Source organism: Equus asinus, chromosome 7 (genome assembly GCF_041296235.1).
Source record: "Equus asinus isolate D_3611 breed Donkey chromosome 7, EquAss-T2T_v2, whole genome shotgun sequence".
Lineage (NCBI taxonomy): Eukaryota > Metazoa > Chordata > Mammalia > Perissodactyla > Equidae > Equus > Equus asinus.
Window position 1 is genome coordinate 68,542,879 of NC_091796.1, and position 576,716 is coordinate 69,119,594.

General features: G+C 39.7%; 8 protein-coding genes, 2 long non-coding RNA genes and 1 other non-coding gene across 35 annotated transcripts; 6 read left to right on the forward strand and 5 right to left on the reverse strand.

Moving 5' to 3' along the window:
• Positions 1-348: 348 nt before the first annotated feature.
• On the reverse strand, positions 349-174,998 carry ARMH4 (armadillo like helical domain containing 4). Of its 5 annotated transcripts, XM_070513686.1 has the most exons (9): positions 174,866-174,998; positions 174,323-174,420; positions 121,069-122,488; positions 115,855-116,106; positions 113,470-113,682; positions 81,402-81,671; positions 14,019-14,050; positions 7,531-7,665; positions 349-7,285 (listed from the first exon to the last, which is right to left on the reverse strand). In XM_070513686.1, exons 3-9 carry the CDS (start codon positions 122,429-122,431, stop codon positions 7,217-7,219), a joined length of 2,334 nt encoding a protein of 777 aa, XP_070369787.1. In that variant the 5' UTR covers positions 122,432-122,488; positions 174,323-174,420; positions 174,866-174,998; the 3' UTR covers positions 349-7,216. The 5 variants fall into 5 exon arrangements, with proteins under 5 accessions (XP_070369787.1, XP_044629584.1, XP_044629583.1 ...); XM_044773649.2 differs by lacking the exon at positions 174,323-174,420 and having other exon boundaries at positions 174,866-174,997; XM_044773648.2 differs by lacking the exons at positions 174,323-174,420; positions 174,866-174,998 and adding an exon at positions 131,210-131,357.
• Positions 174,999-175,069: 71 nt separating this feature from the next.
• Positions 175,070-196,948, forward strand: ACTR10 (actin related protein 10). 2 transcript variants are annotated; one of them, XM_014864308.3, is made up of 13 exons: positions 175,070-175,406; positions 177,391-177,463; positions 180,127-180,209; positions 181,025-181,133; positions 183,053-183,160; positions 185,673-185,740; positions 186,000-186,079; positions 187,079-187,114; positions 189,930-190,009; positions 190,088-190,161; positions 193,676-193,757; positions 194,650-194,851; positions 195,955-196,948. In XM_014864308.3, the coding sequence occupies exons 1-13, from the start codon at positions 175,330-175,332 to the stop codon at positions 196,134-196,136; spliced, it is 1,254 nt and encodes a 417-aa protein (XP_014719794.1). In that variant the 5' UTR covers positions 175,070-175,329; the 3' UTR covers positions 196,137-196,948. The 2 variants fall into 2 exon arrangements, with proteins under 2 accessions (XP_014719794.1, XP_070369788.1); XM_070513687.1 differs by lacking the exon at positions 189,930-190,009 and having other exon boundaries at positions 175,239-175,406; positions 190,044-190,161.
• Positions 196,949-202,032: 5,084 nt separating this feature from the next.
• Positions 202,033-202,105, reverse strand: TRNAK-CUU (transfer RNA lysine (anticodon CUU)). The gene has a single exon. It is a non-coding gene; the product is annotated as a tRNA-Lys (tRNA).
• Positions 202,106-205,249: 3,144 nt separating this feature from the next.
• PSMA3 (proteasome 20S subunit alpha 3) lies at positions 205,250-227,046 on the forward strand. Its single transcript, XM_014864306.3, has 11 exons — positions 205,250-205,449; positions 207,988-208,070; positions 213,407-213,530; positions 216,197-216,298; positions 216,375-216,448; positions 219,044-219,116; positions 219,967-220,032; positions 223,334-223,380; positions 225,554-225,621; positions 226,389-226,453; positions 226,888-227,046. Exons 1-11 carry the CDS (start codon positions 205,429-205,431, stop codon positions 226,930-226,932), a joined length of 768 nt encoding a protein of 255 aa, XP_014719792.2. The 5' UTR covers positions 205,250-205,428; the 3' UTR covers positions 226,933-227,046.
• Positions 227,047-228,167: 1,121 nt separating this feature from the next.
• On the reverse strand, positions 228,168-244,781 carry LOC106845860 (uncharacterized). Its single transcript, XR_001401738.3, has 4 exons — positions 244,568-244,781; positions 243,578-243,631; positions 241,155-241,241; positions 228,168-228,562 (listed from the first exon to the last, which is right to left on the reverse strand). It is a non-coding gene; the product is annotated as an uncharacterized lncRNA (long non-coding RNA).
• Positions 244,782-244,990: 209 nt separating this feature from the next.
• On the forward strand, positions 244,991-312,011 carry ARID4A (AT-rich interaction domain 4A). 4 transcript variants are annotated; one of them, XM_014864301.3, is made up of 24 exons: positions 244,991-245,310; positions 246,377-246,433; positions 248,209-248,319; positions 250,312-250,377; positions 251,390-251,480; positions 262,161-262,240; positions 262,329-262,423; positions 264,489-264,621; positions 267,797-267,876; positions 269,150-269,226; positions 269,627-269,793; positions 284,770-284,842; positions 285,766-285,860; positions 286,014-286,111; positions 286,657-286,888; positions 291,313-291,563; positions 293,968-294,165; positions 297,629-297,713; positions 298,812-299,013; positions 300,560-301,696; positions 301,947-302,051; positions 306,177-306,383; positions 307,217-307,363; positions 311,398-312,011. In XM_014864301.3, exons 2-24 carry the CDS (start codon positions 246,428-246,430, stop codon positions 311,499-311,501), a joined length of 3,840 nt encoding a protein of 1,279 aa, XP_014719787.2. In that variant the 5' UTR covers positions 244,991-245,310; positions 246,377-246,427; the 3' UTR covers positions 311,502-312,011. The 4 variants fall into 4 exon arrangements, with proteins under 4 accessions (XP_014719787.2, XP_014719788.1, XP_014719789.2 ...); XM_014864302.3 differs by having other exon boundaries at positions 298,812-298,953; XM_014864303.3 differs by lacking the exon at positions 306,177-306,383.
• A 7,098-nt stretch (positions 312,012-319,109) lies between these two features.
• On the reverse strand, positions 319,110-320,038 carry LOC123287107 (uncharacterized). Its single transcript, XR_006530137.2, has 3 exons — positions 319,904-320,038; positions 319,677-319,741; positions 319,110-319,244 (listed from the first exon to the last, which is right to left on the reverse strand). It is a non-coding gene; the product is annotated as an uncharacterized lncRNA (long non-coding RNA).
• Positions 320,039-322,285: 2,247 nt separating this feature from the next.
• On the forward strand, positions 322,286-341,474 carry TOMM20L (translocase of outer mitochondrial membrane 20 like). 7 transcript variants are annotated; one of them, XM_070513695.1, is made up of 5 exons: positions 322,333-322,607; positions 322,934-322,974; positions 327,862-327,943; positions 331,456-331,598; positions 338,747-341,474. In XM_070513695.1, exons 1-5 carry the CDS (start codon positions 322,472-322,474, stop codon positions 338,756-338,758), a joined length of 414 nt encoding a protein of 137 aa, XP_070369796.1. In that variant the 5' UTR covers positions 322,333-322,471; the 3' UTR covers positions 338,759-341,474. The 7 variants fall into 7 exon arrangements, with proteins under 7 accessions (XP_070369799.1, XP_070369796.1, XP_070369800.1 ...); XM_070513699.1 differs by lacking the exon at positions 338,747-341,474 and adding an exon at positions 332,559-332,612; XM_070513693.1 differs by lacking the exons at positions 331,456-331,598; positions 338,747-341,474 and adding exons at positions 328,071-328,209; positions 328,337-328,538.
• On the reverse strand, positions 332,678-347,620 carry TIMM9 (translocase of inner mitochondrial membrane 9). 2 transcript variants are annotated; one of them, XM_014864300.3, is made up of 5 exons: positions 347,392-347,620; positions 344,576-344,664; positions 334,681-334,745; positions 334,212-334,307; positions 332,678-333,200 (listed from the first exon to the last, which is right to left on the reverse strand). In XM_014864300.3, the coding sequence occupies exons 3-5, from the start codon at positions 334,717-334,719 to the stop codon at positions 333,066-333,068; spliced, it is 270 nt and encodes an 89-aa protein (XP_014719786.1). In that variant the 5' UTR covers positions 334,720-334,745; positions 344,576-344,664; positions 347,392-347,620; the 3' UTR covers positions 332,678-333,065. The 2 variants fall into 2 exon arrangements, with proteins under 2 accessions (XP_014719786.1, XP_014719785.1); XM_014864299.3 differs by lacking the exon at positions 347,392-347,620 and adding an exon at positions 347,001-347,327.
• A 7-nt stretch (positions 347,621-347,627) lies between these two features.
• On the forward strand, positions 347,628-464,987 carry KIAA0586 (KIAA0586 ortholog). 10 transcript variants are annotated; one of them, XM_044773659.2, is made up of 33 exons: positions 347,657-347,739; positions 348,457-348,519; positions 349,435-349,505; positions 350,565-350,724; positions 352,822-352,891; positions 353,851-353,920; positions 359,523-359,697; positions 360,415-360,636; positions 362,915-363,068; positions 365,213-365,380; positions 366,381-366,504; positions 370,833-370,965; positions 371,588-371,805; positions 372,225-372,297; positions 374,049-374,276; positions 375,183-375,357; positions 377,929-378,123; positions 379,811-379,998; positions 381,869-381,979; positions 383,164-383,244; positions 387,061-387,254; positions 388,811-388,929; positions 393,106-393,305; positions 396,526-396,685; positions 397,120-397,327; positions 397,909-398,162; positions 406,029-406,105; positions 410,257-410,391; positions 413,727-413,904; positions 422,452-422,606; positions 426,402-426,510; positions 455,265-455,321; positions 462,695-464,987. In XM_044773659.2, exons 7-33 carry the CDS (start codon positions 359,533-359,535, stop codon positions 462,844-462,846), a joined length of 4,233 nt encoding a protein of 1,410 aa, XP_044629594.2. In that variant the 5' UTR covers positions 347,657-347,739; positions 348,457-348,519; positions 349,435-349,505; positions 350,565-350,724; positions 352,822-352,891; positions 353,851-353,920; positions 359,523-359,532; the 3' UTR covers positions 462,847-464,987. The 10 variants fall into 10 exon arrangements, with proteins under 10 accessions (XP_070369790.1, XP_014719779.3, XP_014719778.3 ...); XM_070513689.1 differs by lacking the exon at positions 350,565-350,724 and having other exon boundaries at positions 347,628-347,739; XM_014864293.3 differs by lacking the exon at positions 350,565-350,724 and having other exon boundaries at positions 347,634-347,739; positions 348,229-348,519.
• A 62,371-nt stretch (positions 464,988-527,358) lies between these two features.
• Positions 527,359-536,868, forward strand: DACT1 (dishevelled binding antagonist of beta catenin 1). The gene is made up of 4 exons (XM_044773664.2): positions 527,359-527,961; positions 530,081-530,213; positions 530,924-531,079; positions 533,963-536,868. The coding sequence occupies exons 1-4, from the start codon at positions 527,629-527,631 to the stop codon at positions 535,720-535,722; spliced, it is 2,382 nt and encodes a 793-aa protein (XP_044629599.2). The 5' UTR covers positions 527,359-527,628; the 3' UTR covers positions 535,723-536,868.
• The last annotated feature ends 39,848 nt before the right edge of the window (positions 536,869-576,716 follow it).

Here is a 576,716-nt window from a genome sequence, read left to right on the forward strand (position 1 = left end):
TTAATTTCATATCCTAGTCTGTGCAAGAAATCTGGAGGAGTGTGGGCTAGTGGAGATGCTTGCAAAGGTCTTGGTCATATGGACCACCAGGTTTCATTAAGTGTTTTTACAGATACTTAAAATTTTTCTTAAAAGACGTAAAACTAAGGTAACAAAAACATTATTTACTGAGGCAAATCCTATTGCATCAGCTCGTACCCACTTTATTTGCAGACCCTTTGGAGCTAAGAGGGATGGAGAGAGGCTGGATGAAGAGCGTCCAGTGGAGAAGACGGGAAGGGGGGGTGTGAAAAGCTGCGCTTACTCTTTTTAACAATGACAGAGAGAAGGGGACAATGGACACAACAGGCAACATCTGCTCATTTAATTTTAGCCAAGTGAAATCAAATACAGATAATATGTGTGCACTATAATAATAAATGACAAAAACATATTAATTAGATTCAAGAAAATTGAACTGAACGAGCCTTTAATCAGTTTAGGTGACGACAGTAAGTGTACTTTTGCCCAATACGTCTCGCAATACTACATATTATCCACACTCATGGTTATTCAGTCTCACTGTCTAATTACGAAAGCTTCTAAGTTTTGCTTTGGCGAGAAAGGCAGAGACAGGAAAGTATTCTCCGGTCCCTCAGGGCACAAGGGTATGACGTTTGACCACAGGCGTTGTGTTTATGGAGAGTTTTCTTCTTTCTGTTATATTTTCATTTAACATCATCTGGAAGCGGCTTGAGGTAACTGGGCATCATGAACAATCAAACAACAGATAAATCTTAATGAGAACAAAACAGCTTCTTCATTCAAATACAACTTGAGGATTTTCACAAGCTCTTTTCCTTCTCTTTATTCCTTTTAAAACCATGAGAAATTGTAGCTACAGGGAGGTAACAAGATAGCATGTAAATTATAATCCTGATTTTGTGTAAAAATAAAAGTATGTGTATATAACACATCATAACTCCACAGGAAAAAGATTAGAAAAATAGAAACCAAAATGTTAACCATGGTTATCTCCAGGTGTGGGACAGAAGCGATAATGTATTCTTCTTATGCTTTTCGGCATCTCCTCAATTCTACATTGTTGCCCTGAGCCCTCCAGAATCCGGCCTTGTGCTGTGATGGCAATCGAGGAAAGCTTGCTTTATCTTTCATATGCTAAGGAAGATAAACTTCTTGACAATTGTTCATGACAACTATCCAAAGGCCACAGAAGCCACTCAACCCTGGGACGTGGGGCCCACATTGCTCACGAGTCTCCATTGCTCACGAGTCTCCAGGCTGCACCTCAAACCCCAACATCATCCTCACAGGGACCAGCCTTGAGAGAAGCTCTTAAATTTGTGCTCAAAAAAACAAGATACTGAGCTTTGGTTCTCATGTCAAAGAATTAAAAACTCTCACATGAGTCTTTACCAATCAAGAGAATCAACCAGATCCTAGCTAGTCAGTCACACCTAGGGCTCAGCCAAAGCCAGACTATAATCACCTAAAGATATTTGGAGGGTTTTCCCAGATGTTTCATTGAAGTTCTATTAAATTCAAAGTTATTTCTTTGGAACCTGCTATCAAGACTTACAGAGAATGACCACATACTTGCACTCTGTAGAAAGTTAAAGCTGCCTATTCAGTTTTTGCAGAGCCCCTCCTTCCTGCCACACTCACTCCTGCAGCCTTGGTGCAGGCCACGGTCATCTCTCGCCTCCACTGCTGCTCTTGCCCATTGTTGCAGGTTATTTTTCTAGGCTGGATATGCTGGGATAGCACAGGGTCAGTCCCTCCAGAGGACAACACACTGGACTCCATGATATCTCGAGGGCCTCAAAAGTGCCTCAAATCTGGTCAGCTTTAACCACCGTCTTTTCCCTCATCTCCCCATCTAACCAACCCCGAGTCCTACTGCTTCCCGGCCCTGAACACCTCTGCAACCTGTCCTCCCTGCCACACTCACTCCTGCAGCCTTGGTCCAGGCCACAGTCATCTCTCACCCCCATTGCTGCACTTGCCCTTGACTGGCATCCTTGACCCTACTTTAATCTTGCCAGTCCGGTCTCCCATGAACTCAGCCCTGATCTTCTCAGCCTCATTCCCTTCCATGACTTCTAACTGCTCTCAAAATGAAGTCCGAATTCCTTGGCATGACCTAGCAGACCCTTCAGAATCAGCCTCGTATTCCACGCTGCATCTTCCCCCCATCCCCAGCAACCCCCCCTCCCCTAAAGTACCCAGCACTCCAGCCACACTGAACCGCTTAACTGTCCATGATCTCTCACTGCCAGCTTCTGCACATGTGCTTCCCCTGGCTGGAACACACATCCCATTCTCCCCTTTACCTGACTAACGCTACTCATCCCTCTGGCCTCAGGTTTGATGCTATCAGCTCTGGAGAAACATCCCCAATCTCGGCAGGCTCGGATCCTCTTCTGGATCCCATCACGTCCCCATGATGAAACGGCTCATTTACTCCCTCCCTGTTAGTCCGTAAGCTCCTTCTGGTCATGGACCGTGTCTTGCTATCCTTCTTCCCCAGCTCTTAACACACTGCCCGACGCATAAAAGACATTCAGTAAATACTGATTCAGTAAGAAGTAATAATCTCACAGTGCTCCTGGTTTGCCAAAGAGACTCTCTAGCCATCTTCACTCCCCTTGACACAGACCTTTAGGATCTGATCGATTCAATTACTGAACCATTTCAGGTTTCGTCTCCTTTCCTTTATGTGTTACATAAAGAAGGAAATAACGGAAACTAACCATTGGAGGTTTTGTATCAAAATTCCTTTTTGGGAGAGAAAGGGCTTGAATCATCTGGTATCCAAACATCTTTCTGATTTTGGAAGACTGTCCTTGTACTTTCCTAGGTGTGTTTTGGTCTGCCTGCTCATGAAAAATCTGAAACTGCCCAAACTCGGTGGCTGTTCTGCAAGGCCTAAAATTGGAGAAGCATTTCAGATGCTACTGGTCCCATCCTTCATTTCACTGTGAATTAGGAAGAAAATATTGAGAAGCACAGGACACTAGTTAATAAAAATCCCAGTTTCCTGACCTGACACCAAGTTCAGTCTTTTGAGACGAGAGCAGACGAGCTGTCTACCTGAAAGATGATAAAATAATCCAAGTGAGCGCTCCCTTTGCCTTCCATTCTGCCTGCACTCTGTTTCCACACCTATGAACTTCAAGAAGAAAAAGAGGATTTCTCCCCCCGCAGTCAGTTCATCTGTTTCTACTCCTTCTCATCTCCTCCATCCTTATCCCACAATAGAAAACACCTCTCAGGCAAATCAGTCTTGAACTTCAAATCTGGAGAGTGCAATCTTTGAGTGAGAATTTATATTATACATCATTAATGATCATCACTTGTATTATTGTTCCCTGCTGCTTTTTGAGGAGGGAAAGTAGGATCTTTCCCTTACTATGGAAGATTTGAGATGGGTTTTTTTCCCCCCAATATTGTCTTTTTAAACAAATTAGAACAAGGGAGCATATGATTTGTTTCTTTGTGCTTTTGCTGCTGTTTCCTGGGGGAAATTTCCCCTTCCTTCCTGCCTTCTATCCTATATTCACATAATAGAAATTTGGGCTAATAGGGAATGAGATATACCTATTACCCAAAATAGGATAACCCCAATACATTTACATAGCTAACAGTGGCTTATAAAATAAATGCTGATTATTTTTATGCATGTAGAATTTAAGCAACAGAATTATGTTCCCAGCTATATTGACTACCAAGGTCGATAACTATTAGAGCAAATAATTAATGTCTCTCCTCAGACCATCCCCAGTTTATCAGTCTAACAGCTTCCTCCAAAAAAGGAGGCGAGTGTCTTCTGGGGGGTGCTAAATGTACAGGAAGGGGCTTTTATTAAATGAACAATATTATTTGTCTTCAAATTATTTCTTATTCCTAGAAATCGATATTCAGTCCTTTGAACTCTACATAATTAGGAAAGAGATTTAACTGAGTTTCAGCTCATTTGAAGTAACCAGGCACCTTTCATTTCATCTCCTCATCAATCTTGGACCTCAATTCCCTCCCACCCATGTCCATTCTATGTAGAGCAGAGTAATTTTCTTTGATGGAAAGGACAGAGACAAATAGATTTGTGTAGTTTTACAGCCCTTCCTCTGCTAACGGTCTACCTCACTTGCATTCTTCTCTTTGCTTGCCTTTATCATTTTTCCAAGCATCAGTCCATTCAGAATTTTCACTTCCTCTAGAACATTCTAATGTTTTGTGCCATTTTTACATCTGCCTTGTATTATGATTTTCCTTCCATCTTCTTCTACCTGTATTTCTTCCCTTGTAACTATTCCTTCATATATGCTAAAAAGCAAAGACGTTTTTCCTCAGTTCTAATCTTGCCTCTTCAGATTTACCTGTGGTCATAACAAAGCTTTTCTTGCCAAAAGGCTTTGCAGCTAAAACCCTGTGCCAAATAATATATCTTGTTCCCAAAAGCTGCTTTTCGGCAACTGTTAGGAACATTGATTATTCATAGCCACAAAATCAGGATGCCTGTGGAGGACTTGATGCTTCTCCCTTAAGCTGTGAATATGATTCCAAACAAGGGGTTTCATTTCTACTTCCACTTGAAGAAGCCATCTAGAGAAACATGGAGAGAAGCACTAGGCATTCAGAATGTTCTATATTCCTCTATATTATTTTCTGATATCTCTATAAGGTTTTGACTTTTAAGTCATAGCCTTTAAAAAAAATAACAAAATAAAGAACCATCTTTGATTGACTGTGCTGAAACTACTTTAAATATGTTCTAAAACTGTGCTTTAAAATTTTCTCCACAACCTTTTTGCCCTATGTAAGAGATACAGGTACTTTAAGAAAATGTTTCTGGAAGATTACATCTGAGGCAGTTTGTGAGTTGCAGCCAAGGCTAAGGCATTGCTAAGGGAATCTGTTTCCCTGGGATACTAATTAACTCCAAATATTGCATATAAATTAAGCCAGCAGCTACTGAAAGAAGCAGCTTATGGGAGAGGAAAAACTAAAGAGGTTTAAAAGAAGAGCACTGTCTTCTTGAAAAGAGAAAAAGACATGAGGGACAGAAGAGGAACCCTTTCTCTCATGGCCATTAGTGTCACCCATGTGTCACTGAATGAAGTGGCCTATTGTGTGTTCTCTATTAACAGCTTGTTGAGAATACAAAGACAGCAATGCCACATCATGCTCACCTCCTCCTACCCTCAGGAGTACTTACAGCAAGGGGCTGCTCTGAGAAAAGGAAGATGTACCTCACGCAAAATCAGGAAGTGTCTACTCGTGAAATTACAAATTACATATGAGTGTCATGGTTCTGAATTCTATTTTTAAAATCTGACCTTGAACTTACCTGTCAATTGCTAACTTCTATTTTGACTGTTCAGAGCTTTTCATTTCTCTTGATCAATTTCACACATTTCTTTACATTTCTTGGCCAAAAAAACCCTAAAATTATTTGATAAAAACATTCTTGTAAGCCAGCTATCATTCAAGCACAGATTCTAGAAAAGGTTCTCTTTTAATTCCCTAGCACTTAAATTTATGTGATTGTAAGGGAAATAGCTGAGGTGGGAGGGGAAAGAACTTGTGTGGAAATTAGAAAGATTATCACTCATTTAACAAAAAAACAGAAACTCACATGAAATGTTCCTTAGCCAAGTTGCTATTTCCTCAGAACCTTGGTTTTAAAGAAGGACTCTGAAATGTCAATGCCTCCAAAGTATGCGGAAAGGGCACTGACCTGAAGATAGGGGTATGTGGTTTTGAGACCAATGGGTTCCAGTCCTGATTCTTCCTGGGTATAACTCTGGATAATCATTTCACTTCTCTGCTTCAGTTCTGTCTCCAATCAAACGGGAGAATAAACACATACATCCCACCTCGCCCAGCACTCATGAGGAATAACTGCGGCTTGCCTTGAATAGAGTAGAGCAGGCTCTAATAAATGCGAACAAGTTCTCCATAGTCGAAAGCACTATGGACAGTGTTATTAGTAACCTTTATCCTTCCGTGGAAACAAGCCAAGTCTTCACCCAAACACTCAACTTACTGAAAGTCCCAAATACCCAGATTCAGAAGACAGGGCAAAGAATTACATTCCAAGGGGAATGAGAAATGATCTAACATAGTCCAACATCCCCAAAGTAGGATGCCATGAGAGAGGCTGGTTTTTCATAAGTTCCATCATGTGCCAGGATTCTGGCCACTGAGCCTGCTTCTACTACAGAATGACTGTTTTTCTAATAAAGCCAAATAAGGATCATTGGCAGCCCACTCATTCCATGGCCAAGACCACAGGTGTAGAAAAGCAATGCTCTGAACAATTCAGAATTATGGCCATGCAAGCACAGAGCCAAACGGCAGAGGTAAAGGCTCTTGGAGCTTACCTAACCTCATTTTCTTCTTGATTTCTTCCTCATTTCTTCTTGACAAAGTCAAGTGTTAGACAAAAAGAACAGCTCTTACCGATAAACATGTAAGAATCTATCAATGGGTCTGTTGACTCACTCACAGTATTTAAGAAAGAAAGCTTATGTTAAGACTGACAGTCAATTAATATATTACTTCTGGTGCATTTTTTCCCTTGCCAAGAATGAGAATAAAACAGAGGGTGGAAAATAATAAAACTGGGAGACTCAAGCATGTAATGCAAGATACATACAAAGCTACATATAATCCTAATGTGCCGACAGATCTTCTTGACAAAAAAGATTTCATTCTGAGCTGCTGCTGGTTTTGATGCAAATGCAGTGTGTACCACGGCCCACAAGCCTCTGGCTTCAATCAGGTGGCGTGCAGGCATCACAAGGTATTCTTAGTTGAGGTTTCCATTTTGGAGTCAAGCGTGCCTTGGCAGCAATAATTGTTATACTTAGTGCAGGAAATTCAAACTAAGGAAAAGACACAGTGGAAAAATACAAAACATTTCCTCTGCCTAACTGAGCAACTCCTACTGAACAACATGTGTGCTGCATATTGATGAGTTGTAGCCCATGGTTGTGGAAAATTGACTGCAGAATAAAAACAAACACTGCATATTACATTTAGTTATAGAGCATGCCTTTTCTGCTCAGTACAAGAAAAATTTACTACCCAGCAGCTAATGGGACTGATGGCCTGACAGCAGCAAAGTGGCAGGATGCTGTTCTTCCTTTGACCCAAAATAAAAAATAAAATAATAACATCATTGAATATTCCAATTAAACTCCAGTCCAATTCAAAATTCATCTTCAGAGCTGTCAGCTAAGAGCATGACTCGATCTTGCATGCTGTTGAATTCTCTCTGCTGGAGAAAGAAAATAGAACAGCATTAAACTCTTGCTGCGGCAGAGCTGAGCTATAAGAAACAGGCCTCCCTTACAAGACACGCTAATAAACGGAGCCGAGGCAGCAGCTGCAGCAGCTAATCCAAACCACTGGGCACGTCAATACCATTCATGCATCATTAAGCCTCGTGTGCTTTATTAAGCAAATTAGAAAAGCAAAGAATGTTCTGAAACTGATTAGGTTTTACTGTTGTCGGTTCCATACCTTTCTTTTATGCCTTTTGAAGCCATTTCTCCTTCGGCGATTCATAACCTTAATGCTATAGAGCGCTCCCAAGATGAACAAGGCTCCAGCTATCCCAACGCCTACAGGCACCAGCATCCCAGACATGTAGCCAGCCTGCACAGAAAAGGAAACACGCATTAGAATGCTAAACAGACCACCACCCAGGGTTTCTCATTTCTGCTGGATGGCAGCAGGTTTTTAGACACACTGAATTCTCCTGTCTGCTTTGCTATAAAATAGCACCTAGAACACCATTACTTTTTAGGGAGAAGGCAACAGAGAGAGAGGTATGACTATTTTTGGATATTTTAAATACTTAGAAGAAGTACTGAAATAAATCAGCCAGACCTAGTGGCACCTCCAGCAACTTGCTTATGCACATTTGTCAACATCAGGTTTTGGTGACAGAAATATAATTTGATTAAAGACGGATGAAGTAAGCTTCTGAGAATGCCAGGACTATTTAGATGCTATAAATTGGAAATATCAGCCTGAGTTGAGGGCCAAGGGAGCTGAAGTACTCTCTGGAATATTGTGTTTCTTGGAGGGCAAAAGGAGAGCCTTGACATTGGTGGTCTTCTCTCATGATCACAGCTGCATTACAGTAAGAAAGGAAAGAGGAACATGCCTGCAAGTGAGTAACAGGTGACAGCTTCTGGAAACAAGAGGGAAGAGACAGACCTGAAAGGAAAGAGGAAGGATGCCAGATGTTGGAGCCCAGGCAGAAAAAGACAAAGACGAGGAAAGAGTGTGCACATAAAGTGGATGAATTAATTTATACAAAGTAATCATCTGCCCAGTGGACAAGACCAAAAGAGTCCAGAGGTATCAACTCATGTATGTCTCCAATGTCCCCAGGGTGTCACTATGGCTACCTGGGTCTGAGACAGCAGCGTGATCTCCACACATCCCTGGGCTTGTGCAAGTAGCTCGGGACCTACCCAAGCTGAGGGTCAGACCATCGCACTAAGGCTGCTCCCTGTATCTTGGCCAATGAGACATCTAAGGGCTAGCAGGGTAGGTACTGACTGGAACCCTTCATGGGGCAACATGACACTGGTGTGCCTTCCAAGAAGGCCCCTTCTAGAAGCCTATCAAGACAAAATATATACACAATTAAAAATCTTAAAAGCTGTAATATATACTTTAGACAGGTATTATTTTTTTGGTGGGGGGGTGATGAGTCTGCTCATTTATTTGACTAATTCGAAAACTTCTAATACAGTACAAACTATTTCTTGTATCTTTCAGATGAGCCAAAAACAGAGGACAGAGAATAAGTTTTCCCAAAAGTGCTGAAATATGCAGGCAGTGATGCATTCCCAGCACTTCTAGAAGCAAATCAAAGGAACAGACCTTACAAAACTGCACCCTCTTCTTGCACACAGTTGGCTCACTCACTGGTTCTGCTTTCCAGAGCGTCGAGTTAGGGCAGAATATGGAAATTTTTCCATTAATTTGAGAACAATAGCATTGTTCATCAGCATACTAAGTGTTTTTCCCCAAGAAGCAAAGCCCAGTCATTTTTCAACAAATTAATATGCTTTACAGAAACCCAAACTTTTTCTCGAGTTCTCTCAGATCCATGTAAGCCTTATGAAAGTCTGTAATTTTCCATGTGGGAAATCGCTGGGCAACAGCAAAGTTTTAGTGCTCTCACCAGAACTGTGAACATCTTTTGTGAATTACCATCCCCAGTGCATGGAAATACAAACACGTGTTGAAATATGATCAACTTTCAGCTCAGTGGATTAGACTTCACAGAGCTGGACATTCAAAGGATGGTTTTTGAGCTTTTGGAAGCTCAACTTGATCAACATTTGTGTGGGTCTCCTCATGCAATGTAACTTAACCCTACACCAATAACATGAATATTACAAAATATGTTACTCTTTCCATATTTCTTGTTTACATATTTAGACTTCTCTTTTCTAGAGCTTTAAATCATGTAGGCTTCACAAAAATTCAGTTGATAACTCTCTCTCTTCTCTCTTTTTTGTCCCCTATTGTATATGTGTGTGTTTATCTGTGTGTCTGTTTGTGTGGCATCTGCCTGTGCTTTGAAATTACATGTAAATGACAAGATAGGAAAAAAACCAACCTTGCCTCCTCAAATGTAATTTAACCATTTCTCTTCCAAAACTAACTAAAAATAAGCTTTTCTTTTAGAATTGCCCCTTGTTTCCTGCAAACATAAAAGCAAGTATGCTGCATGTACATATTTTTTAAGTCATAAATTCTGCCTAGTACTTTTCTCTGTTTAGAATTATTGGATGTACATGTGCCTCCACGTGTCACACGCTGAGAAGCACACAACCGCACCTGTCTATATTCCAACCGAGAATTTATAAACTCGAATCTAACCATGAGAAAATGTCCAATAAACCTAAAATGAAGAATATTCTATTTTTTTTAAAAGGTCTATATTCTTAAAAAATGTCAGTGTCAAGAAAGACAAAAGATAGCTATAAGAATGTTCCAAATTAAAGGAAACTAAAGAATCATGACAACTAAATGTGTTATATGACCCTAGACTAGATCCTGTACTGGAGGAGAAAAACGCTTTTCTAAAAGGCATTTTGGGTCATTAAAGAACCAAAATATGCATGGAAGATTAGATAAAAGTACAGTATTGATGTCAAATGTACTCAACTGACAACCCTTCTACGGTTTGCAAAAAGAATATTCCCATTTGTAGGAAATACACACTGAAGTATTTGGGGTAAAACATCACGATATGTGCAACTCTCCCTGAAATGGCTCAGAAAAAAGGAGGCAGAGATGGGGAGACAGTGCCAGCAATGATAACACAAAAGGGGTAAAATATTAATAATAAGTGTATCTGGGGAAAAGGCATAAGGGTATTCTTTGTGCTATTCTTTTGGTTTTGTTTTGTTGGTGAGGAAGATTGGCCCCAAGCTAACATCTATTGCCAATCTTCCTCTATTTTGTATGTGGGATGCCACCAGAGCATGGCTTGATGAGTGGTGTGTAGGTCTGTGCCTGGGCTCTGAAACAGAAAACCCTGGCCCGCTGAAGCGGAGCACACAAACTTGACCACTGCGCAACCAGGCTGGCCCCCTGTGTTATTCGTATTCTTGTGTCTTTTCTGCATAGTTGAAATTATTTCCAAATAAAAAGTTTAAAAATTTTTAAATATAAGCAAAATATTACTAGATGTACCTGGTTTTTGTTTGTTTGTTTTACATTTATGAGAAAGATATTCCTTCTTAGGATAATGTATTTGTTCAGAAACACCTGTTTTCAAGAAAGCTATAAGAAAACCAAATGATACGTAAGTCTGCTGAATTAGGATGGTGCCCTTACAATTTCTATGCAACAGTGGTTCTCAAACTTGGGCATGCATCAGAATCACCTGCAAGACTTGTTAAAGCTCAAACTGTTGGGCTCCATTCCCAGCGTTTCCGACTCAGCAGGTCTGGGGTGGGCCCAAAACTGTGTATTTCTAACAAGTCCCCAGGTGACGCTGATGCTGCTGCTCGAGACTACACATGAGAATCACTGAAGTATAGTCTAGGTCATCCGTTTTCTAGATTATTTCCTAAATCTAGAAGAAACAGAATGATCTTGGTGACGTGACAACAATCTGGTCTTTATTACACAACTAAAATTGTTATGCATCTTCAGTTTTGAGAAGCAAAGTAGATGTTGAAAAGATCAGTTGGCAAGTTAGGATTTACCTAATAAACATCACTAACCTGGACATTTAACCAGGAAGATCTCGTGAGTATAGGGACTGTCCCTAAGTTCCCATATCCCTTTCTTCTAGAGCAACAGAACCTCCCACCTGGGCTGGGCACAGAATAATGACTCTTCTCCCTGCCTTCCAGGCAGTTGGGCGTGGCCATGTGATAAGTGTCACTAAGGAGATGATATGTTAGCAGCACACGAAACTTCCAGGACATGCTCTTTAAGAGGGTAACAGAGCCTTGACCATGCCCCGCTCCCCACCCCACCCCCGTCCTTTAAGAATGACAGAGTACCTTTATCCTCCCTTTTAAGAGAGGAGAAATATCTTTAGCCTCCCCTTTTTCTCCTTCCTTCTGGCTTGAGTATGGACTTAGCTAAATTGGAAGTGCCATCCAGGACCATGAGGTGACCTTGGGAAGGAAGGTGGAGCATCAAACAGAAGGAGCCTGAGCCCCTGTCACAGTGCTGCTCCCCATTAACCCTTGACTGCCACCTCCAGGCTCAAAAATGGGAGACAAACAAACTTTTATCTTGGTTAAGCCATGGTCATTGGGGTTGGCTGTCATTCATAGCTGATCTTAATCCTAACTAATAGAGAAAGACTACACAATAACTACAAAAGGAACAACTCAGAACTTTTCAGAACATCACCCTTTCTAGAGCCCAGCTAATTACCAGGGAAACCAATATCAGTACAACTAAATGAAGCCAAACTGAGAAAATGTCCTGGCTTGGCTGAAGAGCCAGGTAAATATGTAGTTCAGTTTTCAGTTCTAAGGGATTCTGTGACTTTCATCAAAGAGGCAATAGCTTTGCTCTCAAATAGTTTCTGAAGATAATGACTAACAAGACTTTAAAGATGATAGCTAGCTCAGTAGATGAAGAGAAAGAGGGGAGAGAGAGAGAGGAAGATATACGTGTGTATATGAACACACATATCAAATAAGGGTGTAATATGTCAAGACTAGGGGAGTGGGGATAAGTCAACCACAGTTAGAGTCTCAACTATTTTTCTTCTGATATTTTTTAATTAAGACATAACTAAAAAAATACTAGACAAGAAAATGAAGAGAAGGCTGGGATCATTTCAAAATAACCCAGAAAACTAGGGACCATACAAAAAGATTATTTCTCTTGCTGAAAAGGAGCAGGGAGAAGGTATCAGAGCTTTGAGACAAGAAGGAAGTGTCCACAGGAATAGAAAATAGAGTCTCTCTAAACCTGCACACATTTTTTAAATGCGGTCGCAAAACTATAAATACACACAGGTGAAAAATTTTGCAATATCCAACTTCAAAACAGGCTACATGCCAAAATTTTTGTTCTTAAGTCTATTTTTTATCCATTTTTGTAACTCAGAAGGATATTTTCTACAGAAACAATGAGATACGGATTTCTAGATTAACATACTAAAGCCTGTTTACTTTTCATTGGATCATATTTTCTCCTGAAAAATAACAAGAAGTACTACCAATGTAAACATATCCAGTTCTAAACTTTTGAGCTTTTCTTCCCCCATATCTTGCTCAGGCCATCTGATCATACCTCCCTTAGGCAACTAGACCCATTACAGATACCAAAATGGCCTCCACTCATTTCAACAGGCTTAAATTTTTTCAACATCACTTTTAATACGTATGAATACAAAATACTCTTATTCTCAAAAACCATTTATGCTAATTTTTACTGAGAAGCAGAAAAATAATAGTGAGGAGAATGAATATAATTATATAATTTTAGTTGGGTGTTTTCTTTTATTCTTTAACATTAAGCTGTAGATAAATATTAATCGTTCAAATATGGGGGAAATTGACCCCAAATAATAAAAAAGTTATGGAATGCCTTCAACAGAAGTATATTCTGAGATGAGTGAATTGGGGGTAACTCAATATCTGGCAGTTGAAAAGATTTCCATTTAACTAAACCCCAAGTTAAATCTAGCAGGGTTATAGTAATGGGATCTGACAGGCTACAGCAAGAAATTCAGTATTCCATCAATATTTTTATGAATACTTTCAGTTTAAAATTATAAGTAACCAAAAATGAAAACTTGGAGAGTGTTGAAAATTAAAAGAAAATGAAAAATGTGAACCTGGAAGCCAGTTAATATTGTCAATCTCAGATGTAGATGGCAGAATTAATGCAAGAGAGGAAAACGCTTTTCCCTAGTTGGCTATTCCAGACAGGTCAGCTCATTATCCTCTAGTAAGTAGCAGTCCTATGAGAGACCACATAAATGTGGGTCTAAGGCAGCTGTTCAAGTGTTTATATCTCAACCCCCACTATGGTTTAAGGATGGCTTTTCAATCACAAACTTTTATTCTCTGTCAAGTCTGCCCTTGGGTCAGAAGAATCAACGCCTTCCAACACCCAAGGCATTTCTTCCTTATTCAGGAAGATCAGCCTTAAAAGAGCTTTGCATTGGGACAAGAAATACCAAATAGAACGGGATTTCACGCCCAAAATTTCCTAGAAGAAACTGCCCCTTGCTATGTCGGGAATATTCTTCAGTGGAGCATACCAGATGTTGTTGCCTTCATAAGAATGAACGGTGCTCCAAAGAATAAGTGTTTACACAAGGAGGAACTTAAAGGGAAGACCTTCTTTGTTGCTGGGCACCTGGAAGTGACCCTGTATCTTTGTACAGACTACCAGAAGCAGAATAATGAATTAAAGCTCCATTACTCTGAAGATCTTTTATTTGACAAAGCCATGCCCTTTAAGATAAATCCAAAGGAAGAAAACACTTCTCTTACCTTGTCTTTTAGTTTTTCCATCCAGCTTCTCACTAGGGAAAATAAGAGAATAAAATTTGAACAGCCATCTTTTTACTTATATTTCATTGCATTCAGTTAATTTCATAACTTACTTATATTTCATGGTATTAAGTTAATTTGATACAATGGTTTTATTGCTAAAGGGTCAACAGTATTAACATAATGACAGTAATAGTCTTGCTTTATTCTTATTTATTTAAAAATGTAACAGAGAGTACAAACATATCCCCCATATCCTCACTAGATGAAAAGAGAATATTTTCATTTGCTAAATGTATTTTCTATTATTATTGAATGCTTTGGGGGATGTCTGGGGAAGGAGAGAGAAAATCACCTTTAAAAGATCAAGTTCATTTCCTATCTGACATTTTCTCCTTAGCTGTATTCCTCATCTTTCTCAGTTTGAAAGCTCAATGGGAATTCTGCACTTGAACCAAAGTCAGAACAGAGTAAGATAGGAAGGAGCAATGGGCAAGCCAGGGCTGCCCAGGACTGGTTCCAAAAAGAAGCATTTGTTGTCATAGTTGGAGAAGAATTTGACCAATGGCAAGAACAGGAAGTATTTCTGAACTACACATAGCTTGCAAACTACAATTCCATCACAACACAACCACCATGAAAAAACAAAAGCAATAATCAAGTAATATTTATAAGACCCAACTAAAAAGGACTACACTAACTATGAAATGTTATGTAGACCATTATTACAACCATTTGGAAACACGTGTGCCAAGAATAGAGGGAAGCATCAACCGAAATGAAAACCTGCATTAGAATGGCCAAATTAAGGGTGGTCTGAAGTTAGTAGTAGGGTTTTTTATCCTTACTTGCCCTTTAAAGTTATAATAATATTTCATCATTGAATAAAAATTCATTTTTAAAAAGCATCAAAAAGGAGAAAAAAGACACATCCTCATTTTACCTTCATTATCAAACAAAAGAGATCAGTAAAAAAAGAAAATTCAAGATTTCCTTAAATTTCCCTTCCTTTCTTGGAGCTTCAACAGATAGGAAGGAAGGACACAGACAGGCAGACCCAGAAATGGCTCCCAAAAGGAGCATTCCTAGGGCCGCAAACTTTTCTTGCAAAGAGCCAAATAGTCAATATTGTAGGTTTTGCAGGTCGTACAATGTCTGTCACAACTACTCCACTCTGCTTCGGTAAGAAAGCAGCCAGAGACAGTACATAAATAAATGGGTTTGGCTACGCTCCAGTCAACTTTGTTTATGAACACTGAAATTTGAATTTCATGGAATTTTCATATGTCACAAACATTTTTCTTTCAATTTTTTTCAACCACATTAAAACACAAAAAACATTCTCTGCTCACAGGCCATATAAAAACAGGCAGCAGGCCAGATTTGGCCCACGGACCACAGTTTGCTGATGCCTGGCATTTACACACTTTACCCAAGAAGTTGGCATCTCCATTTACAATCTGAGTCTAGTAATAATATATCTGACAACAGTGTGACAGCTAATGTGTGTACAGTTTTACCCCTTACAAAGCACATTCACACCTACTGCATCATTTGATCAGCAAACCAATGACAGACATGAGAGTCAGGTAAGATGATGCTCAGGGAAAAGAAGAGGAAACAGACTCAGAGAAGCTAAGAGACCTGCCCATGGTTAACCAGGGAGTCAAGAGCCCCTGGAAATCCAACCGCTGACTGATGTAACGACCTGCAGGAATAAGAGTTCCCAGTGACTCATTTCTTTTGGTGATACCGCCACTCTTCTGCTCTCTCAGGTTGAAAACGTGGAGATACCTTTGGCTCTTCTATTTCCTTCACTCCCCGGCTTCAATCTCTCACGTCAAGACCCTGGCAAGACCTCTCAGGTTTGTCCTTTCCTCATCACTCCTTTGTCTTAACTGGGATTCAGGCAAAGATGCTGGTGATCCACCGGGATAAGATCAGGGTCGTGGGAAGGTGAAAAGAAGAATGTGCAGGAACCTTAGGAATGGGGCCAAGGATTTGTGATTCTAGGAGTGGTTCCATGGAGGAGTGAGGTCAACCAGTGATTCGCTGAGAACTTTGGAGAAATTAATGAACCCCTGGGACCGTCAGTTTCCTCATATGTAAAATAAAGATGGTAATACCTATCTTGCAAGATTGTTGTGAAGATTAGAAATAACATATACAAAGTGTCTAGTACAGTACTTGGTGTAGAAAAACTAGGAAATGAAACAAGAAATCTGGGAAGGAGGGGAGAGAGGAAGACAAGTGAAATATGAGTATTGTGTTAACATGTCTCAACTAAGCCCAAGACAAAAACGTTGAACTCAAGCAAGAGAATGCTTCCAATTCATTCATTTACTCAACAAATACTTATTATGCATATTGTGTGGACCAGGCATTGTGTTCTACACTGGGTCAGTAGAAGGTATGGGGGCCTAATTCTGGTGAGAAAAGAGTTAGGTCTATGAGAAGTGGATGCTAAGCAGCAACGTAGGGACAGAGAGTGAGGGGCAGAGTGGGAAAACTAATTAGTGGGGCACAAGGCAGAACTTCAACCTCTGAAGCATGATGTCTGGAATCAGGGAATAGCCTGGGAATTAATATAAAGAGCAAAACAAGAGAGGTGGGAGCGGGGATGCTGATGTGAGCACTTCGTGGAGGAGGCGAGCAAGGCCGCAGCCTACTTGTGGATGGCAGGATAAGGCAGCTCAGAGAGGAGGAGAGGGAGGCACAGATCAAGCAAGAGTCTGAGGCACTCAGAGGCTTTTGAACTGCAGGAAATTCATTGCCACGAGAAATGTTTCAACTTAGGCCTCATCAAGCCAAGCCTCACTGGTAAACTGTCCATTTCTTAGGTTCTTAGAGTGCATTTCCCACAGCCTTGCTTTAGATGATACTCTAGCGCAGTAATCCTCCACAGTCGGACAGAACACACACCAAAACAGGAAGCTCACATGCGTACGGGTAGTTGAAAGAGCATGATCAATGGGTCCAGTTCTGTAGTTTATAACAGGAACTACAGAGAAGAAAGCGAGACAGAATCTTCTTGGCTAGCAAGAGGGGCAATACACTGAAGATAATGAGACAGTACTCTGGGGGACATGGGTCTAAAAAAGGTTGAGGAAACGCTGTTCTTTAGAGTATGTGAGCTTGGTTGTTTTCCCAACTTAGAACGTGGGACCCCTAAAGGTCATGCCTTGTGCTTCTCAGAAATCCGCCAGGGTCCTTAACGTGTTATTGGACACTGAAGTGCTTAATAAGTATTTCTTCCTTCCTTTAGGGAACATTTATTGCTTTTAAGTGAGTTCACAATTTGTGAGTAAGCATGATTCTCTTTCATAAGGATTCTGTAAATGATTTTGATTCTCAGCAAAACCTTCAAGGTGATGTCAAAATAAATTTTATACAATGATCATTTTAAAACTTAAGGAAGATAAATTGATAAGGGAACACAAAAGCAAAAAGAGACAAACAGAAAGAAAGATAATTTTTAAAATGACAACTCTTTGATTTGTGTGTGTGTGTGTGAGGAAGATTGGTCCTGAGTTCACATCTGTTGCCACTCTTCCTCTTTTTGCTTGAGGAAGATTGTCACTGAGCTAACATCCACACCAATCTTCCTCTACTTTATAAGTGGGATGCCTACCACAGAATGGCTCAATGAGTGGTGCATAGATCCGCTCCTGGGATCCGAACCCACAAACCCTGGGCCGCGAAAGCAGACTATGCGAACTTAACCACTACGCCACCAGGCCAGCCTCAAAAAGAAGATTCTTTATGAAGAGAGGCAACACCAAAGTTTTCTAAAATAGAGAAACACCACACTGATGAAAGGGATATGAACTGATACAACTTTTTGGAGGTGTGGGAGGAATTTGCAATAGATATCCAAAGCTTTAAAAAAAGTTTAAATTTTTTAATCCAAAGTTCCAGTTATAAAAGAAATGTATCTTTAGCAATTAATCATGGATATGCATACAAATTTTATTCAAATGCTGTTCCCTGCAGCATGATTTACAATAGAAAAGAACATGTAAACAACACCAATATCCAACATACGGGATTGGTTCAAACACTCAAGGGCAAAGAAAACTTTAGGCTGTGTCTACAGAGTAGAATATTATACTAAAATTAAAATTATTTAAAGAAAAATACTTAATGGCATGGTGGTGTTCAAATTATATATTGCAAATAAAAAAATAGAGTATGTATAATGTGAGCCCAAGTTTGTGTTTAAAATACTATGGGTATAACTTGGATGATGTACGTCAAATTATTAGCTGAATTCCTCAATGAGGTGTAGAATTATGGGTTATTTTCTTTTATTCCCGCTATTTTTAGGATTTCCCAAGTTATTTATAATTTTTTACTACTTTTAAAATATGAAAAAAACAGGTTTCACCCAAAAGAAGCCAGGAAATCTCTGTAAAGCTTTGCAAGTGGAGTTTAATGGTGGAGTGCTGGCCGTGAGGAACAGGAGAGGTGGTGGCCCTTCCACCTGGCTACAGACTCATTCTAATTCCACTGGTTCTGGTTAGTTTTCTTTCTTGAAATTTTATTTAATGTAAGTCTGAAGCACAGCGACATAATGAGGCCTCTTGCCTCCTTCTAGCACGGAGAGAGGTACACAGGAAAAAAAGTAAACATGGATTGTTAAAAGCAGGCTGTCTCCCTCTCTCACGCCAGCAGTGCCCTCTTGTGCACAGGAGTCCCAGAGCAGCCACGTGCCCCTCCAGGCCCGACCGCTGGGAAAAGGGCGGAGGAGAGAGCAAAGAACATCTGCAGGTAAGGCACGTCTCCACCCAGCCTATCAGCTGTAAGGACGGGTGGTTCTTAACAGACTGCGGCTGAAAAGCATCCCAAACTGCCTGTTTATTTAGAAGAGTACTTTCAGTTCCCTTTATTTCCAGTAACAAAATTGTTTTGGCTATGTTCATCTCAGACATACATATCTCAGACATAAACGCCCTTCACTAAAGGGGAGCAGATGGCAGCCAGAGACTGAGGATTTGTCTGAGCTGATAATTAAGATGTGTTGACCACCTCACGAAAAGCTCACAAGGCAGGTATCAATACCCCATTTTACTAGACAGAGAAAATGAAGCTCAAGCAAAGTGCTGAAAGCCACATAGCTAAAGAGAGGCTGAGGTGGCATTTATGGCTAATTCATTCATGGCTAACGCATATGCCTTTCATTCAGTATGCCGCTCTGGGGATGGGTGTGGGTCGGTGGGCTGGGGTGACCACATCAGAGCACAGAGTAGGGTTTTTTCAAGTTCTGGAGATGAGGGTATACCCAAATTGGGGCGAGGTTTCTATCAGCTCACCTGTCTGTTATTCTGGCTCCTCCTTTCTCCATCCTCTCCTCCCCATCTCCTCTCTCTAAAAAATGTCCTCCTTCCTCTGCCTGTGTGTGTGTCTCCCTCTCCTCTATGTCTTTGTATATCCTACTACGGTTTCTGTCTCTGTTATTCTCCATTTTTTTCTTTTTCTCTCAGACTCTGTCTGTGTGTCTCTACGGCTCTGTTGCTCTCTGTACGTATCTGTCTTTTTCTCTCCCCCTCCCTGCTTGCCCAGTGTGTGTGTGCATGTGTGTTTTTATTTGAGAATAAACCAGATCTCTTAGTTCCATCTTGGTCTGAGGATTTTTCCAACTCAGTCCTGTGTTCCAGGATTGCTCTCCACTGGGGGACAACAGCCTTGAGTGGTAGAAATCCTGAAGTGAAACCAAAAACTCAGATGGAGCAACACTGAAGATACTGAGAATGAGATCAGAGTACATGGCAGTGAAAAAAGACAGACTATGGAAAGCAGGAACAGATTCCCAGAGGGATGATGACAGTGTTTACTCTGAAGATGTGGAGCTTAAAGTATCTACACAATGTCCATAGGGATGTTTTTTTTGTTAGTTAAAAATTCAAATATGGAGAAACCCAGGCTGAAGACCAAGGTTTGGGATTCACCAGAATAATGATGGCAGCTGAAGTCAAAAGAGTGGAGATCACCCTGGAGCATGGAGTGTATGTTAGACAGGGTCTCCAGAGAAACAGAACCGATGGGATATTCATATATAAAGAGATTAGTTATAAGGAATTGGCTCATGAGATTATAGAGGCTGACGAATCCCAAGATCTGCAGGGTGCATCAGCAAGCTGGAGACCCAGGAGAGCTGATATTTCAGTTTTAGTCCAAAGGCAGGAAAAAAACCAACGTTCCAGCTTGAAAGCAGTCAGGAAGGAAGAATTCTCCTTTACTTAGAGGAGGGTCAGCCTTTTGTTCTAGTCAGGCCGTCAACTGACTGGATGAGGCCCACCCACTTTAGGCAGGGCCATCTGCTTTACTCAGTCTTCCGATTCAGATGTTCATCTCATCCAGAAACACTTACAGAATAATGTCTGACCAAACGTCTGAGCAGCACGTGGCCCAGGCAAGTTGACACATAAAGTTAACTATCACCGAGTAAGACTGGACAAAACCAAGGTCATAATGCCAAGGAACCCCAACATTTAAAAGCCAAGCAGAAGAGAATGGGCCAGGAGAAGAGACAGCAAAGGAATAGTCAGAGGGGTTTGAAAACCTGGACTATTCATATGAAACAACCCGAAAGAGCTAGTTGCAAGTGTCTAGGAGGACGTTTTCACACTCCATTGATCAGATCCTTTGTCCAGGCACAGCCAAGGCCCGTGGTACCCTGGCCCTGAGAGGCACCCTGCAGACTGCTTCCTTCCCACGCCGGCCTGAGGCTCTCTCTGCCTGAGCATGTCACTGCCAGAGCACCGAGGAAACAGTGCCCTGGAAGGCATCTTCAATCAATGAGGGTCACGAGTTGATAGGTACATTTGTTTCCTATTGCTGCTCTCACAAATTTAATGGCTTAAAACAACACAAGTTTGTTATCTTGTATCCTGGAGGTCAGAAGTCCAAAATCAGTCTCACGGGCCAAGTCAAGGCACCGGCGGGGCTGATTCCTTTGGGAGGCTCTTGGGGAGAATATGTTTCTTTGCCTTTTCCAGCTCCTAGAGGCTGTCTGCATTCCTTGGCTCGAGGCCCCTTCTTCCATCTTCAAAGCCAACAGCATGGCACTTCAAATGTCTCCCTCTCTCCATCTCCCTCCTTCTCTCATCTCTGCTTCCTTTGTCATGTTTTCTTCTCAGACTCTGACCCTCCTACTTCTCTCTTTCAAGGACCCTTGTCCTTAACTCATCACATCTGCAAAGTTCCCTTTGTAAGGTATCATATCGATGGGTTCCAGTGATTAGGACATGGACATCTTTTGGGGGGCAATTATTCTGCCTACCAAATCGAGTCAATTCTCCAGTTTTCCTTACCCTTAAGGTATGTTCCACACAGCTTCCCAGGAAATCCCCAGCAGCAAAGAGCCTCAACAACCACCCACTCGTGAACACCCCTCACTGGCTCTCCACCCGCCCCTGTCCCACTTCCTCCTTCTCTTGCCAGGCTTCCTGGGGTCGCTGCCCAAGTGCGCCCCGTGTACCCCAGCCATACTCAGTGTCTGCTTTTAGGAAGAAATCAAACAAAGACACTAGTCTAATTCTGCCACCACACAGGCAGGCTTGCCCTTTGCCATACCAATTTTATTTATTTTATACATTAAAACAAGCTATTGGAATGAACAGGAGGCAAGGAAGTCAGGCAAGCTGGCCAAGTCCAAGGCAGAGGCCAGCTCCATTTACCTAAATCAGTTATAAGTGAAAGCCTCCAGGCCTCCTGAATTCCTAAAACGTACCCTTTCTATACAGCGTTGCGTAAGACGTACTTCACAGCTAGTTCCACGGAGCTCACATTCGATTTTGAAGGGGTTATAAATACAGTCTCTTTAATAATCAAATTTTCAACATCATTTACATCTTTCAATAAAGTGGGAAACTTGATTTTTATCTTAATCAATAAGGAGAGAAATGTATGTTCCACTAAATAAAAAATGAAATGTCACAGCATAGTTCTTTGTTCAAAGCACATGTAACCAAATTTCACTTACAGCGTTTCTATGGTGTCAAGAAAGAAATGGAGACCAGCTCTTTCTCTTCCTTGTTATTTAACTGTAAGGGCCTCTTCTAGCTCAAGAAACAGAAAAAGCCTTTTTCCAATTTACATAACACATTTAAGAATAATAAAACTTACCAAGTTTTAAATATTGTCTGCATGTTTTTAAAAGAACCTTGAGTTTTTCCAGCTATGGATTATTCTCTAATGATGCTAAATTTACCTGCTTTAAAATCACACAGAAACTCTATCTATAATCATTTGCTCTTCACATAATTAAAGAACAGCAAGATTCCGATGAATAGAATGACCTACTTCTTTGCGTAGGGCTAAGTGAGCGGTAATCACGCATCTAAGAAGCAATTAATTCTGAAGGCTCTGCACTGATATTTACAGAGAAGGGTACATACGAGGAGCCCAAATACCCTCATCTCTACTTCCAAGGAATATTAAGAATGTCTTTAGTTAACTGCAAGCTTAGGAATGATACTAGGTACCCACAGGGAAGATGCAAAGAGAATGTCTTGTAATCAGCTGAGCATCTTGCCAGGGTCATTTATTAATGCCAATCACATTGGGAAACTACAAACTGTGTGCGCACCAACTCTAGCGAAGAGAAGGCTGTTAGGAGCCTCAGCCCTATGGAAAGGCACGGTGCATAAAGAAGAAGGAAGTATCCCTCCATGTGTGTTTCTTTCTCTTCCCAAAAAGGATCCCATGATATACAACCCTGCCCAGCAGGGGAGAAAACAACTTGTCTAGGCGCCTCCTCTACACCTGATGGCAAGAAAAAAATCACCCTTGCAAGTTCTGCTGAGCACCAAGGTTCCTGCTCTGTGGTTTTATCACTCAGCAGCATCAAGTCCACACTCAGGGGACCTAAAATTCTCCCCCAACTCACTCTTACAGGGTCCCTCTTCACATTTGCACTGATTTTTAATCCACTGGTGAAAGAGAAAATAGTTTGGCCTTCATACTTTATTTTTAAAAGGAAGTTTACTGCTTCCTGAAGTCAGCATCGTCAGGCTGCCAGTGCAAGTCAAGTCTGTGTGTGCTGCTTGCCAGAGCCGCTGAACCTAAAATCTGCCATCTCGAGAAACAGGTGAGGCTGCAGCAAGCTCGAAGTCCATCAGCCCCACCTGCAGTTCCCTCTGTTCCCAACTTTATGGAAAGTGATAGAGCACTTCCGCTTCAAGACGACGGCTCCAAGCACCCCTCTCTTTTATATAAATTTGGGGGCCTCCACTGATAAAAGCCATGGCTTGATACAGGGTGAGGCAAAGAGAAGACTGACTAGTGACCGGGTGACTGAGGTCTCATGTTGCCGATGGCCTGTATCTAAACGTTCCCACACGATTCTACTTAATCAACTTGAAGCTCCCACTTGGCTGGTGCTGCGACTCAGCCGACAGATTAAATCAATTAGAAGGAGAGCACTGAACAAGCACTAAAGTGGTTCAAGGCAGGGGGCTGGACCCGTGGCTGAGTGGTTAAGTTCACGCGCTCCGCTGCAGGCGGCCCAGTGTTTCGTCAGTTCGAATCCTGGGCGTGGACATGGCACTGCTCATCAAACCACGCTTGAGGCAGCGTCCCACATGCCACAACTACAAGGACCCACAACGAAGAATATACAACTGTGTACTGGGGGGCTTTGGGGAGAAAAAGGAGAAAAAATAAAATAAAACCTTTAAAAAAGAAAAAAGTGGTTCAAGGCAGTGTCAGGGTTTGTTTCTCAAAGTTCCATTTATCAGTTCATAATGTGTCGTTCCTCACAATCATGCGCAAATACCACGCTGCGCTGAGAGGCATTAAGGCAAATCTTTGGTTAAGAGCACATGAGCATCACAGTTAATACACTCGAAGGCTGAGCTTTTCTGCCATCCAAATGGATTACTTGAAAAGAAAGTTTCCCTTAGTTCTTGATTCTCAGAAAAAAACTAAAGGTCTTGTAGGTTTTAGACCATTATAAGAAAGCAGACGAACAACCTCAGTCTCCACCTTCCCCCTTTTAAATCCCTTACGCAAACCTTTCACATGCTCCCTGGGAGCAGCTGTTCAACTGTCGGGAGAAACTTTTTATTAAGGCAGTAGAGCCAATGTTAGCTTCCTTATTCTTTAATCATTTCAAACATACTTCTATTTTTCCAGATTCTTGAGATGCTAACCCTCCTGTCTGCTACGTGCGCTTACTTCCCCTCGTGCTGGAACACTTCCTGTGTGATCTGTAATTTTTCAAGTGAACTTATTTTCCAGTGGACACTGTTTTTCCCACAGGACTCCCATGCATCCTGAATTGCGTAAGTGTCACTACAGATGAGCAGTTTTTTATTTGGTAATGCTGAGCACACCAGGGGTTTCACCCACCTGGAACAGGGTTGAACGGTAGCTTCTGAGTTGTGAGTTCTTACACAACGATGGCAAGTCTGGGGCTTCAGCGTCCTTTTTCTCTCCCACTCAGAGCCCCAGAAAGAGAGACATTCCCTTAATGTTTCCTTGGCTTGTGAGGGGTATTTTTCTAGGACCCCCCCTTTCACCAAGGAGATAGCCTTCCCAGAATGCCTTCTTAGGCGGGGGTTTTCGTTCCTGTTCCTTGCCCTATACCAGCCCAAAGCCATGTCTCTTGACCCCACAGTGGTGTTAAACTCCGTCCCTCATCCCAGTGTCTCTAACTGGTCCAGCGTTCCCCTGACAGACCACGGCTTCACCTTGGGAGGCCATTGCTCAGGCTTCAAGCCCCTCCTCTGGCAACAATGGCTTTCTTTTCATGCTCAGTTGCATATTTTAAAATTTGTTGTAATTTATCCAGAATTTCTCTGTGTTCGTAGCAGGAAGTGGAAACCACACTCACTCAGTCTGCCATGCTGCTGGAACTAGAAACCCAGACTCAACTTCTAACGAGGTTTTTGTTTTTCAATTTATTAAGGTAAAATTTACATAAGATTGAACACTTTGAAGTATACAATTCCATGACATTTAGCACTGTCACAATGTTATACAGCCATCACCTCTATCTAGTTCCAAAATACTGTTATCACCCTAAAAGGAAACCCGAGATGCATGGAGCAGTCACTCTCCATTTTCCCTTCCCACCAGCCCCTGGAAACCACTAATCTGCTTTCTGTGTCTACGGATTTGCCAGTTCTGGATATTTCATATAACTGGAATCACACAAAATGTGAACTTTTGTGTCTGGCTTCTTTCACTTAGCATAATGTTTTTGAGGTTCATCCATATTGTGGCACGTTCATTCATATCTGGCCATACAAATAGCCAACAAACACATGAAAAGATGCTGAACATCATTAGCCATTAAGGAAATGCAAATCAAAACCACAGTTAGATACCACTTCATACCTACTAGGAAGGCCATAATAATAATAAATTAAAAAGTACTGGCAAGGATGTGGAGAAATTGGAACACTCATATGTTGCTGGTGGAAATGTAAAACAATGCAGCCACTGTGGAAAACAATTTGGCAGTTCCTCAAAAACTTAAACATAAAATTACCATATGATCCAGAAAATAAATATATGTCCACTAATGTTCATATAACAGCACTATTCACAATAGCCAAAAGGTGGAAATAACCCAAATGTCCATCAACTAATGAATGGATTAAAAAAATGTGGTATATACATATAATGGAATATTACTCAGCCATAAAAAGGAATGAAGTACTGACATATGCTACAACCTTGAAGCAAGGTTCATATATGAACCTTGAAGACATAATGCAAAGTGAAATAAGATTGACATACTATGTGATAGAAGATGGGTAAAGAAGCTATGTGGGCCCTCCTGGAAGCTGGGTAGGTGCTATAGAGGAGGGAAAGAGTAGAACTCATATTCCATCCACACGTACTCAACTCATTGCGCCTCAGGCCCCACGTGACACCCACCTGCTGCTCTCTTTTGCTAGAGCAAACATCCAACATTATAGCCAAGTCAGCTGCCTAGATGATGAGAAAATGAGTCCTCTTATTACAACAATTTCCCACCTAAATTGTTTATTTCTCTGGAGTAATCATAAAATGTACAGAGTCAACTGCTGGGGAAGAAACAGGGGAACCAGAAGCAAAGTCATTCCTAAGTTGCTTATTTGATATGTTTTCATTCAATTAAAAGAAGAATCCTGGGGCCAGCCCTGTGGCCTAGTGATTAAGTCAGACACACTCCACTTCGGTGGCCCAGGTTCCCGGGCATGGCACTCATCAGCCATGCTGTGGCAGTGACCCATACATAAAGTAGAGAAAGACTGGCACAGATGTTAGCTCAGGGCTAATCTTCCTCAAACAAAAAAAGAGGAAGATTGGCAACAGGTGTTAGGGCTATCTTCCTCAGCAAAAAAAGAGAAAAAACCCAGAAGAATCCAGCATTTATTGAGTATCTAATAGGTACCAAGTACTATGTCAGAAAATATCTATAAAGCCTTGTATATTTATGAATTAATATGAAGACTGCAGTTATGTTTAAAAGGGAGGAAGAGAAATTCAATTGTATTTTTTCAGCAGACATAATTAAATCCCAAAGCTCTGAGCATCGATTAGACACTAGAAATAAAATCTGATTATCTCAGAGACTCATCTCCATACAAACACTTTTACGAGTTGCTAACTTTGCATGGCCCAAATTAGCATCAACCAAAATGGATTTGTTTTTGCCTAGTAACAAACAACCCTTGGACCCATTTACAAGTTTCTTATGAAGAAGCAGCCAGAAATCTTTCATTTAATTGGCTATATAACCATCTACATTATTAATGATACGTTTATTTTCTTCTTAATGTAGAAGTCTAAAGGCCACCAATATTGCAGCTAGTAACAAATGTACACTAAGAGAACCTAAGCAAACAACATCCACTTTCTCCATGATCCAACGTTATACAGAAATATTTTTCCAAGATTTGTGTAAGGTTTTATGTTCACACAGAGGCATCTGCAATAGACTTCAGAGAAAACTACAGCCACTATGAACATCTCAACTCTAAGAAAGATGCTTCCAAAATTTTAACACAGTTTATGATAGACTAGCAAATCAAAATTCCAGACCCAGAACCAAAAAGACATCAAACAGGAAAGACCTGAATAGTCTTCCTGGACGCTGTTTTCTTCCACCACATACTTCATAGGAGGCTGCCATCATGTCTCGCCTTCGTACCACAAGAACCTCCCTTGTTTCTTTCCAAGCAACATCGCTCCCTGTTTAAAACCCTTTCAAAGTTTCTTACTGCCCTTGGGAAGAAGTCTAAACTTCTTCACATGGCTCACAAGGTCTGCGTGATTTCAGTTCTTACAACGAGCTAAGTGTGCCTCACCTCCAAATCTTCGCATTTACTCTAACCTCTGTCACCAACTCCTCTTCTCCCAACTCAGTCCTACTCATTCTCAGGCCCAGCTTAACAGGCACTTTTCAGGGACGTCTGTTCTGGCGCCTACACTAGGCCCCCCTCTTGGGGCACCAGAGCATCCTGTTGTTGCCGTATTGTTAACACTATGCGGCACATGGTAATATAATTGTTCTTGTTTAACGACTGCTTTTCCTGCAAGCCGATTAAACTCTCTGAGGCAGGACTGTCTGTCTTGCTCACTGCTGCAGCTCCAGCACCACACAGAGCCTGGAACATGAGGGACACTCTGTTGAATTAATGAATCATCTTCCACGATAATATTTTCTCATAAGGACTAGGGCTATTGTTCTCACACATTTGGAGCTAGCTAAAGGATAAATGTTTTGGGCTAACATAATTAATATGGTCCTATTGAATACCATCTGCAGGAAGGGCTCTTAATCATTTTTGTGCAATGGACACCTCTGTTTGTCAGATGAAGACTATGGACCCCTTCTTGGAATAACGTTTATATATGCATAAAATAAAATATATAGAACTTTAAAGAAACAATTATATTTAAATCCTATTGTCAAATTATTTTTTAAATTTGTGATACAATAGTAAATATGCCTATTTACTCTCTCATTAAATAAGAAGATTCAGTGGCAGGTCTAATAATTACCATAATCTCAAAGTAATGATGAGCATAAGTGACATATTGAGATATCTGTGACAAGTACAATGTTATATGAAACTATCTGTAATACTTATTCATGAGAAAGACACACTTACTGCCCAACACTACTATGGCTACTGGCTCCACTCATAATTAAACAAAACACTAAAATTGAGTTAGAAGACAGAGAAAATAAGGATGTAAATGTCACCATCCAAGTTCATGGACCCCTAGGGAGATTCCCCTGAAAACGATGGAATGGCCCTGCTTGGCTCTCCTGCTGTGGGGGTGGGGCGCCCCCACTCCTGGATCCAGCACTACACCTGTGCAGCATCCACGTTCCCCTGGACTGCTCCCGGGCATTGGCTGAGCGTGGCGGGGTACCAGTGCAAGCCCAGCTCTGTGGGACGGGGGTCCTCTAGTGAGCAACTTTGGCTCAAGAACTCACAGTCAGCCTGGCCAAAACATTCTCAGAACTGAGCTGCACCTGCATCTTCTCCCACTGAGTCCTCCTCCTCCCACCCCTTCTCCCACCAGGGTCAGACCCGCACTGCAGTCTGAGAGCTCTCCCGACCTAGCCCTGCTCCCTTCCCCTGATCTCTCCCTGTGGACCCCCAATAAAGCTCCTGCACACACAAGCCCATCGGGACTCTGCTTCTCAGAGGACCTGAACCAACACAGGAACGAACACAACCCCTTTTAATGAAGGAAAACAGAAAACCCTATTTAACTGAGTTTATTCAGACCTGATTATTCTGAAGATATTTGACACACTGCATTTACTCTTTACCAATATCTACCACCTGATTTCAGAAAAGGGTTTTATGGAGAATTTTATTAAAAATCTTTCCCATTTGTCGTCTAAAGGAGAGGCCAAATAGGGTTAAGGCCAAGGATTAGCCTCCCTGCACAGATGACTGCAGCTCACTGAGGAGTCTGTAGCAGAAGGAAGAGAGCTAAGACCCGCAGCCAGCACAAAGACTTTGCTCAGACAAGATAATCTGAAGGCTACACAACGTCAAGCCATCAGAATATCCTACTTCTTGTTCCTGAGAGCCCCTCCGACTCCACACTCTGGGATGTGCAGTGAATGAATCAGAACTCCATGTACACAATAGAGAAGTCAGTGTGCTGATGGCTAGGTATGACTTAGAATTGCAGAGAAGATGCTGAGAAAACAGGATTGTGTCAGCAAATTTTAATGGGGAAGTGGGGAAAAGACTGTTTATCGCACAGCGCATTTCCCTTCCCCACTCTCCACTCCTTCCACGAGGGATTTCAGGTATTATAATAATAGAACAAAAGGTTAACATTAGAACCTAAATAGGAAACCAGAACATACCCAAAAACGGGAAATGTAGATAAGCACAGAAGAATCAAGATGAGAGAAATAAACACAAATATGAAGTTTCCAAGAGCTGATGGGATGAAATGTGTTCTTAGCACCCCAAGGTGAAACTTGGAACACATTTTCTCACTGAGACCAACTCTTGGTTAGATTCTACAGGACCCTTAGAAGAAATTCTACTTCCGGTACATTGTGAGCTAAATCAGTTGCTATGGGCTGCCCCAAGAACCTCACCATGACATATCGCATGGTTTCTAAAGGGTAATGTCCTCTGCGTTTCAAACTAACTTGGGGAAAAGAATTCACTCAGAAATATAAAACATCCTGCGTTTCCCTATATAGAAAGAAACATGGTGGTATGCATTGAATTGTGTCTCCCGAAAAGATACACTGATGTCCTAGCCCCCAGTACCTCAGAATATGATTATTTGGAAATAGGGTGCTTGCAGGTGTAATCAGTAAGATTAAAATGAAGTCATACAGAAGTATGCCATGAGAATGGCATGAACAGAGAGGAGAAACCCACATGAAAACACAGAGAGACCCAGGGAGAAGATGGCCACGTGACGATGGAGGCAGAGATTGGAGTGAGGCATCCACAAGTCAAGGAACATCAAGGACTCCCTGTAATGCCAAAAGCTAGGAGAGAAGCACGGAACAGACTCTCCCTGAGAGCCTCAATGAAGAACTAACCCTGCTGACTCCTTGCTCTCACCTTCTAGCCTCCAGAACTGTGAGAGATAAATTTCTCTTGTTTTAAGCCAGTTTGTGGTACTTTGTTACAGCAACCCTGGGAAACGAACACAATAAGCACAGGTCTCCTCACCACAGACATCCCTGCCCAGCCTTCCTGCATCCGTTACCACCAAGCTACTGATTTAAATCTCACAGTCATTTGCCGGGTTTCACAGGGCTTGATTCCACGCTGGAGACGGACCAACACTTTTAGAAACTGGATCCCAGGTAGCAAAAATCAGCCTGCTGATGCTCTCTAACGACCTGAGTCACTTCTACTTCCTAGGGAACAATTTTTATGCTGAGATGATCTAGTTCAATTCTGGCCTCAATGCATTACACTTAAATTGTACTTTTCTTCCAAGAACACTTATGAAAACTGCCTTATTAATTCTCACTACTCCCTTGTGCAGTAACAAAGGGACAATTTGTACCATTATCTCAATTTTGAAGAAGATGCTGAATTCTAAGATCCTAGGACTATGAAGAACATGGAGAGGTCAATGGCTTCAAAGAGGCCCAAACCTGTTGCTTAGTAGAACCACCTGCACAACTCAGCAATGATACAAATTCACAGGCCGGCTCCGCAGCTCCAGGATACGGCCCGAGAGTCTGGATTACTAACAAGTTCCCCAAGGAATTTTATGTTTACAACGTGACTAGTAAGATTCATGAACTGGCGTTTGGGAACCACAGGGTGGTCTAGTCTTTCTCAAGTTTGAGGATTATATGGACAGATCCCTTTGACAAGGTAAAAATTCTTATGATCCTCCAGGGCTAACAAATTATTTTTATTATAATGTTACTTAAATAAGCACAACTCGAAGCCTAGATATAAACCCCTAATCCTGATACCTCTTTTATGTGACTATAAAACAAAAACAAATTCATAAATTAAACAGAATCGCAATAAAATCCAAACTGACACACTAGTCACTATACGGCTACCGCCCTGACGGCTGCAGACTTGGTCCCTGATAGCACGGCAGCTCAGCTGGCAGGTGCTGTGGCAGCCTGCACCCCGACCCCGGCTCTTATCTCCAAGAACAGCGGCTCGGCCTGCCTTCCTGCAGCCCACTCCAATGTCATGGCCTTCACCGCATGAGAACGTGATCCTGAACACGCAAACGCAGGCTTTCGATCATGTAGCATGCTGAGCTATAAGAAGCCGTCCGAATAATCTAAAATACTCTTATCCTGATGTGCTCACACTTTCATACAAATGGGAGGACAAGATTTAAAACTTCTCATAGTAAACTTGTGGACCTCACATCGATAAACATTGATCTAATCCATCTGCCTTATTTCTGGCAGAGTTAGAATTCAGAGAATTCTTCAATTTCTCAGTAACAGTTAACACTATACCGTGCTTACTACATAGCAGACACACTGTTCTAAGCCCATTGCATGGACTAACTTGTTTGCTCCTCATATCAACCCTGTAGGACAGGTACAATCATTATCTCCACTGTGCAGATGAGAGAACTGGGCAAGAAACGGCAAGTAACATGCCCAAGATCACAGAGCTCGTAAGGGGCAGACCTGGGATTTGAACCCAGGAAGTGTGGCTCCAGACCCTTGCTCTTCACCACTAACTACATATACTTTTCAAGTGAGATATTTGCATTTCAAGATTAATGGTAGAGTCTGATTTCTCTCTATTCCCAGCAAGCAGCAACCGGAGGCAATGGACCCAGGCTGGCATGAGTTGCACCCATCAGGAGGGTGAGGGTGGCAGGCTGCACTGAATAGAGATAAGAAAAAAGGGCCTTAGGGACTTACCAAGACAAAAAGCCAGGCAAACCACCCAAATAGGCATCCATCCAGAGAAGCTACGTAAAGCAGAAAAATCTGGCTGGGTATCACTAGGACAGAAACCAAGGAAACCAGATGAGTGAGCAGGTCTGAAGCAGAGTGAGGCAGAACTTAGACATTTCTCTAAGTTGAAAAGGAAAACGTCTGAAGGCTTGTGTGCGATAGAGAGAAGCCGTTAAAGTTGCCCATTTAGCTCCAGTAGAATCCTACAAAAAGGAACCCCAGTCAGCTGAGTACGAACTTATAATGTTGCCCAAGAAGACCCCGCACAGGAGAAGTAAAGGTGACACTAGAATCTCTGGGAAGTGAAAGTCACAAAAGCTCACGTCAGGAAGAACCCAAGGCTCCCTCCTGCAAGACAAGTGCATCTTTCTTTCCTGCACCTGCCAGCATCTAAATGACCTTTGCTAACTAATATTTGCTTTTCACCCTAAAAATATAAGACATCAAGTTGCTATGGACTCAATCACAGAGGAAGCAGGAAGATTAAACGGTTGTGCTAATCCAATGAATGGCAAGCTTTTCGAAAACCTTATTTGGACATAATTAATAGGAGCCTGCCTAAAAGGAAAACTGGGTTTGTGTGGTGATGATAAAAGATATTGCTGTAAATACCTTTATTATTAATGTGACTAAATAAAGTGAGACAAAAAGGCATGGGTAAGAGAACATACAAAAAAAAAAAAAAAGATATTGCTGTAATACTGACCAATGTGGCTTCCTCCTGCCTTTCAAATTATCTAAACGTTCATCTTGGCAGTCAGCACTTTATGCCTGTCTGCTTCTGGACACTTTTTCTAATAGAAGAGCAATTTTTTTGGAGCGAACAAACAACAACAAAAAAACACAAGAAAAATGTTTGAAATGAGAAGAACTGCAAGAAAATAAAAAATGTGAGAATAAAAGCAAGAGGAGAAAGATGAGAGACACACACGACGAATGAAAGCTGGAGAAGCGAGAGCAGAGGAAAATAACCTTTCCAATGACTGACTGATAGTGAGTAGGGAGGGAGAAAGTCACTCAAACACAGCTTGGAAATGCTTTGTGCCCAACTTTTTACTTCATAAATAAGAAAATCAACCCATTGGACTTTTTTTTTTTGCTAAGAAAGATTGGCCCTGAGCAACATCTGTTGCTAATCTTACTCTTTTTTTGCTTCAGGAAGATTAGCCCTGAGCTAACATCTGTGCCAGTTTTCCTCCACTTTACATATGGGTCATGACCACACCATGGCTGATGAGTGGTACATGTCCGCACTCAGGATCTGAACCCACAAACCCAGGCCCCTGAAGCAGAGCATGCCAAACTTTAACCACCATGCCATGGGGCTGGCCCCAACCCACTGGACTTTTGATCAAAATAGTATTAAGCCTCACTGATGAGAGAGAAAGAAACTTAAGCAAAATCAAGGAAAACTATGCCATGGAGAATAGATGATCTTTCATTGCTGCAAGATATGCTTGCTTCTGAACTATAAAAAATGTCATAATCATAGATACTCACATTTCACATATCTTTTTCAAAGAGCCTCTCTCCCCGTCTGTGTCAGCAGGAAGTTTTATAAATGATGGTTTCAGCACCAAAAAGTAGCATCTATTTTAGGTTATAAAGTAGAGGCAAAGATATAGATCCAGAAGAAACAAATGTTTTGAACCTGATAAGCCTACATAAATTCTCTGTGTTGATTCAATTCAACAATTTAGTAAGCTTCTTCTCTGACCAGGCACTTGCCAGAGGATAGATATAGAGATGATCAAGACCCAGTCTCTGACTTCAAGGAGCCTATATCTCACAGGGAAGACCTCATGAGGATTAATATAACAAGTGGTTAGGTCCCATGACGGCAAAGATGGCTGTCACAAACAATGAATGAAGACGTTAATTAAGGAGTGTTTTTACTACTGCAGAAACTCAGGGAGAGAACTCATTTCCCTCTGAAGATTTTCAAAGTTAATGACTTAGTGACATGAGGGTGCCACTTAGTAAGCTCACCCTTCTAACATCACAGGCACCTTCACTACGAGGCTCAGAAAAAGAGCAACCGTTGTTTTTTTAAGTCTCAACTATTCAATCTGATCCTGAATCCAGGTTTGTTCCCCTTATGGTTCAGTGTTCCTACGGGTTAGAGAGGAAATGATTCTACCCAGACCCATTTCTGGCAAAGGCTTTTGTATCCATCTAGGTTCTCACATACAGAATCAGAACACAACACAAACCTGGAATTTGCAGAACTATGTCTACAGTGCACCTCTCAGGTCCCACAGCATGACACTCACCTTCTAACTCTCGCCTTCAGGTCCAAATGGACTTCACCCCTATGCTTTGATTTCCCAGCTGGCTAAGCAAATACTGTTAGCACAGAACAGTCTAGCCCTACCCATGCAGTAACACGGGAAGGAAGGGGACAGACCCTCTCCAAGGTCTGCAGAGGTTGGAGTAGAGCTCTTGGCTACTTTATGCACAGTCAGTTCAGTCCAAGCAAGCCCACGGAGGACCATATCCCTCAAAGCCGTGTCTTACATCACTCAAACCCACGCCTTCCTCTCCCTCTCCCCACTGGACCTGGGTGTAGCCAGCGGCAAACAAATCAACCACGTGAGTGACTGCACTCTCAGTGAGGAGTTGATAGAGGGGAACATAGGGAGACCAGGCTCAGCCACTGGGACCTGTAGCCCCTCCAGGGCAATGGTCCTGGGGCTGCAGGATGACCTGCCCAGCTGAGTAACCAGGAAAAGAAGAGCCCCGCCATTTGCCCAGTCTTGCCTTGTGTTAGAGTTTCTTTCTTTTGTTTTTGTTTCATTGTTCTTGTTTTTTTTAATTGCGATAAAAAAAAATACACTCTTCATAAAATTTACTGTCTTAATTCTTTTTAAATGTACAGTTCAATAGTGTTAAGAATATTCGTATTGTTGTGCAATGGCTCTCCAGAACTTTCGCAACTGATAAACTGAAACTCTATAACCTTAAACAACTGTTCCCCATTTCCCTCTCTCCTCAAGCCCCTCAACCACCTGTTCTTATTTTTTAAGTACAAGGTGAGTCTACTTCGAAGGAGGGAACAGAGCTGGGTAAAGTGTCTGGCGTTAAGCTTCTCCACTTCATAATGACAACATTATGTGACATCATGTCACAAACGGGTATGAAATAGGAAAGAAGGGCATTAATAGAGGATAATTTTACAAACAAAGGAAAGATTCCTTATTTGTTGCTCTTTGTATACTGTAAAGTCAGGCAGTATCTCTTTCAGAATTCAACTACAGCTGATCAGACCCCCACACAGCATCCAAGGATCTATTCGGGGAAGGAAGTTATCGAATCTAATAGTATTTATTCCTACGCTCCTGCCAGTGATCTTCAGTGATGCAAAATCTGTGCCAGCTCTGCAAGAAAATAATGTGGTTTCAAGAGCAGCTCTGAAGGATGATGATGAAACTAACCAAATCAATGTCCAGGGCCAGTTGATGACTTCAGAAAATGCCAAATTGGTCAAACAGCGCCTCCACAGTATTCTCAGTAGCTTCAGGCTCCCCAGGATGGGCCTGGCCAGGAATCCAGCAGATGCCACAATACTTTGATGTAGAGCCACTCCTACAAGAGGGCTGCACTCACTCTACTGTCCACACATCACCCCTGGACCACTGGTCCAGGCCAAGACTTCTGAACGTTCAACTGATGCAACACCCAGCACAGCTAAAATGACATTTGTAATAGTTCTGCCAAAGAAAACAGGTAACTGTACTTGAAGAGCCAATATATTCACATAGACAAGCTTTACGGAGTACAGACAACTCTTTAGCCTCTCCATAACTTTTGATAAAATGGGTCATCACTTGTTACACCAAACCATCCATGTCCTTTTTAGTTCAGGGCATCACCATTCTGGATTTAAATGCTCTTTCTTTGGATTCAAAAGGTCTGTATGAACTTCCTCCTTTGGCCTCTGAAGGTCACTCCAGGCTCCATCCTTGGTCTCTAGCCTTCACTCCACATCAGGAGATAGAAGGTCACACTGGCCTACTGTTTCCACATCACTGAGTTTCATAGAGCACTTTTTAAAAGACATTCTAGCCTTGATTATTTAGTTAACTCAAAATTAAAAACACAGAAAGAGAAAACTCTAGCATATCCTACGTCTGAATGTTTAAGAACAAATTTCAGCCTCTCTATTCTGCTCCAGGCTGCTGTCAAAGTCCTGACACACCCAAAGGTTCTCTGCTTCCCCAGCTGCCCTGACCTCACCACAGGCCCTGGTCATCTCCCAGCCAAATTACTCCCAGAATCCAAGGCTCTCCTTCATTTGGACCCACTTGAACTTTTTCACCCTCCCAGATATAAACCAAACTCCAGTCAGACCAGGTACTGTGCCGTCTGCACCCCAGCCCCCAGTTTCTCTAATTCTCATTTCCTCCACAATACTTTTGCTCATTATTATACCAGCTAACATTTACTTACGCTTACTGCTTGCCAGCTCCGTGCTAAGTATTTTGCACACATCTCATGCAGTTCTCAAAACAACTCTGCTGCCTTCTCCATTTTACAAAGGAGGAAACTGAGGAAGTGCAAGGTTCATGGGAGCATTCTGCAAATACTTGATTCGAACTGTCTCTTGACTCCACAACTTTTCACCAAAGAATTCTCAGACCTGTTGTTTGTTTGTTTGCCTGCCTCTCAGCTGCATTCCCTCAATGGACTACACCCCCCATCTTGAAACAGTCCTTTCCTTTGGCTTCTGTGACACCACACTTGCCCTCGCCTCTCTGGTTACTCCTCCTCAGCCTCCTTTGGGGGTTGACCTACTCTATCTCACCTTTGAATTATTAAGTTTTTCCAGGGTCACATTCCAGGCCATTATCTTTATCCCTCTAACTCTCCCCTTAGGCATTATCACCTACTCCCATGGCATCAGTTACAATCCAATACTGATGATTGCAAAATTTATAGCTCCAATTCAGCCTCTCCTCTAAGCTGTAGACATATCTCTCCTTCAAGTATCTCTCATGTACACAAAATTTAATTCATGATCTCTCCTCCTCCCCACCCCTACTCCATCCCTGACTCAGGTCCTACCCCAGTCTTCCCCATCTCAGTAATGACGCTACTATCCACCCAGCAGGCATCAGCCAGAAAGCTATGAGTCACTTTTAACACTTCCCTTCCCTCCCTCTCAAGATCCAATCACCACCAAGGCCTTTTGATTCTACCTCTTAAAGTACTCTTGAATCTGTCCAGTTTTCTCCCTGTCCCAGTAAAATCCACCTTTCCTCTTGCCCAGTCTATTGTAAGAAGCTCCCCTCTGGCTTCCTTGCATCTGTTCTTGCTCCGCTTCTACTCCATTTCCACTCTTTATATAGCATTCCTTACAAGACATCCTGCAGCCAGAGTGGTGCCTTTAACATTCAAACAGCACATTGGAAGCCTTCTATGGCGTCCTACTGCTCACAGTATAAAATCCTAAATCCTTATCCTGGGCAGCAAGGTCTTGCAGGGTTTGGTCCCTGTCTGGTTCTCTAGCCACCATGTGCTTCCTCTCAGTCCCAGGTATACTGGCTGCCTTTCAAAGCCTCAGATGCTTCTTTCTGACTCCAGTCTTCATAAATCCATTCCCTTTGCCTGAAATACTCTTTTCTCAGTACTCACTCTGCCTAGCCTACATATCTGAGTTCACAAACACATTCCCCAGGGAAGGCTTCTCTGCCCCTTTCAAGTCATTGCCCCTGCTATAAGATCTCTGGCCACCTGTTCGTCTCCTTTATGGTATTTATCATAATTGTAATTTAAAGACTGAGATTACTTGATTAATGTCTGTTCCCCTCCCCCCACTAAAATGTAGGTGTCATAAGGGTAGTCACCGTGTCTGGGAGCATGCCGTGTTGTCTCTAGCACTGCAGGATTCTCAGCTAACTTTCCATAACTTTGGTTAGTAAAGAATGTTTACATGTGCTGCAGGTCACATCAGTCCCATTGCCACCCTGTTGTGACAACCGTGCATGTCTTTATGTCATGTTTTTCACTTTTCTAGACCATACAGTGTTCGTAAATCTATTATCTTATGCTAGATTGAAGGTCTAGAGAGCCAAAAAGACTTAGCTTCTTAGAGGTAGGATGTTGAGAAACTAATGCTGAGACTTAGTGCCCTTAGAGAGTTTATTCCACTATCCCCATTTTACAGATAAGGAAACCAAGACACGAAAAAGCAAAATACCTTGTACAAGGTCACTCAGTAGGTGATGGAGCCAGCAATCAAGCCCTGACCTGTTGACTCAGAGCTCATGGTCTGGTAGAGCACATGAGTGATGTCAAAGCCTTGCTGTGACTCCACCCATGAAGTGGAGGTTGGAGCCAAGCAAGTTTGGTGTGAATGATCAGGTAAACCCTTTTCCCTCTCATAGGAGACTGATGGCACATAGATCCTATGGCATTATCAAGGCCGCTTTCCACTCCTCTTAGTTTCTATGTTGGCCAAGTGAGTGATGGTAAAGCCTTACCCACCTACCAGGTTATACCTACATGACTTCCTGACTACATAGCATCCATGGATATTCTTTCTTTTTCCTAAAGCACTTCTGTGGGAATGTCGCTTGCCAGTAAAATTACCAAGGCTCATGGTATTACACAGAATTTTTTTGTGATGGTTTGAGCACAAAAATATCACACTGAAAATTTAGATAAAAATATAATTTTTCATGCCTCACCATTTAAGTCCTTTATTTTCATTTGGGCTTCTTCCAGGACAACCAGCCATGCCTATTTTTTCCTACCTGTACCTGGGTCAGATGATGGAGGTACCCTCTCCCTTAGACCCAGATTTCAAGAAATGCATAGACTATGCTGCCACTGCTACATGGCCAAGGCAGTGTAAGCTTCTGTGACTGTAATCCAAATGGCTGCTGTGGCTTCCTGGAGACCGAGGGCTGCTCAAGCCATGTGCTAAAGCACACACCAATGGTCTTCGCTATAGAGAGGGAAGTAAAGCACCAAGAAAAAATATTTCCAATTCAATCCACTATAGGGCCATGTTTCCCCTCATATATTAATTCTGACAGAGAAAGCAATAAAATACATCCCGGGTCAAACAGATCTCTATATCCTTTACTTACTACTTGGAACAAACAAGCGTTCAGTTAAATTTTTCAGTCATTCATTTAACAAATAGACTTAAAGGCTTCTGAATTACATGAAAGTGTTCTAAATTCATAGGAGAAAGTGAGGTGACATAAATAGGGCCCTTTTCCGGGTTTCAGGATCCTACAGTCTTAAAGTGATCATATATGTTGATAACTTTAATATGAGGCAACGTGATTACGTCCTATTTAATTAACTAGTAGCAGGGCATCTTTAAAGTGCCACGTTAATAGGAAATATTCCTTACACTGTTGCTTAAAGCTTGGTCTACGGACCTTGAGGGTATTATGCTAAGCAAAATAAGTCAGAGGGAGAAAGTCAAATACCTATGATCTTACTCATAAATAGAAGATAAAGAGAACAACAAACACATAGACACAGAGATCAGACTGCTGTTTACCAGAGGGGAAGGGAGGAGGGAGGAAGACAGAAGGGGTGATTAGGCACAAGTGTATGGCGGGATGGTAATTAGTCTTTGGGTGGTGAACATGATGTAATCTACACAGAAATCGAAATATAATGACGTACACCCTAAATTTATATTATATTATAAACCAATGTTACCTTAATAAATAAATAAACTTGATCCACAGGACCAGCAGCATCAGAGCATCACCTGGGAGTTTGTTAGAAATGCACAATCTCAGGCACTACCACACACCCACTGAATCAGAATCTGCATTTTAATCAGATTCCCGGATGATTCAAATGCTCAGTAAAGTTTGCAGAAGCGCTGCTACACATTCCTTGGCTCTCAGTCACTGCCCACCAGTGACAGTCTTGATGGGAGCCAACTTCAAAACAGGGGCTCAGATTTTATAGAATAAATGCTTAATACACTGTTTTTAAAATGAACCTCTGAGGGATTTGTTTTAGGATTTAAACGTACAAAATGTGATTCCAAAGCTCAGCAAACTATATGGCCCTGCATTTTAATATTCTGTGAATACTCAGAGCCTTGCCTGAAATACTGAAGGATTTTGAAATATAGCTCTACTCATAAAGGTGAGAATATTTTCCCTAAAGCTTAATATGTACCAAGTTGACCTTGCAGAAGCCACTGGAGGGATGGAAACTTTCATCCAGAAGTTCAACTTGATGATAAAGAACTTTTAGAGGGAATGTCACCAGAGGGAACTGAGATGGGATTCCTCCCAACTTAAGAGCTGCTGAGTCACAGAATCACAAAATGTGAGCCCAGAAAAGAGCTTAGAGGTTATGCTCTCAGCTCTGCCTCATTCCCAAAGAAAATCATTCTGCAGTACTTCACATCTACAGTTTCTTTTTCCAGTGAGCTCCAAATGATTCACATTTATCAACCAACCAATCAGCCAACCTATAAATATTTTTTGATCTGATAGCTGCAAAGTGCTGTGAGGGGCAGAAAAATAGACCTGTTCCTTTACAAAGCTCACCGTTTCATGAGATGGAATAAAAGCTCATAACAAATAAAATTGTAGGAGTTGTGTGCCATGAGATGCACAGTGAAGAGAAGCTTTAGGAGGAGAAAGAGATCCCTTGAGATAAGGTGGTCAGAGAAGGCTTCATGTGGCTGGAAGGAATCTTGGAGCTCATCAGTCCCAGGTCTTCCTTCATACTAAGGAAACTGAGGTGCGAGAGGCTAAATGCTTTGGCCAAGGTCATAATGCAAGTCTCTCAATGAACTAGAGTGAGAAACCAGGCTCCTGACTAACTCCTTCCACCAGCCACACCGCCTCTCATCAGTGCTGGCTTTCTGGAGTTGGGCTCTAAGGCAAAGCCTGCTAGGACTCCACCAAATCCATTCTCCTCGTCTTGTACAGCAACAGAACCATATCTGGGCACATGCTGCTGGCTGCTCTAGTTTTCTATTCTTTTGCAGTTAGAGGTGGCCCTGTGACTAAGTTGTTGCCGATGAAATGTTAGCAGAAGTGACATATGTGACTTTGGGGCCTCCTTCACTCTCTCCTTCCCCTTCCTACCAACTACAACACTGACATCAGCAACTTAAGAAGGAACCTGCATCCCTGAATCATCTGTGGAGCAGAGCTGCCTATCAACCTGGAATGCTTACCTCGAACTTTTAAGTGAGAAGGAAATAAAATTCTCTCTTCTTTAAGCCACTGAATTACTTTGGGGTCTCTCTGTTATCACAGCCCTGCCTTACCCTAACCCATATAGTATATGACCAATATAATATAACCAAAGTGAGGTTACATGAAATTGTACAAGAGCTGTAATAAGAAGTCTGATGCTTTCCTACTTTAGTAGGAAGTATCACTTTGCATGAACTCTTTGACCTAGCTCAGTGCCTGGTACACATGAATGCAATAGATAGACAGAGATTTTATTGGGCAAACAGACATATGTTATTGGGTACTTGTTAGGTAACGGACCATTTGTTAAACAACTTACATACACATTAGATTAATTAATCCTCACAACACTCCTATGAGCATGGACTTTTATTATCTTTGATTTACACATGAGAAAAAAAATGAGGCTTAGAGGGATGAATTAAGTCTTGTTGAGTAGAATTCAAAGCTAAGTGTGACTGACTCTAAAGCTGGTGCTCTTCTCTAAAAGCTATATTCCATGTGAATGAGTGTGTGTGTGTGTGTGTGTCTATTTATTTTGATGGACAGGGATCAAGTGAATGAAATAAGCTCGACGTGGTGACCAGAAACACTGGATTGAAAGACAAGAGACTTGGGATTTTCAGGTTATAATTCTGGTCAAGCTATTTAGGTTCTGAGGGCTTAAGCGTCCTCTGAGTAAAACGTGTTATCTGAACCAGAAGATCTTAAAGAGATAGCCCCAACAGTCTGCAGCAAGTGCCCAGAGACCCAGTTGTCACTTACACACATACAACCACCCTTTACTCTCAAATCTGACCCAATCAGAAGACTTTGCTGCAGAAATAAAGGTAGTGTTGCTGTGAAGGAATGGAATATTACGCAAGTTTAAATTAGCAATATAAAACAGCCATAGTATACCCACAGCTCCACTGCATGGAGTTTCAGAGTGTCATAGGTTATTACCCTTTTTCCTGTTCAAATCTGGTTCTTTATTTTTCTTCAGCAAAGGAAGACAGTACTAATAACTGTCCCAGAATAGAAGAAGAGGAAAGTCAGTTCTTTTCCACCATTGTTTTTCATTGCAGCCTTGCTCATAAAGCAGGAAAGCTATAGAAGTCAGCACAGGAATACTAATCATAGGCCACAGAATGGAAAGAGAAGGATTGGGAAGAGCCTTAAGGATAAGCCCTAAGGACCCAGGCAAGAGGTGAGCAATTCCTACAGCAGGAATCTTTAAATGCTGAGCAGTGTGGTGGAGAGAGGTACAAAGAGTAGACAGTTTAAAACGGAGCACATAAGCCACCCTAGAGACACAAAGAGATGGGCCTGCAGGACGTAAATGATGATCAGAAGAGAGCTGAATTGGCACAGGTGAAGGCTGCAAACCATATTCAAATTGCCTTTCCAGTGTTTCATGTTTCCCAGGGTACACATATATCTGGGAGGTCACCTGCTGTATGCCAGGCACTAGGCCACTTTACCAAACACTCTGTCCACCCCAGACACGGAGATCACTGGAGAAGGGGAGAGCAAGACTTCAGAAGAGCCCTGGCAAGGATGCTAAATCTCTTCATGGGGTGAGCTCTAATTTGAAAGTCAACGTTTACAGCCAGCCTTTTACATGAAGTATGCATTCCCAAGGTCTAGGGACTGTGGATTCAAAATGTCTCTTCAGCTGCTGCCTGCAGAGAGGGTTCCAAGTGGACTATTAGAAATGACTCAATTAATGTTTTAAGCACTAATCATCTCAAAAGTACCCTCTAAATACCCATTCACACCACATCACTCACCAAAAAGATGCCCCTGAAAACCCTCTGAGGCAATAACTCCCTCTGCCTACGGTGTTTATGGGGAATTCATGACCAGCTGGAATCTATGGACTTCGACCAGAGCCAGCAGTTATTAATGCATAGGAAAAATTTTGTACTTTGGTTCACTTTTCCAAAGGTAGCAACCTTCGATGTGTACAGAATATAAACCCCTGGATAGAGCATTATACGTGAGTTCCCTGGTATTTTTAAAGAGACTGGTGGCCTCCCTTGTGACCACAGCTCCAGATTTCAAGCAATTGAAAAGCTAAGCAACAGGATCTGTCAGGAGGATATTTACAGTTTTAAGCCGTGTTGTCAACACACAGAAAACAAAGTGAGATTCAGACAAACTGAAACATAAAACTGTCCTAGAATCTGCAAAAAGGAAAATGCTTTCAATGTCTTCATATTAAGTCCCTTGGATTATAGTCCATTTTAATCAATACTGGTTTAGTTTTTGAACCTTATTTAATATGATCACAATTTCATCTTTACTTCAACTTTTCCAGAGCTATGTTTTATTCCCTCTTTCACTTGTCTGCCTACCCTGAAAAGACTGAGTAATCCATCTCTCGAGTCTCCTAACAGGGTAGTAAATGCAGCATTAATGAGTCAGCTTGGCTGTTGTTTCCTCATAACTCTTTGTCACTAACAGGGAATAGCTTGTTCTTGGCTTTGTACCCCCACTGCACTAATGTGCCTCTTTATTCTAACCCTATGGAACTGGTGGAAGGCAATTTGGCCCTAATTCAAACAGATAAATTGACTACCATCAGCAAAGACTGGTGAAGGTCTGGTAGGGATATAAAGATTTGGAAAATATCTTTACCCCTTAATAACTGATGTTCCTCCAAAACCGCGGTTTGATCACTAGACACTGCAGCATTTGTAAATCTCAGATCCAGATATTGCTAACACGGAATAACTGGACAACGTTGATATTGATCTTGTAGATTATCCCTATGGAACTGCGCCCACTGAATCTGTATTAAGACATGTAAAAATAAGGCAACCTCAAGGAGCATTTCTGAGTCAGAATAGCATTTACACAATACCTCTCTAGCTGCACAAGGCCTCTGCTCTTCAGAGTAATCAAGACCAAGAGGAAGAAATCTGCAGGGTGTCGGGGCCAGCAGGGGGTTTTTCACAGGTAAGCACAGCAACTGCACAAAGGGAAGATGTCCTCAGAGCCCCCAGATCCCCAAATGTCCTTGGTGCATTCTTCTAACAGTCACAGCAATAATGAGCCATGTATTTTGTCAGCTTTCTTTCCTCTGTTTCTCCCTCTCCAGATCTGCCCAGCTGGGACCACTGCGGCAGCCTTGGCCCACCTCAGTTCCCAAGGTGACGGTGACAAAGGGAGCCTGCACCAACAGTCCCTGCTTGAGCCCCTCGGCCCCATTTGGTGAGGCTTCCAATTAATGCACTTTCTAGATTCCACATTGTGCTCCAACCCCGTGGGGTTCCCCATGACTAGCCTGGCCAGGACAGGCTTAGAGAAGAGTCTAGCCTGTCCCCAACAGCCCTTACTCCCTAGCCCTGGCCTGGCTCAGTATAAAGGATCCAGATTCTCAATTCTGGTGGATTGCCCCACCCAGGACCAGAGACATTCCCTGAGCCCCAGGTCACTGGCTAGGCCCTGAAATCCTGCCTGGCTTAGCCAGTCCCTCCTCCAAGTCTTGATCCTGGCACCCCACTCACCAGAATCCAGTTCTCATCCCTGTGACCCACCTCCTACTGGCGACAACCTTCCCTGTGTAACACGACACATGAATCACGTCTTGATTTCCCACTGCTTTGCTCAGGCCCCCTCGCTGACTGCCTTAGAATCAATCATTGCTGAAATCAGGACTGGAACTGTTGATTTCCATCTGACAGCATGCCTGGTTCCCCTGCTCTCCCCTCGGAAGCCAGAGTCTGGTTTCTTCAAAAAGAGGATGTTTCTAGGAGCTGTAGGAGAAATCAAAGCCACGGGACCTGGTAACCACTGAATGCAGAGGCTAATGAGGTTAAAATGTCAAATATGACTGAAGTTTCAACCCAGTAGGACTTTTCTAGCTCCTTAAGAATATTCCAGAGGTCTATCTCTACACCAAAAGTTGCGGGGTCGGGAGGCAGGGCTGCTGTATCCCACTTTACTTTGAGTAAATGACTCCCCTTGGAGCTGTGGAGGGCACCTACCGCGGAGCTCATGGCAGCTTTCAACCAGGAGGTCAGAGGAGGAGCCAGAGGCGGCAGTGAAAGTCAGAATTCTGCTTATCCTGGCCCTCTGCTTATATTATCTCATTTACTCCTCGCACAAGCCCAATGAGGTAAGATTATGCCCATTTTACCCACAAAACACTGGGGCTCAGAAAGGTTAACTTGCCCAGAGTGACTCACTGTGCAAAGCTGAGCAGTGAGCCCAGATCTGTTGGACTCCAACACCTGAGCTCTATCCATGAGCTACAAGGCCTTCCTAGGAGACGCTTGATGAAGGAGCGGCTAGAGGCAGGGAGGACAACCAGAAGGCAATGGAACACAGGACCCATGGCGAACAAAGGGGCTAGCAGGGTCCAACGCTGCAGACGAGCAATATCAGAACTGAAAAGGGGCGACAGGCATAGTAAATATTAATGGAAATAAGTGCACATTAAGCGTTGGCTATGTGCCAGGAACTCTGTTAAGTGCTTTAGCTGTATTAACTCTTTTAAGTCTGACAACAGCCCCCAGGGATAGGCTCTTGTATTGATAAACACAAACTAAGTCACAGAAAAGTTAAACAATTTGCCTAAGTTCGTATGGCTAGCAGGGAGTGGAATCTGGACTTGAACGCAGGCAAGCGGGCTCCAGGTTCTGCAGGCTCAGCCCCTCCTGGGAGGCCCCTGAAGACCACAGCAAGAACTGTTTTGGTGCGGTGGAGCGATCTAGCCAACTTGCAGCTTGGCTGTGAAGGGAAGGGGAGAAGAAAGCAGGAGGTCAAGGAGGGATGTGTCAGTTTCCCATGGCTGCCATCACAAAGTACCACAAACTGCGTGGCTTAAATAACAGAGATTGATTCTCCCAGTTCTGGAAGATATAAGTCCAAAATCAAGATGTTGACCGGGCCATGTTCCCTCTAGAGACTCTAAGAGGATCCTTCCTTGCCTCTTCCAGTTTCTGACAGCCCCAGGTATTCCTTGGCTTGTGGCAGCATCACTCCAATCTCTGCCTCAGTCTCCCCATGGCTCCATCCCCCTGTGTCTGTGTCTCTGTGTCTCCACGTGGTATTTTCCTTGTGTGTCTGTGTCTGTGTCCAAATTCCCCTCTTCTTATAGGGACATCAGTCACATTGAATTAAGGCCCATCCTAATGACCTCATCTTAACTTGATTAAATCTGCAGAGACTATTTCCAAATAATGTCACATTCACAGGTCCTGGGAGTTAGGACTGCAACATACCTATTCTGGGGAGGAGGGTACAATTCAACCCATAACAGGAGTTATGGGTTCAAGGGGAGAGTTTTAAAGATAAAGATGAGAAAGATGATCTAGACATTCTTTTAAAATAACATTTTATTAAAGATCAATGGGCAGGTCATGGTTCTTTCCAAATGAGCAGAAAATCTGATTATGTGCATCCCAATAAAGGCTTGCCATGCCTGGCGTATCATTTTTAGTATTTTGCTTTGATTTAATGAGTTAGAGAAGGACACCGCCTCACAGCTTTTGCCAGGAACCTTCTGGTACTATCCATCTATCACAACCTCCCCAGCTCACGTCTCCCCTGATCAATAAGAAAGCAGAATCGATGCCCATGTCAAGCTGCATGGCTCACTCTCAATCACACAGACTGACAGAGGCAAGCAGTTGTGTAAACACTACAACTAACAAACAGAAACTTTCCACCTGGCTGGAATTTGGTCAGGTTTTTTATTGATATTTTTCCTACACAATTTAAAAACATAGTTTGTAATCCCTCAGTTTATATCAAATGGAAGTAGTAGTCCAGGAAGCAGCCTGGAAATAGCTAGAATTGGCAAAAGGAAGCCAACCTAGGAGAAACAGTCAGTGCAGATAATCCAAACACTTTAATCCAAGAATCAGCTATACTTACAACAGCAGTAAAAGTGGGATCCAACACTCAAAATATTGGTATTAAAATTTTGCCTGAAACAATTCCAGAATAGGATTAGTTATCATATAAAGAAATTGCCATTCATGACATTTATACATTCCTTAAGTTTTCCCAAAATGTTTGTTTAACTAGTTTAGCATAGTCTCTTAAGCATGGAAATTTAGCAAAATTCTAATTAAAAACACCTATCTTTGCTCTTTAAATTCACAACCACTGTCTTCATTACAGTACTGGAAGCAAAGAATGACAACTCCCAGCTGAGGCAGAAGACATCAACATCATGAAGGAGCAAGAATGCTCTTAAAACAAACATGACTATTTATACAAATGGATGTTGTTCTAGTCAAATAAGCAACTCAAAAGCTGCAATTTATTCCAATAATATCAGTTATCACTTGAAACTTTTTGAAAGATTCCTTTCCCATGATTACTACCAGAGTGTGTAAAATATTCTTCTGAATTCATTCACTATTTTAGCAAATTCTTATTTGGTGCCTGCCATGTATATGATATTGTGCTAGGTGTCATTGATTTTTTTGAAAAATTCAAGAGTAATTCAGAGCAAAACCAGATGAATGATATTGTTATCAAGCAGGGTAATGCCATGAGGATCAAAAAATGTTTCATGAAAAGTATGTTATTCGCCAAAGTATAGTTCACTTTATGCATCAAATAGAGCCGTTCAGTGGTTCCGGAACCTCTTCAGAGTAAGTCTGCTTGACACTGGACTTGGGAGAATGAATTCTTAGCAAACAATGCCACTGATTTAAGAGAGTCTATCTGCATTGCCTTACTGTGTGATTGCAACCATTCTGTTCCCTCAAGCCTCAAGGCTCCAGGAGATACCTCAAATCAGACACTTAGGCCGAGCCCACCAGGCCCCCTCACCATTTATTATTTTCCTCAGAGACTGTCATTTTTCTCCAGTTTCTCTTGAGAGATCAAAGCAAATAGTGAGTGGTTGTGGTTTCTATGCATCACTGCAATACACGGCATATTCTCCACAGAGCTTCTCTTCATGCCCACACTGTCCATTAGAATGATCCTGCTTCCTTACCTAATTTACTCTTCACCAGAGGATAGAAATGAGTCAGCTCTGCAGACAGATGTGACTGACTAGATGACCCATTTACACAGCAACATGACTGCATGTTATTCCCACCTCCTAAAACTCATGACCTTGAGTGTCCTGGTCCTGCTCTCGAGTGTGGGCAGACCTTGTGATTTGCTTCTAACCAACAGAAATTGGCAAAGGCCAACGGGATGTCAGTTCCATGACTATGTTATATAAGACTGCAATGTCTGTCTCACCAGAAGACTTTCTCTCTTTTTGGCTTCAATGAAGCAAGCTGCCGTGTTGTGAGCTGCCCTATGATGAAGCCCACATGGCAAAGAACTGAGGGCAGCCTCTAGCCAACAGCCAAAGAGAACCTGAAGCCCTCAGTCCCACCACCCACAAGAAACTGAATTCTGCCAACAACCATGTAAGCTTGGAGGTGGATCCTTCTCCAGTTGAGCCTTGAGATGAGAGCACAGGCTCAGCCAATACCTTTAAGCTGAGACCCTGAAACAGAGGACCTGGCTAAGCTGCGCTTTGCTGCTGACATTATTTCATCTCCGTAAGCTTTCTTCACTATGTTAGTAGTCTTGCTTGTTCATTTACTTCTCATAAAATGAGCACCAATTTTCAGAAACTCCCAGGACAATTCTACAATTGCCAACGGCATGTATGTTTAGCGGTCAATCTTGATACTAGTATCTCAGCATGTACAATCACATTATAACATGCCACAGTCATGCCCATGCATTCTCTGCCTCCACCTGACAGATGAGAAAGCCAAACCTGTTCTTCAGTTACCTTCCAGAGTAAATGGAATCCAAACAGGTAACTCCATAGAGACAGAAAGCAATCTAGTGTTGCTAGCTCTAGGGGAAAAGAGAAGTGGCAAGTGACTACTTAGGGTATGGGGGTTTCCTTTTGGGGTGATGAAAATGTCTTGGCACTAGATAGAGGTGATGGTTGTACAACACTGTGAATGTATTAAATGCCACTGAATTACACACTTTAAAACAGTTAACGGTTATTTTATGTTGTGTGAATTTTAGCACAATAAAAAAAAAATTTAATGTGAAAAAAAAGAGTAAACAGGGAGAAGTAGGGACCAAGAACACTTTGAAGACTTCAGAGGGATGGTTTTTGAACCATAAAGAAAGGTCAATCTGGTCACTTTTCCATGAGGAAAAATCAAAAGCAACTGGACTACATACTATTTCCAAATACTATATTCATGGGCCCTAAGAGGTCATTGGTTATAAGATTTAGCATTGACTGCAAGACTTATCTGTGATTTTTAGACATATTTAAATGCAAAAATAATTGGTATTAGAATCAAAGGAAAATACTATCACAAATAAATTAAACATGGTTACTAATTTAAGCAAATACATTTTACTTGACAAATCCAAAACATAATCTAAAATGCATTGATATAAAATGGAAAAACTATAATATCAACTACAGAAAAAATGCATAGAAAAAAGACTGGAAGATAATAGGTCATTTGCTTCCACTGAGTAGAGGGATTGTGGGTGAATTTTCCCATCTTCTTCAAACACTTCTGAAATGTGGCAAGATAGAGTTTCCTCTCCTTTCACGTTCTTTGTGCCTTCCCATCTTCTCCTGGTGCGAAGAGGACCTTCTGGCCTCAGGCACCAACCTCACGAAATGAGAGGGGAGGATGGCAATGGAGAGGCTTGGTTGTCTAGGTATATTCTTCCCTGTGAAAACTCCCATTTATTCAACAAAACCTTACTGAGGGTCTATTGTGTGGTAGGCATTGTTCTAGACACCAGGGAGACAATTGTGAATATGAAAAATCTCTGTGGAGCTTCTAGTCAAGACCCCACGGTGAAGCTGGCACCACTGCAGGAGAGTGATAAAGAGGAAGGGGAGGAGACCAAGAAAGAGGGACTTCTGACCACTCAGGTAAGGAGGGGCAGCACAGCCTGGACGGCACCCCAAGGGAAACGGCTGCAAAACGTCTGCCCCATTCTTGGGCCTCTGAGTGATTCTGTGGTCTGCTCTAAAGAAAGGTTCTTTGTGGTGGTGGACAGAGCCAGAAGCCTACCCAGCTGTTCCTGGGCATAAGGCCGGCGGTGTATATTCTATCCAAAATTTCTGCTTTGAGCATGTACTGCTGCATAGCCACAACAAACAAACAAAAATTGGAGAAACAAGCTAATATTAACCCCTGCCTTACTCCTTTTAGCCAACCAAGCAGGTAGCTTTAGGAGGCGACAGGTCATTAGAGGCAAAAATAATCACCTTATGAAAATATATAAAATAAGAAATCCCAAGAGAAGCTGAAATTTTACTTCAAGTAAAGAAACAAGAGAGAAAGAATAAGTAAAAGACAGTGTCACGTTTCTCTTTGCAAAGTGCTGGCTTTTTCTGAATTCTAATGGACTGTGTCATTGAAACATCATTTAAGTGGCCTGAATGATTTTTCTTTTCAGGATGATAACGGATGTGACACAGGTGCTACAGGCTGAAAGGAAGCAAGGATATGAGGCAAGTGGATAGTGAAAAGAGATCTTGTAAAAGCTTTTGGTTCTTTTTATTATTTACATCCCTGAAAATGGCTATGTCTGCAAATTGACTATAAAAATCAACTTTCCACATTTGGAAATGATGCGGTAGGTTATCAGTTCACTCCCTCCACTCGCCCAAAAACCCTTTAGTTGCTGATGTTTTTGCATTAAAGGAAGCACTCACGTCCCTACCTTCAACTTTACATATTGATTACTACTCACCGACTAGAGTAATTGCCTACACTTGAGGTACGTTGTAGCTTGAAAGATGTTCTTCGCTTCTCAGAACACCCCATCACCATGCCTGTCATGATTAGATAGCATCATATTTGCCTTGCTCAGCTGAAACTGAGACATTTCTCTAGCCTTAATGATGCCTACCTGACAACCAATTCATTTGAGAGTGAGCCTAATGATCCGTCGTTGAGGTACACAGAAGTAGATTTCAGAGAACTAAGAAAAGAGACAGTGACAAGTTATGTTGAGCAAACCACCCTTGTTTCTCAGCCAGCAGGCAAAAGTGCTACAAAGAAAGTGTTCCAACTCTTAGATTTGAAGTGATACAGCCAAAACGAAGTTATCAACTCTCACAGCTTAAAGAGGACTCTGAAGATCTAGTCCAAAGATTCCCTGGCCATCAGCTCAGGACCTACCTACAGATACAAAAGCCTTACCTGGAAGATCAACAAGGCAGTTGTAACTTCCAAGTTTCCTCCTCCACAGTTACTGACAATTCCTCTGAGATAAGAAATACTGCAGTAACCACTTTCATCCAAGCATGTATGCACATACATTCACTCATTTATTTTAGTAAACCAACAGCCACTTATCAAGCCCCTAAAATAGACAAGATACTATACTAGGTCATAGGGAATACAAAGATGAATAACGCATGACTCTCTGCCTTCAAGTAGCTCAGGTTGAGAAGAATTCAGCGTGGCAGGGATGTGAGGTACACATATGGCAAGAGAAGAGGTAGCAGACGGTCCAGGTTACAGAAAGGCAGATTTGAGGCCAAATGTGCACAGCCTAAAAGGCCACGCAAAGTTAACTCATTTTATCCTATAGGTAAATGAGGTAGCCAGCACCAGGTTTTAATTTAAATGCGACTATGCTGTCTTATTCAAACTGATTGTCTCTCAGAACCTGGCATAATACCTTCTCACAATATAAATTTGCTCAGTGGGATTGCTGCTGCCCAACAGACATAATCAGATTTGTGTTTTAGAAAGATATCTCTGAAGACAGCGTGGAGAATGGACCGGAAGTGGAAGAGACTGCAAAAAAGGAGATCAGTGAGGGGGCTCTGCAATGGTCTGTGCGAGAGATGATGCTGGCCTAAGGAAGGTGGCATGACAAGGAAGGGTGGGTCCACCAGTCACGTAGGAGAGAGAATTAATGGGACTTTGCTCCTGACTGGATGTGGGAACTGAGTGAAGCAGAGAGGAATTAAAGATGACACCCAGAGTTCTAACTTAGACGGTGGGTGTTCCCAAAGGTCTCAGTTCCCCTATCAGCTCAAAGAGGAGGAAGAAGTTGAGAGGATCCAGATCACAGGTGGAAGGGTGAAACTTGGACAGGGGTAGGTCACCTCTGCTTTTGAGTCAAAAAAGGCCAGATACACTGGAAGTGAGCACAGAGGAAAATTAAAGGGCTTCTACATAGGGACCTCAGATCCACTCGAAGCCGCTTTATAGAGATGAAAAAACTGAGGCTCAGAGCAATTGAGAGAGTCACCCAAGACCACATCATACATTAGAAGCAAAGCCAGAGCAATATAAGATGTTTCCCCAGGGCTCCTCCCATGATGTTAAGTTTCCTTTTACAAATAAGACAATACCGAACACTTTAAATTCCTAAGCATGAACATGGAAGAAGGGACATGTATCTAATTAAGAGAAACTGCGCACAGCTATGCCTTTCACTGTTCTGAGTGTCCAGCTCTTGGCAATTTGTTTTGTCACCTGACACACTGAAACATTTATTTTCTTTATTCCAAGCAAAATAGTTGGAAAGATCAATGGATACAGTCATACTAGCCTTGAGGCCATGGTTTTTGTAATATGGCAAATAAATGTTTTTTGAGTGAATTAAATACAGGTGAGTGCAGATCCCAGAGTTGTTTTATTAAAAACTTAGTCTTCCAATTTCTTAATTGAAAAGGAGGCAGGAAAAGTTGTTACTGATTCGTCAGAACACATTTCTTCTGTCTTTGCAACACAAAATTTTTGAGTCTCTTAAAAAGAAGCCATTCAGATTTAGTAATTTGTTTTTATTCATCCAAAAATTAATATTTGGGATTCAATAAATTGAATTTAGAGTTTCAAAATGAAATTCCTCAGTCTCTGGAGATATAGCAAATATTGAACAGAATAACTTCAAGTTTCTTACAAATATTTCTCTCTGTATTTTGTGCTTAAAATGTCCAAGATCTAATGGATGGCCAGTCCTTCCCTCCAGCCAGGTCACATAACTGTCACCATAGTGGCTCCCAGTTGTGTTTTCAGCTGACTTCAACATCCTGAGGGAAGATGAAGCTTCTTGGTTAATCCAAACACCCCAGTGAGGAGGGAATGTAGAAAGTAGGGAAAGACAGACAGTTTCAACACTCAACTTATCTTCCTTGTATCACATGCTAATAAAATAAGCAAGAGTATTTATCAAAGTATCTGACACATAAAAGACACTAAGCAGTTTTCAATATCTCAAGGGAGAGGTAATGACAGTAATATAAATCATGATTAATTTTTTAGCTCTTTCAAATTATCTATGTAAAATCAAGAAGGAAGGTATTCTTTATGCATTTCAGTTGGTGCTGATGATGAAAGAGGTAAACTGAACCACAAAAACCATGAGAATCTTAAATGGAGGGAAGGAATCCCGACGCTGGCTTCCTCGCCTGTGCGGTGAAGCATGATATGGGCACCTTCTGAAATACCACCTCATCCCAGAGACCATCCCTGACCCCTTGACGCAGCTGGATCCCCTTGCTGTCTGCTTCTATGTCACCGAGGCCCTATGATTACACTAATCTCCTGTACTGTAATCACTTCCTTCTTTGGTACTATCTCTTTACCGCCAGTCTTTCCCACCAGACAGGAAGCTCCCTCCAGCCAGACTGTCTGCACTGTTCCTCACTGTAAGCCCAGAGCCTGGCCAGTGCCTCTCACCTTGTAGGTGCCTTGTAAGTATTTCTTGAATTAATGAATTGGTAAATGAATGAAAGATGGAATGGAATGGTTTGCTCAATCAACTTTTTTTGTCTGAAGAGACTTGTCCATTATTGGACACCTGTTATTAAAAATAATAAATAGTAGTACATTGTAAGGGATTTGAGTTTGGGGTGAGGAAGAAAGCTGGATGCTCAGTTAATTTTAATAGCTACTCGTTGTGTTCCTTTCCGTTTTCCTCTAACAGAATCTTTTTGGCCAGGGCTCTCCTGGAGTTTTAGTTGACTGCAGTGACACCTACTGCTGAGTTGAAGGAAGATCCATCTTATCACTTGCTGACTGCAGGTGGTGCCTGAGACCCCAGGGTGACCAGGTGTCACCCTATCCTCCCACATAATGATCTTTACAGAGTGTTATCTCCATTCTACAGATAGAAAACTTGAGTGTCTATGGTAATGAAATATTACCATATCCCACAGCAAATGAGGGACAGAGCCCTCAAAGGCCCCTCCTGACTAGAGTGCCCACCCTGGAGCCTTGCTGAACGAGGAGATGATTATTGTACAAAGGCCTTGTGAGAGGAAATGCATCCCTAGCGGAGCTCCTCTTTATCTGAATCCCACCTCTGTGTCTGCATTTGGCTTCGAGGAATTGCCGCCTCTTTGGGAATTGGCCCCATAAAAATGTTGCAACTCCAAACTAAATGAATGGTGAGGAAAAAAGTCAGGAAACCTAGAACAGCGTGAGGCAACATCCTTATGCCATTTTGTAAAAATAATATAACCCTATTATTTTCCTAGCGCCCCTTGTTCACTTCAGAAGTCATTCTGTTTGCCTTGTCACTAAAGCCAATCTGCTGGTAACGCTATAAAAAGCATGAAAAATACTAGAAGCAGCACTGCCTGTGACTACAGCCAAACATATCCCAAGTTATACACGCAAATGCTTACAAAATTCCAAATTTTATACAGGACTATGCTCATTGCCTGAAATAAAGTGAAAAGTCAAACACCACCCACCGGAGCTGCTGTCCCCTCATTGGGTCGTCCTGTGGACAGATGCCCACTCTGCTGTGTGCACATTCACACTCAATGCCTTTGAGTTCTACAGCAATTCTTATCCTAGCAAGCAACCCACTGTTCCTTCCTCTTCATCTCTCTGCTTGATCTAAGATGGATTTATTTATTTCATCAGGAAAAAAAAGCCGCAATGTACATTAAGACAGATTTGTGTTTGGAAGACATGATAATGTGACTATGATGAGCTCAGTGGGATTTTTTGTTTAAACAGATGGAAGGGAAAGGACATTGGAGACAGAGGAAACGACCTGGAAGCCCCAGACCTAGCTGCTTTGTCAACTAGTTATGCACTTAGAACAAGTTATAAACTACCCTGAGCCTCAGTTTGCTCAGCAGTAAAATGGGGATATTAATAACTCCACGTTTATCCCACTGTTAGAACAAACAAGGTAGTATGTGTTAAAATACCTAGTAAACTACAAGAGGATCATACAAATTTAAGGAAGTATTATCTCTTTAAATCTCCAAATTGACTCATTAAGGAGATTCTATTATATTTGCATTTCTCTTGATAAACCAAGAAGTACAATACTTAATAGCCTAAGTTCAAGAAGCAGCCAAAGAAATGCAGAGTTTAAGATTGCAGAGAACTCTCAAATTCACCTTAATTCAAACTTCTGCTTGAGATGAGATAACTGGGGGGATAACTCATGGGAACAACCTCCTGGCGGGTGGGAACCCAGATCTCCTGACTGCCAGGTCATGCTCATTCCAGGCACCATCCTGGGTCCCCACTGAGAGAGGCAGCCCACTCCAGCCAGCACGGGTCATCTTTCTGGAATACTGTCATGTGCCCCATTCGGCACACCTCAGGTAAAGAAAGGGTCCTGCCCAACTCCAGACTGCTCAGAGGAAGCCTGGAAAATAAAACCTACAGGGAAAGACCAACGAATCAGAGATGATTCTGCCTAGAAAAGAGAAAGGTGTGGAAGAATTCCGTAAGTAGCATTGTTGCAAACATTCATCAATTCCACTGAGGACAAAACAAGTGGGGATGGCGCTGATATCCCGGTAAATGCTTGACAACCAATTCTCCTCGGAAAAGGTGTGTGTGTGTTTATTATAAATTGAATCTTTACAAAGGATGTGTAGCATACAATGTACAAATAACAGTAACAGATTCTTTATCATAAATCCTATACAGCCAATTGATTCTCATAGAATGTTTCCATTGGTTTTTGCCAAACTTTTCTATCTGTAACTAACCTGTGGTTGCAATTCATCTACGATTTGACAAGTGGAACTGCATCCCATTCCACTAACTCTTTTCCCAATAAATTTACTGTCATTAAATCTGATGTGTGACCTACTGTTCAACTATTCCTCATCTTGACACAAATTATATTTATTAAACTGAAGCCGCTCTCAGCTTTGGCACTAGACACAACACACTTTTTTAAGTTTAATCTGCCTTTTTAACATTATTTTCATCACTTTAATTCTAGACAACCAACAAAACAGTAAATCAAGCCCTGATTTGTAGTATTTACCCATTTCTGTGGTATGAGTATTCCCTCCACAGCCAATTTCAACTACCAATATGACATCACTGAATGCAGAGTTGGGAAAGGATGCACAGGACCACACCATTACATGGTATTTCCACCACACAAATAGATGTAAATAACCTCATGGGCACAGATAGAAGTAAAATAACTAAGTGAAGAGTTTTGATTATGTTAACCTGCATTTTTGACATAATTTATTTAATTTTGTCTATATAATTTTATTTTTAATAATGGCTGGATTTAACAATTGACTTACAAAATTCCTGAAACGTTAACAATTGGCTCTTGCAATTGAGTATGAGCTAGCTCCAGCACGATACTGGAAAGGGCTCACAAAACTGTGAGAGTGACTTGAGTCCAGATATCAACAGCAGCATTTTCACAACCAAACAGATGTGGGTTTAATTGTTGGCTCTGTCCCTTACTGGATATATGACCTTGACCTTCAATTTCATCACATGTAAAATGGAGAAAATATTACAATCTCTCTCTTAGGGTTATTGTGAGTATTAAATCAGGTTTTCCATTTTAGTCATCATAACCAGTAGCTAGTATATATGAAACATGAGAGAAGAAGTATACGGTATCATTTTTTTCTTTTTTTGTGTGTGAGGAAGATTTGCCCTGAGCTAACATCCACTGCCAATCCTCCTTTTTTTTTTTTTTTTCTTTTGCTTAAGGAAGATTAGCCATAAGCTAATATCTGTGCCAATACTCCTCTACTTTGTATGTGGGATGCCTCCACAGCATGGCTGATGAATGGAGTAGGTCTGCACCTGGGATCTGAACCTGCAAACCTGGGCTACCAAAGTGGAACGTGCAGAACTTTAACCACATGGCCTCAGGCCAGCCCCTAGATATGGTATAATTTTTGTTGTTGAAGAATTTCCTCATCATTAAGCAGTGTAATGAGTGTCCAGGAAAATGATCAAATCTTCTTCTCTGAAAGTTGATGGAAATGAAAGAGATGCCCACATGCATGGAAAGCACTGTGGGAATGAAGCCAGGGATGAATGACCCCCTTAGAGCCATTATCCTTTCTATTCCTAAGAATCACTGCTATCTAGTTATTTAAAGTAATCCCAAAATAAATAAATTAATTAATTAAGTGATCCAACCAACCTTTTCCTCCTTATGTAAGTGGCTCAGTGACAGAAAAGAACAGGGTGTATTTTCATTTCAACCTAGAACTCTAATTTGCACCCCAGTTTTCAGAACCAAGAGAAAAACGTGCCACAAACTGGCAACGGTGAGCAACCAAGCTCAGCCAGCAGAGCCTGGCACATGAAGACTGGCAAGAGAGGGCACCATGAAGTTAGAGTACCAGTATCTTCTTTTCCCTATGTCAGAATTCAATAAATGATGCATCCTCTTTGAAGGCAACTCACACTGTCGACACAGAATAAGACTGCTGTCAACTCTAACGCTTAAGATTTTCTCCGCCTGAAGTACTTTTTATTGAGTCAAGTCTCCTCTACTCAGAGCTTGAGTAGCCAGCTATTTGAATCTAAGTATGGGACTTCAGATTTCTTTCCCTTAAATTTCATCTTATTAGATTTAGCCAGTCTTCATCACTTTGTGAGTTGTTAGTCTTGACGCTTGTCATCCAATGTAATTCCTTCCAGCTGTTTACCATGCCTTCTGTATTTTCATCTGAGATATTAATAAAACATCTGAACAGGTCAAGCTCTAACATCAGGGCTCACGGCTTTCTCCAAGCAATACTACCTCATTTCTTATCTGTGCTACCATCACCAAATCCAGCTAACTTCAGTATTATCCACAGCATACTTCTCCATTTCATCTCTATGGAGATCTGTGAGATATGCAATACCTTGCTCAAGTTCAGGTATACTGTGTCTATATTATTGTCTAGTAGCCCCATGAAACACACACTTGAGGATACTATGATGTTACTTATTCATAGTGAAGTTAAATAATGTTCTCAAGTTCCCAGAGCTAGCAAGTGGATAACTAGGATTTGAATCCACATTTTTCTGACTCCACTGCACACACACACCCCTCTTCTTCTGAAACCCAAATTCCTCCTGAAACAACATTGGCTTTTAAAATTCTACTGTTTGCTTCCTCATGAAGTTCATTTTCAGTTGTACTATCAGAATAGAAATTTTTAGGAACTACCAACAGTCGTGAGTTGTGTACTCGGTTAGAGTCAATGGACAGAGAGAACACTTTTGCCTTAGCTTTCTGGGATTGGCGTTGCTGAAGTCCATAAGTCTGGCTAAACAAGCCCAGCATTCCCTCCGACTCGAAGACAAAATGGCCCCTGCCTCTTACATTCCAGCTGTCCCTTCTTGATTGGATTCGCAGTTGCTCTTGTCTCCTTCATCTTCAGAAATTAAAGCTATCATCAGGGCAAGGCAAAGCTTAGGAGCAGCTCTGCTCTGCAGCTGGTGCTCCCTGTCACAACTACATGTGACCACTGGGAACTACAGGGGACCCCACTCTAGTTTAGAGATCTGAATTTTGAATGGATTGTTCACATCCCCCACATGCCAAGACCTAGGAGACAGCACTCCTGTCTCTTTCTCCTTTTACTCTCATCTAATGCTTTCCCCCTGGCCTCAGCGGAGGATCCTGTACCATCACTGAGGTGTGGCTACCTTCCCACACAAATGTCGTTCAGAGCACACCTGCTCCGTTGGAATAAAGATGCCCTTCTGTAGCAGTCACTGCTGGCTGCCTACCCAACAGCCACTCACTCCTTCCTCGTTGACAGAGCCCCAGTTCTGTCCATCTAACCCCCTCCACAGTGCAGGAAGTGCATTCTGACTGGCCTAAACCAGGAGTCAGCAAACGTTTCTGGAAAGGACCAGACAGTAAATATTTATGGCTTTGCAGGCCACATGAATCTCAGTTGCAACTACTCAACTCTGATGCTGTAGGGTGAAAGCAACCATAAATAGGCAAACAAATGGGCATGGCCATGTTCCAATAAAACTTTATTTACAAAAACAGGCATTAGGCTGGATTTGGCCCAAGGGCTGTGCTCTGCTGACCCCTGGCCTAATCCAATGGGACCATTAGTCCCAACTCTTTTGCTAGTGATTGGTTTAGACACAGGCATATGATACGACCGTGGCTAATGCGAGACGAAGGAGATCCGTGAGCAGTTTCTGGGAGTCTTCCTTCTTTAAAAAGACTGTTAGGAGGAGGCGACCCCTCTCTCCTGCTGGATATCATCACATCCAGATGTGATGCCTGGAAATGTCACAGCCATTTTGAGACCATGGAAATTTGGGAGCCATTCTGACCTGTGACACACCCAGAGGTTTCCCTAACTGTACATGGGGAATAATTATACCTACCTATGAAAACTAAATGACGTAAAGTAGATCAAGTGCTTAGCAGTATGGGGATAGAGCACGCACCCAGTAAATGAGACCTACCACTGCTAATTTGTCTATATTTGCGTGCCTATAAAAACGTTATGTAAAAGGGAGGTGTTCAATAAAAACTTAGAAGAAGTATGTACTTGGAAGTTCTTCCTCGCAAGACCAAGGCTGGATGTGCCCTGTTCCCATCCTGTTCTGACTGGGACTCTCCCATGAAAAATGGCACATTTATGCGGCTCTTTTCTAGGATTCAGCCTGTGATCCTTACCCGAGGGAGCTGGGGTTGGCTTCCTTGGCACTATGCTCTAACTATCCACAAGGAAGTCCTAAAATTCCACACTTCTCACAAGCAGTGATCTATCTTGAGTAGCTGGGTTCGTGGTAAGATTTGTCAGTAAGACTGTCATACTAGCCAAGCATGTCAAGTAGAGTTCATCCTCATTGCTCTTCTGCTGTAGGTTACAAATAGATGGTTTTACTTTCGAAAACGCTAAGGCAGAGAGAGGTGAAATGCTCTTGTCACTATCACTAAGAGTAAAAAACTAAAATAAATAAATAACTTTAAAACAGGGCCAAAACTGACAAGTCTAGGTGTCTAAAGAATTCTGTCTCTAATGGAGGATGGGGAGAGCAACCACCTGCAGCTTTAATAAAAGCAGATATGTACTATAAAACTCTAACTCCTTTTTAAAATGACTTCTGGACCCCTGAACCTCCCAAGTGAGGTTTCCTCCACTTCCCAGATAAAAAGTATGTCCATTGGCCCCTTGCCCCACACAGTGTGGTCCACAGACCCGCAGTATCGGCATCTCCTGGGAGTTTTGTACCAATGCAGCATCTCAGGCCTCACCCCAGACAGTACTACTGAATCAGAACCCACAGCTCATCAGGATCCCAGGTGATTCATATGCACATTAATCTTTCACTGCACTTGCTCTTTCCGAAGGATTATGCTCATCGGTATAAAATTATTAAGACATTCATGGCACGGAGAGGTTGGATATAAACTTGCATGAGACCACCACGTAGAACAAAACACTCAATTTTCAAGTTCATATCTCATGCTACTGTTTTTATGCTAAATGTCCTGAAGGTAGTCATGTTGTGATTTTTTTCCTTCCTAACAGCACTCTGTAATTATTCTACATGCACCAAAAATTAAAATATATAATTACCTTGGAAAAAAAATCTTAGAGGCAAAAATGTAGAAAACACAGAAACCTGACCTATAGTTTGAAGAAGTAATATCCGAAAAGTGAAAAACTCTACTCAATTATTTGTGTTGTCTCTAAGATAGGCAATCACTTTAGTCTCCTCACACTACACTGGTTAAACCAAACAGTTAATTGAGTGTTGTGTGGACAACCACTGGGTCATGCTGGGAAAAAAAAGAATGAATCAGCAAAGGCCACTAGGAATCCCTGTCACATTTTTAAATAATTAAACTATTACCTTCTCAAGAACATCTAGGTTTTCAAATTTACTTTTGGTAGTGGATTCCCTTTTCTCAAATACAGTCTTACTGGGAACTTCCGATGTATGAAAACTACTTGAGGAAGGGGGGAAAGGCGCCGGGCCCCGGGGCCTTCCTCACCAGGCCCTCCATCCTTCTCTGCCTAGTGAGATCCCCTAACCTGTAAGCCCTCGTATAAATGAGCCTCTGCTTCACTCTGCACACATGTATCTATCCATGTCACATTACAACAATCCTAGGAGCTAAGAGTGAGTGTGCCCTTTCTAGAGTTAAGGAAACTGAGACTCAGAGAAGTTAAAAACTCACCCAGGGTCAATGGTGGTAAAGTGAAGGCTTGAATTCAGGATTTCCTGATTCCAAAGCCTAGACTCTCAACCGCCATCCTGCATGTTGTCTCTAACGCTTTCCATGGTACCCCTTGGTTGAAATTACCATTTCATCCTTTGGTACTTTTAAAGCATTTTTTTTTCACAGCATATTCTCATCCTGCTTCACATTACAGACTTTTCTTCCCTGTGACTCATATACTCCTGGAAAGCAGGCACTGTGTTCTGCTCATCGCCAATTAATTAGCAATAATTTATAAATAAACAATTTTGTGAGGTTCGTCTTCCCTTCACAAGTGCACCCGGAAGCAGATCCCTGAAAAGGCAAAGTGCCCACCAAGCTGGTTTTGCTTCAGGTAAGTTGCAATTATTACAACCACCACCACCTGTCCCACCTCTGCCCACTCATGGTCACATGACTGGTTCTCACCAATAGAATCTGAGTGGAAGGAAAATGGGTCTATTACAGGCTGAGGAGTTCTGAGCACCCTTCCCTAAGTTCTCTCTTTTTCCTGCCTTCTGGCTGGATGCAGAGGATCCAGTGAGGTTGCTTAAGCCCAAGAAGATGGTGAGACACTAGGAGGAAGTATGGCTGAGTGACAGTGGGAACTCTGAGGAGGGCAAGTGTTCAATGTATTGTGTTAAGCCACTGAGGCTGAAATTGTTTGTTACAGCAACTGGCCTTCTCTAACAGATACATTCCCACTTAATCCAAAGTCCACCACTCAATTCTTATAGTTTATAAATATTCTTTCACAACATAAATGCTTCCAAACAAATTAGGGTTACAAGGTATTCTTACTTTAGTGTGTAAGAAAAAAATTTTAACTTTGGAATAAGGAAGAGATTATTAAATATCTTTTTTTTTATTGAGTTATTGATAGGTTACAATCTTGTGAAATTTCAATTGTACATTAATGTTTGTCAGTCATGTTGTAGGTGCACCACTTCACCCTTTGTGCCCACCCCCCACCCCACCTTTCCCCTGGTATCCACTAAACTGTTCTTGGTCCATAATTTTAAATTCCTCATATGAGTGGAGTCATACACAGATTATCTTTCTCTCGCTGGCTTATTTCGCTTAACATAATTCTCTCAAGGTCCATCCATGTTATTGCAAATGGAATGATTTTGTTCTGTTGTGCAGCTGAGTAGTATTCCATTGTATATATGTACCACATCTTCTTTATCCATTCGTCTGTTGATGGGCACTTAGGTTGCTTCCACGTCTTGGCTATTGTAAACAGTGCTGCAATAAACATTGGGGTGCACAGGACTTTTGGGATTGCTGACTTCAGGCTCTTTGGATAAATACCCAGTAGTGGGATGGCTGGATCGTATGGTAGTTCTATTTTTAGTTTTTTGAGGAATCTCCATACTGTTTTCCATAGTGGCTGCACCAGTTTGCATTCCCACCAGCAGTGTATGAGGATTCCTTTTTCTCCGCAACCTCTCCAACATTTGTTGCTATTAGTTTTAGATATTTTTGTCATTCTAATGGGTGTAAGGTGATATCTTAGTGTAGTTTTGATTTGCATTTCCCTGATGATGAGCGATGATGAGCATCTTTTCATGTGCCTATTGGCCATCAGTATATCTTCTTTGGAGAAATGTCTGTTAATGTCTCCAGCCCATTTTTTGATTGGGTTGTTTGATGTTTTGTGGTTGAGTTGCGAGAGTTCTTTATATATTATGGATATCAAGCCTTTGTCAGATATATGACTTGCAAATATTTTTTCCCAGTTAGTGGGTTGTTTTTTTGTTTCAATCCTGTTTTCATTTGCCTTGAAGAAGCTCTTTAATCTGATGAAGTCCCATTTGTTTATTCTTCTATTGTTTCCCTTCTCTGAGAAGGCATGGTGTCCGAAAAGATCCTTTTAATACTGATGTCAAAGAGTGTACTGCCTACGTTTTCTTCCAGAAGCCTTATGGTTTCAGGTCTCACCTTTAGGTCTTTAATCCATTTTGAGTTTATTTTGGTGAATGGTGAAAAAGAATGGTCAATTTTCATTCTTTTACATGTGGCTTTCCAGTTTTCCCAGCACCATTTGTTGAAAAGACTTTCTTTTCTCCACTGTATGCCCTCAGCTCCTTTGTCGAAGATAAGCTGTCCATAGATGTGTGGTTTTATTTCTGGGCTTTCAATTCTGTTCCATTGATCTGTGCACCTGTTTTTGTACCAGTACCATGCTGTTTTGATTACTGTAGCTTTGTAGTATGTTTTGGAGTCAGGGATTGTGATGTCTCCCGTTTTATTCTTTTTTCTCAGGATTGCTTTAGCAATTCGGGGTCTTTTGTTGCCCCATATGAATTTTAGGATTCTTTGTTCTAATTCTGTAAAGAATGTCATTGGGATTCTGATTGGGATTGCATTGAATCTGTAGATTGCTTTAGGTAGAACGGACATTTTAACTATGTTTATTCTTCCAATCCATGTACATGGAATGTCTTTCCATCTCCTTATGTCATCATCCGATTCTCTCAGAAAGGCCTTGTAATTTTCATTATATAGGTCCTTCACTTCCTTAGTTAAATTTACCCCAAGGTATTTTATTCTTTTTGTTGCGATTGTGAATGGTATTGTGTTCTTGAGTTCTTTTTCTGTTGGTTCATTACTGGAGTATAGAAATGCTACTGATTTATGCAAATTGATTTTGTACCCTGCAACTTTGCTGTAGTTGTTGATTACTTCTAAGAGTTTTCCAATGGACTCTTTGGGGTTTTCTATATATAAGATCATGTCGTCTGCAAACAGCGAGAGTTTCACTTCTTCCCTCCCTATTTGGATTCCTTTTATTCCTTTTTCTTGCCTGATTGCTCTGGCCAGGACCTCCAGTACTATGTTAAATAAGAGTGGTGATAGAGGGCATCCTTGTCTCGTTCCTGTTTTCAGGGGGATGGGGTTCAGTTTTTGCCCATTGAGTATGATGTTGGCTATGGGTTTGTCATATATGGCCTTTATTATGTTGAGCTAGTTCCCTTCTATCCCCATTTTGTTCAGAGTTTTTATCATAAATGGCTGTTGGATCTTGTCACATGCTTTCTCTGCATCTATGGAGATGATCATGTGGTTTTTATTGCTCAGTTTGTTGATGTGGTGTATCACGTTGATTGATTTGCGGATGTTGAACCATCCCTGTGTCCCTGGTATGAATCCCACCTGATCCTGATGTATGATTCTTTTGATGAATTGCTGAATTCTGGTTGCCAAAATTTTGTTTAGAATTTTTGCATCTATGTTCATCAGTGATATTGGCCTGTAGTTCTCTTTTTTCGTGGTGTCCTTGTCAGGTTTTGGTATCAGCGTGATGTTGGCCTCATAGAATGTGTTAGGAAGTGTTCCATCTTCCCTAATTTTTTGGAAAAGCTTGAAAAGGATAGGTATTAAATCCTCTCTGAAAGTTTGGTAGAATTCCCCAGGAAAGCCATCTGGTTCTGGGGTTTTATTCTTTGGGATGTTTTTGATTGCTGTTTCAATCTCTTTCCTTGTGATTGGTCTGTTCAAATTGTCTGCCTCTTCTTGAGTGAGCTTTGGGAGATTGTAGGAGTCCAAGAATTTATCCATTTCCTCTAGGTTATCCATTCTGTTGGCATATAGTTTTTTGTAGTATTCTCTTATAATCTGTTGTATTTCTGCAGAGTCTGTTGTTCTGTTTTCTCGCTCATTTCTGATTTTGTTTATTTGAGCTTTCTCCCTTTTTTTCTTTGTAAGTCTGGCTAGGGGTTTGTCAATTTTATTTATCTTCTCAAAAAACCAGCTCTTTGTCTCATTGATCCTTTCTACTGCCTTTTTTGTTTCAATAGTATTTATTTCTGCTCTGATTTTTATTATTTCTCTCCTTCTGCTGACTTTGGGCTTCATTTGTTCTTTTTTCTCTAGTTCAGTTAGGTGTGTTTTAAGGTTGCTTATTTGGGATTTTTCTTGTTTGTTAAGATGTGCCTGTATTGCGATGAATTTTCCTCTTAATACAGCTTTTGCTGTATCCCATATGAGTTGGTATGGCATGCTGTCATTTTCATTTGTTTCCAGGTATTTTTTTATTTCTTCTTTAATTTCTTCAATGATCCATTGCTTGTTCAGTAGTGTGTTGTTTAGTCTCCACAGCTTTGTGCCTTTCTCAGCTTTTTTCTTGTAATTAATTTCTAGCCTTATAGCACTATGATCTGAGAAGATGCTTGTTATTATTTCAATTTTTTTAAATTTGTAGAGGCTTGCCTTGTTTCCCAACATATGGTCTATCCTAGAGAATGTTCCATGTGCACTTGAGAAGAATGTGTATTCAGCTCCTACAGGGTGGAGTGATCTATATATGTCTATTAAGTCCAATTGTTTTAGTTTTTCATTCAGCTCCACTATTTCCTTGTTGATTTTCTGTCTGGATGATCTGTCCATTGATGTGAGTGGGGTGTTGAGGTCCCCTACTATTATTGTGTTGTTTTTAACATCTTCCTTTAGGTCCGTTAACAGTTGCTTTATGAATCTTGGTGCTCCTGTGTTGGGTGCATAGATATTTATAAGCGTTATTTCTTCTTGATGAAGTGTCCCTTTGCTCATTATATATTGTCCCTCTGTGTCTCTCTTTACCTGTCTTATTTTGAAATCCACTTGGTCTGATATGAGAATTGCAACACCTGCCTTTTTTTCCTTGCTATTTGCTTGAAGTATTATCCTCCACCCCTTCACCCTGAGTCTGTGTTTGTCCTTGGGGCTGAGGTGTGTTTCCTGAAGGCAACAAATTGTTGGATCTTGTTCTTTAATCCATTTTGCCACTCTGTGTCTTTTTATTGGAGAGTTCCATCCGTTCACATTGAGAGTGATTATTGATGCATGTGGACTTAATGCTGTTAATCTGTCCCTCATTATCTTGTTTTCCTGCGTTTCTTTTCCTGTGTGCTTTAGACTACCCATTTAATACTGCAATTTCTTATGCTGGGTTTCTTAGATTTTTCCTTATCTATGATTTGTGACTCTGTTCTGTACTTTATTTTAGTGTCTACCTTGAAGTTTGTATTTAGAATCTCGTGTATAATATAGTCTATTCTCTGGTGGTCTCTTACTTACTCGACCAATACTGATTTAGACCCTTTGCTCTTCCCCTCCTAAATAATTATTTTCATTTTTTATTCCAACTCGTCTTATTAATTGGTAGTTAGAGTGCTAAGATCATCCTTGTTTTGGTAGTTTCCTTACCTTTACCCTAATGCTATAGTTGAATATTTGCTATGCTGTTCTGGTTCTATCCATCGGTCTCCCTAGTCTGTGGATTGTGTCCCCTTTCTCTCTTTTTTCTTTTTTCAAGTATGAGAGCCTTCTTGAGGATATCTTGTAATGGAGGGCTTTTAGTTACAAATTCCCTTAACTTTTGTTTGTCTGGAAAGGATTTAATTTCTCCCTCATATCTGAAGGAAACTCTTGCTGGATAGAGCATTCTTGGCTGAAGGTTTTTATCCTTTAAAGTTTTGAATATATCACTCCATTCTCTCCTAGCTTGTAGGGTTTCTGTAGAGAAATCCGCTGACAGTCTGATAGGGGCTCCTTTATAGGTTATTCTCTTTTTTTTCTTACTTCCCTGAGTATTCTTTCCTTATCATTCCTATTTGCCAACTTTCCTATTATGTGCCTTGCTGTAGGTCTTTTTACATTGACAAATCTAGGAGATTTAAAACCCACCTCTACACACATTTCTCCATTGATCCCTAGATTTGGGAAGTTCTCTTCAATAATTTCGTTAAGCACACTTTCTGCTCCACTTTCCTTTTCCATATTCTCGGGAATTCCTATGATCCTTATGTTCTTACTCCTCATTGAATCCATTATCTCTCGGAGGTTTTCCTCATTTTTTTTAATTCTTAGTTCTCTTTCTTCCTCTGTCTGGCGCCATTCAGACTGTCTGTCCTCGATTATGCTGATTTGCTCCTCTATGTGGTCTACACGTGCATTCAGGGAATCCGTATTCTGTTTTATCTGGTCCATTGTGTTTTTCATCTCAAGTAATTCTGTTTGATTCTTCTTTATGATTTCAATCTCTTTTGTGAAGTAACTCCAGAACTCGGCTTGTTTCTCTATCTTTCTCTCTATCTCATTGAGTTTTTTGATTATAGCTGCTCTGAATTCATTATCACTTAGTTTACCTAATTCCAAGTCCTCAGGACTTAATTCTGTGTTTTTATTCTTTTCCTTCTCGTCTGGGGCTTTTATAAATTGCTGGATGGTAGAGGAGTGGTTTTTTCTCATGGTGGTAGAATTCAGTTGCAGTTACAGCCTGTCGCCACTAGATGGCGGTCGAGAGCAGCGTGTTAGCTCTCCGCCTTGGGGCAAGATGGCTGCGCCCACTGGCTTTGTTGGGGGGGAGGGGCTGTTACTCACATGCTCCGGTCTGGGTTCAGATCAGTTCTGTTCTCTGGTCTCCCAAGGCCCTTGATTTATAGGGTCCCCGCAGACGGAAGCTTTCCCCCAGTCAGCAGGTCTCCACTGAATCATCGGCAGGAGTCCTGGATGGTCCCCCGGTCGCGCGGCCTCTCCCCTGCTCTTTCCTGACCCGCGCCGCAGCGATGGCCGACTCTAGGGGAGGGAGCGATGTTCTCTCCTACCGTTCCAGCGCCTCCGAAGGTGTAAGCAAGGTTATGATCTCCGCCTTCTTGGTATTGTAGGTCTCTAACGAGCTGGCATTATGTTTATTCTCTGAAATTCAGTTCTTCCAATCTTTTGTTGTATTTTGGAGGGGAGAGAATCCTGGGTCAGCTCACCCCGACATTTTGCTCTGCCCACTCTCCTTAAATATCTTTTTAATGGAGTGCTGGAGCCTCTGAGAATTATCTGATTCCATCAGGGCTCTGCACCACCTTTAAATTATTTTAAACTCTTGAAATTATAGGTAACTTATAGCAACAGAAATTATTCTTCTCTAGACAAGTAAATTAATTGTCCAGTGGAGGGACAGCCCTCGCTCCTTGAAAAAAGTCAGTCCTGCACCCGCTTGTAAATTCATTTTAACAGTCCTTCACTCCATGTAAATTTGATTCTTTGATCTCTCCTTTGAACCAGCTGTGACATCTACCTGGTTTCTTTATTAATTAATGAGTTAAAAAAAATCTCTGACACATATTCATTTTATATCTGAATGAGAATCATATCTTCTTTTAAAATTTATCTTTTAACAACTATGAATTATTGATGGCCCCTCAAAAAGTCTTTACATCAAGGTCTTAAAGAAAGAGTGTTTTGATACAGTGAAAGGGATTAAGAGAAGACCAAAGCCTCTTTGGACCACAGTCCGGGCTGGGTGCCACCAGTGCACAAAGCAAGAATGCAAAATGAGGATGATGAGGATGATGACCAGAGAGAAGGAGGAAGTCAAGGAAAAGGCTGCAAGATTCTAATGAAAATGAACTTCCCCACATCATGATTTTTCCCATGATTTGCCCCCACCTCCTTTTCATTAGTGGATTAAGTAAATGAGTTGTCTTTACAGCCCTCTGTGGGTTCTGTGGCTCAGCCCTGAACAGTAAGGCCTACCTGGCAACAACTCTTCACCTTAACTGTGTGCACAGCCTCCATCGCCCTTCTGCTGCCATGTGGCAGGGCTCTGAAGCCTGAGGCCTTGGTCCAGCAGGATGTGCAATGTTTTATCAGGCTTGTGATAAACAAACCCAGGCGGTAGTTCACCTGGTGCCTACGGCTGATTTCACATCAAACCTTATACAGTTAGAAGTCACCAACATTACTCTGGGTATTTACCCCGAAGGAGTCATCAAATCCATCCTGTTCCCAACAGTTGCTATCCTCTTTCCAGTGGAGCAGCTGGAAATTCAAATCCCATTATTTCAAAAAGATTCCAGCCCTGCAGGGAAACTTAAGAGATGGAAGGTGTAAATCAAAATCCCCTCAGCTGTGAGCACTCCTCCGTTTTAAATTCCTACCCTGGGTCTTCATAATCTATACGTGAGGAAAGTTTATTTTAAAGATTCTTCACATGAATTGAAACTGGGACCCCTTACTGACCGTATATCTATATTTTGTGCCAAGTTCTCTGAAAGAATCTTTCTGTCCAACAGAAAAGCAGAGAAGTTCTGAGCTGGAAAAGCAGAACGCTGTGGTTATTAATTCTCAAATGCTGAAAGGACAGGAGCAAGCTCCCCGGCTGCCCGCAGCCTCACCTGTGCACGAAGCTTAGCTCTGAGGCCTGAGCCTCCCCCTTTTCCGGTCTGAGTCAGAGACAGGGAAAAATTACTGAATTTCTCTACTTTTTGAAAGGCAAAAGTGCATTCAAAAGCGCAAAAATAAGTGCATTCTTTCTCTGATCCACGTTAAGTAAGACAATAAAACCTGGGAGACTCCAAATATTGCAGATTCTTAAAACAATGGACCAATAACATTTGATTATGAGTCACCTTAATTTGGCATCATGTAACTTCAAATCAAGAGATAAGCACACTGTTTTCACTACTTTCTCAATTTTGTTTTAACATAATTGGATGCTTTTTAACACCATCTTTCTTTACTTTCCTCCATGCTTTTCAAACAGGACAATTTATACTTAATTTCTTAATTTCTTTCTGAAAATTTTCCCAGTTCTCTCAGTGCCTCTTCTTGTTTAATTCTCAGAGGAGCCTACTAGATGTTTTCACGAGTTAATAATTCCCCACCTGAGCCTACAAGTGCATTCTGATTACAAAGAAATTAGTTCAAAGCCCTCTCCTCAGATGTAACGTGCCTTATTAATCTGTTTATTAACTGTAGCTGATGAAGAGATTATTTTCTGGCTTAGTTCTAAGACTCCTTTTCGAGCTCTCTAGAGGAAAAGTGACTGCTGAATTTTCACATAAGAAATTCATTCCTTTTTTTTAAGTTTATTTATTTTTTATTGAGGTAACACTGGTTTATAACATTATATAAATTTCAGGTGTACATCATTATATTTAGATTTCTGTGTAGACTACATCATGTTCACCACCCAAAAACTAAGTACCGTCCATCACTATACATATGTGCCCTTTTACCCCTTTGTCCCCTGACCTCTTCCCCTCTGGTAACCACCAATCTAATTTCTAAATCTATGTGTTTGTTTGTTGTTGTTGTCATCATTGTTGTTTTTATCCTCCACTTATGAGTGAAATCATACGGTATTTGGCTTTCTCCATCTGACTTATTTAGCTTAGCATAACATCCTCAAGATCCACTCATGTCATCACAAATGGCAAGAGTTCATCTTTTTTTATGGCTGAGTAGTATTCCATTGTGTATGCCACTTCTTCTTTATCCATTCATCTGTCGATGGGCACTTAGGTTGTTTCCAAGTCTTGGCTACTATGAATAATGCTGTGATGAACATAGGGGTGCAAATATCTTTACCCATTTGTGTTTTCATGTTCTTTGAATAAATACCCAGAAGTAGAATAGATGGATCATGTGGTATTTCTATTCTTAATTTTTTGAAGAATCCCCATACTGTTTTCCATAGTATCTGGACCAGTTTACATTCCCACTAGCAGTGTATAAGGGTTCCCTTTTCTGCATATCCTCTCCAACACTGGTTATTTCTTGTCTTGTTAATTATTATCATTCTGACAGCTATGAGGTGATATCTCATTGTAGTCCTGATTTGCATTTCCCTAATAATTGGTGATGTTGAACATCTTTTCATGTGCCTGTTGACCATCTGTATATCTTCCTTGAAAAAATATCTGTTCAGGTCCTTTGCCCATTTTTTAATCAGGTTGTTTGTTTTATTTGTCATTGAGTTGTATGAGTTCTTTATATATTTTGGATATTAACCCCTTATCAGACATATGATTTGCAACTATTTTCTCCCAATTGTTAGGTTGTCTTTTTGTTTTGTTGGTGATTTCCTTTGCTGTGCAGAAGCTTTTTAGTTAGATGTAGTCCCTTTAATTTATGTTTTCTTTTGTTTCCCTTGTGAGGGGAGACATGGTATTCAAAAGAGATACTGTTAAGACCAATGTCAAAGAGTGTACTGATTTATATTTTCTTTTTGTTTTTTGAGGAAGATTAGCCCTGAGCTAACATCTGCCACCAATCCTCCTTTTTTTTTGTTTTTGCTGTGGAAGACTGGCCCTGAGCTAACATCTGTGCCTATCTTCCTCTACTTTATATGTGGGATGCCTACCACAGCATGGCTTGCCAAGCAGTGCCATGTCTGCACCCGGGATCCAAACCGGCAAACCCCGGGCCACTGAAGCAGAACATGCACACTTAACTGATGCGCCACTGGGCCAGCCTCTGATTATATTTTCTTCTAGGAGTATTATGGTCCTACATTCAAGTCTTTAATCTATTTTGAGTTAGTTTTTGTGTATGGTATAAGATAATGGTCCACTTTTCCCAACACCATTTACTGAAGAGACTTTCTTTTCTCCATTGTATGTTCTTGGCTCCTTTGTTGAAAATTAGCTCTCCATAGACATGTGGGTTTATTTTCCGCATCTTAATTCTGTTCCATGATCTGCATGTCTGTTTTTGCGCCAGTACTGTGCTGTTTTGATTACTATAGCTTTGTAACATATTTTGAAATCAAGGAGTGTGATACCTCCAGCTTTGTTCTTTTTTCTCAGGATTGCTTTGGCAAGAAATTCATTACTAATGAAAGAAATGTGATTTTTTTTCCCCAATTCTCTAATTCAACATAATTTAATTATGAAAATACAGATAAGGGCTCCAGCTTCTGGAAAGCACTGTCTTTTATCTCATACAGATCATTAAAAGAAATAGAGATGAATAATTTGGAGCTGAGCTATTTGGGTTCAGGTTTCCAGAAGGGCCTTTCCTCATCAACAGCTCCAAAGTTATTTTTAGTGAACTTCTGATACAAGAAACCAATGTCTAGGTCCTCTGACAGGGCATTAAAGACATGAAAAGAGAAAAATTCTTTCAAACCAAGAGCCTAAAGCGTTTAAAACACTATATTATAATCATAAGTCTGTTGCAGCCAGAATTAACATGCAAAACGACAACTCTGCTCTCTAACTTGGGGAAGCAACGATTCAGTGGCAGGGAGAATCAGGTTTAGTAAATTTCTCACTTCCATCTAGGTGACACCACGGCTGTTTCTACTCTTCGATAGAAGCTAGCAAAGCCCTTGTTTCTATTAAGCCACCTAATTCACTGTAAGGAAAGTTTTTGAACGATTGACCACTGTGAGAATGCAGCCATCTCATTCTATCTGATTCAGATGCCAAGACAATAAAGGTAGTTGGTCCAACACTTCCAAGGTCTGATCATTTCTACAGTGTAGAATTACTCAACGTTTGTTCTAAAAATATATTCTAAAATGTTAGATTACTCACCACAAAAAAGAAATGGTAGTTATGGGATGTGATGCAGGTGTTAGCTAACACTATGGTGGTAATCATTTTGCAATATATAAGTGTATCAAATCAACACGTTGTATGCCTTAAACTTACACATGTTGTATGTCAATTATATCTTAATAAAGCTGGAAGAAAATAAAACGATAGATTATGTTCCAGAAAACCTAGCCTCAAAATGCTTTCTATGGTTTATGACTGGAAAGCATGCTGTAATTAGTTCATTCTAATTAGTTCAAAAGGCCTTTTTGTAGATGTAAAAACTGCTCTGGGGTAAGTAGAGAGAACAAGAGAAAGTTAAAGTCAGATGAGGTTCTACCTGCCATGAGATATTTAAGCTTAATGTCAGTTATAAGTGTTCTGGAAAGACCTTGGTACCCGATCAGTTACCACTTTTTCCATGAACAGAGCTAACTCTACTTAAAAACCCCAACACCCCCCATGCTGCTCTCCAGGAGAGTAACAGAAGGGACCACTGTTTAAACAGTCAGAGTGCAATAAAGCACCCCTACCCCACCTCCCAACTGAGCTGGGAAGTTTCAGGCCCAGAACAGCTACCAGCTGGAAGAGAACACCCTTTTAAGCAATCAACAGTCCTCAACGCTGACCGCTAGATGCTATGAAGTTTCCCTCAAAAGAATAAGCAAAATAAGATAGTGCTCTGAATGGAAATTGAGCAATACTGACAATAACTGCAGGAGGAGCTTCAAAAGGGGAAGCTCAGCACGAGTTAGGGTTGCCAGGAGAGGCTTCAGCGAGCTGGGTACAGACAGATGCATGTCTGCAGAAATGCATGTGCTGGCGACAGTGACTATAGCCTGACTAAGGCAGAGGTCTCTGACAGAGCAGCCAGGAAAAACAAAGCCGGCAGGTGGACCCCAGACAGACCATGGAGGTCCCTGAATACATCAGGGGTATAAAAGAGACAAATACATTTTAAGAAACGCTTCCGATCCGTGAACTGTTGAATCCTCAAGTTACCTGATCTAAATCTCTGATTCCTTCTTTAATCCCTCCTTCACTTGTGCTGTGTTGTATTTTTACTTTGCACCACCAATCCTTTGAATTTCAAAAATCGCTCTGGCTTCCTGACAGCCTGAGAGGCTGGCAGTTCTATTAGATGACACAGAACCTACTACTACAGTACTGGAGAGACCCAGCCAGCGCAAAGAATTTTATTCTAACAACCGAGACTAATCTCCCTTCCTCACCACGGCAACATCCCCAGAGAGGCTCTATGCCTGCGGGAGTCAGCGGCTTGCTCTGGACACCCAAAATCGTACTGGTGGGTAGTTGTGCTGCCACTGTGCTGTAGAGACACTCTCTACTAACTCTGTCGTTTGGGTTTCCCTCACTCATTTTCTCAAAAGAAAACTTAGGAGGAGAAGGAGGGAATTTGCAGTGTTCCACAGCTGAGTTGGACACCGTGAGAGAGTGTGAGAGTGTGTGTGTGCGAATGATCTCAGTTCTGCCTATGACTCTTGGAATTAATGAATTCCTGAAGCCTCAGTTACGTCTACCTGAGATTCTTCATGCAAAAGTCCTACAGATAGCTGTGAAAAATCATTAAGGGTCAGTCTTAAAAATGATTTAGTACAACCCACAAAATTATCCATGCCGTCAATCCTTTCCCGTTTCCAAACAGCTTAACATTCCCACGTTGAAAGAACACAAAGTTTGACTGTAGTCAATATATATAACTGCTCATCAGAAGTGTCTTGAACATCAAATGAAAGAAAAAAACATTAAATTGTTTTTAGGCCAGCAGTTGATTTTCTTTAGGCTTGGCCAGCTGTCCTTTTGACTTTTGGTTCACACGAACTTCTGTATTTGTGGTCCTCAGTACACACCCGCGAGCATGGCTGGAGAGGAGCAGCAGGAAGGAAGTCTATCCATTTTTATGTATTTAACCTATTTATAACCTACCTCATGCTAAAAAGAGGATTCAAGGCTTCTAACAAAAATATCTACAATATAATAGGAAAAAAAATAAATAAATGGAAAACTCAGGAAATAAGTGCATTTGAAACCTACGGAAATCCTGAGTTTGTTGAATCTTCCCCAGAGGCATATGGACAGACTTTTCTCCCCTATAAATCCCCAAATACTACTAATCTGCAAGCAGCCAACAGCCCAAATGGAAAGATCTACAAAGAAATAATATCTTGGACTGGGAAGGCATCCTCCCCTGCAGACCGAATTCCCCTCATGCGCTCATCCTCGTGAGGCAGGGAAAGGCAGGGACCATGGTCTCTCATTTAAACTCCAGCACTAGGGCGTCTTGCCTAATGTGAGAAAGGAGGTCGGCACCCAGGTCTTCTGCTCCTCCTGTCTAGGAAAAATAATCCAGTTCTTTCCAAAGAGCGAACAGCACTACCCTCAAATCCAGAAACCCTGGGCACCATCTCCGGAACAGGAAGGAACCCCAGACAACTAGCAGATGCTTACCCACTGAAACCATACCAGGAGATGCTCACTTATCCCAGAGGCAGGAGCCTGGGTACAAACCTCCAGGGTCCAGCTTTAGGAGTCTGTAACGGGACCATGGGCTTTTGGGGAAAATCAAGCATGGATATTGACTTTAAGTTTGATCTCCACATGACTGTAAAAACCTGGGGTTTTTTAAGACACATTAATCCAATACACAAAAGATCATATAAAGCAATGTAAACCTTTACTAATAGGGATTCCATTCATAGAATACAGAAACACTTCTTAAAGTTCCCTTCCTCCATTCTCCTACATAAACAGAAGCTGCTTGACCCCAAGGGAACAACCAGTAGAGTCAGTCTAGGACAGCTGTCCTCTAGCAAGAGGACCCAGGTAGTGTTTTTACAGCTCCCTAGGTGATTCCAATGTGCAATCAAGACAGAGAACGACTGGTCAGGGGTCTTTAGCCAATCTGCCACTCACTCTGTGCCGGTTATGTTGCACTGAGGTTTCTCTCCTTCTTCTCCTTCCATACACATATTTAATTACGTCAGCCCTGGCAGCTTCCTGAGCAACCTTTTAATCCATAGCTCAACCCGTGATACATCAAAACACACTGCCATTTGTTGCACTGAAGAGTTGTCTGAAAGCTCACACCTCCCACTGTCTTTTGCGGAGCAGCTTTTCCCTCCTGCTGCACTGTATCTAAGTGTTAAGTCTTAGCTCCATGTTAACTGTTTCAAAAGAATAAGAAGGAGGAGGATGAGGAGAAGAAAGAGAAGAGCTGGCACGTTTTAGGGCTGAGGGTCTGACTTTCTCACAGTCAAGTGCTCAGTTTCTCTAACGTCCAACCCCCATACCCTGTGCCTGCAGTTCATTCTATCTTCCTACTAATTCAAAACATATTGTCCTCTGTTCCTTTCTCTTTCATCTTAAAACATCCTAAATCACCAGCTAATGAACCTAATAAATTAACAATAAATAAATGATAATATCCTACCCAGATAGCAGATCTGCATTTCTCTCAGGCCTTCTCAAGATATACAATTTCAATCTAAAGGAAGGCTCTAATATTGAAAAGTAGGCACCATGTTAAGACAGGAAGGGTGATATAAATCAGGGGATCTGGCAAAGCACCCCTGAAGTCACGCCTCCCTCTTGGCTGCCCACTCGAAGTCATCCCTGGGTATAAGTGATGATTAGTTCCCTGCTGTGGAACTGCTCAGCCACTGACCTCATATCCATGGACCACTCTCTGCCCCATGGTGATTTATCTCTTCATATGTCAGCCTCTCAGTATTTCCACAACATACAACACACACTCAGTAAGTGTTCAATGAATGTCTGATGAAAAAATAGATACATGAGTGTTCTTCATTCTTCTGCTTTCCACAAACACCCCTAGACCATTAATTGAATATTTATCATGTTTTTTAAAGACTTCCAGAGAAAAATATTTCACCTCCCAAACCAAAAGTCCATTCCACTGTTAGTTGCAAGCTTTTGAAAAAAAGTGAAGACAACTATAACAATTCTCCACTTAAGTAATTGATGGCTTTGGAAACCTTGTTCATTCAGACTATCAACCAAACTGTAAAGTAGCCAAAAATGGTCTCATCCTGAGGAAGAACACAGAACAATACCACCCTCAGACCCTCATCCAGAATTCATGTACTCAAAACATACTTAAAATAAAGATATGAATTTAACAAGATTGGTCATAGGACTCCTAGAGGATAGAAGAGACATGGTGAAGTATCAGCTTCAAGAGAAGAAAACGGAAAAACACAGAAATCACGGGTGATGAGTGTGGTGATTGACAACCATGCCCATCCATTCCACCAGTCATGTGATCACATTCCCCTTGCCAAGAATTGTTTGGAAATGGGGATGCAATCCTGGACAATTAGAGGCAACAAGAATTCTACTGGGAGATTCTTGGAAAGGCTTCCTCTCTCTTAAGAAAGAAACAGTGAAAAGACAGTCTTCCTTCTCTGGACAATGTCTTGTCTGGATGCAACACCTGAGACTACTGCAGCCATTGCAACTAGAAGGAGGCCAGCCCGGGGGCAAAGTTAACACGAGGAGGACAGTGCACCAAGATGCAAAACTTGGGTCACTGATGACCGTGAACTGACCTAGGAGCTCTATCTCTGGACTTCTTGTTTTGAGAGAAAATATATTCCTTTATTCTTTAGGCCAATTTAAATTATGGTTTCTGCTACCTGTAGCTAAAGGCATCCTAACAGAGATAGAATGCAAGAAGGAGAGAATCTGCAGGTATTAATTACAATGGAAAAGTTTAAACATTAAAATGGATATGTTGACTCAACTTTGATCACATACTTTAAAAAGCATAATTGATTTATTACAGCAACAGGATAAGAAGTGGTGTGGGTCACAGGATCCACTCTCTGTACAGGTTCTTGCCAATAAATTTGAAAATGAACTTGTTAGATCAGAGAAGAAATGAACTCTGCATGTGCATATAAAGAGCTTCCTAAATGCTGCCAGCATTGTACCTTTCAATCAGTCCACCTCAGCCAGAATATGGAACTTTCACTCCTGATCCTCTCTATCCTGACAGCACACAGTGCATTCCACAGCCATGCCTCCCAACAGCATGAGCGAGAAGGCGAGCTCTCTCTCTCCAAAGCTTTAGAAGCAACGCGTATGCAGAAAACAGAAGTGCAGAGAATTTGAGGCCATGAATCTATGCTTTACCTTAGTCATCTATGTCTTCTGCTCTTGTTACTTCACAGGAAGTGAGACTATAATCTATTCAAAGAGTCTGCATTATTTTTAGCCAATCCCAATGACTGACTCCAATCTGTTCATTCTTAAAAGTTTACATAGGTTTTAGCACTTGCTTTGGAATGCCACTCATATTGTAAAATAGGATGTGATGATCTATAAATAAAATAACTCATTTAAAAACAGGAATGAAGAAGATAGCCAATTCAACTGTTATTAAATGGGATTACTTTTTAAAGAGTCTCAATCTTTGCTGTTTTAATGATTCATTAAGAAAAACTATACTTAAGTTCACACTCTGACTGCAACTGCCAGCATCTAATATGATGCTGCTTATGAAATATTTATGCATTAGTTTCCTATTTCTGCTGTAACAAATTACCACAAACTTAGTGGCTCAAAACTACACAAACTTATTATCTTACAGTCCTGCAGGTCAAAGGCTAAAAGGGGTCTTAAGGGGCTAAAATCAAGGTGTCAGCAGGATTGTGACCTTTCTAGAGGCCTTGAACTATAGCCTCCACATATTGTTCTAAGATCCACAGCCCCTCCAATTGCTTATAATTATTCATAGATGGCAAGTCAACTTCATAAGTGGGGAAAATTGGTTTCCTTGACCACAGTCCAGGGGTAGATGCCATATCTCCTCCATACTCTATACGAAGGCAACTCTCTCTCCCTCTCTCCTCTTTCTAGTAAAGTGCTAGAATCCCTGAATATTCATCCAATCCATATTAAAAAGACTGTGTAACTGTACATGATACTTCCATATTATAAAGCCACACCAGGGGAGCTACCTGATGTACGGATTTCCGTCTTTGCTTTTAACCTGCTCTGTAATAATTTTTCTTTGTATTTTGTATTTTATTTTGTTCATTTCAAACCAGTTCACATAGAATAGGTGCATTTCAAACTAAATATTTATTCACATGTTCACAGGCCTGTGTTAATATTATTTTGTGTTTTATAATATTTTGATAATGTGACATTTTCATACCTTTAAAATCTTTTATCAGTTTCATTTGGTATGTTTTTAAAGTAATTATTGCCCAATCACATGAATTTTTCAGAAAATAATTTAGTAAACATTGTACTCACATTACTGATACCCTCTGCCTGTCCAGTGAAAGCCCGTCCTTTATTACCTTCTCCTCACCATATGCATACTTCACAGGAAATCCCACTGTTTCAACTACAACCTTTATGCCACCTAATAAAGTGATAACCCCAGAATTATAACTCAGTCTCAGACTTCTTTCCTGAACTCAAACCTCAAAATCTAAGTCCCTCCTGGACATCCCACAGGCTCCTCATATTCAACATGCCCAAAATAGCTCATCATCTCCCCCAATATGCCAAAGTCACCTCTCTTCCTCTATTTCCTATCTTCATCGAGGCATCACCATCCACCCATTTCCCCAAGCTGAAAACCTAGAAATCATCAACTCTCTTTTTCTGTCTTCCTTCATCCCCCCAAATCAGTCACTAGGACCTGTGACCAAATAGCTCTCAGGCTGGCTCTTCTTTCTCTGTCCCACGACCTCCACCTTAGTTCAGGCCTTCATTTCTCACGTTGACCACTTCATTGGTCTCATAAATGGCCTTTTTCTCTCTCCAATCTCATGTTTTTCCCCTCTTCCTCCACTATGCTATTACCAGAACGGTTTTCATAATGGACAAGTTAAAACCTCGTGGGATTCAAAGCTCTTCATGATACATCCCTTGCTTTCCTTTCCAGCTTCCTCTGCTGACATATCTCCTAGGGCTTCTTTTTATCCACTTACGATGTTCTTTGCCAACCCATCTGTATGTGTCATGGTCTTTCATCCTTCTGATGCCTTGAGCATGTTCTTTCTTTGGGCTCCTTCCTCTACAGGCTCTCTCCTATCTACATATCCTACAAGTGACAGCTTGAAACACTCCAGGCTAATCTAAATGGCCCCCTTCTACATTTCTGCTCTGCTCTCCTATGACTTTCCTTTATTATAGAACTCAGCTTCGCTGCACTGAAACCTTTATGAAATGGGCTCTGCTCTAATCAAGAAAAGGCACTGTCTTGTTGTTCTCTGTGTTCCCTCTGCCTTGCAAAGTGCCGGGAACAGAACAGGACTGAGTTGGGTTTATTGGATAAATTAATTAACAAATCCAAGGACAGTTCATCAGAGAACTCTACAAAGGAAGAGAAGATGGCATCAAACATCCTTATGCATGTTTCTTTAGTTGTGGAAATTATAAGCGGTATTCCTCCCTAGACTGCAAACCTTTAAAGGTTTTACCAATTCCAGTTTGAGCTTTAAAAAAAAAAAAAAGAGTTTGTTTTAAACTACACAGACGCTGCAATTTTACCCCTCCATACTCATTTTAATGCACTCGCCCTTTCTCACTGCTGATCTGAAAGAGTTTCACAGGATGGGAGGAGAATGATCTTTAAGAAATCATATGTAATAGGATTCTATATTGGAAGTTTCAACTGAGACACCAAGATACACTAGCATGATATTCCAGAGCAAAGTCCGAGACCGACACCCAAATTTCCAATGAAATATCCCCAAAACTGGTTCTATGACTCTTAAACCTAACCCCTGCTACACTGAAGGTACAAAAGGGCCTAGGTGTTAAAGATTAAGAGAATTTCAGAGAGGGGATTTCTTTGGAGAAGAGGTCACTTTGCCTCAGGTCAGGAGAGTGATGACTCAAAGAATCATCCAGAGCTTAACAGTGTCTCTCCTGAAAAAGCCAAGAGGAGAGAGACACAGGTACTTCACAGCTGACAGAGAAGAGTGCCACGTTGGGGTCAGCCTGCATCCACAGAGTCCTCCCCTGAAAATGCAGCCACGCACTGAGAGAGCAAGCATTGGGCTGTCTGGCCACTGACTGCTGAAATGAGGCTGTGACTGACAATGGAGTGCAACCACAAGAATGGACAGAGCAGCGAGGGGCTGCTGAAAGCTCACCCAGAAGCGGGGGAAGAATTTCCCCCAGGGAGTAAATTCTGAAAGGACAGAAGGTGACAAGACAGATTTGTTTTCTGACTCCAGTCCATTCACACTGCTTGTTCAGCAGACTGGTTACACACAGCTCCTCCCCATTTGGAAGTCCTCCCAGAGCCTACAGCTGTCTTCCAGCTGGGAAGGAAAGATGGAATTCCTTCCAAAAAGAACACGGTAACTGTACTCTTCGTGGGCAGTTGGAGACTGTCTGGAGCCTGCCTATTGAAAAGCATAAATATAAACATATTGAAGAAAAAACTAACTTTTCCCCAAATGAACCACCCATAAACATAAACTGAAAACCCATTTTGCTCCCTAATTGAGGCCAATGAAAAAAAGCCATCACCTTAGAAAAGTGAAGGAGGGGAGGAAGGAGAGAGGAAAACACACAGGACTCTTACCCAGGCCCTGATTCTGCTGTTTCCACTCAATGGCGGCTGGCACCTGGTAGGTGGCTCTTTCCAGGGGGACCACGTTTCCCTGCTCTAAGCCGGGTTCCTGAGACGTGAGGCCAGGGACAGTAAACCCAGGCAGCTCAGTGTCGCCATCCAAGCTCTCATCCAGGGAGTCTGCATCTTTATCTTCCTCGTCTTCCTCCTCATCTTCCTCCTCATCTTCCTCTTCTTCATCCTCCTCCTCCTCATCTTCTTCATCCTCATCTTCTTCTCCCTCTAGGCAGAAAGAAACCAAAGGGAAGGATGAAGAAATACAGTGACTGCATGTAATGAATCTTTTGAAGTGACCCAAACACTACAAAATAATCGTGGTTGGCCTTTTAAAACAAATTTTATAGCCAAAGTAGGGCAATGTGAGCTTTGAGGCATTATGTGCCCACCATATACCTACATTTTAAACTTTCACAATCACACTTATGTCACATGATTATCATGCATCAAGTTTCTTGGGAGTCAAAGTTCAGGTAATATGAATTTTTATTGAAGTCACTTATATTTACAAGGGTAAGAAAGATCCCCTTCCTGGTTTTCTGGAGGTCATTAAAGATTTACCCATTAGAAAGCACACTGAAATACTAACAGAATTTAAAAGGAGTGTTCCAATTCCTTTCTATCTCATAAGACTAAACAGGAGAATTCATTATTTTGGCAGAGTTTTCTTTCTAGTCTTCTTCCACATCAGCGAGTAGAACTCACAACAATGTTCAGTGAGAGGTACATAACTCCACGCCTGGATCTGTGCTCCTAACAGAGGAGTGACCCAAGAAACGGGGACCAAGGACATCAACATTCTCAACCCAGCTCTAAAGGGGCCCGGGGAACGGGGTACTGACCAAGGTCAGTCAGAAAAGCAACACATGAAAAAAATCATTATCGTTACCATCATCGTGAGAGTTTAATTCACAATCTGTCATTTTCAATTTTTAGGTGGAGTAGGTTTAGGGAACATAAGATCCTCAATTTCATTTTGTTTCACTAATTTTAATTTTCTGGGACTACTTCGAGGCCCCACCCTCACCATGGAGGCTGCCCTGAAGCTCTGGATGACAGCCGACAAAGTCCACCAAGGCCTTTCCCTTAGTCTCTCCCCTGGGCTCTCAACGCAGCCGATCCTGCAACAGGAAACCCTCCTCGGACGGGGGAGAAGGGAAGCCACCCAAGAATTCTGAGACTCTCCTTTTCTGCTTCTAGACAATTTTCTCCACACATACCCCTTACCCCTTTCACCTATCATTTCATCTATCAAGGTTTTTTAACTTTTAAAAAAAATTACCTCTAACCTTTTTTATTCTTGTATGTCCTTTAACTTTGTAAGACTTAATACTTGTCGCTATTCCAAAAATTCAACAATTATTTACCAAGCATCTAGTTCCAGGAGAAAGGGATCAAGCAATAATGTCTCTGTCTTCACGGAGCTGATATGCCACTCAAGGAGACATACAGCAAACAAATAAATACACAAATATACAATACGACACTACACTCTGATTAAAACTGGCAAGAAGATAGAAAATGCCAGGCGCTGCTATTTTAGATGGGGAGATCAGGGAAAGTTTTTCTGATAGGGTGAGTTTGAACAAAGATCATACCAAAATAATGAACTCTCTTGTTTATTTCAGGTCAATATCTACATCAAGAGCATTCCCAGCAGAAAGGAACAGAGGGAACAACAAGGGCAAAAGAAGGCAGATGTGTGCTTGTTGTGTTCAAAGAATGGCAAAGAAGGCTGGGCAGGGGGACAGGAAGGGACAGAGAGAATCTAGGAAATGAGGGAGTTAGGGTAGACGGGGCCAGATCTGACGTATATTTATAAAGAATGACTCTGGCTGCAGGGTGCAGAACAGGCTAGATCAGAGCAAGAGAACAAGCAGGGAGACCCATTAGGAGACTACTTCAGAACCCAGGAAATAGATGCCGGTGCTCTGGATGAGGGTGTCAGTCGTCCTGGAAGGAGGCACAGGTGGTCAGATCTGGGACAGAATCTGAAGGTAAAGCCCTGCTGATAATTATGAGGTGAGATGTGGGAGGAAGATCTCACCTTACTAAAAATGAGAACTAAAGGATAAAAAGCAAAATCAAGAATTTTATTTGAGACATATGAACTATGTGACAGCTATGTGAATGACATCCAAGTGGAGATGCTGGAAGTAAGAGGAAGGTCAAAGCTAGAGATAAAAATCTAGGAGTCATCTACTTATAAATAATATCTAAAGCCTTGAGGCTGGCTGAGATCACCAAGTGAATGAGCGTGAATAGAAAGGGAAGTGATCCAGCCCAAGCCCTGGGCAATCAGACATTGAGGGGTTGGCCAGCAGAGGAAGATCCAGCCAGGGAGACAGAGAAATGACTGCGGAGGTGAGAGAAAAACCAAGACGGGTGTCAAGGAAACCAAAGGAATAAAAAGATTTCTGAGCAGCGGAACAAAAATCTGAGAATGTCCCTCTGGCTTTGACATTTTGGAGGTCATTAGTGACCTTGACAAAAATTGTTTCTGTGGAATGGTAGGGACAAAAGCCAGACTGGAATGGAAAAAAAGAAGTAGATACAGCAAACATAGAAAACTCTTACAAGAAATTTGAGAAAGAGAATAGGGATGTAAGTGGGTCGCTGGAGGGAGAAAAGGGGTCAAGGGTAGGTTCTTAAAATAGAAGACACTAGAATGTGCTTGTAATTGACGAGTAAGATCTGGTGAAGGGGAAATTGGCAGTGCAGAAGAGAGAGAGCTGCTGAGGGAATGCCTGAGAGGTGAGGAACCGTAGAGCCATTACACACATGGACACTGGAGCCACACAAACGTATTATGGCTGTGTGATTAGTTACCGAATTTTGCTGTGCCTCAGCTTCCTCACCTGTAAAGTTGGTATTATTCCTACTTCATAGGGCTGTTGTAAGGCTTATATTAGTTGTTATATAAAGTACTTAGAACTAAGCCTGGCACATAGTGGCCACTATAAGGTTGGCTTCTTTGCTATTACTGGGGGGGGGGGGCGGGGGGGGGGATCCGGTGCACAGCTGGCTCAGATACACCCTCCACTGCAGCCAGCACAGGTGCAGGCGAGTGAGTATATCTGGTAGTGGGAATATGTGAAAGCTATCTTCATATTTCTTTTATTTTTCTCAGTCAAATAAAAAACTGGAAAGGAAAAGAGGAATGTTGGTGGTTTGAGGTGAGAGGAGAAAGTGGGAAACAGTCATCTTGGAGAGTAGGCGAGCAAATTCTCAGGGAAAATGTGGTAAGACTGCCAGGCAGCTCTGTGGGCCCACTTGAAATGTGATGTCATAAATTTAAAGTGAGACAAGTTAAAATGGTTGTGTGGTTTTCTCCAGGCACATCAGCTGCTTGGGTGCAGGTACAAGCCGAAGGTGGAGCAGGCAGAGATTTAATCATCGGCAAGTGTTGCTAGGAGAGCTCAGCTGGGAGGAGTGGGGGAAGGAGGGAGTTGACTGTGTGTGAAGGGAGTCATCATAAAGATGGAGCAGGTCTCTAATTAAAGAGAAGTTGAGGAGGAAGTTGGATAGAGAAAAAGTAACGGGGTCATTGGATTATGGAGAAACCATTGGGGATCATCAAGACTATTTGATGACTTTTGACGAAGGGCGTTGCTGACCTTCCTCCTGTAGACAGAAAGTGGTCACAGGCTACAAAGAACATCTGTTTATTTTTAAAGCGTTATAAAATCACTTTTAGTTCCCTCTCCTCTCCACAAACCTAAGAAGGTTGTAATTAATAGAATAATTGTGAGATATGAAACTGATCCTCTAGGAACACAAAGGCAAAGCTCATCATTGAACTGGTGTCCTGTGTCCACCACCACCCACCAAGGACAACTTCTGCTTGGTCCTCAATGCATACAGTTAATTCCACCTCTTTAAAGTATAGACCTATAAGATCCAGCAATGCCACACTTGGGTATATATCCAGAAGAAACAACATCATTATCTAGAAGAGATAGCTGTACTCCCACATTCACTGTAGTGTTAGTCACAATAGCCAAAATATGGAAACAACCTAAGTGTCCACTGATGGATGAACAGATAAAGAAAATGTGGTACGTGTGTGTGTGTGTGTTTGTGTGTGTATGTATATATGTACACACATACAAAGGGATATTATTCAGCCACAAAAAAGAAGGCAATCCTGTCATTTGTGACAACATGGATGAAGCTGGAGGGCTTTATGCTAAGTGAAATAAGTCAGACAAAGGAAGACAGATACCACACAGAATCCTTTATATGCGGAATCTAAAAAAAAGTCAAGCCTATAGAAACAGAGAGTAGAAAAGAAGTTGCCAGGGTTGGGAGTTGAGGGAAATGAGGAGAGGTTGGTAAAAGGATACAAACTTCCAGCTCTAAGATGAATAAGGTCTGAGGATCTAATGTGAAAAGTGGTGACTACAGCTGATAACACCCTATTGTATAAGTGAAATTTGCTAAGACAGTAGAACTTCAGTGTTGTCACACACACACACAAAAAGGTGAGTATGTGAGGTAACGGATATGTTAATTAACCAGATGGTGGGAATCCTTTCACAATGTATATGCATATCAAATCACCACGATGTACACCTTAAACATGTTACAATATTATTTGTAAATTATACCTCAATAAAATTGAAGAATTTAAGTATAGAGCTATAAAAAAATGAAAGTGACCTCAAAAGTCCTCTTACTCCATCCTTTTGTGTCTCAAAGAGAGGACTGCATCTTAGCACGTCTAGGCCAAGAAAAAGGGTGTTGCCTTCATGACGAGATCTGAAGGGCACTGCTTATGTCAACTTGTCTCACATCTCACCATCTCTCCCACACTCACCCACCAGCACAGAGCCTTCTTTCTCCTCTCCCTGTCCTGAAACGCCCTACATGAAATGTCTAATTCCAAGTCAGACAGCGAAACAGAAGAGCACTCTCTCCAGAAACATCTTTTGAGTAGCATACAATTTATACTACTGGAAAGAAAGGAGGGACCTTGACTGACACGTAGGATGAAAGAGGAACGCCTTCACCTTGTTCCACAACCCCACCCTTCAGCCCAAAGAAACTTATAAGGTTTACTACTTGTCATTTTAAATATTTGAGGAATCAAAAGAGGAAGCCTGACAAGGCAGCTACAGAAAAAGGAAGTTTCAGAAAGTGTGTAGAGAAGATAGGAGGAAGACAAGCATTACAGGAGTGAGATTTCTCTTCTAGTCTAGCCTATTCCCGCATTATCTTTTTCTGCCAAAAAAAATTTCTTATTTTTTAGGAGCCTAAAATCATTTTGTACCTGTTAAACATCTTTAATATTATGTCACTGTACACTGCTGCAATTTCCAGTGGGACAGTGACTACTATCACAGATCAGCAACAAAAAAGGTATGCTCATCTTTCCAAATATTAGCAAAATAACATATTTTTTAGCAGCTTGACCCAGAGAGGTGGACAACTATTGGAAGAAGGAAGGATAGTCTTGTCCTCTGTGTATCAGCAGTGACCAGCACGGTGCTTGGCAATCAGCAGTGCTCAACCAGTACTTGCTGAATGAACGGGTGGAAGAACGAACGCATCAACAATGAGCCAGACCCAGGTTTTCAACAACTGGCTAGATCTAAGGAAACCTACAGTAACATTTGGTAAATTATTAGTAATGCATTCCTCTGACTAATTGCTACAAGCACGAAGGCAACATTTAAGACCAACAGGTGCAAAATAAACCAGAGTTGTATGCACTCACCTTCCATTCATAAAAACTGAAGAGAAAGTCATCTGTATTTCAGCCAGTCTTTCAACTAATTACACCCAAGAAATACAAATAATGATGTCATGAAGACCTCTGATCACAAAGGACAATGACATGAAATAAACGTTCAGCAAATAAAACTGTGCCAAGGGGCCGGCCCAGTGGCAGAGCGGTTAAGTTCGCACATTCTGCTTTGGCAGCCTGGGGTTCGCTGGTTCAGATCCCGGGTGCGGACAGGGCACCGTTTGACAAGCCATGCTGTGGCAGGCACCCCACATATAAAGTAGAGGAAGATGGGCACGGATGTTAGCTCAGGGCCAGCCTTCCTCAGCAAAAGAGGAGGATTGGCGGCAGATGTTAGCTCAGGGCTAATCTTCCTCAAAAAAAATAAAAATAAAAATATAAAAAACTGTGCCAAAACAATAACAGGATCCCTGATCCAAAGAACTAAAACTAAAAGAATTCATTCAAATGGCACTACCAGGTTATATTTAAAGGTTATAAGGTAATGCTTTCTGAATTTCACAATTTTGTTAAAATAAACCCCAAATTTTATTTTTGTTTACCTGAATCCCAAATAAGCATGTGGATCAAGGTAAACACACACATACACAATTATTCCATATAAAGATGGCACAGAAAAAGAAAAAATGAACCTCTAAAAAGAAGCAATGTTCTTAGTTTACCATAAATAACACATATACCTCATATATCAACATCTGGTGATAGCGCTCAAAGACGTCAAGTTATATCTGTCCTGAGAATCTTTACAAAACCCCACAACCCAGGAGGGGAAAGTTCAGAGAGTTCAGCCTGAGAAGCCCTTCTAGTCATGTCACCTGGAATGGAAAGTGCATCCTCGTAACTGATGGTTCTTTTTCCCAGGTTGACTTGACACTGATTACTCCATAATATCAAACAACAACAGTGATGCTAACAGCCATCAAGGGGGCAGTAATGATGGTTTCTGAGTAACCATCTCTCATGGCAGGCAAAACCCTCCCACGACTTCGCACCATTCCCACTCCCAAACACGTGACACAGGTCACTTTAAATTCCCTTTCACTCCTGCTGAACCAGCATCTGCTCAAGGTGTCCCACTGAATTCAGAAGCAAGGTTAGGCATTGACTGAGGCTCCTCACCATGGAGCTAATGGGTTTTTCCACAGTATTCTTACCACGATCAAGTCACTTAGGATTAATCTGATGCTCTTGCTAGCACGTCCACTGTCAATTCTGACACCTAGCAATAGTGAAAAAATTGACTTGAGTATCAGCCAAAAAACCTGACACCGGTGTTCGGACAGTAGACAGCTCAACATGTAACAGGGACTAGGACATGGTGCAATTTCCGATTGCTGGGCTTGAAGTGAACTGAAATGGTGAAAATTAAAACTATGAAGCATTAAACAGAGATGTCAGGTAACAGTGCCACATGGCTAAGAGATGCTTGGTGATATAAAGTAGTGTGTCCACAGCTTAAATAGGGAAATGTCCTGTCTCAAGTGGCAGGGAGAAAAGATGTGTCTAGACAGTACTCTCTCTAAGCCAGTTTCGTCTGTCTGGCCACCCTCTGACAGAATCTCGGAACAGCTGCCTCATAACCCATAGCAAGACTTTGTGCTTCCTGGGGCTTCTCTTCTGAGAGACTCAAATGCTTGGCAGGCATTATCCTACAAACTTACACGGTTGGCTAAACAGAAAGCAGGGTTTATAAGCTTTGCTTTAATTACAGCCTACTTAGCTGGTGATATAACTGCCTTCAGTGCCCAAATATCACAGCAGGGCCTCAAATGGGTCTTTGAAACCCGGAATTTTTGATTCTCTAACTCAGGCCTGTTTTCTTTCTTTATTGCAAACATTTCTGCCTAAGGTCACCAGAACCAAGAGTTGTAATTTTGTTCAGGTCCAGGGCCATGGGTTAACTTCCAACAAAATCCGTAGAAGATGTGGGAGAAAATTCGCCCTATGGTCCCCACCTGAGTAACTGACTCCACTACAACGTCCAGCCGCCACTTACCAGCCAGTTCCCACCAGAGGTGCTCGGTTTCTCTCATTCCATTTTTATCACAGTTTAGACATTTTTAAGTTTCCAGAAGATAGAGATGTAGCTAGCATTCCCAGAGTATTACTAACGAGTCCACAGGGAAGCTTAGTTGAGAATATGTCATCCCACCAATGGGAGGAGAAGAGCCCCAGAAGTAATACTCATTCCCCAACACAAGCTGTCATCCTTGACATACGGGAAGAACAGGATCTCACCTGCACTTTCTGTCTGTTTGGAACAGCAATGATTAATTTGAATCTTCGTCTTCTGCCTATTTATCCATTAGTTTTGAGTGTCGAATCTCTCTTCTTAGTGGCCTTTTTCTTTTCTTTACAAAGTTTAAAACTAAATCTAAGAGAAATAAGTTAAGGCACATGAAGAAGAGAAAGGATGCCATAAAAAGAAACAGGGCGGCTTCGGGGCAGAGGTCGCGCACGTATTAGTCTTTCCTGCACTTCCCCTCTGAAGGGAATGGCTCTGACACCTCAGTGCCATATTTCTAAACGAAGAAAGGTTTGCTGGTATGTGCTCTCCTGGGAACCCCTATACCAATATAATCAAAAGTCACTGTAGCAAAATGGTTTCCACTCATAAAGAGTGACTCACGCACTAAGGATGGCACTGCTCTTATTTTTCCAGATTTTTTTTTTAACTTGGGCATCAATTGGGCACAAAACTTACAAACCAGAAAAGGAAAAATTAAACCTGTTTTGAGGACGTGAAGCGATTCTCCAGCAGATGGCTCTCTGGGATCAGGAGGGACTGAAGGACCCCAGACGTTTCTGAAATAATGACCACAAAATCTAGCAGCTCACAATGTTAAGCTGACTTAGAATTTATAAAATTTCATTACATTTCTAAACTCTAAATATTTCTGCCAAATGCTTTTACATTTTTATCATGTAATATTAGACATATACAAGAGAATATATATACAATGTTTATGTTATTAAGCTTAATAATAAAACAAACCCCAGAGAACTCACCATTTGACTTAAGAACTGGAATATTACCAACATTGCTGCATCTATTTGCATATTCTTTTCTCATATTAACTATCTTCTTCCCTTTAATGCCATAAAAAATTACCAAATGTTATATTCTGAGATCTTTTTTTCCATACAAAATTATGGTTTTAAGTTTCACACATCTTGTTGTGCAAAACACTGGCTTGTTAATTTCACTGATTTACGGTTTTCTATTACGCAAATATGTCACAATTTATTTATTTATCCTCATGTCAATAAACATTTGGGTTATCTAGTTGTTGCCAATTGTTTTGCTGATAAGCATCGTGCTGTTATGAACCCTTTTATATGACTTCTTGTGTATCTATTCCAAGTTTTCTCTAGGGCGTATTCCTAAAAGTGGAATTGCTGGGTCAAACGAATACTTTTATTCTAACATTCTAGCTAATGTCTAGATAAATTTCCTTACCTCTACATCCTCCCCAACCTTTGGTGGTATTAAATGTTACTTTTTTTCAAAACAGAGTGTATAAAATAATACGTCATTGTAGACGTAATTCACATTTCCCTGATTACTAATGGGGTTGTGTATCTTATATGTTTGTGGATCCGTGTAAAATGCTTATTCATATGTTTGCTCATTTGGGAGGGGTGTTGTCTGTCATTTTCCTGTTGATTTTTTGAAGTTCTTTCTATGCTGGACACCAATCCTTTATCAGTTATATGTATCACAAATAACTTCTCTAGTTTTAGAACTTGTACTTTTGCTGCCTTTCTAGCGTCTTTTCATAAAAGTTTTTAGTTTAATATACTGGAATTTATCAATATTTTCTTTTATGGTTACCAAATTTTGTGTCATAGCTGAAAAATACTCTTCTGTATTACTAATTCAGAAAGATACTCTATAATTTTTCTGAAATCTTTAAGTTTCACCTTTCATATCTGTATAAACCAATGGAATTGATTGTTGTGTATCGTGTTACATTCCATCTGATTTAATTGTTTTTGCATATTGTCCGAGAGCTAGTATGGAAAAAAAAGGTTCTTTCCATACTGCTCTGCAGTACCATCTCTATCATACATCAAGGACCGCAGGAAAGGGTGTCTGCTCAATGCTATTTGTTCCACTAGTCATTCTGAACATCCTTGTCCACGAGCACGGTGTCTGAACACATAAAGACACAGCAAGAGCTTTGTAAGTCCTCATATCTGGGAGAGCAAGTGCCCCTCCTCCAATTTCTTCTTCTTCTTCAGCAGTGCATTGGCTATTTCTTAGGCTTTTGTTCTTCCACAAAGTTAGTCAAATTGTTGTGAATTTAAGAAATAAAAAAATAAAATAATGAAATCTTATTTTTATTACTTTGTTCCTTCTCTTTTCTTTGCGGTTCTTTTGTTTTCATAGCTTAAGGTGGAGGCGGCTTAGTGCATTAATTTTCAGGCTTTCTTCTTTCCTAAAAGAAGCTTTAAAAGCTAGCGTTCCCTTTAAATATCCCTCTACCTTCATTTTAAAAGTTTTCATATAATATTTTCACTGTGATTCAGTTCTAATTATTTTTATTTTCTATTATGATTTCTTATTTGGTCCAGAAGTTATTCAGAAGTGTTTTTTTTTTAATTTTCAAAAGTATGGGACAATTTATCCTTTTTTATTTTTAATTTCTAAGTGAATTGAACAGCCATCAGGGAATGTGGGCTGCGTGATATCAATTCTTTGAAATTTGTCAAGATTGCTTTATGGGCTAGCACGTGGTCAGTTTTTGTCAATATTTCATGTGTGTTTGAAGATAAGAGCATTTTCTAATAGTTGAGCACAGTATTTTATATAAGTCCGTTAACACTTTTCATCTTAAATTTTATTTTGTTAAAAATATTTAGCAAAGTGAATCCAATACATAAAAAGGATAATACATCACGACCAGTTGGTCTTATCCCAGAAACACAGGGCTGTTTGAGCATCCGAAAATCAAGCAGTGTAATTCACCATATTAACAGAAAAACCAGATCATCATCTCAACAGGTTCAGAAAAGTAGCTTCAGAAAAAGCAGCTGACAAAATCCAATACTCATTTTTGACAAAACAAACAAAAGAAGTCTCAGCAGACTAGGAAAAAGAGAAAACTTCATCAATCTGATAAAGGACATCTACAAGAAATCCACAGCTAACATCTCTAGTCCACTAAATTTACCAAGTATTAATTTTAATTAAAATTTATCGTGTGTATTTAATGAAACAAAGACTAAACTTAATCACTATCTTACCACTCATTAAAAAGGGCTTTTGACTACTTTAAATGCTGATCGTGTCATTGTATCTTCCCTATATATATTCTATCGTTACCCACTATTTTAGATCTTTCGTCTTAGTCCATAAATTAGAAATTATTATATTATTTTATACAAATAATATATCTGTATATTTACTATGACTTATGAGTGCTTACAACTTATCTACATGTTTATCAATTGTTCACTATTCCTTCTCGAATCTCAGACCTTCCTTCTGCGATTATTTTCTTCTTCCTTAAATGTATCCTTCAGAAGTTCCTTTTCTGAAATCTGTTGTCAGTGAACTCTGTTTGTTTATATAAAAATGCTTTTATTTTACCCTTGTTCTTAAAACGTCTGGACACATAATTCTAGGCTACCAGCTCATTTCTCTGAGCACTTTGAAGGTATAATTCCCCTGTCTTCTAGTTTCCATTTCCATTATTGCTGCTCAGAAGTCTGCTCTCAATCTAAACATTGTTCCTTTGTAAATAATATGTCTTTTTCCTCTGGATTTGTTCATTAAAATCTGGATTTTAAGATTTTTCTCTTTGTCTTCATGATTCTTCCATTTCACTACAATGTATCTTTGTGAGCACTTCCCTGCTTTTAACGTTTTTATTAAACTATAGCATACAAATAAAAAGTCGACAAATCATGAATGCATACCTTAATAAACTACTACGAAGTGAACAGACCAGCATAACCACCACCCAAATTATCCACCACCCAAATTAAAATATAATAATAATAATAAGGAACATTCTATTGCCCCAGAAGCCCCTTTATGACTCCATTACAACCTCAAAGGTAAACAACTATCCTAACTTCTAACACCGTAGATTAGATTTGTTGGTTTTTTTTTGGGGGGGGGGGTTGTTGTGTGTGTGTGTAAGATTGTCACTGAGCTAAGATCTGTGCCAGTCTTCCTCTATTTTATGTGGGATGCTGCCTCAGCACAGCTTGACAAGCTGTGCCAGGTTGATGCCCGGGATCTGAACCTGTGAACCTCGGGCCACTGAAGTGGAGTGGGTGAATTTAACCACTACACCACGAGGCCAGCCCCTAGATTTGTTGATTTTTGAAATGCATACACATGGAATCATACAGTATATTTTTCTTTGTGTCTAGCTTCTTTCACAGTGAGAGTCACCCATATCATTGCATGCAACAATCATTCATTCACCTTTAGTTTTAAGCGCAATATAGCTTTCCACTATATTAATATGCTAATACTTATTTGTCCATTTTACTGGTAGTGGACATTTAGATTTCTTGAATTTTTTTGCTTTTTCAAATAATGTTGCCATGAACACTTCTTTACATGTCTTTTGCTGTACATGTGTTTGTATTTCTGATGGTTTACTGATCTTGTGTGGTATATTTTGTGCTGCATCCATGGATTCATGTCTTGCATCAGTTCTGGAAAAATTTTCAGCCATTAGCAATACAAATCTTTTCTCTCTTCCAATTGCTCTATTTCCTCCTGCAGGACCCTGATTGGACATCAGTGAGGTCTCACTGTACCCTCTGTATAGCTTAGCTTCTCTTTCCTGCTGTCTTGCTTGCTGTCTCTTTGTGCTACAGTCTCTATAATGTCTTCAAGTTGATCTTCCAGTTCATTAATTTTCTCTTACGGCATATTTAACCCACTATTGAGGGATTTTTTTCCAACAATTATATTCTTATTTCTAAATGTTTTATTTGGTTCTTTTATTAAAATCTGCTGGGTGATTCCCAGTAACCTCTTTTTTTTCTTTTCTTTCTTTCTTTCTTTTTTGGTGAGGAAGATTGGCTCTGAGATAACATGTTTTGCCAATCTTCCTTTTTGCTTGAGGAAGATTGTGCTTGAGGTAACATTCATGCCAGTCTTCCTTTATTTTGCGTGTGGGATGCCACCACAGCATGGCTTGATGAGCGGTGCCATGTCTGCAGCCAGGATCCAAACCTGCGAATCCCAGGCTGCTGAAGCAGAGTGTGCAAACTTAACCACATTGCCACTAGGCCAGCCTCATCAGTAGCCTCTTATTACTTGCTCATTTTTGTGATTTCATCTTTCATTTCTTAAACCTTTTTACACAATTCTTTTATATTCCATATCAGAGAGTTTTAGTATCTAAGGTCCTGGGTAGGGAGGGAGCCAATCACTTGTTTGTCTTTTCTGCTGACTCTCAGTTATGGCTGTTTGGTTCCTTGTTGGTTTGTTAACCTTTTATTACAAGCTCGTATTTGCTTGATTGTAATCTGTAGGAAACCTATGGATCCAATTGGACATTCTTTTTTCCAGAGAGGACTTACACTTTCTTCTGTAGGGAGTCAGGCTGTGATCCAACCCCAGAAAAACTTTATCCCCCTCTTAAAGACACAGGCCTAACATGGGAATTTCCATTCATGTCCTTCTTGCTGCTAGCCAGTGTAGACTCCCGACATGACCATTTCTCCTAGAGCACCTTTACCTGTCCAGTTTGCTTACTCTTTATGGCTCTCTCTTTCGGTTTCTGCTCACATTTGGGATGGATCAAGCTGACAAGCACAACCCTTGGAGATTTTTCTGACCACTTGCAATCTCATTCACACACTAAAGCATGGGTTTTACCCAAGATCTAGTCATTTAGCTATGGTAGGGTCCATCAGAGTCTCCATCAGAAGCTGAAATCCAAAATGTGCTTTCCAAAGGCATCCATATCATCTACATGTGAAGAAGGTCTAATGAGTTCGGTAAGAGATTTAATTGGCTTTTCAAACTCCATTTTCAAACTCTACAATTTCAAATTCTCATTAAAGCGCCTGCAGTCTGGAAAGAACTTTAGATAAAATCTCAAATGTTATTGTTTATTAAATATTCTGCTTTAAACATTTCAGCTAATGTCTTTAGTTCTCTCTTTTTTAAATGCCCCCTCAGAGTGATTTTTTTAAAACCTCCTATACACATTTCTTGAACTCTATAATAGTAAATGTAATAATCAGAAACTTCCTCCACTCTAGCTTTAACAATGTTAAAAGGTACATACGTGAGAAAATAAAAAAGCTTGAGACAAGACCATCTATCCACTTCAAACACCAGTTGCAAAATGTTTGGGATTCAACTTACATTTCAGATAGATGTTTAAATATTTTCTTATTTCATTTAATATTACTTTCTTTAAATGAAAGGATCCTGCTCTTGAGAACGTCATCTTCTGTATCTGGTTAGCAAGCTAAGAAGATGGGCCTACATAACTGCCCTCACATTTACTGGTCATTACATAATCCCTTGACCTCCCCCCCCCCCCAATCATTGGTCTGCTCTCCATTTTCTTCTATAAATCCTGCCCCCAATTAGATTGAGTTATCTTAATAGATAGAGCCCTAGAGCAAAAATTGTGAGTCTGACGCCTGTTCATCAAACAACTCACTTTTGATTCAGATGGCAGCCTCTTATGTGGTCCCTCCGGAAAAATGAGACTACAGCGATACTATTCTATTTCTCAGGGGTGCTAGAAAGAGAAACAGAAAGGCCATATGAATGTTCTCTCTATAAATTCTGACCCATCGGAATCAAACCTTTCTCTTCAATAATTTCGTAGTCTTAAAGGAATATTTGCTTTACGAAGACATACTAAACTTGGATATAAGAATCCACATGCACTCAAAAGATAAATTATAGGTTGGTGAGGTTGATTACTGATTTTTCAAAAATATGTGTGAAAGTAGATTTCCCCTTTAAACTTTAAAACATGACTGGAACTAAACCAAAATGAGGTTTATATACTAATTTGTGAACATGTGTTTGTTTTACCATACTTGTTGTATTTATCTCCTTGAAACCAGAGATCCTGTCTTATTCTTCTTTGTGCCCCACCCCTAGGATCAAGCATTGTGCATTGCACAAAATAAGTCCTCAATAAATGCTGATTAAACAGAAATAAACTAAATAGCACTTTAATTCATTATCTTCCTCTTCAAAATAAGTAGTAATGGCTTTATAGGGCTCCAATATAATCTTTATTAATTTATATTATGCATACACTTCAAATGAGTATGATATCAACTTTCTAAGGAAAATCCATCTACATGCTTTTGTCACACTGTGTGTGTTGGGGGGGGGGGGTGGTTAGCCCACAGGGAGAAATGACCTTTCTACACATTAACTGCAATAACGTTTCTAGAAGGATGTCCCTCCTGCCACCTTTCCTTTCCTTTCCTCCCTCTCACTCTGGCTTCCCAAAGCAGGTTTAAAGAATCACTTACATCTACAGAGCTTTCCTTACCTGCCTGAACGCAGGCATTGGTATGGATGCCAATGAGAAGGAAATGAAACACTGTCCAACCCAACAATGGGATGCAAGAAATCTGAGCAAATTCCCACTGAATGTCTAGCAGGATGTGATTGGGAACCACAGCTTCATTCACATAAAAAGTGCTCAACTTCAGAGAGTCACCTGGGACTCTCTCCCCTCCAACATACAACAAAAAGTTGCAACCATATTCCAACAAAAAATACCCTAATAGCACAGGAACCCTCAGAGACGCACAGCAGCCAAACAATGGAGGGCAGAGAGGCTGGAGCCCCCTTTGGAGGAGCTGTAACAGGGTAAGAGAGAACTTCGCTCCCTCCCCTAAAGACTGGGATCGCTGCCGAGGGAGGTTCCGTGAGGGAAGGAGTGGGGGAGGGGTTGCGCATCCGGAGGATCACCTAGGACTCCCTAGCGCCCTTGTAGCCTAGATGGAAGCCCTCTAATGGAGCGAAAGCTTTCCTGTGAGATGACCTCATCAAGCCAAGACCCCAGGAGACAAGGTAGCGAGAGCTGACTGGGTAAACCGGGTCTACACGCAAGAGAAAGTGTGTGTGTGTGTGTCTGTGTGTGTGTGTGTTGTGTGTGTCGTGTGCTCCCCCCCCCCACCGCTCCCCGCGACAGGCCGGGGCATCTCAGCTGAAGGCGGAGGGCCCAGAATATGTGGCTCTCGACCCCCCCCCTCTAGTGGCGACAGGCTGTAACTGCAACTAAATAATATCACAATGGGGAAGACCCATCCTTCTTCCAGCATCCATCAATTTATCAACTCTCCAGACCAGAGGGAAAACAAGCACCCAGAACTATGTCCTGAGGACTCAGAAATAAGTAAACTAAATTACAATGAATTCAGAATAGCTATTGTCAAAAAATTCAATGAGGTAAAAGAAAATATAGAGAAAAAATTCAACGAGTTCTGGAGCTACTTTACAAAAGAGGTTGAAACTATAAAGAAGAATCAATCAGAATTATTAGAGATGAAAAATACAATGGAAAAGATAAAACAAAATACAGATTCCCTGAATGCTGGTGTGGATACCATAGAGGAGCAAATCAGCATAATAGAAGACAGACAGGTTGAATGTCTCCAGACAGAGGAGGGGAGAGAACTAAGACTAAAAAGAAATGAAGAAAATCTCTGAGAAATAGCTGACTCAGTGAGGAAATGCAACATAAGAATTACAGGTATCCTGAAAGGTGAAGAAAAGGAGAATGGAGCAGAAAGCCTGCTCAAAGAAATGATAGCAGAGAACTTCCCAAATCTAGGGAATGAGAAAGAAATGTGTGCAGAGGAAGCTTTCAGATCTCCTAGATTTGTCAATGTAAAAAGACCTACTGCGAGGCATATGGTAGTAAAACTGGCAAAAACGAATGACAAAGAAAGAATACTCAGGGCAGCAAGGCAGAAGAAAATAACCTACAAAGGAACCCCTATCAGACTTTCAGTGGATTTCTTTGCAGAAACCTTACAAGCTAGAAGAGAATGGAATGACATATTCAAAACTTTAAAAGATAAAAATCTTCAGTCAAGAATACTCTATCCAGCAAAAATATCCTTCAGATATGAGGGAGAAATTAAATCTTTCCCAGACAAACAAAAGCTAAGTGACTTCGTAGCCACAAGACCCCCCACAAGAAATCCTCAAGAAGGCCCTCATACCTGAAAAAAGAAAAAAAGAGAGAAAGGGGTCACAAAACATAGAGTAAGGAGACAAATAGATAGAATCAGAATAGGATAGCAAATATTCAACTATAGCATTAGGATAAAGGGAAGGAAAACACCAAAAACAAAGACAATCTTGTCACTTTAACCACAAACTCAGAACACAAGTTGGAATAAGATATGACAAGAATAACTTAGGAGGGGAGGAGGAAAGGGACTGAATCAGTTTAGACTAAGGAAGTAAGAGGCCATCAGAAAATGGACTATGTTATGCACAAGATTCTGAATACAAACTTCAGGGTAGCCACTAAACTAAAAAGCAGAACAGAGACACAAAAAATAAATAAGGAAAAAGCTAAGAAACACAGCATAAGAAACTGCAGAAGTCAATGGGTAGACCAAAACACACAGGAGGAGAAACAAAGGAAGCGCAGGAAAACTGGAAAAACGAGTGACAAAATGACAGCATTAAGCCCTCATACATCAATAATCACCCTCATGCCACAAATAGAAGACCCACAACTAAGAATATACAAGTGTGTACCGGGGGGCTTTGGGGAGAAAAAGGAAAAAAAAATTAAAAATTAAAAACTAAAAAAATAATAATCACCCTCAATGTAAACAGATTGAACTCTCCAATAAAAAGACATGGAGAGGCAAGATGGATTAAAGAACAAGATCCAACAATTTGTTGCCTCCAGGAAATCCACCTCAGCTCCAATGACAAATACAGGCTCAGAGTGAAGGGGTGGAAGACGATACTCCAAACTAATAGCAAACAAAAGAAAGCAGGTGTCACAATACTTATATCAGACAAAGTAGATTTCAAGATAAGGCAGGTAAAGAGAGACAAAGAGGGGCAATATACAATGATCAAAGGGACACTTCATCAAGAAGAAATAACGCTTATAAATATCTATGCACCCAACACAGGAGCACCAAAGTTCATAAAGCAACTATTAACAAACCTAAAAGAAGACATCAAAAATAATGCAATAATAGTAGGGGACCTCAACACCCCACTCACATCATTGGACAGATCATACAGACAGAAAATCAACAAGGAAACAGTGGAATTCATCACAATACAGGCATACCTTAACAAACAAGAAAAATCCCAAATAAGCAATCTCAAATTACACCTAAGTGAATTAGAGAAAGAAGAACAAAGAAAGCCCAAAGTTAGCAGGAGAGAAATAATAAAAATCAGAGCAGAAATAAATGCTATTGAAACAATAAAGGCAGTAGAATGGATCAATGAAACAAAAAGCTAGTTCTTCGAGAAGATAAATAAAACTGACAAACTCCTAGCCAGATTTACAAAGAAAAAAAGAGAGAAAGCTCAAATGAACAAAATCAGAAATGAAAGAGCAGAAATAACAACAGACTCCATAGAAATACAATGGATTATAAGAGAATACTACAAAAAACTATATGCCAACAAAATGGATAACCTAGAGGAAATGGAGAAATTCTTAGACTCTTACAATCTCCCAAAGCTCAGTCAAGAAGAAGCAGACAATCTGAACAGACCAATCACAAGGAAAGAGATTGAAACAGCAATCAAAAGCATCCTGGGAAATTCTACCAAACTTTCAGACAGGATTTAATACCTACCCTTCTCAAGCTATTCCAAAAAATTAGGGAGGATGGAACACTTCCTAACACATTCTACAAGGCCAACATCACTCTGATACCAAAGCCTGACAAGGACAGCACAAAAAAGGAGAACTACAGGCCAATATCACTGATGAACATAGATGCAAAAAGTCTCAACAAAATTTTGGCAACCTGAATTCAGCAATACATCAAAAGGATCACACATCATGATCAAGTGGGATTCACACCAGGGACACAGAGATGGCTCAACATCCGCAAATCAATCAATGTGATACACCACATCAACAAATTGAGGAATAAAAACCACATGATCATCTCAATAGATGCAGAGAAAGCATGTGACAAGATCCAACAGCCATTTATGATAAAAACTCTGAACAAAATGGGGATAGAAAGGAACTACCTCAACATAATAAAGGCCATATATGACAAACTCATAGCCAACATCATACTCAATGGGCAAAAACTAAGCGCCATCCCCCCGAAAACAGGAATGAGACAAGGATGCCCACTATCACCACTCTTATTCAACATAGTACTGGAGGTTTTGGCCAGAGCAATCAGGCAAGAAAAAGGAATAAAAGGAATCCAAATAGGGAGGGAAGAAGTGAAACTCTCGCTGTTTGCAGACGACATGATCTTATATATAGAAAACCCCAAAGAATCCACTGGAAAACTTTTAGAAATAATCAACAACTACAACAAAGTTGCAGGGTATAAAATCAACTTACATAAATCAGTAGCATTTCTATACTCTAATAATGAACTAACAGAAAAAGAACTCAAGAACACAATACCATTCACAATCGCAACAAAAAGAATAAAATACCTTGGAGTGAATTTAACTAAGGAAGTGAAAGACCTATACAATGAAAACTAAAAGACTTTCCTGAAAGAAACTGATGACAACATAAAGAGATAGAAAGGCATTCCATGTACATGGATTGGAAGAATAAACATAGTTAAAATGTCCATACTGCCTAAAGCAATCTACAGATTCAATGCAATCCCAATCAGAATCCCAATGACATTCTTCATAGAAATAGAACAAAGAATCCTAAAATTCATATGGGGCAACAAAAGACCCCAAATTCCTAAAGCAATCCTGAGAAAAAAGAACAAAGCTGGAGGCATCACAATCCCTGACTTCAAAACATACTACAAAGCTATCGCAATCAAAACAGCATGGTACTGGTACAAAAACAGGTGCACAGATCAATGGAACAGAACTGAAAGCCCAGAAATAAAACCACACATCTATGGATGGCTAATCTTCAACAAAGGAGCTGAGGGCCTACAATGGAGAAAAGAAAGTCTCTTCAACAAATGGTGCTGGGAAAACTGGACAACCACATGCAAAAGAATGAAAATTGACCATTCTTTTTCACCATTCACAAAAACAAACTCAAAATGGATCAAAGACCTAAAGGTAAGACCTGAAACCATAAGGCTTCTAGAAGAAAATGTAGGCAGTACACTCTCTGACAGCAGTCTTAAAAGGATCTTTTCGGACACCATGTCTTCTCAGACAAGGGAAACAATAGAAAGAATAAACAAATGGGACTTCATCAGACTAAGGAGCTTCTTCAAGCCAAATGAAAACAGGATTGAAACAAAAAAACAAGCCACTAATTGGGAAAAAATATTTGCAAGTCATATATCTGACAAAGGGTTAATCTCCATAATATGTAAAGAACTCACACAACTCGACAACAAAAAATCAAACAACCTAATCAAAAAATGGGCAGGAGATATGAACAGACATTTCTCCAAACAAGATATACGGATTGCCAATAGGCACATGAAAAGATGTTCATCATCACTGATCTTCAGGGAAACGCAAATCAAAACTACACTAAGATATCACCTTACACCCATTAGAATGGCAAAAATAACCAAAACAAAAAGTAACAAATGTTGGAGAGGTTGTAGAGAAAAAGGAACCCTCATATACTGCTGGTGGGAATACAAACTAGTGCAGCCACTATGGAAAACAGTATAGAGATTTCTCAAAAAATTAAAATAGAGATACCATACGACCCAGCCATCCCACTGCTGGGTATCTATCCAAAGAACTCGAAGTCAGCTATTCCAAAAGTCCCATGCACCCCTATATTCATTGCAGCATTATTTACAATAGCCAAGATGTGGAAGCAACCTAAGTGCCCATCAACTGATAATTGGATAAAGACAATCTCTGTATGACTCCATTCACATGTGGAAGTTAAACATGTAGACAAAGAAAACAGAATAGTGGCTACTAGGGGAAAGAGAGAGTGGGGGGGGCACCAAGGGTGAAGTGGTGCACCTACAACACGACTGACAAACAATAATGTACAACTGAAATTTCATGTGATTGTAAACTAGCATAATCTCAATAAAAATTTTTGTAAAGAAATGCTCAACTTCAGGCCCAAAATAAGCATTGGATTTAAAACAATAACAACAACAAGTAGTCAAGTAGAAAGCACAACAACTAAACAAGATAATGGTCCTGAAACCATGCACTCTATCACTGATCATCGTTTACCCAAAACCTGATAGCTACAGGTCACTGTGGATACAAGGCAGAAGGATCTTTCCCTGCCCTTAAGGAGGTTTGGAGAATTCAGTTAGGAGCATAAACTGATGGTCAGTAGCCAGGAAGACTGATTCATTCTGGGTGTGCATACTAATAACAATGAAATAGGATAGGTAAACACTTGAATTGATTCCCTACACAAAAAAAATCAGAATATTTCATATAAAGATCAGAATTTTCAGTTTTTCTTGGAAAAATTCTGAGATGTGGCATCACTGAGTTCACATTTCCTCCTTGCAACAATATGAACAGGATCTGTCTCAATCAGCCAGTGTATGCTCCCTACTGCATCACACTCACCACTCCCACTGTCTTAGGCACCTTCCTCTTTGCTTACTTATATTATCTACCTGGCCCCTGAGCCATGGCTGCATGCAGAGGATGTGAACACTTCATTATAATAATTAATGCACATAGTACATGATAAATGATGTATAATTTTAAGTGATAAACGATGTATAATTTTCATACTTACATATTTACTCCATGTAAAAACTATGCTAAGAATGTTACATGCAAGGTCTCGTCTTCTCACAAGAGATAGGAACATCAATATCCCTGCTTTACACAGATGGAAAAACTGAAGTCTAAAGACATTAAATAATTTGGTCAAGATCACACTGCTTTTTCATGATGGAGCTAAGACTTTAACTCAGGTATGTCCATTTGAGACTAGAATCAGAGTTATTTTCCACTAGTCCATACTGCTCATCAACGTGGGCTGGGTGGTCTGAAGAGGCTTCAGAAAGGAGGATGAATTTGAGCTGAACTGTTGCAGTATCTCCCTCCTGTGCTCCTTCACCTTTAACTTCATAGCCCTCTGTTCATGGAGTAGCGTAGCTCTGAGTATCATCTGCTATGGAGTGGACAGAATCACCCTATTATGCTACAGGCATACTTCTTGTACAGTGAGAACAGTGTTATATTGCCTAGACATAAATCATGCCATGCTTTTAACAGAGACAGGATTTCCTCTGAAAGGCGGGATGTGCATGGTATCAACCATGAGAGTTGTCTGCCTATCAATTGCCTAGGGATTGAAGGTGTATCCTTCAGCCTGGAAAGCAGGACAGAACAGATATGTGGGCTTGGGGGCTCCCTACTTGGTGGTGGGCCATAGGGGAAATGGACTTCTAGGACTTGGCTCTTCTATGTGGGGGCAGGGATGGGGAGGAGAAAATAAGAAGTTATCCTCTGCATAGGAAACAAGCCAAGAGCTGAGAAGCCGGAAAGCCTGGCAAGGTGCCTGCAAAAACTGTCCCAAGTGCTTTGGGTACAGAACATCAAAAACTTTCTCAGACGGAGCATGGAACGGGTCAGGGCCTGGACCCCTGGGAGCTCAGCAGCTAGGGTAAGACCAAAGGGGAATGTGCACTTTGTGAGCCTAATTCCCTTTATGTTTCTTTTATTTTCTTGGTTTATTTGCTTTGTATTCCCTTAGGTTTGAGTCAAGTATTTTTAAAATTTCTACTAATTTCAGTTGAAACAAGTGAGAGGTATCATCTATACTTGAGCTAGAGTTTTCATAGGAAATAGGACTCCTCAGAGAGCACATGAAAGCAGATACTTTGAGAAAATATAGGGGGAGCAGTGTCAGGCCCTCTGCCCACCTGCAGAATCTCCTTCTCATGATAAAACCCTGCACATTCTTCATATTGTTTATATAGAAGAAATTTCAGTAGAATATTTTGTCTGGAGATAACCAAACAATGTGGAAGGAGGCAGAATGGCTGAAAAAGAAAAGGCACTGGTAGATGTAGGCAGAATCACTGAAAATCTTCCAGGACAAATACAGCAATTCCAAGTGGGAGCACTTTTAGAACCTTGTAAAGCCATTTAAATTGACACCTTATTTTTTTCTGCTAATCTTTTCCTTTGGGGATATGTACACATTTACATGCTAAGCAGTAGCCTGATAGCAAACAACTTCACGGTTATGAGCACAGTCTGACAAAGAGCAGCTGATAACATCCTTACATCATTTTATACATTGTCAAGGTTTGTAAATGTTTGTGTTCCAATGCAATAAAATTCTCATGTTTACACCAGTAAAAGGATAGTTATGTCTAGCCTCACATTGAAAACTCATGCCTTAAAAAATGCCTTAATTTTCTGCAAACAACTAAAATGCCTTTGAAATCTCCACAGCCCATTATGCAGTTGCAAGCTGCATGTTTTCTTCAAGACCTGCACAAAAACCACCACATGTGGAAAGCCCTGCTTGGACCAGTGCTCACAGGGATTCTCAACCCTAGAGGATGAGCCCAGATGATCACACGGAACCAATCCTTTTGCAGGATTCTGAACGTCACCCTTGAGAGACAGGCTGCAGTTTCCTACAAATCAGGTATTTGTTAGCCTGTGCCTGAGCACCTGTAGTCTCTTCTGCATTGAAAAGCAATTGCTTCTATTATTAAAAACTATTCTTGGGGCCGGCCTGGTGGCGTAGCAGTAAAGTTCACACACTCTGCTTCAGTGGCCCTTCAGTGGCCCAGAGTTCGCCAGTTCAGATCCCAGGTGCACACCTACGCACTGCTTATCAAGCCATGCTGTGGCAGGTGTCCCCCACATAAAATAGAGGAAGATGGGCACAGATGTTAGCTCAGGGCCAATCTTCCCCAGCAAAAAGAGGAGGACTGGCGGTGGATGTTAGCTCAGGGCCAATCTTCCCCAGCAAAAAAGAGGAGGATTGGCGGTGGATGTTAGCTCAGGGCTAATCTTCCTCAAAAAAAAAAAAAAAATACCTATTCTTAAGAAATAATTCATCTAACCAATAAGCTAAATTAGAAAACCATGTTTGATTACATGTCTATAATTATAATTGATTGTTAATGTGCTGTGTGTGATATCTATTCACCACTCTTTAGAATGTTTTCCACATTTTTGGATTTGTCACCATTTATTTTTTATACACACAGTAGTCTCCCCTTGTCTGCAGGGAATATGTTCCAAGACCCCCAGTGGATGCTTGAAACCATGGATAGTACAGAATCTATATAGACTATGTTTTTTCCTATACATATACACCTATGATAAAGTTTAATTTATAAATTAAGCACAGTAAGTGATTAACAATTAATAATAAAATAGAACAATTAAAACAATATACTGTAATAAAAGTTACCGTAGATCTTAGCAACCTCAGCATACAATTTTTTTTTTCTTTCCTTATTAAGTCAAGAACTTTCACCTTTTCACTTGAAGTGCTTTATGGCTTCTTTTTGGCATATCCAAATTGCCGGCATCACTACTCTTACACTTTGGGGCCATTATTAAGTAAAATAAAAGTTACCTGAACACAAGGACTGCGATACTGCAACAGTGGATCTGATTAACACGGACAGCTAAGTGACGAAAGGGCAGGTAGCATATACAGCGTGGATCCTCTGGACAAAGAAGGGATGAGTAACGTCCCAGGCAGGACAGAGTGGGACAGCTCGTGACTTCCTCATGCTACTCAGAATACACACAGTTTAAAACTTATGAATTCTTTATTTCTTGAATTTTCCATTTAATATTTTCAGACTAGGGTTGACCACAGGTAATTAAAACTGTGGAAATTGAAACCAGAGATAAGGGGGGACTACTGTATCAATAGAAGGATGAGCATATATATGCATACAAATCTATACATACAAAGACCCTTTACACATACACACATAAGACTTACAAGCATCAATAACAACTGCTTTTTCTCTAAGCTTGGCTAAGCTCTCCTGCCTACCTCTGAGTCCTTTTTCTGTAATTTTTTTGTGATTCTTTCCCACCTTCTACCTTGCATTTCTGTTACTTGTGTATCTGTCTTACCTGTTCTACTAAAATTTATGCCAGATCTACTCTCATTTCTTATTATCTGAATCACCAAAGAAACGCTTGTTAAATGTACACATGAATGAATGACGGAAGGAACCAAACCACTGAAAATGTACAAAGCTAACTCCTTTTGTCATCATGAGCCACTACGTAAAATTTCTTGAGCTTACTAAGCAGTAGTTCTGATGCTGGGCAACAAACGCACAAAAAAATCAGACAGGAAGCGTCAACTCTAGAAGATTGTTGACTTAATTGCGATTATACCAATAAACGAATCCCCTATAAGAAGCATACCAGAAAACTTAGAGTGAATGTCAGTTATCTTTCTTCAAAAGCAGAATTTGTATGCAAAGCTCTTATAGTAATACGTCATAATATTGATTTTAAATATTTTTGAAATACCACTGGCCACATGAACATTAGCAGTAAATATGTGAGGATCATTCTGAGTGTTGAATAACTTACTGTATGAGCTTACAGAGCATCTAGGTCTTAAGAAAAGAGATTTATCATAAATGCCAGAGAAAGTAGGACGATTTCAGGACAAGAAAACAAAATGACTTACTCTAAGAGGCAATCCTTAACTGAAATTACCAGCAATTCTGTGTTTCATAATCTGTCATGTAATACACTTGAAAATGAAGCAAGGATGAAAATGAGCAAAACAGGAAAAAACATGCTCATCCTTCCCTAATATATTAGGCAATAGTATTAGATTCATGTGTTCATGTTAATAGAGTTATAAAATTGTTATTTATTTATTAAATTCCCATTGTTCTTGCCAGAACAGGCATGATGGGCGGAGGGTGTCAGCATTTAATTCACCACTAAGATCAAACAAAGGGCATATTCCATTGAATATGATTTTCCTCATCTTCCCCACTTGTATATCATTTAAGTGGCTCTATTAATGAGGCAAAATTAACTCCAAGACATTTCCAAGAACAAAAGCCAAAACTTGTGTCCATTCTTGACATAATTAGAGAGAATGGACTTGACCTTATACTACAGTATCACAAGTGGCAGAATATGGTTCAAATCTCCCACAGTTTACTCAATCTTTAATACTGTATCCCACATAGCAGAACCGAAAGGCAAATCACATAACGTTGGTTTCAAAAATATGGCCTCAAGATGAGATTCTGAATACTCTTTCTCATTCATCCATTCTAGCTGCTTTCTGAGTCAAAAAGTTACAGGAAAATTAAGAAAATAATAAGAAAATACTCTCTGAAAAAGAGTACATACTGGGAAGATTAAAAAAATTGATTTTGTGAATTAAAGTGCAGGTGAAGAGCAAACACTTCTTTCATAAAAGTAACATGAGCTCTTAAGTATCCTCAATGGAACTATTAAAGAAAAATATCTCTGAGATTTCTCCATAATGCCATTCAAAGAATGCATTTCCCAATTCATTTCCGATTGACCAATAAAAGAATGAAACAAAGCATCTTGACTTCAGTACCACCTATGAGGCCACCACAGTGCCAAAACTAGCATGCAGTCATCTGAATGAAGGCATACTTTTCAAACATGGCTTTCTCCTGCAATTCCTGTGTATCAGTAGAGAGAATCGTACGACAGAGACAGAACTGAGAATTCCAGATAAGAAAGGAGAGATAACACCACCTTCTCTTCAGCAGAGGAAATTAAGAGGTGCTGCAAATATATATTGAAATGCTGTCAAAGGACTGGAGGAAACATCCATGAAATTAAATACACACACATGCATGCAAGCACACACACAAACATACACAAACACACTCATGAAAGCAAGAAAATGGGTGTCACTGAAATAGATTAAACAACAAATGACAGAATAATGACAGCTTTCTGCCCCATGTGTGCTGCCTGGGTGGGAAAAGATGTCAAAATGCAATCTTTTAAAACTTAAATATAAGGATAGCCAAATGATCTTCGAAAAACAAGGAAAAAACTGTCAGATAAGAAAAACTGAAGTTAAATGATATATTTGGTCTTATTTTTTAAAAATCAAGATATTAAAGAAAAAGTAAACATGACTTTTCTGGTGGATATTAAGATCAAAGATCTCCTTATGTGTTAAAAAATGTAATATGTTATATGTTTAGATATAACATACATTATTATATGTTTAAAAAAAGGTAATTCTCCAGCAAGTCAGTTAGTATGAGTTTGTTCCATAAAGCCAGTAATAAATGGGCCTTTTGAAACAGATGAGGAAATGGGAATTGTGTGGGATGATGGCACTGGATTATACAGCCCCAACACTCAGTCTATTATGCCTACAGAAAGACATTAAATAGGAGCATTCAGATCAAGAATTCACCTTCTCCAGACCAGGGACACTGGTAGTTCTTCTTTTCTTACATAAGAGACATAAGGTAACCCAGAGTCATCTTGGGAGAGTCCAAGCAAATTCACCGTGTTCCCAAGACTGTCTGTTCAGCACCATGGTGAGCACCAAGTGGTTTCCCATTTCCCACTAGCTGGAAGGCCCAGACATTAACTTCCAAACGTTAAGGGAGGAAGTGTGTGACAAAGGATTATCAAAACCTTAATCATAAGATCTGAGAAATCTGTTTTTGTATTCATCTCTCACATGTCCTTAGAAACATAGTACCTCATACAAATAGACTCATAATAGATTTTTTTCTGAATATTGAATTGTTAAAGCAATAATCTTCCACTCTACAAAATTATGTTACAATCTTATGGCACAGATGAATTTCCATCTTCCATGAGAATATAGGAAAGGCTCAAATAAGTTTAATTTATTTAGAGCAATCAGACAGCCTCAAGTTGGATATCTAAAATACAGAAAGCACAACTTCTCTAAGTAAGAAACATTGCAAGTCCTAGTCTATTTGATATTAGTATTAAAAAAAATTTTTTTGGAGGAAGATTAGCCCTGAGCTAACATCCACCGCCAATCCTCCCCTTTTTGCTGAGGGAGAGTGGCCCTGAGCTAACATCTGTGCCCACCTTCCTCTATTTTATATGTGGGATGCCTGCCACAGCATGGCTTGATGAGCAGTGGGTAGGTCTGCACCTGGGATCCGAACCAGCGAATCCCCGGGCCGCTGAAGTGGAGGACACGAAATTAACCACTGTGCCACTGGGCCGGCCCCTTTAGTATTAAAATATTTTAAAGATAGTTAACCCAAGTGAAAAAATTCCAGGTAAGTTTTCATAAGAAATCAGAAATTTTGAGTTGCCATTTTGGAGCAGAGAAAGACATTAATATTCAACAAAAAAAAGGATTTCATTCTATACAGAGATCATGTCCAAAAATTAGATTCTGCAGTTATACATAAGTAATTTGCCATTGTCCTATTTTGAGTAAAAAATCAGAACAGTTTTGTCATGTTTATATTTCAAAGACGCTGATATACAGCCCTCATAGAGTTATGTCTGAGATAAGTATAATGCATTTTTTATCGTCCTGAAAACATTTACTCCCTAAAAAAAAAAATACAGAGAAGTAAAGTGTATCAGGCAACGTGACAGATAAATCATTATCCCTTCAAAAATGGAACTGCGTTTCTGCTGACAAGGTGAAAGGCTCACTGAAACACACACAGGCGGCACGCGTTTAGAGAGGCAGGCTTCCTTCGGCGACTGAAAAACGTAAAACACACCACAACTTCTCCCACTCTAGCCACGAACATCCCTCGGGTGGATGTTCCAGAGCCAGAGCACGTCTGCCTCCAGTGCCAGCTGGAGAAGTCCTCAGAAGCACACCCGCTGTTAGGTGTTGAACTGCATCCCCCCAAAAATATGTTCCAGTCCTGACCTGCAGTTCTTGTGAACGTGACCTTACTTGGAAATAGGGTATTGGCAGATATAACTGAGTTAAGATGAGGTTATGGGGGCGAGTCCTAGTCCAATGGCCGGTGTCCTTCCAAGACAAGGGAAATTTGGGCACAGAGGGAAGACAGCCCCGCGAAGATGGAGGCAGAGGGTACAGTGACACTGCCACAAGCCAAGAAACGTCTGAAGCCACCATAAGCTGGAAGAGGCAAGAGACATGCCCCGCCCGAGGCTTTGGAGAGAGTACCGCTCTGCCTACACCTTGATTTCAGATTCTAGGCTCCAAAACTGCAAGAGAATAAACTTCTGTGGTTTTAAGCTACCCAGTTTGTGGTCCCTTGTTATGGCAGCCCTAGCAAACTAACACAGTCCCTTAGTCATCTTGTAGAGATGCGATGGAAGAGACAAGACAGGGTAGCAAGTAGATACAATTTTTAGGCTCGTTTGGGCCGTTAATTATCCCTAAAGGATAAACAGTCAGAGATTTCCACAAAGGTTCTTGCTCCTTGGGTGGGTGGTGTCTAATAAGAGCAGGTCTCTTGCCTGGATCCCATTGAGAAAAATACCCCATTCTCGGGAGAAGCGCTCCTGTCTCCTAGTGGGAAGGAATATATTAAAATAATATGTAAGGAGTTTAATAATATAGTTAACTAAATACACTTCGTAAACTGGAAAATCATGTCATTTGTCAACACATCAGAGAGATTAAAACTTGAAAGGGAGATACCTTGACATAGGGCAACCCACTGCTCTAGGTAAGAATAAATTACCTTCCTCTGCGTATAATCCTATGGTAGAATTAAAACGCTTCACCCAGTCAAAGCCTCAGGCTGCTCTTATCTTCCTGAGCAAGGGGGAAAAACATGCACTGAAAATGGAAGCCTCCAATTACATCCAGGAATCGAGTAGGTTTATCCGTTTAAATAAGTGTAGTCGCTGCGGCTTTCAGAGGATTAGATGCACCAGCATGAAACTGTACCATTATCAACGTATACTAATTAAACATAAATTGCACTCCCTGGTATTTAAAAGAAAAAGTGTGCTCATTCAAAATCTTGCCTTAAGCCCAACAACGTAGCAGAAAGAATATTTTTAAACCAAAAATGTCTTTCATAAGGCTTGACGAGGATCATAAATTAGATCAAAAACTGACAATATATTCTCAAAAAGAAGCTGCAATTGAATTCTGAAGAAGAAAAGAACTAAAACTTTAGGACATCTTAGACAAATTAGGAAAATTCTCACATATTTCAATACAACTGCCATCATCTACTAAATTTAGAAAATTATTGCAGCTTCACAAGTATGGATTATTCACAAGTATAATTTTTTTCTGTGATTTAATGAGCCCTGCCGGGTAAAGCTGTCATCCCTAACTCAGGTTAATTTGGGGAAACCTGCTTTTTCCAGATAGACTCAAGGAGAGCAGACAGCTAATATGAGACACTAAACTCAGAATCACATGGTTTTTATCTTAAGGTGAAATGCACGACCTGTTAGCCCCCAAGCTCGCTCTGATCCATTTCTTAAACCAGCATTCCATTGTGGAATCCTCTACACACTCCCAAAATGTCATGTTTCTCCGTCAAAAAGCTACCGGTGTCACCTTGACAGTCCACAATGTCTGCTGTAAACCTGCTGAACCACCCTTCCCTGCTGTAGAGTAGACAAAATATAAACTAACAGCACATGCTGTGTCTTTACCGCATCAAACACATGGCTAATTCAGTGCCCCAAAGCTGACCTGTCTTCCCGATTAGTCTAAGAAACCCTACACTACAAAGCTCTGGACATTTTGCACCTCCAGCCAGGAGCCATTCACGTGCCAAAATGCTGATTCATTAAACGACCTTTCGTCATATTTCCAGCCTTCCTGTTTGCGGATCTGCAGCTGTGCCCCAAGCATCTTTTTCATGCTCAAAGCCAATGTCTTAGAAAATACAATTTGGCATGAATTTCTCAGACTTAATAGGTGAGGAGACTGCCTATCTCCAAACAGTGGAGCATCCTAACCCAGAGATGTTACTAAAAGAGAATAACCCAGTATTCACAACCAGAGCGGTGTTAGCAAAGTACAATCCACATTAAAATTTCTATCCAAGAAAATCTGGTGGGGAGACTCAAGTTTTCTGCTTAAGCCTAATTCTCAGTCCAGCTTGCACAATAAACTCATCTAAAGCACTCTTTAAAAATGTTGAGGGGCCGGCCTGGTGGTGCAGCGGTTAAGTTCGCACGTTCCGCTTCTCAGCAGCCCAGGGTTTGCTGGTTTGGATCCCTGGTGCGGACATGGCACCACTTGGCAAGCCATGCTGTGGTAGGTGTCCCACATATAAAGTAGAGGAAGATGGGCACGGATGTTAGCTCAGGGCCAGTCTTCCTCAGCAAAAAGAGGAGGATTAGCAGCAGATGTTAGCTCAGGGCTAATCTTCCTCAAAAAAAAAAAAAAAAACACCTTGAGAGGCCAGCCCCATGGCCAAGTGGTTAAGTCTGTGCATTCCGCTTCGGTGGCCCAGGGTTTCCCGGTTCGGATCCTGGGCACAGACATGGCACCACTCATCAAGCCATGCTGAGGCAGCACCCCACATGCCACAACTAGAAGGACCCACAACTAAAAAAAATATACACCTATGTACCAGGGGGCTTTGGGGAGAAAAAGAAAAAATAAAATCTTTAAAAAAAAAAAAAAAGTAAACATTTAAAAAAAAAAATGTTGATGTCACATCCCATCCCAGGCCAACTGAATTGGAATCCCTGGAGAAGGACCCAAGCATAGGGTTCTTTAAAAGCTCCCCGAGGTGATTCTAATGTTCAACTGTAGATGAGAACCACTGACCTAGACAGGGGTCAGCAAGCCCTTTGGGTAAAGGGCCATACTGTCAATATTTCAGGCTTTGTGGGCATTGAGTCTCTGTCACTACTCAGTTCTGCTGCTCTGGCTCAACTGTAGCACAGACAATATGAACAAGCGCAGCTGTGTTCCAACCCAGCTTTATTCAGGAATGCTGAAATTTGAATTGTATACAACTTTAACCTGTCACAAAATATTATTTTTCTTTTGATTTTTTTTCAATAATTTAAAAATGTAAAGATCATTCTTCGTTTGCAGGCCATACAAAAACAGATGGCAGGCGAGATACAGCCAGGCCATAGTTCACTGACCCCTCATCAACACTGCAGATGGAACATGCTTCTCCCTAATCTTTCCTCAAAAACAACATTTGCTCAGGGACTCACTCAATTAGCCCCAGAAAAGATCCCCTTCAAAGCATGGATACCTTCAGATTCGAGTTGGTCCAGGCCATATAAGGCTGTGGTATTAACACGGCTAACAGATGGAACAGCGGTTCTTCTCTCAGAGGACGCCTCAGAATCAGGAAGCGCTGGGGAAATGCTGGGTGGCTCCTCCGATATTCCAGGGGGCATCACGGGAGAGCCCAAAACCGGTGTGAACAACTCCTCATTTGGCTTTGTGACTGTGTCTATTAGGTCTGCCAAACACAAGAGACAGGACTTGACCCAAAGATGATTATTATGGGAAATGTATACATATGCTTTTACTTTTTAAGGAAGAAATGATTAATGAAACCAATATCTTATATACTGTAATTCTGGCACTCAGACCAGCTCCCCATTCCCATATTGCATCAATCCAGCTACCCAAGGCAAACATTTTATCGTCAGGGAAAATACATTGTCTCAAATCAGAACTTTGTTTTTAAATTTTAATCTCCCATTTATTATACTGACAATATTATGGATTTTGCAAGATTTTATATAATTTACTACCAAAGGCAGAAAATTTAACAATAATGTATTTAAAAATATGCCAAAAACTACCCTCAAAAATCAAGTCAAAGAGTAAGAGCCTAGATCTGTTTGGAATACGCTCAATTTCAAAGCAGCCAGATTAGCCCCACATATTCCCAAATCTAAAACCTCTAGAATTGCAGTATTTTGCAAGCCTGGTTGATCATCAGAATCTCTTGAGGCAATTTTTAAAATGTTATTTTCATGATTTCCACATACCCCAACCTACTGAATCAGAACCTCCTTGGTGGTGAAGCCTGAGAAATGATTTTTAAAGCTCCCAGGATAGGGATCCACAGACTCTCATACTCATTGCTGTCGGGAGGATAAGTGGATGCAACCACTTCAGAAAACAGCTGGGCACTGCCTCCTAAAGTTGGACATTCACTTACCTGACGGCCCAGCACTTCAGTTCCTAGGCATATATTCAAGAGAAACTCCTACATATGTACAATGGAGAACATGGAAAAGAATACTCATGGTAGCAGTGTTGACAAGAGCCAAACCTGGAAATGACCCAAAAGCAAATCACTAGAAGATACTGGATGAATAAACTGTGACATATTTTCATAATGGAATATTATAAGCAGTCGGAACAAAAGAACCACAGTAAGTAAATCTTACCCATAGGCTAATAAGTAAAAAAAGTAAGTCCCAAAAAGGCTATCTACAGCAAAATACTGTTTTTATAAAGTTAAAAATAACTAAAATTTTTAAATGTATAATTTTAGGAGAAAATAAATGCAATAAAACTACAAGAAAGGGAAGTTAAGGCAATGATGAACAAAAGATTCAGGATGACAGCTAACAGTCAGAGGAAGGGGTTGAGATGCGAAGGGCATGGGATCACACGTAGGTTATTGACAAGGCCCTATGGTTTTTTGGGGGAGGAGAGGCAGGATTAGAAGGTATTTATTATATTGTCAAAAATAACTCAGTTAACAAATAAAAGGTCGGCTTTACTTAGACCAATGATGAAAGAGAGACAAGAGGTCCAAAAGTAATAATTAAATAGTACTAATTTTTGTAATTCCCAGGTGATTCTGATGATCACTCAGATTTGAAAACTTCACTGCCCCTAAGATAGCAGAGCTTTTGAGGGCCTCCTGTATGTACAGAAAGCGCTTTGTACACATTATTTCAAATCCTTAAAATAACCTATAAGACAGGTAGGCCTTACTTAAGAGTTGAACAAACCAAGGCTTGGAGACATTAAGAAACTTGCCTGAGGGGCTGGCTGAGTGGCGTAGTGGTTAGGTTCACATGCTCCGCCTCAGCAGCCCGGGATTCATGGGTTTGGATCCCAGACACAGACCTACACACAGCTAATCAAGCCATGACTTGGCAGTGTCCCACATACAAAATAGAGGAAGACTGGCGCAGATGTCAGCTCAGTGACAATCTTCCTCAAGCAAAAAGAAGAAGATTGGCAACAGATGTTAGCTCAGGACCAATCTTCCTCACAAGAAAAAAAAAAAAGAAACTCGTTTGAGGCCACAATACTGGTGAGGACCAAAGCTGCGATTCAAACCCAGGTCCTGCTGTTTTCACCTCAGCTCCTGGCTCCTAGCAGCCAGAGCTGCCACCCTGGGAGAGAGTTCTCAGGAGATCTGGCCTTTGAGGGCCCCAGAGATGAGCCACCAGGAAACTTTATTTGGGAATTAACCCCTCATCCTTTTTGGCCACACCACATCTCTCCAAACAAGAGAGAGCTCACCTACCTTTCCTGTTCTCTCTCCACCTGAGGAGCATGTGTACACTGGTGACAAGGCCAGCTGCCTCCCTCATCTATTCCTATCAACCCAGAAAGATCCACCCCCACAGCACTGAGTGCAATTCCCTCCCTTACAGACCTTCCACAGAAGGAGGAGCTTGGAAAGACAGAGGTGTCGCTGTAGTTGAAACCACAGTGGCCAGAGGCTCCCATCTTCTCGACAGCTGAGTGACACCAGCAACATGAGACACAGCAGAGGGGGCCTCTTCCTCCTCAGCCTCACCGTCTCCTCTGGTAGCCTCGAGGGTAGAAACCTGCTGCTCTGGTGTCACCAATGGTAAAGTGGCTTCTGCTTCTTGAACAGCTGTTGTCATCTCTTGAGTGATGACATCTCAAAGAGGGAAAACAACATTTTAAAATAGAACAAATCCCTATATCTTAAAAAGTCACTAGATAATTAATAAATTGACAAAAAAAACAGATAGCTATTTCAGGGATAAACAAATATTTTCAGTACAGCATGGTGACTATAGTTAATACTATGTTGCATATTTGAAAGTTGCTGAAAGAACGGATCTTGAAAGTTCTCATTACAAACGAAAAAAATGTATAACTATGTGTGGCGTTGACGTTAACTAGACTCATGGTGCTGATCATTTTGCTATGTACACATATATCCAGGCATTATGTTGTACCCCTGAAACTAACAGAACGTTGCATGTCAACTGCACTTCAATACAAAAAAATGTTTTCAGCTGCTTTCAGGAGTGGTGAATCAATCTAAGACAGAGATAAAGAAGTCAATATAAAAAGCCTAAAATAAAATCCAAAACGAAGTAGAAAGATCAAGAGCTGAGTTCCCTTTTAAGTACATTTGAATATCAACATAATCAGTCTGTTAAGAAACAAATTATAGAGAACTAAATTACACTGAAAAATTCTCAGAAGCATTTGTACGTATTAATTTTCACATTTGCATTTCTGAGAGAAAAGGGAAGTTAGCATTTTAAGGAACTAATATTTACAATAACTAATGTTTACTGAGCTTCTATTACACGCCATACATACACACTGCTATGTGCGTGGTAGGCTTGATCTCATTTTATCCTCCCCTTCACACTAAGGGGAGATAGGTACTAATATCATTCTATGGGAGCTGTATATCATAGTTTCAAGAATGCAGGCTCTAGAGCCAATTTGCCTGGGTCTGAATTCTGACTCAGCCACTTACTAGCTGTGTGACCTTGAACAAGTTACTTAATATCTCTGGGCCATGAGATTCCTCAGCTGTAAAATGGAAATAATAATAGTATCTATCTCATAGAGTCAGTACAACCATTGAATCAGGTAACACATGTAAAACACTGTACACGCCCAGTACTTTGTAAGTATTCAATAAATATCAGCTATTATTACCCCATTTTACAGAATAACTTAGGTTTAGAAAAGCTAAGGAAACCGCCTAAGGTTACATGGTTAGTGCTCTTAACCACTGTGCTAACTATGCCCGTCAAAGGATGGATGGATAAAGAGGATGTAATATATATTTATGCAGTGGAATATTATTCGGCCATGAAAAGAAGGAAATCTTACCGTTGCCCAAGGAACAACTTGGAGTGGCCTCAGTAAAAGATTTATATTTGCTTTTAGATCATGAAAGAAAATGAAATAGACCTGTGGGGTGTGATGTATCCATCACAGGTCCACTTTCTTTACAACATTATAATCCCCTCAAATACATTATTAAAGACTATTTACAAGGATCAATAATTGCTCCCATCTTAGGGAGGGGACTGCTGGAAATTTCAAATTCTAAGCCACTGTTAAAACTTAATTTCTAGAAGACCCTATTATCTCTCTTCTTTTAAATACTAATTCTAGACACATAGCATATTATCAAGGCCAGTAAGTTATACAACGAAAAATAACATTCTAAGCATAGCTGAAAAGGTTTTCTCAAAGGTTTACTAATGACATCATGTACTTCAATTACTTGAAAATATTTTTCCTTGGAAACAATTCATTTGCTTTAAAATAGTGTTTGTACATTTTTCAGTATAAGCAGTCCCTTTTCTTGGTCCCCATTCAATTTGGACTATTTTTCTCTTTTGAATTGAAGAGACTTTTACATCTGATGGACTGATACATTAGTTATGGACAATGGAGTTAGGGTAAGGCTCACACATGGCTTCATATTTGTTCTTTGTACTACTGTTTACATTTTTTCTTTCTCCAGTAAGATTGTAAATCTCGAGAGCCAGGATTCATTGCCCTTTTTGTATCTCCAGCACCCGGGACAATGCTCTACTTGCCATAAAAAAGATAATATATACTTTTATCATTTTAAGCAGTATGCATTCTCCATCTTGTCTTCATTTTTGAAAGCATAATGAACACTTTTGAGAACAAATATGTAAAAATAAATATACAGTCTATGGTCATAGTTTCATGAAACGGCAAGAAATATCAAAATGGCATAGTACTCTGAATAAGTGACTGCTGTTAAAGAAAGAAGAGTGAGAACTAGAAATAGTAATGGGAATTTTAAAATAACATTCAAAATTTCTCCACATCTCCCATTCTTCCTACTTCCTTTAGAGAAAAAAATGATAATAATTATAGGTTACTTTTAAAACCTGATCTCGAACCGAACCAGCTAAAGAAGCTGAATCAGAAAACTGACTATAATCAGGATGTTTATTTGGTCATAATACCCAGAACATCAAGAAATCACTGCAGATCCTGAGGAAGATAAAGGCCAAGTATTCCCTGGGCCCTAAAATGATTGGCATTTGAGTTGTTTACTTCTGAAAAAATATTTATAATCACCAGAAAATGGGTAGGAAAGCTTTTTGGCCATTTTCTAACCACTGTTGTCAATAATCTTAATTTTTTACATTCTTTTTTTTCTTTTTAAGATTGCCACCTGAGCTAACATCTTTTGCCTATCTTCTTTTTTTTCTTCTCCCCAAGCCCCCAAGAACATAGCTGTACATTCTAGTTGTAGGTCCTTCTGGTTGTGCTATGCGGGATGCTGCCCCAGCATGGCCTGATGAGCGGTGCCACGTCTGTGCCCAGGATCCAAACAGGTAAAACCCTGGGCCGCCAAAGTGGAGCATGCGAATTTAACCGCTCAGCCACGGGGCTGGCCCCTTCACATTCTTTTTAACTCTATAGGACAAAAACAATTAAAGCAAAATCAATTATTCGACTGCTCTTCTCTCTACAAAGAACATTTCAAAGCTTTTTGATGAATTTGGACAATGCAAGCAGTCAAACTGGACAATTCCAGTCTGAATGGTACTCTCTCCTCATTTACTTATGCATTGAACCAGTACTTATTGAACACCCACTATGTGCCAGATGTTGTGCTATGCCCTGAGAATAAAAAGAAGTTGCCTGGGGCTGGCCCAGTGGCACAGCAGTTAAGTGCACACATTCCACTTCGGCAGCCCAGGGTTTGCCAGCTCAGATCCCTGGTGCGGACACGGCACCGCTCATCAAGCCATACTGTGGCAGGTGTCCCACGTATAAAGTAGAGGAAGATGGGCACAGATGTTAGCTCAGGGCCAGTCTTCCTCAGCAAAAAGAGGACAAATGGCAGCAGATGTTAGCTCAGGGCTAATCTTCCTCAAAAACAAAAAAAAAAGAAGTTGCCTGTTAGAAGACTGTAGTTAAGTGAGGCAATTATGACTAAGTAAGGAGCATATTCAATACTCAAAACAATAGTCAGACTATTAACAAATTCATTTTACTTTTTAAGCTCTATTAATCTACTACATAAGCAGGAGGGACTCAATTGTGCAATGAATAATCTGGAACTACAGGATTAGTGCTCCAGGAAAATCTTAACGTGTTAGGGAGAACTCAAGTAAACTTCATGTTCAGTCATATCTAATGACTTCACGATCACGTAGATCCAAACATCTTAATAGAATTTAAAAACCAACTTACAAAACATTTTCTGAAAGCTTCTATGAAAACTTACAGTATACTAGGTCTTTCAGTCTTTAAAAAAATGAATTGGACATGTAAAATTCAACCTTTCATCATTTTAATTCAATCTCAATAACACTTTATAAAACATGTTACTAATTTGATGTTTTCCATTAATTAGGCTACTTAGCTGAAGTAACAAGCGTACTTATTCCAAAACAATTTGGAAGGGGCATATGCACGTTATGCTGTCTTTCCTTCCCCATGTTGTTATCTGACCAACTACATATTAAAAAAAAAAATCCATCAGCAACAAATGTAAGGCTTGTCAGCTCATAACATTCACAGATGTTAAGGCCAAGAGGAAAAAGAAAGTGCAGAATCAAGCCAGCAGAGGATTTATCTGTATTGGGTTTTTTCTTTTCCTTATTTCTAGATGAGTTTCTTTTTGGGTAAACAAAGTCAAAGAATTCATATGGTTGATACTATGAAATATATACTTACCTAAAAGTTTTTGGTAAGAAATATTAGGGATGTGAGTATTTTTTACAAAAATGTGTAAATAAACATCCTATATTGTTCATTATACCATTTATAGTATAGCTAATTCTTTCACATCTTCCTGTATATTTATACATTTTCATAATAAAATGTTTGAAAAATATCAGTCTATATCAGGGTTTATGAGCGCTATTAGAATTTTGGTTCAGATAAATCTTTGTTGTTGGGAGGTGTCCTATGCATTGTAGGATGTTTAACAGCATCCTTGGCCTCTACCCACTAGATTCCGGTAGCATCCCTCTGTTGTGAGAACCAAAAATGTCTCCAAACATTACCAAATGATGGGGGGAGGAGAGGACAAACTGTTCCCAGGTGAACACCACTGGTCTATATGCAGGCATTATACTTGGATATAATTTTTATATAAAACATATATTTTATTTGTTTACTTTTGCTTTTCCTTAAAACTTAAGATAACCTACTTCTAAATTGTCACGTTAAAAAAACACAGACCAGAGCCAGCCCTGATGGTCTCGAGGTTAAAGTTTGGCGGGTTGCTTTGGTGGTCCAGGGTCGGTTTCTGGGCACAAAACCACACCACTCATCTGTCAGTAGCCATGCTGTGGTGGTGGCTCACATAGAAGAACTAGAAGAATTTGCAACTAGACTATACAACTATTTACTGGGGCTTTGGGGAGGGAAAAAAAAAAAAAAAAAGGAAGATTGGCAACAGATGTTAGCTCAGAGTGAATCTTTCCCAGCAAAAACAAAGAACAACAAAAAAAATAAAACAACACCTAAAACTCATACAATGTTATATGTCAATTATATCTCAATTAAAAAATTAATAATAAAAACAAATTGAAACATTTCAAATTAAATAAAGCTTGTTTATCTTTTTCTTTCTTTCTTTTACCTTTAAATGTATTTCTCAATGGTTGATAGGCCTCAGATTCATATTCTGAGATGGAAACAGTAGTCTCTAAGAAAAACATGGCATTGTTTTCCTGGGTGGACTCCATGAAGTCTGCAGTATTTTGGAACAGGTTCACAACAGAGACTTTCACATCTTCCATCAGACTCGTGGGAGTGAAGGAACTTTGATCGGTGAAGGAAGATGCTCTCTCATCCCCACGTGCTATTAGCAGGGCTGTCCCCATGTGTGTTTCCCCTTCAGGCAGCCCCAGAGCCACCTCTGCAGCCTCTGTCAAAGGTTCGCCCTCTTCCATACCTTCCACAGTTACTTGGGCTGTCTGAGATGTGTCCATTCTCACCTGAGTCTCTGTATTGTCTCCAAGCTTTGGGGTCTTTATCTGGCTTACACTCTCTAATTTGGTGTCATCCCACTCATCACTTATGACCAAGGCAGCTGGAACCGCTGTGCTGACACTCACCATGACTTCCGGGGCTCCCAGCAGGCTGTCAGTGTCTGGCTCAACACTCAGGGTATACTTGGAGGTTGAAAGCCAGTGCTTGGTGGCAGGAGCCTGGGTATCATCAGCTGTCATCTGCGAAGGCTTCTCCCTATCAGGCATGAGACTTCCAGGCTCAGCGCCTGCCGTGGGCTCAGCTCCAGGAAAAGAAGTTGTCCTATGTTCCGTGTCTGCTTCAAATTTCTCAGTCCTTGGATTGAATAGCATTTCTTTAGTATTCATATAGGATGAGGGTAAATGTCCTAGACTAACTTCTTCCTGACTTTCAGTTGCAAACAATTGATTATCCACATACTTCAGAAAACCTTGTTCTGCTTCTGTGTTCCCTTCCACAATGGGCTGAAGGTTGGCACTACTGAAGGGCTCCTCCTTCTCATCAGTCTTCAGAGAAGCCGTTGCAGTGACAGGGTTGGTTAACACGGCCTTAGAAAGCTGGCTTTCAGGAGACGTTCTCTCTGGCTGGCTGGAACCAAATACTGCTTCCCCTGCTGGGACCACTGGCTCAGTAGCAGTGTAAACACCATGGCTATTAGGCTGCACAAACCCAGCTTGTACAGGATGGGTTTCTTTGTTAATAGGGAACTCTTTATTTAATGATGTTGCTGATGGTCCCACTAACACTATCATTGGATCTTCAGAGACCACCAATTGGGGAGTGCGCTTTGAAGTAACAAAGTTATTTTCTAGGTCATCTGCGTTCATCCTCTCAGACTGCTCTTTTTCTGCATGAGCATGTGCTACCTCCCTTCTTTCCACTTTGGGGAAGGCCAGACATTGTGCGGCAAAGTTCAGAAGTAGAAAGCTACAGAAAGCTAGAAAAATGTGCCATACGATTGGTCTGCTCATAGTGGAAGAGAAATGTGCACATAAATTGGCAGAGTTGACAATTCCAGTAATTGAGTCCTGCAGAAAAATAAAGCATATCAAACTGTCATATGAATATATTTTGTAAATAAGTCCCTTTAAATTAAACCACAAGTAAAATGGTCTCCTTGACTTCATGCTCAGAGGTAGTACGTAAGAGAGGGCTGTTCTATTTCTTTGTACCTTTGAGACACGGATAACCCAGTTCATTCTTCCCTGCTGAATTCCGCAGCTGATTTAACTTGAAGCTCTCTAGAAAAAGGTACACACAGTTCAAGTACTAAGTTCATTATTTCTTAAATACCTACTTGAAATAAACTACCCTTGAAGTCACATTTGCAATATTATCCCCAAATTCCTCTACTAACCATGTAGTCAAATGACCGCAGAAATGGCAACATGTCCAGAAAATAGAAAGTGAATTTTACATTTACTTACATTACATTCAAAGAATCTTTTAAGTGTATTTTAAAACTTATTAAATATCATCATAAAATACTAAATACCAGTTATAGTCAAGAGTTTTCAAAAGTATACAACTGATTTTCAATTAAATTTGTCTTTAAAATGCTTAAATTATTTCTTTTCTCTGCAACAACTATAAGAATTATAGGCAGGGGCCAGCGCGGTGGCGCAGCGGTTAAGTGCTCATGTTCTGCTTTGGCAGCCCGGGGTTTGCCAGTTCGGATCCCGGGTGCGGACATGGCACCGCTTGGCAAAAGCCATGCTGTGGTAGGCATCCCACATATAAAGTAGAGGATGATGGGCACAGATGTTAACTCAGGGCCAGCCTTCCTCAGTAAAAAGAGGAGGATTGGCAGCAGTTAGCTCAGGGCTAATCTTCCTCAAAAAAAAAAGAATTATAGGCAAAAGCTTCATGTTTCAAAATTTAAGGATTTTTCTAATTTTTACCTAGAAGGTAAAAGAGCTAAAAAATGTACATAAGTGTATTCCTAGAAAAAATCTTTTGGCGAGTACCTAAATATATTTTTAATTGTCAATCTTTATTGAATACACATTATTATAAGATTAAGATTCATTGTATTTTTTAAAAACTACTCATACTCTCATTACAACTAAAACTATATCGAAACTGTTGATTTTCCTCCAAACTTAAGAGTTTTAGTTCTTTTTATCTATTTTGCTGAGTAGGGTTCTCTCTTTTCCCATCATCAGAAATTTCTCAGATACTGCAGGTTTTCTGGAAAATTAAACCTGGAAATTAAAATTCTAAAATAAAAACCTTATCTTTACAAAAGTTATACTTTTTTCTTTCTTTCACATCTAATCATTAAACTATCTGGATCAAGCATGTGTTGTGCACCATAAAATATAAAAATTTACATTTTCATAGGGCCCTCTCCCCTTAAGGAGTTCAAAGCTTCCACAAATTATCCCATTTAGTCTCACAGATTCTTTTGAGACAGAGAAAGGTCAAGTCCCTGGTCTCAGATGGCAGAAGAGAAAAAGAAGGCTGAATTTTTCTACATGAGAAAAGAGGAACCCATGGATCTGATGCTGAGGCCTCTTGCCGACTAGCAACACCACATGAACACATCATCATGGAAGCAGGTTCTCCAGTCCCAGGCAAGCCTTCAGATGATGCAGCCCCAGCTGACATCTTGACCGCAGCTTCCTGAGAGCCCTTGAGCCAGAACCACCCAGCTAGCTACTCCCAAATTCCTAACGCACAGAGATGGGATGAAATAATAAAAATTTACTGCCACTGAGGTGAGGGTAAATTGTTACACAGAAATCTTGAACCCACAGTACTTGGGAGAATACAGGAATGGCATTACATCATGAGGTGCCATGTGCCAAAAAGGAAGAGCACACCAGGGAGCATAAACTCAGTAGCAGAGGAAAACTGAAGCCAGAGGCAACTAGGAGAAATAACAAGCCCCTCGCCCCCAAGAATCCTCAGAGACAATGAGAGGGATGCTCAATTTCCCCAAATGTAGGATGCGGGTTAGGAACAATTCTATTTAAATATTAAATTACTTACAGGTAGCTAGTATTGTTTTAAAAGAAGAGACTATGTGAAAGATATGTGAAGAGGGAATAGCATATGCCAAGGCATGTCAACGCTCTGGACATTAGTTATCTCTATACTTTAGATGAGCCAAGAAGCATCCTAGCTCATAGCCAGGTAATAGATTTGGTAACAGTATTTGGCATGTTGCCTCTATTTTCCTTCCTGAAAACAAAAATATATGAAACTACACCTTGGATTTCTGTGCAGACAAGTTGAACTATGAAACTCTATATAGCCAAAAACACATACAAGCTACAGAACTCTCTGTTTCATTGCTGATCTGTTCAGAGAGCTGCCCTTTCCTGAATAAATATTTTTCTCATTCAATGAAATCTTACTAAACATCCCAGAAGATGGAGGGTGTGGCCTAAAACCCTGGTCTACATGATCCCCTGCTTCTGGATAAAAACCCGAAAAAAACAGGCCATCATGAGTGGCAGTAGAGTTTAGAGGCACGTTGACTGGAGTCAGAAAAACGAGTCCTGAGTCCCAGCCTTACTGTTGTTAAAACTTGCTATGTGACACTGGGAAAATGGCCTCAGTTTCTCCTTTGACAAAATGAGGAGTTAAACAAAATAATGTTTGAAATTCCTTCTACCTCCATGATTCTATTTTCATGTTTTACGTATATCATTAAAAAAAAATACAAATGTTTTCATATTCCCACAATTTTGCCATCAAGTAGGGAAAGCACCCAAATGACTGAACAAATGCTTCACATTTTATTTATATGTTCTGGAGGCACATGTACTGAGAGGAGAATTTGAACAAATCAGATGGGGGGGCAAGTGATAAAGATTTAATACAACCTCAATTGCCTTTCCAAAACAGAATTTTCCCTCAACATTTTATTTTCATCTAGATCTTGAGCTTTAGAATTTTTGTGTGAAGGAGATTCTGCCATGGCTCTGAAAGACTTTCCTTCTGTAACTAAGTGTCGGCCACCTGCTTTCTAAATCCAATTACAACAGAAAAAGTGGGGGTGAGCTGCAAGACTAATCCATGTCTGTGTACTGCGGCCATATGCTCCTTCTCCCCACTATTCAGAGCAACGCCTGAACTTTAAAAGAAGGAGAAAAGACAGCCTGGGGGAACGGCAGCAGGGAACACGTCTGCTATTCAGATAAACTGGCAGATGACCTTCAAGTTCCAGGTCTTTCTCCATCTTTCAAAGCACAGTACAGGTTCATATCGCCACCCCCACAAGTTCGCCATCCCCCCATTGGAGTTGCATGGTGTTAGAGAATAAATAGGAAAAGACTGACCCTTGTCAATTCAATGACAATACTTCTAAGCCCAACTAACCATCTGCAATCATATTTTGAGAGCTATAGGCCTTTTCTTTTTTCCTCGACACCGTATCCCCTCCCTGGCAAAGCGCCTGGCACAGAGGAAATGTTCAGTGAATGCTGGCTGAACACACAGACGAAGGTCTGCAGCCTGCTTTGCTGGGGGAGGGGGAGGAGGGGGGGTTGCATTGCTTGTTAGCATTCTGTGTCTTAATTATCTTAAATTAACTCAATCATAAGAATATTTAACAAACAAAAGCACATTTCTTTAACTTTTCCTTCACACTGTGACTCTGGATGCTGCTTTCCTTCCACTATATCAGTCAGTGCGAATTAATTCAGATAAATCAACTCCAGCCAAATTGCTAACTGATAGTGGATATTAGCTTGTAATAGCTTAAAAAGCAGCCCTTTCAGAACAAGTCAGTAGCACTTTGTCCATCATTCGCTATCAAGGTGTCCTAATAGCTCGACAGTCCTCGGAACAATTTACCGCATTTCTGCCACCAGTGGGCAGATAAGCGGTTCTGTCAAGCAATATCTCTGACAATCTTAAGTAGAGACAGTCCAGACACTGTTTCTTTGTCAAGCCTAGGCATATTCGAGTTTCAAAGACAAATGAAAGACAACATAAAAAATACAGCCTTAGCCATTTTGTTAGACTTAACAATCAAGTGTTTTTAAACACTCAGACAACTAAGATGTATACAGCTATTGTTCAGTGTGTTACCAAAAGGGGAACCGGCATGTTAAAACATTCTCATCAGTGACACAGCTACTTTTTTCAAAGTAAATTGAGTTCCATGTACAAAATATAAGGAATGTGAGCCTGGCCCTAAGAGTACTCAGGACACAGGAGGCCTGCAGAGGAGGCCTGCAGAGGATGCCAAAAAACTGGGGATAATCTGCCTGGTATTTTCCTTTTCTTGAGATAAACACAAATACCGTCAATAGCTGGTGTGGGGTTTCAGAAAGAAAGCTCAGGAAGAAAATCTTAGATTTTCATTGTCTACTGGAAGTTACGTGGATGCCACCTCAAACCACAAGCTTCTCCATCTAAACTGGTATCATCTTGAATTCTTCTCTCCCTTACATTTTAGATTCACAACTTTTGTGGATCCTTCCCTCATAATCTCTCTCGGAATTGTCCCTTCCTGTCACCTCACTGGATTGTTATTATTTTTATTGCCTCTTAATTGACGATCCTGTTCGGACTCCTTCTCCAATCCATCTGCACAATCCAAATGGTTTATTCTTAAGAATAAAAATGACAACAATCAATCAAAAATGGCTACCATTTGGGAGATGCTACATGCCAAGTGTTATAAGGGCCTTAAGTAAATTACCTTATTTAATCCTCACAACAACCTAATGAGATAGATACCACCATTATCCCCACTTTCTTCATGAGAAAATTACAGGCTTATACTTCTACAGAAATGCAGGCTTACTGCATTTCTGCCACCAGCGGGCAGAATAGAGGATAATTAACTTGCTTATGTGTGTCTGTTTTTGAACTTGTGAATTCTGTCCGACTTCAAGTTCCCTGCCTTTGCCGCTACAACTCTCTGCCTTCCCAAAACACATCATTTAATGTCCCCAGACATACACCTGCCAAACCCATATCTAAAATCCACCCCACAGCACTAGTGCCCAGAACAAACCTCATCACCAGTGGGTCTATTGCCCTCTTATGTGCTACACTCATTTCCAGTTCCTAAGTTTTGCTCATGACACCACACTCACCAGAATGCTCCCTTCTTCTGCCCAACTTCAGCTATCCAAACCCTGGCAGCCCAGGTCACCTCTTGTTTACTAACTACTGTCACAAAAATTCCGGCCCATTCTCTGCCCACCATTCTCCCAGCATCTCTGGCACAAAGAGTCATGACTGTAAGTCTTGTCACCTCAAATAAGACTGTGTTCTTTACACGCAAACACTGGTCTGTTAGCTTCCTTTGTTTGCCATATCATTGCTAATAATGGTAGGCACATAGGGGTGTTCGATAAATATTGTTGACACGAAGTGAACAGAAACAACCACTTAAGAACATGAAAAAGAATATTCAGAGTCTCCATTTTATATTGTAAGATTTTTAATGACATTTCAGTCTATCCATGTCTAATTATATATTTTGTTCATTACCTAACCAATTTTGGCTGCTTATTCAATGTGTCATTTTAACAATACTAATAACTTCCGTATCCTCATTTCTGCTATATTTTAGATTTTCAGAGTTTATTTCATTTAAAAAACGAGATGAACAGTAACAAGAGACAGGTCTCAGAGCTTCAGATCGACCTGCTTCTCAATTACCATCTCATCTTTAAAATCCAATTAGTGATTTTTTGATTGATGAGGGGAAAAGAAACTCCTTCCCTTCTTGGTTTTTAAGTAATCTTCCCATTTTGTGCTATTCCTGATCCTTAGTGATTAATCTGTCATTGTCTTACCTTTTCTTTTTTTAATCCTTAAGGTTCTCATTGCCAATACTATTTCATTTGTGTAACCCTGAGCTTACGAAGACTCTGACCTTATTAACCCAGCTGTGGCACAGAGCATTAAGGTACCTCATTTCTGATCCACTGTGCTATTGACAACTGTCACTGGCCTGACATATTGGCTTTAAGATCATCGGCCCCAGTCATCCTTCACCATAAACTAAGTAGCTGAAATGACAGATGATCCTTTCAGCAGCCTGTTCGACCACAGTGTAAGGAGGGAAGACAGAGTAACCACAAAGAAAAGCATGGTCCCCAGGAGGAAGGCGGCCTCAGTGCTGACGGGGAAGAGGGTAAGTAGGCTGGGGTCAACACGGTCACTCCGGCAACTACCAGCAAAGTGCTTCACCAGCCGTGTAGACCTCAACTACGTTCCACAGACTGAGCCCACAGCTTTATTCTCTACAGTCTAGCAATGCAAACAGATGGAGATGTCTGTGCTTATCACCCCTAACGCCTCATCCTATCCACAGCAAAAGAAACTGGACCGCAAGATTTAAAAATTGGCTTCAAGTTCCAGCTCGACCTTGGGCAAATCAATGAAACTCAGTTTTCTCATTGCAAAATGGAGAAGATAAAGTGCTCATTCTGTTTTCTTCAAAGGGTGAGAGACAAAAAAAAAGTGATAACAGACATGAAAATAGTTTGTAGAAAAAGTTTTAAGTATCATACAATTTAAGACACGTTAGTGTGGTACTGACATGCATTTCCCTTAAACTACAGAAATGAGAGCAATTTGAAGCATCCATAACATTCTTTTTTCCCACAGATATTTCCATGGGGTTCCCTCTTTCAGCTTCTCACGTAGACAAAGTGACCTGGGAGTAATCTGATGTTTGCAGAATCCTGTCCTAATCAATCTTGGTCAAGAAGCTCTTGTCTATCCATCCTACAGTTCTCTTCAAGGACCCAATCTGACACTTCATTTCTGTTCTTTGTGGTTCACAAACCTCATGCACTTGAGGAGATCTCTAAGTACAGTACTAGCTGGCAGGTAAGGAGAAAGTAATCCCCAGGTAGGCATTTCAAGGAATAAACATAATATCTAACATTTCAAGCTGAAACTTGATTCAGATACTTTTCTTATAATCACCAAGTAAACAATATGGAAAAACAGGATTGACCACACATCTTAATTAAGGGATAAGTTTTCATTTTACAGAAATTAAACCCAGGTTGCCTCTCTGAACAGCCAGCTTCCCTATGTGAGAATAAACAAAATTCAATGAACAAAAATGCAATCCATGCACAATTTTTCAAGCAAACATCTGCTGAATAAAGAGTGAAGTACACCTTTAGTTGAAAAGTGGAAATTTTCCATAACAGGTAAGCCCATCTTCCTCATTTTGATTCTATACTTATATTTAGCATCCAACTATTTCTCTAGTACCAAATTATGATATTGAATAGTCTAGCAAGACACACCAGAGTATAATAGCAAGAAGCTTCCCACAAAAACAAAGACGAATCCACATCTCCCTAATAGGCTCTGTTGCTGTAGCTACCTTAGACTCGGTGACTCCCAGGAGTTTTGTGAATAAACGCCATCAACATCAAGTCCGCTGCATAAGTGTCTGGTTCATTATTACCACAAATACAACTCTACCTTATTCGAAAGAGTAAGGACATACCCCTTAAGTCTCTACTGTGTGTAAAAGTAGCAATGTTCTGATACTGTGAAATCTCACTCTGATTTTGAGTGTCTTTCAATAGATGCTACAGTGGAGTCCTGCCGGCAAGTGAGAAGTCTGTCAGCAACTCTGTAGGAGCTTGGCTTAAACAAGACTCCTTGGAGCCCAAAAACATCACTTGTGATCAAAGAAATACACAAAAAGGAGAGGGAGGCATGCAAATTCTGACCACACATTTTGCTCCCTATAGAATCTTTCAGAGCTCTATGGACGGTTTTGTGAACCACTCCCGCTCCCCCTTAAGTTTCTAACTAAAACTTCCAAAGAAAGAAGGCAGACACTTTAAAGGAGCCTCTCTCCTCTCCTCCGCATCAGCTCTGCACTGAAATGAGATGCCCAGACCCTGGCAGATCCTCGGGATCAGTTTGGGAAGGCAAAGATGTCTCATCCTTGAGAACTCCAAACTCTTGAGGATGCTATATCTTGTGCGCCCGGCCGCTTCCTCCCCAGCCAGGGCTGTACGTGTTTGGAATCTACATAGGTCGGCTTCTGTCGGTGACCAGGACGCACATGCGACATCTGGGCACTTCCAGGCAGCACCTCCCAACCATTCTGGAGTCTCAGGCAGAGCCTGACCTCTGCGTCTAACCCGCAGGCCCTCTTTCCAATTAAGTGACCTTTCCAAGGAGCACCCTCCTGCTGTGTCCTGGGCGACTGGTCAGGGTCTGAGCAAGGAGGTTCCGTGACATCTCCGCGCTAAACACTCAACTGTTTGTTTTCTGCAAAGTAGCAGAACGCAGTTCGGTGGGCACCGCGGCCCCCATTCGCTCCTCGGCTGCTGGGCAGTGACTGGCATCGGGGACATTAAGATCGACGCTTTGAAAGGAGCAAATCGTAGTCTTCGGGAACTTCCCTACCACCGCTGTGAGACTGGGAGGGGAGGGGGAGAAGAAAGAAAAGCCCACACAAAAGCAGCCAGCCCTGCAAGCTCCGCCAGCACAAAGGCCCGCTCGCTGGTGCGCAGCCCGGAGGCTGGGCTGGAGCGAGGAGTGCGGCGAGTCCACCAAGGCCCGCGCACCGCGCCGAGCGCGCCCGGAGCGGCCCCCACGCACCTCTCGCCGGAGCACCGCGTTCCAGCGGGGGCGCAGGACGCACGTCTGGCGCGCGCCGGGCTGCCGCGCTCCCCGGACTTCACCGCTCCCGGGGCGACCCCACGCTGCCCGGGGCTCCAGCTCAGTCTCTGCCCCGGCGCCCCGTCTGCAGCCGCGGCCGCCCGAGCGGGAGCAGCCGGGCCCGTTCTCACCTGTGCGCCTTCAGCCAAGCAGCGCGCGGAGGAGAGCGGCGGCGCCCGCGCTCTGCATCCCCGCGGCGGCCCCTGCAGCGGTGGCGGCTCCCTCCTGGGTCTGGGAGCCAGGGGGAGGGTACTTCGCTTTGTTGCTTATTCATGAGGCCGCGACTACGGCTGGGGATTGGGCGGCAGGAAGATGCGCCCGCCCCGGCTCCGCCGGCACTGACACCCGATGCCGTCGCCCCACGCCCCTCGGCGTCCGCTTCCCCGCCTCTGCTCCGGCGCTGGGGCCGAGTCGGGAGGCGAGTCCGGGGTCTGGAACCCCTCCGGAGACCCCCTGACCTGCTGCCCCTCTTCACAGCCCTGGGCTTCCGCGCCGACTCTCCCTCAGTGCCTACGGAGCACAGACTAGGCACCCTTTTCGCTAGGAGAGCCTGAATTTCTCTGGTCCTTGGTTAAGGCAAGGGGCACAAGTCGGAGGCTGCAGGATGTTCCTCGTGGAGACTGTACGCCTTAGCCTGGCCCCTAAGTAGGACGCCATAAAGTAGCCCTACACAGTGTTCCCTTCTCGATCACTCCGAGAAGAAATTGAAAATAAGTGCTGATAGGAAGCACGGTTTGTTGAGCCCTTACTCCTGCCAGGCACAGTGCTAGGTGCTTCATTCATTACCTGCTTAATCTACCCACTAACCCTGAAACGCAAGTATTAACAGGGGAGGAGGTTGTGGCTGATGGCTGTGTAACTTCCCTTTAGAAGACCTTATCTTTATGTTCCCCAGAAAGGTACTCAGAAAATAGTTGTTGCATGGAATGAGATTGAAATGAATTGAATCTATATCTGTTTTTGATGTGTATTCAATGTAGTACCATGTCATATATTGTACTGTGACCAGGCCTTCTACCTAAATTCAACATCCACCAGGTGGATAAGCCATACCCAGCCTGACCAAGTTGTGTTTTAGCATTTAAGTCAGTTATTTGAAACTCAGACCACAGCTCATGAAAACAATGTTACACAGTATGGTGAAATTCCCAGCTAGACCACAAAATTAGGTCTACCTGACACAAATGCAGGTAAATAATAGTACTAATAAAAAAACAACCTGATCAATCAGGCTGGACCAGAGGACCAAGCAGAATAGAAGAATAGAAGACAGCAGGAGAAAGGGATTCCAGCTTCCCTTGCTTCTAGGGCCAGCCCTACACAAGAACTTGAAATACTCAAAGTTTCTGTGACATCTTCCTCCCTCCTGTTATGCATCCCTCTCTAGCATCCTAGTATTCTCCTTAGAGACCCCATAATACTCTAAGTCCCAACTACGGAACTCCACTCCCCAGACCTACCTGACACTCAAAGTTTTCCATACTCCACAATTACCCTTCTCCCAGAGTAGAATTCCTGTTTCCCTTTTGCTCAATACAAATTATTTCAGCTTTGCAGTTAAAGTAAAGTGATCTTGTTGGAACTCATTTATACTAGTCCTTTATCCTTCCTGAAATGGTTTGTATTGCTTTAAACAGCTCTGATTAATGCAATTTATCTCAACTGCTGCTGTTCGTACATGGCAGTGATAATAAGATCCACCCCAGCACCACACAAATTGTAAAGCAGGGACAGTTGTACTCTAAAAGTCAAATCAGTACATCCACACACAATGAATGTTATTAGCCTTTTATGAGTAAAGCAAGAAATTCTATGTGTGCATTAAAAGAGTTTGAGAACGTGCAAAACTCCAACCAAGGAATAAGCAAGGAAGCTCAGGAATGCAGTTTGGGGGTTGCCAGATTTAGTGATTAAACACAGAGGATCTCCACTCAATATTTGGGACATACTTATGCTAAAAATTATTTTTCGTTTATCTGAAATTTCTATTTAACTGGGCATCTTGCATTTTATCTGGTAACCTTTGCAGTATTAGGTGATTACTTGGTCCTGGATGGTAAAAGCCTCTGTGTCAGAAAGGAATTGGTCACATGCAGTGAAGAACAGGATAACCAACCCCAAGAGCCAGGAGTGGACAACGTCCATTCAAATGCCACCCTGAGGGGAGAGTCTTGGCAATGCAGGTGTGAGTATTATGGCATCCTTGGTAAGGCTATCACTAAATTGGGTAGAAATGTTTCACAGTGTATCAACTAACTCTCTTTACTCTGATTCCCTTGTACCAAGTAACTGTCTGCCAGCTTGATTTCCCATGTATACTGCCCGTAAGGCACTGCTGAAATGAGTCCATGTGAACAGGCTTGTGTGTGTCTGTAACAGATCTACTTCCATTGCACACAAAAACTGAGTTTCTGGTCTTGCAAAAGTGAGAACAAGACCCCTAGTGGGGGCTGACACCACCAAGGTAAGTGCCACCTAAGGGCTCACATGAGACCTCTTGAAATCCAACTGGCAGGACTTCCTCAGACTCTGTGCCACTGTGTCCTGAGGATGTTTTTTGTTTCAGTTTTCTTTGTTTTGTTTAGTTTTCATTTGAAATTACACCAGCGACAGGCACGTGAGGCAACAGAACAAAATGAAATGAAAGAGGCACATGAGGAAAAATCTTCTTGGAAGGCTGAATTTACCTGGAATCTCCTCAAAATGCTTTCTGTCGGTCGGTGATTTTCCCTCTCTTTATTTTTTTTTCCTCCCCTTATTTTTGAACCCTCTAAAACTCCCTCCTTGGATTTTGCTGTTCTTATAGGCTCCCAAGGCACCAAAGAGGTTGGGCCATGGAGAGAGGGGACAGGAGCACTATATAGGTAGAGTGGGGGTCAATGGCAAATTGGATATTTAAGCCTTCCGTACAAAAGATTGTCTCTCCTTTCTGACCTTCCTAAAAGTTTATGAACATGAGCTTTCCAGCACCTCCCAATGTTCTCCACCTCTAATTTTCTGTTGGAGACATCCTGGTTGCTTTTAATTTTTTAACTTGAAATTCCCAGGAGCAGACTCTGGTGTAAGAATTGCTTAGTATACTCTCCTCATTCTGGGTATTCAATAAATATTTGATAGTTATGATGATGATGATATAAATAATGGTAATGATGTTAGAATCAGTTTTAGTAATTCTGATAGAAGTTTTCACTGCATTCAAAACCCTCAGAACACTTCAAATGACCTATTTCAGCACTACTGAGCTTGAATTTTTACCTCGTACTAAATTATGTCTTTAGTATGCAGTTTATTGGGAAAATAAGTAGGTAGAATAAATCCAATAACAAAATGGTTTTCCTTAAACAAAGCTTTGGAACAGCAAATTTTTATACACTGTAGTTGCTTTTAACTGTTAACACAAGTCCACTATATTTCTCTTTGTTATTTAAATCTTATTATGCAAACACCCAGGTGAATCCTCTTGCTTGTCTGCTCTCCCCAAGAAATCTGTTATAATTGTTGAAGCAGAATATTATGTTTACATTCCCTTCTTTTTAAATCTGTTATTTTCTATATTCTCTAATTAAGAAATCTAATTAAGATTTCTTTAGGCTCTGAACTTTCTGATTCAGTTCTAAAAAATGCAATTTTGCCCATTGCCTCAAAAAAGCAAGATAAGAGAGGAAAGGGCTACTGACGCAGGTACAAAACAAAATTTCAAATCAGCACAGCTGTTTAAAAAGAAACTTTTTAGATAAAGTCAAGGGTGAAAACATTTACAAGAAAGAAATCGTGTCCTTTTTTTTTTTTGCAGCCATAAATAATGTCCTTGTGAGACTGCCTGTAAAAATTCTTTTTAAGAGTCTTGAACAAAAGTTCTAATGTCTCCTGTGGAATACACCTTGTAATCCTAAATTATCATCATGAATTGGTCATCATGAATAACTATATTCAAAATGGCATCTATAACTCTAGGCAAGATATGAATTGTCTTTTACTATGTCAGACAAAAGAGTCCTATCTCCAGCCTTGTCTCTTTTTTTATATGCCAAATGGTAAATAAATCTATGACTTTAATAGATTTCTTATCTTAAATAATGGGCATGAAATATTTATTATTGACATAATGGTATGCATATCTACTGCCTATGTTGCAGAGAAAGATCATTTACTCTTCTCTGCCTCTACCAAGGATAGAATTAAAGAAAATGGCTTTACCAGAAACAGCAAAGCTCAGGCCCAAGGAAGCACTCTTGTCAGAGAAAGCTCTTAGAGACTGGAATAGATTAGTGAAGAGGTTATATAGTCTCTTTTGTTGTAGATTTCTAAAAAAAAGGATGAATTTCAATCTGACTGGGTTGTGGGTTTCTGATGAAACATCATGAGCTCACTCAACAAGGAAATTATGGGGATAGTTGTAAATATGGGAAAATTACCAAATATATTTACTGCAGCTAACTGCGTTACTATTATCCGCCTTCCAACAAATGTTGCTTATTCTTACTTTTAAAGAACGTGATTCAATACTACTCAGCCATAAAAGAAGACAAAATTGTCCCATTTGCAACAACATGGATGGACCTTGAGGGTATGATGTTAAGCAAAATAAGCCAGACAGAGAAAGACAAACACTGTATGATTTCATTCGTATGTGGAAGACAAACAAACACATGGATAAAGAGCACAGATTAGTGGTTACAGAGGGGAAGGGGGTGACAGGGGAGGGGGTGAAAGGGGTAAAGGGGCACGTGTGTATGGTGACGGATAAAAACTAGACTATTGGTGGTGAGCATGATGCAGTCTACACAGAAACTGATGTATAATAATGTACACCTGAAATTACACAATGTTATAAACCAATATGACCACAATAAAATTTAAAAAAATAACAAATATGTGATTCAAGTATTAATATCACATTCAGGATACACATGAGTATATTCAATCCGCAGCACATTGACAGCAAAGGCAGAGAACAGGATACTATCAACGGAGTATCAATACCATTACAATGAAGATGCACTCGGGGCTCATAACCAGAATAATACCAACAGTTTGAACATTGGTTTACCAAGGTTTAAATATGCCATGGACATCAGTGCCAAAAGAAAAGACTTTCCTTCAGTGCAGCACTCAACCTCCTGCTAAATTCCTTGTTCCTATACATTTTGGTTAATTCTCCTGGCCAAACTGTTAGATGACAACAGAGCTGAGTTCATGTCTCGCAGTCATGAAGCAATGAGCAGTGCACCATGTAATGTGGGCTGTGCATTTATTTTGGCATTGAGCTTAGCTCCATGGTTAATCAATCAACAGGTGTTTCTGTTTTGTGGAAAGTATGTGGTGTATGCACAGATATATAATTGAACTCAACTTTCCTCACAAATCTTAAATATAGTTGAGAGGAAAAGGTTATACACATGTAAACATTATCAATAATACGTAATATAAAATTTCCTCATATGCTTCTTAACCATCTAAAAGTGGTACTGATTTTCATCAGCTTTTTTCATGATTCTACTACAGAGAGGAACCATCTGATAAAGCCTATGTGGAAAGTCCGTATCTTAAAATAGTTAGTACATGTGTTATGTAACCATCTCCTCGCCCCCCCAAATTGTAAGCTCTTTGAATTCAGACCGTGTGTTTTATATAGTCTCAGATTTCCCACATCACCTACAGCAGCGCCTCAATAGAGCAGCTGTTCAAAAAGTATTTGTTGACTTACCATGGCTATAAGCTTATTACAAAATAAACACAGTAATGCTCATCATTTTACAACTATGAATCATGAACTGACGACTACTAACATCTAAGAGAAGTTTGACCAGCTTCAGAATGAAATTTGTTAGTCTCATACCGATTGGGAAGATATATTCCAATGTGCATGGCTCTGAGAGCCACGATTTCATTGTTGTTATCCTACGAGAAGGGGTTAGTCCATGCATGCATGTGTCCTATTTGTACCCAAAGGACTAGGCCAATTGATATTTGAAGTCCCCTTCTAACCACAAGTCTGCAATCTTTTTAATTGGTAAAGTTCACATTCATTTACAGAGGAGTTTCACAAGAACAAGTACCCTGAGTGTAAGACAAAAAAGAAAATAAATTGCTTCAAGCTGAAGGCAGAATTCATATTCCATTCAGGCCCAAACCCTTTGAAATAGCCAGAGCAATATGTTTTGTTTTATTTATTCTTTGTCAAGACCTACAATACAAAGTAGACATAAAAGATGCATTTTGCGGAATCAGTTCAAAGCAATTCCTTGGTAACTTGTTTGCAAAAATAGCCAAAGGGAAGAAAACTTGCTTCAGAATGAGAATGATTGAAAATAAGTCTCATACAGAGAAAATTCCTTACTTTTGGACTGGCCTAAAGTGTGAGGCATCACCACAAAAGGAGAAATGAATTTATCTCCCAAAGATCCCCAGTAAAGATAAATGGGATGATCGTGTGAGGTTCCTTCTTTTCTTTTTGCTTTTAGAAGGTTTCTATAAGTGGTTTTCAGGCATAGTGACATGTTTTGTTTTTCTTCCATTTCTCTCTTTGTAAAAGGCATTTTAGGCATTTACACTGCCAGCTAATGTTCATTTTATGACATTGTTCTCAGCCGTCATCTTACATGGATGAGCACTTTTCACTCAGATCATTTTCTGCTTTCATCGAAAAGCAAAACTTTTTTCCCTGTTAGACTCCATTTTTCCTTAAATTCTGTTCCTTTGTTTTTTTCTCATATTTCTACTTGCTTGCTAGATTCTTTTTTTTTCTTTAAGTAAGATTAACCCTGAGCTAACATCTGCTGCCAATCCTCCTCTTTTTGCTGAGGAAGACTGGACCTGAGCTAACATCTGTGCCCATCTTCCTCTATATGTGAGACGCCTGCCACAGCATGGTTTGTCAAGCTGTATGTAGGTCTGCACCCAGGATCCAAACTGGTGAACCCCAGGCCGCAGAAGCAGAAGGCGTGAACTTAACCACTGCACCACCCAGCCGGCCCCAACTTGCTTCCTAGAGGCCATACTGTCGCTTTTGAAATTTAATGTCTTCTCCAGGGCGTACGTTGTTCCTTGTTTTGAAAATGCAGGCCTGAGAACTTTGGCCCCATCCTCTTTGATCTGTCTGAGTCCCAGTGTGCTGCTGTGTTTGGGGCAGCTTTGAGGACTATAACTAAATCCCACATGGCGCAATGCGTTACTTGTTCGTGAGCAGTTTTACAGGCCCATGCTTTTGCCCAAGGCAAAAACATAAACAACTGGCCTCCCCTCCCCTACCTTCCCTCCAGAAGGAAATGTAGCAGACATGAAGGGCATCTAAAGAAGATGATAAAGATATGGAAGAAATGAAAATATGAGAAGATATCAACATTTTCCCCATCGCAGAGAAGGAAAGGAAGGCAAAGATAGTTACCTCCACGCTCCTCCTCCTTCTCCAATTATGCCTCCAGGCCCAGAAGGTGGACTTCTGACTGGAGATGCCAGGGACAAAGAAGGCACTTGAGTGAAGGGACAGAGAGGAGACTCAGATTCCTTCTTTCCCTCTTCTCACCTTCTTTAGGAGCAGCCTTGAGGGTAGAAACTTTGAGGAGGTGCAGTTGGGCACTGGGAGTGATATGCCTGACAGGTGCCCTTCCTTCTGGAAAGCCCAGTGGGGTTGGGCCAGGTGGAGTTTTACTTTATATGCTGGTACGGTCACACTAGTTGTTACAATAATGAGGCACTTCCATATCAGCTGGTGAAAAGCCATTATCCCAAGTTGCTACTCCAAGCCCTGCCCAGGCCCTCCCCTTCCCAGCCTCAACTTCTCCACCACCTCCCTACCATCCAGAAGTAAAGAGGGTTGGGCAATGCCTGGCACAGTCAGGGGTCTCTTCTGATTGGTTAGTGCAGTGCTCATGCCATTCCAAGTATTTTTAACAGCCTTCCTGGTTGAAGCAGAACAGTGACATATTTAGACAGGGAGTGTGAGAAAGACCTTCTCTCAAAAAAAGCCCATTTTCAGACCAGAGAGTCCACAGGTGGCAACTTTTTTACCAAGTGGCTCTCCTAATGGTAGATTTTGAATGTGCCTTTGAGCCTGTGCTTTGTGGAAGCAAGTAGAACTTGCTGCGTAGGTCACAGGGAGATTCTCAGCCTTTGAGGGTAAGAGAGCAAACACGTGTTATAGAATATAAGTAGAAGCATTGCTTAGGAGCCAAGAGTGTGCATTTAGCTCCAAAATCAGATAACAATAGTTCTGATATCCTAGGATTCTTGGGAAGATTAAATGAGACAATGTGGAAAGGACTTAGCACAGTGTCCTTAACACCCATTACATGCTGAGTAAACACTATTATTTGAAACAGAGTGCAGACCCAGTTGATGAGGTATTGATTTTCAGGTATAAAGCAGGTATTTCCTGAGTTGATGACTACTGGACTTTTTTTCACTTGAGGAACTTTCTGAGAGCAAAAGTACCCCTATTGCTATCCTCCTGTTTAAATTTCAAGTTATGATGGAAAGAATAATTTTCTGTGGATAGATTTTAGAGTGGTGGTTTTGGCATAATTCTATAGCATTTTCTTGGAATTTCACCAAGCAGATTTAATCAATAGGGCTCTCAAATTTAAGTAATTTGGACTATGTCTACTGAGAGTTCTCATTAACACTGATTTTTTCCCCAAACAAAAATATTCTTAAATAGGCAGAAAATGTTTTTAAATTTGTTGAGATTATGCTATTATTTAAATGATTTAGCATTTTATGAAATGCACTTAACTAGAACCAATTACATCACTTACATAGCTGAAAATAGGTTGAAAATGTAACACTATCTGGCCTATGAGGGACACAATATATTTATCTGATTTAGGGATCTCAAAACATATTATGAGATGTACATTTATCAGATGTTTTAGAGGTGTATTTTTGTCCCTATTTCCTTATTTATCAAATGAGACACTGAGACTGCAAGAGATTGCCCAATGCCAGGGCAAAGCCCATAGGAACTCATGCCTCTGGATTTGTAGTCCAAGACTTTTCCTCTTGTACAAAGGGCTGTCTTCAGAGGCATGACCCTGTTTCAAAGGGAGAGAAACATATTTAATGGCTTAATCAAAGACACAGCTCTACAGCTAAGCATTGCCATCTATGTTGACACGTCGGTACCCCCGGCTCATATTCACTGACCTGAACTCTTGTCTCACCTTTCTTCAGTAGCTGGCTAAGGATGCTTACTTGTCTTCAGGACTTACCTTGAGCATCGCCTCCAGGAAACTGTCGCTGAGGACCTAGGCTGGGCTGAGACCCCTTCTTCAGGTCCCCATCACTCCTGGGCACACCTCTGTCATAGTTCTCAGGTTCAGAATAGCTACATCCCAGGCAAGCAGTCTCTACAATGGTGCTGTGCTAAGCCTGCCTCCTGCATTCCCATTCCAGCCTCTATCACTTTCCAGCTTCCATCTTCCCCTCAGCCTGCATGATGCCCCTGCCTACATTCGCCCTCAGTTTGTACCACTCCCCAACCTGCATCCCTCTCAGCTTTTATCCTCCTAGCCGGTATCCTCCCCAACCTACATACCCTCAACATATTCCCTGCCAACCTGTATCACTCTCCAACCAGTAATCACCCCAGCCTGTATCTCTCCCAGCTTGTATCCCCACTGCCTGCAAGAGCCTTAGCTTGCATCTCTCCCCACTAGACTTTATCTTCCTTCCTGTGTCCCTCCAGCCTGAATTCCCCTGTGAAAGGAAGAATTCTAAGACAGCCCCAAAGATTCCTGGCCCTTGATGTTCACACACCTTCTCCCAGTTATTCAATCAAATTCTGACCTAGGTGCTGCTGTGAAGGAATTTTGAAGATGCAATTAAGGTTCCAAATAAGTTGACTTTAAAATAGAGAGATTATCTGGGAGGGCCTGATCTAATCATGAGTCCTTTAATCCGAATCCCAGGTTAGAGACAAAGAAGTCAGAGGGGCCATGGTGGGGCCATGTGTCAAGGAACCACAGGTGTCTTCTAGCTGCTGAGAGTGGCCTCTCCCAACAGCCAGCAAGAAAATGGGAGCCTCAATTCTACAACCACAAGGAACTGAATTCTTCCAACAACAATGTGAGCTTGAAAGAGGACCCTGAGGTTCCTAAAGGAACACAGCCCAACTGACACCTTAATTTTTGCCTTGTGATACCCTGAGTGGAGAACTCAGCCACACCGGGCCTGGACTTCTGACCTACAGAACTGCGAACTAAGAAACGTGTGTTGTTTTAAGCCACTAAATTGTGATATTTTGTTACACAACAATAAAAAACTAACACAGCCTCGCCCAGCCTGTGTCTTCCCCATTTATATCCCCAGTCTAATCCCTCAGGATGAGGCTGCCCAGTTTGAGTCATTCCCCAGCCTGAACCACCCCCCCCCCCACGCCCCACAGCATGTATGCCCCCAGCCTGTGTTCCTTGCAGCGTGTACCATTCCCCAGCCTGAAGTCTTCCCACGTACACACAGCCTATCACGTGCAGCTCCCCCATGAATCCAGTCACACACACATACACACACAGACCACTAACACCACTGGCTCCCCTGCATAGCACAGCACCCTAAGTGACTCAGCCCAAAGAACACACCAGTCAAATTCAGAGTCTGCATTACCAGATGGAAATTTTGTCTCCTTTCCAAGACCAGTGAGCAGGGCTGGACATCCCAAAAGGATAACTGTAGTCTCTTCTCCTTTGCTTCCTTGAGCCTCAAGCCAATTATGAGCAGCCAGTGAGTCCTGCCTCCTCAGCTCTGAGCACTACGCTAGTTTCTCTAGCACCCTAGAATCAGAGGGCCCCTCCAGGTGGCCAAAGGTACTCCCTTTGTAAAGTAAAGGGCCTCAGATCCACTGGCCAACATCCTTTCATCCCTCCTCTCTAAGGATCTGAAAGTCCCTTTCCTCCAGGAGTATTGCTGACATCCCCCATCTCCGCATTTCCCACCTATATTCCAGGGCCAAGCATTGTTTCCTCTCCTCTGGATTTTTTTTCCATCTGTACTATCCCACAACTTCCATTTGTAAAATGGTGCTTTTCTCAGTCACGTATTTCTCCATAATGTATTCTTGTCCCTGAACTGAAACTCTCTCTAAGGGGGTTAGGATGAGTGGCATAAGTAGCCAATACCCACCTTCAAAAAGCAAACATTAGGTGAAGAAGATGAGGTATCTGCATAAAAGGGTAAATCACGTTATATATAACAACCTTGTGAGATACAGTTATTACCCTTATTTCACAGATGAGGAAATTGAGGCTCAGAGAGGTTAAGTTGCCAAGGGGCACACAGCAAGCAAGCAACAAAGCTGAGATTCCAACTCAGGCAGTCTGGCTCCAGAGCCCATCCTCTTGCCCACTCTGCTGAACACTTACTAGGTGTCACTGTACTTGGAGTGTGTGCATGACTTATGTGACAAAGGAGAAGGAGAGAACAGAGAGAACTGTGTGCTGAAGTGACCAGGAAATTTTCCACAGAGAAATAGGGCTTGAGCCAGCGTGACAGGAAATTTGGACTCAGGGGTCCAAGGGTGGGGTCCTCAGGTTGGGGGAATGGAATGAACCAGCATAGGAGTGAGAATATGCATGTTCTGGCACTGTAATTTGTACAGGGGAGTCAGGAGAAATAAGGCTGGAGGGAGAAGTGAAGACTGGATTGTGGCTGCCTTGAATGCCAAACCAAGAAATTTGGCCTTAATTATAAGGCAAGAGGGAAGGTTTCTGGGCAAGTGGATGGAGAGAGGGGAAGGGCAGGTAAACATAGTGACTGACTGGACTTGTGAGACAAAAAGAAGAATAAAAAAATCACCCCAAGGTTTATGCTTGGGTGTCTAGAACAATTTTAGTTTTAATAACAGAAATTGATTAAAATCTATTTGGAACTAAAATTTGCCTCCTTACAATAGTTACACATGTCATGTCTTTAAATTCTGCCAGGATGGAAATTGCATTTGCCCCCCCCCCACCCCCCATGAAGCAATCTGGGAAAAATTTATATAGGGCCAGACAAGTATGAAGAGTCAACAAGATCATCAGACTCCTATAGAGGCTCCTTTCCCTGTAGAAAAATTCAAAAAGTTCAGCTATGCTATGGGCATGTTGGCAATGAGCCAGTTGTCATCTGGGGTGGCACCCGACATAGGACAATGGAGGAATTCACCTCTAGGCGAATCCTTTTTTGCTTTATATGTTTATCAAGCAGATGAGAAGTGGGTTTCTGTTGAAGATGCGATCAAAGCAGATCTAATCTGCTGAAGACATAGAAAATATTGCCGGTCAATAGTTAGAGACTGTGGGTCATAACTGTATACTCCCCAGCTTTTTTTTAGATACGTCAGTGCTTTTAGGAGTTTAGTCACTATGAATATGCAACCTAAAAAACACGCTTTTAACTTTTTCGTCCACAGAGTGAATTAGCAATAAACAAGAACGTAAAGAGCTTGGGAAAAGATACTTACTTCATGCCGGCGCTGAAAGACACGGCAATACTTGAGGAACCAGGAGAGGTGTCTGGTGTCTTCCACCACTGCTTGGCCTGGGAGAGTGAGCTGAGATGGGGAGGGAGCAATGGAGACCTGAAACCTGTCATTCTACTGCCACCTGCACCCCTGCAGGACAGTCCAGACCCGCACAAGAAAGCCAGAAAGCAGAAACGTCAGAGCCAGTTCAGTTCACAGCCTAGTCTTGCCATCTGCCAGCTGCTTTTACTTGGCCGAGTTACCTTACCTATCCGTGTCATATTCTTATGGAAAGAAAAAGTTAAAACGATCTATTATATTAAATGCGACCTGCAAAGTACCTTGCAGAGCATCCACAAGATTGAAGAGGCCGATAACCAATAGCTCCCTCTCCCTTCTCCTCCTCGGGCAGCAGGAAGCAGTGGAGGTGATGGGGTTTTCCGACAGCCATCTGGGCAGGGCCCAGGACCAGAGAATCCAAGAGAAGGCAGGTCCTGGAGAATGAGGCTGCGGCTGGTGCCTGTGTTTTGGAGCAGCCTCCACGGCAGGCCTGCAGCTTCCTCCAGTAGACCTGCAGGATGGAATGTTCATGGAAAGGTAAATAGAGCCAGAAGTGGGGACCTAAGGAAGGAACCAAATACCTGGAGATCAAGTGGAGAAGAAACAGAATTTAAAAGGAAGTATGTGTATCGGGGGAGGGACTGGGCCAAAGAGGAGAGCTCACAAAGTGCTGAAGGCGAGTCCTTTCAATAAAAAACCCACCTGAGCCAAGACAGGAAAACCTTTGTTCTGAGACCAAGATTTAGGGACAGTTTCTTCTGAGAAAACTGGTAAGAAAAGGACAGGGGTTTGGTGACAAAACAAAGACCAAATTATCAAAACTGGGATACAAAACGGGAGCAAGGTTGGAGCAGGGTGACAAGATCAGATCAGGAGGAACAGCTGCGACCTGGTGCTGAGTCAGCAGAAGACTGACCCTCTGATTGGTCCTCAGGCCAGGAGTGCAGAGCCCTCACCATGAGCCAGGAGAGACGGTGAGAGCAGGAACGTAAGCTTGGCATTAAATGGGCGAAGCGTGGATGTAATCTTGCAGTCAGGGGCTTTCCAGGCAGTAGCAGAAGCCAAATTCTTTTCACTGTTTCTGCCTCATACTCACTGGGGGGAACTTGTTAAAAATATCAGTGTTCCAGCCCCCCTCAGACTTAATAAATTAGAATCTTTACGGGTAGGTACAAATCACCTGGATCAGGTGAATCTCACGCAAACTAAAATTAGAAACCCAGAGGTTTAGATTGTAAACTTTAGAAGGACGTTCTTCCTCACTTTGGTTCTGAATTTCCATATTTATGTCTCTCTCCTCTCTCTCTCTAGAAAGTAACTAGCTTCTGTCAAAGTTGACTACAGTGGAGCCATTTTAAAATGGAGTCAGAGCTGTCTCTCCAGAGAAACTGCTCTGTTGTCTTGAATCTTGGACAGAGCCAAATGTTTTGACTGGGCCAAAACAGCAATTGTTTTACAAGCAATTGTTTGAGAAGTCAACAGGCAAACAGACATCCTAATCACAAAGACTGAGGATTGTGGACTTTTTGAAGACAGAATCAATAGTCAATCAATGTTTAGCCAAGACTAGCTCTCTGCCTCAAACTCCAATTAAATTCTTTGCAATACGACCTCTTTCTTTGCCTTTAAAAGCCCCTGACTGGCCGCCCCATGGCCGAGTGGTTAAGTTCATGTGCTCCAATTCGGTGGCCCAGGGTTTCCCTGGTTCAGATCCTGGGCGCGGACATGGCACCACTCATCAGGCCATGCTGAGGTGGCATCCCACATGCCACAACTAGAAGGAATCACAACTAAAATATACAACTATGTGCTGGGGGGATTTGGGGAGAAAAAGCAGAAGAAAGAAAAAGAGAGAAAAAGCCCCTGACTTACTCCTTGACTGGACACCAGTGGGTCTCTACCTGAAGCCATGGTCCCTAAATTATAATTCTTGAGACCTCAAATAAACTTTTTTGCTTCTCTGTCAGTTTATGCCTCTTACTTAACACTTCTAATAACTATGTGCAACTCAGACTCTGAGGTAGGTTCAAGTAGGTTCTTTTTTGGTGTGGTAAAATATATAACATAAAACATGCCATTTTACCCATTTTCAAGTGTAAAATTCAATGGCTTTGTGTTGTGCAACTATCACCACCACATATTTTCTTTTTCATCACTCCCAATGGAAAGTCTGTACCCAATAAGGAATAACTCCCCATTCTTCCCTACGCCCAGTTCCTGGTAACCTCTAATCCACTTTCTGCCTCTATGAATTTATCTATTCTAGATCTTTCATATAAGCAGAATCATGCAGTATTTGTGTATGGGGTCTTTCACCCAGCATAATGTATCTGGCTTTCACTTGGCCTTTTGTGTCTGACTTCTTTCATTTAGCATATGTTTTCAAGGTTCATCAATGTTGTAACATGTATATCAGAACTTCATTACTTTTTATGGCTGAATTATATTCCATTTCAAGTATATATCACATTTTGTTTATCCATTCATCTGTTGATGGACACATGAGTTGTTTCCATCTTTTGGCTGTTGTGAATAATGCCGCAATGAACACTGGCATTTAAGTATCTTGAGTCACTCTTTTCAGTTCTTTTGGGTTTATCCTGAGGAGCGGAATTGCCAGGTCATATGGTAATTCTGTGTTTAAATTTTGAGGAACCACCAAACTGTCTTCCACAGAGGCTGCACAATTTTACACTCCTGCCAGCAATGTAGTAGGATTCCAATTTCTCCATGTCCTAAACAACCCTTATTATTCTCCATTTTTTAAATTATAACCATTCAGTAGGTGTGAAATGGTGTCTCGTTGTAGTCTTTATTTGCATTTCCCTAAAGACTAATGATGTTGACATCTCTTCATGTACTTACTGGCCATTTATATATCTTCTTTGGAGAAATGTCTATTCAAGTCCTCTGCCCATTTTTAAATCGGGTTGTTTGTCATTTTGTTGTTGAGTTGTAGGAGTTCTTCATATATTTTGGATGTTAAACCCTTATCAGATATATGATTTACAAATATTTTCTCAAATTCTGTAGATCGTCTTTTCATTTTATTGATAATGTCTTTTGATGCACAAGAGTTTTAAATTTTGATAACGGCCAATTTATCTATTTGTTGTTGTTATTGCTTGTGCTTTTGGTGTTAAATTAAGGATCTATTGCCAAATCCAAAGTCATGAAGATTTACCTCTATGTTTTTTCTAAGAGTTTTATGTTTTTTGCCCTTATATTTAGGTTGTTGATCCATTTTCAGTGAATTTTGTATATGTTGTAAGGTAGGGTGGTCCAACCTCATTCTTTTGCATGTAGAAATCCAGTTGTCCTAGAATCATTTGTTGAAGAGACTATTCTTTCCCCACTGAATAGACTTGGCATCTTTCTCAAAAATTAATTGGCCATTTTACTGTTTAATGGGATACAGAGTTTCAGATTTGCAAGATTAAAAGCATACTAAAGATGGATGGTGGCGATGGTTGCACAACAATGTGAATGTACTTAATGTCACTGACCTGTATGCTTAAAAATGGTTAAGATAATAAACTTTATGTTACATGTATTTTATTACAATTTTTAAAAAGTCAATTGAATTAGTGGCTACCAGGGGAAAGGTGGGGTGGGGGTTGGGCACAAAGGGTGAAGGGGTGCACATACGACATGACTGACAAACAATAATGTACTACTGAAATTTCACAAGATTGTAACCTATCATTAACTCAATAAAAATTAAATTTAAAAAAATCAAGTGACCATAGATGGATGGGTTATTTCTGAACTTTCAGTTCTATGCCATTGGTCTATATGTCTATCCTTATGCCAATAGCACACTGGTTGATTACTCTAGCTTTGTAATAAGTTTTGAAATTGGAAAGTGTGAAGACTCTGACTTTGTTCTTCTTTTTCAGAACTATTTTGGCTATTTGGGGTTCCTCGCAATTGCATATGAATTTGAGGATCATCTTTTCCATTTCTGTAAAAAAAACAGTTCTGGAATTTTGATAGGGATTGTGTCAAATCTGTAGGATGCTTTGGGTAGTAGTGCCATCTTAACAATATACATCTGCTAATCCATGAATACAGAATGTCTTTCCACTTATTTTGGTCTTTCCACAATGTTTTGTAAGTTTTCAGTTCAGGTAGGTTCTTAAGCTATAAAGTTTTTCTTGTCCTGCTTCAGTATGACACACTCCAGATCAAATAAGAAAGGAATGCAACTTACAAGGCAGTCAGTATTTTACTCATTTTGTTGGCACCCACTCGTGAGAAGACTTATAGATCACTCGGTATTAAACCAGCATTTATTGATGATGCTTTCTCGTCTGAGCCTGGACTAGGAGCTGGAGGGTCCCTGATTTCCATAAGCTTAAAATAGTATAACTATCAGGGAGAAATCCAAATAGCGATGGTATAACGAGAAATGCTCTAAATCAGCCTTGTACAGAAAGCTGAGGGGCACATAAAGAAGCGGAACTAAGGGCCCACAAGGGGGGTTGGGTTGGGAAAGGTGTCAAATAGGAGGCTTTGAAGGTAGAAAGGGATTTTGCTGGTCAGGAAAGGGGAAGGAAGAGAAGGGCATTTGGGGAAGAGGATGTGAACAGAAACATTAGCAAGGCATGTTCAGGAACTGCTAAGGATGGCCACTGAGGGGTGTGGGTGTGGTGGGCAGGAGGAGGGCAGGGAAAGAAAAACATGGAGATCGGGTTCAAGTGCCTTAATTGTCTCTGCTTAGTCAATCATCTCTGGTTAGCTCATTCATTTGAGCAATCGTAAAAAAAATTTAAGGCACTTATCTGTTCAAATATCCCTTTCAAAAAAAGATGGTATATTTAAAAAGTAATAATATTGGGACAATAGGAGAAATAGAATCAAGGCTGTAGAGTAGATAATAGTATTTTATCAATGTTAATTTCCTGATTTTGATATTTGTACTATGGTTATGAGAGGGAATGTCCTTAGGAAATACACACTGAAGTATTTAGGGGAAAGGGGGCATCATGAATACAACTTACTTTCAAATGGTTCAGAAAACGTAATGTATACAGAGAGAAGACTACACAGACAGAAAAATCACAAAATAAAAGTGGTAAAATGCTCTCAATTGGAGAATCTGAGTGAAGGCTACAGAAAAGTTTTTGTACTATTCCTGCAGCTTTCTTACAAGTCTGGAATTAATTAAAAATAAAAATTATCCCCCCCAAAAGTAATGCTGTCTCTTCTCTCCAATACAAACTGGGTTCTGAAGAATAAAATAATTTTTCTTTAAATTGTTTTTACACACATATCTGGATGGACACACCACTATCTATCAGTGACTACTTCTTTTTTAAAAATTTTTAAAATTTTTTAATTGCAGTAACATTGGATTATAACATTATATAGCTTTCAGATGCACATCGTAATATATTTCAAATTCTGTGTAGATTACATCATGTTCACCACTCAGAAACTAATCACAGTCCATCCCCTCATATGTGAGCCCTCCCCCACTTCCCCTATGGTAACCACCAATCCAATCTCCATTGCTAAGTGTTTGTTTGTCATTGTTTTTATCTTCTACTTATGAGTGAGATCATACGGTATTTGACTTTCTCCCTCTGACTAATTTCACTCAGCATAATACCCTCAAGGACAATCCATGTTGGCACAAATGGCCAGATTTCATCATTTCTTATGGCTGAGTAGTATTCCATTGTGTATAAATACCACATCTTCTTTATCCATTCATCCCTTGATGGGTACCTAGGTTGCTTCCAAGTCTTGGCTATTGTGGATAATGCTGTAATGAACATAGGGGTGCATGCATCTTTATGCCTTTGCATTTTCAAGTTCTTTGGATAAATACCCAGCAGCGGAATAGCTGGATCACATGGTAGATCTATTCTTAATTTTCTGAGGATACTCCATACTGCTTTCCATAGTGGCTGCACCTCTCCAGCAGGATTTTCTGCCTCTTCCGCCTTAGTCAGGACTGTCTATTGTGGGGTTTTTTTTTAATCCAGTTTTCAGTTTTCTATCCAGGGTAATTTTTCCAAAAATAGTTGTAACCTCGTTGTGTTCATGGGAGGAGATGTGTTCAGAGTCTGCTTACGCTGCCATCTTGATGAGATTGTTTATCAGTGACTACTTAAGGAGTACAATTGGGTGGAGAAAATGAGAATTTAAAATCTTACTTTATACATTTCTGTATTGTTAGAATATTTTATTGGGAGCATGTATTAATTTCGTAATTAAAAATAAAATCACAAAAGACATTAAAAAGAAAAAAACCTGGGGGCAATAATTAATGATAGAGAAACAATTTTCTATTATATGATAATGGAGAGGAGTGGTAAGAAAATATTTTTTAAAATAAAGAAAGAAATATTTTTCCATATATACATAAAGATCAGTGAACATATAGACAACTGTTGGTATTTAATAATTTTTTGTGTCCCTCAGAAGCTTTGTTTCAGAAACTGAGAGCTCAAAAATCTTACCACATTGTTATCTCACCCTGGTGCTCCATTGGTAAGGAAAATCAAAGAAACTCTCTTAATAATTTAAGCAAAAAACCCACATCTTCACCTTAATTACTGCCTACATTTTGTCAAAGCTAAGGTTGCTTTTGTTCAGAATGACTTCTGTGGGCTGACATAAAAAAAAATTACAGCCTGTTGTAGTTTCCTGAGCCCACTCACATGATCAAACTGAATTAAGCACTCATTAAAATCAAGCATCTAAAAAAAAGAGAGAGAAAAGAAGTTCCGTTTATTGTGTGTATGGATGAAAGAGGAAATATAAAAATGACACCAATCAGGGCTGGCCCCGTGGCCGAGTGGTTAAGTTCGCGCGCTCTGCTGCAAGCGGCCCAGTGTTTCGTTGGTTCGAATCCTGGGCACGGACATGGCACTGCTCATCAAACCACGCTGAGGCGGCGTCCCACATGCCACAACTAGAAGGACCCACAACGAAGAATATACAACTATGTACTGGGGGGCTTTGGGGAGAAAAAGGAAAAAATAAAATCTTTAAAAAAAAAAAATGACACCAATCAACCAGTACCCAATTTCCTGCCCCTGGCCCCAGAATAGATCACCTAGTTAGGCTTTCCCCAGGGTTGGCTTCAAACACAAGTGATACTGATGGAGCATCCTAAAGCAAGATGGATTCACCCCACCTTTTCAGTCAGGAGAGGACCAGAGGAGTCGGTAGTCTGAGGGCATCATTCTATGGGGAATATCTAATGCTACCTCAGAAGCTTCAGTTGATCAGGGCTCAGACCTTTTATACTGTTTTATACTGTTGTGTTCCAACTCATTCCTTCCACTTGTGTACACCATGGTCATGGTCCCTCTGCCTCAAGGACATAGTTACAGAAGCAGAGCCTTATCTGTTAATGTCCTAGGTTGTTAACTCCCAAAACTTAGCAGAGGAGAGGGCTGGCTTGACTAATCTATCCTACTTGTGATCCTTTTAATAAATGAGAACATTCTTCCAGCTGGGCTCTTTTGTATCCAAGTACCAATATTATCTTTTTACTCTTGATATACGTTGAATGAAAATATGCTCAGTAGATAAACTCTGGACATGAATATGACCTAAATTTCTTCTTTAATAAAAGAAGAAAAAAGAGGAAGGGGCGGAGCAAAATGGTGGGGTGAGCTGACCCGGGATTCTCTCCCCTCCAAAATACAACAAAGGATTGGAAAAACTGAATTTCAGAGAATAAATCTAATGCCAACACATTAGAGACCTAAATACCAAGAAGGCGGAGATCATAAACCTTGCTAACGGCCTCAAAGGCACTGGAACAGGTAGGAGAGAACGTCGCTCCCTCCTCTACAGTCTGCGATCGCTGCTGCAAGGGTCCGGGAAGGAGTGGGGGAGGGGCCGCGTGACCGGGGATCATCCAGGACTCCTGCCGCTGATTCAGTGGAAACCCGCTGACGGGCGAAAGCTTCCGTGCGCAGGGACCCCATAAACCCAGGGCTCGGGAGACCAGAGAACAGAACTGATCTGAATCCAGATGGGTGCGCCAGAATAACAGCCCCTCCCTCCTGGCAAAGCTACTGAGCGCCGCCATCTTCCCCGAAGGCGGAGAACTCAGAACACGTGGCTCTCGACCCCCGTCTAGTGGCGACAGGCTGTAACTGCAACCGAATTCTACCACCATACAAAAAAACCACTCCTCTACCATCCAGCAATTTATAAAAGCCCCAGACCAGAAGGAAAACAATAAAAACATAGAATTAAGTCCTGAGGACTTGGAATTAGGTAAACTAAGAGATAATGAGTTCAGAGCAGCTATAATCAAAAAACTCAATGACGTAGAGAGAAAGATAGAGAAACAAGCCAATGAGTTCTGGAGTTACTTCACAAAAGAGATTGAAATCATAAAGAAGAATCAAACAGAATTACTAAAGATGAAAAACACAATGGACCAGATAAAACAGAATATGGATTCCTGAATGCCCATGTAGACACCACAGAAGAGCAAATTAACATAACTGAAGATAGATAGGCTGAATGGCTCCAGACAGAGGAAGAAAGAGAACTAAGAATTAAAAAAAACTGAGGAAAATCTCCGAGAGATAGTGGACTCAACGAGGTGTAAGAACTTAAGGATCATAGGAATTCCCGAGAACGTGGAAAAGGAAAATGGAGCAGAAAGTGTGTTTAACGAAATTATTGAAGAGAACTTCCCAAATCTAGAGATTGATGGAGAAATGTGTGTAGAGGAGGCTTTCAGATCTCCTAGATTTGTCAATGTAAAAAGATCTACAGCAAGGCACATAGCAGTACAATTGGCAAGAAGGAAAGATAAAGAAAGAATGCTCAGGGAAGTAAGAAAAAAGAAGAGAATAACCTATAAAGGAGCCCCTATCAGACTTTCAGCGGATTTCTCTACAGAAACCTTACAAGCTAGGAGAGAATGGAATGACATATTCAAAGCTTTAAAAGATAAAAATCTTCAGCCAAGAATATTCTATCCAGCAAGAATTTCCTTCAGATATGAGGGAGAAATTAAATCTTTTCCAGACAAACAAAAGTTAAGGGAATTTGTAACTAAAAGCCCTCCATTACAAGAAATCCTCAAGAAGGCTCTCATACCTGAAAAAAGAAAAAAGGGAGAAAGGGGTCACAATCCACGGACTAGGGAGACCGATGGATAGAACCAGAACAGGATACCAAATAATCAACTGTAGCATTAGGGTAAAGGTAAGGAAACTACCAAAGCAAGGATGATCTTATCACTCTAACTACAAATTCATAACACAAGTTGGAATAAGAAATGAAAATAATTATTTAGGAGGGGAAGAGCAAAGGGTCTAAATCAGTATTGGCGAAGCAAGTAAGAGACCACCAGAGAATAGACTATATTATACACGAGATTCTAAATACAAACTTCAGGGTAGACACTAAAATAAAATACAGAACAGAGTCACAAATCATAGATAAGGAAAAATCTAAGAATCCCAGCATAAGAAATTGCAGTATTAAATGGGTAGGCTAAAGCACACAGGAAAAGAAATGCAGGAAAACAAGATAATGAGCGACAGATTGACAGCATCAAGTCCACATGCATCAATAATCACTCTCAATGTAAATGGATTGAACTCTCCAATAAAAAGACACAGAGTGGCAAAATGGATTAAAGAACAAGATCCAACAATTTGTTGCCTCCAAGAAACACACCTCAGCCCCAAGGACAAACACAGACTCAGGGTGAAGGGGTGGAGGACAATACTTCAAGCAAATAGCAAGGGAAAAAAAGGCAGGTGTTGCAATTCTTATATCAGACAAAGTGGATTTCAAAATAAGACAGGTAAATAGAGACACAGAGGGACAATATATAATGATCAAAGGGACACTTCATCAAGAAGAAATAACACTTATAAATATCTATGCACCCAACACAGGAGCACCAAGATTCGTAAAGCAACTATTAACAGACCTAAAGGAAGATGTTAAAAAACGTCACAATAATAGTAGGGGACCTCAACACCCCACTCACATCAATGGACAGATCAGCCAGACAGAAAATCAACAAGGAAATAGTGGAGCTGAATGAAAAACTAAAACAATTGGACTTAATAGACATATATAGATCACTCCACCCTGAAGGAGCTGAATACACATTCTTCTCAAGTGCACATGGAACATTCTCAAGGATAGACCATATGTTGGGAAACAAGGCCAGCCTCTACAAATTTAAAAAAATTGAAATAATAACAAGCATCTTCTCCAATCATAATGCTATAAGGCTAGAAATTAAATACAAGAAAAAAGCTGAGAAAGGCACAAAGCTGTGGAGACTAAACAACACACTACTGAACAAGCAATGGATCATTGAAGAAATTAAAGAAGAAATCAAAAAATACCTGGAAACAAATGAAAATGACAGCATGCCATACCAACTCATATGGGATACAGCAAAAGCTGTATTAAGAGGAAAATTCATCGCAATACAGGCACATCTTAACAAACAAGAAAAATCCCAAATAAGCAATCTTAAACTACACCTAACTGAACTAGAGAAAAAAGAACAAATAAAGCCCAAAGTCAGCAGAAGGAGAGAAATAATAAAAATCAGAGCAGAAATAAATACCATTGAAACAAAAAAGGCAGTAGAAAGGATCAACGAAACAAAGAGCTGGTTTTTTGAGATGATAAATAAAATTGACAAACCCCTAGCCAGACTTACAAAGAAAAAAAGGGAGAAAGCTCAAATAAACAAAATCAGAAATGAAAGAGCAGAAATAACAACAGACTCTGCAGAAATACAACAGATTATAAGAGAATACTACAAAAAACTATATGCCAACAGAATGGATAACCTAGAGGAAATGGATAAATTCTTGGACTCCTACAATCTCCCAAAGCTCACTCAAGAAGAGGCAGACAATTTGAACAGACCAATCACAAGGAAAGAGATTGAAACAGCAATCAAAAACATCCCAAAGAATAAAACCCCAGGACCAGATGGCTTTCCTGGGGAATTCTACCAAACTTTCAGAGAGGATTTAATACCTATCCTTTTCAAGCTATTCCAAAAAATTAGGGAAGACAGAACACTTCCTAACACATTCTATGAGGCCAACATCACACTGATACCAAAACCTGACAAGGACACCAAGAAAAAAGAGAACTACAGGCCAATATCACTGATGAATATAGATGCAAAAATTCTAAACAAAATTTTGGCAACCAGAATTCAGCAATTCATCAAAAGGATATACATCATGATCAGGTGGGATTCATACCAGGGACACAGGGATGGTTCAACATCTGCAAATCAATCAACGTGATACACCACATCAACAAACTGAGGAATAAAAACCACATGATCATCTCAATAGATGCAGAGAAAGCATTTGACAAGATCCAACAGCCATTTATGATAAAAACTCTGAACAAAATGGGGATAGAAGGGAACTAGCTCAACATAATAAAGGCCATATATGACAAACCCATAGCCAACATCATACTCAATGGGCAAAAACTGAACACCATCCCCCCTCAAAACAGGAACGAGACAAGGATGCCTTTTATCACCACACTTATTCAACATGGTACTGGAGGTCCTGGCCAGAGCAATCAGGCAAGAAAAAGGAATAAAAGGAATCCAAATAGGGAGGGAAGAAGTGAAACTCTCGCTGTTTGCAGACGACATGATCTTATATATAGAAAACCCCAAAGAGTCCATTGGAAAACTCTTAGAAGTAATCAACAACTACAGCAAAGTTGCAGGGTACAAAATCAATTTGCATAAATCAGTAGCATTTCTATACTCCAATAATGAACTAACAGAAAAAGAACTCAAGAACACAATACCATTCACAATTGCAACAAAAAGAATAAAATACCTTGGAGTGAATTTAACTAAGGAAGTGAAGGACCTATATAATGAAAATTACAAGGCCTTTCTGAGAGAATCGGATGATGACATAAGGAGATGGAAAGACATTCCATGTACATGGATTGGAAGAATAAACATAGTTAAAATGTCCGTTCTACCTAAAGCAATCTACAGATTCAATGCAATCCCAATCAGAATCCCAATGACATTCTTTACAGAATTAGAACAAAGAATCCTAAAATTCATATGGGGCAAAAAAAGACCCCGAATTGCTAAAGCAATCCTGAGAAAAAAGAACAAAACGGGAGGCATCACAATCCCTGACTTCAAAACATACTACAAAACTACAGTAATCAAAACAGCATGGTACTGGTACAAAAACAGGTGCACAGATCAACGGAACAGAATTGAAAGCCCAGAAATAAAACCACACATCTATGGACAGCTTATCTTTGACAAAGGAGCTGAGGGCATACAGTGGAGAAAAGAAAGTCTTTTCAACAAATGGTGTTGGGAAAACTGGAAAGCCACATGTAAAAGAATGAAAATTGACCATTCTTTTTCACCATTCACCAAAATAAATTCAAAATGGATCAAAGACCTAAAGGTGAGACCTTAAACCATAAGCCTTCTGGAAGAAAACGTAGGCAGTACACTCTTTGACATCAGTACTAAAAGGATCTTTTCGGACACCATGCCTTCCCAGAGAAGGGAAACAATAGAAAGAATAAACAAATGGGACTTCATCAGACTAAAGAGCTTCTTCAAGGCAAATGAAAACAGGATTGAAACAAAAAAACAACCCACTAAGTGGGAAAAAATATTTGCAAGTCATATATCTGACAAAGGCTTAATATCCATAATATATAAAGAATTCTTACAACTCAACAACAAAAAATCAAACAACCTGATCAAAAAATGGGCTGAAGACATGAAAAGACATTTCTCCAAAGAAGATATACGAATGGCCAATAGGCACATGAAAAGATGCTCATCATTGCTGATCATCAGGGAAATGCAAATCAAAACTACACTAAGATATCACCTTACACCCATTAGAATGACAAAAATATCTAAAACTAATAGTAACAAATGTTGGAGAGGTTGTGGAGAAAAAGGAACCCTCATACACTGCTGGTGGGAATGCGAACTGGTGCAGCCACTATGGAAAACAGTATGGAGATTCCTCAAAAAATTAAAAATAGAACTACCATACAATCCAGCCATTCCACTACTGGGTATTTATCCAAAGAGCTTGAAGTCAGCAATCCCAAAAGTCCTATGTACCCCAATGTTCATTGCAGCCTTATTTACAATAGCCAAGACATGGAAGCAACCTAAGTGCCCATCAACAGACGAATGGATAAAGAAGATGTGCTACATATATACAATGGAATACTACTCAGCTGCAAAACAGAACAAAATCATTCCATTTGCAATAACATGGATGGACCTTGAGGGAATTATGTTAAGTGAAATAAGGCAGCGAGAGAAGGATAATCTGTGTACTCACATGAGGAATTTAAAAATGTGGACTACTGACAGTTTAGTGGATACCAGGGGAAAGGTGGGGTGGGGGGTGGGCACAAAGGGTGAAGTGGTGCACCTACAACACGAATGACAAACATTAATGTACAACTGAAATTTCACAAGATTGTAACCTATCATTAACTCAATAAAAAAATAAATAAATAAAAATAAAATAAAATAAAAATTAAAAGAAGAAAAAAGAAGAAAATCCTCAATCACAGGTTGAAACATACTTCACTTTTTAAAAATTCTAAATCCCAAATTTTAATGATCACAAATACATCTTTTAAGATATATGCTCTGCAGCTTGACATGTATCTATTTACTCAAAAATTACTTATTCAGTATCACTATGATGTTGAATAAAACATATTCCCTGCCTTTAAGAACTGTATACTCTAATAAACATTTTTTTTTTAATTTTTAAAAAGAGGGCCGTAAGAAATCAGTTAGATAATAGATTCTTTGGGGCTGGTTTGCTGAGTGACACACAAAAGAACAATAGAAACTTGCTCTGATAGAATTGTCTTTTGTTGGTGGCAATAAAGTCAACTTCATGTTGAACTACACCACATGCATGTATGTAGCCATTTTCTATTTTGTTTTCCCCTGAGATCACTTTATTTTAACAGCATTTAATTTGCGTTAAGGTGTATTCTGAACTAGAATAAATATTGGAAAAAGACTGTCTTCATTGAAACATCAAAAAGCAAAACAGAAACAAGTTCTGAATAATTACAACAAAAGGCAGCTCATGTGTTTATTTTCCTCTAGTTAGATTTTGATAGAATTTCAGAAGCAACATTTTAAAAACTTGTAACAATACAGGACAACCAGCTAACCACTTTTTAAAAACTGGATCTTTCTTCCCAAAAATATATCCCAGGTAGGTGAGAAATTTAAACATAAATATATGATACTATAAATATACTGAAAAAAAGGGGTAAAATTTTTCATAGCCTCTCATTATGGCAGTATTTTCTAAATATGACAGGTAGTCCAGAAGCCACAAAAAATGATAAAATACTTCATATAGAGAATTAAAATTCTAGGGGCCGGCCCTGTGGCTGAACAGTTAAGTTCACACGCTCTGCTTTGGCAGCCCAGGGTTTCGCCTGTTCGGATCCCGGGCACGGACACGGACATGCCACCACTCATCAGGCCATGCTGAGGCAGTGTCCCACACAGCACAAGCGGAAGGACCTACAACTAGAATATACAACTACATACTGGGAGGGGCTTTGGGGAGAAGAAGAAAAAAAAAAAAGATTGGCAACAGATGTTGGCTCAGGTGCCAATCTTAAAAAAAAAGAATTAAAATTCTAAAGGGGAAAAATTACTTTAAATAGAATTAAAAGAAGAACCAGGAAAAATATTTGCAAAAACATGACATGAAAGGACTGACATTTAATAAACAAAGAGCTCTTGTAAAAATAAAAGCAGTGGTGAAATCAAGGAGGGACTGGGAGATGGGAGGGGCTATTGCCAGCACCTGTCCTCCATTCTTTGATAAGGACAAGTGACTTTTTCTCAGTCTTGCGTAAAATACTGTGCAATCACAATTTCAAGGCAAGGTCCCTAACTTTAACTTTTCCAACAAGGTTGCTTATCTTAAGCTCTTGCTATACGGAAATTCTGGGGTTGCCACTAATAAGAAGACAGTCAACTCAATGATGGAACAATGGGCAAAGAACATAAATAAGCAATGTCAACTAACCACATGAAAAAGTACTCAACCCCAGTCATACTTACAGAAACTTACATTAAAATAATAACATGATATCATTTTCCATCTATCAAATGAGCAAAGGTTAAAAAGACTGATGATACTCTGTGCCCAAGAAGGTGAAGAAATGGGCACTCAATTACCATTGGTAGGAATGCAAATTAGTACATCTTTTGGGACTGCATTATAGATATATAAAAAATATATACGTATATGTATATCCTTTGAACTATCCACTTCTAAGAATTTATTCTATAGATATACTTGCCCCAGTACTCAAAGATTATATATATTTTTTCAAGGATGTTCACTGTAGCTTCAGATAATAGTGGAAAACCAAAAATAACCTAAAAGTCATCCAAAAGGCTATGCTAAAAAGAAAAAAGTAAATACGTCAATGGAAAACTATTAAAATTATAGCTATTAGGGGCCAGCCCCATGGCCGAGTGGTTAAGTTCGTGCGCTCCACTTCAGTGGCCCAGGGTTTTGCTGGTTCAGATCCTGGGCGCGGACATGGCACCACTCATCAAGCCATGCTGAGGCAGCGTCCTACATGCCACAACTAGAAGGACCCACAACTAAAAATATACAGCTGTGTACTGGGGGGCTTTGGGGAGGAAAAGGAAAAATAAAATCTTTAAAACAAAAAAAGAGGTAAGAGTATATATACAGACTTAATTAGATTTCTAAGATACATTTAGTCAAAAAAATAAGTTTTAGAAACAAAAATCACATTTGTGTAAAATAATGTATATATGTATACGTATGTGTGTGTGAGAAAGGGCACATTTTACTTGATATATTTCTGTACTATATGAACATTTTGCCAAGAAAAAACATAATAAGTATTGCTTTTATCCTATGTACTTAAAATGCTTGAATATTGTCAAAAACTACAAAGCATGTTTGACTTTTCAAGAAAAATTAAATTACACTTGGGGAAAAAAACCCAGAGGTTTATATGTTAAAAGCAAAACATCTGCCAACTTTAGTTTGACATTTTTCATGTCCTGTTTACCAAACTAGAAACAAACACTGAATCATAATTAACTGATATAATTAGAAAGAAGTGCTACCCAAGGATGATATGCTTAATGATATATTTGCACAGTAGTGTAGGGTGATGGGTAAAGAAGACTATGGCCTGGAAGAGCTATGCAGCATTAATAAGCAGGATACTCGTTGAAATAACCCACTTTTTGTTAGTTTTTTTCCTGATCACCTTCTCTCATATGCAAGAGGGAGTAACAATCCAAATATCAAAGTGTTCATCTCTGGAAAGTCTGAAACTAGATGCTAATTATCTTTACAAACCAGCTGACAGAAGTCGTATTAAAGGTTGGAACAAAGAAAAGATCAAGGGAACTTGCTCTGTTCGAATTTATAGGATAGATCTCAATGTAAGTTTCTTCTCTGCAGGCATTTTACTATGCAGTAGTCATTTAAAGTAACAAATCTAGACCTCTCCTCAGAAGGTAAGTTGGCTTGTCTTTTTGACCTATTATAAATGAAGGGAAAAAATTACAGGCTCTGTTTTATTTGCTCATTATATCCTTTATTCATTCATTGTTCTATGCATCATTGATTCACTCAAAAAACATTTATTGAATACTTTGTATGTTCAGCTCTGGGAACACAAACTTAAAATGCCATCTCCAGAACAACTATTGGGTCAATGAAGAAATCAAAGGAGAAATCAAAAAATATCTGGAGGCAAATGAAAAAGAAAACACGACATGCCAAAATTTATGGGATACAGCAAAAGTGGTTCTAAGAGGGAAGTTTATAGCAATTCAGCCCTACCTCAGCAAACAAGAAAAATCTCAAACAATCTAACAGTGCACCTAAAGGAACTGGAAAAAGAGAACAAACAAAGCCTAAAATCAGCAGAAGGAAGGAAATAATAAAAATCAGAGTGGAAATAAATGAAATAGAGACAAAAAAAAAGATATTATGTTAAATGAAATAAGCCAGATAGAGAAGACAATCTCTGTATGACTCCAATCATATATGGAAGTTAAACACGTACACAAAGAGAACAGATTAGTGGTTACCAGGGGAAAGGGGGGAAGGGGTGGGCACAAAGGGGGAAGGGGTACACCTACAACATGACTGACAAACAACAATGTACAACTGAAATTTCACACAAGGTTGTAAACTATCATAACCTTACTAAAACGTAAAAAAAAAAAAGGAAAAGAAAAAAATCAATGAAACTAAGAGCTGGTTCTTTGAAAAGATTAAAAAAAATGGACAAACCTTTACCCAGACTCACCAAGAAAAAAAGAGAGAAGGCTCAAATAAATAAAATCAGAAATAAAAGAGGAGTAACTACAAAGGACATCTTAGAAATACAAAAGATTATAAGAGAATACTACAAAAAGCTATACGCCAACCAACTGTATAATATAGAAGAAATGGATAAATTCTTAGAATCATACAACCTTCCAAAACTGAATTAAGAAGAAATAGAGGGGCCGGTCCAGTGAGCAGCAGTTAAGTTTCACACACTCAGCTTTGGTGGCCTGGGGTTCGCTGGTTCAGATTTTGGGTGCAGACTTTCACACTGCTCATCCAGCCATGCTGTGGCAGGTGACCCACACATAAAGTAGAGGAAGATGGGCATAGATGTTAGCTCAGGGCCAATCTTCCTCAGCAAAAAAAGAGGAGGATTGGCAGTAGATGTTAGCTCTGGGCTAATCTTCCTCAAAAAAAAAAAAAAGAAGAAGAAGAAATAGAGAATTTGAATAGACCAGTCACCAGTAAGGAGATCGAAATAGTAATCAAAAACATCCCAAAAAATAAAAGTCCAGGACCAGACGGCTTCCCTGGTGAATTCTACCAAACATTCAAAGAATACTTAATGCCTATACTTCTCAAACTCTTTCAAAAATATTGAAGAGGAAGGGAAGCTTCCTAATTCATTCTACGAGGCCAACATTACCCTGATACCAAAAGCAGACAAGGACAACACAAGAAAAGAAAATTACAGGCCAATATCACTGATGAACATCAATGCAAAAATCTTCAACAAAATACTAGCAAATCGAATACAACAATACATTAAAAAGATCAAACACCATGATCAAGTGGGATTTATTCCAGGCATGCAGGGATGGTTCAACATCCATAAACCAATCAATGTGATACACCACATTAACAAAATGAAGAATAAAAATCACACGATCATCTCAATAGATGCAGAGACAGCATTAGACAAGATACAGCATCCATTTATGATAAAAACTCTGAATAAAATGGGTATAGAAGGAAAGTACTTGAACACAATAAAGGCCATCTATGACAAATCCACAGCAAATATCATACTCAACAGAGAAAAACTGAAAGCTAGCCGTCTAAAAAAAGAAAGCAGACAAGGATGCCCACTTTCACCACTCTTATTTAACATAGTATTGGAAGTCCTAGCCAGAGCAATCAGAGAAGAAAGAGAAATAAAAGGGATCCAAATTGGAAAGGAAGAAGTGAAACTGTCATTATTTGCAGATGACATGATTTTATATATAGAAAACTCTGAAGAATCCATAAAAAAACTTTTAGAAATAATAAATGAATATAATAAAGTTGCAGGATACAAAATAAACACATAAAAATCAGTTGCATTTCTATACACTAACAATGAAGTAGCAGAAAGAGAAATTAAGAAGACAATCCCATTTACAACTGAAAAAAAAATAATAAAATACCTAGGAATAAACTTAACCAAAGAAGTGAAATACGGGGGCTGGCCCCATGGCTGACTGGTTGAGTTTGTGTGCTCTGCTTCTGCAGCCTGGGGTTTTGCTGGTTCGGATCCTGGGCATGGACTTGGCACCACTCATCATGCCATGTTGAGGTGGTGTCCCACATAGCACAACCAGCAGGACAACTACAATATACAACTATGTGCTGGGGGGCTTTGGGGACAAAAAGAAGAAGGAGGGGAAAAAAAAAAAAAGATTGGCAAGAGATGTTAGCTCAGGTGCCAATCTTAAAAAAAAAGAAGAAGAAGTGAAAGATGTGTACATTGGAAACTATGAAACATCATTGAAAGAAACTGAAGAAGACACAAAGAAATGAAAAGATATTCCATGCTCTTGGAATGGAAGAATTAACACAGTTAAAATGTCCATACTTCCTAAAGCAATCTACAGATTCAATGCAATCCTTATCAGAGTTCCAATGACCTTTTTTACAAAAATAGAACAAAGAATTGAAAAATTTATATGGAACAACAAAAACCCTGAATAGCCAAAGGAATCTTGAGGAAAAAGAACAAAGCTGGAGGCATCACACTCTGATTTCAAAATATACTACAAAGCTACAGTAATCAAAACAGCATGGTACTGGCACAAAAACAGACACACAGAATGATGGAACAGAACCAAGAGCCCAGAAATAAACCCACACACATATGGACAGCTAATTTTCGACAAGGGAGCCAAGAACATACAATAGAGAAAGGAAAGTCTCTTCAATAAATGGTGCTGGGAAAACTGGACAGCCACACGCAAAAGAATGAAAGGAGATCATTTTCTTAAACCACACACACAAATTAACTCAAAACAGATTAAAGACTTGAATGTAAGACCTGAAACCACAAAACTTCTAGAAGAAAACATAGGCAGTACGCTCTTGGACATCAGTCTTAGTAACATATTTTCAAATACCATATCTGACCAGGCCAAGGGAAACAATAGAAAAAATAAACACATAGGACTAGATCAAACTAAAAACCTTCTTCACAGCAAAGGAAACCATCAACAAAACGAAAAGACAACCTAACAATTGGGAAAAGATATTTGCAAACCATATATCTGATAAGGGGTTAATATCCAAAATATAGAAAGAACTCATACATCTCAACAACAAAAAAACTACAATCCCATTAAAAAATGGTCAAAAGATCTGAAAACACATTTTTCCAAAGAAGATATACAGAAGGCAAACAGGCACATGAACATATGTTCAACATCACTGATTATTAGGGAAATGCAAATGAAAAATACAATGAGATATCACCTCATGCAGGTCAGAATGGCTACAATCAACAAGACAAGAAATAGCAAGTGTTGGAGAGGATGTGGAGAAAAGGGAACTCTCCTACACTGCTGGTGAGAATGCAAACCGGTGCAGCCACTACAGAAAACAGCATGGAGATTCCTCAAAAAATTAAGAATACAGCTACCATATGATCCAGCTATTCCACTGCTGGGTATTTATACAAAGAACTTGAAAACACGAATGTGTAAAGATATAAGTTCATTGTGGCATTATTCACAATAGCCAAGACTTGGAAACAACCTAGGTGCCCAAGAAGGGACAAATTGATAAAGAAGATGTGGTATATATACACAATGGAATACTACTCGGCCATAAAAAAGATGAAATCTGGCCATTTGTGACAACATGGATGGACCTTGTGAGTATTATGCTAAGTAAAATACACCACAGGAAGAAAAGTCAAATACCTTATAATCTCACTCATAAATAGAAGACAAAAAAAACAAACAATCACATAAAGACAGAGATTAGGTTGGTGGTTACCAGAAGGGAAGGGGGTAAAAGAGTTGACTGGGCAAAAGTATATAGTGATGGATGGTAATTAGTCTTTGGGTGGTGAACATGATGTAATCTACACAGAAATCAAAATATAAGGATGTACAGCTGAAATTCACATAATGTTATAAACCAATGTGACCTCAATTTTTTTTTAAAAAAAGCCATCCCCAGAGCCAAAGATTTTGTAGTCCAAGGGTAGATAAACAAGAAAAAGGGAAAATGACAAGACAATGTAATAAAAGTTCAGTATGGTTAGCAGAGTTCTAAGAAGGGAACGAGGAGAAGACAAGGCCAGGGAGCGATGAGCAGGGGTCAGGTCCTGAGGGATTTGTTTGCCATACTAAGTAATTTGGAATTTGTCCTAATGGTTATGGGCCTTAAGCAGGAAGATGAAATGAACAGCGTCTGGTTTTAGAAAGATCTCTTAGGCAGCAGAGTGAAGAAACAAAACTAAGTGAGAAATGTGAAGGAACAGGACAATATTTAAGGCAGGAAAATTAGTGAAGAGGCATTGCAGTAACATAGGAAAGAGATGATGAGTGCTTTTGTTTTTGTTTTTTAGGGTGTGTTTAGAGAACACACCCTATGGTAGATGACGACACCAGTCCTCTGGTTGGGCCCAGAGGCCTTGGGAAGGACTCTGGAGCAGGAGGATGAGGCAGTTTTTGGAAGCCTTTGGCAGTGACAGCCAGGCTCTTGGAAGCAAGGCCTAAGACAGGAGCAGTACCTGATATACGAACTGGTCAAGGCCATGGAGGTTACTTCCCTGGAGATCTCTTCTCCATGTCCATCAAGGAGTCTGAGATTTTTCACTCCTTCTCAGGAAAATCCCTCAAGACCCTGAAGATCTCCATTCTGATACAGAACCAGGGCAGTCAATGACCCAGGCTGAAGGTACTTGTGGCCATTGGGTTGGTCTGGCAGTCCAAATGCCCCAAGAAAGTCAAACTGCCATCCATGGTGCCATCGTTCTGACTAAGCTACCTTAATTCCTGTGAGATGAGGCTACTGTAGGGAGAACAAGATCAACAAGCACTTCATTCTTCCTAGGTGATACTCTCTTTGCAACACAACAGGGTGCTGAGTCTTACTAGGGGTGCGTCTTACTCTTGCCCCTAAATGAACTGACATTATCTCTCTCCTTTTGTGCCTAAGACACTGCTGATGAGTAACATGGATAACTACTATACTTTTGCTAGGAGCTACAGTGCTGCGCGGGCAACTTTGCTAAAACTATCTCTGATGCCGTCTGCAAGTCTTGAAGCTGTCTGACCCCTGAACTCTGCAAAGAGACAGTATTCACCAAGTATCCCTCTCAGGGATTTACTGATCATAAAGACTCAAGTGACAGTACAAAGAATCCATGGAATCCTCCTGTGGCTACCATGTTCTTATATAAGCAAAATTAGAGAGTGAGAGAGAAAGATGATGAAGGTCTGAACTAACGTAGTAGTAGCAAGGATGGAGAGGAGGTAAGAGACCTGAGATATACAAGAAGGTGAAATCATAGGACTTCATGACCGATGCAATATGGGAAGTAAGAGGGAGGAAGGAGTTGAGAATGACTGTTTCAGGTTTCCAATTTGGTCTTCTGGAAGGAGATCTTTCAGAATGACAAGAAATGTAGGATATACAGCCACTTTTCAAGGGATTATAAATAGTTGAGATTTGGATATGTGGAGCTTAAGACAGTTGTGGGACATCCAGAAAGAAATTATCAGTAGGAAGTTGGATAATATAGTTGGTTTTAAACTCAGGCAACAGATCTGAGCTGAAGGTACAGTGTTGGAGAGTGGGTGGGTGGGCACGAGCATAAGATGGTAAATGAAGCCATCGAAAAGAATGAGATGACTTGAGGAGAGTGTCCAGAGATGAGAAGTGAGCCAAAGATAAAATGGTAGAGAATATATATGAAGTGACAGACTGATAGCAGAAGACTCCAAAGGAATATCCATAAAGTATGTCGTAAACCAAAACAGGCATTACTGTAGAAGGTAAGGAAAAAGAAAGCTTCAAGGAGAAAGGAGGCAACAGTTTGAAAACTTACAGAGAACTCATGTAGGTTAAAAACTGAGATGTATCCATTGGACTTAGCAACCAAAGAAGTCACTGGTGTATTAAGCAAGAGCAATCCTGGTCAAGCGGCAAAATCTAGACTGTAATGGGTTAAGAAAGGAAAGGGAAGAGAAGAGAAGGAAAAGGAAGGGAAGGGAAGGGAAGGAAAGGGAGGAAAAGAGAAGAGAAAGGAAAGGAAGAGAAGAGAGGGGAGGGGAGGGGAAAGGAAGGGACGGGAGGGGAAGGAAGGGAAGCGAAGGAAGGGAAGGGAAGGGATTGGGTGGTTGCTAGAGGAGCAAATAGGTTGAGGGAGGATTTTCTTTTTTGGAAAGAGCTGATGGGAAAGAGAAGGAGGCAGGTAACTGAGGAAGCATGGCCCCTGAGGAGGTGGGGGGATGAGGTCCAGAGCCCAGCTGGAGGGATTAACTTTGGATAAAAGATGGGAAGCTTCTTCCCTGTGATAAGAAGAAAGCCAAGCAGATGTATTTCTAAGAGATATCCACCACCCACCATAATTTTTGATACAAAGCTTCTTGGTGCAGGAGTTCCAAATAAGATGGAGAGTAGGCATTTGCAATGTTGTAAGAGGTAACAGGCAAACCTTCTCCCTGGGCCATCCCATTCCACAGCTTTGATAAATGCCACATCTCACATGTTCAGCAATGTCAAAAGTAGAGTGAAAACCAAGTTCTTGGGGCCGGCCCCATGGCCGAGTGGTTAAGTTCACGTGCTCCACTGAAGCGGCCCAGAGTTCCACTGGTTCGGATCCTGGGTACGGACACAGCACCACTTGTCAAGCCTCTTTGAGGTGGCATCCCACATGCCACAACTAGAAGGACCTGCAACTAAGATATACAACTATGTGCCAGGAGGGATTTGGGGAGATAAAGCAGAAAAATAATACCCCACCAAGTTCTTTATGCTGCTTTGTTGAGCCATAATTTACATAACATAAAATTCACCAGTTTTAAGTATACACTTAAATGATTTTTAGTAAATTTATCAAATTATGCAAGGATTATCACAGTCCAGTTTTAGAATACTTCCTTCACCCCAGTCAAATCCCTAAAGCCCATTTACAGTTAATCCTTGTTCCCACCCCAGGCCCTAGGCAACCACTATTCTATTTTTTTTTATCTCTATAGATGTGCCTTTTCTGGATATTTAATACAAAATAAATCACACAATGTGTGGTCTTTTGGCTGCCTTCTTTCACCTAGCATGGCAACTTTTAGGCTCATACATGTTGAAGCATGTAGGGGTAGTTCATTCTTTTTTCTGGCTGAATAGTATTCCATGGCATGGCTGTACCACACTTCATTTATCTAGTCACTAGGTGATGGACATTGCCCCTCTGCTTTTGCTTCCACCTTTGCTCCTGAATGACAGAACATAAACTGACAGTTTTCTCTTCATTCTTTCAACACGCCTCTTGACAACTTTAAACAGTGTGGCATATCATTTTCCCTAAGGGTGTGAAGCTAGGCTTTCCCAATTTTTATAGGTTGATGAGGATAAAGACATTATGATTAAACCCAATCACTAGACCAGTACCTCTCAAATATTTCCAAACCAGAGACAACGTTGACAGGATGTATACCTGCCACACTCCAAAGGATGTATACCTCACACACTCCCAAACTGTTGCCATGAGAAAAAAACAGTACCACAAAACAATAATAACGATGACAATAATGACCACCACAATAAAACATCCAGGAGATCACAGGAAGAATGGTGCTATTTTGAGGAACCCCAACGAGAAAAATTACATCAAAATGTCTTACGCCAAAATAGGAATAAAAATGCTGTCCTGAAATAAATATTGCACTATGTGCACTGACACCCACGGACAATAAGCAACCCTCTGAGAACATACAGCCTAAATGGTTGTCTTGAAGGTAAGAATCATCATAAAATGAATACATATCCCAAGAAGTGATTCAACCTTGTTGTATTTTTTAGGTTTTTTTTTAACTTTTATTTTTTAATACACAAAAGTATACAAACCAGGGTAAACCTACTCCCAAGGAGCCATCACCAGGGCCCAACAAGCAACAACGCATGGTCAGTCTGCTCCATATACAAATTAAATAAGTCCCCTCCATATTATTTTGAAGCAAATCTCAGGGATCATATATTGTTCTTGTTTTTTGAATTTATAGCTTCACGCAATAAGCCCAGATGGCAAAACAACCTCCGTTGGGTAAGGACTTGTAGAAGCAGGGCTCCACAATGTTTCTTCACATTGTGAAGCGATCTTGTTGGGTTGGGACTGAAAGGATGGAAGGGAATGCAAAAATAAGCTCGGAAAACATATGCCATACGGACATTAAAGGATCACTCTCCCCTTTTGGTTATGAAATGACTAATTTACTATTTGCAGCTAAAATGTGTGGGATCTTTTTCAGAAAATGAAATATCTTTCCCTCACTGAGCATATTGATTAGAGACGTAATCCACACTGTCTGGAATAGTTTCTTTGCAGCTGAACGAATCGCACTCTTCAGTGCACTGTTTAATTTTAGATATATCTTGTCACATTTATTTCAATGTTTTGGCTCTGGATTCTTTTCCCTTTAGGCATGCCTGATGTCCACATTTATACTTCAGCTGTCATTTTTCTTAAAAGGTAGTGTGGGGCAATAGGAAAAGCAATTCCAGGTTTTGTCACATACAAGCAGTATGATCTTATACAAGTTACTTAAGCTCTGAATGGCTTTTCTTTAGCATTACTGTTTCTTACTGATGCCTCAAAAAACCATAATGTTGCTACGCGTGGATCAGCAATCTAAGGAATAACGTTCCTTTCATCATCACCTTGAATGGAAACAAGAGCTTAGAGTAGAACTGTAACTGACACTCCTAAATCATTGTATTTTGAATCTATTTTTTAAAAATGAATTCGATCCAACCATTTCTATCTTTATGCTATCAGAATAAAATATCAAACCTTTCTGTTTGAAACTAACAGAAGAAAATAATGGAAAAGACAAAAAAACCTCATTCTCTCATCTTAATGACAATATGAAAAAATCCAAGTCCTTAGGTTCTATTCCAAACCTGACCCTGGCCTGAGGTATGAATGTGGGGAAACCAGAAAACTGACATTTTTGTCCACCAGTTTGTAGGCACAGCATGAAAATAATTTATAGTAGAATATTAATGAAATAGGATGCTAATTCAGCAAACATATACTTCTATGCTCAATGCATGGGTTATCAGAACCTTTATTAAGTATTTTAGTCCATTTTCTCCGCCTTTACAAGTTTAAATTTGCTGTGGGTAACTGATTCCGTGATTGATGATTCAGGATCTTGCCATACGTCATAGTTCGCAATAAATTTTCATTATGCAGCTCTACAGAAATGACTGTGATAAATCAGTCCAAACACGTCCTGCCCTTAACACAGTTGTGCTACTATTCTGTCGTGAATTACTTCTCTTTCCCGAAAGGGGACACACCACCATAATTTCAGCTCATTGTGAGCTCTGGTTCATTATCTGAAGTTTTACTACAATGTGTCATGAGCATTCATGAAACACGGCATGAAATATTCTTTAAGAGGTCAGCTTCAAAAGCACTATTGTGGTTAATCACGCAGATGGACAGCTATATATTGAGTCTAACCAGTTTCCTATTGTCCCCCGCCAACTGGCGACAAGGTGAGATGCGAGCAGTTCAGCTGGCCACCTTTCTAAGCCACTGTCATCCATTCAAAAAACTACTGAATGCCTTCTCCATACTCAGTCCTATACCAGGTGCTGGTCTACAAAGTCCCCGCTCTCAGGGTGAAGACAGTAAAATAAGAGATTACTTTATAGTGGTGTTAGTCACTTACCAAATATTTATCCAGAACCTATTATATGCCAGGTGCTCTGTTAGGCACTAGGGACTGAAGAGTAAACTAAACAGACAAAAATACTTTAATGTGCTGTAAGATGCACAGGATGCCACTGAGGCACAGATAAAGATCTAAATAGACTAACAGACCAAGTATCAGGGAAAGCTTTTCAGAGGAGCTGATACTGTAGCAGAGTTTGGAAAGCAAGAAAAAAGCTGCTAGATAAAGAAGGCATTCTAGGCACAATATGCAAGGTGTGAAGCAGCAGGATACATTTGAGAAACTACTGGCAGGCTGATATAGCTGCTGATATATCTGAAAACTGCAGAATGTCATTGAAAGATTTTAAGCAGTGTCATGATTGTATTTGCATTTTAGAGTGCTCACTCAGCCTGCAGCACAGACAGTGGATTGTAGAGAGGTCAGAGAGACCAATTAAGCAGCTGATGTCAGAATCCTGATTGCAGAGTAGGAACCGAGAAGATAAGGTTTATGTGAAACATACACAGGACTTTGCAACTGATTAGGTTAGGCAAAAATAGAGAGGGGTCTACATGACTTCTAGGTTTCTGGCTATAAATGCAACTACTTGAGTCACTGGGGCTGATGAAAACTCTTCATCAACCAAACATTGGAGAGCTTTTATAGCACATTCAAGAAGCCTAAGATTAGGTCACCTTCCCAGCCACTTTGGACCCGAAGAAGGTGAGTTATCCCTGGAGACAATAAGTGATGGTTAGCTTTGAGGAGGGTTTTGATGACTAACAATGAACGGTTTATCAACAGGAGTTCAAGGGCTAGTTATTATCTTCATTTTGGAAATATAACCTGCAGAAGAAGTTGAAAAGTTGAAAAACAAAGCTTGCAATTCTGATTAAATCATGTACTTTAAAAAGGATTAATTAGGAGGCACTAATATAATTGGAACTATAAAGTCCCTCTGACCATGTAATGTTAGTTAATTCAATCAGGCTATTAAATATTTTTCTAACAGTGCTTGAGAAAACAGCTCTAAATTGTGATCAATGCCTGACTGTGATTTTATTGTCATTAAATATAAAATTATGTCTTCTTCCATATGGATTACATTTTAAAGGTAATTTGTCACATGGCCATTATTATTCCCTATTAGTGGTCATCATTTCTCTCATAGACTCTTGCAATAGCTTGCAAATTGGTTTCTCACCACCACTCTCAGTCCCCTCCATTTCACCCTGGTCTATCCCACTTCAAAAGAAGTGAACACAAACTGATCAAACTGAACACAAATATGACGTTGTCTTTCCCTTACTTAACATATTTTGAATGGTGACTAATAACCATAGGATAAAGTCCAAACTCCTCAGCATACCAGTGACGGGCTTAATGATTTGGACCCATCACTTCTTGCCAACTGACAGCACATCACTACTCCTCTCATGAAGCGTAAAGCCTTGCCCATGCAATTGCCTCAACCTGGAATGCCTTTCCTGTAGCTCCAGATCGGAAAACTGCCACTGAGCTTCCAGACGGAGCTCATGTATTGTGTCCTCTCTTACGTATTCCCAGTCCTACCTCCCCTGGAAGAATTTCAGATTGCTTCCTGGTCTCTGCCTCTAAAGCACCACGTTCATCCAAGCATTAGTTTTTATCAACAGTTTTAAAAGTTTGTCTGTAAATGTGACTATAAACTCCTGAGGCTAGTACTTCTGTTTTATATTCGTACTTCCAGTGCCTAACAGAGCATCTGCTTGAATTCAAGAATGGAGGAGTGCATACCCCCTTCCTGAGGCTGCCCTGACTGCTCCCTAGGCAGTTGATCGGTCCCCTCCTCTGTCTCCTTTAATATTCCATGCATTTCCAGTATGAGACTTAGTACTTTATAGTCTACCTTCCCAATAAAGTCTGTGAGCAAAGACCGTTCTTTCGTATTCTTGTATTTCCTGGATCTAGCATATAATAGGCCCTCAATAAATATTATTAAAAGAACCAAAACCTTGAAAGCATGCCTCTCAAACTTATGGGTACCACTATTTCTAATATGTTTAGTGCCAGACTCTTGATTCAAAACCACCTGGATTTTTTTTTTTAACGATATGGAAAGGTTGGAAAGATGGACCAAAACTAGCTAGATTAAATTCAACAGAAAGAAGTATAAAGCTCTAAATTTAGGTACACCTTGGATTTTTATTTGCATACTGAATCAATAGTATGATGTGACTAAAAATAAAACAAACAAACCCACTGCTATGTATTAATAAAACACAGCAGCTGGAGCAAGAGAATTGAACCCTGTCATACTATGAGCATTTCAGACATAGCTCGGGTATTGTGTAATTTATGGGGCACATTAACAAAACAGAAAAATTCCAGAAGTGGGTAAATGATTCATAAGTGGCCTGAAAACCATGAAAAAGAGAAACAATTAGAAGATTGGGAATGCTTAGCTTGGACCAAAAAAAAGTAGGGAGAGTGAGAGAGAATAGGAGGTGTTAGCTAAAGGGATGCAGATTCTAGTTCAACCTAGTTTAGATTATTAGTGTGTGTACATTTTCCTCATTTTACAAATGAGGGAACTGAGGCCCAGAGAGTTTAATGGAGTTGCCTGAGGTTAGTCAGCTAACAGATGTAGGACTCAAACGCAGGTCCATATGCCAACCTGCTGGAAAAGCTGGGATTCTTTCAAATGATTCTTATCCTTACAGCGTTTTCCTTTTTTGTGTTTTTAACCTCTAATTGTATTAGCAAACACATTTTCAGTATCTTGTAGATTCCAGGTAGTCATGAGCCCTCTGTTCATCACTGGAACCACTTGGAGAGACAACTCTCATCAGAGGTGGACAGGAAAGTCTTGTATTAGGTTGGAGTTTAGACTTGAAAACCTCTTAGGTCACTTCATATACTAAGATTGTAAAACTCTATGATAAAACATCATTATTTTAGGCATAACTACTTTATAATTGTGCAGTGCAGTTCTGGCTCTGGAGTCAGACTGTCTTGGATAGAATTCCTGCTCTGCCACTTATAGATGAGAGGCCCCAGCACACGATTTAACCTCTCTTGGCCTCAGCATCATTTTCAAAATGGAGATACTACAGCTTAACTCATGAAGTTACTGTGAGGAATACATGGGATTATATACAGCAAACAGAATTCAACAATTAGCTCTAGCCATCCATATTGGAGTGAAAGAGATTGTCAAAGGAGAGGGTACACAGTAAGAAGAGAAGAGGTCTGGGGGCAGAACCATGGAGAACACCAACATTTAGCTGGTATGCTGAGTTGCACAGTATCCCCCCAAAATTCTTGTCCACTGGGAACCTCAAAATGCAATCTTATTTGGAATTAGGGTCTTTGCAGATATAATCAAGTTAAGATGAGATCATAGAGGGTTAGGATTTGGGCCCTAAGCTAACGTCTGGTATTCTTATAAGAGGGAAATCTGGACAGAGAGACATGCAAAGAAGGAAAATGATGTGAAAACACAGGGAAGAGAACGTCATATGAAAACACAGAGGCACAGGCAAGAAGTCCAGGTGCCGACAGAGACAGAGATTGTAGTGACCCATCTACAAACCAAGGAACACCAAGGACTGCCAGCCACCACCAGACGCTAGAGAGAGGCAAGGATGGATCCTCCCCTAGAGCCTTCCAAGAGCATGACCTTGCTGACACCTTAACCCGGACTTCCAGCCTCCAGAACTACGAGAGAATGTGTTTCTCTTGTTTCAAGCCACCCCGTGTGTTGCACTTCGTTATGGCATTCCTAAGAAACTAATGCGGCACAGCTGGTGAGCAGACACGGAAAACACAGAACGGGTAACAACAACACTTAATAGCTTCAAAATATAATCTCAAGTGATCCTCACAAATACCCTGAGAAGTAGCAGGACAGTTCACAGATAAGAAAATGGATGATGAAGAAGTATTAGAGACTTGACAGAAGGTGAAACAGAATCTGAACGAGAGTGAAGGGTCCTGTTCAAACACTCTGACCGTATTAGGCAAAATGTTTCATTCTTTCCCACTGTTTTTGAAGTTTTCTTCCCCATCACAATTCCAACTTCATCCTCCTACCTCCGCTTTCAGGAAGATCGTGGATCAGTGAAGCCTACTAATATCACATGGTCCAAGATTATGCAGCCTTCACTCTCATTATAGAAAGACCTTACCCTTTGAAGGGAGGCTCAGGCATCTCAGTAGGTAAGAAAGACATACTGTGTTAAACAGATCATTCCTCTTCCTACAGAGACAAGGCAGCAGCCTAGCCACCGGCTCCAGCTTTCTTGGGCAATTTCAGCAGAAAGAAGACAGAGCTGTGAAATGATAAAGTTGTAAACAGTCCATGTTATCGAATTCCTACTGCGTGCGCACACTAGCACAGAAAGACGGACTTTCCTCCGGTTGAAGGACTCAGTTTCAGGGTAAACGGGAACCCTTGGTTCAATGTTCCTTCCGTTAAACAACCCTGACTGATCCTCCATAGATAGATCACTAGATGCTATTTTATCTACTTTCTTTTGGATTAAAATTAAAACTTTCAGCAGAATAACTACCAAATAAAGTTGTCTGTGCACATTTTTCTCTAAAGCATCAGCAGTACAGGCTTTGAGACCAGAAAGGCTTGGGGTCCAAGCCCGGCTTTGCTCTGGGGCACGGGGAACGCTACTCAATCTCTCCGAGCTCGTGTTATCCTCACAGATGAGAAGATAACACTTATTCTCAGTATTTCTTGCGAAGCATAAATGATGGCCGACACACCTGGCACAGCAAATTTTGCCCCAAGACTGAACAAATCGAAGTCTTGGGTCCTCTGTCCTCGCTGAGCGCTCTCCGGGACAGCACACAGCTCTCCAAAGCCACACCACCCGGCAGCCTCCGCCTCCGCCTCCGCCTCCGCCTCCGCCTCCGGGCGGGGTCCCGGAAGGACCCGGAGCTGGCTCCGCCCACTTTGGGTGCCCGGCGCGCCTGATCGCCTCGGCCCTCTGCGCCCCACGCACCAGACCTGCGGCCGCCCAGTCTTCCTCCCTAGTCCCGGAAACGGGGCGCCTGCGAGGATTCGGCTCCGGCGCGGAGGACGGCGCAGCCCGGGACAGCCCGGGCCCTGCGCGACGCGGCCACGCGAGGCCCCCGCCGTCGGCACCGCCCGCCCGGCCCCGCCCCACGAGCCGAGGGCCGTCTGTCTCCGCGTCTGCCTTGGCCGCTCCGCCGTCCTCTTTACTACGATGCCGCTGTACGAGGGCCTGGGGAGCGGCGGCGAGAAAACGGCGGTCGTGATAGACCTGGGGGAGGCCTTTACCAAGTGAGTGGTCGTCCCGAGGGGAGGGCGCGGGGCCGAGCCCCAGACCTGGCCTGAGTCCTTATCGCAGGCTCGCGGAGCAGCACTTCTTCCCCTGGCTCCCCAACAAACGGCGACTTTTATTATTTCCACCGTGCGCGAATGCGAATCCCGAGGATCCCGGGGGGCAGTCAGGTTCTGACTCCTAGAGAGGCCCAGGAGGTTCGGGAGAATTGCCTTCGCCGCCGCCCCGGGTCGTCACGCCAAACAGAACGGACCTGTTGGGGTCATCCATGCAGAGGATGGCAGCGATGACCTAGACCCCTCTTACCCTAGGCTTGCCTGCTTAGGAAGGTAGCAGCCGAACTGTAACCCTTGATGACGATCTCTGTCGTTAAACATTTATTGAATGGAGCTTCTGTTGGTGCTGGAAATCCAAATATGTTTAAGACAGGGCCATTGCTCCCCAAGAGTAGGAAGTCAAATTAGGGAGACTGAACACATAAAGAGGTGAAACCCTATAGATAAGAGTCTCGAGATCCTTTGTTGCCCCCCCTCCTTTGATTAGGAAATTTAACATGCTTTAAAAGGCATCTTGTAAACACTAGAGGAGTAGTTCTCCGTCTTTTGGATGGCATAGATCCCTTTGACGGCCGAATGAAAATCACAAATACACAAACCTTAAAATATTTGCACACAATTTCAGGAGTTGGCAGACCATCACGGTGGTCCTTGGACTCCAGATTGAGAGCCTTTGTACTGAGCTCAAGAGAGAGGAAAATGACAGCCAGAATTGCATCTTATATTTATTTAAAATGGGAACAATTGGTGATCTTTACATATCTCTGAACAGTGCCTAACATATAGTAGGTGTTTAATAGTTGTTTCTTGAATAAGTCGTCAAAAGAGACTATTTAAGAATTGGACTTCAGGTGCTGTACAATTGGATTAAACAGTCCTTGTTTCCTGACATTCTGTTCTATGCAAGATCTTCCTTTATATTTTATTTGTTTTTACAGGTTTATTTTAATTGCATAGTAAATACTTTGAGGCTGACACCCAAATGTAGTTACTTTGGCTATATGTTGAGGAAATGAGAAGCAGAAAGCTCCTTTACAAGAGGATGATTATTGGCAAAGGCAACAGGAGGGTGATAAGAGGAATTTATGAAATAAAAGAAAGGAATTGAAGCCAACCAGTAGGTTGCATCCTGGAGAATTTGAGGAGCGCTGGTGCAAGTGAACATGGAGATGCCACTAGGAGAGGATGGAAAGAGCGGTTTGGGAATAGGACAGCATTACTCAAAACTAGATAGGATAAGAAGAGATAGCGTTAAGACGTTAAGACTATGCTTACATGGTGGCCATGTTTAGCAAAGTTTTGTTTTATTAACATGAAACAGGAATGGGAATACCTAAATACTCAAGAAAGGAGAATACTTTTTAAAGAGGATTAAATATTATGCAGTTTTTAAAATGTAGCAGTGAAGACTATGATGATATGGCCAGAAGCTTATTGTGTGAGTTCATGATGTATGAACAGAATGATTGTAACTAGATCAAATATGCATAGTTTAAAAAATAGACCAAAAGGAAACACAGCAATATGGAAGCTAATAATATTAGAATGATGGACTTATGATGAACTCATATGAATTATATAAATGAAGTCACATAATATAGCACAGATCCAGGGTTGTAGAGATGTGTTGCCTGAAATACAGGTAGAATTAAAAACTGAAAAAAAAGAAGGAAATGCTGCCCTAAAATAATACACTTTTATTTCAGTATCACTAATTTGAAATAATTTTATTTTTTACTTTTAATAGATAATTATGAATGATGGTATTAATTTTTCCATATTTTTTGTCCCTTTGAATGCATCAGAAATGTTAACAGATGTTTTTGTGATCCCTGCTTTGAAACAGATACAAAAGAACTTGTTTGTGTGACAAATATATGGGAAGAATATTAAAAGTTGAATGACTCAATTTTCTTTTTATTTGCAGGTGTGGATTTGCTGGAGAAACTGGTCCAAGATGCATAATTCCTAGTGTGATAAAAAAAGCTGGCGTGCCTAAGGTATTTCTTTTTTAATAAATTAGCAAAATAAATGCTGTACTGTAAAATATTTTTAAATGTGACTTCAAATAAGATTGGTTAGAACAGTGCTAAATATATAACTTATGACTGTGTTCCAAGAAAATTTTTTTAAATCTTTATTTAGGTTTAATTTTGCATACTATAAAATTCACCTGTTTTAAGTATACAATTCAGTGATTTTTAGTAAATGTATCAAGTTGTGCAGCCATCACCATAGTCCAGTTTTAGACATTTTTGTTCTCCCGATAAAATCTCCAACGCCCATTTACGGTTAATCCCCGTTCCCACTCCTAGTCCACCGCTGATGTTTTTTCTGTCTCTATAGATTTGCCTTTTCTATACATTTTATATAAAGAGAATTATATAGTATCAAGGGAAAGTTTTTAATCTTAATAAACTAATCCTCTGAGCCTTATAATGTAACATAACTGTAGAATAATTTTATTCTTACCCTGTTTAGAATATAAGCTAGGTCTTCATTCCTTTATCTGTAATTCCAAACTCCAAAGAACAGTGAGAAACATTTTTTTTTTTTTAAAGATTTTTATTTTTTCCTTTTTCTCCCCAAAGCCCCCCGGTACATAGTTGTGTATTCTTCGTTGTGGGTTCCTCTAGTTGTGGCATGTGGGACGCCGCCCCAGCGCGGTCCGACGAGCAGTGCCATGTCCGCGCCCAGGATTCGAACCGACGAAACACTGGGCCGCCTGCAGCAGAGCGCGCGAACTTAACCACTCGGCCACGGGGCCAGCCCCCAGTGAGAAACATTTTTTAAAAGGAAGTTAGGAAGTTTCTTGCCAAAGCTAATTTGGCAGATTAGGAATTAGAGAATGATAGAAGGAATAATTTTGCATTCCGTAAAATTCACCTGTTAAAATCAAATACAGATGTGTCTGCCATAACTTAATATTTGCATTCCTGAAAAACCTCCCTTTGATCACAAACAAAACCAGGTATATGGGAAGAATAGGGTTGGGACAGACCACACGAAACCCCTGTAACTGTAATCCAGAGCACTAGCAAAAACAAAAATTGATACCTCAGGAAAAAATTGGAATACCTTTGGCTTACCACTGAGTATGGCTGGAGGCTCCCTCGGGGATATTAAAAATAGAACTAAATAATAGATTGAAAATATTGGTCACTGGGAGCTAAGACAATGCAGATGGAAGTGAGCTCTAAGCCAGTGAGGCTATTGTTAAGTTGGGATCAGGAGGAAATACAGCCCAATAAAGAGTCGTGAAAGAATCCTCTCTGGAAAGGGAGCCCCTGGTACAGACGATCATTTAAACTTTTCACAAATAGATCTGAAAGGATGCCTACCTGTGTGGCCACCGAGTTGATGACTTTTTGTTGATGAAGGTTGTAACTCTGCCATAATTTCAGCTACTCTTACCTAATATGAACTCCTACAACTTTCACATTATACAGACATGATTCCCTTATTTAACAATCAAATATCGACATATTTGGTCATATAAAAGCACAGGTTGTAGCAGAATAGACTAGTACATCAATTTGTATTTCATATTGAGATACTTCATAAGATCAACATATGAAATACATTGATTCAGGAGTCTTTTTAATTATGGTTGACTAGGGAAATTTTCATTGATTTCAAAATTTCCTGCAAATCCTTGGACAAGCCAGAAATATAATAAGTATTTGTGGTGTGGTATTCAAAATGTGATAGAAGTCCCTGTCTACTCGTTTTTCGTGTTGTTTTAATAATTGATGTTACTGTGTTACTAGGTAGATTACTAGATTCCTGACTGGACTTAGAACATTGACATTCTTGTTGGCACTTTTCTTAGTGCTTTCAGCTTTTAGCTTTGTCTTGACAAGACCAGTGTATGTCAAGATTAATCTCTATTCAGCTATCCATGGTTTGGAACCTTCTTTAAGCTACATAAAATCAAGAAATTAGCTGAGCTGATGATCTTTCCTTTAAAAGGGCAGCTGAAGAGAGGTCTGCCAGTGATGCATCAGAGCACTTACAGCTGAGGATCAAACCTTGTTATGTGTTGGCGTTGACTTGGCTCTCCTGAGTTGGTAGTGTTTGCATATACTGCGTTAGTGCTAATTGTGTATGTTTTCATTTTTGCCACACATATTTGTGAGCTACCTACTTTGTGCCTGGCACTGTATCATTTGAAGGAGGATATATTATAAGCAAGCCAGAAACAGTTCTTGCCCCCATGGAGTTTTTTGTGTAGAGAGAAAGTAGGTATTTTACAAGTAATTGAGTGAGGCGATGCTACAAAAGGGAAAGATCAGTGCTTTGGGAGTGACTAACAAGGACTAAACCGAGTCTGGACTGTTTGAGGAAGCCTTTGATTTTTAGTCTATGCTGATTATTATCAGTCCTGCCAAAACGATGTCAAATGCAGGAAAAACTCAGATGAGCACAGCTCTTCACTTAGTTGTGGACAGACACTTTTATCCCCACAGACCAAAAAAAGTCCATCACATCTTGGACATGCCACTTCTTAAAGATTTCTAACTTAAGTGATTAACCTGGATTTAATGTTTACATTCATTTTCAATACAAATTGCTTTTGATTACCAGAAAATACATTAGTAAATGAGCATGTTTTAATTTGATTGTTTTATTATAAATTAATAAATCATTTTAATTTTTATAGCCTATCAAAGTTGTTCAATATAATATCAATACAGAAGAATTGTATTCCTACCTAAAGGAATTCATCCACATACTGTATTTCAGGTAAGATGCAATTGTGTTTGTTTTTTCCCCTTGCCTTTTCCTAAAGCCAGTCATAGTGATATTTGGTTATATTACATGTACTGCAAAAAAAAAAAGGTTGACTTCCTTTGCCATCTTTACTTTCTTATTTTCAACCTTTTCAAAAGTGTATTTGAAGACTAGAAAACGAGAGAGCATAAGGAAATATTGAAAACAAATTCAAATGTCCATTAATAAAAGGGATTGGATAATTTAATTATTGTACATCTATATAGTGAAACACTGTACAGCCATTAAAGAGTTCTACATATCTATATTACTGATACAGAAAGGTGTTTAGATATACTGATAATTGAAAAAAGCAAGTTATAGAACAGTATCTATGGAATGAATATTTCTGTTAAGATAGGTGCATACACAATAATGAAAATATGCAAACTGCTGTAAGTGATATTTTCTGGGTAATAGAAATGTAAAGTATTTGTACTTTCCAAGTTATAAACTTCTATAATATTTGGAGTTTTGTGAGCATGTATTATTTTTGTAACCTAAAAAAAGAAAATATCTTTTTAATCTCTCAAGTTGGTTTTAATCTCTCAAGTTGGCTGTAGTTTTTGTTTTCCGAGATAAATGAGTTAATAGATGTAGAGTTCCTGACGGAGTGAATAGCACGTAGTAACAGTATCATCTTTCCTGGGTAATAAGATGATGATGTCTTTTTGTCATAAAGCATCTTAAGCTAAGGTAGTCCTATTTCTCTATTCTGAAATTGCATTATGGACCAAAATAAATACAAACTTTTATTTACTTTTACAAACAAAACTATCACTTTTCAGGCATCTGTTGGTGAATCCCAGAGACCGCCGAGTTGTGGTTATCGAGTCGGTATTATGTCCTTCCCACTTCAGAGAGACACTCACTCGTGTTCTTTTCAAGTATTTTGAGGTACCTGTTTTTTATGATGATGTTGTTATTTTTGGGAGGTACTCAAAGCTTAAACTAAAGTGTCCTCATTTTCTTTCCTTCATTATATATACTACACTATGCATTTGAAGATCCAGATGGCAGAATTAAACTGAAGCCTCTTCAAAGTGACCATTTATTTTCTTTCTTTGTATTGTTTTTTCATGCATTTTTAGCATTTCATCCAATACTTAGATAATTGAAGATTTCTTCTTATTGATATTTCTTTTTTTTTTTAAAGATTTTATTTTTTCCTTTTTCTCCCCAAAGCCCCCCGGTACATAGTTGTGTATTCTTCATTGTGGGTTCCTCTAGTTGTGGCATGTGGGATGCTGCCTCAGCGTGGTCTGATGAGCAGTGCCGTGTCCGCGCCCAGGATTCGAACCGACGAAACACTGGGCCGCCTGCAGCGGAGCGCGCGAACTTAACCACTCGGCCACGGGGCCAGCCCCTTCTTATTGATATTTCTGTTATTTATTTTAATATAAGTTTTTCTGTTTTTGGACTTTTTTTTCCAGAATTAAAAGAGATATTCTGTGCTGTGAAGTATATTTCTTCCAGGTGTTGCTAGTTCCCACTGTTTAGTTATGCTGACTGTTCTAAATTCTGCAATTCTTTCATTTGAGGCTTTAAATTCCTGTTAAATGGAATATTCAAATAATGTCTCCCGTAAAGTAAGGAGGCAGTGCCAGGAGTGACTCTTAGATCTTGATATTAGTAATATTACTTGTAGCTTTCATCGTACAGGAGTCAAGATTATTTTGAGGACCAAACTTAAGACTTAAGATGATTACATTTCATAGTAGGTCAGAATCTTTATTATTTAAATTTATTAAAATCTCTGCCTTAGAATTTAGGGTTTTTCAGCAAGGGAAACTAGAAGATTGTGTAAAATGCATACAGTATATGAGAAATTAAGCACACATAAATGTATTTTTCATACCTTCCACTGAACTCAAAATATATCAAAAATCACAGTGTGTTTATGAGATACAGGCAGTTAAATTTCTAAGTTATAGTTTAGTAAGAGAGGCACAGAGAAACAGGTTTCATACCCTCCTCTACTTACTGATGTCATAGACTTAGGAATTTGGTTTGCAATAGGAAGAACATAAAACAACACAAGAAGTCACTTTGCCTCTTATCTGAATAAAATAGATGATTCTCTGTATTTATACTTTAGAGTTTTGGTTATGTTTGTGTTACTATCCTTATCTCATATATGACTAGAATACCTGCCATATCTACTGAGATTAGGGAAATCTAGCCCTTACTTTGTTTGCCGTTTGGTTATGATAGACTTTCATATTTTGTTATCTAATATTTGGGGTGTCACTAGATCTGGCAGATTCTCACTGAAAAATGTCACACAAAACTAAGAATTTTTGCAGTTCTTCAATTTAATTTTAACTGCCAAATTGTAATGTTTTAAAAGTAATTCATATTACAAACTTTGTGAATAAAGACAATCAAGAATCCTTTTCCTATATTTTCATTTTGATGGTAAAAGTGTTTTTTTATTTTTTAAATGTAGCGTCTTCCTCCGAATTTATGTTTCTGTACCTTTTCTTTTATCCCTTTCGGTTTCCCCTCGAAAAGAGAGAACAAGAATTAATAAAAATGCTTCATAATTGTCATTTTGGAATGAAACATCTTAACTTAAAAGAGGAGTGTTTTTATTTATTACAGTATATTTCAATTATTGTGTAAATTCAAGTAAATCAATACTAGTTTTAATTTAGTGCCATAAGATGGTTGAATAGGTATCATAATATAAACAAATAAAATGTCCCTGTGAGTTTTTTCAAATATGTTTGAAATGTAAGGTAAAGAGCTTCATCAGCTGCTGACACTCATTCTGGTTTTGTCATCATGTTTCTTTTGGTTTTGTTGTTCTCTAGGTTCCGTCTGTCTTGCTTGCTCCGAGTCACCTAATGGCTCTCCTGACGCTTGGAATAAACTCTGCCATGGTCCTGGATTGCGGATATAGGGAAAGCCTGGTGTTACCTGTATCTTTTTTGCCAACCAGCTAATTTTGCAGTTTTTACTCTACTTTAAAATAATTAGGCTTATTACAAATGGTTTTCATTGCATCAAACTATTTTGCATTACCATGTAGAAATATGAATTACCACGTGGAAAAAATTCATAGGATTATGAGACTTAAATTTACTTTTTGTAGGAATTACCATTATGACTTGGTCCCAGTATATACTCCAGGGATCAGACCTCATGAATATTATGTTCAGTTTTGAAGAGGAACATGTCTAATTAGGAACATAGCTAATTAGGACATGTCAAAGAAGTTGACTCTAATAGTTAAGTTCTAATAAAAGATTATACCAAGAGTAATTGGAGAAACTGAAATGAGAAAGTTAAATCAAGAAAAATTAAAATTTAATGGCAACATGAAATCTGCCCTCAAATAGCTGAAGGGCTCACTGAAGTGAATACGTTTGTCTGTCTCCTGAGGCTCTCGTGGAGGCAACATGGCATAGGGTTCTGGAATCAGATACACACAAGTGTAAGTCTCAGCTATGCTTCTTACCAGTTGTATGATGTTGGTCAAGTAGCTTAATCTCTTTGGGTGTCAGTTTCCTCATCTGTAAAAGGGGAATTATAATAATTCCACCTCATAGGGGTGTTGTGTGACTTGTGTGAGGTAATGTATGTAAATTATTTAGCATAGGACCTGGCACATGGTAACTTGCTCAGTAAGTGCTGTAGTTTTTATATCATTTTCCATTGGGAAGAACTCCCTAGTAATTTAAGCTGTCCCAAAATGGAATTACTGCCTATAAACTGGTACATTCCTTGTCATTAGAAGCATTTAAGCAGAGTATAAGTAATTGTCTCTTCGAAATGTTACACTGTACATTGCTACATTGAAAAGGAGGTTGAAGTACATAAATGCAAGACTCTTGCAATTTTGAGATCTACATGTGTATTTATTAGAAGAAATGCTCTTGGGAAAGAAATCAAGAATCCTTAGCTCCTATGGAACTAAATTAGGGGATAGCTTTTTTTTTTTTTTTTTGAGGAAGATTAGCCCTGAGCTAACTGCTGCCAATCCTCTTTTTGCTGAGGAAGACTGGCCCTGAGCTAACATCCATGCCCATCTTCCTCTACTTTATATGTGGGATGACTGCCACAGCATGGCATGCCAAGCAGTGCCATGTCCGCACCCAGGATCTGAACCAGCGAACCCCGGGCTGCTGAAGTGGAACGTGCGAACTTAATCGCTGTGCCACTGGGTTGGCCCCTGGCAGTAGTTTTTAAAGATAAAGTATTTCGTGTATAAGTCTCGTAACAACCATGCAACATAAGTATTATTCTCCTCATTATATAAATGAGAAGATTGATTATCCCTATAAATGGGATAGGGAGTTGACCCACGGTCATAAGTGTACAGCCAAGATATAAACCCATGTTTGTCTCCAAATTCAATGTTCTTACCAATCTGTTTTTTTCTGTTTCATAAATATTAGACTTATAAAACATCAGTAAAAATAATGTGTAAAATAAGGTAGCAAACCCACAGTACAATATTGTCCACTGTCCTCTCAGCTGTAATAGAAATACAGTGTGAGACATATATGTAATTTAAAACTTTTCTAAGAGCTAGATTTTTTTTTTAATTTTTTTTTTTAATTTTTCCTTTTTTCTCCCAAAGCCCCTTGGGTACATAGTTGTATATTTTTAGTTGCAGGTCCTTCTAGTTGTGGCATGTGGGATGCTGCCTCAGCATGGCTTGTTGAGTGGTGCCGTGTCCGCACACAGGATTCAAACTGGTGAAACCCTGGGCCACCAAAGCAGAGCGCCCAAACTTAACCACTTGGCTATGGGGCCGGCCCCTAAGAACTAGATTTTTAAAAGTACAAGTGAAAGAGATGAAATTAGTAGTATATTTTGTTTAGCCCAATATATTCAAAATATTATCATTTCAATATATGATCAATATAAAAAATTATAATGAGCTATTTTGCAGGGGTTTTTTTCATATTGAGTCTCCTAAATTAGGTGTGGAGTTTATTCTTTTCACATATCTCAATTCAGACTAGCCACATTTCAAGTGCTGAAGCCACATGTGGCCAGTGGCTACTTTATTGGACACTCTAGTTCTAAGTAATGAATTTGGGGGATATGTGTGTTTAACCTTTTTCTTTGGAGAAGAATATGAAAAAAGACTCTGATTTTCCAGTAACTCTTATTTATGTTTTTTGGTGAGGAAGATTCACCCGCAACTAATGTTCCTCTGTTTTTTGTGTGTGGGACGCCTCCACAGCATGGCTGTTAAGTGGAGCAGGTCCGTGCCCAGGAGCCAAACCTGGGCTGCTGAAGCAGAGCACAGGGAACTTTACCACTCGGCCACGGGGCTGGCCCCCTCTATAGCTCTTTTAAAATAAAGAATAAGAATTTGCCACCGAAGCTGATTTAGAACAATACTGCAGAAGGTGAGGAAAATACCAAGGAGACCACATTTTATCTCCTACGATAGTAAAATCCTTAACTACCTGATAGATATATGAAGGAATCCCAGTACTAAATTGTTGGGGAGCCCTGCCCCTAGGAGGAAAAGCTCTTCACAAGTAAGTTTCTCGGAATTTAGCACATTTGCTTCAGCTGCACCACAAAACAGATGCTCCTTTTTTAACAGTGATCAGTAGAGGGCTTGTAATGTGGACATTTAATGTTATTCATTCCATTCTCTATTAGCCTAGAGTGTATTTATCTTTTAAGGATACGACCACTTTTATTTAAAGCATCATGATCTATTATGTAGTAAAAGTGTTAAGGATATCAGTTCCAATATTTGAATTCCAATAACTTTTTTGTTTTTACCTTCAGGGAGTTGGAAACTCAGCTATTGGAACAATGTACTGTTGACACAGGTGCTGCTAAAGAGCAGAGCCTTCCCTCTGTGCTGGGTAACGTCATTTTAAACTGTTGCAGAGTGATTGACCTTCCCTTTTCATTCTTCAACTGGTGTGTTTTTTTCACCCCATTGACTAGTTACTCTCTTTTCCCCCATATCACTCTAATGACATTGCCCCAATGATAAGGTCGTTATTGAGCTCTTCATCACCAAATCCAGTAGCTGAATTTTAGTCATCTTTTCTAGAGTTTCCGACGTTGTGGCCTCACATGTACTCTAGGTATTATCTCTTCCCTTGGCTTTCAGGACTCTCTTCCTTTATGGTGTTCTGTTACTTCTCCAAGTATTCCTTCTTGGTTTCCTCTAGAAAATTTTGTTTCTGAGTCTGCCTCAGAAAACGAGATTTTTGGCAACAAAATCACGTAACAATGGTAACATATCCAGACATCTGTCTTTCAAAGCTCCCTGTATAGTGTGGATTTCTCTGAATGGGTGCTCTCTCACCCTTTTTGTAAAATGTCACCTTTACCATGAAGGAAAAAATTAAAAGTCTGTGTGTGATCCTTTTTAAAAATATATTTTATGTTAGCATATTACTGATATTTATTGTCACAAGAAAGATAAGCAAACTTGAAACCTCACTTTTAGTAAAAAGATAAATAACTCATGTTTAAGTCCTGCAGTTCTTCTAAGTACTTTACCACAAAATAACCGGTGAACCCTTTTATGGGGGAAAGGATTGTCTTGGTCAGTTCCTATCTAATGCCAAGTATTCTACTGTCCTTTTAAGGTCTTGTTTTTATCAAGTTTATGAGTATATGACATCTTGTAGCACTTCGTGCACATCTGGCTTCAACTTCTGTGCTTTGGCTTGGCTTTGAATGATGAAGTTTCTTCCCTAAAAAGCAAGGTTAATTTTTGGTGGCTTCAAACAGTTATGGTACTTAAATTTTTAAAAATTTTGCTGAAATGGAAAATGGAAATGTGAAGAAGCAGACTGTTTCTGCTTATTGTTAAAGTTCTACAGTTCTAAATAAAATTTCTGTTTTAGGTTCAATTCCAGAGGGTGTCTTAGAGGACATTAAAGGTAAATTAAGTTCCCATTTTTGTCCCTTTCATCCTTAAGTATTAGTTTGGAAGACATGTTTTTCTAAATATTTACACATGTAAATAAAATTTTGATTTTTCTTCAGATTTTTGGAAGCTTTTGGCATTACTTATGATGTGTTATTGAAGAAATTGCTCAATTATAGATATGTATACAGGGTTACTAGGAAATTAGTAGTTTTCACAGTATGAAATAATAGTTAGGTTGCTTAAGAAAGCCAGTGGTTTTAGGTTGTATGGTGTTTTTTTTACTCTAGTTTTTTATATTACATTTTTATAAGGTCAATCATTTTACTGACTTGGGAAATTGTACAGTTGGGGCCAAAGTATATTGGATTCACTTTAATAAGATATATTACTTCTCCTTTGCCAAAGTGCATTTTTATGATATATTTAACTAGAGTTTTCTGGTATTTTGATTTACTAAAAAGGAAAAGCATTAAAAATAGAATGTTCTTCAGTACTGAGAGTGTCGTGTAAAATTGATATTCTAGAATATTTAATAGAGAATTAGACAGTAATGGAACCTGGAAATAATCTGGTGCAGTTGGGGCCCTGAAACATTAAAAAATTTGTTCAGTGTAATACAATAGGTAGAGTTAGAGCTAGGGCTGCAAAGTGGATCTTGTTCTGCATTACGTTGCTTACTTACCTGGTGTAATTACCTAAAATCTCTTCAGTTATTGTAAAAATTCAGTCACTTGTACATGCTTATTGCAGTAGCTCAGATAATGCAGAAATATCGCAAGTGAAATCAATAGTTTCCCTTCCCTTCTTCCAGTCTCTTCCCCATGACATAACCATTGTTAATTGTTTGGAGTGTGTCTTTCCATTTAGCCTCCAACTTGTGAAAAGGTATTCAGCTTTCCCATTAGTCAGGGAAACAAATCAGATTGGCAAAAATTTGAAAGTTAGATATCCAGTATTTGTGAGATTATGGGGAAATGAATATATATTACTATTAGTAAGGATTGAAAACTAACCCTTTTGGAAGGCAATCTGGCATATTTATTAAATCAAAAGTGTGCATTCCAACTAAAAGGGGAATGTTAAATGAAATTTGCTAACTTAATAATAAGGAATACCTGCAGCTATTAAAAAGAAGGAGCTAGATGTATTGATTTGGAAGGATGTCCATAATACATAAAGGGCAAAAGCATGTTGCGAATAATATGTGCAGTAGGAACCCATTTCTATAAAGTATGCAACACACATTCATTATATTAGTTATGTAGTTTAATTACCTAAGTCTTTTTCAATTATTTTAAAATTCTTTTTTTACTATTATGTTTTTTTTAAAGGTTGGCACCTGAGCTAACATCTGTTGCCAGTCTTCTTTTTTTTTTCTTCTTTTTCTCCCCAAAGCCCCCCCAGTACATAGCTGTATATTTCAGTTGTGGGTTCTTCTAGTTGTGGCATGTGGGACACCGCTTCAGCATGGCCTGACGAGCAGTGCCATGTCCGTGCCCGGGATCCAAACCTGTGAAACCCTGGGCTGCCGAAGCGGAGTGTCTGAACTTAACCACTCAGCCATGGGGCGGCCCCTTAAAATTCTTAAGTGTAATTTATCTGTTCGTGGATTTTTAATTCAGTGAATTTGGTTTCTTTAAAGAAGGGCACTTTCCTCTGCCAAGTATATAAGATCCTGAGGGCTAGATATTTACATTGCTTAGATACTTATGAGAACTTGAATAAAATATAAAATATATAAGTAACTTGAGCACCTAGCTTACTATCTAATATATTAGCATATTGTAGATTCTTGACAAATATATTTTGAGTTAGTGAATCGAAAAAATTTTAAATAATATATAAATATATATTTAACATGTTTCACAAGTAATTAACCAAGTCATTAGATTTCTTGCATTTGACATCAATTTTGTCTCAATTTAAAAAAATTTTTATTCCTTACCTATTTCTAAAAGTAATTTGAAGCAGCTTATTATAATAGGTACTTTACAACAGAAAGAATCTTTAAAAGAATAAATGTTCAAAGTCCAAAAAAAGGAGCCGGCCCCCTGGCTGAGTGGTTAAGTTTGCGTGCTCCGCTTTGGCAGCCCAGGGTTTCGCTGTTTTGGATCCTGGGCATGGACATGGCACCACTTGTCAGGCCACACTGAGGTAGCATCCCACACAGCACAACCAGAAGGACCTGCAACTACAATATACAACTATGTACTGGGGCCTCTGGGGAGGAGAAGAAGGAAAAAAAACAAAGTCCAAAAAAATAACCGATGATAGAGTAGAAGGAAAGTGGTAGTATTGGGGTGTGCCAAGAGGGAGAAGATAATCATGCCAAAAAACCTTAAACTAAGGAGTGTTAACTGCAGTTAAGAGCAACATTTAGCTTAGTGTTCTGACCAACCAAGATTTTAAAGAAAGAATCAGATAGATAGATAACTAAGATTAGATGTAGAGATATAAGTCATTCTGGTTCCAAGAAATATACTACTCAATTAGAATACTGTATTTTCATGATGCTAAAGTTTGTTTTTATTGTGGTACTCTTTATACAAGGAATATCAAAAAGCATAATAGTTTCCTCAAAGGTGTTTTTTTTTTAAATGCGGTTTTATGGAAGCTGAACATGCAACGTCCTATGACTCCTTAGTGAATGAGAAAGTTTGTTTATTTGTGAATAAATTGTCATAAGCTAAATAAACACAGGGATAGTTTATAAAATCTGAAGGAATGAATGATTAGCATGAACACTTGAATAGAATGGTTTTAACTGGGACATAGAATTGACTCAACCGCAAACTGTAACGAAGTCTGCTTTTCTTTCTTTTGAGTGCGCACTTGCTTCGTAAGTGATCTGAAGCGTGGACTAAAAATCCAAGCAGCAAAATTTAATATTGAAGGGAATACTGAGGTAAATTAAAAATAAATGTATGTTCTTTTTTCAGAGGTTATAACCTGTATACTTAGGCTTATGATGTCTGTATTTCAGCGTCCCTCACCACCTCCAAATGTTGACTACCCATTAGATGGAGAGAAGATTTTGCATGTCCTTGGATCAATCAGGTTAGGCCTTAATTTTTGTCAGCAAAATGATGAATTAAAATAAATTTTTGGCCTTTAAAAGTATCTGCGTAAGCCTTTAGTATTGCTGATTTAACAATTATCTGGTTTTTGTGAAGCCTCATCATTCATGATTAATTTTATTATTCAGCTTTTTAATTTTTTAAAACTTTAAAAAGCATTCTTTCCTGTTCATCAGAGTAATTCAGAATTAATTTAGTTAATGGAACTAACCATTCTTTGAGGTGGAGAATAAAGTATGATAGTTTAAAACAGGATTCAACAAACTTTTTCTGTAAAGGGACAAATAGTACATAGTTTAGGCTTTGTGCGCCATGTGGTCTCTGTTGCAGCATCTCAGCTCTACACTTGGAGTGCAAAATCAGCCATAGACAGTGTGTAAAATGAATGCGCGTGACTGTGTTCTGATGACATTTTATTTGCAAAAACAGGTAGTGGATTGGATTTGGCTTGCAGGCCTTAGTTTGCTTATTCCGGCTTTACAACACTTTGTTAGAAAGAATCTATTTTCCAAATATGCTAAATCTTTAGGACCATTTGGTAATTCACCTTTTTTTAATTCATTAAATTATTCTGTCTGTCGATGCAGTATAAGTTGTTGTTAAGGACTTACATAATTATATTACAATAGTATAAATAGCAATATAAATTTTGTTTATACTAAGCTTTATAAAATTTGTATTTTAAAAGTTTCACCTATGGGCTGGCCTCGTGGCTGAATGGTTGAGTTCACATGCTCCACTTCAGTGGCCCGGGGTTTTGCTGGTTCAGATCCTGGGCACGGACATGGCACTGCTCATCAGGCCATGCTGAGGCAGCATCCTACATGGCACAACCAGAAGGACCACAACTAGAATATACAACTATGTACTGGAAGGATTTGGGGAGAAGAAGAAGAAGATTGGCAACAGTTGTTAGCTCAGGTGCCAATCCTAAAAAAAAAAAGTTTCATCTGTAAAATATTAGTTCAGAAGATGCACAGAAAAGAATTATTATATAAATATTGAAGACCCTATTAGATTTTGAGATAATTAACATAGGTTAAGATATTAAAAGAATGAACATAAATATACAGATGTTAAAGATGGTAGGTTACAGACCAGCACCAGTGGCCTGGTGGTTAAGTTCAGCACAGTCTGCTTTGGCAGCCTGGGCCCAGTTCCTGGGCATGGAACTACACCACTTGTCTGTTAGTGGCCATGCTGTGGCAGTGTCTCACATTTTAAAAAAGGAAAAAAGGAGGAAGATTGGTGACAGATATTGCCTCAGGGTGAATCTGCCTCAGCAAAGAAAAAAGGATGACAGGTTGGGGGAACAAAAGGTGAGAATGTAACACTTTTTGGTAGTAACTTTTTGTCATTTTACCTCTTATTTAAGTTATCGTCATTAAATTACTATTTTAAATTTTCTCCTGATTGCTTAGTGAAGCCCAGAATAAGAGAAGAAAATAAGTGTTTAAGGAAGTTCAACTAATATGGAGCTTTTTGGTTATATAATAGTAGGAGAATATATTGGGAATAAAAAAGCCACTATGACTCACATTCCAGATCCAGTTAATTTACAGTTGTTTGCTAACATGTTTTCTACGAAAAAATCCAGTTCCTTTGAAACCTTTTAATTAGATGCAAGCTAGACCAATAGTTCGTTGATAAGTCAGAAGGGTCGTTTAAAGTAAAAGACCATTTTAAAAAAATCATATAGTAAACATTTTAGTTTAACTTAGAATTTATAAATATGTGTTTATTTGCCTGACTTTTTTCCAAGACCTTTTCTTTGAGAATAAGTCTGCTTCTAGAGTTCTGAGTTAAATTTACTTATACAAGTAATTCATGGGTTAGGAGTTTCAGGGTTTGTTTAAGTACAGTGAGAACTTAGTTACTTGTGAATCAGTCTTGGTACAGAATCCTAGATATTTTCTTGTGGATTTTTACAGATGTATTACCTATACTTTGAAAAGATTTTAAAAATTATTGTATCTTTCCAACACATTCAACATAATTCACATAGGAAAAACCAATTTCCTACCCTAATATTTCATTGGTTAAATAGTAATTGTTGAAGTGTGTAACTTCAATATCAAATCAAGCGGCAATAAAAGATTGAACTCAACCTGTAGAAGCAGAAGTGTACAGGCCTATCAGCAAGTGGCGGAAGCCGTGAGAGTTCAGCATTCTGCAGGCCTCAGTATACTTTGCTGACGAAATGGAACAAGTTAGCAAGTAGGGTGAGTCTCAGGAAGAGAACTTTATATTTTGAAAAAGATTCAAAAAAGCTTTAAAATACTATGTATAGTATGATCCCAATTTTATTTTTTAAAAATGGTGTTTATATATGCGTACGTATAGCTAGTTTTGTATCACATTGGTTAGGATTCAATTTGCCACCAGTTATACAAACCTGAAAATAGTGGCTTCAACAAAATAGAAGTGTCTCATTTAAAAGAAGTTCTGAGAAAGATAGTCCAGGGATGGTATAACAACTCCCATGAGGGACCCAAACAGCCTTCCGTCTATCACCTGTGGGGTGTAGCCCTTGTCTGTGAGGTCCAGGGCTCTACTTATAGCTGCAGCTATAGCTACTACACCTATGTTTCAAGTAAGCAGTCCTAGGAAGAGAAAGAAAAAAGTGCTTCGTCTCCTTTTTAAGGAAGTTTTCTAGAAGTCCCACACGCCATTTCTGCCTCCATCTCATTGTTGGGTACTTAGCTACATCTGGCTGCAAGGGAGGCTGGTAGACACAGTGTTTCAACTGGGGAGCCGCATTGTATCCAGATTAAAAATGGGTTCTATCTTTTATTTTCAAATAATTATAGATTCACAGAAAGTTGCAAAGATAAATATAGAGAGGTCCCATGTGTTCTTCACCAGTTTCTCCCAGTGGTTATATCTTGCATTACTATAGTACAAAATCAAAACCAGTAAATTGGCATTGGTGTAATGTGTATGTATAATTCTGTGTAATTGTATCACACAGATTCTGTAATCACTACCACCACAATCAAGATAGAGAACTATTCCATTACCAGGAAGATCTTCCTTGTGCTACCCCCAAAATAGGGTTAATTTGAGAATGAACAGGAAAATGGATATTTTATTAGGCAACTAGCAATCCTTGCCATGTATTATTTTTAAAAACAGAGAAATGCTTGTATCGCTACTGATCTCTTGTTGAATCTTACTAATTTTTATAGAATTACGCTCCTTTTCTGTTATTAGGTTTAAGGAAGTGTAACTGGACAAAACATATGTAAATCCATACATAATAATAGTTGTAGCTAGTAGTCAGGGAGTGCCTCCTTTGGGCCAGGCATTCTTCTGTTAACTTATTGAAGCCTCACCTCGACACCCGTGAGGCAGATACTGTTCTTCTCATTTACAATTGTGAGCACCTTGTGTTTTAATAATTTTACTTAAAAATATGTCAATAGAATTAATGCTATCTTGTGTATCATTTTATGTGATGCCAACAAAGCACTCCCTGTTTTTAATCTCATTAGAGATTCTATTGTGGAAATTCTTTTTGAACAAGATAATGAAGAGAAATCAGTTGCCACTTTAATACTGGATTCCCTTATGCAGGTATTTTTATCTTGTAAATGTTTCAATTTATGACTACAGCTCTTTAGAGAAAATGTTTAAGTGTTACTTTCTGTATTTTTATTTTAGCCATTGAGTTTTACTTTGACACAGATATGATACCCGCAACATTTCACACGCAGGGAGAATAAGTGCTATGGACATGTCATGCATTTTTTCCCTAGCAGTGATGCCAGGTTGCTGTTTAGTGAGGCTTGTAGTTTCTTCAAATGCGGGTCTGTGTAGTATTGTGTTTTAAATTCCACAGGGTATATGATAACATTGCTCTTTTGTTTAATGACTGTGGAATCACAGAACTCCATGTGAAATACCATTGCTTTGGAAGATATTGTCTACCTTTAGGGCTCCACTCAGGGACTTTGATGAAAAACATAACATCAGTGAAGGACTTTAACATTCCTAATTCTTAGAGAGAACTGATATGGAAACATAATTTTTCTAAGAATGTTATCTTCCCACTCGACAGCTGGCTCTGGATATAATACTGTGGAGATAGGACCTTAGAAAAATTGTTTCCACATACTTCTCTTGCTAAAAAGAAACAAAAAGTTATTTCTTGTCATATTCTTTGCTCAACTCAGTCATTCTACTCTGAAAATGAAAATACTCACATATTACGACCATATGCCCTGTAGAATTTAAAATTCTGTACTATTAGATTTTAAAATCTTTAAAGTTTTATATAAGTATATGGCAGTATTTTCATGGTGGTTATATTTGCTGCATGAAAAACTCCCTTGTTAAAGAAACCTGTTTTTTAATTCAAATGATCACCTATTTAATTTGCAATACATAATCTATATTTTTTAAAATCCAGTCAGGCATTAATTATACAATTAAGGATAAATCCTTTTTTTCTTTCCTTTAATAACAGTGCCCGATAGACACCAGGAAGCAGCTAGCAGAGAATTTGGTAGTCATAGGTGGCACATCTATGTTGCCAGGATTTCTCCACAGATTGCTTGCAGAAATAAGGTATTTGGTAGAAAAACCAAAATATAAAAAAGCACTTGGTACCAAGACGTTCCGAATTCACACTCCACCTGCAAAGGCTAATTGTGTGGCCTGGTTGGGAGGTAAGAATTTAGTTTTTAAACTATAATGATTATATAGTAATTGGTTCCTGAATGGCATTACTAAGGGATATATCAGTGTTCAAAATTGCCCACTTAATAAGCTAATACAACAATTAAATAATTTTCTTTGAACGGTAACTTTTCCTTAAATTATTAATTTTCAGAGTTATATGTCTATTTCTCATGGTATTTGCATTTTGATTTTTTTCAGTAAACGTCTTCATCCAGTTAAAGTTATCCCTCATAATAGTGATAGCTCTGCATTTATTCCACTGATCAAAACATTTAATTCCTTCCAAAGCTAGTTTGTGAGCCTATGTGAAAATGGATCTCTTTATTTTATAGTTACACTTTATTTTGTGACTGAGTTCATTGACTATTATAGGAAATGGTAGTTTCATTGAAATAACGAATAGCCTAATGAAGAGACTACTTTGAAGAGAAAAACACTCGTGGACATATATATTTGTAAATGTTTTGATATGTGTTTTATGATGCAGTTAGAGCTAATAGATATCAGGATCATTCAGAGAGAAAGACAGAGTATTCAGACTTTAAATGGCTGTTGTATTTCTTGTAAAGTAGAATTTGGTCAACATGTAATTTTGATCTAGGACAAATGGGTTTAGTTAATAAATTATTTTTTAAAGATTGCCTTGTGGGTGTCTATAAGGTCTTCGGCCTAGACTCTTAGGGCATTATAATGATGCTTACTGGGTTTGCAGTGCCGTTTTATTTCTTGACATTTAATCTTAGAGTTGTGGCAGAGAAAACTACGGGTATTATTTATTGTATTTATACAGAGTTGAAAATACTTTCTACCCCACTTTACCTCACCTGCTTTTAGACACAGTGATACTTATCATTTTCACTATACTCTGCTATAGGCCATTTAGTTACTTTTAACATAGGAGTTGTCTTACCCTATTGTTCAAAATATAGGATATAGAACAACTTAACTGGAATTAATTTGAAGAGTGTGACTACGTATTGCTGAATTTTGCCTGTTTTCTCTTCTCATAGAATGAAGTGGATATATGTATACATAAAATTTTCTAGTAAAAGTTTTCATCTTAGCTATAAAAATATTTTTTACCACACAGGAGCTATTTTTGGAGCACTGCAGGACATACTTGGGAGCCGTTCAGTCTCAAAGGAATATTATAATCAGACAGGCCGTATACCTGATTGGTGTTCTCTTAATAATCCACCTTTGGAAATGATGTTTGATGTCGGGAAAACTCAACCACCTTTGATGAAGAGAGCATTTTCCACTGAGAAATAAAAGTTTGATTAAAATTCAACTTTGCTTCATTTCAGATATCTAACCAATTGCAAGCAAATTGTACTAAGTATGTAGGATGCTGTTGGAGACAGCTTTCGTGGAAGTGAAAGCATTTCTGTAATTACTCTTCGCATTAATATTTAATTCTTTTGACTTTTGTTTTTCTTGTGTAGTGGTAAAATGGTAGCTGATGCTTATGAAATTTGTTGTATTTGTATCAATAAAATATAGTAAAGCAGTTTAATTTTGGAGGTTTGTTACATAGTTCATTTTTGAAAAAGGATAACAACATTGCCTCTCCACCATTGACGTATCTGTCCTGGGCATTGGAGAATCCATTAATTTCATTATTTTCAGCAATTATTTCATTTAAAGAACAAATAATGTTACCATAACCAGTTATTTCAACTACTAATGTGGGTCTGTTTCTTAAAATCCTTTTGTTTTGGTATTTTTGTGTCCTTATTATAATAATCCTGCTTTTCCAGAAATATATTTGACTGGACTAAGAATGTTTGGTAACATAGTTAAGCATTTGTTAAGCAACATGTGGAAATGTTCACTTAACTTTCACTTCTTAGCACTTTCTTTTATGAACAATTATACATTTCTAAGAAAAAAGATATTTCGTATTTATGCATTTTTATGCAACTCCTTTATAAGCATGTATTCATAATGCCTTTAATCTTCTGTTTTGTGCTTTTTATCTTCTCAGAGCAGGGGTTCTTTGAAATATGTACTAAGTCATTGTTTAATTTCTATTTTTGTTTGTTTCTCTTCATTTATTTTTAATGAACTACCTCTTCCTGAAATTTTGCTGGTTTCATTCTTTCTAGGTAAAGATGGGAAATAAACACATAGGTATGCTCATATTCCTGAAGACAGAGTAGAAATTGATACATTTTCTGGATTATATGTCTCTAGTCCATTCTTACTCATAGTTTAATCATTGTGATTGACCTTTTCTGGATCCTTCCTAGTTTTGCCATATACTTTATGTATGAAGATACCAATGCCAGCTAATACTTAAAAGAGCCAATTCCTGGAATTGTGAATAGGAAAGGATTCATTTTTATATTTGTGTGTGTGTGTTTTACTTTTTAAAATACTTCCATGGGGCCAGCCCTGTGGCCACGTGGTTAAGTTCCCGCGCTCCACTTCAGCGGCCCGGGGTTTCACCGGTTCAGATCCTGGGCGCAGACATGGCACTGCCCATCAGGCCATGCTGAGGTGGCATCCCACATGCCACAACTAGAAACACCCACAACTAAAAATATGCAACTATGCACTGGGTGGCTTTGGGGAGAAAAAGGAAAAAAATTAAAAATATTTAAAATACTTCCAGCTCTACTTTTTCACCATATACTACTACTTTAGAAGCTCAAGACTAAGATTCACTCAATATTTATTGGCTGACTGCTGTGTACCTAGTATAGTTTTAGACACTGTAAATTCTACAACAGTAAGACATGGACCTTTGCCCTTAGGAAGTTAACAGGTTAATAGAAGTAGATGTGTACACAGCAGATGATACCAAACAGAATGTGGCAGGTGCTGTAAAGCGTATCGATTGCTGTTACTGATGTAGGTACTTCTGGCCAGGGAGTCAAGGAAAGCTTCACCAAGGAGGCTTTTGACCTTGTTCCTAAAGGATGAATAGAGTTTCAGTAATTGGGGGTTATTCCAGGCTATGTGGACTGAATTCTCTATGCAAAATATTAAAGCATTTGGCATTGAGATGAGGTACTGCTAATTGTAATTTAGGATTAGGTCATGAAGAACTTAAAAACCATGTTAAACCAGTGAATAAAACTATGAAGTTCAATTTTCCATCCAATTTCCTAATATGTTCATTCCTGCAAGTGAGATTCCTGTCTGCTCTGGGCCTGCTGCTCCCAGATGGCACCCTTTCCCCAGAGCAGTGCGCTTTCCCATAAGAACGTTATCTGTAGCTGAGGCACTGCCAGCTTTCACCTTGGAATTGTTTCTGTACAGATTTTATCTTCCTTTCTGGAATATAAGCTCCATAAGAGCAAAGCTCCTTTATCTTTTTGTCTTTGAAACCTCCCAGTGGGAATGCCAGGAATAGGTGTACTATTAATTGTGAATTTTACGCATTCAGTGTTACCTTTTTTTTTTGAGGAAGATTAGCCCTGAGCTAACATCTGTTGCCAATCCTCCTCTTTTTGCTGAGGAAGACTGGCCCTGAGGTAACATCCTTGCCCATCTTCTGCTTTATATGTGGGTTGCCTGCCACAGCATGGCTTGACAAGCAGTGCATAGGTCCGCACCCAGGATCCGAACCAGTGAACTCTGGGCCACTGAAGTGGAACGTGCAAACTTAACCACTGCAACACCAGGCCAGCCCCAGCATTATCCTTTTTTTGTGTAGTAAACATAATTTTTAAAATTTTAATTTTTGTTGAATTTGGTACTTAGAAGTTTCCCATCATTGAATAATATAAAAAATAAGATCTTTGACTGAAACAGAGCTTTATAGCCAGCTGTAAAGTGGCAGAGACCTAATGACTGAAGTTAAGCCCTGGGTTAAAGGTTGAATTGTGTGCTCCAGAAAGGTATGTCGACGTCCTAACCCTCAAGACTTGTAAATGTGACCTTATTTGGAAAAGAGTCTTTACAGGTGTAATCAAATTAAGATGAGGTCATTAGGGTGGGCCCTAATCCACTGTGACTAGTGTCCTTATAAGAAGAGGAAAATGCCCTGGGAGACATTTCACAGAGAGAAAACACGTACCAGCTGAGGCGGAGCCTGAAGTTCCGCAGCTGCAGTCCCAGGAACACCGGGGATTGCTGGCGACGCAAGACCTGAGAGCAAGAAGCACAGAGTAGACTGTTCGAGAGAGGTTTTGAGATTATGCCTGCCTGCACAGCCTCCAGAACTGTGAGACAGTAAATTTCTGTTGTTTAGAGCCACACAGCTTGTGGTGCCTTGTTATGGCAGCCCTAGGAAACTAACACCATTCTTGATTCACTAGTTCAACACTTGTTATGGAATGTCTGCCAGATGCTAATTTATGTGCTTGAGATATATTAGTGAGCAAAGTCAAACATCCTGCCTTTACCCCTGTGTTCACTGCAGCACTGTTCACAATAGCCAAGACCTGGAAACAATCCAAGTGCCCATTGACCGATAATAGGGTAAAAAAGATGTGGTGTATATATACAATGGAATACTACTCAGCCATAAAAAAAGACAAATTTATCCCATTTGTGATAACTTGAAAGGACCTGGAGGGAATTATGCTAAGTGAAATAAGCCAGACTGAGAAAGACAAACACCAGCTGATTTCACTCATATGTGGAATATAAACAAACACGAACAAAGAAAACAGTTCAGTGGTTACCAGGGGAAGGGGGGTGGGGGTGGGCACAGGGGGTGAATCGGAGCACTTATGTAGTGACAGACAAGAAATAATGTACAACTGAAATCTCACATCGATGCAAACTGTTATCAACTCAATAAGAAGAAAAAAAAGTCCTGCCTTTGTGGATGTGCATTCCACGGGGTTGGGAGAAAGTGAAGCAAAAGATACTAACGTGGTAAGTTAGACGATGATACCTTCTATGGGAAAAATAGTGTAGGGTAAAGTGGATGGTGGGGTAGTCGCCAATTAGAATAGGGTGATTGGAGTTGGGCTTATTTCTCAGTGACTTGAACAAAGACAAATTAGGGAAGTGTGACATAATACGAAATATGTATTTGGGCTCTGCCCCTGGTTCCTGACATAGAGCTGCTAAAACCCTTGTAGTTTCCTGTGTGATGGGGGTGTTAGGAACATCTTAACACAGAGTTCCTAAATCCCTTTTAATTTCCTGAGTAATAGGGGAGTGTCTCTCATTCTAATGAGGTGACTCTTTAGTGGGCTCTTGCATAGCTTCAGGATGAAGGCTGGTCACCAGAAAGATCAAACCAAGATTTAGAATGTTGAAAGTTGCAGGTTCCGACCCCTCCTCTCCCCCATACTCCAGGGAGAGAGGAGGGGCTGGAAACTGAGTTAGAAGCCTCCATAAAAATTCCCGAACTACAGGGTTCAGAGAGCTGCCAGGATGGTGAACACATCCAGGTGTGGGGAGGGTAGCACGCCAGGAGAGGGCATGGAAGACCCATGCTCCTCCACAGCTTGCCTCATGTATCTCTTTCATTTGGCTGTTCCTGAGTTGTATCCTTTATAATAAACCAGGAGTAAGTAAACTGTTTTCCTGAGTTCTGTGAGCCATTCTAGGAAATTATCAAACCTGAGGAGAAGGTTGTGGGAACCCCAATTTATAGCCCGTTGGTTAGAAGTCCAGAAAGCCTAGACTTAGAATTGGCATCTGAGAGAACATCTTCTTTAGACAAGTTGATCGCTGTCCAACTCAAAACACCAATGATCCTCCTCCCTGGCTAAACGAGAGACTATCACTTTACCCATTTCAGCTTTATCCCTCCTTTAGTCAGCTCTCCGTATAGATAAGAAATCATAGAATTGCCCTTGCTTTCGCAGAACACCCAATCCAGAAGGAGCTCTCATTTCCTTTAGACTCTCCCCCAAATTACCCAGCTAAAACTCAACTCTTATGATACGTTCTTTCTAACACTCTCTTACTGAGACATCCCACAGTTCTGCCTCGCTGCAGTGAGAAATAAACCAAACTCGTTCAACTACACGTGGTGGGTTTTTTCTTTTTCTTTTGGTCTTTGGGTGAAGGACGTTGTCAGAATTAGGAGAGGAATGGGCAGCTTAGGCAACGGGGATGGGGGGGGCGTGGTGGGGGGAGTTGCGGGCGTGTGACTTTCTCCAAAGGGGAACAAAGAAATAGAAGGGTAGCCTGCAAGGAGACTAGGTCAAAGTTTTTATTTTGTTTTAAGATAGAGCAATAACCGCATGATTGTATGTTGAAGGAAACCAGCAAGAAGAGAGGCCAATTGGTCGTTGACTGCAGGAGAGCGGGCGGTGACTCGCGGAGGTGGAGGAACGCGCAGCGCCGTGACTGGCTGGCTCCCGGAGGAGCAGAGCAGGATCGCTCACCTGCGTGGCCGCGTGGTGAGGTCCTGGAACGCGCCTGGACGTGGCGGGCCGGTGTGTGGACGTGCTCCGCCTGATTGCTTCAAAGTTCTCAATGAAGAAGGAAAATGGTGGAAGTCCTGCCTCCCGCCATTACCTGACTGCTCCTCCGAATTGTCACATCTCAGTTCTTTTGCTCTGTTTCAAACGGCCTCGCCTTTTCCAGAACATCAACTTCCTAATATCCACCGACTTTGGATGGAAAGATCCCAAATATAGTCCCAAGAACAATGAAAGAAAACCTGAGGTCTGCGCCGGTTGTATAGGTCCGACCACAGAAAGAATCGCTTTTCACTTTACACTTCTCCAGGGGACATTCTATCCCTCCCCCACCGCAGGACAGGCCCTACACTGACAGGAAGAAAAAGTAAAATAAACAAGAAAGGAAGACACATTTTCTTGAAGTCCTCCAGCCTCCCCAACTGCTTTTACATAGGATCTCTTTCAGTTTTAGAAAAGCTGCCAAAATTGGGGCTCATAATTTTGTTGGGATAAAAGCAAAAATTGCCCTCTACCAGCAACTACGCAAGTGTGCGCAGTAACAGAGAAAATCAGTCTCAACTTTATACAGTGGCCTCTGCGTTTCCTCCGTGCTTTAAGCAGGCGGCTGGGGAGGGAACCCAGAAGGAAAGAGGAACGGCTGCTTTCAAGTGCGCAAGCGCCGTTTGAGACCTGTTCCGGTTGCAAAATATCTTTTTTCCAGAGATCTGGTTAATGTTGAAAGCATTTAAACTAATTGGATTTACAGAGCCCTTCTTAGTTATAACGCTTTGGAGACACCTTAAAAGGTTTAGGAAAAATGAAACTCCGGAGCGAAAAACGAAGGCCTGCGCCCAACGTGGGGCTCGAACCCACGACCCTGGGATTAAGAGTCCCATGCTCTACCGACTGAGCTAGCCGGGCACTTGCGAAAAAAGACTCTCTTTTGTATCTTTTGATGAGTATACAAGCTCATTTGGTTTTTCTTCCCCGTTAGTAATTCTTACTTATAAAAAAACCCCTTCAATATCTACTTTTGAATTATTTATAAGAACTCTTTAAAATATTTCTTTAATAGAACTTAGATGTAATAATTTTTATTGCGTGTGTATCCCCAGATCACGGAAAACTTATGCAAGTCTTTATTATTACTGAGGCATTGAATCTTTTTTCTGAAGTGTTTTAAAATATTTACTGCCCAATACGTTATCTTCTTTACATAAACACATATCAAGGCTATCCACCTTCTGTCAAATGACATACTGGATTCCCACAATTTTGGGCGCAGCACTAAACAACAAAGTCCAACCCCTAAGAGGTTAGTAATAGTGAAGAACAGTGGAGCTTAGCTATTTTCCTTTAATATGATCTAGTCAAGGAAAAGTTAAATTGAGGAAGGGAATTCTGTTTCAATTAAAATAAGGCTTCTTTTGAGATAAATGCCTGACAATCGAGAGAGAGGATTCTCGGAAGTCGTTATTAGCATCCAGCTCAAATGAGAGAAGCTGGGAGGAAAGGATTATAGAGTCACTGAATCTTATGGTAAAGAATGTTAATTCTCAAAGGAAAGCAGAATTGATTTTGATCAAATCATGACCAGCTGAGACAGTGGAATAATCTCCTATGAAAATATATATATTCTGAGATACTAGTCAACTTCTCTAGACAAGGAACTCTGCTAATTTCCGTGATTGAGGTGGTGTCTTTCCTACTGCTCAGAATGGCGGTGAGTTACAGCCTAATTGTTAATCTGGAAATAACAGAATTCTTAGAATACTATCCCTAAAATACAGTATTTAGAAGTTAAACACATTGGGCATCACATTTCCTGAACTAATTAATTAAAAAGTAATAATAGGGTATGGCATAAAATACTGTATGTTTAGATTCCTTAAAGTACACCTAGGATTTAAGTAGAATATGTAAAATTTTCAAGCTTAAAACATTAATACAGTCATTCAGTATGACTTTTTCTTGCAATTGCAAACTCCAGTTTATTTCTGATTATTTTATAACTTGGTAGAATGTAACTGGGAAGTGAATTTATATTTATTTGCATTTTCGACACACGTATTAAGTACCTACCATGTGTTACATGTTCTGATAGAAGTATAAAACAGACTCTGATGACCTCAAAAACTTATCACCCTGTAAGAAAGATATGTGTAAATTACATCCCGACTTTATATGCACTACTTCCAAAAGTAATTTGGATTAATTTAATTAAAACAAACAAATCCATACCCACACCTTTTAAGTTTTGTAATGATCAGACAAATAATCAAGAACCTGAGACCACAGTTCAATGCATTCTTCCAAGATACAAGGTACAGACACAGTCCAGCCCACAAATAGGCAGTTCATCTGACAATGAGTTCAGAAAGAGCTCCAAATTCTTTATTATTAATGAATATATGGTAGGCACTAGGCATTCAAATAGTGTTTATCGCACACAAGTAGTGAAGTTAATCAAGTTTAACTGGCCCCCTAAACAAGTTTTGAGTACGTAGAGTTTACCTTCAAGGTGAACCCTCCTATAACATACTCTCTAGCACTTTCTTGGCCTACCCTGGTCTACATCAGGATCCCTCATGAAAAAGTTGCAAGTAGACTATTTCAATGAGAGTTAGGCAAATTAAATGGCTAGTCTTCCAAGTAAATTCAAATTCTTTATTTATCCATTTGTTCAAGAATAAAAACTAATGCTAATTATAATGCTTCATTAGCAGTAGGAAGCAGTTGAAATTCCTCTTTTCCCCTTACTTTCTACATCCAATTTTTCAGCAAGCCCTACATATCTAAAATCCATCCACACATTTCCGCTTCCACTGCCACTGCTCTAGTCCAAATCACTCTCCTTCACTGCTTGCCCACAGGAGTGTAACAGCTTTCCAACTAGTCTCTGTGTTGTGTTCTTCCCCTTATCTATCATTCTTCACACAGAAGCAATGGAGATCATGTAATACATTAGATCATATAATTCTCTTGCTGAAAAAACTGCTGATGACCTCACAGTAGAAAGCCAATAATAAATGTGGAAGGAATGATGGAATTAGAAAATCACCATTTGGCAACCATAATAATAATAATAATTGATTCTAATAAGAATCATAGGATACTATAATTAGTGGGTGAAAGCTTCAGAAGTACCAGGATTATTTACATAGTCTCAAAACATTTCTTCACGAGATACTTATTAATTACAAAGGGCAAAAAAGAAACTTTATAGGAGACAAATATTAAGCAAGTGATCAAAGTTACTATCATCAGTAATGGAAGAAACTGACATCATGTGCCTCCCAGTCCAATGCTCTAATATGAATACAAGGTTACTTTGGTGGCACCACTAGAATCTAATCATGAAAAGACATCACTCAAACCTAAACTGAAGAATATCCTACAAATAAATTATTTGTATTCTTCAAAAACGTAAATGCCATGAAACCTAAAGAAATATGAAGCAACTATTTTCCATATTAAAGGAGACTAGAGATATGATAACTGAATACAATGTGTGATCTTGGACTTTCTTTTGCTGTGACAGGTATTATTGAGAGAATTGCCAAAATCTAAACAAAGTCTGTAAATTAGAAAATAGTATTGTTAATTTTCAGATTTCCATAATTGTACTGTGGATATGTAAAATAACATTCTTGGTTTTGGGGAAATACATCCTGAAGTATTGAGCAGTAAAATTCCGACCTGAGCGCAAACCCTCAGAGTGCAACTTTCTCCTTCCTTCGTGTGAGGAGAGGTGGGCGAAGGGGACGCGGTCAAGATACTGGGTCAGAACCAGGACGCCAAGGGTGGAGGGAGACCTCTCCCCTACGTTTCCTCTGGTCTTCGTAAGGGAATAAGAACATCCTTCCGCATTCATTTAACAAAGGATAAGGCAGCGCCAGAGAAGGATAATATAAAAGATAAATAATTCCTAGGAAACGGAGCGGAGCAGCTTCTCAAACAACCTGGCGACTCACAGCGACTGAAAGACACTCGGGGCCAGAAACTGCCTTCTCCTAACCCCACCTCCATTGCTTCTGCACATGCGCGTCGCCCGCCACTCTCACCGCCCCCCTTTTCCCACAATCCTCTGTTCTGCGGGCTAAAGACCGAGGAGCGAGCTGCAGAGAAGAATGCTATTGGTTCAAAGGGCAGCCAATGAGAGAGCCTGTTACTGGTGTGCGTGCTGCTGTGTCTGGGAGCGCCGTAGGCCCTGAAGACCCTCGCGTACCGGGGGTGTTGGCACGATGAGCTCCATCGGCACCGGGGTGAGTTCGTTGTGTCTTGGTGTGATGGTCTAGCGTGAGGATTGGCGTTGAAGGGAACTCGGGCAGGCCGCCTGGGGTGCCCGGACTCGGGGTGCGCTGGGACTGCCTTCGGCTGGTGGGCTGCTTCCAGTGGTCTGGTGGCCGGCGCTCTTCCTTGCGCTCGTTTCCAGGCCGGGTCTGCGGTGACGGCGACCGAGCCTTTCGGCTCCGGGGTGGCGGGCTCGGCGGCGCAGCAGGGAGATGTGGAACGGCTTTGAATTGCTTAGTCACTTTCTTTAGCCGCTTAGGGAAACCGAAAGTGGAAACTCGTGGGGCCTGAAATAGTATGTGAAGGGTTAGGGCGACGTAATTAGCCGCCTGAGAACCACGGAGGCAGGGCGGCTTGAGAGTCCCAAGGCTGGGACGCAGCTTTTCGGGGGCCGTCTGTGCGGTTCCTGGGGTGCTGCTGACTCACAGGCCTCTCCATCTTCCCTTCGAGCGTGTGAGTCCCTGGAAACCCTATCGGACAGAACTAAGAAGAAGAATGGTCCGAAAAGCGAAATCTGCAGAATCCTTTTTGTTTTTCCTTTGTCCCAGCTTTTCCTGTACAGATTACTTAACAGCACTTTGAGGTATCAATACTGCGAACATTTAAATGATTAGCTAGGGACTTACCGCTTCTGACTTCTAATAGACTATTGAGAGTTTTGAAGTTGGACTTGATTAACTTGTTCGGCTTAATACTTTCTTTGTTCTGCATATATGCAGTCTTTTGCCTACGCTTTTAAAGTATTTCTCCATATAGAAAATACAGTTTTTGTATAGAAATATCTATTGGTTATTTGCACTAGGCATTGAATAATGGGTTTCTCAGTTCATCTATTTTCAGTGTTCACAAGACTTTGATACTCAGCATTATGCCCATTTATTGGTTTTCCGAGTTTGACAATAGGCAACTTATGTTTGGAATGGTTTAATCTATTCGGTTATGAGATGCTAAAGTCGTACTTTTTTTGAATTAGTAGATGCTCAGTAATGCATGTTGTACCAAAGTGACTTTGCAGCTACGTTAATATTAAGTTTGATGAATAGTGTTTCATTAAAATTCCTTAACATACTTAAACCACTAAACATACTTGATAGTATAACCGTGTGAGATATTTTGGTGCTACAGTGGTAGAGTTAAGGGTCTCCGTTTTACAGATGAGGAAACTGAGACTCAGGAAGAACCGCTGTTGAAGGCTTATCTCCTATCTTCACTTCTCCCAAGAACTCCAGATGTGAAGACCTGTCTGCCAACTTGGCATTTCTCTCCACTCGATTACTTAATAATAAGCATTCCAAACTACAGTGTCCAAAGTAGAGCTCAGGGTTTTCTCCTCTCCTTACCATTTTGCATCTCCTACAATCTTCAGCTCAGTGAATGGTCCAATTCTAGTTGCTCAAATGAAAACAATCTATGATTCACCTTTAATTCCTTTTTTTTACTTCTAGAGCCAATCCATCAGCAAGTTTTTTTATTCTACCCTGAAAAGATAGCACCTTCCATCTCTTTTTCGCTAGACTAAGCCACCACCTTTGGAATACCCGATCTCTGTTTCCACTCTTGTTCCCTCTACAGTTCATTTTCCAGATGATGTTTTAAAAAAAATTAGATCATATCACGCCCCTGCTTAAACTCCAATAATTTCCTATTCCATTTAGAATAAAATATAAGCTTCCTGCTCCATCCTAGAAGACTCACCATAGTTTGGCCCTTACATGCCTCTGATGTGGTTTACTCTTCTCTCCACCACTTTCAGTGCTCAAGACATGGTGGCCTTATTTCTTTTACTTGTTTGTTCTAGGCTTATTTCTATCCTGAGGTGTTTATGCCCCGTGCTGGGATGGCTCCTTCTCCATGTCCTAAATGAGTAGTTACTTGTTATTTAGGTCTGGCTCAGCTGAAATAACTAGCTATAACTGCCCCAGCAAGGCCTTCCCTGATCAGGTAGTCTGAAGTAGTCTCTCAGGCTATCACTTCAGCTTGTCTTATTTTCATCGTAGTACCTTTTCTGGTTTACTGCTGTATCTCTAGTGCCTAGATTTTTGCCTGATCTAATTTGAAAATGAAGGACTTCAGGATGAGTGTTCTTTGTATTCCCTTATAGTGACTAACATATAATAGATGCTTATTAAATGTTTGACTGCTAAATGATTTGCCCAGGGTCCTTCAGTGAGTGCCACAGCTGTGAATTGAAATCTTCTGAGTCCAGTGCTACTTTTACCAGACCACAGTAATTTTCTTCAAAAATGAGCTTTGTGTTCTGTGTGAAAAAAGTTCTGACTTTACCTAGGACGTGTATCCATTGCTTTTCAATAGCAGAAATCTAAAGTGTATAACTTTCCCCCTGGCTGCTGTTGCTGCTGACACGCTTCCCCTTCCTCTTCAAAGCAAAATCTTTGTTGAGGTTTAACACACATTTCTGATGTGTGAGCTATTTAGGAAAATAAAAATTGTAAGGTTATTACTGCCAAAGATGCATCATTATAAGCTTATTGTTGCCTTTTTCCTCCTAGTATGACCTGTCAGCCTCTACATTCTCTCCTGATGGAAGAGTTTTTCAAGTTGAATATGCTATGAAGGCTGTGGAAAATAGTAGGTAAGAAACATCGTTTTACTTGGAATTAGTATGTTTTAACCAGGTATTAAATGTCTCCTTTTCTATATTTTTGGTAATTAGACTTTGTTATATTACTATAGCACAAAATTATATATATCCTAAAACAATCTCAATTTATTAGTCTTTTCTAGATCTTTTTTTAAGCCAGATCTTTCCAGTGGCCTTAGTCCTATGTTTCCAGTTGATTCCAGGATTATTCTACCTTGTCTCAAATGTAGTGTATAAAACCAAATTAGTTATCATCTTTGCTAGCCCATTTTTGTGTTTCAGATTCTTGATTTGTATCATTGTTTTCCTTGTCCACTAGGTTTGTGACCTTGTTGTCTTACCTGTTTTAAATGTCCTGTGCAGTTAGTCACTTGTTTGTCTCAGCAGAGATTTTTTCATTCTTCTCATCTTCTGCTGCCATACTCCAAAAGGTGTAGGATCAGCAAGATATTTTCCTGTTGTACTCACTTCCTTCACTCTTGTCTTGTATTGTTTACAGTAACGCACTAAAATGATTCCTTGGCACCCCTATGACATCTTGGTTAAATTATTAGCTTGTTGACAAACTTTATCTCGTTTATTGAAGAAATTTTGCAGTCAGTTGTACTTAGATGATCACTGTATTTTTTAATTGAAAGCAGCTTTGGGATGAATTAAAGGACTTTTAAAAAGAGTCTGTTGCATAACGTCTCATTCAGATCTCTTAAAAAAATTTTTTCAGGCCTACCAAACTATTGGAGGTGGTGTTTGAGCTCGGTTTTTTCATTATAATGAAAACATTTGGAATAGAGGTTGAGTAGAGAAGTGTTTCCAGCATTTTAGAAACGTCCACATGTAAATACTGAGTTTTTCCACTTTCTAATAGTACCTTCAATATTTGATTGTCGAAGTTTCATGAGGGTAAAGACTGTCATTTGTCTTTGCGTGTGCTGGCACACAGCATGCCCTCAGTAGTTACTTAATGAATAAAAGTTCATTTTTTGTGCCATCTTCTGAGTGGTAGAAAGAAGATATATGGATTTCTAAGGGTTTATGAAGTATTTAAAAATTTTTGAGCAAAAATACATTTTAAGTCCTCTTACAGGATTTGTAATGAAGCTACTTTATTTTGTGTTTAAATGTTGTATAAATATATACATATATATAAATAAAGAAATGTATTTGTCATTGTGTACAAAGCCTGATAGAATTCAAAAGAGAGTCAAATTCAAGAAAAAAGTTAACACATTTTCTTCTTGTTATTAAAGGAAGGTAGGCCCTTGGACCAAGGAGCAAGAAAATATTGAGGAAGTTATTGTGTTTCTCTTCCTCCTTTGCATTCTTGCATTTTCATTGGTGTAAAAAAGCTGGTACAAGAAGACTAAGAGAAAAACTGGAGATGCATTTTGAAACCATCTGTAACCCAGAAAATTGAGACTAGGCTATGAGAATCTGTGTGTCTTAGGAATTTGTTTTCTATAAAGTATTTCTAAGTATGATTTAAAACAGTTAGATTTAAGCAAACTTGAAGAAATATAATTTTTAAAAGTTGAAACATTAAAAATGAATGTATTTTTTCCTGCATAAAGGAAAAATACTACCAAAGTTTCTCTTTTAAAGGGATCTATGTAACCTGGTATGATAGAATATTGGATGAGGATCAGAAGATGGGAATTTTCATCTTAGCTGCTACTTAATATTTGAAAGGGTTCCTCTGTTCAGTCCTCTGAATGTTACTTATTTGTCTGTAAAATTGGGATGTAGACATCTACCCTAACTACTTCATACACCTTACATAAGAATGAAGTATATGTAAAAACATTTGAAAAATTTTTAAGTGCTGTGTGGGCACAAAAAGTGGGAAATAGAAATATTAGATCGTATATTAATATTCCTGAGTCTAGCATATAAATTAATAGTTAGAAAACATTTAACCAAATAATTTGATTTAAGATTATATTTCTGCATCAAAAGGAGATAAGTTCTTTTAAAGAAATTTAATCTTGGGAATTTAAAAGTCAAGTATTTTTGAGTACCTGTTGTGTTAAGCATAGGAACTACCAAACAAATAATTAATGACATATAAGTGAATACTTAAAAACACTTTATTAAAATATGTGTCGTATGATTAACTATTTTATAAAAGTATGCCCCTAGAAGGTAATATGCAAAAGAAAAAAAGGGAAACATTATAATCTTCCCCTTTAGCCTCATTGAGGAGCCAAGATATGAAAGGAAGATTGTGCAATATAACTATAAGGGCTAGATTGTTTAGAACACAAATGTACCCAATTTTGGTCTCAGGACCCCATTATATTTGTAAAAAAAAATCACTTGAGGACCTCAAAGAGCATTCATTTGTGTAGGTTATTCGTTCTCTATTTACCATGACCCCAAAGAGCTTTTGTTTATGTAGGTTATTGGTTCTATCAGTATTTACCATATTAGAAATTAAAACTGATAAATTAAAAAATATTAATTCATCTAAAATAACAATAATAAACACAATTGCATGTTAACATAATAAATTAACATTAATTAAAATTTAATTAACATTAAACTTTTTTAATGAAAAATAACTTCCAAAATATAAAAAAAAAAATGTAATGAGAAGAGTGGCATTGTTTTACATTTTTGTAAATCTCAGTAGTTAATTGAAGCTTATTGGGAGACAGATTCTCATATCTGCTTCTGCTTCAGTATCTTGTTAGTTTTGTTTGAAGCATGTGAAGCAAATCAGGCTTCATACAGCTGTGTAGATGGAAAAGTAAGTAGTATTTTAATAGCCTTTTCAGATAATTATGGATGTTGTTCTTTGATACTACACCAAAACAGGACAAATGGTAGCTTCTTAAAGGTTAGTTGCAGTGTAGGATATGAAAACTTATTGATAAAGTTTTTGTACTTTACATTAAAATCTATTGGGCTGTCTTGCACTTTGGATGTTTTACCCATGCATGATTTGTAACATTGTGTCTTGATAATTTGGAAAATATTGGTTCCCTGAGTTATAACAGATCTTCGAAATTTGACGTATTTTATTATCAACTGTCAGAAACATCACACTTGTTAGTATCACCACCAGTCTGATTATAAAAGATTTTAAGTGTTGGGAAACAGATGAGCTCACAGTGTTGAGTATGTTTTGTAAAATTCCAATTGATGGTTGAAAACTTAAATTTTATCACTAGCAACAAAATACACTCAGTTGTTTTCCTTCAAGTGACAGGCCACTTTGTTCATTTTAGGAAAAAAAAGAAGTCTGTCACATACCTAAGTGTAAATAACCATAATTTGTCTAACATTCTTTGAAGGTAAAAGTAAGTGTTCCATGAAAAAATCGACAACTCAAAACAATTTTATCAATACTTTTTCCTTTAGATAACCATCATATTTGATGTACAGCAGAAGTACTTTGAGTACCTTCCATTTCATTATATTAAAACAAAAGGTACTCAAGTGTTGTCATAAGATAAATTACTACTTTATCAAGGACATTCTTAACTAAAAGTGGCTTTTTTTTGTTGTTAAAGATTTTAGTTTTTCCTTTTTCTCCCCAAAGCCCCCCAGTACATAGTTGTATATTCTTCGTTGTGGGTCCTTCTAGTTGTAGCATGTGGGACGCTGCCTCAGCGTGGTTTGATGAGCAGTGCCATGTCCGCACCCAGGATTTGAACCAACGAAACACTGGACGGCCTGCAGCGGAGCGCACAGACTTAATCACTCGGCCACGGGGCCAGCCCCTAAAAGTGGCTTTTTTTAAACTGAGGGTGTAGCAGTGAAGAATACGATTAATAATTACTACTACCATTTGTTGTCACTGCCTTGATTTGTGTTAAAGTGCCAGCAATTTTATCCACCAGTGCTTCTGTACCATCAGTGCAAACATCCACACAGTGGAAAAAGCAAATGATAGTCTTTGTATTCTTATGAAAATAATTTTGACCTCACAGACCCCCTGAAAGGGTCTCAGGGATTCCCAGGGGTTTCACAGACCACACTTGGAGAACTTTTAGTTTAGAATAAACAACATTTTAGATTCTGAACAGTGAGGAAGATGGTGAGTGGGAATAAATTAGGAAAGGCTACCAGAGGCTGTAGAGTTCAGGTTCAATGAATTTTGCAAAAGTTTGTGGAACTTTAAACATGCAATGGTAAGGAGGAAGTGTATTCTAGCATCCAGGATAACTTCCACAAAGACATAAAAGCAAAAATGAATGTGAGGCCTTTGAGGGATGACGGTGAGTTTGAATTCAGTAGAGCACAGGATTTATAATAGGAAATTAAGTAAGCGAGATGGTCTTTGCAGATTCTCAGGATTTTTGAGAGCTGGGTTACAGAGTTTAAACTTGAAAGGGGAGCCATTGAAACCTGAAGCGTGGGGGAGAGAGTGTCTGAAATTCTTTGCAGATTTTGTGTGTGTGGCTCTGTTCATTTTTCTGGTTATTTGTGATCAGAATTCCCTTTGTTAAAAGAATTAGAAGAATAAAGTAATTAATGTATTTTCATCTTGAAATGGCAATATATAATTTCTCCACATTTTACTTGAGATTATTTTAAGATCTATTTTGTTTTAAACAGTTGTACAAAACATATATTTTATTCTCATACTTCTTATAAGCAGTACATGGTTATTACAGAAAAAGCAAATGATCAAAAGGAAAAAGAATTATAATCTTTCCACCCAGATTAGTCACTGTTAATTTTTAGTTTGTAGATAGCCTGTCTTTTCTATGCATATTATGTACCTTGGTTTTTTTTCCTTTGGTGAGGAAGATTGGTCCTGAACTAACATCTGTTGCCAATCTTCCTCTTTTTGGTGGGGAAGATTGTCCTTGAGCTAACATCTGTGTCAGTGTTCCTCTGTTTTGTGGGACACTGCCACAGCATGGCTTGATAAGTGGTGTCTAGGTCCACTCCTGGAATCCAAACCTGCAAACCCTGGGCCTCTGAAGTGGAATGTATGAACTTAACCACTACACCACCAGGCTGGCCCTTGTACCATTTTTAATGCACAAGAATTTAGTCACCAGTTGTTATAATATGGTTATCATTATGCCAGACACTGTGCCATTCTGTACATATTTTGTTGGCATCTTTTTTTCACTTGTGTATAAATATCTTTTTATGTCATGATTTGCTAGATTTCTTTTTTTGGTCACATGATTTTCATTTATACGGATCTAATTTATTACACTTTCGGCTGTGTTCTCTTTCTTGTTTTCACATGTATTTGTTTTAAAGTACTTGATATGCTTTAACAAACTAAATATTACCTACTTGTGTTTTAACTTAAGTTTATGAAGTTTCTTTTATTTTCATTTAAAAAAATTTTCTTTTTGTTTCAGTACAGCTATTGGAATCAGATGTAAAGATGGTGTTGTCTTTGGGGTAGAAAAATTAGTCCTTTCTAAACTTTATGAAGAAGGTTCCAACAAACGACTTTTTAACGTTGATCGGCATGTTGGAATGGTAAGGTCACATTAAATTTTTTTTGGCCTTGTCCAGTTTCTTGTGAAGTAACTGCTTGGAATATATTAAAATGTGATTCTAAGAACCCATTTATTACTTTAGCATTGAGGCAGAAACAGATGGGAGAGTAGCCATAGAGTAATCACAGAGAGTTGCTGGTTTGTGAATGTTGTACTGTCTAAGAGAAAGGCAGCATTCTCATAACCTGATGATAGACAGATATGAAAAACCAGGTTGCCTAATGAAAAGGAAGCAGGAGAAGAGGTCAGAAGTATGTGTAAAAAAGAGATCTTGGCAGCACAGATTACCAATGAAGGCATGTGTGTAAGAGGGAAAGAATCTTTAGGTTTTTCCATCCCTTCTAGGGATCAGTGTCACACTGAAAATGTTATCAGATAGAGAATACCTTTATAGTAAGGTGGAGCACCAGGAAAGGATGTCTGATAAAAGGAAAAGTGAACATATCCTTTTTAATAGCTTCATAGGCATCACTGTATTTTATGCTGCTGGTATCTTGAGTGACTGCTTTTCCATAATTGCAAGCCAAGCCATAAATACATTGCTGGTGTATACTGAAGTCATCCTATATAAATGTTAGACTTTCTTCAGTAAACCACCACTACCAAAAGAGAAGAAAGGATTCTAACCCTGCTTACTGAAAAAGCAAGGAAGAAAAGAGAACACCTGTGTGCTAGAGGCTCTTTACATAAATTGTCATTTAATCCTGACAAGTCAGTGAAAGTAATGTTAATCCTGTTTTTACAGATAAGAAAACAGACTCACAGCTGGTAAAGAAATAAGCTGGGATTTAAACTTGGGTCTGCGTGTTAGTGCAGAGCCCATTCTGCAGGGTGAGATCCGACAGGACCCTCATTCTGCTTATAGCTTTGGTATTTCTAAATGTAATGTGTTAACACACAAACAAAAAAAGGACTGTTAAAATACAACCAGTAAACTAAAGCTACAGATAATTTTTAAAAAATTTTTCAAATGATTTTTTTCTGAACATATGCTCTCTCCTGAACAAATGTATTATTGCCAGTGAAACTTACATGTTTTGATGAAACTTGCCAGATTGTAACCTAGCTGATAGGAGGGAACTAGTAAATCATGCATTCTTTCACTTGGTAAAAAAAACCTTAGGTAGGTATATTTTGAAAAAAATCATATATGCTTATAGGCACTTGAGTGATAGAAAAAATTTTATTGTCCTAGAATTTTCAAGGTTGTCACATTTGTTATTTAAAGCCAGGATACTGATGGCATTCCCTATAGCTGGAATTTGGCAAAACATCAAACATGGAAGAGAGTTGGAGAAAATGAAGGATTAATGTTCTCTCTCCACAATTGTTACCTTCAAGTGATAGGAGAATTATTAGACTTCACAGTAAGCTTTCTCCAAAGCAATAGAAGATTCTTTATTAAATGGTGACACTAATGGTTGGGTAATCTTGGGGAAGTTATTCTAAACACAGTTTCCTCACCTGCAAAACTAGGGTGGTAATAGTACCTTCATATAGCTGTGTTACATGGTTAAAAATAATTAATTAAAATGCCTAGCATGTAATGTGTTAAGAATTTTCATCATAGCTATTACTACAAAGCAGGAGAAAAAACGGCTAGTAAAAATTCTGATACCCCTTTAAATTCTGCAAGTCTCCTAAGCCAGCAGTTCCCAGACTTTCTTGATTCCTACTGCAAGTGTTCAGTAATTTTTTCTTTCATAGCTTCCCTAGGCCAAAAGAAATACCCAGTGGTTCTGTTGATTATATATTTAGGTCCAAACAAGTTAGTGTTTATGTCCTAAAAACTCAGTAGCTGTAAAAAAAAAAAAAATACAGTGAAAGAAAAATATTTTATTTTTAAACAACTGCAATTACTAATGCGCACTGCACAACTTCTTAAACTTTGGAATCAGATTAACTCCTGCCCTACCTCATTTCCTTTCCACATTTATTTTTGTACAGTACCTATTTTTTTATCACAGCAACCCAGCTTCCCAACAGTTTGATGGCATTGAAAGGAATATAGAATGATCTAAAGTTTTAACTGTGAACTACTTCAACAAATGTTTCCCCCAAACTCAAAACGTCCCACATCCTTAAGTTCACTTGAGCGCCCTAGGACATCTCAGCACATGTTTTGGTATCTGCAGTTCTAAGCCACCAATCTTGGAAGGCTTGTGGTTTGGCATTGAAAATTATTAGTCAATAGGCTGAAAAACAAGGAGATCTGAGGTGGTGCCTTTTAGATCAAAACTTTTCATAAGTTTTTGAACACAGAGCTTGCTTTAAATTAAAAAAAAGATCAATACTGACCAAGACCAATGGTTTTATTCTTTTCTGTTGTTGTTTTATTCTTTATAATGAAGTGGTAAATGGGGAGATGTGGAAGATTTATTATAGAAATATTCCTTCTAAATATTACTGGACAAAACAATAAAGTGACACTTGGTAAAATTCCCAATTGTAGTCTCATACTCAACTATTAAGATGCCAGAAGCCTTGATGTTTAAAGGCCTTAAAGATCTTTAAGCCAAAAAAATTTATTTCTAATGGTGATGCTTGTTAAAAACAATATTAAATAAGCCTACAGTAATGACATACTTTCCTTGATCTGAGATAGGAATGTATTTCTCTCTTAAACTCATATTTATTTTCTTTTAGGCAGTAGCAGGTTTGTTGGCAGACGCTCGTTCTTTAGCAGACATTGCAAGAGAAGAAGCTTCCAACTTTAGATCTAACTTCGGCTATGACATTCCACTAAAAGTAAGTTGACAACATGTTGAGCCTTTTGAATAGTAGTACAAGTTTATTAATGTGCTCTTCTGTTTTCCCCCCATAGCACCTTGCAGACAGAGTGGCCATGTATGTACATGCATATACACTCTACAGTGCTGTTAGACCTTTTGGCTGCAGGTATGAAATTTTGTGAGATATTCAGTCAGATCTGTACTATAGGTATCTGTTTTCCCCAACATATTAGCCTTTTATACCCTTAAAAATATCAACTATTACCGAGAGGGATTAGGATAGTGATTAAATAAAATAGTATATGTAAAAATAAAAACTTTGAAAAGTGAAAAAGACTATACAGATTTGAAGTGATGATAAAACAGAATTCATAGTAATAACTTTAATCTGATTGTAATAAATTCTCTGAAGGAAGGTGATCAAAAGGTATAAACTTCTGGCTATAAGTACTAGGGTGTAATGTATAGCATGATGACTACAGTTAACACTACTGTGTGATATATAAGAAAGTTGTTAAGAGTCTAGATGCTAAGAGTTCTCATCACAAGGAAAATTTTTTTCTTTTCATTGTATCTATATGAGATTGATGGATGTTAACTATAAACCTATTGTAATCATTTCACAGTACATGCAAATCAAACCATCATGCTGTACACCTTAAACTTATATAGTGATGATGTCAATTATTTCTCAATAAAACTGGAAAAAAATAAACTCTCTGGTGTTAGACCCTGACATTCTCAGGAAACGGCAAACTGATTTTAAATATATTCCATGTTGTCATCATTAGGTAGCCACATATACTGATGCTTCAGTTTTCTCATTAATTTTCATCTGATATACTTTAAGCAATTAGGTAAAATGTTCTTAAATGGGGGTTTTTAGTAGTCAGTAATGAATCCATTCCAGACTCAGACAGACTAGGAAGAAGGACCTGGCCACCTACTTGTGAAAAAATTGGCCATGAAAACCCTATGAATAGCAGTGGAGCATTGTCTGATAAAGAGCCAGAAGATGAGAGGGTGGTGCAAAACACTGGGCAGAGTTCTGCTCTGCTGTACACAGGGTCTCTAGGAGTGGGAAGTGACTCGACAGCACTAACATATAATGAATCCTTACAAAATTACATTTCACGATTCCAGTTAGTCATTTTCTTACTTTTGTTGTGAAGTTGCTGGTATTTTTATTTTTGGGGAAAGCTGGGATTCAATTGCATCAATACCTGGAATGCATGTAAATATTCAAATATGGCTTCTCAGAGCTGATCTGTTATGACTCTAGATTTTCCTAAAGTAAAAGGACATATTTATAACTGTTAAAAAGTAAATTCAATCATGTTCGATCAAAATAAAACATTTACTAACATCTAACTGCTTGTCCCTGTTAAAGGTTGTAAAGAAAGTGTATTAGCTGTAGTCCTACCTTTGAGTTGTTTATAATCAGCCATATTTAAATTACTAAAGAGGACAGATGTTACAGAAAACCTGAGTTTTATTCTACTGGCAATAGGTTAGACCCGTGTGTATTTTTTTAATTTGTTCTTAAGGTTCTCGCGTGAATTACATTATGAAACACTTTGCTTTCAGACTTCATAGATTACCTTTCATTTTTAACCTTTCAACTGAGCTCTGAATTCATCAGTTTTCTGTTTTTAAGACAGTAAGAATAGTTGGAGAGAACTTTTTCAGTAAACATTTATATATACCATGAGCATATACCATCAGTCAGTCATAGACTTGGTGGGGGGATGCAAAGATGAGTAACTGTTGATACAGTTTTAGAGGTGATGTGATGAAGGTATGTACTGAGTATAGTGGGGCACCAGTTAGTGAATAGCTTCTTTCTGGAGAAGTGGCAAGGAAAAGGAAGTGAGATGTATGGGGAATGGTAAGGGTATTTCAAACAAAGGGACTGGTATGAAACTACTTGGGCATTTCAGGTAATGCAGAGGTAGTTAAGTATACTTGGTGTGTAGAGTATAAGGTTTAGATGATACTGAAGATGTAGGAATGGGCCAGATCATACAGAAGTCTGCTTCATGCTAAGAAAACGTTGAAGGGTTTTTAAATAATGATAATCGGCTATATATTCTGAAAGCTAAGTCTCAGAGCAGTGTGGAAGATGGAAGGGAATGATGGTAGGGGTGGGAATTGGACATTTGGCTGTTACAGGACTCTGCACATGAAATGATATGTAAGATGAGGCTGGTTTCTTCTGTACTTCTAAGACAAATCACAATTTCAGAAAACCAGTAATTTCATGAGATTGTTTAATAGCCTAATTTAAATTTGTTGAGCATATAAAAACGCACTGAACCAATTTGGTTTACTGCAGAAAAATAACTGGAGGAAAACTGGGGAATAGCCAAAAAAGAATGAAGAGTGGGACAAGTCTTTGAGGTAGATTCAGTGTACTCATATCAGGAATTTCGTCCCCTTGGCTTTTTCAAGTTTATGACTCTACCTATTAGGCCCTCTGATTAGTTTTACATCTGTCATTACTCCTTTGTCTGCACTGCTAAAATCCTCCCAGGAAAGTTTCATCAGAAAGTTTAATACTAAACAAAGCCACATGCATTTTGAACAGTTTCAAGTATGTACTAGTTCTTATTGAAACTACCTTATCAAAGTGCTTACTATGAGTTATATGTCTATTAGTATTTTATCTTAGAAAGTGTAATTGCATTTTTATCATTGTATTTTTTAATACTTTTATGATATTAAGAATCATGGCTTATACTATTAATTTACTTTTGTGCAGTTTCATGTTAGGGTCTTACAGTGTGAATGACGGTGCACAGCTCTACATGATTGACCCATCCGGGGTTTCATATGTGAGTCATTTTGAATCCTCTGAAATTCTAGTTCTAGTTTAATAGTATCTCATAAGCACTTAAACCATATATTTGGATTATATGGAGTTTCTTTAAAATTTGAAGAAAGTAACATCTTCTTATCATTAATAAACCTATGGATATGAGGCAGGGGAAAGATTTGTTGTGGCTTTCATTATGCTGTTTTTAGAAACTGCATAGTGAACATAAAATTTCAAATACATAGTATTTCCTTTACTGTAAATATTAGCAGTGTCTTAAAAACTGAATATAGTATCTTCCCTTTTTTAAACAAAGGATTTTAAATGGGATTTCTTGGATCTTTCTGTAACTACCCTTTCTTAACTGCCTTCTGAAATTTTTATGGTTTTTACTAAAAGAAAAACAAGACTCCTTATATTTTGTCATTATACACAAGTATAAATGGGCATCCTTAGCTTTAAAAAATAACCTTTACAATATAAATAATGAGAGTTTAAAATACTGAACTTAAATTCTTTGTCTCAGAAATAACTTCATTTTCATTGTCATAGTGCTAAAACTTTTTTCATTCCTACCTCAAAAATGTTCCTAGTTCATGAAGTATATATAATGACATAATTTCTCCTTGGCTATCCCTCTATTAAAAATAAAACAGATTATTCTAGAATTAAGTTTGGTATTTTAATCGTTTTGAATGAATGGTACTCATTAGAATGTTTGTAGTTTTCCATACTTTTGAAAGTCATTTAACATCCATTCATTGACCTTTAAATAGAAATATGTCATTCATGATTTATGTACTATAGTATATTAATTTGCATAATTATATGATAGTATATTAATTTTGGTGTGTGTTCTTTCTTAATAGGGTTATTGGGGTTGTGCCATTGGCAAAGCCAGGCAAGCTGCAAAGACGGAAATAGAAAAACTTCAGGTAATACATACTTAATGCTTGAATCTTTGCTATAACACTGTCCTCATGTGGTGAAATTTTATCACCAGAAGCTAAACCATTTAGTCCAAGGATATAGTGTGATTTGCTGTTTTGAGCAAAACTTTCTTTTCTTTCTTTTTTTTCAAAAAAGATTGGCACCTGAGCTAACAACTGTTGCCAGTCTTCTTTTTTTTTCTTCCCCAAATCCCCCCAGCACAGTTATGTATTTTTAGTGGTGGGTCCTCCTGGTTGTGGCATGTTGGATGCCGCCTCAACGTGGCCTGACGAGTGGTGTCATGTCCGCGCCCAGGATCTGAACCAGTGAAACCCTGGGCCGCCAAAGCACAGTGTGCGCGAACTTAACCACTTGGCCACGGGGCTGGCCCCCTTGAGCAAAGCTTTCTGAAGCTGCTAAGTGGCTGAATAGGAAAGCTGGTAACATGTTACCTGTAGAGTTGTGTCATGGATCCCTTTATGATTTTGATGGCTGCTTATTATAAAACCTTAATCCAGAAAATTACAAACAAATTTTTATATAATTTCACAAAATCTTTGAAGCCTATTCATGAAGCCCTGTGAGCCTTAGGTTGAGAACTTTGGTGTTACTATAACATTTCTTTTTTCTCTGGAGCACAGCTTTTGTCTGTGGAAGTACATTAAGAATCTTTGTTCTAGTGCTTCTGTTTGCTTCATTCCTAGCTAGTTAAGGCATGAAACCCTGTCGTGTTCCAACTACCCACCCACCATTTCTTCCCCCAAGAGCCAGAAATTCATCTATAGCGTGAAAAAGTTCTCTTAAAAATTTGCTGTTTTTCCTTTTACCCATAAATTGATCAAGTTAATACTGAAACGGTATCCACTAACTCTTTATTATCAGAAACTTGTATAAAAGGCAGGCATATGGTTTATCAGTGTTTTGGTAAATTACAGTGAGAAAAAATTTCATAGACATTTAATATTAATGCTCTACTGGAACCTTGCTCAACCAATTACTCATTCAGCATGTTTGAGGCCAGGTTCTAGAAAATATTTTTTTTTTATTAAGATTATGATAGTTAACAACCTTGTGAAATTACAGTTGTACATCATTATTAGTCATGTTGTAGGTACACCACTTCACCCCTAGTGCCCTAGAAAATATTTTTTTAGTGCTTGGAATTTAATTCTAGACCTATAAACCTAATCCATGTTTGGTATTTTAGTAAAATTGACAAAAGGACCTTAGCAATCACTTCATGCACGCCCAAATCTGGGTTAAACATACTGGCTGAACAGTTCCCAGACCTCATGACTCTTAGACCAGTGTTCTTTCCCATCACACACTTCCTATGGTTAAATCCTAGCAAGGAATGGGAATACCACCAGATCCTAGCTAAGAATTGACAAGGATCACTTCAGTTGAACATGTACACTTAATGACAAAAATATGCTCTAAATCAGGTCAGCAAACTATGGCCTACTGCCTGCTTTTTAGTTTTATTGGAATACAGCCACATTCAGTCTATGGCTGATTTTGCACAACAACAATAGAGTTGAATACTTGGAACAGAGGCCAAAGATCATATGGACCAAAAACTCTAAAATATTTACTTCTTGACCCTTTACAGAAAGAGTTTGCCAACCCCTGCTCTACATCATTGCTCTGGCCTGCCTATTTTTCTTATGTTCTGTTTACTATTTTATGACATAAAAACTTAAAGAACATATGTAAATATCTATTTGCCATTTAAAATGTGCATTTTCAAGTTTGCTTAGGTTTGCCTTTGTATTATACAGTTAGTTTACTACTAAATATAGAACTTAACCTATGAGGGCAAAAGTATGAAAATGGGTATTCTCTTCCTTCTCCTCACCCCCAATTTAACAGGAAAAAAAATTTAAACATCAGAAAAGATAAGAAAAATACAACAAATATCTCCATCTGGATTGAACAGTTACTGTTTTCCCATATTTCCTCCCTTTGTATGTTTTTTCCTGAGCTGTTTGAAACAAAAATTGTAGACATCATGACATTGCATCCCTAAATGCTTCAGTATTCATCTTAGAATACCACGATTATCACACTTAGGATACCATCTAATGCAGTCCATAATTGAGTTGCCTCCATATCTCAACAGTGTCATTTATAACTTTTTTCAAACCATGGTATAATTCAGGTTCATACATTACATTTGTTTCTTACATCTCCTCTAATTGAAGTCTTCCCCTCCCTCCAGTATTAATATGTATTGAAGAACCCATGCCAGTTGCTTTTGTAGTTGGTCCCACATATTGGATCTATTTTCTAGTAAGACTGGTATTCCTAAAATTATGATTTTTTTGTTGTTCCTCCTTTCTTATGTGACTGTGCAGGCACAACTAGAGCATTAGGATTTCTAAATATATTAAAAAAATGCCAACAATAAAATATCAATAAACCTAGTTTCGAGATGTAATAATTCAGTCACCTCAAGCGTGGACTGCTGTATGAATACTTTCACCATTTTCCCTCCTCCCCAACATATCCAGAATATGAACGCCAGATTGCTCAAACATTTTTTTGATCTTGTCATGTGTGTTCAGAAACCCATATGACTAATAAACTCCTGCATTGGTTACTTCTAGTACCTACAGTATACAGACTCCTCAGCTGGGTATCTAAGGGCTAATTCTTCTACCTTGATTTCCAAAAATGTTCACTATAAGAATGCTGATTACTTCTAATTTGAACAAGATTTTGGCTTCCCATGTGTGCTCTGTGCATTTGATTTCTCTCCCCCAAAATCAAACCAAATCCAACTATGTTCTAAAAACCTACTCAAATTTTGGTTCTTCAAAGCTTTCCCAGATATTTTGCATTTTTGTCTTGAATAGTTCAATGTGGGACAATTTATCTTACTCCTTAATCTCTCTGTATCTTTTATATAGTAGGTATTCATAGTTGTTCGCATTTTATTATCCTAAATTAGCTAGAGAAAAAAATTTCTTCTCCAACCTTTTAAACTTCAAGGTCTGCCTGTGAATCTGTTCATTCAGGGGTCTGGATTTTTATAAATTTTAATACTTAGCACAAAATTAGTGGTGCCTAAGAGTTGTCTAGAATGTCTGTTTTGGCATAATAATTTAAAAAGATTAAATTATGAATCAAAAAAGGTTCTGGTCTTTTTGGGTTTTAGGTTATTTTCCTTGGTTTTATATTTGAGAATCCATCTCAAGAGCATGGGATATTGGTAAAAAGTTGTGAAAAGAATCTGAAAAGGTACACAAGTGAAAAGTGTTTTTCTTTTGACTAATAACTTAATGAATATATTATTTTCTTTAGATGAAAGAAATGACCTGCCGTGATGTTGTTAAAGAAGTTGCAAAAATGTAAGTTGAAATTTTCCTTACCATTGACAAAAAATTTCATTTGACTTTACCTTATACATTAATTCTAAGAGGCTGTTTTGTTTGAAAATAACTTAGTGCATCATTTGTAAAAGGTGAATTTAATATTCTAAGTAGCCTCATTGAGGAGGAGAATATCCATATTTAAAGTGACAGTGAATGGGATGGGAAAAAATGGCTTTTGACAAAATAAACTGTTTAGGTGACAGAGTTCAAGGGTAGGAGAAGATAGTGGAACTCTAGGGGCTTCATTTGATAGCTCCCAACTTCTCAAATCTCAAAGTCCCAATAATAGTAATCTTTGCTTACAAACTTTGAGGTTTACAGCTAATTACGTCTATACACGATCTGTGCTGTTTCTTTGGGCAAGATATGTTAATCCTAATAGTTCTTGTAACAGGATGAGGAGAGCAATATTTCAAAACATTTAAAAACAGTTTATAGGAAGCCCGAAGTGGTTCATATTGCAGGTACATAGAGGTAGAATGCTATGTAACAGTAATGGTAAGCAGCCACAAAGTCAGTAAACATGAGTGGCAGTGCTTCAAGATTTGTGATTCTTCTAGATCAAAGAATGCAGGCATTTGGTGTTTCAAAAAATCGGATAAAATGGTGGTTTTGCAGCCAGCTTTTGAGATTTAAAACATACATATATTCCAGAGAATTCACGGGACCTCAAACTATTCCACATTAGAGCTATGTGCACACAAGTCTAGTCAGCTCTTTGTGCAAGTGTCTCAAGTTTTACAACTAATAATACATGTAAGGAAGAAAAGTCTTAGAGGACTGTATTATATAATATACTATTTAAATGGTCCCTTAATTTCTTCTAAACTGATACTTTTAACAAATATTAAAATCTCAAAAGCGTTTTAGAATTTTGTCCTAATTGTCCACCACTCCTGCAACTGCCACTCCTCACTCCCCTCCTTTTAACATGAGACCTTTACCCTTTCCAGTTGTGAAGCAGCAGAATCCATTCTTTGATTGTCAGTTAATAACAACATGAGGAACACTGGGAAGTAAAATAAAATAGAACTGCCTAAAAAGAAAGTATTAAAAAATCCTCATTGAGTTGTCTAACAGTTGAACGTGATAAACTCAGTTTCTTTCAGGGAGAAGTGCTTCTGGAAATCAGCCCTCCCACACCTTCCATGTTCAGGTGTAACAGCAGACCTTCATTAGTTCCATGTAGGAAAGCCTTCCCTTCATCATTGAGTAAAACGGAGCACTGCGTACCTTGATTAAGTAATTCTAGAAAATTAAGATGCTTTCTTGTATTATAGCAAGGCTTTAGGAATACCCTCCAAAGTAAGGTGTGTAAGACAGTGCAAAATATAAAATAAGTGTGCTCTGATACTTTTTTGATGCTTTTTCTTTTATTTATTATCTTGTATGACAATGCCTCTTTTGTTTCCTGCAGTTTCTCATTTATTGTAGTTTGAAGGTTAGGTTAAAGGGCATATACTTATAAAATGGACAAGGAGTTTAGAAAGATTCCTGCCAAGAAGCTGTAGGTTGGAGAGACCACTAATAAATTAGTTTCTTTTAAAAATAATCAGCAACTTTAAAAAAAAAAGGGGGGGGTGGCCCCGTGGCTAAGGGGTTAAATTTGCATGATCCGCTTTGGTGGTCCAGGGTGTCGCCGGTTCAAATCGTGGGTGGGGACATGGCACCGCTCATCAAGCCACACTGAGGCGGCATCCCACATGCCACAACTAGAAGGACCCACAACTAAAAGTACACAACTATGTACCGGAGGGTTTGGGGAGAAAAAGGAAAAAACAAAATCTTTAAAAAAAAAAAAAAATTAGCGAACAGAAAACAACCAAATATCCTGAAAAGCCGCAGGTAATGATGGCCTTTTCCCATTTGAACCTATGTTCCTTATGAGGTATCTTTTTTAGTTGTCTCTGAAACAGTGTGTCCAAACAACTTGAGTTGTAAATCATTTGTAGTGTTTAATTTTATATCAGTCCTTTTGTAATTTGTCTTTTCTAGTGTTCATAATAATATAGATTATGTATAATGTGTCTATAGTATAATTTTATAAATACTTATATTAGGGGTGGATGTTCTAATTGCCGACTGGGCACATGAACTGCAGTGTTTGTAGATAGCCATATGAATGTTAATTTTCCCTTTTCTGTTCTAGAATTTACATAGTACACGATGAAGTTAAGGATAAAGCTTTTGAACTAGAGCTCAGCTGGGTTGGTGAAAGTAAGTTATTTTTTGCCTATTGTTGAATTTTACATAAATGGAATTATACAATATGCATTCTTTGTCTCTGATTTTTCTTCAACATTACATTTGTGTAAATCGTGTTGTTATATATAGTAGTAGTTGTTCAGTTGCCTTGCTGTATAGTGTTCGGTTGTCTGAATATATCACAATTCATTCATCTCTTCTGTTGCTGGACAGTTGGGCTCTTACCAGCGGTTCTTTTCTTTTTTCTTTTTTTACTTTAATGAATAACGCAGCTGTGGGCATCTTGCACAATTATTTTGGTACACATATGTAGCATTTCTGTTGGAAATACGTATGAGTGGAATTGCTGGGACAAAGTCCTGCTTAACTAAAGTTGTCAATAGTTTTATTCACTTTTTTGAAACATCCATTTCATATTTTTAAAAAATGTTACTTTTTCTTTCTAGCATGGTAAGCATAGGGCTTCAAAGCCAGCCCCCTGCCCCCTTAAATTAATCTAATCATGCTGTATGTTAATAAATGCTCAGGATTATCAAAGCATGAGGATAAATCCTAGCATTACTTATTCTTAATTTCCGTAAGAGCTAAATTCAGGCAGATTTAATCTCTTATGTGGAGAAAACACACAAAAATGAGTTCAAAGCATCTTGTATTATTCATAGTACAACTTTCCATTACATGGATCATATATCTGTAGATTGGCTAGATTGTACCATATTGCAAATCACAATATAGTCCTTGTTTTTAATTCATTTATAAATATATGGCTTAATTTACAGTAACTAAAGGAAGACATGAAATTGTTCCGAAAGATATAAGGGAAGAGGCAGAGAAATATGCTAAGGTAAGCTAAAGCATGAAAACTCCTGTAGCTGAAGGTAGCATAAAAATAAGTGTTGAATAATAAAGGAACTTGGTTGATTTCCATTAAATAACACATAAGAGTTCAGCTGAACTAAGGATAGATATTTTCTAGGTTATTCTCAATGGGGATAAAGTTGCCCTGGTTCCAAAAAATTTTTTTGTACGTGTGAAAATGGCAAGAGTTTTTCAGGACATTTAATGATTTCATGTTGTGTGTATTCTATCAAGAATAAAGCCATTGATTGTTGTTAGAGCAAGATATACCTAATTTTCCTTTTCTTTGCTTGGGTGCCTTATTCTAAACCACTGTTCATTTTTCAATTATAAAGTGTTTTTAATGACAGTGCTTAATTGGATTCAGATTGTTATAACAATACTAAAAATTGATTTTAAATACTATTTTTCTCTTAACAGGAATCTTTGAAGGAAGATGATGAATCAGATGATGATAATATGTAACATTTACTGCAGCATCTATTTTAAATTTCTAATACAGTCCCATGTAACTATTTAGCCCTGTGGATTATTACATACTCACTGACCAATTTTCATTAAATTTTTGTCTTGTAACAACTGAAGTTTGGTTAATACCTGCTTGACAAAATTGGTGGGGGTAATGGAGCACGTATTTACTCAGTATTAAAATGCAGATTTATGCCTATTTAAACATTCCTTAGTTTATAAAAATACTGCAAAAAGAGGTTTTGAATCAGATTAATTCAAAGCTCCATTCTGTCATTCATCTAGAATCTAAAGACCATATCTTCCTGGGCTGTTGTGTAAAAAGTAACTACCAACTTAGTACGCAATTAATTGATGCCACTGCCAAGTTTTGTACTTAGTGAAATGTTGGTCATCAGCCACTGTTAACTTGCAGGTGTGACAACACAAGAAAGATGTTTCAGGTTGGAGAGTCAAGAACTTTTTCTTTCTATTGTGGATTTAAAAGGATTCAAAAAGTCCCTATTCTGTCATTTAAAAAAATTTCTTGATCTGTAAAGTTCAAATAAAAATATGCATATCTTATGCTAAAAAATAATTAGCATGTATGTGGAAATGCTCTGTAAACAGAACTGTTACTGAGTGGAATAATTAGTATTGTGGCCTGCAAGAACAAATGTCATAACCTGACCAGTGGCACTCACAGCAGGAAGAAACCATCTGAACTCAGGCCAAGTATGCCAGGTAGACACACCCTTTACTGGGCTCCTGCCAGTATCACTCCATACAACTGTCAGGTTTTCCTAAGAAGGTCATCTACCTATTGGGTTTAGCAGCAGGGTGTTCCTGGACTTTGAGCATCTGTGTAGTTTAAATAGCAAATCACATGTGAATAGTTAACTACTATACAAACAACTCAAAACCAGTTATTTCCTTACCAGGGCTTCTTTTATGTAAAACTACCTGCTACATTTTACAACTCATGACACCAGTGTTGGCCATGGACAGACATCTAAACAACATTAAACTGAATCTATATGTAGACAGATAATTAATAAACTATCCCTAAGCCAAGTTACAGCTATTCTGTACTTTTCCAAGGTGTGAATGACACATGAATCTTAATTGTTATTATGCTGAGTACATCTGTTCTTAAATTCACATCAGCATAACTAATAACCTTATTTAAAAGAAGAGACACTGGTTCTGAAGAAATGTAAATCTGAGCAACTAAGCCACCTGATAACTACTACAGATGCCATAATACATAAATCTAACACTAAGCAGATACACCTAGCTCTCTGGCTATTATGAAAGAGAAGCAATCGATTCCCCTATGCACTATGTTCAATTGTAGGGCCCTTTGCAACTGCACTGTTGAGATACAATTAGCTTCTGAGGAAGAAAAGAGCTGGTACATTTTACTTTGACAAGACTGCAAATTTATTTTCAGAAAAGACGGAGTACCTTATTACTGTAAGCCGCCTTGATACTGGCACCTAAAAAAAAAAAAATAAAAAATGTTTTAAAGAACAAAGTTTTGGTTTACAGATTACAAATAAAACATATTTTACCATAGGGGGAAAAATCACTTATCTGATTAGATTATCCATTTGTGCTTTTTCCCCGCTGTCGTTCATAGAGGGACCTGGAGAAGAAATGAGAAAAACCAAACTGTAGGTCATCAATATCTTGAACTGACTGAAACCTTAAAATACTCTTCAAATTAAGATTACAACTGAATTATTTTTTCCTCATTTTGTAAAAATCCCCATTTATCAAAATGCTGTTAAGAAACCAGAAGAAATCCATAAATGAAAATCAAGCCTTAATGTAAAATACTCAATCCTAATATTGTTTCTCTAACTTTTCAATTCCTTACATTTGGAAACGGAAACCACTTTCCTTTTGCTTTGCTGCACTGTATCATATCCATACTGTATTTGCCATGCATAGGCTACTGCTTAACTGGTTTTTCCTAAGGACTCTCACCACCTGCCAAAGCAGCCTTCTGAAATGACTGTCAGATTTCTCCGTCAAAGCCTTTTACGTGTTTCCCACTTAATAGTTGTCAAGCTATTTTTTTTTTAAAAGGAAACTCCAAAACATGAAATGAGTAAAAGTGCAGCTACTCTTAACCCCAACTAAGCAAACCTTTTGTTCTATCACTGACCATGTGTGCATCTATTATGGTGTTTACTATAATAAAATAAGTGTATTCCCCATTGCCCCAGATGGGAGTTTTTCAAGAAAAGAAATCATGTCTTTATATCTCCACTGGTGAGCACTCAAGTAGGCATTCAAATGCTAAAGGGTGCACTTTTTTTTTTTTGAGGAATATTTGCCCTGAGCTAACATCTGCTGCCAATCCTCCTCTTTTTGCTGAGGAAAACTGGCCTTGAGTTCACATCCATGCCCATCTTCCTCTACTTTATATGTGGGACCTCTACCACAGCATGGCTTCTCAAGCAGTGCCATGTCCGCACCCGGGATCCGAACCGGCAAACCCCAGGCCACTGAAGCCAAATGTGCAAACTTAACTGCTGCGCCACCGGGCCAGCCCGAAGGGTACACATTTTTTTAACTGAAATAATTTACACTAGCTAACTGCAGGATAAGGTATACTATTTAAAAACATAGTTCACAACTGTATTGATGAGATGAGAGGCTTCTAAATGAAGACAAGCGTGGTTTATGATTTGAACACATCTGGAAAACCCAAGCTCAGAAAATAAACTGCGGGGATCAATTCTTTTATAGGAGCATGGTAATGGGATTTTACTTGTTAAAACAAGTTAGGGATTCCTCTCTGCCACCATTGTAATAACAATTTCAGAATAAGAAAACTAGCATTGTAATTAAAACCAGGATAGTGGTTTATAAGCTCATGTAACTTTCAAACTGGCTTTGTCATTGAATAGTTGTGTCATCTTAGGCAAGTCTATAATAGGAGGATTATGTCCCATTTAAGATGACATAAAAAACAGGAATACTTAAGTAGGAAATTAAATTTGTGCAAGACTTTACATTGAACATTATAAAATGTTGGTGAGAGAAAATGAACTAAATACACAAAAGACTCACTATTGTCAATTTTCCCTAAACTGATTTATAGATTCAGCAGAAACCCAATCAACTCTGTAAAAGGTTCTTTTTTGAGAGGAGGGATGGGAGTGATGGTAAGAAATCAACAAGCTGTTTCTAAAACTTATATGAGAAAAGGAATGAGAATAGCCAAAACAATTTCAAAGAAGAAAAAGTTAGAAGACCCATGCCACTTGATTTCAAGACTTGCTGTAAAGTTAATGTATTCGACATATTAATGGAACAGAATGGAGTCTAAAGGTAAGACTCACCAATAATGGTCAACTGCCTGACAAAAGCAAAAAGGCAAATCAATGGAGGATAGTGTTTTTTTGCAAATGGTGCTAGAACAACTGGACATCCATATGCAAAAAAAACCCAACACCAAAAACCAAATCATACCTTGTTACCATATATAGAAATTAAAGTGATAAGCCAAAATGTACCTCCAATTCAAACTTCTAGAAGGAAATACGAGATCTGTGTGACTGGTTTTAAAAAAAAGTTCTAAGATACTATACCAAAAGCATGATACATAAATGAAAAAAACCTGACAAACTGAATTTCACCAAAATTAAACGCTTCTGCTCTCCTAATAACACTAAGAGAATGAAAAGAAAAGAAAAACTTTAAGGAAAAATATTTGCAAATCACAGATCTGACAAAGGATATGTATAAAGAACTCTCAAAATTCGACAATAAGAAAACCACTCAACTCTTAAAAATGAGCAAAAGATTTGAACAGACTATTTCACACTACAAAACTGTAATGTTCCTACTTTGACCATCCCGCACCTTCAAGAGGTAATTGTCCTATTATGTGTATTCATCCTTTCAGTCCAAAAAGAACTCGAAAAAAGTAAACGCTGGTGTGTTGTGGTTATTATAAAGGTTGTTGAAGAGCAAAGGTCCTCACAGCTTGAGTTTCTATTTGAAGTGTATGATTTGGACTTTGATTTTTACTATGTGGAACCAAAGAGGAATTTTAGGAAAATTCATTTAAATATGGAGTTGAACTACAGTCCATATGGGAATGGGAGTTACTAAAAACTTTTCAGGAAAAGCCAGTAGGCTTCAAGACCAATGTAATATCGGAGAATTATTCTTAAGACAGCACCTAGGAAATAGTGATAATTTAGAGAAAGGGAAATGGTGTATACGAGAATTAGCGGTATAAATATGATAACCTTTCATCTTCAGTAGATTGGAAGTTTTAGTGTCAGCGGCAACGAAGTGACAGCAGGAAAGATTCCATGCAGGGCCGGCCCAGTGCCGCAGCGGTTAAGAGCGCACGTTCTGCTTCAGCGACCCCGGGTTCGCCGCTTTGGATCCCAGGTGCGCACATGGCGCCGCTTGGCACACCATGCTGGGGAAGGCGTCCCACATAAAAGTAGAGGAAGATGGGCATGGATGTTAGCTCAGGGCCAGTCCTCCTCAGCAAAAGGAGGAGGATTGGCAGCGGATATTAGCTCAGGGCTGATCTTCCTCAAAAAAAATTAAATAAAAAAAAAGATTCCATGTAAACATTTGGATGCCTACAATGCATCACACTGCCAGGAAAAATTAAAAAACAAAGTCAGATACAACTCTACCCCATGGGAAAAACACACACTTGAAAATCACTAGCAAGGTATATTAGAAATATATGGGCATGTATCATTTTACATATATACAGGATGTATATACTGAACTACAAATTTGCGCTTTGGGAAGGGGGGGGAGATCAATTCTGACTGACAAGGAAAGGAATTTGGGACAGTTTCCTAGAGATCTGATGGATGAGCTCTTCAATCAGTGAATTTAGGAGAAAAACTAAGGACATCAGTAATTAGTAGGAAAAAACTTCTGAGATGCCAATAATTGAAACAAAGTTAAAAGACTTAATAGAATATGAGAAACAAAGTGTAGATTACAGTGAGAATGCATGTGGTAGATAACTTTTTCCATCTGGTTCAAAGGCCACCAGCAGAAGAATTTTCCATAGATTTGAATTCACCTAGTCTGAAGTAAGACCCAGAAATCTGTACTTTGAACAAGTACCTGACTTAATGCCTATGAACACACTAAAATTTGAAAATCACTGATTTGGAGAGAGGTTATTAAAACAAGAACATGGCAACAGAAACAGTTAAAGGGTTTCAAGAGATGAGATTTGTTATAAAGCAAAATGGAGAATGAAGTTGTAGGGCATGATGGATAGTTAGAAACACTTCTTATTTCCCATTGGATTTTTTTTTTCTTTTGGTGAGGAAGACTGGCCCTAAGCGAACATCTGTTGCCAATCTTCCTCTTTTTTTTTTTGCTTGTGGAAGATTGTTACTGAGCTAACATTTGTGCCCATCTTCCTCTATTTTATATGTGGGATGCTGCCACAGCATGGCTTGATGAGCAGTGCATAGGTTCATGCCCAGGATCCAAACTGGTTCAAACCCAGGCCACTGAAGCGGAGTGCGTGACCTTACCAACATGCCACTGGGCTGGCCCCTCACTGGATTTTTAAAGATATACATGTCTCAGAAATAGGAGCACATACCTAGATGATAAAAAGGGAAGTATCTGGGAGAAACTTTACAGTAGGTGGTTTCATATATCTTATGATTCAGGATCAGTTCTCTAAATATTTCCAACATGAGGGTGGATAAAGAGCCAAGGAGCTGATGAAGAAATTGCATAAGTTCTGAATGATTAAAAAGCATCTTTCTTAATTTACTGACAGATCAACAAAGAGAAAAATAGCTCTGACTTTAAGGCATGCCAGATCAGTTTGGTCAAAGAAAATTTTATAGAAGGGCTTGGTTCCACCACTGGAAAAGAACCTTAACACAAGATTCCCTTCACCAGCAATATGAGGGGATTCAGGTTTACACTGAAAGTATGTTCTACTGACACTCTAAGCACCTGATTAGAAGTTTATTTCACAGGATAAAAAAAGTGACAGATAACGCATTTATAGGCAAATGTTTTATTTACTCACTATTTTAGTTGCAAAAGATTCTTAAAATCATTTTACAGCAACTTTTACCCCCAACGATACTCAATATTCACAATGTAGCCCATTTCTATTCTAACCACCATTTGACCTTTCACCTGTCCCTACTGAAAATTGAGTAAACGTGGCTGAGCGCAGTTCTTACGTATTTCTAGAGGAAAAGTCTACTAGAAATGAACAGAGATCCTTCCTTCACGGGCAATATAATGATTCATTCACAAAGAAACACGTTTGACATGGAAAGACTAAAGGCAAGCCACAATGTTGGCAAGTCATACACTAATTATTTCTGACAACGAAGCTTCCCTTCCTTCCTGGCAACCCTCTCTTTCATGATACGAAGCCAAATGAAGCTTTCTGACAAATGACTTGATGTGTAGACATGACGTGCCATTTTGCCCCCGATCTAGATATCTGGACAGCTTCCAAACTGAATTTCAGCTTTAAACATGAAACTCGGCTCGTCTACTCTAAATCCATTCTTTTCCCTAAATGGAAATCTGACAAAACAGGAAGTACTTGGCAGCATAGAGAAGCAAGTTTTGTGGCTTAAGTATTTACTGGTAACAGACTAGTTCTTCATGACTGTGTAATAAAATGCAGAACTTCAAATTTCAGAGGAAAATAGCAAAAGTTTGCCTTGGTTACCAAGGTTCCCTCGGCAATTTAAAGGCCTTAAAGACAGTATCACATGACACATAGAGGAATAAGGAACCGGAAGATGGCTTTTCTTTTTGTTATGTTCCTTCATATAAAAACCCCTTCCCTGTTCTAAAACCTAAGTCACCAAAATCATACAAACTTTAGAAGTAGTTTTATGACTGCACAGAAAGACTAAGACACAAAGATTGAAAAAAAAAAAACAAAAAGGTTTCTGGTTTAGTTTGAGGGAACCTACTTGGGGAAAAATTTTTTGTTTATGCTTGCCACAAGATTTGAGGTAACCCTAAATACAAATAAACATAAACCCCTAAGTAGCCCATTAGGATTAGCAGACTGCATAACACATCACCAAATATAAGATAAGCCAACAAAAGGAAAAAAGAAAATAAATCCCTCCCCCATGACTTCTTCCAGTTGCCTCTCCCTCTTCCAATTCCATGGCTGTTGAAACAACTAGAAGCATTGTCAGGTAACAATTAAGTTGTATCTTAACTTTTACACTATCACACTTAAGGGTATAGCAGTATATCAAGGTGGCTAGTAAATGTTAAACTACCAAACAAATACAAGCATTATTATCTAATCCATCCCCACCCCCAAAAGCAGGCTGAGATCCACAGTAACTCATGAAATCAATTTAGTGGGTCACAAATTTTTTTTTTTAACGAAGTACAAGAGAAATACTAGAGTACACTGTACTTTCATTTGTAGTGTATGTGGGCAGTAGACACATACACAAAATAAAAACTTCACTATAATGAAATTAATCAGTGATCTTGCTTAGCTGCTATTTCAAGTATCTGTTTTACCAGCCAATGAAAGCAAATAGAATGCTAGTTAAATAAAACAATGAGGTAGGGAGGACATTAAAGTTTCTGTCAGAATTTGATCCTACGCGACAGGAATAGCAGCAAGTTAATAAATACCAGTCAACCTTTCAGGGATATACTGATATTAGAAGTACGCCTAGGAATTCTTATTTGAAAAATATGGTGCTGGAGAGGGAACCGTTGAGTATTAAGAGCTGTAAATACCTAGCCCCATGCCCCTTATACTCTAAAGCAAAGTCATGCAGAGTAATGTATCCCAGGTCACAGCCAGCGAGGACAGGCTTACGATTAGAACACAGAACATCTGTTTTTCAAATCCACTGTTTTTATATGACAATACTTATTCAATCCAACATCTCAGTGAACTAAAAATTCTGAGAATTTTTGGGATAAGAGTATATATAATTGCTGCCTTAGGTCTATGAATGCCTACTAGGAGCCTCATATTTTAACTTATCTCCCCATTTGCCACCATTTCCATTTCTTGTAAATCTAGAGGCCAAAATCCTATTAAGATTACAGTAAAAAAGGATCCAATAAGTGTCCTCGTGAAATATCTCACTGTTCCTATTCTAAGACTACGCCTACTTTCAAGCCTAGAGGCATTGTGGTGTTGTACTAAGAACAATGTACGTGCAGAGTGAGGTCATGGGTTCAGTGACTCATCGAGCCACGTGGCTTGGACATTCTGACGTTGGCAGCAGATGTACCCTTAGTCCCGGCCAAACTTCTCATATATTTGGACCACTGGTAATAAGGAAGATTGGTGGGTGGGCAGATCTGTGAAAAATCAGTTCATGTCAGAGACATACCATCTTTTAAAATACAGGAAAAAATTCTAATAAAAATTCTTGACCTGTGGATAGTCCCTAGGGTGCTCTACCCCCTATATGTTCTTGAATGTGACCCAATTCCTAAAACCTCAAGTGATCTCATTTTAAGTAACCGATCAGGCAAGATGTTCCTCGTGTACAAACACTGACAAAGCACATTTTTACTGGCATGCATTTGTCCATTAAATGTCACCTTTTATCTTGCTACACCTTTTATAAACTTTTACTCCACAAACGAATGCCTACTAAGTGCCAAGACCCGTGAGAGGTTCTAAATCTACGAAGGTGAACAAAGTACAGTTCTCTGCCTGTAAGGATGTTATAACTTAGTAAAGAACGTATAAGTGGATAAAAACCTGAAATGAAATATGGAAAGTGGCAGGAATCATGTAAGAGGAAATACATGAAATTCATATAGACAGATTACCTATAGTCACAGAGGTATCCAGAAAGATTCACTTAAACAGTAGCTTTTAAATACGTGGTGATAGGGCAACTTTCTAGATGGTGGGAAAACTATGAATAAAAACAACTGGGGGACAGCACTCACAACTAGAATATACAACTATGTACTGGGGCCTTTGGGAAGAAAAAAAAGAAGATTGGCAACATTTGTTAGCTCAGGTGCCAATCTTTAAAAAAAAACAAAACAAAAAAACCCCCAAAGAACTGGGGGGCCGGCCCACTGGCACAGCAGTTAAGTTCGCACATTCTGCTTCTCGGCGGCCTGGGGTCTGCCGGTTCGGATCCCGGGTGCGGACATGGCGGTGCTTGACAAAAGCCATGCTGTGGTAGGTGTCCCACATATAAAGTAGAGGAAAACGGACATGGATGTTAGCTCAGGGCCAGTCTTCCTCAGCAAAAAGAGGAGGTTGGCAGTAGTTAGCTCAGGGCTAATCTTCCTCAAAAAAACAAAAACAAAACTGAAACCACAAAGAACTGGGAAAACAGAGCTTGTATGGGGAGCCACAATAGTTCAGTGTGACTGCTGCCTATAATATCTGAGGGGAAGAAGTAGGAAACAAGTTTGGAGAGAGGCTGACATGACCTTCAGGAAGGTCTTCAATGGGAGGCAGAGAGTCTAGATGCTTTATTTCTGTATATAAATACAACAATCTTTTAAAACTCTTTTGGAATGACAGATACTATGTAACAGCACTATATACACTAACAACAACACTCCAAATCTGAGTGCTTCCTAAATATTTGGCATTATTCTAAGCACTTTACATGTATTAACTCATTTAATACTAATCCCAACCTTGTCAGGTCAGTTTTATTAGCATCAACCCCATCTTACAGAAGAGACAGAGAATTTAAGAAATTTGCCCTACATAACCCTTCCCCACAAAAAGCCTTGCCACGTCTACACATTCTAAAGCTAGAAATACTTTCTTTGCTATCCCTGAATGATTTTTAAAGCTATCATTCTAAATGGGGGCATGGGGAAGAGCCAAATCCTATAAGTAACTTGAATGACTTAATCTTCAAAAAATAAAAGGTACCAAAGGCAAAGGATTAATAAAAGAGAAGCAATTAAAAAATACAGAAAACCACATTCATTAAAAACTAAGAATGCTAGGGATGGCCCCATGGCCAAGTGGTTAAATTTGCATGCTCTGCTTCCGCAGCATGCGCTTTGTGGGTTCAGATCCTGGGCACCGACCTAGGCACTGCTCATAGGGCCATGCTGTGGCGGTATCCCACATACAGGAAGTAGAATGACCTACAACTAGGATATACAACCATGTACTGGGGCTGTGGGGAGAGAACAAGAAACAAATAAAAAAAAAATGAGGAAGAATGGCAAGAGATGTTAGCTCAGGGCTCATACAAAGCAAACAAAACTAAGAATGCTGAAAACTACTTCACAAATGTACTGTTTCTGAATGTATTAATTACCTTTTCATCAATCTGTAAATAGATTATATCTTTGTAACTCAAAGCTAGCACTATGATGGGAAAATTTCTTTTTTTCTCAGCAACATAATTGTTGAGCTAACATCAGTGCCAGTCTTCCCCTATTTTACATGTGGGTTGCCGTCACAGCATGGCTGACAAGTGGTGTAGGTCTGCGCCCAAGATCCAGACCCATGAAGCTGGGCCACCCAAATGGAGCATGCTAGGCCACAGGGCTGGTCCTGGGAAAACTTGTTAATACCTAAATATTTAAATGAGATCAGTCTTGATATATGCAACAAAGTACCTCAAATTTCATAAGCTCATATACTATCCCAAAAGGGTTAGGCTTTATAGAGCCAGGTTAAAAAGCCAAATTAAAAAAAAATTAATATTATCATTGGTACCTAATTGATCATTTAAAAGACCTGTTGTTTCTAAAACAAAATCATAACTTTTTCCTTGCTAAACAGCAGAAAAGAAAACATTTTTCAAAGCTTTAGGAAACAGGAGGATGGGGGAGGCCTGGAAGGTTAACTGGTTAAACTAAGCTCCTCTTGAAGAAGACTCAGAAGCTAGCCTAGTCTATGTTTTGATATTTCTGATTGCTACAGTCCTTCCATATACCGAACACTTAAATTGCATCTGATGAAATAAAAGTGGTCCCCCAAAACACAACAATTAAGACTTTTACTTAGATTTCAGATATTTAAAGAATCTTGGCTAAACATTCATGTTCTGCAAACATACATGTTACCTCTCTATTTTGTTAATATCAAACTAAAACAGAACACAAAATTTAGTCTTCTGAGGAAGAAGAAAGATATTTCACATCATATATTTCAACAGTTTAAGAGCACACATATATTTTCTAAGATGCTCTCTTAAAACTATAGTATTCTTTTCAATAAGGAAAAACTAACCTCTCCTTAATTTAGTTCAAGAATCATCTGGTTTCCCTCCACTTATTTCACTTATTAATCCACTTGAACTTTTCTTTTCAATTCAACCCATACTGTACAAATCAGAAATAAGAAAGACCTGATAAAAGCCTCAAAGTCTAATGGAAGAATGGAATTAAAAGTCAAAATACAGGGGCCGGCCCAGTGGTTAAGTGCACACATTCTGTTTTGGCAGCCTGAGGTTTGCCAGTTCGGATCCCGGGTGTGGACATGGCACTGCTTGGCGAGCCATGCTGTGGTAGGCGTCCCACATATAAAGTAAAGGAAGATGGGCAGGGATGTTAGCTCAGGGCCAGTCTTCCTCAGCAAAAAGAGGAAGATTGGCAGCAGTTAGCTCACGGCTAATCTTCCTCAAGGAAAAAAAAAAAGTCAAAATACAGAAAATAATCTAACGTCCAGCATACGCCTTGTCCCAACTAGGGACCTCACAGGCACTCTGACAAAAGAACAGATGCTTACCGGACATTTCAAGTTCTAACTAGCATGTTTAAAGCCGGTATCATCTTCCTTACCAACCAGTGGCATCTCCTGACCTTCTGAATCAGTTAATGGTGCAATCTATTCTCCAGTCTATAAAAGTGGAGCGTTGTGTTCTTTCTTCTTTATAATCAGAGATAAAATACTGTCAACTCTGTTTTTTCTTCCCTCACAATCCCTTGCTCACTTCTTCCTCTCTCTCTCCAGGTCCTACTCTAATTTCACCTCACGCTGACACCTCTGCAACAGTATCTTAATTGTCTCCCTACCTTCAATTTCTGTGTCATTTCTTCAGTCATGCCGGACACTGGAGAGAGAAATAATTTCCTCTCCAAATAATTTTCCAATAATACATTTTGTATACATCATACCCTCTGTGTCTATTCAAAAGCCTCAACAAGAAATAAAAAGAGAAATCCATATGGAAAAATAGCCACAGGTAATACTACTAAATATATACTAAACTCAAAGAATTAAGACATAAAATATCAAGACTCAATACATATGGATAGAAGTCTTGAATAGACAACTTGTCTATTACAAAGAATCAGTAAGCGAAATTATAGAAGGTCCCACCTCACTGGTTAACAAAAATATTACAAAGAAAAACAGAGCTCAACATATTTTGCACTTATTAACTTAGCAAAAATGACAATTATAGATTATCCAATGCTGATAGCTAAATTCACAGGGAAGATGACAGTGTAAATTCTAACTCTTTTGGAAAACATGGCAATGTTTTAAGAGTCATAAAAATGTTCATTTGTTGTTGTTCATGCCATCAGGTCAACTCCAACTCCTAGTGAATTGTGTGTAGAGTGCACAGCAGAGCGGAACCCTGCCAGGTCTTTCTGTGTCATCCTCCAACCTTCTGATGCTACATCAGACAATGCTCTGCTACTATTCACAGGGTTTTCATGGGCAATTTTTCAGAAGTGAGTGGCCAGGTCCTTCTTCCTAGTCTGAAAGCTCCACTGAAACCTCTCCACCATGGGTGACCCTGCTGGTATTTGAAATACTGGTGGCATAGCTGTCAGCATCACAGCAACATGCAGCTGCCACAGTACGACAACCAGCAGATTGGTGGTGTGGTTCTCTGACCTGGGAACAAAGCCTGGCTGTGGCAGTGAGAGTGCCAAACCTTAACCACCAGGCCATGAGAGCTGGCTAAAAAATTTTCATACCATGGCCTTTAAAATCAATCCTAAAAGAACAGTCCAAAAGACAGAAAATACTGTATGCACATAGATGATAACTGCAGCACAATCCTGAAGAATTAGAAATTTAAATGGTCAAGCAATAGAAAAATGAGGTTAAAGATAAAACAGTTTGATGGCATATTTTCAGATGTTAAAATTATTATGAAGACTGTGCAGTCACATTGAATGATTATTACCATGTTAAAGGAACAAATAAAAATTACTCTAAAACTAAAGAAAGAATATGCATACAGACCAGGAAGAAGGAAAATTTAAAAATTTAAATTTGGGACTAAAAGTGATTTTTTATTTTTAGTTCCACTCTGATTTGTAAAATTCAAAAACAGGACAAAAATAATCTTCATTTTCTGCTCACATCGCAGCTTTCAGGGCCCTCTAGACCTTCCCAAACCTATCTAGAGAGCAAGCACCCCATATAATTCAGATGTGCGGCTCATTCTAGAAATGCTGACATGTTGGCCTCACACAATTTTCCCAATGTAACTTTTAGTCAGTTATCCCCTCCAAACTGGTTTACTCACTGTCCCAAACATAGCTTTCCTTATATAACTGAAATTTTGCTCACAACCTTCCATCTACTTAGAATGTCTTCCTTTCTTCTAATTTTACATATTCCATCTCACTAACCCTGAAAAGCCTTCAATGCTCGCTAAATTTCTTTCTGTTCTGCATTATAAAACAATTTGTCTTTTTAAAAACAATTAGGTCTAATTGTATACTGAACTTTGACAAATTTATTATTCTCACGAGCCATGATTTAAATCTTTAAAAAGTTATATAAATCTATTGAATCTTTCAAAATAACTATTACATTAACTTTCCACATGTTTAATTATGTTCTTCCTTTCATTGACAGTAGGCTCCTTGAGCACAGAGCCTTGCCATGTAAGAATGGCACTAGGTAACCTAGATCAGCTTGAACCCAAATCCTAAAATACACTGTCATTCTTGTTTGAATTGTATATGAAAGAAAACCGACATCTATAAATTACACGTGGCCAAAAAAGCAGCACTGACATCTAACAGGACAAAAGATCATACAGAGATTGCAAAGGTTGCTCTGGTCACAAATAAGCAACTTATGTAAGTTACCCCCCAAAATAATGAAATCATTAGGAAAGCAGCCACATTCAACCTAGCAATCTGTTCCACTTCTCAACACATAGACATTTACAGAAACAGCTACACAGTGAAACAAAGTCTATCGTTTTTCAAAATAGATATACATTACAGTAACATGGCCAATCTTGACTACCAAAGAATAGTTAAGTAAAATTACATACCAGAAACAGAATTCTCAACAGATAGCAGATCCAGGTCTTTTAAAACTAGAACACCTTCCTTCATTGTTCCACAAAATGAAGCTTACTCTAGAAGATAAAGACTTCTTTTAGTTTTGAGTATGCTACAGCCCACATGCTCAGAACACAGACTGTTTCATAATTTTTAAAAAACTGCTTCACTTCTAAACACTTTTACTGAGGAGATCTATGTCACACTTCTAAACACTTTTACTGATAAGATCTCTCTATGTCAAGGACTTTACCATGGGTAAAAACAAATCACAAAAATGTTCAGTATTCCATGATTAAAAATTCAGATATGGGAACCACATGAATGGGTAAACAAATCCATAGGGATGTTCAAATTTTGAGATTTCTAAAATACCACATCAGGAGGCTAATTATAAAGCTTCATTTGAACGCTTGGCCAAATAAACAAAACATTCTGCTTTCAAAACAGCCTTTTATCATACAAACATTAAAATTTTGACAATTTTGATTTTGCAGGAAACATTATTCTATTAGTTTGGGCTCACTGAAATAGGTTACAAAAAACAATTCTATCATTTTCTTCCATTTATCTCTCAGAGATGGTCTAGTGACTGTTCAGTTACTATTCACCTATTGTTGCCGTCCATTAAGATATCATCAACTCCTTAAAAGAACTGAGAACAAAGACTCTTGCATAACTAATCTTAATGGGTTCTCTAAATCTACATTAGCAATTACAAATCAATTCAGTATTAAATCAAGTATTTGGAACACTAAAAAAATTTTGAAGGTTAAGAGCATCTGTGGAACATCGTAAATTCTCTGAAGAGAATTACCGTTACAGAAAATGTAAGTTAGCTTATTTTGTATACAAAAGTGCATAAAGATCCATAAAAAACATCGAGAGAGAACCTATCATGTATCAGGCAGACACACACAGTGACTAAAACCTCAACTGCTGCCAGTGGGAGTAGTCTCAAACTGGGGAAGAGCCAAACAACTGCAGAGTAAACGGGATGAGAGGGGCATGGAGAGGGTCCTGTGATGGTACAAAAGCATGGAGAGAATGCACTTAAAGATGGAAAACTTTAAGGAAAGTTACAGGGAAAACATACAATGGTTAAACTGAACTAATTCTACCATAAAAACAATTTGTTTTTAGTTTCCTCTAAATGTCACTTCTGTGTGGCAAAATGTTTTACTATACAAATGCCTAACTATTCTAGGGTGAAAAATTAGTTTTAAAAGATCACTCCAAAGGTCCTAGAAAAATTCTCCAATTTATTTTACTATATGTGTAACTTAAAGGCTGTGATAATTCTACTTGAATAAACAGAAACCCAGGAGAGAGAGTTCAAAAATAGAGCTCAAGACAAACAGAAAATTAGAGGGGGAAAGTAATAAGAACAACAAAAAATGTAAGTGCAGTACTAGCAAAAGCTTTCTGATGGAAAACTGTGCAAAGATCAAAAGCTTAAACGTACAATCTCTTTGGCCTTGTATTTCCACTGCTGAGAATTTATACTAAAGAAAGAACCAGGGGTGGGAAGGAAGATCTAGATGCCTCGAAATTTTAGCCATACACGTCAATTCTTAGGCAAAATCTTTGGCAAAAAGGGCACAAGGATATTCAGACATGTTGTTGTTATAAAAAAATTAAGAGATCAGGTTATATAAATTACGGTACACTTATCCTATAGAACACTATGCACTCACGAAAAATGCTTTAAGGACAAGATATTTTCCATAAAGAAAAAAACATGAGTAATAAAATGAGCACGACTAGAATGGCCTTCATTTTGTACAACAAAAGCAACAAGAAGAGAAACTCCTCTGTGTAAATATAAGTACAGTACAAAATGTGATTACCTTTTGGTATAGGAAACATAAGAGATTTTTATTTTCTCCTCGTGGGTTTTTAGTAATTTCCAAATGCCCACTGACATGCATTATTTGGATCAGATAACACCAGGTCTAACTTGGGTAGTGGAATTATAGGTGATTACCCCACAGGAAGTTCAGCAGTATTATATTGTTTTATAATTTCCTTAAGGAAAACAAAATTGCTTCACTTCTAAACTCTTATTGAAATATCTTTTCTATACGCTAACTTTTCAAATAGGGAGGGAAAAAAGCATGAAAATATTCATTTTATTCCGCGATAAAAATACTATCTACTTAAAAATTCAGAAATGGGAACCTCATGAATGGGTAAACAAATTCTTAACTATGTCCTAATTTTGAGATTTCATTCTAAAATATCGCATCAGGAAACGAATTATACCTACTCAAGTGAACATTTGACCAAATAAGATATCCTTCAACTACCATTCTTCCATTTTGCTATTTACGGCTCTACCTTACTGGTCCACAAAAAGCTTTCCCAAGCAGTTTTCCCAATTCTAAAAATTATTACAGATATTAGAACTCACCTCAGTAATACTTTCGGATATTTGTCATTGAGAGTCCTGTTTTCTTCAGATCAACTGCCAAAAACAAAAAAAACCCCAATAAATTATTAAATCACTCAACCATTTTCCAGCCTGGAGCCCCACCAGGAGAACAACAGGGTTCGAGACAGAGGTAGGAGGATAATTCAAGGCAGCTATCCAAATGAGTGTGAGTAGGACACTCAATGGAAATACCAACATACCTTTCACTTTCTCAAGTAATTTCGATAAAAATCACTGTTAGGAATGAAAAGTTCACTCGGCTTTAGTTAAGACGTTCTTACTGAGTAAATTTAGTCAACGAGGACTATCGACAATGTTTAACATTTTATTTCATCCTTTAAAACAACTTGCCAATTAATACCGCATTTCCACCATTTCAAACGTGTTTTTACTTTATTTAGCAGAAAGCAAGATTTTGCTAACAAGACACAATCCACGGCTGCCCTGAACACAGTGCCCCGGCGGCTCTAGCCCTTCGAGGGCAGCACCCCGCCGTGTGCACCGCAGCGCCGACCCCCCGCGCCGTCTCCACCGCCTGAGCTCGCCGCGCGAGGAGCACGCGCAAACAGCGCTCCGCACGGGAGGCAGGAGCCGGCTGCCTCCCCACCGGCCTCCGCGCGCGAGGAGAGGACGCCGCCAGGCCGGAGACTGCGACAGGCTGCGAAAGCCACTTCCCAAGGGAGGAGGGGCCGCTCGGAGAGGAGCGGAACCCAGACATCTCTCACTCCCTCCAGGGAGCCCGAAGCATGGGCCCGGAGAGAGCCGCGCGCGTCCCCTCCGCCTCCTTCCCCGTCGGGGCGGGAGAAGAGGCCTCGCCCCCCTCGGCCCGCGGCCCGCCCCCACCCCCGCCCGGCCGCCCGAAGAACTCCCTGGGCCATGGCCGCCGCGCGGCCCCTCCACTTCCGGTGCCGGCGCCGCCAGAGCTGCGCCATCCCCCAGTCCCTCGGACAACCAGAGCTTCCAACTGACCTTTGGACAGGTCCGCGACTCCTCTGACCTTCACCAGGTGCTATCCTGGAAGGAACGGTGAACGGGTGCCGCACTGAGACGAATCTACGGGGTAACGACTCCGCTCTTGTCTTGCCAGAAACATAAAATGCGCTAGCGCTGCGGCCACTGCTGCCCAGACAAAATGGCGCCGAGAAGCCGGCTTAGCGCAGGCGCCTTGGAAAGACCCTGCCCCGCCCCCGTGCAAGTTCTGGCCGCAGCTCCGGGTTCGGTTTCCATGGGACGCTCCACCGCCAATCCTCGAGCCGAACTGCTCTTCCTGACCCCTCAGTGTACCAATCAGTGCTCAGTCAAGCACATCCGGGGTCGTGTCTACCAATCATCTCTCGGTACTTGCTTACTCAATACCTGAGTCTCCAGTAACGTTAGCCTTCGAACACAGCCAATCACAAGTGGAAGATGTCCTACCTGCTGTTTTTCGCACCAATCCGGGAAGTTTCAGAGCTACATCCAATGAGGACGGCAGGCAGCGAGCTCCAATCCGAAGCTCTTCGGCGTCATGAGCAGCCAATGGGAGTTCGTGTAGAAGCGAGTCTGCTCAACAGCTTGTTATTTGGTGGATTGTGGCAGTAAATCGGGCGAGTGGGGAACCGGGCGCAGGAACTGCCGCCGCGGCCGGGAGTGGTGCTGCCGGGACGGGGGCCCACGGGGGTCAGTGGGGCGGAGAACTCGGCGGCTGACAGCGCGCACTTCACCCGCAGTTGGTAGGTGGAGAGAAGGGAGCGGGGGATACTGAATGGACGAGGCGGTAGTAGCAGCTGGTGCTGCTGCCCGGGGTCCCGGTGCAGTTGGGAGCTTTGGAGGCGGGGAGGGAGGTGCGAGGCAAGCGGTGCGGCGAGCGCAGGGGAAGGGGCGAGTCGTGGAGCAGCGGCAGCAACTGCAGGAGCCGCCGCCGCAGCCGCAGCCGCCGCCTCGGCCGCTTGCTTCCCCGGCTCCCCGGGAAAATGGCTGTGGGGCTGGCCGCGCCGCTAAGTTTGCTTCCGCGCGGGGAGGAGCGGGCAGCTCGGGGGAGCCGGCCCCCAACTCCGCGGCGCGCCCCCCGCTGCCGAGTCGGTGCAGAGCCCGGAGGCTGGGGGCTCGTTCCTCCGCGGGCTGTACAAAAAGTTGAGGCGGGCGCGGGAGGCGGCGGCGCGGCGGCGCGGCTCCCCTCCCCTCCCACACCCTGTCCGGCCGCCTCCCCTCCTCCTCCCCGCCCCCGCCGCCTCCCCTCGCGGGCTCCCCGCGCCCCCGCGGCAGGCCGCGGCCCCTGGCCCTCGGGGCGCAGCGCGCGTCTCCTTCCTGACACGGTGCAGAGCGAAGGAGGGAGAGCAATGGCGCCGTGACACTCCGCTGCCGCCGCCGCGGGCCCGGGGCGGGCCGAGGGGCCGAGCGTGGAGGCGGGGCGCGGGCCGAGCCGGGGCAGCCGGGGGGCGGCCGGGCGCAGGCCGGGCGAGCGCGCCCGCGGGACCCGGGGAGCTGGACGGCGCCTGCCCCTTTGCGGAGCCCTGTGTCCTGGCTCGGAGTTGAGCACTGGGGTCGAACTGGCGAGCGGGCGGGGGCGCGGGGCCACTGGCGAACTCCGGGCGGCGCGGGCTGCCCTTTGGCGCCCGCAGGGCTGCCGCTGTCCCCTCGGCCCCTGCGTCCCGGCCGCCCTCGGGGGGGGGGGGGGTCGAGCCCTTGGCTGGGGAGGGCTCTGCCCCTCCCCGCTGGCGTTTGTTTACTTTCTTTCCGCGGGTCGCTCCCCTCCGCTGACTGCTTCTCTGCCTGTCTCTCCCCTCCCCGCGCTTCCAGCGACGGAGAAGCGAGCTCGCTGAGCTGGAACCCCACAGATCCCCCGGGAAAATGAAGGTAAGTGGAGTCAGCGCCGCTCCGCACCTCCTGCCCTGGCCACTGCCTGTCGTGAGGCTGGTGCTGTGGAATGTCATTTTCTTTTGCGACTCGACACTGATTCCTCTCCTAAGCTGCGCTTTCTGAAAATGAGGACGTGTTGAATGGGTGAGAAATGATCATTGTGTCTAAATGCAGTCAGTTCGGCTCCTCTCTGAAGCAGTTAGCACTTTGGAAAGGCTGCAGCAGCCTCTCCATTGTTGTCCATTGGGCTAGTATTTTTAAACACTTCCTGTGTTGGCTGCACCCTTTGCAGAAGTAAAGCTTTTGTCCTGCTTTGGTTCTTTGGGGGATTTTTTGAAATTATTTTTTCTTCCCCAGTGCCAGTGCGATTTTCTAAGGAAGGAATATGTGGATTGTGTAAGGGAGATATCATTTCTTCTGGGGATAAAATGAAATTCTGTGGTTAAAATATTTGAAGGTAAACTAAGACTAGGTGTTAATACTTCGTTTTAGTTCAGTTATAGTATTTTTAAACATATATTCAACTTAAAAAAAATACCTTCTTAAGACAACTAATACTGCGAAGGTCCTATGTGATATTTAAGGGAAAGCAAACTACAGCATTCTGTAGTGGCGTGGCATTGAATGTTTCAGATCATTCCAAGGTATTCTTCAATTTGCCTTATTTGTAAAGGCACTGACTTTAAAAGGTATTTGATTCCTTACTCATTTACGATTTCAATGTATTAAGCTCTGAAATATAGCATTTTCCCAAACTTTCTCTTGCTTTCCTATCTCCTTGAAGTGACACATTTAACCATCTTTAATCTTATTTGGGAAAACTTACTGGAAAATGAAAATTAATTTTCTACTTAAAAGTGTATCTCTAAAGTGTGCTATGCTACCTTTCCATTTAGCAGTGTGGAATCAAGCATATATGAATACGCTTAACTTTTGAAAAAATAGGTGAAATGACAGACTGAGATAGCAATCGTTCTGTTACTGTCACTATTAAAATGAACAGTAGAATGAAATTTCTCATATCTTTCAATGTATCATTTCTGATCATGGCCATTTGCTAAAAGTAGGTGTTTCTTAGTAAAACTTATTTTTTTTTATGTCAACCAAGAAGATTTAACGTTATAAACTAGGTGTGGCTGCAAGACTTGAGCCATCAGTTCGTATTTCTGTGTTCAACAGCTGAATTTAGACTTAAACCTTTAAAATGCAGCTTTTAGCCAATGATTTTTCCAAATAATGCTCTCCTTCTCAAAAGGATTGGCTTCATTTCTTATCTGTACTGTTATACTGTATCCAAAAAGATGTTGCCTTTATGTAGCTATATTAATAAGCATTTAATTATGTATTGTTAGTGTTAATTTTAATAGCAATATTTCTTTTAATTTGAAAAGAATATTTTCAGGAAGCCATAATTAAATAACTTAAAGTTTTATGAGAACTTAATATAACTCTTTCTGTTTTTTGTTATTTTTTGATTTCTTAAATGTAGAATTGCTGAAACGTTTTGTATTTGGAGAAAAAAACATTTTATGTCCCTACTGATATCTTCCAGTTACACTTAAAATGTGTTATGTTATCAGGATGTAGTTTATAAAATAAAGGATTGTTAATAAAGTGTTTGCTTTAGGAGTATTTTTTAAAGTATCAGTGATATTAATAAGCAAATAATGTGAACGTTTTTATTACCTTAAATATAGAACTGTTTAATGAGACTTGAGGTTGGAGTAGGGAGAATAGTGTGACAAATTCACATTCTATGTTCCTTTCATCAGGCGGCGGATGAGCCTGCCTACCTGACAGTGGGAACTGATGTCAGTGCCAAGTACCGAGGGGCCTTCTGTGAGGCAAAAATTAAGACTGTGAAAAGGCTGGTAAAAGTTAAGGTAATTTTTTTTTTTAATACAACAGCTTTATTAACTCTGGATTGAAGAGAGTTGGGGAGGGGGAGACTGCAAATCAACATTTTATTTGTTGAATCATTACTTACTTAATCATAACTATGTGAAAGCACCATTATATACAAAACTATAGGAAAAGCACATTAAAGAAAGCAATTATTCCAAAATGTTTCTATGAAAGTACCATGCTCATGGTACTTCCTATTATCTGGTTCTTTCCTGAGTGTGGTAGCATGCTTACTTGGCAATAATCTGTTTTCTCCCCTTTCACAATATTCAGGTAGAGATGATTTCAAGTGATTAGGAAAAACAGAGCAGTGGGAATTATGCTTTCAAGACAGCATCAAAAACGATTTAAGAATTTTATTTTTAAGATGCTTTTATGACCAGAAAAAAAGTTAACACGTTATTCTTATACGATATTTGGAGATATTGAAAAATACTGAAGGATTAATACTCATCGCTTACCTCTCAGAAATACTATTAACGTTTTTGTGTTTCCTTCTAGTAATTTTCCTATATAAATATTTTTAATAATCTTAGTTCCCTAGATTACAAAAGTAATCCATGCATATTACAAACTTTTTTAACCTTATAGAGCTATATAGTAAAGTTCATGAAAGTCCTCTTTGATACTGCTCCAAAGAGATTTGATGTGGTCTACCAGATTTTGTGTTGTGCCTGTCATAGCAGTTTTGTGTTGTTGTTGTTGTTGTTATTGGATCATACTGCACTTTCAGTTTTACAATTTACTTTTCACTTATATATTTTGATCTTTTCCTACAAGAATTAAGCACCATGAGAGGAGGAAATGTTTGATGACTTCTAGCCTTAACACCTAGAGTACTGCCTGACGCATAATGGGCACTCAAAATATGTTGAATGAATAAATGAACTAGCGCAGTGGTTCTCCAAGTGTGGCCCTGGGCCAGTAGCATCAGCCTCACCTGGGAATTTGTTTAAAATGCAAGTTCTCAGGCCCCCACTCCAGACCTGCTGAGTCAGACACTCTGGCAGTAGGGTCCAGTGATTATGTTTTAATAAGCCCTCCAAGTGTTTCTGATGCGTGTTGAAGTTTGAGAACCATTGGACTAGAGGAGTGTGATTTGTATGGTAAATAAATAGGTTTATCTGTGATTATTATAAAAATTGTGTTTAAATTTTTATCTGCTAGTGAAACTTTTAAGTATTATTAGAGTATCATTTGACATTCATTTCTTCCTTGTTTCATATAGCCTTTTTAGTATGTCAGCTATACAGGATTTGATTATTAAATATTTTCTTTCAGAATTTGAACTTTTCATTAGTATTAAGGCTCTTATATATTTATTTACTTAATTTAAAATCAATACAGTGATTGTTTCGGGTGGTATTACCATACAAACATTACATACAGTTTGTATTTTCTTATTTTGGTACTTGCTGTATTTGGATGGTGACCCTGTATATTTGGGAAGATCTGTAGTAGAAAGGAGCACTTATTTATAACTGAACTGCCTATCGTGATGATTATTCAGGTTTACTTTATAAGGGAGCAAAAGAGTTCTGGTTTTAATTTGTTTACCTTGCACGTGGGCAATAAAGTTCGATACTATTTTTTTATATACTTAGTGACAGTCACAACTTTCTATGATTTATTGATAAAAAGCAATGAAAGCAGTTTTAAGCTTTTACAGTAATCACTACAAATTATAAATCTTTTGTAGTTCATTAATTCAGCAAACATTTTTTAAGTGCCTATAATATACATTGACTCTTGCTAACTGCTGGGGGTATAGTGATGAAGGATTCAAGGAGCTCCTCAAGGAGCTCAGTTAATGAGAGAGATATTAAACCTAAATATAAGACAATGTAATAAATATTAAAACAGAGGTAACCACAGGATGCTAACAAAGTATAAAGACATTGTTACAGTGTTACCATAAATGTGTTGTTTTAAAAGTAACATGCAAATTATTCTGCAAAAATGTTTTTTAGGTACTCCTGAAACAGGATAATACTACACAATTGGTGCAAGATGACCAAGTAAAGGGTCCTTTAAGAGTACGTATGTTCTAGAGTTTAAAATGTGAAATGAAAAATCATAAATCCATACAGTAATGTATTGAATTTTATGTTTGTAGGTGTACTTTTAAAATTTTATAAAAATGTAATCAGAACACAGAAAAATGAGGCATTTTGTAGTTAGTATAAATTATGATATTCCAATGGCTGTATCCTTAGTTTAAGAATGTTAAACATTTTATAGAAGGGTAATTTAATATATATAAACATGAGTTTTCAGCCACCCTTTGTTAGGAATTCTCGGGTTGAATATCTCACTTTGTTTTTTACATTGTTGCCATAGATGTTTAGCCTGCTAATTTATATATTTGTATGATAAGTCTGACTCATGTGTTGTTCTAATTTATCAAGTAAACTATGTTGACTTCATAATTCAATTTAATGAATGCCCATCTTAATGTTGTCTGTCCATTTCTGGCCATTTGTTTAATGTGATAAATCTTTGTTATGTCAGAGTACCACTTCAGTTAATATCTCATATACAAAGGTCTAGAAGCTGAAAGAAGGTCAGCTGGTCCATCCCTCTTTCTCCAGGTGAACCTTTATCTAAAAGGTCCCTTAAATACAAATGCTGAATCCAATATTCAATATGTCTACGAAAAAAAATTGAAGCTATTTTTGCTGTCTTTATCGTATTTCAGTTCTTACATTCCACAGTTTTCTTGAAGGCAATGTAATATAGTAGGACAGCTCTGAAGTAAGACTTAAGAGACTGGGTTCTCATCCTGGACTCTTTGCAAATTATTTGCTCTTTCTGAGCCACAATTTTAAATGTGTAAAATAGGGGAAATAATAACCACCTCTCTTATGCCAAAATGTTTTGGAGCTCAAATTGCATGGTAAATATATGAGCACCATAAATGATAAAGATTTAAGGCAATGTAAGGTAGAATTATGATAAGTATTATTATTATTTACCCAGGTTATATAGTTGGTGGGTGTGATTTAGTTTGTTTAAATTTGGCAATGAAATTTCGATTTTGTGTTTTAGGTTGGCGCTATTGTTGAAACAAGGACATCTGATGGATCCTTTCAGGAAGCTATTATCAGCAAGTTGACAGATGCTAGTTGGTATACCGTGGGTAAGTAGTTAAGTAATTTAATATGTAGTATTTGATTTGGGGATTGCATATACCTCTATTTTGTAAATACACTGAATCATTGTGTTGGCAGAGAAATATGTATTCTTTCCTGTCAATTTATGTCATATAGTTGGCTAAAATTTTAATGAGCCCCTGCTAATAACAAAAATAATTCTCTCTTATAGTAACTTGGCCACTTGTGGCTATTTCATCCAAGAATATTCTTGTTTTTTAGGTTACCTTGATATTTTATTCAAGAAAGTTAAATTATAGTTATTTTTATTCCATAAGAAAAGTCAGTATAACTTAGTTTTGTAAGTAATCAGTCTTTTTTACCTTTTCTGTAATTACAACTAAGATTGCACAGTTGCAGTCTTTTATTGTGTTGCCGCCTGTTTTATATAAGGATAATACAGATGTTACCACAGAATTTACAGACAAAAATTCTGGCCAGAGTAGATTCAAGCCTAGGTGGTCGTAGCTTAATTTTTGATTTTTGATACAGGCTGTCTTAGTAATACCTTTCAAGAAAGATTTATATGCTATTACTGTGAATGCCTGCCTAACATTCCATGCATAAGCTTATACTGGTTTTAAACTTTACTGTCATGAGTAGCAACAAGTATCATAATACATGTAAATTAAAATCTCAATGTGGTACTTAAACAGTTGCTGTCATTATGTTGATAAGAATAGCAGTGGTTAACGTTTCCAAAACTCCTCTCAGTACTTTCAGACTACACGGTCCTGTGGATAACATCCAATCCTTTGTTTTACACTGAACATCTTTGGCATTGTTTGGTTTTTACATTTATGTCTTTGTATCAGTGCTGTAATTGTAATGTTATTGTTGCCTTGTAAAAGGAAAAAGAAGTCACCCTTCAGGTTTACTTTTAGTTAACTTGATTTGTTGCTTTGGGTACAAATCATTCTTCTCCAGTTGACGCTCAAAGCTATGAAGAACATGCTTTGGTTAAAAATCATACTTTCTGCATCTTACTTGGTGGCTTCTGTTAATAGTAGCAATTTGCTATACGTTACTACTATTTTCTAACCATTTTAATTCTTCTTGGGTCTCCTAGAAGTTAGTGTTGGTTCACAATGGTGCAATTATTCTGAACTACATATTTTTAGGAAGCTTAATTGTGGCTATTGATAGTTGATAGCGATTTAAAACTAAGCTTAATGTTAACTCTTGGAGACTAAGTAAATACAGTTTTGCTGTATTAAACAAAGCAGTGGTAAAAATTACAGGAGTTGGTTTGTGCAGAATCATGGGAAATGATTTGATCCATGTTCAAATACTAATATTGCATCCTATTTGGTACTTAATATCAGGGTTGCATTCACAATATTTGTGAAGTTTTGCTGACGTAATGCTCATGCTTCTGCAGAAGCAATACTTTTCAGGTTTTCATGTTCTGCATTTCCACACCCCAGAATAATCCTTCAATTATGAATGGCAAGCTCTATCCTTTACATGAGTGGCATTTTAACATTTCTAAAAACTAGTCACTACTGAGCATTCTCTATGGTATAGTGATTTTCTGTGATAGATAATTACAGGAGAAATTCTCTAATTCTTGTTCTCAAAGAGCTTAGAATCTTAATTGCATATAATTCATGTATCAAGCATTACTGTACATAAAAATCACTTAGTGCTTGTTTTAAAAAATGAGAATTTGAGGACCCCAAAACCTCTCCAATTTAGTAGGTCAGGGGATGGCAACCTAAGAATCTTTCTTTTTAAAAGCACATTGGGTGAATCTAATGCAGGTACTATACGCTTAGAGAAACAGACCACACTTGGAGAATCAGAGACTTATTCGGGAGACAAATTCAAAATATTTAAGATTTTTGCATTGATGTAATGAGAGAGAGTGACCTAAAATTAAGATGTTGGGCCGGCCCCATGGGCCAGTGGTTAAGTTAGCTTCAGCCGCTCAGGGTTTTGCTGGTTTGGATCCTGGGCACAGACCTAGCACCGCTCATCAAGCCATGCTGAGGTGGCGTCCCACATAGCAGAGTCAGAAGGACCTACAGCTAGAGTATACAACTGTGTACTGGGGGGCTTTGGGGAGAAAAAGAAAAAAAAAAGTTTGGCAACATATGTTAGCTGAGGGCCAATCTTTAAGGAAAGAAAGATTTATTAAGAGACACTGTCCACTTAAGTATACTCAATATAGCACTCTTCTATAAATAATGATTAGTTATTGAAGGATGTGGACCACATAAAGAATGGTCGGAGTATAATAAGTTTAAAAGATGGCAAAATAGAATGTGTGATCTCTCACAGGTCATGAACTTCCTATATTTTTCTTTAATTGGGCATCTACTACCTATTGGGTTTAATTGCTCTTTTCTAGAATTTTTCTTGATTTCTAATTCCTAGTGAAGTTAACTAGGTAGAATCAGAAAGTTATACCAAGTATTAATTGTCTCGATGGCATTCTTTGATTTTAAGAGATCTTGAAATTATGTCAGACTATTAAAAATGAAACCCAGTGGTGCAGCGGTTAAGTTCACATCTTCTGCTTCAGCAGCCCCAGGTTCACCAGTTCAGATCCCGGGTGCAGACCTACACACCGCTTGTCAAGCCATGCTGTGGCATGCATTCCACATATAAAGTAGAGGAAGACAGGCGTGGATGTTAGCTCAGGGCCAGTCTTCCTCAGCAAAAAAAGAGTAGGATTGGTGGCAGATGTTAGCTCAGGGCTAATCTTCCTTAAAAAAATAAATAAAATATTTTCTTTAAAAAAAAACCAAAAAACCAAAGAGGATACCACATTTCTGGTTGGATCAAATAGGAGTTAGCATTGTTGGTGATCAAAATTTTCTAGTGAGTCAGTGATGTTAACTCCTTCTCATGTGATATAGGTATTAATTTTTCCTATTTTAGCTGAATAGCCAATTTTGGAAGAAGTTATGGATCTAATAGAACTCAATTTTTAAAAATCTAATAACACCTTGCCCTCTAATGTTGAACACTACTAAATAGCTTTAGCTCATGGATTTTTTGTTTGTTTTTGAGCCTTGTAAATATTTCCTCTTCCTATGATAAAACACTGCATCCTACCGTGGTTTATTCATTTGGCAGTTCTTGTCCTTGCATTAAAGATAAGGAATCTTTAATGTATGGAAGTGTGCTATTATCTATCTAGTCATTCAGAAGGTATCAAAATTGGGATTAGAATTCATATCTCCACTTGAATGTTGCCATTAACTCCTGGTAAATACAACTGTCAATAAGACATTCTAAAACTTCTCTTCTTTTGCCTTTTTGCAATATAAAAATTGCTGTTAATTTTAATAATTTACTTATAAAATGTACATGTATACATACAGCATATATCACGTTTAACACTAAAATCTATTTGATCATTTATATATTTTTGTGACAAATACTTTTTCAGGTTCAGAATTCCTTTGTGCCTTGGGAGTTACTGTTTGGCCACATCAATCATTTCAGATCTCATGGAAGTTCTAGTTAATAGAGTCGAAGAGATTTAGATTAAACTGATGAATGGACTGTCTTTTGTAGTATGTGCTGCCAGTTTATAAGGCTTTTAATTTAGTTAGAATGTCTATGACAAATGTTACAAACTAAATCAACTAAAAATATTTTCAAAACCAGGTGGTGATTGCAGTGACTAGAAAATCATTCATTAAGAAAAAAGTACTAGGCAGCAAAGATCTGTTCAGTCCTGTGATAGGCTTTGGCCTGTTGTTTAAATGGCCTTCCATAAGACAGCACTCCCTTGATATTTTGTTAATATAGTTATACATTTGAATGTTAATGTCTTGAGTTTCCAGATTCCTGAAGTTTTGTTTATTTGTTTTTTGGTTTTTGCTGAGGAAGATCAGCCCTGAGCTAACATCTGTGCTAGTCTTCCTCTGTTTTATATGTGGGTCACCACCACACCATGGCTGCTGCCAAGTGCTATTTGTCTGCACCTGGGATCTGAACCTGGGCCACTGAAGCAGAGCCCACAACCTAACCACTATGCCACCGGTCTGGCTCCTGAAGTTTTTGACCTTAGCTGCTGAGGGACTTCTGTAGTTATCACAGATGACTTTATGAGTGACAGAACTTTGTGTGTGTGTGTGTGTGTGTGTGTGTGTGTGTGTGTGTGTAAGGAGGATTGACCCTGAGCTAACATCTGTTGTCAATCTTCCTCTTTTTGCTTAAGGAAGATTGTTGCTGAGCTAACATCTGTGCCAGTCTTCCTCTATTTTGTACATAGAATGTTGCCACAGCATGACTTGATGAGCAGTGTGTAGGTCCACCCCTGGGGTCCGGGCCCGCAAACCCTGAGCTGCTGAAGCAGAGTGTGCAAACATCACCACCACTACACAGGGCCAGCCCCCATGAGTGACAGAACTATGGTGTACATATATTTTTAATTTTAAAGTTTTTACTCTGTTATGTGAAATATTTTGTTGATCAGAACTGCTATGCACATATATAACAATAATACTTATTTTTCCAAAGTCAGAATTCTTGACTTTCTCCCCAGTGTTTGTGTTTTCTTTTTTTTTGATTTTTAAATTTTTTTCCTTTTTCTCTCCAAAGCCCCCTGGTACATAGTTGTATGTTCTTCATTGTGGGTCCTTCTAGTTGTGGCATGTGGGACGCTGCCTCAGCATGGCCTGATGAGTGGTGCCATGTCCGCACCCAGGATTTGAACCGGCAAAACCCTGGGCCACTGAATTGGAGCGCGTGAACCTAACCACTTGGCCATGGGGCCGACCCCTCCCAAGTGTTCATTTTATGCCTCTGCTTCATACCTATTTATTATGCATTTTGACCCCTGCCTTAACTAAATTATAGCTCATTAATTAGCTTTCTGCTTCTCAATTTCTTTATCTATAAAAGGAAGATAGTGATTCCTACCTTGCAGAGGCTGTTGTGAGGATTAGGAAGTGGTAGAAGCTTAATACGTGGTAGCCAATTACATCTTTGGATAGATAAAGTTAACTTACTGTTGTTATTATGTTACTGTCCTCCAGCGACTAACAGTGCTGTGATAACAGGTGGAGCTCTTGTATTTAGTGGTTAGATTAGGTCCCTGTTGCTTTTGTTTCTTTGAATCCTAACAGTTGAGGGTTGGGCTTTGTATATTTGTTTGCATTAGCATTATTTTGTCTAGTATGATTAATGTTATTGAAGGAGTCTCAACTTTGTCATTTTCCTCAAGTTAGGTTTTAGTGTTTATATGTAATGTAATAACAGAAATACTACTTTTTTCAGTATCTGTTCCGTTGCACTCAATGAATAATATATTCAAATGCCATTTTTGGCAAGTATAAGACAATTTGTAGAATTACTAAATCCTTATAGTCTGACTTTTTTTCTCTTGGCATGCTGTAGTATACATCTTGAACTAAAAAGAAGCTAAATTTACTATACACACCAGTTAATTATTTCACTCTTATCAAAACACCAGAGTCACTCTTCAATTACTACAAATTTTGTGTGCTTTTAGATGATACTTCTAACGTAGAAGTTATAGAGGAAACTTCTTAGAGATGGAACTTCTCCATGATGTTGATGATCATGGGTGTCAGGATTAATAGGTCCACTATGTTGTTGGGTTTTCTATTAGTCTTGCAGAAATTCTTGAGAAGTTACGTGGCTTATCAAACTTGTATAAAGTACTCAAATATATACCTTTGTATAGTTTTTTTTTTCTATTTTATTTTTTATGGTAGTTTTTATGATGGTTTACAACCTTGTGAAGTTTCAGTTGTACATTATTATTTGTCAGTCATATTATAGGTGCACCACTTCACCCTTTGTGCCCACCCCCCTCCGCCCCTCCTCCTGGTAACCACTAATCTGTTCTCTTTGTCCACGTGTTTGTTTATCTTCCACATATGAGCGGAGTCATACAGAAGTTGTCTTCCTCTATCTGGCTTATTTTGCTTAACATAATACCCTCAGGGTCCATCCGTGTTGTTGTGAATGGGATGATTTTATCCTTTTTTGTGGCTGAGTAGTATTCCATTGTATATATATATATATATATATATATACCATATCTTCTTTATCCAGTCATCCATCAATGGGCACTTAGGTTGCTTCCACGTCTTGGCTATTGTGAATAATGCTGTAGTGAACATAGGGGTGCATGGATCTCTGAATTGCTGATTTCAGGTTCTTTGGATAGATACCCAGTAGTGGGATGGCTGGGTCATATGGTATTTCTATTTTAATGTTTTGAGAAATCTCCAAACTGTTTTCCATAATGGCTGCACCAGTTGCATTCCCACACCAGCAGTGTATGAGAGTTCCCTTTTCTCCACAACCTCTCCAACATTTGTTACTTTTTGTTTTGGTTATTTTAGCCATTCTAACAGGTGTAAGGTGATATCTTAGTGTAGTTTTGATTTGCATTTCCCTGATGATCAGTGATGATGAGCATCTTTTCATGTGCCTATTGGCCATCCATATGTCTTCTTTGGAGAAATGTCTCCATGTTCCCTGCCCGTTTTTTGATCAGCTGGTTTGATTTGCTGTTGTTAAGGTGTGTGAATTCTTCATCTATTATGGAGATTAACCCTTTGTTGGATATGTGATTTGCAGATATTTTTTCCCAGTTGGTGAGTTGTGTTTTTGTTTCAATCCTGTTTTTCCTTGCCCTGTAGAAGCTCTTTAGTTTGATGAAGTCCCATTTATTTATTCTTTCTATTGTTTCCCTTGTCTGAGAAGACATGTTGTCTGAAAAGATCCTTTTAAGACTGCTGTCAAAGAGTGTACTGCCTACATTTTCTTCTAGAAGTCTTATGGTTTCAGGTCTTACTTTTAAGTCTTTGATCCATTTTGAGTTTACTTTTGTGAATGGCATAAAAGCGTGGTCTATTTTCATTCTTTTACATGTGGCTGTCCAGTTTTCCCAACACCGTTTGTTGGAGAGACTTTCTTTTCTCCATTGTATGTCTCAGCTCCTTTGTCGAAGATTAACTGTCCATAGATGTTTGGTTTTATTTCTGGGCTTTCAGTTTTGTTCCATTGATCTCTGTGCCTGTTTTTCTACCAGTACCATGCTGTTTTGATTACTATAGCTGTGTAGTATATTTTGAAGTCAGGGATTGTGATGCCTCCAGCTTTGTTCTTTTTTCTCAGGATTGCTTTAGGAATTTGGGGTCTTTTGTTGCCCCATATGAATTTTAGGATTCTTTGTTCTATTTCTATGAAGAATGTCATTGGGATTCTGATTGGGATTGGATTGAATCTGTAGATTGCTTTAGGTAGTATGGACATTTTAACTATGTTTATTCTTCCAATCCATGTATATGGAATGTCTTTCCATCTCTTTATGTCGTCATCAGTTTCTTTCAGGAAAATCTTTTAGTTTTCATTGTATAGGTCTTTCACTTCCTTGGTTAAATTTATTCCAAGATATTTTATTCTTTTTGTTGCAATTGTGAGTGGGATTGTGTTCTTGAGTTCTCTTTCTGTTAGTTCATTATTAGAGTATAGAAATGCTACTGATTTATGTAAATAGGTTTTGTATCCCGCAACTTTGCTGTAATTGTCTTTTACTTCTAGTAGCTTTCCGATTGACCTATTGATTTTTAGGGTTTTCTATATATAGGGCTATGTTGTCTACAAACAGCAAGAGTTTCATTTCTTCATTGCCTATTTGGATTCCTTTTATTTCTTTTTCCTGCCCAGTTGCTCTGGCCAAAACCTCCAGTACTATGTTGAATACGAGTAATGAGAGTGGGCACCCTTGTCTTGTTCCTGCTCTCAGAGGGATGGCGTTCGGTTTTTCCCCATTGAGTATGATGTTGCCTGTGTGTTTGTCATATATCGCCTTTATTATGTTGAGGTACTTTCCTTCTATACTATACCCATTTTATTGAGAGTTTTGATCATAGATGGATGTTGGATCTTGTCAAATGCTTTCTCTGTGTCTATTGAGATGATCATATGGTTTTTGTTTCTCATTTTGTCAATGTGGTGTATCACGTTGATTGACTTGCGGATGTTGGACCATCCCTGTGTCCCTGCTATATAAATCCCACTTGATCATATACCTTTGTATAGTTATATGAATTACAAAGAGAAGCTTTAACTGTTTCTCTTTGTTAACTTAAAGTTGGAAGTGTTCCTATGTAAAACTGTAAAATTGTTATTTGTACCACAATCCCCTTTTGAGAAATTCCTTTGGTTCTTACTTTATTTCTACTCGTGATAAAGTATGTTGAAGGTAAATGAATTTTTTCCTTCAAAAATCTGATTTATTTCAAAGTGATTATTTTAAAAACAAAAACTGAGGATATTAAATTGTTGAAATTTGTCATCAGAACATTTTGATTTGTGGCTGCCGTTAATGATAGGATACTTTGGAAAAGATTTTGTTGCATACATTTGATATTATCGATTGGTCTTACATTCTCATTTTCCTTCCTCAGACCTTCACTTAAATGTATGTGTATGTGAGTGTCCAGTGTCGCCATCTTTGTATTGTAGGCATTAAGGAAAATTGGAACTTTTTAAGTTTTATTCTTTAGTATATTTGTGAACATTAATACTCACATGAACAATTAAGTTTGGTATGACAATTTCATGATTCTCAATTTTTAAAAGAACAGCGATTTATTTATTAGACTCGATGACACTATTTGAATCGTAATTTTAATACAAATGTTTAGAGCATTGTTACTCAGGTATAAATAGTGATGTAATTGTTGGAGGATGTTGTGTTTTATCCTGTCATTGTGTCCTCAGGTGGTGGTTGATTTCTGCATCATTGACAGTGTACATAACACAGCTGCTTTTGTGGAATCATTATGCTTCTTTGAATATGTGCTTCAGGAGCTTTTAATTTTCTCTACATTGTATCCTGCATGTACAAGAATCTAAACTAGATGTCTTTAGTCTGAGAGAAGGAAGTGACTGAGATAGATAAATATTGAAGAAGTTGAGTGCTCTTACATAATTAGGTTTCTAGCATGAAGAAAATAAGTTTATGATTTGGAGGCAAAGTGTTTGCTAATAAAACAACCCTTTAAAGAAAATACAGGATTGTAATTATATAAGTAATAAGGTACAAGATTCTAAGATATTATTAAATCAAGGTAATGTAGAATTTTTCTTTATTAGTGCTAACCTGTTAGAATGCAAAAGCATGTAGGATTGTGAAAATTAGGATTAAATCTTAAAATAATAGGAGCTGGCCCCATGGCCAAGTGGTTAAGTTCACTTGCTCTGCTTTGGTGGCCCAGGGTTTCGCTGGTTCGGATCCTGGGTGCAGACATGGCACCGCCAGTCAGGCCATGCTGAGGTGGCATTCCACATGCCACGACTAGGTGGACCCACAACTAAAATATACAACTATGTCCTGGGGGGCTTGGGGAGAAAAAAGGAGAAAAAGCCAAAAAAAAAAAAAGAAGAAGAAGAAGATTGGCAACAGTTGTTAGCTCAAGTGCCATTCTTTAAGGAAAAAAAAATCATTTTTGTGTGTGTATGTTTTCCTGTGTGTTGTTTTCATAAGATGTACAAACATTTGTTGAATGAGTATACATTTTAAGTAACTGAGGTAGAGTCCATTTTATTTTATTTCTTCATAATGTTGGGCGATCAGGTGTCTTCTGAAAGCTTTTTTTTTTTTTTTTTTTTTTTTGAGGTAGATTAGCCCAGAGCTAACATCTGCTGCCAGTCCTCCTTTTTTGCTGAGGAAGACTGGCCCTGAGCTCACATCTTTGCCCATCTTCCTCTACTTTATATGTGGGATGCCTACCACAGCATGGCTTGCCAAGCGGTGCCGTGTCCACACCCGGGATTCAACCCAGTGAACCCCAGGCTGCCGAAGTGGAACGTGCACACTTAACCGCTGCACCACCAGACCGGCCCCCAGCATTTTCTTTTTAATAAATTTTGTAATATCAGATGGTAAAGTTAGAATACATTTCTGAAAAATTAAACACAAAATTATCAAAATAGTATGACTAGTTATATGGAGAACATTAGTTATAAATTAAGTTTCTTACCCCTATTTCTTTGAAGTATTTAAACATAGTTTCCAAGTAATGTGATTTTTTTAATGTAGTAAAAATTAAAACTTTTGTGACAGCTTCTGTGCAATTATGACATTTTAGAATTTATTTCATCTTTCTGATGTTTCCTTGTTTCAACCTAGATTTCTAAATTACTTACATCCTCTTCTAGCAAAAGAAAAAAATTGAATCTTATGACTTTAGAATTTGGCAGCCAGTAGGTTATCATGCAAACAAGTAGAAGCAGTAGCCTGGATAATTTAACAGCATTACCAGGAATCAAACAATTTCTGGAAGTTAGAGGTACTCCATTGATAACTGTTGTGAAAAAGTCCATATCCTTTGTTTTTAAAACCAGGTTTTTGCTCATTCTTCTAGGATTAAAGGTTATCTAATATTTGTGCTGTGACCAGGTTGCTGATGGGTTAAGGAGGTGGTTCTGTAGTGATAGGTACTGAAAATCTGAGTGGGACACTTAAGCAGTTGGGGGCAGCCATTTAACCTGTGTGTGTTTGATATCTGCAGAATGAAAAGTGTGGTATGTACATTTCAAAAGATTTTTTAAAAATAACTGACAAATAATGGTTCTTACAAATATTAAGCAATAATAGCATTCTGCTTCGTTACATTTTTGTTTAGTGTGCTAAACTCTCTGATATCTTTTGCTCCTTGCAGTGTTTGATGATGGTGATGAAAGAACGTTGAGACGCACCTCACTTTGCCTAAAAGGAGAGAGACATTTTGCGGAGAGTGAGGTAGGGTGACATGGATGGACTTTTTCAATTGAACAGAGCTACCAATGTACAGGAAGAATGCAATTTAATTCATCTGTTTCTTGTCCAGACACTTGACCAGCTTCCATTAACGAATCCAGAGCATTTTGGAACTCCAGTAATTGCAAAGAAGACGAATAGAGGAAGGAGATCCTCTCTTCCCGTGTGAGTGTTTTCATATACAATAACATTACCATTATTACAACATTATATGAATGATTTTTCTAGGATGGCTAAATTTGTTTGGGTAACCTGTCTGTAGCATCTTGTATACTTATGAGCAGATTTTGTTCTTAATTATTCCCATTACTTTGTCCAAGAATTATCACAACTCTTTTTTCAAAAAGGTTGTTTTTGTTTTGATTTACTTTGCCAAATTCCTAAATTGATATGATGATTTTCCTATTTTAAGTGAGGTTATGTATTTCTTTTTTTTCTGCTTTTACTCCCCAAATCCCCCCAGTACATAGTTGCGTATTTTAGTTGTGGGTCCTTCTAGTTGTGGGATGTGAAACGCCGCCTCAGCATAGCCTGATGAGCGGTGGCATGTCCATGCCCAGGATCCAAACTGGCGAAACCTTGGGCCGCCAAAGCAGAGTGCGCGAACTTCACCGCTCGGCCATGGGGCCGGCCCCAAGATATGTGTTTCTTAACCTTTTTATTTCAAAAACATTTCAAACCTAAAAATTTTAGGAGTAATACAATAAATTTTCATATACTTATCATCTAGATGCACTAATTGTTAACATTTTGGGGCACATTTGTTTTATCATTCCCTTTTTTTTTTTGAGGAAGATCACCTCTGAGCTAGCATCTACTGCCAATCCTCCTCTTTTTGCTGAGGAAGACTGACCCTGAGCTAACATCCGTGCCCATCTTCCTCTACTTTATGTGTGGGACGCCTACCACAGCATGGCTTGCCAAGCAGTGCCGTGTCTGCACTTGGGATCCGAACTGGTGAACCCTGGGCCACCAAGACTCGGAACATGCGAACTCAACCACTGTGCCACCGGGCCGGCCTCTATCATTCCCTTTCTTTATATATACATATTATATTTAATTTTTTAATAATAATTTTAGTTGGCTGAACTATTTGCGAGGAAGTTGCAAGCATCGTCACCTTTTACCCCTAAATACTTTACCTAAGAACAAGGACATTCTCTTATATAACCAAAGTATGATTATCAAATTCAGAAAATTTAACATGGATAAAATGCTATTATCTAATAATAGATAGTCCATCTTTCAAATTTTGCCAATTGTCCCAACAATATCCTTTATAGCGTCCCCTGATTCCAGGATGTAATCCAAGATCATGCATTGCATTTAGTTTATATGGTTCTTTTTTTTTATTGTTGTAGTAACATTGGATTATAACATTATATAACTTTCAGGTGTACGTTATAATATATTTCGAATTCTGTATAGATTACATCATGTTCACCACCCAAAGACTAATTACAATCCATCACCACACATTTGTGCCTAAGCACCCCTTTCACCCTCTTCCTTCCCCCCTGCCCCTCTGATAACCACCACTCCAATCTCTGTTGCTCTGTGTTTGTTTGTTTGTTGTTTTTCTCTTCTACTTATACATGAGATCATATGGTATTTGACTTTCTCCCTCTGACTTATTTCACTTAGCATAATACTATATGGTTCTTAAGTCTCCTTTAATCTGGAAAAGTTTCTCAGCCCTTTTTTGTCTTTTCATGACATTGACATCTGTGAGGAGTACAGGGCAGTTGTTTTGTAGACTGTTCCTCACTATGGATTAGTTTGATTGTTTAGTCATCCAGATAGGTTACCTAAATAAACCCTCAGATGTACTTTAATGAGATCTTTTCAAACTCTGTTAGAAAATTAGAGTTATATTATCTGGCATACATAAAAAGTCGAAGGGCAGTCTTTTAAAAAATGTGTTTGGCACAGTAAGTACTTCATGGTGAATAATTAGGGTTTTCTGTCCCAGCCAGTGGTTGGCATGAGAGCCTAAGTCCAAGTCCTCATTGATCTAGTGAAGTGGACTGAGAGTTACCATGGACAGCTCACGACTCCTTCTGTGGGGCTAGGGAAGTAACCATCTCCTCAATTCCCGTCAGAATGAAGAGGCTACTGCTCTGGGGTAATCCAGATTAGAAATTGAATTGTACATGTTAAATTCACAGCACTCTGACTGTCCCAAAAATGGTTTATGTTAAGATCATGATAAAGTTATTCTAACTTTTAGTAACGAAGATGAGAAGGAAGAAGAAAGTAGTGAAGAGGAAGATGAAGATAAGCGACGTCTCAATGATGAATTATTAGGAAAAGTTGTAAGTGTGTTATCTACACCTGAGAAGACTGAATGCTATCCTGCTTTGGTAAGTAAGATTTCTTTGCACAGTCAACCATTTAAAATATTTATTTAACATGGATTTTTAAAAAGCATTTAAAAGATTTTGAACATAATTTTATAGTACAAATTTAATTTGGACTTTATTGCAAAATTGAGCAATCCTTCTGGTCCCACATACTCCACTGTCTCCTTTTGTTACTTCCTGTCTTTAATTCTCTGTAATCGATCATTTACTAAGATCTTTCAGTTCTTCCTTCAAAATGTGTTCTGTGATCTCTTTTTACTCTATTTCCATTACCATTTTATACCTGATCTACAGGAACTACCTCCAAGTTCCCGTAAGTTAATCCCTGTGTTCTTTCTTTACTGAATTCAAACCAATTTTCTAGAAGTAACTTTTATAGAGAAATCATTTTGAAGTATTGATTTAATCATGATAGTCCCATTCTCAAAGAAACCCTTGACTGATTCTGCCTAATGAGTCAATTCTGCATTCTTTAGTTGGATATCTGAGGCCATCCCTCGCTCTTAGTTTCTTTCCTGTTTTTGGTATAAGCTCTCTGCTTCACTCAGGTTCTCTCCTAACTGCTCCTTACGTAAGACACTCCTCCTCCAAGCCTTTACCCTTGCCTTAACTCAGCTAGTGTTTACTGAGGGCCTGCAGTGAGTTCAGCTTTCTTCTGAGTTTGTTAGAAGAGGGAGAAGTATGAGAATTGTAACACATTGCCCTCAAGAAGCTACTGTACACATCTGAGAGATTACATAATAGTTAAAAATTATGAAAGAATTTGAATAACTGTTGGTGCAGTCACTAGAGTAGGACAGGGAGTATTGGGGAAAGAAAGGGTGCACCTAGGCTTGGAAATGGCAAGTCTTAGACGGATTGGTAGAGAAAACTAATCTTTGCGTATTAGGGGAAGGAATGAGAAGAAGGGATGGGCAAGAGAATTATTTCGTGAGAGGAATCAATAATACTTGGTAATACCTGTCTCCACTTTCTTCTCTCCCTACTCCTCTACTCCTCTCCAAGTCCTGCCTTTTCTGCAGAGCCTCCCCTGACCGCTTTAACGTAAGAATGCCCCTTCTCCTCTGAGTTTTGATATCACTTATATCTAATCAAAACTAATAACAGTTTTGGCATAAAATGTGTCCCAAATTAGATTAGAATCCCTTAAAGAACCAAGGCCATTTTTTTTAGATTTCTATCTGCATGTAAATACATCACTCAATTCCTATATAGTAATTTATTTTACATAGGAAAAGTCTGAAAATCCTTTGAACCATTCAGTTGTAAAGGCAGACAAATAAATGGGTTTGGATTCAGAATATTCAGGATATAATGTGCCAAGAGATTTAAAAAAGAATAAATTCCTTTATTTGCTCAGCAGATTTATCATTTTCCAGGTGATGTAGAAAATATGAGTAAGACAGCAATCTTATATTTGATGATTTTATAATCTAATGCAGAGACTCCTTCAAGTAACTGTAATATAAATTAGCGTATGTTCAATATTTGGACTTGCCCTGAGAGATTACCTTTGTTTGAAGGAAATCCAGAAAGCCTGCATGAATCCGCTGCTTTTGGCTGAGCCTTGAAGGATGTCAATAAAGTTAGTAAGCAGAACTTCACTGGAGAACTTCATTAGAGGAAACGAGAAGTAACAGCAGAAAAGCAGGGGCTTTGTCCCTGGAGCTGTCTGCTCTGGGAATCCATTTTGGCTAAATATTAGACATGAGTAGAGGAATAATAGAAAATAAAAGTGGGAGGATAATTTGGATCTAGGGCCAAGGGGTCTTTAAAAATACATCTAAGGAATCTAGACCTAATTCTGCATAGAATTTGGCAGAAGAGTAGCATTATTTGAGCCACATGTTTAGGAATGTTAATGAGGCAGTGGTATGTTGGATGGATTGTTGGAAGGACTGGCGGTGGCAGCAATCAGTCAAGAGGCCATTGAGTGGTTCACAGGTGAGATAATTAAGCCTTGGGCTGCGCCTACTCATCCTTTAAGACTTGCCTTAAGCCTTTGCTGCCACACCTTTTCCTTTCCCGGGTTTGGCTCCCTCTTCCTCCTCTTGGTGTTTTCCTATCATCCTATGCCTAGTGAGATCACTGTGCTTATCCTCCGTTGTGTTCTTTTAGGGTACCTTTTTGTGTTTACCCCTCCATTACACTGTTAGCTCCATGAGGGCAGACACAACTACAGTATTAGTCTAATAATTACCAGCACCTAACAAACAAATATTTACTTGTATCTGATGTTAAGACAGCTGATATGACTGCCAAGAACTTTAAATTATTTGGATACATGCTGTTGAATCTGATAGCCGTGAGCCCTATCTGGCTATTTAAGTTTAAATGTAACTTAATTAAAATTAAATAGAATTAAAAATTCAGTCTCTCATTTGCACTAGCAACCTCTCAAGTGCATGACCCCCCGTGGTTCATTGCTGCTGTATTGGTCAGTGCAGATATGGAACATATCCATCAGTGCAGAAAGTTCTGTGGATGGTCCTCGATTGTAGCGGAGGGGCTAGTGTTAGGGGTGATAATGAGCAAGTGCGTTTCAGCAATTTATTAGTAGACTTTAATTTTTTTAAATATTAAATTCCATAAAGAATATACAGAGATTAGTTATTTATTAATATTAAGACATTTGTTATTTTTAAAAGTTAAGAAATTCAAAAGGTCTTTACTCAGATTTTCTGTAACTTGTTTAATTACTAAAAATTGTACATGCCATGGTAAGAAAGGGAACTTAGGTGTTTATTTTAAACAAATAGCCAGATTTCAAAATAGATCTTGATTCAAGTGTATTTTTTAAAATTTATAATGTGCCAAATTTGCATCACAGATCTTATATTTTAGTTTTTGGATAATCAATGAATTATTATTTAACTTAGAATAAATCCTGCTATTTTTAAAGTAGCCACATTGTAATTTATGTTTCATTAATTGTCCATTTTATAATCTAATAAAAAGATAAATATCTAGAAAACCAATATGCTAAATAAAAGTTATAAGGTGATCTTCATTGGTAAGAGATTCATTAATAATGGAAGCTTTTGACAGTGAAGCCATTTCTTATAAAATATAATCCATTTGAGAAGTTAGGGGATCCACATTGTTCTTTTAAAAAATATATTCTTTTTTTGAGCAAGGAAAATAGGAATCAATCTGTTCTTATTTTATATTTCAGGTAATATCTCCCAGCTGTAATGATGACATCACAGTGAAAAAAGACCAGTGTTTAGTTCGATCATTTATTGATTCTAAATTGTGAGTAATGCATCACTTAATAGTGTTACATTGGGAGAAAACAAATGGAATCAAAGTGATAAACTCCTCCCCACTCCAAGACTTTATTTTAAAAGGCTAATTATTTCAGGAACTGAGACGTTGTTACCTAATATGCTTTGATTTTTTGTAATGTAGGTTATTTCTTACTGAAATTTTTAAATAAAAACTAAACAACATAGAACAATATTAAAAAACAGTTTTGACTTTTTTTCTGATTAAAAGTCAGATTTTTAGAAACTTTCCTTAACCTCAACTTTGCTTTGTTTCCAAAAAAAGATGTAAAATTAAAAAATATATATATGTATTTATTGAGTGGTAATCCTCTGTGAAAAATTTTGTTTTTTTTTTTTTGAGGAAGATTAGCTTGAGCTAACATCTGCCACCAATCCTCCTCTTTTTGCTGAGGAAGACTGGCCCTGAGCTAACATCCATGCCCATCTTCCTCTACTTTATACGTGGGATGCCCACCAAGGCATGGCTTGACAAGCAGTGCCATGTCCGCACCCGGGATTCGAACCAGCGAACCCTGGGCCGCCAAGCGGGACATGCAAACTTAACCACTGTGCCACTGGGCTAGCCCCTTTGTGAAAAATTTAATACCGTAAAATATCTTAGAATAATAAAAATATTGTAACATTACCTTCTATTAAATTTTTTAAAGTAAACTGGATAGTAAATTTAAGAAATATTAAAGATCAAAATAGACATTGTTGTCTTCTCTAAGGCAAACATCCTGCTGACGTAAATGACCCCGTCCTGTGATGCGAGGCTCTCAAGTTAGTATACTTTGCATATGTGAAACTTTCTAATGAAGAGCTAGCCTTGCCTGTATTGCCCTTTATTGAGGATTAGTATATACATGGTCTTTTAAAAACAGTGTATAGGGGCCGACCTGAGTGGTTAAGTTCGTGCACTCCGCTTCGGCGGCCCAGGGTTTCACCAGTTCGGATCCTGGGCACCACTCATCAGGCCATGTTGAGGCAGCGTCCCACATGCCACAACTAAAAGGACCCACAACTAAAAATACACAACTATTTGGGGAGAAAAAGCACAAAAAAAAAAAGAAGGAGATTGGCAACAGTTGTTAGCTCAGGTGCCAATATTTGAAAAAATAAATAAATAAATAAAAACATTTTATAGGCAAAATAATTTTGATTTTGACGTTTATATTTGTCTGTATATTAACATGGACTATTCAAGTGATAATTTTTATTTAATAATGCTTTCTCTCTTTATTCTTCTCTATAATTAGTTATTCTATAGCAAGAAAGGATATCAAGGAAGTAGATATTCTCAATATACCTGAATCTGAGATTTCTGCTAAACCAGGTAAAATAAGGATGAATCAAGCCATTATTTCATGATGTGGCTCTAAATGGCAAATAGTGGCTAAAGCAAAACTGACTGTTCTCTGGTGCCATTTTAACTCTTTAGACTTGATATCTACTCTTATTTGATGGCTGTTTTTTAATGTCTAGATAAAATATTTGATTTGTAATTTGTAGATGTTTAACTTTTCATGATTTACCATTAAGATTCTAACAGTATTCCCTAGAGTGATAATAAACATTAATATAACATAACTTATGAGATATGTTCAAGTTTACTGTATCATTTTCTAAGTGACAGTGAATTTGAATCTGAATCTTCTGACTCTGAATGCCATGTCTACCTATTGTTTCATGCTGCTGATTTCATAACTACTGCTGAAGTACATTTTTCCTCTTAGGGCTACAGAAAGCAAGCATCTTCTTAAAAACTAGAGTTGTTCCTGATAATTGGAAAATGGATATAAATGAAATCCTTGAGTCATCCAGTAGTGAAGATGAAGATGGCCCAGCTGAAGAAAATGATGAAGAGAAGGAGAAAGAGGCCAAAAAGGAAGAAGAAGAGGCGGTAGGTGAAATTTCATGTTTGAAACGTATAAAAACATTTTAATACTCTAAAGTAAAAATAATACCTTCATAGGGGTTGGCCCGGTGGTGCAACAGTTAAGTGCACATGTTCCGCTTCGGCAGCCCAGGGTTCACAGGTTTGGATCCCAGGTGAGGACCTATGCACCGCTTATCAAGCCATGCTGTGGCAGGCATCCCACATAAAATAGAGGAAGATGGGCATGGGTGTTAGCTCAGGCCAATTTTCCTCCGAAAAATTAAAAAAAAAAAAAAAGGAGGATTGTCAGCAAATGTTAGCTCAGGGCTAATCTCCCCCCCCCCCCAAAATAATAATACTCTCATATATTTTCCCTGTGTTTAGATTCTTTATATTATTTGTTTCTGTCTTTTTCTAGCTCAGCTTCATCTTGGGGAGGGGAAGTTGTTTTGGCTTCTAGCGTCATGTAAATCAGAATTGATTTTTAGCAAGTAAGAGGTTACAAAGAACTTTTCAGGCTAAATAATCAACAAGTGCAAGCTCATGTTGTTTTTTTTAATTCTTTTGCAAACAGCCAAGGAGGAAAGAAATGTAACTTTTAGGTGTGTTACATGTGTTAACTCATTGAAATTGTTATCATATGGAGTAACTGGTATTATCTTACTTTAAAGGTGAGGAAAATGAGCGTCAGAGAGGTTAAGTAACTTTCCCAAGGTGGCACAGCTCAAATGTGAACAAGGATTTGAACCCAGGTCTGGTGTGTCTTAACTTCAAAATCTCACCTCTTTCAGACACTTCACAGTGTCTCAAGGATAACAGGGATAAAAAAATCCTATCCAAACTGAAAGAATATTTCATTTGGCAGTTTGATAAATCATATAAAAGATTTAGATTGTACTTTATAAGTGCTAATGGTTTTAATGTAATATTACTATGTCATTTAGAATATATATAATTGTAGGAAATCATTCATGGAGTACCACGTAATTGCTTACATGAATATTGTTGTCTATTTATTCAGCAATGTTTTGTCAAGTGGATAAATTGTCCAGTATATTTTTGGTTCTTATGAGGTAAAGGGGCTTAGCGGCAGACAAAGAGAATGAGTTTATTGAAAAAGCAGATCTATTTGAGCATAAAAAGTATTTGCTTGGAAAATGTGGAATGTTTGTTTCTGTTTTACATATACAAATATGAATTTATGAAATACAGCAAGTATACTTGTATATGATGAAGGGCATACAGTATTTCTTTCCTTTTACTTCCTCTGCAGTATTTGGTTTTTGCACTCTGAAATCAGAATGGCGGTTCATACTTACAGGCTGCCTACAGAGTTGCCATAGTAACGTGCTGTTGGTTTTAAGTGAGCATGCTCGGAAAGACAGGAAGGTTTAGCAGAGGCTTGGCAGGTTGCCAATGGAGGTTTGCCAGATGCTTTGAAATGGGCTGTCTTTCTTTTCCTTTCATGTAATGTCTGATTTTTATGTGGAAGAGAATGTAAGTAGTGCTGTATAACCCTGCGGATGCTATGCCCTGAGAGGGAAAGCAAATATTTGCAAGTCAGACTGAAAAATGTTCAGACACTGTACTGATTAAGTAGAAGGGGAATCTAACCATTTTGCATTTGAAAGAAATGCAGCATATAGGTAAGATTTTTTTAATATTTAGTTACCATTTTGATTGCCAAAAATCGGGTTAAATAAGAATTTTAGATATTGATGATGTGGCTAATATGGTAGAACTCGTAACCAAGCGTAATTGTTTCTTGTACAAGAGACAGTAGGAGTCTATTTTTAGAGTGTCAGAGGATAAAGCCTGTTTTTCTGAAACATAAGATAGATTTTGAAATGAAAATGATAATGAGACAGTTTGGCAAAATTCAGGACTTAAAGTCTAAATATTAAATGTGATATTTGTATTTTATCTGTATTTATTTATAGATTATATGTTTTCAGGGTAAATAGGCCACATTTTTAGGGTGTGAACTGTTGCAGTCTGGTTTTGCTTTTTTTTTTTTTAAATTAACAGTTAGGATCTTATATTGACAAATATATTGACAAATTGACATTTTTTTAATACTTTTAATTGGTGTCCCTCTCAGAATGCATTTTCCTTACTCCCCACCCCCCAAAACACCCCTGAAATTTTAAACAAAGAGGGTAAAAAGAGCTTTATAGTAAGGTTAGAGAAGATAGCTATGTAATAGTAAATAGTAAATGTTCTTATTACAGCTATTAATTGCATAAAAATCATAATGTTTTATTCAAGCTGTGAGTAAACATTCGTAAAAAAGGAATGAAGAGCAAAGGCAAGCTCTGTTACCTATTGTTTGCAGGTAATAAGTAAAGAAATTTAAAAAGGTAAGGACCTTTGTAAGGATAGTGTCTTCTTAAAATGTATTAGTTAAGTTATGAACCTGTTAAAATTAAGTGAACCAGGATGCTTTTCATCTACTGAAAAATAAAAGCAAAATTATAAAATTTAGGCACTGGTTTATATGATTATTATTCTAAATTATTTTTCAGATTGCCAGTTTCATAGCACATACTTTATTGAATTCCTTGATAGAAATGAATTCCTCATTTTCTCTGGCCATGCAGGTAGATAGATGGTCGTAAGTGAGATTTTGGTTGCTTTAGAAAAAATAATCAGCTGCATTTCTTGCTGTTGGATTTAAGGTTTAGTTGCTGAATCATTCCAACTTGTCTTGAATAGTAATTTTTAAAAATTTAATATATTGATAAACCGAAAAGCAGTCTAATCTGTATATAGCAAAGGGGGAAAAAATAAGTATGGTATAAAATGAATTAAAGTCTAATAAACCGGGGCCTACCTGTCTTAGTCATTACAGGCCTTTACTGCACAAGGGAGGCTAAGCTGTAGTATTACATTACAGACCGTATTCTTCCCGAAGTATAATTATGCTGTGCTTTTCATGAAGATTTATTGTTGCTTCACAGTGATCAAAAAGATCTTTTATAACATTCTGTGAATCACTATAACAGTACTTTAGCCTGTCATTTGGTGTTTGTAAATTTTATGCAGTAGAATCATACAAGTGTTAGATACTTCTGCAGTGTTAATGGGCAGTGGACATTGTATATTTGATGCTTTGGGTACCCTAACATAGCCTTAATAAGGAGATTTGAGATTCCATGGCTTTACCGTAGAGGAGCATCTTTTTTACTTAATATTATTTTGAATTCCTAAGCATTGGTAGTTCAGGATTCGAGCACAAGAAATATATTTCATACTGTTACTGGGTAGGAAAAGACTTAAGAGTCTAGTAGGAAGTAGATCCTATCTATATTGATGACTTTAAATTTTAGCTCATTGGTAATTATATTGGAAAAAAGCCCTGGAGAATATTTTTGTGGGTATTACTTAAATGTCTTTGGTTAAGAAAATTTTGTATTAGAAAAGATATTGCTGAATTTCCTTTTGAGCTTTGAAATTGAGAAGTCCACGTAAACATAAGTAATGATGTCAGTTATTGGTTTACTCCTGATGTGCATTCACTTTGTCTGAATGTAGGAGAGCTGTCAAAGGGTAAAATAGAGAGGGGAGTATTTCGAAGACTGACTGTCAGAAGGGGATTGGGCCCGTCTTACCTTTTGTCCTTTTAGTTTGCCATAGGTAGGCTTATATGTTGGGCCCTTTCAGAAATCTCCTCTAATTTCGAATTTAGTAATAAAAATTAGAATTTAGTGAATTTTTATAAGAAATGCTCTTTTCTGTTTAGAAGTATTGACGCCCTTTTCTCCAATCTTTGAATTTTATAGGGATCACTCTTACGTTTAATGCCCAGGATTATATACTCGGATAAAAATCATAAATGCTTGAGTTTTCTTATTCATGGAAACCTGAATTTTTTTTTTATGTTTAAATCAAGTGTTAAATAATTGTGTGTATTTGTGCCAAGATTTCTGTAGCTCAATTGTAAAAGCATTTGGGATCGCTTTGGGTATAAACCTACAGTAAATGCTTGATAATTCAGGAAAATCATGCTAAGTCAATAAAATTTAAAGAAAACTTTAAAGGTAATATTAATATTGTAGGTATATCTAGTAACTCCAGCTGCCAATCGAGCGTTTCTAAGCAAGCCTGTAAAGCGAACCTTCAATGAACAATTGAGACTCTAGCTTACATTCAAGTATAGTAACTTCTTTGCTCAACTATTCATTTAGTTATTAAACAAGCAAACAACAATGACCTAATGTATTTAGCAAAACCTTTCTTCACAGTTAGCATAAGACTCTAAACAAATTAGGATGACCTACTCAGATTAACGCGGATTGCACATTTGTACACACAAATACAGCTACATTTTTGTGTATTTACAAAAAAATCTTCTTATATCAAAGTATTTTATAGTTGTGGTTGTATGTGAGAGGGTTGACTGATTTTAAAGCTTTAGATATGATAGCATGCAAACCACAGCTTGATGATTAAAAGTAGAATGTGTGTACCCTTCCAAATGGGGGAAAAATGGCTAGTCTCGGTTAACTTTGATGTAACACAAGAGTCATATGTAATTTGTTTTATGCAGGTTGTTGTTAAACTGTTTTCTGAAATTATACAACAGTGTCTCACCACATAATGAATATATCGTAATATCTTATGTGATCCCTGAAATTTTCTGTTGTAAGTGTATACAACAGGGAGGAATGGTACCATTCTACATTTTATGATTACCGGTTTCGCTGGGCCTCTAACACTCTTGGTTAATTCTTAGTTTCTGTAATCAAATCATTGTCTCCTCCATTAAACCAACAAGTTTATCCTCACTCCACTCCAACTTCAGAAAGAAACTAGGAGCTTCACATGGGAGCATGCTCTAAACCTCACCTGCCTGCTCTCCTTCCCCAAGGTACAATTGATGATGTGTTGTCCTCCTCCATAAGACAGGCCCTCCATTTATGCTCTGGATCTCATTCCCTTCTTCCTTGTCTTAGACTAGGAACTATCTGTTTTCTTGCCGGCATCTTTAACATGTTACTTTCTGTTGTATCCTTCTCATCAGCTTTTAAAAACACGCTCATATCTCTGCCAACCTTTTGGCGACCTGTCCAGGTTCCTTCCACCAACTTTCTCACAAGCCCTCTAGATACTGCCCTCCATCCTCCCTGTTGTGGCCAGATTGCTCAGAGCTATATATACCATTCTGTTTCCTAACCTCTCGTTCACTCTTAATTCACTGCAGTGTGTCTTGTCCCTCCTACCTCAGCTAAAACAACTTTACTCAGGTCACCAGTGGGCTATAACAAATTTTTGTGCTTAATCCAACAGATTTTTGTTTTGATCTCATTTGACTCCTTAGTAAGAGTCAGCATCTTTGGCATGCCTACCTTCTTAAATCTCCTGACGTCCATCCATGACATTACATTTTTTTCTGTTTTATTTCCTAACTAAATGATGTAGTAATTCCAAATCTGTATGTGTATCAAAGATGTCTCTTCTTAGCTTCAGATATTTATATTGAACTGCCAATGAAGATTTCTTCTTGTTTTGTAAGTACTAAACTCACTATGTTCAAGACTATACTCATCTTTGCCCCAAACCTATTCTTTCCCCACTTGTCCCTGATTCATTTGAATAGAAGCGTCATCTGCCCAATTGCCCAAGCCAGATACATGGAAGTCCCCTTGATCCTCTCCCTCTTGCTCCTCTATCCAATGAGACACCAAATCCCGTCTCTTCTTCCTACTTGATAGCTCTCAAATTTGCCCCCTTCCCTCAGTTTCTACTCTCTGCCCCCGTAGTCCACACCACTGTTCTCTTTTGCCGGGACTAATGCAATAGCAACCTGTTCTTTCCATGTCCATGCTTGCCCTCCTCCAGTCTATTCTCTGTACAGCTTCTGAGTAGATTGTTTGAAGCTAGAAATATAAATATGATTCCTCTTGGAATAAATTAATTTTAGGGCATAAAAGTGGTTGTAGTTTTTGTTCTTTTGTGTTGAAACATTTCTAAAACATATTGCTTAATAACACCCCTTTAAGAAGTAGTATACTTACTGGACATTACTTATCCTTGTACTTACTCAAGATTTAATTATTCTTTTAATACAATCCTGTCATGGCTTTTAGCCCTTATAGTAAATGACCTACTCCTATTAAGATTGCGAATTTTTCTATTTCCTTTCTTCTAAAGTCTATTTTGTCAGCTGTCATTTTTACGTATGATAAATTTCTGGGTAATTCTTCAGAATTCTGTTTGGGGCAGGACCTTTTGTTACCCTAGGGAGTCATTTTGACCAATGGATCACATGAGTTACCAAACCTAGTATTGTGATTTTTTTCTTTTTCTTTTTTAATTTAAATTCAGTTTAACTTAAAGTTTTCATTTTAAATTTTGGTTTTCATTTGCATATTTCACTGAGGTGTTGTGACAAGAAAATATATCTATTGTCCCAGAGCATACATCATCAGTAATATGTACCTTTCATCGTACCGCAGCTAAAGTATTCAGCTTTTGTAGAAGATATAAACAAGTGAGAGATGACCACACCAAATAGTCTTCTCAGTTTATTCTTGGAGACTTAGTGTTTTTTTAAAGTATGACTGTTTAATCCTCAATAGAAATTTTTATATGTGAAGAAACAGGCTTAGAGAGGTTACAGGAGGTTTCACAGACTTTTAAATAAATTTTCTTTCTTCCTCTAGACTGTAAGGTCTCTGAAAGCAGAGGATGTCAGGTTTTTTGTGTTTGCTTTTTCCTTTTACAACCAGTATAAATATCTGCCAGCTAGCAACACAGAGCTTGGCTCATGTTAAACCTTTATTAAATAGTTTCTGAATAAATAAATGACTGTGGGCTATGCAATTATCCTAACAAATTGCTGTTTGAAACCAAGTGTTGGAAGATTTGTTGTAAGGTTCCAGAAAGTTCACTTTGGAAGGAACCTAGCATAAGGTATCTAACTTCACTTCGTAATAGATTTCTTTTCTCAGGCTTTGTATTCTAGGCATTCGCATTTCCTTATAATATTCTGTGAATTTATAAATTAATTCTTTTCAGCTTAAGCTAGTTTGGGATGGTTTTCTGTCACTTGCAATAAGAGTTCTTGACTAATACTACTTCTTCTTCGTATCTTGTCGCACTTATTTTATGTGTCTTCTGACTGGTCTTTTCCCCTCCAATCCATTCTCCATAGACATCTTTCTAAAACATTATGGAAACCCTGTAATGGCTTTCAGCACCTATAGGATGAAGTCTAGGTCTTTTATCATAGTGCTTTGGAAGTCTGGCCCTGAGTTCATAATTTGACCTATACCCACCTTTTTGTTCTCCCCTCCACTATGCTCCAGCAACATAGAACTTCTGATAGCTCCCCGCCACCACCAACACGTTGGTCAGATGCTGCTTGTTGAGCTGTCAGGTTTATTGCATTGAGTATTGCCTTTGTGCTGCCCATTCCCTTTGTCAGTATTAAATATTATAGGGAAAATAAAATGAAAGTTTAAAAAACTTTGAAAATAATGAACAATAGCTGAGATTTAAAGAAGCCAACTGACTTCTATGCAGGAACAGAAAGAGCTCTGTCTGAATTAAAGTGGTTGGATACGACTTAGAAACGTTCTATGCGTTAACTGTAGTAAGTTGTTCTGGTATTTACTTTACAGTTTCAAAAAACTAGGGAGGCTATTTAATATGTTTCGAATTTAAAATTATATACAAAAAAGCATAAGCAGCTACTGGTATTGCTGCTTCTTTCACGTCCCTCCTCAAGCCCAGAGGTGCCCTCAGAGCTGCCACCTGTGATGTGTGTCCTGCAGTGCTTCGCTCCCCAGAGTGCAGCTTTCAGGGCCCTGTCCTAATACCTCCTCGTCTCCACCAGGCATCTGCCCACTTCAGAGGGCGCCAGGCTCAGCCTCTTTCTTCAGAGGGGTTGGGCGGGGACAGGAGATGGAGGGAGGAGCTGAGAGGGCCTGTGACGGAGGAGTCCCAGGGACGGGGTGAGGAGGAGAGCCGAGGAGGAGGACCAGGGAAGGCCTGCAGACAGCAGCGTGAAGGGTGAGTGAAGCTCCCCTTGGCCCAAATAATGTTAATTCACAAAAACAGTATTTGGGTTTTGAAAAATAAGCATGGTATACTGGAATACTGAAAAAAAAAAAAAAAGGAGGTTGTTGTATAATCATTAATAACTTATTAAGGATACCTGTAGGAGTTCATGTGAGCTGAGATACCCATCAAAAAAAGATGTGTACCTTCACATACAATAGACACTACAGGGAAAGCACAAAGGTCAAATTTAGTTACACCCTTCTCCACTCTCAAAATGTCAGTTTTTGGGGCCAGCCCTGTGGCGTGGTGCTTCGGTGGCCCAGGGTTCACCAGTTCTGATCCCCGGTGTGGACCTGTGCACTGCTTGTCAAGCCATGCTGTGGCAGGCATCCCTCATATAAAATAAGGGAAAATGAGCACGGATGTTAGCTCAGGGCCAATCTTCCTCAGCAAAAAGAGAAGGATTCGCAGCAGATGGTAGCTCAGGGCTAATTTCCCTCAAAAAAAAAAAGTTTTAATGGCTCTAACCTGATATGTGCTGAGAAATTATCCCCAACCACTCATTAGAACTCTGTAGGAGTTACACCGGTCCAAGGGGCTTTCTGTGAAGGGCCTCATCTTTTTCTGACATGTATTTTGACAGTTTAGACGCTTTCTGTACACCTTCATAATTTGTTTTCTGGTTAGTAGAGTTGCTAGCTAGGTAAGTTAATGGCTCAGCCAAAACAAGGTATTATCTTATTAAAAAAATAAAATATTCATTTCCCATGGCAATAAAATGCAGAAAGTTCATTCTTCACTAGAGTTTATGACATTTCTCAGTGAATAATCATTCATTTTCTGAATAATATATTTAGGAAAAGAATGAGGTGAGTGCCAGCAAGTCATTGTGCCACAACCACCTGTGACTTAAGAATATCCTCAGCCATTCTTATTTTTTCTCTGACTCCTATTGCATTCATCTTACTGTGAATATTAACCCTGAAACGCAGTGAATGTGAAACAATTGAAGAAAATCTTCTCCCTAATTCATTTTCATGGACATCATTTTCATTCAGATGATAATAGAGTGTCTACACTAAGTGCCAGTCATTGGTGATAAAATTCTGAGCAAAATACTCGTGTCTCTAACCTCATAGAACTTAGCAAGCACTTACAATGTATTGGAACTTTAAGGACTACAAACATGAATAGCTTAAGTGAGACTTAAAGTAAAGAGAAATGTCAGCATTAACCCCCCTGTCTCCCTCCTTCAGGGCAAGTGTCTTCTTTCCATCATCAGGTGACAGACTGCGTCAGGCATTGATCCCCCTCCTGTGGACTGTCATAGCTTCCCTTTCCCTTCCGATCCAGCAGACTCAGTCTTGGCAGAGAACTTTTAAAGACACAGATGTGCTCTAATTCCTCTGTAGCTCTCTCATACCTCACATCTGCCCGCAGCATCCAGTTCCGATTCTCTTGCACATCATTACAAGGTCCATTCCTGATCCCCAGCCTCATGTTTATGCCGTTGACTCCAGCTCCCAGGCTCTTCACTGTCCACATTTTGAGGCTTTCCCAGTGTTAGCACCATCACTCCATCTCCAGCAGAAAGATTCATCCCCTCTTGTATTCTTTTACATATTTTACAGCACCTCCACGTTGTGTGGAATTGTCTTGTTTAACATTTCTGCACCCCCCTGCCAGACTCAGAGGGCCATAAGTAGAAGGTACCATGTCTTCTCATTTTAATCACAGTACTTTTGCATAGTCCCTGACTCATAGTAACCATCAATAAATGTTTAAATTGAATTTGAAGATATAATTTCCAAAGTCAGAAAATTCATAATCTAGTAGTGTAGATAGATACACAACTACTTATAACACTAGGTAGTATATACTGATGCTAACTAAAATTGTAAGTTTCTTGAAATCATGATCATGTTTATGCCTCTTCTATATCCCTAACCCCCTTCCCTGTCTGGGCTGCCTCATTACTCTTCACACACGTTACTAAGTGAAGGGAAGAAGGCTCTCCGGCTGTCTAGTGGACTCTCCCCCTCCCGTCATTACAACCCTCTCCTGCTCTAAAACCCTGCAGAGATGCAACACCTTCCGGCTGTCGGCCAGGAGAGAGACCCGATAGGTCTGAAAATACCGTGAACAGGGAAAGCACACTGTGACAGCAAGCCCGAGCTGCCACAGAAAGCCGCTGCAAAGGCAGACTCTTCTAGTCGGAGGCGTTTTCTAGCATATGCAGTTTTACTCCAAGGTGACTAACAACACAGCTATTTGCAGAAAAAGATTTTGAAGAATTACTTATTGTAAGGGATTAAACAATTTTAATTTTTGCAAGGACTATCAGGTAAATTTAAACTTTGTTTATAGCCTCCTTTTTGTGTGTGGAAAGTACATTTCCTCTCAAGCAGGCATTTTTTTATAAGTAGAATTCTTTCTTCATTTATATCTTGTTTTTACACCTGATAACACCACCTAAACTTAGAATTTTATAGCCATAGTTTCTCATGGAACTTATTACACTCTTGGATATCCACTAACTTTTAAATCAAATGTATTTAAAGCACCAATTTTTATCTATAAAACTATATTCTTAATTATTAAGAATTTATCAGATGTTTGGTACAACCTTAATAAATGCCTAATTTTCAGTTGATGGATTCCTTTTGTTTACTTGTTTTTGGAAGAAACTTTGATTTCAAATCAGTGCCTTTTTAAAAAATTGTTTTTACGTATATGAGCTACTAATTATCTGAAACCTGTAAGATCATAAATACTGGGAATGAGGCATTAATCTGAGGAGAGAATATTGTGATTATGAGGGACAGGCAAAGCATAGAGCCAGTCTGTCATAAGGCATTTTGGGGTCTTTCCCCCATACTAGAAGTCCTTAAAATTAATACCTGAAACGATTCTTGGGCTATTGGATTACTTTTTTTCTTGAGTTAACTCATTGGCAGTTGTTTTGATAACCTTGTAAAAGCAAGATTTTCTAATTCACATGGGGAAAAACCTGCCATCTCTTGTTTTGAGAATTAGTAATGATTTCTGTTAACTCTGATTATTAGCTCTGTAAATTGCTAATTTTTGAGGCCTAGTAGAACTTTGAAGTTTCTTTATATTTGGTAAACCGAAAGTACTCCAATGTTACAAATCATTCTGAATGAATGTACTGAAAGATCTTACTGTCTTTCCCTTGATTGCCTTGGGGGTTTTTTATTGTATAGAAAATTCTTTTTTTTTTTGAGGAAGATTAGCCCTGAGCTAACTACTACCAATCCTCCTCTTTTTGCTGAGGAAGACGGACCCTGGGCTAACGTCCATGCCCATCTTCCTCTACTTTATAGGTGGGATGCCTACCACAGCATGGCTTTTACCAAGCGGGGCCATGTCCGCACCTGGGATCCAAACCAGCGAACCCTGGGCCGCCGAGAAGCAGAATGTGCCAACTTAACCGCTGCACCACCGGGCCAGCCCCATGATGAAAATTCTTAAAGGATACAGTGAAGAATACAATCCCGGGCCTGGTCCAGTGGCGCAACGGTTAAGTTGGCACGTTCTGCTTCTCGGCGGCCCAGGGTTCGCTGGTTTGGATCCCGGGTGCGGACATGGCCCCGCTTGGTAAAAGCCATGCTGTGGTAGGCATCCCACCTATAAAGTAGAGGAAGATGGGCATGGATGTTAGCCCAGGGTCCGTCTTCCTCAGCAAAAAGAGGAGGATTGACAGTAGTTAGCTCAGGGCTAATCTTCCTCAAAAAAAAAAAGAATACAATCACAACCAAAAAAAATAAAATACCTAGGAATAAACTTAACCAAAGAGGTGAAAGACCGGTACACTGAAAACTATAAGACATCATTGAAAGAAATTGAAAAAGACATGAAGAAATGGAAAGATATTCCATATGGGTCGGAAGAATAAATGTAGTTAAAATGTCCATACTACCTAAAGCAATCTACAGATTCACTGCAATCCCAATCAGAATCCTAATGACATTCTAAACAGAAATAGGTTAAAGAATCCAAAAATTTATTTGGGACAACGAAAGACCCCAGATAACCAAGCACTCCTCAGAAAAAAAGAACAAAGCTGGAGGCATCACAATCCCTGACTTCAAAACAAACTACAAAGCTATAGTAATCAAAACAGCATGGTACTGGGGCTGGCCTGGTTGCGCAGTGGTTAAGTGCGCACCTTCCGCTTCGGTGGCCCAGGGTTTGCTGGTTCAGATCCCAGGTGCAGACATGGCACTGCTTGATGAGCCATGCTGTGGTAGGCCTCCCACATATAAAGCAGAGGAAGATGGGCACGGATGTTAGCTCAGGGCCGGTCTTCCTCAGCAAAAAAAGAGGAGGATTGGTGGCAGATGTTAGCTCGGGGCTAATCTTCCTCAATAAAAAATTTAAAAAAACAGCATGGTACTGGCACAAAAACAGACAAACATATCAATGGATCAGAATTGAAAGCTCTGAAATAAAACCACGCATCTATGGACAGTTAGTCTTTGACAAAGGAGCCAAGAACATACAATGGAGAAAGGAAAGTCTCTTCAATAAATGGTGCTGGGAAAACTAGACAGCTACATGCAAAAGAATGAAAGTAGACCATTATCTTGCACCATACACAAAAATTAACTCTAAAGGGATTAAAGATTTGAATGTAAGACCTGAAACCATGAAACTCCTAGAAGAAAATATAGGCAGTCCACTCTTTGACATTGCTCTTAGTCACATCTTTTCGAATACCACATTTACTCAGGTAAGGGAAACAAGAGAAAAAGTTAACAAATGGGATTACATCAGACTAAAAAGCTTCTGCAAAGCAAAGGAAGCCATGAACAAAATAGAAAGAGAACCCACCAACTGAGAGAAAATACTTGCTAATCATTTATTAGACAAGGGGTTGATCTCCGAAATATATAAAGAACTCATGCAACTCAATAAAAAAAAAAAACCCCATCAAAACATGGGCAGAGGATACGAACAGACATTTTTCCAAGGAAGGTATACAGATGGCCAACAGACACATGAAACAGTGCTCAACTTCACTAATTGTTAGGGAAATGGGAATCAAAACTACAATAAGGCGTCACCTTACATCAGTCAGAATGGCTATAATTACCAAGACAAAAAACAAAACTTGTTGGAGTGGATGTGGAGGAAAGGGAACCCTCATACACTGCTGGTGGGAATGCAAACTGGTGCAGCCACTATGGAAAACAGTATGGAGATTTCCAAAAAAATTAAAAATAGAAATTCCATACAATCCAGCTATCCCACTACTGGGTGTTTATCCTAAAAACTTGAAATCAATTATCCAAAGAGATTTATGCACCCCTGTGTTCATTGCAGCATTATTCACAATAGCCAAGATGTGGAAGCGACCCAAGTGCCCATCCATAGATGAATGGATAAAGAAGATGTGGTGTGTGTATACACACACACACACACACACACACACACACAATGGAATACTACTCAGTCATAAAAAAGGACAAAATTGTCCCATTTGCAACAACGTAGATGGACCTTGAGGGTATGATGTTAAGCGAAATAAGCAGAAAAAGACAAATACTGCATGATTTCACTCATGTGGAAGATAACAAATACGTGGATAAAGAGAACAGATTAGTGGTTACCAGAGGAGAAGGGGGTTGGGGGAGGTGAGCGAAAGGGATAAAGGAGCACATATGTATGGTGATATATAAAAATTGGACTACTGGGGTTGAGCACAATGAAGTGTATTAAGGAACTGATAATAATGTACACCCAAAATTACACAATGTTATAAACCATTATGATCCCAATAAAATTACTTGAAAAAAAATTCTTAAAGGATATGTAATTTTAAAGGGCCTTTTGCCCTCTGGACTGTGAACACTCGGTATTTATTTCCTACAGTTGCTTTGGCTTTGAATATGGCTTTGAAAGACAAAAATCTGATTTCTTCTTTTAGAACATAGGAAAGTAATACTCTGAAATTAAATTGTGATAATTTATATGAAAGATACTTATCAGTATTTTGTTTGTTTCTCCATAGTGTTAAACTTTTAAATAAGAATTTTCCCAAATATTAGTTTATAAGTAGTCTGTCAGAAAGGGAAATATTTTATTAAAACCCATAATACATTTGTTTGACTAGAGCCAAGATCTTGGCAGTATAGGAAGAAATCATTAGATTTATATAACCAGTAAAAAGTAACACTTAAATAGGTATTTGTAGGAATAGATGTTTTTACATGAATGTTGCATTAGTTTTTTTCCCCCAGAGGAACTAAATTAGTAGTTATGTATCTAGTTTCCTTACCTAAGAAATAATTTTCATTGTCTTATTTTTAGGGGTTGCAAAGTCAACTACAGAGGCCATGCAAGAAAGGCACATAAGAAAAGCAGGCTAGTGATACACGGAGAGGGTAGTGGGGTCTGGGACAAAAGAGAGTGTATGTGACTCATTTAAGTGCATTTAAATTTCTTTAAAATATTGTGCTATCCAAACAAAAAAGCTTTTCTGTGTGACTCTGCAACCTCTGGTTTCTATTTATTCAACAATAACAAAAATTTATTGTTTGTATGTGGATTATTTTTACAATACGTTTGTAATTATTGTGCTCATCTATCAATATATTTGTACAGGCTGCATGGTATTTTGATAAATTTAAAAAAAGAGAAACCAAACAAGGTGAAAGCATTCTCACTCCATTCCTGAGCCTTTTCCTCGTGGCTAATCTTAGTCCCTATGATGATACTCAAGTGAAGGGTTAGAGTGATAAATGGGGCGAAGAGCAGAGATTGTATATCTTGACAGTTGCATCGAATCAGCTCTATCAAAATAGAACTTAAAATCTGGATTTGAGTAGGATTTTGAGAGAATTCATATTTTCCAGCTTCATTGAAATTTTAGCCCCTTATATTGGGTTCACCAAACAAAAAACAACCAAAAAAGACAGTGTATCTTGTCCTATTCATTGTTCGATATATTTATATATCTTACCTTTACAGCCTGAGGAAGAACTTGATCCTGAAGAGAGGGACAACTTCCTCCAACAGCTTTATAAGTTTATGGAAGACAGAGGTATTTTCATGCTCATTATTTAAAAGTAGTTATTTGTTTTAGAGTTTGACATTCTAGGTTTATGCATTATTTGTGTTAGAATCATGGGTTTATGGATTTGGATTTCAAGTAAAGCCTAAGAATCAGTTACAGCTGACAATAGTTAAGTATTTGAAATAAAAACAACTATTAATATCTATTTGGAGTAGAAATATATAGGAAAATAGTTTTGGTATAATTAAATTTAGTTTCCTTGGGACTTATAAAACCAAAAAATACTATAATATTTCAGTAATAGAAAGTGCGTGGTCATAGTGTTAATCGACATTTAATTGCTGATGCTGTCTTTGTGGCAAATAAACTAGCCAGATCCTTGGTCTCAAGAAGTTAAACATAGTAGGAGATTGGTCCCTATCTAAATAGAATAGGATTTCTAATAGAGTTAGAAGAAGTACAACCTTTAGAAGTCACCACACTTCTTGATTACAGTAGTCCTGGAAAAATCCTCGGATAAATTGTTCCCAGATTTCTGTGGCCTTCAGAAATCATCCTTCAGATTACAGTTCTAACGTTTGCATTAAAGCAGTGAAAATGGGACCATGGCCTAAAATGTGCCCTCTCCACTGTGTGTGTTCTTCCCCAGGCGTCTTGAACCAGCAATGTTGCTGGCTCCTGCTTGCATTCCCAAGGTTTAGTTTAGTTTTACCCAATTTAGTGGCAGTTAGAGAGGGATTTTATCAGTTGTGGGAGTAAATCTAAAGACCACCATAATGCTATACAAAGAATATAGAGAATCTTTCGTGTTGTCTTATATAGTTTAAGGTTCTTTAAATATATGCCTCTGATTAATGAAATTTGGGGAATTAGAAATTGATAGCTTTATTTTCAACTTAGTATTTTCCATTTGAATAAACATTTTCTTTCTACTCTCTGATATTAAAAAGGTACTCCAATCAACAAACCACCTGTTTTGGGCTATAAGGATCTCAATCTCTTCAAACTCTTTAGACTGGTTTATCATCAAGGTGGCTGTGACAATGTAAGTAAGCACAGAATGAAAAGTTAAGTCATCTGATGTTGCACTGTTCTATGCACTTTAGGTGATAAACACATTTCTTTAATGAACATAGAATATTAGTGTGAAGATTATTTCCTTTTTCAAATGTTAACAAATAAAAACTTAATTTTCCAGATTGATAGTGGTGCTGTATGGAAGCAAATTTATATGGACCTTGGCATTCCTATTTTGAATTCAGCTGCTTCCTACAATGTAAAAACTGCTTATAGAAAGTAAGTAGAACAGTTTATTCATCAAAGAATGCATATTTACAGGGAATATGTTCCATTTAATTTGTTAACAGTGAAATAAGAACACATCAGTCAAAGAACATTAAAGTTAACGAAAGTGTATAAAAAGATTGAGGTTAATAGATACTTGTGATTGAAAGTTATTGCAGTGCACCAGGTCTGCTTTACTCCATTTTCCAGGCTGTCCTGATCTGCCTTTCAGAATCAGGGATGCAGGCAGTCTTCCTAGTCTGAAATGATGGTACATCTTACAGAGCTTTATTTTTTGTGGTGAACAACCTTCATATCAAAAGTATGATAGCTCTGCTCAGTTATCACAAGCTCAGATTTTTCAGGAAGAAATTTTATGATCAATACTTCTGTTTATAATCCTATGTAAAACACCAAGAAATTAGTGACATAGAAAAAGTACTTTTTAAAAAAAAAGGCTTGAGTTTTACTTTTTAAAAATAATATGTTTAATAATATAGTATTCAAGGTAAATGTAAAGACTTAAGTTTTCTTAAAATGAAATATTGTTTATTTAGGTATCTCTATGGTTTTGAGGAGTACTGCCGTTCTGCAAATATTCAATTCAGAACTATTCACCACCATGAACCAAAAGTAAAAGAGGAAAAAAAAGACTTAGAAGAATCAATGGAAGAGGCTCTAAAAGTAGATCAAGAAATGCCTTTAGTAGAAGTGAAGAGTGAGCCCGAGGAAAACATCGATTCAAACAGTGAAAGTGAGAGAGAAGAAATAGAATTAAAATCTCCGAGGGTAAGTAGTTAATAGTAATTTTATCTCGTTTATTTGATGCATTATTTTAAATTTTTTATTATGGACATTTTCAGGTATATACAGAAAACCTCCAGTGAACCTAGTTTATCTTCTGGTATTTAGTTATGCTTCAGCCAGGCTAGCTGACCTCCCTTCCTCTAAAGATATCATGTATTACTGCTTCTTCCTGCAGACCGTGCCCCGTGCTGTTTCCTATCTACATCTCTTCAAGTCACTCTCATCTGGGGTCAGCCTCAAATACTCACTTCCTTCAAGTCTTCTGCTAAAACGTTACCTCACTGAAGCCTCTCCTGGTCACCTCATCTAAAGTTGTAACCTACCTCCTCTCTTGGGCATTCGCAGTCCCTCTACATTGCTCTTTTTATCTGTCATTTACATATGTATTCTGTTTATTATTTGTTGTTTGTCTTACCCCACTCTGTACACTCATACCCCGTGAGGGCAGGCATTAGCATTTATCCTGTTCGTTGACAGATCCAGGCATCTAGAACAGCGCCTGGCGCCTGTAAGGACTTACCAAATCGCTGTTGAGAGGGCGACTCTCCTCTTTATGACACCTGTGCCGCAGCTGGGTGGGAGCTGTCCTGTCTGTCACTCTGCCTCGCTTGTGGCAATGCTTCCCACTCTGCCTGGTTTTCTAGTCACGTGCACGCTGGTTTTCTCTTCCACCTCCACTCTTCCTGTCCATTACCATGTGAGTCCCATGCAGGAACGGTCCTCCACTGCTTGATCACTGTTGAATGATATCTACATAGTAGAATTCAAGTTTTAGAAGGAGAAAGAAAATTGATCACACTGTCAAAGACGTTCATTACTATAATGTCTTACTTTTTAGTGAAATCATTTTTAGTGTAAGAGGAGGTGAAATCAACTTCTCTTTTATTTACTCAGAAATAATTTTTTAAATCCCTTCTGACTCTCATCTAGCAAATGGAATCTTCTAGTGAATTTTATAAAACATCCAAATTGGTTTCTTTTCTTTTTTTGATTTGTATTTCATTTTTAATTTTTAAAAATTGTAGTAAAGGGCTGCCCCGATGGCATAGTGGTTAAATTCATGCACTCCACTTCGGCAGCCTGGGGTTTACAGGTTCGGATCCCAGGCATGGACCTGGCAATGCTCATCAAGCCATGCTGTGGTGGTGTCCCACATACAAAATAGAGGAAGATGGGCATAGCTGTTAGCTCAGAGGCTACTCTCCCTCAAGAAAAAAGAGGAAGATTGGCAATAGATGTTAGCTCATGGCCAGTCTTCCTCACCAGAAAAAAAAATTGTAGTAAGTAAACATAACATAAAATTTATCATCTTAACCATTTTTAAGTATACAGTTTAGTGGCATTAACTACATTCACATTGTTGTACAACCATCACCACCATCCATCTCCCGAACTTTTATGATCTTGCAAAACTGAAACTGTGTCCATTATATAGTAACTCCCCAATCCTTTCTCCCCCAGCCTCTGGCAGCCAGCATTCTACTTTGTCACTATGAATTTGACTACTCAGGTACCTCATATAAGTGGAATTACACAGTATTTGACCTTTTGTGACTGGCTTATTTCACTCAGCATAATATCTTCAAGGTTTCATCCATATATCTGTCAGAATGTCCTCCCTTTTTTTTTTTTAATTTTTATTGAGTTAATGATAGGTTACAATCTTGTGAAATTTCACTTGTACATTATTGTTTGTCAGTCGTGTTGTAAGTGCACCACTTCACCCTTTGTGCCCACCCCCCACCCCACCTTTCCCCCAGTAGCCACTAATCTGTTCTCTTTGTCTGCATTTTTAAATTCCTCATATGAGTGGAGTCCTACAGAAATTGTCCTCCTCTATCTTGCTTATTTCACTTAACATAATACCCTCAAGGTCCATCCATGTTGTTGCAAATGGGGTGATTTTGTTCTTTTTTACGGCTGAGCAGTATTCCATTGTATATATATACCACATCTTTATCCATTCGTCTGTTGATGGGCACTTAGGTTGCTTCCACGTCTTGCCTATTGTAACTAATGCTGCAGTGAACATTGGGGTGCATGGAACTTTTGGAATTGCTGACTTCAAGCTCTTTGGATAAATACCCAGTAGTGGGATAGCTGGGTCATATGGTAGTTCTATTTTTAATTTTTTGAGGAATCTCCATACTGTTTTCCATAGTGGCTGCACCAATTTGCATTCCCACCAACAGTATATGAGGGTTCCTTTTTCTCCACAACCTCTCCAACATTTGTCACTTTTTGTTTTGGTTATTTTTGCCACTCTGACAGGTGTAAGGTGATATCTTAGTGTAGTTTTGATTTGTGTTTCCCTGATGATCAGCGATGATGAACATCTTTTCATGTGCCTCTTGACCATCTGTGTATCTTTTTTGGAGAAGTGTCTGTTCATATCTCCTGCCCATTTTTTGATCGGGTTGTTGGATTTTTTGTTTTTGAGTTGTGTGAGTTCTTTATATATTATGGATATTAACCCTTTGTCAGATGTATGACTTGCAAATATTTTTTCCCAGTTAGTGGGTTGTTTTTTTGTTTCAATCCTGTCGTCCTTTGCCTTGAAGAAGTTCTTTAGTCTGATGAAGTCCCGTTTGTTTATTCTTTCTGTTGTTTCCCTTGTCTGAGGAGACATGGTGTCCAAAAAGCTTCTTTTATTACTGATGTCAAAGAGTGTACTGCCTGAATGTCCTCCCTTTTTAAGACTGAATAATATCCCCGTTGTATGTATTGTGGACACACCTCCTTGTCATTACACAAAGACCTTCCTCATCTCGTGTAAAACGCCTGTGGAGCACTGCACAGTGTGAGTGTACAGAAATTTGCCTTCCTCAAGATTTTCTCCAATCTTTCCAATTACAGAAAGTGCTGCAGTAAATATGCTTGTAAAATGTCCTCCTCATGTATCTGAGTATAGAGGTCAGACTTCTAGAAATGGACTTTCTGGCACAAAGGTACACAGACCTAAATTTTGATAGGTAACAGCTGCTCTCATTAGTCTACCTGTAAATACATAAAGAGCACTTGCTCTGCGTGAGGCACGTCTAGACCTGAGGGGACAGAGTGAGGAAGACAAGGTCCCTGCCCTTGAGGAGTCTACATTCTAGTTCTTTGTGATAAGAAAAATACGTTCCTTCTTTTTCTACCTTTGCAGGTTAAATAGTGCACATACTCAGGAGCTAGGGAAAACATTTGTTATCTGGGATATTAATTGTGAAGTATTCTAGTGCTCCCTAAGTTGTTGGCTCTTTGTTTATCCTCACTTTATTCCAAGTAGAGCAGAAGCCTACCAGTGCATACAGGTTGACTTGAAGGAGAATTTAGGAGATAATGAAATGGCTCACCAGTTTGACAATCAGTTGAGCATGCAACAAGAGGCGGGATAGAAGCTTCTAGGGGTAGAATAAGTTACTGCTGGCCCACTGAGCTCTCCAGATACTTATTCAAAGAAATGAGCTCACTTTGTGGCCATTGATGCAATTCAGTCCTTTTAAAATATAGTCACACAGAAATACAGTGATAATGTAAATTCTTTCTTTAAAAACAGTAGAATTAGGAGGCCAGCCTGGTGGCATAGTGGTTAAGTTCATGAGCTCCACTTCAGTGGCCCAGCATTCACCAGTTGAGATCCTGGATGCGGACCTATGCACTGCTCATCAAGCCATGCTGTGGAGGCGTCCCACATACAAAACAGATGAAGATTGGCACAGACATTAGCTCAGGGCCACTCTTCCTTGCCAAAAAAACAAAAAACAGTAGAATTACAGACCACAGAGCTTTTAGAGTCTATAATTTAGGGGGTTGATTTATTATTATTAACTTGTTAAATTGGCATTTAGATAGTTCCTTTAAAACTTTTATTGTAGTCCAAAAATATGAAAAATGAGGGACTGGCCCAATGGTGTAGTGGTTGAGTGCATATACTCTGCTTCAGTGGCTGGGGTTTGCAGGCTCGGATCCCAGGCATGAACCTAACACACCACTCATCAAGCCATGCTGTGGCAGCCATCCCAGATACAAAATAGAGGAAGATGGGCATGGATGTTAGCTCAGGGCCAAACTTCCTCAGCAAAAAGAGGAGGATTGGTGGTGGATGTTAGCTCAGGGCTAATCTTTCTCACCAAAAAAAAAAAAAAAAAATGTGAAAATTAGAGAATAAAGGAGATATTTTTACTTTTTGTATAGTATGTAGCCAAGGATCATAGTAGACCTGAACATAAGTGATTTACATGGGTTATTCTTTTGCTTTCGAGAGGAAGAGAATAGTACACAAGAGTTGATGGGTTGTCATTATCATGTCTCAAACCAGAAAGAAGACTAGTTGTTGTGAAGGTTTAAGAAAAAGATACATTTTTATGCTTTTTACCCCTTCATAGTGATAGCTATTTTAAAGCTTTTATCCCTTCTACTAGGGACGAAGGAGAATTGCTCGAGATGCAAATTCTATTAAAAAGGAAGTTGAAGAAGAGAAAACAGAAGACAAATTAAAAGATAATGATTCAGAAAATAAGGATGTAGATGATGACTATGAAACTGCAGAGAAAAAAGAGAATGAGCTACTACTGGGGAGAAAAAATACACCAAAGCAAAAGGAGAAGAAAATTAAAAAGCAGGAGGGTTCTGACAAAGACTCAGATGAAGAGGAAGAGAAAAGCCAAGAGAGGTACATTATCTTGTGTTTGTTCTCCAGAAGCACCTGTCTGGGGTACGGCAGTGCACTGTTCCTGCTTAGAGATTCAGGTTTGAGGGATGTCTTCTTATTGGGACTTCCGTTCCTCTTGTCTAATGAAGGTGAGACACATTGTGAAGATGATGTGTATCGCCTTTCGGAATTGGAGAATATACTGGTCGCACCATTTTAATAGCACTTGTGCCCTAAACAGTGGCCTCAAAGAAGGCTGCGCCACCCAGTCAAAAGAAAGGTCCTGCAATTGACAGCAGGGAAGGGAGCTGGAGAAAAATGGAGGAAGTGGACAAGAGGAAACAGCGACAGCAAAAATTCCATTTTAAAAAAGGTACAACGTGGGAAAGCTAACAGACACGGGTGCACAGTACTAGCAGATGTTTCTGTGTGTTAGCTTCGTCTGAGACGTTTTCTTTTTCAAGTGATTGTGTTAGAGTAAGTGGCATGCACCCCTGATTCTAGTTTGGAAAAAACATTCCTGCCCCACATCACAATTAAATTTCAGCTTTTTAATGTCCATCCTGTTTGCTGTTGAGTGAAAACTGGTTTTTTTCCCTTGTATTAGACATGTATGGACTGAACTGAATTAAAAATAACCAAAGATTAGGCAGTCCAGCTAGATCAAGGTGATGTCCAACCGTGTTTAGTTGGCCATTTCTGTGTTGTCAAATGGGTTTACTAATTTTTAGATACTACTAAAAAATGAATTTTAATTCAGCAACATTAGCGTAACACACTTAACTTGTAACATAAGCTCTCCTCCATAGTTATTTTTCGATTATTATATGATGCTAAATTTTCTAGAAATTTGAGTTGTTAAGCAAAATTTGGCCAAAGCAGCCTGCTGCATCCAATTGGTGCCTGACACTCATCTGAAAATTAACCATTGAGAAAATATCTGGAAAAATAGGAATGATTGGTGAGTTGGAGAGGTTATTTTATGATTCAGTACAAATGAGTACAGGAAGCTATCACAGTTACATATGAATTAGATTGGTGAATAAGAAAGTTCTGTAGTGAAATACTACTAGGGTTAAGAAAAGTGGGAGAAAATAATTGGACAATAAATTTAAGCAGAGGTGAACTGCTTAAAAAGAAGGGCCTAATTATAGTTTGATGTTTTGCTAAAAATAAGCATCAAAATGTATTATAGTATGTATATAATACGTAAAACACATAACACATATATATGCACGCACTGTGGTTTAAAAAGCCTTTATAATTGATATGTAAATAGAACAAATATTTATTTTAGAGAAAGAAAATTTCAGACTTGAATATGAAGAACAATATTTCCTTTCATTAAATAAAAATTGAATATACAGATAAATATAGTCTGTATTCTCATTTTATAGCAGGAATCATGGAAATGACTTTTTTATCTATAGAGATTTCTGTTGTAAGTAGTTTCTCAGTGTTTTGAAATTACCTAATCAGTGATAATTGGAAGGTGCCCTTGGAGAGAAAACAGTCCCACTGCTGATGAGTTGTCAAAGCTTCTTCCTGTCAGGTCCCCTTGTGGTCTCCAAAATAACGCCCTGTGTGTATTAGAGAGCACAACACCTCCTCTTATGCTTTTAAAACTGTGACACTAGAATGTTCTTTGATACTGATTTCTTCTGAATCCCTGCAGGGCTAATAAAGAATGTTTATTTGTAAAAATATTAAAAGTATTGTTGGACCTCCCTATGTGAATCTCCTTTGTGCCTGATTATCAAAACAAAGAAAAGCTGATGGGAGATGACTAAAAACAAACAGAAGTCAATACAAGATATGCAAAGCTTTATTCTCCTGTACCCATCCTACAGATGCAAGTGATCTAATATTCGGACTTCTGTTGTTTCTTTGTTAGGGTGGGGAAACCTTCAAATATAAACGAGTTTAAAAGATAGGGTTACTAAGATTTTGCCCACCAAAAAACTAGTCTTGCTAAGAACCGTTCTAAATTGAGCAGAAAGTAGTAGTAAAGTAGATTTAAGACAATTTAGTGTCAGGAAGTTACAAACTCTCTTTAGGTCGTTTTCGTATATAAGGTCACACTTGAGCATGGGTCCTAAAGACTATTTCAGAGCATACTGTTGTTCTTTTGTTTTATCAAAAGTGATTTATTCGCCTCCACATCATCATTGCCTGTGATTATTGATTGGCCTTTACGAAATATGGACTTGCTTTGGGACGGTGCGCCTTTACGTAATACATAAATTCCTTAGTGAGTAGTCCATCAGCATCTTCTCCTTCTCCTCCTTCTTCTCCTTCTCCACTGACATGCTACTGAGGTGATACGTAGGTCGTGCCTGTTCTACATGTTGGGTTCTTTTAGCGTATATGATTTTGTTTTCCGTTAAGTAATTAGTAGCATTATCAATGTTATAACTTACTGCAGGGAAGAAACTGAAAGCAAATGTGACTCCGAAGGGGAGGAGGATGAGGAAGACATGGAACCCTGCCTGACAGGAACCAAAGTGAAAGTAAAATATGGACGAGGGAAAACGCAGAAAATCTATGAAGCCAGTATTAAAAGCACTGAAATTGATGATGGCGAAGTTCTATACTTGGTACATTACTATGGGTGGAATGTCAGGTAAGCAAAAATGTGTTTTCTTATTTTGAAATTTCTTTCATTGGTTCAAAAAGATCAATTTAATGTTGTGAAGAACTTACAAGTAGTACATACGTATGTACAAAGCACACCTTGTAACTATATTTTCCAAGACTTCCAACTTCTTAGTCTTTTAGTAGCTGTGTCAGTACTTCCAGCCAAAGGTCACCAGGGTCATACCTAAATTTGAACAAGCTGGGTTTGTTATTTGTTTGCAGTGAGGGAGAATGCACAGCTTGGGGAACCACAGGGCACATCGGTAAGAGTGCGTTAGATGAATCAGTGAAGCTCAGGGCGCCACCTTTGGGAATAGCAATAGCCCAGGATTCTGTGGAAACATCCTGCAGAACATGGCAGGGAGCCAGGCCTGTAGCTCCAACAGTACAAGTGGTTGTTTTTGTTTGTTTGTTACATTTATCAGAAATCAAGCCTGAATCAAGCATTGTAATAATTCTAACTTGGTTAATTAATAAAAAAAGAATGTTAGCTAGGACTTAGGTTTGAGCTTCTGTTAGGTAGCTTTGGGGAGAGTTTAAGGAAATGGGGCTTCGCTCTAGATTGGATGCTGTAAAGAAGTGGAGGTAATTCTGTGATTGGTTATCTTAATAAATCTTATCCACAAAGAGAGAAGATTAGATGAAGGTTAATGCTGTAGTTGGTAAAGAAGCAGCAATCACTCGGTCAGGAAAAAAAGGGTATTTGGTCACTTTTATGGCTTGGAGCATGTTCCTGTATTTTCTGTGTTTAGACTCGCTTAGGGAGTGGTCTTATTTTTGTCTTGATCCATCATGGTCATGGACCAACCTGTCTGATGTTGATGTTCTGTGAAGTTGTTCGTGTTCAACAGGAGATCAAAAGCACGTAGCTGTGGGCGCCAGATCAGCTCTGTAGCAACACCGAGGCCCCACTGATAGTACCAGGCCAGCCTCTGAAGGGCAGGGACTCCTGTTCTCTTTCTCCTTTAGAAGGTCTTGTGTCAGGGCCGGCCCGGTGGTGCTGCGGTTAAGTGCTCACATTCCGCTTCAGCGGCCCGGGGTTCGCCGGTTTGGATCCCGGGTGCAGACATGGCACCGCTTGGCAAGCCATGCTGTGGTAGGCATCCCACATAAAAAGTAGAGGAAGATGGGCACGGATGTTAGCTCAGGGCCAGTCTTCCTTAGCAAAAAGAGGAGGACTGGCAGCAGTTAGCTCAGGGCTAATCTTCCTCAAAAAAAAAGGTCTTGTGTCATCTGATATCTCTTCTTGCCCTGTGTTTGCTTGGAGCCAGAGTGCTCCAGGCTTCCCTACACACTCGATGTATCCTGTGCTATGCCTCAGGTCCCTCATCTCTACACTGGGGAAGATAAAGTACCTACTTTATAGAGAAGTTGTGAGAAATGGTGCTAATACCTATGTTAACATGCAGAGTGCCTAGAACAATGCCGGGCCCTTCCTAAGTGCTCCATACATGTTATCTGTTTTCTTTAGTGAGGGAGAGTCTGCTTTCTTTCATCTCATATCATTTTAAAAGAGTGCGTTTATTGAGTAACCTATAAAACTTTAAAGTTTATTTTCTCTTTTCTCAAACCAACCCCTGTACCCTTCACATTTCTGCCAACACTAAAGACAAACTTTTTGGTCTGTCTCAAGGTTGTTTGTATGTATGTTTTGAATCCAGGAGGAAAAGGCTACATTTCCAACTTTGAGTCACTACCTTACGGGTGCAGCATGTTATAGCTTTCCTTTTCTTCAGATTCTGTTCAGGTCACAACCATCCACTCTTACATGACTGTGTCCTGCTTTCTAGAATTTTCCCTTCCTATCATCGTTCTCTCTCACCTTTTTAATGTTGTGCTGTGTGACTCTTCTTAACAGTCCTTTTATTATATGCTCATGTTCTTCCTAACTAGTTGCCTAACGGGTTACTCACATGGCTCAGGGGGTGTTTTTGTCCCTCCATTCTCCTAAGAGCTGGTACAATTCTGGTCTGCTTATTGAGATGGAGCCACAGTAGTTCCTAGAGAATCTAAAATTGGATTTCTAAAACAGGGGAGCGTGTGAGGGGGTCCTGGTCTCTAGTTGAGAAATGCTGGGACCAGCCTCAGTTGACAACATCAATGCTGGAAGCACCTCCATGACATACCATGGTGACCAGGCCGGTGTGGCCTGGACTAAGTGTACCGGATCAAGGCTGTGCTTTTTGGTTGTCTGGTGTGTCCTGTGGAAGTTTGGAATTGGGCAGAGCCATTCACTCCTTTGTTAGCCCTGGACCACATACATACCCCTCTTATTGCACTTCCAAGACTGAACTTGATTTGACGGTATGTCTGTCGTCCACCCCATACTGTGAGTTGCATGAGAGCAAGGTCTTTCCTTGTCTTCTCTATTATTTTCTACATACTTTCTCATACAGCACCTGGGATGTTAGTAGGCCCTCAGTAAATGTCCAAATGAATGAATATTTCTAAATGAGGTTAAAAAGTACAGATACTTAAAAGCCTGATAAAAATGCTCATAGCCAGTCCCATTTTAAAAGCTTAGAGTTAATCCAGGAGGAGATAGTTTTCAAACCCTGGTATAAGTAGTCGTGGTACCATGTCACTGAAGCTTGTGCGTATCGGGACTGTGTCCTTCCTTTGCACGGCTCCATGGTTACTGGGTTACAAAGCGAGGGTATGGTTTCCATCAACATGGTGCAGGTCAAAGCAAGGACTGCCTGCAGTCTTTTGCTTAAATGTTCAGATTTTGGATTTTGATTGAGCTCTACAAATACCTATGTATTTATCTAATGTAAGAACTGCTATTTAGTTCTAGAAAGTTTAATTTCTTATTTGCCCCTGATTTGTGACTTGGACTATTGAAATTCAAAAGTGATATCAATATTTTGGAAAAAGGTATAAGGGAAAATGAGGAGTTTTCAACTTGAGCTAAACAGAATAAACTTAGATAAAGGAAATGAAATATCTCTAAAAAATTTCGGAGTCTTAGAGGTGATATAGTTCAGAATAAAATTTTATTAGAAATACTAGAGGCTAGAGAGAGTTCTGGGAGTATAAGAGAGTTGAAAAGGACTTCATAAAGTAATCTGAAACTGATCATATTACAAATTTGAATTTACCTGACTTATATTTGCATTATTGGGTCAATAGTATGAATTCCAGTGCAGAAACAGCTATTTCATTAAACTCCGACATGTGAGAGGTTGTGAAAAACAAAGCAGTTCAGACAGCCTTAAGTCTGCTCTCTGTAAGCCTGTTTATCCTAAGAAATTCTCTTGCCTTGCCTGGTGGTGGCAGGTATAGAAAGCACCTAGCACAGTGGCTGACACATGTTAGCAGCGAACCAGCCCCTGTGCTCTTCACATTTTTACCAATATCAGAACCAAACTCTTTAGTCTATCTCACTCTTGTTTTTATTTGGTGAATAGGGTACTATTGTGAATTTTTTATATATTTTTTATTTTAAGGTATGATGAATGGGTGAAGGCTGACAGGATAATCTGGCCTTTGGACAAAGGTGGACCAAAGAAAAAACAGAAGAAAAAAGCTAAAGTATGTACATAGATTCATATCCTTTATGTTAAGTACAGGAATTATTCATATTGTATTCTGTATTTTATAAATCTTATTTTCTCATTATATTATCATCTTGATTCTTTTAAGATAATTGTGATTTTCTCTCTTATAACCCAGAAACTAAAACAGTAAAGAAATTAAACATATTACTACATTCTTTCTGGAAAGGTAAAAACCAGCGACTTAGGGCATAAACTTGAAATCCAAATGCCTAAGGAGGCCATAGAGAAAAGTGGTAAAGTAAGACTGATCATGACAACAAAGAGGTCACGTTCCTCATCCAGGGAGGATAGGCCTGACTGTTCATTCTGGTGTGAGATGCTGACCCAAGGTTGCCAGACATTAGGATTTTTCAAGACAATTGTATTTTTTTAAATGTGAAATCTGATTTTTAAATGTTGGAAGCTAATACTGAATTTTAAAACACATTTTTGCTGGCTGGTTGTACCCTCGTCCGCACTCTCTAGTTTCAACTTTTGCTGTAGAGATTTGCCTAGTGTTTGTCTGTTTTTTTAAAGAATTTTTTTGTTTATTTATTTATATAGTGTTTGTCTATTTGATGGTAGAGATCTTTCTTTTCCTCAGAGAAGAGTAAGGAACAAGCAGAGTGCTGACTAGTTGTACAGCTCTTGAGCACACTGACTCTGACCTTCACAGCATGACTGCAGTGTCACATCAGATTCCTCTAAGTACAAAATAGGTTAGAAAACCATTTGTTATTAATTGTATTATAATATTACAAGCACAGATTAGGAGTTGACATGTAAAATACAGTCATGCGCCACAAAATGACGTTTTCATCAACAATGGACTGCATATATGAGGGTGGTCCCAGAAGATTAGTACTACACAGCATAGGTGTATAGCACTCTACCATCTAGGTTTGCGTAAGTGCACTCTATGATATTCCCACAACGATGAAATCACCTAACGATGTATTTCTCAGAACATATCCCCATGGTTAATCGATGCATGGCTGTAGCTAATCTTTTTGAGTTGTTTTCCTTGGAGAAGCAGAATCTTCATTTTTCATAAGGCATTGGCCTTTCTCATACATTTTCTTCTTGTTTCCAGAATAAAGAAGACAGTGAAAAGGATGAAAAGAGGGATGAGGAGAGGCAGAAGTCAAAACGGGGACGACCTCCTTTAAAATCTACTCTTTCATCAAATATGCCGTATGGTTTGACTAAGACTCCCAACAGTGAAGGAAAATCAGGTACCAGAAGCACTTGCAGCAATATGCCAGACAGCTCACCTCTGTCAAATGGAATGGAAGGTGCTCAATTTTGAGGATCATTGATTTTTTAAAAATCAATAATATAGATAATAAAACTTCAGCTGTGTGAGAGATTCATAGAAAGTGATCTAGGTTTTTCATCTCATGTGATTTAAACTACAAAATTTGATGGGAAGAAAATGTTTATTTTGCTATATCATGTTTATTTAAAATTTAGTGATGTTTTACTTTAAGAATACTTTATCTTGTCAACATCATAGGGTTATTCTGTTTTAACAGAGGGTGGGTTGACAAGCCATGCATCGTACTCTGTCCTGCACTGTCCTTCAGAGCACACACCAAGCTCTCCTGTAATTCAGTGCTGTTCACCTAGGATTTTTCAACAAGGCTTGAGACCACGTTATTCAAAGAGAGCACAAACTAATGTGGGATAGGCATGTTTTGTGATGTGTATAGTTGAACATATTTTATTCTGCCTTTACCTTTTTCCCACTTTTTTTGGTATGGTTTTCCATGTAATTTAAGAAATGTTAAATAGTTGTCTTATATAAAAATTTCCCTCCCTTCAAGAAAGAAGCTATTCTGAATTACAGGATTGCCATTAGTCCATGGTGGTGCTTGTGTGTAAATTAGAAAAGGGCATTCTTCCTCCTCTTTACTGCCATCTGCTGGAAGATCGTCATAACACACAAATGCAAGATGTCCACAAAGTGAAGACGCCCTCTTAGGTGGCATGTCCTTGTGCAGTGTACAACCTACAGAACTATACATAGTCTTGCTAAACTACCTCATGAAAGGAGTTCTTTTTTAACATGAGAACAAATGAATTCTAAATTCTGTATATGGTAAAAACCCACAAAATAAAACTATATACCTTTTCACTTAAAAAAAATACATTTAAATTTGCCTTTTTGAACTTTAGAATATGAGCACCATGTGGACAGATTTTTATATTTTACAGCTCCTATACAATACAGCCTTAGAACCCTACTTTATTATTTTAAAAATGTTCTGACTTACAGAGAATGATTTCTTTTGCAAGAAGGTACCTTGCCTATACCTTCATTTCTCTTAATCAGAGGAATATGTAAACTGTGAGAATTCAAATTGCTCATTTTGTACATCTCTTTTTTCCAGAATTATTTTAAGTAGAATGTCATATTCCTTTCTAAGGACACAATGCCCATCACATTTATTAAGCAAGTACCTACTAGATCTCAGATGAAACCACTTACTACGTTAACATTATATCTCAGCACTAGCCCTTTGACTTTTCTAAGGGTTGTTGTAACCTACATATGACACTGGTGGAAACTGCAAAGTAGCCCTTTACAGAATTGAGATAGTAATATTTTCTATGTTATGTGTTTTTATATGGAGTTTAATTTGAAATCTTGCCCTCCCCCCCAGGCCCCCCATTTTTGGCACAAGTGTATGATTTATTTTATATCAGAAATTTCTACAGGGAGGTATTCAGAGGTACATGATTAAGAGTTTTGTTTCTCTTTGGTAGAATTTTTATTGTAAAATTACATTGGTAATTAAGATAGAAACCTTTGTAATATAATAATATTTCCTCTTGCAGACTCTTGTTCATCTGATAGTGAAACAGAAGACCTTTTAGAAAAGAATTTGATGAATGAAGAACTTTCTCCTGATATTAAAGAAGAACTAGAAAAAAATGAAAATTTAAATAATGATAAACTGGATGAAGAAAGTCCAAAGATTGTTGCACATATATTAAAAGAAAATGATAGGACTCAAATACAGCCTTTAGAAACCTTGAAAGTAGAAGTTGAAGAGAATGAACAAATAGTACAACTTTTTGGAAATAAAGTGGAACAAGTAGAAGAAGTTAAGAAAGAGGCAGAAAAATCACCTAAAGGAAAGGGAAGACGAAGCAAGACAAAAGATCTTTCTTTAGAAATTATAAAGATTTCGTCATTTAGCCAGGATGAAGCAGGAAGTGAACCTCATATAGAAGCACAGAGGCTAGAATTTTCTTCATTAGACAGTAAAAACTTTTCTTCTGCTCCTGAAGATGAAATTGACCAATGTGCAAAAGAAAAAAAGTTGAAACGGAAAATACTGGGACAGTCATCACCAGAGAAAAAAATAAGAATTGATAATGGAATGGAAATGACAAATAGCATATCTCAAGAAAGGACCAGTGATTTTGTTGCATCTGAGGGAATGAAAAACTTAAACTTTGAACACCACTTCGAAATAGAAAATGAAGGAATGCCATCGTTAATAGCAGAGTCCAACCAGTGCATTCAGGAACTGAACAGTGAAAAATGTGATAGTCCAGCTGAAGAAACTGTCAATACTCCACTCAAAGAAGAAGAGGATGCAATGCCTCTCATTGGTCCTGAAACCTTGGTTTGCCATGAAGTCGACTTGGACGATTTGGATGAAAAGGAGAAGACCAGTGTTGAGGATGTGGTAGTGGAAAGTTCAGAGTCTAACTCTCTGGTTTCCGTTCCGCCTGCCGTACCTCCTGTGGTCCAGCATAACTTTTCAGTCGCTTCACCACTGACTCTCAGCCAGGACGAGTCTCGAAGTATAAAAAGTGAGAGTGACATAACCATTGAAGTTGACAGTATTGCTGAGGAGTCTCAAGAAGGTCTCTGTGAAAGGGAAGCAGCAAATGGGTGTGAAGCCAGCGTTGCCTCTGGTGCCTGTAATGTAACTGTCCAAGAGAGAGAGAGCAGAGAGAAGGGTGAGGACTTCCTAGGAAGAAAAGCAGCCTTTATGTTAAAACCAAAAAGTACTAAGTTAACAGTTGTAGGGACTGCTGATCTGTAAAGCACTTTTCCTTCCTCCCTCCCTCCCTTCCTTTCTCTTTAAAAAAAAAAAAAAAAAAAATATATATATATATATATATATATATAAAATTATGTAGAGTACACAGGAGAATAAATATACTTGCTCTTGATTTTTCTCAAGTTCTCTTTGTCCCCTTGTTTCAGGTCAGAAAAGGCCAAGTGATGGAAATAGCGGATTATTGGCAAAAAAGCAAAAGCGTACACCAAAGCGAACAAGTGCTGTAGCCAAGAATGAAAAGAATGGAGCAGGTTGGTACTCTTCAGTGCTAGCTTTAAGACAGAATTAGTCTTTTCAGCATTTTGTTGGCTTGATCATTTGTGTCAGTTTAAAGATAAATTTGGTTTATTCTGAAAATAGCAGTTTTTCCATTAATTTTTAATCTGAAGGTACTTGTCAATTTTATTTAGAGCTGGGAGAGCTGTAATTACTTTTTATGCTTATTTCATTTGTATTTCTTACATAAAGCAGTTTAATATTAACATATTTGTGAATCTTGAACAAAAGAAAACATTTGCTGTAGTAGTAAAAGCAAATTAAGTTTACATTTCTGAATGAGGTGTTTCCTTTAATCTATAAAAGCTGATTTCTAAATAGTATCATGGTAATTTTAAAACATGGGGAAATAAAGAAAATTCTTACTGAAACCAATAAGAAAATTAGTATATCAATAAGAATTGAATAGATTACATGAAAAACAGACTTATGTTTGACAAAGAATAAAATTAAGTTGTAGAGTATCGTAGAAATTAACATGGTTGATTTTGACAAATTAAAGTTTTACCTCCAAAACATGCCTTCATACAAGCCTGAAAGGGAAATTCTAGGTTACAGTAGATACATATTCTAAGGAAGGAGCATATAATTTATTTAAGATAGAAGACATTTCAGATGAAAACCTTTGAGCCACATTTCAAGTTCTCAGTGGTCAGAGGTGGCTACCGGCTGGACAGTACAGACCTAGAGTGGAAGGAAGAGTGATGGAAGATAAGACTAGAAAGGTAGAAATTTCAAGGGGAAGATGAGTAACTTTACAGTACATTAGCCTGGCAGACACCACTTTCGTCAAATGATCAAAGTGAACACCACCAGTAATGGGACAAATTGAAATCAGGTACCTGAAAGGATGCAAGAAGAACTTGGCAGTGTATCTATGATGTTCCTGTCAAAGAAGCATAACCTAAATGTAATCAGCAAATTCAAACTGAAGGATATTCTATAAAATAACTGGCCTGTAATTTTAAAAATTGTTAAGATTATGAAAGTCAAAGAAAGCAGAACTATGCCAGAATGAAGGAGACTTATGAGATGGAACAATTAATTGCAGTATATGATTCTCACCTGGATCATTTTGCTATAAAGGACATTATCGAGTCAAGTAGAGAAACTTGTTTGGGACCTGGGGATTAGATGGTAGTAATAAATCTGTGTTGATCTCCTGATTTTGATGGTTTTATCATGGTTCTGTAGGAGTGTGATGGTTTTAAAAACATCCACAAATTTGTTGATGTTCTTCCCTTCAAAAGGCAAAGCCTACTTCCCTCCCCTGGAATGTGGGCTGAATTTAGTGACTCACTTCCAACTAGTAAAATAAAGTGGACGTGATTGAGTACGACTTGAGAGAACAGGTCATAGAAGGCGCTGCACACTCCTCCTTGCTCTCCCTCGCATCACTTGCTCTGGGGGACATTAGCTGCCATGTGTGAGGACACTCAGGCAGGCTCTGGAGAGGCCCACACAGTGAGGAGCTGAGCATATCCTGCCAACAGCCATGTGAGTGAGCCATCTTAAAAGCATATCCTCCAGCGCCAGTCAAGTCTTCAGAGACCACAGCCTTGGCAAAAAGCTTGACTGTAACATCACAAGATTCCCTGAGGCAGAACCCACAGCCACACTGCTCCCAGATTCTGACCCTCAGAAACTATGTGAGATAGTAAACAATTGTAATTTTAAACTGCTAAGTTTGGGGCTAATTTGTACATAACTAACATAAGGAGAATGTTCTTATTTGTAAGAAATAAACACTGAAGTACTCAAACATGGCAAGGCAACCTATCTTCAAATGAGTCAGAAAAACATTTTTGTGTGTGTGTGTGTGAGGAAGATTGGCCCTGAGCTAACATCTGTTGCCAATCTTCCTCTATTTTGTATGTGGGATGCCACCACAGCATGGCATGGTGTGCATGTCCATGCCTGGGATCTGAACCTGCGAACCCCAGGCCACCAAAGCAGAGTGTGCAAACTTAACCACTGTGCTACCGGGCCACCTCCAGAAAAACATTTCTTAGTAACTGTTCTTAAAACTTTTTTTGTAAGTTTGAAAATTGTCTCAAAATAAAAAGTTGAAAAGATTAAAAAGGAAGGAAGAAAGCAGACAATCAATTTTACTTTTTGGAAAGAATGTTTAGCTTAACTAAGGTAGTGAAAGAAGGAATGACAAAGAGATTTGGGAAATACAATCACCACGACTAAGTTGTTATTAGTTAAATCTGAGGAAGTGGTTAACTGACGTGGAATACAGGAGGAGCAGCAGGTTGTTGGAAGAGTAATTTAGGGAATGTTGAGTTAGAGTACCCAGTATTAGAAAAATAAGGGTCTGGAGCTTAGAAGAAAGTCATTTTTTTGTTTTTGTTTTTTTTTTTTTGAGGAAGATTAGCCCTGAGTTAACATCCGCTGCCAACCCTCCTCTTTTTGCTGAGGAAGATTGGCCCTGAGCTAATATCTGTGCCCATCTTCCTCTATTTTATACATGGGACACCTGTCACAGCACAGCTTGATAAGCAGTGTGTGGGTCTGTGCCCAGTATCTGAACTGGTGAACCCCAGGCCACTGAAGTGGAGTGCGCGCATTTAACCGCTACCCACTGGGCTGGCCCCAAGAAAGTCAGTTTTTAGAAGACAGTTGTCAGAAGGATTGCAGGATGATGAGATTGCTATGGGAGAATTGTAAAATGATAAGAAAAAGGACCAAAAATAGAAGTATGTGGGATATCCCTTTAAATGGTCCAGGAGGAGGAGAGTAGAAACTGATCAGAGATCAGTAAAATCAGTAAACACTAGTAGATTTGAATAAGAAAGAAGTTTCAAATGCCATAGAATATTCAAGTAGGATTAAAATACATTCATTGAATTTGGTGAATAGTGAGTGTTTGCACCCTAACAAGAGCACAGAGATGTGATTAGAAGGTGTGGAAATCAGGATAATGAAGAATTTCTCTTTCAAGAAATTTGACCCTGGGGGCTGCCCCATGGCATAGTGGTTAAGTTCAGCATGCTCCCCTTCTGTGGCCAGGTTCATGGGTTCATTTCCTGGGCATGGACCTACACTGCTCATCAGCCACGCTGTGGCGGCAACTCACATACAAAACAGAAGAGTATTGGTACAGATCTTAGCTCAGGGCAGATCTTACTCAGCAAAAAAAAGAAAAAAGAAAAAAAAAAGAAATTTGACCCTAAAGAGAAGGAAAGAGGTGCCAGATAAAAGGAGAAGTTTTCTTCTCCTTCCCTCCCTCTCTCTCTCTAAGGTTGGAAAGATATGAGCATGTTGGTCGACTCTGGGAAAAGAAGTTGAAGATAAAATAACATTGGGATGTTCCAGAGGAGCTGCGAGTAAATGGTTTCAAGAGTATAGCTGGAACTAATGATTAGTTTCCCAGAAACAGTCTCCTCTTTGAGGCCAAAAAAAAAACAACCAAGGACAGTGACAGAGAGGTAGGGGAGGGGCTGGGGAACTGAGTGTATAACCCTCAACTTTGCCTTTTCAGTAGAAGGCAAGGTTGGTTGTTGAGAGTGAGTAGGGTGGAAGCAGGGTGTAGACCTTGAAAAAAAGGAGTAAAACTGAGAAAGAATTCTAATTTGTCATTAAGTGAAAACCAAAAGCATCTCTCAGTACAGATTTGGTGCAGAGGGATGTAGAGCTGCAAACAAAACTCTGCTCACGTTTATGATACATCAGTTAAAGTTGCATGTGTACATGTCAACATCTGCTTTGTGCTTTTTCATATGTATGGTTAAGTTGGTCTTTTGGGTTGTTTTTATGTTTTGTTTTAAACATAAATGGGGCAATACCATGCATATGGTTTTATAACTTTGATTTTTCATTTAATAATATATATTGGATATTTTGCCATTTTTGTTTTTAAGAACTGTAGCTCATTCTTTTTAACACCTTTAGCAAAGTACTCAATAGTATATCATTTTTAGCCATTTCCCTGTTGGTGGGCATTAAGTTATTTCCACTTTTTCACTGTTACAAACTTTGTGCATTTGTGCACTTATTTCTGTAGGATACCAAAAAGTGTAAATCTGAGTCTGTTGCATTTTAATAGTTGAGATTTTTATCATTTATAATTCTGAGTCAGTTTTTTCTTATTCTAGGACAAAGCAGTGATAGTGAAGATCTCCCTGTCCTAGACAATTCCAGTAAATGTACCCCAGTCAAGCATCTTACTGTGTCTAAGCCACAGAAGCTTGCACGATCTCCTGCAAGAATATCCCCTCACATCAAAGATGGAGAAAAAGATAAACACAGAGAAAAACATCCAAATTCATCCCCTCGGACATATAAGTGGAGCTTTCAACTCAGTAAGAAACTTAAAGAAAACTTCAACATATATTGTAAAGTGTTGTATATCTTAAAATGCCAAAATAAGGGATGATGATTAGCAAATTCATTTATTTAGATATTCCAAATGTCTGATCAATAATCAACACTTATCTTAAATGCAAATCCATGTCTTTTCAGAATACTAACTTGATAAATATTGACTGGAGGAAGATCTTCAGTGATGAAATAAGACGTATGATTTATATAAATCGATGAAACGGAAACACCCTTTCTAGTGTTGACAATTGGAAATTAATAAATGAGGAAAATATCAATACAAAGAAACTATTTGGATAAATAACTACAATTATATACAACTATAGAAGTGTGTTGATGTTTTCTTGTGTTTTTCTGATCATTTAAGTAATACATGTTTAGGGGCCGGCCCCATGGCTGAATGGTTAAGTTTGCACACTCTGCTTTGGTGGCCCAAGGTCTCGCTGGTTCAGATCCTGGGCACGGACCTGGCACTGCTCATCAAGCCATGCTGAGGTGGCATCCCAAATGGCAGAACCAGAAGAACCTACAACTAGAATACACAACTATGTACTGGGGGGCTTTGGCGACAAGAAGAAGGAGGAAAAAAAAAAGTAATACATGTTTAGTATAGAAAATTTTGTATATATAAAGAAATCTTCTTCCTGAGTTTAATTAATATCTTACCTGTTTACTGAGCCTTATTTAGCTTACTTTGATAGTTTTTAATAGACTAAAGCTTTTGTTGATTTATGAGTTGGACTTTTGATAGAACTGCCATCTTTTGTTCTCACAGAATTATTTTATAATCCAAATTACTTTTTTTCCCCTTTAGATGAATTAGATAATATGAACAGTACAGAGAGAATCTCTTTTCTCCAAGAAAAACTACAGGAAATCAGAAAATATTACATGTCTTTGAAGTCTGAAGTTGCAACCATAGACAGGAGGAGAAAAAGATTAAAAAAGAAAGACAGAGAAGGTAATTTGATTATAATTTTTCTTCTCCCTATTTTTCAAATATATATCCTATCATTTTAGAAGATTTAGGTTAGTCATTCTGAATATAGTACACATTTACTAATTGTCGTTTTCAGATTCTTAGTGTTTTCTTTGTTGCTTTTGTTGAAGTAAGTGAGTCAACAACTGAATTAATTGGAAAGAGACTCTTGAAAGAGACCATGAACTGTTTTACAAAATGTGATTTTACAAAACGTGGATTCTCAAGAGCTTCCTCCCTCTGAAATTCATTCTTTGTTCCCCAAACAATTATTGGCTGCCTATTAGTAGGCAGTCTATTTATTATTATGGGGTTCACCAAAACGAATAGGCATGTGGCTTATCCTCAAGGAGATTATCTTGTTGGGATCGTAAGTCATTTCTTACGCAACTACTGTATAAGATAGTTTAGCTCAAAACATTAATGCATACATACCATGTGCCATGCCCTCTTTCAGGCAGTGGAAGTACAGAGATGAATGAGATGCAGACCTGACCTCACAGATCTTAACCCTAGGGGGACAGTGTGGATGAGGACCGTAAGAGTGATATTAACAAGTCTAGGAGTTGTGGGAAGGAGAGATTCTTTGGAGTAGTCATGCAGAGAGAGAGTAGTATCTGATCTAGACCTTAAAAATGTAAAGGATTGACGTCTAGTTAAATACTGACATGTTCATTTATACTCAATCCCTAAGCCCCACTAAAATAACGGTAAAGAAAATTACAGCCGTTTACCCACAAGGACAAGAGAATGGGACAGCAGACTATGGCAGACAAGAAATGTCAACAGCGTATCTTTTGAAAGCTGAGCAGCAGATGGACTACTGTAACTATCCTAGCAGATGAGAGAATGCTAAAACCTAAGCTTGTTTATCCTTGGAGTGGGATAAAACAACAAGAAGCAAGCCAGTTCATACCGCCTCACCCCAGGAAAGCTCTGAGGGCAGAGATATGGTGTGAGGCTGAGAAATGGAGACTGGTTGAAAATGGAAGGAGAGTGGATCCTTTCCTCCCACCCTTTGAAGCAAACTACTTTTTTCCCCAACTCTAGCAGAAAATAGATTAACTTATTGGAGGCTGAGAGGGATCACCAGGCTTGTAGACTCAGGGACACCAGCCATAGGTGAAGGTGAAGTGCCTACCAGAAATAATGAGCTTGAGTGAAAGTTTGTTGTACTGAATGATGAGACTCCTATCGCTTCTCCAGCCTAAGATCTTATCCTCTTGGCTCCCTGAAAGCCAGCAACCAGGCTGAAGCTCATTCCTGGGAGGAGATTGCAGGGTTCCTCTGGGGAAACTGGCCGACCCAACAAAAGTGGTCTAACATAGACACCAGCATTTGAAGGTTCTTGACCCAGAAAGCAAGAACCTTGCCAGTCACTGCATGAGCGCTGTCCATCTTTGAAAAGCCCTGCCTACTCCTGCACAGCTTCCAGTTAGCTTTCTATGTCCCTCTTGAATAGGGAAGCCACAAGACTAAATATTTGAGGAAAGTGTCTACATAAAGATGGAAACCAAAGTAGAAAATGAATATAAAAAGGAACTTGGAAGAAAGAGACAATGTACCATATAAAAACACCAAACTATAGTTAATATCCAGAGATACAGGAAAGATATGGCAGTCTTGAAACAAGAGTATGATACTATTAATAAAATTCAGAGAACATGAGGATGTCTTAAAAATTAAAAATATGATAGGAGGAATAAAAAAACTTAATGGAAGGGATAGACAGCAAAGCTAAAGAAATCCCAGTAGAAGGTCAAAAAGACAATAGGAGAGAAGAACAGGATCTGGCTAGGAGATCCAACTCCTGAATAATAGGATTTATAGAAAGAGAGCACTGAATAAACAGGTGGAAGTTGTCATCAAAGAAATATTATAAGAGAAACTTCTAGAACTGAAGGATATGAGTTAGAAGACTGAAAAGACCCACTGTGACTTCTATAAAGAATGGGGGGGAAGAAATCACACCAAAGCACATATGGATAAAGAGAAGATTCTAGAAAGTCACCATATATAGGTACATACAAAAAAATGGGTCTTAGAACAGCATCAGTTTTCCCATGTCAGATTTCTCAATGGTGGCGCTAGAAACTAGAAGCCAAGCTCAGAAGATAACATGAAATCCAGCAAATCAGGAACCTCACACAGGAAAACAGGAAGGAAGGTCTCAAGGTGGTGGTGAGCGGAAGCTCTAGGATAACCTCTGCTCAGCAGGCCGAGAAAGCAACTACCCCAGGAATAGGATGGAACAGGAGGGGAGGGCTCTTAAAAAAAAAAAAAAAAGGAAATTACCTGATAGGCTTGCCCCATATTGAGAGAAGTTTCCACCTATGCAGAGTTAGGGGGTGAATTCCTGATAGAATGACCTGTGTCATATGGGTCTTGAATCATTCTGCTCCAAGTCCAGCAGTTTTTCATTCCTGGAAATATGATGGAGCAAATGGAAAGAAATCAGTCTTTCCATGTTTGTCCTTTTCTTTAAAAAATGTAAATAGCAAGAAGTCTTTAGAGAACTTTTAGACATGAAAAGAAGAAAAAAGCAAATTAACAAATTGAAATTTCTTCAGAGAACCCTCAACTGCTTTGAGTTTACTAAAGGTGATAGTTTCAGACAACTAAAAAGATTCTTTTAGGGGACTGGCCCGGTGGTGCAGCGGTTAAGTGCACACGTTCCGCTTCAGCGGCCCGGGTTTTGCCAGTTCGCATCCTGGGTGCGGACATGGCACTGCTTGGCAAGCCATGCTGTGGTAGGCATCCCACATATAAAGTAAAGGAAGGTGGGCATGGATGTTAGCTCAGGGCCAGTCTTCCTCAGCGAAAAGAGGAGGGTTGGCAGCAGTTAGTTCAGGGCTAATCTTCCTCAAAAAATAAATAAATAAAAAGATTCTTTTATTAGAGTCTTCCCTTTCTTTTCTTAATTTTTCATCATGTGAAGTCAGTTATTAAGTGAGACATTGAGAGACTTCTAGCATACATATTAGAATTTGTAGTAATGAGTTATATGTCATCTTGGTAGTGTGTACACACACGCACACACACATAAATAAAAATTAAAACTTTGAATAAAATAGGGGCTGGCCCCGTGGCCAAGTGGTTAGGTTTGCGTGCTCCGCTGCAGGCGACCCAGTGTTTCGTTGGTTCGAATCCTGGGTGCGGACATGGCACTGCTCGTCAAACCACGCTGAGGCAGCGTCCCACATGCCACAACTAGAAGGACCCACAACGAAGAATATACAACTGTGTACCAGGGGGCTTTGAGGAGAAAAAGGAAAAAAATAAAATCTTTAAAAAAAAAACTTTAAATAAAATAGGAAGAATCGGGCAAAGATTGGAAGGAGACAGACAGCTTTGCAAAGAAAGAGAAGATAAAAGTAAAAACTAAAAATGACAAAGCACCTAATGCATAGAGTAATGATCCTTAATCTGTGTTATGTCCTCCTGGAGAGTTATGCCAAAGTCATTTGAGGACTTTTTCTAATCACATATCCACACTTCCATCCTGATCCCCATGATTCTGACACCTGACTGAGATCACTACTGCTGCCTGTGGGAATTGTGCCCATCAGGTGTGTGGAGGCAGCATAGAGACAGGAAGCCAGTGGCCAGCTGGTTACGGGAAGTTCTCTGGACAGCAGAAGAGAATTTTCGTTATCCTAGAGAGTAAAGCAGGAATTCCCCATGGTGAGAATTTATCTCAGGTTGACCTTATTTTCTGATTTGGGCTGAGTTCCTTCCTGTGGTCTTTCAAATGGTGGCTGAAGAGTTTACATCTCTTTTGTCTTTACATTTTATGGCACCTTTTTTGAACTGTTGAGTTACTTGACTGACCAAAGACTGATTCCACTCACTTGAGCCAAACAAAATTTTTACTGTCATTTGTTACTCCTGCATGCACCATTTAAGAAGACTGTAATTGAAGTGAATAATGTTAAGATATTTATTTCTGATTTGCCACTGGCTGGCTACCTTTGTGTGATAGTTTTGAGTCTAATGTAGTTGTGTTGATTCCACAGTGTCTCATGCAGGAGCCTCCATGTCATCTGCTTCATCAGACACTGGAATGAGTCCCTCGTCGTCATCTCCCCCACAAAATGTGCTTGCTGTAGAATGCAGGTGATAAACGTTTTCTCTGCCTTCCCAGCAGTTTGCTGCCATGGACATAAATCCCCCCACCCTGAAATACAACCACAGAAAGCACTCAACTGGTTTGACATTGCTCAGTCTATCCTGTATACTTTTCCAGGCTGGATTGTATCTATTCCCCTCTCTTTTTCTTTTTTTCTGTTGCAAAAAGTAAGCTGTTTAATAATTGAAGGTTAGGCAGCCTGCCATATTTGTCATAATTTTTCCTCTTTAATTTTTTTTTTTCATTTTTTGTGAAGATAGAAAAAGGGCACTTAGCAAATTTGAATTTGTATAATAAAGCTTTCAGGTGTTATAGAAATCATAGACAAGCAAGTGCACATGATAAACATCAAAAATATTACCCAGCTCAATAGTTACTGCTGCACTTTCACTAAGATGTATTTGAACACTTGGTGAGTAGGGGGTTTATATTGTGTTTTTTTAATTGTTGTTGTTGTTGTTGTTTTATTTTTGTGGAAGCACTTGCTATTTAGAACTGCCAAAGTATATGTTCAGCAGTGTGCCCAGGTTTAAAGGTGTAAATGGGACAAAATAAATTGTGAAAGGAAGTGTAGTTGACTGAAAACTACAGTTGTAAGAAGTCTTCCACTTTTTATAGGATTTTTGAGCACACAATTATGCAAATATTTTAATGTTTATTAATGTTTACAGTGGAATTGTGAATAAGTTTTCAGTGGACTATCTTATCCCTTGACAAAAATATTTTGTCTTTTTTCTATGTAATTTCAGAGTTTTTATTTTGTTACAAAAAGACAAAAATGAAATATATAACAACAATGAAGTTATTTAACAAGATTTCTAAAGCTGAAAATTTTGTGTAAAATAAGGTATTATCTTGCAACTTGTTAAATATATTTATTCAGACATTGGATGTTGTATTTTTATGTATTTTTTAAAATATTAATAAAATTGAAAAAAAGAAAATTCTAGGTTAATTCACTCTTTGGATGCCGATAGCTCTCAGCTGCCCCTTCACAGGAGGCTGCGTCCAGCAGCTCTGCCTGTATTGAAGGGAGTCTGTCTCAGTCCTTCCAACAGTGGAGAACTGTAAATGGGCATCTGGATCATTGAAGTGTGTCCTCCTTTAGAAACTTTGGCAGTCCTAGTATTTAATCTGTTTTGAGGATCAAATTTTTGGTTGCCCTTAAGATACTTTGTCACAATTTTTGTTTGCTATACTGCCAATAAATTTCTATCTCCCAAAGTTGAGATGCAACAACTACGTAAAGCAACTATGTATGCTTTGTCTGTGAATTGTTCCACAGACGGATACATTTTGTAAATAATTCTTCCCAAATCATGTATTTAAAGCAGTTTTGCCATATACATTATGTAAAAAGGTGATTTTTTAAAATCAGTTTTTAAATTCATGTTTGTACATTGAAAGGGTTTTTTTTTAAACCTCCTTTTCTGTGTTTAATATGCTGTAGAGTAATAACCTAGGTGGTCTAGACTGTATATCAGGATCTGATTTACAAGAACAGAGTCAGAGCCAGACACTAGTGATGGCATGGCATTACTGAAATCATTGTTTAATTTCATTTTACCACATTGTGAACTTGTGATTCAGATTCCTTCCATCTTCGCAGAGAATTAAAAACAAAAAGTACTCTTGTAAAATGCACTTTTCTGTCTTTTCTTTGCAAGCAGAAGTATTTCAATGTAAAATAAAAAATGGAGCTCAGTGAGCAGTATTAATAAAGGCCATGTTTTAAACATAGGCTTTATATTTTTAGTTTTCATTTAAGTGATTGTTTTTTTCCTAAGTGCCAGTAACTTAGAGTTGGAAAAATCAGAATTCACAAGACAAAGCATATTCAATATATTCTTCAGTCTTTACAATAAAACATTTCTAGTACTTAATTGTAAAATGGAAAAAATGTGTCAATCAAATCCATTTTAAACTAGGAGGAAACCTTAGGTTCATACATTAGATATTTTAATGATCACCTTCAGTAGCAATTCAGTAAATCTGAGATAACTAGTTATCAGCTTGACTACTGTCTCTTCTAATCAATATCAATCTGGTAATGAAGTATAGGGAACTTGCTACATAGCAAAATTATACACTCATTGAATGGGTATATGGACACTGATGAATCCTTTTATTTAGGGGCTGGAAAGAATTATGAAAGTAAGTGAATACTGACTGGGTATTAAATTCAAATTTGGGGCATATTTTGAGTTTAGTTAAAGTTTGAATAGATAGCTCTTGCATGTGACTAAAAAAGTAAAAGTATACAGATACTCATATCTAAAATGGAATGTGCTATCTATGAAATCAAGGTATTTGAAGATTATGGCAATTTGTTTTAGTATTCCATTGTATGCTTTTATTGTTTGTTGTTTGTGTTAAGTTTCTAGTTTTTCTGTCTTTGACTAAGAAAGATGTCTGTACTTAGCACATACATACTATGCCTTCTATGAAATTGCTTTAAATTATGGAAATCTATATGGATTAAGCTATTAATTTGCTTATATTCCTTTCTTATAAGCCCTATAATATGCCTTTTTTATAAGCCCTGTAATTTAACATAGCCATCAACATTGTGAAAGCATTTGAAGCTACATTAACCACACATTAAAAACTATTACCAGAATTCATTTATCGACAGTTTATCGAGTATCTTCTATGTGCCAGGCCTTGTTGCTACGGCCCTGGAGCCACAACAGTAAACAAGACAGAAGAAGGTCCCTGTTTTCATGGAATGTGTAATCTAATGAGGCAGATGTTAAACAGTTAATCCATGTAATTCTTTTTTTTGTTTGTTTTGTTTTGAGGAAGATTAGCCCTGAGCTAACATCTGCCACCAATCCTCCTCTTTTTGCTGAGGAAGACTGGCCCTGAGCTAACTTCTGTACCCATCTTCCTCCACTTTATATGTGGGACGCCTACCACAGCATGGCTTGCCAAGCGGTGCCATGTCCACACCCGGGATCCAAACTGGCGAACCCCAGGCTGCTGAAGCAGAATGTGCGCACTTAACACTGCGCCACTGGGCCAGTCCAGTCCATGTAATTCTTAACTGCAGGTGTGATAAGCATATGAAGTTACAATGTGCCATGAGATAATGATACAGAGCCAAGTAGTCTGAAGGCAAAGGTGGTCTGAGAAGGCTTTGCAGAGAAAGCAATAGTAAAACAAAGCCCCAGTGAGGATTATGAATTGGCTATGCAAATGGAAGGAGAGAGATGGAGAGTAAAGTGCTCACGCACATAAGGGAGGAGAAATTGGTGCTAATGAGCCAGGGCAAGAATAGACCTGAGGCAGCAGAGGCAGGAGCCAGGTCAAGCAGAGCTATTCAGGCATCGCCCAAACCTTGCACCTGTCCACCTCTGCCTCCTGCTCCTTCTGTTGCCCCCACCACTCTCATCCCTATTTGTCCAGAGCTGTCTCAAGAGCCACTTTTCCATGAAGCTTTTGCTCACTTCTCACCACCACCAGAATATCACCCTCTTTTATGCTGATAGCATTTTCAATCTGTATTATTTTGCTTAACTTACCTTGTATTATGTTTACTTATGCCTGTGTCTTTCTCCCCTAACAGATGTTGAATCCTTGAGTACTCCTCAGTCATAGCTGTATCCCCCAAAGTGCCTGGTCCAGCATCTAACACATAGTAAGATGGTCAGAAACTATGTTTATTTAAGTTGAGAAAAATTACTTTTGAATTACTATTGTTTCTGTTTTTCACTAGTGATCCTTATGTACAAAGCCAGACATTTAGAAGTTGTCTTTGGAGTTCTTTTCACAAAGTGAAAATGTCAAAATATCATCTGAAAAGTGTAAAGTAGACTTGTTTAATAGTCCATTCCCCAACTTAAAATATGCGTAATTTTTCCTTCTGTCCTTGTTTCTTTTCCCTCTTCTGTTGCTTTCATGTGGTTACACACTCATCTTTGTGCCATTACAGGAAGACTGCCACAGTGCCGGCGATCATCATTGGTGAAGCTGAGTGACTCAGACAGTGGAGTTTGCACTAATGGAGAATTCCTAACAAATACAGGCTTAGTGTTTTCACAGAGTAGAAAGTTTTTTTTAGTTCTTTACATTTTATTACAAATCAAATGATGTTTTCTTTGTGGAGAAGCACAAAAACCTTTTTTATTCATATAGACCCATTACATCTTTTTAAACAGAATAAGAAGGGCAGTGTTTATAATTTTGGAATTTGTAGTTAACATAATTATGAAGCTATCTTCATTTTGTAATCTGCGTGAACTTCATGCAAAATTAATTTTGAAAAGTTCAGGGGGCCGGCTCCGTGGCCGAGTGGTTAAGTTCTCGCACTCCGCTGCGGCGGCCCAGGGTTCGGATCCTAGGCACGGACATGGCACCACTCGTCAGGCCACGTTGAGGCAGTGTCCCACATCCCACAACTAGAAGGACCTGCAACTAAGATATACAACTATGTACTGGAGGGTTTTAGGAAATAAAGCAGAAAAAAAAAAAAAAAGATTGGCAACAGTTGTTAGGCCAGGTGCCAATCTTTAAAAAAAAAGTTCTATTGTGGAAAGCTTAAGGAACTTCCATGTAAATATAATAAATGGTTATTCTCCACAAGTAACTGGATATCTTCTCAAGGCTACATTACATTAAAGAAGACAATCTGGTTCAAGAGTTTCCCCAGTTTAGAGTTGCCACATTTAGCGTGTAAAAATACAGGACACCCAGTTAAATTTGAATTCCAGACAGACAACAAATTTTTAGTATAAGTATGTCCCATGTAAAAATTAGGTTGTTTATCTGAAATTCAAATTTAACTGGGCATCTTATATTTTATCTGCAAATCCTACAACTGGTTTCTTTTCTGCTATATTCCAAGACATATTTATTATCCTCCCGAGGACCTTTTCTTGATCTCTGATGGAGGATAACAAACTGCTAAAGTTTCTCTTGGTTTCCAAGGATGAATGTGCCTGGGAAGCCCATAAGTGATTTTTAGAATTAATCATTTTTTTTGAAGTAGTCGTTATGTCCAAGATTGGCCCTATGATAGCCAAGCTTTGACAAAATAGTTGTGAACACACTCAGATTTTCCTCTAATATCTGAGCATTTCTCAAATACTGTTTTGAAATGCTGATGCTTTGTATATTTTGGATAACAGTCTGCTAAGGTCTGAATGTCTGTGTCCCCCCAAATTCATAGGTTGAAATCCTAATCCCCAATGATGGTTTGGGAGTCAGGGCTCTTGGGAGATGATTAGATCATGAGGGTGGAGCCCTCCTGATTGACATTAGTGCCCTTATAAAAGGGCCCCCACAAACCTCCCTAGCCCCTCAAGCCTTTAACCTGGCCTCTGGAGATTCTGCTGAGTTATATTTTACTAGAACTAAAGATTGACATAAATAAGAGATAAGGAAATGGCTGATGTCTAAAAGAAAGTGGTACTATTAAAATGACTTTACATACAGAAATCAGTGGTTCCATTTTTTTTCATTCCTTGGTTCATTGGGCAAATGTCAGTAGAGGCTTTCTGTACCATGTGCCGCTCTAGTGGAGTAGGACTTTAGCACAATGGACTCAATTTGACAATAATAGACTTCAAAAATAAAGAACTATCGGGGCTGGCCCCGTGGCCGAGTGGTTAAGTTCGCGCGCTCCGCTGCAGGCGGCCCAGTGTTTCGTCAGTTCGAATCCTGGGCGTGGACATGGCACCACTCATCAAACCACGCTGAGGCAGCGTCCCACATGCCACAACTAGAAGGACCCACAACAAAGAATATACAACTATGTACCGGGGGGCTTTGGGGAGAAAAAGGAAAAAAATTTTAAAAATCTTTAAAAAAATTAAAAAATAAAAAAAAATAACGAACTATCTAGTTCTTTGGAAGATCAATAAAATTGATAAACTTCTAGCCAGACTGATTAGGAAATAAAGAGAGAAGACACAAATTACCAGTATCAGGAATGAGAGAGGTGGCATACCAGACTGTATCTATAGGTATTAAAGAGAGAATAAGGGAATGGCATGAACATCTTTATGCCAATAAATTCAACAACTTGGACGAAATGGAAAAATTCATTGAATGACACACATTAACAAAGCTCACTCAAGAAGAAATATATAACCTGAAAGCCTAAATCTATTAAAGAAAAGGGACTGACGTTAAAACCTTTCTGCCAAGAAAACTCCAGGTCCAGCTAGCTTTACTGTGAATGCTACCAAACGCTTAAGGAAGACATAATACTAATTCTACCCAAATGCTTCCAAAAATTGAAGAGGAGGGAATGCTCCCAGCTCACTCTGTGTGGCCAGCATTACTCTGACACGAAAGCCAGACAAAGACATTGCAAGAAAAGAATACTACAGACCAATATCCTTTGTGAATATATATGCAAAAATTCTAAACAAAATTTCAGCAAATAAAATCCAACAACATATGAAAAGGATAATGTAACATGGGCCAAGTGGAGTTTACCCCAGGAATACAGAGTTGGTTTAATATTCAAAAACCAACTAATATAATTCACTATATTAACAAATTAAAAAAGAAAAACCATATGATGCAGAAAAAGCATTTGAGAAAATCCAACATCCATTCCTGAAAAAACTCAGGAAACTGGGAATAGAAGGGAACCTCTTCAACCCATAAATGACACCTCTGGAAACCTGCAGTTAACATCACACTGACTGTTCATCCTTAATTCCTTTCCCTAGGGATATCCGCTCCCACTACTTCCATTCAGCAGTGAATTGGAGGTTGTAGCCAGAGCATTCAGGCAAGAAAAAAGAAATCACAGGCCTCCAAACTGGTGAGTTTAGCAAGATGCAAGATGAATATACAAAAATTAGTTATATTTCTATGTACTAGCAATAAATAATCAGAAATTGAAATTTTAAAAATACCATTTACAATTGCATCAAAAATATGAAATATGTTGGGAGAAATCTGACAAAGTATGGGAAAGACTTCTAACTTCGAAAACTACAAAATACTACTAAGACAAAATAGAGACAACCTAAGTAAATGAGGAGATATACCTTGTTCATGGATCATAAAACAGTATTGTTAAGATTTTCTTTATCAAATTTAATGTGATCCTAATCAAAATCCCAGCAGGCCTATTTTTTTTGGTAGAAATTGACAAGCTAATTATAAAATTCATATGGAAATGCAAAGGACTTAGAATAGCCAAAACAACTCTGAATAAGAACTAAGTTGGAGACCTCACGCTACCTGATTTCAAGAATTATTGTAAAGCTACAGTAATCAAACAGCGTTTTGTACAAATAGGTCAATGGAACAGAACACAGTCCAGAAATAAGCCCCTAGATATATGGACAACTGATTTTTTATAAAGGTGCGAAGACAATACACTGAACAAAGGACAGCCTTTTAAAGAAATGGTCCATGTGGCAACCAGTCAAGCGAATGAGAAGACAAGACACAAACAGGAAAAAATATTTGTGAAAGACATAGAAAGGGCTGTGTTTTAGTCTGTTTGGGCTGCTATAATAAAAACACCATAAACTGGGTGGCTTACTTACTATATTTTTATTTAAATATTTATTTAGAAATACATGCATGTTTATTTCTCACTCCAAGATAGATGAGGCCAGCGTTGTCGGGTGAGGGCCTTTGGTGTAGAAGGGGCTAGGGAGGGCCGCCCGGTGGCACAGCAGTTAAGTTCGCATATTCCGCTTTGGTAGCCTGGGGTTCGCTGGTTCAGATCCCAGGTGCAGACATGGCACCGCTTGGCAAGCCATGCTGTGGTAGGCGTCCCACATATAAAGTAGAGGAAGATGGGCACAGATGTTAGCTCAGGGCCAGTCTTCCTCAGCAAAAGGAGGAGGATTGGCAGCAGATGTTAGCTCAGGGCTAATCTTCCTCAAAAAAATTAATTTTAGAAAAACGGGCTGGGGAGGTCTGTGGGGGCCCTTGCATAAGGGCACTAATCTCAATCAGGAGGGCTCCACTCATGACCTAATCACCTCCCAAAAGCCCTGACTCCTATACCATCATTAGGGATTAGGAAACTGGGGAGGACACAAACATTCAGACCATAGCAGACTGTTATCCAAAATATACAAAGAACTTTTAAAATTCAACAATAAGGAAACAAACAACCCAATTTAAAAATGGGCCCAAAACTTCAACAGACAGTTCGCCAAAGAAGATATAGATGGCAAATAAGCATACCAATAGATGCTCCAGATCACATGTCATCACGGAAATGCAAATTGAAATGAGATACCACTACACACCTATTAGAATGGAGAAATTCAAAACAGTGACAATACCAAATGCTGGTGAGAATGTGGAACAACAGGAATTCTCATTCATTCTTGGGAATGCAAAATGGTGCAGCCACTTAGGAAGGTCATTTGGCTGTCTTTAGTTTCTTAGAAAACTAAAAATACTCTTACCATATGATCCAGCAATCATGCTCCTTAGTAAATATATTGAAACGAGTTGAAAACCTCTCCACACAGGGGCTGGCCCCATGGCTGAGTGGTTGTGTTCTTGGGCTCCACTTCAGAGGCCCGGGGTTTCGCTGGTTCGGATCCTAGGCACTGACATGGCACCGGTCATCGGGCCATGTTGAGGCGGCACCCCACATGCCACAACTGGAAGGATCCACAACTAGAATGTGCAGCTGTGTGCTGGGGGTGTTTGGGGAGAAAAAGCTGGGGGAAAAAAAAAGGAAAAGAAGATTGGCAAAAGGTGTTAGCTCAGATGCCAATCTTAAAAAAAAAAAAAAAAACCTCTCCTCACAAAAAACTGCACACAGATGTTTGTGGCAGCTTTATCCATAATTGCCAAAACTCAAAAGCAATGAAGATGCCCTTCAGTAGGTGAATGAATAAACTGTACTACATCCAGACAATGGGATATTACTCAGCAAACAGAAATGAGCTATCAAGCCATGAAAAGAGAGAAAGGAAATGTAAATGTATATCACTAAGTGAAAGAAGCCAATGTGAAAGGGCTACATACTGTATGATTGCAAGTACAGTCATGTGCTGCATAAGGGCGATTTGGTCAATGGACTGCATAAATGACGGTGGTCCCATAAGGTTAGTACCATACGGCCTAGGTGTGTAGTGGGCTGTGGCATCTAGGTTTGTGTGAGTACACTGTATGATGTTCCCACAACGGTGAAATCACCTAATGATGCATTTCTCAGAACGTATCTCCATTGTTAAGCAATGAATGATTGTATACAACATTCTGGAAAAGGCAAAACTATGGAGCCAGTACAAAAATCAGGGGTTGGGGAGAGGAAAGGATGGATAGGTGGAGCACAGAAGATTTTTAGGACAGTGAAATTATCCTGCGTGATACTATAATGATGGATACATGTTATTACACATTTGTCAAAAGCATTTTACATTTGTACACTTGAGAGTGAGCCCTAATGTAAACGATAGACTTTGGGTGATAATGACGTGTGAATGTAGGTTCAGAGATGATAACAAATGTGCCACTCTGGTGTGGGTTCTTGATAGTAGGGGAGGTTGTGCTGGTATGGGATCAGGGGGTATATGGGAGCCCTCTGTACTTTCCACTCAATTTTGCTGTGAATCTACAACTTCTCTAAAAAAATAAAGTGTATTTTTAAAAAGGTGTTCAATATCATTAGGCATTAGAGAAATGCAAGATAAAACTACAGTGAGAGTTCACAACATGCCTACTAGACTGCTAAAATTAGAAAGGTGGACCATAACAGATGCCCAGACGACGTGCAGGAACTGGAATACATACTGCTGATGCGAATGCAAAATGGTATAACCATTTTGGAAAGATGTTCGGCAGTTTCTTAAAAAATACTCCTGCCATATGATCCAGCCATTTCACCTTTAGCTATTTCCTTAAGAGAACAGGAAAGATGTGTCAATATTAAAGACTTGCGTGCAAATGTTTAGAGCAGTTTTATGTGTAATAGCTGAAAACTGGAAATAATCTGAATGTTCAACAGATGAATGGTTAAACAAATTGCGGTATATCCATAAAATGGACTACTATTTACCAATAAAAATGAACTATTGCTACAAACAACATGGATGAATCTCAGAATAATTATGCTGAGTGAAAGAAGCCAGACAACAAAGGAGTACATATTGTATGCTTCCATTTATATAATAACCTAGAAAATGCAAACTATCTATAGTGACAGAAGGCAGAGAATGGTGGGGGAGGCAGGGGAGGGAGAGGGAAAAAGGGATTAACAAGGGGCCTGAGGAAACTTTTGTAGATAATGGATACAATTAGTATCCTGATTTTGGTGATGGTTTTATGGTCATATACATATGTCAAAATGCATCAAATTGTACACTTTAAATATGTGCAATTTATTGAATATCAATTATATCTCAATAAAGACATGCAACAGAAAGAGAAAAGAAAATTTCTTTTTAGAGTTGATTTTGCTCTGGGACTATCAGGTCCAGCCCAGCAAATTACCCCTTTTTCTAGGCTAAATATTATTGCTTAAAAATTACTCCTTCCTCCCGCTATTGACCTAAGGAGGTTGGGGACTTTGGAGATCAGGGTCCTTGCAGGTGACAAAGCAGACCAGCTTGGGGAGAATGGGCTAGTGTTCAGGCGCTCAGTGGGCAGTGCTGGGAACAAGGTTACCAAAGTTAGGAGTCAACTTAAATTTGCAGGTGAGGGAACAGAGGCCTCAGGAGGACCGGCTCCCGGCTGACCAGATTCCCAACATACTGTGATTTGCCTGAATAGGCGTGGCAGGCATAGGGACAGGACCACGTTTGGGTAAGGCGTTCAGAATCTGGAGCGCGACAGACCTGGGTTCAAAGAGAGCTCCGTCCCCCAGTGGCTGCGAGACCTGCCACACAAGTCCCCTCGGACCCTCAGTCTCCTCCTCTGTGGGGCAGCGCGGTGCGCGGCGTCGACGCCCCTGCCGGCCGGCCCAGCCCGCGCTCGCTGCCCGCCGGCGCCCAACGCTCGGCTCTTGGCACGCCCGCGGCCGGATGCCCTGCGTCCGCACCCTCCTCGGCCTCCTGGCGGCCTTGGCGGTCGGGGGCGCCGTCGCCTTCCTCGGCTACTGCCTGTACTTCGACCGGAAGCGGCGCGGCGACCCCGCGTTCAAGCGCCGCCTGCGGGACCGTGAGTGCGGCGGTGGCGGCGGCGTGGGGGCCGGGGCGGCGGGGCGGGGCTGGGGGTGCCGTGGCGGGGGTTGCGGGGGTGCGGAGCTGGGATGCTGGGGGTGCGGAGCTGGGGGTGCGGGGCGCGGGGGGTGCGGAGCTGGGATGCGGGGGGTTCCGGGGGTACGGGGGTGCGGAGCTGGGATGCGGGGGTTGCAGGGGCGGGGGGTTCGGGGATGCGGGCGTACGGGGCTGGGAGGCGGGGGGTGCCGGGGCGGGGGTGCGGGGCGGGGATGCGGGGTTGCGGGCGGGCGGGCTGGCAGCGGCGCGTGCCGGTTGTGTCCGCAGGGAGAAGAGCGGCGCCGCGGGCCGGGGCAGGCGGCGCGCAGGTGAGCGCGGCCGCGGCGAGGGGCGTGGGGGTGGGCGAGCAGCTTCCCGCCGCCGGCCCGCCCCGGAAGCCCGGGAAGGAGGGAAGAAGCCCTGGGGCGGTGAGGAGGCAGCTCTCCCACGCAGCACTCGGAGCCGGCGCTGCTCCCAGTTGGAAGAAGGAAGAGGAGCCTCTGTCCCCCCCGGAGCCGAGACGCCAGGCGGGCCGCGGCCCCCTCCGTCCACCCCCGCTTCTGTGCCACGGAGCCGCTCGTTCTAGTTCAGGAGCACAACGTGTCCTCTGTCTCCAACCGGAATTTGATTAGGCGTTTTTAAAGATAATCATCTTGGTGATCGGCCCACCTTAACTAACTCACAGCAGCTCTAAAAGTGCTACGGAGAGTTCTTAGGTTCTTTGTGAATTTTCGGGAGAATTGAGTCAGCCTTCCTCCATTCAATCTGTCATTCCACGCCTATTGGAGAGCCTCCCATGTGTGAGGCCCTGTTCTGGGTGTGGAGAGGTTCGCAGTGGGCAAAGAACAGCCCCCTGTGACAAGAGCTGAGGGCAAACGACCCCTTTCAGGCCAGGATTATGGAGGGTTACCCGTTGCTGCTTTAAACTTAGTGGCTTAAAACAATATCTAGTCTGCTCCTAAACCTGCACTCTTAGCAGGGCTGGATGGGGACAGCAGCTTCCTGCTGCACTCGGCGTCAGCCCGGTTGCCTCCAGGGCTAGGCGCTGGGTTAGCTGAAGGCTCCCCTCCCTCACAGTATGGTGGCTAGGTCCCAATGGGCAAGGAACTATATAGACATATATATATATATGTGTGCGTATTTATATATATATATATATATATATATGAGAGAGAAACAGAACATGCAGGCGAGCATGAAGCCAGGTGGTACCACTTCTGCAGCATAGACTCCCGCTCCTTTTCAAGGGGAGGGGAAATAGCCTCCACCTCTTGTTAGGGGAGACAGGGATCTGGAGGTGCATGTGGGACTGAGAATGTTGCTGTGACTGTTGTAGGGGAGGAAGCGTATTCCTCTACCCTCTAGGTCCTTCTGCGGGTCTAAGAATTAAATTGACATGAGACAGAATAACAAGAGAAAATCAAACACATTTAATAACATGTATACATGGGAGAAAGCCGGGAAAACAGAAACTTGCCCAAATGGCCAAAGCTACCACCTTAAATACCATCTTCAGCTAAAGACAAAGGAGAATGTTGGGGATAGTGGTTTGGGACTTCAGAGGGAGGAAGGCAGTTCTCATGGAGATGGAAAAATAAATGTTTGGTAAATAAATGTTTGGTAAACAAATGTTTGCATACCTTGCAAAGACAGTGTGACATGGAGAGGACTGTGATCAAATGTGCCTTGCTAGCTTCCTCCCTGTCTACCATGCCTAGTTCATGTTACATTGTAGTTTTCTATGGTGATAGCTCCTTTCTGAAACAGCCGTTGTACCTTAAACTCTTTTAGCCAGTTAAGGAGAAGGTCAAAGTTTCTTCCTGAGTCTTTTGTTCTTAAAAATAAGCCCAAAGGGACACATTTTGAGGTGGCTGATTCTAGTCCCCCACACTTTTTGGAATATGCCATCTTTCACAGAAGGCTCTGGAGGAGAGGTGGCCTTGAACTGAGCCTGGCAGCATGTGTTAAATCTGGGTCCTGGTTTCAGAGGAGACAACATTCAGGATGGAGGGAAGTGCACATGCATAAAGGTGCAGAGTGGGGATCTGCCAGGCCTTGGTAGTAAGTCAGTTTGACAACAGAGTCCCAGTGGGGAGTGGTGGGGGGTGAGGATAGAGGGCTAAGTAGGGGCCAGGGTAAGAAATTCAGGTTCAGTGGGTGAATTACAAAGATTTCTGAGCAGGAATTTTTTTTAAAAAAGAAGGAAAGAAAGAAACTTTTTAGGTTAGATTGATCAGGTGGGAATGTGCTAGATGGATTAGAGGAAAGGACAGGCTGTTGCAGCAGTACAGGTGACAGGTGATACAAGTGCTGAACTGTGGTGGTGTCCATAGCAACTGGTGATGAGAGATGTGAGATGAACTGTCGTGGAAGCATAGATAGTTCATGCTGACTGATTAAAGGGTCATGGAGGGGCAGGAGTCAAAGAGATTGCTGGGGTTTCGAGTCATTTTGAGAATAAAGGTTCAGTTGGCCTAGTTAAGGAAGCAGGACAGGGAGTGTCCAAGGAGCTGGACGGGAGAGTGGAGGTGCTTTCCCTGACCTCTGACAGAGCCTCTCTGACAGACCTAAGGGGCCGAGCCTGGTTCAGCTGCATGTCTCTTCCCTTCATTGCACTTACCAGTGGTTGCGGTTACACTGTGTGATTATTTGGTTAATGCTCTCTGTTTATTAGAACAAGCTCCACCAGGGCAGACCTTGTCTGTTTTCTTTCCCTCCATTGTCTCTCCAGTGCCTAGAACAGCGTCTAGTACATAGTAGGTGCCCAACAAATGTTTGTTGATTATTGTTGTTTCTTGTGGGTAGAGGGACACAGCTCGTTAGAGGCACGGGCCATGAAATCGCGGTATTCAGAGAGTGTTGTGGCCAGAGAGATCGGGGAGTGGGACTTTGGTATCTTATTGTGGAGGGCTTTGAATGCCAATCTGGAAAGTTTCTGGATATGTTTCTGTTGTGGTGGGAAAACAGTGATAGTGACTTCATTTCAGGGAATGGATGCAATTATTTTTATTTATTTATTTATTTATTGGAGGAGGGAAGTCGAAGACAGGAAAATCAGTGCGAGGCCAGATGGGAAATAATGAAGATCTGAATTATTTCAAATGAGGAAGAGGCAGAAGCAGGATTTTTCAAATGTTCTTTATATAATCTTCATGCAAACTCTATTCTAGTTTTATAGATGGGTAAACTAAGGCACAAAGGGATGTCACTTCCCACTACTTCAAAGGATCTCTCTTCCTCCTCATCCCAGGTCTTGTTTCTTTCCCAAAGTATGGTCCGTGGACCATCTGCATTAGAGTTACCTGGGGCATTTGTTAAAATATAGATTATTTGACGCAAGCACCAGCAGTTCTGATTTAGGAGGTCAGGGGTACCCAGGGATTATGGGGGCAATGATTCTCAGACTTTAGAATTTGTAAGAATCACATGAGGAGCTTGTTAAACATGCAGATTCCTGGGCCCTGCTCCTAGAGGTTGATTCAGTAGGGCTGGGTGGAGCCCAGGAAACTGCAGTTTTCTCAGCTCCTTCAGCTGGTTGTGAAACACTGCCCTCAGCTTCTGCCTGCTCCCTCAGCTCCGTTGAACTGCCTTCCCTTCTCCATAAGTGATCTCAGATGTGCTGCTCTAGACCCAGCATCCCAAATTTCCTCTACTTGCCACACTGTCGCCTGGATGCTCTATTGGCACCTCAGCGGTGCGTTTGGAAGTAAATTCATCATCTCACCCCTTGCCTCTCCTGCTCCTCCTCTGTCTTTATGATGTGTTGGCATCACCAGCCTCCCTGTGTGACCCGACTCGTGTCGCTTAAGTATCAACCTCATCCTCTGCAATCAATCCCTGTTTCCTATTTTTCTATGCTCTATCTCATATCCTATTCTCTTTCTATTTCCATTGCTTCCTCACTGCTTCAGGCTTTTATTACCTTTTATCCATACTATTGTAATAATTTCCCAACTTGTCTCCCTGCCTCTCTTATGCTGTTGGAGTAAATTCCTTCTAAACCGCAGCTCTGCATATGTTACTCTTGCAGTAGAGCCCTACTCTGCAGATGAAATGCCAACCCCATAACTTGGCACCGCAGCCTTCCATGGTGCTTTCTATAGTGACAGCCTTATTTTCGTAGGCATTGGCAATCACGTATGTGAAGCTCTTAGTCCATAGCTGGCCTTCTAAAATTGGTGATTATTGTTGCTGCATTCACCCTATCGTAATCCAGCTAAATAAGATCACTTGATGTTTCCCCTGCAATCTTGCATTGCTTGTCCCCTTTCTTCATCAGACTGTCAGTGAGCTTCTCCACATCCCAAATGTTGTCTTTTCTGAGCTTTCCCTGATTCCCCAACCAGGTGTCATGGCTCTGTACTTGAGCCCCAGAGGACATTGGACTTTGTTGTTATGTGTTATTGATCTTACGCCTGCTTGTCCTTTCCCTTGGTTAGACTCTGGGCTCCTTCCCCTTCCAGCTCTTCCTAAAGTGCCTGCTCTTTCTAGGGCAATAAATATCTGTTCAGTGAAATCTGTGGTTGTTACTGATTATTAGCATCTTTACTGACAAAAGCTTAAAATATGACCCCTTCCCCAGGCTCATCCCATTTTAAAAAGAGAATTCTTGGGGAAAACAAACACAAATCCCTCCAGGTTAAAAGACTGAACCTGAAGTGACTGGCAGTGGAGTTGATGGTTTGGGTTAGGGATTGTCCACTTTAAAGACCTGCCCTGAGCATGGTACCAATGATGACACCATCCTGTGACCATGGTCACCTTCATGAACCAGGCTGCAGCAAACCACAGCATCCTTCTGAACACCACCAACTGCCCTGCCAACCCCACACCATGCCGTTCGCCAAATTGACAGGCACTGTTAATACCCTAGGCAAGAAAACAGTTTTGCAACATACAAAGCTCCCCTTGATATAGTTAACTACAGTAGGATTTCTGCTATGTGTACTCATTAAGCTGGGTGAAATGTGGATGAGCATTATTACAAGCATCTTAACCTAACTTGAATACGCCAGGTATTTTTTTTATCACCTGAAATTGTAACTGTATTTTAAGTAATTGTTTTAAATATTGTAAAGAACAGCTGCATTTGTCATACTTTGGATTTAGAGACTAGGCGCAAGATGTGCTTTTTAAATAAAAATTCAATAATCTTAATCAGTAAGCATATACCTTACATTCATTATTTATTGTTAAATATTTTGGAAATCTTTTAGTTGTGGGATCCAGAAAAGAATGAAAAATTGCAAGAACGTTTTCTGCAAGAGGTACAAATGGGAGAACTTTGGTTATCCAGAGGTAAGAATGGAAACATTCTTTTCTAAGCGGTTATGATAATTTATGTTCAAGAAATATTGATTGATTGGTATTTGTACGTCTAATAACTAACTAGCTAGACGTGTTAACCAACTTGCCTCCATTAAAGAGATACTGTCCCGCATTTCCCTGCGTCACACTGTCCAGCTCCACAGAGTCATAGTTAGTGTTCCAGTGTATGTGGCAGTTGGGGACGTGGGCAGATGGAGAAGCAAGGACAAGCACAAGAACACCTCATTTGTTGTCAGGTAAAATTCTAAGTAAGTGAATCTTCCAAATGACTAAATCTTGTATGAGTCAGAACTTTAAAAAATTTTGACTGCTTTATAGAAATTTTCCTTCCTTCTTATTTTTTTTAATTTTTTTTTTTTTGAGGAAGATTAGCCCTGAGCTAACATCTGCTGCCAATCCTCCTCTTTTTGCTGAGGAAGACTGGCCCTGAGCGAACATCCATGCCCATCTTCCTCTACTTTATATGTGGGACGCCTACCACAGCATGGCTTGCCAAGCGGTGCCATGTCCGCACCCAGGATCCAAAGTGGAGAATCCCGGGCCGCCAAGAAGCAGAATGTGCGAACTTAACCGCTGAGCCACCGGGCTGGCCTGCCTTTTTCTTCTTAATATTTTTCTTATAAAGTCCTTATGAACGACCATTCTTGTACTGTATCTAATGTAGTGACACATATAGGGGCTACCTTGCACTTAATGTCCAGGAATTGTATTTTAAATTATAATTTATCCTCACCTAATTCCAGATAGATTTCAGAAAACTTCATAATATTGTCAGGTTTTATAAATATTATAGATAATAGTCATGTCTTTGCTCTGGTGTTAAACCCTGGAAAGAAAAGAATTTGTTTTGAGGCTCCTTGCTGGTTAAATGAGCATTACACCCATTTTTGTATCTTTTTTTCAAGAATTGCAAATTCTCTTGCATATCACAGTTCCTGTAGCTGTTTTTGCTTCTTCTTATTGTTTTTTGAAATGATCTTGTTTTTCACCCTGTGTTTAAGAGGGTAGCATCCTCCAGGATTTAAAAAAACAAACAGAAAGTCAAGATTCTGGACAACTCATAGCAATAGCCAAAGTTTTTGCTTTAATTCAGTGGCTTACAACCATGATAAAGGTTTTGAGAAATGAAAAAATATTGTAGCCATTCAAAGTCATTGCACATTAATCGTTATAATTTGAAATTTTAGTGTTTTATTCAGTATAATCTTTTAGGTAGTTTCATAAATGGACTAAAAATATCTGCTAAATATTAATGACAAAATATACTTAGAACTGACTTAAATGATATAAACAGGAATGATTTTACACAAGGTAATGAAGCAGAAACTTTAAGGACCTTCCTTGGCACAGGCCTCTTTGGAGGGGAGGGGTCCTACCAATTTTGTATTCATAATTTTATATTCTTTTTCTTAAAAGGGGCCTCCAAATTATATAAATGAGGAGCCTCACAAAATCTGGATTAATCTCTAGATATGAATACTCCCTGGATATAGGGACAATTAAAATAGTAGACAGAACCTTTCAGCTTTAACATTTATTGAATTGAGATAGTGTAAATATGGAGAGGAAAATTATGAATTATAAAAGAAAAAATAGCAGATAATTATTACATTTTGTTTTTATTCTCTTTAAGAGGTATCATGTAATGGTTTAGTTAGACTTAGGAGGTGTATGTTACAAATATTGAGGTGAAAACAAAAATTGCAAACTTGGGTTTTTAAATTTTACCTCTCAAAGGTGATAACGTTATTTCTGTGAAGCCATAAACTGATTAATTAGTTCTTTAAGGTTATATTTTTCTGTTCTATTTTACTTCTAATGCAGTTCTCATCTTGGTTGCTTATTCTTTAAATCCCCACCAAACCCCAAACCAATTAAATCAGAATCCCTGGGGTGGGACCCAGGAGTTAGTATTTTTTAAACCTCCCTAGGTTATTACAATATAACACACTGGTTGAGAACCAGTGTTCTAATACAGTAACTTTTCACCCAGTTTTCCGTATCTTCTCAATTTTCTCCCCTCCCCTCTGCCACCGTGCGTTTGCATTACTGTGCTGTCAGCTGGTATGGTTCTCCAGTCCTCTCAGTCGTGGTTATGTCAGTAACCAGAGCCAATCATTCTCACTGAAATTTCTGATCAGCTGATTTCATTGAATTTATTGGTTAGTTGACTTAATTGACCAAATCGATTATTGTGTTTGTGTCACATTACCTCCATTAACTCAGGAGCAGGCACTATTGTATATTTTTCTTTCTTTAAAAGGTTCAATACAACCAAAATATTTTGACTTAATGTGTCATTTCCATAAAGCTATAATTAACTTAAACCTGTTGGTGAAAGACTAGTATACTGTTTGGTCTAAGAAAGCTTCTTTAAATGTCTACAGAAAGTTACTAAAAACCCAGCAAGGAAAATTGCCTATATTCAAAGTGTAAATTTAGGTGTCTAGACACAAAATCTTGGCTTAAAAACTATGCAGTGTTAACAAGGCTTGCTGTGTGCACGCATGCAAGTAAGGTGGTATCCTTCTCGTGGTGGTTCAGTTTAATCCAGATCTTTGGGAAGCATTGTTTTCTGTCCATCGTGCACTTTTCTCTTCATGTGACCAGGTGTTTCAACCAATACGTGGAAAATTAGTTTCAGGTACTAAGAATCTAATATTATATTTAACTGTAGGGAAATATATTTTATTTCCTACCTAGTTATATTAAATATGTCAAAATTTCAACTTCTATTATTATAACACCTGAAAGAGATGGCATACTGTAGTCTCAAGGTTCAGGAAATTAGGTTCTGTTACTAATTTTGGCATTAATTAGCTTTGAAACTTTAAAATCACTTCACTCATCTTTGCCTCAGTTTCCTGAAATGAGGTAGTGAGACTGACTCCATGTTTTAACTTAAACAGAATTTGATGATTAATTTCCAATCTTCACAAATTTTTATTCTTAATTTATAGCCAATCATCCTAAAACTCATTTTAAAACTACTTAGATATCAAAGGTCATAAATCATTTTTTCCCCTGGGTATGTAGTTCACATTAGACTAAATCTTGTTTCAACTCTGATAACAGAATCTATTTTTGTCTCATTTAGCCAGAACATCAGATGTTTCCTCTATATTTCATTAATCACACATGTAAAGATACTCTTCCTCATATAACAGCAGACCACAACTTTTACAAAAAACCCAAATATCCTGCTCTTGCATAGCCAAACTGCAGACATGAACATTTCAATGTAAGAGTGCACTTTTAAATAGTAATTTGGGTCATAAAATTATTCTATTGCAGCTTGATTACAGTGACTCTAATTGCAGCTCAACATTTCCCCCTTTTATACTCTTCCCTCTTTTTGAGGGTTGTTTAGTCTTTAGTTTGATATGCTTTTTTAGTTGTAATGCTTGGTGCTTTCTTGCTAATTTGTAGAATGCATATTTTAAAGAACTTTAAAAGTTTGCTCTAAACTGAATCTGTTTCAGGAGAGCATAGAATGGGGGTTGAACACCTCAGCAATGCCCTCTTAGTGTGTGGGCAACCACAGGAACTTCTGAAGGTTTTCAAACACACACTCCCGCCCAAGGTATTTGAGATGCTGCTGCACAAAATTCCTCTTATTTGCCAGGTGAGCACATATTTAATTATCTTTGTGAAATGAATACAGTAAATAACCGTGTTGGGCTTGATTATATAGAAATAGTAAAGTATGTGTGTGAATGGCCCCAAGTTTTAAAATTTTGAGTACAACCTCTGAATTTTTGGTTGCTTTGCTTACCTTAAGATGAAACAAGCTAATTCTTTCATGTTCTTTTGACTATGATGAATTGTATATTTTGTTGAGTATTATACATTTCAGCATTTCAGCTTTAAAGATAGCATTGTTAATATTTTGTCTGTCTTTCAAAGACATCACAATTATTAACTGCAATGTCAACAGAGGCCTGTAAGTAGTACTGTTAGTTAAATGACCTAATGGCTTAAAAATTAGATGTAATATAGAAAACTGTAAATTCTCAAAGCAGAACAATCCTCTACTTTCCAATAATATAACAAAACAGAGAAATTACTTTGGCAAATTTAAACATACAGGCAATTAGTGTTCTCTTAGGTACAAGTTTAGATGGGTATCAAATGAAATCCATTCATAAGCCAGTTTATTAACAAGTATCAGTCCACTGACATTTACCGAACCGCGTGGTATACTTACACATCAACTAGGATTTCCTGCAGATGCCTGGATTTAAGACTCATTTAGCCATAAGACACTACTTGAACTTGGTGCACTTTTTATTACTCTGATCACATTTCACGGCTGAGAAGACACTGTATATTGTTGGTCTGACTCGGAATCATTCATGTTGGACTCTCAGCTTTTGAACAAAACATAGAACAACACAGTCTCCACGAGAGTGTTTACCAGTCAACTCTTACACATTGCCAAGCTAGTCTCAGATGGATGTTTCCTGAAGATCTATGAAAATGTAGCTAAGATAAGATTGTGTAACGCCCACCCTGACACACAAAGGGAGGCAAGAGGACTGTGCATTGAAACAACGAGCAAGTAACTCTTTTATGTATTTACCAGCAATTTGAGGCAAACATGAATGAACAGGAATACTTGGAGGATGATCCTGACTGAAAAACATTTCACCATCTCCACAGGCCAGTCAGAATACTATGGTACTATATAGTATAAACAACTGCTCAGTGGTAATTCCATTTATTTTACTTTTAGTAATAAAATCTTTTCTATCTCATACATGATTGAACACATATTTTGCTTTAAGATTAACAGTCACAATTTAAGAACCAATGGTTTATTTTTTCTAATCAAGTGACCCAGCTGCCGAACCTTAAGGCGTCAATACATGTTGCATCTTACTATTTTCACTGAACAATAAGACCCCCTCTTTCGATTATTCCTGGTAGATGGCAATTTTCTTTCTCCAGTGGTCTCCATTTGCCAAATAGTCAGGACAGATGGTTTTACACTGTGGCTACTGCTTTCAGGGAATTCTATCAGATGAATTTTCATTTCCGGGGCAATAGCTACTGGCAATCTTTCATCAAAAGTCCATCCACCAGGACTTCTCTATCGTGGTTGGCCAAGGAGTCCTGCTTTGGCTGCCAGGGCTTCATTTTGCTGAATATGATATTCCTGAAATCTCATGGATATTCTTTGTGTCATTTTTAAATATTTCTGTAAGCAATGTTCTGAACAGGTGGTCTGGAAATAAAAAGAGAAGATCTAAGAGGCAACACAAAAATATTAATTTTCAAAGATGCATGTATTCTCAAAGAACAACCAGTGGGTGCTTTTCTTTTCTTTGAATATATCTGAGAATTAAATGGTATTAACGAGTAGCAAGTGACCATAGCTTTCAACTGTTAACACTTTAATCCATTTACAAAATCTAACATATACAGAACACCTACCAGTTTGTGGGCACCAGTTTGTAAGTCCCTGCCTTCTGGACTAGATTTTCTGCAGGTACGTTTCAGTATTAGCTGAAAAGCCGACATCCCTGTCCCTTATTCTCATTGTTAAAATGTAGGCCCAGTAGCAACTTTGTTCCTTTTTAATGAAAAACTCCATTCTCAACATTCTTAATTTTCAAACTTTTACTTTTTAACAAGAAGAATATTACATTTAGCATCTCTCAGACTGTCATTCTTTTAACAGATACTTATTAACTGCTGGTTATATGTTAAGTTCTTGGCATGAATGTTTATCAACATCTTCCACTAGAGGAAGTTTATGTCCCTTTTAGCCAACAGAGAAACGTTGCGATGAGGATATTAAAAGTTAGGACTTCTAACAGGATTGGGTTTTCGCAGTTCACCTATGCAATAGGAGCCCCCGAATTCAAGCTCTGCTTTTTCTGAAGCTAACCTGAGTTCTCAGGGTCAGACAGAAAAGCCATGTCAAGTTTCTACAGCCAGGCCATCTTGACTGAAAGCTTATTGGTAAGAATCTTTGCTATGGAACGGTATTTCAGCAAGCCCCAGGCACCTTCTCTAAAAAAGTCTGCCGTGGTGCAATGTGACTGTCATATTAAATTTGGCATCATTAAACTCAGTGTCATGGGTCCTTGGCTGCTTCAATTCCCCTGAGCAATGGAACATAAAATGTAGCCCCAATTCCTGTAACAACAAAGCACAAGTGAAATGCTTAGGGGATCCCATTTAGCCGGTTTATGACACGCTGAGAGGAGTTTCGGTGGGCAACACTGCATACCTCTTCAGGCTTTACTTCTCTCGTTGTGAAGTCTTTAACACAGTCCAAAAAGCAGGTTTCCGTAAGTTTATTGTATGTTCCAAGAAATTCCTTAAACTAGAAACAAATCAGAAGGTTCTTTAATATTTGGTTTTTAAAACAAAGATGTTTTGACACTTTAATTACTGATGTTTTGTATTTAGGCAAAATATCCTGTAATACTTACCAAAGGTTCTTTTGCTAACTTAAATGAGTATAATGTGATTCGTATAATATGATCTAAAAAATACAGTCAGCTTTTCTAGTTGAATATTCTTTCCTGGATTATCTGTCAAATTATCTGAAAAATAAGTATGCTTCATAGCATTTAATACCCATTTTTGGAAATGAACTATAAAGTTATTTTTTGAGATCACTGACTGACACAGTTGCATCCAGTAGTGTCTTAAATTTTTTGCAAAATCTTTTCCCCCTAATTATAACACCTTACCTGTTTTATCTGATCAGATTCTGGTATTTGTGCAGCCATATTCTTTTGGTATGTTTATTAGTCACCTGATTTAAAAATAAAAAAAAAGTTTGTCAATCTGTACACAAAATTTTTAGGCTAGCTGAAGAGTTAGGTAATGAAAAGAATAGTTTATGAAACAGAACAGAAAGAAGTCTACCTAAAATTATTGTTCATATTTTATAAATTTCTGAGTATGTAATTATATGTACCCTCCCAACCCCTGCCATTTCCCAGGTCATTAATGACAACAAAGAACTTGACAGTTTAGAACTAGATTTTTTCATGCTTAGCTTTGAGACCCAAAGGCCCTATCTAAATTTCAGGGTTTTTTTTCTTTTTTGAAGGATGATTAGCCCTGAGCTAACTACTGCCAATCCTCCTCTTTTTGCTGAGGAAGACTGGCCCTGAGCTAACACCTGTGCCCCTCTTTCTCTACTTTATACGTGGGATGCCTGCCACAGCATGGCTTGACAACCCATGCCATGTCCGCACCCAGGATCTGAACCAGCAAACCCTGGGCCGGGAACGTGTGAACTTAACTGTTGAGCCACCAGGCTGGCCCCTAAATCTCAGTTTTAAGACAGTTAGCTCTGCTACCTTGCAAACCCACTTGTTAAAATAAAGCCCATTCCTAGTAGGGTTTTAAGGGAAAGCAAGGAATTTTTGGTGTCTTCCCGTAAGTCCTTAAGTGAACTATTCCACTAGTTGCCAATGTAACCTTGACCTGTGCTACTCATGATCCTTTTACTACCTCTACATAAATGCAAAGGTTCTATTAATTACAAACACTATCCATTTGTAAATCAACAACTCTAATGAAAGATATTCAGAGTTATAAATGACTCTAAAAGGAAGTTACAGGAGTTGTACATTCTACAATTCAAAAAGGGAAATCACACAGACGACTCAGAAACTTATGAACATAGGACACTTGTGATCTAACTTGGGGGCAAGAGAGAAATGAGGATAAGGAAGTCAAAAAGCCTTTCTGAATTACTGGGATGTTCACATAGCCTAAATGGAGGACCCAGGTGCAGTTAATACAGATATAAGACTATCACATTAGGGGCTGGCCCTGTGGCCGAGTGGTTAAGTTTCAGCGCTCCGCTGCAGGCGGCCCAGTGTTTTGTTGGTTCGAATCCTGGGCGTGGACATGGCACTGCTCAGCAAACCACGCTGAGGCAGCGTCCCACATGCCACAACTACAAGGACCCACAACGAAGAATATACAGCTATGTACCGGGGGAGTTTGGGGGAAAAAAAAATAAAATCTTTAAAAAAAAAAAAAAAAAAGAGTATCACATTATTTACTTATTCTGTCCTGGCTCTCCACTCTAAAATGGGTGAACATTTCATATAAAAGATTTGTATAAAATAAAGCTGTTTAAAATAGAAATTAAACAACATGTAAAAGGAAGAATGCCAGCCCTGGTGGTGTAGTGGTTAAGATTTGGCAGGCACTCTTACTGCCACATCCCTGGTTCGTTTCCCAGTCAGGGAACCCCACCACCTGGGTGTCAGTTGTCCTATCATGGTAGGTGATTGTTACCGTGAGGCTGAAAGCTATGCCACCAGTATTTCAAATACCAGGAGGGTCACCCATGGTGGACAGGTTTCAGCAGAGCTTACAGACTCAGACTAGGAAGAAAGACCTCACCACGCACTTCTGAAAAAATTGGCCACAAGAACCCTATGAATAGCAGGAGATCACTGTCTGACATAGTGCTGGAAGGGAAGAGGATGGTGCAAAAAGACCGGGCAGGGTTTGGCTCTGCTGTGCACATGGTCACCAGGAGTCAAAAGCGACTTGACGGCACTAACACCACCAAAAGGAAGAATAAGCAAATACTAATAATAACACTGTAGACTACAACAGAATTTCTATGCGTTATATTTAGCTTTGAGTTTCCTGATAACCAATGCAAAAAAGATAAACTGGATGTGTATTATCATTCTTATTCGCTCATCAATTATTAAAGTGGCTCTGAAAAGCATAAAATTTTCATGAAGCTTATATGGAGATAAAACTAACTAGAAAATTCACACGTAAGGCAAAGTGTATGCTACCATCCTGAAAATCATTAATTCTCATTTTTATTAACAAATACAATCCATGGTAATTCCATTCCAGCTTCCCAACCATAAATAGTCATGTGTTGCCTAATGATGGTGACACGTTCTAAGAAGTGCATTGTTAGGTGATTTCGTCCTTGTTCAAGCACTGTAGAGTCTACTTACACAAACCTAGATGGTATAGCCCACTACACACCTAGGCTATGCGGTAATAATCCTATGGGACCGTTGTCATATATGCGGTCCGTCATTGACTAAAACCTATGTATACACATGACTGTATATACCTCCCCTCTTTTGCATTCTTCTTCCTTGCTTTTTTCTTGTCCTGTAAGTTTGTATTACTCATATTTTTAAAAAGTCATTTTTTCCATATGCAGGGGAAAGCATCAGTTCTTTTCTATTTGCTATGCTAGTTTCATTTCAGATGTTATACCCATAGTTTTCTTTGAAGTAATGATTAATAAAAAGTACAACTGTCTATACTTCAGAGAATCTTTTGGTTAGTAGTAACAGGATATAAACTCTCTTTTCTACTAAATCTCTTCCATATCTGCTACAAACGATGCAGTGGGGGTTTCAGGTTAGCCCAAAATTTAGTCAACTAGTGTTCCATAAACACCTAAAAGGTTAAGAAGAATGCTCTTTATTCTTATTTTATTTCACATCTTTTTCTTTTTTTTTTTTAAGATTGGCCCTGAGCTAACATCGGTGGCCAACCTTCCTCCTTTTTTTTCTTCTTCTCCCCAAAGCCCCCTAGTACATAGCTGTATACTCTAGTTGTAGGTCCTTCTGGTTGTGCTGTGTGGGACGCCGCCTCAGCATGGCCTGATGAGTGGTGTGTAGGTCCACATTTAGGATACAAACCAGTGAAACCCTAGGCCACCGAAGAGGAGCGTGCAAACTTAACAACCTGGCCATGGGGCCGGCCCCCATGCTCTCCAATTTATAAAGAAAACCCAAAGATCACCACCAAGGCAGACTAATGGCCTAAGCAGCAAAATTAAAGGATTCAGGGCTTTCACATGATTTTGACACTAGGTTCCAATCAGAATAAATTATAGCTGTTTTAAACACTCCTGGAGCAGATGTGTGATAAAGGAGGGAGTTTGAGTTTTTATAATTCTTTTTTAACTGTTGCCAATCTCTTTTTTTTCTTCTTCTTCTCTCCAAAGGCCCCCAGTACATAGCTGTATACTCTAGTTGTAGGTCCTTCTGGTTGTGCTGTGTGGGACGCCGCCTCAGTGTGGCCTGAAGAGCAGTGCCAGGTCCATGCCCAGGATCTGAACTGGTGAAACCCTGGGCCCTGATGTGGCCTTACTTGGCCACAGGGCCAGCCCCTATTTCACAGCTTTATAAACTATATATATATTTTACCACATAAGCTACCTGAAAAATACCAAGAATTAACTGAAGGCCACAACTTTTCAGGTACTGCTGTCAGTGTCATCATCTGTGCTCCAGGTAAGGTACTATCCATTCTAATTCCTCTGAGCTCATTTAGTCATGGAACCCTCCAACTACTGAACCACAGAGAAATCCAAACCTAATTATTGCATCATCTTCTAATATCAACTTCAAACTTATTTATAGTTTGGGATCTTAGCAGTTACTATTCTAATCAATTGGTAGATATTCATTCAATAAACATTTACTGAACGTACCAAGGACTGTGCCAGTTATGAAACCAGCCATGCTTCTGAGGTAAGATGCATCTTTACGGCTGCTGTAAAATACCACTCACCAGTCAAAGAAACAGGATTCTGTCACTATACCATACACTGAGGTTTAGGACTTGTGCTTCTGGGAAGATGGGGTAGACGTGCTTTTCCCTATTCCTCTCACTAAGTACAACTAAAACCCTGGACATTACATATAAAACAAACAGAGGACTCTACAAGGTGGAGAGAGGAAGTATAGTGGCTAAACAACACTGGTGAATTCTCTCTTTTTTCTGTCTCATATATCACAGATTCGGAGCTGAAGAAGCTGGCAATCTGCAGATGCCAATGGGGACAGTAAAAAAAAAAGGTCCTCCTGAAAAGCCTGCCCTCCCCAACCAAAGGGCCAGGAAAGGGGACGCCTATCAGACAGAAAACTTTAAAACAGTAATTGCTGTGCTCCCAGCAAACACAGGAAAACCTGTGGCCCTCATCCCCACCCACGTCAGGATAAGCCAGGCTGGGAGCTTCAACCTCCACCCTTGCTAGGCCGTCACAACGCACTCAACTCCCAGGCCAGTGTGGTGTGGGAGAAGGGCATTCAGGGAGCAGGGGCTTTCACCCTTGCTGGGCATTAATGAGCAACCGCACAACCACCAAGTGTCAGTGGAAACCACAGGGGGAGCCTGGATTCCCATTTCAGTGGGCGGTAATGAGGTAACCTCCCCAACCCCGACTCTGCTTTGCGGTGGTATCAAACGAGGCCTAGTTGAGATTCAGGACTCTCATTACTGCACCATGGAAATTAGCCACATACCCTCTGCTAAGGTGTCAGCAGAGGCCATGTAGAGAGCAGTAATGAAGGATTCCAGTCCCTCTCAGTCAGGCAGATACCAGTGGAGGCCATGTGGGGGGCCCTAACTCCTGCTCTCACCCAGCAGTGATGAGGAGCACTCCATAACACACACCCCTCGAATGACAGTGAGGAGCTGGACTTCTACTCCTGCCTGGCAGTAATGAGGTGGCACCCGCCCCCCACTTCCTCTAATGGAACGGTGTCAAAAGAAACCAGCTAGCAGAGAAGGTTTAAACAGCATCTAGAGTCTCATAACATAATATGCAAAATGTCCAGGTTAGAATAAAAAAACATCACTCATCATACCAATAACTAAGAAGATCTCAAACTGAATGAAAAAAGACAATAGATGTCCAACACTGAGATGACAGATGTTAGAATTATTTGACAAAGATTTTTAAACAGCTATTATAAAAAATGCTCAACACCATAAACCAACAAGATACAATCACATTTACAGAACATTTCACCCAACACCACAAAGTACACATTTTTATCAAGTACTCATGGAACACATCCCAAGATAAACCATATCCTGAGCCATAAAACTAGCCTCAACAAATTTAAAAGAACTGAAATCATAGAGATGTTCTCTGACCACAATGCAATCAAACTAGAAACCAGTATCAGAAAGATAACAGGAATATCTCCATACATTTGGAAAGTAAACAATACACTTCTAAATAATCCATGGGTCAAAGAGGAAGTCTCAAGGAAATTTTTTAAAAAGATGATTGAACTGAATGAAACTGAAAATACAACATATCAAAATGTGTGTGACACAGCTAAATCAGCACCAAGAGGAAAAGTTACAGCACTAAAAACACACGTTAGAGAAGAGGAGACACCTCAAATCAACAATGGAAACTTCCACCTCAAGCACCTAGAAAAAGAAGAGCAAAATAAACCCAAAGCAGGTAAAAGTAAGGGAATAAAAAAGAGCAGAAATCAACGAAAATGAAAACAGAAAAGCAACACACAAAAATCAATGAAACAAAGAGCTGGTTCTTTGAAAAGATTTTAACAGACAAACCTCCAGCAAGACTAAAAGAAAAAAATAAGGCACAAATTATCATTGTCAGGAATGAAACGGTGTATCACCACAAACCTTGCAGACATCAAAAGGATAACAGAACTACAAACAACTCTATACAAAAAATCTAATAATTTATTCATGAATTCAGTATTGTCTTGCTATCAAAACCAAAGACAGTACATAAGAGAAAGCTATAGAAAAATGTCTTCATAAAAGACATAAAAATCCTTAACAAACAGAAAATATAATTCAGCATTATATAAAAAGAATTATATACCTTGAATAAGTGAGGTTTATTTCAGAGATGCAAGGCAGGTTCAATATTTGAAAATTAATAAACATAATTTACCACATTAATAAACTGAAGAATAAAAATCACATGATCATATCAATTGGTGCAGAAAAAGCATCTGAAAAATTCAACACCCATTCATGATAAAACTCTCTGAAAAATTAGGACAAGAGGGGAACTTTTTCAACTTGATAATGAGCATCTATTAAAAAAGCCTACACCCTACACTATAGCTAATGGTCAGACTAAATATTTTCCCCTAAGATTGTGAGCAAGGCAAGCTGTCTGTTCCTGTTACTCTTAGTCAACAGACTGCTGGAAGTTCTACCCAGAGTAGTAGGGCAAGAAAAGGAAATAAAACATACGTATTGTAAAGGAAGAAATAAAACTGTCCCTCTTTGCAGATGACATGATTGCAAATATAGAAAATCCCAAAGAACCTACAAAGAAACTCCTGGAACTAGTAAGTGAGTTTAGCAAGGTTGTAGGACGCAAGATAATCTATACGCAAACATCAACCATATTTCTGTATACTTGCAATGAACACATGGCAGTGAAATTAAAAATACAACACCATTTATAATCACTCAAAAAAAAAAGATTTAGGGGTAAATCTAAAGAAGCATGTACAGGACCTATATGCTGAAAACTACAAAAAGCTGATGAAAGAAATCAAAGACCTAGGGATCGGCCCATGGCACAGTGGTTATGTTCAGCGTGTTCCACTTTTGCAGCCCAGGCGCAGACCTACACCACTTATCAGCCATGCTCTTTTGGTGACCCACATATAAAAAGGTAGAGGAAGAGCGGCACAGATGTTAGCTCAGGGCTAATCTTCCTCAGCAAAAAAAGTTTAAAAAAAAAAAAAAAGAAACCAAACACCTAAATAAATGGAGAGAAATATCATGTTCATGGATTGAAGACTCCACATAGTAAGGATGTTAATTTTCCCAACATTGACATAAAAGCTTAATGCAATTTCTACCAAGGTCCCAATAAGATTTCCTGTAAATGGGGACAAAATTATTTTAAAATTTGTATGGAAAGCAAAGGGACTAAAATAGCTAAAACAAATTTGAAACAAAAATAAAATGGTAGGAGTCAGTCCACCTGATTTCAAGCCTTATTTTATAACTACAGTAAGCAATATTGTGTGGTCATGGTGGAGGAGTAGACACATAGATCAATGGTACAGAATAGAGAACCAGAAACAGTCGCACAAATATGCCCAATTGATTTTTGGAAAAGGTGCAAAAGCAGTTAAATGGAGACTAGCCTTTTCAACAAATGTTGCTAAGAACATTTGTACATTCATAGGCAAAAAATTTAACCTTGAACTAAGTCCCTGACTTTATACAAAAATTAACTCAAAATGGATCAGGGACTTAAATGTAAAACATAAAACTATTAAAACTTAGAAACATAGAAAATCTTTGGGCTTTAGGGCAAAGAGTTCTTAGGCTTGACATCAAAAGCAAACTACATATCTAACAAAGAACTAGCAACTAGAAAATATAAAGAAATCTCCAAACTCAACAGTAAAAACACAAACAATCCAATTAGAAAATGGGCAAAGACATGAGAAGAAATGTCACCAAAGACAATATACAGATGGCAAATAGACACATGAAAAGATAGTCAACGTCATTAGCCATTAGGGAAACAGAAATTAAAACCACGATGATGCACAGCATTACACACTTATCAGAATGGCTAAATTAAAAAAATATAGTGACAACACCAAATGCTGGTGAGGACGTGGAAAAATGATCACTCAGATATTCCTGGTGGTAATGTAAAACTGTATAGCCACTCTGGTAAACAGCTTTGCATTGTCTTGAAAAATTAAACATACAACTACCATATGACCCAGCAATTGCATTCCTGGGCGTTTATCACAGAGAAATGAAAATCTGTGTTCACACAAAATCCTGTCATGAGTGTTTACAGAAACTTTACTCATAACACTCAGAAACTGGAAACGATCCAGACGTTCTTCAACGGGTGAAAGGAACTGGTGTACCATACTATGGAATATACTCAGCAATAAAAAGGAATGAGGTATTGATCCACACACCAACCTGGATGAATCTCTAGAGAACTATGCTGAATTTTGAAAAGAGCCAATCCCAAAGGTTACAAACTGTTTGATTCCATTTATATAACATTATGGAAATAACAAAATTCTACAATAGAGAACATATTAGTGGTTGCCAGGGGTTAGGGAGGGGTGGGGGTGGAAGGGAAGTAGGCGTTGCTATAAGAAAGCAACGTGAGGCTTTCGTAATAGAGATGTTCTGTGTCTTGACTGTGTCAATATCAGTATCCTGGGTGTGATATTGTGCTATAGTTCCGTAAGGTGTTACAAGGTGTTACCACTGTGGAAAACTGGGTAAAGGGCACAAGGGGTCTACTTTTTCTTACAACTGCATGTGAATCTACAATAACCTCAAAATCAAAAGGTTAATAATAAAGTGGGGTTGTCCAGCTTTCTAATCCCTGCCAAAGCAGCAGCTCAGTGTCGGAAATGTTAGCAATCACTCAGAACTACAGTTCTTTTGGCTTCCCACCCAGAAAACATCCTGACAAGATCCAAGAACCGGTCAGATAACTTTTGTGGAAATAGGTGTTAAATGAAACCATCGTTTTGTGGGAATTTAAAAAATACACAAGGGCAGTAAAACACGCCTTTGACAACTTGGTTTACCGACAGGCCTCTAGCTGAAAGCACAACAGGTCATCCATAAGACCCTGAGCCTTCTGAACTGTTGACCTGTAAGAGCACTGGCTGTTCTTCAGGAGGCCATGCAGCCAACAGGACTTTCTACAGCTCACACAAAAAAGAGAACACATCCCATTTCCTTGTGTATAAAACCTTAGAAATTTACATGTTCTCTAATTGTAAAGCCAACATTTGCTTCTTTTTTCTATTCCTATCCTTGTATTTCTTCAGGTTAAAATTCACATATAATGACTTTTCAACCAGAGGTCAGAGAGGCAGAAGGTATGAAATCTTTAAATATGTAAGTTTCAGAGATTGTAACACTGTGCCCACTGTACCCCAACTCCCCCTTAATCAACAACTCGCAGTGGCAGATGATGGTTGCTGTTGGGAAGTCTCTGACAAAACATAGGTGAGGAGTGCCCCAAATGTTGTTGGTTTGAATTTCATTTATTTTCTTGGTATCGTCTTTTAATACACAGTCCTTAACAGTATATATCGCCTCCTTTAAATGAAATATAGCTTATCACATTATAAGAGTAAAATAATCTATTTTTTGAGAATTTGGAAAATAAAAGAGAAATAGTTCTACTACTCAAAGACCACTATGTTAACATTATGATTTCCTTTTCTCTAGAATCATTCAGTTACATATTTTATGTTTTCAAATACCTTCTCAGACCTACAACCGAATTCAAGAGCTAACAGTCAGCAATTTTCTTAAGTCTGCCTAAATCTCTAAAGCTTTCCTCTGTACTCACTAACATCAAGAGTATAGGATACCCAACTGTAGGCAGCTGTCCTAGAAAATACTGGAGATGGTTGAGTGAAGGAATAATTTTCAAATTTACTTGCTACTTTGGGGTCTTCTAAGTCTTTCTATTTTGCAGTTATTTAATCATAAGTTATGCTGACCGACAAAGTCCAACAGCCACGCAAACCATCTTGATAGTGAGAACAGGTAGAAGCAAGGTGGCTGCCCTTTTATTTGGCCCTTGTTTCCACATATTACAGCAAAAGTTTGTTATTACAGAGGCAAATATCCAATCAGGGGTTACCTTCTGGTTATATCCCTGAACCCTGGAGAGAGAGGGAAGGGATAAGAGAATTCTAGAATCTCTGGCCTAGGTCTTGGGAATGATTGCAGCAATGCTAAGTTATTTTTGTGTCAAACAAAGTATCATAAAACCAGGGAACTTGAGAGTAGAGATCTTATCAGTCAACAAACTCAAACCTTTTCTGATGCATGAGTTTCCTTTCTGTTCTCGAAAAGTAGTTGTCCAACCTCTGCTTGAATGTCTCCAGTGAGGCCTGATTTCTTACCTGAAAAATGAGGGGATTACAATATGACTGCTCAGGCTCTTTCAAGCTCCAAGTTTATTTGATGAAATCTAAACTTCTGTTGGCTAAATCATTTTTTAAAAAGCCTCTTCCTTTTCAATAAATGAAATTAGTTTTCTCAATCTATTCTGAAGTTTTAATTCTTTAGCATATATATTATTATATGTATTCAAAATACTTAATATCCTTATCTTTCCAGGTAGTATGTTCAGGTGAACACACAAGGACAAATAATTCCCAGAAATTTCCCAGAAATAGTAAGGAAAATAACTAACCAGGATGTGATGGGGGAGATGCTCTCCATTTATTTTTAGAATTCTAGGTCTGGAGCCAAATTTCTAATTCTGTTCAAACTTAGTTTACAGCAAGTGATTCTTCTAAGGTCCTTGGCCACTATCACTATAATTGATCCTGGTCTCTGCATGAATGGTACTGGTAATTGGTAATCTTGTGATTCAGGCAAGGATTATGAATGGAAGATAAATGTACTGGGTGACAGGTTGTTGGGGAACAGGATATATCCATGGTCTCAAAGCATCTCTACAGGTTACTTATCACAAAAGGAAATCTGTCCCTTTAGATTGGAAAGATCTGGCAGTCACCACCTTAAGCAATAAAGACACAGGATCACCTATGTGGTAGTCTTGCCTAAAATGTTTGACCTGACTCTGATCATGAAGGAATAATTAGGAAAATCCACAATTTGGGACAATTTGTAAGATGATAGACTGGCCTTTTGAAAAAGTTTAAGTCATAGAGAAAAGGGGTAGTGGTCTGTTCTAGATTAAGAGACCTAAGAGTCATAACTAAACACAATTTTGGGGATACTTGGAGAAATCTGAATATGTTATCTTCTTAGGTGTGATAATCTTATTGTGGCTATGTAATAGATTGTTCTTAAGGAGATATATGTTGAAGAAATTAGGGTTAAAGGTCATGATGTCTGCAACTTGTAGATGGTTCACCAAAGTCTATCAATCTATATGTATATATACAGATATAAGAGTGGGAAAGGGAAAGCAAATAAGTAAAAATGTTAACAACAAAAAATAAATGAAAAAGGAAACACTTTCATCTTGTGAGCCATGTTTCTTTCTGTTCCAGGGCTATCAGCGTCTTTGATTTGATAGGTCAGATGTCTAAACTGATCTGACTTGTTTGACATGAAATAGGACTCGACCACATGTCCTTTTACTTTAGATTATTTGCAGCAGGTTTAGGAAGTTATGTCTGATTAACTGGCAACCCTAATGCATTATTAACCAGAGAAAAAAAACACTTTTGAAAGATTACTGCTTACTGCTTTCAGGTTTAAAGGATGGCTTCAAGGCCTAAAGGACGAGCCTATGAGCCCTGGACAAAATGGGGGCAAGACTTTGCCCAGCTTTAACCCCAGCTCTGATACTAAAGTGGTTTTAAGATCTAGATCAAATCATTTATTCAAGTCACTTTAATGAGTTTCTATGCCTAGGCTCACACTTTAGAAACCAGAGGAGAAACGTCACTTTTTCCCTCACATCTAAGTTTCACCTAGAAAATAAGGGAGTTAAATAATCTCCTGTCTCTTACAGCTCTGACATTGTCATTCTATCTTTTAATTCACCTATAGTATAAAACAAATTGTGAACAAACAGGTACTACCTAAGAGTCCAATAATTAAGAGGGAAATGTGCCTGAAATAAGAAATTATGATTAATTACAGAAACTCATTAAGATGCAAAGCACAATTAAAAGGTTCTTCAAAACTGAGCCCTTAAAGTCCGTTTTACTTCTAGGATTTCTTCTTTGAAAGCAGTCAGCTAAGATGTAAAAATAAATAAAATTTGTCATTTAGCTTTTACACGAGATTACATTTTTTGCTTTGATTAGTCTTTTTTAAAAGCCTCTAGCAACGCGTCAACGGAAAGGTGTAAGCAGTGCGTCCTCCGAAACTAGGGGATCACAAAAGGGGGGATGGCCCTGGTGCTCTGGCTGGAGAGGATTTTTCAGTTAAAGAAGGGTCTCCTGGCTGTCAGCTCACCGCCACAGCGTGGATGCCTTACAGTCCAACTCTCTCGGCGTCCCCAAACAAGACCTCCACTCCCCAAACACGGGTTGGGGGTGACCGAGAGCCTCAAATTCCGACCCTCGCCCCAGTGACACCGTCGCGGGGCAGGTTCCAAACTCGCTTTGGGGACGCACTGCCCAACTCCGTAGCCCCCCACAGCCCCAAGCACACGCGACAGACTCCTCCAGACACTCCGCCTCCTATCTAGGCGTAGCCTGCCGCCCCCCGCCCGGGAACCCTGGAGTCTGAGGGCAGAGGAAAGAGACCATACTTAAAGACGGGCTCTAGCATCCAACACCAGGACGCGGCTGGGGGCTGCGCTGCCAATCGGTCGGGGTCACGGCGGGCGCGGCAGCCGCTGGATGGAAGAGAGCACGTGGGACCGGCGATGTCAAATAGCCCTTAGATTCTTCGACGCCGATTCGTTATAACGCGGGGAACTCCAGAAGAAAAAGCCAACATCTCAGCGAATTCTAAAATCCCCTGATAATTAATTTTTGTTACTTCCTGCTTAGACAACGCTCTCTATTCCTTACTTCCTCTCCAATATCAACCCGAACCTGTGGAAACTGTTTGTGTAACTAGTTTACTTAATCCTGCGTCCCTAACGCTCTCCTGGAGCTACCCTGTAAACAGTCCCCAATAAACAAGAGTGGTATTACCAGTTAGGTCGGGAGCTCTGCGGGTTTTCGATGAGGCTCTCAGGTTTTCTCGATGTTTAAGTCTTGTGGGGCAATGTACTGCCTTAAAAAAAAACAAAAATAAAAACCCAAATTCACACGTATTTTACGCCTTTTACGTTGGGAGTTTGTTTCCACCCGGAGACGAATGGACGAGCACCGCCGAGCATTCAGCTCTTCGGTTGGAGGTTGATTTTCCTGGCGCGCATGCGTGTTGTGTCTCAAGGGCGGGCTTAAAGAGCAGTCGGTGTAGACTCGCGGGCAACTGAAGCTGTTGTCCGGGGAGCGCTGTGACTGTGCGGTTGCCGAGCGTTCTGGAGACGTGGAGAGGTGCATTTAGGGGTTCGATGATTGCATCTGGAGGAGTGCGTTAAGACTTTTTGGCCGAAGAAAGCTATTAAGCTTCTTATGTGGGTGATTTTTTAAAAAAAAAAATAGCATTTCGGTTTACCTGCTTGACTCCGTCTCCTCAACAGATCTTAACTCCGCCTCTCCATCTGTTTGGTTTTTCACGGCCAGCTCTCGGGTTGGGGAGTGCTCTGTATTATTATGATTGTTATTGCTCTTGCGGCCATTCTCTTGTCATCCTCGATTTGATTCGTTGGCATGGTGCTTTAATAGATTGAGTGGGATTAATGGGTAAACACGATGTTCTAGTCTCTAATCCTGGAGTAAATACCTTATGGCAATTTCTAGCTTTCTGGTTAGTCTATTTAGACGTTATTTTATTTAAAAGTTGACTGCATGTTTCAAAATCACTCGAAATTCACGTTTTCTTTATTCATACTCCTCCCTCTCTTCTCGTCCTCCCACCTTAAGTCCTCAAAGCAGTGAAACTTTTGTTCTGAAATTTTATGGACCTAGAAGAAAGTTCTATTCAGAACTGTGGGACTAGTTTTGTTACCAATAATATGAAAGCCTCCGAGTTTAGCCCGGAAAAGAAAAGAAAGGTTAAAGTACCAGCCAGGAGACTTCGTGAGGTGATTTCTCCAAATCAGGGAGGTACTTTGTCTTTGCTGAAAGATGAGCTGTCCTGTGTTCCTCCAGCGTTGTCTGCAAATAAACGTCTTCAGGCTACAACGGGGACTAGCCTGAATGGAACGTTACGTGGTATGTGATTCCAAGTAGTTTTCACTTTTGTAAATCTTTGGTTTTCGTTTTCATTTCGCTTTTTGTGTTTCAAAATTTAGAGGATTTTTTAATGTTCAAATTGCCAAATGTTAGATATGGCTAGTTTGTACAGGTGTTTGAAAACTGACCCCTTTCCCTGGGAAAATGGACAGACACAGACAGTCTACATAGAATAATATGGAATAGATGGAATGAATGAAGCATTTCCTATTGTGTTTTGACTCTGTGTGGTTTTTGCGCACTGTTCTTGTTCACGTCTGTGACAGATACACTTAAGTAGTATGATGTGCTTGTTTTTCACCATTGGGGTTTTTACCAAATGCTCTTCCTCCTGTTTGGATAGTGCTGTCCGTTTTGGCATAGTAGAGAAGCACAACTTCTGCCTTTTGATGGCTTCCATGTTCTAATTCATTTTAACCTGTCTGGAGCTTAGTGAAAGTGAAGATAACATATATGCTTTACCACTTCACTGGTAATTGTAAGGGTCACATTAATGAATGTATGTGCAAAAACACAAAAAAAGTGCTTTTATAATGCTGATTTTGGGGGGTACAGCGTGACGTAGGCCTGCTGTTAAATCAGGCATTTATATCATACACATATTTTATTCCTGGCAAATGATTGTTTGTCTAAATCCAACAGTGTAATGATATATTTTAAAACATTTTATACTTAGCCCACTTGATTGTCAGTACTGACCCTTATTTTCCAAAATATCAGCTGTAAAACCTTCTTGGGGAATATTTAATTGCCTTTTAAGTTTTCTGTATGAAAAGTGGCTTCCAATTTAGGTCTTGCATTCGTATGGAGTTTATAGTTCTTGAATCATGCCTGTACAGTTTCCAAAGGTAAGGTTCTGGTTTAAAAATCACTAACATTGATTCATTTTGTTAGGTTCATCAGACTTATCCTCTGGTAGAAATTATCAGCAGCCTCCATTAGAAAATCCCACTGTGTCAGAAAGTGTAAGTAAAAGGATTCTTAATTATGCTCATGTTAAAATTTTCAGTACTGTTGAATAATGTGTTTTTAAATTATGTGTGATTAGCCTTGTTTTTATTTAAATTTCACTTACCAAGAGAAATGTTTTACATACTACAATTGTGACTTGAATAGTGTTCAAGACATTAAACGAAAGGCCTTCTATAGAATAAGATACGCATTAGTAAGGTAATGGCCACTAGGAGAACTATTGTAACTGAAAAGAAGCTCTGCTGTTATCTGAGGAGAAGGTGTTCTAGATCAGAAACTTAATGTATTGTTACGTGAAGGAAAAGGAACAGTGATAACATTATTTTTTAAAAAGTCAAGTCTAATTATATATCATTCAAACTATTGTGAGGTCTTGTGTGTGGTTTTTTTGAGGGGTCTTTAAGAAATAATAACATGAAATTCTCATCTTAACCTTTTTAATTTATTATGCTGAAAATATTTGATGATAAATATGATGTTTTAGTCATGCAATCTAATTAGACTTTGACTACTAATCGTAATGTTGACCTATATATTGTCAATTTAACAAGTCTTTAAAGAAGAGAGTTGCACAATATAATATTTTTAAAATTGAAGCTGGTAAACTAAGAATGGAGTTGAAACTATTTACTTATTTTAACTTTGTCAAAAACTTCCAATAAAAATGTTTAATTATGTACCATACTTGGTCCCTGAGTAAATGCCTAGCCTTTGGATTGGTGTTTTTTGTTTCTTTTTTGAGCAGGCCTTACTTAATGATTAATGGTATTTGAATTCCATTATCTAAATAATTTCCCACATATATGGATATCCTGTTATTGTATAATCGAAGATAGATAGGTGATCTTTATCAGATCATTACTCAGGATTCCATTAGATTTAATACGGGCTCACAGCTTGTTTTGTGTAGATTTGCATACTGAGAAGACTAAGGGAGTTTGTGCCTGATATGCTCACATTTATAAGCCTGTTTATGTCTGCTCCTATTCATACCTATTCTTTCTGCTACAAGAACATGAAATGTCTCTTTTTCTATTTGAGCCTATTTATAGAAAGAAAACAAAAACTTAAAAACCTCATTATAGAAAATACAAAGCGAAAAAGTAAAAAAGAAACTCTACAACTGAAATCAACAACTGTTAACATTTTGAGGTTTTTTCCCCCTATGGATATATATATTTTATGAATATATGAGACCATACTGTTTTATAAGTAAGTGGCTAAGTTTTTTTTTTCCTGTGGATATATGTATTTTATGACTGTATGGGACCATACTGTTTTTTTTGTTTTGTTTTGTTTGCTGAGAAAGATTCCCCCTGAGCTAACATCCGTGCCAATCTTCCTCTATTTTTTATTACGTTCTCGGCCAGCATAGCATGGCCACTGACAGAGCGGTATAGGTTTGCCCCTGGGAACCAAACCTGAGCCACCTACACAGAGTGCACCAAACTTAACCACTAGGCCGCTGGGGCTGGCCTGGGGCCAGCTACTACTAATAAGTAGTATTAACGATATTTTTCCATGTCATTGATTTTTTTTTTCTAGAAACTTCTAATGGGTTCATAGAATTACCATATGGTGTACCATAGTTTATTTGTTCATATTCTTGTCATTTGACATTAATGTTTTTTCCCCAATGTTTGATAGTATAAACAACCATGTGATGAACATTCTGGTGAATATTCCAGGTCATTTCCTTAGGGTTAATTTCCTTTTTCCTTTTTTTTTTTTGAAGATTGGCACCTGAGTTAACATCTGTTGCCAATCCTTTTTTTTTTTTCCTTCTTCTCCCCAAAGCCCCCCCAGTACGTAGCTGTATTTTCTAGTTGTAGATCTTTCTGACTGTGCTATGTGGGATGCCGCCTCAGCATGACCTGCAGAGCAGTGCCATATCCGCATCCAGGATCTGAACCGGCGAAACCCTGTGTCGCTGAAGCGAACTTAACCACTCGGCCACGGGGCTGGCCCCCTTAGGGTTAATTTCTAGATGTAAAATTATTGGATCAAAGGATATGCACTCTTTTTGAAATGTTTCTAAATTGCCTTCAGAAAGACTATATTAATATATATTCTCTCCAGCAGGGTCATGAGTAGATTTAGTGGAATTATTTTCCCCCATCTTTACCAATATGGAGCATTAAACTTTAAAAAAAATCTTTGCCATTTTGATAGGTAAAAAAGGCATCTCACTGTTTTATTTTGTATTTCTTTTATTGTTAGTGAAGGGGAAATTTTTTCGTGTATATTGCCATCTGTATTTCTTCTTTTGTGAATTACATATTTATGTGCTGTACTTTTTCATACTGATTTGTAAGAGTTCTCTGTATTAATTTCCCAGATGCATTCTACTGTATTGTTAGTCTCATTGAGTACTTTTAGGAAGTTAACACCTATTATCAGCGGATAGTTTGTATCAGTTTCCTTTTATGATTTTCTCTTTTCCTTTTTCTGATTTAGCAGAAAAAAAAACAACAGTATGTCTAAGGAAGGTGAAGAGCAATCTTGAATGAATCTGATACTTAAAAAGTCATGGTGTCTTAGCCCTGAATTGAATCTTAGAGATGAAGTCTAGGGTTACACAAGTAAGCAGAAAGCTATTTGCCATAGAGAATCCTTCTGAGACCACATTGTGAGCTCAGTAGCAGGGAATGCTATGATTAATTTGTGATGTTGTGCCATGTGTTGGCCATCCTTATGTACTCTGTTTGACTTATGGTAAATCAGATTTTCACATTTAACTGTAGCAACTGAGAAGTTACTTGACTTGCTCTGCTAGAAGTGGCAAATCACGGGGCTGGCCCCGTGGCCGAGTGGTTAAGTTCGCGCGCTCCACTGCAGGCGGCCCAGTGTTTCGTCGGTTCGAATCCTGGGCGCGGACATGGCACTGCTCGTCAGACCACGCTGAGGCAGCGTCCCACATGCCACAACTAGAGGAACCCACAACGAAGAATACACAACTATGTACCGGGGGGCTTTGGGGAGAAAAAGGAAAAAATAAAATCTAAAAAAAAAAAAAAAAAAAAGAAGTGGCAAATCAGGATTTGAGTCGGAATTTCAGGGCCTCTGTTGCTTGCTTGTTCATTTATTCATTCACCAGTTGTTTAAACAGCTCATTCCTCACTCATTCAGCAAATCCTTGAGTAGCTTCAAGGTGCTTAAACCTTGTGGTGGAGCTGGGGAGTCAGTATATAAAGCACACAGTGCTGCCCCCCCAGAACGCAGTAGTCATGTAGCTAGTGAATGGCACTTGGTAAGTAATAAATCATAAAGTTTGTTTAGCCTTTCATTTCTTCCTTTCATATCCCAAAGGAGTTTTCTAAAGAGGTTGCAGTGCAAGGGTTGCCTTTGGATAAAGCGGAAGAGAGCAACAGACAAAAAGGTATAAGGATAGATTTGATTTTTTGTTGTTGTGGTGGTAATATATACATAACATAAAATTTACCATTTTTACCATTTTTAAGTGTACAGTTCTGTGCCATTAGGTACATTCACATTGTGCCGCCATTACTACTATCCACCTCCAGAACTTTTTCATCTTCCCCAACTGAAACTCTGTCCTCATTACACACTAACTCTTCATTCCTCCCTGCCTTCCAGTCCCTGGCAGCCACCGTTCTGCCTCTGTCTCTGGATTTTACCATACCTCATATATATAGGATCGTGCAATCCTTGTCTTTTTCTGATTGACTTAGTTCACTTAGCATGTCTTCATGGTTCATCTGTATTGTAACTTGTTAACATTTACTTTCTCAGGATAGAATTTTAGATTTTTAGACATTCGTTAAACAGCTTTATCGTTTTTTTTAGATTATTTTCATTTTTAATTAGTTTTTCCTTCCATGTTTCCTTCCATACGCTATTAGTGGAATCTCTGAAATCCAGAAAAAGATTTGCAGTTATAAAGGTAATTTTATTATTACCAGCCTATTGCATAGGTTTGGTATTAGATTCTGAATCTAATCCAGTTTATAGGTTCTGTTTATAAATTCTGAATTCAAGTTTTGAATAGTCTTTGGTAAGATAATAGATTAGAAATATGCTTTGAAAAATTTTATTTAATGACATTTTTAACTAGTTGGTTTGTTTTCATCTAAGGAGTTTGAGCAGATCTCTCTAGTTTAGCCTCAGATGTTTTGGATACAATTATTCTCCTAGGGTCTAGCGTTATGACTATTATTACTCAGTCACTTAAGTTGTTCCTTGCCTTTTTTTATTGAGAAGTCTTATTGCTGAATTCCTAAACATTCTTTTAGTTAAAAAAGGCTTTGTTGAGTAGCCTATTAAAATTTAATAAATTTTCAGGAATCTGAAATGTATTTTTGTGTCTTGATTTTGCAGCAAATGACATCTTTATTTCTCAGTTCACTGTGGGACAGAAAGATGCTCTAAGAGCAGTTTTAAAGCAAAAGTAAGTTTCATTTACAGAAAATAGGTGGGCCATTTCTTGTGTTTCTGTATGGTTCTTTAAAATAAGTTTTATTTATACTTTGGACATAGAAAAAGCTTTCTTCTCAATGTGTGAGATATGTGTTGTGTGATAATATGTGTAAAGCATTTTTCAGTGTGCTGGGCACATATAAAATACTCAGTGGCTATTAACAACTATTATTACAGAAGGGGGACTGTTCGAAGCACTTTGTGTGCATTAACTCACTCGATACTCACAAGATCCGATGAAACAGATTCCATTACCATCCCGAGTTTACAGAATTCCTCTTTTATGGATAAGGAAACCGCGGCACAGAGAGGTTGGTTTTTTCCAGGATTGTTTAACAGATCGTCACCAGGCTGGGCTTCAAACCCAGGCAGTCTGCCTTTAGAGTCTGCTCTCTTAATTACTTCACTGCACCTCTTGTAGCAGCGGTCAAGTAGTTCCAAGTACAGAACAGTTATTCTTTACTACCAACGGACACTTACACGTTTCCTAGTCAAGGTTTGAGAAAGGGATGAGCTTAGCATCTGGATGAAGGGAGACCATGGCTACTACTCCGTCTAAATGCTCCCTCCAACTGTATCTTAAATACCGTGAAATACAAAACCAGCCCTGACAATAGCACCATGATAAACATGAAAGAATACATCACTACTTGAGGCAATTTTTATTATTATTATCATTAATGGGGAAGGAATAGGCTACAGAGTCTTTTTTTGAGGAAGATTACCACTGAGCTAACATCTCCCACCAATCCTACTCTTTTTGATGAGAAAGACTGGCCCTGAGCTAACATCCGTGCCCATCTTCCTCTGCTTTATATGTGGGACACCTGCCACAGCATGGCTTGATAAGTGATGCATAGGTCTGTACCCGGGATCCCAACCGGGAAGTAGAGTGTGTGAACTTAACCGCTGCACCACCGGGCAGGCCCCAGGATACATATTCTTAGGCTAAATGTGTTCTACTCTTGAACCAGTGAAGCCTGGGAGGCACCTTAGAAAATAGAACAAATTTTTACTTACTTTTGAACTCTCGATTTATTCAAAAAGGAAATTTTATATTACTTCTGTAAATGTAAAGTCAGTATTTTTAATAATACAATTGAAATAAATATATAACTATTGAAATAAAAAGTTTATTCTTTTCCCACCTACAGTTGTCTGTGGTATACATGTTACACTCTAGAAAACACTGGTCTAACAAAAATAAATACTATCTCTAAACCACAAGGGTGTGATCTGAGCCAGCCAGATTGTTGGCCTCATCATGTCTTTCCTTTTTACATTTGTTCAGCCTACAATTTCCATTGTGTGATACAGTGGTTAGGGGAAGAATTTGGATGGTAAATTGTATCCTGGGGTCTATAAATATATAAGAAAAAGCAAAAGTAAGGGCATGAGGGAGTGGTGCAGTCTCTCAAATTCCATACTTGAACTAAAAATTGCAGATTACATCTGACTCAGTTGGACAGAAAATCATTACCACCTGCATCCAGCTGACCCCCAGTAGAAGTGGCTGCTCCACCACAGTAGGAAATTTATCAACCTGCCTTCAAGTCAGAACTCTCCAAACTCTCAGAGCTGAGAGGGAGAAGTTGTTCATAAACAAATGGACCGTGAGAGGTAACTGTGAACACTACCCTCTTGCCTGTTGAGAGTAGATCTTTCCCCACTTCAGGATAAAATGAACAGAATTTTTAAAAAAACTGGGAATGGCCTCTGAGAAGGTAATTGCAATGTAGAGAATAATGATTGAATCAGAACTATAAAAATGACTCCCATGTTGAGTTAAAAGTCTAAGTACGTCTCAAGAGATAGAATTCACTGTAATCAGTGTCACTTGGATTTTTTTTATTTGGAGAATGGTAAGATGGATTTTGGCAGAATGATTCTAAAATTTACCTGGAAGGACGTACAGTTGGGAATTTATGTACGTATCATTAAGAATACATACATATAGAATACACACTGTTGAGACTAGCTAATTTTGGAAAAACAACCAATGGCAGAGAATTTGCCGTATTTGATATTATAATATGCTCTAAAGTTATAATAATAAAAGATAATAGACTGGAGCCCTTGAGGAAGGAAGAGTCTGGCCTGAGTGTCTACATCACGGGGAGAAGGTCCTAGAGAGGGTAGAGAGGTAAGCAAGGGGCTGGGTTATGAACCCCTTAAAAGGAGTTTGGACTTTAAGAGAAATTGCAAATCATTTAAAAGTTTTAAAGTATGATATATATTTCTTAAAAAGCTAACTCAGGTAGTGATATCGAAATATGGATCAGAAGAGGGGTGGACTGTAGTCCAGGAAACTGATTGGCTACACATTTTGCGGGGATCTCAGAGAGATGGATTAGATTGTCCCTGAATACACTGGGGAGTGGTGGAATGAAGGTGGGACTCATGCTGGATTGGAGAGGAGTAAACAGATTTGGAAGACGATTTGGGGATGGAATTGACAAGAATCAATGACTAGATGTGGGAGTGAGTAAAGAGCTGAGGATGGATCCCAGATTTTTGGCTTGTATAAATGCATGGTCAGTAGTGATATTTGTTGAGAAAAGGGATCTTTGGGAAAATCAGTTTTATTTTGGACATGGGCAGGGGTTTGAGGTACCTATGAGACATCCAGGAAATTGAATAGAAAGGTCAAATTCCCAAAAAGGAGTTGAAGCTAGAAATCCAGATGTAGAGTCATCAGTATGTAGGTGGCAGTCTAAGCTCTGGACATGGTCGAAGCAACTCTGCGAGGGTGTGAGAATGGAGAGAGATGGCAGAGGGCAGGACCGGGAAAACCAGACCTTTAAGACAGCAAGCTAGCCTCTAAATGCAACTCAGAAAGTTTATCCAGAGGTGTGGGAGAGTATGGTGTTAACAAAACCAAGGGAGATGAGATTCTAAGTTTGATGCGCTGCTCAGAGTTAGGGAAAGATAAGGACTGAAAAGTGTCCATTGAAGAATTATTAGTGGCCTTGGTAAGAGCAGTTGCAGCGTAGTATTGAGATGTAGATGAGGTCCCAGATTTAGAGGATTTAGGAATAAAGAAAAACAGTTCTAAAAAAGACTAGAAGGAAGTAATTTCTTCTGAATGGGAGAGTTATGTGCATTTTTCTAGTTTTTTACAATTTGAAGCTCTTTACATTTGCTACATTGAGCATTTATTAATTTGATCATTGGAAAAAATAAAATTTAAGAGCCTATAGAGAAGCTGATGCTTAGCCTTATAGTGTTATTTCTCTTGTTGGTCAATTAGCCTATTAGTGTAGAATGAAAGATCTTAATGGGTAAGTCACATTCAGACTTTAGACAGGACTTCAGGTAGGGACTATCTGAGTTATGTTTTCTTAGTGCACCACTCAGTCAGTTAAATCTGTGTTGAGCACCTGCTGTGTGCTTAGTTCTTTCTTAGTTGCTGTGTGGTGTAAAAGAAGTCGCCCTCCTCACCCCCGCCCCAGGTTGCCCAGAGCTTAGTTGAGGAGAGAGTCTGTACAGATGTGGAGTAGTGAGTGATTAGAACTCTGATCGGAAATGGCATTGCGTTCAATATGTTATTAAACTGTTCTGTATAGACATTTAAACCGTAGGATGGCTGATCCTCAAGACTCAGTTGTGTGGTAGAGGCAGTATATACAAAAGGAATTAATGAAGGGAGAGATCAAGAGGAAGTGTTGTAAGGACAAGCTTATTGAAAAAGCTAAGGCTTGCATTGGATCTTAAAGAAGGAGAGGATATAGTAAGTTGGGTGGAAGGGGGTTGAGAGAACAGTGAGGACAAGCGTGGCGTCAGCTGCGGGAGTGGTGTGCTGTAGTCAGTGAGGAGAGGTGTGACTCCAGAGATGGGGTGTGTGAGGAAACAGGAGGTATGTACAGGATGCCAAGGCAGGGCCAGAGAGTGGGATGTGTGGAAGGCCAACTGAAGAAATTAGCCTGTTCAGTTGTCTAGAAGGAACTATTTTAGATTTTCAAATGGTAGAGAAATGCGTGTGGGAAGTTTTTCAACCAAGCACAAAGTGGGAGAATGAAATAGTTGGCAAGAGATGGTGAAGTTTTTTACTAGAGAGGGAGAAGGAGGAAGGGAGAAGTGCTGTTCTGAGAGAAGCTGGGTGTCGTGGGAACATCTTTGGGAACTGGGCCCCAGCTCTGCCACTCACTAGTTCCGTGACTCTGATTGAGCAAATCCCGTTACCTCTGTGGACCTCAGTTTCTGCATCTGTAAGTTAGAAAATTAGGAGAGGTGGCCTGTTGGGTTTCCCTTGCCTCTATAATTCTGTGACACATTGTGATGAAATAATTGACAAAGCACGAAGTGTAATTGCTCAGTTGGGTGTGAGAAGGTAAGTGGAAGGTAGAGAAGCTAAGATAACTGTAAAATTTTGAGACAGAACAATGGTGCTCTTAGTAGAAATGAGGAAATAACAAAAGGAGTAAGTTTAAGAGCTCTGTGCCTTATTTAAAAATCATAGAAGGGGGGCTGGCCCTGTGGCCGAGTGGTTAAGTTCACGTGCTCCGCTGCAGGCAGCCCAGTGTTTCGTTGGTTCGAATCCTGGGCGTGGACATGGCACTGCTCATCAGACCATGCTGAGGCAGCGTCCTCATTTATATTTTGTATAAAAATGTAAAACCTAAAAATCATAGAGAGGAAATTCAGCAGCTGGAAATAGAGTGCATTCCTGCTGGTTTTACTTAGACTTTCTTGGGGACTTCTCAGTTTTGTCAGTGGTTCCTCCCATTGTTTTCTTTTAGGCCAATATAGAGCAAAATTGACCAGTCTTTTTGTTTTGGTTTGGGTTAGTATTTAGTTAAATGCTTTATTGTGAATATGTATATATTTGCTGGACTCTTTTTTTTTTTTTTTAGGATTTTATTTTTTTCCTTTTTCTCCCCAAAGCCCCCCGGTACATAGTTGTATATTCTTTGTTGTGGGTCCTTCTAGTTGTGGCATGTGGGATGCTGCCTCAGCATGGTTTGATGAGCAGTGTCATGTCCGCGCCCAGGATTCGAACCAACGAAACACTGGGCCGCCTGCAGCGGAGCGCACGAACTTAACCGCTCGGCCACAGGGCCAGCCCCTGCTGGACTCGTTTTTAATCCAGGCTGCTTAATAGTGTGTTTGGTGCCCGTTTTAATAAAGTAGGTGATAATTATTAAACCTAACTGAGCTAGAATTGAAAAAATTCTATTCAGCGGTTTTAACAGTCCCTCTTGGGTTGTCTTCCTTTGCTAGTAAAACTTGGTACTTGAATTCTTAGAGCCTTTTCTGGATGTTTTAAATTTGTACTTCTTGATTATTTGTTTTTGTAATTGTGCCCATGTCTTTGTCATATGTGTGTCTTATTTTCTGAAATATCACTGCCTTTAAGAAATGATCCTCCTGTATCTTTAGTGTTTGGTGACCTGAGCCTTAGTACATTTCATTAACCAAATGACTGATGAGATGCTGGTAGCGAAAGCCAAGGATTTAATTTTTTTAAAAATCAAGAAAATCCACCTTCAGCAGATTATCGCTTGTAGGTGTTTCTTGAAATGGTTCAATGTTGTAGCTTACTGAATAGATTTTTCTTCCTTTTTTATTTACAGAGCTCAAAGCATGCCTGTTTTTAAGGAAGTAAAGGTACAGCTTTTAGAAGATGCAGGCACAGAAAAGGACGCTGTTTCTCAGGAGAATAGAACTTCGCCCAGTGGAATTGACTCAGCTGCCACTGTCGCTGCAGCCACTGCTGCCGCCATTGCAACAGCAGCTCCACTGATAAAAGTATATTTTTCTCCCCAGACGTTCATAACTACTTTGTAAAATGTAGATATATTTATTAGGAACTTATTCTATAAAGTGTTGTGTCCAGCCATAGAGGAGGGCCATTCTAGTTGCTCCCTGTGGTTGTAGGTGACCTCTCAGGAGTTGTGAGCCTTACCCCCTCATCACTGTGCTAGTGCTACAAAACCAGGACTTTCCCAATTTTAGCCCTGAAAATATATCAGTCCTGGGCAACCGGAGACAATTGGTCATGCTTACTTTAGAGCTAGATGGGACTTCAGAGACCATCTCTGCCAACCCCCTCAGTTTGTAAGTGGAGAAAACCCAGAAACAGGTCAGAGGAGGCACAAGGTCCTTGAGCTAATAGATGGCAGAGCCAAGACCAGAACTCAAGGCTGTCGACCTAACAGCCTTAGATTCGTCAAGTATCAAAGCTACTCTGTTTTGCTGTTTCCTTCTTTTAAATTTTTAAGTATTTCTGGCGTTATAAAAATTCTGTGTGGCAAATTTGGTATTTTTTAAATCACAGAAAAGATCTGCTTAAGGATAGCTATCTTCTGCCTTTTATTTCTGATTCTAAAATTAAAGGCATAAAATCATCAGAAATTTAGAGGGTACAAGCTCTGGTTTGATCATTTCTCAATACCAATTGCTTTAAATAACCTTTCTAGTAATAAAGCATATTTTTTATATCTTTTAATAATTTTATTGTTTTAGGTTCAGAGTGATTTGGAAGCAAAAGTCAATTCTGTTACAGAGTTACTCAATAAGTTACAGGAGACTGATAAACAGTTACAGCGTGTTACAGAGCAGCGAACAAGCATTCAGAATAAACATGAGAAACTACATTGTCATGATCATGAAAAGCAAATGAATGCATTTATGGAACAGCACATTAAGCATCTTGAAAAGTTACAACAGCAGCAACTAGATATGCAGGTATCTGTAATAAAGCAAGCACACATCCACCATCTTTATCACTTGGATCTCTAATAATCTAATAATAATAATAGTCGTCTAATCTCATTGATTATTGCAGTAGCTCATTGATTGTAGCAGTTTTAGTTCTTAAATAAGGATGTGCTTATTCGTCATTCTTCCCCTCTACGTGGAGAGCTCTGCACAGTCTAGTTCAGATATCTAGTTCTGTGAGACCTCTCCTTAGAGTTTTTCTTCTTTAAGGATCTTTCTATTCATACCATTTATGAAGCGCTTGTAGCACATTGCAGTTGTTTGTTTCCGTCAGTGCTTCTTAGCCTGGGAATGTGCGCCAGAATCACTTGCAGAGCTTTATCAAAATATGCATGCTTGTACCTCTCTGAGATTCTCAGACAGCAGGTCCGAGATGGGGCCTGGGAATCACTGAAAGCTCTGCAATGATTCTGCCGTACACCCCTGCATGAAAACTACCCACTATATATATTTACTTCTTCATGTAATTAACTACAAGAATGAATATTTTTAGTGCCTTTTGAATATGAAGCGTTGGGCTATTATAAAAAGAAGCGTTATCCTCACAAGCTGTTGATAGTATAGTTTCATATTTATTTTGGAATTTCCAATCCTGGGAAAGTACCCAGCACTCAGGTACTCAGTGTATTTTCTTTTTTTTTTTGAATGAGTAAATGATCAGCATTGTAAATGCATTGGTTAATTTACTTTTTTTTCCTGATTAATATGCAATTTAAAAACTTTTACAAGTTAAAATATAACATTAAGGGGAATATGCAAAAATAAATTTTACAGCTCAATACATTATCAGAAAGTGAACATTAAAATCCTCTAATTGTCAAGACTTCTTAATAGAGCTTGTCTTGAACTTTCCGTATGGTTGAAGACAGTATTTTTATTGGAATGATTATGGACCTACAAAGTAAAGTTTTAGTAAGTACATACGTGACTAAAATTGAGTGTGTAGCATGTTATCTAGTGAGAGGCTCGGGGTGGGTCTGTCGGAATACTGGGCTCCAGTCTACAGATACCTTTACTCTCTGACCCTTGATTTCTTTTCTAGAAAATTTTTTTTGTTCAGAATAAAATGACACGTTTGAAAAGCACATTGATTTCTTCTTTTTTTTAAAGATTGGCACCTGAGCTAACATCTGTTGCCAATCTTTTTTTTTTCTCCTCCGTCTTCTCCCCAAAGCCCCCCAGTACATAGTTGTATCTTCTAGTTGTAGGTCCTTCTGGTTGTGCTGTGTAGGATGCCGCTGCAGCGTGGCCTGATGAGCAGTGCCAGGTGCTCACACAGGATCTGAACCGGCAAAACCCTGGGCCACAGAAGCGGAGCACAAGAACTTAACCACTTGGCCGTGGGGCCAGCCCCTACATTGATTTCTTAAGAAGAGGGTCCTACTAAGTCTTAAATGCTAGTCTGCCATTCGTCCATCTTTCCATTAATAAACCCCATAATTTATTAACTTTCTGATTTTGGAAGAATGGAATCTTTGCTAATTCATCTTATTTTAAAAACTTATAGTTACAGGGAAAATTAAAGTTTCAGTGACATACGAGGGATATTAGTAGTTCATTAAATGCTTAGTGAAATGAAATTCATCGAATCTGTCTTATCTGTTTCATGCAGAGGGATCTCGACACACTTTTAGGAATTCTGTAAAACTATAAATCTTTTTAGGGGTTTTTTTTGCCTGGCATAAAACTCTCTTTTGAAATCAATTTTATTAGGTAAGATACTTATACATTCCAGGTATTTTAACAAATAGTGCTAGAAACTGTGTTGTGTAAATGAATATATTATTGCTGCTACTAAGCATGGCTACAATTTATCTGAGTGCTTACTATCAATGGTTTTTAAACCTTCAAATGAAATCTTATGATCTAGGATGTAAAACATGAGATGTTCTGGTTTTAAATTCTGTGGTTGAAGTCGAGGTCTGGGGCTAGGGCCCCTTCTTCCTGGTCTTCTCCTAACCTGCTTCAGTGGCCCCTCAGCCATCTCTGAGGTAGAAAGGAAGAAACTGAGGTTAAGAATGGCTAAATAAAATGATCAAGCCAGGCTTAACCCAGGTCTTTGTGATGCCATAGCCTTCCAGTGGCATCTGTGCTGCAGTGGATAGCTGCCTGTAATGTATATGTTTTCCTTGTTTATTAAATCCAATAAATTGTTTTCATGTTCTCCAATAAATTTCAATGTACTTTGTCTTCTAACTCTTTCAAATAATATTTGAAATTAATAAAATAATTTTATGTTTTGTAGACTCATTTCATTAGTGCTGCGTTCAAGACTGGTCGTTTTCAGCCTGTTGCTATGCCTGCTCCTAGAGCAGTGGAAAAATATTCTGTAAAACCAGAACATTTAAACCTTGCTAGCAGTAATCTATCTTCATATAACACGTTTGCTTCCAAACAAGGTAAAAATGTGTTATTCTCTATGAATAAAAAATGTCAGCTGTGAATTTTCTCTGTGGTATATAAGCTGAAAATTTATTTACTAAGTTGCAGGAGACTAAGTCTTTGTTTTATACAATCAGTTCTTTTTTAGGTCAAGTAATTTTTAGGTAATTTTGAAATACATTTAGTGAAGTTATGGATCATGTTCTGCTTTCTGGTTTTAATTAATAAATAAATTGTCAGAAGCACTTACAAATTTAGAAAAATTTTACTTAGCTAGTATCAAAATGCTTGTAATCAATTCTCTAGTTCTCTGACAAACTGCATATTTACTGTTTTTCTTGATTCTGTCAGGAGAGAAACCACCTGAGTATAATTATAAACTATTTCTAGATATTTTCAAAGAGTTAGGAATACAAGCCTATCTTAATAGAATTTTTAAAATCTTTGTTTATAATAACAAAGGAATACATAGCTTGTTTGTGTTAAACCTTTGGAATTTAAAGTAAATCGATTGGATTGTAATTAGTCTTTGGGTGGTGAACATGATGTAATCTACATAGAATTCAAATTATATTACAATGTACACCTGAAAGTTATATAATGTTATGATCCAGTGTTACTGTAATAAAAAAAATGAAAAATTAAAAAGATAAAGTAAATAAATAAATGTGTCTCCAAATTATCAGTATTTGAATAATGAACTAATGAACATCAAGGGGCTATCCCTTTAATGATATACAGATCCATGTAGTACAACATCCCCAACATCTGATTTGTTAGAACACTGCTGTGTTACAGGCATTAAAGATTCCTTATACTCGTAAGTTGCTTTATGTTTTAAAGCAAATGAGTGGTCCTTACAAAACTGGTATGAAGTAATATGACTCCATCTTTAAGTTGTGAAGGGAGGAAGATGAAGCATGGAAAGGTTATGACTTGCCTGCTCAAGGTCACCTGGTTGAGAGTGAGTGTCCGAGCTACGGCCAGAACTAGGGTGTTTGTAGTCGGGATTTATAATTCTCTAATGTGCCTCATAGTCCTAAAGTGGATCTCCATTTCTAATATTTTTCTTTAAATGATACTTACTGAGCAAATCAGTATGACCCAGCCATGTACTTTCTATGGAACTGGACACTTGTTTTCTACTCAGTTCTGGAGAATTACTTGGTTATGATTTTGGTTTTTTAGTCTTGAGTTTTAAAGGAAAAAGATATCTGTTTCATTGGTTGTATACTGAATTTGTGTCTTTGTGTATTTTAGAGACAGTAACATTAAAAGAAAAAAATGAGTAAAAAATTCAACAAATTAAACTTTTAATTTTTCTATGCTTTTTCTTGGGCATATGTCATTTTTATATACTTGTAATGGTAGCATAAATAGAATTTTGTACTGCTTTTTTACTAGCGTATCAAAGGTATTTCCCATGTTTTACATAGTTATTTCATAATTTTAATTTTCTTTTATGAAGAAGATTAGCCCTGAGCTAATATAGTATCTGTGCCAGTCTTCCTCCACTTTATATGTGGGTCGCCACCACAGCATGGCTCATGAGTCGTGCAGGTCTGCACCCAGGATCCGAACCTGCAAACCCAGGCCACTGAAGCAGAGCACACCAAACTTATGGGCCAGCCCCCATAATTTTAATTTTTAATGACAAAAAGATAATCTGTTAAATAACAGCTTCACAATTTACTTGACAGTTATCCTGTTGTACTCAGGCAGTTTTGGGGGGGTTTTCCTATATAAATAATACTGTAATGAAAATCATCATATATTTAATGTTATTTCCTGAGGATAAATTCCCAAGAGTAAGATTACTAGATCAAAATACATAAAAATTTTAGGACTTACTATACTTAGTGCCAGATCTTATCAGTTTCCATTGCCATGAGCAGTTTCTGGCTGTGCCATTTTCACCACAGCCTAAATAGCAGTGAATATTGTAATACTTTTTTTCTTATTTATTAGCTGTAAGTGTAAAATGTTTATAGTCTGTATTTCTTTTGATTTCTAGTGAGGATGAAGTTATTTCTATATATATGTTAATAATTTGTGTATCCCATATAATTCTGGTTTTATTTTTAAAATAAGAAGAGTAGCACTCTACAATTTAAAATTTTTTATAAGTTAGATTTATGATTTTCTTTATTTTCTATTAAAGCACCTTTGAGAGACATTGATGATAAGATTTTTGATAAACAGAAATCTCCTTTGGAGACACCAGCACCTCGCAGGTTTGCTCCTATACCCGTTTCGAAGGATGATAAAATAGCAAAGAGGGAAAATCCTATGGAAGAAAAAGAAAATATGGAGATGTCAGGTCATACAGGTAATAAAGCAATGATAATTAGCACTCACTGCTTTTATTAGCCCTATCTCAAATTAAGAACATGCTTTATAATGTTCTGTACTCGTGATTTATAATTCTCTAATGTGCCTAGTAGTAAATCAAGTGGGATCTCTATTTTTAATATTTTTCTTTAAATGATAATTACTAGGCAAATCAACCTTCTTAAAATTCTTTGTAGAAGGGATTGGAGGTATACATTTATAGTTATTATGACTATCTTCTACAGGTTATTTCTTAAAACTTTAATGAACAAGTTTTGTTATTAATAAATAATGCTTTGCTGAAGGTAAGGCCGATCATTTTAGAGAATGTTTATGTTGTTTTGAGGCATGAATTTCAGTAATAAAATGCAGAGAAATTTGACATTCATTACTGGGTTCTGTTGGAAAAAGTCCTATTATATGAACTGTTTAATAGTTCAAGAACTTTTGTAAGTGTTTGTTACAGATCTTTAAAATATAGCCATTCTAGTAAAAGTAGGTGAACATGTTAAATATAACCTTTTATTCTTGGAATCATTTAAATGCATTCAAGTTTTGCCTTGGATGCTTTTAAAGAGTTTTAAGGAATTTAAAAGATAATAAAATCTTTAATAAACAAACCAATCTCACCAAAAAAAAAAGTTATTACATAGTCTCATTAAAGATGAGGCTAAAGGGAAGATTCAACTAATAGTTGCTGTGAAGAAATAGTTAAATCTCTCTTTTACTATTCATAAAAATTGTCTAATTTACTGGGCTTTGTGATGATGATACTTCTCATTCAAATTCCTTTTTTCTGTGATAGAAATATATTCAGGCCTAAACTTTTACCTTTATGGTGTGTTTATTGCCTATAAATAAAGTGAATTGAGTATAAATAATAATATATATAAATAATCATTATAAGAAGCTAATTTAGTACAAATATATATGAGTTATTATATAAAAGAGAAATGAATTAGTCCTTGAAAAATGATACCATATTTCTTCTATTGTAGGAAATGTAAGACTATTGGAGGAAATTTTGAATAATCATGATTCTTTGACAAGAAAAAGTGAATCTTTGGGCAAAACCTCACCAACTAGGTCAAAAATACGATGGAATCCTGAGAGGAGAGACAGGTAAAAACAAGAGATTGGAATAAAAGCTATGTTGAATAGAAATTTCTTCACAGTTCTAGAATTTCTTTAGGAATGTCAATAAATTTATAGCATTGCTTTTTAAATTGTCTTAGATTTAGTTACTATTTTGTGCTGCTAATACATCTTCTCTCTTTTCTATAATATAGTTATAAAGTGAATGTTTCTAATTTTCTCAAAATGCAGATTATTAATTTCTTTATTTTTTTAAAGATTGGCACCTGAGCTAACATCTGTTGCCAATCCTTTTTTTTTTCCCTTCTTCTCCCCAAAGCCCCCCAGTACATAGTTGTATGTTCTAGTTGTAGGTCCTTCTGTTTCTGCCGTGTGGGATGCCACCTCAGCACGGCTTGATGAGTGCTGCTAGGTCTGCCCCCAGGATCTGAAGTGGTGAAGCCCTAGGCCGCTGAAGCAGAACGCATGAGCTTAACCACTTGCCCATGGGGCCAGCCCTGCAGATTATTAATTTCTAATGAATGCAGATTATTCATTTCTGATAAAATGATATCTGGGACTTGCTTTAAAAATAATCCGGGTCTGGCCCTACGGTTGAGTGGTTAAGTTTACCTGCTCTGCCTCGGCAGTCCAGGGTTTTGCCAGTTTGAATCCTGGGCACGGACATGACACTGCTCATCAAGCCATGCTGAGGTGGCATTCCACATGCCACAACTAGAAGGACCCACAGCTAGAAATACACAACTATGTACTGGGGGGGCTTTGGGAGAAAAAGGAAAAATAAAATCTTTAAAAAAGAAAAAATAAAAATAATCCAATGCAAGGTAGGAGAAACTGGGTTGAGAGTGTAGATGAAATGAAGATAGTCAAGAGTCAATGATTATTCTACTTAAATAAGAATATATGGAGGTCATTATACTATTCTTTTTACTTCTTTGTATGTTTGAAATTTTACATTATAAAAGTTTTTTAAAAATCTAGTCAATTTAGGCCATGATAATTTTATTTATCTTGAATGTCATGAAAACTACAGTAATAACTAAAAGAGCCACATTTTTAGTAATTTCATGTGGAGACAAAGTACAGTTTTAGTCCATTTACGTTTAATGTAATTACTGATAAAGTAAGATCTGTGTCTGCCATGTTGCTATATGTTTTCCATGTGTCTTAGGTCTTTTTTTAATTCTACTATTCCTTTATACTGCCTTCTTTTGTGTTAAGTAGATATTTTCTAATGTAACGTTTTAATTCCCTTGTTTCTTTTCTTTCTTTTCGTGGAGGAAGATTGACCTTGAGCTAACATCTCTTGCCAATCTCCCTCTTTTTGCTTGAGGAAGATTCACCCTGTGCTAGCATCTGTGTCAGTCTTCCTCTATTTTGTGTGTGGCTCACTGCCACAGCGTGGCTTGTTGAGTGGTTTAAGTCCACTCCTGGGAACTGAACCCAGGCCACTGAAGTGGAACACGCCAAACTGAACCACTAGGCCAGGTAGCCGGCCTCCTTATTTCTTTCACTATATTTTTTGAGTTATTTTCTTAGTGTTTGCCCTTGGGATTGCAATTAACATCTTAATTTAAAACAATCTAGTTTGAATTAATACCAGTTTAATTTCAGTAGAATTCAAAAACTTTGTTCCAGTATAGCTTCATTCCCTTCCCCTTTCTTTCTGCTGTTATTGTCATACAAATTACCTTTATACATTATAAGCACATCTGCACAGCTTTGTTATTATTGTTGCTTTTGCAATTGTCTTTTAAATCAGATAGGAGAAGAAATGAGTTATAAACAAAAATACATTTTATACTGTCTTTTATATTTACCTATGTAGTTAATCTTTACCAGTGTTCTTTATTTCTTCATATGGATTCAAGTTAGTGTCTAGTATCCTTTTATCCCACTCTGAGGGACTCCCTTTAGTATTTCCTGAGAGGGTGGGTTTGCTAGTGATGAATTCTGTCAGTTTTGTTTATCTGAAAATATCTTAATTTCTCCTTTATTTTTGAAGCACAGTTTTGCTGGATATAGCATTTTTGGTTGACATTCTTTTTCTTTCAGTACTTTGAATATGTTGTCTCACTGCCTTCTGGACTCCATGGTTTCTAATGAGAAGTTAACTGTTAATCTCATTGAGGAAACTTTGTATGTGATGAGTCATTTTTCTCTTGCTGCTTTCAAGATTCCTTCTTTGTCTTAAGCTTTTGACAGTGACTCTGATGTGTCTATGTGTGGATCTCCTTGAGTTTATCCTACTTGGAATTTGTTGAGCTTCTTGGATGAGTGGATTCATATTCATTAAATTTGGGAAGTTTTTGGCCATTATTTCTTTATTTAGTTAAATAGTACAAATAACCTTTCTCCTCTCCTAGGACTACGTGGTATATTGATATGCTTGATGGTGTTTCACAGGTCTCTGAGGCTCTTAATTATTCTTCATTCTTTTTTCTTTCTGTTTCTCAGACTGGATAATCTCAATTAACCTATCTTCAGGTTCACTGTTTCTTTTTCTGCCAACTCAAACATGCTGTTTAGCCTCTCTGGTGAATTTTACATTTCAGTTATTGTATTTTTCAACTCCAGAATTTCTATTTAGTTCTTTTTTTCTTTCTTTTTAAAAAACAGTTTCTATTTCTTTATTGATATTCTCTATTTGGGGAGACTTCGTTCTTATACTTTCCTTTAATTCTTTGAACGTGGTTTCTTATAGTAATAGCTAATTTATAGTCCTTGTCTAGTAAGTGTAATATTTGGAGTTCCTCAAGGACAGTTCCATTAACTATGCTGTTTCTTGTGTATGAGCTGTACTATCCTGTTTCTTAGTGTGTCTCATAACCTTTTGTTGAAAATTGGACATTTTAAATAATATAACATGGAAACTCTGGAAATCAGATTCTTCCACCCTCCAGGATTTGTTATTGTCATTCTTGTTATTGCCTTTTGTTTAGTGACTTTTCTGGATTAATTCTGTAAAGTCTGTATTCTTTGTCATGTACAGCAAGTCTCTGTTTGGTTAGCTAAGTCGGCTAGTGATTAGAAAGAGATTTCCTTAACTCCCTTGAACAAATAAGCCTCCCTCTCTTTGCCAGGGGGATATGTGTGTGTGTGCGCTCTCGCACATGTGTGTTGGGGCACACCTTCAGTGCTCCAGCAGTTTGTAAATCTGTCTCAACCGTAGCTTCCTACTTGCACAGAGCCTCAAGGTCAGCCAGACAGGAGAGGTTAGGCCCTTCTCAGGCCTTTCTTGGGCATGCGCATAGCCCTGTACATGCATGTGACCTTCTAGATCCCCAGTAATATGTTGGAGTTTTTTAGTGCTCTACCATGGACATCTCATTCCCCAGACTTTTAGTTTATTGGCACCCTTCTTGTTCACCTCAACTGGAATGGCCACCTCAGGCAGCTGAGATGTTAAATGATTGCCACTGTTTTTGAAAAATGACCTAGGGATAGATAGGGTTTCTCACTGAGCTAGCTCTGAGTCAGGTCAAATAAAGAGAAACCTTGGGAATGGGACTTTTTGAGGAGCTCCAGACCTGTTCTGCTCGTTTGAGTGGCTGTGAGGCTGTTGGTTCTCACAGCTACAGTGGTTGTGAGGCTCTTGATTTTCAAGGCTACCATGGAGTTGGGGAGAGGGTTCTGGGAACGGGGCAAACTAAAAATGCCATAACGCTTGCTATCTTTACCAAGAGTCAGCCCTTTCTTGATTAAATGTTCCTTGGGTTGTTGTAAGGCTTTGTTTAACTTCCAGAGTTATGAAAAAGCTGATTTTGACGGTTTTTGCCAGTGTTCTCTTTTCTCTTATGCAGGAGTGGATTTTTAGAGGTTCTTACTTTGTGATTCTGAAAGTGTTTCTGCATGTTAGTTTCTTCAAAGCAAAACCTTTCTCTGCTCTTTTCCTATGACGCCTATACCAGTCTGGTCAGAGAAATATGAAAGAAAGAGTAATTTTGTCTCTTGTAATTTTCTGTGTTTTCAAGTTTAATCACATAATGATTAATTTCATTGTATAATTTTAATAGGACACCATTTAGTAATTTATAACTAAGAATGTATCAAAGTTTTATGTAATCAAATGTTTACTGAATTTATGACAATTTAGGAAACTTTATTTATTTTTAAAGATTTTATTTTTCCTTTTTCTCCCCAAAGCCCCTGGTATATAGTTATGTATTTTTAGTTGTGGGTCCTTCCAGTTGTGGCATGTGGGATGCTGCCTCAGCATGGCCTGATAAGTGGTGCCATGTCTGTGCCCAGGGTTCGAACTGGTGAAACCCTGGGCCGCCGAAGCAGAGTGCGTGGACTTAACCACTCAGCCATGGGGCCAGCCTCAGGAAACTTTATTTTTAAATCTTTTACAGCACTGACACTCTGTCCCCTCAAAGATTTCCTTCCTATGAAGAACTAGGAGCAGCTAAAGTGACTGTGCAGAAGTCTGATGATGTTCTTTATGATCTTGGCCAAAAGAGGAAAGAAACAAATGGCATACTCCAGGTAAAGCAGGAATAGGTTATTAAAATTGATGATTAGTTATGGTAAAAATTATGGAGAAATAAAAACATTATCAAGATGGAAAGCAAGAGGAAGAATGAAGATAAAGCACTGAAAAGGACGTGTCAGCCCAGTCTGTTCTATTTACAAAACTTTTCCAGAAGCCCTCACCAGGTGATTTCTGTTATCACTCCCAGTCTAGGACTGAGCCACGTGACTACCTTTAGCTTTCCAGCTTCTGTTGGAGAGGGAGGAAGCAGAGGAGAACTTTGACTGGCCCTTGTTTATCTAGTCCACAGTGTTACTGTGCATACCTAGAGCCACCTTGCTCTTAATTTGTTTTAGCTTTCTTCGCCAGATAACAGCTTTTATTGGCCACTGGACTGCGCAGAACTTCTGTGGACTTCCCAGCCCTGTTTCACTTAACATTCACAGTAGTACTTCTAAATGGAAAGAAAACTGAATTGCCAAGTATTCTTTTATAGGCTCTTCATTTTGACAAACTGAGTCTTTTGAATATATGGGCGTAGTGTATAGCCCCAAACAGAGTAGTAGCTCTTGTTTGTATTAATGTAATTAATATGAGTTTTACATGGTGACATTTTTGCCTTTGTTTCCTTTTAAGCCGAAAGAATCTCTGATTATGTCGAGGCTTGCTGATCTTCCACAGAATTCCATTAAGCTTCAAAAAACCAGTACAAGATCTGTATTGAAAGATGCTGAGAAGATTTTGAGAGGAGTCCAGAACAATAAAAAAGTACTTGAAGAAAACCTGGAAGCCATTATTCGTGCAAAGGATGGAGCTGCCGTGTATTCATTTATCAATGCTCTATATACCAACGGGTAAGACATGTTGGCAACCCAAGGTTCTTTATGAAACTGCCAGTTTTACAGGCTTCCTTATTTTTTTCCCTAAGCATTTCGTTTTGCTTAATGTGTTTTAATGTTTAGAAAAGGTTCTTTATTACTTTTGACTATGTGGACTTACTATAAAGTTGGAATTTAGATATATACATGTTGCTGTTACTTTTTACAGATGTAAATTTTCCCTTTAATTTTTTTTCTCTCTTTGGTACATATCATCTGGGATCTTCATGTGCTTTTCAAACATTTGGTGAAAACTAATAACATTGGTTTTTCCTTTGCAGGTGAAGGATGTTGGGCTACATAGTAGATTCAAAACCAGATAAGAGATCTGATCCACGTCCTGTTCTCAGGATGTTAAATGCTAATTTAAGAAAATTCTTTTCTCTCTTTTGTAGAGAGCTGTCAGAGAAGATTCGGATCAGAAAGACAGTGGATGAGTGGATTAAAACTATTTCTGCAGAAATTCAGGTAGGAATTGGAAAAAACAGAATTAAGTAAATTCTTAGGAGATGACATTGATTCAAATTTATAAGTATCATGCTTATTCTCAAAATATTCCTTATATATAAGTCCACTTATAGTTCTTAATTTCATTCTGTCCCTCTTTATATTTAGTAATAACTTTTATCTAACAAATGCTTTGTCTCATAAATTATATTATGGCTCTTATCTGGCAAGTTGTTGGACAATAACTAAAATATGAGAAATATGAAAGAAACTTTACTAAAAGCCTTTAGAAAAGGAAGAAGTATACTTGTAAAAACATTTCAAGGCAGCAGATTTGGAAGCCTTGGCTTACCAAAGGAAAATCACCAAAGTTACTTAAAGGGATAATACCCTGTAAGCCTTCTGAGGTTACTGCGTTTACAGAAGTCAATTCCAGATAGAAAAACTGCCACTTTCCCTCATCCACAAAGCTCATGGTATATCTTCAGACATTAGCATTACAAAAATCTGAGAGTTATTTTTATTACCGTGTCAATAATTTACAGGAAATTCTTAAAATTTTATATATTTGAGGGAGCGGAACTAAACAGGGTAACCCTGTTATTTTTATCTTGGGGTGCAGAGTGTTTTCTTCCTGACTGTAAGATGTTTGTAGTATATGCTTACTCATAATGGTAGCAAGATGAAATGTCAGTTCAGTTTCCATAGCAATAAACATTGAAATATATTTTTAAACTTTGTTGTTTAAGAATACATATCTTGGAGCTGGCCCTGTAGCATAGTGGTTAAGTTCGTTTGCTCCACCTCGACGGCCCTGGTTCGTGGGTTCAGATCCTGGGCATGGACCTATGTCGTTCGTCAGCCAATGTTATGGCAGTGACCCACATATAAAATAGAGGGAGATTGGCAACAGATGTTAGTTCAGGGCGAATCTTCCTCAGGAAGAAAGAGAGAATACATATCTCTAATGCATTTAGGAAGAGTTTATATTAGCTATTATATGATGCACCAGAAAAGAAGTTGAACTAAGAGTCAGAAGACTTGGAGATCAGCTCTGGCTCTGCAGACAAGTAGCAATGTATGTCATTCTATTACTAGGAATTCTATGCAAAATATATTTGTTTAAAACTTCATGCAGTTTTAACTTATAAATATTTATTTCAGAGTTTTATAACAAAGTGGGTTACTTTTTTGGAAACTTTTTTTTTTTTAAGATTGCTATTTTTCATTTTTTTCCTTTTTCTCCCAAAGCCCTCCAGTACATAGTTGTGTATTTTTTAGCTGTGGGTCCTTCTAGTTGTGGCATGTGGGATGCCACCTCAACATGGCCTGATGAGCGATGCCATGTCCGTGCCCAGGATTCGAACTGGCAAAACTCAGGGCCACCAAAGCATAGCGCGCGAACTTAACCACTTGACCACGGGGCCGGCCCCAGAAACTTATTTTTTAATTTAATTTTTTGAACAGTTACTACAGGCATATGGTTCAAACATCAACAAATGTAAAAAAGTTTATGATGAAAAGTTCCCCTCCTACCCATGTGCCTCATCTATTTCTCATTCCCCTGCTCCGTAAAACACCAGTCTTTTTAGTTTTTTGTTTATTCTTCCAGAGAATTTTTAGTCATATATAAGCCAGTATCATTTATTTATAAAACATTTAAAGCTGCTCAATTGTATTTCTATAACAGAAAATAAATTCTAATACTTTTGATGTGAAGGCATTGCTACTTGGATTAAATTTTAAGTAATTTTAATTTTGGTTATGTTAAGGATGAACTGGCAAGAAAAGACTATGAACAAAAGAGGTTTGATCAGAAGAATCAGAGGACCAGGAAAGCTCAGAATATGAGTAAAGATATTAAAACCAACACGCAAGACAAAACAGTAAACAATTCTCTAATTCCAAGAAAACATTGTCAGAAACAAAAAGAGGAGTATGTTAGAAATCCTCCTGTGAGGAGCAAGCCTGCTGCAGGCTCACAGAAAGAGAGAAGAGAAGTAAGAGCCTCCTCTGGGCTTGTGCCGTAGGTGTTGCATTATATCAGTCATTCCCTGTAAGATAGAAATGATGACGTGAGTATGAAAATGTTTTAAAAATGTGAAGGACTATACAAATGGAAACTCTCTTTAAACTGTTGATATTTAAGGTTTTGGATATCCATAATGTGGGAAGCACTGCACAAAATGCATAATTCCTTCTGAGATCCCAGACTTAGAGTATTTTAGTTATAGCAGGTATATCTAGAGATCATCTAGTTCAAAAATTAGATTCTCTAGTTCATGGTACTCAGAATTGTATTTCATTCTTGTGTGTGTGTGTATGTATATTTTTTGTTTGTTTATTTCTCAGTTTAACAAATGTCTGTTTAGTGCCTCATGATCATGAGGCAGGGTCCTGTATACTACAGAGGGAATGTTTTTGGCTGCTCTAACGAGGCTGTAACTTTCTTAGTGCCAAACATTGTTGGGCAGATTAATAAAGCATCTACTTCAAGCTTTGGATGTGTTAGATGCTCAATAAATGCTACCTTTCTGTGGCATTTAGATTATGATTGAAGGCGGGATCAAGAATGCACAAAATCCTTTAAAGGCTTGATTTATACTGTATTATTGTACTTGAATGTAATTAATATGTAATGTGTGTTTAAACTTTACTTTTTGGTGCTAAAAATATTTAGTAGTGTAAGAACTTTCATGTTTCTTGGTAGCATGATTTTCATGCTTTTGAAAACTATAAACTATTGTTTGAAAGCTGTATCTGAAATTTAAGAGCCATTAACATCAAGGACTTTTCTGAGATCATTCTTAATATCGTACTTAAGCTGGCAAAAAGAGGCTTTAGAAATAGGGGACAAGTGTTTAATGACTATTTTGCTGGTGAGTTGAATACCTTTGTGTACTTAGGGATTTTTGAAAACAGCCACAGTGATACAAGATGAGGATTATATGCTGCAAATTTATGGAAAACCAGTTTATCAGGGCCATCGCAGCACTCTTAAAAAAGGACCATACCTCAGGTTTAATTCTCCATCTCCTAAGTCCAAACCACAGAGACCAAAAGTAATAGAACGAGTTAAAGGTAAGGAACCGCATATTTTGTGGTAAACCTCACTTTTTATGGTATCAGTTTAATATGTGAAGTTTAATTTTTGCTTTTTACTTGTTAGTTCAAATTATATAATGCTTAGGGATGGAAAAACAATTCCTTCTAAGAGAAAAGGAAAAAATGGACCAGATTCAAGGTGCAAGAGAGGAATAAGTGGGAAGAATTAGGGTTAGATGGTGCCTTTAGACAAACCATGATAAAATTCACATAAGATGATGAGACTTGCACAATTTAAGTTATAATCCAGGGAAATAGGTATTTTCTTGAAGACCTTGGTTCGTCATGTTCTGTATGAATTGGAAGAAGCCATAAGCTGAGTATTACCACAGAAGTGCTCATAGGGACTTGTACAGTTTTGTTTGTTCTCAGAGCCTTAGGTAGCAAATGTAAAAAATTTTTTTGATGCTTTTGTACACAACCAAAAATATCTTTAGGGGCCCGTGCGGTGGCTCAGCAGTTAAGTGCGCATGTTCCACTTTGGCGGCCCAGGGTTCGCTGGTTCGGATCCTGGGCACCGACATGGCACTGCTTGGCAAGCCGTGCTGTGGTAGGCGTCCCACATATAAAGTAGAGGAGGATGGGCACGATGTTAGCTCAGGGCCAGTCTTCCTCAGCAAAAAGAGGAGGATTGGCAGCAGTTAGCTCAGGGCTAATCTTCCTCAAAAAAAAAAACCAAAAAAACCTTCATTTGTCACTGTGTGTTTTAACTCACATCTATCATTTCACTAGTATATTTGAGTATAACTTTTAGTTAAATTTTGAGTCTGTAGACTTTGGTTACATTTTGAAGTTTCTCAATTTGTACTTGAGCGGCCAGCCAGCCACTTTGACAATATGCCGTAAGTAGTGGATACCAACTATTTTTCTTTCTTATCCTTTCTGGAAGTTGGAGCCATGGCAGTTGCTTTAGTTTTCTTTTCATTTCATTTCTAAAAGTGAGGTGATCACATAGGGTGTCTGTTTTAGTAAAGTATATAGCTTATGGATGATCTTTCCCCTAATAGATGATGCTTACCTTAGTATTTCCTCTTGTTAATTGGAGCTTTGCTATTAACTTATATTTGAGGTTTTGAAAAGCCTTTGCAAAAAATAACTTGAGGTTTAAAAAACTTTCAAATCTTAAAAACTTTAAGTTCAAAATACTTTCAAATCTAAAAAATCCTGAGACACGTGCTCATCCTTGGGCCTTGGTACCTGTTGTTTCCTCTACCTGGAGAATTTTTTCCTCAGATGCTTGCATGGTTCACGCTCGCCGTTCTTTCCATCTCTACTGTTAGATGTTAGCCCCTCAGAGAGGTCTACCCAGACCATCCTGTCCAAAAAATGATCTCCTCTCCCTCTCTGTCCCCTCGTCCTGCCTTACTGTTCTTCTTAGCCGTTTTCACTGTCTTTATTAATTGATTGGTTGCTTTCTTACTAGATTGCAAGCTTCATGAGTACAGTTGGTTTATTCCCTACTGTATTCCCTGTGTCTGGAACAATGCCTAATACATCTTAAATGCTGAAAAAAATACATTTTAAATAAACACTGAAGAAAAATATTCATTCAATTGAATGAAAAAATACTAGAGAACAGGATGAAAAAATACAGATGTGCAATAAAATTTTTCTTCCTGGAGTCATGAAACTATATTTAAAAGTCTGGATTCATAAAACTACTCACCTATTAAAAGGAAAAATGTAGTAATTTCAGGAAGTTATTTAAAAAATATTTTAGTTTCTTTTTCTTTTAAGTTTAATTTTTAATTTTAACTTTTAAGTTCCTTTACTTTTCTCAGGTCCTGTAGAAACTTATCTTCTCCAAAGAGACATAATCAGACAAATTTCTAATTTTTTAAGAATTCAGGATTTAATGTCTATATAGATTTACTTCATAGGAATAGAAAAAAATGTATAATGATATTAACTTCTGTAAAGTTTTGATACTTAGAGAATATGATTATCTGTACATACTTTCAAAGGATAAAGGCTAATTATTCAGAATTATGTCATGAGTAAAGTTGTAATGAGAGAATGAAAAAAAAATCCAACTCCAAAAATGATCATTAACTTTTTTGTACCTGTAAGAAAAAGTTTAATGAGTTAAATAATACAGTCTGAATATGCTTTCAAATTTTCATTCAACGTTGGTTTCCTGGTCGTTGTATCTATTCTGTCATAGTAGTTGTACAAGGTGTTACATCTATTCAGGGGTTCAGAAACCATGACCTGTAGGTGAGCTGCCTGTTTCAATAAGTAAAGTTTTATTGAAACATAGCTACACTCATTCATTTCTGTATTGTCTATGACTGCTTTCATGCTACGATGGCAGAATTATGATGTTGCAACTGAGACCACGTGACCCACGAGACTACAATATTTATTATCTGGTCATTTAAGAAAAATTTGCCAACCCCTGGGTTGTATGTTGCTTCTGTTTTGGGACCCTGTAACTTTTTTATATAGAATGAGATCTTTCTGTGAGGAAGAGTTGCTGTATTTGTAGATTGGATAGTAGATGTTCAAACAGTATTTTTAAATACCTGCCATTGATGAATATTACAGGCACTAAAGTCAAGTCCATAAGAACACAAACTGACTCTTATGCAACAAAACCCACAAAGATGGATTCTAAGCTGCAACGTTCTGTTGCTGTGGTGCCCCCTGGTGAGCAGCAGTATGTGTTCAGTCCAAGCCGAGAAATGCCTACTTTTTCAGGTACACTGGAAGGTCATCTGATTCCTATGGCAATTCTTTTAGGTAAGACCCAACAAAATATATGGAGTAAATTTTAAGTTCTTATCAGGAGTAGCAGAACTTACAAAATGGTGCTGACATGATAGTCACCTGCCTTTTCCTTCATGTTGTTTATATTTGTGGGTAGGGCCTTACTGTGTGTAACAGAAGTCTCAGAAATGATGGGTTCCTGCTGGAATTCCACTCACAGGAAACATTCATTTGGTATTTTATAGTACATTGCTATAGATGAAACGAAATTTAAAAGTGTTTATACATGTCATAGATAGTCATAATAATTAAAGAATGCAAGAATTTTGATTGGTTTAATATCATCACGTCTTAGGAGAAGTACTTTAAAGTACCTTATATGTCCTTTTGAACTAGGCTGCCGTAAGTTAAAATTGTGTGGTTGTATACTGTAAGCCCATAGTGAGTTATTATTTGAGGTCTCTCACACTCATCATTTTAAAAACTGAACAAGGGGCCGCCCCCGTGGCCGAATGGTTCAGTTCTTGCGTTCTGCTTTGGCAGCCTACAGTTTCACCAGTTCGGGTCCAGGGTGCGGACATGGCACTGCTTGTCAAGTCATGCTGAGGCAGCGTCACACATGCCACAACTGGAAGGACCCACAACTAAGCATGCACAACTGTGTACCAGGGGGCTTTGGAGAGGAAAAATGAAAATAATAAAATCTTAAAAAAAAAATTATTAAAAACTGAACAAATCATGTTTTCTTTCACATTAGCCCTTTAAATCTAGTTAGCTATTTTTTTTCTTTTAGCGTCATTGCTATTCCTTAATTTTGATGAATGATTTAAATATGAATATTTTTCAACATAAAAGAGAATTTTTAATTTTTGATATTATGGGTTAATGGCATGTCAACCTGGTAGTTAATGTATGTTCAAACATACCTTCTGTTAATATAATAACTAATACTTATGAAGCCCTTTCTGTGTGCCAGGTACAGATCTAAGTACTTCGCATGTATTAACATATTTAATCTACCCTATAGAACACATGGTAATGTGCCGAATATATAGATGAAGAAACTAAGGCACAGAGAGGTTAAGTAATTTGTCAAAGGCCACCTGGCTAGAGTGGAGCTGAGATTGAAACCCAGGCAGTCTGGCTTTAGAGCCTGGACTTTTAATGAGTACACTGTACTGTCCCTCTTTACTTTGAAACATAGGAAACAAGTGAAACTTTTGAAGTGAAAGCTTAACAACATTTTGACGGCTATGATAGATACCAAATAGTGGGCCTACGTGCTATTTATTGATAGTCAAATACTAGTGTTTTATTGTTCTTTTTGTTTCTGTTCATTGATGCTCCATGAAGATTTGAGAATAAAATTAATACAATATAAGACAGTATATTTTAGTCTTGGCTTTTGCCACTTACAAACAATTATGATCTTTGGCAAATTATGTTTCTGAAGCTGTTTCCTCAACTGTGAAATGTGGATAATATTAATACCTCATAAGCTTATTTTGAGAGTTAAATTAGGTAGTGTATGTGAAGTGTTTGGTACATATGAGTGCCAGTAAATGTTAGTTGCTGCTAAGAGGACATGATGAGTATGTTGACGGTGGTGATGACCGAGGGAAAGGTGATTGCAGAGGATGCTTTCCTTTCGAGGTTGTGTATGGGTTTTCACCTTTATTTCTGAAATGGTTGGCTCATTTTCTTCCCCCAAATTTTTTAGGACAAACCCAGAGTAACAGTGATTCCATGCCACCTGCTGGAGTGATTGTCAACAAGCCACACCCTGTAACAGTGACTACTTCTTTCCCTCCATCATCTCAGAAAACAGAAACCGGAGTAAAGAAACCTAACATAGCAGTTGTAGAAATGAGGTCGGAGAAGAAGGACCCTCCTCAGCTTACTATGCAGGTGTGCCAGGATGCATGAACAGAAAATTTTAAGGGAAAAAAATCTTTGGCTTAACTTCAGTACTTAAATTTATTAGATTACTTCATGAAAATTTTGCTTTCATTGTGAGTCTTTTGTTCTTTAAAACTATGATATTAATATGACATCTGTATCCTTGTTCTGCATGATTTAAGCTACCTTTTCTGAGCCAATGACTTGTATCCAAGTGACTGGATGAAATTCCAAAGGGAACAATTAAACAGAATATTGTAATTAATTAAAAAAAGACAATGTGTTTGACTTATATAATTAATACTTCAATCTTTATGCAACATGTATAACAAGACATGAATGAATTGAGAGAAAACTTATATGTGAAGATTAAATGTTCAAGTTGTCAATTCTTCCTAAGTTAATGTATAATTTAAGTGAAATTGTAATTGAAAAAATAAACCATGGGTTTTTTTTTTTTAACTTGAACTTTAGGATCATTTTGATATTTGAAAGAACAAGAGTTTAGAGAAGTTAAAGTGTTTTGGCACTGGTCCTGTAACAAGGTATTTCAGAAATAGCCTTGGTTATTTAAAAAAGAATGTAATATGTGATGTTTACTTCATAAATCAGTGGGAAGTAGGATTCTTGTAAATGAAATAATGTATGTTGTAATTGATAAGCAATGTGGAAAATAGATCAATTTTAGACTTCAAACTCCTACTGTATAGCAGAGGAGTTCCAAATAGGCAATAGGCCAAGGTATAACTGGGAAATAGAAAAATATGGAAGAATTAGAAGGTGGTTGCATGGAATCTTTGTCAGAGTTGAGGCTAAACCTGGATGTGAATGAAGAAAACTTAGATGTGATAGAAAACTAGATTTGAATCTATAAAGTATAAAACTTAAATGTGTAAAAAATTCCTAAATAAAAAGGAAAACAACACAGTGAGGGCATATGAAAGGAATATGCTAAGAAGAATTAATTTTTAAATATAAAAGCCTCCATAAATTAATAAGAAAATATAAATGCAAATCCAGAGATATTCAAAGCCTGTGAATAAGACTCTACAGAAGAGGAAATACAGTTTATAAGCAAGCAAATTGAATAATTTAAATCCTACTAGTTATCAAGATAATGCAATTAAAATAACAATAATATACTTCCATTTAAAAGCTGTTATTGCTGAAACAGTTATATTCTCTAATTTGGATGAAGGTTGGATAAAACTTATAATTGATTATGTTTTTGATGATGTAAATAGAGCTCACTTGGATTGTATTTGGTAGAAATTACCAAGAAGCTTAAATATTCATGCCCTGTGGCTCAAGTAATCTATTATCTGGCTATCTAGGATAATGAAGTAATTCAAAGTTTAGGGGGAAAAACCCTATATATATATATATATATATACACATATATATATATATATATGAAGAAATTTTTTGTAGTGATATAAAATAGTGGAAATAGGAATATCCTAAATGTTTATCAACAGGAAAATGATTGAATAATTAAGGTGTGTATGTTTATTGAAACATCATATAGTCGTTTGCAATATAATTATGAAGACTTAGGAAGTCTATATGGAAGCATGATAAGGTTTTTGTGACCTAATTACAATGAAAAATTATGAATGAAACTATTTTAGATTTTAGCTATGCATAAGTGGATAGTAAAAAGATAAAAGGAATAGTGAAAATGAGGTTATCTTAAGATAGTAGGATTTTATGTGTTTCCCTTTTATTTTACAAATTTTATAAATTATGCTTTCATAATTTAAAAAATTTATCCATTGACTTCACAACAAAAAGTTAAATATATGTTATTTATGTATAGATTGACAAATATCTGAGTCAAAATGATGAACAGAAAGCTGGATGTTGTGCTCTGTTCTAGGTATTACCCAATGTAGATATTGACAGCATTTCGAATGGTAGTGCTGATGTCAGTCCATCTCTGCCTAGTCCAAAGGAAGCGTGTCCTCCTCCTCTGAAAACCTGGATACAGGTACCATTCAGAAATTTATCATATAGTTTTGAGTAATGTCTGACTATAGATTTTAACTAATTCCATACAAAGTCTTCCATTATAATTATAATCTATTATAATAGTTTAGGTTTTAAGGAAAAGATTCAAAATGAATCTGGAATTGCTTATGAACTTGAAAGTTTGTTTAAGATCCTTATATTTATAAACATTCTGAAGGTGATAATCCTTAGTGTAACTTTTTGGTAATCTAAGTTGTAAGAGTCTCACATGTGAAGAAAGAATTTCTATTTCTTTGGAGAAGAATCTTGATTTAAATGAGAATTAAATTATAGTTTTCCTGAATGTGAATTTTATAGTGATAATTGGAGTTTATATTTTGGGATGTTACTTTGTCAGTATAGTATTAACATAATGCAAAAATATACCTTTCATCCTAGTGTTTATTTGCTACTGAACAATGAAGTTGTGAGTTTGCTACACCGCAAAATAGCACTGTAACTTTTCTCAGGGTTTCATCTGTGGTCAGCAAATTTGGTCATCAAGGATAGACTCTGAAGGAGAGGGAAGACACCAACAAGTTTTCACAATCAGAAGTAGTAAAATAAAATGGACCCTAAATGGCATTTGTGCCTAATTTAATATTTTTATCAGTAATTTTTTTCACCAGAAGTTTATTAAAACATACATGATTACAAATAATACTTTTTTGGCCATTTATCATTCTGCTCTCAGGAAGAGGCTATTGTGGTTTTGGTGACTAGATTATTTATAGTGAAGCCTAGAGACTAAATTTGTAAAGTAACTATTTTGTTTATCTTTCCAAATTATTTGATTGTGTATCTGTCTTTTTGTGAGTTGGTGTATGTGTATATTTGTATATCTTACACATACAAACACTTTATCTTAACTCTGGGAGAGAAATCACAATCATATCAACTTGATCAGTTGGCTTAAGTTGCATTGTTGATGGAGTCATTGACAGAAAAACTTAAATTTAATTTTTTATAGCTAGTGAAATGGAAACCTCATGGCTGGTATACTATCTTGGATTTCCTTTAATAATGAAATCAATTCTGAACAGGATATTAAAAAAGTTGGACCATGTAGTTATAAGCTTATGCTATGGGTGGAAATATGATAAATTATGTAGAAATTAAAAAGACATTAAGCACAACAAAAACTTTCTGAAAATGCTTTCTTAGACTCCAGAATTTACAGCGGTAGATGAAGAAGAGGTGAAGTTTCCAGGAACTAACTTTGATGAAGTCATTGATGTCATACAGGTAACGAAGCTTAGAAACCACGAGGAATTATTTTTCTACTAGTATTTTTCCATGTGATTCTCTTTTATTTTTAAGACTTTATTATTTTTTTAGAACATTTTTAGGTTCACAGCAAAATTGAGAGACAGGTACAGAGATTTCCCATAGGCCCCCTGCCCCCACACATGCACAGCCTCTCCCATTATCAGGTACATTTGTTATAATTGATGAACCTGCGCTGACAAGTCATGAGCACCCAAAGTCCATAGTTTACCTCAGGATGTTGTACATTCTGTGGCTTTGGACAAATGTATCCATCATCATAGTAACGTACAGAGTATTTTCACTGCCCTAAAATCCTCTGTGTTTTGCCTATTCCTTCCTCCCCAACTCACACCAAACCCTGGCAACCACTGATCTTTTTACTGTCTCCGTAGTTTTGCCTTTTCCAGAATGTCATATACTTGGAATTGTAAGGTATGTAGCCTTTTCAGATTGACTGCTTTCAATTAGCAATATGCATTTAAGCCTCCTCTGTATAGTTTCATGACTTGATAGCTCATTTCTTTTTAGCATTGAATAATATTCCATTGTCTGGATGTAGTCTGGTTTATTTACCCATTCACCTACTGAAGGACATCTTAGTTGTTTGCAAGTTTTGGCAATTATGAATAAAGTTGCTAGGAACATCTGTGCAGATCTTTATGTGGACGTAAATTTTCAGCTCCTTTGGGTAAATATCAAGGAGCATGACTGCTGGATCATATGGTAAAGGTATGTTTAGATTTGTAAAAAACTGCTAACCCATCTTCCAAAGTGGCTGTAACATTTTGCATTCCCACCAGCAATGAATGAGAGTTCCTGTTGCTCCACATCCTTGTCAGCAATTGGTGTTGTCAGTGTTCTGGATTTTGGCAGTTCTCATGGGTGTGTGGTGGTATCTCATTGTTGTTTTAATTTGCATCAGCCTGATGACATAGGATGTTGAGCATCTTTTCATGTGCTTATTTGCTATCTGTATATTTTCTTTGGTGAGGTGTCTGTTGTGGTGTTGGCCTGTTTGGTTAATTGGATTGTTTTCTTATTATTGAGTTTTAAGAGTTCTTTGTATATTTTGGATAACAGTTCTTTAACAGATGTGTCTTTTGCAAATATCTTCTCCCAGTCTATGGCTTGTCTTCTAATTCTCTTGACGTTGTCTTTCACAGAGCAGAAATTTTTAATTTGAATCAAGTGCATCTTATTCATTATTTCTTTCATGGATCATGCCTTTGATGTTGTATCTAAAGAGTGTTGCCATACCCACAGTCATCTAGGTTTTCTCTTATGTTATCTTCCAGGAGTTGTATAGTTTTGTGTTTTACATTTAGATCTCTGATCCATTTTGAGTTAATTTTTGTGAAGGATGTAAGGTCTGTGTCTAAACTCATTTTTTTGCCTGTGGATGTCCAGTTATTCCAGCACCATTTGTTGAAAAGACTCTTTTTGCTCCATTGTATTGCCTTTGCTCCTTTGTCAAAGATCATTTGACTCTCTTTATGTGGGTTTGTCTCTGAAGTCTCTCCTCTGTGTCATTCATCAGTTTGTCTCTTCTTTCATCAATACCACATTGTCTTGATTGGTGTTGCTTTACAATAAGTCTTGAAGTTGGCTAGTGTCAATTCTCCCACTTTATTCTTCTCTTCAATATTGTATTGGCTGTTCTGGGTCTTTTGCCTCTCCATATAAATTTTAGAGTTAAGTTTTTTGTTGTCTACAAAATAATTTATTGGGATTTCATTGAATCTATAGATCAAGTTGGGAACAAGTGACACCTTGACAAATTGAGTCTTCCTATACGTGAACATATCTTCATTTATTTAGTTCTTTGATTTCGTTCATCAGAATTTTATAGTTTTCATCATGTAGTTCTTGTACATGTTTTGTTAGATTTTTACCTAAGTATTTCATTTTGGGGGGTGCTAATGTAAATGGTGTTATGTTTTTAATTTCAAATTCCGCTTGTTCATTATTGGTGTTTAGGAAAGTGATTGACTTTTGTATATTAACCTTGTATCTTGCAACCTTGCTATAATCAGTAATTAGTTTCAGGAGTTTTTTTGTCAGTTCTTTCAGATTTTCTACATGGACAATCATGTCATCTGCAAACAAAGACAGTTTTATTTCTTCCTTCCAATCTGTATGCCTCTTATTTCCTTTTCTTGTCTAATTGCATTAACAAGGACTTCCAGTACAATATTGAAAAGGAGTGGTGAGAGAAGACATCCTTGCCTTGTTCCTGATGGCAGAGTAACTTTTGACCATCAGTATTATGTTACAGTGCTTTGAGAAACTTCCTTTTACTTTTGAGTTAAATATATTTTTATTTTAAAATTATAAAGTTGTTAGTCTATCATACAGTATTATCTTCATCTATGTCACCTAGCTGCCTCCATGAAACTTAATGATTGTCAGCTGTTTCCCACCTGCCTCTCATCTCTCATGCTTCCTACTTCTTGTCCATTTCCTTTGGCTTCCTTCTTTCCACTCTCTTTTTTCTTCATTCTATTACATTTGTCTGTTTGAGTTCTGGATTATTGGTAAGGTCACCAGTTAGTTTGTATTGAGGTATAAAGTTGTGAGGGGTCTAAAATCCAAGGGAAGAGCCTATATAGCAGAAAGAATTATAGAAATGATAAAATAGAAGGAAGGGAAAAGATAGGAAATGAAATATAAAGGATGGGAGAAAAGAACATGGAGACTACTTTAGTAATGTGTAGGTAGACTTTAAAGAAGACGTTTGTTCTTATTTCTTAGACTTTCAGAACTAAGTCCAGTTTTGTTAATCATAAGATGAACCCAATTTTAGAATATTAAGAGATATGCAGTACATGAAAGTTATTTGCTCATTGGTTATATCTTCTCATGTGAACTCCACATGAGTGTTTTAAAGGCAAGAATCTTATTTATCTTCATATTCCTAATACCTAGCAAAGATATTCGACAACTCTTTGTTCAATGTACAAGTGAAAGAAGCAGTTTTAGAGCTAGCAGAGGATTTAGAGTTCAAAGACAAGTGCTCCTACCCTGGCTTTGCCACTTATTAGCTGTGGACTTCATTTTTCAGTAGGAGAATATTATTTTTAAAGAGTCCTAATTTAGGAGGAGATACACATTGGATTATTTACAGGTAAAATGATATATCTATGATTTACTTCAAAATGAGACGTGAAGGGGAAAGTGGATGGGGCGAGTATAATGTCACAATGTTACCTGTGAGTTGGTCATTGTTAAAGCTTGGAATAGATACATGTTGTTTATAGATAACAGATGTGGTGCATGAGCACTGTTTTGTTTACTTTTAAATATGTATGATATTTTTCATAATAAAAAGTTTAGAAATTCCAGAAATAACTCCTTTCATTGTGATGTGATGGTACAAATAATGTATAAGATGACCAGACTGCATGTTTACATAAATGTAAATTATAGGTTCTGCAAGAGGAAGGAGTGATATTTGGAAGCAGTTTTATTATGATAATAAATTAAGATAAATTTCTAAAGGGAAATGTTAATGTTTTATGCAGGAATCAAAGTTTTCTGGTTTGTTTTATGATTGTTTAAAATGAATATTGGGTTTTAAAAAGATAAAATAATTGTGTAATTAAGGTTTCTTCAACGTGATCTGTATGACAAATGTGTATATTATGAATAATGTGATACCACCTATTTAGAAATGCTGTTGATTAATTTAGAAGTGTTGGTTAATTTGCCTACCAACTCTGCAGCCTATACTTGTCACTCAGTAAATATTGAAGAGATACACGAATATAATAGTTTTGTTTTTACTATTACCAGGAAGAGGAAAAACGTGATGAAATTCCAGAATACTCTGAACCAATTCTGGAGTTTAACAGAAGTGTTAAAGTTGTTTCTACAAAATATAATGGTCCTCCATTTCCACCAGTTGCTTCTACTTTTCAGCCCACTGCTGATATTCTGGATAAAGTAATTCAGAGAAAAGAAACATTGGAAAACAGCTTAATTCAGTGGTGAGTATACACTGGTGTTGGAGTGAATAGAATCATAGTAGCAACTACAAATGAAAAGTATTCAGTTTTGGTTGAAAATCGTCCTTGTCTCCTTTTGTTCATGAAACTTTTCCTTTACTGTATTCACTGGAAACTATTTGAGATGATGCTGAGGGCGTAACTAATTGTTGGAGGTACTGTTTCTGTCCTTGAATGTTTGTATTTAGGCTGTCTATTGTGGCAAAGGAGGCTATGGTTAAGTAACAAAAGCCTTAAAAAGGTGCACGTTCCATAATCCAGTGATTCGCCTCCAGAAATTTACCCTAAGGAAATAATATGGTTCTGCTACTAGACCATAGAATACTTAGCACCTATAGTACTTAGTACAAACAAGGCACTGTTCTCTGTGTTATTTATATATACTTACAAACTATGTCTTTATCCCTATTTTTACCTGTGAGAAACCTTAAGGAAGTTATGGAATAAACTAAACACCTGAATATTAATAGTTATTAAGATTAGGTTTAAAAGAATATTTGATGATGTTAAAAGATCGTAGTAATACACTGAGGCATAAATGAAGCAGGGTATTAATGATGTAACTGCAGTTTACAAGACCTCACTCAAAAATAAATGTGCATAGGGGCCGGCCCGGTGGTGCAGCGGTTAAGTTTGCACGTTCCACTTTGGCGGGCTGAGTTTCGACAGTTCGGATCCCAGGTGTGGACATGGGACCACTTGGCAAGCCATGCTGTGGCAGGCGTCCCACATATAAAGTAGAGGAAGATGGGCACGGATGTTCGCTCAGGGCCAGTCTTCCTCAGAAAAAGAGGAGGATCGGCAGCAGATGTTAGCTCAGGGCTAATCTTCCTCAAAAAAAAAAAAAATGCATAGAAGAAAAATTTGAAAAATATATACCAAATGGTTAACTGTGTTGATCCCTGAATCTGGGCTCCTGAGTGAGCCTTATCTGTTTTTTTTTTTAACTTTTATATATTTTCTGATTTTCTACAACGAACATCTCCTGTTGTTGATGTTCTTTCCTCTCTTTTTCTCCATTCCTTTCCTCCTCTTGTTTCCCTTCCCCTTCCTAAAAATGACCTTGGCAATAAATTTTCTTTCCTTTTTAGAAGGAAAACTACCTGTATTGCAGTCTATATATTTGTTTCCTCTAGGAGAGCACAACTGGACTTCCTCTCTAGCTCTGATCTTGTGTGGTTTTTTGTGTGTGCTTTCAGAGTAGGGAGCCCAGCATTTTAGGTATATGATTTGCCAGATAATCATTGATCTGAACCTTACCATGAATTTAGGAGATGTGTTAAACTTTTCATTAGACTAATCTGAAAGGTTTTAATTTGATTTAATGAACTATCTGCCACATGGAGATTCTGTTTCATGTGGTTTATTTTGCTAGGAGATACATTTGAATTTTTTCTTCTTTCCGATTCAACTTTCACAATGACTGCTTTCACGTGTAAATGTTTGTGTCCATAGGTAAAGGTTATTTTTAAGAGTGGTATTTCTAACACTTTAAACAATTCAGTCAAATTTAGGAATCCTTCACTTTTATCTCCCAGGGTGGAACAAGAAATAATGTCAAGAATTATCTCTGGGCTCTTTCCAATCCAACAACAGGCCATAGCTAATGTCAGTGTTTCAGTCAGTGAGGCAAGTGAACCATTGACTTCTGATATTGGTAAGTGAAATGGAATTTTTTAACTTTTTTTGTTGTTAAAGGACAAAACCTTCAGGTCGTTGTGGATTTATATATTCTAGAGGTCAAGTAGTCCTCGGCTGACGAAAGATAAGCTCTTACTTCCAGGATCACTTCGCAGCTCCTCTCTGTGGTGGACATCAGTTCTCTCTCACCCCCGTACTTGGTACTGAACATTCACGTTGCTATACCGTTCTCCATCCCCCCACCCCACATCTCTCTGCTGTTTCCCATAGCACTTTATATGTATCTTGTTCTAGTCACTATCAGATTCTATTTATGATTGGTTTACATATCTGTCTCTCTCACTAGACTGTTAATTACTCAGGATTCAGGATGTTTCTCCTTTAGTGCCTAGCCCTTAACTGACACCTGATAAGAATTTAGATATTCACTGAATGGATAAATGAGCCTGTTTCTTTATAGAACCCACATCATTCTCCTCTTCCTTCTCCTTCCTCTTCCTCTTCTTTCTATTTATCCCCGTCCTTCTTTCTCCTTTTCTTCCTCTCCAACCTCCCCTCTTCCTCCTCCTTCTCCATCAACTTTTTGGAGGTATAATTTACTTGCCATAAAATTCACCAATTCTAAGTGTATAATTTGATGAGTTTTGATAAATTAACACAGCTATATATTAGCCACACAATCATGATATAGAAAAACACTTCCATCATTCCAAAAAGTTTCCTCATGCCACTGTGCAGCTAATTCCTAACCCCCTCCCATGCCTGCTGAGCCCAAACCACCACTGATCTGCTTTCTATCACTGTATTTTTGCCTTTTCTAGAATTTCATATATATGTAATCATGCAGTACATAGTCCCTTGTGTCTATCTTCTTTTATTTAGCATAATGCTTTGACAATTATGTTTTGTGCATGTAGTCATATTACCCTCTATGGATATACCATAATTTGTTAATCCATTTACCAGTTGATGGACATTTGTAGTCTTTTAGTTTTTGGCTATTATATATAAAGCTGTGATATGAATATTTACAAACAAATCTTTTAGACATAGCTTTTGATTTCTCTTGGTCGTATGGTAAGTAGTTGTTTAACTTTATAAGAAACTGCTAAATGTTTCCAAAGTGGTGGTTCTGTTTTGCGTCCTACACAGCAGTATATGAGAGTTCCAGGTGCTTCACATGCTCGCCTACAGTTGGCGTTGTCAGTGTTTTTAATTATAGTCATTCTGTAAGCATATAGAGATATCTCATTATGTTTTTTATTTGCATTTCCCCAATGACTAATGATATTGTACAGTTTTTTTGTGTGTGCGTGTGAGGTAGATTAGCCCTGAGCTATCATCTGTACCCATGTTCCTCCACTTTATATGTGGGACACCGCCACAGCATGTCTTGATGAGCGATGTGTTGGTCCACACCACACCTGGGATCCAAATCCATGACCCCTGGGCCAACAAAGCAGAATGAGTAAACAACCACTATGATACCGGGCCGGCCCCTGTTGTACAATTTTTAGTGTGTTTATTTCCCACCTGTATATTTACTTTGGTAAAGTATCTTTTTAAATCTCTTGCTCATTTTTAAATTGGAGTTTGTGTCTTCCTATTATTAAGTTGTAAAAGTTCATTACTTATCCTGGATACAAGTCCTTTATTGGACATATGTTTGCAAATATGTTCTAGTTTGTATCTTACCTTTTTGTTTTTTCAACATTATCTTTGGAAGACCAAAAGATTGATTTTGATAAAGGTTAATTTATCAATTTTTCTTTTATAGTTTGTGGAGTTTTTGGTGCATTATTTAAAAACTCTTTGACTAACTTAAGATCATTTAGATTTTCTCGTATATTTTCTTCCGGAAGATGTGTGGTTTTAGACTACACATTTAGGTCAAGGGTACATTTTGAGTTAATTTTTATATATGTTGTGAAATAGGAATCAAGATGTTTTTTTCTTTTGGTGTACAGACATCCAGTTGTTCTAGCATTATTTGTTGAAAAGATCATGCTTTCCCCCACTGAATTGCTTGATGCCTTTGTTGAAAATCAGTTAGCTAACTATGTGTGAATCTGTTTCTGGACTTTCTGTCTTGTCCCACTGATCTGTAAGTCTGTCTTTACATCAATACCACACTTCTTGATTACTGTGATTTAAAAATAAGTCTTAATTGGATTTGCAAGTTCTCCAACTTTGTTCTTTTGTTTTTTCTTTTTTACATTCCTGTGTATCATTATTTTTTTCACTTCTCTCCGGTCCAGAATAACTTACTCTTCTTCCTTCCTAGGCTGTCCCTTACTGCCCAAATCCAAGACTTCAGAGTCTATATTTACTGCTTTTACCTTCTCAGCCCACTTTCTCCTTAGTCCTTAGGGGCTGGCTTTCTGCCCTCCTGCTAGTGAAACTCCTCTCTCACGTCATTTGGTTGTCACAGACAACCTTTTTTCAAATCATCATCCTCCTGGAAGACTCTAGCATGGGCACTGTTGACCACCTCTACTTCCCACAATGTCCACTGGATTTGGTTTCTTAGAATTCATTCTGTTGTTCTCCCTCCTATCTTTTAAATTTAAGACATCATTTCCTTGTCTTTTTTTCTGCTACTTGAATAAAAATTTCGCCCAAGTTTCTGTGCTCTGCGCTCTTCCTTTTTGTGTTTTTTCAGGCTCCTCTTGCAATTAGTTATCCTCTGTCAGTTGATGGCCCCTCAGTGGCACATCCAGGCTGTGAACTGGCAGTTCTGCATGTTGATAAATATTCTACTTGATACTCCAGTGGCACCCCAAACTTGGCATGTCCAAAATGTATCTCATTTTTCTAACCAAACTCGTTCTTTCTTTGTTTCTATTTCTGTTAATGATATCACAATTTTCCAAGTGCCCAATCTCCAAAGCCTTGGGAGTTATTGTTTGTTCTGTTTTCCTTTTTTGGATCTTAGTCCCCACCTGGCTACATCCTACATCCTAGCACCGGAAAATTTCTTGTTGCGTTTGGTAAATTCTTCCTATTTAGTGTAACTCAAATGCCTCCTCCACTGCTGCTATCCCGAGTTTTCTTGCATCATCTCAGTTTTTGAAGGAAGGAAAAAAATGACCAACAGTTAGGAGGAAATTGTCATTTTCCTGGATGAAAATCTTAAAATTTCCAAATTGGGTGTTTAGATTCTGTTCTCTTTTCTTTAAAAGCATGTGTGTTTGCTTTTGTTTTGCCTATGTCTGGGTAGGGCTTTGGGGCTTTGTAATAAAGATGTTTTGATTTTTGGTCATGCCAACACAGTGAAATTATGTGAACTAAAAAGGAGAAGTATTAACATAGACTGTCGAATATAAATTTGGTATTGTGATAGTCTTTCCTATGGTAACTCCAGAGTAAATTGCTATTACTTAACCCTCAACAAGTGATCCCAAGACACCTGCACCCACTTTTTAGGTAATTCCAGATCTTTCTGCCATAGTAGTGCTATTTAAGGAATATTCTTTGGAGAGGTTCCATCTCTATCAGTTATATAGATCATTGTTTACATGTTTTCCCAACAGAGTTTTAGAAATATAGCTGCATCAAGTCTAATAAAGTCTGTTAAGGAAGTTTTACTGAATTTTATGTACATTCATACAAGTGAAAAGTACAACCCACTTGGAAAATTAATATACCTGTAAGGTTTCTGATATCAAATACCTAAACTACTAGAAGAGTTTGAGGAGGATTAGCCTGTAATGTTAATAATTGATGTATCTGGGACTAGAAGGAAGAAAGGTTTGTCTTCATATTTATGAAGCAGCTACCATTTCTCTAAAATTCCCCCACAGTCATTGTGTCCTTGTATTTTGGCCAAGATCTATCACAGGGTTTTCTGTTGCCTCCTCTTGGAAATGTGGCTTGTTTTCAGATGAGAGCATTTATTGTGGATGCAAATCCTTTTTATCACTAAATTCTGTAGTGGTAGGGAAGAGGCCATTTAAGTAAATTTTCATCAGGGTGCTTTCCTCCCCTTTTTGGTTTGCTTATAAGAGGCTGTTCATTATGTAAGTTATCATCTTATGCTCTTTCATAATAAGTAGATTTTGTATTTTTGTTTCTGTTCCTCCTCCCACCCCCTCATACACATATGTTTGCATCTCTGAAATTTTGAAAATTAAGGTTTGGATGGCAAGCATGATTCTTGCACAGTTATTCTGAAATTCTTTCATTTTTTTAGTGGAAGGAACAAGCAGTGGTGCCCTCCAGCTTTTTGTGGACGCCGGGGTCCCTGTGAATTCCGACATGATTAGCCATTTTGTGAATGAAGCTCTTGCTGAGACCATTGCTGTCATGCTGGGTGACAGAGAAGCAAAGAAGCAAGGTCCTGTTGCTACAAGTGTTTCTGGAGATGCTTCAGCAAGCAGAACATACTTGCCGGTAGGCATGATGCACCTTCAGGACTTGGAGTCCTGGGGAATTTTTGATACGTTTATTAAAGAACAGTAAAATGTACACATTTTAAATTGGCTTTGTTAAGATCAGAGTTTGTGGTGGAGATTGATTCCTTATTGCTATGATTCCAGTAACATTTTCCCCAGCATTTTATTTTAAAACTTTTAAGTCTATAGAAAATCTGAAAGTATGATACAATGAACATTTTTATACCTTTTACCTGTATTTACCAATTGATAACATTTTGACATTTTCTTTATCTGTCTTTATATGTTATATATTATGTGTTCTTTAAATATCATTTGAAATTTGCAGATATCATGACACTTTACTTCTGAAACCATTAGCCATATCTCCTAAGAACAAGATTCTCTCTTACATAACCAAAATACCATTATCATACCCCCCAAATTTAACATTGATATGTTAATACTATGCAATATAGGGTCCATATTCCAATTTCCCTAATTGTTCCCAAAATATCCTTTATAGCTTTTTTTTTTAATTTAAGATATAGCCAACAGCCACACATTGCTTTTGGTTATTATGTAAACTGATATTTTTAACCTTTAAAAGAAAGTTTAGGGGCTAGCCTCGTGGTGGAGCAGCCAGTTTGCATGCTCCACTTTGGCAGGCTGGGGTTCGTGGGTTCAAATCTTGGGCGTGAACATATACGCTGCTCATCAAGCCATGCTGTGGCAGCATCCCACATACAAAATAGAAGAAGATTGGCACAGATGTTAGCTCAGGGACAATCTTCCTCACCAAAAAATAAGTAAATAAATAAGGTGAAAAAGAAAAGAAAGTGTATTTTAGGCACTTTTGTTATTGTTTGTTTAATGAGCCTTATTATGTTAATAGAGTTTCTACTCTATTATAGCAACATGAAATTATATAAAACCAAAATATAGTCTATATTACCAGCTGTTTAAACCTTCGTGGTCACTTCTGATTCATCACAGAGACATCATGTTATATAGGTGAAACATTTAAATTGCCTCATCTGAAGTATAAACATAAAGGTAGATATCTGAATTTTATGGAGATTGGTGTGATGTGATTGGTGTGCCCGAGTTGGTCCATGGTTTTGGTCTGTGCTGTATTAGCTCAGTGGTAACACATATCGTGCAGGTGTCAGGGTTGTGGTTTTCTCTGTGTTAATTAACTTTGGTTTGTTTCTGACCATCTACTGGATATACTTTCATGAGGGTAACTCAATGAGGAAACGTAGGAAAATAAGTATAAATGGGCAGTATATGGAATTGGACTTTGGAACATGGACTCTGGAGTTGGGAAGATTTGAATTTGCACCCTCAGTTCTGTTACTTTAGTCTTATTTGTATAATAGAGATAAAATACTTAGAGTTTAAACAACCATAGCTTTACCAAAATCTGCTTACTGAGTATCTAGGGAGGCAAGCGCCTCTCCCCCTCGCCATATTGTTCCTTAGCTTCAGAATTGTCATGGCTTCTCTTGGTCTTTTGATCTTCCAAATATATTTTAAAATTAATTTTCACGTTCTGTAAAAGATTTTATTGGGATTTTTATGGGAATTAATTCTATTTTAATTGGTTTAATTTGGGGAGAACTGACATCTTTATGATTCTGTATCTTAGCCATCATTTAAGATTTTGTGGAAGATTCAGTGAGATGATAAATGAAAAGAGCTTAAGTTAGTGCCTGGAGCTTGGTAAATACTCACTTATCTTCATTATCCATTACCATTACTAGTGGAATAGCATCAAATCCCGTCATGGTGATGAGTCAGTAGCATTATATTTGAAAACAATGCTCTTATGCTATAGGTTTATGCAGTCAAGAAGGAAAAAAAAATATGGGGCCAGCCCGGTGGTGTAGCAGTTAAGTTCACGTGCTCCACTTTGGTGGCCCGGGGTTTACAGGATTGGATCCCAGGCGCAGACCTAGCACGGCTCGTCAAGCCATGCTGTAGCAGCATCCCACATAAAGAAGAGGAAGACTGGCAGAGATGTTAGCTCAGCAACAATCTTCCTCACAAAAGAAGAAGAAGAAGAAAAAAAATATAGTGTATTTCTTTTGTTTAAAAATCAAGGCTAAGAATATGCTAATTATTAAATGATGCTATAGAATTTCTAATGTGCTTTATGGTTTTTAAATTGCATATCAATTTGTGACTCATAATACAGGATAAAGGCTAGTCAACCTACTATGTAAAGACATTTTAGAATGAGCAGAAAAAGACAAATAATGCATCTGAAAAATAAGGTAAAAATGTGTCGAGACCGGTCACACACAAAAGAAATACAAATGGCCCATGTACATACAAAAAGATGGTCAATCTGACTGATAATAAGAAAAAAAATCACTGAAATCCCATTTTTACTGATCAGATTTGTAAAACTGCAAGTTTGATAATGCTATTGTTCAGCAAATCTTGGGGAAATGGGAATTCTCGTGCTTTCCAGTGTTAGTGTCAAATAGCACAACCCTCTAGAGGGAAATTGGGCAATATGTACTCAAATTAAAAATGCAATTAGTCTTTTAACCAAGCAGTCCCGCTTCTGGGAATCTACTCCACAGAGAATCTGGAGACGTGTAAGATGACTTAGGTCAAGGTTATATTTGATAACTCGGGGGAAGGGAGCCAGGTAGATGGTCACGGATAGGAAAGGAGATGGAATTTTCACTCTCATCCTTTTTTATCTTTTCGATTTTGAATCATTTGAGTGATTACCTATTTAACAAACTGATTTGAAAGTGTTTACTTTTTTCTTACCTAGTCCTTTCCATCTCTCTATTATCTTTATTTCGTCCCCCGTGCTTTTTCTTATACCTTCATTGCTTTTTACAAGCTCTGTTCTTTTGTGCTAAAAGTCTGATTTTTGATATCTTGTCACTTGTTTAAAATGCTTCCTTTCTGCTCCATGGCCCACCTGGCTTATGTTTGGGTCTGTTTAATCTTCCTCTGTGTTAGAAGAGGGAACCTTAGATTTCTTTGGGGCTCACTTCAGAGACAGAGCTATTTCAGTTACCTGAGGCCTTCTGCGGGCTAGTCTTCAGACTAATAGCTAGAGGTTCAAAAGCCAGGATATTTATTTAGGGCTCCATTTTGTCCCCCTATATGTTTAAATTCTCTGTAACCTCTCAGTGAACTCATTTTATTGTTTCAAATTCCCTTTATTTGGGTGATTATAAGCACCATTTATCTCGTTTTATTTATTTTAGGCCAGAGTATGTACCCCAGTGGCCACCCCACAGCCAACTCCTCCTCGCTCCCCTTGCTCACCTCCTAAGGAGTGTGTGTTGGTAAAAACTCCAGATTCTTCTCCCTGTGATTCAGATCATGATGTAGCTTTTCCTGTCAAAGAAATATTTGCTGAAAAAGGTAGAAACCTTATTTCTATAATTCAGTTTTAATTTTAGCAACTATTCAATAAAACTTCATGGTTTGTTTTATAAGATGCTTTATAGATTAATATACATATACCTGTTGCTTACTAGGTTTTAGTAAATCATTTTTCTTGCATAGAAACTAAGGAATTGGTTGCCACTTTTTAAAATATATTATCTAATAGATACTGAGACTACTTTAAGTTCATGGTGGTGCTAAAAGTGATAAGTCTTTTCAAGGTTATTTTTTAAGCTTTACTAATTAATTTGGGAATTTTCCCATTAGTGGCCACCATCATTATTATTAATTACTGTTGCCATTATTTGTATGTCAAAATGTTAAGATTTCTCAAACAGCATTATCTTGCCTGCCTATGGAGTTGTTCACTGACTTTTATCATTTTCTTTCTTTTAAAAAAAAATGTTCAGGAAATGATGTGCCTGCCGTCACACTTGTTAACACCCCTGCTGCTACACCTCCTCCTGCAGCAGCTCTTACCCCAACTTCGTCAGAGATTTCCATGGACAAATTGAAGATATCAAGCCCAGAGCCTCCCAAGCCATGGAGTGATGGAGACCTGCCACTGGAAGAAGAGAATCCTAACTCTCCTCGGGAAGAGCTCCACCCACGAGCTATGTGAGCCGTGACATATTCACTTTTAGTAACTGTGCAGTTCGTCTTAGGTTGACTGTGTGACCCATTGGAAACATCAGAAATGATAAATGAAGCTTTATGAGTCACAAGCTACTTTATACATTAGTGAAAAGAAATTTCATAAATTTTAAGTTTTTAAAATTTTTATCAAATTTATTTATACCTTCAATTCTTTTATTTCAAAATTGATTTTATTTTATTCTTTTATTTATTTAGATTTTTTTGGGAAACAGATTAAAATAAAGATATCTGTCATATTGGTAATAAAATAGAAAATGCTTTCTCTGCAGTGTGAATCTTCATTTACCATGATCAGTTGACTTTTAGAGTACCATAAATTCGCATGTAGATTTATTTATGGATGGTAGAACTTACAAGATGATCTGTGACTAAAGCATGAAAACAATTTTGGAAAAATAAGTCTTGTTAATTAATTATAGTAGTGCAGATTATAGAGATACTTGCCTAAAGGAAACAATACCTTTGAATCTCTTTTTTAATATCAAAATTAATGTAAACCTTCAGTGACCCAATAAGTTCAAAATATGTCTTTTTCTTCTTAGTGTAATGTCTGTGGCCAAAGATGAAGAACCTGAGAGCGTGGATGTCACTGCTCAGCCTGCACCTCCCAAGCCAGTTCCCTTTACGCCGCTTCCTGCTGGCACCAAGGCCCCTTCCCCCATACAGATGCCCAGTTCTGACTCATCAACCATGGAGAGCACCTTGAGCGTTACTGTCACTGAAACCGAAACTTCGGACAGACCTATCTCTGAAGGAGAGATTTTATTTAACTGTGGTCAAAAAGTGGCTTCCAAGAGTGAGTTAACTTGTATCAATTGATTTCACCAGTTAGATTGTGATAATTCCTAAGTAATGCTTAGATTATGATATTTCCTAATACTTTTCTGTTTAAAGTGTTTTTACTTAATTTTCAAGATTTAACATGGTATAGTAGAAAGAATATGGACTCTGCAAGTTAACCTTTGTGGCCCTTAACCTCAGAATGTAAAATCTCCCCCATAAGTCCCACCCTCCAGAAGTAATATCGCTCTTAATAGTTTGGGATATACCCTTCCAGTCTTTTTTTTTAATACATATATAGATGCATAAATACATTTATATGTGTATGTATTTTTGCCTTTAAAAAATAGGATCATACTATACATACTGTTTTGACACCTGAATTTTTTTTTTTTTAATTACTGTTATGATAGATTACAACCTTGTGAGATTTCAGTTGTACATTTTTGTTAGTCATGTTGTGGGTACACCACTTCCCCCTTTGTGCCCTCCCCCCACCCCCCCTTTTCCCTGGTAACCACCGATCAGATCTCCTTATCAATATACTAACTTCCACCTATGAGTGGAGTCATATAGAGTTCGTCTTTCTCTGACTGGCTTATTTCGCTTAACATAATACCCTCGAGGTCCATCCACGTTGCTGTGAATGGGCCAATTTTGTCTTTTTTTATGGCTGAGTAGTATTCCATTGTGTATATATACCACATCTTCTTTATCCAATCATCAGTTTCTGGGCATGTAGGTTGGTTCCACGTCTTGGCTATTGTAAATAATGCTGCGATGAACATAGGGGTGCAACAGACTCTTGAGATTTCTGATTTCAGGTTCTTAGGATAGATACCCAGTAATGGGATGGCTGGGTCATAGGGTATTTCTATTTTTAACTTTTTGAGAAATCTCCATACTGTTTTCCATAGTGGCTGTACCAGTTTGCATTCCCACCAACAGTGTATGAGGGTTCCTTTTTCTCCACAACCTCTTCAACATTTGTCGCTCTTGGTTTTGGATTTTTTTGCCAATCTAACGGGTGTAAGGTGATATCTTAGTGTAGTTTTGATTTGCATTTCCCTGATGATTAGTGATGATGAACATCTTTTCATGTATCTCTTGGCCATATTCATATCTTCTTTTGAGAAATGTCTGTTCATGTCCTCTGCCCATTTTTTGATCGGGTTGTTTGTTTTTTTGTTGTTAAGCAGTGTGAGTTCTTTGTATATTATGGAGATTAACCCTTTGTCGGATAAGTGGCTTGTAAATATTTTTTCCCAATTAGTGAGCTGTTTTTTTGTTTCAATCCTGTTTTCCCTTGCCTTGAAGAAGCTCTTTAGTCTGATGAAGTCCCATTTGTTTATTCTTTCTATTATTTCCCTCAACTGAGGAGTTATAGTGTCTGAAAAGATTCTTTTGAAACTGATGTCAAAGAGTGTACTGCCTATATTCTCTTCCAAAAGACTTATTGTCTCAGGCCTAATCTTTAGGTCTTTGATCCATTTTGAGTTTATTTTGGTGTGTGGTGAAAAAGAATGGTCAATTTTCAATCTTTTGCATGTGGCTGTCCAGTTTTCCCAGCACGATTTGTTGAAGAGACTTTCTTTTCTCCATTGTAGGCCCTCTGCTCCTTTGTCGAAGATTAGCTGTCCATAGATATGTGGTTTTATCTCTGGGCTTTCAATTCTGTTCCATTGATCTGTGGACCTGTTTTTGTACCAGTACCATGCTGTTTTGATCACTGTAGCTTTGTAGTATGTTTTGAAATCGGGGATTGTGATTCCACCGGCTTTGTTTTTCTTGCTCAGGATTGCTTTAGCAATTCGCGGTCTTTTGTTGCCCCATATGAATTTTAGGATTGTTTGTTCAATTTCTGTGAAGAATGTTCTTGGGATTCTGATTGGGATAGCATTGAATCTGTAGATTGCTTTAGGTAGTATGGACATTTTAACTATGTTTATTCTTCCAATCCATGTGCATGGAATGTCTTTCCATCTCTTTATGTCATCATCAATTTCTTTCAAGAAAGTCTTGTAGTTTTCATTGTATAGATCCTTCACTTCCTTGGTTAAGTTTATCCCAAGGTATTTTATTCTTTTCGTTGCGATTGTGAATGGGATTGAGTTCTTGAGTTCTTTTTCTGTTAGTTCATTGTTACTGTATAGAAATGCTACTGATTTATGCACGTTAATTTTATACCCTGCTACTTTGCTGTAGTTGTTGATTATTTCTAATAGTTTTCTATGGATTCTTTGGGGTTTTCTATACCCCAAAGATCATGTCGTCTGCAAACAGCGAGAGTTTTACTTCTTCGTTACCTATTTGGATTCCTTTTATTTCTTTTTCCTGCCGAATTGCTCTGGCCAGCACCTCCAGTACTATGTTGAATAGGAGTGGTGAAAGTGGGCACCCTTGTCTTGTTCCTGTCCTCAGAGGGATGGCTTTCAGTTTTTGTCCATTGAGTATGATGTTGGCTGTGGGTCTGTCATATATGGCCTTTATTATGTTGAGGTACTTTCCTTCTATACCCATTTTATTGAGGGTTTTTATCATAAATGGGTGTTGGATCTTGTCGAATGCTTTCTCTGCATCTATTGAGATGATCATGTGGTTTTTGTTTTTCATTTTGTTGATGTAGTGTATCACGTTGATTGACTTGCAGATGTTGAACCGTCCCTGTGTCCCTGGTATAAATCCCACTTGATCATGGTGTATAATCTTTTTGATGTATTGCTGTATTCGGTTTGCCAAAATTTTGTTGAGGATTTTTGCATCTACGTTCATCAGTGATATCGGCCTGTAGTTCTCCTTCTTTGTGTTGTCCTTGTCAGGTTTGGGGATCAGTGATGTTGGCTTCATAGAATGTGTTAGGGAGTGCTCCATCTTTCCCAATTTTCTGGAACAGTTTGAGAATAATAGGTATTAAGTCTTCTTTGAATGTTTGTTAGAATTCTCCAGAGAAGCCATCTGGTCCTGGACTCTTATTTTTGGGGAGGTTTTTGATTACCGTTTCTATTTCCTTACTTGTGATTGGCCTATTCAGATTCTCCATTTCTTCCTGATTCAGTTTGGGGAGATTGTAGGAGTCTAGGAATTTGTCCATTTCTTCCAGGTTGTTCAATTTGTTGGCATATAGTTTTTCATAGTATTCTCTTATGATCTCTTGTATTTCATTGGTATCTGTTGTGATTTCTCCTCTCTCATTCCTAATTTTATTTGTTTGCGATTTCTCTCTTCTTTTTTTGGTGAGTCTGGCTAAAGATTTGTCAATTTTGTTAATTCTTTCGAAGAACCAACTCTTTGTTTCATTTATCCTTTCTATTGTCTTTTTTGTTTCAATATCGTTTATTTCTGCTCTTATTTTTATTATTTCCCTCCTTCCACTGACTCTGGGCTTTGTTTGTTCTTCTTTTTCTAGTTCTGTTAGGTGTCGTTTGAGGTTGCTTATGTGAGCTTTTTCTTGTTTAGTGAGGTGAGCCTGTATTGCAATGAATTTCCCTCTTAGGACTGCTTTTGCTGTATCCCAAATGATTTGATATGTCGTGTTCTCATTTTCATTAGTCTCCAGATAAAATTTGATTTCTTCTTTAATTTCTTCAATGATCCATTGTTTGTTCAGAAGCGTGTTGTTTAGTCTCCACAGTTTTGCACCTTTCTCTGCTTTTTTCTTGTAGTTGATTTCTAGTTTAATAGCGTTATGATCAGAAAAGATGCTTGATATTATTTCAACTCTCTTGTATTTATTGATGTTTGCTTTGTTTCCCAAAATATGGTCAATCCTTGAGAATGTTCCATGTGCACTTGAGAAGAATGTGTAACCTGCTGTTTTTGGATGAAGTGTTCTATATATATCTATTAAGTCCATCTGGTCTAATTTTTCATTTAATTCTATTATTTCCTTGTTGATTTTCTGTCTGGATGTTCTGTCCATTGGTGTTAATGGTGTGTTGAGGTCCCCTACTATTATTGTATTGTTGTTGATGTCTTCTTTTAGTTCTATTAAGAGTTGCTTTACAAATTTTGGTGCTCCTGTGTTGGGTGCGTATATATTTATAAGCGTTATGTCTTCTTGGTGGAGAGTCCCTTTTATCATTATATACTGTCCCTCTTTTCTTTCTTTATCTGTTTTGCTTTGAAATCTGCCTTGTCTGATATTCATTATTAGCTTGGAGTATTGTTCTCCATCCCTTCACTCTGAGTCTGTGTTTGTCTTTGGGGCTGAGGTGTGTTTCCTGGAGGCAGCATATTGTTGGGTCTTGTTCTTTGATCCATCCTGCCACTCTGTGTCTTTTGATTGGGGAGTTCAATCCATTTACATTTAGAGTGATTATTGAGATGTGGGGGCCTACCACTACCATTTTGTGTCTTATTTTCCGGTTTTCTTCAATTTCCTTTGTTTGTCGTCCCATGGTTTAATCTGTTCTGATGAAGAGCTGCTACTCTCTGTTGTTGTCCTTCTACTTATCTCCTCTGCTCTTGGTTTTGTAGCCCCTTTCCTTTTTTGGATTTTTCAGGAATGAGGGTTTTCCTGAGGATTTCCTGAAGAGGAGGTTTTGTGGCAAAGAACTCCCTTAATTTTTGTTTATCTGGGAAAGATTTTATTTCTCCATCGTATTTGAAGGATATTTTCGCTGGGTAGAGAATTCTCGGCTGTAGATTTTTGTCCTTCAGATTTTTGAATATATCATTCCACTCTCTTCTAGCCTGTAAAGTTTCTGCTGAGAAATCTGCTGATATCCTGATGGGGGTTCCTTTGTAGGTTAGTTTCTTTTGCCTGGCTGTCCTTAGTATTTTCTCCTTGTCGTTGACTTTTGCTAGCTTCACTACTATATGCCGTGGAGTTGGTCTTCTTGCATTGATAAAGTTTGGAGATCTATTGGCTTCTGTCACCTGAAGATCCATCTCTCTCACCAGATTTGGGAAGTTCTCAGCCATTATTTCTTTGAATAGGCTTTCTGCCCCTTTCTCCTTCTCTTCTCCCTCTGGTATACCTATAATCCTTACGTTGCATCTCCTAATTGTGTCTGATAATTCTCGAAGAGTTTCTTCATTTCTTTTTAGTCTTACTTCTCTCTCCTCCTCTGCCTGCAGCAATTCGATATTGCCATCTTCCAAATTGCTAATTCTTTCCTCCATATTATCGGCCCTACTATTCAGTGCATCTAGATTTTTCTTAATCTCCTCTATTGTGGTCTTCATTTCCAATATTTCTGTTTGGTTCTTCTTTATCGTATCAAACTCTTTTATGACATAGCTCCTGAACTCGTTGAGTTGTCAGTCAGAATTCTCTCTTAACTCATTGAGTATTTTAATGATGGCTGTTTTGAAGTCATCATCATTTAGGTCATATATCTCATTTTCTTTGGGATTGTTTTCTGTGTATTTGTTATTTTCCTTCTGTTCTGGAGATTTAATGTATTTTTTCATGTTGCTTGATGTTGTTGATTTGTGCCTCTGCATAGAGATAGAGTTTAGTTGCTCCTTTCACTTGTTTCTGCTGCTGCGGTGGGGGAGCAGCTGTTTATACTGCACCAACCAGGAACCCTATCCGCAGTTGCTAACTGGGCCTGGGCCCCTCCTCGTAGTCACAGTGGTCCTTTGGATTCCCTCCTCTGCCGTGGGGGCCGTCACAGAGGGGCTTCAGGCTGCTGGTGCCTACTGTTGCAGCCCACCTAGATGTGCTCCCTCCTTGGGGTCTGCAACGGTGTTATGGGCTTTTCCAGCAGCCAGGGGTGGGATCACTTATATTTGTCGCTCCGTCACTGTCGGCACCCACAAAATCTCACTTGTCCACTATGGGTCGCAGGAGAGCTATTGGCATCTTCTACAGTCTGTGGTTAGTTCACCTAGCTATGCTACTTTTGTCCTGGGGTCTTCCAGCCTTGTGGCTGCCGGATGGGTGCTTTCTACTAGTGCTGTGCAGAGGCTTTCCCTGAGGCTACTGTGAGCCTGTAGGGTTTCCCCTTAGGCTATGGAGCTGGGTCGCTGGAACTCCACCCAGCCTCAGTCCTGTTCCCCAGAAACTCAGGGAGCCCTTTGCCCTGTTTTGGGGGATAGCCGGAGATACTGATTTCAGTGGTAGCTGGTCAGCTGCTGCCCTGCCTGATATTCTCCTCTCCGGGACCCTCCCAGTATTGTGGATGCTGGGCATGGCCCCTCCGCTAATAGCAGACAGAGAGTTTTGTCTGCTGCCCGGGCAGAACTCTGGAGCTTCCCCTCTGGGCCGTGGAGCCGGCCTCTGGAGCTTCACCCAGCCCCAGTCCTCTCCGAGATCTCTGAGATCTCCAGCAATCCCTAGCCCCACGGGGCGGGCAGCGGCAGCTTGGGGTCACCTCGCCCTCTGGGATTCTCTCCGGAACTTTCCCGGAGTTGTGAATGCTGGGCGTGGCCCCTCCACTAATGGCAGACAGAGAGTTTTGTCTGCTGCCCGGGCAGAACTCTGGAGCTTCCCCTCCAGGGCGCGGAGCGGGCCTCTGGAGCTTCACCCAGCCCCAGTCCTCTCTGAGATCTCCGGCAATCCCTAGCCCCATGGGGCGGGCAACGGCAGCTGGAGGTCACCTCGCCCTCTGGGGTTCTCTCCAGGAGTTTCCCGGAGTTGTGAATGCTAGGAGTGGCCCCTCCGCTAATGGCAGACAGAGAGTTTTGTCTGCTGCCCAGGCGGAACTCTGGAGCTTCCCCTCCGGGGCACAGAGTCGGCCTCTGGAGCTTCACCCAGCCCCAGTCCACTCCGAGATCTCCGGCAATCCCTAGCCCCACCGTGCAGGCAGTGGCAGCCGGGGGACCTCCGTACCCTCACCGATTCTCTCTGGGACCCTCCGGGTGCCGTGAACACTAGGCGGGATCTCCCCGCCAATGGTGGGGAGAGACTCTCCCTGCGGGCTCAGGTGTGTAACTCTAGAGTTTCACTCTGCGTTTAGGAGTAATTGCGGGGGGTTTAGGTAGGGTTCTGGTCACCTGTTTCCACCGTCGCTCCTCTGTTGTGTGCTCGCTCCTGCCCTAGATGTGTGTTGATCTTCTGGGGGTGTCCGTTGGAAGAAAGCCGCTTGCAGGTACTAGGCTGTTCGGTCGGGGTCAGAGAGTTTTCACCCATTTCCACATCCTCCCGGAGGAAAGTCCGTCCGCCTTCCGATGTATAGTCGCGTGGGTCTCTCAGACGTCCTGAGACGCTGTCTGGATATCCTTTGTTAAGCGATAAGTGTCCAAATAATTGTAGACTTGAAGTGGGAGAGACAAAGAGGACTACTCACGGCGCCATCTTGGATCCTCCTGACACCTGAATTTTTTAACCTAATATATTGTAGACATCTTTCTGTATCGGTACATACAGCTCTACCTCATTTTTTTAGTGGCTGTGTCGTCTATTAAAACAATGCCATAGTGGTGGGCATTTAGATTGTTTTCAGTGTTTCCATACTAGATGTAACTCTCCAGTGACCATCCTTGCACATGTCTATATCTTTGTGCGCTTACCTGGTAACTTCGTTAGAAGACTGCCTGGAAGTGGAATCTATGAGACAGAGGAAGCACTTTAACATAGCCATATGTTGCCAACATGCTCTCCAGAAAGGTTCATCATTTTTAATTTTAATCAGTTTTTAATTACAACAATAGTATACAGGAGTGCTTCTTCCTCAATTTCATGGTTAATGGTTGATGTTTATAGTTCTTTTTAATTTCTGACAAGCTGGTAGGTGAAACAGAAGTCTCATCTTTGTTATAAAGTGTACTTTTAAAGAAAGTGGTGACATTGAGTAGCTTGTGAATTACTATTTATGAAATTTGCCAGTATTTTTATTGTATAAGTTTAAATGTAATGTTCTATGGCTTTATGGTCAGATTATTTACTAAATTTATACTTCTTCTTTTTTCTAAATTTTTATGTTTTAATTTCTAGTTTTAGGAGATGGAGGATTGTATCTCACAAACCTAGATGATAGCTTATCCAGTACTCTGCGTGATGCCCTTGAGATGGTAAGAAATGACTGACTCCACATTGAATTCTGCCATCAACATCTTGATGAACTTTTTGCCATTGATGAAGGTTTTTTCCTCAAATATTTGAGTTATAGACATAAAATTAAGTAAAATATCCACAAAGGAATTTGAAGTTTCTCACACCATCTCATTATCATATTTGCACATTTCATTATCATAATTGTAAGAATGAAAAGAAAATTGTTATTAACCTCTGTGGCTCCAATAGTCAAAAAATACACAGTCAATATAATTAGGTAATGAAAATCTAGTCGGTGCAAACTGTCACCTAGATTTGTTGCTTTTACAATATTTCAGGCAGGACCTTATCTGTTTAAATCGACTCTCTTATAATACATTTGTTATTTTTCCCTAACTATGATTATAAATTTTCGTGCTAAAAAATAATTGAATTGAATGGCTTAAAAAAATACTGAATTAGGACCCAGGAGTACTAACCCTTACTAGTTATTATCTAGCTCTAGGAAGAAAAAATTTGCACTTAAAAATATCATACAGAAATGATAGTAGGAATTTTCTTTTGAAAATGTTAATGAATAGAAATCTTTACTTTTTATATATTTTTAAACAACCTAAGCGAGGAAAGGTAGTTGTACTCAACTTTCATCTACATTTATCCATAGTCTTCGCTAAGCATTCCTGTTACTGCTTTTAAAAAAAGAAATTTATTTGATAATTTTTAACATGTATTTATCGTAAAGTCATTACTCCAGTCAAGGTCATGAACATATCCATCATCCATCGCTCCCAAAAGCTTCCTCATGCCCTTTTGTAATCCCTCCTTCTTGTCTCTTTCATCCTCTCATTTCCCACATCTCTCCCGCAGCCACTGATCTACATTCTGTTACTATAGGTTAGTTTGTATTTTCTAGAATTATATAGCAGAGTCACATGGTACGTATTCTTTTTTTGTCTGGTTGCTTTAGCTGAGTGTAATTGTTTTGAGGTTTCTGTATGGTGTAGTGTGTGTCACAGTTCATTCCTTTCTATTGCTGAGTAGTGTTCTATTGGATGGATGTAGCACAATCTGTCCTTTCACCTGTTGCTGGACATTTGAGTTTATTCCAGTTTTTGACCATTGCAAGTAAAGCTGCTATGAACATTTGTGTACAAGTCTTTGTGTGGACATAGGCTTTCATTTCTTTTGGGTGAATACCTAGGAGTAGAATGGATAGATAATATGGTACGTATATGTTAAACTTTATGAAAAGCTGTTTAAGTTATTTGCTACAATTTTGTGTAGACTTTTTCCATCTGTGTTTTATTATTCCTATAAATATTTTTGAGCTTTGCTCAGGCACACGGTTAAGTGACTTAAAGATAGTTTTAACATTTTGAGTCTTGCCTTTAAAATTTATTAGCGCAAGACCAGAGCAGTACTCATTCTAGGGCTAGTTATTCCCTGCCACGGAGGGAAGACCCGTCTATGTACTCCACCCTATGCCTCAAAAATGAGGCTTTCCAGCCTGGCTGGTGGGAACAGCCGTTATTCCAGGCCCTGTGTGAGCATCAGACGCTGTTATATCCAGTCCTTTCTCAGGTGCTTGTTCCTCCAGCCTCATGTAATTACCTCAGATGCGTCTGCTGATCAGTACTCAGCTTAAAACTCAAAGGGGACCTTCTGCGAATCTCCAGAGTTCTCTCCCTGTGCAGCTTTCGCTTTTCTGTTAGTCTTTTTTGTGTGTGTGTCAGGAAGATTGGCCCTCAGCTAACATCCACCTCTTTTACGTGAGGAGGATTGTTGCTGAGCTAACATCTGAGTCAGTCTTCCTCTGTTTTATGTGGGATGCCTCCACAGCATGGCTTGATGAGTGGTGCTAGGTCTGCGCCTGGAATCCTTACCTGCGAACCCCGAGCTGCCAAAGCAGAGCACGCAAACTTAACACTACACCACTGGGTTGGCCTGTGGTAGTCTGTCTTAAGAACCCTACCTCCTGGAGGTTCAGCTCCTTCTTCTCAACTCAGGGATCCACTCAGGGGTTCTCCCTCCTGTGCCACAGCCTGAAAACTCTCCCAAGCAGTAAGCTAGAGCAGTCATAGGGTTCTCCTAATTTGTTCCCATCTCTCAGGGTTCACCGTCTTTTGCTACTGATGATCCACGTCTTGAAATGCAGTTTTTCATATACTTTATCCACTTTTTTAGTTGTTTCAAGGGGTTGGGTAAAGCTAGTCCTTGTTACTCAATCTTGGCTAGAAGTAGAAGTCTAGTTTCATTTTTATCTTTCCATTTGTAACATTATATGTGATTATGATAAAAACAGAGATTGATGTATTTTTGAAAAGTTATGTCCTTCTCTCCCCTTAAAATCATAGTGCTAGAAATTTCTTTAAAGCAACCTATTTAAGTGATATACACTGGGACTGAATGTTAAATTTGGCAGTGGAGCTTTTAAAAAGTATACATAGTGGCACCATTCTCTGATATGTTGATTGAGTCGATCATAAGGGTTGTATGGTATGCACGTGTGTGGGTAGTTGAAGTGTAGACCTGTATATTTTGAAAACGCTCCCAGGTATTCTGATGTGCATACTCTGTTGAGACCATGTGACTACTTATTTTACTTTGAGTTTAGTGAGGTTAAATCATTTGTTGATATCACATAGCTCTTTAGTGACAGATTCACAACTCTTGTATGGATACATAATACTTTTTCCTTTCATTTTAAGCTAACAACTGTGAATTTTTAGTCTTAATAGGGGCTGTCTGAATTCCAGAGCTTAGGTTGCAAGGAGCTGGGGTTTGTGGTGGGTGCTGGTCAACTCCAGCAAACAGCTTTATCGGCTACGTAGCATCTTTCATAGACACTCAATGGTATAAAGATGCTGAGTTTGGAAATTGATATATCCAAGTAATAGGATTTGCTAAAATAATTTGCTTTACTACATATGGGAGTATGAAATAATTAATGGAGGAGATTTTTGATAAGATTTTAATGGAGCAATTACTTTTCTAACAGTAATTATTTATTACGAGTAATTGAGTTCATTGTGAAGAGAGTGAAAATCACTTTTATAAAATAATATTGAGGGAAGGCATAAATGAGGTGTCTTTATTTTTAGAGAAGCATTATACTACCATTTGGACTACTTAATATGTCATTGTGGCGTTTTTATTCATTCTTAGAACTTTATTATGGTGCCAAAGCATGTTTAAAGTAAATAGCTAAACTGGATTGGGACTAAATTATAACATCTTTATTTTTCTACTTTTGAGTTTAGTTAACTCTAATTTTGATATTTTTACTAAGCCTAAATCAGATAGACTACAAATTCATAATAAAGTCAAATGCAGAAGTACAGCCTTGAAGAACTGAGAATAGCTTGGAGTCATGTACCAGTAGGCATTGATCTGTATACAGCTGGGGGATAAGGACTTGTAACCCAGAGTTAATAAACTTTGTTTCATTAAAAACAAAATACTTAAGTAAAAAATACTATTAATGGAATTTAAAATCATGTTAATACTTTTATTTACAAGGGAATCCAGTTTCTCTGACTCTGAGGCCGCACTGTCCCTCAATTTGGGGACAGGTCTATTTTGAGGCACCAAGAAAGGTAGGCTGGATGTTCCAGTGAGGGCTTCCAGTACCTGCTCCCTAGCCAAAGTCATCCCAAAGGCAAAGGGACAATGGAATGTCTCTAGGTGCCTAAACATATTATTGCAGTTTGTCGTTTTTGCCCGGGGTCTGTGTTGTGGCATTACTACCGTGCTCTGCTGCCACCACCATGCTGTGGAGTCACTTTCTCTGCTGCATAAATGTGAAGCAGGAAACCGTGTGAACCAAAAACTTGATGAGACTATATAAAATATTTGTGAATCATTGTAGCTCAGTCGCATGGGACAGAAGGTCCAATTTGCATATGTTTTTATAGCAAATCTCTAGTTTAAATGTAACCAAATTATTTTGTACTCTTTTTTTTATATTTGAGGCAAACATAAAGGGCTTTTAGTAGAGTCGAATGAAAATGAGAACTAAATGAAAATAAGGAGTTCATTTTCTTTCCATAAAGTGCTAATACGACCATTTTCATTGATGGCTGCTAAGTTTTACTAATCATAAATTGAGAAATGCAGTTATTTGATAGATTAATTTTTGTTTGTACTAACTGTCTTATATTTTCTTTAGGAAGATGATCCTCCCAGTGAAGGACAAGTGATTAGGATGCCCCGTAGAAAATTTCACGCAGATGCAATTCTTCCTCTTCTTGTTAAACAAAACCAGGAATCGTTCGTTTCACAGCAAGCAGTCTATCACTCAGAGGTACTTTTTAATGTTAAAGACTTTTTTTCTTTTGGTTAGATCTAAATACTGGAAAAAATAACAAAAATATTCCTACGTTTAGTTAAAGTATGCTAATACTTCAGCTTATTCAGAGGTCACGCTCATGGTAACTTTAACCTGGAATCAGAGCTTTGCAGCTCTAATCATAGAGGTTTACAGCTAAAGGGAATTTAGGCCATCTGTTTCCACCCTATTGTTCTACAGTTGAAAGACACTGAAGCTCTTTTAAATGATTTGTAAGGATCGTTCATTCATTCTTTCTGTCTGCATCCATTTACTGAGTATCTACTATATGTCAGACACACCCTTGGAAAAAATACAAAGATGATCAAGACAGGACCCCTACCTTTAAGCAGCTTACAGTCGCATAGGGAGAAGAGGGCTTAGACTGTCACTCTACAGTGTGATAACTGGTCAGATAGCTGTATTTCTAAGTGTAGAGGAGCACATAGAAGGGAAAAACTCTGCTTGAAGTTGGATGACACCTTATATATTGTTGTGGGTCTTTAAAGATCCAGTAGGATTTTCCCGGCAGCAATGAGGAAAGACATTTCAGAGGCAGAAATAGCATATGTTAAGGGACAAAAGCTGAGAAAAAGATTAGGGCTTATTTAGAAAGTGTTGAAAATCTCAGTGTGACTAGAACTTTAGATAAAGGATAAGTCTGGAGAAGCAGATTGAATCAGATGACCATGAAGAACCTTTTAGGCCATGGTAAGGCTTGGGCACTGTGGAGCCTATTAAGATATTTTGGGCAAGGGAGTCACAAGCTAGCGATACTTAGGAAGGAGTGTGGAGCCATGCACAAGGGAAGCAAAGATGAGAGATCTATCAGAACACCATTGGAGTAGTCCAGAATGAGAACACGAACAGAGATAGCTAAGTAGAAAGAGAGAGGAAAGACATTTAGATATAAGAGTAGAGCATTGACAGTCTGGTTGAGGGAGGTTGTGATTATGTATTTGTTGGCTTAGAAATGCAGAGGAAAGGGTGCCAAGTTTTGGGGGGAAGATAATGAATTCGATTCAACACATTAACTTTAAGGTGCTTAATGAAATTCCAGGTGGAAATGGAAGTCTCATAGTGAGAGAGCAATTTGTTAGTACCTATTTAAGTTATAAATGCTTGTGCTTTTTGAGCCAGTAGTTCCACTTCTTATTATCTAATCTAGAGAAATAATTTCTCATAAGTGCAGAAAAGGATTTTATTCTTACTATAGTTTGAATACAGGAAAAGTTGAACCAATCTAAAAATCCTTGAATAGGAGAATAATTAAAGTATGGTATACTACATGGTAGACAAAAAGAATACAGTAGATCTTCAGGATTTATAGTTAAGTTTTAAAAATCAGGTTGCAGAATAATACATAGACATACCTCAGAGTTAGATACACGCACGCACACTCACATACACACATGCAAATGCTTAGATGCTTAGAAAAAGATTTGGAGAGGATAAACTTCCAATTTCTGGGCTTCCAGTCTAGCCAGAATGGCACACTAACAAAGGCTGCCAGCTCCCTCTCCCCAGATCAACCCTGAAGTAACTGTAGAAGTAAGAAAGAAACCATGGATTCTGAGAACTAAGTAAAAATTGTGAAAAACTACTGGGAAAAACTGACAGCTAACTTGCCCTGGCATATGTGGGGAGAAAAGGGCTGCATCTGAGGGGGAGGCTGGTGTGAGAGCGTTTAGTGAGAGGAATGATTGGAGCAAAGTGCTGCTGTCATTGCCTCTTTCCCTCGTCTCCTTGAGAGCATCACTGCTTGCCTCTTAACCATGGAGATCTTGGCAACAACCCAGGCTGCAGACACTGGTACCCAAGAGTAACATCAGGGGCATGGAGGCCCAGCTGGGGTGAGAAGTTACAGATGAACTTTGACCAGGAACCCGCGCATTCATTCCTTCACCCTCTTCCCCTCCAAATCCTGGGACGGGGGTGTAAAACCTCCCAAGGAAGCTTCTTCCTAAGGGTTTAAAGAGGCGGCCGTGAGCAGAGGATCTGAGCGGTAGAGTAGCGGCAAACAGCCGGGGCCATGACCAGCAGGGGTTCTCTGCTGCTGAGACGCCTTCCCTGGGGCTTGTCTCCCCTCTTCTTCCGGTCCCGGGACGGCCTATGTGTTAGATAGTTCGGCAGTTACAAGTACCCTGGAGAACTGATTCACAATAGAGAAGGTGACGTGTATTGTACAACATTCTATATGGTAGTGGCAGAGTAATGTAGGCACTGTGAAATATTTCTAATTAATTACTAGGGAACATGTATCCACAATTATTCTAAACTTTGTCCAGGAGTCTCCACGGATTCCATATTAATTGCAAAACAATCCTTTTCTATTTAAAGGATGTTGAGCAATTGATATTTCTAAAGCAAGTCAAATTAGGGAATAATGGGAGATCTAAGTGTATGGAGGAGAATTAGGGCAAATTGTAGAAAATCTTGAATGCTTAGCTGAGGAGTTAGATTTTATTTTGTAGTCAGTAGTCATCAAAGATGTTTCAGCAGTGATTCCTTCATATATTCTAGTGAAAACCCCACTTGGTTGAAATTAAACTCCTTTTAAATGATAAACATGAGAACTTTCAGATGTTGGAATTTTTATTCAGTTCTTGATTATTAAACTCATTGATTAGAATATCTCCAAGTCACAAAATGTCTAGTGATCAGGGCCTATAATTTTTAATACAGAAGGAAAGTAAAAGTCTTAATTTATTTTTGGTTTTAATTTATTTCATATATTTAATAAAGAAACATATTTGTACTTTCACACTTTCCCAGGGAAAAGAACTTTATTAAGTATGGTTAAAATAGTCTTTTTCAATCTATGTACTTCCAAAAAATGTAATTATTTATATAAGGGTAATCTCCATGTCATTTAAGGTATATTCTCCTCAGTTATCTAATTATAAAGTTCACACTAACAATTTTAGCCAATTTTCATTCATGAGGAATGAGAGAGAAATTTTCCCTTATTCTAATTTTAAGCTGTATACACAATGTGTACCAGCATTTAGTGTTTTAAATAAAATTTTTCTTAGGTGTTTTATTACAATCTAATTTGGACGTTGAAAAAACAGATAATGGTTATTGAACTTAATGAAGAATAAGATATTAAAAACAAAGCCTATTGCTAGATGGCTTATTGAAGCAACTTTTTAAACTTATCCTTCATGTAGTGTGTATGTGGCATAATAAGCACTTCTAAAATACCTTTCAAGCCTTCAAGTGGTATGAGTCATGATATTTGACAAGTATTTTCCGTTTTGACTTGATTTTAATATAATGTTTTTAACAATCGTTTCTGCTCTTTACAGGACTTGGAACACAGTGTGGGTGAACTTAGTGACGGACAAAGGCCCGGGCTGACAGCAGCCGCAGAGAGCGTTCTAATGGGACATTCTGTTTATACGCAGCAGCCTGTTGCTAACGCAGAGTCTTTGGATCAAAAATATGCTCCAAAGCCCTTATCTCAGCAGTTTGACACGGTGACAGGTATGCACCAAAACAGTGCTTCTTGATGTGCCATCTGTCACAGTGTTCACTGTGAATGCCATCACATTTTCTTTGTGCTGTTTCCATGCTAAATGCTGTATTCTGTTTTGTATTATAATCTACAGTAGTGTTCCTAGTCTGACTTGAGAAAAGCATAACTATTTTTAGGTCTGGGCTTGCAAAATTTCTTTATTAAAAAGGGTTTTCATAATTAAAAAGTTTGCTAACGACTTTTTCTATGGTTTATATGGCACTGTTTCCCAGGTGTGATTCATACACTGGGTGGTACATGAGATAATTTTGGTAATATGCATATGTACACTTAGAAAATTTAATAGTGGTGTATTAATATATACTGAAAACCCTTTGAATAGCAGCGAAGCATTGTCTGATTCAGCGCCAGAAGGTGAGAGGATGGCGCAAAAAAGACCGAGCAGGATTCCTCTCTGCTCTCCACAGGGTCACCAAGAGTTGGAATATGCTCAACAGTGCTAACAACAAACACTGGAAAAATATAAAACTAGCACCGTCAAAACTGTGACATAATAGAGATTGTTTAGGACAAGGTTAAATTAGATAATACTGTAGAAATTTCTTCTTTACACTGTATGAATTTCTGACTCAGTGCTCAGTGCACTTAGGGCTATTTTGGAACTTCATTAACTAAACTTTCTGCTGAAACACTTTGGGAATAAGGGTAGAATAGAGAATACTGATGACTAGCATGTATAGTTGGTTCTCCTTATCTGCAGTGCTTATATTCTACAGGGTTACCAGCAACACTGAATTAGCACATACTGAACCATGGCTCCTAGGGGAAGCACAGGGTCAGGTTCCTACGAGCCTCTGGGCATAACATTTTTGTTAGCTGATCAGCACATAGCCTTGTTTTGTGTATATTTCTATTTAAAGACACTTATTTAATATGTATTGTTGATTCATTCACATTGAACTCACAACCAGCAGCACTATAACTCATGCCCAAATTAAGTTTATTGAACACACATAGTTCTTCTCTAGGGCCCAGCACAGCCTTCTTGCACTTAGGAACACCAGATAGCATTTCAGCATTATGTTTGGGGCCATTTTAAACACGAAATCACCAATAATACATTCAAAAATGTGAAAAACATGTCGCTAAATAGCACAAAGGACACTTGTTTATGATGTAAGAGCTGAAATAAGAAAGCAGAGTGTCTCTGTGTTCAGCCCCAGCTGGTGAAGTGTGTCTAGGATGATGCAGGGTTTTTGCTGCTCTACACACGTCTGCAGGCACGTGAAGGTGCTGCGGGCATTGGTTTTGGGTTACAAATAAATTTTATCAGGTAGGTGCATTTGCAGACATGGAGTCTACAAATTAACAAGGATCAGCAATAGTCTTGTTTACTGATTTTTCCATATCCATTACTGCCTTCTCTTAAGTGAAAAGAACTTCTGAAGGTACACAGATTTGCCAGAAAAGGAAACGGCTGAGGTTAGAAAAATATTGGTAGAGAGTATTTAGAGTCTCAGTTTATATTGAATGAAGACCTTGTATCATTCAGAACTGAGTGAAATTCAAGACTGAATTTTCCATGGAATAAATGTAGAGTAAGATTGGATTATTTCTTAATTTGTGCACATAGAACATTAAATGTTTTACAGTCTTTTAAATTAGTAGGATTCAAAATGGCATGAAGTGTGACTTTTATATTTGTATCCAGTTAACTGTGCAGATTGCAATTAAACAGAATTGACGCTAGATGGCTCTCACAGATCACTTGAAGCTGCTAGGTACCTGTGAACAACTAGGTAATTGTTAAATTCTTGTGGAATAAAATCTCTGAGGATGTATCCTATTCAGCTCCTCCTTATACCTCTGGTAGCACCTAGCAGATTACCTACAGTACAGTGTGTTTTATTGTAGGTAAATTGTAGATATTTGTTTAATTTAATTGGAAAACACAATAATAATGTGGCATAATATAAGATTGAGCATATAGGTGAGGCAATATAATAGAGTGGCTAAGAGTTTGGGCTTTTGTTATCAGAAATCAGTTTGAATTCCAGTTCTGTGTATTTTTGGCAAGTAACTTAATCTCCCTGAGGCTATGTCTTCATCTGTCAAGTGGAGATAATGTTAATGTGTTCGTTATCTATTGCTTTGTAACAAATTACCCCAAAATCTAGCAGCTGAAGACAGCAAACATTTATTATCTCACACAATTCTGAAAGTCATGAATTTGTGAATGGCTTAGCTGTGTGGTTCTCAGGATCTCTCATGAGGTGGCAGTCAAGCTGTTGGCTGGGGCTCAGGGCATATGAACGCTTCAACGAAGGTTGGAGGATCTGCTTTCCAAGCTCACTCATGTGATTGCTGACAGGAGGCCTCAGTTCCTCACTACGTGAACCTTTCTGTAGAGCTGCTCATGACATAGCAGCTGGCTTCCCCCACAGCGGCTCATTTGAGAGAAAGTGAGCAGCCAAGATGGAACCACAGTGTCTTTCGTAACGTAAACTCAGAAGTAACATACTATTGCTTCTGCCACAGTCTATCAATAACATAGACTGATCCTGGAATAAAATGGTAGGGACTACAGAAAGGTGTGAATATGAGGAGACAGGAATTGGGGCTATCTTGGAGGCTGGTCGCCACAAATAGTGTCCACCTCATAAGGTTAGTAGGGGTAGTCAGTGACAATGCATATAAAGTAGTTAGCACTGTGCTTGACACATGGTGAGTGGTACTCTGATAATGCTTGGCATATGTAAATACCTTCTCACATGTATTTAATAGAACCAAAAACTATCCACAGTTGCCTAAAAGGACTGTGCATATAGAGAACTAATTGTTCTTATTTCAAGTATTTTGTTATATAATGGTTACTGTAAGAGAATTAATCCCGTGTATTATTATTTCTGCTGGTGGCTAATCTCATGCTTTTTATACTGATTTTTGATAACTTTGCGTACAGAGGCTCATCTATTCTTACATTGTCTCTCCCCACCCCTGCTCATTTTCACAAAGTGCCCTATTTGCAACCTATAGTCCTCTACTACTATTTCCAGTTCTGCCTCTCAGCTTGGGTTGAGTAATGAAAACATGCAAAATAAGCTTTGAAGAGTTGTCTTGGGAGCCCTAAAATATAAAGTAGTATTTTGAACAAATTGTGAGGACTCTGGGATTTACTAGTAATTAAGTCTCTCCATTCACTCAGAAAACTTGTATTGAATACCTGCTGTGTACCTGGTACTATATTAGTACTATATTAGGCACATGAGATACAGAGATGATAGACATCTGCTCTCAAGGAAGTTTACAAGCTCATGTAGGAGACATAGAAGAAAGAAAACAATTATAATATTGTGTGATTAATACAACAACACAGACTACTTTGGGAGCACAGAGGGGGAACTCAACCCACAAGTGAGGGCTCAGAGGACGTTTCCCACACGAGCCAGTGTGCAATTGAATCATAAAGGAATTAGCCAGATGGTGAAGTATGATAAGGTGTGTTCCAGTTTGTTCATTTACTTACTCATTCAGAAAATATTTTTTCAGTACTTGCTATGCTCTAAACGCATTCTAGTGCTAAGAATATAAAACCTGATCAGGCCCTGTCCATGAGTTTTTCTCGAGTAGAAGTAGTAGATGAGAAGGCACAAATGTGCAATAAATTATTCTGGTTGTTGTGCAGAAGTCCATATAGGATGGGAGCACAGGTCACTTGTACCTGGAGAGAGCAATCATGAGGGGAGGCTTACTTGAAATGAGATCTCAAAGATGAATGGAGGTTTGGCATGTAGTAAGTGAAGAGGGACCTTCCAGGCGGAATGTGCAGTGAGACAAGGGGATAAAGTTGAAAAATGGCAGGACTTAATCAGGGAAACGTTAAGTACTTTATCAATGAATTAGAGCTTAGCATGCAGTGAGATTGGAGTAGTGAGCAGAAAGCAAGTCCTAAAAAGCCCTGGATGATGGATCAAGTAGGTTTTGGATTTACTCTAAAGACAGTACAGATCCATTTGTGCACAAAATGGAAAGTAACACCAATCTTACTTTACATTTATTCTCATGGAAATATGAATTTCTATCAATTTCTGAGTGTTTTGTGATATTCACCGATCCGTTAAGGTTTACAAGTAAATAGCTGATATGATTTTTGCCATTTATTTAGCAAGATCATCTGAGGTGCAGTGTGATGGATAGGATTAGGAGGAGAGGATTAAGACTGGAGGCAGGGAGCCTGATCGGACAGCTCTTGAAGTAAACCTAGTGAGACATTATTCAGCAATGAGGATATATAAAAAGGGAGATTTGAGAGACAATTAAGGAGAATAAACAGGACTTAGTTTGAATATAAGAGATACAAAAGGAGGGAAAGTCTAAGAAATCGCCAGGTTTCTGGCTGGAATGATCGAATAGATGGTATTTCCCTTCACTGAGAGAGAGCGAATAAGGAGGAAGAACAGAAATAGGAGGAAATAAGGATGAGTGGGTTTTTTTTTTTTTCTGCTTTTTTCTCCCCACATCCCCCCAGTACATAGTTGTACATATGTTTTTTCGGTTGTGGGTCCTTCTAGTTGTGGTATGTGGGACACCGCCTCAACATGGCCTGAAAAGTGGTGCCATGTCTGTCCCCAGGATCCGAACTGGCAAAACCCTGGGCCACCAAAGCGGAGTGGGCGAACTTAACCACTCGGCCACGGGGCCAGCCCCTGAGTGGAGTTTTATACATGTGGCATTTGAGGTGCCTTTGGGTTTCATGCAAATACAGTAATCTATTAGACATGCCAGACCCAAAGCTACTGCCGGTGCTAGCAATTTCTGGTGGTCTTAGTCTTCTCTGAAAATCTACCACAGTGGCTTTTTCCTAACAATAAGATTCTAGAAGAGTAAAATTAGGGATTTCAAGTTATAGTTAATTAAATTTGACTTGCATGAAAGAATACTTTAAGCATCCCTCTTGCAGAAGGCTAACTTACGTTAAACAGACAAGACACCCATAGTCAACAAACATACTTTTTAGAAGAGATAGAGAAAATTCAGCATTGTTATGATTGCTGTGATGGAATCCTTTCCTGACCCCCTTATCACTGGGTTAGATGCCCATCACGTGTGCTCTCTCTGCAGTCCTCTAATGTCGCCTACCTACTGTTGCTCTTATCACACTGATTTGTAATCTCATTTGAGGGTAGGGATTTTATCTTGTTCACTGTCCTATCCCTGTCATCTAGCAGAGTATAATGCATAGTCAGTAAATATATGTTAATGATAGGGTGTTATATGAGTTGAAAGCTATTATACACTTTTAATGCTTTTGGGGACATGTTTGTATACTTTCTGGGTTTCTACATCTAGGTCTTTTTTTCATTCAGCATTTACCTTCTGTCTTTTTAATTAATTTTTTCTTTATACTCATACATTAACCACATATAATTTTACATAAAAACAAAATGTGATTATATCATACATCGCTTTAAATTACAGTGCCCTCCATCCACCCCTATCCGCACATTGTCTCCTGTCCCATTTTATGCCTTACCTTAGGTAACTCGTGTTAAGATTCTGATAGGTAACCTTCCTGTTTTTGTCCTTACACAACTAGTTACACGTACACTCACATGTACAGTATATGTGGTAGGTACATATGATGTGTGTGTTTGTCGTTATTTTACAAGTTGAGGTCATGTCACATACAGTTGTCTGCATTTTGTTTTTACCCAGTAAACTCTGTGGAAATTACTCTAGGTGAGCTGGTATTGCTTAAATTCATTCTTTTTAATGACTGCATAAAACCGTTTAGTATGGATTTCCAATGAATAAATATTCAGTCATTGCTCTGTTGATGGATATTTACTTTATTACCATTTTCCCCCTCTCTAAACATTTCTAGGGTAAATATCCACACATATATATTCTAACCTCTTGTAGCATTTTGTATTTAGGGAATAGTTTCCAGGAGTGGTTACTAGATTCAAGACCAAATGTGTTTTTAATTTTAGAATAGATATTTCAAGTTGTTTTCTTAAAAGTTTAAGCCAGTTTATTTTTATCAGTAATTTATTAGAGCTTTTTCCTTTCATCCCCTCTAGAAATTTTATTACTCTTTTTACTTTTGTCAGGCAAAATATCAAGGTCTTTCTGACTATTGGTGAATTTCTATGTCTTTTCAGGTTTGTTGGCCATTTGGATTTGCTCTTCTGTTAATTGCCTACTTAAGTTCTTTCTCCATCTGTTAGCTTCTAAATTTTTCTTGGAACTTTAAGAGCTATTTTTATATTTTAGGTGTTTTCTATCATCTGTATTACAAATGTCTTTTTCCATATTTGTACTTTATTGACAATATTTATGATCTTTCTTTGATAATTAAAAAAATTTTATATAGTTATTTCTATCTTTTATAATTTCTATGTTTTTACAGCTCGATTAGGTTTCCCCTAACATGAGCTTATACCTGTAGTCTCCTAGATTTTCTTGCAAGATTTTTATTATTTAGTATATATTCATATTTAAGTCTATCTGGACTTTATTTTTGCAAATGGTGTAAAGTAGAAGTCCAATTTGATTTTCTTCCAGATAAATAGTCAGTTGTGCCAGCATCAATTCTTATGTAAGCTGTCTTCTTTCCTATTGAATTGAAATATCAACCAATTTGATGATTAAGTTCTCAAAGAGGTAGGGATATTTTTTCTGGATTCTGTACTAAGTGTTCTGGATTCTTTATGATCTAGACATATTAAACTATTGTGTCTTTATGGCACATTCTGTTATCTGATAGGGCAAATTTCCCCTTCTTTAAATCTTTCTACTTTTCTTGGCAATTCTCAGGCATTTATTCTTCCATATAAACTCTAAAATTATTTTTGTCAACTAAAAATCACCTTAATTGGAATTGTACTAATTTATGTATTAATATTGGAAGAATTGACATTTTTTATGGTATTTCTTACTGTTCAGATCTTATTTTGTGCTTTCCCATAGGATTTCATAATTTTCTTCGTATGGTTTCTATGTATTTCTTAATTTTATTTTTATTTTAACTTTTTGGTCACTGTAGTAAAGGATTATTTTCCATTTCTAGGGGAATATTACTATAATATAGAGAAAAGCTAATGATTTTTATATATTTATCTAGTATCCAGTCACATTATCAAATTCTCTTATTCTAATAAAGTTTTTTTTCTCACTAGAGTCTCTTGAGTTTTCTAGGTATATAACCAAATTATCAGCACAAAGAGTTTTTCATCTCTTCTCTTTTAACATTATATGTGCTAATTCTTTTATTTTAATTCATTTATCAGTCTGGAAAATGTTGGAAAAGTGACATAGGAATAGAAAAAGGCATATCAGAGTATAAAGAAGTCAATATAAGGCCTAGAACAATAGGGTAAATGATGGATATTATCATGAATTAAATTAATCTTATATCGTGCGAGATAATTAAATGAGAATGAAACAGGTGATAATTTTGAGAAATTGTACAGATTGAATACTGGAAAGGTAAATATTAAATGTATATATTTTGCTTTATGCAAAATCCAGCTAAAAATATAGATTAACATAAAAAATCAGAGGGTGATTATTTGCTATACCTAAGAAATTGTCAACAGACGGCCTTTAAATAGAAAACATCTATGATGTCTTGAAAATATTATTTCATTTAAAACATTTTAGCTTATGTGTATAGACTTTAGATCTATTTCTGTTGATTAAAATGAGATATACTGTGCTCTATTTAAAAGGTGGCTATTAATTAGGAAAAACAATTACCTTAGAAATATTTTAGCAAGAATGTGAAATAAAGAAGAGTGACTAGGAATTGGAAGATGAGGATTTTAATACTTTTACTAGCTCTCTGATTTTTGGATAGTCAGTTAACTTTCCTGAGTCTTTAGCTTTGTCAGTGAAAGACAGTTAATACTATCTGAACTGCCTGCCTTACAGAATGATTGTGGTATTCAGATTTAATGAGATAATGTATATGAGATATTACATATAATGTATATGAAAGTGCGGAGTATGAAGTACAATATAAATGTACAGTGATATTGTTATTAGATAAATAGATATCTCTGCTCTTATTTTCTTTTTATTGATTTGATTGAGATGCTGTTTGGATGAGGTTAAAAGGAACTTGACCATTTGAAGAAAAATATCTACAGAATAGAGCTAAGCAGTATTTTCTAGCTAGGAAATTGCCCCTGCTTTAAGATTACATTTTAGATAGAAAGCATCCTATTTATTCTTACTGATAGAAAATGTAAGCTGATGTGTTAGTTAGTGTGTAGGAGTGGGGGTTGGGTGTGGACTGTGCATGAGGAGCTTGTTGATGGGAACCTTAGAATAGTCCATAGATTTGTTTGAACATAGGTAACTTTTTGCATTCTCTGTAAGCTTTGGTTTTAGTTGCAATGAAGGCTTGTTACCTGGTATTTTGGGCTGAAATACACTGTTACTTCTAATTGAGCAGGTGAGAAATAATGGTAATCTCAGTCAATTGTTCTTTTTCTAAGATATAAATTAAACAATTTATTTTAATTTTTTGTTTACATATTTGATAACAGGTGGTGTTTATGAAGATTCCTGTGCTAGTCATGGTCCAATGAGTTTGGGAGAATTGGAGTTGCAGCCAAATTCTAACCTTGCCCTTCCCACATCACTTCTGACAACACAGGAAGATGATGTTAAGTTATCAGTAACACCTGAAGATTTTCCTCAGGTACCAATTAATAGCATTTGTACTTTACTTAGAATAAGAATTGTAAAAGTATTGCCTTAGCATGATACACTGTCAAGAGGATAGTCTTTGGAGTCAGACAGCTTCAAATCATGCCTCCTTTGTTTGCTAAGTCAAGCCTGGATACAAATCTTAGCTCATCTAGTTTCTAGCTGTGACCTTGAATACATTACTTAGCTTTTTTCTAAGCCTTAATTTCCTCATCTTTAAATTAAAGAATAAAAATAGTATACATAAAATGCCTGTCACCTAGTTAGGTAGCTGTTATCATTTACACCTCTGTATCTCCATGCAATATATAGTGTAGTAATTTGCACATAGTAGGTACTCAATAAATATTTATTACATTAAAATTTGCAAAATGTGTTACCATGAAAACATAAGAAATTTCATACTGAGTTAAGCCAATGCCCTATTTAATCTTGTGCACTGAAAAAATAGAATAATTACTCTCCAAGATGTAAAAAAATGCTTATGTTATTAAAAACAGTTTTGTATCTGTATAATAGCAATGCATTTCTCACTGTGGATTAATTTATTCAGTAAGTATTCATTTGATGGTATTGTGTAGAATTACCTGGCGTTGAGGATTGTTGGTTCACAACCAAGGGAGTTCTCGGGTAAAATCTGAAACTGGCCCTGTACACAGAGGACAAGGAGAGATCGAAGAAAGAGGCAGACCATTCGAGATTGGAAGGTGGTAGCTTTACTAAGCGAAGGAACTTAGTTATGAGGCTTGTCTTGGAGGCCACAAGATGAGTAGATCTCTGCACCTGCCTGCCAGAATCTGAAAAGTTTGTATAGAAACCTTAACCGGGTTCAGTCATGTGTTCAGCCCAGATGGTCCCAACAACACCTTACTCTCTCAGGACTGCGTCCTTGAAATGGCTGTTAGCATGGGAATAGTGGGCAGGACATACATTCCAAGGACAGGGGAGGGGGCAAGGCTCCTCTGATTGCCTGCTCCACCTGATGGTCACATCCTCTTGATGACCTCCTCCTACAAAGATGAAAGCCAAAATATATAAAATAAAGATTGTTTATGGAACACACCATTATGTAGGGTTTAGTATTAATAAAATATGATCAAACAAAAATCAGAAAAAGCTAGTTGGTAATGAATAAATGTCTGTTAAAAACTTGCGTATAAAACAAAAATTGTTTGTGACCTTGGGTTAGGCAAAAATGACGCCAGAAGCACTATCTATGAAAGAGAAAAAAAATGAATAAATTGGTTGTATCAAAAATAAGAACTTCTGCTCTTGAAGACACACTCTTAAGAGAAAGCAAATACAAGCCAGAGACTGAGAAAATATTTGCAAATTACTTCTCTGATAAAATACTTGTATCCAGGGGCCGGCCCTGTGGCCGAGTGGTTGAGTTCGCGTGCTCCACTTTGGCGGCCCAGGGTTTCACCGGTTCTGATCCCGGGTGCGGACATGGCACCGCTCATCAGGCCACGCTGAGGTGGTGGCCCACATGCCACAACTAGAAGGACCCACAACTAAAAATATACAATTGTGTACCGGGGGGCTTTGGGGACAAAAAGGAAAAATAAAATCTTAAAAAAAAAAAAAAAAGACATATCCAGAATATATAAGGAACTCACAGAATTCAATATTAGGAAAATAATTCAATTAAAAAATGGATAAAATATTTGGACAGATACCCCTACCCAAAGAAGATATAGTGATGTCAAGTAAGCACATAAAAAGATTTTCAACATCATTAGACATTAGGAAAATGCTAAGTGAAACCACAGCGAAGTACTACACACCCATTATAATATCTAAGATTAAAAAGACTGACATGCCAAGTGTTGGCAAGGATTAGAGCATCCTCAACTCTCATACACTGCTGGTTGGGAATGTAAAATGATTCACCCACTTTGGAAAACACTTTGATTTTTTAAAAAAGTAAAACATACACCTGCGATATGACCCAGGCATTTCACTCCTAGGTATTTACCCGAAAGAACCTAAAACATGTCTACACAAAGACTTGTATGTGAATGTTCATAGTAGCTTTATTTGTAGTAGCCCCAAACCGGAAACAACAGAAGTGTCCATCACTTGGTGAATGTACAAATGTACATTGTATCATTCAGCAATAAAAAGGCATGGACTACTGATACATACAATAACATGGATGATTCTCAGAAAAATTATGTTGAGGGAAAGAAGCCAGACCTAAAAAAAAAAAAGGAGTGCATACCCTGTGATTACGTTTATATAAAATTCAAGAAAATACAGACTAATCCACAGTAATGGGAGGGAATACAAAGGGGTATGAGAAAACTTTTGAGATTGGTGGCTGTGTTCGTTATATTATCTTGAGTGTGGGGATGGTTTCATGGGTATATACATATGCCAAAACTTAGCAAGTTGTTCACTTTAAATATGTGCAGATTATTGTCTGTCATTTGTACCTCATTAAAGCTATTTTAAAAACAGAAAGATCGGGTCCTTTAATTGTTGGCCTGTCTTAAAATCTATGAAGTGTTCCTAGAAGAATGGGCCTCAAGAAATTCGTTTGTTAGATTTCTTTAACAGAAAAGTATGGCTAGTAGTAGCACAAACTTACTTATAGTTCTTACTCTGCCAGATGCTATTCTAACTACATATTTACATATTTAACTCATTTAATTCTTATAACAACCTAATGAGGTAGTTATTATTATTATCCTCATTTAATGAATGAACAAATTGGGGTATTGAGCAGTTAATAACTTGCCCAAGGTCAAAGCTAGAAAATGGCTTAGCCAGATTTCAACACAAGCAGTTTAACTCCACAACACTCAGCTCTGAATCACGGTGGTTAAGGAAGGAGCCATAGGGAGGTTCTAAGTCGAAGGAGCCGGAGATAGTCATAGTCCCCATCCTCGAAATGCACACAAAAATATTTTCTTCAAGGCAGAAACCCATGTGATTCATGGCTCTAAGTTAAAAGGCCAGAGTTCAGTCTAGCTTTGTTACTACTGCAGTCTAAAGCTACCCATTTTTATTTGTAGATAAATAGGCCTGCCAGGGCTGGAGTGGTTCCAGTTGAGTCCATGTGGACAGGTGTTTCAGAATTGTTGATCAGAGAATCTTTTTAAGTTCCTGTCAAAGTATATTTGATAGCTGTTTTCTGAGGCTCATTCATAATTAGGCTCGTAAAACAGGAAAGAGAAGAAAGAAAATGGCTAAAGTCATCGTAGTTTGTGATATGTGATTGTGAAGGAATTTGTGACTAATGTAGATTTCAAATTTGGGTAGGTTATAGATAAGAAAGAGAGACAATAGGGCTCATGGTGGAGCGTGTGTTTCTTGAATGGCAAAGGAGGATAGCAATGCCTACTCACACTTGTGAGAATTAAATGATGTTACTATCTATAAAAGCTCTTTGAAAATTGCAGTGCATTATGCAGAGTTTCATTTTATGCAAAAATGGTTATATGGGAGAGCTTACAGCCAAATTAAGTTTTTATCCTGTCTAAATCTATCATGTATATATATATCTAGAATAGTTTGATTTATAAGTAGCTCTGAATTCTTTAGTAAAAATAGACAGATGATTTGAATGTTTGAAATCTGGGTATGTTATCCAAATCTTTTTAAAGAGTTTATTTGTAACATCTTTCCTTTAGTAATATGTACTCCATTACCCATTTGGCAATTAGAAGGCGTACATACTATTCAAATTTTATTTAATAAACACCTAAATAATTTAATTGCTCAAATTTTTTTAAAGTAACTTAAAAAATAATATTATGACTTTATGTCTTAAATTCTTTAGTACCAACAAAAGCCAGACCAAGATGTTAAGCAAGTTGAACACAAGCCAGTACAAAGTCGTTTAATACGTGTAAGAAATAAATCCGATATTTCACTTTCACAGCAACAAGGTAAGATTCATTTTCTTGAATAATATAATAGTTTGATACTTGTCTTGATACTGAACAAGTATATAATGAGAATTCTTTACTTTTATATATGTCTTATTTGTGTCTCTAGGTTTTTTGTTTGCTTTCTCTCATTCATTTAGTCTGTTGGGATAAAAAATCTGGTATCGTGTTTGTATATTTGTTAGTTCTTTTTACCAATAAATACTATTTCTAATGGATTTTAAAAACTCTTAGGTAGTGTTTTCCTTTAATCTTACATTTTTGTTTCTTGTACAATTGAAGGTCAGCATCTTCTTATCTATGTATAAATCTATATCTCTATCATAATTGTTTTATAATATGATAAAGACAGGGGTTATAGCTTTTAAGGTGCTTTGAAAGGCTATTTAGTGTTGTGTGGTGACGTTACCCAATAAGTACATCTTAAGAAACAGAGGATTCTCATGTTAAATCCCATGAATTTTCTGCAGTGTTGTTTGATTATCAAAATTGTGTGGTTGACCTTTAATTCTGCAGTCAGCATCACAGCATTTTGGTGTTGTCCTTATGTTTCTGCAAGGCTGTTGGCCTTGTGCTTTTTCTTCTTTTTTCTTAGTCATTTAGATTTTATATAATCTAAATTCTGAAATTTGGCAGTAGAAATTAAGATGTCTTCTGTTTAAAAACTTTCTGTCCACAACCCAGGAAGAAGTATTAGGAATATTTTGAGCAGTGGAATGTTTTTCTTTGCTTTTATAATTGTGGTTTTATTTCATTTATTGAATGCCAATGTAATTGCAAATGTAACTGTGTATTTGGTGTTTTGGTGTTTGGTGTTTTGAGGAAGTGCTCAAGATATTTGTTAAGATTGTTTAACAAATCTAAGGTTTGGATTTTTTTAACCTTAATTAATCTAAGGTTTAGATTTTTACTTTTCTGTTTGTTTTCTCTTCCTCTCTTGCTCAAACTTTTTGCAACTTTTCCCTCTCTACCACTTTTTTAACCTAACCGTGGTACAGTAATGTTAATGTTATATTTTAGAATCCTATGGAAAATTGCCTGTAAAACTTTTCTCATGGTGATTTAAAAATTAATCATGACAGTATATAGATAATGAGCAAATAAATGTTCCTAAGGTAATATCAGAACTGACTCAATGTCCTTCTGCTGAGTGTTGTTACCATTCATGGTCAATGACAGTACATTTAATTTAGGTTTAAAAAAAGTATAATTTCTTAAAGTTACAAATGAATTTTGTTTCCTTAGGGGATGTTGTATGTAATAAAACAATTGTTTTTCTCAGCTGATAGGAAAATATCTTTGTTTGGTAAGATTTTAAGGGTAAATATCTCTCTTTAGGAAAGTGGCATTGTTTTCAATTTCACATATATGAATGTTTGACCACAAGATGGCAAGAGTTAAATTTTTGTTAACTTACAACATCATTAAATGTCCAGTTAACATTTAATAAGTCAATAAAAGTCATAAGAAGAATAAAATAAACCAAGGTGTTAGTTAGTAGGAGGAAGTTTTATTTAGAAAGAGTGGGATTTAATATGTGTAAAATTTTTTTCATTTAATTTTACATCTAATACAGGAGTTAGGAAAGCAGGCCTATGTGTATTTGTCAGCTTTGACTAAGACACATAAATACCCAATGAACTATAAATAGAGCATTTTAAATAGAAGTCAAGTGTTTCACGCAATAATTGATACGTATTTCCATACTGAATATTTTTGAATGAATACAATTGCCTTGCACATATATTCAGTTATGACTTTTTTCCCGTAACTTTTGTGAGTTTTCTTTTTTTCTCTGATGAAACTCTGAGATGTTGCCAAATGTTTCAGAGGATAGAGGAGTCAGATGCCGAAATAATCCTCCAGAGTTCTCAGCACTTTGAGTGACCTCAGAGGAATTCGGTCCTCTGTCTCTTACCCAGAGGCCTTGAAGATAATGAAAGGAATTCACCTTATCACAAGGGAACAAAACCACATCTTTTCTGGCAGATAAATGCTTGTAAGAATACTTGAACCCCAAATTATGGCTGTTTCAGGGGAAGTACCCTGTATTCCACTTTCAAATGTATAGCAGTTTAATGTACGTATAAAGGCATCACACAGTTGACCAGCTGTAGCAGCTCTTTGACCATCCATTAAAAGTTGACTGAAGACCTGATAGGACATAGCTTCTAGCACCATGTTTCTGGGGAATCTGTGAAAGCCTTGTTTTTTTCCCCCCTCTTGATTATTCTTTTCTGATTTTAGTATAAAAGAGAGAAATCGAATTGATTGTTCTGGCAGATGATATCTTTGAAATCTAAGAGTAAAACTCTTTTATTTGGTATTGAATTCATTGGGTGTATTTTTCACCACAGGATACCGGTTATCTGGTTCTGTGTCCCAATTAATGTGTCTAGAGGTTTTATAGGGAAAACAACGTTTTAAGTGATTTTAATGTGTCATTTTAATTTTTTTCCCTTTTATTTTGCAAGTTAACTTTCACTGCATCTTTTACTGTGCAATTTAATTTTCTTCCATACAAATGAGAGACTAATTTTAAATCCATTTATTTGTTACAAACCCAGGAACAATTAAATTCTATCAAGTGATGTATTAAAATAGTTCAGTTTAAAAAATATTTTCCGAGGCTAGCTGGTGGTGCAGCAGTTAAGTTCGCACATTCTGCTTTGGCAGCCTGGGGTTTGGTACCTGGGGTACGCACCGCTAATCAAGCCATGGTGTGGCAGGCATCCCACATATCAAGTAGAGGAAGATGGGCATGGATGTTAGCTCAGGGCCAGTCTTCCTTAGCAAAAACGAGGATTGGTGGCAGATGTTAGCTTAGGGCTAATCTTCCTCAAAAAAAAAAAATTTTCCTTCTTTAGTTTTTCTCTTAAAATTTTAAGACCATCATAATAAGTAATAATTAGAAAGTCAAACATGCTATCTATAATCAATGGGGAAAAATTAGATCATATATTTTGTGGTTAAATGCTAGGACAGATTAGTTGTCAAAGATGCTTGAAGATCACAGCATTCTTCCGTTTTCTCATTTCAAGATTATATATGTTGCTCAGAAAATATGTATCAAAGTGCTCAAAATAATAAGCGTAATTGCAGTAACTTATCAAAAGCAGGTTACATATTTATGAGAAATGTACTTACAGAATCCCAGATGGGTTTTTTGACATTATGTCCTGAGTTTAATTCCTAGCCATCTTAGCACCATTTACACCTCACATACAGTGATTGTGACTTTAAATGTGTGAGAATTAGGAAATTCAAAGTTTATTTATGTTTAGAAGCTATTTCTAACTACATGTGCAAATGAAATCATTTTTGTTTTTTTATAAAGTGGTAAATTTTTTGCCTTTGTATTTGAAATATAGTTAAATTACAAAAGCTATCAGAATTATAATTGATCTTAGTAATTTCAAAATCACAGTTAAAACTTTTTTAAGTTGATTTTTTTCCTCTTAAGGTATGACAGTGATTTCAAAACCATGTGTATGGATCTCTGATAGGGAGGGGATGGGGCACAGACTAATAATTCTGCCGGAAATCCACATGTGTAACAAGCATTGTCTGAATAAGTGTGTCTTCCACAAATCCATGCTATCATTGATTAATAAAATAGAAATTCACTTTGAAATGTTGCTGAATTTGTGAGTTTTTCTTTTCATCCAGGATGAGGAAAGTGGAAAGAGTGTTGCTTCCACCCTACTTATAATAAAATGTCAGATAAACTACAAAATCATTAAATTTCTTGAACCCATCAGAGAGTTTATGATGCAGAGCAACTAAGTAGCCCAAAATCCAAGGAAAGACAGACTCCTCCAGGGAGATGGGACACAATCACTGTCTCAGTGTGCCAGAGCACAGTCACAGGAAGAAACACCAGGCACCTTATAAGATGTATCTGGCTAAACTTTTTTAATGGGTTGCTAAGGCCACGCATAGAAACATTGGTCGCTACAGATACAGGAGGCGTTCACACCCACTTGCAGTGTCATCTCCACAGCCTGTAGAAAAGAAAGATTGGGAGGCAGGGTAGGAGACTAGAGAGAGTCTCCTTCACTGAAACAGGCTGGAAGAGGAGAGTGGCTCCCACTGCCAGAAAGACTGAATGCCTCGTTTGGACCCTTTTCCTGTAAGAACAAAAGCCTTAAGTCACTGGGGAAGGGCCAGCATACCTGTCACCTCCAGAGTATAGGTGAAAACCCACTGTGGCTGGGAGGAGGGTAAAGAAAAAACCCATCCTCTTTTGGGGGAAAGGAAGGAATTAGTCTTGGGCCCACAATCTAATATTAATACCGTTAGAGGTCTCTTGTTGCTGGGAGAGGGATAGGAAACTCTCCTACACAAAATTCATTAAGGAGGCAAGGCAGAGTTTGTCTACCACAAGGAGGAGGAACGGACTCCCTGAAAAAGCCCCACCACAAGACCCAGGCATACAGGATCTGCTTGAGACTGAGGCTGGACCAGGACTACAGAGAGCTACTCCTTCCCCATCCTTCACCATGAGACCAACAAGTATTGACTAACAAGCAGCAGCAGTCTACCAATGGGCAAGGCATAAGAGCATAGAGAAAAACTCCTATGGAGCAGGTGCTCAGTGAAGGCTGCAAGCTGAAGGTGGAACAGGAACATTGAGAAAAACCCTGTGGGATCCTAGGGCCCACCCGAAACACAAAGTAACACTGGAGGGTTTTGAAGCTGGTGTTAAACCAAACTTAACTGCAGCAACAACAAAACTCAAAGCCAATTTAACTTCTGACTTGATTGACAACGCCTCACATTCATAGCCTAGCTTAAGAAAAGGTGGTCCCATTTCCAAGCTTAAATCCTGCTTACCTCTCTATTGTTGTACACACAATGTCTGGCATTCAGTCAAAATTAAAGACAAGAAAGCAAGAAAAAAACAAAACAACAACAATCCACTCTTTAGGGACAAAGCAATCGAAACAGCAAGACTCACAGATGACTCAGATGTTGGAACTGTCAGACAGGGAATTTAAAATAACTATGATTAATGTGTTAAAGGCCCTACCAGAAAAGATAGACAAAACATGTATGAACAGATGGGAATTTGAGCAAAGAGATGGAATTATAAGAAAGCATCAAATCGAAATGTTAGGGTGGAAAACAGTGGTACAGATGAAGAATGACTTCAGTGGGCTTATCAGTAGACTCAGCATGGCCAAGGAATAAGTAAACTTGATGATAGTCAACAGAAATTGAAACACAAAGAGAAAGAAGAGTGAAAAAAAATCTGAGCATCCAAGAGCAACATCAAATATCCTAACATACATGTAATTGGAATTGCAGCAAGAAAAGAGAAAGCTAACAGAACAGAAAGAGTATTGAAGAGATAATGACCAATAATTTTATAAGAAAAATGAAGAACATCAAACCACAGATCCAAGAATCTCAGATAACTCCAAGCAAGATTTAAAAAATACTTATACACAGCATATTCAAACTGCTAAAAACCAAATAGAAAGAGAAAATATTGAAGGAAGCCAAAGAAGGTACATTACTTACAGAAGAACAGAGATAAGAAATATGTCAGCTTATTACAAACCATGCAGTCTAGAAGACAATAGAGTGATAAAGTGCTGAAAGGAAAAAAAGTCAACCCTAAATTCTGTATCCAGCAAAAATACTTTTCAAAAATGAAGGCAAAATAAATACTTTTTTTAGGTGAATGAAACCTGAGAGACAGACATATACTACAAAAAAAGGAAATTTTCCGGGTGGAAATTAAATGATACAGACAGAAACTTGGATTTATACAAAGAAATTAAGAGCTTCTGAGATGGTTAAAATCAAGGTATAAATAAAAGATTTCTTTCTTTCAATCACTATAAAAGATAATTGACTGTCTAAAACAAAAATAATACCAATAGATTGTCATAGTGTCTATAAAAAGAAAATGACAATGATACTGTGAAAGATGGATAGAAGAATTGACAGCATACTGATGAAAGGTTTTTACAGTGTATGTTGTGGTATAATATTATTTGAAAGTGGACTGTCATAAGTGATAGATATAGAGTAATCCTTAAAAGGTTTTTTAAATAGTACTTAAATTAAAATCACTCAGTTACTCCAAAAGCAGGCAGAAAATGAGGGGAAAAGGAACAACATCAACAAAGAGAACAAAAAAGAAATAGCAAGATAACTGGGTTTTTTTCCTTTTCCTTTTTTGCTTGAGGAATATTAGCCCAGAGCTAACATCTGTTGCCAATCCTCCTATTTTGTTTTTTTCTGCTTGAGGAAAATTAGCCCTGAACTAAAATCTGTGCCAGTCTTCCTCCACTTTATATATGGGTTGCCGCCACAGCGTGGCTAAGCAGTGGTGTAGATCCAGACCTGCGAACCTGGGCTGCCGAAGCAGAGCATGCCAAACTTAACCACGTGCCATGGGGCTGGCCCCAAGATAATTGATTTAAATCCAACCATATCAATAATTACATTAAATGTAAATAAATATGCCAATTAAAAGAGATTGTCAGATTGGATTAAAAAACAAGACCAAATTTATGCTATCAATAAGAACTTGCTTTAAATATAAAGACATAGGTTAAAAGAAGAAGAATTGAGAGAAGATAAACATGCAGATACTAATTAAAAGAAACCTGAGTGGCTATATGAATATCAGACATATCAAAATAATATTAAAACAAAGAATATTACCAGAGATAAAGAGGGACATTAAATAATGATAAAAGAGTTAATTCATCAAGAAGATATAATATTAATTCATCAATAAGATGCACCTAACACCACCACTTTAAAATACATGAAGGAAAAATTGGTAGAACTCTAAGAATAAATAGAGAAATTCACAATTATAGTTGGAGACTTCAACACTTCTCAGTAATCACTAGAAAAAGTAAATAGAAAATTTAAGACTATAGAAGACCCAAGCAACAATATCAACCAACTTGATTTAATAGATAAAAAGCTGATTACACTTTCTAAGTATGCATGGAACATTCTCCAAGATTGACTACGTTCTATGTCATGAAACAAGCCTCAATGCACTTAAAACAGTTGAAATCATACAAAATATATTCTCTGATCTCAGTGGAATTACAGTGAAAACAAATAATAGAAAGATTTCTGGACATTCCTAAGTATTTGGAAATTCAATTGCACAAATTTAAATAAACCTTGGACCAAAGAGGCATTTACAAAGGAAATTAGAAAATATTTTGAACTGAATGAAAATGAAAACACTACAAATTTGTGGGATGCAGCTAAAGCAGTGATTAGAGGGAAATTTATGGCATTAAATGCTTATATTAGAATAGAATAGAATGGTCTAAAATCAGTGCTCTAGGTCTCTACCTTAGGAAACCAGAAAAAGAAGAGCAAATTAAGCCTCTAATAAGCAGAAGGAAGGAAATAATAAAGAGCAGAATGAAATTGAAAGCATAACTCTAACAGAAACTCAAGCCAAAAACTTGTTCTTTGAAAGGATTAATAAAATTGATAAACCTTGGCCAGGATGATGAAGGAAAAAGGAGAGAACACACAAATTACCATTATTAAAAATTAAAGAAGGGAAATCAGTACAGCTCCTACAGAAATTAAGGAGATTATAAGGCAATATTATGACTATCTCTATGCTCATAAATTTGGCAACTTAGATAAAATAGAAAAATTTTATCTATGCTAACTTGAGAAGAAACTCTTAACCTAAGTAATCTTATATGTGTTTTAAAAAATGAATTCTTAGTTTAAAATGTGCCAACAAGAAAAATCCAATCTCAGATGGCTTCACTGGAGAATTCTACCAAATATTTGAGGGAGAAATAATACTAATTCTACTCAAACTCTCCCAGAAAATAGAAGAAGAGAGAACTCTTCTTATTGTCATCCAGAAACCAGAAAAAGACATTACTGGAAAAGAAGATTGTGTACCAATATCCCTCATGAACATAGACACAAAATTCCTGTACAAAATATTAGCAAGTTGAATCCAATAATATATAAAAAGACAGTAAGTCACGACCAAGTGGCTTATCCCAAGAAAGCAAGGTTGGTTTGACATTCAAAAATCAATATAATTCACTATATGAACAGACTAAAGGGGGAAAAAACGTGATCATCTCAATAGATACAGAAAAGCTTTTAATAGCGTTCAACATCTATTCATGGTTAAAATTCGCAGAAAACTAGGAATCAAAGGAATCTTTCTTAACATGATAACGGACATTTACAAGAAACCTATAGCCAACATCATACTTAATTGTGAAAGACTAAATGCTTTCCCAATAAAATTGCAAACAAGGCAGTGAGGTCTGCTCTTGCTACTATTCAAAATCATACTGGCAGTCCTAGCTGATGCAGTAATAGAAAAAAAAAATAAAAGGCATACAGATTAGAAATTTTATTAGAATAAACACATTTCTATTTGCAGATGCATGATTATCTGTAGAAAATCCCACAAAGCCTACAGAAAAAGCTACTAGAACTAATACGTGATTTTATCAGGTTCACAGGCTACAATGTCAGTGTGTAAAAATCATTGATATTTCTCTGTACTAGCAATGAGGAATTGGAAATTGTAGTTAAAAACTACAATTTATCATAGCAACAAAAACATGAAATACTTAGGTCTAAAAACTAATGAAATAGTCACAAGATTTGTGTGCTAAAACCCACAAAAACACCTGATAAGAGAAATCAAAGAAGGCAAGTAAATGGATAGATGATAATATGCTCATGAATTAGAAGACTCAAAATTAAGATGTCGATTCTCCGCAAATTGATCTTTAGATTCAGTGCAATCTCAATCAAAATCCTAACAGGGTAATTTTGGTAGGAATTGACAAGCTGAATCTAAAACACATAAGGAAAGGCAGAGAGCCTAGAATGGCCAAAATAACTTTTAAAAAGAAAAAGAAAGTTGCAGGATTTACACTGTGTGACTCCAAAACTTGTTATAAAGCTCCAGTAGTTAAGGTAGTAATAGTATTGGGATAAGGATTAACAAATAGATTAATAGAACACAATGGAGTCCAAAAATAGTCCACATGTTTATGATCAATTGATTTTTCACAAATGGCAAAGAATTTGATAAAGAATAATCTCTTCAACAAATGGTGTTGGGACAAGTGGGCATCCATATGCAAAAATGAACCTTGACACATATCTCACAAACATGTACAAAGTTGAGCTCAAAATGGATCCTAAATCTAAATATAAAGCCTGAAACTACAAAACTTCTAGGAAAAAATTTTTTTGACCTTTGATTGGGCAAAGATTTTTAAGATATTACAGAAAAATCATAGTTCATAAAAGGATATATTAATTAATTGGACTTCACCAAAATAAACATTTCTGTTCTTCAAAACACACTGTCAAGAGAATGAAGAAGACAAACTACAGATTGGGAGAAAATACTTGCAAATCCATTTTATGATGAAGAACTCTAGAATATATTTTAAAAACTCACGAAACTCAACAGTAGGAAAATGAACAACCCAATTTTAAAAAATGAGTAAAAGATTTAAACAGATGCTTCACCAAAAAAGATATATGGATGGCAAATAAGCACATGGAAAGATGTTCAACATCATTAGTTACTGGGGACATATAAATTTAAAAATTAGATACCACTAAATACCATGAGGTTGGCTGAAATCAAAGAAACTGATAATACCATGTGTTGATGAGGATGTAGAACAACTGGAATTCTCATCATTACTGGTGAGAATGCAAAATGCTACAGCCACCTTGGAAAACAGTTGAGTGGTTTTTAAATAAAATTAAATGTAAATCTACCATACAATCCAGCAGTCCATTTCTTAGGTATTTACTCAAAAGAACTGAAAACTTACATTCACACAAACCCTGTACTTGAATATTTTTTAGCAGTTTCATTCGTGATTACCAAAAACTAGAATCAACCAAGATATCCCTCAACAGGTAGATGGATAAACAACTTGTGGTGCATCCATACAGTGGAATACTACTAAGCAATGAAAAAGAATGGAATACTGAGATATGGATGAATCACAACTGTATTATATAAAGTGAAAGAAGTCAAATTCAAAAGGCTACATACTGTATTTATACGACAAATACATTAATATGACATTTTGGAAAAAACAAAAGTATAGGTATGGGAGTGGATCAGTGGTTGCCTAGGAGTGAGAGGAGGATTTGACTACAAATTGCAGGGGGGAACTTTCTGGGATGATAGAAATGTTCTAGATCTTGATTGTGGTAATGGTTATATAACTATGAGTTCGTGAAGGCTGAATCTTACTGGGTATAAATTATACATCAATAAAACTCACTTAAATATTACTGTTTATGACTCTTCTTTTTCTCATTATGAATTTTCATAATTAACTTTTACTAAAAGTTTATTATTTGGGAATGTATAAAATTTTTTCTTGTTTAAAGGTGTTTAAATGCGACACTCAGTATATTACATTTATTTGTTTATATATTTTTCTTATATTTAACTCTCTTCAGGAGGAGATAGTTTGCTATATTTTTATAATACATTATATCTTCCATATAATGTAAATTGGATTTCTAGGTGTTTATTGAAGAATACGTTCCATTCAAGCTAAAAGTCTGGAAGATTTATGCTTTGTAATTAGTAGCAGCTACCTAGAAACAAAAAATGATATTGTATGTGTTAATAAATCTAAAGTGCTTGATGGAAATACTCTTGTTTTAAAAATAAATTTTTAGACTTCAGAAAAGAAAGAACTTTCAGATCAAAACTTGATTTTACTGCCACATCCAATATAATGTGTAATCAGCCCAGTTCAATTCAATAAATGTTAATTGGGCTTTCTCCGCACACTGCGCTTCTAAGTCTCAATGCCTTTGTACATTCTCTTCCTTCCATCTGGGGTTTCTTTCTTTGCTCACTTTTATGTGCCTACAAACTTCTTATTCTTCAACATTTAACTCCATCTTTCTGAGTCCTTACTGAACCTCCAGTTGAAAATGGCTTATTCATCTTTAACCCACCCCACTCCCAGCTGATTTGTACCCTAAGCACAATCATAACCTTAACAAATAGTTAAGAACATTTTATTTACCCTAAAAAGAAACCCCACACCTATTAATATTCATTCTTCACTCTTTCATCTCCCTAGTCCCTGGCAACTACTAATCTACTTTCTATCTCCATGGATTTGCCTATTCTGGACATTTCATATACATGGAATCGTGCAGCATGCAGCTTTGTGCCTGGCTTCAAGGTTCACTCATGTTGTAGCAGGCAGCATTACTTCATTCCTTTTTCTGGCTTAATAATACTCCACTGCATGTTTATTCTTATGTCAGCCTTTTTTAGCATCCTTTTTGTATAAGGACTGTAGAAGGTGCTTTGGGCCTAGGAGAAGAATAAGACAGTATCTGCTCTCACGGGATAAAAAAAAGAAAAGGGTAATTGAAAAGAGTAATTTCTTTAAAACACTACATCTCAGAAATAATTTGTTAGAAAACTATTAAGTGGAAAAAGACAAACACTTTTATGTCATCTTTTTTCTTATGCTGAAAAAATAAAACACATGGCAGCAAGTGTCTTAGGTCAACTTGGTGATTGTCTTTATGTGTATATATTTCTTACATTTTCTGTGGGGATGTTTGGATGGAGGTGGGAGCACAATCCATATGAGAAAAGACACTCTTTTGGCACATTAATGGATTTTTTAAAATAGATGATTATTTCAACTGTTTGTTCCTACATGAAAGTATTATGCCTTTGATTTAAAGGATAGAAAAGTATATATATGTAATCAAAGAGATAAATGTGCATAACTAAAGATATTCCCTCAGAATAGGCAAAATGTATAAAGGATTAACATGGAAAATCTGTTAGACACTGAAAATTATCCAAGGATATGCATAACATTTTCACTTGTTGGTGCTAAAAGTAATTTCCTTTTCTATGTAGGAATATTTTAAATTGTAGAAATTATTTGATTTTCTTATTGTTATAGAATTAATTATACACTATGTCTAGAGAGCTTGGATTGTCTTCAGTCTGTTTGACATTAGACAACGCCTCACCAAAAGCTTACACCAGGATTGTTTTAAAGATTCCCCAACATTCCGAAAACCTTTGCAGCCCTTCCATTGTTCTTAGCCAGTTTTCCTGAAACCTGACTGTAAAGTTTTTATGATGTTTTTTATAGAAATCAAATTGATGTAAAATATAATTTAAACTATTAGATATAGTTGGTAGCCTTTTTATTCAACAGCCACTAAAAAATACTTTAACTTTCCAAAGTAATAATCACAGAGGTAAATGTAGATATGATAATGTCTTTACATTTTAATATCTATAAAATAGACGTTTACGTCTGGGGAGCAGAGGGACCATTCCCAGTTCAACAAAACCAAAGGTCCCAATTCTGATTAGTGGCAGCTTCTGATCTTACTCCTAGCTCAGTAATATTTCTGTTACGCTACTCTGCCCTCTTCCAGGCAAAGCTAACTACAATGACAAGTTAATGTTTTACGAATGCTGTTCTTCTAATCAACGTAATAACGGTTTATTCAAATCTTTTATTGATTTTACTTTTATATAAAATAAAAATTAGACTATTTCAACTAGGATTATTATTCTACCAGTAGATTATTCTACTAACCCAGTTCTACCCTTTTTGTTCATATACTGGAAATAGAAGGTTGATTATTTCAATGCAAAATAAATTGGAACAGAGAAGTAATATAGACTTATTCTACTTGTAGGATGAATTACCACTGGGTTGTTTCTGGATAGTCTCTAAGAAAGCGTTTCTCAGACTTTTACAGATGTGAGAATCGCCTGGAGTACTAATTGAAAATGCAGATCCGAGCCTTCACCTAGAGACTCGCATTGTTTGCCTGAGCTGGGGCCTGCAATCTGAGTCTTCAACTAGTATCCCTGGTCCTTCTGATGCAGAAGGAGGAGGCCTGCCCTTTGTGCTTGGTGACTTCTGTTGGTGACTACCATAGAATTAGAAGTGCTATAGCATAGAGCATGTACTCTGGAGTCAGATGGCCTAGGTTCAAATCCTAGCTCTGCTAGTCGCTAGCTTGTGACCTCGAACAAGATACTTAACCTGTCTGTGCTTTCCTCATCTGTAATATGGTATCTATTTCATGAGGTTTATTTGCTAGTTAAAGACATATAATGCACTTAGAATGAGATCTGACATATTAAAAGCTGTGAAAATATTAGCTATTATTAGCATGACTGTCTCCAGGACACCTCTCTTTTTTGAATAGTCGTGTTGTAATCAGCTCTCCTTTAACAGATAGGCACTTGAACCTATATTGGTCCTGAGCTTTAAAGATGTTGGCAAGAAAGTGCTGGAGATGGTGCATGTTCTATATAGTGTTGGGGAGATAAATTGACTTTCAACAAAAATTTTTAGTCTCTAGTGAAATATTGAAGATAATTTATCTATATACATTAAACCTTGGATTCTTTTACAAAATTTTCCATTGATTTGCATGCTGGACAACTAAATATAGTGAAGGTTGTTAATCAGGGTGATTTCCAATCTGTAATCCTATCAATTGGCAAGTGAATTGCATTGTGTCAGCAATTCTCCCATCTTTAAATCCAGGAGAGAAACTGATAACTCAAAAGCTCAACAATCATGTATGAGCTGTGGCATCCTAATTAAAAATAAGGAATAAGATTAGGGCCAGCATGGGTGTATGTGAAGGTATTAAAAATGATTACATTTCTTAGGGGAAAAAACCCTGTAACTCTGATGGCAAAATGCAACACAATTTAGTCTTCATCCCTAGTAACCTTCCTTATATGTTCTTGGTAAACACATTTTTCTCCTTTTTTGGGGGGGCTTACATATTTTATTTTATTACGTAAGTTAATAATTAAAGTTTCCTATCCATAATAATTTTGCTTTTTACCACTCTTCTTGTTGATGTTATAGAGAATAAGATTTTGTTTATGTAAAATACTCCCAAATTTTTGCCTTTGGTCCCAGCCTTTTCCCCATCCCCACTCTGAACAAAGGTCTGACATCATCTAGGTAGGCTTAACACTGCCAGCTGTATTAAAAAAATCATTAAAAAAATTTTTTTAAGTGGGGAAAAATCTCCTAAGGTTGTCCTTTGCTACAGAAAACAAATAACATTGATGAAGTAAATGCCCTATTTGTTCCCATGTAGTTCACACATAAACATGTAATTCAGACCCAATGGCACCTCTTAGAAGACCTGTCCTCCTGGGGCAAACCTGTGATGATTAGAAATGAAGTGCAGGGGCCGGCCCGGTAGTGCAGTGGTTGGGTTCACACATTCCTCTTTGGTGGCCAGGGGTTCACCGGTTCAGATCCCAGGTGCGGACGTGGCTCCGCTTGGCAAGCCATGCTATAGTGGGCGTCCCACGTATGGGGTGGAGGAGGATGGGCATGGGTGTTGGCTCGGGCTGGTCTTTCTCAGCAAAAAAGAGAGGAGGGTTGGCAGCGGAGTTGGCTTGGGGCTGGTCTTCCTCAAAAAAAGAAAAAGAAATGAAGTGCACACTAGAGCGGTAGGCACTCTTTGGAGGTGGGAGGGACAAATTCAAATTTAGGAATTTAGGAATGTGAAGTCTTTTAGGCAGGTTTTATTGATTTTTGAATAGTGTTTATGATATCTGTTTAAGAAGAAAATTCTCGGGGGATTGTTGTTGAACAGAGTTCTCGTTTCTAGCAGTATCTGGTCTAGGGAGAATTCAAGTTACTTCTTCTCCTGTTTCCCTTTCCTGCATAGAGTCGTCTACCTTAAGGAGTAGAAGAGATGGAGAACTGGACTTAAGTGTTGCTGTTCAGAGCTTTTTATTGCCTTTCTTTTTTTTGCTTTTCTCCTTGGAAGCCTCAGTGTTTGGAAGAACCTGTATGTTGGGGAATAATGAGCAGCTGTCTCCTGGGAACGTGTCGGGATGGTTGTCTTATTCCTTACACAGCTTAGTACTTCTTTTCTCCTTGCTCCTCTAACTAGCCTGGCTAGTTCAGGTCGTGTGACAAGGAAGCAAATATTGTGAGACAGCTTATGCATCAGTTAAATGGAGCCATTTCAGTCATGTATTCTTTCTCCCACCTGTACTAGGACCTCCATTTCCTGTCTTATTGGCTGGCTGTCCCTGGGGCCCCATATCTTGCCTGACCTGTTTGGTTAACCCATTTAAGTACTGTCGTATCATCATCCAAGACTTCCACGTCCCTTTGATCTACGCTAATCCCCGTTCTGGGTCCTCCTGCTTTCAAGGGTCTCTGATTTTGTTCCCTGGTCACGAAGTCCTGCTGGATGATGATGCAGTCTGTGCAGTTGTAGCCTGTTAGTGCACTGTGGGGTGGGGCTTGAGCTGGACTTCTGCCATTTCCCAGTCATTCTTTTTTCAGTTTCACATTGATCTTAGCTCTCAAATAGTGCCTGTTCTGGCCCTTCTCCTCAAATCCCTAATCCTAACTTTGTCCCCTCAGTTCTCTTTTAGCTTATGCTCTTGCTTTTCTAAGATCTGCTCTTTGAAATGTGAACATTTCTAGCTACTCTAACTCCAATTTCTTATGGCTCTACATTAATCTTTTCATTTTTTTTTTCCTTTTGGGTTGAAGGAAGAGCTGTGCTTTCTTTCTTCTGTAAAGATAACTCTTCCACCTGCAGCCTTGATCTCATCCCATTTCTACTGTTGACAAAGGGAGAGGGAGGAAGATACAGTCTGGGAGAAGAAAAGAGTAACTGCAGAGAAAGGAAGGGAGGGAATAGAAAGAAGGGACAAGGGGAGGGTGAATGAGATAGTAGAGAGGAAAGGGAAAAGGGGAGGAGGAGAAAGAACAGAAAACTACAGATGGAGCTCAGGCGGGAAAGGGGAAAGACGACTGGGGGCAGGGGAATGAGTGTGGAATAGCAGGATCGCTGATTCTCAGCTACACAATGAGGCATGGGCTCCGGGAGTCTTCAGGTCACTCATAGCCGGACCCACTTCATAATTCTGTTCTTTCTCAACCCCTCATCCCACCACACTTACCAGTGTCTCCTAAGCTCCTGCCCCACCCTCACCTGCCTTTCTCAATGTCTTCACTTAGAACTCTCCCTTCTCCTGCCCTCTGACATCACCTCCCCATCCCAGAAACAGACATTCTTGGTCCACTTTGTGTCCTTGAAGGGTCCATATCATTTGGTAGGTACTTCACTTTTAGCCTTTGTATCATACCTTGTAGGGTTATTTTCTTACATCCTTTCTCCTTCTCTAGAAAGTAAATTTCTTAGAGACAATGGCCTTGTTTTATTTATCTCTGCACCACCTTTTCTCTAGAGAGCACAGCACCTCCAATGGTAGGTTCTCAGTAAGTGTTTATTGGATCAAGAGTGTAAGGTGGCGCTGTTCTCCCATCTAGTGCGGGGGCCTTAGCAACAGTTTTCTTTCTCTTGCTCTTCGTTCATTCATTCATTCATTCTTGAGTACTTGCTGTGTACTGGGTACTGTTCAAAACCTTGGGGATACTGTGGTCAACTTCACAGGTGAAATCCCTGCTTTCACAGACCTTACGTACCTGTGGGTATAGTAGATAAAAAACAAGTAAATACGGGCTGGCCCCGTGGCCGAGTGGTTAAGTTCGTGCGCTCCGCTGCAGGCGGCCCAGTGTTTCATTGGTTTGAATCCTGGGCACGGACATGGCACTGCTCCTCAAACCACGCTGAGGCAGCGTCCCACATGCCACAACTAGAAGGACCTACAACAAAGAATATACAACTATGTACAGGGGGGCTTTGGGGAGAAAAAGGAAAAAAAAAAAGATAAATAAATTTACAGCAATTTCAGATGATGATAAGTGCTGTGAAAAAAAAAAAAATTATAGAAGAATGCCAGGTGTCCCTGGCATGTGGAGTAAGTTGGAAAGTCAGCATTTTGCAACTATCCTAGTAAAGATTAGATCAGGCAAGAATCATCAATGGATGCTAAATGTAGAGGGAAATTTTAATGAGGAGCAGGATATTTGCATGGCTTTGAAGTCTCTCCTCACAGATTGGTTTATTAGTTGAAAGGGAAAACAAAAGACAGTACCTCGATTGGGTGACCAGAATTAATATCAGCATAGAGGGGCAGGTGAACATTGTCTGCCTCCAGATGGCATGTCTGAGCAGGACACAGCATCTCTGTAATAGTCGGCCCCGGAGCACGTAACCTGAGTGTAGTCATGGGGAAAGATCACATCAGCCTAAAACGTGGGGAAAAGGTTAACAGTTGTGAATCTGAGTCTGTGGCATATGAGTGTTCTTTGTACTATTCTTGCAATTTTTCTCCAAGTTTGAAATTATTCCCAAATAAAAAGCAAAACAGTTTTTAAAGATATTGCATTATTTCAGAAATAATGTCTATGTCGATTAGCATTTCTACTAGTGTCAATTAAAAAATCATAAAGCGGGTTGATGAAAAACACAGGGAAGCAAGGAGAAGCCCTCTCTGAAGGAGCGGCATGTGTACCCAGGAGGAAGTGAAGGAGGAAGGCATCCAAGTGTTTGGGAAAGAGTATTCCATCTAGAAGGAGTAGGAAGAATGAAGATTTTGAGGTGGGACTGAGCTTGTGCCCAAGGAACAGAGAGAGGGTCCATGTGCAGGGGGCTGGTGGTGGGAAATGAGGTATGAGATGTAGGTGGCAGGTCACGTAGAGCTCTTCAGGCTCTGGGAAGGAATTTGGATTTTATTCTGAGTGTAATGAGAATCCTTTGGAATGTTTGAGCAGGGAAATGACAAACTATAATTTACTTTTTTTTTTTTGAGGAAGATTAGCCCTGAGCTAACATCTGCTGCCAATCCTCCTCTTTTTTGCTGAGGAAGACTGGCCCTGAGCTACTATCCGTGCCCAGCTTCCTCTACTTTATATGTGGGACGCCTACCACAGCATGGCTTGCTAAGCGGTACCATGTCTGCACCCGGGATCCAAACCAGTGAACCCTGGGCTGCGGAAGCGGAACATGTGAACTTAACTCCTGTGCCACTGGACTGGTCCCTAGAATTTACATTTTTTAAAAGATCCCCTTGGGGGCTAGCCCCATGGTTGAGTGGTTAAGTTTGCATGCTCCGCTTTGGGGCTGCAGGATTCCCTGGTTCGGATCCTGGGCAAGGGCATATGCACTGCTCATCGAGCCATGCTCTGGCGGTGACCCATATAGAAGAACTAGAATGACCTACAGCTAAGATATACAACTATGTACTTGGGCTTGGAGGAGAAGAAAAAAAAAAAGAGGAAGATTAGCAACAGATGTTAGCTCAGGGCCAATCTTCCTCACCAAAAATAAAAAAAAGCAAAAAACCCCAAAAGATCCCCTTGGCTGCCAGGTGGAGAATAAACAATAGGGAAACAATAGTGGAAGCAGGGAGACCAGTTGGAAGACTCTTGCAGTGTTCCAGGTGAGCGATGATAGTGGCTTGGGCCTTGGTGGAGGTATCAGAATGGTCAGGTTCAGGCTAATTATTGACGGTATACCTGATGGAGTTGTTGAAGAATGAGTTCATTTCAAAAATTATTTATTCAGTGGATTAGATGTGGAGTGTAATAGAAAGCAGAGTCAAGGATTAATTACTCCTGAGTTTCTGGTCTGAAAGTTTCTGGGCGAATGATGGTGCCATTTACTAAAATTAGGAAGAGTGAGGAGGAAATCAATCATTCTGTGGAGGCACATAAAATTTGAGAAGCCTGTAGATCTCCAAGTAAGAAATCAAGTAGGCAGTTTGTTGTTAGAGCTCAAGGAAGAGGTTGGGACTGGAGATAGAAATCTGAGATTGACAGTGCAGATCCTGTTTAAAGCTGTGGGTGTGGAAGAGATCCCCTTGGTTCAGAAAGGGAAGAGAAGCATCCTAGGTTTAAGATCTCAGACACCTTCAAGATTTAAAGATCGAAGAAGGAGAAGGAGCCAGTAAAAGGGACATTCGACCCAACAGGTGATCATCCCATAGCATCAGGAACACACTAGTTTGCTGGCCATTTCGTGGATGGAAAGCTCTAATTCTTTCTGAGTTAACACGTGCCTCTCCGTAACATCTCACTTAGTGGTTCTAGTTCTAGCCTACTGGGTGGTAGAAACAAGTCTTTCAGTGGGATGATCTTTCAAATATTGGATGACAGCAATCATAACCCACAGTCTGCGTGTTATGCTCCCTTTGCTCTTCCTCATATGGTGTTGGTTCCAAGCTTTTGTCTAGTCTGATCATACTCTAGTCAGTGTGTCTTGCATAGAGTTACTCTAGGACAGAACGCAGTCACTGCCAAGTGTGGTCCATCTGTTTCTTCCCCCAAACCTACAATGATGAGACTAACGTTTGTCAGTGCTTTACAGCTGACAAAGAACTCGCACGTATTGTGGCTTTCATTCTCACAGCAGACTTGTGCAGATGTAAAGATGGTTTTTTGTTGTTACTTTTATTATACATATGAGAAAACTGAGGCTCAGAGAGGTTCCGGGACTCACTGCTCTGACTGCCTCAGTGTTCACGGAAGTTATTAAAGCTGTTGCTTGGTACTGCGTTTTTCAGTGTTCTAATAACACTGACCAAAATTTCTTTCAGCAATTTGATATTAAACTAAGTTTTCTACCTTCTGTTTAAGCATAATACTCTTCAACCTTAATATTATCCTGAGAAGCTTCTCCACTGGCCTTTCTGTATTCATCTTTGCTCCTTTATTGCCCATTATCCACCCAGAGCAAGAGTGATGTTTCAGAAACATGAACCAGATCAGATGACTCCCTACTCAAAACCCTCCAAAGACTTCTTTTTGCACCAGAGTAGAGTCTAGACTCCTCACTTGTGATCGAAAAGGTTCTGCATGGTCTGGCCCTTGTCCTAGTCTCAGAAATCGTATCAAGGTCTATTTATGAGGTAAAAACTTGTTAAATGCAATTACTTGGTTTTTTTCTTACAAAATTTATGCTAGTCTATTAGGTGATATCTTTATATATGTAAGCACCCTATAAAAGTAGAAATGGGCAATTTGTGAAGAAGTGTGTAAACGATTATCAAAATGTCTAATCATAGAAATGATACAAATTCCTTTTTTTGTGAGTTAACCCAACATCTAAGAAATACGTTTACTGATAAATCCAAGACAAACTACTTTTGTTAATTGTTTTGTAAGAGAATTGATTCCATATCTTGAGAAAAACTTTGAACAAACTTTTATCAGAATTGATTCATTGATGAATGATGCATTTATTCTTAATTCCTCTTATGTAAGACTTCAATAAATAATACCTTTTAGAAATTTTTTCCTTTCCCACTTTTTTTTTTAAGGTTTTTTATTTTTCCTTTTTCTCCCCAAACTCCCTGGTACATAGTTGTGTATTTTTAGTTGTGGGTCCTTCTAGTTGTGGCATGTGGGATGCGGCCTCAGCATGGCCCAATGAGCGGTGCCGTGTCCGCACCCAGGATTCGAACCAGTAGAAATCCTGTGCCACCGAAGTGGAGCACATGAACCTAACCACTCAGCCATGGCGCCGGCCCCTCCTTTCCTACTTTTAACATGGGAATTCAGTTTATAAATAAGCACAAACTGATTTCTTGGGTTTGATGATTAATTTAGTCAAAATGGTCAGTTATCTAGCACTGTTACCACGAATTATTTGAGACTTTTAAATAAGTGTGTATGCACGCATGTGCAGCAGAGTGTGGGGAGGAAACGCCTGTGGCTGGAAGTGCATATGACCGCATCGACCTATGCATCAAGTTGTTACTCCACTTCTGTTTCTCTGGTGTACTTCAGAATTGCCTTGCAAGGGATGAAAGATCTAATGCAACAGGGAAGATGTCTTGACATGTTCAACCTCGGTTTTTAGGGTGGGAAGAGCCAGTGAAAATAATCTGGACAATGCAGTAAATGCAAATTGGGAAACCTGAGTTGTGTCTCATATACTACAGTAATTTTCACAATTCCACAGATAACGTGTCTTCTCTTTCAAGAAACCTAATTATTGCTTTTTTATTTTAAAAAGTATAAAGCAAAACAGGATCACTTAATTATAAAATATGTTCAAATATGTACATGAAAAATGCTGTTATTTTCAGAGTTTCCTTGATGGGCTGGCTCCTTATTCATCGCCTAAGAATGGGGATTACAAGTATGAGACTTTCTGGGTGTGTTTTTAAACTAGTAGTAATGCAGAGGCACAGGCTGTGCTGGGATTTCCAGTGGAAAGAATACAATTACCTGTGGATTGTTTTAAACTAGAATGCTGTTTACTGTCTTTTAAAATAGTAAAACAAATTATTCTATTGTGGAATGCAAACTTACAGAAGTCTTTAAGTGAAATGTTATTACCAACAGGTGTCTTCAAATCTTGTTGTCAATCTTTGTTACACTTGTCGACTCAGAATGCACAGGCACTTTTTTTGTGCTGAGCCTCACACAATAAGGTTATGAAGAATGCTGGCACTTTTTTCCTGTGAATGTAGTTGCAACAATACTGTCTTATCTAATAAAGTCAGAAAAAAATTATTTAGGTAGAAATGTAGTTGTGAGAGCCGTGTGGTCATTGCCTTTGGTGTCGTCCTGCCTGCATTGATTGACTTAGGAAGCCATGGAAATATGTTGGATGTTTTCTGATTACTGTGTCAGCATGATCAATCATTTTCTAAATTTGCCAGTTTCTTGAAATAACTTAGCCAATGGTCATAGCGCTTTACAGGAAATAGCACAAAATTAGTTTCTGTGTCCTCATATATTTCTCTTGGTGTCACAAAAGTATGTATTATATAAATGAAATATTTTTCTTTGGCCAAAAGGCCTGTACACCAGACTACAATTAATGAATACAAGAATTAGAAATCAAAACTTTGTTTAGTCTGAGGAAAAACAATTCTTTAAACTGTAACCACATGGCTGTTTCTTGTTTGCATCAACTCTGGGTGACTGTTATTGTCTTCTCTGAATTCTCTGGGGCAGGGGCTTGACTTTGTTGAATGAGCCGATTGTTTTCCTTTGTGTTGCCCATCTAGTAAGTTCCCATCTGGTTTGTATCAGACTGTTTTCACAGCCAACAACTGCTGCCTTCTCCATATCCTGACACTTCAGGGCCCCACGCTATCAAAGCACTGCTGTGATGGCCTTGCTGGCAGGGCCCGTACAGCTGTGCCTCGCAGCTTGCAACCATTACCCAGAGTCGCAGGAACATAGAACTTGGCCTGGCCCTTATTCCCGTTGGTGTCGTGTGCACAGCCAGCAGAAATCCACCCTCCTCTCTCGGCCCTAGGGCCCTGAAACTTACTAGTCAACAGAAGATCTTTAAAAGCTCTGATTTTAGGATATGGAATGGTGGTGTTCTTATTTTCTAGTGGCTTCCTGTATTTGAGAGGTCATTTTTCACTCTTTCACTCTTTTTCAAAAGTTACCAGGTCTGGCCTTGGGGAAGTAAACTGGTCACTATGCCACATTTAACTTTTGTTTCCAAATTTAGTTAGGAATGGCTAGATAAGATAAAACCCACAGTAAAGGCTACCCAAATAATATGGTGTATTTTTAGTGATAGTCACAGGCCATAATTTGAGAGAGGTTTTCATATTTAGGAAGAATTTTCATCTTAGAAAATGAATTTTCTGTGTGTAAATTACAGAGACAGGTTCAAACTGCTCAGTAACTATGAAGGAGTTACTGTGCCTTCAGCTTTGTTAGCTATCAAATGTCATTTATAAGAATGTGGTAATAGTTATTTTCTGTGACAATCTGTGGCCTCGTGGATTAAACTTATAGGAGTTATTGTTGAGTAAGAGTTATAGTTGATGTAAATGTGGTTATGATGTCACTGCCTTACAGACGTAAACCGAAACAGCAAACTTTTTTTTGCACCAAAAATAAGGTATTAAATGGTTTTTACAAAATGTTTTAATATTTTGGAAATGCTTTTAAGCTTAGTTAACGTGAGATTAGTTTGTGCTTTCCGTTAAATTGGGTGGGTGGCTGTCGCAGAGCATCAAGTATCCTAAGTAAAGTCCTGTGAGAGGCAAATAGAGCAACAACAACAAAAACTCACCTTCTGCTTCTTAGTAATTTCCGTTGACTGGTATTTCAAGATTTTAAGAAAAGCCATAGAAAGGAATTTGTCTTTGTAGTCAGCAGTGTGACCTCTGACTTAGCGGGAACTCTTCACTTAATCTTAAAAGCTACCGAGTAAGGTTGGTGTTTGGCTGTTTCAATCATTGGAAAATACTTCAAAACTATATAAAGGAATCACCTTTTAACTGCGGAAACTGACCTTTTTCTTTTTCAATTTCAACTTTTTATGGAAGTATAATGTACATACGGAAAAGTGCAGCCATCCTAAGTCTGCAGCTGAAAGAACTTCCATGTCTCACCCAGCTCGAGAGACAGAGCATTGCCAGCGCCCCACAGCTCCCTCCTCTCCCCTCTGTCACGGCCTCCACCGCCACAAGGATGACCGTTATTCTGACTTCTAATGTCATAGATTAGTTCTCTAGTTTTTATACTTTAAATAAATGAAATCATACAGAATGTATGGCTTCTTTCATGAGGCAAAGCTATTGTAATTTTTAAGATTCTTTTAGTTTTCAACCCATTATGGCATGCTTTTCTAAAGAATTATCTGAGAGGAGTTTGTTTTAGTAGCTGTGTCAGAGGCTGTTCAACCAACAAGAAGTGCGTTGTAGATAAAGTGTCTACTAAAACATCGGGTCTCTCTGTTCTCAACCAAATTTTAATGCTGGAATGTCACTCTAGACATGCCTGCCCCTAAAAGGCAGGAACTCTCGTTGTCATCCATAACACCACACAGCAATACATCCACGCACTTAAATGGTTTGTAATGAACTTTAGTAATTGAATGTACATTATTCAAATAAATCATGGTCTGCATTCCGCATAGATGGGTCCTCTATTTTCTGAATTACCAATCAGTTTCTTGGCAGTTGAATATAAGCTTTTATGCTGCCAAGATACTATTTCTGAAAATGCTATTACTGGAGAGAGTTGTATACCTATTAGATAGATATGCAGCCAGTGAGTAATTTAATGTGGCTAAATTATTTGTTTAAAAAGTGTTAACTTCTTTTTATATGTTTTTAGCTATTCTAATAATATTCCTAATATCCCCCCCCTTTTTTTGCAGTGAACTCAAATTAGTACAAGTGATCCCGCTATTTTGAATGTTACCAGTTGTAGATTTCTTCTTCTTAGATTTTGTTTGAAATTCTGGATGTCACCCATTTAAAAACTCTTCCTTTGTGGTTTACAAAGCTCATGTTTTGGTGGCTTTCATCTTTATATCGTTGTTTTTCGAATAACAGCCCTATAGTACTACACATTTTTTCTTAAATAAATCCATAAAGAATTTGTTTAACACAATTATATGACAATTTACAGATTTAAGTATTGCTATACTAGTGGTTCTTACTAAAGGTAGTCTTAAAGAGCAGAATATAAACTTCCAAACCAAAAATAAAAAATTTTTAAATACAAGAGTACAAATGTCTTAAAGCTGAGGTTCCTATCCTTTTAAATACTACTTTTTGAAATAGTACAACATGGCTTACTTTCAAATTGGCACCGTATAGCTCCAAGACTTTGAATGACTGTTTAATGTAAAAAGCTAAAGTGCTGAGATGAGGCGGGTGTTGGGACGAAGCGCAGTGTGCGAGTGGTGGGGTCCCGGGACCCATGTGCCCTTGCTCAGAGATCTCTCAGGAGCACCCTGCTTTCCCCGCCGTGGGGCTGCTTCCAAATTTGAGATCACTTGTTTTTATTTTGTTGTGTCTTTAAACATTTAAATAAAAGTAAACACATTCGCCTTTTGTGGTAAAGGTAGAAGGATAAATTATATTCGTAGGTAATTTATGACTCAATTTTTAGTCAGTATTACCCATTCATTTCCATAGAAATTTATAGATCAAATATTTAGAAATTTCTCTTCTCGTCCTTTGACTTAAATACCGATGAAGCTTGAGTTTCCTCGATTTTGAGCAGCAGGACGAAGAAGTGTAAGACTGCACAGAGGCGCTGGGCGGCGCTCAGGCCGTGCTCCGGGCCGTGGGCTGTGCTTGTGGCTGGGAGCCTCGCCCAGAGCGTGGGACTCAGCCCCAGGTGCCCGCAGTGTCCACGGCGAGGCCGAGCCGCTACTTGCCGCAGGAGTAAATGACAAGAGTCAACTTGGATATTGATGTAGTGGCTTTGTTTTTACTGTCAGGAGAAATCGAAATTCTCCCCCAGTTTAGGGAAGGAGAGGTTTGTTTATGTTTAAATAACAGCAACAACAATATGACTAGCTCCGTCTGTGTATACTTCCCACATGTGACCTGCTCTGCGAAGATCCTTAGTCAACCCAATTAGGTAGGTAATGGTATTCTCATTTTACATTTGAGGAACCTGAGGCTCAGAGAGGTTATGTATTTTGCCCAAGGTCACATAGCTAATAAATGACAGAGATGGGAGTCAAACGAAGTCCAACTCTGAAAGCAAAAACTATGCTCTTAAACATTATACTACGTTTCCTTCCTTGATAAATTTTTTAAAAAGCAGAACAGATAATTTCTGATTGTTCTTTCAAGTCTCAGTATCTGACAACACATCTTAGAAGAGTGTGAAAAAGTTGGGGGAGGGGCTGTTTGCTGTGGGTTGTAGTTCCTACTGCTAATCGGTGACATCGATTTCTTTGTCAGTTAACCTTTCCAAATCTCGATTTCCTTATTAATACGGGTAAATGATCTCCGAGATCCCTGGTAGCTCTACTGCTGTAATATGTGATCGGGTTTTTTTTCTTTTTCTTAAACAAAAAGTCTTCCTGTCAAAGAGTATTTTGAAAAGATTGCCTAACGAGAACGATTTCTTTTTCAATTGGGAAAAGTTAGAAAATAATCACAGGCTAAATAAAAATAAAACTACCATTTATTGATGCCTACTCTGTAGGCACTGCTCTGTTATTTACATGTATAGTGTGATCATGAAAAACCTATGAGGCAGAAGAGGAAATTGAAGCTCAAAGTGGCGGTGTTTCCAGGCCTCACAGCTCCTGTGTGGGACTGTGGTCTGCCCTCAGGCAGCTTAGCTTCCAACTCTGTGCTCTGAGCCACCAGCTTACGGCTGCCTCTGTAATAGAATGTCTGCTTGTCATTTACTTCACAATTTTTTTATCTTATATACCACAGTATAGAATGAATAGAAAAAGCTGGGTCTTTTTTCTAAAAAATGATCACAGTAGTCTTTCTGTGTGACATAAAGGTTTCAGAAGCATTGGTCAGTTGAATATTTCTTGATCAACTATATACAAAGAATTGAATTAGACATCTTACGGAAAATGAAGGATAATGGAGGGAAACCATTTATTTTCTTGTCCTTTAAGAAAATCCTGCATGACAGGAATTTTACTTCAGCCTATGTAGTTTATTAAGACATATCTTAAAAACAACAGATTTTGTATGTTGTTTCAACTTGGAAGTTTTTATTAATAATGTAGCTTTGTTGGATATAAAGAGATGACTAAAGTATGCTTTGGTTTGGAGTAATGAAAAATAGTTGTCATTTTTTGAGTTAAAATTCAGTTTTTTAATAAAGCAGAAATAAGATGATGTTTTTGAGAGTTTTATCAAGCAAAAAATCTGGATATTAGAGAAAACATGCTCCATTTGCTTATTGCAAAGAAAATGAAGTGTATAAAATTCACATTTAGGTTGTTATGAATTTAGAAGAATGTTTCTTTGTAGCAGCAACTCCCTTTTGGGGTGCACGTGCACCCTCTTTGGAGTGTGGCCCTGTCAGAAGAGAAGGGAGCCCCTGTCAACTTGAAAAAGTCCCCAAAGTCATTCCAACTTTCTCCTCTCCCCACCCCAAGCCTCTGCTGAAACTCACTGGTTGAGAGAAGGTTTCACAGCTCCTTTCTCCAAAGCCGTCCAGGTCTAATATATAGCACCTTAAAGAGAAGAAAAAAGAAGGCAGTTGAACAAGAAGAGGAAAAGAAAAATTACCAGGAATAGAAGAATTCCGAGTTATGCAAATGGCACATTAGCAGACAGAAGTGCTGTAATATTAAAAGGCAGAGAGCTCGGTTAGTCCTTAGCCTTTAAATCCCTTATCTTGAGGTGGCAGGAGGGTTATTTTGGGAGATTTGTTCTCTACTGTCAGTCTGCTGTGTGTACGTTTTGTCTTTCCAGTTAAAGAGGATTGAGACAATGTCTTACTCTCCTTTGTGGTCTTCACAACACTTAGTGTAATAATGTTGGAAACATAAAAAGTACTTTAAAAAAACTTTTTTTTATTGAACCCTAGTTAGCCCTAGGGTGGGTTTTCTTTTTTCTTAGTTTCCACTCAGTTTTGTTTGGTATGAACGGGGATGATGTGGCTTATTTCTTACTGTAACACAATAGGTAAGTCTGAATTCTGGGCTGTGAGGCACCCACTTCAGAGAAGACTGCCCCTCAATTCTGCTTGCAGGCAAATGGCTCTTCAGTGGAAGGGCCCTGAGGTGGTCTGGTGCCTCCGTTTCCCGTTGGTACTGAGGCACCGTGCACGTTCTGCAAGGCAGCTCTGACAGGCCAGGGGGCCGAGCAGTGACTTCTCTCTGCCTCTAACTTGGAAACTTAGAGGCAGGGCGGGAAGCGCGCGTAGCGTTCAACAGGAACAGCATGGCGGGCGCTTCCAGTGCATTGGAGGATTTTTAAAAGATGGTATCAAAGTCAGATGTTCAATTTCGGTTTATTTGCAGATTATCAGTATGTAAGTAACTTGTATTCACCCACAATCTTACCCTTGTAAAACTATATTTTCTTTTAAAACTATTCTTTTAAAGCTGTATTGCATGTAATTTTTTAACATATTTAACTTTTATGTTTCCTACAGTATAATTACTGTAGTTTAACATGAATGTTTGTCACCAGTGAGAATATATGGCTTGGTTTAATAAATATGTAACACTTAAAATCACATTCATTTAATTATCTTCTTTTAGTTCCCTCTGAAATTTTTGTGAAATAAAGGAATCTTAGGAGATGACTGATTTTTATCTTAGAGAAAATCTGAAAATACTGATTATACCATATTTGAATTTTTTCCAAATCCTTCTGCCCTAAGAATTTGTTTGAAGCAATGTTTATTGACAGTGATTGACTATATTTCAGAGCACACGTTAACAGCGTGTTGTCAGCAGGGGCGTGTGGGTATCTTGTTGGCCTGAGAACTATACGTACCACAGGTTTCTCTCTTTGGTGGTTTAACTTTTCTCTGCGTCATAATTTTCTAGCCATAAAGAGAGTTTGTCCCCAGCCTGTTTCATTTTACTATTAAGATTTGGCCTTGGCTTGCACGTTAGTGCTCCTCTGTGCTCCCTGACAACGTTATAGGTTGTTTCACAGAGGTTGTATTGTAGAGTATGCCCCAGGCTGGCCCGGGAGAAGGGAAGTTCTCAATTTATTTTTGCGGTGATTAAATCCTTAAGTAAGAGAATCTGAACACTTGTAGCCTTGGAAGAAATGGCCCGTGAGTTTCTTTTGTGTAATAGAAATTTCAAGTTCTCTCATGATCCTTTGCTTCCCCTTTCCCTAATCTTTGATGCATAAAGATAATAATCTATTAGGTAAAGTATTATTCTATTGACAGTCATTAAAATGCAGCTGTTTAACTTCCTTCTTTACCTTAAGGCCACTAGATCAGGCTTCTGTTTACCTGGTTTTATGAGAGTAACTGTGGGAGTGCATTTGGTTTGTGCTCCTTTTAGTGAATAGGAATGAGTCATGATTGTGTCTATGCTCAGCTGATTTTCTTGTGGAAACATTTTTCTGACTGTAATTTCTTTACCAGGTGATATGGATCGGACACAAATTGAGCCCAATCTGTACCTCACATCTGTATTTACAGGTAAGATTCTGACTTTAAAAGTTGTTGGACTTAGAGCTATTCAGATTTTGTCATTTCCTTCTGATTTCTTTCTCTCATAATAATCAGCGCAGTAGAGATGGTAATTCCAATCTTTTCTTCTAAAATATCTGTAAACTCATTCCAGACAGAGAAGTCCCTTCCCACACTGAACTCACCTCTCCAGAAGGTAGGGGACAGAAAAGAATCTATCATTTCCCTTTGAAAAGTTTATAAAATGTTGAATTAAAAGACTGCAGGTGTGGTATGTAGAGCGCTGAGGCTAGAGCTCGAGATAATTCCATCTGGGGGAGGTTATTTGTTGGGACAGGACAGTGTTTAAACTTTGAAGTCAGTTTTAAACAAAGTGAAGCAGCTGGAACCTGGCGTAAGACGAAACAGATCTTTCACATTAACTGTTGCTTTTTAGAGGAAAACGAATTGGAGTTGTTTTTACAGGTGCTGAGACATTTATTCTTTCTGCTTTTATTTTTATCTTAAATTATAAATTTTAAAATAAGCATTTGTCAACTCAAAAAACAGAAGCAATAGTAAACTTGAAAAATGTAATAGGATTTATATGTCTAGAACATATTTTGGGATGAGACTAGTAACATTTTAAGTCACCCTTTTAAATAGGAAAGTAAGGAAAGAAATGTTTAATAGTGACTAATTCTGGGAAACCGAGGGGAATAGACTATTACATACTACACTTAACGTCAGCTGACCAGGCACCTTCTTCATCAAGACTTGTAGCATTTCTTCCCAAGCACTGAAGCTGTGATGTTGCAAAATCTGCAGGGCTGGGTTAAGAATGTGAGAATTGAGTACAGCAGGAGAGTTTCGCAGCTGCTGCAACAAGGAATTAAAGCAAGAATAGATGGGCCCAGGGTGGACGGGGAAAGTGCTTCAAGAACTCAATGAAACACAGCTGAAACACTGCAACATTTTCATAGACAGCTGGGAAGCAACTGCTTCGCTGGAACTTAGGGCTGATTTTAAAGACAAGGATCTGGTCATCGTGAATCTAAGCAAGCTGTTGGCCATGAGGACCCACAGACAGACAGAGGCGTTTGGTTCAGCAGTTATTTCAAGGTCCGCTGTGTGCCTAGTATTATGCTACAACTTTGTAGAACACAGAGTAAGTAAGACAAAGTTGCTGTCCTTGTGGAGCACATATTGACAAGGAGCAACAGACCCACAAGCAAATAACGATAATACAAGCTGATAAGGTCACAGATACTTTTTGTGTACCTACTGTGCTAGTCACGCAGGAGACAGGCTGTACGTCCCAGTCCATGCTTTTAAGGAACATATTGTCCAGTGGAAGTGACAGGCACATAACAGATAATTACAGTGCGGTTTGGTAAACACTATGGTATAGTTGCCTTCGGAAAATAAGGCATCCGCAGTTCACAGGAGAGGAGCTCCTCCTGTATTCCACCTCCCCTGCTGGAAGAACAGCTCAGAGAATGGGATTCGCTTGCACCTGGGGCTGGGAGATCCTTTAAATCAGTAATTCTTAAATATTTGGGGGCCACAGGGGCCGGCCCGGTGGCGCAGTGGTTAAGTTCACACATTCTGCTTCTTGGCGGCCTGGGGTTCGCCGGTTCAGATCCCGGGTGCAGACATGGCACCACTTGGCGGGCCATGCTGTGGTAGACGTCCCACATATAGGGTGGAGGAGGATGGGCGTGGATGCTGGCTTGGGGCCAGGCTTCGTCAGCAAAGGGAGGAGGACTGGCAGTAGTCAGCTCAGGGCTAATCTTCCTCAAAAAAAAAAAAAAAAAAAATTGGGGGGCCACAGTCTCCTTTAAGGCACTGAGAGCTATGATTGCCTGTCTCCCTCCCAAACTATACTTATATGAAAATAGTTTGCATAACCTTTCAGGATATTCACAGATCTCTAGGTCACACATCCAGGGACTCTGGATAAGAGCCTTCATATACTGGGATTAAAGACTTTTACATTTGTTTCCTTTTAATTTTGTTTTAAATGTGCAGTTTATAAGAAACCAATCTTGGGCCAGCCCCAGTGGCCTAGTAGGTTAAGTTTGGTGCTCTCCACTTCAGCAGCCCAGGTTTGGTTCCTGGCCGTGGGCCTACACCACTCGTTCTGTCAGTGGCCATGCTGTGGTGGCAGCTCACATACAAAAATAGGAAGATTGACAGCAGATGTTAGCTCAGGTGAATCTTCCTCAGCAAAAAAAAAAAAAGAAAGAAAGAAACCAATCTTTATCTGCATGTAGAAAAAACAAAATTCAGGCAATTTAAAGTTATTCTACTATCTATTCATCATCTCATAGGAGAATACCACAAATCTGTCTGTATGGCCTGGGCCAAGTGCAGTTACTTACCTTGAATGAGGAGTCTGAGATGCTGTACTCTTCTGTGAAGCTACCAAGGAAGCTTTCTTCTTTTCTCTGCCTGTCTCATGTTGTTTTAGAAGAGAATGCTTTGTTTGGCTTCCTCTCAGTTTGCGAATAACAGAGATATAAAAATGGGTTACCAAGTGTTTGAGGATTAGAGTCAGAATCTAAACCTACTGATGGAATGGATTATCTAACCCTGAAAAGCTTTTAGTTATGTATATTTTGGAAAATATACATACAATATACAGGCAAAATCTTAAATGGATATTGAAAATCCTATATTATTACTTAGAATAAATTTTTAGCTTTTCTCTTCTTTAGTCATAAATCCAACATCAAAGAACAGAAAACAAAATTTCTTTATGGATTTTAATATTTTTAAAGCAAAAAAATTTGAATTTCAAATGTCTAAAAAATACATTCGAATATGTCTTCAGAACCTTCAAATGTGTGGTCTCGCTTGATGGCACCCCAGCTTAAACCCATGCCTGGTTAGATGATGCACTGCAAACCCGTGGAATCAAGGAAGAATCTCTTTTTTTAAACAAACCTGAAAACAGCTGTTGAAACGGTTACATTGTAGAGTAATGACATGATTGTGGAAATTAAAAAAGTCAAACTTGAAAAGTGTCAAACTGCATTTAATAGAGATAGGAAATTTATGTTTCCTTTAATGATGATTTATTAAGATATATCTTTTCTTTAAAAAGAAATTAAGGTCTGTGAGGGCTGTGGTATGAATGTTGCTTTCTTTGCCTGTTAGCAGTACTCAAAGTGATGCTGTTCTTAATGTTCCTAGTTTGAAAAGTTCTTTCGTCAGGTTCCGACACTGACTGTTTAACTTGTGTAAATGAACACTTCAAAAAGTCTCCCCAAAATGTACGTTAACAAACACCTTTAGATAAGATGGTGTGTCTTATTGACATAACTCCTTGACTAAAACACAGTTACTAGAGTTAAAAGTAGCATGATTTGGAGGCCTTCTAGGGCTGTGGGTTTTTTCCTTAGTGCGTTTCAGTGAAACATTCTTATCCCCCTCTCTGAAGTCGATTGCCTTTGGCAGCCCACCCTGAGGGCCATTGCCTCTTGGGATAATGCCTTTCCAGTGACATAAAGTAAGAGCTAACCTGTTTTGAGTGCTTTCTACGTGCCAGCACTATACAAAACACTTGATATGCATTACCTCCTTTAATCCTCACAAAACCCTCTGAGATAGGTTCTCTTATCTTTATTTTATAGATGAGGAAACTAGGATTTAGAGAAGTTGCATAACTTTCCCCGAAATGTCTTATCACTCACTCACTATCCCTCTTACCCCTTACCTCTTTTTCGTCATAGCTCTTATCACCTCCTGACGTATTATATCTTTATTTCCTTGCTTGTTTGTCCTTTACCCCCTACACCCGCTGAATGTGATGTTAGAGCCTTTGTTTTCTTCTCTGCTGAAATCTCCAGAGTTTAGAACAGTGCCTGGCACAGAATAGGTGCTCAGTTGATATTTGTTGGGTGAATAGATGGATGAGCCCAGCTCTGCCCTATTCCAGAGTCCATGCTGTTATTCCCCCCAGGCTCCCGTCCTGCTCTTTACTTCTTCCCACACAGAAGCCTCACACCAACAGTCTGGGTGGACCATTCCCAAGTGTCTGGACAATAGACCTCATTTGGACCCTAGACTTGACCTATCGTAAAGGGACTTGAGCTTGAAACTTCATCACTGCCTCTCTCCTTAGCTGCCCCTACCATTACATACCACTACTTAAATGGAATTTCTCTCAACCACCTTTAAAAGCAATAGTTTTGTATTGTGGATATTTAAGGTATTTGGTATAGAGCAAAGAGCAGTGCATAGTCGTCTCAGCTCTACCAACTATCAATTGGATGAATCATACTAGACTCTTCTTTCTTGAAAGCCATCCTTACCTTGTGTGACTCTTCACTCTTGGGTCTCTTCCTACTTATCTTTCTGGCACTTCCCTTTGTTTTCCTTTATTTTCTCTTTATTCACCATTTATTATCCTTCCCCTCACCTTTCTTTGTCATTATTTGCCTTCTCAGGCTATTTTCTCTCCCCAGGTGATCACTGTTCTTACTGCTCTCATCATTGTAGCTGTGTAGATGACCGCTAATTCTGTATCTGGAAAACTGCCTCGCTGTCTTTGACATCTTTGACCCTCGTTACCTGCTGGAAAAGCGCATTCACACATCTGGCAGGCATTTGCATTCATCAGATACATAGCTACTCCCAGCGTCTCCCCAGCTTGCTGCACCACCACAGCCTCAAGCTTGTTTGTGTTCTGTTAATGCCCACTCAGTCAACTAAACCTGTCATTTCAGAGCCATACTCAGTTCTTTAGAAGACTGAGTCTTCCTCCAAAATATCTGCAATCTATTTCGTGTGCCACGCATCATCAGTTCTCGCATGGACCGTTCCCATAGATCCCCCGCCTCTCTCCTTATTTCCCACACAGCTATTACAACTCTTTTTTCTAAAATACATTTGCTCATATTACTCCTCTGTTCAGAATGTTTTGTGACTCATCATTGTTTACAGAACTTGACCCTGACCTTCCTTAGGGCCTTGTCTCTCTCATTGTTCCTCTTATCCAACCAATACTTTGATATCAGAATACTCAGAGTTCCCTTAACATACAAACTTTATCTTGGCTTTATTTTGTTGTTCTCTTCATTCCCTTTCACATCTTTTAAGTCCCATCTCAACCGCTACTTCCACCTCATTTAAACTAAATATTCCTGTACATGTTTATGTAGGTTTTGAGTTTCTTGAAGATGAGGACTATTTTCTTTTATCCGTTTGTCCTCTTGGCACCATCTTAGCTCCATATGTGCAGCAGCCTCGTATAGGTGTTTAGTTAGTGAGCATACGCTTCTGGAAAAAGCCCACTTTAATGATTCTGCGTCTCAGTTACCTTGTTTGTCTCCCAGAATTACTGTTAGGATGAGATTAAGATGATGGGGGAAGGATCTTTGCAAAATTTTAATTGCTGTATAAATATAAGACAGTAACTACAAGAAATAGCATAACTTTACAATAATTGAATTTACTATATTTCTTGAGACGTGGAAACTTCTTCAAGATCCGAAAAGAAAGTTATAGGTCTTGTTATGTCATTGAGCAGTTTGATCAATAATTTAATGCACATAGTAGAAAATGAAGATACATAGGGAAGCAGTTTTGTGAAATTAGCTGAAAAAAGAATAATGTCTGCTATCAGCCTGGTTTTTGACAATATGTGGGTAACTCAAGGAATGGACTTTTTCTTAATATTCGAGGGAAGGGAACACTGAATTGATTTTATCGGTTGAAAATTAATTTTGCTCTCAGCCTTAGTTAATACCCTGTGTCAGTTTTGACTGGCAGGGTCAGCTCTGATCTTGGATGCTTCTCTTGGTTATTTTGTGTACTTGGCATCATGGCTTTGTAAAATGTGGGAATATTTAAATAATGCTTATGTCTTATAAAGATTTTTCCTAAGGCAGTTCTTATTGTTTCTTAATTTTAGTTTTTAACATATCCTGACAGAGCTAAATTTCAAAAAGTCTTTTCCTATTTAAAATATTTATTCTATTTAAGTTGACGTAAGAATTACTTTCGGGGCCGGCCCCGTGGCTGAGTGGTTAAGTTCGCGTGCTCTACTTTGGTGGCCCAGGGTTTCGACCATCAAGCCATGCTGAGGCGGCGTCCCACATAGCACAACTAGAAGGACCCACAACTAAAAATACACAACTATGTACTGGGTGGCTTTGGGGAGAAAAAGGGAAAAAAAGAAAGAATTACTTTCTTCTTAAAGGATTATACTGTGGTATTGCAGATTGTGATGTTGCTAAAATGATGCCGAAGCTTATTTCTTTTCCCTCTTTTATTAAAAAAGGAATTGATACAAGTACCAAAAAGGAATGGTATAATATTAGTCTGTTAGACTTCCTAATATGAAAGGAATTTGCCTTTTACAAATATTCTGATCATCTGGGACAGCTGTGATTGAGTCATCATCGAAAGCTCCGGAACTGTCTACCTTTACTGTGGTCTCTATAAAAATTTAATGGAAAATTCCACTGTATTACTGTGGAAACTGTTAAAAATATAAAGGAATTTTAGAAAAATACTGTGATTCTTGACTCGGAGATGTCTTTAAGATTGAGATAATTTGTTTTTAAGATGCTTATTATTATTATGTGTATATGGTAAAACATAGAATTTGAAATGAGGATTTTTGTGGTCTTATATAATACCAAGTTAGTGTTCTTTATATTCTTAGGCAATGTGCTTTAAAGTTAGAGGAGTGAATTAGAGTATCGGCAGGTAGAGAGCCATATATAGTCAACCCTGGGTTTTTTAACACGTTAATGAAGTTTTCATCCCAGACTCCCTCCTCTACTCAGACTTACCTAGCATTTATCATGTCATACCATACAACTTTTGGCACTTGTTATTCTCTTAGTCCATTCAGGCTGCTATAACAAAATACTACAGGCTGGGTGGCTTATAAACAGCAGAAATTTATTTCTCACAGTTCTGGAGGCTGAAAGTCCAAGGTTAAGGCGCATCTTCCTGGTTCATAGCCAGCACCTTCTCACTGTGTCTTCACATGGTGAAGGGGCTGTCAAGCTCTCTGGGGCCTCTTTTCTCAGGGCACCAACCCCATTCAGGAGGGCTCCACCCTCATGACCCCAGCACTCTCCAAAGGACACCTCTCCTAGGACCATCGCACCAGGCATTAGGGTTTCAATATATGGATTTGGGGGGCACAGAGACATTCAGATCATAGCATATCCTTTTTAACTGTTGTCTTTAATTGTCTGTGGGTGGGAGTGGAAAGCAGGAAGGATGTGTTTTATCTCTGTGACAAGTTCTGAGCACCTTGAGAAAAGAAATTGCCTTGTACGCAGTGCTTATTCTGATCCCTTGTGTTACTTAGGAAGGTCAAAAGCGTGTAAATACTCAGGACCCTCTGTTTTACCTGAATGCGTTTCTCCTTTTTTCAGGTGGTAAAGCCGTGCCACTCTTCACTTCTCAGGCGTCACCCGCCAGGATGTCCGTGACGCTGCCCTCAGTGACCCTGGAGGAGTGCTCTCGGTCTCAGAGCACCAGCACCATCCAGGGGGACACAGAGTCCTCAGGAGCAGATGCCTTCTGAATGGGAAGCAAGAACCAGGAAAATATTCGTGCCACTGGTTTTGAGGTCATTTTTCTCTGGCATAAAACCATCTCTCAGACTATTTTGATCTTTGAGCGTATTCTGAAAAATGATTACTAAGTTTTTATTAAAATGAAAAGCATAATTTGGGTATTTAGGTAAAATTTTTAAATAAAATAATTTAAATGTCAATCATCATGAGTCTGGCTGTGGGTTATTTCTTAGAATCCTGAGGCAGCATGGAATAGTGGAAAGGGCATGACCTTTGATGTCTAAGAATTTATTCTACAGATACAGTTACCTGTACATAGTTATGAAATATGTTGCTCAAGGTTATTCATTCCAAATTTTTTATAACAGGAAATAATTGGAAACAATCTAATGCCTGTTGGTAAAGGACTGATTAAAAAAGTGCTGGTGTATCTGTACAGTGGAATGCTATGTGGTATAGAAGGAATTTGAAGATGTTTGTGTCTCGATATGGAATTATCTCTGAACTGCATTGTTAAAGTAAAAGGAGCTTTGTGCAAAATAGTGTGTGAATTATGCCACCATTGTTTAATATAGGGTGGAGGGAAATCCAAATATATGGTGTCTACACCCTTATGCTTACGTACATGTATTTGTTTATGGACACGTTAAATCTCTTTGGAAGGATAAACAAGAAACACTAACTTTGTCTCCAGGGAGGGGGCCTGAGGGGCAGTGAGAGAGGCTGAGTGATGGGAATTGAGGTTGACCGTAGCTCCTGTGTACTTGAATGACAGTTGTGACAGGAAAAAATTATGAGTGAGGTTAATTTTTTATATATCTTATAAACCTTTATACTTTATAAACCTGTGAAACATGTGACTGATTACTTTTCAAGGCATAACTACATAAAATTAAAATAAAAACATGGCTTTGTAATCAGACTCAGGTATGTTCTATTTCTTCTACTTGCTCTGCGATAGGGGCTGCCTGGGTACATGGGTTTAGTACTTGGTTTGCAGGATAATGGGGATTATCGATAATGTTGGGAATGGTGCCCAGCACAGTGCCTGGCACCAGATAAGTGCCCTAGAAATGGTGCGTGTCATTATCTTGAAGGATTTAAGCCTCTTAACCAGAAGGGGAGCACATGAGAAGCAGGGCAGCCTAGCATTAGCAAAAAAGTTATCTCCCTGAAGAATTTTTTCTGTCACAACCAGAGTTCAAACACACAGTAACTATAGTCAACCTTGACTTTTCTCAGTGTTTTTCTAGGTCACTTAGTGAGCCTCAGCGCTGGCTGCACATGAGAACCTCCGGGAGCTTTGACAATGCCTGGCTTCCATACCCGGGGATTCTCAGTTAATTGATCTGGGATGGGGCCCAGGCGTGGGTATTAAAAAAGTACAAAGACCCTCCCAGGTGATTTTAATTTGCACTCAAGGTTGAGAATTACTGAAGAGCAATTTAGAATTCCTTAACCTTCTAGCCAGGCCCATTGCCCAGGGGACTTAGGGAAAGTCTGAGGCTCTCTTCTCATCGAAGTTAGAAGCTGCAGCACCTTGGAAACTTGGAGAAGTCTCGGCTTCCACACGTGTTCCTCTTCTGTCCCAGCGCCTCAAGCTCCTCTCAGGGGTTTGCTTACTGACATGCTCTAGGTCTCACTTTAGAACCTGTTTTTCTATGCTGTGGCCTTTTGGACGGATCTGCTTGTAATCATTCCCATTAAACAAGTAGAACAAAAATGCTGTTCTGTGGATCATAATTTGTTTTTGATGTTCCTACAAGTCTCTGGATGGGGTGAAAGCTGGGGAAGTGTTTCTAAGTGCTGCTTCATTTTAAACATTATCCCCCTTGGTTTCTAGTTTTCAGAGCTTTTTCTGTTTGGGAAAGATGTTTCTTAATTTTAGTGAAAGCATCTTTTATTAAAGGTGTTGGTAGTTTTTGCCCCCTAACTGTAAAAAACCTGCCTTTTCTAATTTCATTTTGTATTTAATTTTATAATTTGCCATTTCTGGAATGAACTATTTACAAGACATGCTACTAAGACGTAGACCCTATCAAGATCAAGGTTGTCAGTGTGCTGGGCTTACATGACTTCACCCAGGGTAACAGGCATTTAAAATGTTCCTTTGGTATAGATCCTAAAATAAATTTGCTTTTTTATGCACATTAATAGGATCTTGAGTGTTTTTATTTTCAGAAGATGATTCCATTAGTACATTTCTTATCACATGCATATTTCTGGTCTCGTAATAATTTTTCTTTTTAAATGCTAAACATGTTTACATCGGTTTTATAGTTTTTCTATTAAAAACATAAACTTTTTTAATAAAATAAATAAAATAGCATTTCTTAGTTCATGGTAGATTACCACCCCCAATCCAAGAATAATTCTACAATTGAAACTTTTTTTTTAAAGATTTTATACACTGCCTCAGCGTGGTTTGATGAGCAGTGCCACGTCTGTGCCCAGGATTCAAACTGACGAAACACTGGGCCGCCTGCAACGGAGCGCGCGAACTTAACCACTCGGCCACGGGGCCAGCCCCTACAGTTAAAACATTTTTTAAAAATTAAAAAAAAAAAACATTTTTTAAAACCCATTTTTAAAAACATCTTTAAAAAAATGCCCTGATGCTATCATTTCCTTATAGATGAGTAGGTTGAACTGTAAGGGAGGGTAGAATCTGTAGTACTTCTGTGATGTTACTGAGAAGCAGCCCACTGAAGTCCTCTTTTCTGCCACGCACCCATACGTGTATCTATGTGACGGAAGTTACCTATGAAGGGTGTTGGGCATCTAGTGTGCTCTGGATTCTCCCCGCTTTGGTCATCTGCCTCCCCAAGAACAAAGGTTGACCACGAGGAATTCAGTCTCTTCCTAGTATAGATCATCATTTGGTCATCAAACATCAGTTGCACAGTAGTTTTAAAGACTCTCTTAAAGATGCATTGGAGAAAAAGAAACAGAATTCTTATAGAAATTCCATCATTATAGTTTAGAAAACTTCAGGAACCCAGTTTTTTTTTTTTATTTGACCCATGCCGGGAGAATTCCAAGTCTCAGATTGTCAAACCTCGGAGAGTAATCGGCCTATGTCTATTTTTTAAAGACATTTTTTCCTCTTGCACTAAAGTGCTTACCTAGAAACAATAGGAAATATTAGCCAAATGCAGATGTCCCCTTGTGAGGCCAATAAATATTGTAAAGCCATGTGATGGTCTAATAATTACCAAGAAAGCAAGCAAATCAAAGCTCTTTTGCTGAGTCTGTACATTGTGAATGGTCTCATTTATAATTTCAGCCATAATGAGGGATAAGTTACTGATATGTCTCTTAAATTCAGGGACCCTTAACCCTCAAGAAAATCAATAGACCCTTCTAACTTCTCCTGGGAGGTCTCTCCTATCAGGCCTCTGAAGAGACCCAGATGGTGATACTGCACAGGATTTAAAATCTTCAAAGGACCTGGTGGGAGCCCTAGGGATAGTTTTTTTTTTTAATTGAGTTCATAATAGTTTACATCAATGTGACATTTCACTTGTACGTCATTTCTTGACCGTCACCACATAAGTACTCCCCAGGGATAGTTCTTGGTGGACACAGAGGTCACAGAGAAAGAGCAGCTCAGGTGCTGCACTGTTGACACGATCTGTATGTAAAGAGTTGAAAGTGTGGGTCTTTTTCCCTGAATTATTATGACAAACAGTGATAACTATTTCAGTTGACATTTTGTAACTTGCTTTTTCTGAACAGACATTTTTCCTTTTTAATCTTCACAAGGTGTTACATTAGGAGTAAGTATTAAATTGTAATAAAGGACTATTTCTACCATCAGGATAGTTGTATGGGATTTCTTGGTAAGCTTGGTAAGTATTTATATTCCCTTTGGTCATATTCCTCAGTAGTTTCATGGATTATGAAAGTACCATAGATACCTTGGATTATTTAAAAATACGATTGGGTTGATTTTTCTCTCTAGATAAAATGTTGGCTGCATGTAATTCTGTGTAATATACCAACCAGCCTGAGTGTCTGGGTCTAAGATATTTGATGCATGTTCGAAAGTATAGAGATGTTCAGAGCATGTCCTGGATGAAGCTGTTTCTAGCTTTAAGCAGAGGTATTCCCATGACTTGAGTGACCCCTGGAGTTAGAAATGGGTAACAGGTCCAGCAAGAGGTCAGGTTAGAAGATGAGGCCATCATCTGACTCATTCTTAGAAACAAGGCAGAGGAAATGGGTTTTGTTTCAGTAAAGGGAGGGAAAAAATGAAGAAAAGTAGAGTCATAGAAAATGGAACATTAACAATCGTACAAAGAAGTCAGTCAGTTTGAGCATAACAAAAAGTTCTGGGGGGCTTTCCTAGTGGCATAGTAGTTAAGTTCCCACACTCTGCTTCAGTGGCCTGAGGTGCGTGGGTTGGGATCCCGGGTGTGGACCTATACTGCACTCATCAAGCCATGCTGTGGCGGTGTCCCACACACAGAGGAAGATTGGCACAGATGTTAGCGCAGGGACAATCTCCCTAAAACAAACAAACAAAAGTTCTGTTTTTGTTTCATTGTCTTGGGTGGAATTTGCACTTCTGAAGTTGTCTGCTTGATCTGAAGTTCTCTGATAAGCTGTGCCTTGAAGCCATTTACTTCTAGAAGCTTCTTTGTTTAACCTCAACTGGGAGTCACTTCTGGGAGTGGAAGCCCATTGGTCTGAGTTAGAAGTTCATTTTCATTGTGACGTATTAAACCGTGAGTGAACTGTTATAGCTGTTATCAAGAGGACCTGAATTGGCTCCTTTCAATAATGTTCTAAAGCATTTTTGTATCTGTATCACTCAGAATTTTCTGCAAAACAAACCACCCCAAAACCAGGTGGCTTAGAACGACCATTTATTTATTCATGATTCTCTGGATGAGTAGTTTGGCTGGACTAGCACAGCTTTGTTTTGCCCTTTATGATGTTCTCTGGCCTTAGATGTGCATTTACAGTCAATTGGTAGTTGATGGCCTCATTCACATATCTGGTCTGCTGCCTGTTGGCAGGCAATGGCAGTAACTGGGCTATGTGTCTCATCATCTAGCAGGCTAGCCCAAGCTCATTCACATGATGTTGGTTGAAGTTGCCTAAGAGCAGCAAGAGAGGGCAAGCTCCAATGGGCAAGCAGTTGTCAAGCCTCTGCTTATGTCATGTTGCTAATGCCTTGTTGGCCAAGGCAAATCACAGGTCAAGCCCGGACTCAAAGAGTAGAGAAATAGACTTCATCTTGCTGGAAGGATATACAGTCACATGCAAAGGAGCACGCATGTGAGATGGGAAGAATTTGTGGCCATTTTGCAATTTAACACACGCTGGTATCTTTTCTAATGAAGCTGGTCCCTGAGTTAGAAGTCATATAAAGGTTTGGATGACGTCTCCTTTGGAAAGGTGGCTTGTACATGTTGGGCATCTGGTAGTACACTAGATTAGCTTCTGATAGCTTTTAACTAGATCTGCCTGCAACAAAATACAGTGATTGGTGGAGTTATTCTCAATCACATAGGACATCCTGTAATGACGTCCTAGAGAGAAAATCTGTATGAGCTCTGAGGAGGTGATTGTGTGGCCCTTAACACTAGTGACAAAACATTAGGCTAAGGCAGATTAAGGATTTTTGATAGTTTAGAAGTAGGGCCAGCAAATTTTCTCTGTGAAGGGCCAAATAGTAAATGTTACATAGGTTTTGCAGGCCACATATGGTCTCTGTCACAGATACCATATTCTTCTTCTTCTCTCTTTTTTTTTTTTTTGCAAACTTTTAAAAAATGTAAGAAACATTTTTTAGCTCATTGACCATATGAAAACAGTCTGCAGGCCAGGTTCGTCCCATGGGCTGTAGCTTGCCAACTGCTGGCTGGGACAGCTTCAACTTCAGTGTCTCATTTGTTCTTTCTACGTTTCCTTGTAAAGTTTTTGTGTTAGGAGAGAAAGCCTGCAGAGTTCCTGTTCGACTGTTCCAGTGAAATGGGTTCCACAATCACTGGATTGGAAACTAGGAATTCCCATGTTGGGAACACAAAGTCTAGCAATGTTTTCTGTAGCTTTTCGTCAAGCAATGGGTTTAATCTTACATCCTTAAAAAGACTATCGATGATCTGTGTTTATAGGCTAAAGACCTGGGTAGTTGCAGAAAAGCCATTTGTGAATGTGAATGTCAAAGGGCCTTGAGAAGGAGTTTCTGTGTCCTGTCTTCCTTCTCAGGCTGACCTGGGTTATGTTAGGGTAGGTAAGAGAGGATTCTACCACTTGCTGATCACATTTTGAGAATTTTTTCCATTATTTATCTACTGAATAAATAAATGATTTGTCTGCTGAAAAATCATAGGGCAATTTAATTTGCATCCGCTGGATGGATCGTGGTACTCCTGAACAGCTGTCGGGAGATTGTCAGAGTCCATCTACATGGAGAAAATGTCTCTGAAACTGCCAGTCCTCTTTTTCAGAAGGTTGGATTGATTGTGATGAGCCAGTTCTAGCCAGTGTAAATTGAGCCAGTTTTCCTTCCAAGTTCAGTGGGGTTAGATGTCATTTTGGTGGAACTCGTAGTAGGGTAATAAAAGTTGCTTCTTTGGCATGTGAATTAGCAAGGACATTCATTGGTTTCTGGGTTACTGTATTGTCTCTGAGTGTTTACCTTAACTGATGTGTATTCTTGAATATTGAATCACTTTTAGTAAAGCATTAATGTCTTCACCATTTTTGATCAGGGCACCCTAAGAAATCAAAATCCCCTCTGTTTCCATCGCATCCCAAAGTTATGAACAATTCCAAATTCATATCTACTCTGTTTAATTTTTACTCCTTCTCCTTTTGCCAGGGTGCAAGACCGAGCGAGAGTGGTTTGTGTGTCCTTTTGGGCAGGCTGAGCATCAGGCAGTGAGCAGCTTTGGCAGCTGTGTGTTCAGTGGCAACAGTGTATCCTGCACGAGCAATGCCTTTGTCATTTTTAAGATAAAAGCCATCTCCAAACAGCATTAAATCAGGGTTGACTAAGATCTGACCTGGGCATTCTCCTGTGTGCGGTTTTTACTTTTGCGAATGTATTTATACAGAAAGTACTGATCAGGGAGAGCTCAGGGAATGTTCACTTATGTGTCTACATCCCTGTGGAACTACCTCCCAGACAGAAATAGAACACGTCCTAGCACCTCAGAAGGTTCTTTTGTGGCCCCTTCCCGGTCAAAACACACCCCTCCTCGTCCAGCGGTGACCACCGTTGTGACTTCCATCACCATCAGTTAGTTTTGCTTGTTCTTGAAGTTCATGTACGTGGAATCATATAGTATGTAGCCATTCCTTTTTGGCTTCTTTTGCGCAATATGATGTTTGTGAGATTCATGTTTTTGCATACATCAGTGGTTTGCTATTTTTTATCGCCACGTGGCCTTCCATTGTATAAATATTCTGCAAGTAATTTATTCATTCTACTGTTGATGGACATTTGGGCTGTTGCCGCTCTTCGTTATGAATCACGCTGCTATGGGTGTTATTGTATATTTATTCTGGTAAACGCATCACTCATTTCTCTTGGGTATATTCTCGGTAGTAGGGCAGGCATGGGTTTAGCTTGAGTAGGACCTAGGCATTCTTAAACCTCAAGGTACCACTAAACAGTCATGGAGTCGTCTTCATCTAGAAGGAGAAGTAAGTGGTGGGATTAAAATGTGAGTGATGTTAAATTGTGGGATGCGAAGTGGACAGTAGAAGGATTTCATAATCGGTACGGCAGCCGAGAGAGAAAAGCTGAGTGTTGCCTCGAAGTATGAAGGATTGTGCAGCACATGTAACACAGAGTGAGTGCTGAGGTAAACACTAACCAGCCTAGAGCAGAAGCTTTGATCAGTCAGCCGCTGCTGCCATGTGCAGGCAGGGAGGGCGTGTGGTTGCTACCAGATCAAGAGATTGTTCGGATAGGCAACAAGCTTCTGGTGTGAAGCTCTCTGCTGAATGGACACTCTGGTGAGGCAGCCTTGTAGTTCCTGAACTGTTAGAAGGGTTTGGCCCAGATAAGGGTATGCAAAGTGTAGAGTTGGTCCAGGGAACTTCTACCCTATCATCCTGTGGGAGGGATTGGAATCATGTGTCTTGTAAGGGCAATCTTGAAAATCCTCCTGCCTGGCCTTGAATTTGGGACCTTAAATATAATGGAATAGTTTGTATTTTGGAGGAGGACAGAGAGTGTCTGCCTGTAGACAGATCATGACTAAATTCACGTTATTTCAAATTCTGTAGTGTTTTGTAATTATTTATTTACAAATTTTCAATTACTTAGACCAAAATTATGTGGAGCTATAATTTTCTCTAGATACTTTATGTCCCTTTCCTGCCAATTTTACTGGGATATTTGACATCTTCCTGTGAACTTCAATCAGGAGAACATGCTAATGCATCATCTACCTGTTGTATTAGAGTGGATTCTTGGGGAAAAATTGCATCATTAACTCATTTATTTAGACATGGAGAAAAACGTGAGGGTGATTCCTTAAGTCCTCAAGTCTCATGATTTTTGCACATGAAGCAAGCAAGCACCAATTCTCCTTAAGGACTGGTGACTAAGGAAGGCTGCATATGTTTTCACTGCCACAAAATCTCTGCTAGTGGAGGGAGTGGAGGACAGCATAGCATTTGGGTAGGAATATTATGAATCTATCGTAATTATATTGATTTCTCTGAGGTCTTAAATTAGTAGCATTTCCTGATAGATTTATTAATTAGCAATGTGAGCATTGCAAGGACTGGTACAAGTAGAAGTAACCCATATTCTAAAAATAAAACCAAAATGGGATTGAGTATGAGATCTCTTTGGGTTTGAGTAAGTCTTGGGTAATTTAGGCAGAAGTTTATAAGGATCAGTTTGAATCTTAATAAGGTCAGTATTAATAAGCATAACTCTTAGCCTTTGGGTATGGTTCTCATTCTTAAGCTATGGCCCTTCTAGGATTTCAAGGGAGTGTTCAAATTGTTCACGAGGCCCCTCTCAATTGGAGGAACGTGAATCCTAAATTCTGTCTTTCCAGTATCAGGCAACTGTTGACATTTCTATTCAGCTCTTCCAGGCTTCCAGCTGTTGCTTTCCACTGGGTTCTTTGGATTTTTACCCAGCACATGTGTAGTGCAAGAGTCAGCTAAGTATTTGAGAATTTGTAAGCAAATATTGGGGCTCTCCCCATCTGTGGCTCCTTTCATTACAGAATTTCTCTGCTCAATTTTCAGCCTGAGAGCCCTGAACTCTGATTCTGACTCCCGAGCCCAGCAAGATTGCCCCTTTGCTTGAGCGTCTCCTCCATGGCCATGGGCATTGGGAAGTGGCCCCAGATAAATGTGAATCTCAGCAAGTGTGTTTTCCTTCTTTCAAGGTCTGAATATTCTCTTGTTCCTGCCTGCTTTTGGTCCCTCTCCAGTGCCTTCAAATGGCCGGTTTTATATTTTGTCCAAAGTTTGTAACTGTTACTGGCAGGAGGGTTAGTCTGTTATAAATACTTTATCATTACTGGAAGCTGGAATAGGAGCTGCAGGAAAATGATGAGTGAGCGGGAGCCACACTTTCATCTTTTAACCTTCCCCCTCCTTCTCTCTCCCTTCCCTACCACCAATCTTTCCACCACGGGCCTCACCTAGCAAGGCTCTGGAACTCGGTAACAAGAAAGGAACAGAATAGGGATGGGTTGAAGGCGTGGCTCAAGAATTTGGAGAAGAATGATGATCTCCCTCTGCAAGTAAGCCTGCTGTCATCAATGGTATCCAAAAATACTAAAGGAGTGGTTCAAAATCTGACCGTGGACCATTTAAAAACTGAGATGCACAGGCCTCACTCCACACCCAGCAAATCAACAGCCAGTGGAAGGGCCCAGGTGATTGTGATGGTTAGCCAGGTTTCGGAACCATTACTAGAGGAGGCAGGTCTCCAGTGTTTCCTGAATGAAGAAATGAATGGATTCATCTGCACAACTGGCACTGGTGAGATCATTCACACCAGTTAAAATCGCCTCCTCCCCCACAGGCTGGTTCTCACGCATGCTGAGTTGTTGAGGACTTGTCTGAGTGCTGTGGAAAGCATCAGCCGAGTGCATTTTGACAGTGATATACGATGCCTTGCTTCATGGGAAATAGTTCAGGAACAGCCAGGAAGTCTGAAGTCCACAGAGAATGTGTTAAATCTGAGATGTCCTGTTAGGTTTCTCAATCTCTCGACAGTCTTAAAATTTGTTTGTCCTTGTTCCAGTTTATATGCTCCTGAAAAAGGCCTTTTATTGTCCTGCATCTGTCACTTAAAGACATCCTTAACTCAGGAAACAAACCTCACTTATCTTTAGAAGTGTTTTACTTGGATCAAAAAGCAGCTGAATACAAACGCTTTAGGATGCCTGAAAAATAACACCCAGAGGTACAGTTCTAAAGAGACTTTGAAATCCTCCCCTCTTAAGAAGAATCTTTCTCCTTTGGGAGAATAATTTTTTGAGAGGCAATAATCTGGTTCTTGGTGAAAACTTAAGCCTCTTTTGCTATTAAACATTGTAAACAAAGTCTTATAAGATGAACGTATGTCAAGCTTCAGGGACATTAAACTTCCCAATCAGAAAAGGGACGTATTCTTCACAAAGAATTGATAGCCTCATTGTGAGACCACATTGCAGGACTTCTGTTTAGGACAGGGAGACAGTGCACAGGAGGGCTGACATGCAGACGACAGGATGTGGTTCCCATGCTCCAGGAGCTGAAGATGGGATAAGTCGTCCCTAATAGATTTCTAGAAATCTATCTTCACTGGTACTGTGTTGCAGTAACACTAATCAATAATGAGAAAGTGTGTGTGCTGTGATTTTTCTCTTCTGAAGCACAATCAATAAAGCATAGTTTTGTTTTCAGTTGGTTCTCCTTTTTCCTGCTTCACACTCACATCTGGATTTTCTCTTTTTGAATGTAACTTCCTGTGAAGCAGCAATGATGATTTTAAAGAAAAAATGAATGTAACACCTAGAACATGACCATAGCCCTTTAATACACAGAAGTTTTCTGACACTTATTAATGTGAGTCACACGCCTCAGTCCGGAGCCTTGAGAAGTTGTGGGCTGTGTGAGCAGAGCTCGGACTGGGTGCTCTTTGCCACCTGTTTTTCCACTGGAGGAGCAACCGGGTAGAAGAATATCTGTACAGAGACTTCAGCAACATACTTTCTTTTTCGTGTTTGAGTTTTCTGAAGTTTTCGCTCAGCGTTACTGTCTGATTTGATTTGATCATCCCCATAGAATGGAGAATTCATTAAGAAGAGAAGTGGAGTGGGGTGGAAATGTGTTTTGAGCAACTAAAGAATTTTAAATGTATACTTTAAACTCAAGTTGCATTGATTCTTTTCACATCTACGCGAACATGAAGTTTCATGAAAGGGCCCCCAAATTCCCTGTTTTTATGGGACTCTTCCTTAATCCCCCCTTTTTCTTCTTTCTTCCCCAGAATGCTAAATATCCTTCTCTGGAGACTAAATTAGGTGCATCTTGAATTCATTTCTTAGAACATAAGAATCTTTCTCTTCCCCGTAAGCTTGTCAGTACCATTTATGTTTTAAATGAAAGGCAACCCTTTTCCTGAAGGAGGAACTCCGGCTTTCTTTGGGGATTATCTAAACACTGTCACGTGTCCTCTTTTCTCTGTTCCATCTTTACACGAGAAAGCATAAATCATATAACCCAACAAATAAACACAATTGACATGTTATTTCTCTTTCTATAGAGACATCAGTTCTTTAATCTCCTATTTCTTGTGAGCAGGCCTACTTTAGAGGGCTGAAATCCTAATGTATACACAATGGTATCTGTAAGAAGAAAGGAACTCTGATGGAACTGTATGTTAGAGAAATTTAATGTAACATGACTACAGGAATACCTCTTGCTGTTTTCCTTCTCTCATCCCAGTTGGCTTTAAAAACCAGAAAGCGTTCCTGCTGAAAGGAAAAGAGCGGCTGACTGAGAGGAAAAATCTAACCGTGAAGTGCTGGCAACACTCGGTGCCAAGAACCTGAGAATTTCTTTCAAGCATGATGTTTCATTGTTAAGGTTTTATAAGAAGTTAGCTTTAACCTATTAAGAAAAGGGTGATTTAGAAATGGGGGAAAGGAGCAAATTTGCCCCCTTCATTCTTCTGTAGTATAAACAAGCTATGAGGCTAACGCTTTCTTGGCATAACGTTGAAGCTCTGAACTAACAAAAGAGGGGCAATTAAAGCTCACCTGGCCTCAGAGGTCTTCTTTCCATAAAAGTTAAACCCTCATGACTGGCACTCGGTGGCGGAGATTGGCTCAGGATGTTGGCTGGCACTTTTAATTGGTACAGAGCGGTTCTACCAAAATAAAAGTCATTAAGCTGCCTGGACGGAGCCTGAGAGGAGCAGCAGGGGGAAGCTCTTCATGTGTCTGTTTCAGGGTGAGCCCGTGGGTAGGGGTCTGCTTCTGTGAATGTTTGGTTTGTGAACCTCTCAGGACAATCGGGGGATATCTTCTGGAATCTGTTTAAGAAGGGCCAGAAAGTGAATCTTGTTCCCAAAGAAAATGGATTTTGTGGCGATTTCATCTCGTTTCCTTTGGTCTAAGAGATTACCAACATTCAACCCACAGGTGCAGGACGCGTAGCAAGGCATTCTGGGACTCAGGTCTGGTATGGCAGCCACAGCGACAACACCCAGGAGGACCAGGTTGCTTATTGTAGGAGAAATGCATCCTTCTGTAACAGTAGATAAAATTAACTCTTTTTGCCAGTCCAAGGCTAGATAATAGAAGGTAAGTATGCCTCCCTCATAAAGGGAGGTGCTAGACCACTAAGAAAGGATCTGCAGAGGGGGTGGTGATGCCCTGGGGCCTGACACCCACCTCAAAAACGTAAAAGGCTGATGCTGATAGCAGAGGGAACTTCTCAGGGGAGGACTCTTTGCGGATGGTGGTAGTTTGATGGGACCCAGTGCAAGAAGCTGCAAGGAGACGACTTAGAGGGATTGTTGTGTCAGGATCTAAAGGTGAGGCAACAGGGGAGAGAAGCAAGAGCAACTGTGCTGCAGTGGGACGAGCCACACATCCCACTGGGAGGAAGGGGCGGGCACAAGGATGTGTGAGTGTTTTCTCTTGGACCAGAAGTGTGCAATATGGGAGAGAGCCCTGCTGGAGACATTTTACACCCTCCCAAGAGGACGACCTAGAGGGGTGATGTGACTCCAACCAGGGCTGGACCACTCAATTCCCTCGGCTGAGGGAAGAAATCAAAACCACCAGCCAGAGGCATATGCACTGCCCGTGTTAAGAGAACTATAGTCTAGTGGTCCCACAATGATCTCTGAAGAAGCCTGAAATGCACCACAAGAAAGGTGGTCACCTTTGACCCTTCACCCAGTGTCAGGAGCATCAGCTCACAATAGCAATCCAGCCAGGGGAAATCAACCCCAGGTGATACTGGTGTCAGCAAAGTAAGATCTTTCACGCCTCTTTCCCTCCTTACCCTCCCCCATCTTACAACCTTTCAGGACCCAGGCTGCCTGGTTAGAGGGGGAGGGCAGAAGCAAGAGAAGCAAAGACTCAGAACCATCTTCCCCATGGCAGGTCTTCCTGCTGCAGAGCCCTGATCTGTGAGCGGGGAGAAGGTTCCACTTTAGACGTGATTCAGAATTCTCACTGTAAGACTATTTCCATTTTTGTGACTTTTTTGTGATTAAAAGTGGTCAGAGGACTTTTTGTTAACTAGGAATGAGTGGCTAGCGGTGGGGCTTGCCTATATTATTCATGATTTTACTTATCATCTAAGAATTAATAGTAATATAATAATTAATAATGTGATTATGATAGTGCTTATCATCTAAAAGTGAGTAGATAAGCTGTGGACCCACTTGAGATTTCATCCAGGGAACAAGAAACAATTAACCTCAGACAGTGGAGTTGAATGGGGCTTGAACAAGATAAAGCTTGTTCTGATTTACCTCACCATGAGTGAGCTCTGCTCAATCAATGTAGTGGGGAGAGTCGGGAAACTGCTTTGTAGAAGAAGGTGTTTCACACACTCCTGCTCCACCCGACAGATATTTTCTGCTCCTGAAGTGGATTTGGGTAAATAAACAATCGATTCTGGAGCAGCTGAAAATGTCATTAGACAATGTGGTGTACTGGAAATGAAGGGAAAATACGCAGCCTCTTCAAGATTCACTGAGTGTATGTTAAATGTCGCTTTGCCCAGGATGCAGGTGTGTGTCTTAGTGATCAGCCTACCAGTGGGTAGGAGTCTAGAAGTGAAAATTAATGGGACTGTTTTCCTACAGTGGGAGAGACCTGCTATGGAGAGCTATTGATGGCGGGCACACCACCACTTTCATAAAGTCCCACTGAAGCGTCCACCAACACTTTGTGAGATCACTTGCAGGTTTTTTTTTTTAATGATGTGTTAAGTTCTAAAATATCCAGTTAGTAACCTGTTTCTGAAGTAGGTTTCCTTAGAGCATGACAAGATAATCAGTTCAGAATAGTGACACTCTACTGATGAGTGGAGCTATGCGAGGTCAGGTGGAACATCTGCTCTTGAAGAATGTAAACCGGCAAAATAAATTGTAAATAAAGATAAGGGTGTTCGTGCAGGAGGAGGAAGGAAACTAACAGTGCTCTGTAAAGCTCTTGAAAAGCGTCATTTCGCAATGCAGACTTGGGTGTATTTTGAAGGAAGAATATGGTGATTAGTAAAGGCTGCAGGATGCCTGATAATTAACATTTTATTTGTGTTTTCATTTGATTAATATCTGTTCATCCCGCTAGGCTTTGCGGGAGCAGGGAAACCCGTGCCTATCAAATTTTAAATGTTGCCCAGGACTGCAATCATTTGACCTCTTTTCTTTCTTTTTCCTTCATTATCAAAGGTATTTCCCTGGAAAAGATATTGTCTACTGTCTCTCTCATCAACAACATGGGGGCCCACTTGGCCACCCATGCTGCCATGTTGCCATGTCTGTCCCAGGACATAGGGTGTGAGGGCTCGCTCAGGCACACACAGGTGTGCGGCAGCATGAACAAAGTTGGGAAAACTGGCCCTTTGAGCTTTGGGGGTACCGCGTCTGATCTCAAGCACAGGGCACCTGAGGTCCGGGAGCAAATCTGGAAGCGGTAACTGAGCTCTGGTGAATATCCTGTTTATCTAGGTTGGTTAATTTTACTGGTAAGAACATACCTCAAACTGCAAAGAAATGTAAACTTTCTTCCGTCGTACCAAGGCTGATCAGCACATTGAGAAAATAAAACGCAGAAATGAGCACCAGCATTTGGTCTTTATCCTACGGTCCATTGTCATTCTCGTCAGCACTGACAAGTCTGCCTGGCTACTCTTCGTTTAAAAAAAAAAGTAATTGAACTGTGTTTGTGTGTGTGTCTGTGTGTGTGTGTGTGTAGCAGGATACAGTCAATAAGGAGATAGTATTCACAGAAAAGAAACAGAGTATGTACGCTTGATCCTGTTCTTAACCTTGTGTCCATGGGTCTGCATTCTATAATTTCCTCCATCAGAGTTTGCTTTTCGACATCTTTGTATTCATAAACTATCCCTCCAACAAGTGATATCAAACTATTTTGAAAAAGTGAGTGGCTTCCCATTTTATATTTTGGTTCTTGCAGTTGGGAACTAAGCCGGAAACCCTGGGCAGGTCTCGCTGCTCAGAACACGTAGGGCGAGCACTGCCTTTCTTCCTCTAGAGAGACACGTGGTGAAGAGAGCTTTTGACAATTGTTCATCTTAAAATGCACTTTAAAAATTTCAAGTAGCCTGTGTATACACACACACACATTAGTTTTACTAATGGAAAGGCAGCTTTAAAGCGAAGGCAAGGAGATCTTTTCATTCCTTCCAGACTGTGGTCCAAGGTGAGTACATTAAATGCAGAGCTTGGGATTTACCTAATGGTTTTCAGAAGCCAACTCTATAGCTTTGATTAATGCTGCCTCGTAATACCAATGATGTGTACCCCAGTAAGTCATGAGAACATTTTCCCTTGGTAATATATTAAAACCATCCATTACAGGCTACTGTGGCTCAGGTGATATATTGCTTGGGGAAAAAACACACCCAACTGCCTAAAGGCTGAGCTGTGCACACTTGGGTGGAATTAAGCCTGGCTACTTTTCCATGGAATCTATTTGCAGCATTGAGAGGATTCAGAGAACTTTTGTTTTTTCAACCAACACCAAAGAAATGCTCCTCAAATTTGCATGATTCCTTCGTTCCAAAGGACCAAACACTGCTCAAGTGCAAATGCATGAGAAAAATATTGAACACAGGTTAAAAGTACGCATTTTGGAAACATTAAAACTGGTGGGTTTGAATTGCAGCTCTCTCATTTGATGGGCTACGTGGTCTTGAGCAAGCAAGACATTTAGATTCTGTAAAATGGGGAGTGTATGTACGTGTGTTTGTGTGTGCATGTGTGTTTGTAATATCTATCTTGCAGGGTCACAGAAGGGATGAGCTGAGATCATGCATGTAAAGTGGGTAGCCCAGTGCTTGGCATCTAATGAATTAATAAGTGGTAGCTAATTGAAATGTTCCAGCAGGGACCTCCTGACCATCATTTCTGGGCCCAACTTGGAATTGTCCCATAATGATTGCTTTATTTTGAGCTATTTTGAGTGACTAGGTTTACGTAGGAGTCACGGTTAACCACGTAATGTCCTCTCATTGGAAAATCACATGGCAGAGTTGCAGGGCAGTGCTAAGTAGCTGGTTCGGCAGGCTCTGTCCTCCTCAGGCCAGGCACCTCGCCCGTCAGCAACGACTGGCTTAGCTGTGTGGATTGAGCACAGAAGACCCTGGATGGCAGCATGGTCAGGATCTCAGGGAGAGAGGAAGTACTGATCATCCTAGATCTTGTCCTGTCTTTTTGGCTTTTGGTGCTGGAGGTAAAAGAAAAAATAAAACTGGAAAGACAGCTTTTTTTCACCAAGTTCAGCTAAAATAATTCAACTCAAGAATCCCGGATAATCTCTGCCAAACTTTGTTCCCAACTGAGGCTGCATTGGTCTGATCTCTCAATATGCAGATCCCATGGTTACTCTTTAAAAAATGGCCCACTCGGGTTGTGTAGAAATCTACCTCTGCTTCATGTGAACAACTTGTGGGGAGAAGTCATTTATTGCACACGTAACATAATAATTACACAAATAAGGAATTTTTCTATAAGTTCACCAGCTTGACACATCCACTGTCTTCATTTTTCTAGAATCCTCTGCAAGCTTTATTGTATGCATATATAATTTCATGTAATTACATTACCGCGTAGGTACAATCATTATTTAGATTAATTTTATGAGATAAACAGTATAGGAATACATACATGCTGCAAAAATTCAAAGCACCAGAAGTCTGTAGCACTCATAGGGAAAGTCTCCACTGCCTCACTCCTACCAGTTTTTTGTTTTGTTATAATTTTGTTTTTTTCAATAATGACATCATCTACAAGTGTTGCCAGGGACTTCCTTTATTCACTTAATAGATCTCAGAGGGAACTTTCCATGTCAGTCCTAGACCAACTGGTATAGCCTGCCTTTTTTCACTTAGTATTTTTATAAATGTTCCTTCACGTTGCCAAATATTTTCAGAATTATCGCTTTGAATGCTGAGTGTGAGTGGAATCCGGACCCAGATGGCTTATTTATGGGACACGAAACAATCTGTCTCCAGAAGGCGTTATCCCCGACGAGCGGTGCTTGTTTGATACCGAGTTGGTTGGTGAATCACAGAACCACAGAATCGCTTCAGTGGAAAGGGAGCCAGCCTGTTCCCATTGTACAGATGAGGCAACTCAAGCTCTTCCCCACTTCTCCCTGAATGGAACACAAGAAGTAGAGCATCTTGCAAATCGGAGGACGAGGACCACATGCTAAGGGCCTGGGCCCCCAGTGACTTCCTTGAGCAGTTGTATCAGCTCTGGGGTGCCTACACCTCAACTTCCTATTACATGAGAAAAATAACCATCTATTTGGTTTCGTCACTATAGTAGGGTTTCTATGACATGCAGCCAAACACACTCCTAACTGATACAGCTCTGTTCACTCATATATGTACTCACTGACCAAACCTTTGCTAAGTTCTGGCTGTAGGCCTGCACAATGTGCAGACTGTGCACAGAAGAATGAGAGTGAGCATCTCTAGAGCCCTTACTATGTACAAGCTTGTGCCGTGACTTCCATATGTCTTCATATTTAGTGTTCATAATGATTCTCTAAAGGAGACAGTATCTTCCCAGTTTTACAAATGAAGAAGCTGGAACTCAGGGAGATGAAGTCATGGGCTCAACAGCGCCCATCCAGTAAGCTCCAAGACTCTCAGAGGCTTAGCTGCAAGAAAATGCACCCACTCATCCTTTAGGGAATAGGAACCCAACAGACTGTTTTTGAGAAGCCAACAATATGATCAAATAACACTCAATCTTTGCCCCCACACTGCCCACTCATTTTCAAATGAGCTTCAGAGAGACCAGTGACTTCACCGCAGTTAATTCAGTTTCACAAACACCTCCTGGGCTCTGGGCTCTGGAGATTTTGTTGGGTGCTTGAAGCTATGCAGTGGAATGAGGCAAGTCCTCGCTGTTGTGAACGCTGCAAGGGAGGGAAGACTTCTCTGGAAATGAAGTGGTTGCAGCGGTGTGCTCTCTCCAGCTGGCATCAATTACTGACTTTCTGTCAGCAGAATATTCCAGATGGGCTGCTTTCTATAAAATCCCTGGGGGGAATCCCAGAATTTAGGTTCTGGGGGAAGGGAAGGGAGGAAATTGGCCAAAGAGACTGTTTGAAAGGGCCGTTTTTCAGTCTCCCCAAATCAGGTACAAAATAGTGAGCCGTCACAGAACACTTTCCATTTGTTAATTGTTCGGTTCTCCAGAGCACAGAGAGGAGAGTGAGAGAAGGGCAGCTTTTGCCACGTGATTGGAGGCAGATCTGTTTGCGGATCAAAGCACAGGGGCCATGGAAACTTCAGGGGGAGAGGGTGGTGCCATGGAGCGGGGCCAACAGCGACTGCTTGGCTGAAGGCATTTTTCTCTATACTCTGGGGCTTGAATGGCACCATGTAGAAAGGCCAGCTCTCTCCAGACTTGTCGCAGGAGGGTACTGGGGCCTCTGGAACTGCTCAGGGATTTTAAGAATGTTCATAGAGTGAAGCCACTGGATCGTGTTCCTCTCCTAAACCACAGACATCTCCTGTTTCTTAAGGGAAAAGTAACAAGTTCTTGGTTCCCCTGACACGTGTGTAGCTAATTTTGAAACAATTGACATTTCCTGGTGATAAACTTTCCAAAGGGTTCTCTGTATATCCAATGGTTTCTTAAGAAATGAGGAATCTACACTGTTATGGACTGAATGTGTGTGTGTCCCCCCAAACTCCTATGTTGAAATCCTAATCCCCAAGGGGAGTAGTGTTAGGAAAAGATGGGCCCTTTGGAGGTGATTAAGGTTAGATTAAGCCAGGAGAGTGGGACCCTCATGAAGGGATTAGAGCCCTTGTAAAACGAGGAGGGGAGGGGGCCGGCCCGATGGCATAGTGATGAAGTTCACACACTCCACTTCCGCAGCCCAGGGTTTGCGGGCCTGGATCTCCGGCACGGACCTACACAGTGCTTGTCAAGCCATGCTGTGGTGGTGTCCCACATACAAAATAGAGGAAGATTGGCACAGATCTTAGCTCAGGAGCAATCTTCCTCACATACACACACACACACACAAAGAGGAGGAGACAAGCTCTCTCTGAGAGCTGGCACCAAGGAAGGCCATGTGAGCACATGACCCGGGAGGGGACCTCCACCAGAACCTGACTGGGCTGGCACCCTGATCCTGGACGGCCAGCCTCCAGAACTGTGAGAAACAAATTTCTGTTGTTTAAGCTACCTGCTCTGTGGTATTCTGTTACAGCAGCCCAAACTGACTGAGACGTACACTATAATGGTTTTACTGAGAGCCAAAGAAATGCTTCAAAACATTAATCATAAATGTAGAGCAAAGAGAACGAAGGATGCAGCACAAAACTGATACCCTGCTTACCTCCAAGGAGAGAAACAGGTGAGAAGGGGGCCAGGAAGACTTCTACTTTAAATATACTATTTGAATTTTTCCTTATAATGAGTCTACGCTAATGTGTTACTTCCATAATTATTTTTTTCTAAAAAGAAAAAAATCCTTTACATAATACATATTAAAACTGGTTCTTGCATTCAGCTATTTCAAACTATGAGATTCTCATTAATCCTTTAAAAGAACAACTCAGCATAATGCCATGTCTTGAAAAGTAATGTTTTAAATGACAAGATTCTTTGGGACTGGAATTTCCTTATAATGTTGTTTGCACTGGCAGTGGACGGATAATACTCTGCAAACAGTGGTGAATGGTTTGTATTGCTAAAGGCCCCGAGGATGAGCAGACCCCGGTGCATGCCTGGTACTGCTAGGAATATATCTTTCATTTTCCCCCTGTGCTGCAAATGTTAACTGGTTCACTCTCAAGAGCGATACGAATAAATTCTTACTGCGGTTGTAACCTGAGGTCTATAGAGAGGTTAAGGGGATTTTTTCACTCTAATTTCTGTGTGCGTTGATCTAGCCATTGATGGAATAGTCAGAGTCTGGGAGACAAGAATTCTGTTTAACCACTAGCTGGATACCTTTTCTGTTTTACGTCCAGGGTCTCTGCTTCTGGGCTACGCTTGGGACACAGGCATCTTTGGTGAGGCTGGGAGTCCCCGTGTCTGGGGTGCTCCCTCCTTAGGTCGACTGTGGGTAAAGGGTTTTACAAAACCCTTTCCCCTTCTACTGTTACCATTTGTTAACTTTCTCTCTGTTTCCCCTGGAAACCTGACAAAAGTCCTATGTCAGTTGTGTTACTATTAGGTATAGTAACTTACAGCAAAAATGACCCCTCGCTGGTAAATTGTATCTGGACTGAGAGAACTAAATCCCCGAGAGGAAGCCCTAGCTTTGGGCTTATCTGAGCACAATGACTCTTCAAACTAGGCAAGTCTCTTCAGGGGACCCTGGTAGCTATGCCTATGGAGTTGTTAGAAGAGATATTGGCTCCCTTGAGGCACGAGGCTCCCAAGCCAGGGAGGAACCCTCGCACACCTTGGTGATCTCATTTTCTTGCATTGGAGCCCAGGAAACCAAAGGGAAGAGCCTGTGGATGGCCATGTAGCTCACTGCACAGACTGTTCCCGTGGAAAAGGAATGCTGCTGCTGCCCTGCTGGCAGGAATTCCTACCTCATATCCTGGCACCAAGTGTGGCTGACTGTGGTCTTGTGCGTCCAGATATTTAATTGAGTCTAACAAGCCCCTGGGTGGGTTTTGCAGATCCACTCTGCAGCCATTTCCTGAAGTCTCGTGCCTCTCAGGGTGTTGGTAGGCAGCCAGCCATGGGCCCCTTCTCCTTCCTGTAGGATCCGCAGAGTTCCATTGGGAATCTCTTCTTGTGAATCTCCCCTTGGAGCCTTTTTGATATTCCCATTTTCCCTCCTGCTCTTAACACAATCTCTTTGGCAAGTATAGTCTTTTAATAAGACTGGAAGAGCTGTTGCTTTCAAGCATCTTTGCCTTCTGCCCTGCAAAAATTGTCAAGACAAGGAAATACTAAAGGCTACTTGCTGGGAATGGTGGGCACAGAGGATAAAAGATAAAACTCTAATTAATATATGAAAAAGTCATGCTGCCACACTTGTTAAAATTAATAATAAAAATCCCTTACATTATATAGGGCTTAGTTATTTGCAAAGAGTTTTCACAACCAGTCTCTCATTTCATCCTGATAATACCTTGTGAGGGAAGCAGGCCGTGGTGTGGTGGCAAGCCTGGGAAGAGGGGGAAGCCCTGCTTTGTGACGTTTGCCTATTTCCATGGTGCAAATGCTCCCACCCTGGCCGACTGCAAACTACCAATGACTTAAGAACTCTTCAGATATTTAACAATTGGCTTGGGAGAATTGATGCGAGATGGCTTCAGCACACCACTGGAGGCAGAGCACGTGTAATCATCCCATTTTATTTATTTATTTATTTGTTTACTTATTTTTGCTGAGGAAGATTTGCCCTGAGCTAACATCCACTGCCAATCTTCCTCCTTTTGTATGTGAACCGCCACCACAGCCCGGCCACTGACAGACGAATAGTGTAGGTCCACACATGGGAGCTGAACCTGGGCTGCCAAAGTGGACTGCACTGAACTTAACTGCTAGGCCAGCAGGGCTGGCTCGATCTCATTTTAAAGGTGAGCAAAGCTAAGCTGAGAAGAGTTGCCCAAGGGCATGGAGCTAGGAAGAGGCAAAGCTAGGAACTTGAACTTGTGTCCACTATTGTGTGTCTTCTCTTGCTGAATGAAGTCTATCCTTCATGCTATTGGAATAGTAAAAAACTGAATCCGTTAACCACCAACAAGAAATACCTAAACGTCCCTTCAAATGCCTGCCGTATCATCCGTCTTCCCTTCCTCCCTCTCCTTTAAGGAAAGAGTCTCTCAGTGTGCAGAATCCCATCCATCCCCACTCCTCTGGGACTGGCTCCACCAGTAACTCCACGGTCTTGCATCTTTGAATCAACCCCCACACCCTATAACCCACTGCAAGTTCTCTCATCTCTAACTGACCCCTGCCTCTGACTTGCTTGCCGTCTGCTTCTGATCACCATGCTTCTTGACAAAGTCAAAACTTTATTTCAGTACTCTCCGCTTCTTCCCCAGGTCACGGTGATTTGATTTGTACCCACAAATCGTTTCTCTCTACTGTTTGCGTCAAACCCGACGCTTGGCAGAGCTGGGCTGCTGCCTTCGGAACACCTTCATGTTCATTTTAATTGACCTGCCCCATGACTCTGTGAAGACATGGCCCCCACCTTGCAGCATGCACCGGATATCACATGAAAGGGACGCTCCAGGAGTAGCCTCTGTTGGTAGGAGAAGTCCAGAACAGGAAGACCTGATGGAGCTGGCACTTTGGCTCACCTCTCTTGAGTCTCCTTGTCCCTGACATACTATTCTCAGACATTTCTGTTGAAGCCTGTACATTTCCGCAGTTTGGCATTCTGGAAAGAGCATAGACTTTGTGGTGAGAAGGAATTGGGCTAGAATTCTGGTCTGTCACTTAGTAGCATTACGGCTTTGGGCATGCCATGTAACCCTTCTAAGTCTGTGTTGTCATTTGAAAAAGCTGTGATACCCTGTCTGCGAGGAGACTGTGGGCTGTAAGTGAGATACCGTATGGAAAGGGGCCAGCATGGCTGTCACTCAACAAATGACAGGTGTTGTCATTACCATTGGCCTTCTCTCCTCCTTACCAGGTTTGTGCTTGTTTTCTCCCCACAATACTCTGGTTCTCAATCCTGGCCACTCACACTCCTACCAATTTGGGTAACACTCCTCCTGGTTCATGCAGGATGCTCCTGTCTGGAGCACCTGTCACACAGATGGCATTTCTGTGCAGACCCTAGCCTTTTGCTCTTTGACCTCTACGTTAGGCCCAAATTGAAGACATGTAGGGAAGGAATTTTACTCTACTTTAGCCTCTTAGCTTTGTCAATCCCAGGTCCTCCTTCGACTGGTTGAGGACATAGTAGGGCCACATTTTGGTCTGGAATTTCTAAATGATTTAATGTCAATCTGGAATGCTCTCTTTTCAGGTGAGATTTATATGTGTGCCTGTGCATACTTGTCCAAGTTGGTTTACTTTTTTCTTGGTTGTTTATTTGCCTTTTGAGATCTGCAAAAAATGATTACTTCTTGGTTTGGAAAGAATTACCTATCTCTTTTGAGTTCCAAACCAGTGAGTTTCTGGAAGCCAATTATGTTTAGCTCAAAGAACATTTTTGTATTGTTTTGTTTAAAACCACATTTTCCAATGCTGAGTATTGAAAAAGATGCTTTCACAGTGACTTCTGTTTGGGGGATGAATCAGCAAGTGTAGAATTTCTACCCTTAATATGATACCAGCCGAAGTTTTGTTTGTTTGTTCATTTGTTTATATTTATACCCTACTCAGGACTGGAAAAGTTGTGAAGACGCTTCCAATCTGATAATTATCGTGTATTTCTGAAAGGACTGAGGAGTTTAAAAATCTTTTTTATTATTATATCAAGAAATGTACAGTCAAATTCAAACAGTTCAGACTCTTTAAGATATAACATCAGCAGTCATATAACCTTCCAGATGATTTTTGGTGCACATACTAACAAACGTATGCGTGAAAAAGTATACTTACGTGTAGACGTGTGTGTGTGTATCCACGTACTTAACGTTCTGCAGTTTGCTTTTCTCACGCTGCGCTATCATCTCTTTCTGTCCCAGTAAATGAAATTTTGACTTCTTTATTTTATTTATTGATTTTTTAAGCTGACTTTTTTTCAAAGATTGGCACCTGAGCTAGCATTTGTTGCCAATCTTTTTTTTTTTTTTCTTCTTCTCTCCAAAGCCCCTCAATACATAGTTGTATATTCCAGTTGTAGGTCCTTCTGGCTCTGCTATGTGGGACGTCTGATTCTCTTCACCTTGCATTTTGATCAACAGAATGCAGCAGAAGTAGCGTTCTTGGACTTCCCAGTCTAGATCATAAGAAGTCTTGTAGCTTCTCACTTGGTCTCCTGGAACATTTGCTCTGGGTGAATTCAACCATCATGTAAAAGGACCAACTACTCTGAATTCACTATGTTGTGAGGAAGCCTAAGCTAGCGACAATGGAGAGGGTATGAAGAGAGGGTATGAACACCTGTCCAGTTCCAGCTATCTCAGCCTTCCCAGCTTGGGTTCCAGACAAGTGAATGAAGAAGCCATCTTGGATATTCCAGCTCCAATGGGCATGTCATGGTGAAGAGCCATCTTGGATATTGTAGCACATATACAAAGTACTTATATTCAACATATACAAAGAATTCTTCTAACTCAATAATAATAAGACAAAATCCAATTTAAAATGGCAAAAGAATTGAGTGGATAGTTCACAAAAGAAGATATATGAATGACCAATAAACTCATGAAAAAATGTTCAATGTCATCAGGGAAATGTAAATTGAAACCATAATAGCATACCACTTCCTACCCATTTGATTAGCTAAAATTACAAAGACTGATCATACCAATGCTGACAAAGACATAGAACTCCTGTGTCCTACTGCGGGAATGTAAAATCATACAACCACTTTGGCAGTTTCTTAAAGTTAAACATACTCCCACCATAGGAATCAGCCATTCCACTCCTGGGCATTTACTCAACAGAAATGAAAACATACATCCACACAAAAACTTGCACATGAATGTTCATGGCAGTTTTATTTGTAATATCCCCAAACTGGAAAAAACCCAAATGTCCATCCACAGATGAATGGATAAACAAACTGTGACATATCATACAATGGAATGCTACTCAGCAACGGAAAGGAAAGAACCATTGATATACATAACAACATGGTTGAATCTCAAAATAATTATGTTGAGTGAAAGAAGCCAGACAAAAAAAGTATATACTGTATGACTTTATTTATATAAAATTCTAGAGAATGCAAACTAATCAACAGTGACAGAAAATACATCAGTGGTTGCTTGAGGACAGAGTGGAGGGAGAGATGGACTGTCAAGGGACACAAGAACCTTTTGGGGTGGTTAAAATATTCTTTTATCTTGACGTGGTGATGCTGTATGTGTGGTGAACAAAATCTAAGGTGACCCCAATGATCTCAGCTTCCTGGTGTTTACTCCTTTTTGTAGTCCCCTTCTCCTGAGTGTGGGCAGGAACTGTGACTTGATTTGAACCAAATAATATAGCAAAAGTGATTGGCTGTCACTCCTGTAATTACATTATTTAAAATTCCACCTTAGCAGACAGGAATTAGAGACTTTCCTTGTGTGCTTGATGAAGTGGCCACGTTGGAGAAGCCCAGTTGGTAAGGAACTAAGGATGGCCTCTGAGAACTGTGAGTGGTCTCTGAAACATGAGGGTGGCCTCTAGCCAACAGCCACCAAGAGGCTGGGGCCTTCAATCATACATCCACAAGGAAGTGAATTCTGCCAACAACTTGAATGAGCTTGGAAGCAAATTCTCCTTCAATCCAGCCACTGGATGAGAATGCAGCCCGGCAGACACCTTGACTGTAGCTTTGTGACACCCTGAGCAGAGGGCCCCATCAAGCCGTCCTTGGACTCTTGACAAATGGGTGTCGTTTTAAGCCACTGTTTGTGGTAAACTGTTATGTGGCAAGAGAAAACTAATACAATACATATATCAAAACTGATCAAATTGTATACTTTAAATATGTGTGATTATTTTACTTCAATTATATATCAATAAAAGTACACCAAAAAAGTATGTCAAGGAAGGTGAAATCTGGGAAGAGGTTCTAGGACGTGGCACCTAGTAGGTTAGAGAGACTCGGAAAGAGTGAGAAATAAAAAGGCCAGGGAGACAGGAAGAAGGAATCCTGGAAAAGAATGGAATGTAGCATAGGAAGAAAGGGGGTGGGTGGAATTTATTGTCTAAAACTGATGGCTTTTCAGCAATTTTTTAAATGTATTGATGTTACACTTGTTTAGACCATGATAGAAAGATGTTAGAGGCATCAATGCTAAATCTGCTTTTGGGTCGCCCATGGTGAAACTGTGAGCCACAGAAAGAAGACTGTCGAAGAGGAGCCTCTTTTTATGTGCCCGCTCCCTCAGCAACCACGCGTGCGGCTCTGCCTGCAGGCCCCTTCCCTTCCTGTTAGAATGTGTCTGCTCCTCCCTTGCGGAGAGGCTATGATACAGGCACAGAGGGCGGGAGCAGGAATCCCAGCCCAGAGGCTTCCACAGGTCAGCACGGAGACAAGGAGGAGCAGGACACCAGCCTGACAAGGCTAAACAAAGCCTGGAGATTCAGCCACGGTCACAGATGGGTAAGGCTCTTGAGAACCAGAAGGCAGTGTACATGGCAAAACAATGAGTGGTGTCTGTCTTACAATTTTAAACCTAGGGAGAGCCAAGTGAAATCTTGAAACCATACTAAAGATGCAATAGCCTGGACACCTCCCACCTTCCAAGTTCCCTGCCATAGCCAAATTTAAGCACTTTCCAGAAGTGCATATGCTTGAGTGTGGTTGTGGAGGGAAGTGGAATGGAGACAGACTAAGGGTAGGCAGATTGTAGATAAGATAAATTGGAAACATTTTGAAAAGAAGGAAGAGAAATTGGTGGAGAAGCAACCTAGAATTGGGCATGACTCTCTTCCAAAGAGTTTTTTTCTTACTTTGTCTCTTGGTTCAAAGTAGCAAGATAGAAACAGATAGCTGTCATTCTTTTCATTGCCCAGCATGTAAAACTCCTTACTATTTGGCAAATTGTCCTGTTGTGTGGGGTCCTGTTTCCATCTAAGGAAGCTGAAAAGAGGCCAAATTTCTCTCTATCAGTCCCCTGGAGACTTAGCAATCAGTTGCATCTTCTCAAGTTTTTGAATCCTGACCTGGTGACGTAAACGTACAGAACCGCTTAGAATTTGCTCATGGTGGTGGCATCCCAAGTCTAACGGCTGGTGACTAAGACTGCAGGGCCAGTAAGGGCACTTCACCATCCGTTGCAGTGATGATGTGGCTTTGGTTGTGGGTCCTGCTGGCCAGCCTGAGTTCTGGCCATTTTCCCAGACTGATTCTCTAGTCTTCCAGATTATTCTGTGAGTCACCTGCTACCTTTCCGATAAGTTCCTTTTCTGAGGTCAGTTTCTGTAGTTTGCAATCAAGAACTTGCCCTAATGAAACTCCTGGGACATCAGTGAGAGAAGGTCACATGGGCAACTTCCTTCTCAACTCAGCAATCTGTCTTTATGTAGGACCTTTCTTAAAATTCTCTTTGTGTGATCCAACCAAATGACTGGAATGTCAAGTCTTCATAGGTGTCAGCCTGTTATAGGGATTTTCTCTGTCTATGTTGTTGAGTTTTTCTCACCTGGAAAAAGAAAAAGAGAAGTCATTCTGACATCTTTGGTGTTCAAGTAGAAAGTATATTTTGTCTCGGAATGTATAAAAAATAAGCTTGTTTTGGTAAAATTCATCTGGCAGGAAGAATGTCTTGCTTTATTTTTTTCCATATTCTCAGAATAAAAGGCAGCAATTGAGCATCAGTAACGGGCTCTCTCACGACTCTGACTGAATTTTAACAACAAATAACTCAATGAGAGATAAGCCTCCTGCATTAAATGTGAAATCACAGGCTCCTGCGTTACCACCACGTTCACGCTGTTCACTGATGCCTGAGACCCCCTGCACGCTTCAAATCTCTCAGATACAGGGCGTGGCAAGCGGCCAGCTCAGTCCATCAGGATCTGGGAGCCATAACTGATACGCTGCCGTCATACCCACCCAAAGGAGGAAGGCCCAGACCACAAAGTGTCTACCCTTGGCCCAGAGGTGGGAGAACAGCAAGTGAGCGCTCGCTGCTGCTTCCTTTGCTTACAACTCCCAGACAAATTTGCCTCCTTAACTTTTCTCCAATAAAAAAGTTATTGTGTGATGTTCAATATATGCTAAAAGACATGTGGCACTTATAGGTAGGTGATGAAGCACAGTGATAAAATGGACACCTAAAATCCCACTACCCAAATTAAGAACTAGAACATTACCAGTATCATAAAATCTACCCTTTTCCTGTCTTTTTAAAATTCCTGGTGTGGAGTACTTAATTGAGTCAAAACACATATATGGACCTTGGTGAATTGAAATAGACTATAACTAAACCATAAACCAGCACCCTTGATAGGTAGTTATCCGTTCTTTAATTAAACACTTCTGATGACAGGCTGTTCACTACCTCCTAATGCAGATTATGCTGATATTGAAAAGCCCCCACTGTTAAGAGGAGTCTTCCTTACATGGAACTGAAATCCACATCCTGTTAACTTCCGCCGGCTATTCTCAGCTCTGCCCTTGGGAGGCGCTGTTGTTAAGAGTGCAGACTGGAATAGAACAGAGCTCAGATTCCAGCGCAGGCGCTTACTGATTGTGTGACCTTGGCAAGTTACTTAGCTTCTTTGTACCTTAGTTTCATCTTCTGTAAAATGGGAATAATAAATAGTATCCATTTTATACGGCAAGATAGACCAGAGCACAGGTGCTGGTCTGGGTTTGAGGACTGGTGAGGTTTGGTTTAAATTTTAGCTTTTGTGTATTGTCTGACCAATTAGGAATTACATTACATTGTTGTTTACAGAAAGTGGAAATTACAATGGCTTTTAAAAGATAGAGGTTTAGTTTTCCTTCAAGTGAAAGGGAAGTAAGCAGTCCAGAGCTGATCTTTTTGGGCCCTGCCATTTTTAGTGCATGGTTTCATGATCCAAGACCACCACTGAGCTCCAACCACACTTTCAGCATTCTAGACAGGAAACTGAAAAAGGGAGGAGGGTGCGCTGCATGCCAGCAACCCTCCTTTCTTTTAGGTAGCTTTCCTGTAAATCCTAATCAACAACACTCACTCACCTGCCATAGGACAGAGCTGAGTCACATGGCTGTCCTTGGCTATGAGGCAGACTGGGAAATGTAGTCTTTCTACTAGAACATTACCACCCCAAATAAGATTAGTTTTCTGATACCAAGAAAGAAGAGAAGACTGGAAATTGGGCAGGCCACTTGCAGTCTCTGCCACATGACTGAAGTGTATAGACATGGTATAGAGTCAGGGTTCTCTAGAGAAACAGAACCAATAAGATGTGTATGTACATAGAGAGATTCATTCTAAGGAACTGGCCTATGTGATTGTGGGGCAGGCAAGTCAGAAATCTTTGGGGAAGCCAGCAGGCTGCAGACCTGGGGAAGAATTGATATTGCAGCTCAAGCCTGAAGGCTGTCTGGAGGCAGAATCCTTCTTCCTTGCGGAACCTCAGTCTTTTCTCTTAAGGCCTTCAACTGATAATCTGCTTTACTCAAAGTCTACCGATTTAAATGTTAATCACCTCTAAAAAATACCTTCACAGCAACATCAAGACTGGTGTTTGACTGAGTACCATGGCCTAGCCAAGATGCACATAAAAGTAACTGTTACATATTGTAATGGATACAAGCAGATTTGACCCCTCTGTGCCTGATTCTAATGGATTCAGTGGATGTGAAGTACAGTGGATTCATCAGCCCTGGAGGAACTCGCCATATCTGAAGAGCCCAGAGCCTTGGCTTGCTGCCTTTTACATCTTATCAGGCTGGAGTCTGGGGAGAATGGGGAGAGGAATGCACAGACACTCAGGGGTCACCTTGTTACCATGGAAAGCAGCCTTTGTGTCAGTCACAAAACCTAGTTACTTCCACGTTCTCTGTCCTACTGAGTCCTGAGGCCTGTGTACAGTTTCAGGCCTGGTCAGGCCCAGTCAGGCCCCCTGAGAGTGTGTGTGGATCCCGTCAGCTCGCTCACACAGAGCCCCACAGCACGGCGCTCAGCACAGGCCAGGGGCTCGACAAGGCTCAGGGGAAAGGGCTTCCTTCCTTACAAGTATTTCATAAGTACTTCTTCTCCTAAGCACACCTGGTTTCAGTCTCAGATCTTTGTAGCCTTGAAGACACATTGTCATTTTGGGGGGGGGGGGGGTGGAAGGAGGAGAAATGGGAATGTGTTTGAGCACTTTCTCATTTTAACAGATGTTAGTGGGCAATGCAGCTAAATACAGATTTAAACAGTGATGTTTATTTTTCAGTTGAATAATAAAAGTAATTTGTTTATATGCACTAGGTCACTCTCTCGATGGAGGGAAGGAATCCTATTTTCCCTGGCAGGATTTCCCTGGTGGATGGGCAGCTCCCTCCCCTTCTGATCTGACGAGGTCTGCTGTGGTGACAGCTCATTTTGCAGATAGCACAACTGGAGAAGGACAGGACAGAGGAGAGGAGAGGAGGGCGGACTTCGTGTTTATTTTTTGGTGATATTCTGTAGCCAATTGGTAGCTTTACTATGCTTTCCCCAGAACCCCCAGGTGTGAAGTCTAGTTGATGGGCTAGAAATACTAGAAATACTCGTGATTGTGTGTGGTGACTTCTCCTTCTTGTTTTCTTACTGGCGTCAAATAAGTGGGTCTTATACTAATGGGAGGGAGAGTGGCATGGGGTGAGATGGGAGGAATACATTTCAGAGCTTAATAAATTATACATCTATATATCTTCAATTTGAAACTTCCCTTGGTTTCCACAGCCCAGCTGCAGAAGGCCACCCAATTAGTTAAGAGGAAAAGGGGTCTGAGATCATGGCTGGTTATTCCATGTGTACTAAAATAGAGGAAATAGCTACAATTGCTTTGCCAGGGGTGTCCAACCCTCCATTAGACTAAAAAAGGCACCTTATGGCATCAGACAACTTAAAAAGATGTAATAAGGGGACTGCCTTCTTTGCACATCTGTTAAGAACATCTGGCTGTGGCGTGAGCCCTGGTAACTTTGACAGTTAGTTGGTGGCCCACAAATTGAAAAAGAGGCAAATCCTCAAGTTGTCAGGCTCGTCTGTAGAACTTCCTGGTGGCATAACCACCAAGTCCAAGGGCAAAAAGCAGCTGATGCATCTGTGCAGCTGCCCACGTTGCCTGCGCTGAGCTCATCCCCGCTGCACATGTAAAAGATAAGGACTTGGGGGACTCAGGTGCTGGCCTCAGGAAGCGGTACATCTGAGCTCTGCCCCAGGCGGCTCTTCATCGTGAGCATCGTGGGGATGTCAGGAGGTTCAGTCTCTCAATTACTGCTCCATCTCGTTTGCGGTCCTGGGTTATTGAAGAGATGTGCCCTGTGGCAGGTTGCATTTTCCAAGGACGTCCACAACAATGTCTCTCATCCCGCATGCTCCTCTGCTGTGCTGTTGCTAAGAGGCGGACTCTCGTCTCCCTGCCCTTGAGTCTAGGCTGGCCACAGTGGCTCGCTTGCAGACGGTAGCATGTTGCGGAGATGAAGCAGGGTGCCGTTCGAGGTTACGCCGCCGAGAAGGCCATGCAGATTCGGCCTGGCTCTTGGGAGCATGCTTTCTGGACGTCCCTCCTGAGCTGCTCTCTCTCAGAGCCAGCAGCATGCTGTGGGAAACCTAAGTCACAGAGAGAGGCTACAGCTGTGTGCAGTCCCAGCAGAGGCCGGCCTGTGAGGCCTTTCAGCCTGGGCACAGCACAAGTGAGTAAGGAAGCCTCCAGCTGATTCCAGCCCCCAGAGGGGTTCTTTAGTGGAGTCACCGGACGTCACAGACAGAGACGATTCATCCCTGCTCCACCCAAGTCAAATTCCTGACCCACGGAATTGGTGAGCATCATAAAATGGCTGTTTTAGTCCACTAGGTTTGGGGTAGCTTGTTACACAGCAATAGATAATCAAAGCGCGTCCATAAGAGATCCTCTTGGAGGAATATGAATGTTGTTGATCAGCACGTCCCGCTCTCTCTACTCCCCCACCCCAGGATCCTTCTCTGTGTGCCCAGCACCATATTATACAATGTGCACTTTGTAAGAGAAGTACAGGGCTACCAGTAGCCTTTCCTTTGTAGGCGCTGGAAAAAGGTACTCATTCCTCTGGGACAGCACAGCCCGACCCCACAGCACATAGCCTGGCAGGCCAAGTGCAGGCTCCCATTCAACCCCTCCCAACCTGGTCAGATGTCTCGTGCAGTGTATGAAGTGCACAACTGTACACAGTGGCCCCGGAGAAGTGTAAAAGTTAGTGTCTCTCCTCAAGGAGTTTATATTCTCATTGATGATATAAAATATGTGTAGCTTACAATAGAAAAGTGTCAAATGCTAATCATGTGATAACACTGATTTTAGAAAGAGTATAAAAATAAGAACCATGGGGCCGGCCTGGTGGCACAGCGGTTAATTCGCACGTTCCGCTTCTCGGCCGCCCTGGGTTCGCTGGTTCGGATCCCGGGTGCGGACATGGCACCACTTGGCATGCCATGCTGTGGTAGGTGTGCCACGTATAAAGTAGAGGAAGATGGGCACGGATATTAGCTCAGGGCCAGGCTTCCTCAGCAAAAAGAGGAGGACTGGCAGTAGTTAGCTCAGGGCTGATCTTCCTCAAAAATAAATAAATAAATTAAATAAAATAAAAAACATGAAGCTGTAGAAAAAGCACTGCACTTTTTTTTTTTTAAGATTTTTAATTTTTTTCCTTTTTCTCCTCAAAGCCCCCTGGTACATAGTTGTATATTCTTAGTTGTGGGTCCTTCTAGTTGTGGCATGTGAGATGCCACCTCAACATGGCCTGATGAATGGCGCCATGTCTGCGCCCGGGATCCGAACTGGTGCAACCTTCGGCCACTGCAGCGGAGCACGTGAACTTAACCACTCGGCCACGGGGCTGGCCCCGCAGTGGACTTTTAAATAGGAGATCTGGGTAGAGAAGCCAGGCTCAAGTCAAATTCTGCTACCAACTAGCCTGGCTTTGCTCGGTGCCTGGGAACAGGCACCTGAGTTCCACGGGCTTCAGTGTCCTTCACCTGGGGAATGAAGAATATGGTCTAGTTGGTGCTTCTCAAACTTTCCGTGGAGCTATCGTTACGGCAGAGCACCGTCTGCGGCTTTCATCTGAACTGGCTGCCAAAAGCTGGATTGAGAAACTCTACGCACCTTTCATCTGTTCATATGGCTCACTCCCCACAGCCTTCAGTTTTCAGGTGAAAAAAATCACTTTGTAGAGAAATCTTCCCCAACCACCATATTTACAATAACACAGCTCCTTTACCACTACCATCCTCTATCTGTGGTGGAGCGAAGACGGCCACAAATTCTTTGATACTCCTCCTGTTGAGAGATGGGGTCTCTGTCCGCTCAAATGCAGGCAGGTGGTTGCTCTGAGCGATAACACACGGCAGGTGTGGTGCTGGGACAGTGTGCGCCCCAGGCCTTAAGAGACTGGCAGCTTCCGCTTCTTGCCTCTTAGAGCAGTTTCTGCGGGAGTCCTGGGTTTGATTACTTGAGATCGCCCTGCTGAAGTGGCTGTGTGTGGGCGTGCCAGTCAACAGTTCCAGCTGAGCCCAGCCTTCCAGACATCCCAGCAGGACACCAGACACACCGGCAAAGCCATCTGAACCCTCAAGCCTAGTCCCTCTGCCAGTTGATGTCACTGAGTAGAAGGACAGCCGGGAACGTCCGGCCACTGAACTGTGAGGTAGAGTAGGAGAGCTCCTGTTCCAACCACTGAATCGGGAGGCGGCTTGTACAGAGCAACGGGTGGGTGGAAGGCCAGCCTTCAGCCTGCTTCATTTCTTACTGCTAGTGGTGTCCGGATCTGGCTTATATGCTTGTGAGAGCTGACTGTTCAATTTCTAGGAATTTTGTGAGCCAGCTATCAAAGAAAGCCATCATTAAAAATTGAATAATTCAACTTATAATTAAATTATTTTAAAAACAAGGGTAGTAAATCCTCAAAACTCCTAACTTCCTAGTTCTTTTCCTATGTTTTGCTCTTTGCTCTTGAGGGAGTTTGTGTCTCTCGTAACTGTGCGGTGCAGCTCCTCTGCGACAGTGACCTAGTGCACATCTCTTGCCAACTCTGCGGTCGGTGACGGCACACTGGGAGCTTGCACTGACCATGGTGGAAGCATTTACACCACGGAAATCACTGAACGCCTTCCAGAAAGCCTGCGGCTAAACATTTACCAGCACACGAGTGCCTCTGTTCACCGCACTTACAACCATCTGATACATTAGATGGTTATTGGTTCTTTGCTTCTTGTTTTCCCCTCAATGGAATGTAAGCTTCCTGAGAGGAGGAGCTCTGTCTTCTTTGCTCACTTGAGAACCTAGACGCACAGAGGAGGTATTCAAAACATATTTTTGCGTAAAGACATTCTGCTCCGTAACATACCTGTAGTGAAATTCCTCTCTCGTTTGCCACATCCATCTTCTCTGCAGACTGCTGGCTTCACTCTCCGCAGCTGTGTGACTCTGCCCTGGGGCCACAGACACCTGATCAGGCTGCACCAGCACTCTTCCTTCAACTGCGCATTCAGAACCGGGTGAGAGAACCCAAGACGATAGTGTGTGTGTGTGAGGGAGACCACAAGCCAGCAATGGGCATGACTGATACTTTGGTACTTTAAAACCTGTGAACTTGCAAGCTCACAGGTGACTATTTCCTGTTTATCACGAGGACCGAATAGCAAAGAACGTCCTTCTTCCAAGAAGATGAAGGCATTTCTTAGAGAAACACAGTGACAAGAGAGGGGAAGGGAGAAGGTCCCCTGATGTCGGCCCCGCCTGAGGCTCATGCATTCTCGCCCTTTGGGTCTGGGAGATGCCCTGTATCCTTACAATAAACTTTCTCCTTGTGTTCATTCACTAACCTAAGTTGATTTCTGTTACTTGCAACCCAAAGCATCCTAACAAACACCACCTCCATGTTTGTTTTAATATAGTCTTTTGAATTACCTATCATCAGAAAAAAAAATAGCAGAAACATTTCCTCTGGGGCTCTTTGGTAAGTTTGGAAGGATAGGTCACACTCTGTGTGGTCTGGAAACATACGCATCACGTTTGGCACCGACAATTTGTTTCCTACGAGCCGAAGTATACTGAGAACTAGGTTAGAAATATAATTGTGGGTCCAAATAGCAACAGTTTTTCTCTTCACCGGTTTATAATCTGGGGTAGGGCTATGACTACCGAAAGGCGCTAAGAACTGAAATGTGCGCCAGTCCGTGTTGGAGGAAATGCTGCTGCACTCTATCTTCTTCTCGTCGGGTCAGTGCTGTGGAGAGGGAAGGTCAGATGGAGGACAGTCTGTTACTGCGTCCAAGATGCTGGTCAAAGGACTTTTTCACGAACAATGACGATTCATGGTGTCATTCTTTATTTTGCCATTTACCCTGAAATTTCTATGACAAATAGGTGAACTAAAGGTCTCAAACAACTTGTCCCCCCACAGTCGATACTTTATGGCTTTTCAGATTTCCTCTTCCTCCCGGCAGCCTCTGTGAGGGCCGGTGGCACGGTCCGGGCCGCGCCTTCGCTGGGAGGCCCGCTCACGATCGGGCTGAAGGCGGAGTTCATTCACCCTATCTGGGATTTGCCTCTTTGGTTTTTTTTCCTTCACGAAGAAACATAATTCAGTTCTGAATTTGTGTTCTCACTGCACCTCTTCCTGGTTAAGCCAACCTATGTTTTTAGAAAAGAGCGTTTTCCAAGTCCTGCCCAGTTCATCACCATTTTGTCTAAATCGATTAGTATTCAAACCATTGTTTTCTTGTTGTTACATATTTGTTAGATCATGTAAAATTATTAAAAAATAAAATAAAATGGTGTCACTACCTCGCTGAAGGCAGAGAAAAAGGAGCGCGCCGTGGGGAGCGGCTGCGGAAGCTCAGGGCGGCGCCCCGTCCCCGTCCCAGTCCAGTCCCGTCCCCGCGCGCAGGCCACGTCTCCGCGCTCCTGCTCTTTTAACCTAAAACAGATTTGGCCTCATCAGAGGGGACGGCTTTTCCTTAGGGGAGCCGCACCTTCCGAAGCTGCTCTGAAACCCACCTCGAAGGAAGCTCTGAGCTACTCCTCGCTTAGTGGCTTTTCATTGTGCTGTTCTGGGCCAAGACGTCTTCCATTTTAGTTGCCAAAAGCTCTGTTGCTTTTCCTTCAAAATCTACACAGTTATTTGAAAATATTTTGAAATACTTTTAAACATGCAACCAAGTGCGGAGAGCAACATAAATACCTGTGACTCACCGCCTAGATTGAACAAATATTTACATTTTGGGATAGTTGCTTCAGGTCCTTTTTCTTAAAGAAATCCAATATTACAAATGGAAATAAAGCCCCTTTTGTTGCTTCCTCTTGCCTCTTCCTCCCCCTTCCTCGTGAATGGTTTTAAAATGTTGCTACAAGAGTGACAGCTTCATGTGGTTATTCCTCAGGGCTTTCTCACATTAAGAAGCGCTATGATTTAGGCCCATTTCCATCTTCATAGTACTAAAACCCGTGCTGGAAACAAGCACCCAGGTCCACATCCTAGGCTGTGTGGAGAGACTAATTGTAGTGGGGACTGTGCTTGATCCTCTTTGTCTCCAGTGCACGGGAGGGTCCTCAGGCACCTCCTGTCTGTCAGAACCTTCAATAGTTGCTTTTGGTTTTGAATTTCTCTTCTATTTCATAGTTTATCAGTGTTCAGTTTGTGCTTCAAACTTCCCTCAACCCATGTTGCCAATAGAAAACTGTTAGCCCTTTAATAAGACACGTGAGGAATCCCGCTAGAGTTACCAAACCGAGGGTTGTTGGTACTTGTGTGCTAAAGGCAACTCCAGAGGCCCTCTGGTGAACCAGCGAGGGGGGCAGCCCAATGCTAAGGCCCCTGATTCCCTTGTGACTGTGATCCTCCACACAGACGAACAGGCTACAGAGCTGAGCTGACATGAGGCAGCCTGCGTGCTCACTCTCGAGAAGGTGGATCCCGTTTCAGAAAAATGAAGAATCTGGAGAAAATTGCAGATGATCTGCCACGGGGAATAATCCATCTATCTGCAAGGGGCCATCTACCAACTCTCTGATTCTAAAGCTACAAAATAGGAAAAGTGTGTAGGAAACAGGGGAGCTAATTCAAATGCCACATGTCCCAGGATCCCAATATTTGCAGAAGGGGCTCCATTTCTCTAGGAAAGAAAGTTGTACTGACTTTAAGAGGCCTTTGTGTCAAAGGACGACTTTCCCTTCACCATATGGCAAGTGGTCTTCAGGGCAGAGCCTTGCAGGGACACGTTCACTTGTCATCTGGGTGATTCTGGCCCATGCCAGCCCTTGTGTGGGGCCAAGACAGAGGAAATCTTAACAATAACAGCTGGCATTGCCCAAAGTGGTTTATATGCTTTATTTCTTTTAATCATGATAGCAGCCCCATCAGGCAGGTGCTGTTATCCCTGAGGTTGCACAGGACTAAGCTGGGAGGGAGGCAGCGTGACCCGGAGCCTGGGACCCAGTGGTGGTATGGCTGCACTTCTTTCCACCCAGCTCTTCCCCAATTACCATAAAACCACCTCAGCAGCCAGACCCCTCGAATAGCTGACTGTCTAGCAAAGGCTGCATTGTCTTTGGAGTCTAAACACAGCCCTTTTAATTGGAATTGCTTCCTAATGCAGCTTCATATATCTTCTCTCTTCCCACACAAAAGGGTCCATTGTGTGGGTCTCAGGAAAAAGCAGGATGCTCCTTTGATATACTTTGCATGAAAATGTAAGGAACAAGACTCATTTGATTTCATTATATCCTTTATTGATGTGCCTGCAGCATTTTATTGTAGGTTTTTGTGACTAGAATTCCTAACAAAGGAGGGAGCAGGTTTCCAGGCTGGCGGCTCAGCTGAGAGAGAGACAGAGAGAGAGAGAGAGAGTGACAGAGGGGGCGGGGGAGAGAGGGATAGAGAGAGGGAGAGAGAGAGGATTTATCACATTGGGCTCTAAAGGGAAGCGCACTCATTGCTGTTGTCATTTCTAAGCTTTTAAAAGGACTGGGTGTTTTCAGGAGCTGCTGCTTTCTATGACTGTAAAAGTGTTATCGGGCATGAGACGGATGCACGATATCACCCTTGCCACTGTGCAGTGGGTGGGGAATTCATCGAACCTGTCTGAAAAGAGAGGCTGGATGGCATCATATCACTGGGGGAATGTGCTCGCCTGCCGCGACTGACAGGGCTGGTCCCTAATCCTTCCTACCTGCAGTGACAGGCTCCTGGGACCATAGAATGGGGTTAATTATTCCCAACATTCTTCATTATAATTCTAAACGAGATAATGATTAGAAATAGTACATAGTCGTTGAACTGAAATGCCCGAGGCATTCTCCAGCTGGAGAAGGAGCGCGCTTTCCTATGGCATATTTATTTCCTTCAGCACTATCTTTTTTCCTCCCAAGTTTAGTCAGTCTTTTTAATAAGTGGAGCATCTAACGCTGTTGTGCCAAAAAGAAACAGCTAACAATGATTAAAAACGTACTAAGCACTAGGTACTTTATTGTGTTCTTGCATTTAATCCTCACAGTGGCCCTATGAAATTGGGATTTTATTATTTCCATTTTACAGATAAGAGAGATGGCACAGAGTGGGCCAGCACTTCTCTTGCTGACACAACGAGTACACAGAGGTTCCAGGGATAGAGTCAGACTGCACACCTTAAGACACGTCTCCTAAGACCTCAAGCTTTCTTTCCCTAACATCCTGGCCTGGAGGTCTGTCCATATCCCACTTAGAAGCCCCTGGGTCTTTAGCCCTCCTGGTGGACGTAGCTTTTATATAGCCCATCAGCCTTCCCTTTTTCAGTGTTCTAGATCAATCTATGTCTGCACCGCTGTCTTCCAATGAGCCCCATCTGGGAGCATCCCACATCAGCCAAGGTTTCTCTGGGCACTGTAGTTCACGAAAACGAATTGAGTGTAGTTTTTGGTAACCAGTTCACTATAAAATGTTTTGATATACAGAAATCCATATCAATAGAGCAGAAGTCTTAGGCTGCCTAATTATATACACTACAGAAAGCTAATTTGCTTTACTTTGATTTACTGTAGAGTTTCTTCAAATACTGAGTGCCCTGATGCATTTAAAATGAGATTCCGTTGACGACAAAATTGATTCACAGCTTTTCAAGAACTAAGGCATAAAAAAGCAACCTGCTTTAAGTAAATTCTTTCATATATATTCACGTATTTCCTTTAACCCAGGAGCTCCAATGCTAAGCATGACTAAAGGCTTTTCAAGGCTTCCAGGCACCCGCGGAGCGCAGTCCTCTTTCCCTGCTTCCGTTCCACATCTAAATCGAGTGCCAGAATGACAGAAAATCAGTGATCAGATAATGCTTTTCCATGATCCCAGGACTCACACGCTGCTCTCTTTAACTTTTTGAAAGGAGATCTTCAGATTTTCTGGTGGTTGGAGAGCTAGATGGGAACACAGTCAGGGCTAAATGCTATTATCTTTCAAAGACACTGCAAAGGAGCCAAGGTTGCTGACTAATGCACACACGCTTCGGAAGATGATCAATAACCTTGAGGTTATGTTTCTGTTTTCCCTTAGCTCTGCAAAAAGAAGTCTGGCTTAAATAGTACACCAGTTATGATTATGGATGTGCTTCAGATAATAATCAAATGAGTGGTGGCTTTCATTTCAGATCTGAGAAGGAATCTATTACTGCCTTTTTCACTTCTGTTTCCCCATCAAGGAGGAAGTCCCGTGTGGAGGCTCTTGGCAGCTGACCATCCCCAGTTAGCTGTAAGTATCATCAAGCTCATGACTTCCTTGGTATTTGGGTTCCCTATTTGGCCCTCACTGCTCATTTTACACCCCTCTCTATTAGCTTGTCTATTGTTGTGCAGCAGCTGACCAGAAACTTGGTGCCCTATAACAGCAAACATTTATGATCTCACAGTGCCATGGGAAAGGAAGCAGGGCATTGCTTAGTTGGCTTCTCTACAGAGATCTCACAAGGCTGAAGTTAAGGTGTCACCTGGGGATAGGTCCATCTAAAGCTTTGGGTCCTCTTCCAAGTTCATGTAGCTGTTGGCTGGATTTCTTTTCTTGCAGCTGTAGTATTCAAAGCAGCTCGCTTCTTCAAAGCTAGCGTTTCTGAACTGCAGGCTCTTTTTTATAAGGCTTGCCTGATTAGGTCAGGCTCACTCAGGATCATCTCGTTTTGATTAATTTAAAGTCAACTGACTGTAGACCTTAATTGCAGCTGAAAAATCCCTTCATCTTTGCCATATAACATAACATAATCATGGGAGTGATGTCCCATCACCAGTGCCATATTCTATTGGTTAGAAGCAAGTTACAGTCCCATTGACACTCTAGGGTGTGGGGCACTGGGGATCACCTTAGAATTCTGCCTACCACATCCTCTTTCTGGATAAGAACTGGAACGAGGCTAGTGAGCATCTACCAGCCACTCTCTCATGCATTCAGGATAGTACGATGTAAACTAATGCCCAAGAAAACGTCCTACGTCATCTGTTTACATCATTGAATCAAAGTCAAAGATCCCTGTTTTAAGAGTTTAAGGATTTTCCCAGATTGGACAACTTTGATGTTACTGTGACTTGAGATGTGGAGGTGAAAGGCATGTGGGGCCATTTTGGATGTCTAATTGTTCCTTTTCAGAGGATATCACAGAGCAAAGAAAGCTGAGTCTGTTAATAGGACTTTTCTTCAACCTTAGATGGAGAAGCAAAGGTGTTTCAGGATAAGAAGATTGATATGGACCAAAGGTCTAAGGGGAGGAGTCAGCGTCTCCTGTGTTTGGAATGAAGTGAGTTCTTCCTGTTCCCTAGTGTCCTCAGGGAAAATGGCTCCATTCGTGATGTTCACTGGATGGCTGGGCCACGGTTCTACTACTTGTGTTAAAAATCTTTCTCCATAAACACTTCACAGTGGTATTGCTTTCATTGCCTGTACCCTTGTGCTTTGCCATTAACACTTTCTTTTCATGGTAGGTCTGGCCCTGGAAATCCTGGTAAAGTTACAAGTAGACTAAAAAGCGTCATTCACAGCAGAAGTGACACCTGTGTAAATAAGATCTTGCAGATGTTAAGATTCCAAAATTTGTAGGTCTTGAGATGTGCTATTTGGAAAAGAGAATTAGAGGAGCATCCAAAACGTGTGCATGTGCACATGCATGCCTGTGTATTCACACTTTTCTTGCTTTCTCATTGCTACTCTAAGAATGACCCTAAAATTACATAATACCAATCATTTATTGAGCATAACCGTTCCATACAATTATGTATATATATTATATATACATAATATTGCTAATGTAATACAGATATGGTTGAGCTTGCCTTACTTTTGAAATTTACATAAAATTGGTTCTAATATGCTAATATTCTGTGGCAATCCAATGCTGTCACCAAGATTGGGATAGATTTTGTGGTCTCTGCTAGCTCTGATTTCATGTTCCTACAGAATTCTTACTCTTATTGATATCTAGCCCTTTGGAGCTCTTCCCTTATCTGTCCCACAGACCTATGGACTCCAGCAGAGAACACAGGTCCTGTTCCTGGAACAAGACTGGCTACATAATTTGTAGGGCCCAGTGCAAAAGGAAAGTAGGAAGCCCTTGGCCAAAAATAATTAAGAATTTCAAGATAGTGACAGGAGAGCATTAAACCAAACACAGAGACTTTCTAAGCTTGGGGACCAGTGCAACTACACTTGACCATGAACGTGGCCCTGTCCTAGAATTTCCCCAAATACCCCTCCTACAAAGCAATCAGATAGACTGCACATTTGCTCTAGTACCTAGGGTAGTAGCAGCAGAGAGGTGGAGCTGGGGATCATAGCAGCTCATAGCAGAGAACTTCAGATTAAATAGTTCCCTCACATTTCTGTTCACATCTACTCAAATTTCATTTATTTTTCATTCCCTCTTTTTTTCCTGATATCTTTCCAAATTATGGCCCATGCCCAGAGTTTCAGTGTGAGGTGCTCATCAAGGTATTTTACTGGGCAAAAACTTGACCTACTCTTAAGAGAAATTGTCTCCTTCCCTAGGGATGGAAATAGGAAGTTGTATTTTAAATAGCAAATTACTCTCTCTGCTGCAAATTATTCTGTTTTGTATAAGGTATTATTAGCATTCTCGTTTTACAGACAGGAAGTTCTGATGCCCAAGAGAACATAGCTGGTGAAATGGTATCTAGCTCCAACATTTACATTCTTTCTCCTATGCTTACTGCTCTCTAAATCTGGAAAGACTTATGTGAAATTACAAATTGGCCCCAGAATGTGCCAAGACTATCTCTGTGAGCTGCAGCCTGGTATAGACCTTTGGTAGCTCCCAACAGTTCTTTTGGTAGAACCCAACAGTTTGGACCGTTGAAGTCAGTTTATCACATGGAGCAAGGTCAGCCAGAGGGGCCTCATGGAAGAAAGTGGGGCTGGCTCCCTCTTCCTCTCCTGGGCAATGTGGGATTTAAGGACTGTTTAAGATCCCTTTCTTCAACTCTTTACAGAACTGAAGATCATCACTGATACCCTAATGTTCTGCGTACAGTGAAAAACACAGCTATCCTCCAGGGACTGCCAGAGCCACTTTTTTTACTGAATTTCCCTCTTTGTCCACAAGGGAGGAGGAATCCTCCAATACCTGGCAGACATCTGGAGACATCTTGTCCATCGTTGGTGTGGTCAGTGTACTGTGGTCAGTCCATTCCCCAGTCTTAGGATGACCTAATCCAAACCCCACTGACCCATCAAACCACCTGTGTATTTAATCTGGGTATGTGTGAACATGCTGCAGCCACTTACTGGAATAAACGTCAGTATGAAAATGCCCCTTTATGAATAGAGTGATTGTATAATTCATCATCCAAATCTGGACACTTTCAAGAGTGAAAAGTGTAGTAAAAATAATTAATTATATAATTTTTAAAAGTGCACATTTATTAACCAATGAATTAGTTTTATTAGAATGGTAGACCTATAAAGTCTGTTCAAAAAGGAAATTATTTCTAGAGAATAAAAATAGTGTATCAGTACATAAAGAAAAAATTTAAAATTATTTATATCTATTTTATGAACTTTAAAAATGACATCATCAGAATAATTATTCTTGGTATATATTAATGTGCTTTAATCAATTTCATAGTATTCTATCTAATATTATGCCACTGGTATTTTTCTGATGAATGTATTTTTTTAATACAGTTTTATTAAGTTAAATTTTACATATTAATTGCTCATAATCATCTTAAAGATTGCTTTTTTGGGGGAGGGAGATTGTCGCTGAGCTAACATCTGTGCCAGTCTTCCTCTATTTTATGTGGCACGCCACCACGGCTTGGCTTGATGAGCAGTGCTAGGTCCGCACCTGGGATCCAAACCTGCAAACCCCAGGCTGCTGAAGTGGAGTGTACGAGTTTAGCCACTACACCACTGGGCTGGCCCCAAGACTGCATTTTAACGTTAATAAATTTTAAAATTGTTAATACGTTTAATTGGCGCTTGTCTGAGAAAATATTCTCTACAGATGCTGAGGCATTTGTTAAGCTCAGAGCAAATTCTGCTAAATGAAATATATTTTTAATTTAATTTTTTACTTGAATTTCACAAATGAAATACTCAGTTTGAAAATTTTCAAATATTTTCATGAGGACTATCTTTTTGTCTCTGTTTACAGTAACTATTTCAACAAATAATTTTACAAGCAAAAACTCATTGAATAAAGTTTTCTCTATTTATGAATCTCTTGAATGTTTTGCCAAATTTAGATGCCCCAAAATTGTAGACTTTTCAAATTTCTTTCCATTCTGGTACAGAATATAAATCTATCCAATTAAAAGCAGAAATTTTATCAAAAGACACTTCGTACAAGATGAGATATTCCAAAGCACAATCATAGAATTTCAAATCACATCTGAGAATCATTTGAACTCTCTTTTCTAAGTGCTTCACTTTCTCTCTTGCTTGTGTAGGGATACATTTCAATATCTTTTCATTCGTAAGCTTTGCTTTCAGTGATTATGATTTCATTAAGTTTCAGAAGCTGAAATCCTTGGCATTCTATTCAATAAATACTTTGATTATATATTTCCAACTAATTTTGAATAAAACACCGCCCAAATTTAGAAAATTGTTTATAAAAACGTCCAATGTCATTGACGGGCACTTAGGTTGATAGAGAAAATAGTTCTTCAAAGGCCCAAGCATTTCTAAAATCTTACAAATATCAGACAGGAAGGAGAGAAAGCATGCAGTACCATCCTGGCATAATTTAGAGGGTTAAAAATCAGCTTTGTAATTCAGTCATGTTATGTATATGTAATCATATTTGCTCATTTTGTCAATTGAAGCTTCCTTTTCAGTTGGTAGAATATCACAATTTGTTTGGATATGACTGTAAATTCTTTGAACACTACATTAATTCTTAGTACATTTCTGCTCCATAACTGGAGAACACTCTTTTTACCATGACGCTCTGCTCCACCAAAACTTGTATTATTGTCATCACAAAAATAATTTTATTTTCAGTGTCAAACTTTTAAATGGAATTTTCAGTAGCATTTATGATAATATCAGGTGTCGAAGAATTAACATCTGAAAGCTTTACTTCAATTCCATGAATTGGATGAAAACATTGAACCAATATTGCAATTAAAAGATTTTCTATTTCGAGTAAATGATGACACTAATATAAAACTGGTAGCATTTAACTGTGATTCTGTTAATGGAGACAACACAAGCATCTCTTGTTTTGCTTTTTTTTATGTACACAAGAAAACTTGAAATTGAAGATATATTGAAATGTGTTTAGAAGAGCAGTCATTGATTTAAACAAAAAGTCATGTTTCACAGAGTGACATGTAAATACACCTCCTGAAGCTTCAGTGGGTAACTTTTCTTCCAGCACATTCTTCTTAAAGTAACTATTAACCATCGATACTGATGCTTCCTTAGCAGACTTAGTCTTCTGGCTCCCCTGTTGTCAGTGATATCACCATGACCCCTATGGAGAATGATAAATGTCAACAAGCTTTTTGTCTAAGAAACATGTTCATCATCAACTTTCTTGGATGTTTAGTACTTAATTTTTCATTAAATATACTCTGTTTCTTTTGGGTTCATTGCTGCCAAAAGGATTTATTGCAATATAAACACATGTTATCAATAAAATAAATAGCTGTGGATTTACAGTGAATGGCAAAACCACTAGGTAACAACTTAATTTCTAGACTCTCACATATGTTACAGCAGGGTGTTCTCATTGGCCCCAGCATCTCTCTGGCTCTGACATTGGCCCAACCACAGCTGGCTGGTATACCAGGTGGCCAGCAGGGCAGCAGTTCCGATCTGAAAGTTAGCAGCCCTTGGTTGCTTTTGTCTCAATGCTCTTTGTTTTATCAATGAGTGCCCTGCGTGCATCCTTAAAAGAGAGAGATTAGTTATGTTTCAGATGGAAAGGGTCAGCAGAAGAGAGACAGAGTGTCGCTGGTGGTCTTTGAGATTTAATCATGAGTTAAAGTGAGAACTCTGTTGCTGCATATGCATCTCATATACTATGAGATGTGGCATGGCAGAAAATGGAAATGCAGAGTGTGGCGGTGTCTTAAACCTACCCCAGCTTATTTTAATGCAACTATCACTAAATATATTTCATTAAAAGATGAAAAATCCAGAAAACATGCTAAACCACCTAGGATAGTGGAGAACAGGCTTAAACCAGGACTGTCCCAAGCAAAATGGGACATAGACACATCCTCCTAATGAAGAACTGAAGCTCTGCTCACCAGCATTCAAAGATCTACCCATAAACCCTGCAAACTCTTCTAAATATCTCCAATGAGTGTTCTTATAATGTGACACCTGAATGAATTTTAAAGTAGTTGGGAAGTTAAGTTTCACTGTGTTTAGCTCCACGCTTTCTGAGATGCTGTTGCTATTGAAAATACCTTTTACTCAGAGTCGCTAAAATAAAAACAGGGACAATACCAAATGCTGGTGAGAACGTGCAGAAACTAGATTTCTGACAAAACCATTCTGGAAAATAGCTTGGCAGTTTCTTATCAAACTAAAAATGCATTTACTATACAACCCAGCAATTGCACTCAGGCATTTATTCCGGAGAAATAAAAACTTACGGTTAAACAAAAACATGTACACAAATGTTCATAGAAGCTTTATTTGTAATAGCAAAATCAGAAACGACCCCAGTGGCCTTCAGTGCTTAAACAAAGTGGGTCCATCCGTACCACAGAGTCCTGTTCAGCAATAGAAAGGAATGGACTCTTGATACATGCACCACTTGGATGGATCTCAAGGGTGTTACGCTGATTTTAAAAAGCCAGTCTCAGAAGGTCACATACTGCATTATTGTATTTCTGTAATATTCTCACAAGGACAAAATTATAGATATGTAGAACATGATGGTAGCTGGGGGTTAGAGACAGGGGTGAGTGCAGCCATAAAGAAGTAGCCTCATGAGGGAGTGCCTTGATGGTGATGAAACAGTTCTGCATCTTGACTGTGGTAGTGGTTATATGAGTGCACACATGATAAAATTGCATAGAACTAAACACACACACACCAGTGCAGTTTCCTAGTTTCAATATTATACTGTAGTTATGGAACATGATGGTTGGGGGAAATTGAGTGAAGGATACTGGTTTTACAATTTTCTCTGAGTTCATAATTATTTTCAAATAAAAAGTTAAACAAACAAAAGTGCATTTGCCCCTTTTATATTGTATCTGGTATTATGATGTCTGCTTACCTGGACAGAACAAGTAATCAGATCAAGTGATTTCAAATTTCAGTTATCTTTTTCTTTCTTCCTATCTATGTTTCCTCTTTGTTTTGCAGTGAGCATGTATTACCGACATAATAAAACAACGGGGAGGTCAAGTAAAGTTTGGACTGCTAATGTCGGGGTTGACAGATGTGAGGAAGGAGCAGCCGCTGGGCAGCGGCCACCAGAAAGACATCAGGCGCCGCATTTTTCAGAGCTGTGCGTGATGCGTGCGTGATGCACGACCCCTCGGAGGTGCTCAATGATAGTTTATTGAATGAAAGAATGACTGCTCAAAGGGTGCCAGACAGAATTCAGAGCAGACGGACAGAGATTCAGAGAGAGGCTGGAAGGCCAACAGCTAGCGATAGGACGGCTTCCTCTTAAACCAGGGCACATAACTGGAATCTGTCAAGAAAGGACTGATAATCTCCAACTGTGGAAGAAACTGAGGTCAGAACTCTTTAGATAAGGCTTAAATACCAAACAGAGTTTCACCGAGTTTAGAGAATAAACCTTGGACCACTAATACACTTACTTCCATGGAGTTGGTAGCCAAGATGACGTCAGGTAGGAAAGTAGCTTTGTCTTAGAAGGAGCTGACTAAGTATGTGATATGCTGAAGCTGCACTAGGTGGAGGTACCATAAGTTAGAGGAAAGGCCAAGATCCTAGTCTAAAGAAGGAAAATTCCATGTCTCTCAGAGCAGAGCTGTGAAAGTGTGAAAAGTGATTTGAAGGTTTCTTGGAGTAAATCATTTCTTTAATTCCATAGGTCAAGTTTAGCTAATGACAAGGGAAGAATGGAGATTGGATTCTTCGCTGGGCTGAACTAACATGACATTGTCCAACAAGGAGCCCCATTGGCCCTATGTTCACTAACGCTTGCCCTACCACCAATAATAATTTGCGCCTCACCGTGGTGTCTTTGTGGATGCCCAGATAGAAGGCTCATCACGGGTACCACGTGTGGTGCAGGTTTCTCTGTTATTCGTGTGTCAACTGCACAGGCACATTTTAATGGCTGCCTTCCCTCTTACAGTAATTGTTGTTATGTGAACAATCTAATCCGAGTGCTAATACATGTAATTTCAACTGAACTGACAGGAACGAGCCTTGAGTGTGCTGTTCCACCAGCTTGCTTCTTTTTCAGGTGGGGGCAGCAACCATGAGCATCTCGTCCTGTGGCCACATGGAGTGCACAGGTTTTCCAGGGTTTCAGAGCATCAGGGAGCACTTTCTTTGAAGCAGCAGTTAAATTTTCAGGTTAGTACCCCTTTTCTTCATGAAATTTTAGTGAAAATTATAATAAAACATCTAATTGATTGTAATGGAGAAGCAGCATACTGTAATTTGAGAGAAGAATTACAGATCTTTAGAACAATTTTTGATGGGTCTTTGGGACGTTTTTATGGTTGAACAATTATTTCCTGGGAGCAGGACTCTGTGAACCTACCACATTTTAGCAAATAAGCCACCTCGTTTCACGTCCAGTCTGTGGTCAGGGATCTCTTACGGTCAGTCCCCTGGCTGAGTCATATAATTGATCTTCCAATTCCAACCCTCGAATTTCATAGTTCAGAGAAACTGAGGCCACAGATAGAGTAGGGCCAGAGCTAGTCCCGGATCTTGCCTCATCCTTCTCACTGCAGTGCCATTTCTTCCTGACCACGCTCCTTACTAAGGCACCGCCATTATGGGCTGCAGCACAGCAGAGGGGAGGGAGTAACTGTTAGGAGTGAGGAAAGGTAGACGCTTAGAAGTGATACTACTCTGTGGCCTCCAAAGCTGTGAGGAACGAGGGTAGCAAAATGTATTCATTCAATCCACTCGCCAATTATTTATCACGGGCTTTCTCTGTGTCAGCGACTGTTTCAGGTGCTTGGATACAGAAATGAACAAAACAGCAATAATCCTCGCTGCCCTGGAGGCCACATTCCAGCGATGGTGAAAGGGAATACACAGCACTTTCTATGTCCCAGTACTGTTCTCAACGCTGCTCTGGGCAGGTGTCAACTCATTTAATCTTCACAATGACCCTCGAGGTAGGTACAATCATTAACCACATTTTGCAGGTAAAGAAACTAAGCAATAGGGAGTGAAAATTAAGAAACTTGCTCAAGGTCATGCGGCAGGTAAATAACCGGTCTAGGATTGAGCCTGGCTATTTGGCCCTGAACCCCTGCTCTCACCAAGGACGCCTGATTGCCTGATACACGAGTGACGTTAAAGCCATGGTTTTCACAGTTGTTTTCTGTAAGCAGCAGAAACTTACCTTTTTTAAAAAATGAACTTCTATGTGGAGCCCCGAAAAATAAAATAATAGAAGTTCTGGAGTGAGAGGATGGGAATAGGGGGAGAATTCAGATTGCTACCCCTGGACCGCAGGAGCTGACCCCACAGGCACCTGCTCCTAATCAACCTGTCGCTTCTTCTCAGCCCCACCCCATAACCCCCTGCACACTGCACAAAGGCTCAGAAAGAGCGGAGTGGAAGTATGGAAAACTAGAAAACAAACGTGTCCAGGTCAGTCCTGGGGGCTAGAGGGCTTGTAGCATTAGTCCTACCAGAATAACCCAGGACTTGTTGTCTATACCCCGAGAGTGTGTGTTTGTGGCACTCGCCTACCCTTGAGAATAAGTGATGCCGTGGAGGTCCTCTGTGACTGAGGGGAGAGGGTCTCTCGTGTGAGGAGAGAGAGAGTGAAGGCGTACTGAAAACATGGGGATGCGTTTCTTCCTCTCATAGTTAAACTTCTTCTGTCTCCTGCCTTGACCGTCTCTGGCACTGCATTCTGGAGCCACAGACGATGCCAGAAGGAGACTTCACAGCTCAGGCCAGTGGTGTGTATCCATTCGAACATCCATTGATGATAGGGCCTCCTGGACTTCCGATGGCTACTATGCAGTCCTGGGGAGATTGCCTGCAGTGGCACCAGTATATCATCGTCTCCTAAAAGAGTAGAATAAGTGCTACCACTCCTCTTCCCCAAAAAATTGCTCAAAGTTGCCAGACTCAAAGAGAGGGCCTCCAGAGCAGTGCCCATGGTATTTTGTTTCAGAAAGTCCTGAATAGAGCAGTTTCTGAAGTCATCTCACTAGGCCCTTCTCTTGAAATCACTCCTATTCCTGGCCCTCAGCCATCGGCTGGAGGTTTGGAGGTCACGTGCCCAGGGCAGCCCAGGGGGCAGCTTTTCCCAGCTACTCCCCTGTTCCCTCTCACGGGCCTCTGCTTTGAATTGTTAATTCCCTCTCTGAAGGTGCATTCTAACTTTGTTAGCAGGTCTGACACTGTTTGGCTGCTTGCAAAGAGCAAGTGGTGCCAATCAAATGCCAAGTGTTGTTCCAGGCATGGGAGAAACAGAAACCTTTTTCTAACCTCAAGTTGCCCAGTTTAGTTGGGAGACAGCCAGGCAAACACGTAATTCCACCTGGGTGGGATATTATATTGTAATTTTCAGAGGAACATCGCAGTGAGAGTGGAGCAGAAGGACGCCTAATCCCTTGGGAGAAGCAGGGAAGGCTTTCCAGGCGAGGCAATGCAGCGAGACTCGGAAGGAAAGAAGGAGCTTCAGGGATATATATGTCTATTTGGAAGAAAACCGTGACCAAGGGCTTTGTGGCACCAGCTCTACTCAAGGGAGAGGCTCTGGTTTCCTATTCCTTCTCCTCTACAATCAGGGCAAACGAACGTCTGGAGTTTAGAATTTGATCGTTGCTTCCTTTGGATTCTCACCCAAACCTCCTTAAGAATAGGTGCTTTTAAAAATTTCACTGTCCCCTCTTTCCTAACCCACCTCACCCCAGGGATAAATATAGTGTCTTTGCCAATTAACACTAAATAATGGGAGCTGAATGGAATAATGAAAGAGTAAGATGGGAAATAAAGTTGGGAAGTAGCTGGACCAGATCTTGGAGAGCCTTCAGCATTAGGCTAAGAAATCTGGGCTTTCCTTGGTAGCGAAATGATGCCTGTTGTGAAGTGGGACTTAGGGGCTGGTGAGAGCTAGACATAAGGGTTAGCCGATCACCAGCATGCTGATGAAGAACTAGTGGAAAGCAGTTAAATGGTAGACTTACAGAAGAGAAAACCAGAAAAGAAGAGAAATGAGAGCTGCGCATAGAATCTTGAGGACAACACAATTAGAAAGCAGACTCAGAAAACCTATCTTTAAAAAACCCAACTAAAGCTTTGGCTTCCCCATCTGTTTGTGGATATTAATAGCACGACTGATCCGGAGGATTCGTTGAAATTATGTGAGAAAAGTGCTAGCACAGTGCCTGGTGCAGAGCATTTAATAAATATTTCTATTCGTTATTATTATTATAAAAGAGTGATCCTCTTTTTTTTTTGCATTGGGATAAGGTCAACTGATGTGCAAATACTAATTGTTAATATATGCATCAATGATATGTTACCTGGTAACTATGATTTTTGAAGTGACAAACTCATTTCAGTGTTTGCCTTTTAATTAAAATACTTATTTCAGCATTTTAAAATTCATTTTTGAAGGAACCCCCTACTGGGCTGCAGCATCTCAGGCACAGCAGGGGTATACTACCATTTTTAAAAATCCAGCTAACAATTAATGTCATAATTTTATATTTATCCTGCTAATTACGGCTAAGACAAACCCCAGTTTGTCCACAACTGTGCAAACAAACAAAGAAGCCTCAGCACCAAGAGGCAAGTGGCTTGCAAATTTGCATGTTAATTACTGTTTACCGCCTTTGCCCCTGTGGCTGATTACTTCTAACAAAGAGCATGACGTAGACAGGGGCTTGGATTGTCAGAGACAACCTGAAGTGCAGCCCGCCACTCTGAGTGGGTGAGGGGAAGGCCGGCGTGCTTCCTAGGGGTGAAATGACCAGAAGGAAACAGTCCACAGCCCTGGCTCAAGAGATCTTTATGGGAGTAGCATAAAGATTTCTGAGATGCAGTTTAATAAAGGACAGCAGACAGCAAAGATGGTCCTAAAGATTCTCATTCAAATAAGACCATCTTTGCTCCAAGTACTTTGGAGCAAGGTTATTCTTGATGTGTGCTACAAAATGTGAAAGAAATATATATTGTTTTTTGTGCTGTGAAAGGTTACTCATATTATAATTAAACTGTGGTCACAGTGCCCTGAACATAAGATTTCCTAACGCTCACAAATTTACTTTCTTTCCTCTGTCCTGGCACCAATTGCTGGGAGGACAGGGTGTCCTGGGAGGAGCCACCCTAAATCCAGTCCTGTTTTCTCCTTGTGTCTAGCTTAGGAAAGAAAGTCTAGTGTATTGGTGAATTTTAACTTGGGTGTAACTGGAGACAAAAATCACATTAGTTGATTTAAGTCTGAAAGAAACTTCGTGCTCACGATTTGGAAAATGCAGAAGCATCCTCCTTTTGATACACAGTCCTGTCCAACAACACCCTTGATGGAGGCAGGAGGAGAGTCACTGGGAAACATTCCATCCTGATCTAAGCACATGCATTATGCATGATAATCTTCAGAATTCGAAAGCCACTTAAAGGCAATCATCTGAAAAAGCCGTGGCTGGTTTACAAGGTGACTTCAGCTTCCTGTTCTTGTGTGAAAATGTTTAGGAAGTACAGCAGTGCAAAACAGAACCACTCCTCTCTGCTTTTAATCTCTGAAATAAGAAAACAGATACTTTTACATATTGTCTCAATAGCTACTCTTGGGAAATTTCATAGTGATATAACAGCAATAATAATAACGACAGCTAACAGTTATCGAGTGCTTGCTTTGTTCCAGGCACTTGATATTCCTCATCTCATTTAATCCTCTCAATGAGCAAGGTTATATTATTTATCCCCATGAAAAACAGTTGAGGAGATTGAAGTTCAGAGGGATTAAGAAACTTGCCCAAGATCACCAAGGATGAAAGTGGCAGAGCTGGAATTTGGACCCAGGTGGTCAGACTCTAGGCCACCATGCCAGGCTGCTTCTCATTTTATGCGGTTATGTGGTTTATTTTCCTAATGCCCCAAGATTTGTTGTAAAGTTGGGATTCTATTCCAGCTTTCTGAGCTCTGAAACTCATTGTCTTTATGTTCTTCCGTGCTATCCCCCTAATTAAAACTGAGCATTAGATTTAAAATATCCTAAGATCTTAGAGCAGAGATCAGTGAACTCTGGCCTCTGGGTCAAATCTGCCCATGACCTGTTTTTGTAAATAAAGTTTTATTGGAACACAGCCACGCTTACTTGTTTAAGAATCGTCTGTGACTGCTTTTGTGTTACAACTACACAGTTAAGTAGATTGCGTAAGGACAAAAAGCCTAAAACTATCTGGCTATTTACAGAAAAAAGTTTGCTGACTTGTAACTGACAGGAAACAGTCCCTTTCTTTTTCCTAACTAACTTGTGGGCCAGGTCTTCAGGAGCAGCAGCTTTGAGCAAGAGAGCTGGTACAGTGATGACTAGCGCGGCTAACCGCACTTATTTTAAATCTGAGTGATTATCTGGGGCCAGAAGTGGCCAAGGGAGGGCAAGGACAGAGGCTGTGGGTAGCTTGTTATCGGCCATTGTTATTGGTCATTGTTATCCATCTTTGGTGCTTTCTCCCTCTCTGTTCCCAGAATCCCAAGAAAGAACTATTATTCCCCACTGTATCCCTAGCGCCTTGAGCACTGCCATGGCTACAGAGGGCACCCGGTGGATAAACGTTGAATTAATAGTCACAAATGTCTTGAATCCCATCTCCAGTCAGTCTCTCCTCCAACGGCGCCGCCACCCGTTCACCAGATTATGTTTCCTAAAACACGTTTTCATCTTGTCCTTTTCCTGATGTACATCTCTTTGAATAGCTTGCCCTTCTTGGCTTCGGGATGGAGTTCATATCCCTTAGCCTAGCAGTCATGACCCTCTCCCCTGCTCCTTTCCTCCCCGCCGTGTACCATAACTTATTTGCCTATGCAGCACTTTCTATTTTTCTCAAGACTTATCTCGTGACCATTTGGCTGCTCAGGAAGGTCAGGTTTGCTAGGTGGGTCAGATCACAGGCAGCTCTGGAAGAGGACCCCTGTGATCACAGTGATGCTTATGATATGCAAAAGGACCTGCAGGAGGGAGAGACTAGAGGTTAGGGGGCCAATTAGGAATTTGTTTGAGGTGATAATTGTGTAGACAAGGGCAATGAGAAGAGAGAGGAAGGGACAAATTGGAGAGATATTTGAAAGGAAACATCTTCAAGAATTTGATAAATTAGTGATCTGAGGGATGAACAAGAGGTAAGAGTAATAGAAAGAACAAGAATTTTAGTGTTAGGACTAGTAGATTGTGTGGTCGTTGACAAAAATACTCTGGGAAGAGAAGTGGGGTAAAGGGGTGAGAGAAAGTGAAGGGTATCTGGAAATAAGATTGGAGTTATCCTTGTGATTCCTTAGTGGCTTATATTAAATAGGACATGTGGCATTAGTGTCAATTTCAAGGTGTGGATGAGAGATTTTGACCTGATAAGAACTGACAAACCGACTCGTTCCTTCACTCACTCAACAAATATTTATTTGAGTAAGCACAGTGTGTCAGGCACAGTTCTAGGACCCTGGGATACAGCAGTGAACAAAACAAAGATCCTTACTTTTGTGGAGCATGCATTCTAGCAAGAGAGACAGGCAACAAATAAGCAACATAATAAATAAATAAATTATACAGTGTAATAAGGTGTTAAGGGCAATGGAAAAAAGACAAGGCGAGGCAGAGGAAGGTGGCTGGAGGCAATGGGGGCAGGGTGAGAGCCTCTGCAATTTTAGAGCTGATCCCAGACAACACCTAGAGCTTTTGTTCTATGATCGGTGGGTTTGTTATTCATCTTCTGACCAAGGTGACAGAAGGAGAAATTGTAGGGCATTGGCTCCTGTGTGATATTTTAATACAGAGTCTTCTGTATGCCACATCTGGAGGCAATTTGAAAAGAAAGGGAAATTTCTCGTGGTTCCTGTTTCCTGAATGAGTAGCACTGCGATGAAATTCAGATAAGTTGAGGCTGATCATTTTCAGCAATTTCAATGTCATTGCCTTTCCTAGAAGGAAGAGCTTTGTTTATAAACAGCTGGGTCTATAGGAAACGTAGCCTCATTATTCCCATTCTTCTGATAGGCTCCTGGTCAGAACCGGGGTAGAAGGGAAACACGGAGGACTGAAACGGAATCACCTAGGTTTGGGTTTTTGTTCTTTGTGATGACATGGGGAAAGGTAAAGAGCTAACTTTATTCTTTCTTGGAAGACAAATTAGACGGGATGACGAACTTTTTGTAAATACCAAGGATTCAGGCAATTACCTAGTGCTGCCTGTAGACTGTTTTTCCCCTCTTGGGGTCTTAACCATCAAAGTGACTGGTTGGGTCACATGCTAAACAGCTCTCAGTTTTGTGTGTTTCTTCAATAGGATCTGATGTGGCAAAGATCCAGTCTAATTCCCACTGCCTTCCATTGCCAAGCTGCGGGTTTAGGGTCCTCAGAGGAGAGGGGTTGTTTTAAAAAGGAAGGAGGGAGGAAAGGTGGGGCAAGGAGGTTTGGACAATGTCAGAAGACACAATTGGTACAGATAGGAGAGTGGTGTGTGTTGTAATTCTAAAAAGGCCTCAGCTCTATTGAAAACAGAGAAATAATTCTTTGATGTGGAAATGAGCTAAAAGGGGAAGGAGAAGGTGTGCTCATAAGCTCTGGGCTTTTTTTCTGTGTTGCTTTTTCTGAGCCAGCGGAATTCCCCAGGTGCATGGCACAGCCTGATACATAAAGGGACACCCAGTGTGCAGCACAACCAGGTTTCCCTCCCTTTGCTGACCGAAGCAGCTGAACCCACAGCAGCTGGCAGTGGGCAAGGTAAGCTCCTGGCTTCCTGGAAAAATCTTAGGCAGACCTCAGTGTCAGTCGGACTATATTTGATCTGCCAGGTACATGTTCAGTAGGACAGAAGGGCTTGGGGTTTGAACAGTTTTTAGTGTAAATCTATCTGTGCTCAGAGAAGTGGGCTACATGCACCCATCTTTGGAAAGGAACCATTTTCACCTAGAAGAGCCCTCACCAAAGTAATATCCTTAGTGGAAACGGAATTTGTTTAATATTCCATTAGTGATTTCTACCCCTTGCACCTACCCAATTCGACAAATATTTATTAAGCTCCTAGCAAGTACTTAGGACTCTGTGATGTGCTACGGACTATCGTGAAGGAGTAAACTTGAATTAATGACAAAACAAAATGAAACCATTGTTTAAGTATCTTCATAGGAATTCCATTACTAGAAGCAATGAGAAAGTATGAACCCCAAATTAGTGATACCCTCGCCATTCCTCATCCTCATATGCACACGCAGACACAGAGAAGTGCTGAGGTGGAAATGTCCTCGAGGTAAAAATACCCAGGGCTTCTTACACAGTGCCAGGTGTCCTGGCTGTGCTGCCCCACGCTGTCCTCTCATTGATGAAATGCTGATGAAGCTGCTTTGTGCTCCAGAATGGACCAATGGGTCATTCTCTGTTTCTTGTCAACTTCAAAGAGGCTGGGCAGACTGAGTTTGTTTTAACTCTACTGACCCCAAATGCTTTTGTCTGTATCAGACTTTATTCTTATCTTTTCAGAAATGGAACCGTTTCTCTTTTTCCTGTTTCCTCATGTTTTCCTACAAGGCACAAACTTACAAAAGACTGTTTCTGAAAGTGGAGCAGACAGGAAAAGCACCCAATTTTGGTTTGTTTCTAAATATTTACAGAATTTTCCAAAGTCGGTCCTTTTGGTGTGTCACAGAGCGGGGATTCCATCTCAATCTACCTTGAAAGATGATTGAATTAAACAAGCATTTGGTGAGCATCTGCTTTGTATCGGCTTTGTTCCCAGGGAGTTAGAGATGAAGTAGGATTTGTCCCTGCCCTTGAGGAGTTTAAAATCTAATTGAGCGAGAGAAGCAACAGTAATTAAGCCAAGAAGTTACTTCTGAGTTTTTTGAGTCACATTCCTGGCTTCGGTGTTTCTATGTGTAATGGCCAGAAGGGTCTATTAGTTTTAATCTATGTAACATAGTAGATTTAGTTGTTCATGAAAAACATCTTTCTAACCCAAATAAAGGGAACTCAATCTAGACACTGGGGCTGCTTTTACGAATTTTCAAGCTAATTTGATTATGTAGTTCTTTTTCTCATAGTCCTTTGTTCCAGACTCTCTAACTGTGAACATTCAACACTCACCCAGTCCTGCCACTTACCCTGGAGGGTAAAGCTGGATCAGGCATGAATCCAGCTCTCCAGGAGCTCACTGCCAAGCTCAGCAAGCGAGACAGGACATGGGGGGGAAAGTCACTGGTGCACAAGAACACTCAGACCACAGGACCAGTAACTGGGGTCTTGTCCTGAGAGCTGGGAGCACCACCTCTCAGCTGTTCCTGATGTCCCCACATCAAGATGCACCCTAAGGACTGTGGGAAGGGCTTTGTGCCTTTTGTATGAAAGGTGTATTATGTAAGTTCCATAAAAACTTTTTGGATAAATTTAGAAAAAAATAATAGACAATGATGATAATAACATCCAGCATTTTTGAGTGCTCATTATATGCTTGGCACTAAACTAATGGTGGGAATACAGCTCGAATCTGTAACTCTGTTTATATCTGCTGCTCCCCAAATTATCAAAATATTCATTTCTAAATGGAGCCTGTTCATAACTGTTAACCTGAGTGATTTTTTTCACGGGAATTCATCATACCATCCTCTCTACTTTTGTGTTTTGAAATTTTCCATAATAAGAGGCTATGCAAAAAAGGAAGGGGGCTAAATAAACTTCAGTAACCCAAATAATATCTCAGATAAAAGATGGAGAAGAAAGAAGGAAGTCACTGTTCTCCTGTGTTCACTGTGTGTCAGATCCTTCACATTCACTATGTGTGAATTAATGGCCAGCCCATTTTACTAGTGAGGCAAATGAGGCTCCGACCCGTTAAAAGCCTTTTTTAAGGAGTTGACCCCGGCCCAAAGCTTAGCCCTTTCCAGTAAGCCACACCGCCCTTCTGGTCCACACGGTTTCTGCAGGCAGCATCGCCATGAATTATCCTGGCAGCCTGCAGTGCCAGCCGGTGAAACCACAGAGCTGCTGTTTGGAAGTCCCTCAGACCTACCTACAGTTCAAAACCCAATAAAGTGTTCCGAAAACATGATGCTCCAGGAAAAAATTTAAAGCAATATATGAAAACTGTCAAAGCAATGGCTACTGGTAATTTTTATCTGATAGGACTGTCCTAAAATGTCCATTTTCTGGGGGTGTGTGCGTGTGCACACGCATGTCTAATATTTGGGACTTTGGGGTAACCAACTTTTATTTCCAGACATTTCACAACCTCTCTGTCAAGCCAGGAATAAGCCCCATTTACGGCGGACAGAGGGCAGTCGGCGTCGCCGCCCAGCGAGGAGGGGGCAGCGGGCCGGGCCTCAGGCGTCTGCTCTCCCACCACTTCGGTAAGTGCCATGTGAGAATCGGCTTTCTTCTGCTGTAGGAAAGCTTCTATGAAAGGCAAGACAGGGTCGAGCAAATTCTCCACAGGGCCTGGGGAGGGGAAGAGTCGGGTGTAACAAAACGGCAGCGTTTCCCGATCGCTAGGCCAAACTCCCTCCGCCCTGATCTGTCTGCGAGGACCAAACTGAACAGAAGCGAATTGTCCCATCTGTTGTCAAAAGCATCCTCCGCGACTTCAAAGGATCCCGCGGCTCCGAGGGCGCGCCCCCGCGGTGGGCTGGGGGCCCCCCCCGCGTCGCGCAGGGCTGGCAGGACGGGCCGCCGCGCCGCCCCGGGCCCACCTGCTGTGTGAAGCGGCCGCGCGGCTCCGTGTTCACGGCGGCGGCCGCAGGGCCGGCCCGGGAGGCGAGGCGGCGGCCCGGCCGGCAGGGGGCGCTTCAGCCGCTCACCGGGGGCTAATGGCCTTCTGGGCTTTTCCTCAGGGATCCCTAGGCCCCCCAGGGATCTTAATTAAAGCGGCTTTGTAAGGCCTGGAGGCAAACACCGGCCCAGCACTCGGCGTGGGAGCTTGTTTTGAGCTCTGGTTGGGTTTCTGCGTGGCCTCAGAGAGGCTGGGTTCCTAGGAGCAAAGGAAGTGGACGAACTGGACCAACCGTGGGAACCCTAAAGCCTCTGCTCTCATGTTAGCAACCTAGAGCTCTCCCGCTAGACATCAGTTTGGTCGTTTCTCTTTGCTGGTGTAGAAACGATGGCGAAACCACTCTGGAAACTGCCCCTAGGACCATGGGGTGGGGGCGATGCTCTCTCTTTCTCCTTTCTGAGATCATTCTGAGGACAAGGTGATAAACAGATCTGTAAGGTAGTTATCTTAAAGTTTAACTACATATACATGTACTACCTTTCAGTGAATGATATTTAGATGAAAATATTGAATTATTTTACTATAGAGCAAGTATCTCCCTAAAGACATTTCAAATGTAGCTTTTAGGAGAGTAAATATTTTTTAAAAAGACGATAAAAAGTAAAATGTAAGATCTCCTTCCCTGTAAAAAACTTAGTTTTTATAAAGTTCAAAGGGGCCGGCCCGGTGCCCGAGTGGTTAGGTTCGCGCGCTACGCTTCGGTGGCCCAGGGTTTCGCAGGTTCGGATCCTGGGCGGGGACTTGGCACCCCTAATCAAGCCACGCTGAGGCGGCATCCCACATGCCATAGCTAGAAGGACCCACAACTAAAAATACACCACTATATGGGGGGTGGAGTGCTTGGGGGGAAAAAGAAAATCTTTAAAGTTCAGTAATTTTTTTTCTGATTTTCTTTGAGTATGACTTTTGGATATAATCATACATATATCTACTTCTAGATTATTATTTTGCAAATTGTTGCAGTTTTTTCACAGTTCGGAATGATGTATATATTTGGGACTATATATGGAAATATGTATATATTTGGAAATATATATATCTATATCTCACACATATATGTATGGTGTGTAATTATTTACATGGCGCCAGTTTACCTCTTGGACCATAAGCTCCATGAAGGGGGGAACTATGTCTGACTGTATCCCCAGGGCCTGGCATTTATTAGATACTCAATAAACATCTCTTGAATAAATGAATGATTACTCAAAGAGGTGCCATGTAATGATGATGGTACCTATTTGTTTTTGTCCTATCAGAATGCCTGCTTTAAATTTTTTTCTCTTATTAAACAGACTCAGCTTATAAATTTAGGTTTTGTTATTTTAAGAAATCACTAAAGCTTATCTACAAAGAAGTATGATTGAAAATGTTCTATGGATTATCAAATCAGATGTGCAATAGTTTTCTAGTTCATGAGAGCGAGAATTTCAAATAATTGGAGACCAGTCCAAACAAGGCAGAGTTAAGGGCAAAATCCACTGAATGTTTAAAGCTACTTGTCTCTGAAACACTTAAATTTTGCCTGGAGATGAAGTTGTCTTAATGGTTCCGTGGAGTTAGTACCAGGGCAGCTTCCAGGGTACATGTGCTCACTTGGCACGTCACACCTTCCATCTGTAAAGATGACCAGCAGAAATGGCAGAGCTAAGGGGCTGAAGTCTGAGGCTGTGGACATGTCAGTGGTTAAGACATGCGGAACACAAGTCACTCCCAGGCAGATTCGAGTCTTTGGAGCGCAGGGTGCTCTGTGTGAGGAAGCTTGAGCTTCCTGAAGAACTCACTTCCAAACTTCGTGGAGTCACCTTGTGTTTCTTCAACAGAAGCCTGGTGACAGGGAACCTCTTTAAGAACGCTAAAACAGAGCTGAAAGAGAACCTTTTCTTCCAGGAATAAGGATGCGTTTGGCTGTGCACAGTCGGTGAGGGTAGAAGGAGCTGTTTCACAGCCTTGCAAACAAGACCAGCATTGTCCAAAGTTCGCTGTTTCTGCCGCCATTCCCTTGTTCCCCTCTGCCCTCAGAAGATTTTTAAAGTGTTCAGGGCCATGATGTTGCCCAGTTTTGTTACCAACTTTCCTTTTTCTTGATCCTTTGTTTCAATGTCTGCCTTCTTTCCCCCATGTGCTCACTGAGGCCTGATTGTGGGGTCAAGCTGTAATTAGTTTATATATGAAGTTTAATTCACTGTGGCTCTTTTGACATTAGACTCAAATGGGCTTTGATGTCTGGCTGGAGCTTTGATCCCAGACCCTCGAATGGTGGTCATCATCCCAACTCAAAGGACTGCCCTTTATTTTTTCCCTTCTATTCGGAGACAGCTTTTCCCAATTACATCATTTGTATGTGTTTGGCCATAAAAGCTGTAAGGCATCGTTTTGTTGCTTTGCTCTATAGCAAAACATGCAATTGATGCTCTTCGCTTGGCTGCAATAGAATGTTCACTGCTGGATAAGGCATTTGTAGAATGATGCTCAGACTTTGGTGGGGGTGCTCTTGGGAGCTGTTCTGCTCAAGGGCGAAGCCTCAGACTGCATGATCTGAGGGGCCCTTCCTGGCTCTGTCCAGGAATGTCTTTAAGCGTAAGCTACACAACTGTGACATATTCAGTCAAGACTCTCATGTTGGCAACTGTGTCTTACTCTCCAGATCCTCAGGCAGCAGATCCACCCCATCGTTAGTGCCATGCTTTCTGAGTGTCAATTAGCAGCTTTTCTGAGAAGACAGAGGCCTCTAGGGGAAAGCAAAAGAACTAACTACGGCTGAACAATACTAGAAAGGAGATCACAAAGTAGCATGAGTGCAGGATGAAGCACCAGGACCTGCTTTAAAAAGAGAGAGAGAGAAAAATCAAAACAGTGGGGGAAGTGAGATCCTGTGGCGACAGAAGGGAGCAGAGGGGGATTACCTTCGACTGCCTCCGGAACACCTGCAACCAAAACAAAGAATCAGAGGAAGGGAAAGCCAGAGGACTAGGCTGGAGAGGAGAAAATTTGGCTGTTGGGTTAAGAAGAGAATAGGGGCAACCCAACCAGTCACACCTAATCTGACAACATTGGGAGTTTTCCTGGAAAAACAATGACTGCATTGAGCTGCTTGCTTCTAACTTCATTTGACAGCCAGAGTTTGTTTTAATTGGCATGTGAATGAATAGCATTATTTATTAATGTGTAATGGATACTTTGGAAAGCATAACCTTTTTTCCTATCTGTGACCATTTTATTGGCGGAACCATTTGAATACAATAGTTTTAATATTTAAACTTGCTGGGAACACTTTTTCATGGAGATGTACAAGCTGTTATGACAAATGGTTTGGTTTGGAATAATGAGCCAGCTCGGAGTGGCATTTGGCAGGGAGGGGGGTGGGAAGGTGAGGGGGTTTGGAGTGAGAGCCACTTGTCTGTCTGCTTTAACAAGATTTATGAGTAGTGTGTAAAAACATGTTTCAGCTTTTTTTCCCCCTCAACTATATAAATATAGTTGTCGATGTGTGACATAACCCAGGCCACCATAATAGACTCCACCCAGCCAGCAGGAATCTAATTCAGAGCTAGAAAGCAAGACGCTTGCCTAGAAATGAACAGAATGAGATGATGACAGAGGACATGGGTGAGTGGCCTTTGGCATGCAGGAGCTGGCATTCTTCTTTAGTGCCTTACTAAAATTAGGGCTGAAAATTAGTTTTTGTATTATCAAGTACAGTGTTTGACATAAAGTAGGCATAAAAAATAGGTAACCTGAATAGAATTGATTTTGTATGCTGATGAACACCTGAACATAATTCCATTTTTAGATCTAATACACAGCCTTGTTAATTATGAATCATGGTTGGGGTTATAGTCCTTTTGTGTCTGTGAGGGGCAGCAATGGGAGGTCAATGGAGGGTGGCCAGGGAACTCTTGTTTTTGTTTTTTTGTTTTTTTTTGGTAAATATCGACCTGATTCTATTTGTTGCAGAGATTAAATGGGTACCATTAAGTTAGTTAGAAAGTATGTTAATAAAAAAACAATTTACAACCACCTACATTTTTTTGTCTCTCTCTAGCGACTGTCAGTTGAATGCTTGCAAGCCAGTGTCCTAAGTACAGTAATACTAGGAGGTATTAAAACAGCCCCTGCCTTCAAGGAATTTTTATAACGTAATTGGAGAGAAGAGACACATGTAAGCACCCACATACACGATGCGTGTGTACACACCCTGCTGAAGAACCACACCCATAGCATTTGATAGGAATCAGGTATTCTTAGCAGGGATAAGCAGCTGGCCAAAGGTGTAAGAGTCTGAACGAATGATGCAGGATGCATTCCTTCACACAACACTGCCTGAAGGTCGGCAAGTTGTGACTTGCTTCTTGCTGGATTCAATTTCTGAGGCTTTTGGATGTACTGCTTTTTAAAACAGATATGGCACTGTCCTTTTCCATAGACAAGCCAGTTAGTGGCATTTCCAGACCCCCATACCACTGACATTTCCTGTGACCAGTGCCCCAAGCAGAGATGACCATACCACAAATGCTACTTCAGGGGAAAGTTTCTAAGTCCCTCTGGAGGAAGTAAAAGCTAGAACTCATATAACCCTTATTATCTATGTGCCTGCCACCTTGTAAAAGCATCCCCTCCCTCCGCCCCACAAATATATATTATATGCTGCATATTATTATAATTCTTACAACAGGCTAGTTCAGTTGGTAGCTCCATTTTACCGTTGGGGAAACGGAGGCACAGAGAGCGCAGTGACTTGCCCGCACAGCTAATCGTGGCTGGATTCAAATTCAGGCAGTCTGGTTTCAGAGTCAGAGCTCTTGTGCTTGCACAAGATAACAAATAACAGTAAAAAACTGAAACAAAAAGCAAAGCGCGCAGGCGCGCGTGCAAACGTTAAACCCCGAGCTTGTAAAAGAATTGATGCAACCCCTTGCTATACAGCGACATCCTCCTGCCTCCTTTTAAATGCCTTCTGTAAAAAAATTAAAACAACGGCAAGAAAACTAAGAGTTAAGCAGTTTTAGGACAACATTACACTGAGCTTTGTATTGCTTGTCTTTACAAAGTGGAGTCAAAAAACCCAAACGCACAGAAACGGTCTTTGCATGCACGCGCGGTCCCCCGGCGGCCTGAGCGGGAGCGCGCAGCCGACGGGCGGGGAAAGGGTTAAGCTGGGGACTGCAGCCTGCTCGAGTTTCAGAAAGTTCTCGGGGGAGCCCAACTGCGGCGGCCCCCCGCGGGCCCTGGCTGCGAGGCCGCCTGCAACAGGATGCGGGGCCCGCGGCGCGCCCCTAGCTTGGTGCGCCGGCAAAGAGCCAATAAGGAACGAAGCACCAACCGGGCGCAGGCAGGCGAGCGGGGGCGCCGAGGCCCGCGGGCGGGGCGGGGCGGGGCGGGGCGGGGGCGGAGCCGGGCCGGCGCGAGCGGCGCCCTGACAGACGAGCGGCCGCGGGCGGCGGGCCGAGGGCCGAGGGGCCGGCGCGGGGAGGCGGGCGCCAGCCGGGCCGCGGGCTGCCGCGCGTGACGTCGCGCCGGGCAGGCGTTATCAGCGGCGGGGCCGCGGCCGGGGCGGCGCGGGTACCGCGGACGGCTGCAGCCGGCGGCCGCGCGCCCGTGCCCAGCGCCTCTGGCCGGGCGCCCGCCGCAGGGCGACATGAGCCCGCGGCCGCGGCCCTAGCGCCCCGCTCCTCCGCCCGGCGGCCCGGCGGCGGGGACGGGGCTCGCGGCGGGCGTGGGAGCCATGAAGCCGAGCCCGGCCGGGCCGGCGAGGGAGCTGGAGCCGCAGGCACCGGCCCGGGGCGAGCAGCGCGCGGCGGAGCCCGAGGGGCGCTGGCGGGAGAAGGGCGAGGCGGACACGGAGCGGCAGCGCACCCGCGAGCGGCAGGAGGCCACGCTGGCCGGGCTGGCCGAGCTGGAGTACCTGCGGCAGCGCCAGGAGCTGCTGGTGCGGGGCGCCCTGCGCGGCGCCGGGGCTGCGCCCCGCGCGGGGGAGCCGCCGGGGGAGGCGGCGGGGCGCGGCCGCCTGGAGGAGAAGTTCCTGGAGGAGAACATCTTGCTGCTTCGGAAGCAGTTGGTAGGTCGTGCCCGGAGGCGGCGGCCCTGCCGAGGGCGGACGGTCGGGCAGGTGGCCTGGGCTGGGCGCGAGGGCGCCCGGGCTGGGGACGTTCTCGCGGCCCCCTCCCTGCGTGTGCCCGCGCGTGTCTGGCGTGTGCCCGCTTTGTGTCGGGGGAGGGACTGGCGACCCTGGCAGGCGGCAGGGCGAGGGTGGCCGCTCTGCCTGCTCTGCCGTCGGGGCTCTCGGGGTCGCCCGCTTGTAACCTTCCGTCTCTCGGGCTAGACGGATGCGTGTCCTCGCCCCTAAGGTTTGCAAACCCTCCTTTAAAATAGCATTTCACTTGGAGGTCTTCTTAGCTTAATGTCGTCCCGCTGAGAGGGGACAAAAGCCGAGGCGGGGGCTCGTGGCGTGGTTAACTATCCGGTGCTGAATTTGGGGATCCCGGGCGCGCGGAGGGAGCCCCCTCTCCGCCCTCCCGCGGGCCGCCCCCGCCGCGCGCTGCTCCCTCCCGGCAGAAGCCCTTTGTACAGGGCAGCCCCGGGGCGGGGGAGGGAGCTTTGGCCGGAGAAAGTGCCCCCTCCTCGCGTACTTTGTAGGTCCTGCTGGTGGAGGTGGGAGGACTGAGAACCTGCTCTCGGGGAGCCTTTATCTGCCTGGATTTGTGTCGGCGTCTCAGTCACTCCACGCCGTCTTCATTAATAGGGAAGAAAAAGAACTTTGGTGCTTAAGGTATTGATGAGCAGCTTTTGACCCCGCCTCAGGATAATGGCGGCAGCTTTGTTTCAGTGACCTCAAAAATGTAGTTTTGAAAACAGAAAAAAAAAAAAAAATCCTTACCTGACCATGTGATACTATCTGAAAGTGGACACATGCTGGATAATGTCCCTCCTCCAGTAAGGAGCACAGTGATGCTGTGTGGTTATTTGTCAAGTGTTTTCTTGTATTATCTCTTCAGAATTGCGCTTTTTTTGAGGCATCAAAGTGCTTTTATTTACTTGGTTCATTTTTCCTGAAGAAACTCATTCTAGTAAATAAGCATATGTTTTATGTTGCCAAGCTTTTCAAGTCAAGAGACAGACAGGAGGCGTAGCTGTTCATATGCATCTGTTTTGTAAGGGTATATGTACATCGTGGTTTGTGCAGTAGCTCTGTTTTGGCATTTAATGGTGTTTCTTTGATAGCAGACCAGATTCGTATGTGACATTGCTTTGAACCAATTCGTGCTGTTATGTTTGGTCATTGGCGTTTTATGCCTTGTCCTGTACAATAGCACCTTTTTGTCTTCATGAATCACAAGACTGTGAGTGGCACATTCCTGTCATCCCCTGGAGGGGAGCAAGGCAGCACGTCAGGAGAATTCCAGTCCAGTCAGTGTTTGTGGTACTATTTTCATTTGTAGGCTTGGCGTTGGTGATTTGAACCAGATGCCTTTTGAGTTCTTTCTGCTTTTCCAGCAGTAGGAAGCACTAGGTGGCGCTGTGAGTCAGCACCACAGATCTGTCACCTTTGGAAACCTGAGTTGAATTCAAACCTTGATGGACCTTCCCTTGTGGGTTTTGGATTCTGCCAGCTCCCATTATACTTGGCACTGGCTATTAGTATTCGTTTCTCACTTTCAAAGGCCCTAAGACTGATTAAACCCCACAAAGCAGCTAATAGAAAACAAAACGCTGCAGGATGTTTGGCCAGAAAATCTCACCTCAGTAAGATTATAGTGTATTGTAGGAAATCAGTTACACCGTGACTTCAGATTAAAGAGTCGACTGGGAAGTACTGTTTTGTAAAAAATTGGCTGTACACAGAGGATTTAAAAAACATTTCAGTGTGTTTTTTTCTTATCCTACCTATAAAAAGTAAGTTTGTATATATTAGTTGAAACTAAAAGCAAGCCTTGTTTTTATGAAGAAACTTTATATCACCACAAAATGTGAGAAAGTGGAATTAAACATAGGACATATTCTTGAAGTTTTTCTTTATTTTACTGGTCATCCAGTAGAATTTTGGTTTTGGAAGATAGTGAGCTCATCAGAGCAAGTCATTTAATGCAAGAGCAAGTCATTTAAATACTTAGAGCAGACTTTTGTTCTTTGTCACCAAAATGTATTGGTTTTTCCTTTCTCCGTTTCTTCCCGATCAGAATTGTTTGAGGAGAAGAGATGCTGGTTTGTTGAATCAGTTGCAAGAACTTGACAAGCAGATAAGTGACCTGAGACTGGATGTAGAAAAGACATCTGAAGAGCACCTGGAGACGGACAGCCGGCCCAGCTCAGGTGAGGGTGTGAGCACAGCACCGACTATTGCGCTCCCTCAGCCCCCTGTGCTCAGCATTCCCAGACCTGCCAACGGCAGTGGAGTTTGTTCCAGGGCGGAGGGAATGCAGAAAGCAGTCTACCATTCAGTCGCATGAGAGGGAAATAAAACCACACGACAGGATTTTTAATAATGAGATTGATCTGACTTGAGTCCCCTGAGTTTGAAAATAAAAGCTTCCATTCAAATTTCTGGAAGAGCAGTCCTCCTTTGAAACTCGAGAAGGTCAGAACTGGGCTAGAAAATTAGTCACACTTCAACTTCCTGAGACCACTTCAAAAGTTTTCTTTTTTTTCTTTTAAACCATTTGGTTCCTTAAATAGATTTGTTTTCCTCATCAAGTTTTTCTTTCTGAAACATTGATGATAAAGTTGGGGCTTTGACAGATCTAAGTCTCTTTCCTTGCACATCTTTAAAGGTGGGGCCAAGGAGGAAGGTCACTTTGAGAGTAACTTTGAAATGTACCCATGGTTATGGGCTCTTTGACTTTTCCTAAAGATTGTTTGAAATAAAACTGTGAAATCAGCACACTAAATCCAGTGAACCACCAAATGCCCCCCAAATGTACCTCTTTCCTACCTTTCCTAGATAATTGCCCCTTTTCCTTTTAAGCTTGAATGTATATTACTGCTTGACATGAACTTAATTCCAAATGGTGTTTTATTTGTAGGGTTTTATGAGCTGAGTGATGGAGCTTCAGGATCCCTGTCCAATTCCTCTAACTCGGTCTTCAGTGAGTGTTTATCCACTTGTCATTCTAGCACCTGCTTCTGCAGCCCCTTGGAGGCAACCCTGACTATCTCAGATGGTTGCCCCAAATCTGCTGGTAAGTCTTTTTAGAATTGATGGACATTTTTAATTGGAAGGGTCAAAGGCCCTTAAAGGTTATCTAGCTTCAACCCCTTTTACTGATGGAAAAACAAAGGCTCAGAGAATTTCATCCACTTGCTGCATTTAGTGCCACAGTTGCATTTAGAGCCAAGATGATCACTATTCCAGTCCTCTTTGGATGCCACTTGGCTTTATATTCTGATGGTAGCAAGACAGCTTATCTTGGGAAATCCTCTGCCAATATCACAGGTCTTGAGATTTGCTTCTGAGCCTTTGCTGTTAGTTTAACTTGTTTGCATTTTCTTTGGAAACCACTTTGGATCTGTTTTTTTTTTCTCCCTTTGATCATTTAAAGCTAAAGCTTACATTAAAGTTAAATATATTTGTCAGCCTGGCCGAGAGCTGTTTGGCACTTCAGGGAGCAATGGCGCTTCTGTTTCTCTGAAAGGCCTTGCATGATAGCAGCTCTCTTTTCTTTTAGCGGGTGTGTGGGATGAGCTCCCCTGAGGCCATGTGCCATTGTTCCCCATTTTGGGCCATCCTTGCAACGACCTCCAGAGGGAATCATGCTATTGTTGGTACCGGAAGAGTTTCTGCATTTCCACTACGTGGCACACATTGTACTGTATGCTTTGTGTACATTTATCTCCTTTGACTCCTCCTAACACTTCTGCAGGGTGCAGGTGTGGTTAGCTCCATTTTAAGTATCAGAAAAATGAGGCCTAGTGACATTTGAGAAGGTTGTTTAAGGCTGTGTAGCTAGTGAGTGGCAGACGCAGGATTCAGGCTCAGGCCTAACTGCCAGGTCCCTGTTTTTCCACCACACTAAGGGGATTCAGAAATTGTGGTGTTCAACCTTCTCATCGAATGGAAGAGGAATTTGGTTGCATTTGCCATTTGTCAGAGGCTCCTCTTCTGCTGAATGGCAGAGTTGTTGCTGAAACTCAGGACTCCTTCCTTAGTTCTGCTTTATTGTGACTCCTCAGAAGAGCGGAGAAAATACAGAGGTTAGAGGAGCTGTAGGCGCTGGCATAAGTCGTGCACCCTTGGTTTGTCTGTGTTCTCTGCTTGGGTCTGAGGCTGAGTTTCTGAGATCTAGGCAATGCAAGCATAACACCAAGCACCTGAGACTGCTGACTGCCTGGTGTCTTTGTGTTGGTGCAGTGTGTCTTGTCAGCAGCTGTCGTTTGGGGAAGCGCAGATCTGTGTTATCTACAGTGTCTGGGCCTCAAGTTCATTGGTAATTACTCCCCTCACTCTGCAGATCTGGTTTCAGGGGGAGACTTTATAAACCCATTAAAGCCTTTTTGGTATAGGTTTTCCTTGAAGACAGACCTCTGCTCTCCCAAATGCCACATCTTCACATAAGTGACACAGTTGGGCTAGGCCTTGCGGGCTGAGATGTCTGTTTTATTCCTTTAAGTATGGAAAAGGGATGAATGGTGGAGTGCAGGTAATGTGGCTTTAAGCAAGGCAAAGATAGGGCTAGGGTAGTGGAGGAGGGGTGGGCAAGGATGTTAGTAGAGAGGTTTCCCTTTCCACAACAAGCTGTTTATTGGGATGGGGACGGGGGGGGGGGGGGCACGCGGAGTGGGGACATGTCGATTTTATAATAGTCTTTTCTTTACAAATGAATCAGATCATTTTTGGGTCTAGACTGTATTTTCCCTGAGACTGCTAATTATCATTGAAGTTCATGGAGCTTTCCTTAAATGAAACAATTAACATAACATCTGGCACATAGTAGGTCTTCAGTATTTCAGTGGAGGACAAATTAGTGACAAAAACTTTGATTTTTCGCTAACTAAAGGTCATTAAAGAGATTTGACATTTATAATATTCACCAAGATAAGAGATTAAAATCATTTAAGCAAGAAAACTTGATTTTGTTGTATTTTGGCATCTACATTTTGAAGTTTGGGAAATTTACTCAATACTACTACTACTCAGTCTTTTAAAACCTTATCAAGAATTTCTTCTGATTTAGAAAAAAATACTATTTTATTCTTTAGTGTCCCTATTGAGAATGTAAGGTGATTATTATTTAAATTTGACTAATCTCTAATGAAATTTGATCAATTTCCCTGGCCTTTCAATTGACAGTTATACTTGAACATATATCATTAAAAATTAGGTCTCAAAAAATACAAAATGAGGAGAAAGCCCACAGAAAGTATAATTTATCTGTATTTTAAAGTATTTTAAAGGAAAACCAGGAATAGAACACAGAAGGGAGAGTAACCTAGAGAAAGAATGACTCAAAAAACATTTATTTTCCCAGTTATAAATGCAGTACATATTTATTGAAAATTTAGAAAACAGAAAATAAAGAAGAAAGTAAACATTTCTTGCTTTCCTACTGCACTGGGATGCTACTATTAGCATCTTGGTAGGCTTCATTTCAGACTTTTCTTTGCATATACACAGTTTAATAAAATTATAATCATGCTCTGGTATTATATCATGATTTTCACTAAACTTCAAAGTGTTTTCCCCATATTATTCAATATTTGAAAACTTTTTAAAGGCTGAATATCTTTTCCTTCAGAGGCTACGTTAGAGCTTGTTAAAAATTTCTTTGTTGAATAGTTTTCCCCTCATCCAGTACTAGGAACTGTATGGAAAACAGTGGACGAGCTAGTGGGGTATTTTTTAGTTCTTTGACATTCTCTCTCTCCCCATGAATTTGTCCTCATAAACATTGGCCACAGTCAAGCTTCTGCTGACCAATTCCTTTCTTCAGAGTGTACCTTTAACTGTTTTTCAGATCTCATAGGATGGTTGGAAGGTAAAGAAGCCCACTGTGAAGACCCGGCCTCGGTGGCAGTTTGCCCTTCCCCCTACACACCACAATTTAATTCCCTTGATGTCATTGCAGATGTGAATCCCAAGTACCAGTGTGATCTGGTGTCTAAAAACGGGAATGATGTGTACCGCTATCCCAGTCCACTCCATGCCGTGGCCGTGCAGAGCCCAATGTTTCTCCTTTGCTTGACCGGCAACCCTCTGCGGGAAGAGGAGAGGCTTGGTAACCATGCCAGTGACGTTTGTGTCGGACCTCAGGTGGACACCATCAAGACAGGTACCTCCTTACCATCGCCAAGCAGCTTGTGGGCTGCTCCCCACCCTTCATCCAGTAAGAAAATGGACGGCTACATTCTGAGCCTGGTCCAGAAAAAAACACACCCTGTAAGGACCAACAAACCGAGAACCAGTGTGAACGCTGACCCCAGCAAGGGGCTTCTGAGGAACGGGAGCTTCTGTGTCAGAGTGCCTGGGGGCGTCTCGCAGGGCCATAGCGGGAACCTTAAGAATTCTAAACAGGCGCCTGTGCCCCCTGGTGGAATCCTGGCTTTGGACGGTGGGCCGTTCTCCCCGCTGAAGCAGTGGGCGAAGGAAGCAAAGGCAGACCAACTGGAAAGCAAGAGGCTGCCCGCGCCCGAGGGCGGCTTGCCAGGCGCCGCCGCTGACCTTCAGAGCAAGCATCTGCCCAAAAGTGCCAAGCCAGCCTCCCAGGAGCACACTCGCTGTCCCACCGCGGTGACAGGGGAGCCCCCTAAAGACAGCAGTCAGATCCCAGCTGCCCCTCCAAAGGAGAGCCCTGGGCGGGCCCCCGCCCCTCTGCAGGAGAACAGAGTGGTGCAGCCCCTCAAGAAGGCCTCGCAGAAAACCGGCCCGCCGGCGCCCCCCGCCCCCGCGGCGCTGCAGTCCTCGGCCTTCCCGGGGCCCGAGCGGCCGGCCCTGGAGTTCAAGAGCGAGGGCTCGTCTTCGCAGAGCCTCGAGGAGGGGCCGCCGGGGAAGGCGCCGTGCGTCCCGGGGCCGCAGCCGGGCGGGAGGCCGTCCCGGGCCAGCCGCGCCGCCGTCCCGCGGGGCTCGGCCCCGAAGCCCAGGCCGCAGGCCCCGCACGGGCCCGAGGGCGCGCTGCCCGGGCCGAGGGAGCGGAGCCACGCGGCCGGCAGGAAGGGGCGGCTCCCCGACGACGCGGAGCCGGGCAAGAGGCTGCGGAGGGCGCCGGCCAAGGGCCGCAGGGGCGGCGGCGGCCAGGCCGAGGCGGCGCTCCCCAGCCGGCCGCTGGGCGCTGGCCCCCGCGGGCCCGGGAGCAGGGCGCACGGGCACGGCCGCGAGGCGCTGGCCAGGCCCCGGCACAAGCGGCCCGAGTCGCGGCGCTGGCGCTCGGCGGCCGAGGTGTCCTACGAGGAGGCCCTGCGCAGGGCGCGGCGCGGCCGCCGCGGGCACGCAGGTCCCTACGCGGCGCCGCCGCCCTTCGCCAGCGCCTACGCATGCGCGGCCAGCGACTCCGAGTACTCGGCCGAGTGCGAGTCCCTGTTCCACTCCACCGTGCTGGACACCAGCGAGGACGAGCGCAGCAACTACACCACCAACTGCTTCGGCGACAGCGAGTCCAGCGTGAGCGAGGGCGACTTCGTGGGCGAGAGCACCAGCACCAGCGACTCGGAAGAAAGCGGGGGCTTCATGTGGTCCCAGTTTGTGCAGACCCTCCCTCTGCAGGCCGTCCGCGCCCCGGACCTGCACGGCAACCCCGCCAAAGCCTTCGTCAAAATCAAGGCCTCGCATACCCTCAAGAGGAAGATCCTCCGATTTCGGTCTGGCTCCTTGAAACTGATGACGACCGTTTGAATCACGTCGTTGGTGTGAAAGTGGGTATTTTCTAGTTACCGAAGAAAAGGTGGCGTCCTAGTTTTTGTGTCATAATTGCACAGAATGCTTTCCTTTTGTTAAGATAAAACCAAGATAAATTATGTCTCATTTCATCATGTGTGGACACTAGTGCCTTTAATGGAAGGTAAAGAATGTTTTACTGGTTAGAAGTAAATATTGAGTTTTTAATGGTGGTAATAGTGAGTGAATTTTGTGGTATCAGATGATTTTTAAATGTTCTGAGCATCTGTGAAGGCGCAGGTTTTGATGTTCAAGTCTGGTTGGGGTGAGACCTTTCGATCTGAAGGTCAGGTGGATAGAATTGCAGGACATGCATTTGCTTCTAGGTTCTTTAGGGCAGTGTCTCCGTGAGGGTTATCCAGTTGAGGGGCATCACGTACAATTGTGCAAAGTAGGTACGAGGGACAGTCATTGTTTGCTGTAAATTTTTCATACAGTCTGCATCTCTTAAATGTATCCCCATTCTATTTTCTTCTCAGAACTGTTTGGTTTACTGGACTCAGAACTTGAAGACCAGACCCTGAATCCAGAGAGCTGGTGACCTGGATAGGGAGCTGGTACTATCTTAAAGGATTCGCTAAACTTTTGCCACACTTGGTGCCTAGGCCCTGGTTGCAGTAACCCCTTCTGGGGCCATTTATCCAGCATTTTGATGCCTTTCTCCTTCTCCCTAATTTGCAGCAGATCCAACTATTTCTCCCTTGGAGGACTTGCCTTTGTGATAAAATTTTGGTCCTTAGGTACAGAGAAGTTCACTCCTAATAAACCTTGGGCGTGACTACAAGCCCAGAATTGCTCACTGAGCACTGTGCCACCTTAGCAGTGACCCAAACACACGAGTGCAATCCAGTCCAGATTGGACCACTGATGCTGTCTGGAAGGGCTTTTTTTTAAAAAAAAAAACAACTTTTTTGGTAACAGTATTGTGTAAAATTGCTTTTTTTATACCAATATATGCATGTTTTGTGCATGAGTAGTATTTGTTTTGATACTCCTGTTGGTGTTAAATTGCTGTATGATATAAACAGTATGTGTTTTTATATATCATTGTGTAAATTTAATATAACACATTATATACTGTAATAAACGATTTGTTTTACTGCTGTTAAGTTTGTTATTTGGGTATAAAACCAGATGTTTACGCCTATAAATCTTGTGCTGATTATTGTGGGTTTTATATTAGGCCTATTCTACCTTTAGAATATTACTTGCAATAATTAAGGCAGGTTTTAGGAGTATTCTTTGAATGGATGGTGAGTAAGCAAATGAGGAAATGCAAACCACTTCTTTAGAATACTTAAGGTACTATGTTAACATTTAAGGTAAATTTTTTTTTTTTTTTTTTGCTGGGAAAGATTTGCTGTGAGCTAATATCTGTTGCCAATCTTCCTCTTTTTTTTTTTTTTCCCTCCCCAAAGCCCCAGTACATAGTTGTATGTTCTGGTTATAGGTCCTTCTAGTTCTTCTATGTGGGACACCACCACAGCATGGCTACTGAGAGATAGGTCGTGTGGTTCTGTGCCTGGGGACTGAACCTGGGCCACTGAAGTGGAGCGCACAGAACTTTTAACCAGTAGGCCATCAGGGCTGGCTCAAATTTAAGGTAAATTTGATAGAAGTCTTCTAAGGAAAATATTTCTGAGAAGAACACTGCTCCCCCTACTTTTTAGTATAAAAAACTTCCAACCTGGAAAAGTTGAAAGGCTAGTACAATAAACATCTGTGTAGCCGCCTAGATTCCACAATTGCTGACATTTTGCTGTGCTTATTTTAACTCTCTGTGTATTTATTAGATTAAACCATATTGCTGGTTTTGTAGGTCAAAGACAGATTTTGGCAATCCTGCCTTTCCCAGCCACACTGCTGTACTATTTTGAAGTAAATTTCATATTTCACTTCTAAAAACTTAAGCATGTACTTCCTAAGAACAAGGAGATTTTCCCATATAACCACAATGTCGTGATGACATCTAAGGAAAGTTGTCAGTAGTTCTTAGTATCATCAAATATTTAATCTCTATTCAAATTTTCCAATTTGTTTCAAGAATTTTTTTTTTTAAAGATTGGCACCTGAGCTAACAAGTGTTGCCAATCTTTTTTTTTTCTTTCTGCTTTATCTCCTCAAACTCCCCCTGTATATAGTTGTATATCTTCGTTGCAGGTCCTTCTAGTTGTGGGATGTGGGGCACTGCCTCACCATGGCCTGACGAGCAGTGCTGTGTCCGAGCCTAGGATCCGAACCCTGGGCCGCCAAGGCGGAGCGTGCGAACTTAACCACTTGGCCACGGAGCCGGCCCCCGAGAATTTTTTAATAGCTCCTTCCACCCTCCCCTCACCCAGGATTCAGTCAGTGTTATGCATTGCATTTGGTTGTAGATCTCTAGTGTTTTTAGTCTAGACTTGTCTCCCCACATTTTTCTTAATGACATTGGGTTTTTAAAGTCAGGACAGTTGTGTTGTAGAAGGGCCCACGTTCTGGATTTGGTTGTTTCCTTATATTGTCTTTGAACAGCTTCTGGTCCCTTTATTTCCTGTAAACTGTGTAAGGCCTGATTGGATTCAGGTTTAGCGTTCTTGACAAGATTTCCCTAGTGATCTTGTGTCCTTTTATTGTTTCCCATCAGAAGCATAGCATCAGATTGCACTGCTGTTACTGAATTTAAGAGTGATCCCTTGGTTGAGTTGGTGAGCAGAGGTTTCTCCATTATAAAGGTTTTCTTTTTTCTCTTTGCAAATGGTTAGTATTTTGAGTGATTTTTTGGTGCTGTGTGTCTATCCTGTTCTCACAACCTTCCACTTACTGGTTTTAGCTTGCCGTGCTGGCCCTTGCCTCCATTGCTTATACCTTGGGGATGCAAAATGGTAGTTTTCTAAATATCTTTCCTTCTACTTTTATTAGCTGACGTTCTACAAACAAGAATTTTCCTTCTTTTTTTTCCTTTTCTCTTTTTTATCACTATGGACTCAAGGACTTTTATTTATTTGATATCTTACAATCCCATACAGTTATTGTTCTTTTAATGCTCAGCATGTCCCAAATTTGGCCATTGGGAGGATACATTTTGTTAAAAGGAAACTGTAGAATCACCTCAGTCTCATAATTCATATATTTATTGTGAAATGTACTCAAATTTTTGAAATGTACAACAAATTTTTCAAATGCTAAATTTCAACGCAACAAAAATCCTTCAACTATCCGTTTTTTTGTTGTGTCTTGGAAATTTTCTCTTTTCCTATACTTTATATACCTCATCTCTAAGAAGGCTTTTAACTTGGCAAATTATTTCTCCATGGCTTATAAAGGTCAGACATCTTTTTTTTCAACAAGACACTTTTTTTTTTCAGCAAGACATCTCAGAGAACTCAATTCTTCAAAATGTTGTAGAGTTGCTAGTCTTTTGGTATTCATAGGTTTTTATATGCAACCAGTCATTCTGCTCTGACTAGAACTTTGATTTCCTTATTAAATCTAAGCCAAGCGCAAGCGAGCGGTGATCTCACCATCCTTTCTAATGTTGTGATCCGATCTCTTTGGGGACAGGCTATAAAGTTTATCATGTAAGGCAACTGTGACCTGCAGTTATTTCCTGAATCATTTCCAAGTTGTTCTCAAGGAACATGATTCTCAGAAGGGGAAGCATTTTGAAAACCAGCTTCTGAACAATTGCATCTTAGGTGACAGAATGCCAAGCGAAGAGAAGCGTGAAAAACAGGATTTTCACAGAACCTTGGGTTTGTCCTATTCTGTCTGTTGCTTGACTTCCCTGTAGCTAGCAGTTGTACTGCACTTGGAAAATTGGCTTTTGTTCTTTATTTTCAATGACAAAATAGCTGCTATTGTTGTTACAAACAAAAGAGCTCTTTAAAATATTTTCCTTTATTTGAATAAATTATAAATGCTCATTGTCATTAAAGAAAAAATAGATCTGAAAAATACACAGGTGTTTAAACTCTCTCAATTCTTCTCAAATCCTACTCTTCAATAAATTTAGTGTATATATTTCCATACTCTGTTATATACACATACAAATATGAAACCTTTACATTTCTCCTTCAGAATGAAGTCTCAATCTATATGTATTAACTTGTAACTTGATTCCTTCATTTCATGGACCTGTATAGTGGATATAATTCCCAATTCTTTTTAATGGGGTTCCAAGGATTTCCTCACTAAGGAAAAAGGCACCAGATCTTATGGGCTGCTTGTTTGCCCTGCTTAGAAAGATTCTATTTAGCAACAGAAGTGTTCCCTGAGTGCTAGACATTTACACACATATTGCCTTTCTAGTTTTCTATTTTGTATTTTTTTATTTTGTATTATGAGCTTACTCTCAGTGGGGTGTTAATTGGGGGAATCCTGTGAGGCTTGATGAAGGATTTTGCCATACCAAGAAGCTCTGTGTTTTTTCTGCCAGGCACGTCAAGGACGTTTCCAGCCTGGACCACCTTTTAAGTTAATTTCTGTCCTTTGGGGTTACCTGACTACAGAGGTGGTATAAGTTCAAATCCTGAACCCACGTGAGGATAGGCTGTGGTTACGTGTTCTCAGAGGCAGAAGAGCTTCCTTATTTTCATCCTGGGCCGGGAAGTGTGTTTTTTTCCTGGACCAACTTTCACTGAGGGTGTAGCCCTTCAGTGCTCTCAGGTATGGGGAAGTGTCGGTTCCAAATTCTGCCCTGTGAGGGCCAGCTCCTGAGTGCCTGTCAAACCAAACCACTTGCTAAAGGGACCAGCAGCTTCTCCCCTGCTCTCCAAGGGGAGACCAAACTTGGGTGCCTTTCTTTCTAGTGAAATCAACACACACTTACGAGGATGTTTGTTATTAGTTTATCCATCATTTCTTTTTTTTTTTTTTAAAGATTTTAGTTTTTTCCTTTTTCTCCCCAACCCCCCCGGTACGTAGTTGTATATTCATAGTTGTGGGTCCTTCTAGTTGTGGCATGTGGGACGCTGCCTCAGCGTGGCTTGATGAGTGGTGCCATGTCCACGCCCAAGCTTCGAACTGACGAAACACTGGGCTGCCTGCAGCGGAGCACGTGAACTTAACCAGTTGGCCACGGGCCGGTCCCCCTTATCCATCATTTCTAAATGTTTTTACAATGAGATGACTAGGTTATCTAGTTCACCATGTGGCTGGAAACAAAAACGCAGAGAGCTACCTGTTGCCTTTGCCAATAAGTTGGATTCTCCTTTCCCCCTCTTAATTTTGGTACAATTTTATTGAGACACAATTGAAGTACAGTAAAATGCACGTTTGAACTGTATGATTTGATCAGTCTTGATATGTGTATACACCTCTGTAACCACCACAATCAGTATAACAAATATTTCAATCATTCTCAAAAGTTTCCTTGTTTCCCTTTGTAATCCATCTCTCCCTCTACCGCTTTCCACAGGCAGCCACTGATCTGCTTTCTGTCACTATAGATTACTCTGTTTTCTAGAATTCTATATAAATGAAATTAATGTGTACTCCTTTTTGACCAAATTTTCATTCCGCATAATGATTTTTAGATTCGTCCGTGTTGTTTCCTGTCTTCATAGTTCCTTCTTTTTTATTGCCAAATTGTATTCCTTTGTATAGGTATATAACAATTTATCCCATTTACTTGTTAACGGATTTTTGGGTTGATTCCAGGTTGGGGCTATTACAAATAAAGCTGTGAGGAACATTTGTGCACAGGTCTTTGTGTGGGTAAATGTCTTTGTTTCTCTTGGACAAATACTTAGGAAGTGGAATGCCTTGGTTTTGTGGTAGGCATATATTTAACTTTTTGAGAAATTGCAAAAATATATTTCAAACTGGTTGTACCATTTTACATTCCTACCAGCAAAGTATGAGAGTTTCGGTTGCTCCATATCTTCTCTGTCATTGGGCAAGCTCAGTCTTTAAAATTTTAGCCAATCTAATATATATGTAATGGTATCTCATTGTGGCTTTCATTTGAATTTTCCTGAGGACTAATGATGTTGAGCACATTTTCTGTGCTTATTGGACAGGTGTATATGTTCTTTGGTGAAGTGTCTATTCAAATAGTTTGTCCATTTAAAAAATCGAGTTTTTGGGCTTCTTTTTATTGAGTTGTAAGAGTTTTTTTTGTAAGTTCCATATAAAAGTCCTTTGATATATGTTGTGAATATTTTCTCCCTGTCTGTGGCTTGCCTTTTCACTTTCTTAATGATGGCTTATGAAGAAGAAAAGTTTTTGATTTTGATCAAGTTCAATTTTCTATTTTTTCGTTTATGATTTGTGATTTTGGTGTCCCATCTAGGAAACCTTTGCCTACTCCAAGCTTGCAAAGATTTTCTCCTATGCTTTCTTCTAGAAGTTTATGGGTTCGGGTTTATATAGAGCTCAATAATCTAGTTTGAGTTCATTTTTGGGTATGATGTGAAATAAGTCTAGATGTTCAATGTTTCCAAACAGATATTTAGTTTGTCTGGCACTATTTATTGAAATGACTTTCCCTTCTGAATTGGCACCTTTGTAAATAAAGTCAATTGACATATGTATCTGTTTCTGGATTCTATTCTGTTTCATTTATCTATATGCCTGTCTTTTCACCAATATCAAACTATCTTGATTTTTTAGCTTTATAGTAAGCATTGAAATCAGATAGGGCAAGTCCTCCAATTTTGCTTTTCTTGTTCTCCTTCTTATTCTTAATTCCTTTGATTATTCTAGATCCTTTGCATTATCATATAAATTTTAGAATCATGTTGTAAATTTCTAAAAAAAAAAATCCTGCTGAAAATTTTATTGGTATCACATGGAATATTGTTCATTGTAGAGATATTGATTGCCATCTTAAAAATAATGTCTTTCAATCCATGAGTATGGTATCTTTCCATTTATTTAGGTCTTCTTTAATTTTCTTCAGCAATGTTTGTAGTTTTTAGTGTAGAGGTCTTTGTCATCTTTTGTTAGATTTACCCCTATGTATTTTATGATTTTTGGTGATACTGTAAATAGCAATTTTGAAAATTTCATTTTCTAATTGTTTGCTGGAAGTATAAGAATACAATTGATATTGTATATTAATCTTGAGCCCTGCACCTTACTAAATTCATTTATTTGTTTTAGTAATTGTTTTGTAGAATTCCAATCCTGGACTTTTTGATATTGTCCTAAAGGTAAGGAAAACTTTGTTCATTTTCTTCAATCCTTTTTCTCTGTTCTTCAGTTTGGATAATTTCTATTGATCTATCTTCATTTTCCTTTGTTATTTCTGTTATGCTATTGAACCTACCCAATGAATTTTATTTTTAAATTTCAGATATTGTATTTTTCAGTTCTAAAGCTTCCAATTTATTGTTATTATTTTTTTTATAGTTTCTCTTTCTCTACTGAGAATTTCTATCTTTTCATTCACTTCAAATATATTTTCCTTTACCCCACGAAGCATAGTTATGGTAGCTCCTTTAAAGTCTTTGTTTGATAGTTTCAACATTTAGGTCATCTTGAGATTGGCATCTGTCGATTGTTTTTTCAGTGAGAATTTGCCACATTTTCCTGTTTCTTTTGTTGTCAAGTAATTTCAGATTGTGTTCTGAAAACACTGTCAATGTAATCTTGTATAGGTTCTGCATCCTTTCATAATCCTCAGAGAATGTTGATATTTTTGCTTTAGCAAGCAATCAGCCCAGTTAGGCTCTGACTCTAAGTTCTTCTCACCTTTGTGGTCAGTTGTTCAAGTTCAATTATATAATTATATAAGCCTTTGCTGTGCTGCTTTAGGTCTGTCCTGCACATGCATGGTTCAGGTGTTAGTCTGAGACTTATGTGGGTGGTTCACATCTCATTTAAATTCTCAGTCTTTGCTATTTTAGTTTGAGTCTGTACCTTGCCTGCGTGGCTCAGATGTGAGATTGAGCCAAGGATTTATACTAGAATTAGAGGACTTTTTTCTTTGGTTCTTTTCCCTCTGGGATTTCTCCCACTCACTCCACCCCGCAGGGTTGACGTTTCCTGGTTCCTCTGGCTAGAGACATGTTTCACCTGGAATTTTAGCTGCCTATAGCACACATTGCTCTGAAACTGGGGCCTGCCCTCAGGATAAAGCTGCATGAGAAAAGGAAAAAAAAACCCCAAACCGGGAAACTGATCCATACCCCCAAATCCATCTGCTTTTGTTTCCTCTCACAGTCCTCACATAGTTTTTTCTCCCCGTGTTTTTGTCAGAGTTTTGCGTTGTAATCAGTGGGGTGGATAAGCTTTAGTGGGCTTGCATTGTCATGGCAGAACCAGGATCCGCTGACCCATTTATTTTTGATAGGGATAAAATTCAAAAACCCTGCAGAGTCCTGCAAGAGAGCCAGTCATGTGCTTCCTCAAAGTTCCCCACCCTACTCTGAAACACGCAGACTTTCCGTGTTCTGGTTTTTAAACCTCGTGTAATAGGGAGAGTCTTTAAAAACAAGGAAATCCTTTATCAGTGTCAAAGAGGGTGTGTTTAGGATAGGCACAGTCCATTTCATTTCACTTTTTTCTACGTGTAAACCTTTAATTTGGAGGGTAGAGGGGAGCTGTATAATTATTTTTATATGATTCTTTCTTTTGGGGCTAAGAAAAAAAATAACATTCTCTACACATATGTATATTGCTTGAAAGGTGGCATAAAAGTGCCTTTTCTTTCCTTGGGAGTCATTTTGTTTAGTTTGAGACCCATCAATTTTAGTTATTTACCTGATCACTATATCTCTGACTGTAACATAAATACAGTATATAATTACACTTTTGAAAATGGTTATTTACTCCTTGGCCCACAATGGTGTTTTGGAGCTGCTGCAAGCTATCTGTTAACCATAAGGAGGAGCAGCAGGGAGCCCAGAGCTGATTCTGAGAGTTATTTTAATTTGAGGACCATTGCCCAGGTAAATAACAGCTGCTTTGGAATCATTACAGCTGATGCGGTCAATGCATAATTTACCTCTATATTTAACTATAACAGATGAATATTTCAGGGTTACCAAAATACAAAACCTGTCTTGAATATCACTAGTTCCTGTAGCTGTTACGTTTTAAAGGACATGCTGTGCAGATATTAGGAGGGAGCCTTTCAGTCTGGAGGGTTTGGTTGGGAGATTGTGATTAATGATGGGCAATGTCAAAATGGTCAGAGTATGAATTTGGTTTCGGGAAACAACCTTAAAATCTACTTATTTATCAAAATCTTATGCAGAATGTGTTAATTCTTTGAACTGGCAAACTTGGGCAGGGAATCTTGGAAGGGAAACTTTCTCTCATGAGATTTTCTTTTTAAATTTATATTCCTTACTTAAGAGGAGGGCATGCCCACATTTCCAGCTCTCTGTTGGGTTCTGGCATTTTATTCTGAATATCATACTTCACCAGAACCAGGAAATGCAGAGGTCCATTTTCAAAACTGAGGGGAACTTTTTTTTAATCAAAAGTAATCTTTTATTATTACAGACACAGTATATGTGTATTATAGAAATTTAAAAAATATAAATAAGCAAAAAATAAGAATATGAAAACACTATTTTTATTATCTAGAGATGATTCCTGCCAACCCTTCATTGTATATCCTTCCAGATTCCCTTCCAGTTGTGCATATATGTATTTTTGTCCCTAGAACGAGATCATGCCTTACTTGCTATGTTCCCACTTGATTTCCAAAGTCAAGGATCTCTGCTTTTCCATGTGAATGCATTTCCGTCTTATCTAATACCCAGTCCACATTCATATTTCCCTAACTGTTTAGAGGAACTTTAAAAAAAATTTTAAAAATTCAAAATCAATCTGTGATAACCATAACTTTAATGTCCTAAGATGGTATTCTAAATATTTGTCTGAATTGATTTGATTCAGAGAATTCGTGGGAGGTCATTGGCAGGCCTAATAGTTGGTATTGATAATCATGTGGTCAATCTGTCATATAGATTAATTGATTCCAATCTTAGCTATCGAGTTACCAAAATCAAAGTAAACTTGTACTCTGGTCAATTGAGGAACTGAAATGACACCCATTCTCTCAAGAAGTTCCTAATAGGAATGAAAAGGTATACGTTCCTAATGTGAGGAATGTAGCGGTACTTGTATTTGTAGCATTTTACTTTCTTTTGTGTTATTTCATACAATGTGTGACTAAGGTTTACTGCGGGAGCAAGCTAGAACCTTTGGAAAGGACCCGGGTAATTGCTGACCGTTAGAGTGTATCCCATAAACGAGTTTTTTGAGTCTTGTCCCCTAAATGATATCCCGAATCAGGAAAGAGTTACAATTATTCCCAAAGAGCCAAAACTAGTCCAAGGGAGGAACATTCTTTCTTTGGCATCTCATCAGTCGATATTTAGAGGAAAGGATTTAAGAGGCTGAAAATATGGCTCGTTGCCTAAGACACACATATTTTATACTTAAGAAACAAGTTTCTGAAAGAGTAGCACTGTAACATTTAGAACAATATGCCTAATTTTCTTTTTGTCCTCACACTCAAGTTTTTAAATATAAAAGTTATTGAAAACCTATATATTAAATAAGTTTAACAAATAGAAAAGGCAAATCACCATGACTTTACTGTCCTAATCAATTATTAGCATTTTGATGTGGTTCCTCCAAGTATTTTTTCTATGCATATGCCATAGTTGCTGTCATATGCATATGTGCATGCATATGTATATACACAAATACACTGACACATCAGTTCGTAGCATACACATGTATATGTAAGTATATATATGTACGTTTGCATGTACATATGGTATGTACTTATACAGATATTTTTATATATACATATAAGTACATAAACATAGGTACTTAGCAATAGTCAAGCATTCTTCTCTGATTACTATAGTCTTTCTAATCAGCATTTTGTAATGGTTACATAATATTTTATTGTGGTATTCAATAATTTATTTAGCCATTCCTCTCATGATGGAAATTTATTGGGTTTCAGTTCAGGACCCAGTGTTTCCTGGCCTGCCCACCAACTGCGCCTGAGATACTCTGGGGAAGTTTCTTCCTTCCCTTCCCCACCCGTTCTCAGGGCATCTCTCCAGGATCCACATTCTAGAATGTTTCCGCAAGGAGACTGATCTCAGAGGTCAAGCTTCGTTTTGGCTCTCTTGCTCTGCTCTCCCCTTATGTACTTGACATTTTGAACTGTTCCTTCTTGTAAGTCTGCCTTGCCAGGAAGTTGGACTTGAGTTCTCCATCCTTCTCTGCTCTTCCTAACCCTGTCTGCATCTTCCCAGCTAGTCTTGAGTTTATAGATCTTGGCTTGGGCCAGAGTGCTAGGCCTCAGCTCACCACTGGATGGAAGTCAGAGTAGCCGGGGAAGGTCACTAACTCTCTGGTTTGTGCCCATCATAAATGACTCTGGGATGAGCAATCTTTTCGTAAAATTTTCCCTCATGCTTAGGATTATTTGCTTAGGATAGGATCCCAGAAATGCAATTACTGAAGTAAAGATTATGACTATTTTTAAAGCTGTTAATATTTATTGTCAACTGAATATAGCCAATATTTATTAACCATTTCTGAGACATTCTCTCATTTAATTCTCACAACAGTTCTATACATATCCCCATCATGGATAAGGAAATGGAAGCATAGAGTTGTATGCCTAACATACCTATGTATGTCTATAATGTTTTATTTTGAGCTGTCGTCATGGCACCATCATTTCTATTATAATTTAAAAGGCAACAATAGGTTTTGTTAATGTACGCACCTAATTTTTTGGAGGTGGGAGTATGGTAACAGGAAAGGTTGGTTAAATAATTTTATCTCTTTAAAAAAGCAGTTGTGGGCCGGCCCATTGGCGCAGCAGTTAAGAGCGCACGTTCTGCTTCTGGTCGGCCTGGGGTTCGCCGGTTCAAATCCTGGGCGCGGACATGGCACCGCTTGGCAAGCCATGCTGTGGCAGGCGTCCCACATATAAAGCAGAGGAAGATGGGCATGGATGTTAGCTCAGGGCCAGTCTTCCTCAGCAAAAAGAGGAGGATTGGTAGCAGTTAGTACAGGGCTACTCTTCCTCAAAAAAAAAAAAAAGGTTGTGATTTGCTTTCTTTGAACATTATTTGTACCTTAAAGATATAAACACAAAATCAGTTTTAAACCAAAAGATAAACAGGAGGGCTCATTTTTGACCTGTTCATCAAATATTTCAGCACCTACTAGATATAGCACTGTGTTAGGAGCTGTGTAGATGAGTTAGAATGTAGGCTCCACAGGGGAGGGGAGGAGAGGAGAGGGGCCTGCTTGCCTCGTTCGCTGCTGTGCATAGACCCCCGTTATCCGTGGTTTCGCAGTTTCAGTTACCCGTGGTCAACCATGGTCTGGAAGCAGATGATCCTCCTTCTGATGCATTGTGCTGTCATGTCAATAGTAGCCTAGCTACGTCATAATACCTGTGTCAGTCACCTGAATAGGCAAGCATTTTATCATCTGACATCATCACAAGAAGGGTTAGTACAGTACAGTAAGATATTTTGAGAGAGACCACATTCACCTAACTTTTATTATAGTATATTGTTATATTTTATTATTAGTTATTGTTGTTAATCTCTTAGTGTGCCTAACATAAATTAAACTTTAGGATATGTAGGTACAGGAAAAAACAGTATATGTAGGGTTCAGTACTATCTGCGGTTTCAGACATCCCCTGGGGGTCTTGGAACAAGTCCTGCATGGATAAGGGGGACTACTGTATTTGCAAAGCCAGGACAGTGCGTGGCACACAGTAGGTGCTCAGGAAATATTTGTAGAATACTGTTTTTACTACTTAGGATTAGGTTCATCAGTGAGTGGTGGAAACGCCAAAATAACAATGGCTTAAACTGGATGGAATTTTCTTAGATAAAATAAATCTAGAGAAAAGCAGTCCAGGCTGTTAGCGAAGGTTCATGATATCATCAGAGCACAGTTTGTTTGTGTCTTATTGCTCTGTATTCCTTGGCATGTGACTTTTACTTCAGGGTCCTAGCAGACTGCTTGAGCTCCAGACTTCACATCAACATTTCCAAGAAAAGGGAGAAAAGAAGGGCATGCTCCCCTCTTTAAAGGCGCTTCCTGAAAGTTGCACATAGTCCTTTACTTACGTCACATTGGCCAGAACTTAGCCACATTGTCAATTCTAGTGTCAAGGAGGCTGGGAAATGTGGACTTTGTCATGGGTGACTTGTGCCCCAGGTAACATCGAGCTCTCTATGATCCTGGAAGAAGGAAAGAATGCATTTTGGAGACAACCAGCAGGATCTCTTGGTAGTGAACTTAAGTCTTAGGAAGGGAAGTTACGAACTCATTAAACTTTAAATAACCACATAAAGCTTTTATATCATTGAAACCAAACCAGTTGTAGAGATGCAGCAGAGAGAGACTGACTGAGGGTGCGGTTGGGGATGGCGTCTGGTTGGGGGTGGGCCTGGATCCTGGAGGGTGGTGGGGAGAGCCGCAGGCCAGTCCAGGCAGCAGATGTTTTATGTTAGGTAGAGGTGGGAAAAATACAAAAAAACACCTCATGATGGTTATGAATAAAATCCTGTCTACTTTTGATCATCAAGAAAAGGTCATAGTAATAGTTTCAAAATCAATACGTTTTATTTAAAGGGTGTTCTACTTCCTTTAAGCAAATCTTTGAAGCCGTGCTTTTGGACTTCCCCCTTCAAGCCTCCTATGGTTCTTGGGTGTTTCATCGGTGGTTCTCCAAAGCCCTGTTTTCTTCATAAGGCTCTTCTGGTCCTTTGTGGGGCATAGAGCACTCAAGGCACTCTTGTGGCCAGTGGAGATTTCTCCGAGTTAGGGGACTGTCGCGCCCTGTTCTATACTGGTGTCTCAAAGTCCCCAACATAAAAAAGGAGCAAAAACTTCCTCCACATATTTGGAGGCTGAATTTATTTTTCTTATTATTTAAAAAATTACACATATTTGGACACATTCATCAAAGAATCAGAAAACAAGGGTGGGCAAAAAGAAAAAATAAGCTGTAATTTCACTCTCCAAAGATGCCCCCTGTTAATTTTGATGGAAGCCTCTACAGACTTTTAAATGCCTCTAAAAAGATATATTCACATAAACATTTATTTAAGAAAACACTGCCAAATTAATGTTTTATAATCTGCGTTTTCAATTTAATGATCTAGTGTGAATTTTTTTGATCAATAAATATAATTGCATCCTCATTTCAAATGGCTGCATAGTATTTTATTGGGAGGATGTGGAAGGACTGATTTTTGGTGACATGAAATATGTCTGTCTGCAGTGCTTCCTTTTATCAGGAAGTTAGGAGAAGCGCCAACTCACAGGAGCTGAGTGGCAGCAGAAGGCTTCAAGGAAGGTCATCGGCAATGGTTAGCTGCACAGAGGCCTGAGGCTGAGAGACTGAATCTAATACCTGGACAACTGGTTGCTCCCAGTGGGGCTGTCTAGAGAGGTGGTTGTCAGCCAGATCGGTATCACTCGTAGCCTGGGTGCCCCCAGGGAGTGGCCTGGAGCCCAGGTGAGGGCCTCTTTGGGAGCAGATGGCTCTGCAGAAGTCGCCTCAGGCCAGCTGGTGTTCTGTAAACAGGCTGCGTCTGCCGGATCCTGGCCTTTTCTCCAGTGGGTCTTGGAGAAGAAGCGCTCTGTCAGGCGGGGAGCAGTTTTGTAACTGCTCTAGCTGCCGCCTCCTTCCCCCGCTACCTCACCCTCACTCCCCAGTTGCTTACATTCCGCTACCGATATCTGATGGACGTGCAAAGCAATTACTTCATGCGCCAGGTATGTGTAGCGCTTAAGTCTTCCCACTCAGGAGACTTTAGAAATAAAACTCAGATTAGGTAACAGCCAGGGCAAGATAATCGAGTACATTTTTCAACGGTGACATAATGACTTTCCTTAGTGATTTCCTATTGTTTGAAGGGGATCATTATCTCTCTGTGAAACCACGTCTGACATCCAGGCTGAAGTGAGTTGCTGAAATACTGGTCCTTCCTTCTGAATGGTGAGAGCCCACCTGCCTCCGGCTAATGGGCTTTGTACATCAGGGCAATGCCCTGGGTGGATGCTGGGCGCTCGCCGGCAGCCCTGACGTTGTGCATTAAGGGTACATATCTTATAATATGAGAGCTACATCTGATATAGATTCTGCTTCACAAGAACAAACTTGTTCTTTCTTGAGGATAAATGACCTCAGGGATCATTGGCTTTTAAGTGTTATAAATTTTTATGACATTATGAAAGAAATGGGGACTGCAGTAAGCCACTTAGTATTATATTTCCATTTTCTGGGTAATGGATTGGGTGTAATGTCCCAGCAGATGTGAGTAGACTACAGAGGGGAGACTAGAAACAGAGCAGGATACAGGATATGCGCAGCAAAATTGCTCTGGACAGTCAAGCTAGCTCTCCTCTGATACGACCCATTATGAAACACAAGGTGAATGCTTTGGGTGGTGTTAATGATTGATGGAGAATTAAATGAAAATAAAACTTGGTTGAGTTCTTAGAGGTCCCTAAAGCAGAGACACAGGCTAGATATCTGACAGCAAACTGGGGAAGTAAAGGAGGGCAGAACAGAAGAATTCAGAGGGGATTGAGGCAGAGATGTGAACCTGAGGAAAAAGAAAGAAAAGAAAAAAAAAATGGAAGAAACGAAGGGAGGAAGGGAAATAGTTGCAGATAAAACCTTTATATAGTGTGGAAATAAAAATATTTCAAAATGCTAGAAATGGTTTTTCACCTAGGAGAGCAGGAGTTTGAGTAGGATTCACATATTACATAGGATCCTGCATATTAATAAGCTTCACTTTTACCCTTTTTGAAAAGGGGAAAGGGAGAAGACAGTGAGAAAGACGCCTCGTGTTTCTAGGGGACAGTCTTTCTGAGGCACACTGCCTGGAAGCTGTTCCTTCTGTGAACAGTCATGGCGTTAATATAAGTGGCTTTATAAGGGGAAACTGAGAGCAGAGACTAGAGGAATCTTGTGGTTTGGTAGTCAAGGCTGCTGGCCATTGGGGAATGTGTCCACAGGTGCTGGTGTTCAGAGAAACAAAATACCCTGAGAGACAGACGAGGACACGGAGCTGGACCACCAGAAAACACCTTGCTGAAGGTCCCCCTGCTAGATCTTGGCATAGCAGATTCCCTCAAAATTTAGGTAATGCTAAGGAATTCAGTGACTCTGGGGTAAGTCATAGATTGGTTGGCAGGAGTCAAGTAAGTAGGATGTTTTAGGGCTATACGTTTAGACCTATTTTATATTTCTCTCAGCCTCCGTTTCCACAAATGCAGGATGATGGCATTGGAATAGATGGTTGCAACCCTAGCAAAGGCTGGGGAGCGGGTTAGGGCTGTGCAGTTGGGAATGTTGAGTTGGGTGTTATCATCTGAGCTAATGGATCCATCACGCTGGTCGAGCCAGCCCGGAGCACCAAATCTGCTGGAGTCATGAAGCTTAAGTGGTGGTGGGCCAAAGACGGAAGAGGGAATTTCTAGGACAGTCTCCAGACAGGGTCAAAGGGCCAATCCTTTGGCATTTTGCTGTTAAGGCCTCCTTTCTGCCTTGCTCTGTACCTGAGCCTTGTCAGTCTTAAAGCAGCTATGTTTGGGAACAGCTGTTAAACAGAGACGTATTTGCGAGAAAAAAAATTTGTAGGCATCAGAAAACAGTAGAGGCAACCTAAGCAAAAGGGGAACTGATGATTAGGAGACAGGGCTGCTTGGGACCTTGGGAACAACTAGAAGCAAAGACTGACGGGAGGCTTGCTGGGACTTGCCATCTCTAGTCCTTGTTTCTCTCTCTGTCTCTGCTTGGTCTGTTCAGCACAGTCAGAGCAGAGCTGAAATTACAGTGTCCAGGCCTGGATCCTGCATCCTGAGGGGGGACATGAAGATGGTTCAAAGGAGAGCCGTAGGAATGATTATAGAGCTAAAAGAATTAGGCCTGAGAGGAAACGCTAAAGGGCTGGCGATAATTCATTGAGAAAAAGTCTGCAATTGGACATAATACAGTCTTAATTAATGATGGATTATTAGCTTAAGAAGATGGTTACGAACCGTTCTTTCTCTTCCCTAAAGATAAACCACCTGAACCACAGCAAACGGGATTCAGGCTCAATGAAGGGGAGGAGATGATAGCAGTGGAGACTGGCGGCATCTCAATGGCTTTCAGGAGAAAGCTGAGACCTCTCCTGTAGCAGCTGTGACAAATAGGTGATTCTTGTCTCTCTGGAACGATGTCTGCTCTGTCTTCAGGCACAGTGATGACCTGGAAGGGGCAGATATTTGGTTGAGTTGTAGAAGGTCTGATTGTTTTCTGGCCAATCTGTGTCTGAAGGGACTTCTCAGGCTCTTTGGTATTTTCTTAGGCTTGCAACCATATTGTACCACTAAATAATTTTCTACCTTCTCTCCAGTAGTCTCAAGTTTCAGTATCCAGCTGACAAAGAGCATTTATGTCAGTTTTGCAGGTTTGGGACATATTTGTTGCTGGTTATTTAGAAAATGATAAAATAAGATGATGTCTAAATCACTTTTTCTTCAAAGCGTCTAGTGGCTAGTTTACAAATATGAGACTGAAATCCTTGTTTATTTTGTTTTCAATCACATGATTGTTTCAATCACATGATTTGATTTTTGAAGTAAAAATAGTTAATATATATCCTCCAATTGCAAAAGAAACATAATGAACCTTTCCTCCTCTTAAGTGCTTTAAGCAACGTCCACCTCATTCAGGTACACATGACAAGTATTGAAAGCTGCTCAGCTCATAGCGTGAGGGTAGGGGGTGGAGTAACATTTTGTAATGAAACCCTCAGAACTAGCTCTAACTGTTGGCTATCTTCTGTGTTGAATGAAAACCTTCGGGTGATAGCAAAAAGTCGATCGAAACTTTCATCTAGTACTTATTGGTAAAAATGGCTTTAGATGTTTCCCAGTTAAATGCACCACGGCAGAAGATTATGATGAAAGAGCAGGAGTGTTGTTATGGGTTATTTAGTGCCTAGAAAGTCGTTGACTAAAACTTCCCTTCATATTTTGGTTCCTCTCCCTGGCACTTTCTCCTTGGACTTACAAGTGCCTCTTGAGGGTGGTGGTGTCTCTGACCAGCTGGAAGTAGTTTTAGCGGCGAACAGGACTCTTTTCTAACAAAATGGAGCCGTCACAAAAAATAAAGTCTCTGAATAACAATAGGCAATGTCTGTATCTGATAGTTACACACAAAATTTTTCTGCCCCACACGTTTTGACACTAATAGACTGTTTTGCTTCCAGACGGTGTCAGTTTGTCATCCTATACTACTGACTCGCTCACTATTATAGGCTGTAGTGATAGAAACTGCACATCTATCTCAAATTATTATGACCCCAAATGTGATGTTTAGTATGGTTTTGTTTTATTTCTCTGTATCGGGTTTAGGTGAAATCACGAAGGATCGCGTTCAGAGGTGTCCTGGCCTTGCGCAGCACCCATCACTCAGGTGAGAGGCGCCCCTGAAGAAACTGCGCTGCCTGAACCCACCAGCTGCTGAAGAGCCGGAGGACAGCAGACCGGGCAGGCTTCCTGGCAGCGAAAGCAAAAGATTTGTGTGGCCCAGGGGTCGGGTGGGCGCAAAGGAATGGTGGGGGGGGGAGGGGGGGTGGGGGGGGGAGGAGGGAGTGAGGTGAAGAAATTCCTCCTCTTCAAGGTGGGGCAGACAGGGAGAGGCCAGAGAAGGAGCCAAGGGCACAGGGAGGCTGGCAGGAGGGGAATTCGGAAGTTCTCTTTTGGACGAAGGGCTGATATGGGTGTTGGAGACCTGGCTGCTGCTGGAGCACCATCCACCCTACAGGCCTCCACCCCAGCTTTCCCTGAAGTCCTTTTAGAAACGTTGGCACTCTCATTAGACAGGGCATTTCACACTAATTTCAGACTGTCCCCCAAGCACTAGTCTTGAAACCATTAGGTTTCTCCTGTTTTTATCATGATGACATTCTCAACAGTACCATGTTGTTTTAGCAAATAGCCCCGGGCACAAGCTGGGTGATAGGCAGCCCTGCACCTTGGGTGGGTGTGCCTGGGGTGTTTAGATAATCTCCTTCTCCCTCTCCCCGTCCCTTGTGCTTGTCCTTACTTTCAGTTAGGGGGGGTCCCCAATCTAAGGGTCAGGGTCCCTTTAAAGGAACACCTGTCCCACGTAAAGCAACACGACTGGGTGAGGAATCTCTGTGTGACCCATCCATGCTCAGTGAGGGGAGGGCACACAGCTTCCCTTAGACGAAGCTGGCTCACCACATTACACTGCAGATGGCAGATGTTCCCCCAACTGGTTAAAAGTCAAACTCTCTAGGATAATTAACCTACTTTTTAGAGATTTTTACAACAAATAGAAATGCAAGGGCTGGCCCTGTGGCCTAGTGGTTAAGTTCGGTGTGCTCTGTTTTGGTGGCCCAGGTTCAGTTCCTGGGTGCAGACCTACACCACTCATCAGCAGCCATGCTGTGGCGGTGACCCACATACAAAATAGAGGAAGACTGGCACAGGTGTTAGTTCAGGGCGAATCTTCCTCAGCAAAAAACCTCCAAAACAAAACAAAAAAGAAACACACATTCTGTGTGTGTTTCTCTTAACAGGGAAAATGGGGCCGCTGCTATGCCGCCATTGAAGCGATGACACCCTTCTCAGAGTCACCTGGCGAGGGTAGACAGTGCCCAAGTCCCACCAGGGACCTGTGCTGTGCTTTTTGTGTCTGTTGTCAGCTCTGGGGACTTTGAGCCCTGTGGACACAGAGTGGAATAGGAAGAGGGGTATGAAGGGAAGATGACTGGCAAAATCCTGAGGTACATATGCTTAACTTTCATCTCTTCCTGGAGTCTGTTTTTAGATTTGCCAAAGATAGAGGGCCCAGCTTTGATGGCAAGAACAGTGGTGGAGAGATCATCTTGCTGAAGAGGTGCTGGGATGATGGGGTCAGATGGCTTCAGGAAAGCCAAGGATTTGTTCCTAAAGGAGGGGCAGTGTGATGGGGCCACGTGTGGGTGAGTGAGGAGTGAGCAGCCAGCCCAGGGGCAAAGCAAGACGCACTCAGGAGGACCGTGAAGATGCTCAGCAATTCCGCTGACCCTGCCTCCTGACTTCCGGGCCCTTCTTAGCATGGTGCGGCCTCACGTTCTAGGAAGCTGACAGCATGTGCTCCGATTTGGAGCTGGGAAGAAGGGGTTTGCAGAAGAGGAGCCTGGGAAGGTTCCACCTCAGGGAGCCTTGCACCCCTGCATGGTGACAACTGAAAATCACGAGGGAGCCTTCAGTGAGGGAGTCATAACCTTTCCTGTCACATCTCCACATTCTGGCAGGCTGTGGGAGAGGCGATTTGTGTGACAGGCTCTCCTTTCAGCAACGCCTCAATCACACCACTTAGATTGCAGGGGAGAAGGGGCAGGAGAGAGAAGAGAGCCGGCCCCTGCTTCTTACACAGTCAGGACCAGGTGACAGAGGTCACCAGTCCTGTGGAAACATCCCAAAGACAAGACGGAAGGCCTCTCCCCTAATCCCTTCCAGTGTGGGGATGGCATGGATCGTTAAAGAAGGGATGTTTATCTCATCTGGGCCACCGTCCACAGTCCAAACACACATCACAGGCCCTCTCCCAGCCCTTTGGCAGAGACACCTGCCGCCGTCAGAATCCCAGCCTTCCCTGGGGACTCTTGATTTTTAATTATGCAGGAAACCATTTTCTCTCTCTCCCCTTTAAAAAATGATAAATGACTTTGGAGAAGCAGACACAACTGTGTCTTTTCAGGATTGTTTAGGAGATTTGGAGGTAGAAATATGATGGATTGGATTTGAATTAGCTTAGCTCTGACTAAGATAAATTGTCACTAAAATCATAAAGTTGCATATTTTCCACAATCAAGCCCATTTCCCTTTTGAAACTGGCGATTCTCTATAGGCTTTTGGTCAACAACAGGAAAGGAATGGGATAATAATTATCAGATTAGAGGAATACCATTAAAAGCACTAAGGCAGGCGATTTTCTGGGTTGAAATACTTGGTTAGGCTGCTGATCTTGTGGCTTCCTGTCTCGTCGCTTCCCCTGCGGCAGGAAGAGTGAGAAAACCGCTGGTCCCCACGGCCACCATCATAATGAAATGGACAGTCCCACGAGGTTCCACAGCGTTCAACTGGAAGGGACCTCTGTTCACATCCTTAAAAAAATGCATTTCAAATTTTTGTAACACCCAGATAAAAACAGTAGACTTACTCTGGGCAAAATTTTCCCAAAGATTATATATTTTTAAATACTTATATGTATAGGCCACAAGGAAACTGGTAACTTTGGCTGCCTCAGAGAAGGGGAACTGGATGATGGTGGGAGTAGGCTATAATCTAATAATTTTAAAACTACCTATTCAAATGAAAAATTAAAACAATTCCTTTAAAATATTTTTCTTTATTGAAAAGTGGACACCATGCTGGCTGGTTTGCTTTCTCAATTAATGTGTGTAATCGACCCATAGCCCACATTCACCTGCCCTGGCTGGTGTTGAAGACAGATGTAAAGACAGACGCACAGATGGACCAAAGGAGTACCAGAAAGCCGAATCGATCAGAATAACTGTCCCGCCGCATCTCCCTGGAAGGTCCGTGATTGTCCTGGTTAGAGACTGCTAATTGACGTGGATTTAAAGACGATTTTAAAATCAACCATCTTTTTACTATTTATCTTATAAATGTCCTGTTTTGAGTCGGACATTTAGAAATGCTGATAAACAAAAGAAGTCACTCATAACCTAACTACTCAGAGATCATTGTTGTTAATCTTTCAAAATATTTCCAAATATAAATATCTGTTTGTAGACCCTTTACTCTATTTATCTGTTTCTATATACGGCTGTGTCTCTGTGTGTGGGCACATGAGATGCTAAATTCCCTTTAAGGGCCAGGCATATCACATAAGTGTATCAAATCAGGTGGATATAAGGTATACTGAAGAATGACAAGGATTCTGCTAAACTAGAGAGGGTATACTTACCCTAAGATACTCAAAGTTTCAATAATGTGTGGCCAAATATAACAATCTATAGGTTGGAGTTAGCTTGTGGGCCACTAGTTTATTTCACAAGAGGTAACCAAGGTTATTATTTTCTTCTGCATCCTTTCAGAGATATTCTGTGTGTGCATATTTTATATGTGCATAAATCCATTCTTTCCTCTGCTTTTTTGTTAAGCAAGTGATAGCATGTGAGTTGCAGTCTGAACTCTAGACTCAGTTGAACCTTTTGGCTGAAAGTTTGTTGTGCTGTCTGCATCATCACTGTTAGCTCTCTTCTGATCATCTTCTAAATTCTTCTGGGTCCTCTTCCAAGAGTGTCGTGGTTCTTCCCTACTACAGTATGCTTGCATTTCTTTGTTAGTGATAACTCTCTTCACCTTAGACCTTAAAGCATATCAAGTTCCTTTTACTTTCTATCACCTGCCTTGTTAGTACTTTTATCACCTATCAGTTGTGATTATCTTCGGGTTCTATTAGCATTTTGTTATGCGTGCTGCAAGAATCATAAGAGACGTTAAACAGGACTAGGCCTGAGCTTGACCCGTGGGTCACTTGGTTAGACTCTACCACCTTCTCCAGTTGAATACCATGTCATCCATCATTGTATAATCTAAATGCTCTTGCCAACAGCTTTTAGCTGTAAAGAGCTGCTTTCAATATCTGCCATCTGCTACCAATCCCCATCTAACCATGTAACAAATTTAATGAAGAATCTTGTTCAACTTAATAAAATTTTTAGGCATGATTCTGTTGACAGTGCACACATTGGCAGCTTTCCTTGAGAGCTTTTAAAAAAATTACTTGGCTTTTGGTAATTGGTATAAAGCAGCCCTTTATTCCAGAGCGGTTAGAGTGAGCAAAGTGCAGTGAAAAGAACTGAGTTCTAATCCTGATTTGACTGAGGTACCATCTTAGTAGGCATTTAACCTCTGGGCCTTGATTTCTTCATCGGCAAAACAGGGTTAGTAATATCCACTCCAGTATGTCACACAGTGATTGGAATAAAGTTAGAAAAGAAATGCAGACAACCTTATTAAATGCTATATGAATCGATTTTTTCCACTCCAGGGCTGCTCAACACTCAACTGAGAAATAGCATAGCCGTGGATTCACACCTAGGCTATTTTAAATCGCAATTTCCCCATGAACCTCTCTACTTTTCCTAATCTTCTCCCCTGTACTCTGTGACTTTCACTCTGATTTCTCAGGACATTAACATTCATAGAATACTCTTAACTCATCTACAGAACTTATTCAAATGTCACCAATTTTCCCCACTAATGTCCTTTTTTCTGATCCAAGATCCTACCTTGCCTCTAGGACAGCTCTTCAGTTTTCTTTTGTCTTTTATGATCAAACACTTTTGAAAAGTACCAGCGAGTTATTTTGTGGAACATCTCTCAATTTAGATTTGTCTGGTGTTTTCTTTTTTTTTTTTTTAAAAGATTTTATTTTTTCCTTTTTCTCCCCAAAGCCCCCCCGGTACATAGTTGTATATTCTTCGTTGTGGGTCCTTCTAGTTGTGGTATGTGGGACGCCGCCTCAGCGTGGTTTGATGAGCAGTGTCATGTCCGCGCCCAGGATTCGAACCAACGAAACACTGGGCCGCCTGCAGCGGAGCGCGCGAACTTAACCACTCGGCCACGGGACCAGACCCTTGTCTGGTGTTTTCTTATGCTTAAATTTGTGCTGTGCATTTTCAGCAAGAATAACACAGAAGTGACTTTGTACCCTTTTCAGGGCATCGTGTCAGGAAGTGCTGAGGCTATATGTTCCATGGCTTGCTTTGATCACCTGGCTAAGGAGATGATTTCCAGGCTTCTCCACTGGGAAGTCACCATCTTCTCCTTTGTAATTAGTAAGTATTAATAAGTATCTGATGCAGAAATACCTTGAGACTATGCAAATATCCTGTTTTCCATCATATCTTTACCTACTAATTTTAGCATCTATTGGTGATTCTTGCCTACAACAATTATTATTTTGGTGTTCACCAAATGGTGATTTTTCTATTTCCGTCATGCCTTCACTCCCATTTATTTATTTGGTTAATTATTTATTTACATCAATATGGAGTCAAGGAATTTTCTTTCTTCTATAGGTCATAATCTATTGCTAACATTATTTTGTTGCTCAAAATGTCCTCGATTTGGCCAAGATGACTCCTTCGTGACTCCTCCATCTTTTCTGGGTACTTCTTCACTTCCTGGTACCACAAGTGTTCTAGGCTCATCTTGTAATCTCCCTACTCCATCCCTACATCTTTTTTTTTTAAATAAAGAAAACATCGTGGAAACGCACTGTGCCCTGTGAACACTTTCTTATTGAAATTTCCTTGTTTTCCTCATCAGAGGATGTTTCCCTCATCATTTCCACTCTCCTGATTTGGGATTTGTCAACCCTATATATACATTCCCATCCACGACTTCATACATTGACTGCGTGTGTATGTATCCATAAATAATATATTTTTTTGCATATTTTATAATGTTAGACAAATGAAATAATATTATAAATATATATAACTAGACACCTTTACAAATTCACGTTGGTACATGTGACTCAAAAGCTTATTTTAACTGCCATATAATATCCCATTGTAGGATTAACCACATTTATGTTTTCATTACTTGATAGACATTTTGATTATACCCAATTTTTGTTGTTACAAACCTATTCTTATAACCTATTTGCTTGAATTATTATGTTAGAGTTTCACTGGATTATATACTTAGAAGTATAATTACTAGGCCTTAGGGTATGCATGTCTCCAACTTCATTAGATTTCTGTCTCCAACATGGTTGTTTTTATTTGTACTACTACCAGTCATGTGTATCGTTGCGTCGCGTCTACACATCTTCACCTACCCTTGGTATTTTCAGTCATTTCAATTTTTGCCAAAGTGATGGGAGTGAAATGGTCTTTGATATTTTTATCTGCATTTCCCTGATTATTAGTAAGGCTGAGTATCTGTTAATGCTCATTGGCCATTTCTTTCCTATAAACTGTTTGTGATCTGATGCCCACTTTTCTGTTGGACTGTTGTTCTCTTGTTGATTTGCAGTTTTTTATAAGTTCCAGCTACTGGTGCTTTGCTGGTTATCTGTGAGGCAAAAGTCTTCTCTCAGTTGATGGCTTGTTTTCTAACATTGCTCTAAGTGTCTTTTCATCCTTCTAATTTCAACTTAGTCATCCAAGTGGGTTTCCTAATTGGACATATTAACGAAGTGGCCTTTGGTATGCTACGCATAAATCAATTTCTTTTAACTAAATTTGTTCATCAGGGGTTTGAAACAACTGGATGAGTTTGAAATGAATTTTTGGACTCAAGGATCAGAAACCCACTCAGAGATGTTAAAAAAGAAATCAAAAGGCAACTCTGATCCTTTCACAAATGAGGTGTACCCTTCATCTGTTTCTTTGTAGTAGAATCTGAGGCTGGGAAGCGGGGTCTTTGATATCTGTAATACCCAATTTAAAATTCACTGAATTCTAAAAAAAAAAAAAAAATAGAAGGAATCATAGGGACCATCTGGTCCAACCCTCTCATTTTACAGGAAATAGAGGCTCAGAGAGATGAAACAAAATATTTAGGGTTGAGATCTAATTTCTTTTCCCCCAAAGATTCCAATTTTTAAAAAGATGAATTTAGCCCTTCATTCTCCCAAGGGAATGGAATTCACACAATTTGACTTGGGCACATAATCTCCTAGAAGTTTCCCTCTTCTTTTGAGGCATTATTCTTCCTCCCCCACCCCCCAGCCCCCATTTACTATCACTCTTGGAATTGAACATAAGTCCTGGTCAAATGCTGTGGACACATAGCAATTCACATTTCCTGAACCTAATGGGTGTTATAAATCAGTCTGCAGAATGGACGGGGGACTTCCGTTTTCTCTCTTTCTTCTTCTTCTCTTTTTTCTTTTTATTAAGATCCATTTCCCTTCTCTAGGGAGAGAATACATAATATTCATTCTTGGATTTAGGAGACTTTGGTTAGAAATAAATCTCTCCAAATGGTTAGATGAGAGTCCCTGGAGCGAGACTAAAGGACTCCATATTTTTTTCCCACTTATTTTTGTTATGCAGGGTCTGCGTCCAAATGGCCTAAAAGTTTATTTTGGTTAAATCAGTTTTCTTTTCTAAGTAAAGTGCTAAATGAGGGGTTACGTTTCTAGTTAGAGTTCTTTTTAGCTCTAAACGTCTATGAATCTAGGATAAGATACATCAAAAGGGCTTTGAGAAAAAGCAGAGCAAGCAACTGAATGCAATAATCCTTTGGGACCCCTAGTAATGAGCATCGATCTCAACTGCCCAGCGTTATTAAATAACCCCTGGATTTCCCTTAAGCTGCTTGCTGTAGTAATTGTCAGATTTCTGTGGGTCCTTTACAAACATCTCTCTACAAACAACTCAGTGTGCTAGAAACCGTATGGTTTGCTCCTAGAAGACAGTGGCCACGTCACCTTTGTTGACTAGTACTGCATAATGATGACAACAATGATGATGGTGATGAAAATAAAAATAAAATAATTGTGCTTACTACATGCTAGGCATTGTTCTAAGTATTTCACATGTATTAATAACTCATTTAACCCTCACAAGTCGAGGAGGTAAGTTGCTATTATTATCTCCATTTTGTAGATGGAGGCATGGAGAGGTTAAGCAATTTATCCAGAGTCACACTGTTTATCAGTCAGGGTCCAAACAGAGCATAGATGACAAAAAAAAAAAAGTGGACTTGAGAGGGCTTGTTTACAAAATGGGCTAATCACCAATGTGAGGTCGGGGAAGCCTCGATGGAACTGGGAGCAGGCAAGCTCTTAAAACCCCTTGTCTGGATGGAAGAGAGGAAGCAGCAGTCAGCAAAACTCAGAAGGAGAGAGAGATGTGTGAAGTCAATTGTACCTGGTACAAGCAGCGCTGCCCTGGGTCAGGAGCACGGTGAGCCCATGCCACCTTGCGGGGAAGGACCCAAGGCAACAAACCCTGAAATCCCCCTTTCTTCTCTCCCTCTGGGCTCCTGCCAGGAGCCTTCAGTGGTAGACTTAGGCAGAACTTCATCAGAAGGTCAAGTTTACTGAAGCCTGTTGATGTCATCCATACAGTCCTGCATCAGGGCAGAGAGCCGGGTCCATGTGGCAAACACCACATAGTAGGTAGAAGAGCTGAGATCTGAACCCACACACTCTAGCTCCAAAGCCCATGTTCTTAACCACTGTGCTATGTAGTGCCTTATAGATTAAGGTGGCGCTACTGCACACAGCGACTAGTGTAAAACTGTAACCTCCAAGATAAGTCATCGAAGAGGCAGTGACTGGTTTAATAAATCACTGGATATGTTCACATGCTACTAATGTTTGCCCTGATGGCAAAAGAACCAGTAGTACCATGTTGATTTCATTAGTGACTTCTTAGTATGTACCTAACTTGATGGAGAAGGATTCGAAGCTGTTTCACTCATCTTCCTCTCCATCATTAATCATATATTGATCTTTACTTTCAGCTAGAATGAAAATCTACTGCTTTCCCTCCAATTATATATGCTTTCTTATGTTGCATTCTCTCGTTAATTATTCCAAAATCATTGGATTACAGTTGATCTGTAGTTGAAAGTTGCTAAGGGTTCAATTGCTCTCTTTTAGTTTCCAATTTTGGGAGGAGAACACATAAATTGAGCTGAATGCAGAATCGAATTTTATAAGCAATTACCATTTACTTCAAGAATCACTCATCACTGGGATAAAATATTTTTATATTATCATTGTTTTCAACTTAGTTTCTATTTTACGTACTGGAGAAATCCTGGAGCACTGTGGATTGTTCTGGATAGGAAAACTGGCACAAGGAATTTTTGGGTTTGTATGAAAAGTAATTGAGCTGAGGACTGGAGGGCGAGTTCCATCCCAGGAAAGTGGCCTAAGGGCAGATTTCATATCAGAAGCTTCATCAAGGAGGTGGCCCAAAGGAAATGCACAGTCTTAAGCACAGAGGACAGAAAATAGACTGAGGAGAACAGTGCTGTCTGAGAAAGACAAGCATGCCTTTGGTTTTCTTTTTTTTTAACTTTGGGGGTTGACGTATTGCCGAAGGGAATACAAATTCTGATTCAAGTAAGTTGCAATTAATTCTGAAGTTTCAAAAGCAAAGGGTAATGTAAGAAGGGCAGTTACAACACTTTCCAGCTTCTTTAACTTGTGCATCATATCAGCATTTGCCCAGCTGCTCCGGAGGGAAAAGCTCTGGGATCCAGAGAGCAGACAGTTCTTTCTAAATAAAGGAACTCATTACATGAGAAAAGAATAGTTAAGGTGCTATACTCTTAACCATTATCTGAGATGAAGATAGCTCCTCTCCACCACGGAAACACAAAGCATGGTATGGAAGTGTTCCTTCCGGTCAGCTTCCTTTTTTGAGGTGCGAGCTGCATTAAATCGCCAAAAACTGTGGAGAAGTTTCAGGGTCATGGACCACAAAGCCATTTTGAGGACTGCTCAGGAGTCTGAGTAGCGTTATTCAATAGAACTGTCAGCATCAGCAATGATGATGACGCACTTGAGAACTGGTGTGTCCGGTGGGTGGCGCACGGTCTGGCGAGGGGAGCAGAGGCTCTGAGGAGCGTGGCGCGCTGTTCTGCCACAGGAGCTTGGGCCAGAGGTGACAGCGGGTGTTCCCGGCCCTTCCCCTCCTTCAGGAGGAGGAAGTTGCCAGCTGCTTCACAAGCAGGCAGGGACAGCAAATCGTTTGAAGCGCATTTTCCTTGTCCTTTAACAGCAGCGCCCGCGTGGCCTCCTTCAGTGGCGGGTGTGAATGAGACGGTGTCGTGATTCGGAGAGAGGGGCCCTGAGATGCCGGAGCGCCCTGGCTCAGCCTTCCTGGGGCCGGCTGCTCACTTGGAAGTGGCTATTCATGTGAACTGAAGGAACTGACCACCAAGAGAACTGCCTGGGGCTCAGGCCTTTGGAGGAGGCTCTGGGGGTAGGGAGGGGTCGCCGTGTCTTGAAGAACTCCCACGAGGAATTCTCTTCCGCTTTCACGCGGGCAGCTAGAATGCAGGCCTCATCTGCCTACCTTGCATTTGACCCATCGCTTTGGATAGCTTTCCTGGCGCAGGTGGCACCTCCTCTCCCTCTGGCCTATATCTTCTTGGTTGACCGTGACCTGAATTTTGATTTCCTCACACCTGTGGGAACTGACCTGTGAGCCTTCCCCACCTGACTCACCTTGGCTCCTAGTGGGTGTAGCAGAGTAAGAAAATGAAAAAGCCTGAATCCAAAGGGTACTGGCTGATTTGGCAGGAAGCCTTTTTATTGAATGTAAACATGGGGCGGGGACAACCCAGCCCTGAAGAGTTGCTGCCGCCTTAGCCCCTGTGGTTCCTATGGGAACCAGAAACATTGCCCAGCTTCTCTGCACCTGGGAAATGATTCCTCAACACATGCGCCAGCAGCCCTCAGCTTCAGTCTGGGCCTTCTCATGGGACTGCTGGACTGGGCTTGCTCTCCAGTGAAGGGCCTGAGCAATTCCAGGCACAGAGCAGGAAGGGTGTGTGGGCCTTGGATAGATCAGAAGTCCTGCTATCACCACCACATGGGTGTTTCAACCTCACTCTCTAGGAATTACTAGCATGTGTTATTTGCACCCCAAACTGTGTAGACTGTTTCTTGTTTATAGAGCATATAATCCCCACTCCCATAGCCGGTTCTCTATTTCTAAAATTGCTTGTGAAAAATATAAGGATAGTTAGATATTTTATCCTGTGCCCAGTGATTTGAACACCTGGGTGCAAAGCACTGGATGAGTTAATTTTTTTTGGTGAGGAAGATTGTCCCTGAGCTAACATCTGTGCCAATCTTGCTCCATTTTGTATGTGGGACACTGCCACAGCATGGCTTGATGAGTGGTGTGTAGGTCTGTGCCCAGGATCTGAACCTGTGAACCCGGGTCACCAAAGCGGAGCATGTGAACTTAACGACTATGCCACTGGGCTGGCCCTGGATGAGTTAATTTTTAATATTTTTTTAAACTAAAACTATATGACAGAGATCAAGGAGTAAAAATCCTTTATAATACTGCTGTCTTTGCAGACGTTTATTCGAAGTTTGATTCAAAAGGTGCCAGACTTCTCTTGGAGAGGGTTCTGCTGGCCCTGAAATTCTTCAGGCAGCATTGGTGGGGAGCTCGTGTGTCACCTGGCACAGATTCCAGAGACAGACATCACGACACATTCCTGCCTGACCGAGTGGTTTAAACACTCTGTTAAGAGGTGTGCTGGTCATGCCCAGATGGAAACAGCGCTCTGCTTTGTGGTTTGGGCTGAGCAGCAGAGCAGAATCAGAAGAGGACTCAAGGAGAGGCTTGTCCACTTTCAGCACTAATGCTCGTTTCCAGGCACTCATTCGGTCCAAGAGAAAGCTAGAGTCTTAACATCTAGGGACAGTGGGACTGGGCCCAATTATGCAATTGCACACTGTGCTAGGGAGAAAGAAATCACCAGGCGTGCTCTGAACAACTGAGAGAGAACTGCATTTTTCGTCGCTCAGTAGACAGTGGGCCTGAGCCCCACGACTCCTCCTTGTGTTTCCTTGAGTTGAGAGGGCAAGTTGTGACCTCTTTTGAGGTGACTGAGATGCTCTGTCTTTTCACCAAGAGCTCTTCCAGGGCAGACCAGCCCTCAGATGGGGGTGCGGGCTGCTTTCTCTTTTGTGGAGTGGAGAGCTCAGGAGAGATGGGAGAGAGAGAAGAGAAGTCAGGAGTGGGGCTGCTGAGACAGGCTGTTCGTGCCGGCACCCCGTGGAATGCCTGACTGGTACCAGGTCCCAGTTCAGGGGACATTTATAGGTCCTCTCTGTGTCAGGCAAGGCGAAGATTACAGTATACTGTCCTTGCCCTCAAGGTATTTATAACTTTTGCTCTCCTAACAACGTTTTCGGAGATCAGAAGCAACTGGTGCTACAATTCAGTGATATCAGGGTTCGATTAAAGTATTTATTGACTATCTGCCTTATACCTAACTCCACACTAGTACTCTTCGGGTACTTTATTAGAAATTATCCTAGCCTTCAAGAGACTTGAACTCGAGACAAGAAAGGATCAGAAAATCATGTCTGAGAAGATAGCATTGAATACTCTAGTAACCAGGCCCCCCAAGGCTGCTGCTGCCGCAAGATTCTGTCCACAAGGAAGGCAATCTTGTACTTGGTGGAGGGAATCCAATCTCTTCGATCTTCCCTCCTCCCTTGGCTCCCCAGGTGCGGAGTTGCTTCAGTAGCTTTCTTTGTGTTAGTAATGGGTTCTGAATACTTTCCATTTATTCATTAACTCATTATTCTTGTATATGTTCGACAGCTCTCCGAGTGCCTCCCGTGTGTGAAGTTTTGTGCTAGACGTGGGAGACGGAGCAGAGAGCAAGACAATGTGTCCCTGGCCCATGGAACTTACTTTCATGCAGGAGAGGCAGATGATAAACACAGAATTCCATACTGAGTGAATTGTGTGAAGACAAAATATATGTTATAAGAACACAAAACAGAGGACTTGCCCTGGTTTGCAGAATGAGGGAAGGTTTTTAGAGTGGAGGATATTTGAGCTGAACTTTGAAGGATGGGTAGAAATTAATTAGACAAAGGAATAGAGGGAAACATTTGAGCCAGGAAAAACAGCATGTGCAAAGGCCCAGGGCAGGCAAAATCATAAAGGGGCTCAAGGAATTTTAGTCCTTATCATCGCTTTTACAATGAGAAACCTTCAAAGGATTTTAAGTACCATGGCAACACGAGCTCCTGTGCATTTTGAAGCCATGGTTCTGGGCACAGTGTAGAGAACAGGTTGGACGGAGGAGAGAAAGGAGACAGTTGCGTCAGTGCAGGGAGGAAACGAAACTTTCTTAAATAGCGGGGAGGAGATGGAAGGAAGTGAGCGGATTTGAGAGCTGCTTAGGAGGTAAAATAGGGCTTGGAGATTGATTAGGTCCAGGGGCGAGGGAAAGGAAGGAATCAAGGAACCTAGGCTGTGGTGGAAAAGGACCAGGTCGGGTGGGAGGAAGGGGATGATGAGTTGAGAGCTGGGCATGATGATTTTAAGGTGCCTTTGACACAAGTGGAGATATTCAGTAGGCATGTCTCCATCGGAAGCACACTCTTAGTTGGATAACCCAATAGTCATTCCCAACTCCTTTTTCCCTTTCTCAGCTCCCATCATAGATTAAACCAGAAACATTCTCTTTTCCAGTCTCACAGACAGAGGTGACTCTGGGGCTCAACTCTGGCCAATGAAACAAAAGGGACGCACGTTGGTGAATTTTTGGCTTCCCTGATGAAAGGAACAGATGCAAGAGAGGAACTGCTTCATTAAGGGAAATGAAAGCATGTCTTCACACACAAATTTGTACATGAATGTTCATAGTAGCATTATTCATGATAGACAAAAAACAGAAGTAACACAAATGTCCAGCGACTGAAGAAGGGATAAACAAAATGTGTCCAAGTGTCTGGCAGGTGATTTCAGTTTTATTGGCTTGTCAAATCCTTCCACTGAAAGTAGATTCTCAGTTTGAACGGGGATTCGGGGAGAGGTAGAGAGAGGAAAAGAGATAAATAAGGAGAGAAAGTAGTTGATTGATATTTTTAAATGTGATACTATCCCACGTATGGCAGATTATAAACAATATGCTCACTCTTTTCACTGTGAGGTGCTGGTCATCAAGATGAACAATGTGCTTTTCTTTAAGGGAAATTGGAATCTTCACAATCTGTGCATTTTCCCTGAGATAGATTACAAAGCAAATAATTCAGACGCACTGATTCAGGCTTCCAATGGGATGGTTCGACCTGAAGCAAGGTGCTCACAGCTCTGTGGGCCTTTAGCCCATTCCTCAGATACTGTTTTGGTAACTTCCCAGGGGTATCACGTGTCATGGTTTAGAGGTAAGCATGGTTTGTTTTAGAAACAGGATTTCACATCTCTTTAGGTGGTGTTTACTCTGTATACCGCTGGTCGATTATTTAATTAGTGAGTGGCCAGTAAACCCTGCTAAGTTTTACACATTATTACAGGGTCAACAGCAAAGTCAAGGTCACTGACCAAAGTCAGCTGTTTAACTGTCAGTTAGGTTGTGTCTAATCAATAACCAAAGCAAACAATTTACACACATACAATTGGATATGATGTTGGGGACTTATTGAGCATTTTCTGGTGGACCTCGTGAGAGGCCCTGGGGATATAGTTATGCAAAACATGACTTCTGCCCTGAGAGGCTCGCCCTCTCTCCGGAGATGTGCAACCTACATGCACAGATGATGATGCAAGGGAGTGTATGGGGATTTGTGGAAGTCTGTGTCATCCTGGTTCAGAGAAGGGTCTCTTTCTAAGATCCTGGGCTATGGCGGAAGCCGGCATGGAAAGAAAGGGTTGAGGGGCCTCCTAAGCAAGTGCGGGGGCTAGAGAGGGTAAGTTGTGAAGTTGAGGTAGGAGAGTGAAAGAGAACCGCGGAGCTGGGGGAGACATTCTGGCCTTTTGAGGGACCAGGAGCGAATGTGTTTGCCTGGAGCCAGAGTGTGGTGGGGTGTTATAGGAGAGGAGGCAGAAGAAATAGGTTGGGCCCAGGCCTCAGATGCCTTTGAGTTCTAGGCTGTGGCATCTGGAGCTTTTTATTGTGTATGCACATCCTCTGACAATGGTCTTCGTGTGGCATTTTAAAACAATTAATCAGTGTTGTGTGGGAGGAACTGGAGTGGTGGAGAGACTAGGGAGAAAGGAAATATTTAGGAGACATTTAGCTAGTTTCAGTTGCAAGATTAAAAATTTTTTTCTGCATCTAAGGACAAGAGACAAGTTGAATGTCACAAAGCAGTTGGGACGAAGCAAAATCCAGGCAGCCAAGAATTTACCACTGTGAAAAGTTTCTTTTTATTTACTACTTGTGAAAAATGAAGGACTGGATGTGAACTGTGATAGGACTGCACGTCCACTGGCCATCTCTGATTGCAAGTGGGTTTCAGTGTTAAATGAGAGGCGTCCCCTTTCCTGGAAGGCGCTGTGAGACTGCGGTGAGCTCCTCAGTGACAGCCTGTGCCGTGTCCGCCCCTGTCCCCTCCGTGCCCTCTGTCCGCAGAGTGCAGGGCCTGGTGAACTGGTGGTGCCTCATGGTCTTCTCTGAATACTTGAAAGCCATTAAAGAGAAAAGTGGATAAACAACAGAATTGCTGGAGGAAAGATGAAAGGAGAGAATAAAGAGGCACCCGGAGAAACAGGAAAGAGGTCACTAAAAGTCTCCCAAGTGAGGGGAGCTGGAGAATAAAAGGTGTACAACATGTCAAGACCGTTGTGCTGCTAGTGGCAAGGACAGGGCTGGACCTGCCTACCTCAGTGAAGGGGGTTTATGATAAGGATTCAAAGGAGAATCAAGGAAGACAGGAGGGGACCCCGGTGCGGTTCATCCTTGATTATCTGGTCATTTATTCAACAAAAATTGACAAGCTCTTACTCCGAGGAGAACTAGGCAGTTGGGATGCTTGGCTTCAGGCTGCATTTGCAAAGGCAAGAAGGCGTGAAAAAGCAGGTGTTAGTAGACGCTGCAAGTGTTTGGGAATTCCTGGAGCAAACAAAATTACAACCCGGCCACCTCCAGGAGTGTAGTATTTGGCTAGAACAGTGTTTTGTTTTGTATTTTAAATTTAAATTTTAAATTTATATTAATTATCAATACTATAATTGGAGGATTTCACACAAAAGTACCTGTTCTGTTTGTGTATTACTGTGTAAGAAATCATCCCCAAACTTAGTTTAAAATTTAACCTTCATTTTCGTAACTCTCACGGTTCTGGGAGTTGGCTGGGTTCAGCTAGACACTCTCATTCGGCGTCCTGCATGTGGTTGCAGTCAGAGGGCGGCTGGGATCGGAGTCATCTTGGAAGCTTCGTGCCCACGTATCTGGTGGCCGAGGGGACTGTAGCAGGGACTGTCAGCCAGGACACTTACACATGGCCTGTCCCTGTGGCCTGGGCTTCTTCACAGCCTGACCGTTGGGTTCTAAGAGCAAGTGTCACAGAGACAGGAAGTGGGAGCTCCCAGTTTCTTAAAGCTCGGGCCTGGGAATGGACACAGCATTGCCTCCACCATATTCTACAGTCAAGCAGAGTTAGGCACTGAACTGTTTCCCTTCCAAATTCATATATTGAAGCCCTAATACCCAGACCTCAGAATGAGAGAGTATTTGGAGATACAGCCCCTAAAGAGATAATTAAGTTAAAATGGGGTTATTTGGGTCAGCCTTATTCCAATATGACTGGTGTCCTTATAAGACACCACCACTTGTTTACGCCACTCAGTCTATGGTATTTTGTTATAGCTGTCTGAGTGGACTAATGTACCACTGAAGGGTTTTGGGTCACAGAATGACACGCCTCTCTCTCTGTCTCCACCCACTCATCCATCCCTCTCTCTCTGGTGGCAGTGTGAAGGTTGTGCTGAAGGTTAGTGGTCAGAGGCAAGGATTACAGCTAAGCAGTTCTCTCAGTAGTCAGATGAATGGGCAGGCGATGAACAAACACTGGGAATGGGAGAAGCAGACAAAGACAAACCAATTGGCGATATTTGGTGATTGGATATTCGGGGTAGGGGGATTTCTCAGAGGGAAAGGACAATGAATACAGATGGGGAGTAGTGGGGTCCTATAGAGCGGCAGAGTAGGTTGGCGACATTCCAATAGTACCCATCATTGATAGAACTTTATAACAGAAGAAGCACATGGCTGTGCCCCAAAAATTAGAGCCCCTTATCGCACCTTCTTCCTTCTGGGCAAGGTGGGCTAGGGTACTTGGGGAGGAGGGTGATTGGCAAAGGGCATTCTCTCCTTTTCCAGTTAGCCCTCTGCCAAGGGGACTCTGAGCACACCTACACCACGCCCGGGATGCACCACCCTGAGACAGTAGCTCTGTGTCCAGCTGGGCCGGCTCTGGTCCCACAGACACATCCAGGACCAGGGACAGAGGTGGCGCCTCTGCCTAATGGCTGCTGCCACCAAGCCAGGCCTGAGCATCTCCAACATCCCCATCCTCTCGATGCCACGGCTGACTTGTTCCCGGGGGAACCCGTTAACAAGGCACCACCACAAAACAGCTATGATGGGAAAAGCATGTATATGAGGCAATATTTGACCAGTGAAGATAGATTAGTTTGGAATCTGTGGTCATTCCTAATAGGAGCTACAGTTGATATTTTCTTTAGAAATATCAAGAAAAAAAAAAAGAGGAAAAAAATAACCAAATAAGTAGGATAGACAAAATATCAAGAAGATGTTCACCTCCTCCAGGAAAGGAAGTGTTTTCTAGTGCTTTAGAAAAAGTCATTTGCATATGAAAAAAGCCCTGTGCAGCTGAGGCCAGCATGACTCAAGCTGTCATCTCAGAGTCAAATGGAAGTCACTTTTCTTCTTTAACTAAAGCAATGTCTCTCCCACTGCACCTCTTCTGCTTTGATGCCATCTACACTTGAAACTAAGAAAATCACATTTTGTCATTCACAAACACCATTTCAGACTTTCTTTTTTTTTTAAGGTTTTTTTTTTTTTTGTGAGGAAGATTGGCCCTGAGCTAACATCTGTTGCTAATCTTCCTCTTTCTTTTTCCTCCCCAAAGCCCCAGTACATAGTTGTATATCCTAGTTGTAAGTCCTTCTGGTTCTTCTATGTGGGACGCTGCCACAGCATGGCTTGATGAGCAGTGTGTAAGTCTGTACCCAGGATCCAAACCCGCAAATCCCAGGCAGCTGAAGCAGAGTGTGCGAACTTAACGGCTATGCTACCAGGCCGGCCCCCCATTTCAGACTTTCTTAATTTAAACAGATTCTCTTTCTCAAATACTGTAATACAAATTATGGAACAGAAAAGAAATGGATGAAAAGAATTTACAAAACTTTAAGCACAAGTGCATATCGTTTGATCTGTTCTCCGCCATTCCCACCTCCCTTAATTTATGCTTGCTGCTGGAAGGCCAGAGCAGGGCGCAGTGCCCTGGGCTTCCACCAGCATGTTCACAGCCGGAGTGGTACTCTTCCCAAATTTTATCTCTGGGAAGTGGCAAACCTGCTATGTCTTACATGGCAACTGTACTGGGAATTTTCCCCCTAAAAGATGAACAGAGATGAAGTATTTTGATTAAAATTAAAAAAAGTCTGGATAATTTCACTTATAATAAAACCCTCCATTTGAGCTGTGCACATCCACAGTTCTGCCAGTGTTTTCTTCCCGACCCTTAGATTCCGGTCCCCACACTTTGATTCCAAGGTTTGAACGTGAACACAGTGACTTCTTGAATCAGCACTCTGGGCTCAAACAGCCCTCAAGCTCTCTCTACGTCTCTGTTTTTCTTCTCATATCTGTTTAAACATTTCAGCGCAGCGTGCAATGTATCTGAAAATGGCTCGGATGTAATTACTAACAGTTGCCACCCTGCTGAAGCCTATAATTCCCTCTTGATTATGATGGCGATATTGATTTGGCTGCGATTGCATGCAAATAAACCGTGACATCGGGAGAAGTGTAGTTTTTCAGTCTGCAGTGTGCCTGTGATCTCAGTCTAGTAGTCAAGTTTCCCCCACCCGTATGGCTTGACAACAGCACTTATGTGGAGTGATACCTGTCAACCAAGCTCAGATGGAAACTCTAGCCATCAGGAGTTCTCATCTGGGGCCTTTGTTTAGGTTGTGCCTATCAACCACCACCATCTCTGCTCTTACACTGATCAGCAGTTGAACAGGAATGGGCTCTCTCAGCGGGTCTGGCCGTCAAAGGTCACAGCACTTTAGATGGAGACAGGTTGGGGAAGGGATTGGGAAAATATTTTCAGGCAATGAAGTGATCTGGTAATTGACCGCCACAACAAAGTCTGTTCTACATTCTCCCATCAAACGTTGAAGAATATGGTCTCTTAAAGTAAATGGTCACTAGTTCATATTCATTTGGAACAAAGTTTTCAGCCATGAGTCCTTTTAGGGCTAAGAAAAAAAATGCTTTGTGAGGTCATAGCTATACCTACCACCCAAACAGGCGATGTGTTGCCTGGAGTGCCAGTGTCAGAGGGGTCAGGCAGGGTCAGGGCGGCTGAGAGCAGATCTGGGGGCAATGAGCTGGCAGGGATTCCTTAGCAAAATTAATTTGGAAAGTGCGTGATTCAAATGAAACCCATGTCTGAATTAAAAGGGATACCTTTTTTTGGGTAAATTTTTTGTGGAATTAATTTACTGCAAATTAAAGGAGATTAAAGAGACACAACAACTAAATGCAACACCTGGTCCTAGACTGGATCCTTTACTAGAGGAGAAAAATACTACAAAGACATTATTAGTGCAACTGACAAAATTGGAATATGGACAATAGATCAGAAAGAATTCTTGCATCAATGTTGCAATTGCTGAAGTTGATGACTGTAGTGTGGTTTCATAAAGGAATATCCTATTTTAGGAAGTACGCATGATGTACACAAGTTACTCCTAAGTGATTACAAAGTTATGTATATATAATATACATACGTGAGAGAGAGAAAGGGAAAGAGAACAAATGATAAAGTACAGGCATATCGCAGAGATATCGTGGGTTTGTTCTAGATCACCATGATAAAACGAATATCGCAATAAAGTGATTCATACGAATTTTGCGGTTTCCCAGTGCATATAAAACTTGTTTACACCGTACTGTAATCTATTAAGTGTGCAATAGCATTGTGTCTAAAAAAATGTACATACCTTGATTTAAAAATACTTTATTGCTAAAAAATGCTAATCATCATCTGAGCTTCAGCGAGTTATAATCTTTTTGCTGGTGGAGGGTTTTGGAAAAAAAATGCAATATCTGTGAATTGCAACAAAGCAAAACGCAATAAAATGAAGTGTGTCTGTAAATAGGTAAAATGTTAATAGATGCTGAATCTGAGTAAAGAGTATATGGGTGTTCTTTTTCCTATTTTATTCTTATAATTTTTCTGTAAGTTTGAAGTTATTTCCAAATAAAAAGTAAAAAAAGAGAGAGCCATGCCTTTGGATGTCTGGCCCAAAGCTTGTCTAATCGCAAGCCCTCTCGGAGTGGGGTAAGGATGGAGTTAGCAAACATTCTGAGCTGGACTTCTGGTGTCATTAAACAAGCAGGAGTGGGCCACTTCTTTCCTGTTCCCCTTTTCTGCATAGATACTTATCTGAGAGAAGATGCTGAAGCCTCATTTATTGATGAGATAGTTGTTGAATTGCTCAGGATGCATAACAAGAGTAGACGTATTTTGCTAAAGTCAAAATCCTGACAGGGTGAAAGAAACATAAATCATGGGTGTGTACGCACGTGCATGTGAATTTAGCTGCCAGGAATATTGTAGAAGCTCTTTAGCTATTCTCCCTTTCTCTCCTCTCTCCGCAAGACTTTCTCCTAGTAGTTAGAAATACCTGCATCAAACACTGGATTCTCTCACGATTTCCTCCCGCCAGCACTGAGAGTTCCTTCCGTTCGTGCCTTGTGTTCTCATCCTCAAGTTCCTATTTTTCCCACACTCCATCCCAAATAGAACCTCCCTTCTTTCCCGCTAATTGCTCCAACTCAAACTCCATACGCTTCAAACAGCCGCAGTTCTCGGACTACTTGTATTTTCTTCCTTGTATATAATGTGACTTTTTCCGATAAACTTACAAAAATAATGCAGGTTTATCATAGATGATTTGGAAAACATGGAAAAATTGGATGAATGAGTCACTGATAATTCCAACAGTCAAAACTGATAATCCCACCACTCAAGACAGCCACTATATTTTGGTATATTTCCTTCCTTTTTTTCTATGCATACATTTGTATATGTGTATAGATTATATATTATATAAGGTCTTTTCTCTTTTTTTCTGCTGTGATGTCATTTAACATTATCTGAAAACACGATTTTTAAAAGTTGTATGAATTTCAGTTATGTGGAGGGATGCTAGTGTGACATCCAGCTGTTATGCAACATGGTGGCAGGGTTATTTACGCCTTCAGTCTAATTGGTTGGTGCGTCTGTTATGATTGGTTGGTCTGTTGGTTTTGATTGGTTGGTGTGTTGGTGGTAATTACAATTGGTTGATGCTTGTGCCATACCAGTTGTCAAATATTTTGAATATTGTCACCTGTAGTTATACCATTGCAGGGATAATGTTTCCTTATCATAGGACATTTAAGTTGTATTTATTCAGTTCATGCTATTATAAGTAACTCTATAAAAAAACTTGCACAATGATTTTTTTTTGGTAGATGGCTGATAATTTCCTCTGGTTAGATTTCTAGACATTCAATAACAGGTCAAAGATAAGATTATCTTAAAGGCCTATTGCCCTGCAGAAAGACGAGATTCATTTAAAATATACTCCTGCCCTGAACCCTGGAAGTCTGAATTGGTTTCACTGAACTCCAGAAGTCTGAATCTTATCATTTTTAAAAGATCTTTGCCAATCTGATAGTTGAAAAATGGTGTCTTGCTTTAATTTGAACTTCTTTTGGTTATATTTTTAGTGTGAACATTTGAGCATTTTTTGCAGTGTGTTTTGCCATTTTTCTCTGCTCACTTCTCTGCTCTCCATTTCCTCAGTGTTCCTAGGCTCTGTCTTTACTCTTTTTGTAGATGTGACAGCTGTCCCCTCACTCATTGCCAGGATTGGTTTGGCTCCTCTCCTTGGCAAGGCTGGTACCACTTTCTTCCTTTACAAACCCACTTGCATGCCTCCTAAAGCATTTCCTTAGTTGGAAGAGATCGTTTTTGTATTTGTAGATGAGCTGCGTTGTGAAGCATTTACAGTGCTTTTTGTGAGCCCTACCTATAATCTAAGTTCTCCAAAGGCAAGCCCTTTACCTTTTAATAAAAATAAAATATTTTTTTGGAACTGGTTTGATTATCTATTGCTGTATAACAAACCACCGCAAAACTTAGAGGTTTATAACAACAATTTATTATTATCTCTCATGGGATTTTTGTGTGT

What these genes read in the sequence shown, in the direction of transcription:
- ACTR10 (XM_014864308.3), top strand. Translation starts at nt 175,330, where the DNA reads ATGCCGCTGTACGAGGGCCTGGGGAGCGGCGGCGAGAAAACGGCGGTC. An exon ending in CATGTCCTTGGATCAATCAG is followed by an intron (nt 190,162 to 193,675) that starts GTTAGGCCTTAA and finishes TAATCTCATTAG; the next exon opens with AGATTCTATTGTGGAAATTC. An exon ending in TACTGGATTCCCTTATGCAG is followed by an intron (nt 193,758 to 194,649) that starts GTATTTTTATCT and finishes CTTTAATAACAG; the next exon opens with TGCCCGATAGACACCAGGAA.
- PSMA3 (XM_014864306.3), top strand. Translation starts at nt 205,429, where the DNA reads ATGAGCTCCATCGGCACCGGG. An exon ending in GTTAAAGAAGTTGCAAAAAT is followed by an intron (nt 223,381 to 225,553) that starts GTAAGTTGAAAT and finishes TTTCTGTTCTAG; the next exon opens with AATTTACATAGTACACGATG. An exon ending in AGGCAGAGAAATATGCTAAG is followed by an intron (nt 226,454 to 226,887) that starts GTAAGCTAAAGC and finishes TTCTCTTAACAG; the next exon opens with GAATCTTTGAAGGAAGATGA.
- TOMM20L (XM_070513698.1), top strand. Translation starts at nt 322,472, where the DNA reads ATGCCCTGCGTCCGCACCCTCCTCGGCCTCCTGGCGGCCTTGGCGGTC. An exon ending in CAAGCGCCGCCTGCGGGACC is followed by an intron (nt 322,608 to 322,933) that starts GTGAGTGCGGCG and finishes TTGTGTCCGCAG; the next exon opens with GGAGAAGAGCGGCGCCGCGG.
- ARID4A (XM_014864301.3), top strand. An exon ending in CTGAATGCTATCCTGCTTTG is followed by an intron (nt 264,622 to 267,796) that starts GTAAGTAAGATT and finishes TTTATATTTCAG; the next exon opens with GTAATATCTCCCAGCTGTAA. An exon ending in TCTGTCAAATGGAATGGAAG is followed by an intron (nt 299,014 to 300,559) that starts GTGCTCAATTTT and finishes TTCCTCTTGCAG; the next exon opens with ACTCTTGTTCATCTGATAGT.
- KIAA0586 (XM_014864293.3), top strand. Translation starts at nt 348,264, where the DNA reads ATGGACCTAGAAGAAAGTTCTATTCAGAACTGTGGGACTAGTTTTGTT. An exon ending in CCTGAATGGAACGTTACGTG is followed by an intron (nt 348,520 to 349,434) that starts GTATGTGATTCC and finishes TCATTTTGTTAG; the next exon opens with GTTCATCAGACTTATCCTCT. An exon ending in AAACAAATGGCATACTCCAG is followed by an intron (nt 370,966 to 371,587) that starts GTAAAGCAGGAA and finishes TTTCCTTTTAAG; the next exon opens with CCGAAAGAATCTCTGATTAT.
- ARMH4 (XM_044773647.2), bottom strand. Translation starts at nt 122,659, where the DNA reads ATGAACTGGGTTATCCGTGTCTCAAAG. An exon ending in GGGTTATCCGTGTCTCAAAG is followed by an intron (nt 122,489 to 122,632) that starts GTACAAAGAAAT and finishes ATTTTTCTGCAG; the next exon opens with GACTCAATTACTGGAATTGT. An exon ending in GGACCAACTCGAATCTGAAG is followed by an intron (nt 81,672 to 113,469) that starts GTATCCATGCTT and finishes CTTTCTGCCTAG; the next exon opens with AGGGAGAAGAAGATGAGGAT.
- DACT1 (XM_044773664.2), top strand. Translation starts at nt 527,629, where the DNA reads ATGAAGCCGAGCCCGGCCGGGCCGGCGAGGGAGCTGGAGCCGCAGGCA. An exon ending in GGACAGCCGGCCCAGCTCAG is followed by an intron (nt 530,214 to 530,923) that starts GTGAGGGTGTGA and finishes TTTTATTTGTAG; the next exon opens with GGTTTTATGAGCTGAGTGAT. An exon ending in TGGTTGCCCCAAATCTGCTG is followed by an intron (nt 531,080 to 533,962) that starts GTAAGTCTTTTT and finishes ATGTCATTGCAG; the next exon opens with ATGTGAATCCCAAGTACCAG.
- TIMM9 (XM_014864300.3), bottom strand. Translation starts at nt 334,719, where the DNA reads ATGGCTGCACAAATACCAGAATCTGATCAGATAAAACAG. An exon ending in AATCTGATCAGATAAAACAG is followed by an intron (nt 334,308 to 334,680) that starts GTAAGGTGTTAT and finishes ATTTGTTTCTAG; the next exon opens with TTTAAGGAATTTCTTGGAAC. An exon ending in GAGAAGTAAAGCCTGAAGAG is followed by an intron (nt 333,201 to 334,211) that starts GTATGCAGTGTT and finishes TTTTATTTCCAG; the next exon opens with ACCACCTGTTCAGAACATTG.